This window comes from Passer domesticus, chromosome 5 (genome assembly GCF_036417665.1).
Source record: "Passer domesticus isolate bPasDom1 chromosome 5, bPasDom1.hap1, whole genome shotgun sequence".
NCBI lineage: Eukaryota > Metazoa > Chordata > Aves > Passeriformes > Passeridae > Passer > Passer domesticus.
In genome coordinates, this window is record NC_087478.1 from 68,626,097 (window position 1) to 69,149,148 (window position 523,052).

The window sequence follows — 523,052 nt, forward strand, 5'->3', positions numbered from 1 at the left end:
TAGAAGTCTCTGTTTGGTGCTTTCCCATAAAACCAAGGCTCTTCTCAGAACAGTTTTCCCAGAGCCTTGCACTATATGTTGCTGACTTTTACTGTAACAAAGTTGATTAAAAATAACGACACTTTTCTTCTGAAAGTGTGACAGCAGCAGAGGGGAAGCCCTGCACATGTGTAGGTGAAGAAATGAGAATGTGCAACCAGATAATAGGTGTTTATTGTCCCACACTTTCTGTTTTGCTTAACAGTACTAACCCCCCTTTACTTGCAAGCAGAGTGCATCAATGCCTTTTACTTTCAATTTGAATCACAAGTAATTTTAGTCTGATTATGATCTCACAAGGAACCTACTCACTGCATTCCACACCTTTGTGAGCAAATTCCTAGTTCCTAACGATCACAGAATCATAGAATATATTGAGTTGGAGTACCCACAAGAATCAAGCCCAGCTCAAACACTTTTGGAGCTCTGGCAGCCTTAGGGCTGTGACCATTCCCTGAACAGGCTGTTAAGTGCCCCTGTACCCTCTGGAGGAAGAACCTTTCCACTGTAACCCTCCCGTGACACTGCTCCAGCTGTCCCCTCGGGTTCTGTCCCTGATCACCACACAGATCAGTGCCTGCCTGTTCCCCTTGGAAGTTGTAGCTTAATGCCAGCTTTAATTAAACAGCTCCAGTCTTCTCTCTTTATTCCTTACTCTATCCCCATAACTAACTCTGACTTTTTGTTCCAGTCTTTATCTTGTCTGGTTCACCCCTGGTGTCTCTTTCTCGATCTCCTGACCACTGCTCTGTTTCCCGCTGTGCTGCAGTGGCAGCCAGACCTGAGCTGCTCCTAGAAACAGCCCTTGGTTTCCCTTGGTGTGGCTCAGGTTGGTCAGCAGTTGGTCAGCCCTGGGGAAAGCTGAAGTTTGTTCCTGTTTTCCTGGTGAGGCCTGAGGAGGACCTTCTGTTCTCTTTGTGTCCCAAGTTCCAGGGGAGGGCTTTGAGGATTTGAATTTGGACTTTGAAATGTCACATCAGAAGCAACCACAGAGATACATTTTTTCAGGCATGTTTGGGACAATCTGCCTTTCCACCTCTTTGTTCTTATAATCAATTAAACTATTTTTGATAATGCCTAGGGAAAAACCAAACCAACAGTTTAACATCAGAATATTATTTTCTACTATGGACAAAGGTCTTGCACAGGTAACACATCAACCTAGTAATGTGGAAAAGTGATAATTTAGTGAAATAAAGGTCTTATCTACTAAGAGCAGTTATAACAAATCACTTTTCTGACTGCAAAGCAAGTGTGTTTCTTACTTCTGGCTGCCCCCAGATGCTCAGAGTACTTTTATGCCATATTACCATAGGATGATATCTCTTCTGGTCACCTGTGGCAGCCTCCCATTCCCATCATGCTGGGACAATGCCAGCATGCATCCAGGAGGGCTGAAAGAAGAAAGTAATTGTACAATTACAGATTTGAGAAGATCAGTATCTTCTATTTTGAATATTTTTAATCTTTAATTATTTCCAAGCTTTAAAAGCTTGATCAGGAACAATGACATAATTTGTGCTCAGCTTCCAGTTCCTATTGTCTCTGTGACCACCTGATTATTTGCTCTTTCTTGCTTGCAGCTGCATTTCTCCACCTTCTGGGAAGGAAACAGCTGCTACTTCTCTTTTCTTAGGCCAGGATGCTGGTACTTTGTATCTCATTTGGTACATACTGAAATCAATTTGTTTGACACACCAAGCAGGGTCCATCACCTTTGAGAAGAGCAGAACTGAGCCTTCCTTCCTTCCTTCCTTCCTTCCTTCCTTCCTTCCTTCCTTCCTTCCTTCCTTCCTTCCTTCCTTCCTTCCTTCCTTCCTTCCTTCCTTCCTTCCTTCCTTCCTTCCTTCCTTCCTTCCTTCCTTCCTTCCTTCCTTCCTTCCTTCCTTCCTTCCTTCCTTCCTTCCTTCCTTCCTTCCTTCCTTCCTTCCTTCCTTCCTTCCTTCCTTCCTTCCTTCCTTCCTTCCTTCCTTCCTTCCTTCCTTCCTTCCTTCCTTCCTTCCTTCCTTCCTTCCTTCCTTCCTTCCTTCCTTCCTTCCTTCCTTCCTTCCTTCCTTCCTTCCTTCCTTCCTTCCTTCCTTCCTTCCTTCCTTCCTTCCTTCCTTCCTTCCTTCCCTCCCAGCAGGCTATGGCATTCCTACTACAAAGAGCAATAAACATTTTTAAAAAGGGGAGATGTGGAAGGCATGTGCTTCAGTAAAAGAAAAACAGAAATGCTTCTTGTTTTTCCAAAAAGTGGCAAAAATACCTTGTTTCTTCAAAATCCTCCCATTTCTGCCACAGAGACTCTGCAGTGCACACACCAAGAGTTTTGGGAGAAAGTACTTTTTTTTTTTTCTCTCGTTCAACAGTGTTACATGATAGATGGAGTCAGCTCCTTTGGGTTTTCCATGGCCTTCTTTCTAATCATAAGTCCTTTGAGAAATGTGGAGGAGGGGCCAGTCCCTTCTCTGAAGTTATGGGAAATGGAGACCGATTAAATCATAGGCTTTGCCCTGTCAGTAAAAATGTAAAAATGTCAAACATGAAAAAAAAAGTATTTCCATATTGGGTGATGTGTGGGGTTTTTTCTCAGCTATAATTGCTCTAGCAGTATAAGAAAGCAACACAAGGTTTAGATTAGTCAAGCACATTTTTGCACTGTGTATATAATAACAAAAACCCCAGACCTGCCAACCCACCCCCAGGCCTTAAATTTTTGGTAGACTTTCTAGTAAAGTTCCCTCTACAGTCCTTAGGGGAGTCTTCAAGGGTGAGCTGATGAAGACATGCCTCTGGTACCATTCGCATTTTTACATCTTGAACTCCTCTGCTGTCTCTGTCTGAAATTTGTTCCATTAATGCTCCACTCAGTGGGAGCAAGGACAGCCACAGTTCATCCTGCCCTGGAGCAGCCCAGCTCTCCTCTGTCATGGCAGCTTTTCTTGTTGCTGGAATGCCACAGCAGCGACCTGAGCCCACAGCCCACCCTACCACACAGCCCCAGGTGGTGTGCTTCTGATTGCAGAGTGGAACCAATCCCAGTTACCTTCATGCATTGCTTTTTTACTTCCCCCATCTCGAAGATCAGAGTATCACCTTGAACAGGCCACAGGCAATGTCTCTTTTCTGGCTTTGTTCTTCAAAAAATTGAAAATCAGCTCCTAACTAGTTGTTGAGGCAAGCTGATAGCCCAGTGTGAGAAGTGGATGATGCACCACTTCGAGCAGTCATTTGAGGCAGGTAGTAAGAATTCAGCTCTCTCAGGAGAAATTTCATTTTAGTGACCACAGAAGGTGGGTAAACCCCCAATTTGGATGAGTTATTTAGCTTTTAAAGAGATAAAGATAGGAGACATAAATCTTACTATCTGTGAGTTGGAAGGTGTCAGACCTTGCCAGCGGTTAAGAGTCACTTAATGAGCACAAGGATAGCAGATTCTGGAGTGGGAGGAGGGGTGAGGATAGGCTGGGCTGAAGAAGCTTCAACCAGCTAGAAGAGCATTTTCCATATGTCAGAGCAGAGGCTGCCAGCTTTGCTCCTGCTGAATGCTACCTTTCCCCATGATTAGTCCCATTGATTTTCTCAGCTCTGCTCACAGGGAGCTAGACCAGACCTCGTGCTTCAGCCCCAGGAAAGGAGCCATCTACTGCTGAGCTACCGCTGGGACAGACCTGTCTCCTTGCTGCTCTGGGAAGGGAGCAAAGCGTGACGGGTCTGGAGCTGGCACAGCACATGCTGCTTGCTGCCAGATGCCTTGGGAAAGGAAATGAAGGATCCATCAAGTTTTCCCTTCTTCCCACTTGGGCTAAGGAAAGGGCATAGTCTGCACAAGGCTATTATTCCCCTGTGTGTGAGAAGCAAGACACAGGACACGTTATGGCTCCTTACTCCTTGCATTGACATGCTGGCCATGATCTGGCCCAAAGTGAGGTGCTACTCTGCATGAAAAAGGGGCAGTGCCTGGCTCTCAGTGGCTAGAAGATTTTACATGGCCCAGAGCATGAGGTCAGTGCAAGTCCCTTGAAGAAAGGTGTAGCAACAATGCATCTAGTGCATTTACTGGTAAACACAAAAGCCATTCACACGAAGAGGGAAAAAGAAAAAGAAAAAAAAAAGGAGGAAAATAAAAAGGCATGCATGAATTTATTCTCAGGGCAGAAAGAGTGTATGTGCTATCGAGCACCCACTGAAAGGCAAAGGGTTGGTCTGCCACAATGCACCATTTGCTGGAGGTTTCAGCCACACTATGATATTATGGCTGGTGCCTCAGAGACCTTGCTTTGCCTACCAATGTAATTGGCATGGTCTGGATGCTTTTGATGGGGTTTTAACTGCTCCCCAGCAAATCTGGTGAATGATTCTGTGGGATCTGTGTGTGTGCAAAGCCCCCATATTCCTCACTGACCTGCCCCTCTGGCTTGCTTGTCATGCAATTTACACTAACTAGCACTGTCCTTGTAGCGCTAAGGTAAGAAGTGAAACCCCTTTCTTTTTCCCCTAATTGTTCCACTGATTTTACAGTTACCAAGCTGTAAAGCACCTCATCACTCTTGTTAATTCTTTCTTCCTTTTGAGCTGCCAGTTAGTAATCAATTATTACCCTTGTCATTCATGCTGCAGCACAGCAGCTGGTCACAAGAAGCCTCTGTTTCATTGGGCTGGAGCCAATCAAGTCTCTCCAGCTGTCCCTTGCTGCTCTGAATCATAATGTACAGTACTTGTTGCTTTACAACTTCCTTTACCAGACTGCTCTAAAAAAAAAAAAAAAAGTAAATGAAAAAAAGATTTTGCTCCCAGTTCTACCCTCGTGGCACATCTGGCTGCTGGAGGTTAAACTAAACTCCCCAGCACTGCATTTTTATGAGGGGTGGGGGAAATACCCTGCTAATGCTAGCACAACAGATATTTTTGTCATATTCTCTGTTTTATGCAACAAGTGCATTGATATAAAGACTGCTGATAGATCAAAGGTTTCACTGGTAAAACGATATGAAAGGCAGAAACATTAACATCCATCAAGGTCCTGTTAGGATTTGCAGAACAGGGTTCTGGGCCTCCCAAGTGAAATCTAGCAGGAAGGTCTGCGAGCCTGCATAGCAAATGAAAAGAAAACAAGAGAGGGCACACAGAATATTGGAGGAGGTAGTGACCCACAAAATAGTAGCAATTCGAGCTGCAAGGCACCCTGATTGAATTGCAGTGGAGGCAAACACTCCCAGGCTTGCTGGTCTTGTTCCGAGGCGATGTGCACTGAGCTATCAGCTGAGCTTTCAGAGTGGCAAACAACAGTACCACCAACTTGCCTGGCTGTCTTTGTTCCCAACTCCCACTGCTTGCTGTGGAGATAAGAAACCTTGTGAAAATAGCCAAAATGAAGAGTACTGGGGGGAAGTGGCTGGGTTTGGAGAATCGAGATTACCATCCTGTAATTTACCTTCCTCTCTGTGCAATTTAATCAAAAGGAAGAAACTTATTTCACAAGGCTGCTACTGATGTGGGTATTTTGAATGGCTTCAGCCAATACTCACAGGAATAAAAGTTAGGGATACATCTTTCCATTACTTCTCCTCTCTCATCTGTCCAAAGGAACCAGTTTCATGGGAACAGTAGGCAACAAATTAAGGCATAGTCTAACCCAAACTAATTACCACCTGTTGCAAGATTTTGTCCTCCTGATGCTTAGAAACACAATTAGTGTTAACTATGTGATGTCCACCAGCACATTATGTAAATGTGTGTAGGATTTATTGCTGCTGCATCTGAAACCATTAAACTACACTCTGTCAAAATGAACACAAAAAGGGTTTAACAAGGGCGCAATGCAAATCACAGCAGTCAGTGAATGTTTGCCATGGGCTTGGTAAGAGTTTTCATTAAAATTCTGAGCTATAGAAAGGTAAAAAGCAATGCAATGCAGTTACCTGTATTCCATGTGACAAGTCCTACTGCTTTGCCTTCCCAGCTCTTTGTGCCAAAGTGCTTGGGTGGTCATGGTGCTGCAGTGCTTTTCATACTGGCACAGGATCTTGGAAAGGCCAGCACCATGGGATGCAGTGCTGTGCTGGTGTATCATATGGAGATGACAGAGCACAGGTGTAGATCCTAAGGAACTGTAAAACATAATCACAGAATCATTTCGTTTGGAAAAGATATTCAAGATCATCGAGTTCAATTGTCTGATCACCACTGTGTCAACCAGACCCAAGCACTCAGTGCCACAGCCTATCATGTCTTGAACACCTCCAGGGATAGTGACTCCACCACCTCCCTGGGTAGCTCCTTCCAAAGTTTAACAACCTTTTCAGTTAAGAAATTCTTTCTGATGTCTAACCTAAACCTTCTCTGGTACAGCTTGAGGGCATTTCCCTTTGTCCTGTTGCTGGATTCCTGGGAGCAGAGTCTGACCCCCGTCTGACTGCACCCTCCTGTCAGGGAGTTGTGGAGAATGAGGTCTTCCCTAAACCTCCTTTTTTTCTGCTCGAAACACCCCCAGCCCCCTCCGCATATGACTAATTCTCTAGAAAAAGAGTAATTTCAGCCTCCCCTTCAGTTCTAGCAACTCTGCTCAGAGGAGCAAATGTCTCTGATGTGAAGGTTGTGATGGCCAAGCACTGTGACAGGTAGACTGCTTTGGGACCCCTAAGAGCCCCCCAGGCTGCTTTGATGATGTCCATATGGCCCAGCCCAGCGCTGTGTAGAAGGCCCTTTTGAAAGGCAGGGCTTTTTGTCATTGTGCACTCTCAGAGTGGGATTAGTTCTTGGTCAGGGGCCAGCAGCCGGGTGTGCTCTGCTGGTGTCGTCCTGGTTTGCCATCAGTGCCCTGCTTGGACATGGAGTCTGCTGGGGTGTGGTGCTGTTCCACACACAGCTTTGACTGGCTCTCGAGGAGAAGACAAGGTCAGGAGACCTCTTCAAAGAGCAAAAGTTTTCAAAGAAAGGGCATTTTTCATTTTTCTGAGAAAGTGGCCTTTTCTATGGGTATATTTGGGATTCTGATGCCATGAAATCCTATAGGCACAGAGATGACAAAGACATGTCCTGACTGTCATCTCTGAGGGTTTTCCAAGTTTTCTGGCCTCCCAGCACATTCTCTAAGCTTCACCTAATAGAATTAGTCCTTAAAACCAGTGAGAAGAAGCACATGATGAGAAAAGAGGGAGAGCTGTGTGGTTCTGATGTTCCATACTGTCCTGGAAGAACTGCTGGTGAGACTCCATAACCTCTATCACTTGAGGACATGGCAAGTTTGCACTGAATATTTGATTGATCTCCATGCTCTAAAAAATGAAGTATTTTGAAACAGACTAATCTTAAAAGTATATTTTGGAGTTATTAGAACTTTGAGGAATCAAAAATAAAAAAGCATTTACTTTTTATATGCTTCTCTAAATGGCAAAAATTAAACCATTTTAAAAGAAAAAAATAGCATTTGTTCTAGTACAGAAGGTGTTTGGTCTCCGTGTTTGTTTTTTTTTTTTTTTTTTTTTTTTTTTTTTTTGTTTTGTTTTGTTTTGTTTTGTTTTGTTTTGAGATCCACCGCTTTCCATTGCATTAAATATTCTCCCATTGCTGTGTGTTGTGTCCATACACATTATTTAATGGTCACATGAAATGAGCAGTCATGGTGAACCCCATCTTGCTACACAGCATAAACTTTCACAAGTGAAATGTGAAAAGCATTTTGTAAAAATAATGGAATATACATCTAAATATATCATAGGTACATTTGGAATTATATGAACTAATATTAGCATGTCTACTGGAATAAAAATACTGGGTGTTTCTTAGGTTGCAAAGAGGAAGAGAAGGGTAGGGCACCTTTTACACTTCAACTCCTGCACAGACCTGATGGAAAGACTGTAAATTTTCTTTGTCCCAAAAGATGAGCTTCAGGTCTAGTTCATAATCCTATTATTATGGGATCCACAATAGACTAGGACCACTGGATCAGGCATTCTTTCCTCTTTGGAATATTTCTACCCCAAGCTGCCTGGTACCAGCAGGGTCAGAGCTGGAAGAAAAACCTTCCAGGAGCCAAGGAAGATAGGGCTATGGATGCCTTAAGGAAGTAGTGGAAATTACAGGGGTCTTGCCTGTCTTTATGCATCTTTATGAGCTTGCTGTGTAGGCTTCCCTTGGAGCCACCAAATCACAGAATCACAGAGTGGTTTGGGTTGGAAAGGATTTTAAAGATCATCCCATTCCAATCCCCTGCCATGGAAAGGGTCACCAGTCAATGGACATAAACATGGACTCCTAGTCTGGGTGTTCTGATCTCTCTTAGATGTCCTTGCTCTGAAAGGAAAAACTGTCTCCATTATTCACCTTATCTGAAATTATGAATGTCTGGTTGTTGTTTAACACTACAATGATCTTGCTTTAGGATTTGTGACATCAGGTCACAAATATCCCTCCACAGGACACCAAAGTTGTGTCATCTCACCTTGTAGGTTCAAGCTGTTGAGCGTCAGTCCTGTACTAGCAGGGTTTATGTTGTGTCAGGTGTTGTGCATTGATGCTGTCCATCTTTGTGTTAGATCATGCACCTGGGATGACTCCCCAGCAATACTCAAGGCAAGAAGCTTCTTAAAGGAGTGATCCCATCAGGGATGGCAACACTAAAGCTGATCTTGGATTTTTGTTATTTTTTTCAAGCAACTCTATGGTTCTAATGTTATAGTTCAACGTTTGCTGTTTGTGTGGCACTTACTTTGCAAGTACCAGGTGCATCTGCCTTGAAAGAAAAATAGATTTTTGTGAGATTCCTGAATATAAACTTCCACACCGAGAATTTTATTCTGTTCAGTGTGATTCCTATAGCGATACCTTTTCCTTTCTTCAACTAATACTCACACCATTTTTCTTCTAAACCTCGATTTCCAGGAATTTTTACCCTCCCCTCTCCCCCAGAATCAGAGGTTTGTGGTTAATAGCTTCCTGGATACACAGCCTGCCTTACACACTTTGCAAATTAAAGACAACATCCCACTGAAATAAAAATCAAGCCTGATAAAAACAGAAAGGAAAATACAGAACAGGGTACTACCCAGATGTGAGATACTGGACTAATTTCTCATCTTCTCTGGACTTTGTGCTGTGGAAATGAGAGTGCTGGTGATCATGGGAAAAGTGCTACTGGCTTTTCTCGTCATAATAAGCTGGTCTTTTCAATATGGTCTGGTGGCTCATTCACTTTATAGCTACAGTTTTCTATTCAGTTTGATCAGCCACTTGGAATTCCCAAGTGTCAGCTGCACAGTTTAAAAACTGCTTTCCAAAGGATAATTATGCAGACCTATTTTTAGATTCCTAAGTACCTGCTTTTAGAAGAAGAATTGTGGATTTAGGCACCCATCTTTGAAGTGAAGCCCACAGAATGCATTGCTACCCAGATTCCTGACTTGAGGGCTGAGCTAGGAGGATGACACTGTGTGTTTGTCCTGTGTCAGTGTCTCTCCATGGCTTGGCTATTGCCAAAGACTTTACACACTTCCATAAACAAATGTCCCCACAAGAACTGTGATGAGGCAAATCAGCTCTCAAATTGATGGCTGTAGTTTGGTGAGAAATCTACCCCACTGCCTTCCATTTTCCATCTTGCTCTGGGCTGTGGTCACCCAAGGATTTGTCCATGTTTACTGGACAAGCCATACTAATTAGAAGTATTTTGGATTTACCAGATCCCCCTGCATTAGCTGCAAATGCCACCTACAAGGAACAGAGAGAAGCCCATTGTAGGAAACCCAAGTCAGGCACTTGATTAGAGCTTTGGAGCATTTTGAATCTCCTAGAAAAAAGACAAGATTCAAATTTCAGAGCATCCTTGAGTCAGTTCATTACCTTATCTGTCCTCTAGGATTTTCTCCAGACTGCAATGACCCATTTTCATTGGGCCACTTTGCGGAGTGAGTTCTCACTGAGATTTTCCTCAGCTGCAGAAACCTCCAGGTCATCCACCCAGGGTCATGTCATATCTTAAAGGGTATCTTGCACAGTTAAGCTGTAGGTCTGCTGGACACAAGTGAGGATCTCTGAAGCTACCTACACCTTTTCTGTGCCCTACTTCATTTACTGGAGCATTTTTTCTCCCTCTTTATCCAGGCACCTACGATTGCCATTTGCAGTTCGGGGTTACTCAGTGAGATTTCTAGAGGAAATCCTTCATCTCACTAGTCCTGGGAGCATCCTTACTTATAATGCTCCCTTTAGGGGCATCTCTAAAGGGTTGTTTGACTGGTTCCATTATAGAACCAGTAGCTGCCCAGGCAGTGTTTGGTTTGACAGACATTTAAAATCACCTAGCACTGCTGCCTGAAGAAACAGCCCCACTCTTGCTCTTTCTCTTGGCAACTCTTTCTCTGGTCTGGATTAGTAGGGAAAAATGTTGACTTAAACACATTAAAGAAAAATAGTATTTTTTTTTTTTTCAGTTCCCCAGGACATTTCACCTGGCTGCAGAAAGACCCATCCTAGCAGAAGGGAAGAGTGGGGATTGGTACAGGAGATCAGATCTGCTGCTTTCAGTGTCATCAACCTCAAGGACTGCAGAAGTGCAACTTAAAGGAAAATATTTGTAAAAAGTACTGCAAAATATTGGGAAATTACTATTGTAAAATATTGCAAAATTACTTTTCATCTCATGGCTATCCTGACTTTCTGCATGCAGTGTTTTTTGTTGGGACACTTCCTTTGCTTTTCTGGACCATAAAAACATTTGTAGGTGTTGATCACATTGTTCTTAGCTGCAAGATTTGAGGCTGCACAGATTTATGCTGTGAATAAGAGGAGTTTATTTTGTGTTCAATAATTTCTAATGCAGATTTGAGAGGTTCCATACAAGAGTCTTGCAGCTGAAGAATCACATAAGGACAAGTAAGATTTTTCTTTCCTTCCAGACTGGAAATCTCTTCTCTCTGCAAATGTGTCTTGATACTTCAGCCAAATAGCTCTTATTATTAATAAAGACCCAACTGAGATTTTAATCTAAACCCCAAACATACATACTCATTACGAAGAAATTCTTCCCTCTGAGGGTGGTGAGGCCCTGGAACAGGCTGCCTGGAGAAGTTGTGGATGCTCCATCCCTGGAAATGTCCATGGCCAGGCTGGATGGGGCTCTAAGCAACCTGGGATAGTGGCAGGTGTCCCTGCTCATGGCAGGGGGTGGGACTTGATGATCTTTAAGGTCCTTTCCAACACAAACCATTCAGTAATTCTATGATTAGACCTCCATAGTGATGTTGTCTGACAGACCCATCCCTTCCCCTGGGTGACATTTAACTCAATTCAGAAAAGGTGTGAAAGTCTTGTCCTCCAAACTGCAGCTGACACTCAGGAGATACCTATAACTGGATGATTTTTATTCTGTTTAATTTTTTTCAACATCTCTTTGTTGGAAATTATAATGGTTGAAGGTGTGGTCAAAACATCAATACAGTGGTGGTGCTCTTTCTGGACTGGTAGGATTCCCAGGTTCCTGGTTCCCTACTGGAAGAGTTTGTAAATGGCACAAATTCCCACACTGCCTGTTTATTTCAAATTTGATGTAACTTTGTAGTGTTTTTCCTATGGCATCCCCTAATTGGACCCTGCAGAACCAGATGTTTCCTTTTATATTGCTACCGATCACAGGAAAGAAAAAAACAAAACTAATGTGCAAAAAATTTGGCAAGTGACAGCTTGAGTGCAGAATTTTGTAATGCTGAGCCTGTGAGCCTCATACTAAACTAGTTCCAAAACAGGATGTTACAGTGCATTTCTAATATCCCTTTTCTACCACACCCCAGAGCAATTTCTGTTGCTATCTGAGCAATGAATTACATTAAAAAGCAGCAATCAAATCTCACAAAGAAAGATTATATCTGCTTCAACAAGCAACAGGCACAGGTTTCATCCATCTTGCTGGAATAGATGAACACAAAGGTGTTGCACTTTGAGACCATGTGCAGTGAGAGCCTCCTTTCCCCCGCAATGCCCTGACAGTTGTGTTACTACAGCGACAGAAACAATCATCCTGTTTGTTAGTCATATCCAAAACTCAGACTTGCAGAGCAGAGTTATCCTTTCCCATTGCTGCTCCCATCAGCTAAATAAAGCCAGGATAAAAATCAGATCTTAATCTGGTCAGTCATATGGCAATCCACACCATCCTTGATTATCAGCTCTTGTTCCCCAGCTGTGAATATGCTGTAGTTCATTCCACAACAATCTCAGTTGCAGGATATGGTTATTAGCAAAGTTTTGAGGGGTTTATTAACATTGTCTCTTGATATGTGGGATGTCACAATTTGTGTAGCTTGGGGAAAAGCACTTAAAAAAACCTCCATAGTTTGCACTTTTTCTAAGAACAGGCTGCTATTTATTATTGGCAAGAACAGAGCACTGGCTTTAGAATTTAAGCAAAAAAGACCTCTGGCAATGAGGAAATGAGCCTAGACATTTTTCATGAATGGGTTAGAGCTGCTTAACTCTGACTGGCTTGTTTTCTTTTCTTCCTATTCACATCACTCAAGTCCCACCTTCCTGCCTTAAAAGGCACCTCGTTCCCTGGCAGCAAGACAAGTATCTGTTTGATGTCAGCACCCTTTTATTTGCTTAAAAGCATCTTTTTTTCAAGGCAGTAAATTGAAAATGACTACCGCGTCGAGAACTAGCCAATTTCCAGCACTCTCTGCAGAACTGCTCTGCTTTCACATTTGAGAGTTATCATTAATTTTCTAATGAATAATGAGATCAGAGAGCTTGCATGCTGTATTATGTGTAGGAAAATGCTTATGTAAATCAGTATGGCTGTGGTAGCTTCCCAGGGGAACTTTAAAGCTTATCATATCATTAAATCTGATAACAATTCATTTTTTAAAGAAGTAATGCAAAAAAAAAAAAAAAAAAAAAAGAGGCCTATTGACTGCCTGTTTGTAATAATATGTTTATAATATGAAAGAGAAAGGAAGACTGCAAGATCATATATGAGAAAATGCAATGAGAAATTCTTTAGGCTTTGCAAGCTGCACCCTGTGTGGAGGAAAAAAGCACTCGCTGTATTTACATAGCTGAACCTTGTGAAATATGTTGATTGTAATGAGAACATTGTCATCGTTCAATATGGATTTCACTTTTCCAGGCTCCTTGCAAAAGATTCCAAAGATTTTCTAGCACTACACTTCCAGGGACCTTAGGAGCACCATCCTCCTATTCCCCTTCTTCTTCCTTCCCATGTGAATAATGATCTCAATGAAATTTTAACCTGGTTTTGGAATTTTAGTGACAGGGGTGCTTATGAGTCATACCAGGGCTAAAGACATCAGGATACCATTTTTCCAGCAGACAGATAGCTGCTCCATGGATTCTAGTCATCATGTTTTACCACCTAGAAAACATTTAGTCTTCCTGTTTCCTTCTTCCCCTGCTTTGTGCTGAATATAAACAGCATTTCATTTGCCAGGACTATGCAAGCTGCAGCGTGTATTGTGGAAGCATCAGCAGTGCCCCCACATAGTCAGAAGTCTCAGTGTCCCTTTCATTTCCTTGGGATGAACTCAGACAGAAATGTGCCTATTCTCATGTCCAGGTGTACAGTGAGTTTAGATGGATATGAGGAAGAAATTGTTCCCTATGAGTGTGGTGAGGCCCTGGCGCAGGTTGCCCAGAGCAGCTGTGGCTGCCCCATTCTGGAAGTGTTCCAGGCCAGGTTGGAAGAGGCTTGGAGTAAACTGGGGTAGTGGAAGGTATCCTTGCCCATGGCAGGGGGTTGGAACTGGATGAGCTGGACCTGGATAAGGTCCCTTCCAATCCAGCCATTCTGCGATTCATTGATCAGTGAAGCTCCTGCATCTCCTCCCATCCCCTATTCCTAAGGCCATGGTTGAACCTTGGGAGGTGAAGTATGTTCTTACCACTGTGTTCATGTGGGGTAATGAGGCACAAGTCATTGAATAATGACTAATAATATTTTTCTTTCTGGAGCTCTTTCCCCCCTGAGTCTTAAAGTTTGAAAAAGCCCGAATTCCTGCTTCCTACTAATGTAATCCTACAAAGAAGGATTTAGCAGGAGGTGTTCCCCATTAAGCCAGCCTGATGTGACACATGCTTTTGCTTCAGTAGGTAGTGGATTATGACCTCCACCATCCATCTGTGAGAAGTGAGTACCACTGAGACTTGGGGCAACACAGGTGTGCTGATAGGATGCCAGGAGCTTCCTCTTTTTAACCCAGAACGCCCCCTCTGCCACATTAAATATTAGCTACACGTTTTTCCACATTTGTCAGAAACGGGGGAAAGAATGCATCTGTTCCTCAGGGATGATGAACTGAAACTGGCCCCGATTCAGGGGAAAAAAGTCTATTCAGCACAGCACTTAAACTGAGACATAAGTGCCAGCCTGAATAGAGAGAGTTAAGCCTCTGTTTAAATGCTCTCCTGAGCAGGGGTCATTAGTACCAGCTCTCTCCCTGTACAAAGCATTATTCCTCATGGAAGCAGCCAGCATTCAGATGGGCATCCAAACTTTGCCGGGGCTTACTTTATCTCAACCGTTTTCTGCTGCTCCTCACAGACCAGTTGGCTGCTGCACACTTGGGAATGCAAAGGAAGGCTCCCAGCAATCTGCCAGGAGAGCCATTCAAGCTTCAAATGCTGGTTTGGAGGGCACTGGCATGAGGTGAAGATTCCGTGTGAGGCAGGTGGGGACTCCCTTTGAACTCCAGGAGTAATGAACACCTTTTTCTGTTGGATATCTGCTCAAATTATTATCAAATATAATTACCGAGAAAAATTGTGGAGTGACACAAACATTCTGGCAGATTTAAAAATAAATCTGATATTCTTCTGTGATCAGCATAAATATTTGAATACTGTCTGTCAAACTGTGAATAAAATTTATTTGTCAATAAAATTAATTTTACCAAATACATGGATTAATTAAAAAATCTTTCCAAACACTTTCCCCCTTCTCAGTAGAAAATTTTTTATGCATTCTTCACACATGGAGCCCTCTTGAGCTCAGCCATTTGAACACGACCTGCAGCCTTGGGAGTGAATTATGGCTGTAACTCACAGGTAGATTTTTTTGATTTGCCAGTGTTCTTGGGAGGAGTTATTATGGGTTTGAAAAGTATTTTGGTTGTTGTTTTGTACAGTCATAGGCAAAATATCCATAAGAACTGTTGGACTCAGCTGCCTCTCAGTCACACAAGGCGGCAGAAGGTTTGTAGTTATGGGACAGAAAAGCAGGAAGAACAGGCATGCAAATGTAATATTTCTGAGTGAAATTTAGATGTATGTTCTTTGTGCTGAAGCATTTAAATTGGGCAAAATAAATAAAGAATACATTAAGAAATTCAAGTGAAATGTTTTCTTGATATCTGGATTTTAGCTAGGTATCAATCACTATGAAATATAATACTCCATGACTCGGAATTAAGGTCATCTTATGACCATTAAGGGGATTTACCTTGGGGTCAGGGATGGTCACTTGTCAGGATAAAGTTTTATTGATGAATTTGACAAAGGTATTCAAGGTAGTGACTGACATGTAACCAATTTGCATTTACATTGCAAATTAAACTTTTCCAAGGACCTTGGAATAAGAGTTATTTTTACAGCAGTGAAAATAGAAATTGAGCCCTGCATTGCAAACACCTGTAATGTGGTATGATTGGACAACAGCTCTTCAAACCCTTCCCTCAGCCTCAGATTTCTGAATTTAACATTAAAGGTTACCTGAAGGTATCTGGTTTTAGGGCCAGCCCCTTGATCTGCAAACAGTCCCACTACACATCACCCTGTGGGGAAAGGTGTTCCTCTTTGTTGGAAGTATATTCCTGGCTTCTGTGGTGATTCATCAGTGCCAGGAAACTGCATCCTCTACAAGCTTACAAGACTATTCAGTTATGCAATGCATAAAGCTCCATCATAGGATTGTGGGAGTGATTTTGTTTTGATGGCTGAAATGGACCAATGCTGTAGAGTTATGATGGTGTTCTTTCTGAAACACTCTTTTTATTTCAAGGAATGTCTACTTCTAAATCACCCCGCATTCCCAATAAATAGTTATGAGTTTCACCCAAGCATTTGAATTAACTACAAATGTTACATTCTTGACATTCCACTTTGATGGTGTTATCAACCGGCTGAGGTGTAAATGAAGGGTAGCTCTAATTGCTGGGAGATGATCAGAAAGGACTAGCATTTAACAAATTACAACAGTTTCAGTCAACTTCCTGTGAGTCAATCTAACAGTGACATTATTCATTCATAAAGCTGGACAGTCACACTCAGGGACAAGGCTGAAAAATCCTTGTGAGATCCCACCTACAGAGCTGCATCCAGCCCTGGGACCAGCACAGGAAGGACTGGGAGCTGCTGGAGCCAGGCCAGAGCAGAAACACCAAGGGGATCAGAGGGATGGATCAGCTCTGCTGGAAGGAAAGGCTGAGGGAAGTGGGAGTGTTCAGCCTGGAGAAGAGAAGGCTTTGGAGTGACTTCATTACAGCCTTGCAATGCCTGAAGGTAACCCACAGAAAAGATGGAGAGAGACTGTTGATAAGGGCCTGGAGTGACAGGACAAGGAGAAATGGATTTAAGCTGACACAGAGGAGATTTAGATTGGATATGAGGAAGAAATTATTCCCTGTGAGGGTGGTGAGGCCCTGGCACAGGTTTTCCAGTAATGATGTGGCTGCCCCATCCCTGGAAGTGTCCAAGGCCAAGCTGGATGGGGCTTGGAGCAGCCTGGGATAGTGGAAGGTGTCCCTGTACGTGGCAGTGGGGTTGAAACTGGATGAGCTTCCAACCCAAACCATTCTTTGATTTTGTGATTCTATGATCTATGAATGTGTGCATGGGGTGAGAAGGACTAATTTGGTATCTGTGATTTGGGCAGTTTTATAGGAAAGACATGAAACTGCTTCACCCATATCCAGTGGGAATATCCAGCAGCCCAGAACTGAATCTCTGCCAGTCTTCCTGCTCCAAAATGCTCTTGCTGACCAATTCCCAACTATCTCCAGACAGAAGGGGCCTGGGAACTGCAGGGGAACAGGAACAGTGGAACAGAGGCAGCAGCCAGCTCTGCATGAGACTGGGAGAGCCGTGAACTGGAGAATTGGGATCAGAAGACCCTGAGAGGAAGAGGGGCCCTCTCTGCAGCTGGCAGGGCACCAGCCATAGCTGTAGCACAAGAACACAGGGCACTGGCCTGCAGGCAAGACATTGGGATGGAAGCATCCCAACAGGATACCTCTTTTATTGCTCTTGTATGGGCTGCCCACAGGGGCTGGGCTAGGAAGGGTTGTTTTGTTCCTTCTCTGAAACCACTGCAAAAGTTGTGCCCAGGGTAGTTGCAGAGCTTTGTTCTGGCTTCTCTAGCACAGTTACTGGTGGTTGATTCATTGAAAGCTGCCAATGTTGGTGCAAATCTGTGAGGGCTGCAGTCTCTGAAGAACTGCTGAGTCTCTTGGTGCACCTCAGTTTCATGTATCTCCCCACATTAGCACAGGGTGGCAAATTTGTGGCCCAGTTTGGGGAGTGAATATGAGTGCATACGAGAGTGACAGAGGCTGCTTCCAGTTCCAAGGGTTTCCCAAATCCTGCACTGCTCGAATTTTGGGTTCTTATTTATTTTTTTATTCTTTTGCAGTAGAGTCACGAGTCACTCAGTCTGTTTTCAAGCATTTCTCTGCAACTGAGGGACAGAATATTACTATATTGGAATATGACAGCTGAGATTACACTGCTTTACAGCAATCCAGCACCTCCAGATAAAAAGTCAATAACCACTACCCTGATTTACAAGTACATGATGGGAAGCAAGTATATGATGGGAAGTATTTAGTGTTTGGATATAAATCAAGGACCTCTACATATAGGTATTATGCAGATTCCCTCCAGTAGGTATTCCTTTTCCTGGTCCTAAAGATTGATAGAAACTGAAGGTAGCTGACTTTTCAACTGAAGAGCATAGTCATTGCCCATGCTGTCTCCTTCTGGGATTTCCCAGGCTTAGTGGGCAGGATGTATCCCAGTTGTTTGCCTCTGATACCACATTTGGAGCAACAGTCAAGCAGCTGTCTGGAGCTGGGAGTTAAGAGACTCTGGGATGCTGGAATGGGGGCTAGGAATAAAAGTCTGATTTTCCCTGTGTGAAAAACACTGGAATTATCTAATCCCAGCTTGGTTGCCCTCACAGCAGCTCCAGTGACAAATAGATGTGGGGTATTGCATTACATCATCAGGACAAACCCTAATGGGTTTATTTATGACCCAGAAAAAGCGAGACAGAGTGAGATTCTGATCTCTGCTTACCTGGTGTAAAATGGGAGTAACTGCAGAGATAAACTGACATAACAAAGATTAGAGCCTGGCCTCCTTGTCTGTAGCTGGTTTTAGAAGCAGCTGGCTTTTAGAAATTACGGATGTCACATAAATCACTAGTAAAAAAGTGGTTCTGGACTCCAGCCTCCAGCAGCTTCTGACCATCTATCTCTGTAAAAGCGATGGTTCTCCATGCAGCTGGTTTGTGTCCAGAGGCTTTCAGCTGAGCAGAGTGGACAATCCTCCCTCTCCCACAGCCTCAAGGAAGCAGTGAGATTTGTGCAGCACACGCAATCAGAAGGAGGCAGCTCACGAGATGCCATCTGATCAGAGATGGGGCTCCAATAACGGAAGTCTGCTGAGCACAGGGTAGTCATATCTCATCTGCTTAGCTCTGGAGGGAGAAGGGTGTTGGACAATAAGTAGTCCTGATGGCAAAGTAGATTTTCCAGTGAGATATGGCCTGGTACTTACTGCTGGCACAGCTCTCTGAATATAGTCAAGGCAGAGGAGGTAAATAGGTGTGACTAAATACATCTCACCCTTCCTTAAGCACCTTGAGAGGAGGAATGTAGAGTGTTTGTTGTTCTCTTATATTAAATGTGGCTTTCATTTTAGAAGACCCTGATATTCTACATACAAAATAACCTGAGGCTGCACTGATTCTGGGTGTGCTCATCCCAGAATAATGATCATGGGGCTGTATCCTCTGTATTTTAGTTCTAGGGCTGTGGGACAGTGTATATGACTAAACAATTAGTTACCTGTCTGGGAAGAGTAACTTATGAAGGTATTTATACTCAGGTTACACTGAGAAGGCCATTTTTGTGCCCTGAAGCTGCTGAAATGATCCAAGATATCATAGACTCATCCAAAGTAAATATAGGCTTCATTTTTAGTAGCATGTTTGAGAAGCAGCTTAACTAATAGAGGTTTGGGGTTTTTTTAATGTTAGAATTGCTAAAAGATGACATCTACCTTGGGCCAGATAATTTTCAAAATATACAAATTGCTTTAGCCCCACCAGCAGTAGTTTGCACTGACTGAAGATTTCCCACCGTCTCTGATCTTAAATTGCAGAAACTTCCAGTTTGCTGTTACTGAGCTGCAGCTTTTGGCTCCTTGATACATTTCTCGCACGTAAATTTTGTTGTCTTCTCCAGAGTCTCACATAGGACTATCACCAGTGCAAACAATGTATTTAATGTGTTTTAATGAATGTTACAATTCCTGGTATCTGTTGCAATGTTTATACTTGAGACGACCAAGTCTGATTTACTCAAAGAAAAGCCGAGACAACTTGGATATGTTGAGTGGCATCAAAGTGGGCAAAAGGTTCTGCCAGCCAAAACCCCCCACCACTAAAACATGCTATGGGTAATTGAGCAGACAGTCTTATAAAGAAAAGTTAAGTTCACTACTTCCGTATTTATTGGTGTTCCTGTTTGGAAATGGCCTCAGTTTGAGCCAGGGGAGGCCCAGGCTGGACATCAGGAGGATGTCCTTCATGGAAGGGTGGCAGGCATAGGAACAGGCTGCCCAGAAAGGTGATGGAGTCACAGTCCTTTGTTCAAAAAATGACTGGATGTGGGATTCAATGCCATGGTTTAGTTGACAAGGTGGTGATCAGTCAAAGACTGGACTTGATCTCAGAGGTCTTTTCCAACCTAAATGATTCTGTGATTCTCTGTGGTCCTGTGAAGGTGTCAGTGTTTGTAGAAATAAAGGCCTAGAGCTCTGCTTGTGTGAGGTTGTCAGCAGCCTGTTTTTTAGGTTGCAGAGAGATTCTCTGTCAGGATGGACTAAAGACAGACTTGTAAAAAAACCTACTCCACCTTCCTGATTTGCAACTACATTTCACTGCATTTGTCTGTTGTTTTTGGAAGTGTCTTTTTTAAATATTGGGATATCCTGGGATCACTCTATTCATTAACCAGCTAGAACTGAGCAGGAGGGGGGTGACTGCTCTGCCTAAAGCACAGTTGGGGCTTTTTGTCATGTAGGAGTACCTGGCAGCTTTGCAAAGGACAGCAAATGATTCCTTCCTAATGTGAGAGCAGCAGGAGCTAGGCGTGCTGGTGGAAGTCAGGGCCACTGCATCAGAGGGAAGAAGTTGCTGACACCCAAAGAAATGAGAGAGGGTGTGATAGGAAAGAAAAATATTTTGAAAAATTTTGTTTGCAAGTGGGGACTGAATAGCTCTGAGAAAACCGGGGCATTAAACATTCTTCCTCTTCTCTAAGAAAATAATTTCCAAAGGGTGGAGCTATAAAATACCTTGATGTTATAGTTAATACTTTAGTAAAATATTGTTGTTAATACAGAGGTCTCTGCACATGGAATCACTCCTGACTCCTATCCCTTGTGGAAATTCTCTCACTTCTCCATTAAAAGGATCAAAATTTGGCCTAGGGTAGATGCCAACCATAGCCTGAGCTTTTAAATACTTAAAATTTCACGTGAGAGAGTTGCAATTTCTCTTAGAGGGGGAGTGACCACAAAATTTCCTGTGGAGAGCAGGAAGAGCATGTGAAGGCACCCTTCAAAGGGTTGTTCTGTGAAGGGTACGATGTCTGTCTGACATCACAGTTGCTTTCCTGGCTTTTCTGGCTGGTGCTACTTTCCCCCTTTCTGAGACTGGGCACAGTGGTCAGGATGCTCCAAGATGATGGGCAGAAAGCTCCCAGCAGGAAGGCACTAAGAGGGTCACTGTCTGGGAAAAGGGTCTCCTGTTTTGGAGAGGGATATACCAGAGGCATGTCATGGCTCCCACAGCAGGCTTCTGTGCTGAGCTTTTGCTTCTGCAGTCTCAGCTCTCCCCAAATCCCTGTCTGCAAACAGCCTGGTGGATGGGAAGCTCTTTCAGGCAGGAGATGTGTCCCATTATGCATCTGGTACCAGGAAACCCTTAATTTCTAGGCATCATTGTAAGGCAGGTAGTAACTAAGTGCTGATTATGCTTGCGAGCGGCAGCTTGGCAGACTGCAGAATGAAGTACAGATAAAGTGACCTTGTGATTTTGAAAGCGAGATCTATTATTTGTTTTGAAACATATTGCCTCAGTGACCCTGCAAGTTCTGCAGACATGTCCTGTCTGGAAATGCCCTAACAGGTTGTTTGCTATATTTTCAACTGAGTTAAGGTTTTGTTGAAATAAGGAGTATCAATCAAAGGCCAGAAGGCCACATTCCTTTGGTGTTGTTGATTTCACCAGTATCTTTTGTCTGAAAGCCTGTGCTGACAGGGCATCAGGGGAGAACTCCTGGGGTGAGTGGGGATGAGTGAGGGTAGCCACATGGATCTGCATCCCTGTCAAATTTGTGTCAGCAGAGGTCAAGTTCTCAAGCTCCAGAGAGGACCCTCCAGCACCCAGGGAGTAGTCAAGGGGAGAGCCAGACACCCTCCACAGCACAGAATCAACATTATCTAGAGCATGACAGGGACAAGTGGAATATAATACATGGGGGTGTGCAAGGGAGGTGCTGTTCACATCTCCAGAAAATGGCAGGGGCACAACTCTCTCCGTGCCCTGAATCATCATTTTTTTCACAGGAAATGCTTAAAATTAGATTTGTGTGTAGGGAGAGTCAGACCATGGTGCTGAGGTCAAGTGTATGCGTTGGTCTTGGTTCATTGCAGCTTTTTTTCCAGGCTAGGATTTGAGTTCACATGAAACACAGCTCACCTACATGTAATAAGACAGAGCTGAGTGATTTTTCTTTCCTCTTGGTGGCAAATGGGAATTTTGCTGAGAAAAATGCTGGTTTTATTGTCTAGAAACTGTTCACAAATTTGGTATTTGTTGAAAAGTTGTTTGGATGAAAAAATGTATTAAGGTACACTGACTAAATGAAAGGAAAAAATAATATGTCCCTTTTCATCTCTTAGCATCAAGGATGTGGGATAGACAAGTTCTCTTTTTCCTTAGGTGACATTATCTTAACTTTCCATCATGTTTGGGCTATTTTGGTTGGTGATGTTCATGACTGCTCCTAAGGGAGCCATTCAGTTTTTCATGGAATACTCAAATATTTGCCAAGCAGGGGCAGGGAGGGAGGGCTGGGAATGAGGAAAAGTGATGGCCACTCTGTCCACAAAACACTTACCAAAGAGAGGGAGCATCTGATTCACAGGATCTGATCTCTTGCATATTTGCTCAGGCAAAGAAGACTCAGGTCAGCCAAGAGAGAGCAACTTTGACTCTTCTTCTGGTGAAAGCACTGAGGTGGTGAAGTCACTTGCCTGAGGGGAGTCCCCTAAGGCAAAAGGAGTGGTCTAAATGAGCCCCACCACTTAGAACTGGGAGAGAGGGGACACAACTACCTTCCCTCTGTGATCAGTGGTTTTCACTAATAATTTAATCTATTTTTGTCTTTGATTGTTTTTTTGGGTTTTTCTTTTTGTTTTGTTGTTGTTGTTGTTGTTTTTGTTTGGTTTTTTTGTGTGTGTTTGTTTTTTGAGGGAAGGGGTTTTTTTGTTAGGTAAGGTTTGGTTTGATTTGGTTTGGTTTGGTTTCATTTTGTTTTGTTTTGTTTTGTTTTGTTTTGTTTCGTTTCCTTTGAACTGTAAAGAGAGAACCTCCTGTTTCAAGCCTGCAACACCTTATTCAATGCAAGTTGAAATGTTTAGTTTTGAAGTAAGAAAAAAAAACAACTACCAATCATTCCCTGTACTAAAATTGATCCCACTTCTTGGTTTGCTTGGGATTAATGGCAGAAGCTTAAAGTCACCATTTGTCAAGAGGGTCACCTGGCTTCTTCAGTCTGCAGATACCTGTGAAGGTGCTTCAGCTGAAAGTTGAGAGGGAAGTCGGTGGCTCAGGAGAAGAGGTACTGCCAGGAAACAGTGGGATTTCATGGCTCCCTGGGAGGGGAGAAGGACAGCCCAAGAGCTCTTCCCACTCTTGCCAGGACCTTAGAAATCATTGCCCATTCCCAAGGTTTTGTCATAGCTGGCATTTCCATAAAAGATATTGGGTTTAGAGTACTGGTAATTATGATTATTTTGTGTAAAATAAATCCTTAGTAGTGTTATCGCTCCTGAGTGCTAGAGGTAATGGCAGAGTCACCATTCCTGGAAGTATTAAAGGAATGACTGGATGTGGCATTCAGTGCTTTGGTCTGGATGGCAACTTGGCCATTGATCTTGTTGGACTTGATGATCTTGGAGGTCTTCTCCAACCTAATTTTCACACTTGTAATTTTAAAATATTAACTGAGGGAGGGAGAATTTAAAAAAAGTTCTTCCTTATGTCCAAGTGGAACTTCATGCGCATCAGTTCCTGCCCATTCCTCTTGTCCTAGTGGTTGGCACCACCAAGAAGAGCCTGGATTTGAGGAGCTGACAAAAGGATTTTTGCTTCTCATTACTGAAATACATCCACACCTGTGCGTGATGTACTGGCTAAGCCTAGAAGCAGGAGTCCCAGCAGATCCCTGGAGGTGAGTTCCACAGGGCTAGAGGGACCCAGCCCAAGGATCAGACTGGGAGGGGAGAGCACATACACGTGGCAGTCACTGCTGCTTGATGACTTATGGCTGTCTCCTGCTCAGTGGTGTCTGTGTGTATGCCCAGCCCATGGTAGAAGTGAGGAAAACCAGGTTATGTGAAACCTCAGAAGAAAGTGGCAGAAGTTAAGGACTTTTCAGCTCATGCTGGCTGGGCAGTAAGAGGAAATGCAACTACCCAGCTACCTAGGTTCAGCTGGGGTGCTTCAGTCTGGTGTTGTTTGAGCCCTTCAGTCCCATCCTTGAATTATGTGAAGGAAGCAATAATGTGTAACAAGTGCTGGCAGTCATACTGGGTTTGTGTGAAAATCAAGGTTAGCATTTCCAAAGCATGCAGGTGACTTTTGAAACCAAATTAAATTTACAGTTAGACTTTGTGGCTTCCAAGTGTCTTCATAATTTTGGGAAATTAGATTTTGAGCCAAGTCTAAAAAAAAAAACAAAACAACCCAATCAGAATTGCTAACAATGGGACACACGTTCCTGATTTATTTGGGTAGCTTTGAAGGCATTACTCACTTATTTGCTTCTCTGAAGGAACTGAAAGAGTGACAAATCTGTCTTCCAGAGAAAAAGAGTTTCAATTGCAGGACACAATTTAAGGTGCAGATTATAGTGAAAGATGGGATAACACAGAGATAGCTTTCAAGAGGATAGCAAACAACATATGTGGTTGAGGTGTAGTCTCCAGTCTGCCCTCCCTCCTTCATGTAGTTCTCTTAGGAAGTCAGGCATTGCCTCAGAGGAAGAGAGTGCCTTCTTCCAGACACACTGAAACCCTTGAGCCGGGCTCCTGCTGGCCCTCTGCCCCTGCAGGTACTTTGTGCCACGTGGGTGGAGACTGCAAGGTTTAAAAGCGCTCAGCTTCTTGGAGATGGAAACAGCACAGGTAGGGAATGATAATCAAGAAGATAATCTGGAAGGCTATTTTCAAGGACCATAATAGAAACAGGTTTCCATGACCTCCTCCTCCTTTATTGCCCTGCCTTTGGCTTTACCCGGGTCAGGGCTCCCACCACTGCATTGCTGGGAACATCGTGCTCAGCCTGGCAGGGAGCCCGGGGCTTCCAGAGGAGGGGGAAGGTTTTGGCTACTGCTTGTAGTGGCAAATCAGCTGCAGAAGAGGGAGCCCATGTCTTCTCCAGCCTGGCACCTCCAGTTTCCTCTTTTCTCTCCAGTCATTTTCACACTTGCACAGGAGGAAACTGAAAAGGAGGGGAAAAAAATTGAGTGTGTTGAGAAACACAAGTGTGGACATCATTGCCTAGCCCAGACACTTTCCAGAGCCTCCCCACAGGGCCAGGCCCCTCACCTCCAAAGGCTGCAAGAGGAGGAAAGGTCCCTTTGGGCAACCACAAGAGGTACCAGTTGAAAGTCTTGTCACTGCCAACTACACAGGTGCTTGTACTCCAGGTATGCTCCTAGCAGGGTGTCAGAATGACAGGAATGTTTCCTCTGCAGCACACAGACGTGAGCTGGCTTGCATGGGACATGGTTCAGCAGGAGGCACCTCAAACAGCCATAATACCACAACAAGCAACACTCATGCAGAACCCCTCTGATTATGCCTTTCACCCACACACTTCATAACCATCACGCCTTTTACTTCCCACTCCAGTTCATCCTGACCAAAACAAAAGGCAAGGGAGATACCGTTAATGAGGTGCAGGGGGATGGACGCTCTCAAACTTCGCACATCTGTGACGAGTGGGTTTAGCAGAGCTCCCCAAGAAAACATAAGGGGTTGCATTAGCCAGCTTCAGAAAATGCCTGACCTTCCAAAAAAAAGAACCCCAGCATTATTCCCTGTGAATATTATGGTATGTATTGCCCCTCCACCCTGCACCAGGAAGGGATCTGTGGCAGGGATATACTTCAAGGAGACTGTGGTTTATATTACAGCTGCTAAGATAACCGTGAGCTTTCAAAAGGAATCCCAGCTAGTGCAGCTTGTTTTACAATACCAGACTCCAAGCGGGGGGAGTGGAAAGTAAGTTTGTTTTCCACGCTGCCCCTTTATCTTGATGTCAAATATATCCCCTGGGAAAGGAAAACATTTAAGCAGCAGATCCCATGGACACACACACACACACACACACACACACACACACAAACTCATGTGCCTTTCTCCCCATCAAGCCACAGCCACATCCGGAGCGTGGCACTGTTCAGTGCGTGGGTGCTGCTGGACAGCTGGAGTTTTGGCAGGAAAAGCCCAGGAAAAAGGTGCTTCAGGTGTAATAATCAACAGGCACAGGTGCTGGTGCCAGTGTGAGATCTGGGCTGGTCAAACCCACAAGCCACCTGCTGCAGGTGGAGTTGTGATCTCTTAGAGAGCACCTTCATGTGACGGGATAATTACAGCTGGACAGGAACCACTTATTTGTGCAGACAAAAGCATAACAAAATCCAGTCATAAAGCTCCTCAGATAGCTCATGTCTGAAATAAAGCACATTTTTAACAAGGAGGGGCAGGAGCTGTTGGCATGGCTTCTCAGGGGAGTATTGAAGGGGGTCTTCATTGCCTCTTTGGAGTACTGTAAATGTTTTGATCTAACTCAGTCAGAACTCTGGCCTTAGTACTGACAGTATTGCTTGGATTCTGAAGTCTTAGATGATCATAATGGAACTTTCTGGTCTGAAAATCTGTTACAAGGCACTGCTATGTGTAAGAAGCATACATGGATGCAAGCCCTTCCATCATTATTATTATTATTATTATTGTTATTATTATTATTGTTATTCCTGGAGAGGGATCTTCATCTGGAACTGTAATGACAGGACAAGGGAGAAGGGCTTCAAGCAGAAAGAGAGAAGATTAAGATAAGATATTAGAAAGAAATTTTTCCCTGTGAGGGTGGGAACACACTGGAACATGTTCTCCAGAGAAGCTGTGGCTGTCCCATCCCTGGAAGTGTCCAAGGCCAGGTTGGATGGGGCTCTGAGCACCCTGGGATAGTGGAAGATGTCCCTGCCCATGATAGGGGGATGGAACAAGATGGTTTTTAAGGCCCCGTCCAGCCCAAACCATTACATGATTCTATGATTATGCCCCAGCCTGACTGATGAAGATCTGTGTATTTACTCTGGATCACAACTCTGCTGGTGGCCATGGTGTTTGTACCAGAAACATGGTACAAATCCAAAGGGAATATCATACTTAGGGCTGAATTGATAAAAAGACAACCACAGGATCAGAATAAATGTTGCAGCTGCAATGTGGAAGCCAAATGTCCTTGCTGGCAGGTGAGGGAGGACTGAACCAGTGTTCCTAAAGAATATGAGGATGCTTGGGGGCACACCTTCTCACACACACAAAAAAATTAATAAACTGGGATTATTTTTAAAACAGAAAGAGAGAAGGAGCCAAGGTATTTACATAAACAGATACCCCTTTCCAGTGCTAGTTAGGTGGACAATAATACCAAAATGAAGTAGAGAGATCACTAAACATACCGCTTCTCTGGAGGAGCAGCAAGTTCAAACCTATATTTGGGTTTCACAGAAGGTTGTTGCTTTGTTATGAGGTGGAAGCACATTTCCAGTGTGAAAATTCTTCACCCATGCTTTGTTCTACATCGATGTGTGACTCTGTCATCAGCCCCTGTGGCTTGGGGCCACCGCTGCTTACACCACATCTTACTGCTGAGCCTCTGCAGTTGTCCTATTTTCTGAGTGCAAAGACTGAACCTAAGAAGTCTAGTTTCTCTCTTGCTTGGTACATGCTTTACACTGGTGATGCTCCTTGCCTTTCTAACAGCAGGAAGAAAATCTTGGCAACAGCTCGAGGAATGGGAAGGAATGTTCTTTTGAGAGTCCTAACTGCTCAAACTGCAGTAATTTCAATAGGCAGAGCCCTGCTGTCACTACAGGGAGCTGAAAGCTAGGCCACCAAGCACGGGGTCTTTCAGTCCTTGCCTCTGAGTCTTCTGCACCCACCATGAAGTTTATGGTGTAGGTATTCTCCTCAGAGGAGGTCTCCTCTGGGAGACCTCCTAGTTTTCTGTTCCTTCACAACAGCTTTCAGTGTGTGAGTCTGGGACAGGTCCACACACTGGACCCTAGCATCCTCAGGGATTGTCACCTGAGGATACCATTCCCTGCAACGGGGCTAAAAATCTTGTGGTCATGATACAAGGCCAGAAAATATTATTGTGATCATCTGTATGGTGTGCTGTAATATAATCAGTCAAAATAAACTGTGGAAAGGGCTTGATGGAAGAAAACATTTCTAAACAAAGTTATTTTATTTCCTATCTGTTTTCAACAGCACTGCCTCTTTCGACTATTTCCCTCGCTCCTCAGTTATTCACCTGTCCTCCTACTGTGGAGAGACTCACAACTCATACTACAGCACCAGTTATCCTCCCCTGCCCCCTTGGGCACTCCTGAAATGCAACCAAACCCAAATCAACCCATTAGACTCCTCCCACGCTGAGCATTTTGCTATTTTTTGGAACACCTTCTAGAAATGGAGCTGGCACCTCAAAAGATGTAAATCAGCATCAGGGTTTGGGGTTTTTTTGTAGCCAAAAAGATTAAAATTACAACAAGGTAAATAAATCTCAACAGATTTCAGTGGGTTTTCTGTCTAGTAAAAACTATTCAATTTTCAGCAAAATTGAAGATTTGATTGATTGATTTTTTTATTATTTCACTGGATAAGCATATGGCAGACTAAAATCCAGAGACATCTCCTGCAACTTCTCATTCTCTGATTTTGAAATGTCCCCTGACTACTTGCCATCTGAAGTGCAGGGTGTCACTATGCTCCGTGTGTCAGGTGAGGTTTGGGATGACTAGGGCCAGCACCAGATGTTTCTTGCATGTTCACAAATGCCAAGAGGTCTCTTTCCTGCCATTTACCAACAGTTTATGTTCACAGGATACTGGGTCCTTCACAGAGAACTCCAGCTTATTGTCCTGATGATACATTCTGAATAGGAATTCACTGTTGTTCTTTTGAACTTCCTCTTCCTTGTTCTCATTTGTTAATGGATTTCATTCCTCCCCAGCAGTTATTCATCCCTGAATGCTTGAATTAGCTGGAAAGGTTTCTTCTATAACTGGTGGACATTGAGAATCATTGTCAATGAGCATTAATAGACATGAATGTATTGAGAAAGACATGAAAATCATCTCTGTGGGGATTACCACATTTTATCTCTCTGATTTGATATCTTTGAAAGTGATTGGTCAAGCACTTTATAATGAAGAACTTTGCACCATTGTACTTGTGAAGGAACTTTCTTCCTTGCCCCAGCTAATTGATGTATTTTATGTTTGGTTTTTAAAATAAAAGATTTTTCATATTTTTAGCCTCTAATTGTCCATTCAAATCTGCATCTCAAGATGCATAATCAGCTTTCAGAAAACCTCTTTTTCAACACACCTTAATTCTGACATTAGTACCTTTATTTTGGAAAATAGTTGCTAAGTGAGAACTATGTTTTAAAAACTTCTGTAACAGGTTTTAAACATTTTATCCATGCATAGGCAGCTTAAAATTTATATTAGTATGATTTACTTTGGCAAAATATCTATCTGGAGTCATTGGTCTTGTGATGATTGATCTACTCTCACTGTTTGTACTGGATTTAAAAGGGAGTGTCTCATTCTTAAACTAATTGCTTGTCATTTATTCCAGGGGAAATACTTTTATAAGGATAAGGGGCTAAAGGCCAACTTTTCAAAGGCAGGTAGGTACCTTAAGATGAAGACAGGCACTAGGAAAGCACTGAGGCAGCTGAGGTGCTCCTGAGAAATTCTGTGGCTGTTTGGCTGTGCCTCTAGGTGCCCACATATCTTTAATCTGTTCCTAAGACTTTTTTCCTTTCCTTGGCCAGAAGAGAGGTTTCCAGAACAGCTGTGACACAGAGGATCCCTCAGAGAGGCACAGAGAGCACAGAAGATGCTTACCTTTCTCTTATCCCAGGATGTGATTAAACTGTGTTGGGTGGGAAATGTGAGGGAGCCTCAGAAATGTCATTTGTAGGAAATACAGCTTGAGTCCTGGGCTTTAAATATGTCACAGCACAGCCACAGTGCTAGGAATTACTCTCTGAGGGGCTGGATGGTATCACATCCACCTGGAACACACAGCACTGCAATAAGAGGTGCAGTGAACATCCAAGGCTTGCAGGCTGACCCTGCCCCATCTGGGCACACTTTTTCTTGGGGGTTCCATGATGGTGCCAGAGGGTTCCTTACTGCCCCTGAGCTGGTGAATGGCTGTTTCTACCCCCACCAGTGGGATGTGACAGTCGTGGCTCCCCACCAAGTGCAAAGCCATTGCTTACAGTGAAATTCAAATGCTTGCTGGAGGGAACAATAGGAAAATGTGTCCCACATCCTGTACACACATCCTGTCTCACTTGTTCCCTGCCTTCCTGCTCAGTCACACAGCACTGCTCTAAGAAGGGTTTCTCATCCTGGTCACATTCCTCTTTGCTTTCTCTCTTGTTTCTGTGTGGATTCCCATCTTTTCTTGTAAGGACTTCTTTTGTTGTACCATCATACGTCCTCTTCTGGTCCTCCTTTCCTTCTTCTCCCTCAGTAATTAGCTTCAATCTGTGTGCTGCTGCTGCACAATGCCTTAACTTTCCTCACTTCATCCTTCATCCCATTTCTCATTTCTATAGTTCTCTTGTGCTCCTTCCCCTCTCCCCTCCCCAACTTTCCTCAGGTTCCTCCAGATTTTTAGCTCCTTTTTTTTTTCTTCCTACCCTCTGTCTCTCTTTAAAAATTTAATTGGCATGCTTTCTTCAAGCTGTCTTACAAAACCTTATTTTCTTTCTTCTCTCTTTTCAGCTTCTTTCCTGAATTGCAGTCACACCAGCTCTGCTTTCCTGACTGCAGAGTCACAGCAGCTGTGGTGCAGCAGAGCATCTGAAAAGAAAATGCTAATGGGGGTTTTTATACAGTACAGTAAAGGGTTCTGATTTATCTAAAAAAAATAATAATAATGCTACTCCTCAATGCTACCTCTCTCCCAGACTATTGCTTCTTGAGAGTTTCCTTCTAGAGTCTGCAGTAGCAAAGCAGAATCCATAACTTCATGTGCCATCTCCCTGCCTGTCATAACCACAGGCAAAGGTGGGTTAGTAATTTTCTTTTGAGGGAAGGAAAGAAGATGTACCCATGTAATGGCATCTCCCCTGTGCCTGATAACAAGATCATAAAGAGTGTGCAAGGCAGTTTTATGGATGTCCTGACAATATGTCAAGTACTGATTGTACGTGGAAGCATCTCATCAGACACTTTCAGATCAAAATGGTTCTGCAAACCTTTCTCCATGAGAGTTCATTAAAATCCACACAGGAATTTGCTCCAGCTGTACTAATGCATGACCCTCAGGTCAGTTTTCTGTGAGCATTCACAGTTTATTTATCACCAACAACTGGTCTATACACATTTCAGCCTTGGATGGGTCAGTATTTCCACATACAGATACTGGAGTTCATGGTCATCCAGCTCAGGACAATGAATACGTCATAGACTCAGCTACAACAAAGCAAATTATTTCCTCTAGAAAAGAAAGAAATCTGTTTAAAATAATGCAATATTATGTAAACTATGAAAAAATCTCCTCAGTGCTGGATACTTTTGTAGAGTAGCGAGAATCTGATCATTTCCTGGCAGAAACTCTGTAAGAGGTAAAATGCATTAAAGTAAATGGTTTCTCTCAAATTACTTATTCATAGAGCTACTTAAAAAGAAATCTTTGTAACCTAAGACAACCCTCAAAGCTTAGCCCATAATTTCCTCTGGTTTGATCCCTGTTAAAGAAGAGTCCTAGTGGGGTCTTCTAGGAGACCACTGAGCTTCCATCTGCTGCCAGCCCTATCCCACTGCAATGTCTCTCGTCCACAGAGATTTTAACCTGCTCTTCTCTCATGCCCGGAGCTCCCTGAGTTGAGGAGGATTTGCTGGGCTGTGACAAGTGGAAAACGGGAGCCAAGCCACAGAAATAGAGGCTCAGTGACTGCATTGGCAGGACACAAGGATGGGAAGGGATCTGTGCTGGCCTGCTCCATCCCATGGACTGAATGCAGGAACACCACCTCCCTTTGTGCAGGGCTCTGGGAGGCCAAGGTGGAAAAGGCTCTAATGGAATTCCTGCAGGGACAGTTTTCCCTGGCTCAGTGGGAGCTGTTTGCACACAGACGCCACGGAGCAAGCTGCTAGGTGTTTATTAACTAAGCTTGCAAGCGGAGGGGAAGGGCAGAGGAAAACTGCTGAGGGGGAAATGCCGGTTAAAAAGACAGACGACCACCCCCTGCTGTCCACCGGAGCTGAGGGAGCCTCAGCTGAGCGAGGTCCTTGTAACCTGTCTGGTAAGTTTTAAAGGATGTTTTCCCTCTCTCTAACTGGCTGGTGCGTATGTGTGTTACGAAACAGCAATTAAAACACTCAGCCAAGGGCTTAACCCTCGACTGTTTCTGTGTTTCACCCCTCATTTAGTGACAGGCCCTGCGCCGGGGGCTCAGGGGGCACCGTGGGGGGCAGCGTGGAGCCTGCCGGACACCTTGCCCGCCCTGAGGTGCGGCCTTCCCTCTGTGGGATTCGGTGGCACGAGAGGCGAGAGATCCTTTGGGATGAATAGAGCCCTTGGCCTGTCGTTTAGGCCATCCAGCCGCTCTGTCTTCTTTGTCAGGGCCAAACAAGCTCCATATCATTACGCTGGCATTCGCTTGCCTGGTCTCATTATTAGGTGCATTAGCTGTGGGAACTAAATCCATTATTAAAAAAAAAAAAAAAAAGAAAAAAAAAGAAAAAAAAAAAGAGGGGGGTGGAATTGGCTCACACACACAAAAAAAGGCTTTCCCAGCTCAGGCTAACAACTTGTGCCTATTAACTAAAAACGATCATTAGAAAATTCCCTGCAGACTTAAAGCTTCAGGAGAAGCTCGTTTCACGTATGCACTTGCCTTGTTACATGAACACATAACCAGCCTTAAAGAAACATACCCTCCCACACTTGGATCAGGATTGGGAAAGGGGCTTCCAGGCAGGCACTGCACTGCCTCTAAAATAAACCTTCTTTCTCTCTGCTTCTTCCAGTAATACTGCTTAAAAATACTGTGACAGTAGGAAGTAATAAATCTATAGACTTAAAAGGGGAAGGATATTAGAGGACAACCATGTCATGTTGGGATGGTCACTGAGAGAAGAAAACAAGTGGTTGCATGTGAAAGGAGAGGTGTGCTAATGTCTTTACAAACAATTCCATGGGTGAAGGAATGAGTGTTAACGTCTTTGAAGGGAGTCTTAATGCCTCTACCAACGTCAAGCCCAGGTTTGTTACAGAACCTGGACAGTTTTACTCCTGAAGTAGACAAATGGGGCCACATAAGCCTGAGTTCCTGAACTTTGGGGTAAAATGACAGGTTCAAGGGGGCACATGTTGCAGGAGGTTTGGGAAGACTGGACCTTCCTAGTACCTCAGCCAGTGGGGAAAGGAAAATGGCAACATGTGGCTGGGAGTTCAAGACAAAAGGAGGCTGCGCCCTCCGAAACCACGAGAGAGAAAACCCGCAGGTGTGCCCTGGTGGACTCTCTCCCTTTATTCCAATAAAGTTGCAGGACTCTTCTGTCTTCTTTATGGATATGGGCTTTGCATAACGTGATTTTCAATACACTTAGAACTTTATTTTTTATATTATAATGATCTTTTGTACACGTCAAACCACAGAAAAAATCATTGGAGATTGGGTCTTGGTGAATTACACAAAGATAGTTCTCTATAAACAGCAAACTGTCTTTGTAGACATCATGGAATCTTCCCTGGCAGCTTGACTGTAATTGCAACAAACCATGAGGCAACAGGTAGATCCATGGGGATCCCCAGAATGCTCAGGAGCCATGGGGAGTTTTCCATTGGATGAGAATGTACAGACATGTCATCTCAGATGTCCTGGTTACTCTGGCTTTTAGTGGTCTTTGTGCTTTTGGCACTGGGGAATCTGGTCCCTGGAACATGTTGGTTCGTTGGTTGGTTTCTCTGGGGTTTTTGTGGGTCCCACTTGCAGTGGTCCATGGCTTTCAAAGGCAAAAAATATTTCCCAGCTAAGCATAGAATCTGTTACTTGGTCAGCAGCTAAGTTCACAGGCTTCTGATTAAAAGTTTTTCCTCCCAGAAAATATTTTCTTTCTTAGATATTTTCTTTCCTAATGCTAAGAATTTTTTAGGTTGTATGATAGTCTTTCTAGGAAATTGTGAATTTTCTGGTTTCTAAGTCATTTGAAGATAAGCAGGACACATCTCTGGAGATTACAGAGAGCAACATTTTCCTGAGAGCAAAAACAAATGCACAAGCTCTTCCCACCCGTAATGAATGCACAGTGGTTCTCTTCTGGTTACCAAGCATCAGAAACAGGTCCCTAAATTCAGTTGATTTAAGGCAGTGATAAATAACCATGGATTAGCTATTCCCTCTCCTGAGTGCCCACCATTGATTGGTGTGATGGAGCAGGAAGCTATGGCTGGGAATTGAATGATGCTCCCTGTGGGGCGGTAATCTGGGAACCAACGGGGTGGGCAGGGTTGTGTCTCACCAACCAGGGTGCAGCCCTGCAGCACCTGAATGCAAAAGTGTCACAGGACCTGAGTGCCAGTGAGCAGGAGCAGCCATCTGGTCAGTGATGGCCAGGAACGTTTGGAGGAATGAGGCAGGACCCTGATGTGCATCAGTGAGGTGCATGGCCAGGCAGAGGCACAGCTCAGCTGCTTTGTAGCTCAGGAAAACACCAAAGGTGAGGGTCTTAAGAGTAGCTCCGAAGGGAAGAGGAGAGTCTCCCAGTGAGGCTTTTTCCAGCTCTTTCCCAGCAGCCAGATCCAAGGTTCCATAGCTGCAGCACAGCTGGGCTGGGCTGGGCACAGGCAGCTGAACCCCAGGGGTGTGCATTTGCCTCTGGCAAGCACCTGGATGGGTGCAGAGGTGACGTTCTGCTGCTCCCACAACCCTTCACTGGAAATTGTGGAATGGACACAAGGAACACATTCTGTCTCCCAGGCAGCTTCAGCCATGCTTTGCTTGCCCAGTGTTTGTCCTCTTGGGCCAAGGATGAAAGCAGCCACCCCTGAAGACACTGGCTTCCTGCGCTGGCATTCTTTCCTGGTGCTCCATTTGCCCACTCAGGCAAATCTAAGAAAAATCTGCCTCACAAGGTTGCCCCATCCATATGGCAGCCTAAGGTCATGCTCGTGTGCAGCTGTGCAACCAAAATGCAGGGATGCCAAAAGCAGACTCTGTGATCTACTTCCCTTTGGCTCGTCCCTACCCCCTGTGGAGACCAATCATGGCATGCACCTGGAATAGATGCAGATTTAGGGAACTACTTGACCAACAGTTTTGCATAGGTCTCATTCAAACACGTCAGCAGTTTTTCCTCTAATCCCAGTTCTCTTCAGTACTCCTGAATGATGGCCATGATTCCAGCAAGCACAGTCTTAGCAGGTTTATCTCCTACCATTTCCCCCTTGAGGGCACTTTTCTCCCAGATGAAAGTGTCTTTGGGTCTGTCAGGCTAAAAGAACTCCACAGTGCTCTGAATCCTCACTCAACAGATGGCAGGGAATGAGCAGCTTTGGTGCCCATTCAACACATTAGAGGCTGGGATATTTAAGCAACTCCTCTGCTGCTTCTTTATGAGATATCAGATCACAAACTACATATTCTTGTCTCTCCCAGCAAAGCAGCAGGGCCAAACTCCTGCTCAGAGCAGTGCTCAGCTTTGAGAGAAGTTAATGAGCAAGTTTTTGAGCATTTTGGGTTTCTCACTGTCCCTGGACTCCTGCACAGGAGTATTTGGTAGGTTAAGGACCACACAGGTTACTTTCAATCAAACGAATAAACGGAGATGTCTGGCACTGACAAAACAAGGTAACAAAAACTGACCAGAACTTAGAAGACCAAACTGAGCAGAACTTAAGAGACCAAGCGACATGGACAGAACCCAATCAGACCTGCTCACCTTCCTCCTCCTTCTCACACCAGCAGCTCATGCTTCCTACAAAAGAAATGTAATATTTTGAAAAAAAACTAGCAGGAGCTATGTTATGTGTGCCATAAGGCCTTTCTCAGATGCCAAAGCAAGAAACTTGTGGAAATTTAAAAAAGTAAAAAAGTCTGCTGTAAACCTTCATTGCACTGTTCTTTCATCCTGATTGTTGGAAGCATCTTTTGGGTCTGCTGACATAAAAAATTAAAAAATTACAGTCTGTCAAAACGTGTTGATTTCAGATGCTTACAGCTTTTCAAAGCACCTTTTTTTTTTTTCTTCCCTTAGAAGGATATTTTTCCCATATTAGTCTGGGAAAAAGTGAATTTCTAGAAGTTTCAAATCTCAACATGTAATTTTGTAAAAGCTTTTGCATTAAAAAAAAATTCCTTCTTTAATGAAAAAGACAGGATGAGCTGTTTCTGCTGTGAGAATAACAAAAACTAGCCAAGATGCAAGGTATTTCATAGTACAGACATTTTCAGTGTAGTGCCTTCTTTTTACTGACTAGCATAGTGTAATCCACACAGATCTTCCTGCAGGACTCGTTTTCGATGGATCACAGGATGATCTGAAATGTCCTGCTGTCTGTTCTTAGTGAAAAGTTTTGCCTTCTCAGCATCAGTGCCTGAGGTAAATGAAAGGTGTTCTTATTTTTGTCAAGTCCTACCAGTTCTAACAGGTCCCAGACAGTAATTTGGGAGTTCCTCAGAATTTTACTGCACCAAGTTCTTTATATGATGACCCAATGTATCAGTGAATGAAATCAGAGCTAGAGAGTGAGTTTATATGGGTTTATTGCAGATCTTATAAAAAGCTTTAGGCATTCCTCCCTCTGAGCACTTGCTTATACATCAGGTACTCACAAACCATGGGATGTCCTTGATGCCAAATCCAAGTGCTTTGATCCCAGGGTACAAAAGGTTTGTAGAGATTCTAGATCCAGCTGTTTTGACCATTTCTTTGGGTTTTTGGTTGTTTGGGGTTTTTCTGTATGAGCGAGCTAGAAATTAAATAACTGTTTGCTTTTTTATTTTCTTTTGAAAGAACAACAATGTTTTCTGTATTATTCTGCATTATTACAGAAAATAGTCTGTGGGAATAATTTCTTGAGCTACCCCTCTTCTCTTCATGTTCAGAGCTCAAGAGAGACCCACTGAGAGAGGCAGCTGTTTCAGATGGAGAAAACTTCTTCCAGAATGTGATTAAAAAACGTAATTTGAGTGTTATATCCAGTAAGATTAACTGAGATAAAATAAATAATTTAATTGATGAACCTTCATTCAATTGACTTGCAAATGGTGATCATGGAACTTTGTGAAATTTCAGCTTTTGTTGAGTAATACTTTTCTCAGTGGTGTGAGTTTTTTCTTAGGTGTGGAAGGGAATCCTTGTTTCCTGACTAGCCCTGGAAGTTATCTCATTGACCTATTTAAAATTTATTTTTGTCGCTGTTGTGATCCATACACATATCTCAGTGGTCAACAGAAATATTTTGCTGCAAATATTTGAACTTCCAGCCAGTTTACTGGAAAAAATGTCATCAGAGCTAATGTCCCTGTTCCCTGAGGAATGTAAATCTGCAGTTAGGTTTCTAAAGCAAAACACAAATGTTCATTCCAGCCACTTCATGGAACTGTTCTGCAGGATTTGGGTATAATTTACCCTGAAGCAAAAAAGCTTTTCCATAAAAAGTTCACTGAGCTGTTTGCTGTGAAGACCAAGCATGAGCAAGATGGAGAAGTGGGACTGATGTGCTGGAAATAGTGAATGAGCATTTGCTGAAAAATTACCACAATTTTCTTGAAACCACAGATGTCATGGAATCATGGAATGGTTTTGGTTGGAAGGGACCTTAAAGATCATCCAGTTCCAACTCCCTACCATGGGCAGGGACACCTGCCACTATCCCAGGCTGCTCAGAGCCCCATTCAGCCTGGCCTTGGACAATTCCAGGGATAGAGCAGCCACAGCTTCTTGGGAATTGATTCCCAAATGGCAATTGCAGTAGGCATTGATCAATAAATAACAGTGAAATTAATTGCTGTTAATATTAGTCTAACTAAGGTAATTACACAGGTTTTGATATTGGAGTTGTTTTTCTATTCAGTTCTTTTTTATTTTTTTATTCATTGTTTTTCATGATGTGAGCCACTGATTTTGTCTCCAGTTCAAAACTTGATCTAATTCCAGGAATGCCTGAAAACATTCACTATATCTTTTCTGCTGGGAAAAAAAAATCTCTCAACGTACTCTTAGCTTTCTGCTCCAAAAATAAAATATACATTATGTAACAAATTTTGTCTGACAGCATTTTCCCAGCTGTAAGAATGAAACTTCTTAATTGGTGTATAAATAAATAGTGGTTTGATCCTGCTCTTAAATATATATTAAAAAAAGAATTTTGCCCTTGCCTCTAGTATACATAGGAACAGATCATCCTTTCTAACAGAAACAGTAGTAGAAAAGGACTCTTCACTGAGCCCAATTTAAAAGCTAAATCTAAAGTCTAAACACACTGAAATAAATTTAAGTCCTGCTGCTGCTGTTGAGGAAGGCCCATGACGCTCCCTGTGTCTCTTGACATATGGTTTCCATACCACTTTAGTTCATAAATCGTCATTTTTAATTGCTTTAAAGTTTGACATGAGAACCTCAAGTGTTGTTGAAGCATCAAATAAATAGCTGCTTAGCAAGAAGATGCTCCTATGAATTGAGGTTTACCTTGTGTTTTCAGAGTAAAGGAAGTGATAATTTAGATGGGGAGTTCACTCAGAAGAATTGTGTGGTTTTCACTTTTGCTACCTGGCAATAAATTGAAATGCGGACACTAATCTGCAAATCCAGAAACTAGAAGAGGGATGAGCACATTGGTCTAAACCCATAAAATGTGTTTATTTGGTCCTCAAGTGCAACACAAAGCACCATGAGGCTCTGAAATACTCATTCCTGGTGCACCTGAACATTTCAGGTGCATTGCTTGATTGAAGTTCCCTTGGCACTGGAGTTTTTAGAGTATGAGACATGCAGCAAATACCCACATCCTGAAGCTTCTCACCCCAACTTGTGTCACCTCTGAGTCCAAACCAGAAGGATCATCAGAAGCCCAAGAGCCTGACCCTTCTGGGATGTGTCTTCTTCTTCCTCATAGCCCAATAATTAATGATTCATCTTGAGAAAGGAGAAGGTCTGTTTAGGGAAAAGTAGGAGAAATCCAAAACACATCTCCTGGGTCCTGAAAAAGGACAGCCCCACCAAAGCCAGCCAGTAAACATTTTGTTTTCTGGCCCCATCTGTATGCAGCACACAGACCAGAGGCTTTGAAAAGCTCTTCCTGCCAGAATATGAGATAAACATGTAATTAGGGAACTCCTTTTTCTGTTTCTGGGATGCTGGCACACCTTTGATTAAAATACTTCAGTTTAATGCACAATGCACCAGTCTGGGCGTGTAATATTTGTATGGAGCTTAAGATGGTCCTGCCATAACAATTCTGTCTCCCCCATTGTGCAAAGTTGGACCAGAAATCTCATGAGAATGAGCTTACTCATGAGATATCTGCTAATTCTGGCTTCGAGTTATGCTGTAAATAGTATGAGAACAGCCTTTCTAGCAGTTTTAGGGAATTTGGCTCCCAGCCATTGCTAGAAAAGCCCAAGCTGTGACCTAAGTGAAAAGCAAGGGGGAAAGAAAAATACTCCAGATTTCCAGAAACCTCCTTATTAGTGCCAGAAGCTTGTCTTCTCCTCTGTGTTCTTCTGCTCAGGTGGAATGGCCTCTGTTTTCAAGGACCCGCTTTTGTGAGATCAGGGACCTTGCAGAAGACACAGTGTCCTGTATTCAGGTACTTTGATGGCTGGATACAGCTGTTCTGTGGAGATTTTGAGGAATAGAAAACTATGTCAAAAGCTGCATGGCAAGCTCAGGACTCTGTCTACAGCTCTTCAGCAACTGACAATCCTGATGCCATTGCTGCTTTCTCCCCTGCCTCCTTCAGAGGTGCTGGGATGGTGCCATTTTCCCTACCCTGTGTTTCCCTGTCCTGTCAGCTACTTGCCTGACTCCCAGGTCTCATTTTCACTACTGTGTCCAGGAACCCAAGGCTCTGCCTCGTAGCAAAGCCCTTGGGCAGTTCTGTGTGCAGTGTCTCAAAAAGAAGCTGGGCCTTGGCAGACATGTGGCTTTTTTAGTTTTCCCTCTGTGCAAATAATCCTGGTACCCCAGAAAGCAATCTCTGCTTTCAAAATTAAAGGCAAAAGTCATGTGCTCTACAGGCCTAAACTTGAGTACTGGATTCTATCTCATATGCAAATTATTCTTAGCCAGGGTATCAAAAGTACTACTAAGCATGTACCTACAAACACTCATTAGCTTTAATTACACTGAGAACACCTGTGAGGGGTCTTGAGTTACCTGACTTGGTGCACTACTCAGTTTCTAAGGCTGACAATGTCACACATTATTACATACATCAGAGATGAAATGTGGCATCATAGAATCACAGAATATTCTGATTTGGCAAGGACACACCAGAATCATCCAGTCCAGCCCCTGGTCCTGCACAGGACACCCCAACAATCCCACCCTGTGCATCCCTGAGAGTGTTGTCCAAACACTCCTGGAGCTTTGGCAGCCTCGGTGACATGACCATTCCCTGGGGAGCCTGTTCAGAGACCCAGCACCCTCTGGGGGAAGAACCTTTTCCTGATATCCACCCTAACCCTCCCCTGACCCAGCTCCAGCCATGCCCTCAGGTCCTGTTCCTGGTCACAGATCAGGGCCTGCCCCTCCTCTTCCTCTTGTGAGCAAGCTGCAGATCTGCTGTGAGCTTGTTGTGGATTGACCTCAGTCTGCTCTTCCTCTGATGAACAGTACATGTAACACAGCCTTGTTTGCAGTATTAGTAGCCAAGTTATTGTGTTTTCTTAATGACACTATGGACACTTCCAAGTATTTTTTAACAGATATTGAAAACACAACAGGTGATTTAAAATTGCCAGGAAGAGATGGGTTCCTTCAGTAATTAATTAAGTAAGCAGTGATTATCACAGAAAACATTTTGTCTAAAGCCTGCATCACATTTAAAAGATGGTTGCTTTTCTGGGCAACCTGTGCCAGGGCCTCACCACCCTCACAGGGAACAATTTCTTCCTCATATCCAATCTTAACCTACCTTCTGTCACTTTGGAGTCATTCTCCCTTGTCGTGTCACTCCAAGCCCTTGTCAAGCATCTCTCTCCATCTTTCCTGTAGGTTCCCTTCAGGCAGTGGAAGGCCACAATGAGGTCACCCCAAAGCCTTCTCTTCTCCAGGCTGAACACTCCCAATTCCCTCAGCCTTTCCTCCCAGCAGAGCTGCTCCATCCCTCTGATCCCCTTGGTGTCCCTGCTCTGGCCTGGCTCCAGCAGCTCCCAGTCCTTCCTGTGCTGGCCCCAGGGCTGGATGCAGCCCTGCAGGGGGGTCTCAGCAGAACGGGGCAGAGGGGCAGAATCCCTTCCCTCTCCCTTGTTCTATAACTGTATCTGATTAAAACATCATTTATTAGTGTGGGGGTTTTGCCTCTGCTGGTTTGCAAATGAATTTATTCCCAATTCTAGAGTAAAACCATGTCAGCTGTCATTTGTAATTTACTGTTTGTGAATGTGAATATTGTGCCCCCTTCCACCTGATACAATATCCAAACCCTCAACTCTTTAAAGGGTTTATGTGTCTATTTGTCAGCATTTTCAATGGGGTTTAGATGTCTGTGCACTTTAGGACTGATTCAGTCATCTTCTAAAATTTGGTACTGAAATAAATATCCTGATTGGCCTCATGCAACTGTGAGGGTCTGAGCACATGGGAATTGAGACTGATTGTACAGGAGCCTTTGTAAAACAAGGACTTTCAATCGAGTTTATAGGGAACACCTGTGGAAACTGCTGTGTCCTGACACACAACCTCCAAACAATTTTCCAGTGACTTGTGTTGAGGAATGTTATGTACTGATATTTACTTTTCAAGTTCTTCATGTTGTGGCAAGTAACACACACACATACTCTCACAAGGTCTTTGCAAACATTTGTGGGGACACCAATTATGCAAATTGTAGCCAGAAAAAAAGTTCTTCATAAACAGCCAAGAAGCTGAAACAGGTTTTCATAAAACTTTTGTTAAATGGTGAGAATATCAGCAGTCACTGAAGCCCTTTTAGTCAGAATATATCCCCAGAAGGGCTGCATCATCTGGAGAGTTTCAGTGCCTACCAGGATGTCCTCTACAGGACCAGAGGCTCCTCCTCCTTCTTTGTAAGACTCTTGTGAGCAAAAAGTGTGGCAGAATTGAGTAATGTGTAGTTATTTGCATGGGCAGCCATCAGACATTGGGCACATTCAGGAATGTTTATGAATTCCATTGCTGCAGTGTCCAAGCATCTCCCAGCTGTTTATGCATTGCTTCTTCCTTAAGCTCCATGTAAGAGGAATCTGTCCATCCCATTTTCCAGATCCAGCACCTGAATACAGCTGGGACAGTTCATAATGCAAGCATTCTGCATGAGCATAAAGGGGCAGAGGGACATCTAGTGGGATCTCTACTGTTTCTGCACTTGCAGGCCACCAGAAATTTCCTCACAGGGTTGTTCTCACCTGTGACACATCTTCAAAGCAGCATCCAGATCCTTCACTTCATAAGGATGCTGGGGCTGGACTGTGATTCAGGCTATGGATTTTGTATTTATACTTTCTGAAGATTCACAGCCTGTTGTGAGTAAAGGTAAGAGCAGTGACTAATCTGATTTCTGACACAGAGCTCACCTTGACAGACTTTCAGCAGCAGTGAGTTTGAAGGCATTTTGAAGGTTATCTTCACAAAAAAAGGACTGGCAACTTGCACTGGAAAAAAACATAAGTGTGATTAGAAACTTCTTTCTTGACACTACTGATGCCTGAGTGATTACAGTGCAATGTATTGCCCTACTCAGCTGGTGTAGAACAACAGTTTCATCCACTGAAGGCAAAAGGCTACAAGAATTTACATTAGCCAGGGGTCTGTGACTAAATTACTGTGTCCATGTATCCAGTTTGCAAGCTCTTCATTCCCTGCAACTGTCCTCAAGTTCTTTGTGCCAGAAGAGCAGGATTTCTCACTGGCCAACATATGAACCCTTTCTGGTCATTGAACTTGTCCTTGAGGCATCATGGAAACTGGCTTTTTTAGGGAAGCAATACCTGAACCAGAGGAGAATTCAGCCAGGTTGCAGGTACAGTGCAGCATGGCTCTGAAAGCCCAGGACGTGTTCACCATCCTACAGGGGCCATCATTTGTTTACATGGCAGTAGGACACCAAGGATGGGCAAGGTGTGTGTATGTGTGTTATGGAATTGCAGAATCATGGATTGTGTTGGAAGTGATCTTAAAGATCACCCGGTTCCAACCCCCTACCATGAGCAGGGACACCTCCCACTATCCCAGGTTGCTCAGAGTCCCATCCAGCCTGGCCTTGGACACTTCCAGGAATGGGGAAGCCGCAGCTTCTCTGGGCAACCTGTGCCAAGGCCTCAGCACTCTCACAGGGAGCAATTTCCTCCTGATATCCAATCTAAACCCATGCCCTGTCAGTTTAAATCCATTCCACCTTGTTCTGTAACTCCATGTTCATGCAAAAAGTCTCTTCACACCTTTCTTGCAGAATCCCTTCAGGTACAGGAAGGCTTTGAAAGGAGGCAGACCTGCATTCTGCCATGCATTCTGCCATCTCATTAATGCTGCACATTATTGGCAGTGGGTTCAACTGACAGAGGCCTGACTGTCACAGCCATGTGGCAATGAAATGACACAAAGATTTCCAGTGCCCCTGCTCAGTTCTGAATGAACAGCTTTTCCACAGCAGTGGGGCAGTGGAGGTTTCTGGATGCTCCTCACGCAGAGATGCAGAAGGGGACTGGAAGATGCTCTGCCCTGCTTTTGCCCTGACCTGCTGCCCCTTCTTGAGTGGCTGAATAACCTCACAAGACAGAGGGTAACCAAACAAATAAATGTTTGCAGGATTAGTTCTTTACTTTCTCCAGGCATCACAACTGGAACTTACACTTTTTACCTGAATCTATTTCATCAGTATTTGCACATAGGACATTTGGTGTGGTTAAAGATGATGTAGAATCCAGAGATAGGATGGAGTATTTCTGCATGTTCCTTATAAAGGGCTTTCCTCATTAAAAGTCTGCAAAAAAAAAAACCCAAGAAAACTGAGCATCCTTTGCTTTGCACTGTGTTTATCAAAGACCTGACCAAAATACACTAAAATTTAGATGTGTTTTCCTTTCAGTCGGATTAGCCTTTGAAACTGTGAGCAAACCCTGCCTGACAACACAAAGGAATTTTCCCATGGATCAGCTAAAGCTGACTCACATGAAAGACTTGCCCAAAGTGGTCATGCCCTCTGAGCAAATACCACAGGCATGAGGATCTCTGCTCTTGGCCTAACAGCACTGTTAGGATTCCAGGGACCCAGCCTCGGAAGGCAGCTTTTATTGGAGGAGGGGAGGTCTCCTACCTGTGACCCAGCCAATCTATTCTGCTATTTATCTGTGTTGCTAACTTGCAGTGGAGTGAATGTTTTGCTCTGTCACTGCACCATTGTGAGAAATTTCCTGCCTGGCCCTCGAAGTTCACCAAACAGCACTGGCTGTTTGCTTAAGCAGGTACAGCACACAGCAAAAGGCACTGCTGTGACTCAAAGGAAAAAAGAAATAAAATCATCTGATCAAGAAAGCTTTCAGCACCAGGTTTTAGTGCTGGAGTGAAAACCTAACGGAAGCTGTGCACCCTTCTAAGATAAATATTTCCTCTGCTGAAGTTGCTGAATCTATCACAGATCAACAACCAGGAAGGCTTTGCTTACTCATCCCTGCCACGTGTTTCTGGAGTGGTTTTCTGCTCTTTTAATATTACCAAGGAGTGCATCCTCTGGCTGCCCTGGCTTGTTAGAAAGGCAAGCATGTGCTGAGCAAAGTTCCAAAGCAACCCACAAAGCGCTGGTAGAAATAGAGACAGAATTTTGCACCACTCAGAGAGACACAGAGAGAGTTAAAGCTTCAGGCCAATGTGTTGCTGAAATTTTAAAGCTAAAGGGATTTTGAACTAACCTTTGCATTTTCTCCCTGAACTTTTTGTTTACTCTCTGCTATTTTGCTCAGTGAAAGTAAAGCGGGCAAGACAATGTCACTTGCTGTTTCCAACTGGCTGCTTTGTTTCTATACTCCTCTGAAAGAGTTCTATTGTAAGACATTTTATTATTTGGGTATCTGTCCCTCACTTTCCATTTTCTTATCACTGGTTGCCCTCAAATAATATATAGGTTTAATTTATTTGTAATTTTCCCTTTGTATTTAATCTGGTCTATTTCTGTGTTTGAATTTGGGATTTCAGTAAGCTCACATGTGATCTATGCCAAAGTCTCTTCTCACATTTCTAAAATATGTGGCACTGGGATTACAATCTCAAAATTATGTGGCAGCTTCTTTTAAACAGGGAAACTTCAGTAGGTTTCACTCAGCTTTATATAAAAGCCAGTAATACACTTGGTGGTAGTCCACCTGTGTTATTTATTTTAATTTTATTTTAAATTATGTTCCATTTCATACTCTCTCCACATTCTCTGTTTCCAATATCCAGCAGATTTTTGTATTGACAAATGTGTGACTTTTACAGGAAGCTGTTGTGGAGAAAAACTGTGGTTCTTCTGTGTGGGGTGAACATAGTTGTGGCTTCTGACCCTTGGGAGAGCTCCTTGAGTTTGGGATTATCCTATTAGATGGATGCTTCTACGAAAATTCCCAGCAGCCAGATAGCTTATTTGTGTTACTACCACCCAGTTCCAGAGCCAACTTTACCCTCAGCATGAAGGGGGTGAATCCTGAGTGTCATTATTTGTTTTGAGTGTGCTGTGGGCTCAGGTGGTAGCTGAGCTTCCACAGTGACTGCAGCTGATCTGAACTAGGGCTGCCCTTCTCACTCTTCCTGTAATCCACAAGGTAAATCCATCCAGCTAAACCTGCAGCAAACCTTTCTAAAAAGCAATCAAAGAATGTTCTGTCATCTTAGCAAGATGTTTTATGTGGTTTCTTATGGTTCCAGGAGAAACTACTGATAAGAGTGGCCAGATAACAGAAACTATGCCAGAGAACTGTGACAGTTTGAATAAGGGAGCACTGTTTCTTGGAAACTGCTGGAAACGCTCATCTCTCCTTCCTTTGGGCTGAAACTGTGAGTGTCCTGCTGCCTTCACTCTGCATCTCCTCTTTGTAGTCCCGTTGTTGTGATTTATTGGGTTGGGTTCTGTAGCTGCTTCTTGGCTGAGTGCAGCTAAGGTATGTAAATTGCTTTTTAAGAGCTAATATGCACCCACACTCCTGGAAAAAAAAAAAAGGCAAAATAATATTGTCAGCAGTGAGTTATAGGAGATCAGGAAAGCATCCAGAGGTGAAAGTCAGTCCTGAATACTGTCACAACTGTGTTCAGAATAATCCAAGTGGAGAGCAGATTTGGTAGCTTCAAATTAGGATTTTAAAGGAAAGGACTGCCTCTGTGGCTGCAATACAAACTGTGTGAACTGGACTTCTCCGAACCAAGCATATTTTATTTTTATAGAAATTTCAAACCCTAAATACAGTGTTTCATCCTCCAGTGACATCTCACTACTTGTCCTGACTTGTCTACATAAATAAAGGACAATGACCACAGCTCTGCTGAGACCCCCCTGCAGGGCTGCATCCAGCCCTGGGCGCAGCACAGGAAGGACTGAGAGCTGCTGGAGCCAGGCCAGAGCAGGGACACCAAGGGGATCAGAGGGATGGAGCAGCTCTGCTGGGAGGAAAGGCTGAGGGAATTGGGAGTGTTCAGCCTGGAGAAGAGAAGGCTTTGGGGTGACCTCATTGTGGCCTTTCAGTGCCTGAAGGGAACCCACAGAAGATGGAGAGAGACTCTTGACAAGGGCTTGTAGTGACAGGACAAGGGGGAATGGCTTCCCTCTGACAGAGAGAAGGTTTAGGTTGGATATGAGGAAGAAATTGCTCCTGTGAGGGCTGGTGAGAGGCGCTGGCACAGGTTGCCCAGAAGAGCTGTGGCTGCCCCATCCCTGGCAGTGTTCAAGGCCAGGTTGGACAGTATTTGGAGCAACCTGGGGTAGTGGAAGGTGTTCCTACCCATGGCAGGTGGGTTGGAATGAGATGGTGTGTAAGGTCCCTTCCAACCCACACCATTCCATGATTCTGTGGTATCTGCAACCTTCTGGAAAAAAAATACACAGCTAATGGGGTCATTTTTATTCTTGTTCTCAGAGCTTTTCTTATGGCTTTTCTACACTATGTGGCTCTTGATAGAGAGTGAAAGCTGCCCAGGGCTAGGACTGCATCCTCCAGCATGTCTGTGAAGGCCTCAGGGTGTTTTTACAGTTGCTAAGACATTACAAATACACACAGTGAGTGAGCCCCATCTTGCCATTCAGACTGTGAGCTGCAGAAAGCCACCAACCTCCCCAAAGCTCTTCTGGTAAAGGAATTCAAGTCAAAAGCAAACAAATATGGATAATTATTCTGCTGGCTAAGATGTGTTACAAGAATACCAACAAATGACAAACCACAAACTGGAGTGATTCATCCAGGCACCCAAAAAACACTTACAAGAAACCACCTGACTAATCATGCTGGAGCTCAGGGACAGTCCTGTCCTCTATCAACACATGTAATTATATATTTCACAAAAACCAACCCTTGTCCTCTCAAGATAAATAATATCTGCTGTGCTAAAGGTATTATTGAGCTAATGGTATGAATTGCTTGGAATAACATTCTCCTTCTTGGGCTCTTTCAGGAGAAACAATACTCATGTATTCTTTGCCCAACACCTGGCAAGACAGTTACACACAACAACAACAAGAGCAACAACAACATCAACAAACCAAACAAAAAAAACCAAACAGCACAAACCAAAAAGTTAAAGGCCCAAATTGCCACCTGCCCATGGGGATGTTTGTGTTGTGACATTTCATGTGGGGGGCTTCAGCCATGCTACACACACAAAGGCAAAAGCAGGCCCTATCTTTTAAGCTGAAATTTAGTTATACAACCTAGGTTAGTGGTTTGGGTATCTGAGTAGAGGAGGCTGATGAGCCTCCATGGAGTGGTAAGGGATGTCCCTGGAAGGGAGGTGAAAGGCTGTGGTGTGACCCCATCCCTCATAGTGAGGAAGTGCTTCTCCTGTCAGCTGAAATATGGCTTTGAGGACACCAAGATGCTTCCACTTTGGCAGGGAGAAAATCATGTCCAAATCTGAATGTGTTTGATGATACTCTAAGACACATAAAGCTACAAGGTACTTATTACAGGAAACTCCTACTTTAGATATTTCAGAAAAATTTCAGCACCTCTGTACATTTGAAGGCCTGGAACAAAGCAACTGGTTTCGACTTTCACAGTTTACCTAACGTGGCATTGAGGTGAACTCTATGGTGATGTAAAGGACAGAGCTATATTTGTTTAAGGAACCTTCAGGCCTAATTTCCAGCTTTGTGAGTGCTGAGAGAGAGGAAGGAGGGAAGTTCAGAGGAAAACAAATGCTTCCTGAACTTTGAGTTTCTTTGCTTTTATATATAACCAGATTTTTCTGTGATGTGACCAGCCGTCCTTTATAAACTTTGCTTTATCTCTGTGACATTTTGTGTCTAGGAAATGATTAAGCTGTCATATTTGGGGACTGAAAAGAGCAAAGGGCTGCAAGAGTTTGTTCTACCTGTCAAGTTACCCAGTTACAGCTGAGTCCTTTTGCAGACATGCATTTCCACTAGCCTACACACGCACACCATGAGCTGGCCCTCGCCTGCTCCTCACACTGTGGGAGCTGTAGATGTCCAAAAAATGTATACACATCTATATGGATAAAAAATGTACCACCTGATGAGGAGGCTCATGGGACTCAGCAAAGCTCCCTATTACTTATTAGCTAGCTAGTGGTCTGGCCTGTGTGTCCCTGTCCTTGGCCATAAAATGAAGATGAAAGGTAGCCGCTGACTTGGAGCCTCGCCTGAAAGTACAGTAGCTATCTCAGCCCTCGCCTTATCAAAGGCTGGGACAGCAATAACCGTGCTGAGGGAGCAGCAAGGACATGGTAGGCTGGGCTGACAAACAGTTACACCTCGTGGGCAAACAGCAGTTTCACATCCCCACAGGCACCCAAACAGCACTGGCAGCTGAAGAGAGGCTGCAGCAGATGGTGCCCAGCCGTGGTGCCAGCCATTTCTCCAGGACAGGCTGGGCAGGGCAGTGCCTCTCCAGCCAGGGGACCTGCCCAGGAGCTACCTGGTGAAGGCTCCTAGGCAGAATGTGTGCCTCAGGCCACCAGAAGCTCAGCTGTCACCAACCCAGCTCTGCCAGACTGGGAAGATAATTTTGAGACCAAGTCTCACAGATCAACCTCCACTCAGGCCAAAACTAAATGGCAGTAAGGACAGTCCTCTTTATGGGTGTTAAAACAGTCATCTCTAGTGGTGACAGAAAAGTGAGACTTGGTGGGACTTGACAAATAGTTACGTTTGTCTTTTAGCAGAGGTGACCTTTTCAAACTTCAAGCTTTTGTTGGCTGCATGAAATGGGTTTTTTTCCAAATCACCAAATTTGTCCATACATGTCTCCAAAGCACTAGGGCTGCACATACCTGACGAATTGTCTTACACAACATAGCAAATGTGGTTTCAGATCAGGCTCTGCCATGGAATTACTCAGTGAAGGCCAGAAAGACAATATTATTTTGGGTAGGTAAGTCAACCAAATCCTTGGAGCTGGGAGTGCAGTTTAGTGCTGGAGTTCCTCTCCACAGATCAGGTTTTCAGATAGAGGAAGGGAGATCCACAAAGAAGATACTGAAGACACAACATACACAACAGAAGATATTGAACTGGCAATAGTGGCATAAAAATATATTTGCCCTGTGTCACAAGGACTTCATCAGGAGAGGATGCAAGATCCCACACGGTCTTAAATACCAAGTTCTGTGGCAAACTTACCTTTCCACTACAAAGTAATGATGATGTGCTGGATAAATGTACATAGGAAGGACATGGAAATGCTGGTGAAAGTTCAGAGGAGGCCACAAAATTGATAAAGGGACTGGAGCACCCTCCCTGTGGAGAAGGGCTTGAAGACTTGGGGCTGTTCACCTTGGAGAGGAGAAGGTTTTATGGAGACCTCAGAGCACCTTCTCTAGGGTCTATAGGGAAGTTGGAGAGGGACTTTTCATCAGGAAATGTAGTGACAGGACAAGGGGGAATGGATTTAAACTGACAGAGAGGAGGTTTAGATTGGATATGAGGAAGAAATTCTTCCCTGTGAGGGTCGAGGCCCTGGAACAGGTTGCCCAGAGAAGCTGTGGCTGCCCCATCCCTGGAAGTGTCCAAGGTCAGGTTGGACAGGGCTCTGAGCAACCTGGGATAGTGGGAGATGTCCCTGCCCATGGCAGGGGGTTGCAACAAGATGATCTTTAAAATCCCTTCCAACACAGACCATTCTGTAATACTATGCAAAAAGTAGCTTGACAATTTTAAGGAACTTTTAATACAGTAACTAAACATAAAATTCCTGGTGAACAATTTTCCAAGTCTGTGAGTGAAGCCTGAGGTAGCAAAAACTGGGGGTAGCAGGTTGCAAGAGGTCTCAGAAAAAACCAAAAACCAAAAACCAAAAACCAACCAAACAAACAACAAAACAAAACAAAAAAAACCCCAACCAAACACAAACACCCAATGTTTAATTCATTTTCTAAATGTGTTTCAGTCTCACCTAATACAGCCCATCTGTATTACACAGCTGATATTTCTGGCAGCCTTAAGAGTTGCTAGATCCAGGCTCCACAGCATTATGTAATTTGCTTCATTTTAATCCTGATAAGAAATTTCTTGGAAGTCACTTTAAAAACAGAAACTATGGTGCTGATCTGTTTCATTTTGCTGTAATGAAGCAGAATCCGGGAGGCAGCCAATATGATGGTAGAGATGATGCCTAGTGAGACATCCTTCCTGTGTGTTTTTCCATTCCTTAGGGTAAACTAAGTTTGGAAAACTTAAGCTTGGAGCATTCTTTTTATTGATATTTGTCATGCTAGGGGTCAGCATTAATATTAAAGACCAAAGTTTCAAATCACATGTTTAACTTGAAAAAGTCATATACCTGCTGAGATTTTTTTTCCCCTAAGTTAAAAAAAAAGCTAAATAAGCCACTTTCTGTTGTGCTTTTAGTATGAGATCACTTGTTCCATTTGTCTTAATTTTCTTTGATAGAGTTAATTCATTTCAGCTTTTGAAAATGATCACCTTGTGTTAATTGTACTTTTAAGACCTACTTCTTTTTGACAATTTTGAACATTTTGCTAATTTTTCTCCCATCCTTTGCTGCCACTCCTTGTACACCTTTATTGAAATCCTTTTTGCACCTCCTCTAGTCTGGGTGAGCTATTGGACTTGAGTGACCTGAGCTGCATGCAGCATGCAAGAGTGCCTGCTATGGAAAATATCCCTTATTTACAACGAGTAACCTATCAGTTTAATAGAAATAATCTCTAAAGGCATGGCCACAGACTCCACACTGAATTAGTGCATCACTTAGTGCAGCAAATGGAGAAAGGATAGGAGCAATACAAGCTGGGCCTATGTTAGCATAATCTTCTGTGGGTAAAATTAAAACAGAGATGCTTGACTGTGTTTCACATGGATCAATGGCAAGTGTATTTCTATTTCTGAGAACAGTTTTGCCCCTAGTGAACACCCTAAAACAAACAAAATCAAAATCTCCTCCAAGATTTTCTCTCTCTTCAGCAGCAGAAAGAATGAGAGCCCTCTTGCCAGAGTGGCAGGAGCTGCTGGTTAAAACGGAGAGTGGAGCCCAGACACCAGTCCCTCACCGTGACTTAGACGGATAATTAGTCAGGTAACAATTCCACTGTTGAAAAGCCTGTGAGGCTGGGATCAAACCAACTCAGCACTGCAGGCAACTGTCATGAGATAAAAAGATAAGATGAATGAGTTTGTATTGCACTTGGAATGCACAGAGCCCAATATAGATGTAAAATATTATTACTAAATGCGCTGAGGGTTCTATCGTATGGAGACTTCCTGCACAAGCAATTGAATGGATAAACTCCAGAGACCTGGACGGGTCACAGAGATAAATCATGTCAGTAAAGCAGTACTGGTTCCTGGGCTGCACCCTGCTCTCCTGTAACAATGTCCCCTGGGCAAGGTTTATACCTGTGTGCTGTGGCCATAGCAACACTGGTAATGACAAATACAAGAGCTCACTTGTGCCAGGTTGGTGAAGCTCAGAGAAGCAGTTTCTGGGTTTCCATCACAGCAAGGTACTGGGTTATGATCTTCTGGCAGTGCCAGAGAGCTTGGGGGCTGTCTGTTGGAGAGGTTCTGGGTAGTCAGTGGGGTCAGAGAGATGTTGGACCCATCATGACTCTGAACACTCAACAACACGGCAGAAGGAAATACATGTGTCCACCAAAACATTACAGAGTCCTTTGGTGGCTCATTTCTTGCATGGTGCCCTCCTGCCTCTCAGAAGGCTGCTCTGCTCTGGTCACCAAGGTGAAGCAGGTGCTGGAGCAGATCCATGGATCCAGGATCCAAACTGCTCCAAGGCTGAACACCCACTCATGGGCAGCATGCTACGCCCAGCACTTTGCTGGCTGAGTTGCTGTGTGTACAAACTTTCCCAGGATCATCTGGACAGCTTTTCTCATCCCCTCAAGTGCAAAGCTTTTAAGTGGGAACAGTGCCACTAGGACGAATTTCTGCTCGGGTGACTTGTTCACATTTAGCACTGCAGTTGTCTGTTCTGACAGAGCCACTACAGGTTCTCTCCCAGAGCAAGTTTAGCTCATGATTCAGACATGTAAAGGCAGAAGCAAAAGGATTACTTACAGATGATGCTGGGATCAATCACATATCCAAAGTACAATTCAGAATTCAGCTTTGTTAAGGAATGAGTCCAGAGCAGAGACACCAAGGTGATCAAAGGGATGGAGCAGCTCTGCTGTGAGACTGAGGGAATTGGGATTATTCAGCCTCAGGGTGACCCTGCTGTGGCTTTCCAGTACCTGAAGTGAACCTACTGGAAAGATGGAGAGACACTCTTTATAAGGGCTTGGAGTGACAGAATCAGGAGGAATGGCTTCATACTGACAAAGAGAAGGTTTAGATTGGATATGAGGAAGAAATTGTTCCCTGTCAAGGTGGGGAGGCCCTGCCACAGGTTGCTGAGGAAAGCTGTGGGTGCTCCGTTCCTGGAAGTGTTCAAGGCTGGGCTGGATGGGGTTTGGAGAAGCTTGGGACAGTGGAAGGTGTCCCTGCCCCTGGCAGGGGGCTGGAACTGATTGATCTTTTAAGGTCCCTTCCAACACAACCCACTACATGATGCTATAATTCTTTTACACTGTGCTTTTAGAGTTCACTTTCTTTCACATCATGATCCTGTGCCAGGAGAAGTTCTCACCAGAATATCTGACACCTCATACTGCTCTTCTGAGATGCAGAGACAAAAAGAAAGGCTGGCTGGCAGCTACCATAAAGTCACTGGGGTTGGTTTTTAATGCCAGGCAGGCTCCTTTATAACCCTTTGACATACCCTGTTGCTTTGGTGCTGCAAATCAGTAGCAGACTAATTGAGAACACAGGCCTAAAAATAGATGTGTCTGGGAAGTGATGATTTTCCCACAGAAACATCAGGTTTTCATAAAAAACTCTAAAAACATGGAAGTTTTAAGCATAATGCAGAAAGGTTTTGGGTTACCAAGCTAAGATTTTATGTATTTCTTTCTGACCAACACTGAAGATTTTTGTGGGGATTTCTTTTTAATGAAATATATTGGTTCCCTAAAGAAAACCACAGCTACTGACAAAATAATTTTTAAAAATCATTAAGATGTTAGGCTGAGCTTACATTTTTTTCTCTGTTAATCTGCTTTCCTGCTTCTTTTATTTTTATGTTTTCTGCCCTCTCCTTGTCATGTGCAGCCCACTGGGTGGTACTTACATGGTAACCAGTCCTGCTTAGGGAAACCAGTGCTTTCATCTTCATCAGTTCTTCCCTCACTGTTTTTGGTTTTTTTCTTTTGTCCTTGTTTGTTACTTTCTTTTTCTGTCCATTTATCTTTATGAGAAGTTATATTTTCTTTATCTTTTCCATATCATATTCATCCCCTCCCTTTTGTCCAGCTTAGATATCTCTGATAATCTTTGTTCCTTCCTGCATCCCTCTTTAATTCTTTCTGGGACCTTTAATATCTGTGCTTTCATTGCTTTGTCTTCTCTCTGGATATTAATGTATGTTGGCAATCTTTCCCACCTGTATCTCTGAATAGCACGCACTCCATAGGGCTTTAAAAGGAATGAGCAATTTTTAATCACAATACTACAAGAGATCAAAAAATAAATATTATTTTAATAATTTTATATGTGGGAAAAACTAAAGGCAGAAATATTGATTAATTATTCGATAAATCTGATGTGTCTTTCATCCTATCCTGTGGTCAGGACTTTTGGAGGCTTCAACCCTACTTTATTCTTCATCTTCCATCACTTGAAACTTGTCCAACAAACTTTTTCATGTGGAGATCACCAGGCAGCAGCAGCAGCAGAAGCATTGGGCCTGAGGGGAGTTGGGTAAGAAAGCACCACTTGCTGCATCTGAGGTCACTGCTCTTGGCCATACAGTGAGAAATACAGAAAAAATAGTTGTGAAAATCAAGGAAACTTCATTCCACAGAACCACAGATTTACAGGATGGGTCGGGTTGGAAGGGACCACAGAGAGTCATCTGGTCCCACCTCCCTTGCTCCATCAGGGCTGTCCCAGAGCACAGGGCACAGGATTGTGTCCAGATGGTTCTGGAATATTCTCAGTGAGGAGACTCCACACCCTCTCTGGACAATCTGTTCAGTGCTCGGTCACTGCCCAGGACAGAAGTTGTGCCTCCTGCCCAGGTGGAACCTGCTGGGATCAGTCCCTGCCCGTTCCTCTGGTGCCACTGCTGGGCCCCTGGAGCAGAGCCTGGGCCCTGCTCAGAGCCTTCCCTGCAGACAGGGACACCCAGGGCTGAGGGCCCCTCTCAGCTGGGGCTCCTCTGGAGGCTGGACAGCCCCAGCTCCCTCAGCCTTTCCCTGCCAGAGATGCTCCAGGCCCTAAATCATCTCTGCATCCTCCACTGGCCCCAGTCCAGGAGCTCCATGTCCCTCCTGTGCTAGGAGCCCAGGACTGGACACAGCACTGCAGATGTGCCTTGCAGGGCTGGGCAGAGGGGCAGGATCATTCCCTGACCTGCTGGGAATGCTCTTCCCAGTGCACCCCAGGACACCATTTGCCTTCTTGTCCCCCAGGGCACTGCTGGCTCATGGACAGCCTGTTGTCCACCAGGACCCCCAGGTCCTTCTCAGCAGAGCTGCTGGCCAGCAGGTAAGCCCCAACCTGTGCTGGTGCATGGGGCTATTTCTCTTCAGGTGCAGAATCCTGCATTTGCTCTTGTTGAACTTCAGATACATGCCTCCTGGGAGACATGGAAAGATACAGGTTATACAGGTTCAAGTGTGCAGGTCATTGTACCTGCAGAAAACTTCATGAAAGGCAGGATGAGCTGGGCTGCTGGGAGAATAAGCAACCTGCCCTTGAGAGGAGAAAACAAGAATGGGTTAACAGACACATAACATTTTCATTTGGGTTGCTGAATGGCTGGAGGCTGAGTTTCAGATTCACTAACCTGGCTGTTTTTCACATGAGTTTGGGTTTCAGAATGAAAGCTGGCATAATGGTAGCAGGCCTGTGAGAAGAGAGGAGGAATTTGCCCCTGCTTCAGGGTGGGAAGGCTTTCAAGGCTTGAAGACTTGAAATTACTTACATGTGCATGATGTGTGTCAGTGGAGGATTGTTTTAATCATAAAACTAAAGTATGTATTTGGGTCCAGTCTGTTTGGCTTGCAAGTATAACAGATCTAGGAAGTTCTGTTTCTGCAGATGAGAGAAATCTGATAAAACTTGGAATGCACTTCCAAGCAAAATTTAGAGAGGCCTCTGTGGTTCTATTTTGTGTTCAGACTATGTGTTAATTATAGATCTTCTATTTCTAGTGCAAGCTCCCTTCTCACCACCCCAAAATAAGTTCAGTATAGTTTCAAGGGAAAGAGATAGACTAAGCACAGTCCAGATCAAGCATAGTGTGGGTTTTGTGCTTTTTCTCATCTTTCCTGGGAAGCTTAGACATTTCCAGGGGAGGTGGGTGGGAGACAATAACATTCCTCTGGCTGTTCAGTCCTGCCCTTGCAGGGCACGAGCTTGGGCTCAGCAATCTGTCCAAAGCACCCAGGCCATGTTTATGGAGGCCCCAGACAGCAGAGTGAACATCCACAGTGAGCTCTCCTTGACATGATCATGGTGCCCATCCCATAAATCCCACAGCAGACCCCCTAAACACGGTTGTCCTGTGGGTCATCTGGATGTGTTGGCAGTGCCAAGGTTTTGTTCTGTGCCACCCACCCTGCTCAGGGCTCAGCCTTGTCAGTTCCCATCTGCCGTGCAAGTTTGGGCTTGAGTGGATCACCATGAGAAGGAGGCAGAGCTGGAGGAGGCTGGTGACTCAATTCTTCCCTCTGAGTCAGGGCTGAGTCAAGGGGTGTAAAGGGGGACTGTGCTGCTCCAGCTGCTGGCTTTGGGACACAACTGAGAAACGAAACTCCCAGCCACTGATCTCTTCATCTCTTCATCCGTGGTCCTTCCTCAGCAGCAGTGGCATTTACCCACTATCTTGGCCACATTCCAGTGTGGAAAATGTATTTCATTCACCTCCAGCTCCCTTAGTTACCCCAGGAAAACACTTCATTCTTTACTACTGCAGTACAATGCATCAGTAAGGATATGCAGTATTTCATGTGACCTTTGGCTTTAACATTGGCCAAAATGGCTTGGATACACATTGCAAAACTTTTTTTCCATATGTCTCTTCTATGCATATCAAGGAATATACTGCCACAAATGCACAGTACTTCCACACCTGTTTATTAGGGATCTGCACAGGTAAAGAGAGCATCACGTCTCACAGTCCAGTTTATCTCAGAGCAAATAATACAAGGGGTTAGCTATTGTTTTAATAATGCAAAGTCCTTTTACACTATCAGTTGACAGTGAAATGCAACTATTAGTGTTACGGAGGCAACAGCCTTCAGGACAGCTGGCTTCTCTTGGTCTCAGAAGGTCTAAACTCTTCACCATGTCCTCTTGCTATTCCATCCACAGCAACAGTGATTTTTGAAGGCAACCAACTCTGCAAAGTTTGTGCTTGAGCTCACTTTGGAATCACAGAATACCCATAACTGGAAGAGACTCCCAAGGATCATTCAATCCAACCCCTGGCCCTGCACAGGATACCCCAACAATCTCACCCTGTGCATCCCTGAGAGCACTGTCCAAACACCCCTGGAGCTCTGGCAGCCTTGGGGACATGACCATTCCCTGGGGAGCCTGTTCAGTGCCCCAGCACCCTCTGGGGGAAGAACCTTTTCCTGATATCCACCCTAACCCTCCCCTGACACAGCTCCAGCCATGCCCTCAGGTCCTCCCTGGTCACACAGAGCAGAGATCAAGGCCTGTCCCTCCTCTTCCTCTTGTGAGGAAGCTGCAGAACTACTGTGAGCTCTGACCTCAATCTGCTCTTCTCCAGCTGAACAGACCAAGTGCCCTCAGCATCTTCGTAGCCCTCTCTTAGACACTCTCTAATAACTTTATTTTTTTCTTATATTGAGGTGCCCCAAACTGCCCTAGGACTCACTTTGTCCCTACTTTGCTCACTTGCCATGGCTGACATGCCTCAGTTTGTGCTTCCTAGTGATGGAGGCTGTGTGCCAGCATTGAGACACACATGCTGTCCGATACTTGCTTCGTTTGATATGTGATGACAGCTCTTTATAGGTGTCTGAGAAAAATGAAAGAAGAAGCAGTTCCTGGTGGCCTCTGCCAGCTGTTGACAATACCAAATAATTTGCTTTTCCTGAAACAGACCTGATGCCTCTTGTGGATGATGTGGCATGTGGGTGTTGTGTCAATCAATAAAAATTAAAAGTGCTGAAAGGCAGGAACCACAGCTGTGAGATTTCTTACTGCTTTTCATTCACAGGGAAGTGGTATCAGACTCTCCTTAGTGGCTTGTGTGATTTACTGTCACATTTATCTCATAGGCTTCAGCAAGGACTTGCACAAGCAGATTGATTTTAGACCCTTGCTTTTAAAGGTGGAAGACAAATGGTTAGGTCATAGAAATTTATTTTTGGAATCTTGTTTAGCATCTAAGCTTTTTCCAGAGCAGCTGGTATGGACCCCTTTACGTTCAGGAAGCAGTGCACAACCATGTGATGTCCCAGTTTTCTCTATAGAAATGGGTCTTGGAAAACACCTCTGGTGCTAAGTAAGCAAGGAGAGAGTATAGGGACATTGCCCAACTTAGGTGTTCCTGTGTCAGACACATTAGCAAATGCCCTTGTGCCTGAAAACAACCAAATAGATATAATTAGGTATTACCAGAATAAAAAAATAATAAAATAAAATAAAATAAAATAAAATAAAATAAAATAAAATAAAATAAAATAAAATAAAATAAAATAAAATAAAATAAAATAAAGTAAAATAAAATAAAATAAAATAAAATAAAATAAAATTATATTTTCTTTTTTGTTTGAAATCTCTTTACTGTAAGGTCTGATTAAAATGTTTCTATTGAAACATTTCTATTGTTCTTTGGCAGGAAAAGCTGTTTCAGACAGAGCAGATCTCACAGAAGAGTGGATTCACTGAGGAAGATTTTCCTGCTGCAGAATGTTTAGACATTTCCCTGGAAAGTAGAAATGCCTCTGACAAAAGGATAGATGCTATGCCACATGTTAACTCAATGCTACACACAAGGAATTCTGCTGGAGAGCCCTGGAGGTGACACCCCAATGTGTCTGGCATTGCCCTGTTGCTTTGTCTTTACAATAAGTTCTCTTAAGCCGCCTAATGAGAACCCACATGAGGCACCCAGAATTACACTCTTATAATGTGGCATATCCATTTTGTTCCATATTTCATTTATTGGGCAATGTAGCTGAGGTTTTGGCTTTCAGTCAAAACCAAGGATTTTCCCAAAAAGAAAAATTGGATAAGGAATTAAAGAAACTCCACTAAGTGATCAAAACACCTCCCAAGCACCATTTTCCACTATTCATATTTGGAAGAACTAAATGCGGTTTTAGTGCAAGGAATAACTGTATGCTAGCCCTAGGGTTATGAACTGGATAAGCTATTAGGAATTTTCCATTTCTGACTGACTGATCTCACATCAGTGTAACTCTGCTCACTTTAGTGGAATTACTTCAGAATTGTTCTGATGGGAAAGAAGAATGAGGTCCTGTGATTCTATAACTATTTCTACTAAGCTGTTTGCATATGCCTGAGAGAAGCAGCTTTTAAGAAAATAGAGTGGAATTTAGAGCCTGTTTTTCATCAGTTCAGTTAATCAGTTTACTTTGGTCTACTGATCACTTCTGCTGCTTTGCATGTGATTGTCCTTACAAGTGAGATCAGTTTTATAGGGAAGAAAACCCTTTATAAATCCAGATGGTATTATTAGAAGAAACAGACAAGTTGGGCACCTCTAAAGGTTTTTAATTTTCATCTTTCTGAAGACAAATTTTAACAGTAATTAATGATTTATTGTTCTATGTTATAGTTTATAAGAAATTACAGGTTGTTGTTGTAAGACCCTAAGATCTTGATTTCTTTTGCTTCTGTCAATAGGAGATTACTACTGACCTGTCTGGCAGGTCCTTGAAGGTTTGCAGAAACTCTGCAAGATCCTCATTTACAACATGACGTATGGTTCCCATCCAATTAGAATCATAGAAATATAGAATATCCTGAATTGGAAGGGACTCACAAGGATCATTGAGTCCAACTCCAGGAGAGTAAGAATAGCAACATGCCAGTGTTTTATGAAGGAGCACCTTGAGCTCCCTGTCCTGGAACAGGATCACAAAATGCAGAGCTGTTCAACAGGGAAGTAGATTTCAGTGCTTACTTGGCTACACTGTGAGTCTGAGGAGACTGAGCAGACAGGCTGGGAAGGGCTTAAGGTCCTTCTCACCACCTCCTTCCTGCATGGAATATTCAGCATATACATGAATAGCAGGATCTCAGCTATAAATTCAGAAGGTGACAGAATAATTGAGGTCCACAGACACCTGTGAAGTCCGAAGCCCCACTTACAGCCAAGCTAATTTCTGTCTTGAAAAAAAGAATTTCAGGATCTTCTCTAGCTGAGTTCTGAATATCCCAATATTGATATGTATTAATATGTCTATTTCAAACTGATAGAGAGTGGGTTTAAATTAGATATTAGGAAGAAATTCTTCCCTGTGAAGGTGGTGAGGCCCTGGAACAGGTTGCCCAGAGAAGCTGTGGCTGCCCCATCCCTGGAAGTGTCCAAGGTCAGGTTGGACAGGGCTCTGAGCAACTTGGACAGTTGAAGGTGTCCCTGTCCATGGCAGTGGGATGTGAACTGGATGAGCTTTAAGGTCCCTTCCAACCCAGGCTATTCCGGGATTCTGCAATAGCCTGTAGGCACAGGACCAGTCATCTATAATGTATCAAAGTAGGGATGGGTTTGAGGGCTGGGATCAGATGTATTTCAGGGTTGGAACAAGACTTCAAGTGGATTTAAGCTTCATGGATTTTGGAGAGGAATAGTTGAACGAACCTAATTCCAGAGGGCTGAATCCAGCAATTATCAATATCCCCAGAGGAAAAGAAGTAGCTACTACAGTCTTTTGATTAACTGAGCATAAAATGAGCCTTCCTTCCCTTACTGTTTTAATTAGATATGAATGAACCAGTTCAAACTACATTAAAATTGACTCCTGACTCCTCTGCATGTAAATTAACCACTAGGTCACAGTTTTATTTTTTTTCCCTGAGAAACAAGTTTTCTCAGAAGGGGGGGATGGCATTTTGAGGTACTCCCACTATATCTTCCTTCATGCCAAAGGTTTCTTACACATGGCTGTTCAAGTGACAGGAGGACTAAAGCCAGGTTAGATGGTGCTCTGAGCAACTTAGTCTAGTGGAAGGTGTCCATGCCCATGGCAGGGGGTTGGAATGAGATGATCTTTAAGGTCCGTTCCAAACCAGGCCATTCCAAGATGTTGTGATTGAACAACCAGGAGCCATGACCCGAGCTGGTTGGTCAGCAAGCACTGGCAGATGTCGATGCTTGGGTGGTCGAGATTACAGCTGCAAAGGGAAGGAGAGCAGGTTTACACGTGTGGGCTCTTTGCCAGCCTAGAAGCAATGCACGGTGGTTTTGGGGGGGGTTAGTGTGGGGGAAAGCCGCGGTTCGGGCGGCTGCTGCAGCGCGGGCACCGCTGCCCTCTGCTGGGTACCGTCCCGCCGGGCACTGCCTCCAGCAGCACCCGCACGAACGGCAGGAACCGGCACCGTCCCTGCTCCTTGAGCTCTGCCACAACCTCAGCCAGCCGGACGCTGCTTTGTGTGCCTCCAGTTCAGGGGCAGAGCAGCGGAGGAACACCTCCTGCAGGGATGGGAGCGCTTTATCGAGAGGGTTGAGCGTGAGCTTCCATCACACCCACCTGCAATCAGCTGTGTCCTGCTGTTATCCCAGAACACCCTCTGGGATGGCAACACAGTTTTTACTTCTTCCTCATGGAGTGAAGAAGGCGTGGATGGCTGTATTTGCTGGGGAGGTGCAGTTGCACTGCAAGCTTGTCCATCCCATGGCTATCCATCCTAGAACTCTGTCTCGGATGAAAGTGACCTGGGGGTTCTCAACAACAGTGGCTGAACGTGAGCTAGCTGTGCACAGGTGGCCAAGAGGCCAATGGCACCTGGCCTGGATCAGCAGTGATGTGGCCAGCAGAGCCAGGGCAGTGACTGTCCCCCTGTCATGGGCACTGGTGAGGCCACATTTGAAATCCTATCTCCTGTTCTGGGCCACTCATGACAAGGATATTGAGGGGCTGGAGTGTGTCCAGAGAAGGGAATGGAGCTGGGGAAGGGTCTGGAGAGTCAGTCATATGAGGAGTGGCTGAGGGGGCTCAGCCTGGACAAAAGGAGGGTCAGGGGGAGCCTTCTGGCTCTCCACAACCCACTGACAGGAGGGTGCAGCTGGGGGGGATTGGGCTCTGCTCCCAGGGAACAAGGGACAGGAGAAGAGGAAATGGTTTCAAGCTGTGTCAGGGGAGGTTCAGGCTGGATATCAGGAAAAATTTATTCAATGAAAGGTTTGTCAAGCATTGGAACAGGCTGCCCAGGGATGTGGTGTAGTCACCATCCCTGGAGGTGTTCAAGACTCAGAGCCCTGATCTGGTTGGCACAGTGGTGATTTGTCACAGGTTGTACTCAATGATCTTGGGAGATCTTTTCCAGCCTGAATGATTCAGTGATTCTGTGAACACTCTCTCTGTCTCACTGCCTCTTGCAGTGAGAATATGTACCCATAAAACCAGCCGCTTTGCATTTTGGCTAGCTGTAGAAAACTCTGTGTGGGCCTATTTCTCCTTTGACAAATCTCAAAGAAAGCCTCACCCGTGAGCTTTAAAATCATGTAAAACTCATAATCAAAGGACAATTTTCAAAGCCTCAGCCTTTTAGATAAATCTGTCCAAGCCTGTTCACCTAATTAATGAACAAAGACACAGGAGATGCAGAGTCTTGAAATGATATGAAAACTAAATTCAGCCTAGCTGGGGAGTCAGATATGTAGAGGGAACCAAAAGTTGCTGTGCAAGGAGTAGTTCTGAGAGTGTACAGTAGTCTGATAAGAGGTCAGAGTTGGACTGCTGTTAAAATCGGTTTTATCAGTATCTGTAAAGAGGGCAGGGATTAAAGAGTACTGCAAAGCTCTTATGGTACAGAATGGAAATAGAGGGACAGATTGAGCTGCTGAAACTCCTGCAAGGAATTGCTAGCTTACCTGAGTAAAAAAGATCAAAATGTTGGCATATTATACAACAGCACAGTGGGGATGGACAGACAGTTCAGCAAAGAAAAGATTCTCAAACATCTGGGAGAAAATACTCAGAAATTGAACTACTCAGCAGGAGAGTGGAATTTGGAAAGCATTCAATGCTGAGAGACTCCAGGGTGATAAGGGCAAAATAGACACAGAGTCATAGAATCGTTTGAGATGGAAGTAACCTTAAAGATTGCCCAGTTCTATCCCCCTGCCATGGGCAGGGACACCTGTCACTATCCCAGGTTGCTCAGAGCCCCATCCAGCCTGTCCTTGGACATTTCCAGGGATGGTGTAGCCACAACTTCTCTGGACAACCTGTGCCAGGGTCTCACTACTCTCACAGGGAACAATTTCTTCTTTATATCTAAAGTAAACCTAATTTGAATTAAGCCATTCCCCCTTGTCACTCCAGGCTCTTGTCAATAGTCTCTCTCCATCTTTCCTGTAGGCTCCCTTCTGGTACTGAAGGCCACAATAAAGTCACCCCAAAGCCTTCTCCTATCCAGGCTAAACAATCCCAATCCTGTCAGCCTTTCCTCACAGCACAGCTGCTCCATCCCTCATGTGGGTCTTTCATAGCCCATAGGATGGCAGCCAGATTATGTATGGATCAGTTGCAGCCTTCAGAGGCAGCTGAAGGCCTGCCCTGGTATTACACCACAGCATTTCCCAAAAAAATGTGGGATACTATGTCTCAGTTTCTCCAGAGGGAAAATAAGGCATGGAAAGGTTAAGTGACTTGCTTTGTGTTGCGCAACCAGGAATGGAAATAGCTCTCAGATCTTTTATTCTTAGCAGCCAGCTGAGGGAACCTCTGCTTGGATCTCAAGGGATTCCTTCCTCCTGGAAAGACTTTCATTTCCAGTAAAAGCAGGGAGGTTGGGTGGGAACAACCCGAGAGGTGCCATGCATTGTTCACATGTTTGCAGCAGTGTGAAATGTGAAGACTGAGGAGCAGGAGGCAGCAGTGCCTGGCCAGGAGAGCAGGAGCAGTTCAGGTGGCCCTGGCAGGGATCCACACAGAAAGCCAAGGGTGACTCAACAATCACGGGGGGCTCAGCCAGGCTGTGCAGGACCTTGCAGCCAACTGGTAGAGAGCAGTGCCATGTCCTAATGTCACCTCAGTGTGGCTGACTAAAGAGCACACATGGCTGCTTAAATCCTAACCCCCCCGCCAAATTCATGGCAGAAAACCTGAAATCCAGCTCAGCAAACCAGTGACTTCTGTGCATAGGGCAAGCCCTATATCAGCTGCATATCAACTGTCCTGGTTTAGGGCAAATTTGGGAGAAAACCTCCAAAAGGGGACCCCCAAAAAGCAAACCCACACGGCCCCTGCCCCCAACCAGTTCGGGAAGAATTTCCTTGGAGAGGACTGGAAAAAACCTGTTTATTTACCAGGCAAAGCACCCCCCAGCACAAAAAAATGAACAATACCAGATGGCAGAACTCATTCACCGCTCTGAAGAAATGACAAATTCAGAAAGTCTCTCCGGTGGGTGGTCACTCTGTTATCAGTCCCTCTGGCGGGGAAAAGGCTGATGCCCATAGTAGGCCCTGGTGGGCTACAAAGTGCAAGCTCTCAGTGTTTCCCCCCATCCCAGTGCAGGTTCGAACAGCTCCTAAAAAAAGGGGAAGAAAAACAGTCCAGGGAACTTCCCTGCCTCAGCTAGGTAAACTAACTAAAAAACACCAGTGCCGTGTTCTGCCCTGTCTGTGCCCAGACACCACTGTGGAGGAGTGAGAGCAGGCTGATAACAAACTCCGTGCTTCTTCTCCCCACCTTCGCTTTCAGAAGCATGCTTGAAGGCACAGATATCCAGCATTAACAGAACACCCAGCTGGGGATACAAGCATCATACTGTCACCCTAGGACAATACTACAGTTTGGGGCTCAGCCACACTAAAGGCATGGGGGCAGAAAGGATAATTAAGATGTTTAATTAAGGTGGTGCTTGGTGAGTTTTGGGAATGAATTTTAGGACATGTTTTCTGGGATTTCAATGAGCAAATTTAAGTGTCCAAGAGATCCCTATATGTATTAAGTACTGTGAGTCTACAGCCATCATTTAACCCTACACAGTGTCACTTTTCTTAACTACAAAATGTGAAAAATGAACCTTTTAGAAACTATTTTGAGTGGTGAAGGGCAAAACTAGGTGTGGGCCAAGGAATTAAGCAGTGGTACTGTTAAGGAAAGGATCAGGAAATTCTTCCTAGCAGTGAGGTCTGAAAGTGTAGCTGGATCTCAAGTGAGACATGAACCCCATGTCACTTGGGTGAGTGAGGAGTGCATGGTCCTTTCCTGCCCTCTTCCCAAGGGAGTGGGGCTTGTCTCCTCAATCTAAAGAAGCCATTCCATCTCTAATTTCCCTTTCCTTTGTTTGAATAGGTTATCTGATATAATTACACAACATTCAAGTGCAGGAGTGCAGGAAGAAGTGATAAAATCAAGAACAGCTTTAATGAGGCTAGAAAAGGAAGAAAAATGGAGTCAACTCAGGGGAACTTCAAGGTCCTTTTGGTGCTATTCAAGCAAAGAAATGGGAATACTGCTAAAACAGAAGAAGCTGGGTGGAGTCAGAAGGTTGATTTGGAGCTAGCAGAGCATTCAGTGGTTTCAGCAGGGAGCCTTAAAATTAGATGTTGTCAGAAACACATGGAGGTAAGCAAACATCCCCTTGATGAGACATGCATCTCTGCCCGCTGTCAGTGATGTGTCTGTTGCAGGGGGAGGGACTGAGGGGAGTGACACAGATAAGGAAGGATGGATGGCCACAGAGGAGCAGCCACATCCACACAGAGGTCTGGCCAAGACTGATGCTGGCCAGGGAGGGGGGCGGTGCTGAGGAGCACAGATCTACACTGAAAGCATCCATTTGCTGCATTCACTTGTATTAACGTATCATTTAAAATTAAACCTGATACAAAGATGGGAAAGAAAAGGAATTTCATCTCCTATGAAGACTGTATGTTAATATCCAGGTATTCCAGTGAAGGAAGCCATTACCTGCTAGACAGAAATTTTGATTTACACAGTAGTTCAAGGGCACTGGACACAGCAATTCAATTTCCAACACAAAGTAATGCAATCAGGCCCACTCAAGATACCCCCAAGCCTAATGGGAAAACAGCACAACCAAACGTTGTCATCACAGCTCTTAAATTAATGGGGAGATCATTCATGTTCTCAGGTGTTCATGTGGGCTGGGCTGGGGGAAAACAGGGTGTCTAACACCAGTGGATGTTCTTGTGTTCTATTTATGACATCATTTACTACGAGTATCTATGTGGTGCATCACAGCTGTATTCATAGCTGGGTATTATTCTGACACAAATATCTCCCTGAAACCTAGATGTATTTCTCAGTCAGCTTTCGGGTGATGATAAAGAAGCCTAGACCTTTCCTGCAGAGATAAGTGCTGCAGTTCTATTTTGGATGTTTCCATTGCTCTATTCCTGCCTCACTTTTACATGCCTTTACCAGGATAAGTAACAAGAGCAGCAGGTTAGGAGTCAGTACCAACACCAGGACCTGAATTCTGGCTCCACAACTCACCTTTTGAAGTGAAATTACTTCCTTTTTCCTTTTTATCTCCCTAGCTAAAACAGGAATAATTTTTGCATCAGGCTGCAGAACTCATGGTCCTTCCTGTATTTTTCTCAGCTATTTCTATTAATTTAAATTATTGTTGCAGCTTAGACCTTGCAGGGGAGTTACTGTTATCTCCAGCCAGAATAAACAAAAATAGGGAAAAAAGAAAATAAAGATATATAACTTTTACCTCTATAGAATATCAGGACAGGCATCTGTTTCCAAAACAGGGAGAGTGTTTAATTTAGAGTGAGCATATGGTCATCAGAGTGCTGCCTAACTACTATCAAAATAGATGTTAAACAAAGATTTCCCTCCCCAATATTTTCTCTGTGACTAGAAAATAAGTAAAGGATAATATCCATGGAATAAACTACAGTTATCACAGTTGTACAGTTTTCCTCTGTTCAACATCTACGATATTTTTGCTTAGTTTTTTTTTTTTGTTTGGGTTTTTTTGTTGTTTTGTTTGTGGTTTTTTGTTTTGTTTTGTTTTGTTTCTTTTCCAATTAAAAATATTTAGAGCTGTTCTTCTATAAACCTAAGAAAGGAATAACTAAGCCACTGCCATTCCCTGCTATCCTACACAACAGGCTAGGTGTAAACTTCTTTATTAGTATTTTGGTTCTGGAACTAACTTTGCAAAAAAGCAGCCAAAGTTCTTGGAAATATTATCAAAGCTTGGGAGAAAAGGAAAGCATTTGGCTCACATCGCTGTTAGTGACAATAATCAATGCCCAGACAAGCACAGCTTCAAAAAATGTGTCAAGAACTCACTTTATATTTTAAACAGACCATGAAGACTTCAAATTCTTCATCTGGAAGAGAAAAAAGAGGAGGGGGAGATGGCGGGAGGGAGAGATTTCCTTCCACCAGGCAGTGAGAGATCACTTCACGCTTCCCTTTGGTAGGTTAGAGGGGAATTGTAAAGCCATCGCATGTGAACAGATGGAGGCAAAGGATCTCAGCTTTCACGGGAGCGGGTTAAAGATCCGACGCCTGGGACGGTGGGCGAGACAGGGCCCAGCAGCAGGGGCTTTCTGCCCCCTGACAGTCAGACGTCTCCAGGCCCGCCGGGGTGGCAGCAATCCTTGGGGAGCACTCAGGCAGGTTCTCAGCAGCCCGGCATCAGCTAAGCCCCAGACTTGTATAGGCACTTCACATTTAGGAGCATGTCTAATCCAATCAGGGGCAGATTGGAAGCTATCCGTGTACCTCCCAGATAGCATATTCTTGTTGGCTTGAAAGCAACCCTCTCCTCCTTAGCCTTCCCCCCTGTCTCCCTATCAGTATGTGCAAGTAGCAGCCTCCCCCCTTGGGCACACAGAGCTAATCCTATTTACTCAGCCCATCAATTTAACAGCTTTAATATTTGCATGGGTTCGATGGATGCAGTTGAAAGGTTTGCGGCTGCCAGGGAGGAGGGAGAGGCTGTGGTGAGCAGTGGGAGGCGGCCTTCCCATGCTGGCCAAAGCAGAAAAAAGTCATTCAAAACCATAAAGGCTGAGGCATGTCTCATGCCCACTCACACAAACACACAAAGCAGACAACACATGTGCAGCCCATTACACACACACCCCAGCAGTGTCACTTTGGTACACCACAGTCCCAGGTACTGCTGCCTGATCATTTCCCTGGTCCCTCTCACGGTGTTGGTGCTGGGGTTGCCAGGAGTGCTGTGGCCTGGTGGGATTGAGCCTGTGTCAGTGTGAGGTCTCTCTCTTCCTTAAACTGGAAGGTGTGTATGGAAGAACAGACAAAGCAACAAACACAGAGGGTGACAAGCACCCCCTAATGAGAGTAGTGACCCTGAGAGACTCCTGCTCACAAGAAAGTGTTGTGGAGGAGCTCAGTCTGATTCTGCTTGATGCTTAACTGTTTCTCAGCTCTCTGTTTATAAATTCCTAAATTGAAATTCCTCTCTTTATCTGTCCTGAGCATCCTTTAGCATCCTTTAGCATCCTTTAGCTATACCTCTTGTGCTCTGGCTATAGATTAAAGCAATCCTGAGGCAAGTCTTTTTAGGATGATTCAAGAATGTAATCAGGAAACTGTTCAGTGCTCCCAGTCTCTTGTCACTGGTCTGCTCCAAGTGATCATGGACTTCAGAAAGAACCAGCACCCACCTCTGAAATCCGTGTGGAGTCTGTGTGCCCCTCCTCCAGCACTTGGGTCTTTACTAATCACTTTATTCCAAATGTGGAACAGCTCTTGGTTTGTCAGTTAACTCACCTGCATGAGTCACACCCGAATTCCTCTCCTCACTATTGAGGTTAAATAGAATTGGAGTGGCTGTTGCCTTTCAGGGTATTGCAGTCTTTGATGTGCAAAGGACATAGATCTGTCTGATATTTCAACCTGGCAATTTTTTTTTTACTTTTAATCTGCTCTTTATTTATCCATTTAGCTCTTGAACTAAATGTGGTTTTGGTTGTGGGTTTTTTTTTTTCAATTTTCTTTTGCTGTTTGTGCTAGAGATCATGTGTACTAAAAAAAAATCTCAAGTTTTCCAATGCCAGCAGGCAGCCAATTTGAGGATTTTCTGTGAGTATCCAGACTTGGGGTCCGTGCCTAAGTCAGGCAGACACATTGCCATCATTCTGAATTAAGGCTGAAATGGAATAAAAAGAGGAAGAGCAGTGAATTCCTCCTTCAGTCATTCCATGTTTCTTAAGACCCAAAATTACTCCTCTATAAGAAATCCCAGTGTTTTGATCTAGTGGACAACACCCTTTTTCCCCAAAGGGCACTGACTTGACAATTCAAGAGGGATACCCAATAGCACTGCAGAGTAAGTCAGATGAAGTGAAGGTCCTTTATTTGTCCTATTAGCAATGGGAGGTTATGGCAAAGAAGAGAACTCAAGAGTGTGCACTTTCCAGCTGCTGGCATGCTGTGAGCCTGACACATCCTAAGAAATTCAGAAAAAATTCTTGAAGCATGAGAATAATTTTTCCCATAGTTCTGCCTCCCCTTTTCCTCCAGGAGGGAGTTCACAAGTGCTGTTTAGGGCTACATCTTGATTTCCCCATTGTCCTTCTCAGCAATATATGTCATCCCTGTATTTTGATGGAAACACAGACACTGTTTTTGTAACAGGTCTGTGTTCAGCCCAATATCCTGGGGTTTGGGTCAGTTTTTTTACTCTTATCCTCCTGTTTTGTTTCTTGGCATTAATTGCTCATACTGTCCTCTTGCTTGGTGCAGTAGGATCAAGTATTCTCTTATTCTGAAAGCATGGGAATGGTTTTGGTAGAAGATTTGGCAGTGCAACTTCAATTAATTGTGTCAGCTGTGGTGGTAATCAACCATTAGGGAGCAATTCACTGGGGAAAGGCTGAGAACTGCACATCAGAAGGTCTGAGGTGGGGAGGCAGAAGATCCAGACCTGGGGGAGAGTGATGTGTCTAGCACAGCTGGATAGGAGAGGACAGATGGGACTGCATGGAAAGTGGGAGCAAGATTCAGGACTCAGAACATTCAGAATGAAGGCAATAACAAGGATGTGTTTTTCTCAGCTGAGATAAAATTACTTTTATCGTGGAAGCCATTAAAAGTGACAGCACTCCTTTCCTTTACTCTGGCTGCTTGTACCCACTGTGCTGTAGTTCTGTGGGATCTCAGGCTGTGACAAGGTCAAGGGAATGGGAGAGCAAACCTGGCTGAAAACAAATCATTTACTATCCTAGGTTTATCTGTCAGTGGATTGGGTTGCAGATCTGACAACCACACAGCTTTTCAAGCAAGGATGCTGGGCACAGGGGAGGGGATGTTGTCAGCCAGAAAGATGGGGAGATCCACATCATTTCCAAAACTCCCTCCCTGGAAGCATCAGGCCAAAACAGCTGATGGATCAGCACTGGAGGCTGGCACCCACCCTGCTGTGTGCTTAAATAGGCTGCAAACAAGCAAGACATACTTAAAGCCTGAGCAGGCCTGGGCAAAACTGAGAAGTGACTTCTCTCCCTCAAGCTGCTGCTCTTCAGAGACTGTGGGTTGCACAAGTCATGGCAGAGCCCACAAGGAGGTCACACAGGCAGTCTGGGCAGGAGGACCTGCAAAAGGTGGTTCACAGGGTCCAACCTCCTCATTTCTGCTCTGAGTATCAACAGTCTGTACCCACCAGCAGCTTCCCAACAGGACAAGCACACATATTCCTGACTGGAAATAACTAAATTGGGCAGGGAATAAAAGCAAAAAGGAATTTTAAAAAAATTAATATTACTAGCTTCCAGCTTTAAACGGAGTGATAGAGAGATACATCCTGGCAGGCAAGATTAGTGAGACAGATAGACAAATTACAGTCAGAGAGATTTAATCAAAAAAGGGGAAACTCCTCAGAGTATTCTTTTCCAAATACTGGCTGGGTGGCTTTACTGAATGAGTACCACAGGAGGTCAGCTAAATCTTCACCTGGAGAAATGGGAAAGGTCTTCCACCAGGGGAGGAGGACTCATCCCAGCTGAGACCTGACCTGGTGTGCTGATGGCAAGAGGCAAACTTTACATGAGTGTTCTGCTGCTGCTGCTTCTGTCTAAGCCCACGATCAATCCCTGCACAGGGAGAGGTCAGGGTGCCATGGATCTCTGAGGCCACACAAAGATTTCATCAGAAGTTCAACACCAGGACATCTTCCCTAAGCTGCATTCAGTCTCCCCTGTCCTGATCAGCTGTCTTTCCTTAAAAGTGACGGCTCTCTCTAGGAGAGGCAGTGTCACACTGGTGAATTGCCCTCCCTTTTTCCAGAATGCTGTTTTTTTTCTCAGGAGCTTTGATGTGGAGAGGTAAGGACCAAATGTCCCACACCCGCCCTGTCGCCTCTCAGCTGCCGCTGCTGGTTTTAGCACCCTGTGGGGTTTCACCTCCTCCAGTGGAGTTAATCCCTCTTCACTCCCATTTCCTTCCATTCCTCCTTTGCTCTCCTCCGTGAGTTTAATTGGAGTCAGATCACACACTCCCCCTCCGGGCTCCTCTTCCCTGGAAGCAGGAACTGGAGTGACCGCGGCAAGCCCCCAGAGAACAGAGACAGTCAGCGAGCCCCCGGCGGCCGCCTTGGTTCTGCTGTAGCTGTGCGCCAGCACAAGCAGCAAATTCCAAGAAGATGCGATCATCAGCAGCTCTGTGAAGACAGGAAAGTGGTTACAAATGCTCTCTGCCTCAAAGAGAGAAGAAACCACAGTCTGGCTGCAGCTGCACCTCGTGCTTTCTGATTAATCTGCTGTTTGGAAACATTCGCTGTGCTACCCGTGCATAGGTGGAGGTGAAAACAAACACACCATGGATGGAAAAAGACTGCTTTATCTCTGGCCAACACAAACAGAGCCTACTTCCAGTGTGGATACAAAGTCCTACAAAAGGGAACAGAGATAGAGGTTTCCTCCTCAGAGCTGTCTACATTGCACATTCAGGGAGAGAAAAATTTGCTAGAGCATATGGCATGACCATCCATGTGAGGGATCTAAGTTTTTAAATGTTAAAGTCCTCAGTGCTTCAAATACAGCATCTCTAAACACTGATGCTACTCAGCAGGCAAGTATGTTCTCATCATCATCATCATCACCATGATGATCATATTTCCTCAGTCTTATGGCCTGAATTGTCTGTGTTTTCATAACGTGCTGCATATGCATCTATTTGCACAAAGAGGAGGGAGCAAGTGTTCACAAACTGCCCTATCATGACAGTAAATGGCAGAATGGTCAAAGTTAAAAGTTCTCTGAAATGTTTAATTACCAGTTCAATGACCAGATTTGCCATACAGCCCATTGCCCAGGTATGGTTCAGTTGGAAATTATTAGGTCGGTTGAGGTGCAAAAAGAAAATATTACTCATAAATCATAGAATGACTTGGGTTGGAAGGATCCTTAAAGATCATCTCATTCCAACTCCCTGCCAGGAGGGACACCTTCCATTATTCCAGGTTGCTCAGAGCCCCATCCAACCTGCTCTTGAACACTTACTGATGCCTCTCTAGCCAATCTGACCCAGCCTTCTGTGCTGTTTAACCAGCTGGAGCTATGTCTTCCCAGCACATCTCCATATCTCCCTGGTGAGTCCCTTGTTCCACGTGCTTTAGGGGAGGGCACATCCCTGAGCTTCTCTCCACACTCCAGTGCTACAAAGCTGAATGGATTCTTTTTCTGCCTCAGTTTGAAAAGGCCACCAAAAATCACAGAATCTGGCTTTTTTATTGATATCTGACATTCCTTATTTTCATTATCAAAAGGTTTTATTGAAGCCTTGAATTTGCCACAGTGGGTATCCTTTCAAAATCTGCCAAGTTTGCTGTAGAAAAAACAGATAACATTACCTTGGTATTTGCGGTATTCCTTGTGCTGCTCTTCCCACTTCAGCGGAAGACTGCTAAGGATGTTTAGGGAAAGGCTAAGATAAATGTTCCTCAATATCAAAATAAACAATAGAGGCTAATGTGCAGATTGTATTTTTCATGCTCATATTGGATTTCAGTTTGTGTTTAAAGGGAGCTGCCCCAGAGCTTTCAGGCTGTGGCTCCCAAGTCCAGAAGGATCAAGGGGCAGAAGTGAGGGAATATTCATGTACACGTGCACATGCAGATAAAAAAGTTTCCCTGCCTAAAGTCTCCTTTTTGGCATGGAAATATGTTGTCAACACTCAGCAAATAATAAATAATAGCAACAGTACAAGAATTCTTCCACAAGATATTTCACCAGCTACAAAAAATACCATAACTATCCACCAGTCTCTGGTCTGGCAGAGTAAAAGGCAGAACCCTAACTTGCTGCACAAGAGGAAAAGAGAAATTCTCCGGGGCAGTCCTTTAGTGGTCCAAAGGGATCATGGTTTTCCTGCTTTGAATTGTGTGCAAGGAAAGAGTGAAGTCCAGAGCCAACCCACTGAGTATTCAGGCCTAGAATTTGAAAAGGCCAGATACTGAATCCTTGATGTTTAGTCCCTCATGTCAGGTTGCTGCTCCCATGCAAGTGTCCAAGGCAGTGGTTGGATGGGGCTCTGAATAACCTGGTGTAGTAGAAGGTGTCCTGGCCCATGGCAGGAGGTTGGAAAGAGATGATTGTTGAGGTCCCCTCCAACCCAAACCACTCTGTGATTCAATGTGTTGCATCAGGAAATGATGAGTATAATATATCATCCTAGCAAAAATCACTTGGGGTGTGGCAGTCTAGGAGAACAAGATTAAGGCAAATGATAGGTACTTCAAAATTCACTATTTCATAGCTAAGTGAACAGACAAAACATGAAATGCTCTTTGTCCTTTCGAACATATAACATGACCTGCTCTATGGCCTAATCCTGGAACTCCCACAGGATGCAATTTGATGCCTCAATTATCCTGCTCCTATTGAAAGGGCTTCTAAGAAGCACCTGATGCGAGACACTCTTGGTACAATCTGGAGCAAAAACAAAGAAAGAGCTGCACAATTCTGGAGGCAGTGGGGCAAAACACAGCCGTGCAAAACAGATTCTCATTTGATCTCTTTCTCAGAAGGCATTATCTCAGAAGCATCTCAGTATGTTAAGGCACTGCCTTGATGGCTTGCTACTCCTGCAGTGCTAGAAAGACTGAGTTGCTGGAGCCTTCTTTCAGACATGTTTCATTCTGCTGTCAAATCTAAGTATTTGGGTTCAGTTTCAGCTGTTGTCACTGCAATGTCACCTGTGGTCCTGCAGAAAAAGCAGGAGACAACAGTAGTAATGGTGGTGCCTCAGCTCCACAGGTTAAAGCACTGCCTGGTTTCTCCTCTCACTTACATGGAAATAACTCCACTGCTTTTAACAGAGTAGCCCTGTCAGCTCCAAGTTGGGTCTGTTGACCTTACTGGGTTACAGGATGGAGCAATAATGACCCCTATCTGTAGTCACAACCCTCTGTTATGGTGGACCTTTGAAATGTACTTAAGGCAAGCTTTGACATGGGAAAACCTGTTGTCTCCCAGGAAACTACAGATACATTTAGCTGCTGAAATTGCTTTAAAAATCCTTTTGCTCTTTTCCTGTCATTGTTAGGAAAATCTCCACAATACCACTGGACATGGACACTTGAGGCCCCCCATGAAATGTAACTTCAGACCAATGTTCCTTTGGGAATATCTGGTGGTATATCAGATGCTTCTTACAGAGGCACCTGGACTTTATTTTTCATCCCCAGCCCACTGATAGTTCATGAGGAAACCATTCCTGAGCTCCCAGGATTTCTGCTAAGACTAAGCACAGGCCTGAAGACAAAGCCTTTGGGATGCATATTGCAGTCCTAGGTATTCTGGTTGAAAAATTCTTCCCTGGCAAGGTTGATGAGTAGGACGATTCTGACATAACAGTTCTTGTAGGATTTTACCTCTAAATAAATCCAAGGCAAACAGGTGCAAAACCAGTCTACTGAACTGGCACAGTCATGTGTCTAGAAGTGAGGAAATGACACTTCCTCATTGTCCAAGGCATGGAAATGGGGATAAAAGGAGGGCAGGTGATTTAACATTTTCCTAGATGATGCAGAGTCTGTCCCCTTTCTTGCCTGGCACATGAGTTCAACCATTTTATTTTTTACTGCTGGACCACAGTGTTACAGATAACCAGAGTGTAAACAACATTCTTTTAGTGCAGCTTTTGTCTCTTTTCTGTAGGATGGAAAGTCTTGTGAAATCAGCCTCTGTCATGCCAGGCACTGAAGAAAACACTGTGTTGAAAAAAGTGCCTGTTCCCAGGCTTTCAGACTAAATAACACCAGACCAAAGGTGAGGGGGAAGCAGAAGCCTGGACAAGGGATTTGATGGATTTCCTGCAGCAAGTCCCATGCCCAGGGTGGAAATGAGTCCAAACATCTCATACCTTGCTTGTAACAATCAGGGTGAAGCTGCTCCCCAGCCCACCTTGCACTGATCAGGTCATGATTTTCCTGCCTATCGCTGTAACACACAGCCAGGTTTACAAGACATGAAAATTATGGCTTCATAAAATAATATGATCTAATTTCTATTTGCTGGCCACTCTTTTGTATATTCAGGATTACCAGGATTCAGGATAACCTAAGAAGAACTGCACATGTTCATTTTGCCTCACTTCTGAAATCCTGAGTGTGTTTGTCCTTAACCATAATTCTTTCCACAGCCTTGCTCTTACTGACCTTATCTGAGGCTGTCAGAATAGGAGTTTAAAAACAAAGGTGTAGCCAGTTTTCTTTCCTTTTTATACAGCTTGACAGGGTTAAAATGCAGAACACAGACCTAACTTTCACAAAGTGCTGTGATTGCCTTGTCTGCTTTATACTGTTTTATGCTAAAATCCATAGACCATTCTAATTTCAGAGGAAACAAGGGTGCTGCCCACCATTCCACAGCAGGAGGGGTAAAAGCACAGGTAGGCTGATATTTTTTTACCAGATTTATTTGTGCTAAAGACTCTTTTTGAGGATTTTGTGCCATTGGAGTTGTTTTCACCTACAAAGTTGATGCTGGGGTTGATATGTTGTTATTCTCAAGCATGTAATGAGGACGAGCAAAAGAAGTTTGAAGGTGACTCAGATGCCATTTTCTGTACTGTATCTAGTGTCAGTCACAGACATCATGCTCTGCTGGCTGCCTGAGGACTAGGAAGAAACAGTCTTCACAGCTCCTATGATTTATCACCCACACAGTAAAGTTTAATTTCAGTTTTGAAGTACTGACACTGCCCTGGCTGAAAAAGAAGGAGGCTGGACAAGCATGCTTATGCTTGTAGTGGTATTGGAAAATTTCTCAAGTACCTGTGGGCAGGTGTGGCTCACATACTTGGGTTAAACCAATCGCCAGATCTAGGGTCAGGAAGGAATTTTGCCCTAGGTCACATTGGCAGGGACTACTGTGTTGTTTTTGTTTCCCTTGCTTCACAGTGTGAGTTGTGGTTGGCTTCCTAGATTATCTACTGACATCTTAAGAAGTGCTAATGACCCAGGTTTTAGGTCCATAGGTGGAATTGTAGATCCAGCCCTGCAGGTCTCAGGCCGCCTCAGAGAGTGACTGCAGCCGCTTTGGGCCCCTGTGCAGAGACTCCAGCACAAGGCATCCTCGGGGCTCTCAGCATCCTTCAGATTGTCCTGTGGTGTGGGCATCTCCACCTAACAGAATCCCTGTAAGTGTGCAATTTGGAAATCTGGGCATGTTAGAACTCTCTCAGGTTGCTTCCCTGTGCTGCAGCAGGTTTTCAGATTGTTTTGGGTGATGGAGCACCTTGTGATGAGTACTGGGATATGGATGGTACCTGGAACTTGTCAGCCTGCAGGATGCTTATGATTGCAATGCCCCGGAGTTGCGGATGTGGGTGACCTTTCCTGGGTGGCACAGCACTGTCATTTGGTTTCCTGTGTTGCTGGGATGGGGCAGTATTGGTACTGTTCACTTTTTTTAGTGGCATTGAAAATACTAGAAGGTTTACATTTAACAATTACTGTTCCCCATACCACTTATGTGGGATGACTGGAATCAGATTAGGGGCATGGTTGCACCATCCAAGAAAGCCAGAATGAGAGAGCATCACTTTGGAGAGATGGCAGTCTCATAAGCAGGCACTCCTCCCTTTTAATGAAAGCACTTTGGCCATAATTGCACTGTTAATTAATTTCAGATATGTTGCTGCATCTGAATTTCCCAACTAACCAGTGATTAAAACAACAAGTCGCCTGGGGAATGGCTTGTGTGATGTTGGTATTAATAGGATGAAAACAACCAGAAAGTTAGGGGCATTCTCCTGAGGTACTGAAAACCCTTAATGAGACCCTTAATTATGCAATAACTTCTATGCAAGCAAACACATGCCTATTATCGTTATTATTGTGCTGATAGTTGATATCCCACTGACATGAACAATTTAGAGAATTCCAAGTATTATGCAGCACTCCTGCCAGCTCGGAATAGGCTGACACAGCTACAGCTACCTATTTAAGAAGATTAGCCTGATTTTATTTGCATAAGAATTTAAGCGACAAAACCACTTGCCACACCCAGGAAACGATCATTAAAAATTAATTAATGCACATTCTTTTATTAGCTGTGTGGTTAACTTCTGAGTTCTACAGTCAATGCCAAATCCAAAGTGAGATGCCCCGGAATATCTTTCCGTAGGTTTTCCAGATTTTTAGTATCACAGAATATGCTGAGTCGGAAGGGACTTATCAGGACCATCAGTCCAAGAAATGTTTCATTTTCCAGTCGGGGGGGGGGGGGGGGGGGCGGGGAGCTTCTCGAGTACAATGTACATAATTATTCTTAAGTGGGCATCCCCTAGGAATGATGACAAGCAAATATTTTCCTGTCTTGTGTTACCTATATACAACTCCAGCAGTTCTGCATGTCTGTGTTGGCCATTAGTCTGACACATCAGGCTAAAGAAGCCGTAATACATGGGCTTCACTCTCAGTTGAGGTTCTCCTAGTCCAGAGAGAGGAGCCCTCCAGGAAAGGCAAGGTATTTCATTACGGCATCTTCTGCCGAACAGAGGGTGATTGCGGAGGAGAATCCATCCCAGCAGCTTGAGCTTCAACAGGCCAGTGAAGGAAGAGAAGGAGCCAAGCCCGATGGAAAAGAGAACATGGAAAACGTGCCTTTTTAAAAGCCTCAGCCACGGGCTGTTGCTTTGGGATGCGGGAAAGGGATCTGCCCCGGCACCGCGGCCCGCGCGCGGCCCCTGCCGGCACCGCCAGCAGCTGCGCCGGGAGCCTGCCGGGAGAGTTGGGAACGTCTTGGAATCAAGCAACGGCCTGGCTGGGAAGAGAACTCAGACACCTGCCGTGGGCAGGGACACCCTCCACTAGAAAAGGTTGCTCAGAGCCCCATCCAGCCTGGTCTTGAACACTGCCAGGGATGAGGCCTAGTGGTATTTCAAAATATCCAGGACAGAATCATAGTCTTTATTTTCTTTTCTCCTTTCCCCCAAAACTTAATTGCATGGCCATTGAAATACTGGAAAGAGTTTTATGTTAAGACTTTAAAAATTTTTAAAGTGGCTTCAGCAATTATTGGCAGACATTTTCCAAAATATAAAAGGATGCCTGAAGGAGGTTCACCCCTCCCCACAAAAGGGGAGCAGCAGCATTCCAGCCCAGATCCCCCAGAGATGGGAGAATGAGATGCAAAAGGTACTCCAAGAGAATTATAGAATGGTTTGATCTGGAAGGGACCTTAAAGTTCCCCTTATTCCAATCCCCTCCCTGGGGGATGCCACTTATCCCCTGCCACTATCCCAGAGTCCCATCCAGCCTGGCCTTGGACACTTCCAGAGATGGGGCAGCCACAGCTTCTCTGGGCAACCTGTGCCAGGGCCTCACCACCCTCAGGAGGAATTTCTTCCTAATACCCAACCGAAACCTACTCTGTCAGTTTGAAGCCATTCCCCCTTGTCCCGTCACTCCAGGCCTTTCTGGATAAATAGTAGTGGTGACAACCCTTTTCTAAATTGCCTGTGTGGCACTTCCATAAGTATGTTAGAGGAATCAGACTGAAAAGCACCTATAAATGAAACTGCACCCAAAGCAGCCCCTGATCACAGTGATGGCACTGTCTGGCCCTATGTCTGAAGTGCGTCGTTGAGGTGAATCGTACCTCAGGAGTTTCCAGCCTTTCCCAGCCAGGAACTGCACACCAAAATATGTATGTGCCAGAAAACATCACAGCAAACCACACCTTGGAGAGGCAGGGAAGAGGTGCCCTGGGGCACAATCAGACACAGAGGTACCAAAGGGATGACTGAGGGTCCCTATTCCATCATGGACTGAGGCAAGTCTGGCTGGGCCTGTGACTTGTTACCAGGGTGACCTGGGAATGGTTGCTCTCACCTATCCTTCCTTGCCTCTTCCTGGAGCAAGGGCTTCAGATTGTTCAGCTGCCCCCATGCAATCACATCCTTGATGCTGGTCATGCTGTGAAGCCACGTGCTTGCAGAGCTTGTGAACCAAAGGTGCTTTTGGTTTGTGGTCCCAGGCAGTGGCAGGGACTGGCTGTGGGACTTACACAAGATACTACCAGGTACATCACCGACCTGCCCATACATTCAGCAGCTCTTCTTGACACTCACATGGCAGTTGGGGGATCTAAAAGTAATCAAGTATCTGACCTGAGCTGATTTCCAGGAGACCAGAGCACCAGCATTTGTGCAAATTCTTCAAAAACGTGTCTGAATGTTCAGGGAAAGTAAAACTGTTATTGTACAGAGACCTTCCTTCCCAAGCCCAGGAATCGTCACGTTCATGCAAGGAACATTTGCATTTCTGTTTCCATGTCTAAGCCTCTTGTGTGTGGCTGAAGGTTTACTTCCAAAGTTGTCAAGTTTGTGATTTATATGGAATGTAAATTCACTTCCTTGTCAGCCTCAATCTCTCAGGGAATGAGAATGGGAAAATGGGAAAACACTCCACAGTGGTAGGAAGAATGATGAAGAAAGACCACAATGTCCTTTTATCACTGAAGCCCTCAGTGCTCTTCTTGTTAGTGGTGTGGCACAGGATTCAACATTCAGGAATTTAGGGCTCCATACTTGTCTTGCCACAACATTGTGCATTAATTTAAGGAAATCACTTAACATGGAATCTTCTTCTCACAGCAGCTCATAGGAATCTTGCCATGGAACTCAGTCCTTTAATAAAGGAAAATGTAAAATGTCTTCTGTTTGACATCAGAAAGGAAGCACTTTGGAGTGAGATTGCTTTGATTGTTGGTGGACCTTTACTCCACCATGGAACAAGAATAAGAGCTATATAATTGAATGAGAGAGACAATTTAAGTCTCTGATTATGGGAAAAGAAAAAAAAATGTTTACCTTTGCAAAGACAGCTGGCACACACCTCACAAGCTTTCCACAGACCATGAGCCAGAAGAGAGAAACAGGAGTGCAGAGCCCTGCAACCAAGGAGCCAGATTGGTGGCAGATAGGGCAGACTGATTTAATGTTGCACAGAGGTCAAATCAGAAACTTTAGCATCAAAGAAAGGAGGAGTGCTGCGAAAGCCCAGTGCTCAGAAGTAGCACTTACCAGAGGTATCATATAAACTTAACCCTGCTGTCGTTACTCCTGTTGGAAAGAAGGGAGGTGAAGGCCACGACCTGTGAAGCAGAGGTCAGATGTTACAGACCATCAGACAAAGGAAGTGACAATGGGGAAAGGTTCTTCTCTGAAGCACTACCAGATGGTGGCTAATCTCAGTCAGGGGAGAAGGCATGGCCACCAAATCTACACCGGCTCCCTGAACCTGACACTCAGGCATTGTCAAGGGAAAAGACTGTTCTTCCAACTGTTACAAGACAGACTATGCAATGCAACCCATCCAGTTAATCACAGTGCTGTGCTGATCTGGGACAGAATTTTCCAGGATCAGACATACAACATGTATTTGCTTGTTAATTGTTTCTGTACAAAAGCTGGAATATCAAATACTCTGAAAATTTTTACCTTGGTGGAAATTTTTCCTCCTGACTCTCTGATTATTTGTGAAAATATCTAAATATCTTTGTCTCCTCATGTAGAAGAAAGCATAGTTAGATGGTATGAACTGGCAGAGCTCTGGTATCTGTACTGGAGTTTGTCCTGGAGACTTCTTTCACAATAGTAATGGTGAAAATGTTGTCTTTGCATTCAGCTGCAAATCTGCTTACAGATTTACTAAGGAAGTTCTGCTAGCTGAGCTCAAATAGGACTCCAGCATTTCCATGTCTGTCCTGGCAATGATGAAAACACAAATGGAGATAGAGGTGGAGGTGAGCTCTGGAATCCCAGAGAGGCATCTACTCGAGGCAGTAGGGCACAGACCCGAGACTGGAAACCTAAATGCTTCTCGTGGGATTCATCATTACATGGGCTGCATTTAATCTTGTCTGAGCAGCTTATGTTTTCACCATGCTTCTGTTTCCCTGCCTGGGCCAGAAGGAATAGAGGCCTCATTGTTGTGAGCAGCTGCCCCAAGAGCTGCGTGCAGAATGCAGAGCTGGGATGTTGCTGTGCCCAGAGAGAGCCTCGCATGACAATGACAGCCACTGGGTTTGTGTCCCTTCCAGCCATTTCTCTATACACAGGAATAGTGGGACTGTGCACTTGTTGTCTCTGTTTTGGACACCTCGGTGGTGTGGTTTGAGTCCCTTCATTTGGCAGAGCGATCCAGTGGTCTGGAAAAATAATCCAGCCAGCAGAAAACAAATAAGGACCTTCATGAAATTCAGTGCTTAAGCGCTGAGCTGGGTCTTTCATTGCTGCAATGGTCAGATCTCCTCAGCATTATGTAGGTAATCAGTATGACACCCATATTTTTTTCCACAAGAAAAAGCAGTGAGAGCATCATACTTCACATGCCTGTCACTCCTTACCTTAATATCTGGTGTTAACGTGGTATTACACCAGATATAAGCAAGGTCCTCACTTCTTCTGGACTTGGAAACAGGGTGAATAGGAACACATGTTCTCAAATGATACACTGTGCAATGCCTGTGTGTTGGTGTTTACCAGAAACAGCATCCTGTATGCTGCCACACTGGATATGCATTTCTGAACCATGGAAGTGAGAACTGCAACATAGTTCAGGGAGGTACAGCCAGGAGGAAACAAAACCCTCCTGAGCCAACCGTGGTACACCCCCAAGTGATCTTGCCATGTCTTGGGAGATGTCTTCCCCATTTTCTGGGCATCTCAGCCACCCTGTCATGAAGCAAGAATAGGAATACAGCAGAAAATACAGGTTTAACCCATGGTAGGAGCTATGAAACCACTCTGAACTCATGTTGCTTTTGCTGTTGGTACCTTTTAGAAGTCCTACTTCATCTTTCAAGTTGACATATCAGTGTTTTCTTGTGCTATCTGTGCAAAGATGGCCATGACAGGAAGCAAAATAAACTCTGCTTGTGAAGAGCCTTTTCTCTCTGTTGACAAATTTGAAATGCCCTTCAAAATTTGGGTCTCTTGAATCTGGGGTATCTTCCTGATTTCTTTTAGGTGTCTTATTATTGTGTGAGATGGACTCTGCAGGGTAAGCAATCCTTTTAATGAGAATAGGCTGCTTTCCCCCCATACTGGAAGCTGTTTATTAGGACATGGCCACAAAGTGACATTATTGTAGAGCTGCAGCAATAGGACAGAGTTGGCTGGAACTCAGAACTTCAGTGAAAACTTTCAGCACTATTTCACATTCTGTTTGACAAAAGAACAGGAGATTTTGACTGAAATGTTTCTGAAAATAGCAAAACCCTCACCCACTCAGAGAGCTGAATGTGAAACCTCAAATTTTGGTGGGGAGGAAAAAAAAAGCAATGATATTTTCCTTCCAGATTTGGATCAGTCCCAACAATAAACTTCGCTTTTTATAGGAACCAAATAGTCATAATAGGAATTAAACTGCGTATAGATCAGAAATAGAAAATACAAAAGACTAATAAAAGTATCAGATATATGCAAGGCAGAAAGTTGAAAAGAGCAGAGAAGAAAATGAGATAAAGGGGGAAGGTACAGTTTAAATGTGGAAAAATGAGACCAGAGTAGAGATGGAGGCACAAATGTGAGTGGTCATGGGGCAGGGCAGAAATGCTTCAACCCCAGCCATGGAGAGTGCAGTCATGAGCAAGGCAAGGAGTACAATGCATGGATTCTGGAGCAAGTCCTGGGGAGGGAGACCAGACTGGTCAGAGGGATGGGGCAGCTCTGCTGTAAGGAGAGCTGAGAGAAATTGAATTGTTCAGCCTGGAGAAGAGAAGGCTCCAGGGTGACCTCATTGTGGCTTTCCAGTGCCTGAAGGGAGCCCAAAGGAAAGATGGAGGGCCTGGAGTGACAGGACAAGGGGGAATGGCTTCACACTGACAGAGAGGAGGTTTAGATTGGATATCAGGAAGAAATTCTTCCCTGTGAATGTGGTGAGGCCCTGGCACAGGTTGCCCAGAAAAGCTGTGGCTGCCCCAACCCTGGGAGTGTCCAAGGGCAGGCTGGGTGGCGGTCTGAGCAAGCTGGGGTAGTGGCAGGTGTCCCTGCCCCTGGCAGGGGGAGTTGGAATGTGGTGATCTTTAAGATCCCTTCCAACCCAAACCATTTTGAGATTCTGTAATTCCATGATTCTGTGATTCTGCTATTCTATGATTCCATGATTTTGTGACTTTGTACTCTTTGCCTACCAGGCCTGAGGCCTTGGGAAGTGCTAAGTGGGAGCAGAAGCCATCGATGGAAGAGGCAGGAGATGTTTTGGGAGAAACCAGCAATACCTTTGATCACAAGAGCTGGCTGGGACCTACAAGCCAGAGGTTTTCAGGCTTCCTTTGGTGTCACTGACCCAGCTCTTTCTTCTCTGACTGCAGAATGGAAACAACAAATATCATCCCCCTCTTGTTCATCTACTGAACCCCTTTGGAAGCGGTTCACGGTTTGCCCTGGGTTTTGCTCCCTGTCTCTCCACGCTCCGTGCTGGGGATTCCAGGGTCACCGCCGCAGGACAAAACAGCGGGAACAACAATAACTGCGCGGTCCTGGCACAGGAGGGGGGACAATTGTTTTCAGCCTTCGCAGCCCACAACTGGTGGTACAAATGACAGATACAATCAGGCCTTGGGGTTTTCCTTACATTTATATGTCTGGGGAAGGGTGTCAGCCACTGTTCTCAGCCACTCTGGCAAACTGAAGCTAAAGATTCGGGCAGGTGGGAGAGAGAGAGAGAGAAATGCATTGAATTGCTATCGAAAGAAACATGCATAATTTCTAGAAATGCTTTGTGTCAGTTTCAAAGATCCTACTGGGAATGCAGCTTATTCTCTGGCCAACATGTTTCCTTTGCAAAAGGCACAACTGGTGTACTTTGGGGGATTTTTTAGTCTCCAGCAGCAGTCAGTACCTATGTTTTCTTTGACTGACATGCCTGTAAGTTCAATCAGCTGAAATGGTTTATGTGAAGCAAGGGATGGGGCAAGTTCACATGGCACTCTAAGAGGAACTTGGGACAAACTGTGGTCTCACTGATGTAACTGGAGGTTCTGTTTCAGATCTATGCTGATCTGAGTATGGAGCAGAAAAAAATGACATACTTAACCCTTCTGGTAGAAAACACCATGGAAGCAGAGAAAATAATGTAACATTCCTCTAAAGCCTCATTGCAGAGTTGTGGTTAAATGTGATTAAAGGCATTATCCTCCTACTGCCTTTACAAGAGCATAAAAGTGGTACCTCTGAAGTTTTGCTGGAGTTGGACTTGACAAAAAACAAAAAAATAAACCCCTGCAATAGTTAAACACTGTTACTTAATAGAGCTTTAAATACTCACCAGCTTCTAGTGTAAAAGTATCAACTTTAAACCCACTCTTTTTTTTTCTCACAGTTAAGTCTAAGTTTAACCTCAACCAATGACATTTTTCTTCTGCCTAAGCCTTGATGTGTTTATGGCACACTGCTTGTGGTGACAATCCTACTTTCAGTAGCAATATCTCTGCTTCAAAGCAAGGTAAGTCATCTCCTTTCACTGAACTCAGCAGTTTCCTGAGCATAATTCTGTGGATTAAAAAAAAAAAAACAACTGTTTTAAAGACAGCCCAAACCCAAACATCTTTCTGAACTTATTTAAATATTTTAAAAGAATGTATCTTTCTTGTTTTACCCTGCCATTATATCCACCAATGTCATCACTGCATGGCTTCCGCTGAACCAGACAGACCACAAAGCCTAAAGCCTTTATCCACTTTCTCTTTGATGAACACTCAGTGCCTTGTTTTAGAATTTTGTTTAATTTCTTTCACTGAGCGAAGTGCTGGCACCATCTGCTGGGACTTTTGTCACTACAACCACTAAAGACAGAATCACAGAATCACAGAATGGTTTGGGTTGGAAGGGATCTTAAAGATCACCACATTCCAACTCCCCCTGCCAGGGGCAGGGACACCTGCCACTATCCCAGCTTGCTCAGACCGCTGCCCAGCATGCCCTTGGACACTCCCAGGGTTGGGGCAGCCACAGCTTTTCTGGGCAACCTGTGCCAGGGCCTCACCACCTTCACGGGGAAAAATTTCTTCCTAATATCCAATCTAAACCTCCTCTCTGTCAGTGTGAAGCCATTCCCCCTTGTCCTGTCACTCCAGGCCCTTGTCAAGAGTCTCTCTCCATCTTTCCTTTGGGCTCCCTTCAGGCACTGGAAAGCCACAATGAGGTCACCCTGGAGCCTTCTCTTCTCCAGGTTGAACAATCCCAATTCTCTTAGCCTTTCCTCCTGTGCGAGGATCTCAGTCCTTGCATGTATAAACGTACCAAATATTCCCAGTTTGACTCATATGGGTATAATTTTTTTATTATTTTTATTTTTTCCATACCTTTCCTAGATTGAGATTGCATTCACCAGACTTCAGCAATTCCCTGCAGTCCTGGGTCCTGCCTGGGTTTGGGAAGGCAACTAAAAAGTCTTCTGTACAGGTTGGTGCTGAGACTAAGCAGATTAAAAAAGGTAGTAGGACAAGGTTTTAAACTGAAAGAAGGTAAACTCAGAAGGTAAACTAGATATAAGCAAGACAGTTTTTTATGGTGAGGGTGGTGAAACACTAGAACAGGTTGTTCAAAGAGGTGACTGATGCCCATCCCTGGAAATACTTAAGTGCAGGTTGGAGGAGGCTCTGGACTACCTGATCTGTTGAAGATGTCTCTGTTCACTGCAGGGGGATTGGACTACATGACCTTTGGAGGACCCCTTTCAACACAAACAATCCTGTGGTTCTATGAATCTATGATTCTATCGACTTCAGTCCTATTGCCCAGATCCCGTAGAAATGGATTTTACTTGTGAAGGAGGGCACTGAGTTTAAATGGCCAAGACTGAGATGAAAAACAGCCTCAATGAAAGACTGAAGCAGTTCCTTAATTTGTGTAAGATTCAGGAAACAGGGATCAGTCTGTGACAATATAACCAAACTCTTTTTCTGTAGAGCAAGATTTTAATAAGCTGCAAACCACAGGAACAGAGACTCAAATTGGCAAAGATGCTTTTATAACATTTTCAGTCTTGAATATAACCTTGTAACTGGAAATTATTGTAGTCAATAAATCTAGGAATTACTTCAGAAATTAGATTCACAAGATTGTTGGGAATGTAAAACTAGGAGAATGTCTAAAGTACCATTTATGTTTGTGTCATATCCCTCATAATTTTGAAATAGTTATTAAAAATGCATACAAGAATATGCATATAAAATATGCATAAAATATATAGTATGTATAATACTTTTGTGCATTACATATATTTTGTATACTTATACATACTATCTATATATAATATAATCACATGGAATTGTCAAAGCTTTAACACCCAAACATCATAACGTATACATTTCTTAGTAATTTTAAAATTTTACTAGCTATCTTTACTCTGTATTTTATGTCTTGTCATAAATTAAGAGATATTTAAATCCTTATGATAGGTGATTCACACAATAAAACTTATATTTTGAAGACAGCTTCCCGTTTGAATGTCCTGCTTCACCAAGGAGAGGGTGATGTCTTTTTTTCTATGGATCCAAAATGAAATTACCCAACTTCAGGGTTCAAAAAGCAGTTTTTAAGATGGAGCACTGGAAACATCAGACCAAAATTAATCAAATGAGCATCACTCTAGGGTGACAAAGTCACTGACCTCTGATTGCACACCAGATGAGCAGAAACTTTCTATTGCAAGTTACAATGTTGCAAGTCTCTCTGATTCCCTGTACTGAGCTGAACACTGGTGATGCCCAATCCCTGCAGAGAATTGCCATTTTGGAGCATTTTCAGGAGCTCCTAAAGGGAGGTATAATAGTGGTATGCTTGAACATGGTATATGAGGTCTTCTTTTGAAGCTGAATTTCATCTGTGGTATAAGCATGCACTCACATTTGGAAAACTTGAAACTGGGCAATTCCCAGACAAGCTTTGCTATCTTGTTGATGTTGTTAGTTTTTCAAATGTTGGTTTGGCAGATTTTAAAGCACCAAAAAAACTTGATAACAGTTGATGTAATTTGGCACTAGTAATTTGAAGCAGGTGCCAGACCTACCTGCACATTGCACTCTGAATAGGGCTGTTGGGGGCAACAGTGGCAGCACCTGCCAGTTCTTAGGAAAATAGTCTGACATTCCATTTTCAGGCCCATTTCTTCAGTTCACTCTGAGACACTGCTCAGTGCTTCATCCAGCCTCATCCCCAATGGACTGTGGAGCACATTGTCCTGAGGAATCCGAGGGCTCTGGGCAGATGGAGTGGTGATGTCATCCAACTTTTCCATTTCTAGTTCCTATGAACATTTGCCTTATTCTTACATGCCAGCTCTTTCTCAGCATGTTTTAGACTAGAAACTTTTTTTTTTCTGGGTGTAGAGAAGGAATCACTTCTTTTTGATTTCAGACAAGATCTGGCAAGTGAGCTCTTGTTGCTAGTCAAAGAAAAAGCCTTTAAAAATTAACACAGAATCTGTGTTTAGCAAAGTGATTTGCATAAGCTGTACACTTGGTTCTTAGAGTTGGAACAGTTCTAACCTATGACAAATTCCTCTGTCTGGGCTGTCTTCCAAAATCATTTTCATCTACCCTGGCAAAAGAACTGAAGTCTGCATTCTGCACTAATTAAAGGCCTTCAGGAGAAGGGCCCCAGTTGAAATGCTGACACACTTTGTACACGCTTTATTTGTGAAAGGGGATACTGAGCCCATTTGATGGCTCCTCCTGCTCCGTCAGGCCCTGCAAAATTTTAAGCGGGGAAACAAAATGGGAGCAGTTATGTCTTGTTAAGGTTCTGAGTTACTAAAACACTGCAGTTTTCTTAGTTAAAAAGCATGATATGGAGATTTTTTGATCTTTGAATAAGACTAATAAGCAGTAAAAAGGCTAAAAGGCATGGCAGTTCCTTAGTGAATACGAACTGACAATCCCAATTTTTATTAAGTACGATGGCTTAATAGAGCTGAGTCTCTGTCTCCCTAAATATCTTCATTTTGGAAACAGCAGAATATACACCCAACATGCCTTTTACATAGAACTGGGAACTGCTGAAAAGGGAAGACAGGGAGAACAGCTGTCCCAATAACTCTCTGGAGTTCTTCTAGCAGGAATACCACTCCAGTAGGGATGCTTTCCATTCTAGATCCATGACAGGCTTCTCAGCTTTTTAATATTCCCAATGTATTCAATGGAAATCAGAGTTCTTGACTGAGGAAGGCACCCAGAAATTCTTCTTTTCTGAAGCTGGTGTCCTGTGTATTCACCACCTGCTTTGGAACACACGTGCTTGGGCTGAAGAGAGATTTTAACTACTCTGGATGTAAACTACTTTATACAAGTGCCCAGCAGGAGGCAAGGAAAGAAACTCCTCCTCTGTGGGGAGTCTCACCTAGTAGGAAGTGTGCTCTGAAAACATGGATTAGACTCAACTCTGCAGCTGAACTACACGGAGAGCTCCTGCAGAGACTAACAGAGCTTAACCAGGGTTCAGTGCACTCACCCTGGCCAGGGAGAGGAGGGAAGTACATCTATCCAGCAGCAGATGTTCGGATGCTTAGTGACCTGTGGGAAAACACTTGGGAGAGGCAAGGGCACTTAGGCAGCTGCATGGTGTTTGTGGAATTTAAGGAATCCCAGCCCATGTCCTGGGCTTTTCTCCTTGCTCATTTGCAATGAGTGCAGAAAAGAAAAAAAAAGGAGGAGCAGGAGGATTTCTCCCTCAGATATTCTTTCAGCATTCCTCAGGCTTCACCCTGCATGTCTGCCGAAGCCCTCACTAAAGGATTTTTTATAAAGCAGCAATGCAGTGATTCCATAGCCTCTGAGACATATTCAGGGTTTTTGCTAGCAAATAAACTCACAAACATAATCAACATTCTTTATGAATCCTCATCCTTTCCTTAGGAGGATGAATTTCTAGCCTGTTTTCTATGAATTTTAAATGCAAATTTTCCACAAGTGCAAATGCTTCAGTTTTTTTCTGCCTTCTTGGGCAAAGGGGACAATCCTGTCTTGTTTTTGTCCCTAAAAGTATTGACTGTATTAGACACCGGGCACGTGCTTTTGAAAGAAAAGCACCATGAATGCTTGCATGTCCCTGTATTATCGGCCACGTGCTCCATCCCTGGGAGACAAACGGGCCACTGAAATGCGGCTAGCCTGGACGTCCCACATACCAAGCAGATGCAAGCAGAATGCCATAGGGAAATAAGAAACACATTGTATGTGATTTAAAAGGCTTACAGCTATGGAATATCCCTCTGAAAGGCTAATGAACATCTCCAGCACATAGACAATTAAAGTGCAAAATGCACCCTGCATCAGGATACAAAACCATGGAACTGGAGATAATCTTGGAAGAGACCCACAAAATAAATCTACTAAAAGTAGCAGCTATAAATCATGCAACTCCAGCACTTGGCTTGTCAAAATGTTTCCAGGCTCAGAATTTTCTGTGGAGAGGAGGCTGTCCGCACAAATTCTTTCTTAATTTTACGCCTTCTGTTTGCCTCTCGGGTGAGCTTGTGTCCTGGGTTTGGGGTTTGTCTTTGTTTTGCTTTCTTTCTCTCCTAATATGTCCCAGACTGACTTTGACAAAGTTAGTGATTAGAAATTCAGATTTCTTACCACAAGGCTGGGAAAAAAAATCTACAAGCACTTGTTCAAGTGACTGAAAATACAGGCTTTTTTTAACCTGGTGACTATTGGAGTGGTTAAATCAATGTTTGAATATAGTGGGGAGAATATCTAGGAAAAAGGAAGGGGGAAATGGGCAAATCTCTCAGGATTAATCTTCTGGGGGTACTTTTTTTGCATGGACCTCCCTACTTATGACACATATGAGCTCTTGGAAGTAAATTTGCAGATTTTCCACCAAAAGCTGAGCTGGCAAAGGAGAAAGCAGTTAACAAGATAATTTCATCCCCATTCTCAAAGGGAAACAGCTCTGAAACAATTCCTTCTAGAAATGTGTCAATTCCCAAGTGGAGGAATAGCTGGTGTTAAACCTGTATTGTGAGGTGAGAAGCAGCATTAAGCAGGGCAGGCTCAGTGGCTTTCTATCCACAAGACTAATTGTAACAAGAGCTTAGATTGTCTGCTCTGAAGTTTGAATCCAATGTATGTAAATAGCCTTGGCTGTGTTATTCCTGCTTATCCCTCTGTCCTATGCCTTGCACAGAGGAGCTCTGACACATCTTCAGGAGCAGAAACTATTCCAGCTCTGTTCCTCCATACACTGCTGAATGCTTGTAGGACTTTGGAGCATTCACAGCATAATATTTTTGTATGCGAATACTGGAAGGTGTCTCAACTTTGGGGACAAAACTCTAGGAAAACCACCATAAAAACAGCACAAAACCACCAACATTCCCCACATTGCTCCAGCATGGACAGATGATCAAGACTACCAGGAACAAATCATGCACTTTCACACACAAAAGAGGAAGAGTGGTGACAGATAGACAGGAACTAGGCTGAGACTCAGGAGACCAGGCTTACAGACTTCAGCACTAACTCCCGCTCCACGACTGAACTGCTGCAGGACCTGGTGTCTTGGGTTGAAAAGACAGGAGCCTGTGAAGGAAGGCAAAAGCCTCCTGTGAAATGGAGAAGGTAAACCCCCTCCCTCCGAATTATCACAACTTCAGAATTAAAAAAGGCTCTCAGGCAAAGATATGGGAAACGGGAATAACAGTTCTTTACTGGAAGAAAAAAAAACTAAATAACAATGTAATTTAACACAAGCAAAACAACCACTGGCAGAGTGAGAAAAACCTGGCACCCTGAGAAGTCAGGGTGCTGATAGCAGTCCAGCCAAATGGTGGCTGCTCCTCCTGGAGCGGCGATCTGCAGAAGGGTGTAGATCCCTTCCGAAAATGCGGCGAAGGAGCAGCTGGGCCTCAGTTCCCGATTCCTCTCGGAAATCCAGCGAAGAAGGCTGTCTGTGGTCTCAGAAGTGCTTGTTTTATGGTGGCAGGGATGCTTGGCTCCTCCCTCTGGGTGGAGCATCTCCCAATGGGATGATGTAACTAATCTTACCAGCCACAGTGAGTAATTCAATAGCCCATCAGCAGGACATTGTCTTCCTGGCAGTGTCATTGTTCTTGAAAGAGATAAGAAAAAACTGCCTAACCCCCAACAGATGGCAAAAAAGAATACATGCTTATTTTACAAGCCAGGACATTATATAGCCCATTAGCAGGACATTGTCTTCCGGGCAGTGTCATTGTTCCTGAAAGAGATAAGAAAAACTGCCTAACCCCCAACAGATGGCAAAATAGAATACATGCTTATTTTACAAGCCAGGACATTATCCACCCCTTATTCTATTTCCATCTGTGTCACAATGAAATCCTATACTCAGTTTTCACTTAAGACCAGGTTTCCCTGTGGTACACAACGGGTTTCCCCATCTTTCTGCATTACCCACCAAGTGTAACCAGGTCCTTGAGCAAAAACAATCCCACGGATGGGTTTGTCTCTGCCTGAGGTGGGATTAATCCAGACAACTTTCCCTAAAATACCCTTCATATGTACCACAGGGACTTTATCTCTATCTATTGTGTGCAAGGGTTCAGACTGGGCAGGGCCAGCTCGATTGATGGACCCTCGGGTGTTGACCATCCAGGTTGCTTTTGCCAGGTTATTTTCCCAGTTTCTAAATGTTCCCCCACCAAGTGCCTTCAGGGTAGTCTTAAGGAGTCCATTGCACCGTTCAACTTTGCCAGCAGCTGAAGCATGATAGGGGATATGATATATCCATTCGATACCATGTTCTCTGGCCCAGGTGTTGATAAGGCCGTTCTTGAAATGGGTGCCGTTGTCAGATTCAATCCTTTCAGGTGTGCCATGTCTCCATAGGACTTGCTTTTCCAGGCCTAAGATGGTGTTCCGGGCAGTGGCATGAGGTACAGGGTAGGTCTCTAGCCATCCAGTGGTGGCTTCCACCATGGTCAGCACGTAGCGCTTGCCTTGGCGCGTCTGGGGCAGTGTGATGTAGTCAATCTGCCAGGCCTCCCCATACTTGCACTTGGACCACCGCCCCCCATACCACAGGGGCTTCACCCGCTTGGCCTGTTTGATGGCAGCACATGTCTCACAGTCGTGGATAACCTGAGAAATACTGTCCATGGTTAGATCCACCCCTCGGTCTCGTGCCCACTTGTAGGTGGCATCTCTGCCCTGATGACCCGAGGCATCGTGAGCCCATCGAGCCAGGAACAACTCCCCCTTATGGTGCCAATCTAAGTCTATCTTTGACACTTCTATTCTCGCTGCCTGATCTACCTGCTCGTTGTTTCGGTGTTCCTCATTAGCCCGACTTTTGGGGACATGGGCATCTACATGACGGACTTTCACCGTTAGTTTCTCCACCCGAGAGGCAATGTCTTTCCATATATCAGCAGCCCAGATTGGTTTTCCTTTACGTTGCCAGTTGGCTTTTCTCCACCTTCCCAGCCAGCCCCATAGAGCATTGGCTACCATCCATGAATCAGTATAAAGGTAGAGCTTTGGCCACCTCTCCCTTTCAGCAATGCCCAGGGCCAGCTGAACGGCCTTGAGTTCAGCAAGTTGGCTCGATCCACCTTCTCCTTCGGTAGCTTGTGCAACCTGTCGTGTGGGGCTCCATACGGCTGCTTTCCACTTCCGGTTCATCCCTACGATGCGACAAGAACCGTCAGTGAAAAGAGCGTAGCGTGTTTCCTCTGCTGGTAGTTGGTTATAGGGTGGAGCTTCTTCAGCTCTTGTCGCTTGTACCTGCTCCTCATCGTCAGTGAGACTAAAGTTTTCACCTTCTGGCCAGTTCGTAATCATCTCTAAAATCCCAGGGCGATTCAGGTTTCCAATACGGGCGCGCTGGGTGATGAGGGCAATCCATTTGCTCCATGTGGCGTCGGTGGCGTGGTGGGTAGTAGGAACCTTTCCTTTGAACATCCACCCCAGCACTGGTAGTCGGGGTGCCAGGAGGAGTTGTGCTTCCGTGCCAATCACCTCCGAGGCGGCTTGAACTCCTTCATAGGCAGCCAAGATTTCCTTCTCTGTTGGGGTGTAGTTGGCTTCGGACCCTTTGAAACTTCGGCTCCAGAATCCCAATGGTCGACCTCGAGTCTCACCAGGCACCTTCTGCCAAAGGCTCCAGGACAAACCATTGTTCCCGGCTGCAGAGTAGAGCACATTTTTGACTTCTGGTCCCGTTCTGACTGGGCCAAGGGCTACAGCATGAGCGATCTCCTGCTTGATCTGGGTGAAGGCTTGTTGCTGCTCAGGGCCCCAGTGGAAATTGTTCTTTTTGCGGGTAACCAGGTAAAGAGGGCTCACAATCTGGCTATACTCGGGAATGTGCATCCTCCAAAAACCTATGGCACCTAGGAAAGCTTGTGTTTCCTTCTTGCTGGTTGGTGGGGACATAGCGGTGATCTTGTTAATGACTTCAGTGGGAATCTGGCGCCGTCCGTCTTGCCATTCCACTCCCAGGAACTGGATTTCTTGGGCAGGTCCCTTGACTTTGCTCTTCTTGATGGCGAAGCCAGATTCTAGCAGTATCTGGATGATCCTCTTACCTTTCTCAAACACTTCTGCCGCTGTGTTCCCCCACACAATGATGTCATCGATGTACTGCAGGTGTTCTGGAGCCTCACCCTTTTCTAGTGCAGTCTGGATCAGTCCATGGCAGATAGTGGGACTGTGTTTCCACCCCTGGGGCAGTCGGTTCCAGGTGTATTGCACGCCCCTCCAGGTGAAAGCAAACTGAGGCCTGCATTCTGCTGCCAGAGGAATGGAGAAAAACGCATTAGCAATATCAATAGTGGCATACCACTTCACTGCCTTGGACTCCAGCTCGTACTGGAGTTCCAGCATATCCGGTACAGCGGTGCTCAGCGGTGGAGTCACATCATTCAAGGCACGATAGTCCACAGTCAATCTCCATTCTTCGTCAGATTTGCGCACAGGCCAGATGGGGCTGTTGAAGGGTGAGTGGGTTTTGCTGACCACCCCTTGGCTCTCCAGCTCACGAATCATTCTGTGGATGGGGATCACGGCATCTCGATGCGTCCGATACTGCCGGCGGTGCACTGTCGAGGTCGCAATTGGCACGAGTTGCTCTTCCACCCTCAGGAGTCCTACTGCAGACGGGTTTTCTGACAGTCCAGGCAAGGTGTTCAATTGCTTAATGTCCCCTGCCTCTACGGCAGCAATGCCAAAAGCCCACCTGAGTCCCTTTGGGTCTTTGTAATAGCCGTTCCGGAGGAAGTCTATGCCCAGAATACACGGGGCCCCTGGGTCAGTCACTATAGGATGTTTCTGCCACTCCTTCCCAGTCAGGCTCACCTCGGCTTCCACCAGGCTCAATTGCTGTGATCCCCCTGTCACACCAGCAATAGAAACAGGCTCTGCCCCCACATGTCCCGATGGTATCAGGGTACACTGCGCACCAGTATCAACTAGGGCATCGTATTTTTGTGGCTCTGATGTGCCAGGCCATCGGATCCACACCGTCCAGAAGATCCGGTTTTCCCGTGCCTCTCCCTGGCTAGAGGCAGGGCCCCTCTAACACTGGTTATTATTCCTCTCCTGGGTATACATACTAGAGGTCCCTTCAAGGGGATCTGACAGATCGTACCCAGAAGCTTGGTCATGGGAGGTTGAGGCTACCTTCACCTTGGTGGAACTCCCCCGGTTAGAGTTTCCCTCCTTGAGTGGACGGACCCGTGCTGCCAGGACAGAAGTGGGTTTCCCATCCCACCTCCCCATGTCTTCCCCGTGGTCACGCAGGAAGAACCACAGATTAGCCCTTGGGGTGTACCCTCTCTCTCTAGCTGGGGAATGTTGGGCTCTGACTTTGGGGCCTGTGACTCGTACGGGTGCTGCATTAACCTTCCTCATTTCCTCCCTCATCTCTTCTTTGAACTCCTTAATCACAGCTGAGATATGAGCCTGCATTGGGCCATTAATCATACTCTCATAATTCCTAAGTTTGTTGGCAACAGAGCCCACTGTCTCTCGGTTAGTGTCAGCATCAATTGTTGCAATGAAAGTGGTGTACTGAGATGGCCCCAGATTTGCCAGACTCCACAGCATTTGCCCTGTGCACCTGACCTTGTCGGGGTCATTATTATGTTGTCCATCCCTCCCAAAGAGTACCTCTAATACTGCCACTTCCCTTAACTGTTGGATCCCTTCCTCCAGGGTCTTCCAACGCATTCTATGGTGGTGCTCCTGCATTCTCTCCCTGTGGACAAACCTCTCTCTGACACTCATTAAAAGCCGCTCCCAGAGAGAAAGGGATCCTGGCTCCCTTACAAAAATCTGATTCATACCTGAGTCCTGGGTTAAGGGTCCCAAGTTCCTTGCCTCACCACCGTCCAGCTGCACGCCTGTACCCATAAGGTCCCAGACCCGGAGTAGCCAGGTAGTATAAGCCTCACGCCCTCGTCGCACAATGTCTTTGTGCAGATTACGGAGACTTTCGTACGTCAGGGACTCGGTGATGATCGCAACTTCTGGCTCCCCTGTGGGTTGTGAGGTTCCTCCATTCCTATCTCTATCTGGGTGCTCTGCTTTCATCTTAGACCTCCTTGTTTCTACCGGGGCAACTGCTGCTGGCTGTGACTGCCTTTGTGGTTCAGTTGGAACCTGGACAGTTGTAACATTTGTGGGTTCCACAGCTGTACTATTAGACTGTCCCTCTTCAAGGCAAAAGGCAGGCTTCTCACCAGCTGGTGAAATGCACTCCTTCAGCATCTCTTGCATCTCCTGCATCTCCTTAACCAGCACCCTCACCCAATCTGGGTGGTTCGTTTCTGAGGCAGGCTGTGGGGCAGGGTCAGGCTCTGGAGCAGCAGCATCTCCAGTCTCTGGGGTAGTGTCAGGCTCTGCAGCAGCACCCCTAGTCTCTGGTGTAGGTGTCAGGGTAGTTATCCAGGTTAATCTTCTCTTATCTCTGAGTGCTAAACATAACAGGCATATCAGCAACACCACCCATTGTATGATATCATTACACCACCCATTGTATGATATCATTAGCACTTAGAGTGGATCTTAACCCTTCGAAAACTGGTGGTGCAGACCCAAAAAGATGGTTAAAAGGTTGGGAGAAAGTTTCCCCCCGTGTCATTTCCTCACAGTAGGTACCATTATTAAAGTAACTCCAAAAACATGCAGTTAGTGTGTGATAGCTCTGAATCCATGTACCTGCCATCCAGAGGAAATTAAAGATCCATGAATCCTTCACCCAGAGGACAAACTTGATAACAGACACAGTGGCCTTAGTTATAGGACCCATATTTAGATAAGGGCCTGTAAATGGGAAGTATACACTTGCGACCACATGCCACCCAAACCAGGGAAAACTAGACCACATGGTGGTACTTACAAATTAAGCTACCTAAGAACTGTTAATCCCCTTTTTTTTTTTCTCAATGCCCTCGAGCCCCACGTTGGGCGCCAAAATCTGTCTTGGGTTGAAAAGACAGGAGCCTGTGAAGGAAGGCAAAAGCCTCCTGTGAAATGGAGAAGGTAAACCCCCTCCCTCCGAATTATCACAACTTCAGAATTAAAAAAGGCTCTCAGGCAAAGATATGGGAAACGGGAATAACAGTTCTTTACTGGAAGAAAAAAAAACTAAATAACAATGTAATTTAACACAAGCAAAACAACCACTGGCAGAGTGAGAAAAACCTGGCACCCTGAGAAGTCAGGGTGCTGATAGCAGTCCAGCCAAATGGTGGCTGCTCCTCCTGGAGCGGCGATCTGCAGAAGGGTGTAGATCCCTTCCGAAAATGCGGCGAAGGAGCAGCTGGGCCTCAGTTCCCGATTCCTCTCGGAAATCCAGCGAAGAAGGCTGTCTGTGGTCTCAGAAGTGCTTGTTTTATGGTGGCAGGGATGCTTGGCTCCTCCCTCTGGGTGGAGCATCTCCCAATGGGATGATGTAACTAATCTTACCAGCCACAGTGAGTAATTCAATAGCCCATTAGCAGGACATTGTCTTCCTGGCAGTGTCATTGTTCTTGAAAGAGATAAGAAAAAACTGCCTAACCCCCAACAGATGGCAAAAAAGAATACATGCTTATTTTACAAGCCAGGACACCTGGGGAACTCAATTTGCTTCTGTTTTCTTGCCCATTCATAGTATAAACTCAGAGGGTGATGACGGCCTCTTGCTGTACATTTGAACTGCACAATTGGAGCTCATTTCAGGCCTGTTGCTGCTACTGCAGTTGAAATAATAACACGTAAATAACTTACACAAACCAACCAAATAAGCTGGTGGAAGAGTGCAGATGGGCATGAAAAGAGATATGGGTGAAAGAATGTGAAGGAGCAGAAAAGACAGGGGGAAAAGAATGGCCTGAAATGAAAAAAAAAGTGAGAAAAGGGAGTTTAAAAACAGCAGAAGAGCACAGACAGAACATGGTCATTCCAATATCAGCTGCTGCCTGCTGTTCCACACTGTCCAGAGGGAGATTTGAAATGGTTTAAACACAGAAAGAAGTGAGCAGGGAAACCATTCTGCCCCTCACCAGCCCTCTGCTAACCTCAATTCCCCATTCATGAACTCCTAAAAAACCTCCTAAAAAGTAATCTGAACCTGTAAAACAATTGGTTTAAGGCAGTGGAATCTCTCTTAAGGATCCAGCACCACCATATCCCCAGCACACCACTCTGCCAGCATTTATTAGCCCTCCAGGGGTCATCTTCAACCTGTGCTAATGTAATCCTGCTAAAACCTTCTGGTTGTCTGGGGCCTGGCTGTCTTCAGCAACACACTAGTGTGAAACAATTATGGATTAGAATAAAATTAAAATGCATTTTTCAGGCATTTTGAGAGGAAGTCTTTAGCTGTACTTTTGGCTAAGTGATAGACTCTAGAAGGTTGCAAGTAACAGCTGAGAGGCTCAAAATACTGTGATAGAAGGTGAAGTCCATGGAGAGGCCCAAGCTAATGCATTTTCAAGTCAATGGAAAGATTTCTCTGTTTCTCTGAGTGTTGAATTGGTCTGTGAGGGACTGGATGAGATCCAGTTGAGGCCCATAATTACCAAAAGTTGCTACAAACCAGTGACTACTCAGAGGTCACATTAAGCAAAAAGATGGTTGCAGTAACATGTTTAGTGACCAATGGCTGCAGACACAAAATATTTTTCATTCTTCACAGTGGTCTGGGGTCAGAAGACCAGGGAAGAAAAGGCATGAAGGCAATAATGATGAATTTATCAGTCCATACTTGCTCCCACTGAGGGGTCTGGAGGAACAATGAGATGTAGACCCCATTCTGTTTCCCAAAAGATCCAGGGAGCTGCAGGCTGGAGTCGCTGTGCTGATTGGGCTGACTCCCTTTACCAGCACTGAACTGCTGCTTTAAAATAAAAATCCAAGAATGGACCTATAACTACTACACTGCCAAACATAACTGAGATTTCTTAGAATCTGCTCTCACTATGAGTTTTGTGTAAAATGTTTCCCAAGAAGCCTTTGTGTGGCTATTACTTATTGCAGTTGATGTGCTGTGAAAGATTTTAAATGGCAAGTCTCAGTGTTTCCTTGAGGACTTTCTGTTATGGACAGCTCTTAAGTTAAACTGAGGAAACGGAACAACAACAACAAAAAGCAATAATGAGGCTGTAAAGGAATGGGAAATATTCCTGGTTTCCACCCTCACTGATAATTAGTCAGAAACACAGACTTTAGGTTCAGCCTGAAGGAAGACACTGGAATAAAAACTGCTTCAGACAAGGAATCAAAGTAATTCTTCAGCCATTTTAAATCTTTCAGGAGAAAGCTGAACTAAACACTGCAACGCATTTTCAGAATAAATTGTCTAGAGAAATAATGGAATTTTTAATTTTGGAGAATTCTAAGCAAAGACCAGGCTAATGCTTGCTAGGAACAATGTAGGTGGTGCTGATGCTATGGTGGAGCAGGGGAATAGACCAGGAGACCTCTTCAGGTCTCTTGTAAATTTATCTTCTTGGATTCTGTGCCTACAAACAGGAATGTTTGCCAAGAACATGCTAAACTTGGGAAGGTGTGCAGTAATGTTTTAAATCCATTTATATACAAACTAAAGTTTAAGAAAATATACATATGAGATGAAGAACTGTAAATGAAAGATGACAGAGAAATAACACACAGGCATTTGAAATGTGGGCCGAAAATAAAACAGGATTCAGCCTGAAAAATGCATGCTAACATACTTGGGGAAATATAATCCTAAATAATATCCTCAGTGGGAAAGCAAAACCTGGAAATAATTTATTTTACAAAAGAATTTTCGGGCTGATTGAGGACATTGAATCAGATAGATGAGTTTTAAGCACCACCATAACAGCTGGAGCTCAGCTGGGACTTCCAAATTCAGGTTTGATGCTGCTGCAACCTGAAGCACACAAATAAATCCCCCAGCACTCAGAGTAAGAGTCTACCAGCTGATTTATACTTTGATTGAAAATGTGAGTCTCTGAAACTTCAGCTGGAGACCATCAGCTGTGCCTGGAAATAGGACCTGATGGCAATCAGGCTGGATGCTGTTTCCAACAGAGCAAGGAAGTAGGCACCCTTCCACCCCTCCCCAGTTTGCATGTAGTAAGGCAGTTTGAGGAAGGTCTTGACTCCCTGACATTAGTAAATTAAAGTTCCTCTTGGTGGTTTCTAGGGACAGAGAACTGTACCAATACTGGATATTCAAAATTTTTGAGAGTAGTTGGAAGAAAACACTAGGCAAGTAAATAGAAAAGAATTCAAGTGATGAGATAAATCACAGAAAGCAGCATGAAGAACTGGTGAAAAAACCCATCACATACACAGATATTGACAATAACTCTTGCAAATTATTAGACGTAGTCTCTTTTACTTGCCTTGGCTGCTAATTCTGTTCCCTACCTTTCTGTTCACAAAGAAATCCAAATCCATTGAGGAAAATTCCTTCACCACCTGATAAGAGGAACCAATTCCAAGGCCCTTGCAAGGAACCTAAAATCTGGCTAGACAGAGATTACAGAAATCCTACACCCCACCTGCTATATGGGTGGCAGCACTTTTTTACCCAGTTACAGAGAAAAACATCAGTCTAATTTCAGAGATTTACTTCCACAGAATCCAGGAGCAGTAATTTTGGTGTCGATGTTTTCTTTAACACAGTTTTCCATTCTGTCAGTGGCACTCAGCAGCTCCTGCCATAAGTACAAGTCTAAGCAGCTGATGGCAGCGAAGGGAAAGTCTGTGTTTGCTGCGTGGGAGATCTCTGGACTCCCACAGTGAATGTGCAGGAGTTCAATGTCCATTACCAGATATTAAAAGAAGCTTGGTTCCCTCTGCCTCCAATACTCATTTTGTGGCTGTTGTGTTCTTTCCTAACCATTCCAGCTGGATGTTCCTGTGGATTCCTGACTGCTCTTACCGGTCCACCGGTGGCAGGAAACAGAAGGTGATATTTCCAAAGGAACTGACCTACAACCTGGGAAATCTGTCTCCTGCTTCTGTTGAGATGATAGCCATGGAGTAAAGCAATCCTTCCCCTTTTCCCTGCTGTTGGTACTGTTTCTCCATCCAAATAGAGCTTTAATTAGATCTCCCTGTTTTAACACATCATGAACTGAAATGAATTCACTTGCTATACTCTGGCAAATGAGGGTGATCTGTGTGAACCTCCAATGCAGAGTGTTCTTCTCCATGAAACTTTTCCTGTTCTTGAGAGGAATTTCATTATCTGATATTTTTTATTGCTACTCCTGTATCTTACAAACCCTTATTTAAAGGGTTTCATGTTGGGCTTTACTAGATAAAGCACAGAGAAGCTGTGTTGGACAAAATCACTGAATTCATTGTGCATGATCTCTCTGAGGACTGTTGGTGGTGGAAAATACAGCACAACTGCTGGCACAAATCATGCCAGCTTCCTGCTCCTGCTGAGAAATACAGGATTAGCAAAATGCCCATGCAGGGAGCTGAGCCATCTAGGAGGATACAGCCCAGGTTTCTCAAGTCTCCTGTGCCCCCTCTATGGTCTCAGGTCTGTCATGGAGCCCTTTAGGGTGCAGAGGGTCAGTTTGTCTACTGAACTCAACAGTCATAGGATCATAGAATGGCCTCGGTTGGAAGGGATCTAAAAAATCATCTTGTGCCAGGGGCAGGGACACCTACAACCATCCAGCTTGTTCAGAGCCCCATCCAGCCTGGCCTTGGACACTTCCAGGGATGGGGCAGCCACAGCTTCTCTGGGCAACCTGTGCCAGGGTCTCATCAATATGGTCAGAAGAATGGAGCTCCTTGCTACAAGGAATGGTTGGGATAATTGGGATTGTTTAGCCTGGAGAGGAGAAGGCTTTGGGGTGACCTCATTGTGGCCTTCCAGTGCCTGAAGAGAGCCCACAGGAAAGATGGAGAGAGACCCTTGACAAGGGCCTGGAGTGACAGGACAAGGAGCAATGGCTTCACACTGACAGAGAGGAGGTTTGGACTGGATATGAGGAAAAGATTCTTCCCTGTGAAGGTGGGGAGTCATTCCAGATTGAATGTAGAAACATGCTCAAACTGGGGCAAATACGGGTTCAATAGGCTATTAGGAACAGAAAGGTGAGTTCTCAATTCACTGGCCTTCTTTGTAACTTTAATGTTTGTCTCCTGGCTGTGCAAATGTTCATAAAACAACACAGATGACTGGCCAGGATCAGCTACAGAATACACAGATATAAATCTTAATGAAGGGGAACAATTACTTACTGGTATTTACTTTACCTCTGCTATTTTAGTTATGCTTTCTAGTACATTTCTAAATAAATGCCCTTCTCTGTAACTGCTTTAATATTTAAAGATCTTTTTCACAAGCAGACAGCATTTCATATGTTTATTCACATGAAATCTTATAGCCTGTAGGTATGTTTCTTCATTCAAAAAAAATCACATCCTGTAGACCTCTATCATGTCTTCTAAATTCATTGTTTCAGTATTTCTGGTAAAGTAGTTTCTTGCACTAGATTTACTGTTCAAGGAGCAACCTTTGGGATTCTATGAGTCTATGAGTTGGGTACTTGGAACACATATCAAATCAGCAACAAGAAAGTTTATGAACAACTCCTAATATTTATAGTGTAAATATTTATTTGTTACATGGCACTGCTGTTAGAATGTTTCAGAAAAATTCCTGAATGTAAACATCTTAATTAATGCAATAAATGTTAATAGCAAATATATTAATTACCTTTAAAATTAGACCCAGTGAATTTTTGGGGATACACCGTATAAAATAATTTCCACCACCTTTATGCTGAGCTAAAGTGATGGATTTTTCTTTATTCCTGTAGGGTGGATATAAGGAAAAAGGCACTGGAACAGGCTTCAGAGTGAAATGGTCACAACCACAAGGCTATGAGAGCTCAAGGAGTGTTTGGACAATGCTCTCAGGAACAGGGTGGGGCTGTTGGACTGTCTGTGCAGGGCCAGGAGTTGGACTTGATGGTCCTGACAGGTCTCTTCCAACTGAGGATATTCTGTGATTCTTCATAGGATTACTCAGATAACCCAGAATGTCCCCTAGTGGGTTTTTGTCAGTATTTTCATTTGTTTCATCAGCAACTGGATTTCCAGACCGTCTACTTTTTATAAACTTCCACATTAGCATTAATGCAGCACTGTACATGTCATTTTTGGGCTTCTGCCTTTCAGGATCTGATTTGCATGAATCTGGTTCTTCAGCTTTCTTTTAGTGGATATTGATATCTTTTGGAAAATGTTTGGAAAGTGCTATCATGGGACCCTTGATAAGACAACCCAAAGGCAGTGGGATCTGCTTTGCCAGCATTGCCACTTTCTGTTACTTCCTTGCTGGTACTCTTCTGCTACATTAGTTAGCAATCTAAGAGCAGTAATGCAGTCACAGTTAAGCCCACTAATCTGGTAACAATATGGCTACATCCCAAATTTCTGAACTCCAGGGCATGTTCTTTGGTGATCTTTTTTCAGTTCCCTTCTTGCTTGTGATTTTGTGCACTGTATGCATTGCTTTTGGTGTTCAAACCCTTGATTAATAACGCAGTTACTACTGCATTAGCACAGCTCATTTTTTTCTTTTGGCAACATTTCAGTGCTTATTGCTGCAGACTCAGTTCTCAGCCTTTGTATCACTTCTTGAGCCTGTTTTCACAGAGATATGTTAGGTGCTTTCTCCTTAAGGTTTTTGCTCTATCAAGGTAGAATGAAAATGATGCATCATTGCCTGACAGTTTCGGCAGCCTTACAGGTGCCTGGGGAGAACGGAATTTGCTTTGCTGAAGAAACAAAATCTGAATTATTCAAGACCTTGTCTGCTATGTCACATAAATTTTTTGTACAGGGGTCTGAAACCACAGCTCTAGTAATGAGTTTTCAGCACAATACAAACTTTAATTGAGTCATTCCTGACCTCATGGTCTTCCATGAGACCACTCTGAGTGAAATGTCATTATTTGCATAAATTAGTATATCTTTGCTTAAATTATTTGCAAAATTAGTCTTGGCCAAAATGTATTTGTGACAGCACTTTTCCTTCTCTTGTTGTCCTACCCTTCTCTTGTAGAAAAGCTCATTTCTATTGACTGGTTTATTGCTTTATAAAAATGTCTTTTTGGAAGGTGGAGTCTCTTCGTATTTAGTCTCTTTCATATTGACACAAGTAACATTTGCTGATGGACTATTTTTGTCTTTATTTGTACCCATTCCAAGAGATTTATGACCAGGCTTTCCAAGAACAGCAAAACATGGGTCAGGACCATCTGACTTTTCATTAGTCTCTAAGTGCCACTGCAATGACAAGGTTACAGAGTCTGTTGGGATAAAAGGAAACTTCTTCTAACTCTCACTCTCTTGCCTTCAAGTAGTGGCCTCATCCACTGTGCCCTTTGGTTCTTTTGGATTTGAAGCGGTTTCTGTGTTCCAGTGAAAATCTGGTGGCATCCACACTTAATATGTTCACCACAGACACTGAATCCTCCTGGTGATCTGCTGCATTGTTGGAAACTCTGCCCCTCAGCAGATGCTTGTCCTGAATTTCCATCACCCATATGCTTTTCAATGATGAATACACACCTTCCAGGGTGTTTTTGAAAGCAGCGCGACAGTTGGAGTGGATCAGATTCCTGAATCAGTCTCAGGAAAAAATAAAATCAAAATGCATAATTATTCCTTATCCACATCTCTATCACTTGGCACAAAGGGTCTTTCCATGTTAAGAACCTCTGTGTGAGTACCAGGTGAAATTCTGATTGGTCTTGGATCAGTGAGATATTCATCTCAGAGATATGCTGTCAACGATAGCAATTAGCCCCACCAGTGGCAGAATTACTTGAATACAAACATGAATGAAGATTAGGTGTGTTCATCATGCCAATAACGCTCACCTTTATTTCCTGTTTAGGACTGATGTTACTTCATAAGTGATGGTTACTGCTACTTGATAGAGCCTATCAAAGAGCAGTAATCCAGGAATCCAGCAGGGAGCAGGAGAGGACCATTTTGCATCCACCAGCTCTTGGTGAAGTCCTAATAATGAAGGTCAAAGGAAATGATTCATTTGTTGTTAGGTTTGGAATGAAAGATGATATTCCAGAGGGGAATATTCACCTGTTAAAATTCTGTTGGATAAAGAAAAGAGGGAGGAAGCAGCTGGGGAATGAACAGGTTGATTTTTGGTGGATACAGGGGAAGATGTGGGAAGGAGCTCTTAAAATAAATACACCTCACAGGTACTATCAGGAAAAGCCCAAACTCCCTATTTTTCCAAGCTCTGACATGCCAGAGGGGTAACCAGTGGTTGTAACATCCATTTCTATATTCCTTAGATGCCTAGTGCCTTGTTGGGAAGAGATAATATTTGGAGCTGAATAAATCCAGGGATGTAATTCTTGATAGTAAAGCCCTGGGGGCCCAGGTTTTGATATTCTTCCAGCAACCAAACCCAACAGTGGGAATCCTGGAAGAGGTGGAAAACAGTCAGTCCATTGGTGAAATTCCTGGGAAATAGAAAGCAGCAGAAGCAGGAAGAACAGAGTTGGAACCAGACTCCAGCCAGGTAAGGCAGACACCAAATCCTTTGGAATTAGAACTAGACAGGAGTGAGAAGAACTAATTGCTAAATTTGTAACACATGGATTTCCGAGCATGATCCCAGCAGGGAAACGCCATGAGAAGATCCAGACTGAGGCCTGTTCCCAGATGGGAAGAGTGAGCCTTGGAATTGTCTGAAGGACAGTAAAAAGATCAGCTGTCAAATGTGGAGATGTTATCAGACAATTACTCAGGAGTGTTTCGTTTCCAAAACAAGTCAATCTGCTGTCTTTTGAAGCTCAGAAATCTGGGAAGACCCCAAGTAATGCAGAGAATTGACTGGCAGATGAAACTGCTGGGGAATGGTAGGGAAAATCATCCAATTAGGGTGACTAGTTTTGTACAGGAATTGTGCAAAAATTGTCCAAAAGAACAGGAATCAAATTGGATTGACATATTCCTTGGAGACCACAATCCAGTGGGAAAGCTGAGAGAAGGAAACAAAGCTAAAAAGACAAATGAGCCAAATCTGCCAAAACCCTCAAATGGCCACATTCCCTGGCATTGCTGAGGAATTCAGGCAAGCTCCAAGAAAAAGGTGAGCCCATATGGAATCCTTTATGGGAGACCCTATCCCCTTGTGACCCCTCCTGGGGAAAGCCATGGGATAGGTTATCCCAGTTTCAGAGAATATGTCATTTCCTTGGGAAAAACACTTTGCATAACCTAGCCTAACCAGTAACCTGGGATATGCAAGTCCATCCTTCCCAGTGGGGAGACCGGGAGTACGTCCGGACATGGTGAATTTCTGGGAGAGCCCTGAAGAAGAAAGAACACTCCAGCTTTGCAGGTCCATGTCATAACCCATTGTGTCAGCCACTCCTGTTTGATCCCAGTGGGTTTGTCCTCTTGTATTTCACCTCAGCAGCACTAATTGCTGGGAATTAAGCAGCCTTTGGTACTTTTCCATAAAACCTCTCCATCCCACTCTTCAATCCTGTTGTGCACAGAGAAAAACCACAAAACTTCATATTTTCCCCCTCCCCTTCACTTTGCCTCCTCTTTTACTGTAGGATTCGTGCTATCCAGTCTTGGATGTGGATTAGGCAGAGCACCTTGGAAGCTCAGCTCAAGGTGGGATTGGAGCAGTGTTAGAACCACCATGGGTTCTCCCAAGGTTTGGTGTGAGGAACTGTATCTTGGGAAGGGCTGGGATTTTGTAGTTCTGGGCTTTTTTTCCTTTTTTTGCCTTTTGGGCCACCTCAGAGGAAAAGCTGGAAACCAAACCAACTGAAGGGGATTCCCAAATTCCTTTCCAGACCTTCAGAGAAGGCCCAAATCCACATGCAGCTGAGAAGAGGGATGTGAGGAGAATGGGAATAATTGAGCCTCAGGACTCTGCACCTCCAAACACATTTATTCTTTTAATGTGTTTGGAGGTGCAGGAAAAATAAAATCGCAAAGAAATTCTGTGTCTGTAACAACAACTGCAACCTCTTTAAAGCCAAGTCCTCGGAGCAGGGTTTTCCCCAAGGTAAATCCAGATGTGACATGGAAAGTCCTTAGCAAGGATTTCCAGCCTTGACTACACAGCTTTTGGAAAAGCTTAGCAACTGAACAATATAAAATATCAGATTTTTATCAAGTGTGGTGTTTATATCTGGGACCACTCAGTTCCCTGGGTGTCAAAGTCCTTCAAGTAGCAAGGCTAAGACATTTTTGAGAATTCCAAGTGTCCCTAAGATTCTTAATACAATATTTAAATGATTAATTCTTGAGACAATATAAAGTGAATTTGTTAGAGTGGCAGAAATGTTTTTTTTCACCTGGAAGTGTGTTGGGATAATCAACATTCCTTATGTCAGAATTAACTGGTCCTCCTTCTTTTCTTTCTAGATTGTGGATAATTGGGGAGAATATTTGGGATAAAGAAATGAAATGCACAAGGGAAGCTTCATGTTCCCAAGGTAATGCTTTAGGGATGTACAGCTTCTGAAATGCACAAGTAGAGTCAGGCTCCCACAGAAACCTTCAAAAGCTGGCAGGGCCAGGGAAGAAAATTCCAAGAGTGGTGTGGGAAGTGCTTTCTCCTAGGTCTGGACACTGCTGAGGTTGGAATGACTTAAAAATATTCCTTGTCCTCTCTTGTTCCCAGCCCAGGACTAAGTTGGTGCTCTCTGAGTGGCTGCAGCTCCCTGGATGTGGAGGGAGGAGGTCTCTGCTGGAGAGTGGGAGAAATGTCCCTGCTTGTTGCTGGGTCCTCGGTGAGCAGAGAACTCTGATGGCAAGATGGGTTTGTGAGTATTGAACCAATCCTACCTCCTTTTTAATGAGTTGAATCAATTAGTCATCAGCAGGAACCACTTTTAGCCAGCTTTAGTTAAGTTTCTTTTTCACAGATTTCTTGTTGTTTTGATCATGACATCACCAAAATCTTAACTTTGATAAATTAACCCTGAAAAGCTTCAATGAACAAATCCCGAGGGAATTGGGGATTGGATAGCTGGGATCTTATGGCCCTTCAAGGACATGTTAGGTTTACCCACTGGTTTTGGTTTCAAGGGAAATTCCAAGATAAGAATAATCAAAACATTAATCAGTTCTCACGAAATCCAGCTTTCCAAAGCTTTATTTAGGATCAAAAAATATGGGAATCCCTTTGGCAGAAAAGCACCTGTGAAGCAAAGCAGACTTTAAATGCCTGTAACAAGATTACAGAAAATCATCATGTCCACATATATATATACACACTCACATATATAGATAGACAGATATAAAGTAGATATTTTATAGCAGTTGAAGGTAAACTGTCAGGGCTGGGTTTTAAAATATTGTTTTAACAATAAAGTATTCTATAATTATGCAGGTGATTTTTAATATTTAATATACAAAATTAAATTCTTTGCTGGTTTTAGTGTATTGCATTGAAAGTCTATGTGATTTTGCTTCTTTCCCTGTCCCAGGAGAGTGCTTAGTTATCTGTAAGGTTGTAACATTGGAACTGCCAATTTCAGTGCCTATATCTGGACTTGATATATTATCTGTACTATTGTTTAGATGCATTGTTTTAGACAGAACTAGGGGGCTGGAAGAGAAAATTGAAGGAAAATGTTGTAGAGAAGGGGCAGAGCAAGAATGTAGAGAACCTAATTTAGGATTGAAACCCATCAGTCTGGTGGTTCAGTCTCCTGGCAGGAAGTGGTGAAGGAGATCAGTTGGTGTTGAACGGAGGTGTTCTGTGGGTTTGCTCCAGCCAGACGAGGATTTGGGGGACACTGCACCACAGCCAGAGCAGGGAGGGCTGAGAGGGACAGGGGGGTCTCCCCAGCCCGCTGGGAGTGGTGTCACATGAGGCAGATGCCTGCAAAGGTGCATTATCCCTATGGAGATGGGCCCATGGTGTCTGTTTGCCATGTACCCGAGACCCCTGGCATGGGTCTGGGTCTCATTTTGTAAAGGGTGAGTGTTGCACAGAACTATTCTGAATTATAATTTGGGATGTTGTGTGCTGTGGGCTTCGGGGCACACTTTTTTTTTTGAATGGTTCACACTGGAAAGTTTAATGTATAGGTGGCTCTGATCTGCTGGGTTTTGTGCTGCTTGTCCCACTGCAAGCTCTGAGCAAAGGAAGGACGTGGCAGCTCACTCACTGAGTTGGCATCCTTGGCCTCAGCAGTCATGAAAGCAGCAGGTAGGCTTCTTGCCTGCTGAACCACTTCTTGTGGTGTTAAGGCTGGCATCCAGTGCTAAAGAAAATTCCTCTCTTTTCATATGACAGCAGCACTGAGAGGAGAGGGAAGGACTTGGGCAGAGTACTAAAAACCTCAGAATTTCAGGTGTGACACAAAAGAAAGCTTAGAGTGCAAAAAGGGAAATATGTGCCCAAATTGCAGTTCTGCTGTCTGTCCTCATGCAATTGTGTCTTCTGAAAATGCGACCATTTTATTCATTGTGCTGTACAAAACACTTCTCATAATTACAAGGAAACAGATGATACTAAAACTCAAAGGAATTTGGATGTGTAGAAGCAACCTATTCTTTCTTCTCCAGTGCAAGGTGCTTGATGTTAGGAAATACTGAAAAGCAAGAAAATTGTTATAGTTGAGTTGGTTTCTCTTTATTTATAATCCCCCCCAAGCCTTTTTTTTTTTTTTTAACCAGAGCAGTAACTGGGAAGGTTACAGGAACTAAAGCTGGATGTAATAAATCCCTAAATCTTAATAACAAAAGAGGCTTAATGGAGAAGTTAACAGTCCTGTGAGTGGATTGATTTTTAACTCAGAGGAAGTAGACTGCAGAACCATGAAATGCCATCTGAAGGAGCCTAAGGCAAATTGGACTTTTTTGTCATTTTCTCACATTGTTCTTCATATTTTTAACCTCAACGGCTGACACTGTCTGCCCTCCCCAGCAAGTGGGTGGATCCTTGTCTCTGCTGGAGGCGCAGCTTCACAGCCCAGGGGAGGAGTCACTGCTGGGGCAGGGGAGACCAAACCTGCCGACCGTGAGCTGGCAGGGGCTCGGTTTAAACAACTGAACACAGCGGAGTCACAAAGGGCTGGGCTGCTCCCCAAGCTCCTGCCAGGATTGTGGAAATTAAGGAAAAGTGACCCAGATCAAGCTATTTTGTGAAATTGTGTTTGTTAGGGAAAGAAGGTAAGTATGATAAATCTTGGGCTGAATGAAATACCAAAAGCAATATTGGGAAACTTACAGATTCTAATGGTAATGGCTATATACTCCTGCACTTATCCTATTAGTTTTTCTTTCAAATACTGGAAATTCAGAGACTATTCAAATGGAATTGTCTCCTCTCCATGGTATTTTCTTAGTTGTTAAAAAAAACCAAACAAAAACCAAAAAATAAACAGCACAACAAACTCAGTCAGTAATAGTTAAAACTCTTGAAATGCAATTGTTCATGACCAATGAAAATGGCTGTATGACAGGCAAGGAACACAGCCGGGAGCAGGTGATGCATTAATTCTTGGTACCTGCGGTCCCTAGTGGGGAAACTTCTCTACCCCTTCAGAGCACAGGGACTGAATTTGGTTTGATTTGAACCAAGACAGTCCAGGCTTTCCCTACCCTCTCAGGTGGGGCAGCCACCAGCCTGTGACACTGGAGCTGGGGAGAAACTTCAGTTCTTCTGACCTTTATTATTCCAGAGCCCTTTTGGGGGGATGTACACATGTAAATTGTTAAAGCAACGTGCTGCTCTCCAGGGTAGTTTGACTCACCCTTCTTCAGGGGTGAGGGAGGAGGTGGGGGGCTCCAATGTCATTTGGGGCACCCCAATGTCCCTGGGAGAGCCACGATGCTGTGGAGGAGCAGGTGAGTGGGGAATGAGTGGAGTTATGCTTGGGTGCCCTCTCCCAGAGAGGGAAATTCACAGGGAGGGGGTGTTTGTAGAATACTAAAACCTGTCAAGTTTTTCATTTTTCATATATTGACAAGTAATATTTGTATATAAATTCATTTCAAAATAAAGCCCTATCTATTATATACAGGAATGTAAGAAACTCTGAATAGAGTTCTGTAGGGTTTGAAAGTAATGACATAACCTTTTTATATATGAATGAAACAATCAATCAAGTGCCTGAAAACATAAGAAAATATGATCGGGGTGAAGGAAATAAAAAGGGCTCGATCCCAACTCTTCTCTCCGCTCTCTCGCCACCCACACGGCCGCAGCCCCCGGCTGAGCGTGCGGCGCTGCTGCTGCCTGGCGGCAGAGACCGGCGCGGCTGCCGAGCACGGGCAGAGCGAGCCCGTGTCTGGAAATCAGAGTGGAGGAGAGTCAGGAGTGCAAACAGTCAGGACCATGAGCGGGGCCAGGCGATAGAAGGAAGGCGACGGAGAAGAATGACAGCCGTGGCGCCGGTTGTGCCGGGCAGAGGCGCGGCCGCACCGGGACACGGGCCGGGGGCACCGGGGGACGGAGCTGCCTGTGTGCCACTCTCAACATGGCGGCGCGAAAAGCAGCTCGCCACGCCCAAGATGGCGGGGTGGCAAGGAGATCACGTGACAGGGCACTAGAGATGGCCGGTCGGGGTTTAGCCACACTCAAAATGGCAGACAGAGGGGTCCCTGTCCTCGTGCTGCCGTTCGCGCAGCTCCCGCCAGCCGCCGGCGCCGTTGACGCCACCAGCCGTTCCCCACACCGGGAAACACCAGGAAAAATCTCTCTGGAAGCGCCGGGTCGGCGTAGGAGCCAAGTGTGGGGATTTCAGGCAGCCGAAAAGACAGACGCCCTTGGGAGGAGCGGGGGGCCTTAATTGTACCACCCAGGTGGCGACGAAGGGCGGAAGTCACGTGATGCAGCACAAAAAATGGCGATTTAGCACTGCTGCTTACTGCACGTCCAAAGATGGCGGCATCGCGCGCATGCGCCTTGAAAGGAACAACGGCAGAGGGCAGGCGCGCTAACAGCTCCACAACCTCGCACCCGCGGTTTAAATCCCCTCGACCTCGCCGGCACCCGCGCTGTGGGGCCCCGCGCACCTGTGCCGGCCCCGCCTCCCTCATCAATTCCTGCGGAGCCGTGTCCGCTCTGCTCGCTGTGGTGGATGCCTGTCCCGGGCTACCGCGGGACTGTCACTCGGAGTGCTGCGCAGGGCTTGAGGCCTTGAAGTGGGGCCGGCACCACGACCCGGGCCCGGAGACCTGGGTCCGCGTCCTGCCGACGTCTGCTGGGGGTCTGGGGAGGAGCTGTTTCTCCCTCGGCGGGTTGGGTGCGCGATTTGGACTGGGATCGCCGCGGGCGGGAGGAGCCGCTCGGGGACTGAGCCCGACGCTGCTGCTTTGCTCCTGCTTCGGCCGGCGCGGGGCTAGGTCCCAATGTGCCCGCAGGGAGCCGGGTACGTGCGGGTGCCGGGCCCAGGATGGCGGCAATTCAGCGGAGCAGGCGCTGGATCGCGGCTGGAAGCGGGCCGGGCACCCTACCCCTAACCGTGCCAGCCCCGGGACCCTCCCGACGCCGCCGCTCCCTCAGCGCCGCCCGCGGCCCCGGCCCGTGGGGCGCCGCCTGGCGGACACGAGGCGGCGGCGCGAGTGCAGGGGGCCCCGCCGGGCAGCAGCGCGCTCCGGCACGGTCCCGGCCCCACAGCGCCCCGGGGGTGCGGATCTTCCCCGCCCCGGAACCCCGAGGTCACTGCACCCTCCTGGGCAGAGCAGCGCCCACCTCCCCCGTGCCCGAACCCCGGGGACTCCCGCCCGCCGCGCCCCCGCGGAACGACCGGGGCTGGATCGCCGCAGGCGGGAGGAGCCAATCCGGGGCGGGCGCTGCGCCCGAGTCCGGACTGCGCCTGGTGTGGAACCGGGGCCCTGCCAGGGCTCGATCCTCCCTCATCCAACAGCCACCGGGTGAGACTTGCTGCTCTCCCTCCTCTCCCCCACTTCCTCTATGGCTCGAACTCTCCAATGGAAAAACCCATGAGTTTAAAAAGCCAGTGTAAACGGTTTGCTCTTTATTTCGGGAGCACGGGAGACTGTGAGTTGGAAAGAGCCACAAGGATCGTCAAGTCAAACAGTGATAAATCCATGGGGGGATTAAATTCAGAATCTTGGCCTTGTCAGCACACTGCTCCAAGCACTTGAGCCAGTCTCAGGCTCTGAGGAATGTTGGCACAGTGCGTTTGTGAAGGGGCTCAGACAGCAATTCCTGGTGCTGACCTCCCAGAGTTCCCACACACCCCCAGGTGTCCCAGCCCCGCCAAACCCCTTCCCTTCCAGCCTGGGGACATCATCCATCAGCAGTGTTAAAGTCAAGGGACTCTTCCCTCACAGAAATTAAACCCCAATCAATGCTCTTGGAGATGCCTTAAAATAAAAGGTTAGAGTCAGATGAAGTTTTGTTTGCATTAGGTTTGGAGTTTTTCAGGGAGCCAGCTGGAACCACAGAACTGATGGAAAGCTTTCACAGGTGAGTCCCACTGGAGGTGCACTCCGAGGGCAGAAGCAGGTTGTCAGTGCTCCTGGAAAGTAGATGGAACAAAATAAGGTATTTCATCTTCATTTTCTGGTGCTCAGGGACAGATGGAGGGCTGAAGAGCAGTATCTTCCTCTTCAAACTTGTGTACTCATGAGTGAATACTGGTTGCATTCTGACATATTTAGAAATGTGGGAAAAGAACAAGAGATTGTGCACAGAAAGGATGCTTTTTCTCCCCTCTTTAAAAATTCACAAAAATGACTGCTTTTGCAAACAAACATTTTTCCATTTAAGACTTTCCCACCAACTTCATTAAACAGAGGTACATCACACTTGAGACACCTGTTAAACAAAATACTACAGAAATACCATTGTTTCCTGCTGGTGGTGAGAAAAATGGTGTAAACCAAAATTTTCTGTCCTTTATTTCCTTCTTTGTTTTTTTTTTTTTTTTTAAGTTATTTTTAATACCCTCTCCCTTACATTTAAAAATTCCCAGTAACTTCTTTGGGGGCAACTACACTTTCATTATACCAACCAGTACTGCAAGACAATAACATTATACCATCTTTTTTCATGGCTTGTGTTCAATACAGTACAGAGAGATAAAATTATGGCCAGCCACATGCCTTTGGTAAAATTAAAAGTCTGGTGAGATCACATTTTCTTTAAACTCAGAAAGCCACATGTTGAAGTCATGTCGTGTTTTGAAGTTCAATTCTATACAAACTTCTTCAAAGCAAAATTAAACAGCTGTCACCCCATGCAAATGGCAATTTCTGAGCTGCTCCAGAAAAGAGATGAAAGGTTTGATTTTCAGACAAGCTCTTCACATGCCTTGATCTCCATTAGATTTGTGTTTCAGACAGGGGGTAGAAAGTCTAGTAAATATTCACAAACCTACAAGTCAAAACAGTGATACCAGTGATAAATATTCTCAGTTTTAAAAAAACTGTCTGTAGGAACACATGTGGCTCATTTAAGCAACTGACGGTCTTCTCCTTTGAGGCGTTTTTTCCGAGGCTGTACAAAGTCATCATCTGAGTCATCGGTAACTTCTGCATTATCTTTTTCACTCTGGCTGTTTGGCTGTACAGGAAACTTTCTCTCAGGATAAAGGTTCCTTAGAAGATCTTCAAAGTAGGATTCAAGTTTCATGCCGGCATCAGCCACTTCTGAATTGGGCTGTTGAGTGAATTAACAACATCAGTGCATCGTGAAATAGCTTTGTGCTTAGATCACATTAGGTCTTTTAGGTACAAGCTACAAAAAAAAAAAAAGGTCACCAGCAGAAATGGCTATGGAGCACAGGTCCCCAAAGAGCACAAAAATACAGAGTGAGGGCAGATCTTCCGGCCAACAACCACCAATGATTTTTCTCCCTCTAACTGGTGACCACAGAAGCCACTCACAAAAGCCACACTGCCTGGGTACTCAAAGCTGTATAAAGAGTCTAAAAACTCTTAAATCCTGACTGGGGTGGGAGCAGGGGGACAGAGCTGTGTTGTGTTGCGCTGTAAAGAACACAGATATGTCCTCAGGGTGTTAGAAACTTTTCCAGCTTACAGATCTTTTTCCTAACAGAGAAAATGTTACTTGGTAGACAGTGACTGTAACATGGAAGACTGAGCAGTCCTAAAGTCATCCACAACCACCACAGCTACCAGTTTCGTGAAGCAGATATCCCCAGTATAGGAGTAAGGCCTAGCTCTCAGAGTGACTGGATGAGAATCCCACAGAGGCCACTTGGAAAAATTACAGTGGGAATTATTCCCACTGTAATTATCTCTCATTTTGTGGTCCACTCAGAACCTGCATCCCTATTTCACCACATATTCCCTTATGTGCAGTAGGGGATAATAAAAATTACATGCAACTTGAAATCATAAGAATGATTTCCAGACATTAAAATCCTACTGAATTTAAGATCTGACACAAGCAGGACAAAACCAGTTTTTAGATCATAATGCCCACCATTAACCTGTATGGTAAAAAATTGTGTTTTTCTTTAGCTGCTGTTGGGCAATTCAGCTATGTTTACCACCCTCCTCCCTTCCATCTTCCCCTTCTATGGAAAGATGTCCACTGCAGAGTTATCTCAGACCACTGCAGTGTCAGATCTGATCTATGTTTTCACTGCAGTCTCATCATCAAAGTATGTTTTATACAATAAATTCTTGTGTTTCAAGTTGTACCCCCATTACAGTTATACTGAAAACAACTAAGCCAACAAAGCTGATAAAATATCTATTTTTCTAACCTCATTAAATTCAGCACAGTTTTGGAAAATTAGTCTGAAATCAGCCACAAAATCTTCTGGCTTATTGTAGAATGAATTGGTCACTTCAAGTCTTTTCTTGATGGTTGACAGGTCCATAGGCTTCTTTATTATTTTGTAGTAATCAGGGACCTAAGTGGGGAAAAAAAGTCCAAAATGAAACCATGTTCATAATTTACTGTCTTACAAACCTTTAGATTTGAGGTAGTAGGCAAGATTTAGTCTCATCTTCAAAGTACAACTCAAAGATACAATTGCACTTTTAACATACATACAGACAGTTTCTGGAATAACAGTGATGTATGACAATTTGTTGGCTAAAGTATACTCTTTCCAATGCTTATTTTAAAATCAAAGAGAAACACATAAAACCTCCACTAAGTACATATAATAGAGCCAGTGAGTGGTTTGGATGTTATTTAGTAACACATGAGCATAATATGAATAATCAATTAATCTCTTGTGCTATTTCTTTTTATTAAACTCTGTGGAATGTTCTTCAGAATTCTTACTCAAATGGAATAAAGGCTGCATAGGAACATACTACTTTTTGATGATACTCTTTCCCCATTGACTTGTCTTTCCCCACTGCCTTGTTATGAAGAACATATTTTCATCTGATCACAGTGGTAGCTCTTTGGACTTCTACTGCACTCAGGTACTGTTTACCATTTTAAACTAACAAATTTCAAGTCAATAAGAAATTCAGTTTCGTATTAGTACTATGGAGTACCCCAGTTCTCAAAATTATGTAATGTTTAAAACCCCCAAATATATCCCAATTTACCTTTTCAGTGATGTAACTCAGGATATGAAGTTAGCAGTGTTAGAACTCACATTTTTAAACTACTTTTGAAGTATTAAGTAAAATAACTTATTGTGGAATTTTACTAGTAAATCCCCTGCCAACCCAATGCTTCAACTTTTAATTTCCCCTTCAGACAGTTTGAATAAAATTAAACATGTTTAATGCTTTGAATGTCTGTGGAATTTGACTTATGATAATGGACTTTAGAATGCCACTAGAAACATGGCAAATATGCTGCTAACATAAAATAGAAAAGTGAGGTACATACTGTGGGAGGAACTGGATCTTGAAAGGCAGGACTCATTTCATGACAGTAGAGATATAGCAGCAGTCTTTCACACTTCTGTGCCGAGAAAAATAGATACCCAAGTAATTCAGGAATCCTATATGGCTTATTCTAAAATCACAAACTACAGAAAATACAGAACTCAGTATTCCCGCTTTTTCTTTGTGTATACAAATATATTAAACTGGATCTTGAGCCTTGAAAGAGATTCTAAAAAAATACTTCTGTGTGATTTTATGCTTGCTGATCCCTTATCAGAATCTTTACAGTGTAGCCATGATATTTTATGAAAAATCCTTTGCTAGGATTTTTTCTCCTGAGAAGCTGAGGAGCCTCAGGAAAGAAATGTAAACAATAACTATCTGCTGCTGTGGATGCAACAGGTGCATCTGGGATTGGGGAATGTTGGTTGTTTCTAATTAATGGCCAATCACAGTCAGCTGGCTCGGACTCTATGGGAGTCAGGAGCCTTTGTTATTGCATTCTATTCCTGTTCTTTCTAGCCTTCTGATGAATCCTTTTCTCTCTATTCTTTTTAGTATAGCTTTAGTATATAATTTTAATATAATATATATCATAATATAATAAACCAGCCTTCTGAAACATGGAGTCAAGATTCTTGTCCTGGGAGCCGCTGTCAGCTTGACCAGATTACAGGGCTTATAACTTACAGAAGTCTGTCCTCCACACACACATAATTGGTGGGCAATGTGATCTGTCCTAAGAGCAGCAGGTGGGAATTGTGGGAATTGCAGGAGGAACTGTCTGGATGCTGGCATAATTAATGCATTCCAGAGGTGGGGGAGTGATGATGGTTGTGATTGACCTTAGCACACATGGGCCTGCAAAAGGGTACAAATTGCTCCTGGAGACTGGGCCAAATGACAAAGTGACCTCCGAGGCTGCAGGGCAGCTTCCAGATGGATCCCACCCCTGCAGAGACACCTGCAGGGTACATCCAGCCTGAGGATGGGAAGACTCAGGTTTGGACAGGTGAGTAACAGGTGGAGATAAAATCCTAATGTAGCTCCATGGGTGCTTTGCTGCTTTACAATTGTGTTTCTGCAAACCTGCATGTTTCCAGCTGACCCTGTGTTATAGCCCTTCAGACCCGCTTATACACACTGCATTGGCAATATTTAGATACTGTATGAACAATAAATCTCATTATAATCACCCACATATCAGCGTCATACATTGTGAGCCTGGGAGTCTCCTCTCTACTACTCTTCCATAAATGGCTATACATGTAGACTAAGACCCCAAATGAAATACTATTTTCAGCATATTTACACAAGTTGCCTACTGAAAACAGGTAAACACTGACAAAAGTTTCTAACAGTTCAAAATAGCTTCAGCTTTGAAGTTTTAAATAACTATTTTACCCTTACCCTGCGGTCTATGGGTGCCAAACCCATGGTGTCTTCCAATTTTCGTTTTTCAGAGCTGTGAGCAGGTTTATCACAGTCATATTCAACTTCTGGCTTGGACAAATCCCGACAGAACGTACAAATCCACTCTCCACTAAAGACAAACAGACATTGACTTCAGTGAGAGTCAAGCGAGAAAGCTTTACATATATTTCTGGGTAAATCCCTCATCTTTACTGAAAACCCTGGGTGGGTTTTCTGTGCACCTCTGTTGTTTTCTTGGTGGTGGTACAAAAGGCTGCTGGCAAAAATGCTTTACTACAACTTTGTTTCCTTTTAGTGTCACTGGCATCATTAATGGTGTCCTAGCAGAAAGACAGACAGATGGTCCCTACCTTTGTTAATACTGAATTTTTTCCCTTGAGCTCACAGGATTTAAGCTCAGCACTATGAAGGGCCCTGTACAACCATAACTACAGAGGGACTGAAGGAGTCATATGGCTGAACAGGAGGCAAAGTGTTAGTATTATATGGTGAGAACTACATACCCTCTACAAGCTTGATCTACAGCACATTACTAATCTACAGAGATTACCACAGATAGGATTCTTTGTAAAACTGAAAATATTTTACTCCCAAAAACATTCAGATATTCATGATTTTACCAGTTTGCGTAAGACAGTACTGGAGATTTAAAGGTCAGCATGAGATTGTAAGATAATTAATTCTGCAAGCTATGTCTACTGATTGTTGAACACAATTTATGAACTTAAAAGTTTTGAAAAAAACTATGAAGAGTCCATTTTTTTACTATAGTTCTCTACAAAGAGAGAAACTGCACACTTGCAGATAACCACCAGAGGGCTGAATTGTCACACAGTAGACAGAATCCAGCAATAACCAGTTAAGATACCAAATGCATGTATTTACCCAGAGGTATGGTATGATAAACAGAGACTTCATAAATGGGAAATAGTTTCTACAGCACCCTTTATTTCATTTCAATAGTAAGGCAGAAGAATTCACAGATTTAAAAATAAAATCTGTTTTCTATTCAGAGTGATCCAAATATTTTCACCGTGTGCCAGTTTTAGCATGCAGTGGTGAATGATGAGCATTTTGCTTCAGGAAGTTTTACTTTCTACTGTCTTAACTTCACAAAGTGATTTATGACAGTGTCACCTCTGTGCCTGGACTAGCCTCACAGAAATGATGTGGCTGATACACAAAAATTAATACAGGCTATGACCTAAAGATCTTGAGATATAATAAAACAAGAAACAAATTAGAGGAATGATGCATTACAATATCCAAGAATCAGGAAGAATGTGGTAGGTTGGAGTGAAGGAAAAAAGATGCTGTGGCCTTACGAATCTACATAGGAACATTGTTTTAAACTGAAAGAGAGTAGATTCAGCCTGGATACAATGAAAAGGATTTTTACAGTGAGGACTGTGAAACACTGGCACAGGTTGCCCAGCGAGGTGGTGGATGCCTTATTCCTGGAAACATTCAGTGCCAGGTTGGATGGGACTCTGAGCAACCTTGTCTAGTTGAAGATGTCCCTGAGCATTGCAGGGGCATTCAAGTTAGAGGGTCTTTAAAGGTCCCTTCCAACCCAAAACACTCTGTGACTCTGAACTTACGAAACTGCTCTACCCACCTGAAACAGGGAAAAAAAAACCAACCATGAAAGCAGCAGACTGACACCCCTGACACAATAATAACATAATTATTCTGTGTGTTTGAAGGATCTAATGCTAAGAGACTAAAGTTTGTTTGGCAGACTTAAGAGTTGGTAGAAAAAAAAGGAAGCAACCCCACAAAGATGAGAACAAAACCCTGATACATCAGAAGTCAGGAGAAAACTTCACCTAAATGTGCTCTAGAGCCCAGGAACACAATGCACCTGTAGTAATATGCACCTTTACAGATCTGAATACCTGCTACCAAATTGGTTTTTGGCTCTCTTGCCCTCATACTTCATTACCTCAGTTTCTACTGAATGATCCAGAAAAAATAAAGCATTTTAAAGACTTGCTATTGAATATTTAATTTTAATAGAAACAATGTCTTGTAATACATAGTTATCTACTTGCTTCAAGATTACTTTTTGTTTCCTTGCCAGAAAGAATATTTATTAAGTGCTTACTGTAACCTTACTGGCTTTTCCTTATGACACAAAGCTGTAATGTAGCATTGTTTTAATTTAAAAAACCCTGGAAATTGAAGTTGCAAAAAGTAAGAGGAACATTTTTATGTGCCATTTCAAATGGCATTTAAAAGAAAGATATACTTCCAGAAGTATGCCCGTTCAGAGTAGCACAGAGATGATCAACCTGCTAACCTAAGTTGCTATCCAAATATTTTACACCAGTAAACTATGCTGATATTTAATCAGAAAACCTAATATTTATAAAAGCATTAACCAATGAGTATGTTATAACCAATGTTTTTATCCTTTAATACAAACAAGCTTATTGCATGACATTTCCAAGCTGGGGCATTGACAAATGCCCTTTATTTTAATCAAAGACACTAATTCTAGAAGCAAACGCCAGTACTATATAACAATAATCTACTTAAGACTCGATTTTGAAAGTTAAGAAACTGAGCAATGGTTCCCAACCAAGGAAGCCTAATGCTTGTTTCAACACTGACTGTTATAAAATATGTCAGTCACTACACATCCCATGCTTGGAGTGTAGCCATGTTTAGCACTGAAGTAATACATTTAATACTATATTAATTCAGATTTTTTTCCTGTAGACATGTCTTAATTTTTCTTTTTTGTTAAAAAAAAAATCATTCTTTTTAAGAAATCAAACTATTTTCCATCACCCTTAAAACATTTTATGACAGATTGCTAATGCTGTGTCCCAGTTTTAATAATAGATGCCCTAGATGTAATCTTGCTTAATTGTCAAATAATTGAAGAGTTTTACTAGATTTTGTAGGAAAATATACAATTAAGCTGGAGTTTCATGAAAATTCAGATTTTCTCCAACTAACGATACTCTGGGATACAAGACTTTAAAGAAGGCACTGCTCTTCCTCTGAGACTGAAACTTCTTACCCTGGGTTTCACAATACAAGTCTAATGTCTTCTAGTGCAATTTTAGATGGAATTGAAATAGTCAATTACCTTGGAAAGCTCATCAATGTAGGGACATGACAAGAAAGATGGAATACTTTGGGACACTTCTCACAGCAAAGGAGCTTCCCTCCATTTTGACATACAGCACACCAATCTTCATTGGGATCATCCTCTTTTCTGCCCTCGCCAGCGTGGGAGGATCCCATCCAAGCTGTTTTCCCAGGGAATGTGTTCTCCTGCAGTGCCCCTGGCTGGTCATCTGTGCTGTCTGGTGCATCTGTTCTTAGCATAGCTTCCTCGGAAGCGGAGTTGTGACTGGTATCCAGCAGCAAGGAAGTAAGTATGGACTGCAGGAAGAAACAAAGGAAGTCAGATTACAGTATTTATGTGAATTTACATGACCCTAAAAATGTGCTAACTGACCTGAATATCAGATTTATATACCAGCAGCCATACAACTTGCTACATGCACGCAGAAATTACTAACACTCTATAACACAGGCAAAGGAACACAAGAAATTAGCTATGAAAGGCTATTTACTGTTCCACCAATAAAAAACTAATCTCTGATGGCAAAAAATCTAGTACCTTGTTTATGGATATTCCTGCATTATGACTAGAAACACTTCCTAGCAGCACCTGAAAATTTCATCTCTTCAAGTTATTCCTGGATTTCCCAGGTTTTCAATAGATGAAAGAAGTCTGATCACACCATTTAATTTAATTGGCAGTAGGACTAGTTTGATTTTGAATTTCACCTCTTCCTTTTACTTAGCTTTTTAGTTTTCCCCTGAAACAGTTCCCAACAGAATACAAGTAAATTATTTTAGTCCCCATAAATACAAAATACCCTCCAAAGAGAAAGGAGCTTTTTCTAGCTGCAAATATTACATTCCGAGGCCGGGATTCCTCCTCCATCTCTTCCTTCACTACAACAATTGGGAAATCAAAGTCCTCTGATGCACTTGACTCCTGTTTAATTTTGATCGGCTCCAACATAACAATAGGGACTTTGTGTGTAGAATCAGCTCCTGGTGGCCTGCTGGAGGAGCCAGAACTGTAAATGACAAGAAGAGGCAGGAAAAAAATGAAATTGGGAGTCAGAACTGGACACATTTTGTACACTGATGCTTTCCAAGACCTCAGGATATTAATCTACTTTGTTTCTTTGAATCCTGAGTAGTATTCTCTTTATGGAATGCAACATCCAAGCTTATTTCTTTGATGTATACTGAAAAAACATTACCAAATGGGAACATTTTAATGGCTGCATCATTAAAATTTGAGACTTACTCATGGTTTGACCCAAAACTAGAGAATTACTCATGGTTTGACCCATCAGTCCAAAATTTGCAAATTGTCTCAGTTTCTTTCAAATCATGCACAAAAAAAGCACCTCCACTGAACATTGTAAATCACACAACCGAATAAGGCAGATAAAATACATATTTACATTATCTTGGAAAACTTCCTTAGAGCCTTGCAGCTCCACCAAAACCTGGGCCCTACTTTTAGAACTAGATCTGTCTTTTTTCATGTATTTAGTCCTAACAGGATGAGAATGGACAATCAAACTTTAAAATACCTGCTTATCTTTTTAAAGAAAAGTGAAGAATTTAAATCTAACAAAATTAATTCAAGCAGCAGCACATCAAATCACATTTTTAAATGCAAGTAGACTCTTCAAACAACCATTTACTGTTCATAAGAGTCCTTCACAGAATTTACCATGTAAATGGAACAGAGGAAAAGGTATTCCAGATTAAAAAGCACCTGCATTTCCAACTCAAGTAGGATGAATATCATCTGATTTTTCTCTGCGTGAAAAATTAATCTCATGTCAGATGTATTCTTTAATTTATTGCAACATGTTAATGGATCTGCATTCTTTAAACAATGCTGTGTAAACATATTTGTTCATTAATATTCCATCAGTAAGGGATAAAAACATTTATGTAGACTCTCAATAGACAGCTACTGCTCACTTAACTGTATTGCAGCAGAAAATGCTTAATAACCCTCTTTGTAGCATCAGTTCCTTAAATCTGAAGTAATTTATGGTTCTGCAAAGGCTTTCAATATGCAGCTTTTTCCTTTAGCTGATTTTTCTGAACTTAAAACTTAAATTATAAATGGTATTCTTTCAATAATGCCAGCCTAGCCATCATTTACAGAGTCAATATATCTTTAGATGTTTTATTAATACATTACAAATGAAATTACTGCTTTTAAATGCAAAGAGTGCTGTAACAACCATCAGGCCTGACTTGTTAACAGAGGTGAAACAAATCGACATCTTTATGCATTAAAGAGAGAAGAGACTGAGGCATGTTCTGTGGAGGTGGAAGTTACATTTTCTTCTCTCACACTTTCCTTACCTCTCTCTGCTCCCAACACTGGAGGCACTGGGTGAACGAATTGGAGGGTGTACATTTGTCACACTGATTCCTCCTAGGACAGAAGGATCAGATTAGAACAGAACACAGGCCTGTGCCAAGCCTGAGATACGACTCAGAGAAGTACACGTTTTGAGGAAAATTTCTCCTGCAGTAAGAAATATCTCATTTAATACATTTTCATGAAAGGATGAGAGGCATGAGATAACAGAGGGAAAGAGGACTAAGAAAGGGCCCATTATATGCAAGCAGGCTGACGGGTGAGTACCTTGCCTGGCGGACCTCTCCACCTGATCACTGCAGGCTGTTTTGTCTTATTAAATTCAAGCAGATCTCTCAAGAGAACTGCCAGGAAACTTGGAGCTGGTGAGCAGGAAGAAGTCTGGGGGACAGATATGAGAGAGACCAAAGGCCTGGGGCCCAGAGAGCCAAAAGCCTTGCGAAGCAGATTGCTGAGCAGCAGCCCTGAGAAGCCTGAGTGGGCTGTTAGTGCTGCTTGTGAATGCACTACCTGCTGTCTCTGCTATCCCGCAGGAATGCGGGACCACCACGCGAGCGCACCAACGTTGCGTGAGTGCTCCCTGGGAATTCCCACTCACATAGCCTTCCCACAGCTCAGGTCAGTGAATGGTCAGCTGCCAGCTGTTGGGCCACCAACATGGTGACAGGAATCCCCCGGATCCTCCAGGTCTATACCACATTCAGCCACCCATCACAGTAACTTCTCTGGTCATCCTGTGTCAGTGCTGCACTACCCACCCAAGGCACCATTTCTAGTCTGCTGTTACATCCTCTCTCACTTTCTCAAATACTTGTGTCTTACCACAGCTGCTAGGTTTTAATCTGCACACCTGAGTGTGTCACTTTCCTATGGATTTCTATCCACTTTGCTAAAATCTACCCTTTTTTAGCCCTCCCTGTTTTTGAGATCTGTATGCTTAACTTTTGATCACAATGCTAAAATATTATCTCTACCTCTTACTAGGGTTTCTACAACTTTGTGTTCACTTTCTTATTTCTCATGTTTAATATAAAACAGAATTAATTCTGATATCAGTGTTAACACTGCCACATTTGATTTTTCAATTGCACCACTTAAATATTAAATTGCACCACATTCAATTACCTGAGAGGCCTGGTGATGGTACTGAGGAATTTGGTGACTGCACAGTCCTGTTTGAAGGAAGTTTTGGCTGATTCTGCTCTAGAGTGCCATCCTTCCTTACAGCATTATCCAATGTCATGCTTCCTGAACAATCAATCTAAAAGGTGGGGAAGCAAAGGGAAGCAGTTAGTGTTGGGAAGGGAAAAAAATCCCTCCAAAACAACAAAAACCAAACAAAACCAAAAAGCCTCTGCTGTGCTGTTATTTTGAAATTGAAGACCAAAATGCATTTCACCAAATTTTACCCATCCAAAAGTGAGATGGTTACTTTAAAACATATAATCCTGCTTTCCCTAAAAAGAAAATTAAATAGCCAAATCCAGACAGCGCTTCATTTTAAGAGCAGATAATTCTGTAGGTGCCAATTTTTCTCCACAGGCTACAGAGAAGGCTTAAATCAAACATGGAGCTTTCACACACTGAAGTAAGTTTATCTCCACACCTTCTTTGGACTTGCTCACATTAAATACTCTTGAAAATATAATATGCTATACACAAACTTAATCCATAGGTGTTGAACAGGACTGGAAGAAACTCAAAGGACACTCAATCCCATCTGTCCCACATACCCTCTGGACAGGAGCCATGCATATTGACTCAAAATGGAAACAGCAAACCAACACTTGTTCTTTCCACCATGGCTCAGGCCAGACAACTGAACTTTTTTCCAGGGGCTCCCAAAGCAGCATTCTAACTTTCTGTAAAAACTACATATTCTGGTTTGATAAGGAGGAATGACTTTTTGAAATGTCTGGTTTCTTCCAATATGTAAGATAACGTTTGATAAGATGTATCCAAAGTTGATGCAGCGACCTTCGCAAGGTCAGCATATTTACAGTGATTTGGGCCATGTATCTTGAAAGCATGAACTCAAATCACACACAAGTAGAAGAGTTCATAATACTGTGCACAGAAATAAATATGCTAAAATGTCTCACAGACTCAGTTTTATAATCATGTTGTGTAGTTCGCCCTTTAAGTCTAACAGATACTGTGATTCTATAGTCTATGTACTTACTCCATTTTAATAAAGAAAACACACAGTATGTAGGTAAAAACAAAGCGCAGATGGGAGATAAAGGAAGTAACAGCAAGCTATGACTAGAAAACAATGACACTTCAGATATCTACAAACCTTAGACCACAAAACACAGGTTAGGCAGTTATGTGGAAAATAAAATCACCTAAGACTCAATAACTCCAACATGGAACTCTGGCAAACATGTACTATTCAGAAGATACTATAAAAGAGGAGCTTAGAAGGTTAAGAAATTATGATCTTACTATGCTCTATCACCAGCTCAGAGGCATGTTAGAGAATATACGAAGAAAAGAAATACCAAAAGGAAGAGACATAAGGAATATATCCAGTATGCTGACCAAAAATACCTACCTAAGACAGCTCTTTTAATAAGTTAAAAATAGATTTTAAAAACGTTAAAAATCTACCAGAAATGACATCAGCAAACCACTGCTATCAACGAAAGCTAAGCTAACACATTTTTACAAGGATTTTGTAAGGATCATTATGAGTACTGCAGAAAAATATGCAGCATACAAATAAATATGCCCAATTACAATTACAAATTGTAATTCTACTTTTCTTAGTTGTCCTAACAGCTGTCTCCCAGAATAGATCTGAGTATTTCCAGCAACGTGCAGGCAACTCTGCATTGTTTACTTCCTAGAACTCTTTCATTTTGACAAACAGAATTTCAGTCTAAAAGGTTTCTATTTCTCACAAACGTTAAGACTTTAAATAGAATCCTTAAAACATTGCCTCTATGTTGCACTCACATCAGGCAGAGATGGCAGATTATAGGAGCTGCCCACTGGGGAACTCAGATCTATCACCGGGGGACCATAATTCTTCCCATCACATCCAGCAGCACTGGTGACTGTGGGGCTGGATGGAGTCGATGTTGAGCTGCTTGCAGTTGAAGGGGTGGATGAAGCTTGTCCACTACTAATCTGCCACTAAAGAGAAGAGACAAAAATCCACAATTCAGCATTTTTTTTCTTTGCAACAGGTCACATCTAACTGAATATACTGATAAAACCAGCAGCTTAGTTCAGGAAGCTGACTTCAAACATAAAATCCTGATTTACTCTGAAGTTATCTCATTTCAAGAACCAATCTCACAAGAAAATGGAAGATGACAAGTAGTTGAAAACTATGACTAGAAGAAATGAATGCAAATCCTTAAATTCAAAGGTATACCACAGTGTTAAGTATCTATTAATATTTCATGCTTCATTGACGCTGTTGTGGAAGAAAAGTAACAGTTTTTGTTAAATAAAAGCATTACAGGTAATAGGGTGAATGCACAACTGCTCCAGTGCTTTGCCAAATAAACCTGCACGCCTTGAAGTCTTTGATGTTCCCTTAACAACATAAAGGCATTAAGAATTTGAAACGCTGACTGGATCTCCACCCATATATACATTTAACACCATGATATGAACTGCACAGTCAAGTCAGATTAAATTTCTTTCTCATCTAGATGTATGCAGTTTTTAATGGAATTTCCTGGCAACTGCAGGCAAAATCAGACTCTGCTCAATTTCTTTTTAGTCAGTCATTCTATTTACTGGCCTCTAGTTTCATAAAGACATTACTGAATTCTGAGGTAGCTTGAAAGAAAGGCTTTTAAACAGGCCAGTCTTCTTTTCAGATACACAGAATAGAAGTGACTGACTTTTTATTCTCACAAATTCTCTTAGATATTGTTCAGCTTTCTTCCATTTAGTTGAATTAATTCTCTGACATTATAAGCATTGCAAACATAACTGGTATTACCCCACGTTTCAGGTCACAGATTTGTTTGATTCTTTCCTGCTTACCTGCACCCAGCAACTCGTGTGGTAATAATATGCTTTTTAATAAAATGAGCCTTCCTAAACACCAATGTGTTTACTTCTGCCCCAGTTCAGCTGCTGATCAGCTGGGCATTGATCAGTCTCACTCAGCAGAGATGTCACAATTGTGGACTCTCTTTTTTCCCTTCACCTGCAAAGGTTCAGATTTGCCATACCCTAGGGAACCATGGCAGCTCTAGCTTTTTAGTCAAAGTTTTATCTGGCTCCTGGTGAAGTCACTATCATTAAAATAAACTACGATTTTCTGATTTGTCTTCTCAATGACTGCAGTGTGCAGACCATGGGCATGCTAAGTTTTGGATAAATGGTCAGAAAGCACAGCAACAGCAAGTAAGAGAATGAAACACCTGCACAGCATACACAGTGCCTCACCTCCCTACTGCTTCAGCTGCTTAGAACTGTCAAAATGAAAGCAACTTGACAGTTACCTCATTAAGAAAACTGTGGGTATCTTGTAATAGAAAAATAATGTAATCACTGTTTTTATTGAAAAGCACTCTAGAAGTGCAGTGCAAAAGATGATAGAAGGCACATTTGATGTTTAATTTGTAAATGGAGAGTAAAAAGGGAAATACACTCTACCTGTTTTATAGCTTGCTGTGCCAAGAATGCCATTTGCAATGGGTTGGGCTTCACTGCTGGCCTTGGTAGGTTCTGATTTTGGGGAAATCTCATCTGTTGTGCAGAAAGAGCTGAACCATTGGGTTTGGGACTATGATTCTGAAAATGAATCAAGCGTGGAGGTGCCTGCATAAAAACAATAAAAACAGTTTTGAGGTTAGCTGAGATCTGTTCTATATTCCACATATTTTTTACTAATCAGTCCTTTTAAACTTCTGAAACTCCTCCTAAATTATATGCAAATAAATAGTACCACACCATTTATCTGAATGATCAAAAGCATTGAATTTCAATGTTAAAACCTAGTAGACAGTTTTGAGTTATTTTATTATATGAAGAGATATAACAAGAGACAGTGAGAGTGTTTCCAACTTTGAAAGAAACATGAGAGAATCATTGGGTGTTATGCAAAATAGATGTAGCAAAAAAATTAATGACATTGACTTTTTGATCACTTGACAAAAACACAAAAATGTTGCTAAGCACTGTATGTGGCTGGATACAACAAGATTTTATTTTTTTAAAGAATAAATACAGACTGGGTGCCACCTTGCATTTTGCAAGGCAAGTTTAAAATGCCCACTCATTTCTCAGTAAAGAAAATGTCCTCTAAACCATCTACATAGCTACGTGCTGAAGATGATGATAATTGAACTTATGTATCTAGGTTTAAGTGCTTTCCTTTTTTTCCTATCTTACTTTATTTTCTCTTTCAGTGCTATGGAACAAAGAGACTCTGAAAACAGTCATAACTTACCTGATGAGAAGCAGGAGGTTGTTGCATTGCTCCTGGCATTCTTGGGTTTGGCAGAACTACTGGTCCTGCTCTGCGCTGAGCTTGCTGTCTCTGAGCCATGACCTGCTGCTGCATGTGCTGGAGGCGGAGCTGAGCTAAGCTGATCTGTGTCGGGAACTTGGAGAGCTGGTTGGGAGGTAAACTGCCTGGTGGCTGTAAGTTTGCTTCCATCACAGGGCTCTTGGGCATATGTGGTGGAGTTTCCTTATCTTCAATTACTAAAGAACCTATTTTAACCAAAATAAATGAAATCAATACGGAAGTATGGCAGTTAGCAGAAATGCCATCACACTGTCAGCAACATGCAGCCTGACTAGAACTCAAAAACAATTTCTGAAGTAATTTGTTTCCTTACTCAGACTTTATTTTTCTTCACTGGTTCTTATATCTAGGTTATCTACAGAAACTGAACATATCTGATCATAAACAAAATGGCCTTATGGCTGTGATTTCTGAAACTAGATTGATAAACATAATTTGGTTTTATCTATTATTTTAAGTCTTACAAGAACGCCAGCACTGGTCTATACAGGTGCCATTTCTATTGTAGCACTTTTCAGAATGTAAGGGACCGTATTTCAGAAGTTCATTAAATAAATATACACAAGAAAAAGAGTCCACCAAACACAGGAAAAAGTCAGCTCATGACAAACAGCTGAGCAGCAGTTCAGAGTTATCACCACACAGCTGACAGCTGGTTTCTGGAAACATGTTTCACTTTCAATTCCTGTCTCTAAGAAAATTATTTATAAAGAAGGAACTTGGAGAATTTCCTTGCTACCATCCAATGTCCTCATGTCTGGGAAAAGGAGTTTGTTTGCTTTGAAGAACTGCCATAACACTTTCTGTCTCTAACATTGTAGAGAATCACACATTTGCACCTCTGTACACTGAGAGAACACTTTCTGATGAAAAGCAGAAAATGTCCCACAGATGTCTCACAAAGCCTTCTGCACATGACAGAAAAACAAAAATGCCCACCAAGATAACAGTGGAGAGAGAAAGGAGCACCACAACAGTCAAAATCCTGAAAGACCTCTAAAACCTTTAAGTCCTCCTGCTAAGCTGTTGAGTTCTTAGGGTGCTTATCATCATGGCTGAAAGCTGTCCCACGGGAAAGGAGCTGGGAGTGCTGTTTGACAGCAGGAACCCTTTCTTTGGATGTGAAATAAGGTTAAAAACTGCCTTCCTTGTTTTAGAAGTCAGAAGTTAGAAGTATTTACCAGAAAACTGAAAGCTGCTATTTTCACCATCACATATACCATTCAAACAATATAAGTTTGTAAATACTTTATCACAGTATTCATAAATAATACTTTTCCCCATGCAATGCACTTTAAATGTTTCTCACAGTTAGGGAAATACATTTAACAGAGTAAATGAAGAAATGAATAGCGCAGAGGCTGTCGTCACAAAAAGAAAGCTGCTTTCAAAATAGGATCAAGATACTAAAAGGCTAATAAAAATGTATCACACCTAGATTGAAAATATTCTGAGCCCAGAAGCTAGGATCACAGTGGAACTGGATGGTATTGTTAGTCACTGGGGAAGGATCACACCTTGCTCGGAGGAGATACCGTAGTCGATATGTAATCTAGAACAAGAACAAAAACAAGGCGTTTTTTTTTCTCCTCTGGAGCCAGAGCCATGTATCTGAACAGCACAAAAACCCCAAAAATACACCTCCCACACCCCCCCACACACCAAACAAAGCAATCAATAAAAAACCCCACTATCAAAAACCCCATGAACAAGGCTCTAGAGAATTGAGGTTAAAGACAGAGAAACTTATCCAAGCTACAAATAAAGAGGTATTTTTAATATCTTTCCCTTATTCCTAAAGTAGTTTTAAAAAGAATTAGCTACAGCCTAAACAAAAATAACAATTCTTCCCTGTAGAAATACATATCCTTCTAAAAACTTGGCCATTATATTCAATGACTTTAACTACTTGCAACTGAAGCTAAGATTTACACAACCATTGATGTTTTTTCCTCCATGAATCTATTTTAGCTCATTCATTTTTCTTTCAAAGTATGCCATTCGTTTGGCAACAAGCATGATCTGAGGGAATTTTCTTTTGTACTAAATTTAAGTTTTCTTCAGACAGCCAAAGAACAGATTTTAATAAACTGTCTTTGAAAACTCAGACTCACAGATATTTTCAGATTTTTCAAATGCCTTGGTTCCAAAGAACTGGACTGTGATTACACAAGAGAATATTCTACCAAATGCTCACAACTTATCTAGTGCCTAGAAAGAAAATGTTGTCTTGCAGTTGTTTCACTAGAAATGTCAGGAACTGATATACCAAAATATAACAGGCACTAATTTTAGAATCACACACAGCAGATCCTGGGAAAAAAAAAAAAAACAAAACACCAAACTTGAGGAGTTCAACTCTTGTTTTTCTTGAGTGACAGATTATTTCCTGGAAAAGATATATACTTGGCGAAATCATCTTAACTGTTTAAAATGACACAAGTTTTTTTATTTCAATTTTAGGCAGGTCAGTTTAAGACCATACTCAAAAAACATTTAACATGACTAAAGATTTTTAAATGACCATGGAAAAAAATTACTTGCATTATTATTATTATTATTATTATTATTTTGGATAGAGATTTCCTTAGGATTTTTGTGTATACTGCCAGAATCAAGTAGATGACACTAAAGAAATTTTAGGCTTTTGTCCTGTTACCAGTACTGGTCACACACAGTTCCTGTCATAGTTTGCTCCACGATTTTCCTACTATTGTGCACACACATGTGTTGTAGATAAACTCCTGACTGGTTACCTCGTGTTAGTAGTAGTGAAAAGTACAGCCTGAGAGTACAGCCCCCAAGCTCTAATGCTGCCTTTAAGTCTGATTGGCATTCCTTCCTCTCTCCTGGATATGCTGGAGCAAAAGTCTCACATGCTCCTCTTATGCAAAACTCCTTGGAAATAGATTTTTCCAAATGCCCACAGATGGGTTATCTACTCAGCTCCCAAGCAGCACCAACTTTCTAAAGCTCAATCTGTTCTTTTGAAAAATACTTTTCATTTCCTGAGGCTTTCTGGGCTAGGTGGTCCTTTCTTTTAGCTGCCTAATGTTTATATGATTAAGATGTCTGAAACACAATTTGTTTTCTTACTCGTGTAGCAGAGTCTTGATGGCAACACTAAGCAATTATAAACAACATGACTCAGTTTGATACCCTTTTTCTCTATTCAATTAAAATAAAAAAATATGATTGGCTGAGGCAGTATAAGGCAGATCAAATGAATTTAACTACTTGAAGTTGATAAAAACAACTAATATTCTGCTATAACCTGCACTATCAATAATGGGTATCAAAAAACCAAAAAAAAAAAAAAAAAAACCAACAAAACCAAACCAAAACAAAAAAACAACACACACACACAAAAAAAAAAAAAAAAAAAAAAAAACCCAAAAAAAAACCAAAACAAAACCCCACCACAAATCCAAACTCAAACAAACAAACCCGAAACAAACCCCACCAAATACCCTGATAGGTTCTCAACTAATCAATGAGAAAATAAAGAAAAAAACTTTGTGAACCAATGTCATGGTTTGAGGCTGGCACAATGCCAGTGCCCCCATGAAAATACGCTTTCCCTAGTGGCTCCTGTGAGATGTGATCAGGAACAGAGCAAAGCAGGCTCCAACATAGGAATAAGGGAAACAAACTTTTTTAACTAGAACATCTAAAAAGGAACAGACACAAAACTAAGAATGAAAACCCTCCAAATACATTTCTCCTCCTCCCCCCTTTTCCTCCACAGCATGAAATAACACCTTAAGATTTCCACACCGTCACCATCTCTCAGATAATCAATTTTTGAGTCCATCATCACCCCTCAAATAATCAACTCTCAAGTCCATCAGGGAGAGAGGAGTGCCCCCTTGCACCATAGGCCTCCCCCGGAAACACAATTGAAACCTCCTGTGCTTCCGTGGCACTGCTCAGAGAACATGTGCCCTCGTGACTTCTTCCCTCCATGTCCAGTGCTCTCACCACTGCACATGGACCAGGACTGCTTTTAGGGTTCCTTGTTTAAGGATGCTCCACCCAGTTCCAAAAGCAGCAGTCTCTCAACTTTGGGACACCAGTCCCCCCCAGATTTCACCCCCAGGGGCCGAGGGGCCTCATGAACAGAGATCTTCCTCTCCACAGAGACAGAGGGCATCTCACACCCTCCTCAGCTGTCTCTGTTCTCGCCACTGCTTCACCGCACTCTCTTTGGCTTCAAGGCATTGCCTCCCCCTAAATACAGTCTCTGTGTCACAGGAAAAACATGGGTCTGTCCATGGCCATACAAGAAAGACTCTAGCTCAAGGCCACTCCATCATCTCCTCTCACCTAGGATTCTTCTCACCTCTTCTAACATCTCTCACTTGTACTCACTTTCATCACACTTGCCCACTGCTTAATCTCTCTCTCCTCATTCAGATTCAGGAGGAACAGTATTTTTAAGGTTCCCATTATTCTAGAAAGGGGTTAAAATCTTCTCCTCTGTCTGCCCAGAACTCCCACAGCGGCCGGGCATCTTCTCATGGCATCCCTCACTTCTGGCCGGCCGTGCTGCCAGATATCAAACCCCAAGGCAGCAGAGGCTCTGGCTCTCTCTATCTTCTCTCCCAGGGGATGGGGGGTGCCCGATGCCTCTCAGGGCTCCTCCACCCTTCCATTTTCAGAGCCTTCACCCCCCTCCTCTGCCCAAGGCTCCGGCCCAGGGCTTCCCCTCCCCACCCAGCCCCAAATGGGCAGGGGAGCTCTGAGCTCCTTCAATGACCAAGACCAAGAGAGAGAGTTCCTGGGAGTTCTTGCTTTTAACGCCCTGTGTTCTCAGAGGCATCCATACCTTCAGTGGCCAAACCAGGTGGCAATATTAAAATCCAAGCACTGATTGGTTTGACCACAACCTCCCAAAAAACTCACTTCCTTCTTAACTTTCGACATAGGTAAGAATTGGAAAAAACAAGCATCTAGCATCTTTCCTCAACATTGCCCCAGATTTCTGCTATCAGGCAAGTACAGACTAGTAATCTTTGGAAAAATCAAGGTAAGCTTTTGGGTTGTTTTTCTTCTTTCAAATTTTCTAGGATTTCTGTCCATCATGAACATTCAGCTTAGTCAGAAAACATGCACTCAGAACTTAAGGGTCATTATAACAATGAAATATTTAGCTTTGTAATTGTTTGTATGGACAAACAAAAACCTTAGTTTAATTTTTATCGATTTTGAAAGTTTTTCAGTGGGAGATGAACCTGACAGAACAAAGACATACAGTAATATTTACATTAAAACGCCTGATACCAGACACTGTGATATACAAATACTGTTCTTCATGAACTCAGATGCTGTAGCAAATATTGTAAAGAAGCACAATGATGATGTAGGCCACACAACATTTTTTCCAGTGTTTCATGGCTCCATGGTTTTCAACCCACAGAAAAGGAGTTGTTCCTACTTCTGCAGATCTACAGTAGTTCTATGGTATTGTAACAGGAGAGAACCATGACCAGAGAGCTAAATTAATAGAAACATTCTGTATTTATGTTTAAGAGAAGACCACAACAACCATATATAAATATTCCAATTAGTAGAAAATCATGAAAAATTCTAATACCCAGTACTCCAGACAAGCATGTGCATGCATATCTGACTTAACCCTAGTCTCTAGGTGAACGGACAGAGCTGTCTTCCTAACATACCAAACGTTTACTGTACAACAGTGCTGTGCTGCTCCCACTGGAAACTGCCCATTTGGAAAAATTCATGACGTGTTCCAGCTGTTTAGAGAGACCTGCCACTTCCTGTTGTTGCTGCAGAAGTTTCATCCTGTGCTCTTTCGCCAGAGTCTGCAAGCAGAAAAGCAGTTCCAGTCAAAAGGTTCAATTTACAGTTAAAAGGCATTAACTTTCATACTAGTAATTCACAATGATCACAGTGGTTTCACTTAGCTCCTCTAAAAAGGACTCCTGCCCCCTGATGCAGCAAAGTCAGAACAAACAGAAAAGTCAGTACACATTTACTCAAAATATCAGGACTGTCTGTGCTAATGACACATTTTTAACATATATTTGTATATATATATGTATGCGTGTGTCTCTACACACACACACACACACACACACTCTTTTTAAAACACAATTGGAGATATTATTTTTCCAGGTACCCATTCTAGACAGTTCTCTTCTGTGATTTGCTACACCGGATTACTGAACTTATGAAAAAATCTGATAGAACACTTTTCATGCATGATGTGTGGAATTAGGAATTGCAAAAGCATGGAGAAAGAAACTGGCCACCACTCAAAAACCAAACTTTCCTCCACCAAAAACCCCACTTGCTCAAGTAGTTGTATAGGACATCTCTCCACTTTGGAATCATGACAGTATATGCACAGGGGACTAATGCTAGAAATTTACTGTAATGTGAACACATAGAAGAAAATATTAAGATTGAAATTTTTCTTTCTTAAGATAGAAATGAAATTACCTCCAACTGATGTAGCAGAGCTTTTCCCTTTTTATTTATTTCTACCATCAGTGTAAATATGGCAACTTTAATATCCTGTTCCACCTGCTTTTGATTCTGATTCACTTCAAGAATTCTGTAAGTAGACAGTATAGAAAATAATGTTCTTTAGCTCATAAACCCATCCTCTAAACAGTATTAAAAAATGAATCTGTTGCTTAGACTACAATACTTCTTGGTCATATGCACCAATTAATACATGTATCATCAGATACTTATAGCCAGGAAAATTACTGGGATAAATAGAGTAACTAAGAGTGACCTACGATAAAATTAATTAACTGGTAGCAAACTCTAATGCCATAACTCTGACATCTATCAATATTAAATGCTCATTGTAATTGAAATTGTTGATTTTCAGAGTTCTGTCACGTTTCTGGAATGGTCCATGCCAATCAAAACTGCTTAAGTCTAATTTCCATCTAAGGTAGAATGGCACTAATTTAGCTGTTTTTACAGCAGTGCTCAAACTCACAACAGCACAGTTTCATGTTATACTGGGGAAACCTCTACTGCAAAGATGAAGGAAGAGTTCAAGCCACACTTGGCATCCCAAAGTGCTGAATCTCCCTGGGTAGTGCTGCCCCTGAACTCTGCTGAAAGAGCAGCCACAAAGGCTCACTTCAGATTGCATTGTACAGATTTATTTTTCTCCTGGGTTTGTAGTACCCAGTGAATAGAGCATAAAAGTACTACATAAATCTTCAAATACATGTCACAAACATTATGAAAATTTGAGTCATAACCTTTCATTTTCTAAGAGGGATCTACACTAAGAAAATTAATGTGCTGATGGTGGGGAAGCATTTAAGACTGTATTCTACAGTCGCACAAGTTGTTTTGTTGCACCCAAGCAACTGCTGCCCATTAAGTCCACAGGCTGAGCAGAAGAATTACCTAACACAACCAAGCATACTGAATAGGCAACAGTCACTACAGTAAACTTTAGAATCCCTCTTTCTGGAAGAATGAAAGGAGGGAGGTACAAAATACACTAACTTAAACATTTCAAGAAACTACAGTATATGTAAAGTATACGTAAAGTTGCCTTCTGTCAGTTTTAACTCATAATCTAATACAAACCTGTTATGGATCTGTTTTCCTGTATATTTTATGTACTTAGTCTTCTCCATCAATTTGGTGATTAGTGTCTCAATGATAACTTTCTGGTTCTGAAAAGCTTCTTCTATAAATTGGTACCTGTAGTAAAAAGAAGTGAGGATTTACACATGTAAAAGGTGTTACATACTTGCTAAAAAGCAGAGTGACCTACAAAATAATACTTCTTTAACTGAAGAAAAGAACTGCTCAAATCCGAAACTTAACTGTCATCATGGAAACATATGTCAGCAAATGCTTATATATTTAATTGATAGTACATTTAATTTTACTGTCTATTTCCTGTCATACTGGAGTAAGAATTTACAATTTTCATAAATACAAAAGGATATTGTGTGACATAGCCTAATTTTAGCCAAAAAAAAAAGTAATATTTTGAGGTAGTTATCACTTTGAATGTGAAAATGCAGGTAAGCTATTACTTCATGTAAGACAAGGATGCAGCAATAGAAGAGATTGCTGAGTTGGTAGAAATTGGTAACATGTTAAATCAAGGAACCAAAATCTTTAGGGTGGCACATTATAAAAGGGATATAAATCCTAAGAAAAGGAGAATAAAAGAGGAAGACTGCAACTCTGCAAGAGCAATGTTTAACCTGTTCCAAGGAGCAACAGTGAACAGTGGCCAACACTTCTCCACCTACTGACGTTCACCTGGTCAGGCAAGCAAGCTCTTTGGGTGGTTGCATCAGGTATAGCAAGTATATTAATATTTAACCAGAGTGCATCTGCCCCAAAACATGACTGTATGTTTTAACCAGCAAGATTTTTGCCTTGCACTCAGAAGTTGTATATAATTCTGCTTTTCAGCTTCAGTGACCAGTAAGGGATGACCAAAAGAACAGCAACACAAAGATTTGAGTGTTACAGTGTTGTCAAAGTATTAGCCAAACTGTAGGTTAACTCTTCCTCTGAAAGAGATCTTCACAGAAAAAAAGAATTCCCATTTTCTCCATTCTGAAACAGTTTGGTAATGTTGTTATATAATCTTGTTGAAGGACAAATGGAGAAATTACACAAGTGTACAGTTGCATAACGCAGCCCCTGTGTTTTCTAAGGACTCTCTGAAGAGCTACATAGCAACAAATTCTGACCAAATAACTTTACTGTAAAAAAGGTCTTGTGCTCAAGTCACCAGATTAACAACAGGAAGAATTAGGTTTTATTCTAAACGTAACAGACACTCATCAATCACATTCCTTGGGATACAATCTCTGGTTTTTGTGAGTTTTGTGTCTGAGCAGAAAATTTTAGTTTACACTTTTTCCACCTGACTGTGCTCTATACAGCTAGAACTAGATTGCCTGAGTCTACTTCAGGCTACCCTCACACTCCTGTGAGTGAGATGGATAAAATACACACTTTGCTTTGATACCTGTGCTCTTTGTGCTCTAGTAACTGACAGTCTCGGCAGGTCAGTTTATCACAGGTTTCACAATACAACTTCAGCTGCTCCTTTTTGTGGTAAGGGCAGAACACTGGTCGCTGACTGGTCACACCAACTGCCTCTGTTGAATAAAGGAAGATGTTAGTACTGGTTCAAGATTTGCATTCTCCTGTTTTTCCTTAGATGTACAGGTGTGTATCAGGTCCCCCACTGAGAATGTAACAGCCATAAGCTCAAACTGCAATGTCTCACTCTTCTTGCTCAAGCAAGGAGCTAGCACCCTCTCTAAGGGAAAATGTCTACAACCTATTTTAACATAATCTCTTCTGGCCTCACAAAACTATTTACAAAAGGAGTAGCCAGTACTCCTGCAGCTGCAAAAGACATTGCACAATCAGCAAGTCCTTTCTTAAATGGAGATGAGGAGATGATTGACTTAATTTGTGCTTTGTCTTCTTTCTCAGCTCACTTGGTGGAAAGGGGTTTGAGGACATCAAGACATGGACATTCAAAGTGTAGAACATACAGAATGTAATAGCCAGGAAATACGAACTTCCCTTCAGAACCCTATTCTAAATGGGTGAGAGGTCTTATTCAGATTCCAGTGAGCAAGTATCAAAGGGTGCAGGAAACACCACCAGATCGCAGAAACTGAATCTGTTTCTTTAAACAATTTAACTGACTAAGCCTGATTTCCTAGGAGTTAGGTTGGACACTGAGTTCATAAGGATTATACAGCCTGTAATGAAAACTGGCTCCACACTGCAACCCATCCTTCACTGCAGATCAATACGGTTTCTTTTCCATACCCATTCATTTAATAATTTTCCAAAAATATGGAAGAAGTTATTTTCAGATCGGTATCTTTCAGTCAAAATTCTTTCCAACTCACCATCAAACTGCCTCCCTAAGAGGCCTGAGTGCACTGAGGCCATTCCTACCACCAAGTCCTGTTCAGCCTAACAGTCCATCAGCCACTTCTACCCACTTTTGTCCTCTCTTGAAAGTACACTCAGTACTCACTTTTGATTAACCACGGGTGAAAGTGGGATACAGAATACAGCAAATATCTTCAAAGTATCATGGTGGAAGAGACCCTTTGAGCAATAGATTATCTCTTAGTACTAGATAGGGTGGAACGAAAATAAGTATATATTCTAACACATATATTTAAAATAATATATAACAATTTCTAAAAATTATGTATTTACAAGAAAAATCATGTAAGTCCAATGGATGTATTAGAACCAGTAGAATGTTTGTTAGCATTCTGTAACATTTATTAACCTCCTTCAATGATACTAGAAGACAAGACACAGTGGGGGAAAAACTGAAACAGAAGAGATTCTCAATGAACAGAAAAATACAACCTTTTCTACCACAGAGTAGTCAAAATTTCTCAGAGAGGCTGTACTGTATACCACATTCACTATTGTTGGTTCCCAGGGCCCAAAATGGACAAAGCCCTGAGCAACTGGAACTCAGAACTGAATGCCTGAAGCAGGAGGTTGGACTAGATGATCTCCTGAGGTCCCTTCTAGCCCAAATCATCATAGATACTACTGAGAAAAAAATGCCCCAATTCAAAATATACTTCCCTTACATTTCTAAGGCAAAACATTTCAAGCTCAAAAGACACTTAGCTAAAACATGAATTTTGGCTGGCTTTTCATCAGAATGCTGAAAATATATAATCTATTAGTGCTCCTTTTCCTGCTGTATACAACAACAAAGCTCATATTAACAATTTATTAGACCTCTAGTAAAACTAGAGAAGCCAAATGCCTAAAGAAGTATTTTCTGCAGTTGATCTCTAAAGTCTAGACAATAATTTGCAAGCAGAATCCATGTAGAAGATAAAATCTATGTGTATTTATTGGTTTAAAACATGTTAAATTAAAAAAACAAAACAACAACAACAAAAAACCAACCAAACAAAAAACCAACCAAACAAACAAAAAACCAACAACACAAAACAAAAAAACCCCCCAAAAAACCAAAAAACAACCTGTACCACTATTCAGCTTATCAGAGACAAAAAAATGGCAGAACACCAGCTTTCAAGTTACCACTTTCTTTTTAAAAAAGCATGTTGGTCCAGTGTAACTTTCCAATGCAGACACAAATTCTTTGTGAAATTATAGATAGGTTACCTGGAGATACTTCTTCTTTCTGCCTCACAGTATGATCCTTTGTGAATTTAACCCTCTGGTGAGCTCTGATGCAGGTCTTGCACAACCACTCTACACATTCCACACAAAACCCATGAGCTTCTGCATTGTCTTCACAGCTTGTGCAGACCTGACAAGAGGAAGAAAGGTAGTTGTTAAAATAAGTTTGGAATATACACACAAGTATACATACATCAGTGCAGTTTAACAGTCTTCTGAAAACAGTGAAATGAGAACAGAAAACTGCCTGAGGTACAGGAACATTATAAATAACAGCACAGAAGTCATTGAATGTGACTTTTCAAAGAAACAGGTCATTTTGTCAGTGTAACCCTAAAATCTTTGGCTGACATAACAGAAGTCAGAGCACTACTCTCTGCTATTCCCTGCACACTTAGAAGCCAAACAATGTTTACTGTATAACAGATGCTGTTGTGAAATATTTACTAATGACAGAACACAAGCAACACTACTCTGATTTTAGAAGCCTCCCTCAGTTCACAAAGCAGCTTTAATTTTAGCTTCTAGTCACGTGCTTGGTTTCAGGAAGAACACACCTTACTGAGCAGCAAGGTTCCTCAGAATCTTAGCATCACCTCTTAAAGACAGTATTCCAGTTAAGTTTGTCAAAAAAGTTACCCTAGAACAATTTACAACCAATGCACAAGAATTCTCAAACTGTGGCCTGTTAACTCTTGGGGCTCTTTGGACTACACCTAAGAGACCTAGGAAAAAAGAAATAATTAAGGAAAACAAACATGTCAGCAGACCAAAACCTCTCTACACAGAGTAAATATTATACACAAGAAAAAATTGCTACAGTACCACAATATGAACAACAAGTTGAAAACTTTGAATGATGGACAACACCATTTCACACACTCATAATATCATTTCATCTTTACCCCTCCTTTACAATGCCTCTGTGGTGTTTTGATAGTAAAACATAGTGAGCATGCTTATCTAGTACTGGTTTAGCTAACAACCACCCATTTCTGGCAATGTTTAGCACTGCTGCAGACCAAAGCCTCAAGGTGTCTGAAGATTGCTACATCCTACAGATCACAGTGACAGATTTCTGCTCACAGGAGCAACAAAGAGACAATTTTAGGTTTTAGTTTTGTTTTCAGTTTGATTAAAAAAAAAACTCAACCAAACTAACTTCTGTACCCACACAAAGTAAATACAGATTAAGTTAAAGAGGAAGGAAATATTTATATCTCATGCAGATAAAAAAAATATATACACAGAACTATGTTCCAGTTTCCCTTCCAGGAAAGAAAGAAAAATTAGCAGAAAATTTGCCTTAGGCCACTAAGCAAGTTACTGACAGAACTGGAATTTGAAAATGAGTTCCAGATTCCCAATGCTGTGCTTATGCTTCTGGATCATGTTACCTCTCAAAGCAAGTATCTTCTGAGAAATGAAGTTACAACACAAGGGCTGTTGACCCCTCTTGTTGTCACCTGGAGTTTGAAGCAGTTTCTTTTCATTAAAGGTGACCTGCAAAGGAGAAGAAGTTGGGCTTGTGCCCCTTTTTCCTGTTTCTTTACAAAAATGAGGCCTGAAAGTTTTCTATTTCAAAATAATCTCAAAAATTTAACTTCTCCTTGGTTTTTATTTTTCTTCCCCTTCTTAATAACAAAAAAACCCCATCTTATTCCTATCTAGACCAGTAGATAAGGGAAAAATACCAAAGTCAGGACATCATTTAAAAAGTCTAGCAAATTGAAATAAAGCAATTAAAGGAAGTGAACAGTAATCAGGAAATTGAACATTTTTGCCTTCTGTCTTGATTTCAGCTGGGATAGACTGGGGGTTTTCCTTAGTAGCTGGCACAGTGCCGTGGTTTCAGATTTAGTACAAAACTAACATTGACAGCAACAACCATCACATCAGTTTGTTAGGCAGTGCTTACACAAACTCAAGGAGTTTTCAGCTTCCAGTGCTCTCTGCCAGTGAGCACATGCACAAGGAGGGAGTGTGGCCAGGACAGCTGACCTGAACTTCCCACAGGGATATTCCACACCACAGAATATCATGCTCAGCATATGAACCGTGGGGAGGCACCAATCTCTGTACAGGGAATGGCTGGGCACTGGTCAGTGGGAGGTGAGCAAATTTATTTAGCATCACTTGTTTGTCTTGGGCTTTACACCTCCCTCCCTCCCCCTCTCTCTCTCATCATTATTATTATTATTATTATTATAATTATTTAATACTACTTTGTTTCATTTATTACACTGTTCTTAGCTCAGCCTACAGTTTTATCTCTTTTTTTCCTCTGATTCTCCTCCCCATTCCACCGGAGGTGGGGAGGGAGAGAGGAAATAAACTGAAAGAGAGAAGTAAAAAAGGCTGCATGGTGCTTGGTTACCAGCCGGGGTTAAAGTGTAACACTTGTTATTAACCCTTAAATTCAATGACATTTTGAAAAACAATAAAACAAATTTTAAACTATTCTGAATTCTTGGGGGGAAAAAAATCCTCTCCTTCCTTTCCCTTCAGCCAGTTGTCTCCTCCTTTTTCGTGCCAGTGCAACTCTGCAAGACTGAGATGCAAACCAGGACTGATTACACCATGGTAGCCCAAGGCTCAGTTACACCAGCAATGCTGACTGGAGAGTGAACTGAACAGGCAGCACAAGAAAGTTTTCACATCAGTCTTGTGGCCAGAGAGGTGTGATTGTGCTGCACCCCAAATGCCCAGACATATTTTTGAAAGTCAGAGTGGAGAGTTACATACTGGGTATTTGGTTTTCTAGTGTAAAAAAAAAAAAACAAAAACAAAAAAAAAAAAAAAAAAAAAAAAACAACAACCAGCCCTAAAAACAAAATAAGCAGAGAAAAAGAACAAAAAAGGCTTTCAGGCAGTCTCTAAATCAAAGAAGCAAAACAAAAACAAAAAACAACAAACAAAAAAACCAAAACAAACAAAAAAAAAACAAACAAAAGCCCCCAAACAAACAAAAAACCCCAAAAACAATAACAACAACAAAAAGTTTTAAAAAAAAGAAAAAAAGAAAAAAAAAAAAAGAGGCAGAGACCAAATTAAAAGCAAAATCAACCAACCAAACTCCCCACAACAGCCTTTCCAGATCACCTTTAGCAAAAACTGGCAGATGAACATGCCAGAACATTTAGGTAAGTTAAAAGAATGTGTGAAGTTATTAATTCTCCCTAGATTCCAAGAGCATTTTCTTTTTTCAATATGTTTTAGTTGGGTTTTTAACTGTTTTGACCTGCTGTATGTAGAATGAGATGAAAATTGTGATTCAATAACCAATAATCAGGTGCTGCCAGAAGAATCAAAACTCCTCCTTTGTAGTATCAAAAATATATATCCCACCTTTATACTCTTCAAATCCATCAAGTGGATATGAGACAGATTTCTAAAGCTTTTCACAGACATCGCAACTCAAGCTGTCAAAACAGCAATGGCTTCTAGGTAGCATCAGATTTGTTCCTATCCACTTCCGATTTGAAATGTGCATTTTCAGATGGAGGCTGGATGGAGGCTGGATTTTGCTAGAATTCCTAGTTATTACATTAAGCCATACAGATAAAGCACATGGAAGTATAATTACTGCAAATATTTGTTATGCACTTACAAAACCTAAAACTCATTCTTATTTTGGTAACTCACACAAGCAGTGTTTCAGTGATTTCAAAGAAAACTCTCCCTAGTCAGACAGACATTTATTTTTAATTGAGTGTTCCTTGTAATTACATTTAATTCAGTTACAAGTTCTAGCATTTATAACCCCAAGAAGTGTTCATTCAGCCTTCAGTCAAATTTAAAGAAAGGAGAAATTACTCAGCATATTGCAGGTAAGTAGTATTTTAAGAAAAACACAAGCTTTTATGGCAGAGAAAACACATTTACTTGTAAGAGTTGAGGTAATAGACCTGTCTTCTCAGCTCCTGTAATAAGTAACCACTCTTCCAATTAAACACACTTTGAGTATTAAAGAGATTAAATAATCAAGCAAAGGTTTCAAAGGAAGAGAGCAAAGTAGTCCAGATGAATATTCAGGGAACTCCAAACTTTACCAATGTAAATGAGATGCAATGCTTTCCCCTACTGGATCCAAACCTCACTCATGCTAATACTTACACAACTAAGTCCTGGCACATACAAAATCACAGAAGACAGAGACTCTACGTAATTCCAAATATGAACCATGTACTGACAGCTCAAAATGCATGAAATCCTTCTTATGCCACCATCCCATCAATAACACATCTCTTCAAAGCATACAAGAGCATATTATGACTCTTCCTGAGTCTATCACCCACCTCCATAAACCACTGGCTTTCAGAGATATTTTGGTCACATGTACAGCTTTTATAAGCTGTTTAAGCATAATAAAACACAAAGTGGTTCCTCTGGCACCATACAAACTTAAACTTATTGCTCTAAATTCTCCTTATTAATCGCCTCATTATGGCAGTCAGACTTGTTTTCCTAATATCTGGATCTAGTATCAGATCTAAGCTGATACCTTGTTTTGTTACTACATTCCTGTTGTGAATAAAGTTCTATATGTCTAATTAATAAACAAAAAAATTGACTTTATCAGCAGTTTTAATTGAACAGCAATTTAATATAAATGAATACAATCAAGTATATTAAATATAATAAAGCATATACAAAAATTTGGCAGTGATTAATTAAGTATGATTACGGTCCATATAAAGCATCAGCAAAACCGACCAGGGTATGGGGAGGGCTTCTCACCCTGCCTCACGTACAAAACAAAGGAACCCAAACTACACTTATATACTGTATGCTAATACATATTCATCAATAATTTTCCATAAATCTCCTCCCCATTTTTGATTCTTGAACTCTACATCACTATACTGCATAGTGCATGCTCCACTTGTTGCTAGGGGGGGTCTCCTGGCTTTTTGGTGGTCTTTTCAGAGGAAGGCTCACCTCTTCCTCACTGCCCTCTGAATAACCTGGCAGGTTGCAGATGTGCATTAAGCTTTGTGTTATGTAAGTAAGCATTATATTCCAAATAAGCCTTATTATTTCATAGATAAAACCACAACTTAGATTCCATACCTGGAATTGTCCCAACTTTGTTCATCCCAAGGTCAATTCTGTTTTGGGATCTTGCTTATCTCAACACTACATCCTGTATCCTGTTTTTCACATGTAACATCTGCCATGGGGCCCATCTGCTTTGTAACACTAATCACATATACTTTTCCTTTATTATTTTATAACAATTATTTTCTAAAATAATATATAGTTACAATTTAGTTAGCACGAATCATATCCATTTATCACAATTCCCAACATCTCACATAAAACTCAGCTGTTCTTCATTCCTAGTACAATATTTTAAACTCTCATGTCAGAAACTGGTAAAGATACAGAAAGTTATTCTTACCACAAAAAATATTTTTACACACATTCTGTTTTGGACACAGGAGCAATGAGAATTAGAACCTATACTAAAATGCACTAGAGGCTCAGTATGCTGCACCAACTCCCATGTTATCACTAAGGTCCTCTCTCTTGCATCAATCTCACATTTCCCATTTTTATTTTCATGGCTTTCCATATGCCATGTTTTTCTGTTAAAGTCCCTAAATTTCCCTCACTTGTCTACCCTTTAGTCTTATTCTAATCTAATCAGCAACATCTCTTTGGTCTGAAGCCCCTTTCTGCTCACTCTTATGAAACATAATTAATTTTTATTTTCAAACTTCTCTTTAGAAGCTGATAATTTTGCCAAGTCTTTCAATAAATCACAATGTGAAAAAAATTATAAAGCATCTGCTCTTTCAAAGTATTTATGTCCTAGCGCTGCCCACAACCTACACAATTATTGCATTTCCTGTAAGTTTCTTTTCTTTTGCGAAGTTTCCTATGCTAATAGCCAGCAGAAAACCTTTAATGCTACCCAGGAAAGCTCTTGTAGAACATATACTAGGGAATTCAAGTTCTATACCTCCTTCATGCTCACTTCTTGTGCTCCTGAAGTTTTCAGCAGAAATTGCTAGAAAGCACAGCTATGCCAGTAGTGTACTGAACTGCCCAAATCAGGCTTAGGAAAGATCAACATGATTATAGATAGATGGACAGAACTTCAATGGGTTCCAGTTATTTTTCTCTTCCCACAATGCCAGGCTCCATGATATGCCATTCACTCCTGCAGTTTTAATTCAGTATGCTAAAAACTGCTTTAGCATTAATACTATTTTGAATCTGAAACAATCAAACATTTCATTTGCAAGAGGTCTTTTGCAGTCTCTTTTGGATTGAAATAAAACAGTCCTTCCTGCCAACACACATATAAGGCTAATCACAGATACAGACCAGTGGTTCTAAGCCACAACAATATTTGCACAACACCCATGCCTTGCTTCCAATTCTAATTTCTTAATTGTTCAAATAAAGCTGCAAAACTACTTAAGACAAAATCACTATCTCAGTAGAAAAAAATCCTATAAAATAGCCAGTTTTGGATAGAATTTGGATGATGTCTGATGCAGTATTTCCTGCAAGTGTCAGTATCTTTTCTACTTTAATTTCTCTGATCTGTTGCCTATGCTAATGGCAAATTTTCTTCCTTTTCTCCTTGCTCCTTCAAAGGCAAAACAAGACAGGCTGATTAGAAGGCTGTATCATCCTTAAACCTCATAATATTCGCCCCTGGACAGTACACTAATCAGTTTAACTATTATTGATTTAACCTTGCTGTTCCACAACAGACATTTACAGAACAGTGTAGCTTTTTTCTTATGTCAAGGTACAAAGGAATGTACAAAAAGTTTCATTACCATACCAAAATAAATCTATCCAAATGAAGAAAACTGCACATCATTAGTTTCCAAGAGGTAAGGTCCAAACTCACTTAGCAGGCATCTAACAAAACATCCAGCACCATCTTTTTAGAAAAAAGTCAGCAAAAAAGCACATGAATGTCCTATTCTGCTGGTTCAGCAAAGTCTGCTGGTCTGCCTTCAACTGCTACAGAAAGTGTGCTGAGTTCAGCCAGGAAAGCAAGTCTGAAGAACAGACTTGCTTTCAAAGTTCAAACCTGATGGTTTGTGTCAAGGAGAGGGAGAAAAAAATATGGAATGGAAGAGTAAGACTAAAGTCTAGAAGGGATTTGAAGGAAACACAAATGCTTTCAAGAACCTCCCTGACATCTGGTCACACTCCTCAGTGAATGGCATTCTCCACTTAACTTTCACAGGAAGCAAAAAAAAATATTGTGAGGGGAAAGAGCGGGTGATCAGACTTCAAAAAATTGGTTACTACTCCAAAGGGAAAAATAAAATCCATTTCTACCACCACTCCCCAAAGTAGTATCTTCAAGGGCTTGTTATATAACTAAGCAAAGGCTATGGGACAGCTCCACCCTCTCAAAAAAAAAAAACCACAACCCAAACATTTAGGACTGCTTCTGCATAATATTATTTGCTATCTTGCTTTTCTTCCTAATTTTAAAGTCACTATAAAAGTTATGCTTAAATTTTCAACAGGGACTACTCATTTTGTTAATCTTACTGGTACAGTATTGAGAGACTGTGTAAATCTCACACCCATCTGCAAAACTCAGATATTATCCTGCAATTCCCAGGGGACAAACAAGAAACAAACATTTCCCCTTGCCAAATCCAAAAAAAGCCAAGTTTAGACAGGGCTACATTGCAAGAACACAGCTTGTACTTCCAGCAACTGCTTCTGGTAAGGTCTACCATTTCTCAGAAATCCAGTTTTAAAATTTGTTAAAATCTGAACAGTTTAATGGCTTGCAAGACACAAGTTCTGTTCCTCAGATATGATGACACCACTTATGCCTTCAATAGCCAGCAAGTTGGTATCACAAACCTGACTGGGTACTGTCATCTGCTCCCAAGAGATGTGGCTGTTCCCACACACAATCACAAATTCCAGCTAGGCCTTGAAAGGAGCAGAATGCACAACACAGGACCTCTAAGACACTGCCCCTGAAGCAAACTGCTCAAAAGCCAATGATACAATCCTCCCTAAAATGGGAAAGTTAAAAAGAGGAATTTTCAAAATAAAAGGAGACCACCATCTAAATATTAGGGCATGAGTTGGAATGCAAGCCACACTGATATGGCAACCTTCCTGTACTATTCTTATGAAGAACGCAGCAACACACAAAAAGGCTGAATTATTTACAGTAAGTTTCTGGAGTTTAATAAAAAGTCCATGAGTTACTCCCTTACTAGCTAAAAATGAAGACATGCAATATTTTGCTAACAGAGATTGTTCAATTGTGATCCTACACAGATGTGGCTATTTGTTTCATATTGCTTCCACACTAGCCTCCTGAAAAGAACATAATGAGAAAAAAACCCCAGTATTACTGTTCTTCCAGATAACTTTTATGAGATGGCTATTACTTGACTGCAAAAGGAAGAAGAGGCAGCCTACATAAGGAAAACAAGCCATCCTCCCCAACTAGCATTTTGAGCCTCATCCTTGGCAACAGGACTCCAGCTATTTAATGCCATGTTTTGTCAGTAATGTGATAAAGTCCATTTAGATCTCCTGGTGTAGTGTTATTCAAGTCTTTGCTTCAAAAAGTGCTTCGAATACCCTGTCCAAAGAACAGAAATTCCATTCTAATGCCTATTCCTTACATTTATCTTTTGCTATTAAGATGCAAGTTTATATCAACAATTAAAAATAGTGTAGGGTAACATAACCACCTTCTTCACATTCATTTTCATACATTTTAACTGATTTTCTAGAGTAGCTACCCCATGTGATGTCTAAGTAGTTGAAGTTCTGTCTGCATATGAAGAGCAAAAAGGCTACACAGCAAGAAGCCAAGGATATGCACACACATCCAAAAGGTGTTAACTTGATTACATGTTAATGGACTTACCTGATTTGATTTCTCTACTGTGCTACTGGGAACCTCTGTGGTATCCTTCACAAAAAAGTTATCTATGATGTGTCTCTCTGCACATTCCTGACCACAAATTGGACAGCGGATAACACCGACTGGGGGGAAAAAAGAAAATCTGATTATGCTTGCACAAGCTAAGATATATTAAACAACTTCAAAGACAACTTGCAAAGATAAATATTTTTGAAAGGATGTTATACTACTTTCCTGTCAATAAGGTGTGAGCTAGAAAAGAAAATTCTCATTTATCACTGAAGTAATGTTTACTTGTTCTTTGCTGATGACATATTCTATCACCCAAGGTCAAACACTTTCTTGTTCCAATGCCATAAAGAATTTGCCTTAATCTTATAAAGAAATAATTGTTTTACTATAAAGGGAACATATTCCCATTGAAGATTTGTTGCTACAGAATAGATTAAAGTAAACACTTACAAGTGTGGAATATTAATAAGGGACACTGAGTGGTATTACATACATACAGACACACGCCAGCAGTGTGACGTGATTGACCTTGATCCATGTCACGTGAGAACACAAATGTAGTACATTCAAATTTAATGAGGTGACTTGTAGAGAGGAAAAGTTGACCTGTATCAATATCATGATTACCTTCACATTAAGCAAGGGAAAGCAATAAAAACTTAGGAATAAATAAGCAGGGCTCTCTCCCTCCTCTCCTCTGCAATACACAATGGGGTACAATCCTAAGACAGAAACATAGATAGGCTCCAGGTTGAAGAAAGCTTAGAGCCAGTAACACAAAGGGTTAAACAATTAGTTTTTTTCAACAGAATGGAAAGGACAAAGTAAAGTTCAAAACTTGGGGTTGAGCTGTGAGTAGAACTTGGTTGAAATGGAGAAGATCTATATAAACATTTTTAAGCAGACACCTTTTGTAGCTGCAGAAAATAAGAATGTCCTAGTAGCACTGAGGCTTGTTTTTAACATCCAAGAAAAATCTCTAAAATGCTAGGCACTGATACCTTGCTTGAAGAAAATTACTGTAGTCATTACAACCAAAAAAGGAAACAATTGAAACAAAGGCTGAAATAATAATCACTTAGGACATGGAAGTCACATGCAAAAAGCCTACAGTAGAACAGTCATGCAAGTCTACACTGATATAGATTCTAGACCTTCAGCTCCCATTTGAGAGGAAACATAGATTTAGGGCCTTGAAAAAGATCTGTTTAACCCAATAAATTCCACACCAATTTCTAACTCACCACTTGTATATTTAACTAAACCAACATGGGTTTAAAGTGGTTCCGGTTTCATTTTTACAATAAAATGTAAAAGTACAGAAACTATTAAATATTTCACTTTCTGCAGAAGAACTTAATTCCTTACTCTAATTGCTTCATACAAGATTTAGGTAACTTTTTCACTAGATTTTTCCAACAGATGGAAAAGGTTTCACTGACAACTCAGTATAAAGCAGTGCCGTAATAAAACTCCACCCATTTTACTAAAGTAATTCTTATTCTGGAAAATTAGCAAGCAGTTTTTCACTTGTTATCAAGGCTTTCATCTGAACAGCTATTATGTTAAGCCTGATTTTACTCTAAGTGCCATTTTACCAGTCTGCATTTCAATACACATTTGTGCAGTTTCCTTTGATATACAAATTCTAATTTTTGGCTACAACTTTTGTAACATTTTTTATATCATCATCTGCAAGCATAAATGAGAAATTCAGTTCTGGTAAGTCAAGTAGCCAGCAGAACTGCAAGTACTGAATTTCTCCTGTAATTAAGCAAATCAATTTACCACAGTCAAGAGTGAACACATCTCCTCTAATAGTCAAGCTACACACTTTCCAAAAAAAGACTATTTTTTACATTTTTCAACAGCACCAATTATAAACCACCCTCTCCCTGTTCCCTCACTGCTCATTCTAGACCCTGACAAAACACAGTGCTCTGGGTTGATACCATAATAAGCTAGGGAGGAAACTTTGTAACAGAATTTGAAGTACTAAAAAGCAGGCATTCTTTATTGCAGCACACTGGACACACAGAGGTTATTTCCTCCACTCTGATGTGCCGTGAAACTTTACAAAAAAGATATTTATTCCATCATGATCATAAATATTGATTACAGTGTACTTCCTGCCTAATACATACACGTCACTTTTTCTACCACTAATTTGCATCTACCTCTTAGTAAGAGTATTCCTTTTATGTTCCTACAGGGTCCTCTGAAGGGGTCTCTGGTGACTGTATTCCCCTAGAGTCACCAGTGCTACAGGTGACCTTTCCTTGAATTTCTCTTAAGGCATGCATTGTTGCCTCTTGTTACATACCTACCACAAAACCCAATGTATTCCTCATTATCTGTTTATCCACTGGTTCCAGCTACGTGGAGCACCCTGCGTGCCTACTTATTCATTATTTAATCTACTTCTTTAAAACACATTGTTCTCTTACTTGGACAAGTAAGGCAACATTATGTTCTGTTCCTTTTATCAAGGTCAACACAGGTGTCTTGAGTTGGTCTTCGCATGTGTTTGGGAGATGAGTATAGACATAGAATGAGACTGGCAAACATTCAGGCATGGATGTATTTTTTCTGCTCTCCCAAGCTTTACTTTCATCCCCTGCTCTGCTTCACTCACCAAATGCACTACTGACTACATTGAAGCAACATGTGAAGCAGCACAAGGATGGGAAGAGGACAACACCACCACCACTGAAGATTAAACCTGGAGCTACTGAACAAGATCAGCAGCATTAAGCAGGGTTTGTAAGCCAGCTTGAGTTGAAAATATGGAAGATAAGGAAGGGGAGGCAAGAAATTAAGAAACATACCAAGACAAACCAAATATTTCACATGCTTTTTCATCAACAGAATATTGCCAACTACCCGTTCAAGAAATCACTTAGAATTTCTAGCGTGACATGGGAAAAGGGGAAAAAAAAGGAAAAATTGCCTACAACTCTCAAAATCTTCATGAATTTTCTCTTCTAGAATTTCTTATGCTTTCTAGCCTTATGTCAGGGGTTTCTTCTGCCACTCTGTGAGGGTAAACTTGCTTTTGTTATAATCCTGGATTGATGACTGACAAATCAAATCAGTTTTAACCCAGATTTAGTCAACCTTAGGATGGTGAATTTAAGCAAAAAATCTCAAGTGTCAGTGTTTCTACTAGCCAAAGTAATTCTATAAGATTCTTATTTCTCTTTAATGGAGCAAACACAGGAAGGGGAAAACATATGACAAGTTGGGAGGAGTTTCATAATCATCATCATGACAATTGTGAGGATAGTGAGTGAGCAGATCCCACAATTTTCTCTGCTCCTTTGTTGCAGGTGTAAGGAGTTAACACAGTTGCATGTCTCAAACATTGTCACAGCCACAGGTTGACTTTGCCATGAGATAAGCACAGAATGGAGTGACAGGCCTGGCAGAGGTGAGACCTGGTTAGCTCATTCTGGGTAATGCATTCAGACAAAAAATTCCCACTATGGAAATGTGTGTAAGGAAGCAACTGCTCTTTTACAGATCGCTGGTCAAAGAAAGATCACCCCAAGTTCTGAAACAGCTGATATCTGTGACCACCACCAACCACTGAAGCCACCTGAAAATGCCTCCCTGCATACCTGGAACTTGGACTGTAAGATAAGCCACCACAGCAGGAACCTGAGATAAGATAAAAGGGGTGCTGTTGTCTGAGTATTATCTCAGATCTAGGGAGAGGTTAACAAAGCTGGGAGAGAAGAATGTCACACAACTGCAGAATTTATGGGCCACAAGGAAAGCCAGCTCAGCAACTGTGCTGAAATCAGCTTGGGCTTGGTAAAAGTAATTCCGGCAGGGGGAGATCGACCACCAACTCAAACAAAGAGGAAGAGTACAAGGAGTGCAAGGACTAATTAGCATTAGAAGCAAAGGAATCAATTAACCAATAGAATAGTAGCACTGTGTAGCCAATGAGCAGTAATTTGTTTCTTTGCTAATATGCATGAATAGTGAAAAGACCTAGAGAATACCACTAGCAAGAGAAGCCCAGGGAGAAGAAGGATCAAAAAGACACCACTGGATCTGTAGGTGGTGACTATCTTCTACCTGATCTCTTTTTCTGCTCTCTTTTCCTTCTACCTGTCCTTCTATTTCTTTCTACCTTTCTCCCTGACATTCCATGTTGAAAACTCTGATTTATGGACTTCAGCATATGATCTTTGACCCTTAATTTGGGCAGAGGCACATCTCTTAGCATCAGGAGCATTGTTTTTTCAGCTGTAAAAGGAACTGGATCATGCCCATGTGGCTCTTAAGTAGAAGACCTCCACCTTTCTGAGCAGCATTCTTACAAAAACCAAGCAGTTGTGAAACATCACATTCAGATTTTGCTTGAACCAGTCCAGGACACCGTAATGCTAACAAAAGCAACAATGCTGGCTCCCTTGCTCGTTCATTTCTATCCCATGACAACAGAAAGATTTGTGCTGCCATGCACTGAGCTGGATTAGGGACTGCAATATTGATTCAATGGGTCTGTGCCAGGAGAGGAGAGTGTTTCCCCCACTGTCTACAGGCTCATAACACATGCACCTCTTTCAAGGAATGCTAAACCACATTCTAGGTAGGAAGAATCATGTCCCATTTTTAGTCTTCCTTACATGCTGTATCCACAAGGGCACCTCATGCCATTCAGTGGAATGGATTTATAGGTTATACAGTGTTATTTCCAACTCTAAACTCAATTTCCGGGGAGTACATTCGAGACCACTGAAGCATCTTGAGACAATAGGAGGAGACTGCTCTGGTTTGCCCCAATTTGACTCATTTGCGTCTTCTCTGTTGCAAACAGGTTTCAGAACCAATTTAATAAAGCCACTGGATGATCATTTGTAGATCCAAGAGGGTATTTTTGTTAGTAGATGCAAAGTGCTTTACTAAAAAAAGGGGGATTTAATAGTTCCCTTTCTTCAGATTAAATCAGTCAAAAAAACCAACTAGTTTTCTGAAAGAGAGCTCTCTTTATTAAATAGAGTGCTCGAAAGCAACTGGCAATTTTACCTGCAACGACATAGTCATTATAGAATAAATAATTAGGGTTTCACACAGCAATCCTTCCCAGTTTTACAGATGTTTTGCTTCAAATTCTAACCATACAGATTTCAGAACAAAAAAAAAATTAACAGCAAGTTACACATACAGTTAAAATGTTTAAAACATGGACATGCTAATTAAAACTTATAAAAGGTATGTCAGAGATTGAAGGCAGCACCAGCTATTAGATTTTTAACATAACTACACAGAAAATTAGGATGTTTCAACTGTGAGCTACAGATTCTTTTCTCCTTTTGCTCTTTCTATAGATACCACTAATACTTGCAAGCCTTTTCATTAAAATGCATGGGTTTGAGGGTAAGCAGGTTATATTTACACAGGTCATGTTTCCCAGTTAAGAACAAACACTTAGAAAACTTAATTTGAGAGGCAGTATCTTGTGCAATAATGTCTGAATCAATTTTTAAAATAATTACTGCTTTCCTCTTGCTCCTCATTAAGCCACTACTGGTGCTGCAAAATTGGCAACTTCTTCAAACCAGTTTGTTCCAGAAAAAGCTGCTCCCATTCTAGTTGTGACAGCCTGCTGCTGCTAGTAGAGGGGAGATAGGTTAAACCAATAAGCAGGCACATCTCAAGGGAAAATTGGCACCTACTGCCAAGATATAAACATTCCAACTCACCACCAATCTAGCAAAAAAAAATTTATTAAAATTATAATTAATTGTTAATTTAAATTATTTTAAATCCTTTAAAATGCAAATAAATGAAAACCAGACAAAGACTATTAGCTCTAATTCCCCCCTCTGGAAGAGTGTTACAGGCCAGTTTTTATGCTGCAGTACATTGACTTTCTTGGAAAGCACTGCAGAGCTGAATTAAAATATTTCAGCTGCTCTGTGAAATGGTTCATTGTTTTTGCTATACATGCCCAATCTTCAAACATTTTAGATAGCGTGTATTAGACTTCAAAAATTGTAAATTTTGCAAGGATTGACTCTCCAGCCACTTCTGAATACCTTAAGAAATTCTGATGGCAGAGTTTATATTCACATCCAAAGCTGTCCAATGCATTTGCTTGAACAACACAATTATAAGTGTCATAGTGCTAACAAAAGGAAACATTGTTATTGTGGGATGGACAATGTTTAAGTACCAGATGACGAACAAAAAGTCTCACTGTCTTGCAATGAATGTGCTTAAACGATGACGCAGAATCTGCCAACAAGCCAATTGTCACTGCTGACTGGGATGTGCATTTCTTTCATCAAAATTAAAATACATTCTTTCCAGTCCTGAAATCATCAAGTATTTCCAAATGATATGTAATGAATTCAGACATATAACACGCAAGGATGTTTAAGATTCTGTGATATTCTTGCATCATTTTCCTCGATCAGCCAAGTATTTCATTTTGAAAGTGGGCTTAATGCTGTTTGGATTTGTACATTCTACTAAAATACCATTTTGCAGATACTCTTGGATCTTGCCAATAGTGCTCAAGTCCATTGTATCTATGTGTTTCTAGAACAAGGAAATTAGTACCTTTCTCCATAAATAGCAGCATGTTAACATGTTATAATTAATTTAAAAAAAAAAAAAAAAAGATGACTGGGATAAAAAAAAATTGCTGTCAGAATCTCTGGTATGAAGACCCTGCCTTACAGCACAATGCAGCTAATAATCATTTCTTTGGAGCACTTTCATACTCTGGTCTTCATCTTTTCGAGTCCTCATCTACCACCAGCTGTTAGTTCAGCAGTGGCAGTACAATGCATCTATTCCCAGAAATCATACCTATAAAAATACCAGGTTAGCAGAGTGTAATTTGGACAGTTAGAGCCAGTCACAAACCCAAAGAACCAAGTCATTCTCAGGCACTGGAAGAGTTTGTTCTTTTTAATTCTTTGTTGAAAGGATGAAAACTACACTCCAACATGTGACCCTCTGGAGTGTTTCACCCACTACTTCTGTTTAGCCCCAGCTACCTTAATGTTCCCATCAACACTGAACAGATGTAAAAGTAAAAAAAAAGCCTCAAAAAATAACTTCTAAGAAGCTGGATCTTATTAAGGGAACCAAATTAGAAGCAGTAGTGGGAACAACAGTAGGTAGCAGGCTTTAGTCAGAGTATTTCACTATAAATGTGATCCAAACGGGAGTGAAAATGCAACTCAAGGCCTTTGACTAGCTCATGCTACTCCCTGTCTTCTTCAGGTGGCTCAGATGCATCCTTGCAACCTGTTCTTCACAAGTCTGCTCCCATTCTCCAATATGTTCACCACTCAGTAACTGGAAACTACCTAAGAGACTTGGCAAACTACCCTCTTGGCCCTCCTTTTCCCAGCCACTAGCCTCAGGGGAGCAATTCAGGTGACTAAACAGACATACCTAATTCGAAGGTAATATCCTGCCTGGCTCCCAGCTACTAGTCCAGAAGGAAATAGGGCTCCTGTGGATTGTGCAGTACATTTACCAGCCCTTTTTAAATATTACAGGCATCCCAAAAATTCAGCAATGGCAGAAGATATTTTAGTTCAGACAGCTGAATTTCAGCTTACCTGCCTATTCTGTGCCATGTATTTTCGATACTGAGATTTTAAATTCCTGTTGGAGAACACAACTGAGGCACACAGATCTTTGCAGCCTAACAAACTGCAATCTGTAGCTCCAAAGGAAAACTTGGTTTAAAATGCTGAAATGTCAATATTCAGAGTCATCAACTTGCTAACTGCAGTGTTCATGGCATCTGTTCATATTCTGCTACACGGATATTTATTTTGAGGTTCTCCTCAAGGACAGAGTTCAGAAGTCATCAAGACCTCTAGTTTCCTTCAAACTATCTCAAAATACAGATTACAGTGATGCAAAATATAATGGAACATTCCATCAACTTTATCTGTACAGTATTTGTGTACAAAGTGGATGTTTAAAAGCATATAGAAATGATATGTTGGTTTAAATTAATAGGCTCTGCCTTTATTTAACTTATTTTGTTTGGTGAAAGGGTGGAGAAGAAAAGGGCTGATTGTTGCTAGGAAGAGATTTTTTATTAATTAATGTCTCTTCAATATATTCTTCAATGACAATATGGTAATAGCACATTTATCATCCATGTACACTGGCCAACGTTTAGATACCCAACAGCAAAAAAGAGGAATTTATGTATTTATCAATAAATTCTGAGCATTTTAAAGGTAATTTTGAATCTGTGCTGCAATTAAATCTGTTCTATAACAAATACTTTGACCTGGCAGTATTTTAAAATTTTCTAGATTTATTTTTTTAAAGCTTGCTGTTGACAGGGACGGAGACAATGAAAAGTACAAAAAAATATGTGATGAAAATTCCCATTCTAACAAGAGAAAAAAATAAAGATACCTATTTCCTGCAGTTTATATCAGATAAGTTTGAGTGCTCTGCAAGACATTATTAATAGAATAAAAAAGTAAAGCTCCAAGCCATTTCATGCATTTAAGTAATATAACCCAAGACTCCCAAATCCAGTCTATTCTGACTACATGTTCAACAATATTCAACATAAAACAATATTCAACAATAAAACTTGCCCACAGGCAGGATTTTTGCATCTGTGAAAAAGCACCTCTTAATGGCAGCACAAAAGTAATACTGATTTATTATGCTGACTCCACAGAATAGAATTTTACACCTGAAAAATTGATAAAGTTTATTTGCAGTATTGTCAAGTAACAGTACCTTCAGTGGGATTTAGCTAAATGTTATATGAAGTTCCCTTCATAGTCATTGCAGACATAGGTAATAGTTACGTCATGAGTGGTGTCATTGTTAAAGCAGATGTTTACACTTGGTCAGATGAATGACACCTTAAAAACATCCACTTCTTTCCAGTAGCTATACTAGTACTCTTATCCACTACTGGGCATCCACTTCAATCGCAAGAATTCCTCTGCTGTTCTAAAACCAGCCATTAAAAGAGGAGAATATCCTCAGAGTATACTGCAACTTACAGGGATTGCACTTCTGGGTGTAGATGGTAAGGAATAAAAAGTCAGCTCACTTTATATTCTTCTCTTAAATGTGCCCAGTATGCCACAGCACTGTTTTAAGAGTTCAAAAAGCAAGGTGCCCAGCTTTTTCCAGCTCCCACATAGCTTTAAGAGTACCAAGCTGGAGCAATATGTGCATTGTGAGATTCACACATGGCTATGCAGCCTGCAAGAACCAGCATTTATTAAGAAGCAGTGTTATCATCTCCTCTGACACTGTATTAATACAAAAATTATTGAATGTAACTAATAAAACATATTCCTTTTGGGTTGAAGAGATGAACTAACTGATGAAATAAGAACAACAGGGATTTCTAACAGCTGAACTACAGCTTTCAGAAAACAGCAGGTTACAGAGCCAGCAATGATACTGCTTATGTTCCCATGGTGTATCTCCTTCTGTTGCTGTGATCTGCAGTAGGTAACTGAACCATGAGCCAGAGCCTGTTGGCTGATGTGAATGAACATCCACAACCACTGAGGAAATCTAGTATTCCTATGTTTTCCTCAATTTTCTCAGAACTAAAGGACTCATTCAAAGCAGCTCTCCCAGCATGACATTCTGGGCACAAAGAATGAAGCTTAAGAAAATTCACCTTTTACCAAAACTGGTGTTTATAAATGCCATTCGTATGCCTTCTGTTCTTCACTCACTCAATCTCTTTCCACCTTCTTGCACCATACTGCCTCAAAGGATTGATAATGAAGTTCTGGAAATACTACACTTGGCATCCAATAGCAGCTTGGGAATGAACTAGGACTGTACCTCTACTCCTTCTTTATTTTTAAGGAATAATCACAAGGATTCCACCATGGCACTGTGGTTCCTTATGTATTTGTCTGGCATAATGACAAATGAAAAGCAAAAACAACCAGCCACAACTTAAGCCAGAACAACAGTAATTCTGGCAAAAGTTTGAAGCCAGACATCCTGCAGTTTACAACACCTGCACTATATTCTCAAAAATTTAGATCAGTCAAAAAGGCAGTCAAAGAAATCATTTTAAATCTGACCTCATCTCAATGGAACTCAGAGCAGGGAAAAGGAAAAAAGCCCACACAATACAAACAATCAGATTGGAACACAATACAATAATATTGTTGCTGAATGGACTTTTAAAATATGTGAGATTAGCATTTAGCTTCTTAAAGAATCCAGACTACATTCAGCTCTTGCACAAAGGGTGGAATGCAGCAAAGGGGACTGTCAGCTGAATCCATTGGGGATACCCATAAAAAAAGTCATCTTCATTTTGCCAAAACAGCTTCTAAAATCACTATTTTGAGGAGTGATCTTTGGCCCTGTTGATTGTTAATGGCTGTGATAATAATCTAGAAGACACATGAGCTACCACAAATCATGGATTGACTTCTAACTTGTATCTAGTCCAGCTACAAGGCCATTTCTGAAAAGCAAAAGGCAACAGAGTACTGTCTCCCTGCACAATCCATCACGATGCACACAATTTTACTGAAGGTGCCAGTGCCAACAGTCTATATATCAAATACTTGTTTACTGAGTGATAAAAGCAATACTTGCAAGTCATTCTTATGGTACAGATAGGAGTTATGACATACTTAAGACTACTTTCTTTTTTTTTGTTTAAAATTCACTGCTAGATGTGGGAAGACCGCAGGTCCTGCCAGATGTTCCATTCCAGAAACTTCTGAACACTCTTTCACAAGACTGGACTCTGCCTTTGCTATGAAGCAGAAAATAAACATTCTATTTAACAACTTGGAGTGCAATATTTGAAGAAAGAGCTGCTAGCATCTCTGGACTCCCATACAGATAAATCATGTGAAGGCCACCTATGTTTATCCAAGGAAAGAATTTTATGTGTCTGTTTTGAGGTAATACTTACTCAGACAACATTTAACACAGGAGCTCTGAAACCATATTTGAGTTTCTTGCATAGAGGAGGGACTGAAGAAAACTCTAGAACTTCTCAAAGAGATAAAGTTCCTTTAACAGTTGATTAAACTAAACAACCTAAATACTCTAAGTTTAGTGATTTCCAATATATGCTAGCCAGGGGGTTATACCCTCACAGTCCCTTCTCCCTAGTCCCAAAGGGAAAATAAAACTGAACTATTGAAGGCCAAGTAGCAGTAGTTAGTAAGCTCAACAACCAGTCTATAAGCTAAAACAAATGAGAACAATAGCTGCTAATGTGTGAAAGGCCCCTAAACAAGTCAAAAGCAAATAAGAAACAGAACTATTGAGTGCTGAAAACCAACTGCTTAAGCAAGAAAATTAAGGAATTTGTAAACACACAAAATAGATAAATATAATCCAGACATATGAAATCCCCAGGGTTTCAAAGTTCCCAGAGACTTAGCCATTACTGAGGTCCTGCTATGGAACACCACTCATCATTATACAACTCTACATTCATTCAACAAAGCTTATCAGCTAAACGGATTGTCTTTACCTCAGCGTTCAACTGATGAGCTGACTGCTACCCTAATTTATTGCTTTGGGGCTATGATACTGAAACTAGCCAGATAGAAACTATCTAACAAGTTTTAAGTATTACAAAGCAGGCAGTCTTTATTGCAGTGCACTGGTCCCTTGGAGGACCCTTCCTCTAATCAAGTCCTCTGAGCAAACAGGTTTTCATCATACACACTGATGGCATATTCATTAGCTATCCCCCCCTTAATTGATGTATATGTATTACTTTATTTGACACAGTCAAAGGACTCCCTTATTGGGAGTCCTTAGAGTTCTTTGAGGGACTTTTTCAGTGGCCCTCAATGTCCAGTGTTCTTTTGAGGTGGCTGTTCCTTGACCCCCACTTTTTAGTAAGCACAATATCATTGTTTTCTGTAACTTCTGCTTTGTCCACCTTGCAGAGCTGAGCTGGCATCCTACTTGCCTTTTGCACGCCTTCTATTTGCCTAAGTTACATCATTTACCTATTTCTGCAAGGTTGTTCTGTTCTACTATCCTCAGACTAAAATTGTTTTCTGTTCTACTGTCAGCTGGGCAATGCTATGAATTCCAACTTTTACTTGAAAACTGTTAAACAATAGTTACAAATCATCAACGTTTTTCCAAAGGCAAAGAAAATGCAAAGCTGCTACCCATTCTTAAGCCAACTGGTGAGAAGGGCATGTAATTGACACTCCTACATTATTTCAGCAACAAGTTTACTCATTTTAAAGCAAAGTCCACGACAGAAAAAAAAAAAAGTGTTTTAATTCACACTTCTGCTGTTCAGGACAATTTTGCATACTGCTTATTTCTAGTAACAGACTTGTTGGTGCTGGGCTGTTTTGTCAAGGCACTGCACCTTGCATTTAAAATTAGAACCTTGCTCCCACTTTAAAATGTCTCATTCTCCAGTCCCAGCAGTGCTGCAGCTCTCTCCCTCTTTCTTTCCACCTACTCATTCCCTATGCAGCTGCCAGCATTCCCTTCCCTAAGAGCATCAGTGTTACAAGTACCCTGACACAGCAGGTTCACAACATGAACTTGCGTGAGGGCTGGATTGGAGGAACAAACTTCAGCTCCACACATCCTTGACCACGCTCAGACTCCAGAGCACATGCCTAGAAACAAACAAAGCTAATCAAGTAAGTTTTATTAAATGCTTTCTGACCTCATGTAGGCATCCTAGAAAATATGGGGGGGGGTTTCCAAGTTAGCATGTATGTTGAAATAGCCCTGTTTCTTTTTTACAAGCTACAGTCCAGACAGGTGTGTTAGCTCACTGGGAAAATTATACAGTCACTTTTCAAATTAGGCAATCATTTTAGTTCAAAGGGTATTTGCACTACAGTCTTGTTTTATTCAAATTCAAACTATATTCACTTGAGGGACTACAGTTGAAAGGGAAACTCTCCATTTTAATAGAAAGTTGCCTGTGGCAAGTTAGTTATTAATCAGAAGCAGAAATCTTTCTGCGTTCAGAAGGTGAATAGCTTAGTTCCCCTATCCATGTACTCCCATTTACAAAGGATTTAGCAACACAGTTTTTGAAATGAGGATGTCTCCATGACCCAAATCCACGTTACAAACAAGTGCCCTCAAAACCCATGAGTGCAGTTCAAAGAGCTGAGCCTTGCTTACTATCATCCTTTTCCCATAGCCCACTGATAAACTTCAAAAATAACTAGAAACCTTGTTTAACATCAGTCCTCTATCATGTTAGTAATGTATGTAAGGTAATATGAAATTTTGTCCCACATAAAAGCTTCAAATAAGCATTTACTTGAATCACTGGAGACACAGTATCAAGTAATTAGGGACATTCCTTGGCTCAACAGTTTCATAGCTGATTTTACAAGACTGTTAAAAAAATTGTGTCATTTTCTTACTTTACACAGCTGTTTCATGCTTTCTTTGATAGCAAAGAAAGAATTTTACACATACTCTTTGGCCAGCAGGTGAAAAAATAGATAATTTGGTCAGTTCAACTATGGTGGCACTTCAAAGCACATTTGAACTGCAAGTACCTACTTTAAAAACACACAACTCCATAGCTACCTAATTGCTGAGGTAAATTTTAAAAGCATCAGTGGATTTTTTTAATGAAAGCATTTTTTCTGTGACCTTTAAATTTGCCAAAGAAAAAGAATGCATCAGAAAACTGTTACAGCACATAAAAGTTAAATCTAAAATAAGAAGTCCAGTAGAAGATTTTGATACTATTAATAGTTCAGTGGGGTCATCTGCATTGGCCCACAACCCACACTTCAGGCCACATGCACCTGAAGGACCCCGTCTGACCAGTGCTGTGGAGACCATGTGAACAGATACCCATCTCCAGCCCATGGAGAACCCTGTGCTGGAGCAGGGCCCTGGCAGGACCTGTGAATTTGTGGAGAGGAGCCCACCCTGGAGCAGGTTTGCTGGCAGGACTTGTGACCCCCTGGGGACCCACACTGGAGCAGTCTGTTCCTGAAGCATTGCACCCCATGGAAATGACCCATGATAGAGCCATGTGTGAACAACTGCAGTCTGTGGGAAGGATTCACTTGGACAAGTTTGTGGAAAGCTGTCTGCCATCAGAGGGACCCCACAGGAGAGCAGCAGAAACACCATGTGATAAACTGGCCACAACCCCCATTCCTGTCTACCTGAGCCACTGAACAGCGAGGAGGTAGTGAATCTAGCATAAAGTTAAGCCTGGGAATGAGGGAGGGGTGGGGTAAAGGTTTTCTTGAAGCTTTTACTTTTCATCATCCTACTCAGATTATGATTGGTCATAAATTCAATAATTCCCCCAAACTGAGTGTGTTCTGCCCATAATGATAATTGGTGAGTGATTCCCCTGTCCTTATCTTGACCCACAAGCCTTTTGCTACATTTTCTCTCACCCTTCCAGGTGTGAAGGGGAATGACTGAGCAGCTTTGGTGGGCATCTGGCATCCATCCACAGTTAAACCACTGCACTACTGTATTAAAGTATTTCATTTTACTGCAAAAACCTTTTAAAAGCCTAAATTTCCAATTTCAGAAATAATGGATTTTTTCATCTAGTCAGATACTCATCCTGAAATACAGTCCTATTTAGAATTCACCTAAAATTCCTTTTGGTTTTCCCCTGGCTTGTTTTTAGATTAGACACAACAGGCAAAATACCAGCTTTACAAGTCTAGTGTTACTGGGAAATTCCACTAAATAATATGGAAATTCTTCCTCCAGCACTTTAGCGAACACACACAATACTGGCATAAAGATTTACTTGTATAAAAGACAAGTTTCTTTAAAAACACTACATTCTGAATCAAGAGTTTCAACAAAATTTCTTTCTCAGATTTAACAAACTGGGTGAAGTCGAGAGAATGTGGTCACTTTGTAGCACTCACAGAATTCAGCAGACCAAGCTTAAAATGTGCTGCATAACTGAGTAGTTCTTCAGGGCATTTTTCCTAGGAATAAGCTAGCCCATCAAAGCATTCTTCCATTTGCCTCTTCATGAACATATGCACCACTATTTTCTCTTGCTCTTCAGACAAGACATTTTCTTAAGAGATATCTCTACTATAGACATTAAAACAACTCAATACATTTTCAATTAGAATTTTTAATACATTAGTATATATTTGCTTTCCTTATGATCCTTTCAGTCTAGAATTCCTTTCCACTGCCAAGACTAATTGCTTACCGGAGACATAATTAGCTGATTTTGTATTGAAACAGAGCTAGGTTGGCCTCTGAGGATAGAAATCTTTGTCTGAAAAGAAGTTTCACACAATGATACACCTATTTTGATAACTTGTACAGCCTAATTTCTCTAGCTTGGCAACTGCAGTTGTCTTAACACTCTTCTGATGTTCCTGATGGCTTCAGCTTTTCACTCTCCCACTTTCTATGGGTGAAAGAAGCAAGAACATAAAAGCATCCAAACTACCCTGGAAATACTACTCTGCATACATAAAACAATAAACATCTATTACATACTTACATTAATCATATATCAGAGCAAGCATGATTCAAGCTAATTTCCACAACATGCAGTTGCTTGCCTTAATAAAGGCTGTACAGGCATGCCTCCAGAATTTTTCATGGAATTCCTGGTAGAAGAGAAAGCAGTAACTTTTGGCAAATATATCCCTACTTCAAATAATACTTGTACAGTAAGTATCATATCCCATCACATGTATCTTGAGAGTATACTTTTCTCTAAAATAAAGGCATTATAACTAGAAAAATAAGAACTTTCTTTATTCATTAATACTTATATTAATATATTTTAAGCTTTTACTAGTTTTTTTTAACCAAGAGATTCGTCCATTACAGGCTATCAAAACAAAAACACTGTATTTCACCTGTAACAATGCTAAATTCATTTCACGTATACAATATCTGGAGGTCTGTGAATTTTCAATTCAAAGTAAGCACAAATCCAAAACAGAACAAACACTAGACATGTCTTTCCTATACATATTCCTATAACATACACTATTTCCAAATATTAGCACTCCCAATCTCTTTATGTTGGAGGTTAAACTTCTTGATGCACCACAGCAGAAACAAGATGATCCTTGTGAAAAGGATGCAACCATGAGCCTGTGAAAGTGTGAGTGTACAGCCACACAAACAAAATATGGGCTCTTTGTAACAGCAAAGTGGAGAGAATTCACTTTGAGCAAGTGGCAATATCAAGGACTAAATGGAAATAATAATTTGTAGCAGGAGATTTAGAAAAAGGATCTTAGGTCTTCTTAGACTACCAAGACATGGAAGAAAAATTGATCTTCACCATAAGAAACCTCAAATGAAGCTATTATATCCTTCAAACTACCTAACAAGGGTCCCAATTATTATCCAGCTACAGGAGGGAAGTAACAAAAGAAACAAGTAACAAAATTTAAGCTGATGTTAAAAGCTGTATGAAGTGGTGACACCAGAAAGTCCAGATGTAAAGATCAGATGAGAAGTTGAAAGCATTTGAACCTATCTGTAAAAGGACTGTCTGTGGGACATCATAAAAAAAGCAGATGCCATCCACATATCTGAGGGGATGTCAGGGGTAAGGTCTTCATTGCATCATTAGAGAACTTCAAACTGTTATTGCCAAGTAAATAGTTCTGAGAATAACCTGAAACATAAACACCTCTAAATCCTTGTTTAGTAACTCTGAAGTATATATTCCTTAATTAACAACATATATTGAACATATTTGAAATGTTAGTCCAGACACTCCAAGAACTTAGATCACGGGATTGTCCAAACATATGCTTCTAACAGCTTCATATAAATTTGTTTGCTAGTGGGTTTGCTACAGAGTTACAGGAAAAAAAAAAGTTTCCCTCTACTATTTTGGCATCACACTAGTAAGAGTTCATGACGATACCAGCATAAAACTTTGCTATACCTCTCCATTCATAAGTATTTCCCTGCACCACTTCCAAGTCTATTTTGTGTACAGATTTATGACAAAGAACAAACAAGGCTACTTGCCACTTTAAAAGTTTTGAGAAGGGATAGAATTTCAATCTCTAACTTCACAGCTTTCACGTACCTATTTCACTTTTGAAAATTCCAGAAGAGTACTATGAGGGTCTGCACATTACAAACACTACCCTTTAAGTACAGGCTACTACTCACTCACTGAAGTGCAGTCCAGACAAAATCTGGGCAAATGGCAGACTTCTAACAGCAGCATTTTTTGTCTATGCTCCACTTGTAACTCACACAACTGGACAGTAAAGAATGGCCATTTGACAAACAAAAAGAAAACCTACATGAATTTAGCCAAATAGTTAGTAGAGGTGGCTGCAGATACTTCTCACCAGCCAGTGTCACATTTACAGAGCTGCTCCTGCAGCACTTCCTGTAGTCCATAATGTTCAGTCTGACAACCCTTTTTTTGGCTGTGCAACACCAAAATTATCACCTATGGCAAATAAACTACCACCAAACATTCAGAAAGCGGTGAACTCTCCACTGCTAAAACCACTGGTGTCTGACACACTGATGATTCTTCAACACCTCCAACTTCAGGAATGGTAGAGAAATCAGAAACTCCAGGTTTTCTTTTCTATAGAAGTTATTCTACTTCACAACTGAGTGCACGTGGCAATACAGAATATATCAATGCCAATTGGCCTCTCCACCAGTTTGCCTTTGCAAGAGGAATAATAATTAACATTTATCACATGAAACTCCTCTGTATGTCTTGCCTGTGTCTGCTGTAATCCATGTTGAATCTTGTATTCAAGTGAGCAACTGCAGAATTCTTAATTCACTTTAAGCTTGAAGTCTTTTCTTTCACAGCTCCTTAATTAGTTGTTAGAATCTTCACAGAAAGAGAGCCAACAAATAAACTCATCTGTATGTTGGAAGTTGAAGGCACATTTTATTCCAGTAAAGTGAACAAATGTTTCTTCTTGGAAACAGTTTGATGAAGACACAGTGTCTCCAGATTATACCTGAAGCTCAACCTCTTCAGCTACCTGTTTATCAGCTAATTTCAGTACTCATACAACACACAAGGCTGGTTTGGTGAAGCACTTTTCAAATCACATTCTCTCTTTTGTTCAAGACAGACTCTATTCTACCAATCTTTCTTCAGGCTTCTTTTTGTGCAACTCAAGCATTCAGCAGAGGCGCATAAGAAGCCTGTCTTCTTACCTCTCAGAACACTTTCATAGTTTGCAATTCTATTGTGTTCCTTACTTAGGACATTCCTTCCAGTGCAAACAGCTTCCTTGATGCTTATTTCTTCAGCTTAGTCACAGTAATTTCAACATTTACATCAGAAGTCATTTGTTATCCAGCTTTCTAAGATTATACACTTTCCTTCATTTCTTCATGTCATTCCTCATAACCATTTTGCACAAAATGCTACCAGAAGAGGTGACAGTTTTGCACCACTTTGGTCCTTTCTACCCTATTCTTGTGAGAATTTAAGAACTCCTCCAAGTGTAACAAATTTCCTCTAAATAATCCGTTTTGGACAATAACAGGTGGCTATTTTCCCAATCCTAACTTCAAATTCACAGATTTTTCTGTACCAGTTGGAAAACAGAAGGCAGACAATGCACTTAACCAAGTTTGGCCGTAGCTAGCTAATATACAGTCCCTGTCATTTTAACCAGGGCAAACACATGACAAAGACATAAAAAATGCCTCAAGGTGAGTGTGAGTTTCTTCTTCCAACTGGACAATGAACTCTACTATAGAAACATGAAAGTAGCTTGTCACCAAAATACAGTACGTCTGCAAATCTGTAGAATGAGGAAGAGTAGGTACTGTGAAATGATTCACAGAGAACCAACTCACAATCAAAAGGAGGAACAGAGCTACAAGCTTACTGTTGCTCTGATTCATTATCAAGCTGATGTTTGAATAGCACTAATCTGTTAATTCTTATGATGCATCTCATTTCTCATTCAGCTACAGATCCCTGTTACTGCTGTATTTATATAGAACATCTGGGAATGGACCTATGCTGTTCAAGACCTCTAATCTCAGAAGACGATGATATTGCCTCTTACACTAACTTGCAAACTCCTGAGCTTGTATCTATGCCCTCTTTCCTATTTCCAAGTATCTCATCTTGAAATATCTCATCATACTCCAGAGTCTGTGTTTTTCTGTTCGTCCCATGAAGAATTTCTCATTTCTACTCGCAGATGGATAAGCAATAACATGTCCTGAATCAATCAAGCATAAGTATATAGGCTTTGGGCCCTACAGATTTTCCCACTCTGTACCTTTTGATTAAGCAGTCTGACCACGACATACTTTACATGCTAAAATTAAAGACTGAATGAATATACTAACACAGACATTCACATAGATGAAGAGGCTCAGCCTATCCTACTTGGGAGTTTCTCAGATATTCTGAAGCAAATCTCTAGCTGTTCCAAATATTTCTTTCTCTGAAGAGGGGTGTCTCCTTTACAAATTGATGCAAACATTTAATATAATTAAGTGGTAATCTTTGGTCAGATCTCTGGCAGGATGGCAAAGTTTTCCTAACTCCACTTAAAAGACATAAGAATGTAAACCTGGAGCTACTGCTTTTCACTTGAGCCCCCGCTACACATTCCAGCGAGTACAACCTCCACTAATACCTATGGATTAGCCCAATTTCCATCACACTTCCTCTTTCCTATATAAGTTTTTCTAAGACCTTGACCAGCTTCCACTACAGGATGTTTGTTTGTGCTCTCTTCTAAGACGAAACCGCGTTTAACAAAACCAAGTGATCCATTAGACCTAGCCTAAGAGAGCTAGGGGAAAAAAAAATTAAAAACATTAGGAAAGTAGTTTCAAACGGAAGTTTATTCCATACCACCTACAGTGACATGTACTTTTCAAACACATTGAACACAGGCTGCTGTGTCAGTACGTGAGCTTAACAAAACTTCCTCGCGGCATTCTTCCTTCGGCGCGGTAATTAGCAAGTAAGTGGTGCATGAATGCATCAGCAGAGCCATCCAGGCCGCCCACGGCCCCGACAAGTGTTATTATTATTGCTCGGCCGCCCCGGTCCCCGCCCAGCGCGGGGTCGCTCCCGGCCGAACGCCGCGCACGGCGGATGACACCTGCAGGACTCCCCTGCGGCCGCGCTCCACACTCCAAACGCCACTCAGAATCAGTCTGTCCTATCGCTGCCTTTTTGCGCTTTGCTATCAGCCCGTGTTCAGGCTCTCCGCCGGTCAGGGGCCAAAGCCTCCCCGCTCCCCCGATAACGGCTGCCCGGCCCCGCAGCTACGGCCCGGAGCGGGAGGCCGGCTCTCACCGCCCTTTCCATCCGCACACAGAGGTCCTGGGAAAGCACAGTAGTTCTGCCTTCCCTCCGAGGTGGGAAATTTAAAAAATAACGATTAAAACAAACCAAGCCGAAGCACAACCCCGCCGCCAGCCTTGGCGCTGGCGAGCAGCTCCCGTCCCGACAGCTCCGTGCCCCGGCAGCTCCGCGGCCGGGCACCCGCACCCCACCCACGGCACCCGGTCCCGACAGCTCCCCGTCCCCCCAAACGCGGCCCACAGGCCTCCGGGTTGGAGGGGACAGCACCCCCAGGCAGGGGCAAGGTGAGTACGGTCAAGAAGGGACACTTACTGGGCGTGCAGTGCAGGGGTGAGCCTTGCGAAGAGACGGGCGAGGAGGGAGGTGCCGCCGGCGGCGGCTCCTTGAGGGCGGCGGCGGCCGCGGGGCTCAGGACGGGGGGCAGCATGAGGTACCGGTCCGGCTGCGGCAGGCAGCGCTGGCACACCGAGTGCAGGCAGGGCAGCAGCTTGGGCCGCCGGCTCTGGATAGGCTGCCCGCACACGCCGCAAGTGTCCAACAGGTTGAGCGGGGCCGCGTCCCCGTCGCGCTCCGCCGGGCCCTGCCGGCTCTCGGCCTCGTTCTCCCCGCTCAGCGCCGCCGCCGCCGCTGCCCCCGGTCGGTCCGCCGGGCACGGCCCCCCCGCCGCAGCGGCTGCTAACGCCGCTGCCGCCTCTTCCATTGTCCTGCACCGGCCGCCGCCGGAGAACCGAAGGGAGGCGGGGCAGCCTCGCCGCTTCCCGCCCGCGCCGCCGCCGCCTACCGGCCCCCGCCCCGCGGCTGCCCGTGCGCCCGCCCCGGCCGCGGCTGCCCCGCCCCGCCCCGCCCCGCCCCGCCCACAACGGCCGCCTGCGGCCCGCCCGCCCGCGCCCCGCCCCGCGGGGACCGCGCCCCCGGCCCCGCTGCGTGCGGCTCGCGAGCCCCGCCCTCTCCCCGGCGCCAGTGAGCGCGCTCCCTCAGCTGGGCGGCTGCCTGCCTCTGTCCGGGTGAGAGGAAGGACGGGAAGTTCCTCTTGAGTATGAGGAAAAACTTTTTTAGTGTGTGGGTGGCGATGCTCTGAAACAGGTTGCCCAGAGAGGGCGTTGAATCTCCCTCACTGGAGATGCTCAAGAACCGTCTGGACACAGTCCTGTGCCATGTGCTCTAGAATGACCATGCTTGGGAAGGGAGGCTGGGCCAGATGACCCACTCTGGTCCCTTCCAACCTGACCCTTTCTGTGATTCTGTGAGAGGTGTTTTTAACAAACAGGTTAAAAGAGGTCACCCTTCTCCCTGCCTTATGTGCGGGTGAGAGTCTGTAAGTTTTGTTGGCTTGGTGGATCACAGCAATACCACCACATGCAGCCACATTACCTGACTGAAGCTAATTGGTGATTGGTATAATTAGAAAGATACAACGGAAAAGTACAATTCTTGTTTAGACACAACATTTTATTGAATCAAAGGCCTTAAGTATTGAGCTGGTGAGACATTGGAGCAGGCTGCCCAGAGAATTGTGGGTGCCCCAGCCCTGGAAGTCTTCAAGGCAATGTTGGATGAACACTGAAATCAGACAACAAAACTTTCCAACACAATTTTGAGTACCAGACAGCAGGTATTCTTTATTACAGTGCTGGACACATCAGAAGGATAGCTGTGTTAATCTGATGTGTGTCAGAAGGTACAACAAGGTATTTACTTCATCATGATCGTACATATTTGTTACAGTGTATGTCTGGCTGATTCATAAACATCACTTTTCAAAGAACTAATTTGCATGCAGCTGCCTCCTACTCAAAGTCTTTTAATGTCCCTAGAGGGTTGTCTGAAAGGGTCTTTGGTGGTTGTACTCACCAAGTGCCCTCAATATTACAGATGACATTTCCTTGAACTTCTCTTAAAGCATGTGTTGTTGCTTCTTTTTACATAACTTGGCCCAAAAAAAGTCACTAAATTCCTCATTATCTATTTATCTACTGGTTCCAGCTACATTTATCATCCCGTGTGCACACTTTTACACATCCTGTGTGCATTCTTTTATCATTTTTTCATGGTCTTTAAGCTCTATCCAGCAATTTCAGGAAAACTGAAAATTTCTCTTCTCTGTGTTATCTATCAGGACAGGACTTTGAGCAACCTGGTGTAGTGGAAGGTGACCTGCCCATGGTAGGGTGGGGTGGAAGCAGATAATAGTTAAGGTCTCTTCTAGCCCAAGCTGTTCTGTAATTCTGTGAGCGTCTATGAAGCATGGATGCAGACACAAAACTAGATGTAGCATGTTGGTTACTAAATCAACCATGAACCAGATCCAGGCTCCTCAGAATATTCCAGATGTCTGTGCTTAAATTCCCAGAGCAGCTAGTATACTTCCCACTTCCTTGCAATTTCTTCAAGACTCTAACATTGGTCCTGTAATAAGTAGGACCATAAAAAAAACTGTACATGACAAAATATTAATTTCTTCAGCACAAGGAACAACTGTGTACAGGAGCACTGTCATGATTCAGCATGTCTCACATGCATAATTTATACAAGTTGTTTTGGGGAGGAGGAACCGATTTGGCTTTACAATGAGGAATTGTTAAGAGTCATTCTCTGATTAAAAATATCAGTGGAAGGGACAAGCCATACATTCTCAACCCCTGACCTGCCAACACATAAGGAAAAAATGCCTCCAGAAGCACTGTCCTGAAGTACCTTCTGCCTCCCAGTCCAGCTGCCTCTGTCCCTTTACTAAGAGTCACCATGTGGTAGGACAGTCCTGTAGTCCTCTTTCCTCCCCAGCCCACGGGTTCCGTTATCCAACACCCAGTGATGATGTGCTAACAATCCATTGTGACAGGAGCTTGAAGACTGAAAGCATGCCAAGTGTGAATGATGAAATGGGTTCTGGAATTAAAGTTAAGGATGATACAGATTCTGCAAGGTGAAAATTACCAAAAAAGCCATTAGAAAGGCTCTGTTGAGGAACAGGCAATAACTGAAGAATGGTTGATTAGTGTTGAAAGCAAACATTATCAAAAACTCAGTAAATAATACATTTGTGAAGAGTAATAGCAAGTAATAATATCATCAAACTAGTTAGTCTCTGTAACTAGTATGAACTATTTCTCTAACAGATGTCAACACAGGAAAATAGCAATACTGTGTAATGGTACAAAGATCACCCTGTGAAGGAACTGAGTAGAGGCTTTGTTGCAAATGATGATTCCGGTGAGGCAGTGTCCCAAAGATTAGTAAAATAATAGGATTATGTTTCCTGCAAAGTTTGTTTGCTTGGGATGTTTGCAAAGCTTGCTCAAACTGTGCTGTAAAATCTGTAGTTGCATGGCATCTGAACAGCATCTGATTTAAAATGAAAGTTTGAACTTGCATAATTTGAATTTGAATGTAGAGCCTTCCTGTTAGTGATGGCATCATATTAGCAGTACTTGGGACAGAAACAAAAAGGGCATGGAGGAACAGAAAAAATCACCCTGAGATAACAAATCATTCACTACATGTAGACAGGGCAGGGAGGAAAAAAGCTTTTAAATGCAACCACATTGTTAAGGCAAAGTGTGACAACGATCAGTGAAAGAAGTGGCATCCCGTTATACTGACCTGGGTGCACAGGTTTTGGCCACCTCTACACCGCACCTGGCCATCAGGAAACGCTGCAGAGCTGGCTTGGGGCTTCTGGAAAAGGTCATGTAGACAAACCCACCACAGGGCAATATGTGCTGTACTCACTTTTGTCTGAAAACAGCTGATGGTTTTGTCTAGTTTGTGATGGAAGACCACTTGTTGCACTCTCCAGTGTTTCACTGGAATGAGTCAAACCAATGAAGAAAGAATGACGACGCTGATAGCTAGAAATTGAGATGACTAGCTAGGAAACATCCAGAAGCTGAGGCAAGCTTCCCTTGCTGTGCTACTCATTACTTCTGTTTACAATTTGTTTTGCTACCTCCTCTGCTTCTTCTGGGCATCCCATTTAAAGCAAATTCCAGAAGCCTTTTGCCTTCTGTTCAGATATACACTTTGTGACTGCAATCTAGAGCTTTGCCATTTGTAATCTACATTCCTGTGATATACTCCACAAAAAGTTATCATTCAGAAACTTCAGCTGCAGAAAGAAATGGCTGCCAGCTGCACTGAAGAACTTCTCAATGGAGATCTCATAACTAGAAGTTCCTTGCGCTTAGAATTTACTTGCTGGCTCTAATTTCCTCCTTTTGTCCCTGGTTCAGTTTGTCTCTTTCTTGTATTCACTTGTAGTCACAAGTAGTCACTTGGCCTTGCAAATGCAACAGATGCAAATCTTCCCAGATTACCGCTAAACATCAGCATGTGCATTTCCTCCTCTTAAAACAGCCATGTGACACTAAACAGTCTCTTTCCAAAGTATTTTTTACAGACTAAAATAAAACCATGGGCCTTTGCAGTGTGCCAGCCCAGTTTAACCTTTATGAGATAACAGTGAAGGAAGTGGGGAGGAGACTCAGTGCTCCGTCTGTGTCATTAAAAATGCTTTTGACACAGTAGTTATCCAAGACATAGATTTGGCAGCTTTCTGGCCAGACTCTATTACAGCAACACAAAGCAGTCACTGGGAGGATGCGTCCCAGAATATACAGGCTTTACTGGTCTGTGTCCTTTTGAGAAATGGACATCTTAATATATGGTGGGTTTTCGAAATCTGTAAAATATAAAATATGTTCACTGGAAGCAAGATGAATGCATTAGAAATTCATGGTTAGGCAAACGTAATATATTAACCCTTCCAACAACAGTGAAGTAGGAGAAATTTACATATTAAAACATCTGTGTTAGGGATATGATAGAAATTCGTGCCAATGGATTATAGATATATGTATCAAACATGCTATTAAAGGGGGGGCCAGGGTTTAATCCTAGAGTGACTGACACCTCGGCTGGCTGACAAGGGGGGAGCTCAGCATTAACATACGAAGGAAAACTCAGCTGCACAGGAGATGGTCGTTCGTGGTGGCATGTACCGGAGGTGATGTACCAGTGATGATGGCCCATGAAGATACACATCTGAGATAACCAGGGCCATCAACACCTTCCACCTGAATACAGGATTCTGGGAATCAGAGGACAGGTTTTGTGCAGCTTTTGAGTGAAGAAAGAAACCAACATGAATATGATGGACTTTGAAAGGAGACCAGAGGACTCTGCTGTGGGCAAGAAGAAGAGTATAAGAACTGTCCCTGTGAAGCAGCAGGTGTGGACAGAGGCGGGGGGGGTTCGGTGCGATAGAGGCCGGATCTGTGTCCGCCCAGCCTGTATCCCGGGGTCTGCGCTGTCATTTTTTTTATTAGTGGCTGTCGGGACTGTAATACGGTCTCAAATACATTTGTTTTGTTTTTATTTTTGTTACAATTGGGTCAATTTTTATTCTTACTTATAACAATCTGGAACAAGCAATGAATGAGCATAGTGCCTCCCAAGCTCTGAAGGCTGAATTAGGAATTGGTCTAGAATATAGCTTAGACTTGTAGACTGCCCTTTGGAATTCCACAGTCAAGAACCCATCTAGCTATACTTACTTGTCCTTTCAGTAAGGAGAGAGTGGGAAAAATTACGTGGTTCAGGTAATTTTCTTAGGATTTTCAACTTTCTGTTTTCTATACTTCAGTCACCTAACATATACAGACACACACATAAAACTTTTCTTCCAGATTGGAGGATGTTTTCTTAGGAACCTTTTTTGTGTCCTATTATTTATGCTCTTTACCCAAGTAAAATATTTCTCCAGCACCTGGCAAATAACAACTGAGACTTTCACAACTGAGAAGAGATTTGCTTGACCAGTTTCAGCTGGAAACTCACCAGAGATAAGGCTGGGTCCAGCACTCTGGAGTGGGCCAGCTGCCATGTAATGTTTCCAGTTCTCCATGCAATATACCTCCACTGTAAACTATGGAATAATATAACCTCTGCCCACTTTCCTATTGGTTTCATGGTCAGAGAATACACTCTGATTTTGTAAATTAACCCTGGGTTCATCCCATTGGATTCCCTTTCAGGGAAAAGGAGCTTGCCTAAGGTGAGAGGCAACATGGCCAGTTCTGAACAACCAGTATTAGATAAAAACTGATGGAGATGATTGTGATATTCACAACCCCTTTTTGTTCCAAAGGTATTTTTTAGTTTTCACTTTCATTGAAAATTCCACAACACATGGAAGCAGTCTAGATATACACGAACATATCACAATGTCTCCTAACAATGCCCTATCCACTTGTTTTGTCAGACACTTACAGGTCCCATCTCTAATTCCCAATACACCTTTGGAACCCTATGTCTCTCCTAGGGATGAGTAGGATTCTAACCCTGCCCATGTAGAGATGCCGTGGTTCAAAACTTAATGTCTTCCCTTTCCATGTCCCTGTGCTCCCTGGCTGTGCAGTGTCAATGGAAGTGGGGCATCTCAGGGTAAGGAGCACAGATCAGCCCTGATAATTTAAAAAAGCAACTGCAAGCTAATCTCTGATGAGTTAAACCCAGATATTCAACCAAATAATCAGGCCAACAGAGCATGTTCCTAAATTATCACAGGCCAGCTCCAAATCTGTCACATCCAGTTTCTTTTCTGACATGTAAAAGGCCACAAATATCTTTCTGCAGCAGCACAAGTAACCTCCTTGGGTATTAGACTAATTTCAAGGAACCTGGGAATTGCCCAATGGGGGTCACAGCTCCTTATCATGAATCTCAGTAATTATAAAGCAGGGGGTATAGTTGTATCACCTATGGGTTTGAAATTCAGTAATAATTGATTGCTTAGCTCCCTACCTGCCTGAGCACTTCCCTTGCCCTGTCTTGATGATCCTTGTGGGTCCCTCCCAACTCAGCATATTCTGTGATTCCTTAGGGTTGCCTACTCAGGTTCTTGTTAGCATTGTTGCTAGAACAAAATGAAGCACTGTCAACTCCTGGCAGTATTTGAACAAAACAGCGTTTCCTCAAGTCACCTCGCTCTACTGGGAGACTGTAATCAGCCATGATGAGATTCTGCCCTGACTTCATTCCTGAAAAGAGACTTCCTAGTCTCCTTTTGGAGGGAGGGTGGAGGAGGAAAATGTTGCTTTAACAGTCAGGTTAATGTAGGTGAATGTACATGGAAAAGAAGCCCTGCATATCTTTTCACTTCCCTAGCATGAGTTTTCTGGTAGGAGAATCAAAGATTCATTTAACAAAAACGATCCCAGGTTTTAAAATGTGCTTCCATTCAGATTGGGAAAGAGTTTCCCCAAATTTAAAATACATTTTAAAGTATTGCGACATACCCTGGATTTGATTAAAAACTATGCTTTCAATACATATATTTTATTTGGATTTTGATATTTCATTTATTACTATGCTAAATAAATTATATACATGAAGTATTTGGAACATTTTCCTCCATAGCAGCAAAAAGACACTTGTAGAAGTACTAAAACTTTTGCTGCAAATTCACAGTTGCTGAAGCAATTTTATTTAAAAAAATCAAAGGAAAAAAAAAAAAAAAAAAACCCAAACCTCTTCAGACTGCAAAGGAAGATATTCATTACCTCATTACTGGTATTCCTTGCTGACCTCACCTGTTTTTCAATAATGCCTTCACAGGCTGTGCCATTTTTTGCCATGGAACTTTAACTAAATACCCATTGTAAGGTATATTTTGTTCTCTTAGTCTTATTGAACATCAGAGGTTTGTTTTTCCTCTTGTTGACAGCAGATCACATTAGATGACTAAAAACAGCTCAGGACCAAAACCACATTAATTTTCACTTCTATTCTGAAAAGTAACCATATAATGGAGTTATGCAATCATGTATTTCTTTTCCTACTGATTTTAAGGTCAGATATTCTCAGTTTAAAGGTAAAGGGTATTTTTAAAAGTATTATTTCATCAGTTAAGCTACTGCAATTGGAATTTAAAGGTCATAATATTCCTTCCTGATCAACAGTACTCCTAATGAACCCTTATTTTTGACCAGAAAGTCCCTTTCTTTCAACTTAGGCTTTCAGGGGCACCTATATGAATCATATTAAGGAATCAGTTGGGAGGAATAGGATCTCTCTCTTTCACTTAATTTTAAATATTGTGTATGTTCAGAAATGCCCTACTTTGCACACAGGCATTACATCTGTGTGAGGGATTTGCATCAGTGTGACTAAATTGATTTTGCTGCATCATTGCACATTTGCCTAATGTCAACAAAGCCTTTACTGTTGGCTATGCTGAACTAACCAGAATAGAAAAGTAGCATCAAAAACTTTCTTTAAGGTTGTTTGGAGATAGGATTCTGACTGTACCTACAGGGAAAATAAGAAGGGTTGACTTGCTTTCACATATTGCTGTTTATAGACAGTTGGTTTTCAAAGAAGCAAAGCTTATTAGAAAATTCAGAGTCAATCATTTTAAGTCAAAGGAACATGCTACAAATTTCCTAGCAGAAAGATAAAACTAATCTTATCTTGGATACTAAAATTTTTATTTGCAGTGGTAGCTAGCTAGTAAATGAAATATTCAGCTCTTCAAAAGCCTCTGAGTATTCTGACTTTCTCTCTCATTGTGTTCCAAGTGTTGTCCCCACAACTAAACCAAACCCATGTTGGACAACAGGCACCAGGACCAGCTGGAGCCAAACCAACTCTTCTGTTTCATTACGCAATTTCTCTGAACAGCCCTGAATAGAGGGTGGGACAACAAAATAGAGGATAAACAATTCACAATCCTGGTTAAAAGCAACAGTGGATAGACACAGGACTGTGTTACTTGGAATAACACCTTCTGAGCCCTTGAACCATCTGTATCTGGACAGACCTCAAGACTGCTGCACAGAAATGTCAAGGCTGTAACCTGGCCTCTCAGCCATGAAAGTCTTCTTTGCCATAGGAGACATGGCAATATGACTCATTTCAGCCTCAGGACTTAAGGGATGAGATATCCCAAGCTTCTCTCCAATTTGTTCATTCTGCCGTCACTATTTTTGGTATTAATTCTCAGGAGATTACATGTTAATGGAACTATTTATGGTGTTAATTCTTTGGGTATTATAATGAAATTAAAAGGAGTAGATTATATGTATAAGAACTTTGGATAGATAATATCTAAACCCCACAGATTTTGCTCTTGGTTACCTCAAGACATTTATGGATCTAGGCAAATGCTGAACATCTAAGAGCATTTCCTTTTTAAAAATCTTTTTGTTTGGGTAATATCTGGGGGCAATAGGTAAGGTTTGCCTTTGCTTTTCCACATGCAATTTCCAGCTGTACAGAAATTCCTTCCTGGGGTTATGATGTGATACACAACCCTTTTGGCAGCAGTGCCAGGGATGAAGTGGTGCCACGTCAGCTGCTCAAATGTTCAGTCATGCCCTGAACACAGCACTGCTGTGTGTTCCAGTTTTTTTGGTGGAGGAGGGGGTTATCATGCTTTGGTTGGCTTCAGGAAAGAAAATCTTCAAAAATCAATGACTACGCCAGTGGCAGCTCTACAGTGTCCCATCACAAGAGAGTTATAGAGCATTGATGGTACCATGATGCCCACTTTCCAGCTTCTCAATCATGCTCTCTTCTGGATTTAAAATAAAGGGGTGATTCTTAATTGCATTTATGACCAGAAATTGAAGGTGTTAAGACTGATACCAGCTTTTACATCTGTTGACTTGTTTTATTTAAAATTTCTAATATTAATAGAGGAGTCAAAATGAGGCTTCAACTATGAGCCTTCAGAAGTTCTGGTTAGGAGGGATAAAGAGCCATATATCAGGCATATTTTAGTTAGATTTCCTGTGAAATCATGCTGATAGACCTCTAGAAATAATTCTATCAAACACTGTCATATTCTGTCCCTCTTAGATTACAACCTTAGTACATATTTTTGCTCATGTTTGGAGCAGTCAGCACTGTGTAGCCGTACAATACTCTGACAAAACCTGTTCCTTCACTCATGTATTCCATCCTAAATCAAATGCAAGAAAAGCAAGCAGAGTTTGACCCTAAATTGGAGAGCTTTGCCAAAAGAAGGTATGTATTACAGTCACAGGAACCCGACCTCCAGATCTGTGGAGCTGCATATTTATGATTTTCCAGTGCTTGAACAGATTTTAAAATAAGCCAGTCTGTAAATACAAGGGAAAATCTAACTGCAGCGTTACAAAGTTGTGCAATGCAGCACTCCAAATTTGTTTTTCTCATAAATCTATAGAATTGTGGGCAATATGTAAGTAAATAACTACCTAATTCATTTCTTGTACTTCCATTCAAACAAGTCATACCCCAAAGGAATATTTTAGGAACATGTCTAGAATATAATGAATTTTAATATATTTTTGAGGGTATCATTTGACATTTCAGGATATAGGATCAAGGATTATGGTTTGTGCATCAGAGACATATTCTGGACTTAAACACAACTGGACTGAGATACACACACACACACAAGTATACATAACAGACATATCTATATTTTATATATGTACACATATATAAATCACATACTTCCCTGGGGAAAACAGTCTATAGCTCTGCTTGTATTTGCACAGAAATTGCATTTTCCTCTCCCATGAGCCTGTTGTGAGGGACCTCAAATGCTGAGGTATCTCACATATTGTTGTAATTAGAAATAATACTAAATGTGCAGCAGACAGATATCCTAAATATTAAAATGAAGTTGGAAGTCGGAAGCAATTTATAATTTGCCATTATCATAATCTAGTAAAAGATTAAAAGAAAGACAATATTGCAATTTTTTTTCCTGGTATCAAGTAATAATTGAGTGTATTTTTGCCCTGGGAGACAGCTCACAGCTAATGACATAATTTTCATTTCAGATATTGACCAAAGCAAAATTTTCCCAAGTTATTATTCCTACAGATATTCTACTGCATTATGAAGAACATAGCAAGGATACTTAAAATTCAGATTCTCACAAAATATGTTTCAGCATAACTCCACCAATGTAGCTAGAACTAGACCAACTTGGAGTTCCTGACAGTCTGTCACAGTGCTCCTACCCACAGTTTCACAGTTACTGAAACCTTAATTCACCTTTACAAAGTACATAATTTTGTTTCTTAGTTTCTGCTTGATTAATCACAGGTGAGTGACAAACCAAGAAGAATTAATGTAAAACCAGATCTGAATAGCAGCAGTATCAAGCAATGAACATGACAACTCTTTTTCCCTAGAAAAAAATTGAACAACCAAAATAGGAGTGGTAAAAGAAATGTACATTAGCTTAACACCCCCCACCATTTTCTGATAAAAGGAGGTAGCTGTGATAAAACTACATAACAGCATAATCAGTTGCCCACTGATTTATAAAAGATAAGATAGAAGTTGCTTTAAATTATTTATAGTTATCCAATAGACCAGTGCAGAATATTTTCCATTCTGTAGTTTTCTACAGTTTTGCCCTGATATGAATGCTAAATAGCTCAAGTTAATGATTCCTGCTCTTGCCACTGGAATTATGCCAGTCCTATACCTTTCACAGTTTCAGGTGCATTTGTTAACCTCTTCCTTTCATTTTCCTACCTCATTTTTCTTACATACATTCTTTTGTATAATAAATGAAAAAACAAATATATATTATCATTGTCAGTATCTATTTCCAGTGTCTGCAGAGAGTAGGAGCCTTCACCCTCTGATGTTTTTTTCCCCAAGTGCATTTACTGTTAATATTCCATTTCAGTTTTTCCATTCCTTTACTGACATTTTGCCACACCTCACTGCCTTCTTCCCAATGTTGCTGCACTCTTGTTGCAGCCTCTAAGATTTCCCCTCAGTGTTGTGCCAGCTCAGTGCTGACTGCTATGTAGCAACCACATCCCAATAGCATTATAGGGCTGTGTCAGATCAGAGTCACACAGGAGTCATGTCAGATATACCCATACTCTTCTTATATGGTTACCTGTGAGGTGCAGTAGCTGAGGCACAGGGTTATATTAAGAAAAATGCCTAAGGACTTGTAGAGGAAATAGAGAGAGCTGAAGAAAACCAGTGTTTCAAATAAAAGATAAGGGTTTCTTCCATTTAACAAGGTAGTGGGAAAAAAAAAACTGTGTTAGTGATATTGCAAGCCACTGAAAATCGAGTGATTCAGACTTAGAATAATCTGAATTACCAACCAACAATTACCTCTCATATATACCTTGGTGAAAGCACTCTTTCCCTCTTCAGGTCCTGTGACCTTGGCAGAGGGTGGAAATACAATCAGGCAGTGCAGGGAAATGAGGAAGATGTGCACCTATGCTTTGGGGTCCATAAGAGCTGGGGCACCGGGGCTGAAGAGTATTGAGAACTTTCTGTGATCTGCTCATCCAGGGCCAGTGTTGTGTTTTGGGTTAAAAGTCCTTCCTCTTGGGTTGCACAGGGAGCGTGGCTTAACTCAAAGGGGAGAAGAGGAAAAGAAAATAAGTGCCCAGGTTGAAACACTCCATCTGTTTGCCCAGCCTAGGAGCCTGGAGATCAAAAAGGCTGCACACATTTCAAGCAGATTTCTCTGAAACAGGGAAAGAACTGCTTTATGGCTTATGGTAATAGGCTGCTTTTCATGGATTCTAATGTTTAACACGAAAGGGAGGAGAAGGAAAAAGAAAAGAGTAAAATCCTTTTTGACCAATCCCTAATTCTTTTCAAATGGACTCAACATTTTTAAGTGGAAAGAGATATCCCTGGCTAGCCTTCCATAGACTGAACATGGAAATAATTTTCCTGTAATGATTTGTTCTAGCACGTGCTTAAACAACTGATTGCTCTGTTTTGTTTGATAATAAGTAGATATAAATATTAAAAATTAACCAGAGACAAAATAAAATCTGCACATGATTGTATAGTAAGAGGGAAGAGAAAATCATGTTGATTGAACAATATGGAATATAAAGAGAATAGATATTTCCATAATTTTCTTATTTGCAGTCACATGGAGAAATCTTTCAAATACAGAAGATGCCCTGTCTTTTAGATTTTGCTCCAGAGCCTGTCATTACAAAACAGTTTTCCAAATATCAAGTAAAAATAAATTTGGAAAAAAAAAATATTACTTCATGGCATCCACTCAAGAATTGTGCACAATTGTGCACAGTAGACTGCCATCCCCTTACATAAATATATAAACTATGCCAAGGAAAAAGAGTGTTGGTAAGCATTGTAGTTAATACACCATCTATTGTTCTGATATTCACTGAGCATCCCATAGAAATTAGGTGCATTTCTATACAACCATCACCATTTCTTTTTCCATTCAGCCCTAGGAATATTAGGATGGGAGTTGATTATGCAGCTTTGGCAGTGAATTGGTTTGTATGCAAACATAAAATGAATTGTCTTGCAGAATGATAGAAGGGGATTTAACTTTGCTGAGTCAAAATTCAGTAAAGCAAACAGACCCAGAGGGTCAAATGAATTAAAGGTCCTGTGTCACTGTAACAAAACTATATTGCTAAACAAGCTTTGGATAGGGTTTGAAGTTTCAAATGCTCATTTATTCCTGTGGCAATATGGATCACAGGAAATCTTTTAAACCCTTTGTTAAATATAGAAAAATGTAAGGGAAAAAAAGAAGAATAAAAATAGTTAGAATGCAGAAAAGTCAGACTTTAATTTTAAAACTCCAATTTCCATTCACCATTTAAAGTCTATGTGAGAAAAACGTTGTTTAACAGGCTTAGCTATAGCAAGAAAGCCAAAGTATTAAGGTGTCTCTTTGAGAAAAGAGTTATTCAGTTCACTGAGATGGGCTGGAAATTCTGCTGGGGCTGGTGACAGAGAGAGTCCAGTCCTTCCCTGGAGAAGCAGGGCCATATGGAGGAGAGACAAAGACAGCTCAAGAGCTGCTGGGGAAGGGAACTCAGCCTCTCTGGTGTTGGCACTGAATAACAAATTCATTGCTAGAAAAATTCAGGACAACATATTGTCTGTTGGTCGCATGGAAACATGGAATTGCAGCAATGCCCTGCTGTCTCTAACACAGCTTTTTGTATGTTTGTTAACAGCATCACAGCAGCTCTCCAAAAGACAGCTTTAGTATCTCAAGCAGATTTTTGTCAAACAGAAATAGAAGGGAAACACATGTGAAAAAGGAAAGAACAGGGGAGGGAAGGAAAAGTACAAACCAGGCTGTTGTGCATCTGCTGCCTATCTATCTTTCTGCAGTTTGGGTCAAAGTAAGCATCCTTGCAGCTCAAGATTTGGGTGACCAGGGAGTCAGAATAGCCCACCATTCATGATTTTGCTCATTAGCAAAGTTTACTGTATCAATTTTGCCCTGTGATGGTGACAAAAAATAGTCAGGTCTTGGAGTGTGTCCTCCACACACACCAACCCCCTCTCCCATGCAGTCTTTGAATATGATCTGTCCTAAGATAAGAGCAGCAGGTGGGAATTGTGGGAATTGCAGGAGGAACTGTCTGGATGCTTGCATAATTAATGCATTCCAGAGGTGGGGGAGTGATGATGGTTGTGATTGACCTTAGTACACATGGGCCTGCAAAAGGGTACAAATTGCTCCTGGAGACTGGGCCAAATGACAAAGTGACCTCCGAGGCTGCAGGGCAGCTTCCAGGTGGATCCCACCCCTGCAGAGACACCTGCAGGGTACATCCAGCCTGAGGATGGGAAGACTCAGGTTTGGACAGGTGAGTAACAGGTGGAGATAAAATCCTAATGTAGCTCCATGGGTGCTTTGCTGCTTTACAATTGTGTTTCTGCAAACCTGCATGTTTCCAGCTGACCCTGTGTTATAGCCCTTCAGACCTGCTTAAACACACTGCATTGGCAATATTTAGATACTGTATGAACAATAAATCTCATTATAATCACCCACATATCAGTATCATTCTTCTTACACCTGACTGAGAGTCTTCTCTCTACTACTCTGCTAGACTACTACTGAGTCTAGTCTCACTTTTTTTATCTTTACTGGACATGACTTCAGCATAGCCCTTGGGGCTTTTCACTGGGTCTTGGTTTCTGGAAGAAGCTGTCATTTTAATTTTCACTGATATTTGCAAATTGTTTTATGTAACAGTCAGCTCTGCACACTAGTCACCTTGAACTACTTAGAGCATAGGCCTTGGCACAACATGATCTAATTTTTCTTGTTTGCAAGGACATTCCTTATCTTCTCTAAGAAATAAAAGTCTGTATAGTGGTCACTAAAGATATTAGAATGCTTTTTATAAGATTAAATGCATTAATACTGCTGTCCTGTCTAAACAATATGAAATGGTATCATTCAGGACATTTTACTTGATACACATTCTCAAGGGGAGTTAGTGTAAAAAAAACTGAGACATCTCTGATGTGTCTGAAAGGCTGTAGAGGAAAATGTGCTGTGGTTAAAAATTCTGGTGTCTTCTGTGACAAAACCTACATCTTGCAAGTTTGGTGTAAGGACTTAAAAGCTGATGGAAGACAGCTTTTGTGTGAATGGTGTATATTTAATAAAGATGACTTTGATTTCAGAACAGAACACTTTCCTAAGAGGTCCCATTTGCTACGGATGGCCATGAGCTGTAAGAGTTTAGCCAACAGAAGAAAAACAGGAGGCTGCCTTTCTTGGGTCCCAGCAACATTGATGTTCAAATCAAGAGAACAGAGTTATTCAAATGCACTGTGAAGAGTTTCTCAGAGATATTAGACTAGAAAACTATTCTAGATGAGAAATGGGATTATAAAAAGGAATTAGGGGGTTAGGGCAGTCCAGCCAAGTAGATTGGAAGCATAGAGTGTCATACTGGGGAGTGAGCAAAGAGCTTATCAGATTGGGAAATCAGGAGCTGGGATCCACTGTGGCTTCCTGTAGGAGAAGATGAGGTCTGGGATGAAGTGGGGAAAGAAAAAGGACAAGGATGGCAAGAGGCTGGAGGAGACACAGTAGGTTACCTTACATCTGGAATATGCATCTATCCAATTGCCCAAGAAACAAATCCTCAGTTCATGTTTCTCACAAGTGTCCATCAGCAATCCTCTTCTGGGAGGGCTTTACTCAGAGGGTGACAAACTGTGACTGGCAGTGGAACTCCATTAATTCAAGTAGCAGAATCTTTGCTGATGCTGCAGTTGTTCATCTGCTGAGGAGAACGAGGAATCAGGATAAAATTCATCTCTTTTCCAGCTTGTTTTCGTTTTTCTTTTTTTTTTTTCTGCTTAAGAAAATAAATAAAGAATTTGTTAAAGAACATCACTGAAATTGCTAAGTAAAACAATTGAAACAGGAAAGAGAAGAATCAAATAAATTATGTTTATTCTGCTTAATTAATTTCTCCTAATGCGATATTAAGAGCTTATCTCCCCTGTTTTTCCCATTTTGGTCTGATAAGCAATTAGTCCAAACTCATTTAGAGCAGAGAATATGCTAATACAGCATAAATATTTCTTCCAGTATGTGTTTTTTCATGTATTTGCTATACAGGCTTATTTTGCCCTCTCTGTTAGTACAGTGGAAAAACAAGAATGCAACTATGCAGTCACCCTGATTTATCTGTTTTGGACATTGTGCCTGCCGCCCTTGCATTTAATCTCAGTTGTTTCTAGACTGTGCAATCTGGTCACAGACTCTTTCCACCTCTTCATGAGATCTAGAATATTTTGGAAGTGACTTATGGAACAATAATGCCATGGCAATTTCCTCAAATATCATCAAAATATAAAGGACCCTTTGCTCACTGGGAGGAGTAGCTTATTGCTGCCTAAGAGGAAAATGGAAACCTAATCATATTTTTCAAAGAAAAATAGGGGCCCATATTTGTATCTTGGCTTGCATTCCCTCTCTCTTTGAAACAAGCCTTGATGTTCCAGCTTATGTAAACTATGCCTGAACCAACTAGATCAGCCTAGAGAAACAAGGACTCCTATCAAAACTTAGTTTTCACAGACAAAATTAATCCATTATTAATCCAAGAAAACAACTGAAATTGTTGAAGAGTCTTAGCTGTTCCCACTGCTTGTGGCTGCTCTACACAACCGATACCCTGCACCCTGCACAAGGGCAGACCTGCAGCTAGAACCCAAAGGAGAAATCATTTATTAGCAGATTACAACAAAAGGTGGACATTATTCTCTGTGGCAGGGGCTCTCAGTGTGGAACTGGCTCTCATGGCAATAGGACCAAGGCACAGGAGGAGGTGAGGCAGGGCAGGGCAGGCAAGAATGTCACTTGCTCAATTTTGTCCCCAGTTAGTGCTGGGAGCTTATCTCCACCTCTTGTCACTGCCTGACCTGTTAGGGAATTAACCTCATTTACATCAGAGAATATTCTAACACAGTCTAAGTATGTCTTTCAGTCTATTATTGAATGCTCTAATTATATAACAAATTTGGATGTCACAATGTAGATTTTCTTCCTCACAGCTGTGTTCTTGGACCCATGACCTTAATCTTGATGCTCCCACTGCGTAAAGGCAGATTACTAAAGCACACGGTCTCACCTGAGGAGCAACATGTTGTATGAGCACATGCAATGTGTCCTTCTATTACTGGTGAGGCCAGTGTGAGCTATGGTTTAATATCCCCTTGCTGCTTGTCAGCCTATGATATTTCAGTCAAGGTTTTGATTCCAGAAAAGAAGCCTGTTCTTTGATGCACCTCTATTCAGAAAAGTGTGTAAACATCCATGAAACCTCTCTTCAGTAAGTACTTAGAAAGAAGGCACACATTTAAGACTCCCTTCTGAAAAAAGTTCTTTACTTCAAACACTATATACATATAAATACATATGGATCTTGATGGACAAACTCCCAACATTTTATACACACACACATACTCACATATATATTTGTATTTAGTTATTTAACTTGGAGAACAAGAACAACCTCATTTTGGAAATGAGGTTAAGCCTCTGTGAAAGTAATGAAAAAATTCTCATTATAAAGACATGTAAGAAATGCTTATGCTCCTTTATGGAGGCAGGTATCTAAAATAACAGCAGTCTGCACTCAAAACAGACACAGGCTGCTGCTCAGGACATATGAATATATAAAGCTCAAGAAGGTGGAAAAATTTCACCAGCTACCATTGAGGAATCTGGGCTCTGTGTGGGCTTGCTATTATGAGAAATGTAGAGGAAAGCTGGGAACAGACTGTAGAGATTTACTTTTCTAAAGAAGCATAGATTTAATGATTTTGTGTCAAAACTTGGCTAAATAAATGCCTGGGAATTGTAGCAGAAACAATGTATCCTGGATGTATTCAGTGTGCCCCCTTATTTCTACAAGTAATCACTCAAAAAGCACACTCAGATCTAAGTTCAAACTTAATATGCAAAAACAACTTGTCAGATAATGCAAATAAAAAAAGGACTACTTATTTTATAGTTACTACTAACCTTGCAGATCAACACCAGATTGCACAACAAATATTTATGGTTAAACAGCAGAACTGTCTCTAATACAGCACAGTTTGATTAAAGATCTTATATTCAGTCTAGGTAATGAAAATAAACCATAATTGCTAATGACACCAGTAGACTCTAGATACCTTTGAAGACACATGAAAGGCAAAGCCCCTTTAATAAGGGATCAAGTAATTTCCACTGGAATGACTACCTGAGTTTCACACCTGCCAAATCTTCTTGACATGGACTTTCTCCCCAGTCCATCATGGCTGCAGCAATTACACAGTGATGCCTTGGCAAGAGGGTTTCCCTGTTTAAATAAGTTAATTTCCCCGTTTAAATAAGTTTAGTTTAAATAAGCTATTGTTTTACTTCATCTCCTTGGAGTATTTGGTACAGTGCTTTTTCCTAGACAGCAGCTATCCTTTGCATCTCTGGAGCAAGAGCATTATTTTCCTCCCCTTTGGTAGGTTCGCAACTATTCCTTCCAGTGGCAAGCTAGCTAATGCAAGTTTTGCTTTGCAGAGCAAACAGAGCCCTTATGGAGAGTATATTGGATTCTCTTTGCAGCCCCTATGTTATTCTTGCTGTGGAAGGTAGCATCTTCCATTTCTTACCATCATTCCTTCTTGTTTCTAGCATACACAGTTGGGATGGATCACCGTCATTCCTGTCAGGTGGGTCTTCTTCACACACACTGGATCATCTCTGGGAGAATTCTTGGGGGCTGCCATTCAGAGGATGCACAACAATTATAACCTATGCTCCCTGCTGACTGTGGTGGAAGGAGAGGTGGTGGTGGGCAGTGCAGCTCTGTGCTGAGACAGAGACCAACATTCAGACTTTTTCATAGGCACTTACTTTTTCTCAAGGCATCTAGTTTTCCCAGCATCTTTGATGTCTCTGTTTTCCAAGATCTATTTTAGCATTGTAATTACATGTAAATAATAATTCTTTTTTTTTTTTCATCTGGAACTGAATATCTTGAATTTCCATATGCTGAAATAAGTGGTGGAAGACTCTCCTATTTTTACTGTCAGTTCTTTCCTAATTAGTCAGAAGTGGGATATGGACAGGACTGGCAAGCTCTGCTTTCCCAGAATTTGTGTGTTCTAGCATGACTTTGATGCTTGGTATTAAGGTTTCAGGGATGTTTGCTTTGATAACTGATTTTGAACCCTGACTGGCTTACTTTTTTTGCTAGGTTACGTATTTTCACAGGTTTTTTCAGGTCTATGGCTCAGTAACACAGTGCTACTAGCACATTTTGTGCTTCCAAGATATGTGCAATCTGCACATATCCACAGAATGCTGCTGCTCATGTTGCCTACACAGTAGCTATGTATGATAATGCTAAGCAGCCCCAGAAAGCAAGTGTAGCCTTGTTTCACACCAGTGTTCGAAGTGAACCAGCCTCTTACAGGGACTCCCAGATGCAGCCATGCACCCCTCTCTGCAAGGCTGTGATGACAAAGAGCTGAGTGCTGAAGTTCCACAAGGCATTCCTGAGGCCCATGTCAAGCAACCTGAAAAAGCAATCAATGAAGGTGGTGATGAGCAAAGCATGCCATTGCAGGTGTTCTTTCAGGACGCTCCTTTGCATGAATATCTGGTTTTCTGGGCCTGAGTCCAGAGGCTGCTCTCCTCCAATTATGTATCATCTTGCACAGTATTCCACTGCAAATGACCTCCCCTATAGCATAGGGCAGAGAGACACTTTTCCAGTCTCACATTTTAATATTTTAATAACTCCATGTTTTCTCTCATAAAAATTTGGCATTTTTTCCTAGTTTTTTTTAACAACTTTTTAAATTTTACTTCTGCAGTGACATAATGGTCTCTTAGCATCTCTACTACAACTAAAATGTCTTTCAATGCATTTTTGCTGCTACCTACTGGCCTGTAACTTGCTTTTTTGGCGTCATCAACTTACCAACAGCAATCTCTTTTTAAAGAGATTCACATCATGTCATGTTACAGAATCTCATGTCAAAGTAGGGCAAGCTTTCTGCTGCTGACTTCTTTAAAATGCTTTGCTAATCCATATTATATCTGTTGTACGTATTTCCCTATCTTTGCATTTGATCAGCCCACTTCCTGCTTAAACTACCCACACAGGATTTTTGTAACTTGGTAAACAAGATCTGCAGTTTCCTACCAGGGCAGGAGTTTCAATTTCAAGTTTTAGGTTTTTGATACATCTCTGTTCATCTTTCCTTTGCATCTTTAAAAAGGACATTATTTGTCACTGATTTATTCACTCTCACGTTCCTTCCTGTAATTGCACACTTTTCATTGTCTCAGCAATGTGGACAGCCACAGGAGCTGAGCTGGGTAGCACCACAGACCTCCTGGCCCTGGTACAGTGGAAGCCGTAGGAGAGATAAACTCAAGGCAAGGACAAAAGTGAAGACATCATGTCTGGTCACTCTGACCCCTTTGACAAGAGAAGGTGTAACAAGGACATTCCCGGCGCAAAAGAATGTAACAAGGACTTGATCACTGAAAAGATTGTGTTGCTAAGGGAAGAGAGCCAAAGGGGTCCTAGTGGAACATTTTGCATGGACATTAGAGAACTATAAATACTGGTGATCAGTGTAATAAGCTGGCTTTGCTTGCATAGCATGGTCCATGTCCCTTCAATCACTGCACAGCACTATAGAATTTTTATTTCTGAGTTTTTGTTTTCTTTATGATGCACCCTTTTTGGGCTTAGCTGGTTTATTCTGCCCGTCCTTCCCAGACTTTTCTGCTTGGCATTACAAAGACCATCACTGATACCATCAGTTATATAAAACATCTGACCCTGGAGGGTGATTGTGTCAGTATCTATTTCTGAGTCTTTTTGCCATCTGGCAACACCCACATGTTTAAGCCAGCAAGGTGCTTAAAATACATCAAACAACAAGTACAGATAAGTCTGTCTCCCACCATATTGGTAGATCTTTCACACAAACTATTTTAACACAAGGCCTAGGTAGGCTATGTGACTCCAAGTCTGCATGACTAAAAAAAGGTTGCTAACCTATAAGTGACAATACAAGCACTTAAACCAAGAAAGATATATTAAAAAAAGCTGAAACAACAACAGAAGTGAAATTGTTGAGTTGGCAGCAGTCACTTGTGGACTCATGGAAAAATTAACAACTGAAATAACTCTAAAACTCTGAGAAAAAAAATAAAAATAGAATATAACAACTCAGCAAAACTGAGGATCACCCTATTGCAGGGAGCAATGGAGTCTGGCACTTCCCTGTGTGATTGCCATCTGCCTGACCAGCAGAAATCCAGTGGTTACCTGCATCAGAAGTGGTGAGGGTATTAATGCTTAGGCTAATAGCACATTACTCACAGCCATTTATCGTGTGTACAGTCCAACAAATAGCATAATTGCTCCATACTCATAAATTGTGTTTGTGATCCTGCTTTTCAGACTCCATGCAGAGGAAAAGACATCCATATAAAAGTGAGCAAAAATGCTGAGAGGGTTATACTACACCATTGCTCTATTTCTTGATTGCTATATTCATCTTTGTTATGAAAGTGATCCATGAAAACAAATAGGCTGAGTTTTGGTATTTCTTAATTCCTACTATGAAGGCCATTTTGGAAATGCATTATTGTGTTCTTCTTCACAGTTCTCTGTCATATCCAACATTGTGCAACCTCTGTTTTGGCATGTGGGGTGCCATGCATTGCTCAGATCACCTGTTTGGTTGGCACACTTCCTTCTTCTCCATCCTAGTTGCCAGATGACAGTCTGTCTTCCTGGAGTGACTCAGCCTGCATGCTGGCTGACTTACCTGTCACTGCCCCTGTCATCCACACGTGGATATGTGTCAAGGCAGGATGTGGGTGGAGATGGAAGCACAGCCCAATTACAGAATGAAGAATGGAGGTGGGAATGCATGAAATTAATATTGGTAGAGTGGGAATTGTGGCTTTCTTCATAAAATCTTAAACTCTATTTACCTCTTAAGATGACTTCCAGCAGAGCAAAGAATTGGGCTGGTCTTACAATCTAGGCATTTGGTGTTCACAGAAATGTAATAGATTCAGGCAATATTCTGTGTCATCTATTAGCTGAAGCTAGCCACCAAAGCTGGAAAGAAGAAAAAAAAAAAAAAAGAAGCTAGGAACAAATGTAAATGAAAGTTATTTTTTGAAGTTGAAATAAGCTATTGTTTTATTTCAGCTTAACAAGAGTTAAAAAAAGGAGAAAAATTAAACAGTGGTGGGAGCATCAAGGTTTGAGAGAAAATGCTGAAGGAGATGGAAGAATGAGAAAAACTTACAATTTGGCTTATAGAAGCTCCTTGCTGTCCTGTAGCAAGGTCACCTGTAATTCTACAGACTCATCAAGGAGACAGTCGTCTTCGCTTTGGGGAAGGAAGGAAGGGTGAGTCTGCTGTCCTGTACATTTTTGCTGTGTGAGCAGCCCTCAGTGACTGGCCAACACCTGATTATCTGCCCAGCAACACAACCCCAGCAGCCTGCCAGCACTTGGTGATCTAGTCCAACAGCAGCACTGAAAGCTTTCCTTCTCCATTGGTGAATGGATCAGCACAGATGTGTGCCCTCGCCAGGCTTAATGAAGTCAACAAAATACTTCTGGTGAGCACAGTTGTTTATCAAGCCATGCAAACATGCAGTGCTGCTGTCACCTCAAAGCAAGTTAATTTTAACACACCCTGATGTTTCCTGGAAGTCAAGGGAAATGAAGTTCCAATTGAAATTTGGGCATAAGTGTAAATGTCTGCCAAACCACGGCCTGTATACATAACCTGATGCCTGGTTTCTATTTTCTGGTTTACAAATGTTAAAAAAATCCTTCAGTTGTGAGACTACCCAAACTCTCTTGCAACATGAGTAGGACCTTTGTTTCCGCCGACGTAATAGCATATATGGCAAAGAAAATGCATGAGTTGTGAACAGATGACTTCATATAGCTTTCAGGGCTAAAAAAGATGACTTTTCCTTGCTCACAACCTTACCCTTCTCAATTCCCTTCATTAATTGTTGCTGCAAATGAGCAGCTTCCTAGAGAACAACAAGACTCAAATTACTGTTGAAGCTGAAGGAATGGGGCTCAATTTCTCCAGCCTGAGAACTGTATTGACACCAAGCATCTAACACTGATCTACTGATCAGAAAGCCCACAGGTAGTCCAGATAACCTGCTGATTTTGCTACAAAACTGGCTGGAACTGGAGATGAAGCTGGGACAACTAGGAGGATGATGTAGCCACAAGTCATGAACTCAAGGAAACCATGTCCTCATGGTTCCAATACTGCACTACAAATAAATCTGTTAACTACCAGTGGTGTCACCTGATGGGAGCATATCAAACCAATATTTAAGAAAAAAATAATTCAATCACTTACCAAGCCAGTGAATCCTATTGACATCATATGTGGGGGTTTTGAACACATTTTGAAGGAAGTAATTATTGAGAGGTGGCTAAATGGGAGAAGAGATTAAAATGCATTGATGACTTGAAAAAAATAGATCATGCTACAAATAATTTTCTTCAATAAAAATGGAGACAAACACGCTTTTAGGATACTAGAAAAAAAAACTTTTGGTTATAAGTCAAGCCCTAATGAAAGTGTTAAATGATTCTTATATAATTACATCACATTCAACAATGTGTGTGTTCAATACGCACTATGGTGATAGGTAACATCATTTAGGAATGCATAAAATAGATAATCAGCAAAAAATAGATCAGTAAGTAGGGCTGACCATTATCCCTCTTCCTGCCTACACTCTCAAGTCTTTCAAACACATTATTTGACTATGATAAGATTTGTAGTTAGATTTCTTAGCTAAATTGTGATTGAAGTGTGTGATATATACAAAGGTGCCTGTGATGGGACTCCATAAGCCTGTGAAAAATACGGGCCCAGTGAAGCTGAGAAGAGAGAGAACACCTGAGAAATTAGGATACAGCCCCAGGAAATGGGTGAAGGTTACGAAAAGGAAGAGGAGAATGTTCCTTGTAAAGGAACTGGAAAGGGAATTCAAACACGAGAAAAATGGAGTGATGCAGTCTGAGAGGATCCTCTGCAGCAAGGATATCACATCTGATTCAAGTGCTCCAGTGTGTTATCACCACTGCCCTGGTTATTAGCATGGGAGCTCAAAGTGAATTGTCACTAAACCAAACCAAACCTACACTCAGCTGCTGTCTTCTGTATAAGAGGGAGGGGGTGTTACATCCTTTGGTAGGAACAACATGACTTGTGGTTTGCACAGCATACCCCAAATTCAGACAGATGGAGTAAAAACTGAAAACAAAGCCCTTTCAGCCCTAAGAGATTCAGTGTAGGAACATAAATTTACCCATTTTTCTGGACAGCTGTTCCCAGGCTTCCTCCTCCTCCATCCTTTATGAAATCTCCAAAATGCCAGAAACTGCAACACAGATTCAGTGCATTGTATTCCTTCTTCTGAACAATGCTCTCCCATCTGGTTTCCTGATTTTGTAGGTGATAACTTAATGACTGCCACTGGTATTTCCTGGGATTGCACTGTTGGGTTTTTCCACAATGCTTCTATCAACTCATGCCCTTCTTCTGAGAAAAAAATTCTAGATGTAGGTTAAACCAGCCTGATACGAATGAACAGTTACCCCCAGCTCTGTGAATTGAATAGGCTGAAAGGAGATGTGTTTTCTTCATAAAAGGTATCACTGCAGTAAGAAAAGCCCACTGATCTCTTAGGAAGAATTAATTAGGCAGAAAAGAGATACTGAAAGAACCTGAGCTAAATTGGTGAAAATAGGGAAAAAAGGCACAGCAGTGGCTGGGGAAGTGAGGTAGTTAAGAGAAAAGAAAGTAACAATGAGTTAAACAAGGGGAGAAAGTGTATGATGCATTATTTCATACAACATCATTGACAAAGTACGTCAATATCAGCAGATCCCTTGCTGGATCTGTGGCAGCCTTGCAGCTCCATCCTTCCAGCCCATGGTGGGGGAGCTGCAGCCAGCTTTGTTTCACTCATCAGGAGAGGAGCAGCATCGCGGGGCCCTTATTAAAGTCCTAGAGTGGTTTAAGCAGCTTAAACTGCTTTATAAGCTTACAGTATCTAAGCCTTCAAAGCTGCTTAAAGCTATTTAAGCCGCTTAAGACACTTTAGTCTGTTGGTATGTGCAGTGGGGCTGTACCAACACCCTGGCCTGCAAAGCAAAGAGTCCACCTTCATATTTACAGGTCCCAGCAATGAAATCGCCTCGCTGGGGCTGCCCTGAGCATGCTCAGCTCAGCTGAGTTCTCTCCTTTTGGTCACAGAATCACAGAAGAACTCAGTTTGGAAGAGACCTTTAAAGGTCAGCTACTCCAACGCCCATTGTCTAATTGTCCCTCCCCATACTGTGGGATTAAGGCTGCCCTTGACACCTAACATTTTAGTACCAGGGTCTTTGAAATTCTGCAAGATTTTTTACTGCCATGGATCCACAGGTGGGGTGTCTATGATATACCTGATGCAAGCCATATGTATTCTGTCAGTATTTATCCATTTGCACATCAAAATTCACGAGCTCCAGTGCCTTTCTTATAAGAGAGGAAGTTCATGTGCAATATGAAATCCTTATTCTGGTGTCTGAATGTCCACTACAGTTTTAAAAGAACTAAAGGACCAGTTGATATTCACTGAAGTATACCTATAAACACTGAAATGAAATATTTATAAAATTCTGGGAGTCATAACCCTGATCCCATCTTTGAGGATCATCTTTTGCTAGATTAAAATAACAATGGTGACTGAAAACACTTCCAGGTTACAGTCATATTTTTGTTAACACTACAGTCCACTTTGATGATCACAGATTTCTCTAGAAGACATTTTTGAGCCAGTTATTTTCACATTAAGTAGTGAATAGAATTTGTCAGAAGTCTTACATGGGTTTGAATTTCTAGCAAAGAGCATATTTTCTGAAAAAACTTAGTTTTAAATAATAAAAAATGAAATATAAAAATAAATGGCTTTTCTCAGTTTTCCTTTGTATGATTTTAAAGAGATTTATTTTGAGCTAACACAAAAAAATATCATATTTCAGAATGCTATTTTACTTACATAGTAATTCTGGTTGGCATTTTCTTGTGTATATGAGGCCTCTGTGCTCCTCTAGATAAGATATGTATGTGTATATATATATACACACATACATACACGTGTGATGCACCATGACCATGCAACATTTTGGGTTTTCAATGTTGAAATGCTCAATTATAATTCAAGCCCTTAAAACTTTCCAACCTTTTCAAAACACTTACCTTTTTTTCCTCATTCCCATTCTTCCAATTTTCCAAAATAGAAAAATGTCCTAAAACTTTGAATAGAAAGAATTATTAAAAAGAGAATTTCTCTCAGGTTGAGAAGCCTGCACTTGTTAGTTTTACTGATGTCTATATCTGTGCTGTTTTTTTGCAGACCCACTGGCATGACAACAAGATTTTGTCCTTTTCCATTGGCAAAGATTATTTGATCTGTGTTTATTCTGGATATGTTTATTTAATTCCTCATTTGAGCACTATCATAAATGATTAGGTCATTACTGCCCTGGGAAAATAACCAGTTTAATAATTAACTTGTGCTTGCAGAGCTCTTCAACAGCTCAGAAAAATACAGTAGTTTGCACATAGAAGAATCATAGAAGTACAGATTTGGATAGAATCTCAAGGAGTTATGTAGTTTGTTATTCCTCAATATTTTTAATCAAAGCTGTACCAAGCCTTCCTGACGTAAAATAAAAACAAACCAAAAATTCCACAACACAAAATCAAGGAAAGATGTTAAAAAAAGTACTAAAGAACAGCCTGTGCAATATTCCATAACAGCAATTGAATATGCTTAGAACCTCACATGGAATTTTCAAATGCTTTCTTAGTGAAAATATGTTATGGATTACCTTGTAATAATTTGTATGCTCTGTCACAGTTCCAGTGATTTCAGCCACCTGCTACAAAACATGCACCTGGGTCATCTCCAGCTTCAAAGAAAGTCCACAACTGTCTTGATAAGTGCAGATGGCAGTCTCTCTGATTTGTATCTAAAATCAATAATGGCAAGTATTTACAATCTTCTTGGGTAATATATTCCAGCAGTAATCTTTTCTTCTAGTTAGAATAGGTTACTGTCTTATTATTGTAGTATAGCTGAAAAAGGTTTCTTTGACATTCTGTGTGTCATTAGTGGGCATCAAACACCATAAAACTACCCTCTTTGTAATAGCCTATTATGTACCCAAAAACTGTTGAACACCATATAACCTTTTTTTTTTTTTTAAGATTAAAACAAAACTAGAACTTGCAACCTTGCTTTATGTATCCAATGTTCCAATTTCATCCTTGTTGATCTCTGGATTGCCTCCAGCTGATCTACACATTTCTGAAATTATGGTGCCTCAGAATAAAACAGTATTTTAGCTGAGGCCTCACCAGTGCCCAGAAGAGCATGTTAATTATCTCGTCTTACGTACACTGACATGAGCAGACAATTCAAGAAAATCTAGAATTACATTTATCTCTTTTCCTCAACAGCATCACTCTGTTGGCTCATTCATGGCCCTTATTAATCACTAAATCTTTATCTGCAGTGGCATTTTGTGGTTATGCTTTTGATTTCATCCTCCCAAATGTAGCCCTCTGCGATTGCCTTTGTTCAAATTTTTCATGTTGGATTTCACAACCTACCAGGATATTTTTGAATTCTAATTCTGTCCTTGAGCATATTCTCCAAATCTTTACATATTGTCACCTACCAAGCTTATAGGTATATAATTATTTCTAATTCTGTCATTTAAATCTTCATTGAAATGCTAACAGAACCCTATCCATTAGGAACTGAGCAAGACATCCCCACGTGCAGCTACCAACCACCATGTATTAGGCTTACTTTTGACAGTGGACTGAATTAGGAATGATTTCAAATGGAACAGTTTTCCCCAGTTCATTTATGAGCATGAAGGATGATATCAAAAGCCTTACTCAGGTCAAGATACATCTTGGGTCTTACATACAGACATTTGAACTGCTTTTCCTTATCTTTTGGACCAGTTACCTTATTCAAGAAGAAACTTAAATTAGTTTGACAAATTCATGTTGGATGCTTCTTATCACCTTCTCATGGCGTGTATGAATTTACTTCTCAATAATTTGTCTCATTATCTTTCTCAGTAGTAACATTAGGCAGAGTCCTCTGTAATTTCCTAGGCTCTTCCTTTCCCATTTTTAAAAGCAGGAATGGTTATAACCCTGCAATCAGCCAACAACTTCTTAATTGTGTCAAAATCTAAGCCTGCCATGAACGCCAAATTTAAGAAAAAAAGTCACCAAATTTTTCTTTTCCTTTTTTTAAAACCCGGTGCCATGATGGGAAGAATTAAGGAAGAGCAAGCCTTTAAACCAAGTTTGGTTTAAAAGAATGTGCAAAATGGATACTGTAATGCCAGATTTCTGCTAATTACCAAAAATTTTAAGTGTGATGCTGACTGCATTTCCATCTTAGGGTACAAAGTTGCTGTAGGCCCTGGTGACTTACCCGGTCCTTCAGGAACTTTCAGAGATAAGTCAAGAGCCCAGTAGGTATTAAGTGAATTTCAGCAAGCACTAGAGACTTGTATACATCTCACTTATTCCAACATTCTTTTACTTGTTTTTTTCCCTACTCTGGCATATGTCATTATGTTTAAAAAAAATAGCATTGTTAAGTACTTATCATTGATGCTTATGTGCATGTGAAGAAAGTAGCAAAATTAATAAAACCTTTCCCTCAACTCTGGCTGTCTATTATTTGTGCCTCTGCCCTTCTCTTCCTCTAACTTCTTGGTATTTATACAATCCATTTTATGCTCCAGGAAAGTTGTAACTCATTTTCGACTCATTCTTTCTACTTTTATCCCTAGATGTTTATGCCAGTGCTTTGTTACCCATCTCACTTATATGCTTTGAGATTAAGAATAACAGACCACCACTTTGTCATCAAGCAGGATTGTCTCTATAAAACTCGCTTGTGTATTTATATGTTTCTTCTGTGTACAAGTTTTAGGATCAATTAGACAGCCAGCTAGTAAGAGAGAGAAAGTAACTACAAAACCAAGAAAAGTAGAGCTGGTGTTTCTAGCTCTTATCATTCATCCCACACAAATGCACAGCCCAGTTTTCTGGGCTCTACATCAAAGCACGGGTATTTATGGCTAGACTTACCCTTTGGTATGTGCTTTCCCATGGGAGAAGAGCTGCTAATCAAGGTCAGGATTGCCCAAGCAGGCCAATGCTTCCACAATATGCCCTTGATTTCACTCTTTGTAGGATTGCCTTTTTGATATTCAAGTCACTGGAGGATTCCTTATGCAGATAATGCTGGCCTATTACTACTTATCTGTCTTTCATGTCAGGATGGTTTGCTGGTGCACCTACAGCATGGTTTCACTTACAGGTTTATTTTCCTTAGAATTCTTTCACATGGGACAGTTCCTAGCAGCACCCTGATTTGCTGTGATGAACAGTGGTCAGGTTTTTTTATTAGCTTCATCTAAAACCAACACCAAACCAGTGTGTTTCACCTGACAGTTTTCACATAAGAAAAATAATTGGTTTAAAATAAATAATATGCGGCTCTAAGCAACCTAATTATATCCCATTTTTAAAAATTACTTTGCCAATGAAAAAAGGCATGTCAGGGCTTCAGCATGATGATTTATGGCTCTGTCATAATGACAGATGTTCTTCATGCATCTCTAACATTGTAATCTGGGATCAATGTGCTTTTTTTTCATGTTTGCTGGTAAAAAGAAATACACTATATAAATACATCATTATTTGTCTTCAAGGCCTTGTTCTGCATTAGCTTGGGAAACTGGTTTGGTTTTGAAATGAGTTCTATAGTAAAGCCACTGTAATAGTGTACCACAAAAGCAGCACTGCAGTTGGACACTTACCCTTGCTGGACACTTACCAGGCTGATAACTGAAATGCAGGGAGGATCTGGCATGCTGCTGTGCTCCTCTGAGCCTCGGCAGACTTCAGCCAGGGTATACAGCTTCTCAGTTCACCCTGCAGACTGAGATTCCTGATCTTAAGCGTTCCTTGTCAGCATCCAGGATTTATTCCCTATACTCCTTGGCTGCTGAGAGGCAGGATCTGAGCCTAGTGGGAGAGGGAATCAGTGAAGCATGAATGGAGAAAGGCATTAACTCACAGAGGAAGAGAAGTGAGAAATTGTACCAAAAAGGAGCTTCTTTCTGCCACTCTCCACCTCACACACTGCAGTTCGATAATCCTCCATCTCTAGCCCTTTCTTAGGTAGAATTGTTCTTGGATCCCATGTTTCTGCTTAGAGAACTGCTGAGAGAAGCTGAAGGGCCACAACTTTAATTCAATAAAGCAGTGGAGTGACAGAGACACAGGAATATCTGTACACACATTTTTGTAAGTTTTGATGTTGCAGTGAAATTACAGCAAAGTTCTCTACCAGTCTATCTTAGGGATTGCACTTCTCACAGCATGGCCACACTGGTCAGTGCTTGTGGGATAAATATAACTGATGTTCAGAGCTTCTGCAAACCATATATCATCTTGCTGCAACAGCTTCTACAGGTTTCTTATTGTGAGGGTATTTCTCTGCAGTCCAGATCTCTGGTACAGTTGCATTTATTGATTAGTCTTGCTCAGCTCCAGGTTCTCAGAAAAAAAGTGCAGAAAATCATCTTCCACAAAATGCAGAAGTTACAGGAAAACTCCTTTTGCCAGATATGATTTTATAGCCTATCTTCACTAGGAAAAAATGTGTGATCAGCTATAAAAAACAGCATTAAAAACATAGTGAAATAGTGCATCAAAGAATATTCGTTAACAGTGAACTTACTTGGCTGGTGCCATTTTTTATGAGCTTTTTGATAAGATAGGCTTGGGGAAGAATTAAATACAGAGAATGGTTCTGCACTGAGGAGAAAAGGGTGTTAACTCATCTTTCAGGTCTCTACTTTTCACAAATGAGATAACAAACAGGTGCTATCATCAAAACAGGCAAACAGGCAAGCGAAACCCTGCATTTAAGACGGCCTTCATCATTATTACCAACAGAGGATGACATTGCTTCATTCTGGGGTTTCCTGAAAGCTGCATCACATATTAAACTAACCCAAGCCTGCCCTGCTAGCTTTACTACATGAGTAGTAGTAGGATGTATGGTAAGTAAAAGGAGATCTACTCTAGAAGATACCTAAAGCCTCCACGAAGATGAAATTTCATTAACAAAGGGTGTTGTTTGGACAGGGTCCCAACAGAAACAAAATGAACTGTGTGTGCTAAGGCATGCTGAGATTCAGGCTAGTCTGGGACCTAGAGAGGCACAAGAGTGGATCTCCACTACTGCTGAAAACCCCTGACCCTGATCTCAACCAGCTCCCCAGCTCCCAGATCACAGCTGGTGCACAGGACACAGGTACAGACCAAGGGCAGGAAGTCTGTTTCCAGCTGTATCTGCTCATCTGGCCATGGTTGGAGATACCCAACCACAAGCTAAACTTAGCAATACAAATACATGAAAGAAAATTGCTCACATGAAAGCTAAAAAAGGGCTTATTTTCAAGGTGGTATGGCCTATCCATGTCGGTTCTGCCGAGCTTCAGATACTGCAAGTTTGAGGACTCAGACTATTCTTCAGGGTTTAGGAAATCAACAAAAGTTAATCTTTAGAAAAAGGACATGCAAATAATTCACCATTATGGTGCAAATACAGAAATCAAGTTTCACACGTGGTTACTATTTCCTAACTTCCTCAGGGCTACAGATCTTTCAATTCATTTGGTCTTAAAAAAAAGAAGTATATGACATTGCTCAAAGATTTACACTTACAAATCAATGCATTTTTCAGCTACTACACAAACTTATTTGGGGTTGAAATATTTACAACATGGCAGAAAAACAAAGTATGAATGCAATTCTTTGTGATTGCAAAGCTGTCCTGTTAACAAAATGTTCTTTTTTGTTTTCTTCATTTTGCAAGAAGCCAGAAACAATAAACAGTAATCATATTATTTCTTTTTAATCATATGCCTTTCAATAAAACCCTCAAGGAAAAAAAATTATTGGTCATGGTCATGAAGAGACATATTCATGAACTTATAAGGCACAGTCATTCTGTTAACTTTAGTAATTTACTTCATAGCAATAGGGTAGTTTTGAAGCAAATACCCAGACTGTACCCATAAAACCACATATTAACTGGTTTCTCAAAATTATGTTGGTGCGCACAAAGCAGATTCCTGTTGCATGAAACCAGAACTCTACAGCATTCCAACTCAATGGAGTAATTGGTCCTAAATTCTCATGTGGACTTCCCATGACAAAAAGCTCCAGTATGTAGTTAAGGTACAGACATTCCCCAAAGCTGTCAGACCCTGAAGAGTGGCCACAAAACCTGAAGGAAGCTGCACAGTCAGGTACTGCATATATCTTCCTCTTCACTACCAACTGCCCTTCCTCAATCAGTTTAGCAGTGATTATCTATCCCCCCTGCTTTGTCCTCAGTTAACCAAATTTCAAAACTAAAACCTTTATTTTCTCATTTTCCCTGCCTTTTGCTGCTGAACCCATCTTTTTTGTGTTATCTTTCTTTTCCCTACACTTCAATCTCTGCTACCACACTGGAAGCACCCTCTTACACCTGGTAATTGCAGACTGCAGCCCCAAAGAAATTACATTTCCAAAAAATGTGTACCGTGATAGAAAGAGGAGTTTTTCAAGGGGCATGATAACCCAGTGGCACTCAGAGGTGGAGCAAAGCCTTATGTGTGTAGTTGTAGCTGCAGTAGGCTGGAAGTACAAGAATAAGATAAGAATCTTATCAAGGCTTCTCTCTCAGAAGTCTTGGAGACCAAAGCCTTGAAGAGTTCAGATGTCACCCGTAGCACTACTGAGGACAAAATCTCCATACCCTCTTGACCTGTGGTGTACCTGCTCACCTCAAAGAAACTAGTGACCAAGGATTAATGGTCAGAGGCTGCAAGACTAAAGGATGGCAGGCATTTGGACATGGCTCTGAGTTCTGAAATCTCATCTGAGGATGGTCAAAGTATGGCACCAACTTACAGAAGAGGGCACTGATGATGCTCTTTGGCATCCAAAAGTCCTTCACCCACCTCAGGTTATCCTGTCTATCTGTCACAATCAGCATAGTCCCAATTGTTACATTTATTTTAAAATTTGTATCCTATATTCAGAAAACACTGCAGCATTTGAGTCTCAACAAATATTACGGAAGGACAGCGGCATTTTTATGGTCTTCCAGATGAACATTATTGAACTGCTCAAACATGATCTTCACAAAGCATTGCAAACACTCCTAGAAAAAACACTGTCACTACAATACTTGGTCAGACCAGTGACTGGTCTGGTCCAATAGGTAGTCTCAGAGGAGAATAATGCCAAATATCCATGAGTAAGTCTCGTGACTCAACTGTTAATTCAATAATTGGGGGTGGCTGAATATACATTATTGGAATTTTGTCAGGCAGTGATAATGACCTAGTATTTCTCCATGAAGTTGTTAGCTCTGATGCAATTAAAAATGTTAACCACGTGTGCATTCCTTTTTAATTACATGTTTAACCCAACAGCTTACTGAAACAACAAAAACTGAGAAATAGCTTAAATTTTTAAAAAATATTTTGAACTCTAAGGATGCTAATCTAGGAAGATTACTCACCATCTTCCTTAATCATTTCCATGTTTGCTTGCTTTCTGGAGAAGGGTATATTAACACTCACTAGAAATGCTACAGCCTACTTCAGTCCTGCTCTAAGAGAATCCTCCAGTGAGACTTTGCTACAAATGCAAAAAATTCAGACAGAAGTTGTGTGACTGTGAGGTAATGTTGTGATTCTTTTCACCAGTCTGGATTGATGAGAAGTCAGACGCCTTTTATTGTCAATTAATCCTAAATATGGGATATAGGAAAAAGACTTGTAGTTTTTAAAATATTAAATGGAGTTAATATTTTTTCTCATCTTCATAATTTTTTGATTGTGAAGAGAGGCTCATTGCATACTAGTAGAAATGCAAACACTTTGAGATAATTAGTTTAATTTTCCAGACTGACTTCCTTTTGAGGTGTCTTCATTAACCCATCAGCCACAGCCAGCCTCTGCACATCCTGTGCCCCTCATCAAAATGTGTTTTCCTCAGCCTGCAGCCCAGCACCTACAGCTCATTCTCTTGGGGTATTATGCATCTCCTCAGCAGCCTCTTTGTATGCACAGCTCATATCTACACCAAGCCGCTCCCTCTGTATCCTTTTCTTTCTCATCCTTTGTTGAAGCCTGCATTTATTTTCAAAGACTCCTCTACTCAGCCTTTTATGTGCAGTGCTTTAAATCCTTTTATTCCCCTGAGCATTCCCAGCTATCCATTCTTTCCCAGAGAGGGAGGTGGATCTTCCTTGAAGTCATTATTCAGGGAAAGAAGACTAGGCCCCATTATTTGATTGATTTCACAAGTCATTTAAATGAATGGTATGTAGGCACAACTAGCAAATGCTTGTTAAAATGGTTAATTTGATAATTTCTTTTCTGTGATAGTGGGAGAACAAAAAAATTACAAAATGAGTAGCTGAGCAAAATGGCAAGAATTATGTTTTGTCCTTTGAAATAATATTAAATGACAACATAAATCCTGTAGAAATACTTATGGGATATTGCTGTATCTACCGAGAGTTCATTATGTCTTATATTATTAGAATGAAAGACAAATATATTATGATGTTAAAGCTGCACCAATTTTTACTTAAGCAATCACATTACAGGCAGTGCAGTGTGCCAGAAAAATGACTGGTTCAGTGACAAAAATCCTTTTCTATTACAAAGCCCTTTTTAGGATAATTAGCAACAGGACAGAAAATAAGATACAAAATATCTTTAAATGTAGGAAAAATGGGAAATTATTCTAAATTTGCCTTAAGCACTTGCTTGCATGATAAAATCACTATAATGATATACCTAACTTAGTGGTCTTCACACAGAAAAGGTTGAACACTTAAGTAGAGTAATAAGACCAGAAAGACAAAGCTCTTGAAAAAAGATCTTGCCATGATCTTCCTCACTTATGTACTGTTTCAGTCAATACCAGAAATTTTGTAATTACTGAGGAAAAACTAAGTTTTTTTCCCTTAAAAATAAAACTGTCTACTGTCAACTTATTGAAAACATAAACAACTTCCTGATTATAGCTGAAAGATCTTAGGTAAAGGCTACATTGGCTTCAAGTGATCAGGTTAAGTTTCTGTTCCCAAGTATTGGGGTATGATTTCCAATGGCTTTATCGGGGGTTGTGCCTGTAATCTGTGAATGGAGAGAAAAATATGGACATGGAAACAGAGACTCCAGAGTGATGTCTGACAGTGTCTGCAACCAAGCCTGTGACAATTGCTGACAGTATGGTTGGAACCCACATCACTAAATTTTGCCAGGTGAGTACACTGATGACAGGCATCCTGTGTTTGAAGACCTCATTCAGGCATAAATGTGTTCCTTAATAGCAGAGCCTTAGTCAATGCTGGAGTTTCCTATGGGCTCAGCATTTGTTAACCTCCAGCCCTGGACGCTAGCTTGCCTCTCTTTGCTCAAATAGAGCAAAGGAGCTGCAGTAACTCACCACTCCTGCCTGGCCAAGGGCTTCTCCCCAGCACATCCCCAGATACATTATAGTCAGCACTTTGCTGGCTATTTTTTTGCTATTTTTATTTATTTTTCGCTATTATTGCCAAACCCTTTGCATCACCTTTGGCAGCTCCAGTCCTAGGGGTGCCACAGGGGTGCCATCTGTGCAGAAATCCCCAGGGGCCAAAGGCCTCTAGAAGCCATGGGAAAAGGCACAAAATTGCTTTAAGGACTACATTAAAATGTTTTTGAAGGCTTATTGCAGTTGGCCATTGGACTAAATTGCCATAAGGGAATTAGTAGCACAGGCATGATTCCCATGAGAGACTGTTTCTCCTTGGTGGTTAGTCCTTCAATTGTGTATTCTCTCTGGCAATAACTTTCCTATACTCAACAAGACCAGAGTCATACTTCATGCATCTCTTTCTAGCAGTGGTTGGGAGGCACCCTGAAGCTGATTGTCATTATTAAGCTTGCCTATGCTGGCAAGCAGTTTGCTAACACTTCCCAGACCAGACAGTAATGACCCTTTGTTCCATGTTATGCCTATCAGAGCTGTGGCAGTGGGTCCATCTTGATCAGAAATGTGCTCATTTCTTGATTGACATTCCTTAGATCTTTCTGAAGTCAGCTGGGAACGTGTCTGAAATGAAAGGTCACTCTTACTGAAGTCTATGCAAAGCAGTGATTGCAACAAAGCAAGTATCCTTTAGGATGTAGAGTGCCTTCCATAGTCCAGTCTCTCATATGCATGCAAAGATATGTTTGCATAACTTTTATTATTTATGCTCTAGACTTCATCAGTTTTCCATATTGAAATGTGATGATTTCACATTCACTCTGTGGCAGTATATACTGATCATTCTGAAAATATTAATAATTTTTCTACACTTCTTATTCTATACAGCCATTGTTCCATCATTTCTGTCTTCCCAGTGAATGAAAACTTACCCACTGGTGTCATTCTAAGATGATAGTTTGCTACCAGGGCCTCACTAGCAGAATAAAGCATATGTTTAAATAATTAATTTAATAAAGATATAGGAACTCAGTGGCAGGAAATAGCATTATAAACTTCAGAACACCAGGAGCATAATTAGTACTGTGGCATAATGATGAAAGAAGGCAATAAAATAGTTTTACTTCACTCTGTAATTCTTAAAGCACTGAAAATTAGCTTGTCAGCAGGGAAGGGTTGGTTTCTTTTCTTTCAATTTCATCTGCATGCTGTCTTAATGTTATTTCATTTTTAAAAGAACACAGAACACAGTGAATACTATACAAACAAATTTTGAAGTCACACAGTACATGAAACAATGTATTTTTTAGGCTGAGAATCTCACATTTAGGAAAGTTTTTAGTGTCTGGACAATCACTGGTTCTGTGGTCCCAGGAAAAATTGCAGGATGTGACCATTTGATCTGTCATCTCTGCCAGCCATGGAGGCTGAGAAGGGTGGAGATAACAGCATCTCTGTACCAGCCTTATCCAAAGAATGGAGAGATCACATTGGAGGCAATTTGACAAATTCAGAGAGACGAGAAGAACCAACATGCCTGATATTTTCAATTTAGTGGCAAATAAAATAACCTAGTATATCTTATAAAGTAATGGTGGATAAATGATGTGAAGGAGCAGAACACTAGAACAATCAGAGTAAAAATGTATTAGAAACAAATTATCAAAGGATGCCAAGTGCCATCTCCACTTTCTGCAGATGCCAATGTCAAAACATCCCCTGCACTACTTATTATTTCTACCCTGTATCAGAAAGCCATATATTTATGTGCTGGTCAGAGAGATCATTGTGCCACAGGGGTGGAAAGATGACTGGAGACCCCTGGAACAGAAGGCTGGGGATACAATTGGAGGAAACAGTAGAGGCATATTCACATCCTAACAGAGGTGATAACAGTACAGAAGTTAAAGGGTACAATACAGTGGCTGCTCCCTGGATGGAATGGGGCTGGCATGCTCAGAGACCTACTCCACAGTGATTCCCCAAACACACAATCTGCAACTGTGAGCACCTGCTGAGGGAGAAGGAATGGAGGATGGAGCAGTGTGGAGAAACTGCAGCCACACACTGTCGAAATCTTTGCAGGGAGGGGAACTCTATGGTGAAATCAGTCTCCTTGGATGAACTTGGTTCATGATATAATTGTAATATTAACACACACCTCCATCCCAAAGGTACAACCACTCCTCACTGGGCACGTGCTCTATTTTTTTTAAACTGTGTCTTTAAAAGCAAAGCAAGAGAATTTTACACCAATAAGTAACAAAGGTATGTATGACTAGAGTCACTCAAGCTCCACCTAAACATAAAGAAATTATATAACCTGAGCATGGGGAAAAGTTAGTTATCAGTACTGAACTTGATTCATATCCATTTTACTGTTGGATATTTATTTTCTGTTGACTGTATTTATAATACAACTACAATACCAAACTGAAACATATTGGATGATATCCAATTCTGGATGCAATCTGATTCTCTGCTTTTAATTTACCTTTATCTTCAACAGGGGGCTGAAATTCAGATTTCTTTAGAAAGAGAACAGTCTGAGCTTCCATACATAGTCAGTTTGCTGCTTTTTCACTAAAACCAAATTTAGACTGAACTAAACACTTCTCTGAACTGATTTATCTGACATGGAAAACTCCACTAAATCACTGATCTCATTTTATATTAACAAATGTAGGCAGATGTATTGACATCTTATAGATTCATGTCTCTGTGGTATAAAAACACAGAGGAAAAAAGGCAAGACCTGACAGAGCTCTAAGTTTAATGGAGACAAGCTTAGTCAAGAAATGGGTCTGAGTTCTCTTATGTGAAAGAGGGACAGGAATTATAGGCCTAGAAGACAGGATTTGGTGATAGGATTTAAGGCAACTCAGAAAGCCATTTAGTCTGTTCCAGATGGCAAAGGCAGCATGGGAGAAGGAGCTCAGTGCCAACAGTGGCAAAACAAGCAGGGGAAACACAATATTTTTTAAAAAAATTACTGAATTCTGTAAAAAGCCTCTATTCAAAAAGTGTAAAAGTTGCAAAGTTGAGTTCCTGAGGATAGGAAATGCCTGATTGAACATTTCCCAGACAAATTAAATTTGTAAATCTTACATGCACTGTAAAATCTTTAATTACAGGATAACATGTACCTTTTCACACCTTTAGCCTTTCTGTGCACATGGATGGCATACCAGTAATGAGCAGTGATTCATTAGCCTGTCTTGCCCTCACATTGCTAAGTGCATGGCCTCATGCCTCATTTACTATATCCTATTCAAACAGTGGCCTGAATACACAATTAGTAACATTCTCATAGGATCACCCATGCAATTTTTTGCTATACTACTTATTGCTTCACAAACATTAAGTAATATCTCTAACTTCCTTGTTGGATCAGGAAATTTTTCTTATTTTTATGTTTTAGAATAGTGTGAGATGATGAAAGCCTGTTTTTGTTTTTGGTTTTTTTTGGTTTTTTTTTTCTGGAAAGCCCACATTTGTCTGTGGTGAATTCCTATGTGGGTCTCATCTAGAAGAAATGACCCTTTACCATTTAGTTTTTTCACCCCTATGTGAAGCTGGAACCCCTTCCTCTTCAGGAATACCATGTCATTTGGCATGACAGTGAATCTCTACCTTTGATTGTTTGGGGGCAAGTCTATCCCACTGGGCCATCTGCAGCCTGAGCTCTGACCAGGCATTCCCTTGGGCAGCGGGGTGAGAAAGTGAGCAACCACCTTTCCAAACTGTGGAAAATGCATATTATATGATTGGCTCTTCACAAATATTAAAATGAATACTATATGTGTTATGTTAGAAAGTTATGCTGTATTAATCTCTTTTAAGTAGTGTGGTAAATATAGCTTTTAGGCTATAGCATAATATTAAAATAGAAACTGTGTGATGTAAGATACTTTTTGTAAATAGCTCAAGGAATGGATAAGATAATCAAGATAATTCTTCGCACAGAGATAACAGCAACAAGACACCAAGCTCCCAAGAGAAGAATTACTGCCTCCTTTTTGGAATAGCCCAGACTTCGTGGGGATCAAGGCGATTGATTTACAAGATGAAGGGGGAAGCTAACAATAAAAAGAAAAATCCCTAGTGTGAAAGGAATGTTTGCACCATGTATGAGATATATGAATATGCAACAGGCTATTGCTTTTAAGGGTTAATCCTTTGTTAGCAAAATGTGTTTCTATGGCAGAGTGCCAGACACCCAGACATCCGTAATCCTTTGCTTTTTATTGTCCTTTATTGTCCTAACTCTGATTGCCCAAATTCTTATTGCTCTAATTGTTATTACTATTTTTATAACTATTTTATTACTATTAAACTTTTAAAATTTTAAATCAGCTGATTGGTGTTTCTCACATAAACCTACTGTTTGAGTAGAGAAGACAAGTGTGCAACCAGAGTCAGAACACAGGTATATTGAGCTTCTTTTATCATGATCCTGCACATTCACATGAGCTACCTTTACTTTTTGAAGTTCATATTTCATTGCTCCCTGTGAAGCTGAAACAAGCCAGAGTTGCTGCCATAATCAGCAGGAAATTTTTCCAATAGAAAATATCATCAAGCACATTTCTCAATCCTCTGCCATCCCAGACCCATCACATCCCAAGTTTTGTAGAAGAGCTGCAAACAACTCTGTGATGAGCTTTAGTAGAAATATAAGCCTTGGTATGGTTAGAGCAATAGAAACCTGCAGATGTGGGAGAACAGGAAGAAGTGGAAGAAAAAGAGATGAAAGAAAAGCATGTGTTAATGGCATCTAAATTAGTAGATCATAAAGTCTGCCTCACAACTATCTGCAGTTTCTATTTATAGAAACATCCAGATTGAGAAAAACAAAGGACAACCTAAATACAACAGCCTACACCCAGGAAGAGACAAAAGAACAATGAGTTAATCAGCAGTTTTACCTAAGGACTCACAGAGGTGGGACAAAAGGAGAGACAAATGATTCACAGTCGCTGGCAACTTTTAAAAGGTGTAAAAGACACATTCAGAAGCCAACCACATGGCTGCCATTAAGAAGAACAACCCAGAAGACACCATGAGAACTAAATAGCTAGCTTCCCTAATTCTTTGTGGCCTCAAATATTTTTGGACAGACCAGGTGCAGACACACTTTCAAGCTTCCCAATAGGAAAGAATGAGTAAAACTACGAGAAGAATGCTTGTGTCTGAGTGATACCTAGTTTGCACAAAATAAAATTACTTTTCCTTCTTATGCTGCCTCTTGTTGAGGGTTGCTCCATTACTTAAGATTTGCATAACAGTTCTAGATACTGGATGCCTCTCCATGGCTCCCCTCCCACCAAGTTAAGCCTCACCAGCTGCACTGGCTAAGCAGCAGCACATGATCACAAGTGTGATTTCCTTGGAGAAATAGTGTTTGATTTGAGCCCCAGGTTGGGTCATGGAGAAGAACCGGCACACGGTGAAGGGTTTTGGGTGGGCATGGGCATATGTCTCTGGCTCTTGTGCAGGGACACAGCTGCAAGCCAGCATCTGAGCATTGCTCAAGGAATGCTACACAGATTTCGAAATATGATCTCACCCATCCAGCATCACTCCCTAGCCCTTTATTTGATCCTCTGTAATCACTGATAAGCTGTATCAATTGCCTCTACTTCTGCAGAAAGATGACATTCATCTCCGCTCCCAGATGCCTGCAAAGTTTTAGGTCATCAATCCACTGAGGCACCAGCTAAACTTCATAGGTTGGGGAGGAGATTCTAAATACCAAAGCCTCCAGAGTCTTTACTATTACTGCAAGGGCTCTCCAGATGAAGGGGAGAGAATGATGCATCTGACTCTGTCTTGTCAGGAGGCTAATTAATTACTTTATTATACTATATTACATACATCTAGACTGAATCTGCCATGCATTCACTCTGCACAGCACTGCCCTCAATTCTATGACTTTGCTGAGACTGTCTCATGACAGTCCAACACACACACACACTATTGGCCCTAATAGGCCAAGGAGTCAAAACATCCTCACTCTGGCTAAACAATCTCCATATTGCATTCTACTTTGGCACAACACAGGCACAGCAAGTGTTTTCCCTTTCTCTGATGTTCAGAGAATGTGAAACCCAGAGATATTCTTGGGAAGAATTGTGCCTTGCTTTTCTCTATGAAGAGAAATGTGGCAACACTTATGAAAAGAATGGGCAGGAGATCTTTCTCCTTTTTAATGCCTTTATTAAAAAGAATCAGCTCAGGTGGGGAGAAATCGACGGGTTGCGCCCACGCCGCCGCTGCTCCCAGGAGTGGCACGGAGGAGGAGGATGATGCAGCTGTGTCCGCTGGTCTGCAGGCAGAGCTGGGGACTCTGTCCTCACGAGAGATTAGGAGATTCCACCTTTTTGGTCCAACATCTCAGGTCCTCTCTCTAGTCAACATCCTTTCAGGTTAGGGTGAGAAACAAAAAGGATCCAAGCAGGCACTGGACTACGCTCCCATCCTTAGACATCACTTAGGTCACTTAGTTCTATGTTGGCTTGTTGATTTTAGGGGTTTTCCTGGAAAACTGCAAAATTTGGTGCAATGCATTTCTCATCTGCATACTAGCTCTGATGCCACTCCCATTCTCCTGGTACCTGCAGGGTCCCCGGTGTCCCTCCCTGGCAAGCATCAGGGGGACAATGGTTAATCACCAACCATTAACAGGTTGAAGAACTCTTAACAATGAAGCTAACTTAACAGCAACTGGTCCAACTTGTTTTAACTCTGCAACCTTAGAAAAAATAGATAACTTTTTATTTATAACAACTTACAAAAAATCGCTCCACGCTCACCCGCTAATGACTTTGCAAACACCTGCTGCATGTAACTATAGACACACCTTTAAATGTTTTACAGAGTTGTAGTCATCCATTCATTATTTATGATGGAGCACTAAAATATTTTGCAGGTAACTGTAACACTAGAAAGCATTAACAACTGTCATTCACACAGTGAGAATTTCTTATGTGTTAAAAGAAAGTTGTGACACCAGCATAAGTAGCATTTTAATATTCAAAGCACTTTTAACAAGAAGCAATCCATATAGGATCATTGTGATAGAGGTAGGCATTGAAAAGAGATTCAAACTATTTCATTTCCACACAGCACTGCAAATAAAAGCCTGGCTTACAGCCTTATGCCATCAGGGCTGAAAACTGCTTACATGGGAATACATATTACATACTGTAGTTGTATTTTCCTGTATACATACTCTGCCCCCTTACAGGTGAACTTTTAGTTTGGGCTCTGTTAAATTACTTCAGAACAGGTTACAATCAAACAACCGGATTATTTCTAGGCAAAATAAACTGCTTCACTGCATGGCTAGCTACAAATATAATACTTGGTCACAGTCAACATTCCCAGAGAATTAGGTTATTTTCTGTATCTAAAAGTTAACCCTTTATTGTAAAACAGGTCCATGCCATCATAAGCAAGTAGAAAACAACAATAAAATAAATAACAAAGGACAGATTTGTTTCCTCTGCTTCACTTCAGCAGCGCAAGGGGACACCAGTGAGAGTGATAATCATGGCCAAAGACATTGCACAGTACAGCTGTAGCATTTGTCTAACAGTCTGAAGACACATTTGCCTGTTAGGCTCAACACTCCTTAAATATTTTCTGTGGTGGCTAACAGTTGACCTGGAGGCCTTATAGTTATAAATAATCCTAATTATTATTATATAACTAACATATAACTAATTATATAACTAGTAGTTATATAACTTGACCTTTCTAGGCCACTGGGGACATGGACAGCTATTGGCCAGTTAGCCAGGTGGCAACTAATTCAGCCAATCAGAACTAACCATGCAGACTTTTGGTAACTATTTTTTAAGTTATATTTCAGAACTGCACTCAATAAAAATTTACTATTGCTACATGAACTTTGTCTGTCATGTTGCGTCCATCTCTACTGCAACAATTTTCCAGCCCAATCAAGTCCCTCATCTGGTTCATTGCACAAATAACTATGCTGGCACAGAGGGTAGAAAAGAGCAGCAGAAAATTGTGTGGCAAAATACTGAAGGGTAAAGTGCTTCTTATGCCCTCACCACTGGCAGTTGAAAAAGGCTGAAGCTACACAATGCAAACATGGAGTTCATGGAGTTCATCACCACGTCCTTAAGAGCATGACTGCCTAGTTTAGTGGTGGATTTGGCAGTGTTAGGCTTATGGTTGTACTTGATAATCTTAAAGGTCTTTTCCAACATAAACAATTAAGTGATTTTGTGATCTTTCTGTGATCTTTGTGGTATCCTTCCTCAAGGTCATTAGGATGTGGTATTTTAGATATAAGCACTGAAAGGCCCGTGGCAGTACATTCAGGAGAATGTCCAATCTTATGAAATAGTCAATAAAGCGTAAACACTAGGTGACAGCTGATCAAATAGTAAGTCTACACATATTTAGCAGCAATTTATCTGTAATGTGATAAAATAATAGGAATAGCTTTAGAGCAGTAACTCAACACAACATAGCCATCAACTAGCTTCTGTGTGTAATAAATATAAATCCCCAAACCTGCTCCTGATATTCAGACTTGAAGTGAAAAAGTCAGAGCTGTTTTTTTCCTATCCTGCATGTGATTACAGTAACAATGACTTCAAAACAGACTTTTGTCTGACCAGGTATTGTGGCTATTATTATCCTTGACAGAACTCTGGTCTGACTGCAAGAGAGGGAATTATCCTCTTTGATTCCAAAACCATATGAAACCCAGCTGATGTTTTTTTGAGAGTTTAGAGACGCACCAACCTGACACCTCCTGGCAAAGTTTAATCCACTCTTAGAATAATTTAGGTTGAATAGGCCTCTAAGATCATCAAACCCAATCCTCAACGTAACACTGCTGAGTCCACCACCAAAGCATATCTCTAAGTGCCAGGTCTACACGTCTATTAAATACCTCCAAGGATGGTTATTCTCTACTTTCACCTGGACAGCCTTTCCTGTGCTTGTCAACCCTTGTGGTGAAGAACTTTCTTCCTAATACTCAATCTAAACCTCTCCTGGTGCAACTTAAGGCCTTTTCCTCTTTTCATTTGCTACCTGGGAGAAAAGGCCAACCCCCAAATCACTACACTTTTCTTTCAGATGTTTGAAGAGAGCAATAAGGTTAGTTTTTTCAGCTTACATAGATCATGCCTGATGCATATTGGGACCTGTGTCCTTAGTTCAAAGGAAGACTATCTAAGAGGTAGGGTAGGAGGGACAGGAAGAGATAAAGAGCCATTACCCAGCCATTATCACCTGTAGATTGCTGTCTCCTGCAGCCACTGTCTTGGCATGGTGATCGTCTGGCAGTTTCGTCAGAATCTGCTAAGTCATGGAAATGGCACAGACAAAACTTCCATGATGGAAGATATAAAAAGGTCTGTTTAAGCAAAAAGGTTGGGAAGCTGACCCAAGAGCAGTTGCACTGAGGCTGCTGTGGTTCCCGGTGTGATACCAGGGATACCTATGCAGTGACAGAGTGGGAAGGATGAGCATCTCCCCACCCAGCTAGGTAACTATTCTGCACATTGGTCCCTAAGTTGAAGTTGTTAATTACAAGTTGTGAATTACAAGTTGTAAATTACAAGTTGTGAATTAGAAACCTCACAACTTACGTGATGAATTAGTGAATTCACATGGCAGACTACTCTGTGCAAAGGCAATTGAGCCCTTGTTGGTTGTGTTTCTTCCTTTCTTTCTCAATGAGCTTATAAAATAAAGCTTTATTTACAGAGTACATTGCTCTGTGAATCTGAAATACCCAAACAGACCATGACAGCTGTCCTCAAAAGTTCATTTTATTTCAATATGACTTGGTCTATTACAGCACAGAAGAGTTGATGAAAATTTGAATTAATTAACTTTAACTTATTGTGAAAAAGTAGATAATTACAGAACATCCAACAGCTGAATCCTGATACACATGAAAGTTTGCCCACAGCTAGACAGACAGGTGAGCCTGGGAAGCTGTATTCACTATTTTGGTCACCTAAGATGCCTCTGCAACCAGAAAGATGCACACATTTATTATTTTGATTACATTAAATACCCTTGAAACAAAAGAATTACAGACCCCAAATAAATTTGTTTTAAAACCAGACTGGACTAGATATTCTGTTTTCTACTACACATCTGCTATCAAAGCCTGTAATCTAATAATTTCTTGTCTAAGTTTCCCTGTATGGTTTCCTATGTGACATTAGAAAACTTCTATAATGTTTTTTTTTAGAGACATCAAAACTTATACAGCACAGCTGCTTGTGGAGACTCTGTATTCAATTATATTACTTTGTGCTCTATACGATTAGACTAGAGTGAACCATCTCAATTAACCTCTTTCCCAGCCTTTTGTCTGTAACTGCTTCCCTTATAATCACAATAATTATCAGTGCAACACACTGGGAGCACTTTTTAAAGGAGACTCAGTTCTTCCTCTGTGATTTATTTACAAGCATCGTCTCAGGCCATGAATTTGTAGATTATTGTATGGTCTTTCTCTAGGAATACAGCCTGTGAGTATTACTAATTCCCTGTAAAATGCTTGAGAAAAATACCCTGAGTTTGAGCTAATTCAGTGAATTCTTCTGACAGTAAAAAAAGGGGAGGAAACAGAACTGGGATCTATCCCACTAGTACTCTGTCATGGAACAGACTTCTCTCACACCAAGCAGTCCCTGAGAGCTACCAGAGAAGGTTAGATGCCAGGAGGATGCTTTTCTTTTTAATGCTCTGTATCCCTGGTTCATTATGACATTCCTTGTTACAGTTCTCAGGAACTGTAACAACACTGTAGGTGCTGTGTTGCCAGAGGAGAAGAAGAAGAAGAAGATCCTGCCCCTCAAAGCTTCCTGTATCCCTAAGCAATGCAGGCAGGGTAAGAGAGAGACCCTGGCCAGGCACACACCAGTGCCAACAGCCACAGCCACGGATCCGTGGCTGGAATACTGGTGGTCTGCTGTGCTCCCACTCTGCCTTGGGGTGAAAGAAGAGTGTTATCAGGGCTGGTGAAGTGAGACAGCCAAGAAAGTGGCAGCCAATGTGGTACTGGGAGCTGTGGCACAGCAGCAGTGGTTTACAGGAGGCACTGGGGACGGCAACCACACTGTTTGCAGACAGCTGCCTGCACACACATGAATGGAGCCAAAGAAATGTGGCAAGAGAAGACTAAACAGACGGTCTGTCACATCCTATCCCAGGTCTGCTTCTGGTGGGTAGCAGAAGCAAATAGCCACTGACAGGTTAAAAGAAACAGCTCCCTCCCTAGAGCTGTTAATATCCTTTACCCTGGATGGAAAAGAAGCAAATTGTGCAAATTCACACCCACACACACAAATGTGCATACTATCATTATCCTATAGCTCTTAAGATGCTCCACCTCTGGAAGCAATTTGTTGTAGTGCAGACTCTTGTTTAAAACAAACAGAAGGGTCAACCCAAACACAACTTGCTGACCATGGATGCACACTCCTGGTTAGGTAGGATGTTCCATGCTGTGCTCCTGGAGCAGCACAGAGATGGGACCTTCAGGTTTCCCAGCACCACCACAGCAGAGTCTGGCCAACACTTGTCTTCTTATGCTTCTCATGTAATATTTCCTACTCCACAGAATAATACAAGATCTTCCCTAAGTTAGCAGCATCTTTATTGAGGTTCTGCTACTAAATACCCTATCTAGCAAAGTATGGCTGTTTTTGTCTGTTCAAAACAGCAAGCCAACAGCAAATGTTACCTTCTTGGTAAAAAAAAGTCACTCAGCAGGCATCTCTAGCTCTGAGTTACTACATTTTCATTTGGGCTGGAATATTCTTTCCCTGTGGCAGTTTTTAACATTATACTTTCCCCTATAAGTAGCTAGCAGCCAAAAATCAAAGGATGCATTTCCCAAATAAGTGTCAAGCCTTGAGCATCTGTTGAGACTGACCCCACTCCTCACCAGAGAAAATTAGTCCCAGTTTATGTTCTTTGAGAGAAGTCTCACATCACCATAAAATCCCAGAGCAATTTGTCTAACAACTGTTTACTACCTCCAACATATATTACTGGCAATCTTACCCTCAAAGAGAGAGGATTCTGAAATGTGTAGTAGAAGAGCCACATACCCCAGGCAATACAAAACCCCTGCCATAAACTCAGCTGGGGCCCCTTACTCCATAGTGGATCTCTGTCATGCCAGGGGCCAGAATTTACGGACCAGTGAAAGCCCATGCCATGGTTCTATCTGATTTTACCTCTAATCTGCACGCACTCTTTGTCAAAATCTCAGTTTCCAAAATAGCCTGCTGCCCAAAGCATTTTCAAATTTCATGTAATCCTCAGTTATTCATGTCAAACATCGGCCAGGGCACTGTTTTGGTCCTTCTAACCAAAAGAGATGCACAATTCATTTCAGCATCCTTGGTTATAGGGAGGAGAACTTACTGTTGTTCCAATGAAAGACCCCCTGCATCCAGCTGGCACTTTCCCTGCCTCCTGCAGACTTGTAATTACATTCCTGCCTCCCTCCTTACATTGCTGCTCCTGAGCTCCCCAGCTCAGGATCTGTCACTTTCCAGCTATGGATTTGTTCTGGTTGACATCCAGTCCTGGTTGAAGTCCAGGGCAGGGTTCACCAGTGCTGATAAGCAATGAAGTCTGTATAGCCAGAGGGCTCAGCCAGCCTGTCCCATATGGCTGTTTGTATCCCTGGACAGGCTTTTGCTGCTCATCAGGCTGACCTGATTCCCACAGTCTCTGCTTCTCTATGGGGTTTCTTCCTAAGGGCAATTGCTCAGGCTTGGGAGAGCTCCACACTGCAGCTCCAGTGCACATTTTGGAGTCCTCTAACACATTGGGGACAACAGGCTTGAAATCCCTCCCTTTGAAGGGATGGCAGTAACCCAAAATCTGCCTTTTCTCCTTTCTGAAGGCACCTCCTTGCAGCTTAATAATAGTGCATTTTCTAGGAGATTTTGCTCCTTCAACCACTGAAAACATTTTGGCTGCAGAAAGCAAGCAGAGAGGTCTGCAACCTCCCTGGGCCTTGCAGCAGGTCAGCACACACAGACACAGGCTACACTTAGCTCAGGATGTGTATGGTGCTGTTGGAAGTGCAAAATAATGACTTTGAATCAAAAGTTCAAGGAATCCTTAGGAAATTGGGCTTTAAATTGCCTGAGACACCTGCAACAGGTTGCTCAGTAAAAGGATCTACAAGAAGTGAATTGCCAATCTCGCCAGGCTGAGCTCTGCATGAGGCATGCTGACATATTTATGCTGGATATAAACTCAGATGGAAGGAAATTGCCACAAAACCCTCAAACATGAAAAGTCATAAAGGATCTAAGTATATCTAAAATTTGTTAGAGATGAGGCAAACCTTAGGTTTGTTAAGCTACAGAGGAAGATTTCATCCAACCAAAAATCCCAGTAATCAAGTTCAGAGAGGTCCACACATGGTGTTGGAAATTATACAAAGTTTGAAATCAATTTATATAACTTTAGTCAGGGACTTTGTTCACCTTTGCCCGGGGGAAAGGAATTGAAGCTTCTTTTCAAAGGGCTGTTTCACCATTCAAGGCCTGATGAGCTTAACATCTCAACAGACTGGAAGTAATACAGAAGATACAAAAAAGATAATGATTATTAATGAACATCAACTCTAAACATCACCCCTGGCATGGTTGGAGACACCTGGCTGGGGAAAAGATAGATAAGAGAAGGAAGAATGAGACATTAACACAGAAGGCAAAGGGGTCAATAACCAATAGGAAACCAAATACTAAGAACTGCATAACCTGGGGCCAATGAACATTGAACCAATGACTTTTTCTGGGTTTTGATTGCATAAGTATATGAAAAATCTAGTAAAGAGTCATGCGTGATGGAATTATTTTCTCTGCACAACCTGGACAATGTGCGAATGAAATTGTTTCTGTTGCACATCCTGGCCAGAATAAAGCAATGCCTTGACTCTCTAACACTAAGAAGGTTGTTGGAAAGATTTTGTTTTTCCTGCAGGACAACCCATCCTGGCCCCTTTTGTCTTCTGCTGAGCTGCCAGGAAGGGCCCAGACAACAGACATAAGTGGAGATCCTCAGTCCAGTGTGAGGTTTCATCCCCAGCAGCAACAACAGTTTGGAGGCAACCTCAAGTCTCAGTGCCCAGTGCAGCCATCAGAAGGAGATGCCAGCCGTGATTTGTATTCCTGTTGCCTCTGAGAACAGTGTAACCAGAAATAGGATCAGTGGGGACAATCTCCTCATCAGGAGGAAAGCATTAGCCACAGAAATGAGCAATGAACCTATAAAAGAATCTCACTGTCGAGGGACCCATCTGGCTCTTACCAGTGAGAATTTGCATGGCTCCCAAGCATTTACAAGCAGAATTAATAAGCATCTCTTTATTTCATCAGTTCTAGGCAGTAGGAGAACCAGTTGATTAGTTTGCTTGTTAAACTATTACTGACATTTTATCCTATAGATCTCAAACAATCAGATCTTGATTATTTTTGGTCATGTAAATAAAGTCCTTAAAAGGATTATTTCCAAGCCTATTTATACATAAATGCAGCAGTATTTTCAAACCTCAAATTCCCAACAAACTTAACAGTATGTTTTCAGTCACATGGCACAGGAAATGAAGAGGTTTTATGGGGATATTTAAAACTCACTTTTGCAGACAAAGCAGACTTAGAAAGCCTCTTTCAAAAGGGTGATGTTTTCAAAGTTTGAAGGGCTGATTATGAGCCTTGAAACAACATTCATCCTCCAAAAATAATATCACTTTTAGCACGTGCAGAAGATTAAAGGTAAATGGATGGAAGGATATCAGTTGTACAGAACTTTGAAATAAACCCAGATTCCAGCTTTGTAGAGAAGTTCACTGGAAATTCTTGCTGAGAATTCTTATTTCCATAATAAAATAATAAAACAGACATCTTCCAAATGCTCTGGATGCACTACAGTGGCCCATGCCACAAGTACATATACTTTGGGAAAAGCCCAGATTACCAGGTTTCTGGGCCAAGGAGCAAACAAACAGGAACATGGACATTTCTGGGCAGAGAGGGACTCTGGCCTGAAGGACTGTGAGCTTCCCTAGCAGAGCCAAGCATCCTCAAGGCAAAAGGTGTTTAAAGAGCCAAGATGCCAAGCTAAATATGAACCTTTTATTCCTCTCTCCTTGCACAGTTTCACACTTGTGTTTTAACTGAATGTCCCTGTTGAGGTGGGGAGAAAAATCAAAGCAAGTCTAGGAAGAAAGTGTATTGACAGGAACATCTGATCTAAAAAGGCACAGTCAGGATTTACATTACTCCTCATTAGCCTATAACTGTATTACAGAATAAGCAGAGGAAGGCCGAGGCACAGCTGATGAAGAGTCTTAACAGTATCACACACCAAATTACAGGAATTTTCAGATCATTAAGAAACAAAACTGAAATGTTCTTCCTCATGAAAAAGCAAAATCAAAAGAAACCATGTAAAAATAGGAGAATATATCATTGAAAGGGCAGGAAGAATATTTCAGAATCAATTCAGTAGCAAGAAGAAAAGTTCTGGGGGATATTTTTCCACAATCATTCAACACAAAGGAAAAATAAAATATTGAAACAATGAGTAAATGTAGGTTGAATTCACTAAATCCTTGGCTGAAAAAAAACTTAATTTATAGATTTCTGAAGATGGTAAATATTTCCATTCCAACCATTTGCAAGTAAAATTTTGTGACTTTTTTTGTTCAAAGTGTTATTCAATAAAAAAAAAAGACACAAGTAGTCAGAATGCAAACATCCCATTTTGGGGGAATGAAATATTTTGGTTCATTCAAGGTTTTGGCATAATACATTTTTGGTTTCCTTCTGCCAAAGAAAACTTCAGAAGATTCCGACTTAAGACATTTTTTCCTGGTTTTTTTGGTTTGGCTTCTGAATAAAAAAAGATTCCAAACCAGTATTTGCCTGGATCTATTAGAGTCATTGAATGAAACCATGCCAAGGTAACATAATTTGAAAATAGCCAAAATTAAGATGCTAAAGCATCAGATTAATCCAGAGCAGCTGTGTGCTGTCTTGTGCTTGCTGACTGCTGAAGGAAACACAAAAGGAACGATGCAGTGCTACATGTGATGGATTCTGGAATAGGAGTATATATTTGGAGCCCAAAGGTGGTGAAGGATGTCTCCCTCTGTCCTTTGCTTTTTCTCCCTAGGCTTCTGGCCAAACACACCAGTGATATACTGCTGCTGAGGCAGACGGGTGCTGCCTAAAACTTTTTTAAAAATGGACTTCACTGACAAACAGTGGCTGCCTTTTACTAGCACAGGTAATGTCTTGGCCTTCACAAGTTATTTACTGGGGCTGTGTGTAACATTCTTCATTTCAAAAGACATAAGCAATTTAGCTGTGAAGTACTTTAGATTTTTGTGTGCTCTCACTTGTAATGCTGAATGTCCTCCGGTAGACAAGATGTGATGGCTCATGAGATTAGGCACAGCCTCCTGCTGCTCTGTGCTCCCATTCCTGCAGCTCCCGTGGCCATTTCTGCCACCACTGAGGCCACCACTGGGATCACTGAACTGCCACCAGCATCAGGAAAAGTAGCATGTTTCAATTCATTTCACGCGTATTTGGCAAAACTAAATTTTTAGAGCTCATTTCTCAGTGGAAAAAACCCGCAAAACAACATATCGCCTTCACAAGGAAATGTATGGAGACAGAACAAAGATAAGGAATAACAAGTGGGAGCTAAGAGGACAGTAAATGCAGGAGAAGTCCTCACAGCATTCAGTTTCCAGTATCAGCAGTGTTCCTATATCTCAATGACATGTCTGGGGCTTGGGGGATTGAGGGCAGCATTTGCTGCCAGGTGAAGGGTTGTTTCGTGCCCCTTTTACACTTTTTGCTATGTATCTATCACAGAACGCCTCTATCTTATGTGGAATTAATAAACAATGTAAACATCAATAAAAGAGACCCCTTTTGGCTAGTGCTCCCTCAAAACCTCTGGTTAATGGTTTCATGAAAAAAACAAGTAAGACACTGTGTGTTATGCAGCCAAAACAGAAATAGTCCTCCTGACAGAACAGTAAACAAAAGAATTTGTTTGTAATGGAGGAATAACAGAAATTATAAAGTAAAGACAGGGAGCAGAGCACTTTGATATGCATGCAAGAGCTTAAGAGTATTATTTTTGTACTGTCATGAAAACTGTAAATAGAATAACAAGGAGTGATATTTTCAGTGGTTATTAGCACATTCGACAGCACACATGACAGCCATGAACCTTGACAATGATATAAAAACTTGCTTAAGACCATGTAGGAGGAGATAAAGTGATTTAGAACAAGATTTAATAGTCTGGTGAACCTCAAATTACTATGCTACAGTTTACTAGAAAGGTCCAAAGATATAACAAGGAGAAAGAGAACTTAAGAGTGAAACATTTGCTTTTTCATATTTAGCATGGTGGCAGGATAACTTTCAAATATATAATGGTACAATTTGTGTTTAGTCATATTTTATAAAAATTCTCCATGTCATATATAGTAAGGCAGTAATAAAGCAGAAATACCACCATCAAAAGGCAAAGGCATTGGCTCAAACAAGTTCCTAAAAGATCTTACAAAAAAGCTAGGTAATGTGCATGCAGTGGCATCCTCACATCTATTCCCACACTTCTGTAAGCAGTCCCCAAAAGAACAAGTTCAGATTTAAAAAAAAAAATTATATTATTTCAAGTTACTATTCAGCGCATGGCACAAACAACAGGTGAGGTTTTCACTTTGTGTATTTCAGGTTTACAGCTGAAGCACAAGTCAAAACTCTGCAGTCAAAGCTATCTCAGATTCACCCACTGTGCTACCCTCAGCAGCTGCTTTTCAACAATCCTAAATAAGGAATATAAAACTATTGTTACATCTACTGAACTTTTCTCTTTTGAATCTGAGCAGTCAGTCAAAATTGTTGATATGGTACTGAAAGAGAAAGACAACTGCATTTGTTCAGAGAACATAATACCTGAATATCCATTTTCAAAGACACTTGTATTCTTTGGAAATGAACATAGATTAAAGTCTTAAGAACCTTATCACCAGAACTAGCATCGATTCCCAATGTTGTCATGAGTGAAACAGAATGAGAACCAAGTCTGGAGACCCTCTCTTTACCATCAGTCTTGTCAATTCAGCATCCTCCTATCTGCAAGCAGTTTTTTGCCTGCCAGGTACATTTTGCCCAGAGTATTTGCTCCACATAGCTTACAGGATGTCACTGCAAGGACATCTATGCAGGACAGCATCCTTCACCCCAGGGACCTGCTTCCTCACCTGGCTGCATGCTGTGAGGAGCCCCAGTGATACAGCAAGGGGCTGCATTTAAACTGCCTTACAGAAGCCTTGAAAATAGTTATTAAGGTGCTTTGTATTCCCATTCATGTCGCTAGTTACTTGTATCAGGCAGATCAGACTTCTGAAGACTGCATCCTATAAAAGTAGATGAAACCTGCAGGCTTGGGGTTGCACTGCTGGAGCTACAGAGGGAAATGACTGTGTCAGGTACAGAGCAGATGCTGCCCAAGCCAAAAATGTAAATTGCTATCTGTGGTACTAAGATTTTAAGATTTTTGGTCCAGGAAAAGCATCTTCCCCTTTATAAACCAAGGTAAAAAAGCACTTCCAAACATGACAAAAAAAAAAAAAAAAAAAAAAAAAAAAAAAAAAAAAAAAAAGGCAGTCTATGATAAATTATGCATTAGCTTTCTGTGCAAAGTCTTTCAGGTGACAGAGAAGCAGATGGTTTTTGAGTCATATGTACATATGTTTCTCAGCAGAGCTTCCTATGGAAGTTTCTAGGCACAAAGAACAGTGAAAAGATCAGATAAAATCCTTTCAAAGAGGAAGAGGAAAAGATGTCATTCCATTGACAACTTAAAATATATTAATCAAATACTGGAAAAATTGTTTCAGCATATATTTAAAGCTGAGCAGAAGTTTCCTGGATTGAGACACAAATGAATATGAGGCATTGTGTCTTTTCTTTTTAGGTGTTCTTAGGTGGGATTTCACAGGGGGTCCCTGAGAATATGCTCATAGAGTGACAGCAAAGGCCTTGAAATTGCAGGCAGAGAATGACTTCAGAGGGAAAAGCACAAACATGAATTGTTGAGAATGGTCAGTGAAGGACTGCAACCTGAGAGCTGGGCAGGGTTTGCTTCAGGGTGCAACAAAGAAGTTGTAAAAAAAGGGAACAAAGAACTTATATTGAACAGATATAAACCATCTCATATGTAGAGAAAAAAATGAAATAATAAAAAAAAAGGAGGAATACAAAAAAAAAAAAACCCTCTGCAAAATGGTGATTGCAGGAAGTGGAGGGTAGGAGGAGGTGCCTTGCACTGTGCCATCCCCCCACCGCAGGAATAACAGCATTGTGCCTAATCAATACTTATATACGGCAGATCCTCTCTCCCCTTCTGTGGAAAAGGAATGCTGCTCTACTGAAACTATCCATCAAGTGTTATCTTTTTGTTCATGGGTTAAATAAACTAGGATTATAAAAAGCTGTGCACATGTGCATGTGTGGGTTTTCTGCTCTAGCTTTCCAAAGCAAGGTGGTAAAGACCACAGCACCTGGTCAGAATAAAGGTGGACACAATAAATTTTAAAAAGTTAATTTAAAATATAAAATATTAAAAAAAAAATAGAAATCTACAAAACCTCTAAGTATTTAAAGGTTTATAAAGCCATTAAAGCTTCAGATAATGAATAATAATTCATTACACAAATGAATTAAATGAACTTAAAGGTGCATTTTCTTGCTCGAGGAATTCCTGAAATGAAGCTTGGCAAATGCAAAGAACCTATGAAAAAAAAGGCATTAATTCCAGAAGGTTCTGAATTTAACAAGTTTCTACCTTAACATGAGATGAGAATTATTATTCTGTCACTCCTTCTGGATGATACCAAGATGCAGACGCCGAGCAGGGTGCTGGAGTGCGAAGATTTGCTGTGCCCAGAGCAGCTCCTCGTTGCACCTGTTTATGATCGATTGCCTCATTATCATTCGCTCAGCAGGAGGGAAGACAGCTAAATTCACATCCATAGAAAACTGAAAATTCCCTGGCCTTATTAATGCCTCTTTTCTTCCTGTGCAGCCCTGCATGCCACTCCCTGAGCACCGGGAGCTTTGTTGTCTGCGTGCTTCATGGCAAAGAATTGCACCACAGAAGTCTCCAAGCTGCAGGGATGGCAACTGGACATGATAGAGCACAGAAACGAGAAGCTATGCCCATATGATGTGTTGGTATTTTGGGAGTTTTTTCAAGTTTTTTTTCCTTCCCAAGATGGATACATCTAAGCAAGAGCAAGGACAGAATAATATATGGAAAGGAAGGAAGCAGGAAAAATCAATATATTTTTCACAAGTTTCCATAAATCACAATAAACCATCATTATTTTCATCTCTGCAGCCAAGTGGGCTCTGTGCTGCAGTGCAGAGACCCAGAGTTTGGACTTCACACCATGGCTTTCTGCTTCTTGGGCTGGCAAGGGCAAGAGACCAAGTCTTGCTGGGCTGCTCCCTGGAAACATGCAAGGTCAGACTGGAGGGGGTTCTGAGCAGCCCGGTCTAGATGAAGATGTTCCTGTTCATTGCAGAGGGTCGGATGAAATGATCCTTAAAAGTCCCTTTCACCCCAGCTGTCCTATGAGTTTTTGATTCAGAGCTGCCCAAGGCTCCAGGGACCTCTCCAGGCACTCCCTAAATTGATCTGGGGTATAGCTTTTAGGGGTAGGCTCCTAAACCCTTGGAAATGCAGTTTTTACAACTGGAGTATCATAACACTGAAAATTTCTGTAAATTTCATTTCATTGGTACTTATGTTCCCCCTCAAATATTGGCAATCCCTTATCTCTGCTTGCCTTTAGTTCTCTCTCTTTTTTTTTTTCCTTTACACTGCTGAAAATGAAATTTATTTGCGCACAGGGAAAGCTCAGCAAATAGTTAAATATATTCACCTAAAGAGCCACATGTAAGAATCATGCATGCAGAAACTGGTAATTTTTATATGGAAATAGCTGACCAGCCACAAGTCCCAAAATAGCAAATACCCACTGAAACGGTTGTACCACTGGAATATGTTTGCATAAATTATTCACAGGCTAATTCTGAATATTGAATGTGTACAATGTTAAGGCAGTCTGGTAAGGTCTGCACAGATTCATTTTTCTTTTCTGTACAGATTTTTATCACATCATGATGAGTCTTGTGGTCTACTCATTTCTCTCTCTACTCACAGTCTTGCTGACAAAAGGTGTAACTGAGTATTCCTGTCCCACAGCCCCCCTTGAAGGCCAGAGTCTGATCAATTCTGAACACAAAGAGCATTAAGGTTAATAGCAGCAAAATGGTTAAATCAGGATTTCTTCATCAGAACAACTGCCTGTCTGCTATTAGCAGATTCTATTAGCTTGATGCTGAAAATTCTTACAAAAATGAACTCTGAGAACTCACTTGTTTTATTTGCTACCATTGGACTGTGCTATCCTTTTGCATGCCTGGATCCTATGCTGACCAGTCTGTATCAATCTGTCACTTTCCCAAAAACTGCTCATGTCTGTAAGATGAAAAAAAGTACCAAATGTCCTTTAAGAGGCAGTTTGACACCACTATTTATTTCCTGTGATTGATTCAGCACAAGGCAAAGGAACAATTTCAGTTCTTTCCTAGACTGAAGGTACACAAGACAAATAAATATTCCTTTCTTAAAATTCATGGAAGATGAAGTTGAGGATCCTCTTGGTTCATAATGAGCAGGAATTCTATTCTGACAAGTGCAGAGAACGTCAAGGTACTTAGCATCTAACCTTAACCAATTTCCATGGAAAACAAATGGGCATTATACCTTGAAGGATCTGACACAAAAATATTTCCCTCAGGTCTCATAAGTAATCAGCTGCAGAAGATAAAACTGAACCAAATTTTCCAAGTTCCAGGCTGGCAAACTAATCTCTGGACAGGTTCCCTCTCCTGTGTGTTAAAACAGCAGCCTGGAAAAGAAGCCATGCTCTGCCACTTGGTTGAGTCTTTGACCTTGTCATAACACAAAAGATCCACGGGACTTCTTGGGGCAAGCTATGAGAAGAGGATATGATATAGATATATATTTCTATATGGAGTAAATATTTATTGTAGCATCTTATTGCTCAGAGTCACTTGCATGGGTATTCACTGCTACAAATGTCACTAATTCCTCTTGGGGTGTTTGGTTTGGCTTCGGTGTTTTTGCTTGTTTGAAGTCTTTTTCCCCATCCAAGTGTCAGGGATCTCAGTGCTGGCACGGCCCTGCCAGATGCCACAGTGGCGACTCCTCAAGGTGAGGCAGAGCAAGCCTTTCACATTGGGAGCATTACATAGCAGCAGTCCCACATGCTTTGCCCTATTACTGCTAAGAAAGCCTGCTGAGTACCCCAAGGAGAAGGGGCTGCATCAGAGCAGCAGCCTTCTTGAGCAGACAAGACCTGCAAACTCAGGGGCAGATTTATCTTAGCCTTTCTGGCATGTCTGTGTTCTCAGGAACTTTATACTTTCCTCTACAGGGGCCCCAGAAGACTTGTTCTAGCCCACAACGAAGACATAAGCAGGAAAAAACATTTCAAGGTGACTGTTGAACTGTTTTCTAGGCTTTCTGCCCCACTCTGTAGGCTTACTTGGGAGAGTGGTGTAAAGCACAGAGACAGGAAGTGCTCCTGTAATCCCTGGGATTTACGTGTAAAAATCCAATCCTGGTTAGCTCAGCCTTCTTCCTCTCTAAAGAAAATGTACGAGCCTGGATTTGTGGGCTCTAGGAGTAAATTCTTTAAATTACTAAAGGCTGATTATTCAATGTGGGAAAGAAATCTGTTCCTTGGTAAGTTTAGGACTATTGAATAAATTCCACAGTCAAACACAATCCTTAATCTTAATCCTTCATTTCTTGATCCTCACTGCAACAGCAGACTAAATTCTAATTAGTTTATTTTCAATTTAATTGTTCTCACATGAAATATGCAAAATCTGAAAGATTGCTTGACAATATATTCAGAAATTACTTAAACAAGGGCTTAATCCCAAGACTCCCAAAATCAAAATTTTCAATGAGTTTTGGATCAGTCGCTGCATAACACAGATTTTGTACAAATATCTAAACACATTTTGTTGTACAGGAAAAGTCTAGAAAAGCTCCCATCTCCCTGTAGAGTTGCTGCCTTAAGTTCACCCATTGTTTCCTAAAAATAATTTGAAAGATGTTTTATTTGGAAATTATTTTATCAGCATGTTTGGTACATAGTATGTTTCTCCTACCTCTCTGTTTCAATTACTACTAGTATTGTTAATAAATCACAATTAGTTGCTATGGAGATAATTAAGTCTGCAAATAAAATATTGTGACTGATCATCTGAAGCAAATAAACAATAAGTACCAGGAACAGATTAATGCTAAACTAACAATGAGTTTATTTCCATGAAAATTGTGTAATCAGGGGAAAAAAAAGAAAAAAAAGATAAAAAAAACCAAAACACACAAAAAACCCCCAACCCCAAAACAACTAAATCACTCTCTATATTCATCTCTTTCTGGTGGTCTCTGGGAGACACCGTGTTTACTAGAATGTTGTACTTAAATCTGAATGTTTATTAAATCACATGATAGGTCTCCCAAGGGCAGGGCAATAATGCATTGCCACACCACATGGCTGACAGCCACACCAGTCAAAAACAAGCACTAAATGTGCTGCATGTACACACAACTGTCTCTACCAGTTTATTTGAAATAGGCTTGCAGAGTTGGAGGCAAACCTTAGCATTGATGCAAATGTGATTTTCAGCATGAAAAAAGTTTTTTACCTTGAGCTGTGAATACAACGGTATCAAGCCAACAAGAGTATTTTGCTTAGAGTAAATCTGGGGTTTCTTTATGGTGAAGAAAGTCTTCTAGGAGAAAAAGTTTGTCATCTAGGAAGAAAATATGGGTTTTGGGCATGGCTACATGAAACAAAGTATTTCTGAAAGTGAGATGGCAGATGGGTGACAAACCCTTGGGAAAAGATTGAAATCAGCATTTTGATTAAACTATATTTAAATGAAGCCACAGAGAATAAATTAGGTGTAAACATTATATCCAGAAAGGATCCCAGGCAACAAATTAGGTTAAATGTTTTTTCCCTGAACAGAGAAATTCCTGTTTAAGTTCATTAAAGTATGGGTGGATAAAAGAAGAGTTTTCTTCTTAGTTCTCTCTCTAAATTCATTGTAATTGCATCACTGACATTTGTGCTATGTAAACAAGTTCTCATTTACATTTGCTTTCATCTTTTCTTCTGTTAAATGTGATTTCAAGAGAGCTAGAAAGCAACTAGGCTTGGGTGTAGTAAGTCTTACAACTCTCTGTGCTGGCTGGTGTGATGCCATTCCCAGGTTCTCCAGAAAGAAAAGCTGTGCTCTTCTGGAAATCAGAGGGGTCAGGGCTGGTGCCAGCCACTCATGGTGTTTGCACAACAGAAATGTCCTTCCCCAGCAGCAGGACACTGGTGAGGACTGCCAGCACCCTGCAGCCTCAGAGTGATTTTGTGACAGTGGCCCCCCTTCTCCACAAAGTTTAGGAAGAAACTCATTCACATCAACACCCTCTACAAAGTTGTTAACCATCTGTCATTCCCTTTCCTTCTTTCCCAAATTTCATAATAGCTGTTAATGGAATCAAGTACAATCTCTCTCTGTCATAGGTGGTTATGGTTAGAGTCTCATTTGCTGGTGCTTCTAGAGCAATTCCTGATCTGCTGATTAAATTGTCTTTTCAGCACTTCATGAAAACAGAGAAGTAGTTTTACAGAAGTAAAGTCAACATCTGAGAAAGAAAGCTGCTAAGAAAATCTGAGATTTTGAAGCCCAGGGTAACAGTGAAGACATTTATAAGCAAAACATTGAAGAGATACTTGTGGAAATAGTCCTTTTCTTTCTGCATAGTCTGATGCATCGCTTCAAGCTTAAGACTGTTTTGACTTTACAGATCATGTGCATGATGTAAGACTGTCATAGCCCTGATTTTTCAATTTCAGCTAAAGTCAGAGTCTCCTGGATTTGCTTTCAGGACAAAAACAATGCTAAAATACTCCAGAAGATGATATTCCTTCTCCTTCAACCCTGCCATCTAGCCTTGCTTAGCAAGTTGTGCTTTTCACCGAACTTTTCTTTCACCAGTGGTTTTCAAACCATACATCCAAAAGCAAGTTAGGTAGATATAGGATAGCATCTGATTAGAGCCTCTAGCATCCTAGACACACTACCTTTACCAGTGTTTAATAGTTGCAAAATCTCATTCAAAATGGAACATTTTCCGGTAAAGTAGCAAGCCATGTTTTACATACATTCAGCTGGAAAACCCCTGAAGAATAACTGCTGAGACTTCTAAAAGCCTATCCAAAGCACAGGAAACCACATCAGTGAATGAGAAAAACTCTACCATGCCTCAACACAGGCAAAACACAATCATGACTTGCAATGAGTCAGTCTGAAGATACGACCTTGAGGCTTGAAGCTGAGGAAGAAATTTCTACATTGAAGTGAAACTGTAAACATTTGTTTTCTACTCCAAGGGTGTAAGAGTACCATCTGATGGTGTGATTCTATGTGAATTGTCAGCTCATCTGAATTTAGCTGCCTAAAAGCAAAACTTCAACTTAGTGTCTAAGCCTCTCCCCTGATGTCTGCACACGGACAAAAACATTTTGGGGGAGTGATTCAATCCACCTATTTGGAAGACCTAGAAATGATACCTTAATTTTTGGTAGCTAGTGGTGGGTCTGGACCAATGGCAAATCTTCATCAGGTTTACTCAGGACAACTTTTGAGGTCTATGGGGATGGTACACAACTGTCAGTCTCCAGTTGCACTGACAGGTTTTAGTTACCCTGACCATCTTTTTGTCTTCTCTGGCACATATGGCCATTGTGGTTTAGCTGTGAGCCCTCGAGATTGACATCAATAACCCCGTACCAAGCTGCATTAGCAAGACTTGACCCAGCATCTTAAATAATTTTGTCCTCCTTCTTTTCTATTTGGCACTCATTAGACCACAAGTGGAGTACCATGTCCAGTTTTGGAATCTCCAGAAGACAGACAGACATTGTCAAACTGGAATGAGACCAGGAGAAGACCAGTAACATGGGACCACTGGAGTCCTGGCTCACACAAGTGTAAGAAGTGAGACACGGGGCTTGTTCAGCCATAAGAGGAGGAAAACAGAAATCTGTTTTCCTATCTATAAGATCTGAGGAGAGATCTTATCGCTGTTTTCAACAAACTGGTAGTAGTCTGCAGAGCAGACAGAGAAACCTGCCTGGACCTACACAGCAAAACACAAGAGGCAAAACAGTGCTACAGGAAACAGACGCAAGTTGTAACAAGAGATATCCCATTTGGATCTTAACAAACACTTTTCCCCATCAGATGTGGTCACCTGTTGGCAAAGTTACTCTGAGAAGCTGCAAAGTCAATGTCTTTGAGCTTAGGGACCAACAGGACGATATCATGACAAGCTGACCCAGCTCATCATGCCCTTGGCAGGAGGTAGAGCTGGATGAAACCAGAAGGTTCCTTCCATTAGTCTCTGTGCAACTCAAGGCTCACTCACCTTCCGATAAGTCCAATTCAGAGGTCTACCAACCTCAGTGTGGGTTTTCTATCCATTCTATGTCACTACCACTGGAAAATGAGAATAAAATCCACGCTTGAAATGGAAAACAAGTTTGATACATATATTATAAAAATTTTAAGTAACATGTTTCAACCTTTCTGAATAATTTCCCAGGCCAATTTTTTTTTTGTTAGTCCAATCCTAGATGTGTTGAAACCCCTGACTTTTCTCTCATCCCTGTTAGTATATGCATTTGTGGAAGTAAAATTATTAATTTCTAAGATTGAGTGCCCAGATTCTCCAACATATGCAAATAATAAGCGAAAATTGAAGTGCTCAAGCTTTTGTTGTTTGTAAGGGCTTTTACAGCTCACCAATATAGAAAATGAACAAAACTCAAAGGTGCAAAAAACAACTGGACACCCATAACGACAAGTCTGAAAGAAGGTGGAGAACTTAAAGGCAATTTTCCTCTCTACAGCAGTTCCCAGCAAAAGCAGTCAGGAGAGGGGAGGAAATCCAATAGAATCTATTTTGCATTCAGAAAAGCAAAAGCAGAATTACTGAACGAGTGGGGAGAGAGAGACGGAAGTGAAAAAACTGGACAGTGTTCAAGGCAGTAATGGTTGTGAATGCTAATGCCCTTATTGCAATTCCCAACTCAGCCAATTTAATGTGATGACAAACAGAAATGAAACATAACCCTGCATCACACTCCTACCATAACATCATGACACTGTACACTACAATTTAAAGATAATTAACTCACTTCATCATCATATTTTGCTCTTGCATCTGTAAAGTATGCCAAGAAGATAAGAAAATTCTGCACCAAAGTAGAATTAGTGATTCTCAGTAGTTTCCCTCTAAGGGTGTGGCAAAATTTTCCTTCTACACAAATTCATGGTTTTGGGTTTAGCATTTTTGAATACATAGCTTTGTTTGTGTCCCTTATTGCAGTACTTCTTCCATTAATTGAAGAAGAATATTTATATAATCTGTGTGGCAGTTGCTGAGGTTATGGAATATGCTCCATATAGAATCTAAATCCCACAATCACAAAGGGCAAAGATTTATGTTACAAAGGTTTTTGTCCCCAGTTTCCTTGCTTTGCAGAAAAACAGTACTTGCTACTCTCTATTGGGATAAATATTTCTTTGTTCAGAGCATGTGGCTGTCCTATGGCACCTGAGCAACATTCAGGGTTTGCTTAAATTCCATTGATTTAGGACAGTGCGATCAGTTCCAGAAATTTGCAGAGCTTAGATGAGGCTCAAAGCTCTCAGAGCTTTGTCAGAAATATTCCTTCCTAAGCAAGTTTGATTAAAAACTGGCTGTTTCACAGAAGATTCTATGAAGAGCTCAGTTAAGGACACTCCTTTGTATCTCCACGGATAAGATGTTTGCTTTCTAGGAGTACATGAATGGGAGAATGTACACAGTTTCCAAATCAGGTAAGGCTGTTTAACTTCCAGATTGCTAGAATGTATCAGCATGTTTTCTTACTTTTATGAATAATTTTCCATCTCAGATGGATTGATGTTTTTGATGTATTTTCTTGGGAATAAAAAGCCCCAAAAACCTACCTTGGAACTAGCTTCTAATATTAATTTTGTTATCACTGTCCAAAATATTGTCAAGATGAATCTCTCAATTATCCATTATCATTTCCACTATCATTGAAGACAGGTAATGTATCTTGGGTGACTAAAACAGGCAGAAATTTCTGCTGTCCTCTCTTTGCTTTTATGGCCTAGCCATGCCAGAGTGAAAATTAATTGCAGATTTTTCCAAATCTGCAGTGGCTATGCTTTCAAACTGTCCTGGTTTTGCCTGGATAGAGTAGCCCTGCTTTCCTGGAGGTAGCTAAACATCCACCTGCCCATGGGAAGTGGTGAATGAATTCCTTGTTTGACTTTGCTTGTGTGCATGGTTTTTGCTTTATCTATTAAAGTCTCTTTATTTTGGCCCATTGTTTTGCTCACTCTTCTGATTCTCATCCCACAATGGGGGAAGTGAGCAAGTGGATGTGTGGGGCTCAGCTACTGGCTGGAGTTAAATCCCAGCACAAACACAAAGCACTCATCATGTCTCAGACATGAGCTCTGCAGACATCACACAGCTTTTTCCATTCACACAGCTGGAGGAACATGAGTAATGCTGCAACACAAAGGTATCAGTGTAGTAAATCTCAGTTCCAGACTGTATTGGAGGAGGCAGAGGGCAAGTGTATTTCAAAGCAGGGCTGATTTCACCCACTGACACTGTTGTTTCTGCAAGGACTAAGATGCACAGGCCCAAGTTTGGCATTTGAGCACGGCTCAGATGTCTTCAAGGTATCTGGCCATGATTACTTGCTGTGTAGGAGGACAAGGTGTACAGTTATCAAATCCTCGCCACCTCTTCAGGGCTCTTCACAAGTTATTTTTGGATACATGTCCCCTTCAGGAATAGCAATTGTGATTCTCCCTCTCTTCTCTGTGTCTCACCTCTGCCAATCAATATTATTTCCTCACTGCTCCTTCTCCATAAAGGGGTGCCTTATTTCCAGTTTTTTATCTTCCCATTATATCTCTTCATGGCGGCAGACTGGCCTTGTTTTTTGGCTGACCTTTGTTTTCTTAATTGCGGTGTCCCTGACAAAACCTTATGGCTGGGTTGGGATCTTGACCTGCTAATTGAGGTGCTCTCAGCACACCTCTTATGAATCCTTCACTTTTTTTGTTACTGGATGACCCCACACTCAGACATATGTAGGCTATGGTGGCCCTTGGGCCACCAACAGACCCTTAGGCAATCCCTGGTACAAGGCACCTGTAGGCTTGGATCAGACTGAGTGGAAACAGCTAAACTGAAAGAAACCTCAGTATGGGCTTTCATCCTAGGCCTTGGTCCTTGCCTAAGGCTGTGCCTGTGCTGTGCAAACTCCCCTGCCCAGCCCAGAGCTCTGCCTGCCCAGGCATCTCTCACCTCACCCATGGGATGCCTTGGCACCTGCCCAGACACCCTGCTAAGCCTTGTCACCATGGCCATGAGGTGCTGGCCCTCACCCTTCCAGGTCATTAATATTTGCTACAGGTCCCCATACCCTGGTCATGTTAATTAAAAACACATTAAAAATATCCTGGTAACAAAATGAATGCAGATGCTCTGGAACCACATTTGTTCTCAACTCTCCTCATAGCACCCAGCAATTAGTGTTACTTCTTGTCTGACTTTGCTTTCCAGGTTCAAGACTCAAAGTTAGTTTGATTGAAAGTTTTTAAATTCATTTTCATATACACAAATAAATTATTTTTGTTTTGAATAAATTTAATCTAGTCTACCCTCAAGCACTGGAAAATAGATTACAACCTTTTTCTATACCAAATTACCAAATTATTTTGATTAATGTAACAGATTATGTTTAAAATATTTTCAGCAATAAAATAACATTTTTATTATTAAAATATGTTCCCACTTCTGTAAGAACTTCATTATCTCACCAATATGGCTTAAGGGGTTTTAGGAAGGTTGCTCAGAGTAGACAACTCCAACTGAATGCACTTTTCCACAACAAATAAAGCTTTACATGTTGTTTTTCACTGAACATTTTAAACCTCAAAAAAAATTTGCTGTTGTCCTGAATCTCACTAAATCCCTTATACTCACTTTTCAATCATTAGGGTTCCATAAAGCAGTGGAAATTTTAGGCAGCTAGTCTTTATCACAAAGCTTGAGGAAAACCCTTCAGTGATTAATTGCTTACTACAGATTGCTTTCATTGTTGTTACTGTTCATTTTACAAGTATAAACCTTGTATGTTGAATTTAATGCCATGGATTTAGTCTCTTTGACAGAAAAAAAAAGTTTTATTTTAATCCTGTTTTGGAGATGGTTGCCCCATGATCTGGGACTAGAATTTGAGTATCACTTCACATAGGAAATGCCTCTTTGCCATACAGAAGGCTTTTAAGCTGTGGCATTCCTGTCACTTCCAACATAAAATACATTCAAACCTCTGGCAACTATTAAGTTGGTGGTTGACATGCTTCTCCTTGCACTGATTGATCATCACAGTTTAGGACCATGCGAAATGCACAGCCTCTTTGAAATTTCTAGACTGGGATCCATGAAATTTGACAAAAACAAACACACAAACACCACCCCCACCCTGTAAAAAATAAACCACAAAAGGGTGAAAGACATAAAAGACGTACTATTCTTTACCAGCCATAAGCTTCTTTAGGGTTGAGTGATCAGACAGAGTTCATTTCCTCTTCCCTTTTTCCATAATTTCCTCTTTTCTTAAAGCAACAACTAAGGATTCCGAGTTGGTAAAAAAACCTGAGCTAAATACTAGAAAAGAGAAAACATGCTGTGTTGTGGTTCGTTTTGGGGGGGTGGCACCCCGGGGTGTCCCCGGAGGGCCCCCTAGGCTGTGAGTTGGCTGGCAGCAGCAGCAGGCAAGGAGACTCCACACGGCTTCTGAGGGTGATGATTAGAAGAGGGTTTATTGGGGGTCCCATCCCCGGGAGCAGCACGGTTACTGAGGGAAAAGGGGGGAAAGGGGAAGGAGGGGGAGCCGAGGGGAGGGAAGGGACAAGAGGGGAGGAAGGCTAAGAGAGGGGAAAAAGGCTAAGAGCAACTGGTCTCGCCAGCAGTTTAAGAGGGAGATTGAAAGTGCGCATGGAAGCAGACTTGTGCTAATTGGATTACAGATACAGGATGGTTCAGGGCAGGACCGCAGGCTTCAGATATACCATACATTTTGGAGGGGTGAGACAGAGCATACCATTTAAATAAAATGCAATACTGCACCTCACTCTTTTTTCGTTAGAAAGAAAAGATAAAGAGAAATATGACAATTAAAAATTTAAAAAATGAAACAGTAGTTATACAGTTTTGTAACATTAAAATAAATACAATTGCAGTGAGGATTATGTTTTAAACAGTCCATTTGACTTGATGTTTGCTTTGTGTGGTAGGCAGCAAAGATAGAATTAGCATTTAATTGTAATAAACAGGTTATGTGGGTCCATATTGCAGATCTTAAGCAAATTTAAAGCATGAGCGAGTGCTTCCTTTGGCACTAAGCTCATAGGGGAATTTTGGGATTGGCCTTTTCAGCGTGACTGGCCCAATGGTGTCTAACCTTTTCCAACCGGCTTTTCGGACCACCACAGCCCCCAGCTTATGCTGAGGTGCTGACTTTGCTCCTCTACTCAGGGCTTTCAACTGGTTTAACCCAGAAGACACACGGTTTTAGGTCATTAAAAGAAAAATAAAAAGAAAAAAAAAAAATTGGCTTCAGCTACAACCTATACTCAGGGAGCATTCACCACAAAAACCGTCAATGCTAATTTAAATGTATAGTGATACTTAAATAATATAACATGGACCTTGAATGTAATTCTCATATCAAACTTGCTATTCTCCTCAGAGGTGTCATCTCTAAATAAAATCAAATGAAATTGTGTATTCTGCAGCCACAACTAACCGCCTCACACTACATACTAGGTGCACAAAACCCAAGCTCCATCCTGTAAGTTTGATTTCACTGTCACAGTTTTATTTAAAAAGTGATTAAATGGATTTAAAATCATTGACATTCCTCTGAATACTGAGGAACTGAGGAAAGAAAGAACACTTGAAGCAACTCAGGTATGTTTGATTAAAATTGACATACATAAGTATGTACAAATGCTTATTCATCCAGCTTGGTTCTAAGATCAAATATATATTCACACCTCAGGTGAAACTCAATCATCTCAATGGCTGGCTTAGAACAATCATAAAAATAAGCAAAATAAAGACAGATTTTCACAGGTACTTTATATGCTCCCTAAAAGATCATATGATTATGAGTACACAGGTACTTTCATTTTAAATATGCACATATATATCAACAGTGTCTAAACAGGATTTGTACATTACTTTTTCCTTCCTACCTCACATGTTTCTGGAAGCAGTTTTACCTGGAGATAATTTCTCTTGAACTGCAGTAATTCATAGTAAATATTTGTTCTGTGTCCACTAATGATCCAGAGGGTTCAGATATATCATATTATTGTGGTAAGCTCTTTAATAATTTTTTTTTTTCTAAACAGTAATTCTGCTTTATCCATTAGCTCATTCACATTGACTGTAAGTTGATTTTCTTCCTTCTCAATTTGACAAGCTTGTGTGCTTTTTTCTTCTGTTCATTTACTCTATTTTTGTGAGCTTATGCTACTTTTGATTTTGAGTTCTCCTCAGTGGTTTTATTTAAGGTGATGATCTCAATGGCATTATATATATTTTAAAGCTAAACAAATACAGGACTGAGCCCTTTGCTCCTAACTTATTTAAATATTTCATTATATGTGAACAATTTTCTTGATTCTTAACCTGAATTGTTGCAGTTATTAAATAAACAACTGAATGTTTCTGAAATGTTGTCTCTCTTTGTGGACAAATCCTAAAGAACTAGTTTTCAATTATTCATTAAAACATGTTTATTTTAGAAAAATATGAAAAATCTGAGTATATGTATTTATCTTCTGTTGTGGTTTTCTCATGGATTTATCCACATTGTTATGTTATATGCAAAATGACCTTTATATTGCATGTCATTCAACTATCTTCACCTGGTTCTGATTTTTTTCATGATGTTTACTTAATATTTTCTTAATTTTCTTTTTTCTTTCATTAGGTTGTATTTACAAATGAAAACTACATTTATATGGGGTTTTAAGCTTTCCTGCAATGAGATGCAATTTCTTATCTGTTTATACAAACAAATTAATAACCCAAACAGCCATCAACTCATGTTAAATGAGTGGCAAGTAAAGCATCCAAAAATTGCCTTATTCTGTTTGGGCTCCTCTTGTCACATGCAATGAAGAAGACCAAGAGCAGACACAAGAAATTATTATCTGTACATCACAACACCAACCTGATTTACTTTTCAACTGAACATCTTTTAGACAGAAAGCAGATTAATCAAGTGAGATATCTTTAAAAAGTTTTTCTGGTTTTACTTTTTGTCTGCTAATACATTTCAATACACAATACATGCTAATACACAAAAAGGCCATGCCTATTCCACAAGATACAAATCTAGACAACACACTGCAAAATAAAATTAAGCACAAGGGAGGTAGTAGAGACTGTGACCTGAACGGCTCACTTCAACAAAAATTTCGTTTCTCTTCGTTGCTCTGCATTCCTCTGTGCTAAATAAAGAAGAACTACCAAGAGATTGTATTTCTTCCTATTTCTGCTCCAGGAAAAGAGGAGAGATTAAAAACCCACACTGTTGAAAAGAAGCCAGACTTCTTTTAACAAAATACTTCAGAACATGCTTAAGGTTAAGTCCACATGTGACTCGCCTTCACTACACACAAGAATCATTGGATAAAACACTATGATCCGCTGCACGCTCTCTCTTGCACTTCAGTATCTGTGAAGATTTCCCTTGATCCTTGTCAGCAGCATCCATAATTCTTACATGTGAGCATCATTGACCTACTTTCCAAGATCTTCAGACATCACCATTGGTTATTTTTAGCACTCTACTGACTCATTTGATGTTTCTGTGCATAGAGGGCTAGCCACTGAGAAGATTACCTCTCTCCACAATCTTACCAGCACATTTTCACCAGCTTGAGACCACAGATGTGGAAAGTGTCCTGCAAGTCTGGACTAAGGGAGAAATTTCTCACATGGCCTACTACAAACCACAGTGATAACCCTCTGGAAAGTTGGGGTCAAGTTGCCAGCAGTCATGGCTAACCTCTGCATGCTCACAGAGCAGCTTACAGACATGTGGAAATAAATTTTAGTTTTTGTTTTCTTTCTTCATTGGTAGCTTCCCTTCATGACAGTTATTTAATATATATATATATTTTTAGCAAAAATTAAGACAGATTCTTGCCACTGCCAAGACAAGTCTGTGCAGGAGATTTTCTACTGACTTCTTCCAAAGGAGATACTTTCAGCATGATTCACAGTTGAAAATAAGAACAGCAGTGCAGTTACTCCACAGGACAGAAAGATATTAGCAGTTAATACAGCACAACAAACCTTAAAAATGACCATTTACAGGGTAAAGTGCAAGAATTGCATTAGTCTGCAGAGTCACATAGGAAATGCAAGGCACTAACAGCTGCATGACTTGCTTAGGACAGCAAACACTACCTGGGACTAGGAACTTCCAACCTCAGGGGCACCATGACCTGATGGCTCAGCCCAAGCAGGCTCTCACTGGCTGAGAACACCACATATGGACAATAGCACAGTAAGAAATTTGTCTAAGAAGACCAAATATATATAGCCATGGCCTTGGCATCTGATGGGCATCTCAGCCTGTTGTCAGGCTCCTTCATGCACTGGGCTGTAGCTCCACTTTGCACAGAGTTAATATGAGAAAATGAATTCTCTGATTAGTTCCATCCTGAGTGTGCTTGTGTCTTTTCTCAATGAAAGGGGAAAACACATCAACCACCACCCACACTAGTTCCTCCACCTTCACAGTACCAGAGCTGTTTTTCTGGTCAGTACCAAAGACATCTGCCCCATCAGAATTAGAGGAAGAATGTCAGTCTGTCAGCATGGGGAGGAGGGCTGTCTTACCCACTTTGCAACCTCCTGCATGAAGATAATACTGTACTATTCATTATGGAAAGGCAATTATACCTTCATCAGTAGAAGTCATTGCAGAAGCTACTGGGTTTTGGTAGCTAGATGTTGTTAAGTCCAGGATGACGGCAATCAATATAATAATTCTTTCTGGTTAATTACCTAAGGGAAGTCTGCATTTCTACTGCAGGATGGATACAGATTTGTAGATACTCATCTTTCAAACTTTGAAATGTTAAAGGTGTCTGCAACCTGCAGTTTGGCAAACCATCCTATATCACCAAAATATCTTTTCTGTATCAAATTCAAGTGCCCTTGCAGGATTTCTCATTATTTATTTCCTGTATATTCTGTAGCATTGGTCTTGGATTATCAGAAACTGAGCAGTGTTGTAAGAAACAGATTAAATAAAAGAGATTTTTCAAACATATTGAGCTGACTGAGGCCAACTGAAGTCTTACTTAGCCCATCAAGAAAGCATTTTTGTAAGCTTTTCAAACCTGAGACTAGAAAACTGAAATTATTCAAAAATACAGCACAAACAAGAGTGTTCCTCAGGATTTAAAGACTGCAGGACACACCTAATCACTATTAGACTGAAGAAATTTATTGTGGGAAGTCAGATTCTCTAGAAAACTTTCCTGAGATGCTATCCATTCCAGTTGTTCTGCATTTTGATTTTAAACTTTATTTATTTGCCAAGAAGGAAAAAGCCTCAATCATATTCCGCATGTCTACTGCTAGAAGTTTAAAAAGGTATAAACCAGAAGACAAAAAAATTGTCCTCTTTCACACAGCAACTAGGACAATTTCTTGCACTTAGTCCCTGGTAGCATTCTCTAATGTAAAAAGAAACTTTAAAAAGTAGAAAAAAAATTTAAGGCTGAGAGATTTACTGATATGATTATGTAAAACTGCTTTTCTCAGATGGCCAACTCAAAAAAAAAAATGTCACAATATGGGTTTGGCTTGCATATCTGTTAGCACTTCTCTGATCCCAGCAAAGCAAATTATTTCAGAATAATGCACAAACTCATTGCAAACTTGAAGTGTAAGCAATAGCTGTGAAGCTCTGGAGAAAAGAACAAGCAAGTTAATGCCTTTCCTAACAATGATGGTAGAGCCATGAGTCACATCTCTTCAGAAAGTCCTGGTGTCAGTCTGGTGTCACCTAAGGACATAAACTGAAGGAGTATTCTCCACCTACAAGCTCAGGTCTGGTCTCAGTTGACTAAAAGTCATTGCCAAAATCTGAAGAGGACAAAATGCCATGGATCAATACCATGAAAAACTCTTCAGCATATGCAAAAAGTGCACATTTTTTGATGTCACTGTTTTGAAATAATAGGACAGCAACGACCCTGATGAAGAACAAGAGAGAAATTTCCAAGTCGTCACCTGGCTCCACATGGGATAACAGTGTTATACTGCAAGGCAGAATATATCTTTTGCTGAAATAAAAACATGTACCTTAAAAAATACCCAAAGGACTCATGAAATGCTGAGTAAGTAAAAGATGCCACATGCAGAGGGGTAGTACAGAGTGTTCCAGTAATGAAGATGGACAGAAAAATCCCTGGTTTTGCCAGTAAAGGGACTGTGGTTCTACCAGATGGCTGATGCCATTCTCAGTTGATGGGAAACTCTGCCTTCAGGCTTCTTCTCCACAAATTGGTAAACAGGCTGTGAAATCAAGTAGCGTATCTAGTTTGGCTTTAATTGCAACCCTTCTTGAACAACTGCTTCATTACTTACCTAATTACTGCTGAACTTTTCTGTTATGCTTGTTAATTATATGAGTAAGTGCAAGGTGCAGCACTTCAGCCAGGAAGGTAAGATTCATTATCTAAAATTTTAAAAGACAAAACCAACATTTACATATTTTATCTTTCAGCAATTTTTTTTTTTTTTGTTATCCACAGAAAATCTCTTGTAACAGCAAATCAAGACTAAGACTACGTTATGCTACAGAGTTTGCAGTACTGCAGGCAAATCCCTCTGCTTTGAGCTAGCAAACACCCAGTTGAGGAAACACTTTCTCAAATAATGTAAAACTGGTTTACAACAGAAAAAGAATAGTTAGGGTGAATTCAGATACTGTTGTCAAGAGGAACATGCTAATTGCTATGAAACTACTGCACAATTCAATGCCTCCAAGGAGGCATCTCAACTAGTCACAACAATTAATGAAGGCTTTAAACTGTGCTAGATGTTAGGTTGTGCAATGCAAGGCTCATTTCCATGAACACAAAAGGAGCACCGAGGAAACCTCGGTAACCTAATAACAGAAAGAGAAGCCCCCGCTCGGGTCCCTCTCGGGGCTACTTCAAGGGAGCCTCAACCCCAGTGGCCAGGAGGACACCCTGCACTATGCAGGGGTGGGATACCACCTGTGAAAGCACGAGACCCGTTATGGAACAGAGGGGAAGAGCATTCCAGTGATTTAAAAAAGGATTTTTAACAGAGGAACTGAACATGGAAGAAGGGAGGATGCAAGATGTTTTGTAGAAAAATATGCTCAGTATAATAGAGGGATAGGAGGGGGAAAAGGGGGCCAGTCTTGTGTAAGCAGGGCTGGCATCTTGTGTGGCATCACTTCATCACATCTTCACCATGGTGTGATAGATGAGTAATGCAATGATTGACTCTCACAATTAATAGACAAATATAATGTATATACGTTAAGAAAAGTTTTATAGATTTATAGTTATGTTTTACCCACTTGCATGGTTATCAAGAGAGAGCTGGGGTTGGGACATCTGGGAGGGTCGGCTTGTCACTATGGCGATATCTGATATCCAACCAGGATTTGAGGAAGAGATCTCTGCCACTGGAGAGCGAAGGAGGGGTCAATGGACACAACTTTGGGAGGGGTTAAATGGTTAAAAGGCAAAACCTCCATTATGTGAGAGAGAGCACGTGGCGGGGAAAATCCTTTGCTCCTGGCCCTGTAACCTTTTTTCTCTATTCAGTCTCCTGTTTTATTTTTGATAAGGTTTAATAAACCTTTTTAAACTATGAAAAGTGAGTAACCATTTCTCACAATGGCAGCACCTGCAACTGCAGCAAGCAAGGGTGAACTTGTCACTGTGTGATCTCTGTTTCTGCAATTCCACTAAAACTTCTGCAGGGAAAAAGTAGCTGTAAGCTGTGAAGCTTCAGCAAAGGGAATGAAATTATCAGCAACTCTTTCTCAAGCTAAGCAAACAAGGAAGCTTTTATGAGATCTTTCAGGAATTCAGATTCCATCTTGGATTCCTGTGAAAGTGAAATTGTGGGCAATGAGTGCTATTATCTTCAGACAGCTGAGTTATTAGCAACCATAGAAACTTTTTAATCCAGTCCTGAACTTCTGCAAAATACCAGGCAAGAATTTAGAACTGAACCTGAAATGTGAATCCAATACCCTTGGAATTCATAGCTGAAAGCAATGACCTGACCATCACTACAGAAGTCCTGATAATTGTGAAATACAAACATGTAAATTCCTGCCAGATCAACAGATTAATAACTGACATCTATTACAGAACTGTAAAAAAAAGTAGAAACTTATCCTATAGATCAGTTATTAAAATTTTGATTGTGGGTAACAAAGAGAGAGAGGAAAAAATGACAACTGTATAGTGTTTCCATCTCAATGTCCTGCATGTACCTTATAGAACAATATACTATAAAGGCAAGAAAGAATTGTTACTGATTGTAACAAAATTACAGTAATGGGTCTCCTGGTTTTTTGGTTAGTGTAAATACAGTTTGTGTATATAGTATAGTCACAAAGGGCTTCAATTTCTGGTACAACACCAGCCTTGCTGACTGTGCACAAAACATTCACGTTTAGTGTAAGAAGAACAGATTCAGGCAAAATTTACCCAGACCTGCAGAGCTCTGGTGAGCATGAACCACAGCATCCATATAGTAAGAGCTGCCCTGGGCAACTCTGACAATGAACATAAAGTTGTTGTTAGGTCTGTTCTAATTTCAAATAACTTGTCTACTTATAGTCAATAAACATCAATATTTGAGGTGCAATAAAAAGCTTTAAACCAAACTAAAAAAATCCCAACGAAATCCAAACAAACAAACAAAAACCGCAACCAACTCCCACAAAATCCCAAACAAAAAAACCCAAAAAATAAAAACCCAATATCCCCAAACCCAAACAAAAAACAACCAAACAAAACCACAAAAAACCTCAAATTAAAACAACTAAACCTAATAACCAACCAGCCAAAACACATACCCACACCAAAGAAACCCACCACAAAACAAAAATCAAGATCCCACTCGTATCAATTGAAGAATGTTATCATGGAGACTGTGATTACCATGCAGAAGACAGTACCCAGCAATGGTTCTCATACCTAAACTGAGTCCAGATGGAGATGTCTCTGGAAAGCTTAATTAGAATTTAGACACTGACCCTGGCAAATGGGCTGAACGGTAAATGAGCACATGCTGGATAGAGGCCAAAGGGATTCAACCCTTCCCTTACCTACAATATCTATTTTTGTTTGTTTTTTTCAAGCAGTAACCATTGCAAGGAGTAGTATCACACAGATGCCAATGGCAGCTAGGATTCATCCCAGTATGTCTGGGAGCAAGGAAGCAGAACAGCTCTTCAGTGCATGGGTCCCTTACCAGAGGGGTGAAGGAAGAGGGGACACAAAGGGGCACAGATGGAAAGTACTGCACAATTGCTTCTCCTGCAGCTGAGCAACACAGGACATGATCACTGGGACCCCAAAGTCTAGTCCAAAGGAGGCACACTGCAAAATTTTGGGAAAAAGCTGGGAAAACAGCTCTGAATGACCCCAGGGATGCAGGTTGCTCCCAGCACCTCCTTGGAGATGCCATTTATGAATGGTGTTCCAAACTGCCTGGGTGATCCACAGGCTCACCATCCTCTGTGTGGCTTTTAGGGAGAAGACACCCAGGAAAACTAAAGCCCCTGAATTGTTTTATTGGGTGAGGATGGTAAGTGAAGGCTGAATTATTTGAACTGGAGACAGAGGAAAACTGATATGATTTACTGAGCCTTTGCCAAAGACAGAACACCAATTTTGTAATTTTTTAAAAGTTACATTTTCCACCAAAGGTATGTAACCCAGGCCAGCTGAAATTAAGTGGAGGTGGTCATAAGAATAAAAAATGACCATGGCAGGGAAGCAGTGAAGGGCTGCAGATAACTTGGCAGAGTCAGGGTGGGATCTGTACAGGGCAGGACTCTAGAGGTGGTGAGTGCTGAGGAGACAGAATAGAAACGTGCAGAGAGTTTTTCCTGCACAATACTTTCATGAAACAGTAAAAACTTAAAAAGCAGATGGGGGAAAATAGTAGAGAGAGAGTGAAGACACCTCTCATATTAGTATTCAAAGATAAATGCTCACTGAATAACTGACCCATGTGCTTTTAATGCGGAAAACTGCACAGGGAGAAGAGCTTGCTGCCTGGAAATGACAACTAGAGATGGTCTTGCCTTTCTGCCAAAGAGAAGTCTCTGGCTCCTCTAAGCAGGAGGCTGCACAGTTATACCCTTTTATACCTGCCTCACCATCCCCTGATGTCTATGAGAGTGGGAAACAAGCCTTGCAAGCCCAATCTTGTTAAGGTAATTCCTATATAGGGCAAATAAAAAGTAGCAAGACACAAATTACCGAGTGCTTTGCTAGCTATTAAATGCGCAAATAATTTGATTTCTGAATTATGGATTATCCAATGAATGCTGGTCAGCTGTGGTAGGAACTTGAGGTCTAGACACTCTACTGTAAGCAACATGGGCCCTATGTTTCTCTTTATGCTTACATCCTGACTGAGCAGACTTACAGGCAAAATGGTAACAGTTTCACATACCCTGGCTTTTTCCATCTGTTATCAGGATGCAGCTAATGCAGGAATAAGTACATTTAATGCAAATTTCATAAGTAAATTATAGGAGATAATTTTTTCCATGTTATATGAGAAAGTAGATCTCAACTGCATTTCACTCTGACCGGTCCAAATTATTTTTATGGTAGCAAAACAGGCACTAAAAGCAATCTAACCACAAAAATTGAGGGTATCACCACCAGTACACCAGATGTTGATGTGTCACCTTTGGTAAGCATTACAGATTGTGATGAATGGGCTGCTACAAATACACAACGAAGTTTCAGGTTAAATTAGCTTTAGACATGCCAAAAAATCCACACATTCTCTCTGTACTGGTCCCACTCATAAAGCTGCTGACTCCCATGGTGAATATGGAGACATTGCTACAAGTGCTCACTAAGGAATCCAGAAGTGCTGCCAACCTCTTTCCTCTTTGCTTAACATGAAAAAGAGTTCCCCTTGATGCCCCCTCCATAGTTATGTGCCAAAAGAGAGGGTGCAGATCACGAACACACATTGCTGGATAGCTGGAGATTTTAAGCAGCGCTGTTTTTCCCTGTAGACAAGCTTGAGTGAAAAAGCAGATAACTGTGACATTTTTCAGAGGGTCAGCCCTGCAGTGCCAGAGCAGATCTGAATTTGGGAGGTGCAGGGAGACCGTAAAATGAGCAGAAGAGCTGCTTTCAAGTTGCAGAATCTTTGTTTTGGGAGACTTCCACACTACATGGAAAAATGCCCAATTTTCATGCCTTTAGACTCATGTCCAGTGACATCATCAAGAACAAACTGGTGTTGAAAACCCTGCTTTAGGCTGAAGGAAGAAGAGATTCCAAACTGGTTATCTGAGGACTGCTAGAAACTATTTTGTGCTAGGGAGAATGATAAGCCACAATAATATAGTCTAACATTTAAAAAGAACGATTTAATTGAAAATGTATTCCCTCAGGGGAAAAAAGGTCAAAATGGGATTTACTTGATTAGACAATGTGATGGCTGTTATGGTGATTAGGACGCCTGAGATAAACAGTGACTGTAACATATATTGACATTAAACCCTTAAATCAAAGAAACAAACACATCATTAACAAGAAATAATTCAGAGTGATGGATAGTTATTATAGTTAGAAAGAAGGGAGATCTAAATCATGGGACAAAGTGGGAATTGTGTGTGCTATAGGAAATATTTTGCATTTTAGATGACTGTGGTTTCATGCTATTGGTAAGATGTGGGAAATTAATTATACCAGATTTTATTTTATGAATGCTTTATGTAGAAGACTGTCATAAGGCACTGAAAGCCTCAAACCAATGTATTATACCTTCAGAAAATCCATTACTTGTGCCATTTTATAGAACACAAATATTCTTAAGTGTCCCTGAAAGATATTCAGTGCAAGTGTGGGGGAAGTTAATAGGTCTAAGATGAAGCTAAACTGATTTTCCCAGGGACTTACCACTGGAATTGGAGTACAAACCTCCTCATCAGCCAGCATAATAATTTACCCAGCCTTCAGCAGCAGGAGCATTTCTGCATCTCTCTTTGTGTTAACAGAGGCAAGAGCATAAACAGTGTTTACCTGCTGCAGGATAAATGGTTCTGACCACTCCACCACAAAAACTAAACCCTCTTTGCATGCATGAGTTGAGGCTGTAGCTTGACTATTATTTCTTTTTGGGGCAAGATCAGATTCAGCAATTCCCAGCACAATTGTTGCCCCTGCACACACTGTTCCTCAGCACACCAGTGCTTTTCTTCCACCTCATGCCAAAATTCCCAAATAGACAAGGGACAGAACACAGGTAGAGCAGCAGAGCTGCTTGTGCTGCTGCTGCCACTGAAGTCAGTGCCAACCAAGTGATGCCTGGGCTCTGGTCACATGTTTTAATAGCTCAGCAATGTTCTATCAGTGCCAGAAAGAGTATATAGGTAATGTGAGAAATTCAATCAACTTTTCCTTACTTGAAAAAAAAAAAATATCACAACCAAAAATGCAAAAGGATCTTTAGCTCTTGTGGAAACAGTTTCATTTGCAAAGGCGTCCTTTTGTTCAAGAAACCAAACCACTTGTCACACATAAGCAAGATTGACAAACACTGGATGTAAGAATCAGAGATTTGGAGAGGTTTTGCTCTGCTTTTTCCCTACTTCAGCAGTTACATAAGATAAACTCCTATTCAACAAAAACTTAGTGACCTTTAATATGAATTGCCCTAGGGCTCTTAGGCCTTGGAGGAGATACCAGAAGTTAGATTGGAAAATAGCCTTCAGCTTGGAGGTCTGCCTCTTGCCAAGCCAATGATGAACGACAAAGGAGGCGGGGAAACATATGCCCTTGAAACATCAGAGTTATATGCAATCACACTTTGTCACTGTTAGCAGCTACATTTTCTGCACAGGCCTTGAGTTTCTGCAGCAAGTTCATCTTACACCAGTTTTTGGGTGTGCTCTTCTCTCCCCCATCATGAGAGCACTCTATCAGCCCTCGGGACAGCCCATTCCTTCACAACACCAACAAAACCTACGACACACATAAATACTAAGTTACTAAGTACATACAAGGCTGACATACACAAAACATTCATCTCCATTTCATAGGACAGCTGAGAAACACACACCCTCTTCGGCTTGAAAGTGCTGAGATACAACAGCCCCACAAGATGGGGGGCACACTGTGAAGCAGACTTAGACTTTTTGTCAGGAGGCTTCTTTCTCCAGATCCCCATAGAGCTGATTGATTTTCCAGCCCAGAAAGTTTTTCTCTAGCTCACAAATCCACCAAAAGAAAACCACACAAAAAGAGCATTTCAGTTCACCAGGTGGGCCTTGAGACAGAGATTTGCATCTCTAGCAAGTACCACATCCAGCAGGATACAGCAATTTCACTCCAGAGCTGGCTCCATCCAGGAGCCCTAAACAAGCCCAGGTTTGCAGAAGATTGTGTGGACACATCTCAGGCCTGCAAAACCATCTACCTAAGCATTGTACCTTCAGTCAAGGAAGTTGAGTAGACTACAAAGGTTTGCTTGGTCCTGCCAAGAGCCTCTGGCAACCCTTCCTTTATTTTGTGGCTGCCTTCTATAAAAAAGGTGATTGTTCTGGGGCTTTTTTTGGTTTTGGTTGTTTTTTTTTTTTGTCAAGTGCAAACAGTAATACTTTGTATGAAAGACTATTTACCCTCATGTGTCTTGTGACTATCTTGAGATCAAAGACTCCCAATTACAGGCACACAACAACATTTTCCAGCTCAATGAGAGGCAAAATAAAACCTGGAATTCAAGTTAAATTACAATATTTTTGAAACTAAAGTTAGACATAGAACATAGTTTTGAAATCTGCAATTTTAGGGCTGCAAAAGATGAAATAAGCTTTACTTAAAATTAATTTAACCCCTCAATTTATGGTCTTTCAGATGGTGCAGAGCTAACCTATTTAATGTTCATCACAACTGGATGAAAATTTTTACATCAGCAAAGAAGGCAGCAAATAGCAAGGCATAGTTAAACACACAAGTTATGATAAACAAGAATGAATATAAACCAATATGGGTTGGAAGTTAAAATAGACAACATTGCCTTAAATTTTTTTCAGATGCAAGGCATAAAAATAGCTACTGACCTGCATCCAGGTAGCAACAACCTCATCATCTTCCTGGAGGAAACCAGATCGGCAATCTGCCTGGAAGGACACAGAAGGATGCAGGCCTGGCTTCCTCACAGCAGGGATTTAGCAGGAGAAGGTTGCATCCCACCATCCAGGGCATCACCAAGAGGCAGGGACCTACAGTACTGAACATGGAGGGCTGATGGTAATGGTATCCATTGGTGGTTTACAGCACAGCCAAGGACGAGCCAGGAGCTACCCAGGGGCAGCAGGAGAGTGTGGCCCCACAGAAACTCAGGAAAAAAGCAGCAACTCCAGGCTGAACGGAACTGACCCCAGGCCATGGTGTGGTTGGAGGGTCCAGGTGAGGCTGGTCAATGGCATCATTAGGCCCATTAGGTATTTTCACAGGTGGTCCTTGAGGCTGTGATAGGCCCCAAGCACAGTACAGTTTACAATGAATGAGAAACTACAGAAGTAACCAGTGTGGTATAGTTAAGTGACATCAGGCTCTGGACATGTGAACTTCTGGAACCTTCCCAGGTGTCAGTACTTACACTTAAACCAATGTGTCAAAACAAGGTCAAAAAGTCTGAATATGGAATGGGACAACTCTCAAGAAAGCTTGGAATGAAGCAGATCAAAGACCACTTGATTCATATGTATATTATGTTTAATTTTTTTTGTTTTTTTCATTACAATGTCTATTTCCCTTACACATACTGTATTTTCAAGCACTATAACCAGAAGTTCTCTTGGCTATTTCCCTTCCGCTGGCATGGCAACAATTTTTAAAGAATGATGGTTCCAAACGTCAATCCTGGCCTCAGTTTTTCTATTTGAAGCCGCTTTTGTATTTAGCTCACAGTTCTTTTAAGTAGCCAATTTTCAAATGATGAATGTTTAGAAAAACTAATGACTATTTAGATTTCTTGAACTTTAGGCATGCAAAAACTTTACTGCATTTAAGGAAAGAACATTTAACTGTTATCAATAAAAAAAGTTATGGAGCTTGTTCCCTTGACTCAGAACATTCAAATCCCATGGGTCCTAAAATGACTACACTTTAAAGTTCAGCAAGTACGTTTCTGACTAATTTGATGACCCATAAGAAGAACTTAGATCAAATTATTGACTGACCTATTTTTTTGCCTGAACACAACATTATATACAATGGCTGTACAGTTTAACACGTACATTCATACAACAGCAATTTCCTCGAGGAGTTTGCAGCTCAGAAGCGAGTAATTATATTATGCAACATTTCCAAAACATGCTCCACTCATTCACTATTAGCCACACTACTGTGTGCATGTGCCTAAAATTCTGTTCTCTGAACTGTGCTCCTTCATGGGAACCACTGCTCCCGCATCAGCACCCTTCGCCAGCGGCGAGGTGAGAGGAATCTCAGCCACGAGAGGAATTTTGGTCAGGAGCTGGTTTCAGTGCCCTCCTTTTCACCACGGACTTCCACGATCTCTGAGCTTACAGCTGTAAGAGGACAATCCCAAATAAGAAGTCAATTAAGATGAAAGCAGAAGCTGCAGAATCCCACAAACTTGTGGCTCTGAAACCAGTGTTTAACTTAATCCAGGCCACTTTCCCACTGACAATCTTCTCATGCACAGCTGCTGTTGCATCACAACAGCAAATTATTCCTGTTCATCAACACCAGCAAGAAACCTCTTGTGTTTAATCTTTAAGCATGACCTTTAAAGAGTCATAGTAAGACAACCTCGACAGCCAGTGGCAGTTGGATGCCTACAGTGATTATAGATTTGGAAATCTCTTGGGTTGCTCACAGCACTGTTAGAGCCTCAGATTTGTTACATATTTTATTGTGTACTTGCATCCTCAAGATTTTCCATGAGGCATGCAGAATGAATTTCTCTATATAAATCTCACATTTGCTGAGACTCTGTATTTGACTCACCTTATTCTGTAACCAAACCACAAACTGATTTTTTTCTTTCTTTCAAATTATCCAGAATAATAAATTGGCAGATTTAGTTCCTCTGGCATCTACCTGGTGTTTCCCATAAGACAAATGCATAAATTTTCTGAGAAGCTAATAAACTGCAAAACTTCCAGGGCTAATTAAAAGAGTTACTTGGAAAACCTCTGGTATTAGATTCCCAGGTTATTCTTATGCCCAAGTACACAAATCTGAGATAGAAAACGAATAGTAAAGAATATTTTAGGTGGGGAGCACTGAAGCTATCACACACCACCTGGCCTAGGTCACTCCAGGTCTCAAGCAAGCAGGAAGTGAGAATGTCCATGTGGTCCCAAGCTTTTTGGGCAGGGAGCAGTGTATTTCCCTCATGGGAAATATCAGAAAACACGATGGCATTTTTGAGACATCACCAGGTGTGCCAGCAGAGCAACACAGATATGGCAAGGACAAAGAACTTAGATGTCCTGGGAGCAATGCCTGATCTGAGGAGGAATTCCACCAGGATTTGCAGCTGGGAGGAAGGAGGGAACAGAAGTGGGGCCACAGGTGTGGCACAGACCTCGGGGTCTGGAAGGCCATGCTGGGATGGACACATGGCTGCACTTACATTGAGGGCTGCAGTAAGTGACTCCAAGCTGGTGCCTGGAGCTGCCATGCTGAGAAGGGCTTAACACCTGTGAAGGGCTTAACACCTGTGATGGAGCCAGTGTTTAAGAACCACTGGATTTTCAGTGCTTTATAATGTTAAGTGCAGAGGGATTTGAGAGATGAGGCTATAACAGAGACCTGACTGCTTTTAATAGACTGGCTTTTCACAAATTTTAGGAAATCCATCCCAGGTCCCCCCTATCACAAGTTTGGGCTTGACCTTTGCTGCATACAGGTGCCACAGCTTAGCTCAAGTTACTCCCATTCCACGGTCTCACAGGATCTTCTCCAATCTTTAGAGAGCCTGAGAACAAAATTGAAAGGAAACTATTGAGAGCAACCAGTGTCACAGTAGGCAAATAAATAGCCAAATCATGTAGAAAAGCAGCCTTGCCAAGGGAATTCATATTTTGTTCTCATATTTGTTTTAAAGCTTTAAGAGGTGAAGTTAAACATTGGAACGCGTGAGTCCTGCACACAGGAATCCATCTGTGTGGGGCTCACAGGAGAACGTCAGGATCAGGAAACTGCCATCCCAGGGGATGATATGTATGTGGGTTAATGAGCTCTGCAGCGAGGAAGGCAAATATTTCAGTTCTTGCCTGGTATTCCAGCAGTGTTAGACTAAAGTTTGCAGACTCGCGTTATCCCATGTGCTGTATAAATGTAATGGCTACATTTCTGGAGACTGCTACTTGGAATAGCAATTTTGTGAAAATTCTTCAAGCAAGTTGGAAGCTATCACTTCAGAGCCTTGAAATGAGGGCGCTGGCAGGACTACTTAGTCAACACATATGGCGCTGTGCTGTGATTTCCATTTCAGAGTGTACTAGCACTTATTCTCTGTTTTTCTCACAGCTGCTCACTCCCAGCGTTAGCACTCCCAGAATAGCCTGCTGGCATATAAATAGGGTTCTCCCTCTGCTGCACATGGCAGTGCTGCAACTGTATTGCTCTCCACCTAACTATAAGGTGCTGTTAATGCCATTAAAATAGTTCTGTGTCTTCCAGTCCCCAAGAGGCAGAGACACTTCAGGTTCCTGGATTTGCTCATTCTCAGGGCTTAGACAAAGAGTTGCATCCTAATTTAATCATCGGGAAAAGCAGTATGAAGGAGAAAAAAAAAAGGCTTCCTAACTGAAAGACCTTACTAATTCAGAGTATCTAACACATCATTCCCTTGAGGTTAAAAATGAGCACTCATTAAAGCAGTCTCACCTGTAAAGGAGAGGTATTGTCTTCAAAGAAACCCTGGGTTTGGGCAGCACAGTTCCTCAAAGTCAACCTGGTGCTACGTCACCACCAGACCCTGACTGCAGAACCATTTTGGGCAGCATCACATTTCCCAGCCAAGAGGGATGCTCAGCTCTGATGCTGCATCAAGTCTCTCTCCAGTTTCTGCCAGCAAGTCCTGGTGCCTCCCAGTTATTTCATAGTTCTAAAGTGTTGCACAGCTTCCAACATAATTCAGTTGGATTCCTGGCTCTGATCTGCTGAGACACCGCAAAGGGCAGCAATTGCTTCACTCCTCATGAGGACAACAGAGAAGTGCAGTGAGTGGCTAAAAGTAACAGTGCCCTAAAAGCTGAAGAGGAAGGATTTTGTGAGAATACAGGTGCAAAACATTTGTATAATTGTTGTTTTTATTATCATCATCATCCACATTCCAATGCTGCGCACATCACCATCATCCTTATTATTCACATTCTAAGAGTGAACACATAAAAGAGGTACCAAGAAATACTGAGGCTTCTGCTTTCTCTGGTTGACATTTAATTTCTGTTTTCAGTATGTCTCTGGAAGAAGTTTGAAAAGTGTGGTTGCTTTCAAAGTGATTTTCTTTTTCCATTTGGCAGATTCCTTGCCATGATGAACAGAGATGAAACAAAAAAATATAAACCTGACAATCTATTTAAAATAGCTACTTGCACTGTCAGCTAAATTCAAGATTGGACTTTTTTAAAACTGAAACACTCCAAACCAAGATATTTTAATGGTCAAGAAATCCTATAATTTTACACAATAAATATGCTGTCCAGAAATGATGGGGAAAATGAGAGTCATATTTCCGACCATTTGGTTAAATTAATAATAACACACAAATGCTCCCTCTGTTGGTTGACTTTCAAAAAGTATTCCAAATATCACAGTAGCATCCAGTAAGAGAGTGTGTTTTCTTTGGGAGGAAAAACCAAAACCAAAACAAACTCCAAAAACCAACAAAACTCCATATCCAAAACTGAGGCACACAAGAATAATATGAGTAAATTATTGCCAATGTGCAAAACAAAATTAATTAAATTTTAACAGCTATCAAGCCAAAATATTTGGATCCAGAACTAAGTATACACACATCAGAATTCATAAAATTTAATTTTGGATGGTTTGCAGGCTAATTATTTTTTGTCCAGGAAAAGTGCTCTCTTGCAACAGAAATAATACCACTCTTACCCTATTTTCTTGTGGAGTGAAAAGGCACCACTGTGTATCATTAAGAAAACAGTTCTGTATCAGCATTGACAACAATAACACTAAGCAGTAATTTGGGAGTTCTGTTTATGCACATTAAATTTCCAACAAGTAGTTCTGCAGGAGCTCAAATGGTTTTGTGCAGTGAGGAGTTTTCCTGAGCTTAACCATTTCCATCAAGGAAAAAAATTCTGTTTCCATAGAAACATCCGAGGTGGACCAAGCGTGGAGTAATCAAAATACAATAATGCCTTTTTGCAAGGTACTAGGAAAAAAATTCCAGTTTTAAGTAAGCACTGCTGCTCTTTCCTTCCATTCACACTAGAAAGCTTGGGAAACTCTCCCCAAATGTCTGTGTGACACACAGTTTAATTAGCACAATAAAAAGTTAGGTTTTCTTACATTCATAATTAGCATATCATTCTGAACTAGAGCCAAGGATATATTAACATGAAAAAAAGAGAGAGAGTGAAATAAATAATTTAAAATTACATTTATATTCCTTCTTTTATTTGCTACTGGTTATATCAAGTGGCTCTTCTTATGTGTAAAAATTTTTAGTTGCTTTTTCTGTATTCTTAGTACCGAAAGCTCATTTCTTGGTAGTGAAGGGTTTTTCTGGTATTCAAAATCCAAGCTATGGGTTAGGAATTTTTTTCTTGTTGTTGAAATGAGTATGCATGATATTATATCATTCTCAGCTACCATCATAGAATTTTCTGACAACAGAATTTATCTGCGAGTTCCGCCATTGCCCAGGGATGAAAAAAAGACTGCACAAAGCCAGCCTGCCTTCATCTATCTCCTCAACAAAGCAAAAAAAAACCCACAGCTCCATTTTTAACAGAGCAATTCCATTGAAGTGCTTCCTTTGTCTGTTCTTTGTGTTAATAAAATAGACACCTCTTTCTTATGATAGCTGAAGTTATTTTCTAATTACTCTATTATCAGATGATATTAAAAAATACTCACTCTGTAGGTGTAAGAGGAGCACATAATAATTACAATACAACAAATAATTGTAGCCCTCCATTTGTACACAACAACATGATACTAATGTCAGAGACAAAAAATACACTTTCACTTCTAATCCTACCTCAAAATGAAAAATTGACAGCAATAGAATTGGCAGGGTTCCACTTTTGTGTTTTTCAAAGGTTTGGTAGCAAATTCACACACAGATTTTGTTCCTCTTTATTTTATTACCTTTCAGCAGGGATCTGAGAATCAAGCTGGGTTTTCCATCTCCAACACCATCATTAGTAATAAAGACTATGTTGGCCAAATTATGATCACAATAATCTGTGTGTAGTCCCTTTGTTATCAAGAGATTTGCTCAGACATTACTGGTGAAGAAGCCTCTGACTGGTAAGTGGCACACATGGATACCTTGGTGCATGAGGAGGATGAGCCCCACAGGCTCCCAGGGATTTTAATGAAGTAGAAAGCAGCAAATGTTTAATTTCTGTCATTCAGGCAGGCAGATATGACTCTGAATACTCAACAGCTTGGTTTGTGCAGCCACGCAGGTAGCAGCACGCCCTGAGAAACAGGTGACAGTCAGTCAGTTATTTCTTACATTGGAGCAAAGTCCATAACACTCCCTGGGCAGGTAAAGCCCTGTAGCTGCTTCCAAGGCAGTTTAGGGGCATCCCTCCCCACTGCTCACACAGCCACGGTGTGTGCGGAGGGCACACAGGGCGCTGCAGGAGCCGCTCATTGCAGCCCAGAGGAGCCTTCGCAAGGGCACAGGCATGCAGAGCGGCACAGATGCCCACGCCGAGGTGCCAGCCATAGGGACATACGGAAACACAGCTTCCACTGTGGAGCAAACATAGCCACATGCCTAGGGCACAGGGAGGAATTAACTCTTGAAGGACTGCTAAGAGATTGCCACTGTCCTGTTGTTGGAGGCCACTCTTCAAACCCAGCTGTCAAACTGGTGTGGAGAGGCATGAGCACCACTGGCAAGGCAGGACCAGCACAGCTGGTTGGAGGGACAAACACAAGCCATGTGTCTGGGCAGTGTGAGTCCCATGTGGCTCTGCATGTGCTGAGTGACACAGGGGCTGAGAAGTATGGAAAGAGGTTTGAGGGGCCAGGTGTAAGCAGGTTTGGGAGGTTTCCCTGTCACCCCATTAGACACTCTTGCCCTTCACTCTACATGACTACACCAGTCCACCTCCCCCAGCAGCTGCTACCTTTTCCACCAGCCTTTCCCCCCCTCTGCAGGGGCATGCTGAGCCTTTGGGTGTATGGCTGCATTAGTGAGGTGGAAGAGCTGAGTTCTTCACAAAAGTGACCTTTTTTATCTGCCTGTTGCCTTTTGCAACATACCTAAGCATACCTAAAATGGCAGAGTCACTAAGAAGACACAAGGAAATCCCACAGGTCTTTTCCCCCCAAGCAGCTCAGCTGGTGCAGGCAGACCCCCACCTTGCACCAGACAAGCCTGTGTTAGCAGGGAAACCACAGTGTTTGGTCACCAAACCAGCACTTCCTAGCATGACTTCTCCCCCAGGAAATATTGAACTGCCCCATAAATACCTCTTCAAAACAAAATCCTCCCAATCTTCCAATAAAAATTAAAGTGGCTTAGGAAGTAACTTTCTCCTTGCTATCCATGACAGGCTGATACAAGACTTATTTTTTAAATTACACAGACTCAACTTTTCTCCATATTTAACACTTTAAGAGCAGGCTTCTTTATAACACTACACTGCACATGTATGAAGTGCAGAGATGGGGACGAGCTGCCTACCTCACTCGGGTGACAAGGGACATCTAGTGGCATCGTGGCTCCCAGCACCACTGCCTGTAGCAGCAGAAGACACAGCCACCTCACCTGTCCCCACGGTATCCCACCCCAGTGTTGGGAAAACCCATGGCTGGTACAAGGAGTGACAGCCCTCTGCCTTTCCCAGCCTCACATCCCACCTCTGTGTGCAGAGCTAGACTTCTTTGCTTTCTTGCTTTACACTACTTTCCTCCTCTCTCTATCAGGTCTGCCCAGCTTTTTCAGCCCTGCTCACATTAATTTTCCCTAATAACATAATCATATATTATACATATAACAATTTATTTTTAGTAAGAGGCTGGTTATCTCAGTGGCAAAGGTCTGCCGTGGATAAGAAAGCATGGAGCCTGCTCCCTTTATTCAGAGAAATAAACTGCTTCAGAAGAATACCTGTCTGTGTGAAAGTAAAACAAATAAGGGCATGGTTAGAGCAAGACTTGAAAATTGCAACCACATCTCCTGGGAAAAAAAATATTTTGTTTAATTAAAAAAAATAGTAAATAATGGCATTACATCCAGCTTAAGTATTTACATTAGTAATAAAAAGTCAAGACGTTGTCATTGGAACAGACCAGTACATACTGAAAGATGTGGGTTTAGATTAGATAAGAAGAAATTCTTTACTGAGGTTTCAGTTGCACAGGAGGAGTTGTGATGGTCCTGTTTATCAAGGCAGCATCAAATCTATTATCATTTATTTATTTATTTATTTATTCATTTATTCATTTTGCCTGGTATAGATTTCCCTATCCAAACCCCAAACACTACATGACTGGAATAGTAACAGAGGGCTGGAAGCAGTGCTAAACCTGCTGGCTATCCAAAGTTCTGCAACTTTGATTTAAAAGACCTCCTGTGGTTGTGGTCCACCTGTGCCTCAGCCTGGACTTGTCACATATGTTTAAAAATAGTTGATTTATTAGTTTTCTTTTGGTGTTCTGCTCAAAAAAAAAAATAATTAAGAACATGTGTGGCTGAGAGGAAGGAAAAAATGGCCTTTTGGGAGATGCAAAAAACCCACAGAAACCCTGACTCATCAAACTCACTTTTAGTTTGTTTGGCTGCCTCCTATCCCTTGCTTTATTTTTTTTTTTTCCTCTGCAAAATTCCCCTGATCATCTCTGCCAGGTTTTTTGCTTTATCTGTTAATTGTCTTTCTCCTTCTTCTGAAAAGCTCTCTTAATTGTTTCCTTTTACACTTTTTTCTTTTCCAGTTTCCTGCTCCCCATATATGTTTCCCTCTACCATCACCTCCGGCAAACATTGTAACCCCCTTCTCACAGGAAACATTTAAAGAATCAAACTTGTCTTTTCCATTTGCTATTCCTCTTGGGAAAAGAAAAATAATACACAAACTATTTTTTCTATTAAAACATTTCACTGAAATTTGAATAAAACTATGTACAGTAGTATATGTACAGCAGTAGATTATCTCCTTTTCTTACTCTCCACGTTTTTTTTCTTTACTGAGTAAAAGTGCAGCGCGTACTCTGTGCAGAAATACATAAATCACCATCTTGTTTTCCCCACCCATTGTGGCTATAACAATAAGAGTGTCCCAAATACATAGCCGGCGAATTGCTGCCACGACTGAATGATTAAAGAACTTTCAGGCAGCACTTCATGGCACTCCACTGCTCAGAGCAGAAACCTCCTCCCCTTTCGAGCAGCCAGCCCTGGGAGATCAGGAGAGACATGCAGCTTTAAACCAACATGAAACAATTAGAAATGTCACCAGCAAAGGTAACCTGAGGCTTACCTGAGCTCAACAGAATATTATTTTGGTATGGAAAAAAGGACTAACAAACGGAGATATTATTGGAAGCAGCCAGACGGTCAGCAGAGGGGATACTGATGTGTTTTAGGCAGCACTGGCCTCAGAATGAAGCTTAGGGATGGCAAGCCAGGCGCATCAGCCAGCAGTTGGCACTGTTGCTCCACTGGAGAAGGGATGGCAGCAGCAGCAGCAGCAGCAGCCAGGAATGCAGCAGCACGGAGAGCGCAGCCCAGGGACAGGTGTCCCGAGGAGCATCACCTGCAGACACAGTCATGACACACGCTGCCTGCGCATGAACATGCCCACGTGAAGCACACGCTCTGTGCGGACGTGTCACAAGAAAGGAGAAAGGATTTCCATCATGCATACAAAGATCACCTTGCTCGCTCAGACACTGCAAGTGCAAATCTAATCTGTCGGTCAGGACAGCTGGGAAAGCAGCAATGCACTGCGAAAGAGTTGAGAAATCCAGACTGATGTGTCACAAAGCAGCGAATGGCAAAGTCCTTCACAAAAGCAACAAGAGACTTCCAAACTCACTGCAAGACCAGACAATAGAAGTCTTCTTCCAAATAAGAGGGATTCCCTCTCCTCCAGGGATTTGCAGTTTTCAGCACTGCCCACGGTAGTGACAGGTTGTGTAGATGAGTGAGGCAAGGCCAGAAGAGGGGATGTCACAATGGAAAGACAGCTCTTGTAGAACACACTGATATGAATAAAAAGGCTTTTGGTAATTTTTTTTTTTTTAGACCTTCAGTACCTCACAAGCCTTGGAACAGTCACAAAACAGCAAAAGGTAAAATTAAATCTTGTGGCTTTACAACTACCTTACCTGCTCCCTCTTCCTCCTTCCAACAAAGCAAAACAAACAAAAAAACTCCAACCAAGCAACCAAACAGAAAAGGCAATTAAACTACTTACACCTGTATACCAGGGACAGGGAGAATTTCACTGGGGAAAAATACTACCTCCATCCACAGAACTGCTCCTCTTGGATTTCAGTACATGTAGTACATGTCTTAGCAAAAGTGTTAAATAACAAAGAATATGTAAAGAATTAAATAGAAACAAGTTAAATTTAAAGACATGAGAAGATAATCAATTGGAAACATCTGGGAGGTGAGAAAACAGGAACTTAAAAAACCAAACTGAAACAAACCCAACCACATTTCATTGTGAATTCGTGGAAAAGGAAACCACTTCAGTACTTCACACTGGGAATTTTATCCATCTCCAAGTGCAGGAGCATGAAAGCTTGTCTGAAGAAAGGGTAGGGTGTCTGAGCTCTGCCTGAGCTCCCTGCTCAGCACCAGAACCATTTCATCACTGAGGATTGTTCTGAAATCAAGGTTATGACTGGCCTTGAACTCACAAGACAGGCAGGCAGAGAAAAGTCTGGTCTAAATGGATTAGATGGTTAAGGGCAAGAGGTTCTTAGTCTTTCTGCTGGTCACTGGTTTGAGGAGAAAAGACTTCATGACAGGAAAGAGAGAAAGACACAAAGAATATAAAGAATTCTTGAGAAATAGCAAAGAAACATTCAAATAAATTAATCTGGATTTCCAAAAAGAAAACTGGCAAAGGTGCTAGAGCAGAAGTTTCCCAGTGCATTAAAAAAATATCCAAGAACAAGAAACAGCTTTATCTAATAATGTGCCACAAGACAAACTTGACAACAGGAACAGCAAAATCCTTCCCTGCTGTGATTGCAGCAGCAGCAACTCCAGAGCACATTCCAGGGGTCTATGTATACACTGTATTTGGTTAAAAAACCTGAAAAATAAATAGTTAGTTCCTTTATATTGAGAAAACTATGCATTTCCTAGAGAGGAAAATAAAAGGAGGCAGTTTAGCAATACATTACCACATACCATTGCCTGTTGCAATGATCCTCATTAGGGAGGAGCAGCTCTTTGGGAGCTGCACCTGAGTTTCTCTACCTGCACAGCCTCAAAGATAATTTTGCCAGAGAGTTGTCTTTGTGTGAGTACCTTCCCTCAGAGCAAGCTTAGCACCAACCATATAATTTTTACTATTTTGTAAATTCTAAAAGAAAATAGGATGATATTAATGATCCTCCTTTAATCTCCCTTCAGTATTTATTTACTGGGTTGTCTTGCACAGCTGCCTGTAGTTATATACATTCTCCTTAGTCACAGCACATGAGCATTCTGATAAAGGCAACACAGTTTTGTCTCTTTTTGTTTTACCTGACACCAAGGCCCCAATCATTGTCGGAGGGGAGGTGATATATTACTGCAAAAATCAGTGCACTGTATTGAGAAACCAGCAGCTGACTTCTGCATGTCTGTCACACAGGATTGTCTAAGCCATGAATGCTTCACATATTCTTGGTATTCACATAAAAAAATTCAAACAAAAAGGCTTACATTCCTTGTGGTTATTCTGGGGTCTCCACTTGCAGGGAGAGAGGCAGAATGAAACCCATCAAGCCTGTCAAGAAAACTGCATCAGTTTCATGCCAGTTTTGTCCACTGAAGCCCCACTACCATCACAGAGTTTGCTGTACAGACTGAGATGAGCTTTGCCTGTATCCAGTAATAAAATTTGTCAGTTTTTTTCACAAGGGAAAAATGACACAATACGCCCTTAACCTCATTTCTGACTCTGCCCATCACTTTCAAGGAAGCTGCATCAGTTTTCTTAGTGGAAAAACTAGATGCCTCTAGTCAAAGGGAAACCTAGATCCTAAAATACCACCACTAGACATCCCCTTAGCTTCAGCCAACCAAGCAGAGGTATTCCTGTAGCCCTGATGGCTTCTTCCAGACACCCTATTTAACACCAGCAGACAGGGAAGGAGCAAGGACTCTCCAGGAAATCTACAATTTTATAGTTTATGGGCCGCATTAGCTGCACCCATTATTTATGTGCTACAATCACACCCCATGCTTAGGTGAGACATACCTCAAGTCTTCAGAGCTGGCTGAGGAGAATGGGTCCATTCAGGCCTGGTTGCAGCCTGTCTTTGCCTTTCTGACAGTCTGGGGAAAGCCACTAAGATGGATCTGCCCCAGTCTTGATTCCAGCAGGTCTAGAAATTTCCTCTGATACCCTAATGAAGAGATAGAGGTTCAATGGGTGTAAAGCAAAGCAGCTGTCAAGGGAGCAATGCCTGTGTATGCTCTCTGTGAATGGCCCTTACCTTTCAGAAGAGAAAATCTTACATTCCCCACATCCTGCCTGTGACATGAGGTTAGATAAAATATGTTTAGGAGGCATGGCCTGGCCTGTAGCCCAGCTGTCTGACCACAGCAACTACACTCCTTATAAACACAAGGACACTGTTTCTTCTGGGTATCTGGGATTTGCCAGTTCAGCTTATTCAGCTCACTAGAATGATTTTTTTGTTGTTTTTGTCATTGTTGTTCTTAATGAATTTTCAAAAATCAAAGCAATGGCTGTGGAACACTGTTCAAAACCATTGATTTTTCTGTAGCTTTGGTGAAACATGGAAAAATCAGCTTGAAGTGGGTTGATTAGCTACCAGCAAAGGTTCTCAAGGAAACTTCTCTGAGAAATGCAGTCATCTTCTGAGACTGACACTCATTTGCAGCTTATGTCATAGCTCACAGAACGAAATCATCACCATCACTTCAGGCATTTCAAGCTGAGATAGAAGAACAGTTGAGAGCTGAGGTAAGTTCTGCTCTAGCAAAGTGTCAGAATACAATTAATGACCCCAGGGAGGATTTTCTTTCTCATCCCCAGTTAAAGCAACAAACCACTAACCTCCTGCCTGATAGTTTTCACTCCCCATTCAATAACCTCTATGTTTACATTACTCATCATGTAAATTGCCTGGACACAGTTACAAATATTCCACTAATAACCACCACAAGATCTCCTGCTGTCTTGCTGTGCTCAGGTATTCCACGATTGACTCTGGTCCACACTCATAATTGCTCACCCTGACCTGAGTGAGCACTGCTGCTCCTGCTCTGCATGGATGGCAGATCACAAGCACCCACTATGAAAACACAATTTGCTTGTAATAAACCTTCTCAGATTCCTTCCATTCTCACATAGTGTCCAAGCCTTGCCACCTATTAAATAGTATCAGTCGGGACACTCTTAGGTACTTCTAATCTGTCCTGGTATAGTAAGAGCAGAGTTTTTTGTCTTTGGCCAGAAAGGCCTCTGAGTCACCTTCTGAGGCATGAATTGGCTTTCTTCTGTGTTCTCTCAGGAATTCAAAGATTCTACATTAGATCATATATAAAGTATACACAATGGAGTTTTTGGGGGTTAGAGGAAAAAGTAATAATGTTTAAACTGTGGGAAGGGAGGTTCAGAAGGGGTATAAGGGCCTGTTTTCCAGCAGTAGGGATGATGAAGCAGAGAACCTGGGGGTGATGTGGGACCTTGAACCCTGGATATCCTTGAGAACAGGTCATGAAAACTGTCACAAGAGACATCTGCCTGCAGTTGATTCTCCCTCTGAATGCATGTCCCAGCCCCATCACCTGTCTGTGATACCTAAGTGTCACAGAGGGACATGCTCCTTGAATTTAGAATGAGATATATTCCTCTGGGTGCTGTGACAATAGTACTTCAGGAAGAGGCAGAAACTCACTCTCTTTCAGACCTCAGCTGGGATTGTTTTACAAGGACAACTTTCCAATCAAAAAGGGGGCAGAGCTAAACTATTTCTCTGCCAACTCCACCCTCCATGAGCATATGCCAATCTCTCTTTGGACTTTGTCCCTGAACTGGAAAGGTAACCAGAAAGCATCAGATAAGAAACTGGACACATCAAAATAGTCAAACAAAGCCTGAAGGACTTTGACAATAAACATACATGAAGGGAAGACACTTTCACACAGATTCCTTACTTTGGCGTGTAGGAGGAACTACAGCAGAAATTTCATTTTGGAGAATGAAATACAACATTGAGATCTTTATAGCAATCCCTAGCCACTCTCTCTGGTACTTTTTGTACCACACACAGACTACAAGCGTACAGAAGTGTCAGCTTGTGGGGCACCATACCAACATGGGACAAGTGCAGGAACACCCTGAGTTGTAATGTAATGCAAACAGAGAAAAGGGAAGAGGAGCAACAGTTTACAAATGCAAATGCACTCCTGTTGACCAGAAAAATCCTGACTTGCTTCCTAGAGAAGCTGTGGAGGCACCTGAACCAAAGAGGCCTCCTGGAGCAGAGTTCAACATAGTGTTAGCCAAAATATGTTGGCTAAATAAATTGAGTAAGAACATCATCAACATGACAAAGCAAAAGATATCCAGAGAAGGACAACTAAAATATTCAGTGTACTCACACCACTGCAAAAGGCCACTTAAACAAATGAAACATAAAACAGTTCAGCTGTTTTAGCTTGTCAGAGGATTCATAGAACAGTGTTGTGCCAGCACAGCAAGGCCTGCCCAGGCCTGAGAATCATCCTAGTCCCATTCCCTCAACAAAATACCTCTCCTGGCAGAACCTGGGTCGGAGAATGCAGTGGTGCTGGTGGAAATGGGCTCAGCTATCTCAGCCTGTGTCTCTTGGAGGTGATGCAGCTTTGCTGGCTTAATGTGCCCACAGAGCAACACAGCTGGGCCGCTGCCACATGAAAAACATCAACCCACAGCCACTTACACCAGGTTCCTTCAATGGACTCAATGAACTCCTAAATCAGCTTGTAACCACAGTCTCCTCTGCATTCCCTCCTAAACTGAATATGGTTGGTGTCAGGTCCATCCTTCCTCTTCCTTCCCCTCTCTAATCACATCCATGCAAACAGACACACTAGAAATATATGCAATTCATTGTTTGTTCAGTGTGATTGCTTGAGTTCCATTTCCTAGTGGCATTCCTCAAGGCTGCTAGCTCTTCTTAAGGTTAAATACAGACTCCCATGCTGGTCAGTTCAGAAAGGGTAGAATTACTGCTTCTCTTCCAGCTAAGCAAATTAACTGAATTTGCACACTACAAAGCGCAGGTAGGTTTGCAATTGTAGCACTAACACATGGAAAACGGTGGCTCAGCTGGGAAGGCTTTCAGCTTGTGGTGTCAGAAAGTAACTCTTGGACCCATGAAAGGAATTATTTTTGTCTTTCACTGATCTTTCTCCTACCACTTGGATACCAGGCTGCTGTCTCTACTCAAGTATGCAAATCTGAGCAAGCCACTAAAACAAGCATTAAAAATCTCCCTGGAAATAAAAGTACTGTTTGTACAAACTCTCACATCCTTCTCCTACCTTCCAAGCAAAGGCTGCTCTTGCAGCTGGTAAGATGAGGCTCTCCCAGTGAGGTGGGAGCGGAAACACTACGGCTTATCATTATGCACTGTGTTCGGTGTTTTGCTGAGTTAGGAAAGGACAGGACACCAAGCACATTCCATGGCACTCTGCCAAGCAGGGCCCCAAAGGGTAAACAGAAAGTAATGTGCAGGATGCAAGACAGTCTTTAAAGAAAATAAGAGGGGCACCAGATGGTCACTAAAATGATCCACAACAGAAGAATGTGAATGAACATTTCAGGTTCTGTTCTAGCACCTTATTAAACATATATGGATGTGTGTCTTAAGAGCAGGCTGCATTCTGGGAGAGCCATGTCAGGCTGAGATTTTGCAAATCATCCATCTCCTCCACAGTCCCCGGTGAAGTCACCACCTCAGCGCCCGGCTGTCCTGCTCCTTCTAGCACTATAGTTGACCATAATCACCTCACTCATTTTTTCACTGATTAAACTGACTTCCAGTGCCATTACAGTAAATTGCCACAAGCAGGTTTTGTTCGTTCGCTTTTTAACTGCGGACTCATATAACACAGCGTGCAAACCCTAACGAAGGGCATTTGTACGCCAGTGAGGGTTGATACTGCAGTTTAACAGAGAGCAGCTTTGTAAAGGGAGAACAACGCTACTGCAGTGTGCTCTAGGGCTTTTACTTCCTATGGCCAGCACCGGATCTCTGTTCCCTGTTAATGAACAGCTGCTGTTCATTCAGCTGTCGAGGTGGTCCAGTGGGACAGGCGGCTGTGGGACAATTCAGAGGGGACACACCACATGCAAAGCCTCCCCTCCTATCTGAACACCCGGCGTGAACAATGCTCAACCATCCACGCATAACACAAAACTCAGGAAGGCATACAGCATCCCTTAGGTTTCATGCTTCTTAGTTCAAAGGCAGAGTTGGCAAGAAAAAGGCTCTGCCTTTCAGAGAAATGAGCTCTCTTAGAACCAGGATGTGGCCATCACAAAATCTGTGTCCCTTCAGTTGGGGATTCCAGAAGAGCTTTTGGGCTATTATGAGGTCTCCTCATCTGGTAGGACATACAAGAAGTCACTCTCCCATACAACAACCTAATGTTCCTGTGATTTTCATTCAGTGTCAACAAAGTCTTAATTACTTAATATAAATACCTTTCTAAAATTTGAACACTGAAATGAAATTTCAAATGCCAGAAATTTTCATGCTCCCATCCTTGAGTTTCTCTACAGAGAAGCATGCATTTGTTCCTTAAGAGGTCACAGGCTGAAGTCTTGGAAACTGCTATAAAGCACCACACACTGACATAATAGGAAGGAGCCTGGGTTCAGTGAGGCACAACAAAGACCACCTGGAGTTCACTTTGAAAAAACAGATCCAGGAAAAATCTTTTCCTCTTCACCTTTCTGGAAAGGAACCAAAGTTTATCAAGCTTTGTCTACCATGATTTTCTACAAGTTTAAACACTGTATCACACATTTTTTGGAGGAGGTATGAAAATGGTATATTAATTGCAGTCTGCTCTTAATTGCTTTTTTTAAACTAAAATAATACAGAAGTCAAATAAAATAAAGCAAAACCAAAACAAAACAAACAAAAAAACCCCATTTCATGCTGAAATAAGATTCCAGGCACATGGACTAGTTTACCAGAAACCTGCTTAAATACACAACTTCAATTAAAAGGGTGTAGCTCTTTTTTTTTTACACAAGCCTCGAGAGACAGCCTTGCCTAGGAATGGTGATGGGGACAGTGGTTGAAGGCTAGCCCAAGGAAAAACTAGCCATGTGACCATATAACCTTTTGAGCTGTCATTTTCCTCCCAGCTAGCTGTCCATCCTGTCTGGGAAGCTGGCTGCCTCCCTAAGCACACGTGAAGAGTGAGCCCTGCTCCCAGCTGGGGTGCTGCAGCTTCACTGACCTTATGACAGCCTCAGTCAAACCCCCCTTATCTTTTTTCTCTCTCCCTTGAAAAAAGCAAATAAAACCTACCAAGCCTCTCCAAACCCATTTGCCAAGCAGAAATGAGGCAGAAACCCCAAACAGAAACATTGCCACAAACTAGATTATTTACAGGCTTAGGAGAGAGAAATGCAAATACATGCATGGCAATTGCTCTATCTCTTTAGTTTCTATTTTCTCACCTTTTTGTTTTGGCACAAGAAATAGCCAGCATGTGACAGTAAGGTCAGGGTATCTCTCGTTACAGCAGTGCCTAAGAAGCGTTGTTCTAGTAAAATGACACCATGCACAAGCCACATTATATAAAAAGTGAAGGAGGCACAGGCATGGGATACAAAGCACTTCAGACGCTACATTTAAATGATATGACCATTGCTACACGCTCTGCCCAAAAAGCAGAATCTCAGCCCATGCTGAACTTGGCACTGCCATGACAAAATAATTAGGGATAGCTGGAGAGGCAATGCCATTTCTGCAGCTGCTGAGCTCATGCAGCCTGGGTCCCTATGCAGAGCTGATCTCCCTGCTGTATTGCAGGGTGCCCACATGCCTCACAGACCTCTAGTTTGGGCAGATAATGAGAACAGAACTAGGCAGCACTGTCAACATCCACAGCATCCAGCAACAGCCGCAGGGTAGGGGGAGAGTGAGTAGGATGTCCTTACTCATAAATTTGTGAGGCAACTACTCCTCTTGCTCTGCACAGCACTCCTACCAGTGCAACACAGAAAATACCTGCTTTGGTTTTTGCAGGTGTCTGTACAAGATTTCACATCCTCAGTGTCCTTCTCTCCTCTTTTCTGTTTGGTCTGAATGCTCAAACTACTGATTTTCACCTGGTTCCAAAGAATCAGTGAAAAAAAATCAGTGTAGGCTGGACAAACGTAGCAGGGGCTCCCCAGAAGGTCCATAAACTTTTCACTAAGCTGACAGAGCTTCAATTTTCTACCACAGTAGAAAACAACTGTTGCCTGAAAACAACTTGTCTGCTTTCCCATTTCATCAGGAGGCTCTTGCACTGATATTGTAGCAAGGGCCTTTTGAAGCTACTGATTGGCATGTCTTTTCTGTTTATTTTCTAATAAAAAAGAATCATATGCACTAAGCTTTCTAAAAAGCAACTGTGCCAGCACTCAGCCACAGAGGAAAGCACTGCAAAAGCCCCTGATGCTTCTACTTAAAAATAAATTCAGACAGCTTTGTTTAAAAATGGGACTGACCTTTCATTTAACTAACTTCTTAAAGAAAATTTGGGAAAATTTATTAGTCCAGAGTCAAATATATTCTCTGAGCTACAAACAGGTCTCTAATCCCTTTTACTTATATCCAGACATTTCAAAAGCAGTTCAGTAGACATGTTCCAGTTTTCATTTAGTGAAGCCTTATCGTGGTTTATGCACTGATCATGTTCCCACTAAAATTAACCACATGCCCACCAATATCACTTGGAGGAAAAGTCAAAAGGAGTGCTCAAAACTATGGGTCCTACCAAAAATCTCAGCTTTTTCCTTCACAACTTAGATTCTCCCTAGACTCACAAATCAAGTTTCCATGGTATCACCACAGTAACAAAGTGCAAGACTTTACCAAAACCCCTCAAAAAATCCCAATTTGCTTTCCCGCCCCCCTATTTTTATTACAAACTTTGAACTATACTTGTGCAAAAGACCAGAAGACCAGTTGCTTAGAGATATAATCAAATGAGACCCATAATCTTCAAATCCTATTTGCATTCTTGCACATGTTGGGAAGCATTTTATGGGACCTTTTTCCCAGAAGAAGGACTTGAGTGGCTGTAAGTTCCCAGCCCCAAGGAAAGTGAGAAGCACTGGCTGGTGAGAAGCAGCATGAGCTTTGGCAGTCACAGGGATTACAGCACTGGAGGAGAACATGAAGGAGAAAGTTTAATTAGTTTTTGTGACAGATTTCAGCAAAGGCTTGAACTTCTGTCTCCTACATCACACTCAGGTGCTCTCCTCCCACGATTAAGTTAATCACCATTTTTTTTCTCATTTTTCTTCTCATTTTCTACATCTTTAAACATTGGTCAGGACAGGAGCAGCCCCAGTCACCAATCTCACAGAGACAAGGGCTTCAGGTCTACATCCAGCTCTGGCTGAGCTGAGACTTGAAGTCAGTTGCCCCTTCACCTCCTCCCCAGCAGACAGGCTTTCATCTCCTGAAATCTCCCCTCCTCAGGTTTCTTCCCACCATCATTTACAAAACTCTGCTTTTGCTTTGATGAAAAAATGAAAACCAGACTTGCCAATCCTCACTTTTTCAAGAGGAAATCTTCCATCACCATGTCCTGCCAATCGCAATTGTTGCCTTATTAACAAGCAAATATTTCAAGGGTACAGTCTGTCTCACCCGTACTGGAAATTTAGGTAGGAATTGTGAAGCAAGGACACAACATGTGACACGATGAGGATCTAGGTGAGGAGAAAATGTGGGCTATCAAGATTTATACAAATGTGTTTCTATAGTAGAGATTATGATTCCCGCAGAACAGAGAATATTTCAAAAAATGAAATTGTCCTGAAAAGAACAATAAATGGAAAAGTACAAACAGGAGAAGGAGACAAAATCAAGAGATTTGTAAAAGAAAGGGACCTTTAAAATACAATGGTGGGGCAGGCTACAGTGAATTTAAATACCAGCCTGCAATAAACTCTGTGTAACATGATCCCTGCACACAGCCCAGCTCTTAGGGAGGTTTCAGCTACACTTTCCAGGCATATCTCTTCGACCTTGTCTCTGTCACATAAACGAACTGAAATGAACATATGTTTTTAAGTTTGTTTCTAAAATAACCAGACCGAAGCAGAAATACTGCACTGCCCACACTAATTCTCCCCCCACCTTCCTCAGGGGAGAGAGCAGAGAAAAACCATGCGTGTTAGTCACATCAGATGAAGTGCTACAGTGACGAAGATTTATACAAAACAGAGACAAAAAAAGCCTGTCAGGTCCCAGCTGCGGGTGAGCAATGAGCTGTGAGACCAGGAAGGTGACATTGGGCCAAGCCCTGCTCACCTCCAGCCCTGATGGGTTCCCCAAAGCACACACATCAGCCCTGCAAGTGTGCAAGAAATCACCAGGCACGCTGCAGGGACTGTCAGCCTTCCACAACACACAGAGCTTAGGATGTGCAGCAAGAGTACCCTGGAAATGGATTGGGCTGGAGGGGAAGGTATTGCTGCCCCAACCTCTGCTGCCCTCTGACAGACAGAGGCAGACCACATCCAAGGCACAAGGGTAACAAAGAGATGCTTTTGTCTCTCAGAGGATGCTACAACAGGCCAAGAGGTGCCCTGACAGACTCATCTACAGGTCAAGGATTCTAGAGTTTTAATCATAGTAACAACTGAAAAGGAATTGCCCCTGATATGAACAAAGGCTGATGGATGAAGGGATAGGGAGCAACCCTGAGGAGGACTTTGAGGTACTGGAGGATGAAAGGCTGGACGTGACCCAGCAGTGTGAGCTTGCAGCCCAGAAACCCAAGTGCATCCTGAGCTCCATCAAAAGATTCATATTTCTCACATGAATGGAAGTACAATGCTACCTAGGAAAGCAAACTGTGACTGCATCTACATCCACCCATCTCCTTTCTACCCTGGACACTGAGCCCTGCAGATCCTTTTCCAGTCTTGGGCTGCTTGCTCCTTGAAATGTAGGTCGCATACTCTCCATGGGAAAAAAAAAAAGGATATTTTACACCTTATGATAAGGGGAACTCTATACATGAAATGGAAACTTGTTTTTTAATGAAATTCAAGAATTCAGACATATGGATTTCCTAATAATCAGTACAACACTCAGAAAAGGTCTCACTTCTCCATTTGGAGACTTGAAGGTTTTAAGAAAGGCTTATCTGAAAGACACATCATCAAATTGGTAGGAGAACCCAAACTTTCCTGTCCAAAATGTCACTTTATGAGGCTTCAATTAAGATTTAAAATACTTCTGTAAATGAAGGAAGATAGGAAAATTGAATTTCTGCTTAGGAGCATTTTATTCCTTGGCTGCCCACAACAGTACTTGCAGAACTAGTTGAATTTCTGTCACGGTATTGGCTCAGCATCAGCAGAGAATATATAGCAATTTACTTCTTAAATGGTTAAAAATTTCAGAATCTAGCACTTCAAAGGCACTTTGCCTACAATGGAAAAAAATTTGCTTTGTAAAATCTTAGAAAGCTCAAATTGGCAGTGTCTCTTTAATTGACTTTAAAACATTTAATAAAAGTTTTATGATACAATCCTACCCTACAGCCACCATTAATCCCATATGGCTGTGAGAGATACCACGCAGCCTACAAAAGCTGGAAGAGAACATTCTGTTTTGTTTCCCATCTATTAGTGTTTACTAAAACAATTACAGGAGATTTAACAAATCATCTTAGAAAAAGAAGCTGCTGCAAGCTCCCTTTCTTGTTATGACAGGCAGTCCCATGACTTATTCTGGGTTCTAGTCCCAGCTCTGCCCCAACAGTTCTTCCAGTCTTATGCAAACAAAGAATTGTTCACGTCTTTCTATTTCCTAATCCCAAACTGGATCACCACCATTTGATTTGCAGAGATGCTACACAATGCCTCGGAGAGAGGAGGTTAACATCATGTTGCCTCATTGCTGAAGATGACAAAAGGCATGGAAAAGTGATAGGGCAGAAGGATGAGGCTTTCATAAAATGTAGATATTTCGGCACAGGCTTGAGTAGACCTTACAATGAAGTTTCAAAAGTAAGGTGGCAGGGAATATGATATGGAAATGATAGGCTGGAAGAGCTTGGCAGAATATGATAAGGACATCTCACAACATATCAGGAGATTTCTCAATCTGCCAAAGTACATACAAACATCAAAAATTCAGTGGCAATTAGGGAAAAGAAATAAGAAGATGGGAAAAAAATTCTGTCTGCAAAGCAGACAAAAGAAATGGCCACTGCAAAACTGAGAGCCTACTGAGAGGAAAAACATGTCCTGTGGTCTGCATGCAGAACCTTGGTAGGAAATGTGGAATGAAGAGCTGCACACAGCTGTAAATCCCACCAGCCCTGAGATAACATCTGCTCATAAAGCACAGGTGCTCAAGTAGGGCTTCACATCCTTTGCAGCACCACTCTGCTCCACCATCACTGCCCTCCTCTGGGCTGCCAGCTCCAGGACAAGGAGTAACCCACGTAAAGATGAGCTTGAGCTTATCTGGCCTTTTAAAACACTCTGGCACAATTTAAAAAGCATGCAGGCAGGCTAAAACACATTATTGTGATGTTTTAAAGCCTACTCTTCTAAATTCCCTGTTCCTTTTGACACAGAGCATTGCCCACTAGCAGGTGGCACCAGCAAAACCCACAATACCATCTGTTTTTAAAGCATACACAGGAAATACCTGCAAGCAAAGAAACAAGCAGGAGGTTAGACTTCACTTGTGGGGTTCTCTTTACAAGCTAATAGTTTCCTCCTCATGACATTGGCTCCTGCCCAAGTGAGATGTACTTCAAAGGGAGAGATTCCTCAAGCTGGAAGTGCTGTAACCAAAGGGGCCTGGCCCCTCTGTCACTTTGGGACAGACCTTCATCTCCAAGCCTGTGTTGCTTCCATTCTTTTGAATAGTAAAAAAATACAGAAAAGAGACTGCAAGTGCCTGCTCCCTGTTATTTCATCTTGCAGCCAATTGACATGTGGTGTGCTGTATGAAAATTATGTGTATTTTTCATGTTGTCCTGATTGCAAGAAGGTGCTGATGCAGCCTTGCTGCAATTAGTCACTTGTGTCTGCTTGTTGCTGGAGGCAAGGAAAGAAACAACATGCCAGTGAGGCTCCTAAAGCAGGTAACATGGAAAACAGCTGTTTACCCAGTGCAAGGAAGTAAAACGATCATTCATCAGAGCTGAACTAAGAATGCCTGTGCAGACCTGAGATGGACTCAAGGGAGCTCTGTGAGGTTACATGTCAAGTAATCATGGGAGTTGGCAGGAATAGTGGTGGTGCACTGAGGTGAACCCCTGACCAAGTTCTGCATTAAAAAGAGGCAAGAGAAAGCTCACATTTTTTGAACATGCTAAGATCTGGTGATGAGTCTAAGTCTGTCCCAAGAGCCTGTTTCAAAGTAAGGGACTCTCAGTGATTCCCTCTCCATGAATCAGGAGTTAAAAAATCCCCAAACCTCAAACTCTCAACGCCTTATTTGCATGATACAGGCAGTATCCTCCCACATTAGCTATCCCTACTCTGGATGAGAAAGAGAGGTTACACAGAGGAAGCCACCACCACTGCTCCCTTGGGATGCAGAAGAGGTTGTGAACACACGATCTGCTCTTCATGAGCTGCCCCTTTCTGCCACTGCTTACTCAGCCCTGGGTGCAACACACAGGGTATCTCCCACCAGCATCAGGTGAATGGAAATCATCAAGACAGGGCTAAGGTTTGCAGGATGCCAAAGGAAAGGGGTTTATACTGGGCAGGATCAAATAGCGGGCCAGACTAACTGAGGTGAGATATGAGGACACTTACTCAGGGCCAAAGGTTAATGCCTCCCCACATGACAAGGGTTGGCATCCAAGGAATCCAGAGGCCACCATGCAACTACTGACCTTTGGCTGGGGATCTGAGAGGCAGCGCTCATCAGCTCCCAGGTCGGTTATGTGCCAGAGCAGACAGTCAGGAGCAAAAACTAAGACACTGTTGCTAGAAAAAAGTAATAAATCAGTAAACAGAGTGTCAGGAGGAGGAAATAAAGCTGGCTTCTGGCTCAGTTTGCCACAAGCCCTGCTAACACCAAACTGCAGCATGAATATAGTGCCCAAGAGAGAGCAAGCTCATGAGACAGTGCCTGTATAAATGACACTGGGAAAGGACTAGAGCATTACCTTTCCAAAGGATTAGGAGGATTGCCTTTTCAAACTGAGCATCTCTTTCCCTTTCCCAGCAGTTTCTGATCCTCCAAAGGAGTTCCTCATCCTCCACAGGGATTTTCAGCCCATAAGTAACACTCCCTGGATGCTAATGGAGCAACTCAAGCTCCTGAAGCGGACACCAAAAGGGGAAAGGGTGCATTTTAAGGGTTGTACTGCTAGTGCTGGCCCCTCTCCTGCTGTGCCATGGGAAACATGGTGGTGGTGTATAAACAGCCTAGCTAATTTGGCTCCTGTGTTGTGAGATTTTGCTTCCTCTACTATCTGTGTGGCTCCTGCTTCTGGTACAGCATCCACCACAGCTTCAGCCAGGAACTAGAACCCAAACCAGAGGGAGGTTCAACTGCTGAGCAGGCTCTGGCAATTTGCACAGCCACCTGCCCTGAAGAAGCACCCTGCAACACCCAGCACAAAGGCTGTGGCAGTGGCATTCCAGAGAATGCCACAGCCCGGCGCCCTGTAGCTGTCCCAAGGTGGCACAGGGACAGGGACAGACCAGAATGGCCACGGGAGGCTGTCCCTGGGGAAGCTCCTGTGCCTTGGTGGAGCATGAGCACATCCCCACAGCTACAGGAGTGGTGGGAGCATAATCTGGAGCAGCTGCTGGCATTCTTCTTGTACCCCAGGAGCGATCAAAGGCTTGCAGTGGCTTCACTTTTCCAGTATTACTAGAAGCAATGGAACAGCATCAAGGATACATCGGAATTTCTCTTTTATCGCAGCTGTAGCCACAGAGCATTTATAGGAAGCAGAAGGGATAAGTGACCCAGCTATCAAGTATTTTCCTAAATCTCTCCACAGGCACAAGTGGTAGGCACATTTTCTCCCTGTTCTCATGATCTCCTTAGGGATCCAGCAGAAGTGCTGCACCAGTGCTGGAAAAGTCAGACCAGGTGAGGTCTTTGGAGGACAGATATTGCTTTGCAGGACTTGCAGTGAAGAGTTTCACTAAAAGTGTAGTACCATATCCCCATCAATGCCGAGCTGTAAGTCTTGAAAATTTGAAAGCAATCTTTGGTCTTTCAAAGATTTACCAAGAACTAGTCCTTAGCAGACATAAAAGTTATTGAAATAAAAAAAAGAACATATCACTTAAGTGCTTCATTGTTTGCCAAGAAGTTTACAGGGACCAGTGGGAGCTAGGGAAAAAAAAGGTTTTTGCATAAAATCTACTAGGAATGCCCATTACATCACACTTCCCAACAAAGCCCAGGCTGTTATCCTGGAAGTGATCAGCCTCATTGTGCAACAAACATCACCAAAGGGAAAAGATCACAAATACTTCCATATGAGGAATCCCTTGGTCACTAAATGAAGGAATCAAGCAGGCAGTGCAAGGTACCACTCATCAGGTGCCCTCAAGAAGTATATAGGGATATATGCGATGATTATTGTGATAATCTAGAAGTGTTCTCCCGGTCAGCTTGTATCATTTATGACAGAAGTAGTCAGAAAAAAAAAAAAAGCAATCTCACTTCATGTATGAGCCCTCTACTAAGCATACACACACCTTATTTCTTAGAGTTTAAAAATGAAGCTAGAAGTTTTCCTTTATATGTGTTTGTTTATTACAGGTAATGGCAAAATAGAAAATAAATATTAGTCATGATACATGCTACCAAAATCTCTAAGCTAAATAGTTGAAAATACATCAGTAGATATTCCACATGCAGGATGGACACATGCTATTTTATGTGAGTTATTAAAGGACTAGGCTGAAAATATGCAGACTTTACGACCGTGTTTTAAGAAATTTTAACTGAAAACACATGCAGAGTATGCATTCTAGCAGATAATTACACAGAGTGGAGCACGACTCATAGAGAAAATAGAAACTCTAGCAATATGCACTTTTTATTGAACAAATACAAGTATTATAAAAGTACTTTCAATTTTCCTTTTTAAAAAAAGTTCATTTTTAGGCACTACAGGTCACTGACCTCTAGAATCTCACTAATCTAATCTGCAATGGGTAACACACCTAGATCAAGAAAATTCAGGAGAATTCTATTTTTAACAAGTTCTCTTGTTGAAAACAAATTTAAAAAAAAGGGGGGGGGAGGGGGACAACCCATGAATGTCCAAGGAAACACAAAATCTAAATGATGACAAGGCCAGTCTTTCTCAATCAATGACTCTTTCTCCTTCCAAGAACTGGGGATTCTATTTTTAAAGGCTTTACACATTTTCTCCTGTTCCCAGGATACTTAGCAATTTGAGATAAAATGAGTAAAAAGGTGACCTCTTTACTTCTTTAAAAGATCCCTTACCAGTTTTGCCCAGGTAAGGAGGCCGTTAAGTACTTTCTTTACCTGAGATTTCAGCAAGTTTTTAACAGCAAGAATCCTCAAATGTCTGACCCACTTTCCTGCAAAAAACTTAGATCTAATTTTTCTTTTTATTTTTTGTAATCTACCTTATTTGTGTGGAGATTCAGGGGGTGGGGAACAGAACACAGATAAGATGTTGCTTTTGAAATCCCTGCTCTTTACTTAGGTCTGAGATGACTAATGCAATTCTAAAATCCTGTACCACCAAGACATGAATAACAAACCTACCTTAGTTGCTTCTGAAGGTGTTTTTGTGTGATTTAAGAGCTTCACTAGAGAAGGCAAACTTATGTTGATAGGATGGCAGCACTCATTATTTGCTAATCAGGCCAGGCTGAAACTCCATTGTTTTTGTTTCCTAGAGAAAGAACTGAGATCACATCTGCATTTTATAAAAGCTCCTGAATTGTTACTGATCGACAACAAGCAGCAGCCAATGCTTTGCCTCTAGAAACTTACATTGTTTTGCAGTCAGAGTTGCTAGATATCGTGTCCTCATAAAAAGTCTGGTTAAGTCATTTATCCTCTGAAATTGAGAACTGCACTTTCCTGAACAGCTAACAGAAATTATTACTAACAAGAATTACATGTGACAGGCTCCAGGCTCCATTATTCGGCTTCCTTTGTTCTTTAAAGGATATTCATTATCAACTGAAAACCTGCTAGTATTTCTAGCTTCTATGAAATAAGCTTTTCTTTTTTTTTTTTTTTTTAAGTTAGCAACTTGGATTAGTAAAAGGGGAAGAAAGGATTTTTCTATCTGTTTTCTGGGGTTTCATATAAAATCTGCAAAGGCACTGGAACAATAGGGTAGGGAGCTAGAGTAGCTATGGGGCTTTAAAAGTCTCATGTGTAAGAGGTGTTCACACTATTTGCTGTCAGTTATGGTGTAGGAGTGGAGGAAAGGACTTGTAAAACCCTCTGCCTCTCTTCAATTTCAGGGGCAAGCACATTGGCTAATTTTGTAAGGACCAGTATAGCAGTGAAGCTGGAAGTGAGGCAACTTTTGCCTGTTACTCTGATGAGCGCTGGGGGCTCGTGCCTGTGGCAGGGCAGGAGTGCCTGGTGTGGCTGGCTTGCCTTGCCCGTGATGGAGCACTTTGCTTGCCTGTTCCTAGAAGCACAAGTCCTCCTCCTGCCCAAGCTCCCCCATTCTGTGAATTATGGCAAGTCCATCAATCCTTCTTTCACAGTTGTTGAAGGCTATCACATATCAGGCTCATGCATTCCTGCCAGAGAGGCTCCTTGCACTTGCTCTTGTCCCCAGGACAGGCACTGCAGACACAGCCGTGCTTTGCTTAGCTCGGGATCACGCGCAACTCCGGGCTCTTGCCAGAGCACATGAGTAAACTGCATGTGCTCCAAGCCCAAAGCAAACAAGCAAAAACTGTGCCTTAAAACTCCCCAAAATATGCTGGATTAACAGGAATTATGAAAAAGCTGGTTGTGGAGCGGACTTGGATCATAGAAGTTAAGGGATAGGAATCCGCCACTGGGCAGCAGAGCTTCTTCATGGAATGCTGGGACTGGAAATAAGTAGGTCCCTGAATGTCCTCTGCCACATCAGACTCTTCTCTACTCACCCGATTTCCATCTCTCCATGTGTTTGCTCCTCGTTGGAAATACAATAGAGTGATGGCTATAGCTTAGACGTGCAGCTGGCATCAACCTGTCCTAGAGTGTGCTTGGCACAGAGAAAGGAGATCGGAGCTGCTCCTGTAGCAAGAAAGTGGTAATCAGTTACGTGGCAACAACAGGGGAGCATGGAGGTAGTCACTGGTTTTCCTTCTTCCTGCAGGTACCCACAGTTCCCAGCAACATGCAGACAGGGTCAGCAGTAACTACAGCTAGGCTGCAGTCTGCCTCAGCTTCCCCACCTTGAGATGCAACCCAGCCACCTTAGAGGTAGCTCTTTGCACTGTGCTGTCCACATAAAGCACAGGCTCTCAGAAAACCTCAAGTCACACTGCCCACTTTCCAACGAGCGTTTTACACACACCACTTTTGTCCTGCAGGACATCCTAACTAAAAATTTTTGGGTTGGGGTCTAGGTGGCTTGCACTTAGTCCTGAACTTCTTGGAACATTCCTAAATGTGCAAGTAGCACTTCTTCCATCTTCTCAGGAGACCCTTGCAGGTATCTAACCAGTAACACTGAAAGAGTCTCATGGTAGGGTATTGTCTAGGCAGTTTCTCAGCCCTAGCAGCAACTAACCCTTTCCCTGAATGCAAACTAGTGCACACCTGTTGATTTCAAGAACTGCAGAGATAACATATCATGATGGATCCATTAACCCCTCTTGGAATTGCATAACCTGATGAACTATTACCATGCACAGAAAGCCAAGTAGGGTATTAGAGGAGATAAAATAAACTGCCAGGCAAAGACCATTGTTATGGCTCAGGAATAATGTTCCCCGAGGGCTTAATTACTGGTTGACCTAGGAAGGCATAAAAGACCAGGCACTTCCAGATTAAATGGGGAGAACTCAGCATAGATGTCACAAAGCAGGTGGCTCACAGTGGTGTAAAAGCATGGCCCCGAGCTTTTTATGAGGACCAGAAAAGACAGTAAGAATGTGATGAATTTTATAAAGGATATTGTCTCCTTCTGGGCTATCAGCATTAGGAAATACATACATTTTTTGCACTGTGGAGCAGAACCAGAACGTGAGGAACTTGAGTCCATTCACTGTAATTTGGGACTCACACTGAAGCAGAGAAACTACTCACCAGTCTGGGATTTCCTTCCTTCCCTCCTTGCCTCTACAGTAGTGGGTTTCGGCCACTGGAATGGAGAGGTGGAAACTGTTCTGCACCTCTGTGGGGAAACTTCCAAGACCTGCCACCCCAAACCACGGGAAGCCGGTGCCCTGCTGTCGGCAGCTCCGGGTAGGGCAGCCCTCGAGGACTGCCTGGCCACTGGGCAGCAACGCCCCAAGCCACTCAAGGTGCTGATGGCGCACGGCCCGCCTTGAGGCTAGCACGGAGCAGTCCCCGCCGGAGCCCCCCGCGGGGGTCGCGGCGGGGCCGTCCCCGCGCGGGGCGGTGCGCGGGGAGCCGGTGGCCGCGGGGCCGGGGCGGGGCCGGGGCGGTGCGCGGCGGGGCGCGGTGCAGGGCAGCCGCGGGCACACGTGGCTCGGCCCCCCAAAAAGGCGCTCCCCCGCGGCGGGAGAGGGCAGTTCGTCCCTGGGTTCCCCCAGAGCCACCGCCGGTTCGCTCCGTCCAGCCGTCGGTGGGTGCCGGTGCCAGGGGCCGCTGTGTTGGCTGCGAAGCGGCGGCTCCCGCCCCCTGCGGAATCAGCCCCAGGACCGGGGCTGCCCTACCTGCCGGCACGATGAACCTCACCGCCGAGAGCCACCGCATTCCGCTGAGCGACGGCAACAGCATCCCGCTCTTGGGGCTGGGCACCTACGCCGACCCGCAGAAAGTAAGTCCGGGGGCACCGGGACGCCCCGCGCCGCGGGCGGGGGCAGATGCCGGCTGCCCTCGCTGCAGCCCCCCGAGCCGCGGCTACCCTGCTCCTTTCCTCCCGTCCCTGCTACTTCTCTCTTTGCTCCTTTCCCCGTGCGAAGTTAAAGACCCAGCTCTACAATGAGCAGTGCGGGCAGTGCACGGTCCGCAGATGAGGAAAAGGTGGGAAGAAATAAGAAAAAAATCCTGCCCAGCTTGCGGTGTGCGGCAGCTGCCACTGTCGCCCACCGCCCCGCGCCGCTGGGCGCACAGGCAGGGGCGTGGGGGACCTGGATTCTGGACGCTGCCGTGCAATGCCCGGGTTGGGAAGGGATGGGACCCCCGGCAAGGCGGCCGGGAGCCCTCGGCCCTCCGGAGCCAGGAGGGATGGTGCCGTCATCTCCCCTGTCTAGCCCCCTGCGACGAGAGTAGATAAGATGAGGGATTTCGGGCCGCCCTGCGGCTGCCTCCGATACTTTCTAAGTAATGTTCCTGAAACAAAGACCCAAATTCCTGCATCCTGATTCCTGCGGCTCCCACAGCTGACTGCCAGCGGCCAAACCACTCTCAAATATTCCGCATCCTCCGGTTTTGCGCCGGGCAGGCATCTCATCTGACCCTGCCGGTCGGCTGCACCCGTGGAGGATGGGGAGGCACACCTGATGCTTCTTCCCTCTGCGGACCTGGGAGCGCAAAGGCAGTTCAGTAGCCACTGCCCTTTAAAGCTCTCCTAAACTGCATGATGTTTCATCAGTTCTCCTTTTTGTTTGTTTGAAGAGTTGGAAAAGAGGCATCGTGGCCAGAACCCTTCTTGTGTAATAGCTGCCATGCAATGTGTGTGTATGACTCTACATATTACAAGGTATTTAAAAGTACCTTTGTAAAGAAAACTCTTGATTAAAGCCATTTCCCAACCGCTAAATGTACCATGGTGCATCAATAACGGTGTCGAATTTTCAACAAACACTACTGCAGGCAATGCATTAATGATGCAGAAAGGGTGTAAGACGTCCCCAGGACTGCAGATCTCACCGGTTAAGGATGCTGGTTTACAGGGGGAGAATCAATACAAATTCATGACTTCAGAGCCTGGGCATCGTCCCCCACATCTCTAAACTTTCAGGAGATATTTTCAGCTAGTGCATTCTTTGAATAATGGTTAAGGTCTCAACAGGAGTTTTGATATAACAAAGCAGAATGTTGCATAATTCAGTGTCAAAATAGCTCTGAATGAACTTGAAGCATCTTTTTCCAGACGTGTACATAATGCCCCCAACCCTCAAGTTGCAGTTTTTGCCCTAGTTTTAAGAAAAATGCAGCTGCCAGCACAAGAGCTCGTACCTTCATGCACTTCCTGCCTGCAGCCCGGACAAGCCGTGGCCCAATACGGTGGCATCAGGCAGGGAGCACAGAGTGGCAATTAACCTGATGGAGCTGAGAGGGGAGCTGGATGGGATTCCCCTTGCGGAGGCAGCTTCTCGGCACTGCTGTTACCCTGCTAAGAATTCATTCTGCAGGAATCCAGCTGTCCCAAAATCAACAGAGCAACATATCTGCTTCTTCTCCCCCAGTCCTGCAAAATCCTGACGGCTCTTTCCTTTGCCCTCCCGTGGTTCGAGGTGTACAGCGAGCCTTTGCATGGAGCTCAATGAGCCAAAATGAATCATTTTTAGGTAGTGCTGGTTTTCAGCAGAATCAGTCCCAGGTAGTGGCTTTTTGCATATATGTCCCTTGTTTTCTGCTAACAGAAGCCAGGGAGGATAGGCATTGCTACGGCAACTCCAACTTAGAGTGATTGAAGCCACCGTGTAACTGTACCCTCAGTGGGGATGGGTGCACATATCCAACCACCCTTTCTACTTCCCCCTGCGTTTGTAGGAGTTTGATTTTCTGAGCTTTTTCCTTCTACACAATAAACACGTTAGAAAGTTATGGGTGGGAGGAGGAGCTGAGAAGAGGTAGAGAAAAGAGCAGTGATAAGGCACTTGCCACAGTCTCATTTTCACAGAAGACCAGGTGAAACAATGTGTGTTTATCTGACAGAGCTGGGCTGGGGTTTTACGCTAGGATTAGGACTGCTATTTGAGTCGAAGAACTTGTCACAGAGAGCAGCTGGGGAAACATAGCAGCAGCAGCGTGCTGTGGGATTTGTTGCAGAATTGTGCTCCTGGTCAGTGATGGGGCAGGATGTTTAAATAGGTCACGGCTTAAAATTTCCCCGTTTCAAAAAGGCTTCTTTGCTGATAAGGGGGGTGGGGAGTGGGGGCTTCTGTCAACTCGTTGCTTGGCAGTGGACTGCTGCTTGGCTGGGACAAGCTGCTTTGCCGAGTGCTAACTTGTGCCTGTTGCAAATTCCAATGGGATGCCTGGCAAGGTGTCTCCCCTGTTCCTCCTGCCTCAACAGCTGAAAGGCTTTGTGGCAACCCAGGACCGTTTCAAGGTTTATCTTGAGGAGTGAGGCTATAAACTAGCGCTGACACGTTTCCCTTAAAATGCTTAGCTGTAGCCATTTGTGGCTGAATTGCTTAAGAAGCAGCATCTGAGCCACCCATTCTCTGGCGGTGGGGGCAGGCAGCTGGTGGTAGCGACAGCTCAAGCCAGCCCCAGCACTCTATTTCTGCTCATGAGTCAGATCACTGCAACTTCTAGCTATTTTGTGCTTTGATATAAAATACAGAGCCATTCATTTGTCAGATTATTCATCTTGCTCTTGGAGGCAGGTTTTTGATTTAAGCTGGTTTGTTTTGATTTTTTTTTTCCCCAAAGGTTATTCACCCTGGCACCTCCATGTCAGAGCAGCTTGTCCAAAACAAATCTGTTTTCTTAGTGTCAGGCTGTAGCCCAGTAGCTCGTAATGAGCCCAGAGTGTTCTTCCTGAAGTGCAGGAATGTGCTCGCTGGTTAAGCCAACCAGGCAGATCTAGTTAGCCATGGAACAGGGAAATCTGCTTCTCCGGCAGTCGGTTAGAAGAAAACAAAGGCAGGAGGCCAGCTTTCACGTTTCAGGCTTTGTCTGCATAAACTGAACAGCAGTGCCTTCAAAACTGAAATGTGTCAGCAGCTTGCCTTGCTCATCTTAAATAACTTAATTGTTCTCCCAAAGACAACTTTGAGAGATAAGTCATGCTTCTCTGGTTGTGAAATACTCAACAAAAAATACATCTATTGACAAAAAATCCCCCTGTGCAAGTTTACTGACTCAAAGTAGTACATCACTCAACAGGAGCAGAGCTGGACCACTGTGGAAAAGGTCTGTTCAATAATCAGACTAATTTTAATTGAATGCTCTTACCCCCTAGATGTAAGAGAGCCTTTCTTCTGACTGGGTGGAGGCTGGGATGACAATTCAGCTAATTCTTAGAGACTGAAAATGCAACGTGAAGGGTTTCTTTTGCTTTACTCTCCTACCACAGCAAGAAAGTACAATGAATCCATTGGTTATCAGTTCATCTGCTAACAGTAAGGAGTCTTCACTGGGTCACAATAGAATTAGTCATAAACTTGGGTTATTTATCAAGAGAAGCACATAAAAGTTTTTTACAGGTTTAATTCATGTTTCCTGTCCTTATTTGAAAATAAAAGAATGCAATGATTGCATAATTATTAAGCTTAATTTTCTTTTGCAGGCAGATTTCAGTGTGTTGAAGTTGGTTTTGCATTCTCCTTCATGCAAGCAAGGAAATGTTTGATTTGTATTAGATTTTTGCCTACATAAAAAAATAGGCTGTTTATCCTACCAAGGATGGACACAAGTAAAAAAGTGGAAATCTCAGCCACTGACTCCTTCCCCTGCTCTTTCTTTCCTTCCCCAAATATTCCTTCTCCTCATGGGTTTGGGTGGGAACCACAGTGGGAACTGTGAATCAGGACTATCAATGCACTCCAGACAGCTTTAAAATTTGAGGCCAATTCTACCTCTGTTAGGCTCTGTGGATCCTTCTGGCAAAGCCCTGCGAGTGCAGGAGCAGCTCTGCCAAGGCTTCAGCCGATGTGCCATGTCCAGCTCCCCCTCCCTGAGGGCCCCCAAGCCGTTGACCCAATTCTCCAGGGTATTAAATAGATGGGTGGGAGGAGGGAGAGAGCAGTCCTATAGGGGAGGGTGGTAGACAAGGACAGGGCCCTGGATGAGCCCCTGACATTGCTCTGGGCTACAGCAGAACCAGACCAGTCCATGGCAGGCTCCCATAACCTCCCAGCGCTGTAGCTCTCAGCACAGCCCATTGAGTGGTACTGGTACCCATCTGGAAGTAGATGAAGTGTGGGGATGAGCAGTCTTAGAGGGGAAAGGTGCTAAAAACACTCCTAAATCCTGGAAATCCTATGCCTCATTAAAACTGCACTTATGCCTGCTTCACTTTATAACTCATCCCTGTCAACACAGCTAAGATCATCAGTCCACTGTCTCCACATAAATACTCGCTGTTTCCCTGGAAGGTCAAGGGGCCTTGGCCACAGCTCCTCTCCTGCCTTCCTGTTTTGACTGAGGGAGGACAGGGCTTGGAGAGAAGGTTGTAGCAACCGCACTGTACACAGCCGCTGCTTCTGAAACATAAGATTGGGCAAAGTGCTCAAGAATAGCACTGGGTGAGGGCTGTTGGCAAGTTGCAACTTAGCTAAAAATGAGGTTCTGAGGTAGCCAAATCCATTCATAAATTGGAAGCAGTTTTGTGGAATAGTTTCAGGCAAAACAAATGGCAAAGCATTTAACTTTGGGCACTGGCAGTACAAGCTGAGGAATCAAAGAATTATTAAAGCACTTGGAGGTAGCAGTTGCCTTTCCCTGAATAGCCCACTGGTAAGGGAATCCACATGGGCGGTGGGAAACCAGATTCAGTCATCCTCTCAGCCTCTGGGGATTAAATTCATATCAGGCAGCTCAGGGAAATAACATGATTGTGGGGTAGGTGATAGCTAGAGAGACAAGAAGAAACACGCACAGGCTGGAGGAGGAGGAGCACTCTGCCCATGGGAAAGCGCACTGCCCACCAGCCCCACAGCGATGGATGCTGAAGAACTTGGTATGGCATCCAGCCAGGAGGAAGAGAGACCCATTTCCCCAAATCTTTGACTACCACAAAGTAACCCTTGTGAGTGCCCAGACAGTCTGGGTTTTGTTTAAGAAGAAATTGCTGGTTTGAATCAGGGAGAGGAAAAGTTCATCCAGGGCTCCCAGATCCAGTCTGAGTGACCAAGTTAAAAAAATCTGGTTTGGATAAGTAAAAACATTGTTTTGGCACTCTGAATTACTTTTTACACCCAAGCTAGAAGCTGAACAGAGTAATTTTTCATTGTACAGGTCTAACAGCCTCTAATGCTCTCATAGGATCATTTATGCCAGGAAGTTCCTTGCACAAGGATGTGCAGGCACAAACTTTTTCAATCACTGAACGGTGCTGGCTGCACCCCGGCTGCAGGTTGCCTGCCTTTGGAGCTGTCATAGGCTGCTATTAAGTCAACAGAGGTAATAAGTGACTTGTCCACTTGAAGGGATCTCTGAGCTGTAGTAAGGGAGGAATTACACACAACTTAATCCCCCCTCTTTTTCTCCTAGAAAGCCACTACTGGCTTCTGAAACAGGATTGTCTGGAGACAGCAATGATTTCAGGTGACTTGTAAAGAAAGTCACCTGGCCTGACCTACAAAATGAATCATATATTGAATGTTCCTGGGTGAAGTGATACTGCAGACACTGTTGAGCTTAAAGGCTTCAGCTTCTTGATTTCTTATCTGTAAATTTACTCTGACTCAGACAACTGTCTTCCTCCTGAGGTAAACTTGGCTTCTGGATTTTTTCTTGAAAGAGATGAGAGAGGCAATGACAAGAGCAGGAACTATTCTAACATCCAAGTGTTCTTACAGCCTCATCTTATTTCACATGACATGCTATTAAAATAAATATGTAAAGAAAATACCTTGGTCCTTTTAAGGTAAATGATTACAGATGAATATGTGTTTGAACTCAGCAAGTATTGAGTATGAAGTTAGCTCTCTCATGAAGTGATCTTTATGAACCATGAAATTACCAGAGATGTGGGCCAGGGAATTATTTTTTTCAGAGGTAAAATATTGGGAAACCAATTTGAGCAGAGCTGGGATATTTGGCTACAAAATCTCTTATTTATGCCTTGAACTTAAGAAAATAAAATCCTCAAAACAAAATAATTTTTAAAGGTTATTGGGTTATATGTCCCAACCAGCATTTCCCAAAGACATTGTGTCCCTTCACATTCCTTTTTGGTAACCACCACTGGCTTTCTCAAGCTCTTTGCTTTTTAAGCAGCAGTATTACTTCATGCAGTACTAGTTCTTCTTGTCTTCAGGGTGCGCTTTGGAGTGGCACAACCATGGCTGTTCGACACATAGCAACACGAGGTCTCTCAGGGTTGGGATTTCTGAGGTTTTTCAGAGGGTAGCCTCATGCTCTCTCAGTCTCTGAGGATATTCTAAAATCATACATCCAAGTGGAGACTTCTACACTTGAGTCAGGGGTGAAAGGAAGGAGACTCATTACTGCAGCCCAGAAAGACAACTGTGCCTGATCTACTACATGTGCTGGAGGGCTCCTTGCCTGCCTGTTAGTAAACTCTTAGCCTAGCCTTTACACTGAATAATATTTATCCTGAAACCCAATATCTGCAGCCAGATCGCTCACAGAGTCGTGACTCAGTTAGTTTTGTGCTTGAAGGACTAAGCCATACTGAGGCAATTCTGCTTGCACAGACTGCAGATGGCATGCCTTTCCTTCGGTGGCTGGTATCCTGGTGTTGAGTGATGCCCTCATTGATTAATTGCTCAGATTTTATTCCTTAACTAAGCCAGTTACTGGCAAGACCCAGTTGCCAAGAGCAGATAAAGACAGGATTTCTTGATATTTGGTGCCCAGATGCCTTGAGGAGGTGCAGCAGCAGGCATCAGCTTTTAGCAGGCAACAGACCAACTTGACTCTTGGGCAAGAGCTTGTGTGAAGAGTTAAGAAGCTGCAGTAATTGGGCTCTAGTATTGCCTTAATTCATCCTTGCTGTTTGCTACAGAGGTGGCAAATATTCCAGGGAATAAGTGGTTTCATACATGAAAGAGTGCTTTCACAGATCAAGCTTCTTATAACAAAGAGGTGAGGGTACACACTAGAAGGTTAAACTAAATCAAAAGAGTCTCAGAAAAAGTTCTGATTTCATTGATGACTTTTGCTAAAAGCTTACTGTTACACATTTTAAAATTCCCTTTTTATATGCTCAAGCAGCAGGTTTACTACCTCTGATTTATCTTGCATTCTCCTTTTTTCCTCAACTGTACAACTTTTTTGTTCTGCCACTGGAGCAGTCTTCCTCCATTTCTTTGTCTTTAACACTTTCTTCTTCATGTTTAGCCTTGACTTCTAATCCTCTGCCTGCAACTGCCTCTTGATGCCTCAGTTCCTGCTAGCTCCCTGTATTCTTGTGTTATACAATGCAACATTTTGGCTTGCATAAATGCAAGATTGCATTTTATCTTGTTAAGAAAGAAAACCCAAGTAATATAATTAGAAAAATCAGGTAATTAGAAGAGGTAGATATTTTTTTTCCTGAAATGTGGTAGACTCAGAAACTCCTAGCTTTTGTATAAGAACTGTACTTAAACCAGATTTTAAATTTGGATTTGATAAAATGACTTACCACACTCTGTCAATCTGGAGGAAAAATTCTTGCATGCAACTTTTGGAGACATGAGTTTGTTCCTAATACTTTGATTTGACCAAACCCATGGTTCTAAGACATTGTTGAATTTGCAAAATGCTCTTTTACCTCCATGTATCTTCCCTGATGAAATCTCTCTGGTTTTTCACTTCATGAAACCTGAAGCTTAATAGAAAACAAATTGATAGTATTACTAATCTCTACTTTGTGTCAATGGCTTCTGTTTCCAGTTGTGAACACAACTAGTGTATCATTATGTGTAGCAGATTAAAAACTGTTTAATGAAGTGGTCAATATGTAAAATTCCTAATGAGGAAGAGCCCAGCCTTGAAGATGAGTGTGAATGAAAGACTAACTTTCTGCCTACAAAGTTCATTAGCCAAGGGAGGACTTCTGAGTAAAATGGACAAAAAATGGCTGGTCCTGGGAAATGGTGAATTTTTGAGTTTGTTATGAGCAGCAGATTGTGGTCAGAGCAACTTCTTCCCCTCTCCCTGGCCACTCCAGCATACCTAAAACAAAAACCCTTCTTAAAATGATAGTACCTCTAACCTATGATGACATCTAGCTGCTACATGAAAACAATTTCAGACTGCTCCAGGACTAAGAGAGGTATCCACACACAGAGCCGAGGACTTGAACTAATGAATCCATTGATAGCCAGATAATTGCCTGGACTTGTGCAGTGATGCCTGCCTCATCCAAGCAGAGAGGCTGGCTCTTGCAGTCACCCTGGCACTGTGTCATTTGGCTCCCAAACACAGTACCAACACGTGTAGACTTGGACACGGCAAGAGTGCTCCACAGGAAAATGCTCTCAGAACAAGGGTTCCTTTAGAAGGTGACAGCTTTGTCTGGGAGTCAGGACAACTTTTGGATGGTGGATATCAGGTACCAGCATGACCCACCAAACTACATGTCTGTCTGTAACACAGGGTATCATGTTTAATCAGTCCAGATCCAAAACTAATAGAGGGTTAATCCAGATAAGCTTTTAGGACAGTAGCACTACTCGAAACTGGTCACCAGGGATTTTTCTTTGAAAAGTAACCAAACAGAAAACAGACCTTTTTCATTCCATAGCTGCATGCTGAAGTGACAAGCACTAGCTGTTTCATTATACCCTTCTTCCAAAAACTACAAAGTTAGCTGTTACCAGAGCAATAATACTAAACCAAATATTGACACCCAAAAAATAGTACTTTTATTCTTCTCTTTTCCTATGGCTTTCTAAATAAGTTGGGGTTTTTTAAAGACTGTTCAAAAGCCACAGGGAAAGCCTATCTATCTAATAAAAGTTAAGATTGTTTTACAGAAGAGGAGACAAGAGAATCACTGGCATTGTTGAAGAAGGGAAAAGCTGAACCCCTACAAGTGTGTAATTGGGATTACCACAACTGAAAGACACACTTTTTTGCAAGAACATTTAGAGCCCAATTTTCCAGGCAAAGCTCCATTTTTAAAATGTCCCTGACCAACTCCATACATTAAATATGGCTGTGCACTCCTATGTGTCCCTGATTCCCCACAGTTCTCCAAAAAACAGTGTAAGCATGTTCTTGCAGCTCGTGTGGGGAGCTAACATCTGGATTGTCTCTTTGGTTGACCTAGGAGGCCAGATTTGTCAAAACTTGAAAGCACTGTGCAGAAAATGCCTCTCTAGGCTTCGAAGCCAACTCTTGTTGGTTCAACTAACTAGGTGGTGGAATTCCCCAAGTTTTACATTTGCCTTTGCAAACACTTCTTCGAACTGGCGCCAGAAACCTCTCCCCTTTAACTCTAGGGAATAAAGCAGAAGAGCTACTGGCAACCTTTTCTTCTCCTTTATTGCACAAGCTGGTGCTTTAACTTCCACTTGTACCTCACACATCCCTTTGATTGCATTGCTTGTCTGAAGGGTATTTTGATAGTACCCACCCTCCCAGATAGATCCATGCTTTCCAGGGCCAGCCAGCTGGCTGTTGTGTCCTCCAGCTCTTCAGGAAACTTTCCCAGTCCACCCCCCTAGCACTGTAAGCACAGGGACCCAGGTGTGCACATCATGTTCTTGGTTTGCTTTAATCCTCTAGCTGCCTGCAGAAAGGTATGGCAGCTCTTTACTTCACCTTGCATTAACTGACTTTGTGTCAAGTGAGAAGTTGCAGAGTTCCTAAAACTGAGGATTCCGTAATCAAGTGTTAAAAATAACTCCAGCTACCCTCTGCCAGCTACAATAACAAGGCTTTCCTGAAGACAGCTTTGGCTAAATCCTAGAATAACAATGTCACAGGAATTGTAAAAATGCTAATTCTGCAGCTATGCAATCTAATTTCTGTTGTATGGAAAAACCCCACGCTTCAGGCCACTGATAGAGCATCAAGTTAGAGGAGAAAGGCACCCCTTTTCCACCTTCATTCATGGTGTGACACAAGGCCACAAGTGACACCATTCTCCCCATTTTCTCTGCGCTTATTTGCTGTTCTCCACTTCCCAAGGCAACACAGTGCATGACATAAAGCGAAGTTCTGGGCCGGCACAGCAGCCTGTGTCTCTTATCAGTGTTCTCTGCCTCCATTCCCAGCTCTACCTGCTTTTGCAGAGAACTCTTTGCTGGGTTTTGCTTCCTGAATGGTGGCTGCCAATGCTTCCGGGGGACGAAAGCCAGATTTTCCTGTGTACGAGAGAGAGGGATGTGCTGGCGGTTGCATTTTCCAAGAAAGAGGTGTACAGTACAGCTTCTCTTTTACAAGATTAAACAATTCTAAGAATTTACCCTTGTGTGGCTCATATCCTCTGGCTTTGTAAACTCAACCTGTGCTTTCCTGCAGGGCCTTCAGTACACATGCTTTCTATGCTCTGTTCCTAACATCTTAAGCCAATCCTTTTTGCCAGTTTGTCCAGAAAACAGGCTAATGGAAATAAGCAACTGGGCTTCTAGAAAGTTGCACAAGAATCTGTGTGTGAGTGCCGAGCTCTGATGAAGGAGGCTCTGAGTCAAGGAAAGTACCTACTTTCTCCTTCCTGTATTTAGCTGACTAAGATTCCTAAACAGCGGCTCCACATCCTAAATTACAGGTTTGGACTGGAGCACTTGGCCCATGGCTTGGATATCTTGTGTAATTCTGCTGCAGCTAAACTCAGATTTTTCCAGAAGATGGCCCTGTGTCTCCTAACACTTCAGGCTTTTCTCCCCAGGATCATTATTCTCGGCTAAAAGACTCCAAAGCATTGCACTAAACAGGTGAGATGCTCAGGACTAAGGTAAAGGGCTTCTCCCCTGAAGTGCTGCTTCCTCTGCTCTCATGCGCTGCTGATACCATGCAACTCAGTAAAGCTGCTCGTGTAAAACAGGGCAAAGCCGAATCTGGAAGCCTGAGTCAGACTGTTTTCCTTTACCATACGCACTAATAAAGAATACATGATGATACTGATGTTAAAACATCAAAGCAACGACTAGAGTAGCAGTTCACATGGTTTTGCAAGATTATAATCTACTGCCAGTGTGTCCTGTTAGTTTTGTCTTTGGAGATAACCCTCTTAATCAGCTGGAAAGCCAATAGAAATTGCTGACCAGAAAAAGATGCTATAGAAAAAGCAAAAGAATTGGAGGGCAGCTGAACTGTGACACTAAATAACAGTAATAAGTCAGACAACCACTAACACTGCTGAGCAAATACTGTTCTACTTGAGTGGGAAGAGAAAACTCATGGGTATGCCTGCACAAAAATATTCTCCTGTGGTTTGGTCATGTGCACTCACAAAAGAAATTGAAGCTGAACCATTTGCTATGGTAGGGAGAATAGTTTTTGACAAAATGGGATATGACAGAAGATGTCTGGAATAAACATTAAAAATTAGGGAAGTTTATGGCCTCAGAGGAAAAATAGAGCAGACCCTTTCAGACAGACAGAATTGATGAAGCACATTGCTTTTTCAGACTCACAGAAAGTGGTAACTGGCCAGTTGGCTACTTCACATGTGGAGAAGGGGCCAAATTGCTGCTTCCTTTCAGTGAAGGTGCATATCTGAGTCTGCTCCTCCAGCCCTTCTGTTGGATTTATTTATCATGGAGCCTGAAGGAAACAGATACCAGTTAAATCTGCCATGCAGGCCATGCATGATGGTAAATCAGCTGGTTTACAAGCTACAGATTGATAGAGGGAATAATTGTGTCTCTTGTTTTTTTAAAGTTTACGATCTTAAAAATAACACAGATGCTATTGAAGAAATTATTAGTGATTGAGCAAGTCCTCCTAGTCAACCAAACAGTTCTTTTATCGTAAAATGTCCAATAGACTTATATGGTTCTTTGGCATAAATTAGTGACTGTCTGCAAAAGCACTGAAGATAAATATCTGACTTACAGTGCACAAGTGGTTATAAAACTCCCATTCTAAAACAAGTCTTTGATCAAAGTAGCATAGTTGCAAGACACGTTGATTAGAAGCTGAAACATTAATTATGGCGAAGGGTCAAGAACACCTCTTATCTACACTTAAATAAAAAGTAATAAAGAAGCAGAGATTTGTCTTAAGGCCAAAACTAGACAGTACTGAATTACTACTAACAAAGCACAAAGGTTTATGACACAGAGACACTTCAGTACCTCATCTAGTATTTGTACTACTCTGAAAGTAAGCTCTGCTCATTCAGGAATGGTGCAAGAATAAATCTCTGTCTGGAGTGAGCAGGCAGCATAGGCAGCTGCATTTTAGGCAATGTCCTAAGTGAGTATGACCTGCAGGAACGAGAGGGAAGAGGTCTGGGGTTCTGAGTAGAATAAGGTGGCTGTCCATGGCCAAACAGCCTGGGAAGTGCTGTTCCATCAGCTGCTGTGATTAGTGATTAACCGTTATACAACACAGATGAATCACAAATTTCTATCTGCACTTAAATAAAAGCTGGTTTTCAATTGGTAACCTTTGATCTGGTCACTACTGAAGACCAATGAAAGACAGAAGAGATTGAAACACCTCAGGCTGAGCAGTGAAGTAGAGGGGAAAGATCCAGGTTTGTGCCTTCTCTGATGGAAAGATGGATGAGCAGTGGTGGTTGGAGTCACCTAACTTTGGTATGGTCTGTCAGGAAACAATGGAATAAGATACGACACCTAAAGCAACACTTCTAATAATGGCAATACCACAACATGACTAGCCTGTGCAAATCATCAGCACAGTTTATCACAGCCCATTACTGCAGGATTGGAAGGATTAAATATGTGAAATGCCAGAAATGATAGTTTCTCCATTAGAATGAAAATAAACATATGGTATAAAGTTTCCAGACTCACAGATGTCTCAGACCTTCATCTGGGATGGTTCAATAGAGGCAATATTTTCCAAAAACTATTCCCTAGATTGCTTTGCATTTTTATATGAAGCACCTTAGACCAGAATCTGTCAGAACTAATATACCACATCAGATGAAATGGACTAGTGCAATAAAAACATACATATATAATGTAAACCCATCTCCGGCCATTGGTAATCAAGACCTGATCCAAAAAAAGCCACCCCGAGCCCCTAAAGAATAAGGTTATTGCTTGAGATGGAAGAGTCTTTCAAAAGATTATTTGTACAGATGTAAGTCCCATATAAAAAAAATTAAGAAATACACAGAAGTTCAGCTCTAACACAAGTCAACTGATTCAGCTAAAAGCAGATGCAGTAACTGCAAGTATTTTCCTCTTTTACCCTCCTTCCATGGCTGAAACTGTGCTGTTCCCTTGCCTGTGAGACTCTACCTTTCCTCATCTATTCTTTCTGCTTTTCATACTGACCAAATTGGCCCTGGTGACTGAGAAAAGATGCAACCCAATAATCAACCTTTTCTTGCCTGGTAGAGTTTAGTTTACAGCATCAGGAAACAATAGGGAGCTGTGTTTGTGCAATCTCTCAAGAATGTGAAAAGGGGAAATTCTAGTACTGGGTTCACATCCCATTTTCAGTTATATTATGGTAATGCATCACTGTCCTCTAAGTGCTCTGCTTTCATACACTTGAATGGTAAAAGTCAAACAGGCTGAAGCAATCTAGAAGACACATTGTTTGCAAAATCACATTTCAGAGAGAAAAAACACTGATAATACTTTTGGAAATATACTTATCTTTCAGATAACTAATAATCACTTAGGCTTGAGCTCCCCAGACCTTTCAGCTGAGCCCTGTTGCTCTGTGCCAGTCAGCCTGTGCTTTGTAACAGCGGTTCCAACCTCGTGCAGCTCATTGCTGGGGCAGAGGTCTGAGGTTACTGTCATCAGTCACCGCAGGCTTGTAATACTCGTGTCAGAGCTTTCATCCTGATGCCTCTCTCAAATCCTCTCCTGCAGGTTCAGGCAGGGACAAAGCAGAGAACATGTTGGAGACTGTCATTGCTCCGTGCCTCGCACTTCTGTAATGCTGCCCAGCATGCCCCAAGTGAAAAGTAGCCATTGAGTGTGCCTGAAAAGCTGGTAGCTGCCATGGTCTTCGTTACATCCATTAACGATTGGGAAAGGGCCCTGCTAGGGGCCAAGCGTGCTTTTGGGAGGCTTCCACAATGAAAGCAGCAAAGCACTGAAACAAGTGTTACATTGTCTTCCTCAATTAAGCACACAGGATTGCATCATCATTGCTGTAAATACTCTAGAGTGCCAAATTGTGCCGTTTTGCTCCTAGGCCCTCATTCAGGTCTTTAATAAATCAGGACACGTGTGAGCAGTTTTGTATTTTAAGTAACCTTCCAACACTGCATGCTGGAGCAGAAAGTTCCTCCCAAGCCCAAACAGAAGTTGGTCCATTTTGTGTCCCTCAGAGTTAGTCAAGATGGGGCGCTGAGCAAGCAGGTCCCATTATCCCAGAATGACCTGCCTCCAGCCCACAGTTCTGGAACTGAAAGACAGGGATGAAGACGTCCCCAGGTGTCTTCAGCAGTCCTTCAAAGACTTCTTTCATATGCATGGAAGGGAAGAAGCATGTCCTTAATCATTGAAGCATCCTATAGCAGCTATGGCAGAAGTGGCAGCTGTAAAACGACAGCTACGGAAGAGAAGCTATTTCTTTCATGACAAACTCATGGACAGCCAGGCAGCTGAAAAAGGACAGCTAGGAGAGAGAGGAAGGAGAGCTATTGATATGGTGAAAAATGGTCCTTCCCAACAACACTTACTGCCAATCCCGCTTCTCTTCTTCCTTTGGCATTGTCAAAACCAACAAATTTGACATCCTCTCTTCATACTATCTCATTTCCAGATGCCTCTGGCATCTGTTTTCTTCACAGGAGAAGCAGTGTGGTCTTAGCCCTGCACTTGCAGATAGCAGAATCCAATTCTTGCCATTTGTTGTTGACAGACAGCATCACAGCAGAGCAGTTTCACTTGCCCTACTTCAGGTTTTCTTAAAGTGAATCAGATATCCCTGTTGTAGCAGAACAATGCACATGAAAAGGATGGGAGAATAGTATTGCTGCACGCCCTTGGCCATCATGACTTAGGTCTGCTCTGTCATTACAAAAAGTGTAGGAACCATAAGTTGTTTTCAGTACAATTTTAGTGACCAGACAAATAATTTCAGTAACCAGTTTTGTGCTTTTTTGCTTAGTTTGGCCTACATGTAATTTTGCTTGCCACGCTGGCTAATGGAAATTATGACTGTTCTGAAAAAACAAGCTTACTCTTGTAATTTTGGCAATGATGAGCAAACAGTACAAAAATGTCACTTACTAGGAGGTTTCTTGGGATCATCTTAAACTGAAGCAGTAAAATATATATAAATATACACTAAAGCAAGTACTGTTTTTTAACCACACAGTAAAGCAGCTTTTCAGAACTGGGAATAGCAGTAGATAGTTCTGACTTTCAGATTATGATACCAACAACTGTAAGTTGATTTGAGGAGAAAGATGTCAACCCAAATTCCTGCACTGCTGAAAGGTCCAAGCTATTCAAAGAGCCTCTGATCAGCAGGTACCAAAAAGTCATCTTCTCGTTGAATAAGCCACTTTATCAAATGGGTGTCGTAGATAAGCCCTTGCTCGCTAGATAAGAAATTCTGAAATTGTTTTCATATCACATGCATTTGATTCTACTTCCTGAGGACACTAGTATTTTCTCTTTCATGGAGATAATGAGACAGTTTTTTGCTTTGCTGCCTTTTCCAAGTCTAATCTCACATGCTCAACAGTTTTGAGAAAAAATGCACAGCCCTCTCTTATTTAGAGGTTGGAACGTGGTTGCCAGGGAGGTAAGGGATGAATTACACCACAAATTGTGCACATATCTCAGGGACTCTCTAGCATTGAAGGAGAGGTAAGCAGTAGGCTGACATTATGTTAATTCTTTTCCTTCTCCCACCAGACTCCCAAAGGTTCCTGTCTGGAGGCAGTGAAGATTGCCATCGATGCTGGTTACCGCCACATCGATGGTGCCTTTGTCTACTTCAATGAGCATGAAGTGGGACAAGCCATCCGGGAGAAGATTGCTGAAGGGAAGATCAAGAGAGAAGACATATTTTACTGTGGCAAGGTGAGAACCTGCACTCAGATTATTTACACTAACTCCAGGACTTCTGTAAATGGTTTTTCTTAAGAGTGCTGGCGGTCAACATCTGGAATATTTCCTTCCAGATCCAACATCCTTTATTTTTCTTTCCTAGCGTTACCAGAATGCTGCAGATCTTTATGAACACTAGGTTTCCTGTGAGGCACAGGAATCACTGTTCTCTGTTTAAATCTCTGATAGCAGTGGGAACCATGCAACATCCCTTCTACTTAGTTATTGTAGGCACCTGCATGTGAAGACTACGGCTAAGTTCAGCCTAAAGTGCTGCCTAGCCTGTTACTGTGCCACACATTGTGCTGTCACACACAGAGCCCCAGCTGGACAATGATCCTGCAACTGAGCTATTTTCTGTTAGAGCAATTCTCTGCACAGGTTTGCCATGAGGTTGCACAATGAAAGAGGTGGGAGCAAGCATGTGCATGCCAGTGTCTGTGTATGGGAGAACAGCAAGTGCCTACATTGGTACTACTGCCAGAAAATTATTCATCAAGCTACACCCTTAGTTACTGTATCACTTGTAATTAAAAAGTTCTAGGATGATGAATTAACTTACTTGGAGAGAAGATGTCATTACACTTCTGTTCTAGAGCAATGAGGCTGGAGTAATGCATGAGCTATTTTATATATTCAAGTCTTAACTCTATGACTTGACTCTCTCCTAAAAGAATGAAATCCCTTGTCCAATGAAGTGTCTGACAGAAGCTGTCACAACGATGAATTACCCAGGTATAAGAGAGGTCATTGCACATTGTAGTGCAATGGTGCCTGTCCAGTTTCTAAGGGAGTTTATGGCCTCAAATAGTCCTTTCTGCAGTGCTTCTTTGAACACATCAGGCTAATATTTTCCCTTTTTCCTTTCCCAAATAAGACGTAATCCACAATTACTCAACAGACTTGCAAATAAACACCACTGTTCCTAGAGTGAAAGATCCCATGGGATAAGAGGCCTGGCTTACTGTGAGCAATTTAGTCAAGTTCTATGATCTGGGAAAATTAAGCTTCATATTGGATAGTTTGCAGACCAAGAGGATTTTCAGCAGCTATAGACCAATTTCCAAGTACAGCAATTTCCAATCTGTAAAATATGCACCTCTTTTCCAAGTGTCCTGCTTGGTTCTACTGATAACAACCATGCCATTCTGAGAAAAGCCTCAAGTTCTCAAATTCTCTGCCTTTATCAGGAGAATTTCTCAGTCTCTTATACGCCAAATATGTTGTTTTGGATCAGTGAAAATATTTGGTTTCAACAGTTTTATAGGTTCATTACTGCAAGTTATCAGTAATATTACAAATCAAAACCACCGAGTTGTGCCAAAAGAACGAGATGTCCTAACAATTTTGAATATTTTAACTTTCTCAACTGCTTCCTCTGCAGTTTATTTGCCCACATCAACCTTTAGGCTCTATGAAAGCACACCTCCTGGTAAAATTTCCAAACTTCCTTTATTTATTAAGTCTTTCTGTATTCTGTTGTCTGATCTGATCACCAGATTATTTTCCTAGTTGATACTCACTAAATAAACATTGAGTCATTTGGAAAACTGCAGGTCCTGCAAGGCACAGGTCTGCTACACACAGTACCACAACAGCCAATGCCTGTGCTCCCAGCCTGCCATGTTTCTGTGAGATGACACACAAATGGATTTCTCTTACAGTCATGTCTCATACAGTTTGTGCTTGACAAAATGTCAGCCACTCAGGGTGACAGTCCATTATAACATTTCTATGATCTTTAAAAGAGTTCAAAGGCAGAAACTGAAAATAATCTGCAATTAATTCAATCCATCACAATCAAGGATTTTCACAGCTTTCACTCAAAGCTCTCACAGCAGCTCTGAACTTCCCAGAAGGAGTGGGAGTGGATCTCCCTTGCCTTATGTACCTTTAGTTTAATGCACCTCACAAACTTAGGCAGCTTACAAACTACAGGCAAATCTCAACCCAGTAGATACTTCAGGCATTGATCAGTAACTGATTGATATGAACTGTTGCATCTTCTAGGAAACTTGGTAGATACACAGACCATTCTTGGAAGCACCAGGCACTGCAGAAGTTAGTTATGTGTTCTTCCTTACTGACATCAGAAGTACTGGAAATTCTCAAGAGCCTTCAGATTCAAGCCCCTCCTGCAGACCTTTCCTGAAGCAAAGATGCTGTAGATGGAAGGCTGATCCATCAGCAGGGACTGAGGAGCCCTGCTGAGTGGCAGCATTACTGGAACAGTGACCTGGTGTGATCGTGCTGCATCTGCCAGTTGAAATCATCAGCACTTGCACTTGGCTCTTGCTGCTGGCTGCCTGATCAGGCAGAGCAGCTCAGCATCCAGAAATTTTAGAGGTTTTATATCAACTGCCAACATCTCACTTGGCTTATATAGCAAGACCTTTTTGGTCTCCTCTTTCATCCCAGGATATTTCTTTCATTAAACTAGAAGTAACATTTCCAGGAAATGTGGTGTCCTGAAATGCCAAAGCCAGCTGGCAGCTTTGACTGCTCAAACATGGGTTCTGCTTAGGTAGATAATACAATTACTTGTACAAATCATGAGAACAGTTATAAAACTCTCAAGTTTCCATGGCATCGATGTATTGACATAGAACAAACGTTTTTAAACATAGTACAGTTGTTTTTAAAGGCTGGTTCTTCAGAACCTCTGCAGTTTTAGAAGGAAGTATATTCACTGGCAAATGGCTCGGTAGAACTGGGCTCGAAAGGGCACTCAGAAAAACTACTTCTAAGCAATATATGTCAGGTTATCAAATTTCTAAAACACAGTAACAACCTGTGCACTAAGGGTCTACAAAGTAATTGCCTTACTTAAATACAAGTTAAGTTCATTTTGCAGGTAAAATGCTTAAAAAAGACATAGACCAAAAGTTTTCAGTCAATCCAGTGGAACAACTTAAACTCTTGAGAACACGACCATGGTCCCTTACTGTAGTACACCTCAGCTCTTACTACTGCCTGCTGATCATAAACTCTTCACATCTTGCAGCATACAGCTGAGAAAGGCCTAGTATGAATTTCCAGGTGTTTTGGTTTGTCATCTTAGGGCAGGGTCAGATGTCCTGCTCTCAGTACAGCTTAACACGTCCTTGCTTCTGTGGGCAGAACTGAGCAGATTGTTTTCCCAGGGAATAACTATAACATATTTTTAAAAAAGCAAGCATCTAAAATAACTTATAACTTAAACAGGCTATGGCCTTTAACACCTATAATCATCCTCTTCTCCCATAAATCACAATTCAAGTTTTGTGTCTTTAGAACAAATTTATTCTAGACTGTCAGCTTTGGTGGCAGAACTGAGTAGACAATTACCATACCAGCAAACAGCAGGTTCTTCCAACCAGCAAAAGTGACAAAAACCTCAACGGGACTCCACAGGTTAATTTTGTAAGTTAAAAAAAAAAAAAAAGAAAATAAAAACTTAGCCCAACTTATTGTGTGCATGGAAATGGTACTTAAAACCTTCTATTGTGTGTTAATTCTGCTGCAGTTAAATCGACAAAACTCAATCAGTTTACAAAGAGCTCTTGGTTACTAATTACCATGCTATGGTTTTGTTCTTGCAAGAGACTTGCATCAGCAGAGTTCAATTAGAGATAGCGCTGAACACTCACCAGTTGAGCACACTCCATAGCAACCTTGGGGCATAACCCTGAAAGGAAGCAGTTTGCATTAAAGAGGTACAGAAGGCTATGCTTTAACTACTCACACCTGCATTACAGTGACTAAACACAAACACATCTTCCCATGAGGACTGGGGAATAAGAGAAAACTTGTCTAGGTCAGGCAGTCTCTCAGGCTCCCCGACCACAGGAGAAAAACAGAAGATTCTCTTAGAGCTGGGTGCTTGGTTGTTCAATAGCTAACTCACATGATCTGAGTTTCTGCCTTCAAGCATAAAACTGACCACAGATTCCTTGTGGGAACAAAGTTTTTCAGTGAAAGCATATGCTTGGAAAACAAAAGGAATCTGTCTAAATTCATTGAGTAAGAGTTTGCAATATACTCAGCTCAGAAGAACCTGTTTTGCAATAAAAAATACATAATGGCTTTACTGGGTCAACACTTCATCAGTCCTGGGCAAGAACTCCTGTCTTAACTTCTGCACCTGGCTCTGACAGAAGGCAAGGTAAGGCACTCACCTCTGCCTTGGAGGGATGGAGACCATGTTATCTCTGCACTCTGCATAATGGGCTCTGTCAGAAGGACAAGAGGAAGGGAGTGTGTGTGTGCTGGGGGTCTTTCTCTGTTCCTCCTGGCACCCAAAGAAACCCTGTGCTTGCCTCCCCAGCTGTGGAATACCTGCCACCCCCCGGAGCTGGTGCGTCCCACGCTGGAGAAAACCCTGAAGATCCTGCAGCTGGACTACGTTGACCTCTACATTATTGAGCTGCCAATGGCTTTCAAGGTAAAAAGAAATATTGCTTGGAAAAAGTGCATGAACTTAACTTGAACCAAGGTCTCCATCTAGTATATTCCTGGCAGCTTCCAGCCTAGGTTGTCAATAGCATTTTGAGCTGATAACATATATATTTTGATATATACTGCATGCATGTATTTTTGTGCACTGCCCACCCAAAGAGAGACATATATAAGATGGTGTGAGAAAAGGCCAGGAGAGATGTTTCTTGGAGTGTTTCTGCTAGAAGGACAGGTCTCCCAACTCCTACTCTGAAAAATTACCACAGCTAAGCAGTACATGTGTCTGAATCCCCTCTGAGCCATGAAGAGAGAGTCACTGGAGGAAAGAGCTCATACAAAGCAGCAGCAGGCCAGGGGCAAAGTTCAGAGGGGAGAGGGAAAGGTAAAAAGTCACCCAGTTTGGTTTCCTTATTCTGTCCCAAATTAAAGCTGCTGGGAAAATTGTGGTTATGATCTTAATCTCTGCAACTGCAGCACTCAGCTTCACTACATCCCAACTGGTGCCAAACATGGGTTGTCATCTCTCATTCTTAAATGATCAAGTCTGATATTCCCTCATACTGCTGGCTCTGGGCAACTTCTAGGCAAAACCTTTGAATGCAGGGAGCTCACATCATAGTTGCATGCCTCCCTCTTGCAAGTCCACAAACTTTCTGCTTTCATAGCTGTATGTACCTTGCTTTACAATTTTCCTCTACAAGTACATGATATAAAGGCAAATAAAATGAAAATAATTATATTCACAACATTTAAGTGGTTTTGAACTAATTAAATCTTTCTTCTAAGAGAGAATAGGGTCAGGCAATTAGTTGGTTAATTGTTTCTGAACAAGATTTGAGCTCTAAACTGGCCTCTTTTTGCAAGAAAGGTAGATCTCTGATTATTAAAATCATATTTTTCTGCAGAAATTACCAGAACTGCAAATTACCAGAACTCTCAGATAGGAAGCAATTTACCAACGAGGCTATCAGATTATACTTGCAGCCCTTTTTTTCCCCCTGAGGAGGCCATATCCTATTAAGACCTATATAGAAGTAACCAGACTCTGATATTAAAATTTTATTTATACAGTCACACGTATGGAATCCTTTTGGGTACATTTCTGAAAATTTCCCACCACTAGCAATTTCCTGTTTCCCTTTTCTTGTGTTTGTATTCTTTAGTAGTTCATTCTCCCACATAGTGAAGGTCATTGTCTCACAATATAAAGATATAGACAGCTGGCTTTAAAGTAATGTACATCTGACTCCCTGAGGCTTGTATCAACAATCTTGAGTAGTTAAAGGAGTAGCAGACCTAGAGATTCATTTATGTTTCTCATGAGAGGAGAGAAAAAAATAAGTCATTTTCTTCCTGAAAAATATACACTGTTCTATGTCAGATACAAAATGAAAAAACCTCATTATTTTGCAGTTGTGACAGGTTTCCTTTCTTTGCTCTCTCTCTCACAAATACACCCATCCTGCCTGTGATGCTTGCCTTTGATGAGGAGCATGCAGGTGTAACTCTAAGAAACTCCTACTCACCCCTAGCCTGCAAGCATTGGTGCTTTCCTCCCCAAAAGTCTAGCAAAAGCAGTCTCTGGTTGGAAGCAGTGATGTACTTAAGACAGAACTTACAGTACCACCTTGAAAACAGTAAGAAACATGCCCCTGCAGAGCCCAGCCAGCAATTTGTCACAGCGCTTTCAGGCAGAGCAAGAGGACTATGGTTTCAGAGAGCACCACTCAGCAAAGCCTCTCTGCTTTTCAACAGCTCAAGAATAGCCACCATGTGGGGAGCAATTATTAGCTGACCTACCAACATTAGCCTATACCTCCCTGTATTTTTTCCCCACATAGACTCCCCATTCAGGACTTTGGTCCTTCCTGCCTTTAGCCCCCAGCAGTGTTGTTCAGCCCCTCCACCCTAGCAAGAGAATAACCAGCAGAAACAGGTCTCCTCCAGGCCACCATGTGCCCTCCCTCTGCCTGGGGAGCTCATACCCTACAGGTATTTTAGGTGTGAAAAACCAGCAGATTTTTGGGGGATTCTTCTCAGACGACTGAGTCATCAGTAAGCATCAACTGGTGCACTAAATGGTCTGCAAATCTGTCCCAAACTAAGGATTCTGTCATCTGATAGGAAAGCAGGTACTTTAGTGTTACACTGAACAAGTCTTATCTAAGTATCTTGTAATTTTAAAAGAATAACTTAAAACAGACCATTGGCATCACTATTTGACTTCCCGTTGCCTTTCTGTTTATAGGACAGGCATTCACAGGTTATAAAAATTGCTTTCTTGAGAAAGCCTACTTGTCAAAGACCATTTTATGAAAGCAAGGGGATGTGCAGAATTGTCTTCCTGCATGTGTGTTGGTGAGAAAATTATAATGGGAGCAGGACTTTTCCTCTCAGTGGTTAAGAGTCGCTGAGTTTTAAACTAGCAAGTAAGGTGTCTGGTATCTTTTGGAGTGCCTCCAGACTTCAGACATGACATGATAAGCTGTGATCCCACATAATGGCAGTGACTGTACGGTGTTGCCACACTAATTTCAGTGCTCATGCAGCAGCATGAAGCATACCATTCATCCAGTGTAAAACACAAAGCTATCTCCAAGAGAACTGCAAGAGAAGACATCAGCATTTCTAGGATGACTGGTGCAGGTTCATATTTTAGCTCTGGGTTCATGAGAACCCAGAGCTAAAATATGTGACCAACTTCTGAAAGACCTTGTCACCACCCTGTCACCATCAAAACATTGCCTTTCTCTCAGCACTTTATTCATCTGCAGGCAGTTCTTCCATTCAGAAATTTCCTTTTATATAAAGATAGCTTGGTAGAGAAAGTTTTGCCTGGAAACTATTGAGCAGAGACAATTGCACTTCAACACCTTGCAGAATTCTCTGCAGGTAGGAGATTTGATCACATAGAAATCCACAGTAGTTCACACCACATCCCAGTCAAGCACCATTCATCCTGACTTGGTTCATTTTTAAAACACAAATGATAGAGGAAAATATAGGAAAATAGGAGGATAGTAAATTAGCTGATATAATTGCTGCCTATTGACAACTATAAAAAAATTTTTGAATAGAAGTGAATGAATTAGAAGTGGGGCAGAGTAAAAAGGTCCTGAATTCAGACTCATTTACTAAAATTAAATAGGTCCAACTATTTAATGCGTTGAACTTGAAGTCCTTGGAAAGTGTGCTGGGGTATCATGGGATGAATGATTTGTTCCAAAATACCATGGGGTGGTTTTGCAAATAAAGCTTTTCCACCTCATATTATGATGGCAAACACTTTGCCTTCTAATAGAAAAAAATGTACCAAACAGCCACCTACCTCCTTTTTCCAGCAAGACAGAGCAACAAAAGCAACAAGTAGTCTTTGTGGAATTCTCTGAGGAAAATCAGTACATTTGGAGGAGAGAGGCTTATGCCTGTAACTGAGACCTTGGCCCTCTGAAATCTGAGGCTGTGTTTTCCTTAGGCTCACTTTTCCCATTAAATGCCTTGGATTTGAACTCGACTGAATTGGGAGGTGATAGTTACTGATCATATTAGTCACAGCTGCATGTTCCCAAGGAGTTACCATGTCAACATCTTGTACCCAGGCCTTTGAAATGTAGCGGTTTGAAGTCAGATCAAATGCCAAACATCAGTGAAGGGTTTTTGTAAAAAAAAAAGAAAAATCAAATTGCAGCAAAACACAAAAGTGAAATTGTGATCACATACCAGGGAGGGAGGTGTTAATGCATTGCCTGCAACAGCAGTGAAATAACCAGCAAATAAGAGAAAGCTGTGCTTGTGAGACAGCAGTTCATAAATCATCTCTGAAGCCTACAGAGTACAGAGATTGGAGGAAACAGTGTCCAAAGAAAGGTGGATAATGCACTTAAGAGGTTAGCTATGCCAATAGCCTATTACTGACAGTAGGTCCTGGATCCCTCCGGCTGTTGGGAAGAGTACCAGCTCAGTCCAGTTCCCAAGCACCTACGACACAAGCAGGAGGCAAGGGAAGGGCCAAAACAAAGAGGAAAGAAGTAGAAGAGAATACAGGCTGGTACTCTAACCCAGCCTTTTGGAAGGAGATGAGTCTTTTGGATGCCACAACATAAAGGTCAAAAGTTTACTGAAAAACAAGGCCATCCAGGAACTCCTGAGTGTACTCTCATGTGACAGTTCAGGAGTGTGTCCAAGGATGATATAGCAGACGAGGATGTGGTAAGCCCAGCATGAATGACCTGCTGAACTTAGGGTGTTTCAGAAAACTACTCCATTTTTTTTTGTTGTTTACTAGTAGAAACAGAGTCTATGAAAAAAAAAATTACTCTAAGGACTGAAAATCCTTCCTTTAAAGCACAGCAGTATGGTATTACTTTTCAGCCTGGAGATGCACTCTACCCAAAAGATGAAAATGGAAAATTTATCTACCATGAGACAGACTTATGTGCCACTTGGGAGGTAAGCAAGCACAATACCCATCCATATATCCTTTAAACACATACATACTCATTCTCATTTTCACTTGTGGTTTTCATAAACATAACTGAAGCAAATTGCCAGGGCAAATGGATTGAATTCTACTAGATCCATGGATAAAATTTACTTCTATCCTTAAGCATTCTTTAACCATGTTGGGTTTTTTTTTGCTGTAATTTAATTATTTTTATAACAAAACACTGTCGAAACATCAGACATCCACATTCCCTCTTTAAGAGAGTGTACTCTATATTCACTACTTGAAGCTTTTATCATTAGGTTTTTACCAATCCTTCCCCTTTATCAGATCTGCACAGAAAGAGAAAGTTGGAGCCCTCAGAAGGGACTGGGTCATCTCAAAAAAAATAAAATCTTTTCACTTGCAGGAAAAAACAGATTTTGCCTTAAGCTCACAATAAAAAACCCCAAACAATCAACAAAAAAAAAACCTATTAAAAACAAAAGAGAACCAACACCTCCCCACTCAACCTGCCCCCCCCCCCCCCCCCCCAAAACCAAAGCCCAAGATCTTGCCATCACTTGCCACTAGAACAAGTTCACTCACTTCTAAATTTACTTATCAGATGGGAGCACAAGATTTTTCTGGTAAGAAAACTTGGAGGGAAGTAGCATTTGCCTGAAAGATTGCACCCTAGATTTGTTTGTGATGTGCTCTAGCCCTTTAGGCAGATGTCTCACTAAGCCTAGTGTCACTTGGCTTCAGGATCTTCAGTGAGGAAGAAAGTGAGTCTAGCAATCTCCTCTTTCTGCCTCTCAAAGCCATGGACACCTCTTTAGTTCATGGCCAGAGCTGCTCAGCTCTCCCTCCACACCCCGCCTAATGAAATAGCATCACTAATTACATCCAGTTCACACCAAGAGAGATAAGAGGTGCTACTACATGCTCTACTTCAGCTTGCACTGTCCAGATCTGGATAGTCATGTCCCAGTTTAGCTCTACTCGAGGTACAGCAGATAAAGATGAAGAATGGTGAAAATCTGAGTGAAATTTTGAAGGGGGAGACAGCCCAGAGGGGGTCTGAACTTTCCCTTGGCAGATGAGCCATCCAGGCTGGGTCTCAGAGGGAAGGGGGACTTCCACGTTAGCTGTTTATGTTACATTCAAATTTGGCTGATGTAGTTCATTCCCCTCTTTTCACAGAATGGTTGCTCAGATCTTAAAAGCAATAGCTCACCCAGCACTGCTATATTTTTATCTTTCAGCTGGTGTTTAATGTAAAGGTTATTCTATAGCAGGCCACTCTCTTCAGCTAATAAGCCAAGAGAAAAGTAGGTGGTGGGGAGCACCTGCAAATAGCAGCTTTAATCTGAATCAAAATAGCTCAACTCAATCCAGATATTTTCACTCTCTCAGTGAAATTAAGCTAGCTGGTAAAAATTAATTCAGATGACTGTATTTGCTGACTTGTCACTGAGTGATAAAAGGCATATGAGGTCAACTAGAGGTCACCAAACACAGTTCCTCTTACCTCCCTGTTTTCAGCTCCTGTAAGACAGAAAGAATAACAAAACCTGGAAAGGCTCCTTGGTGGGGTCTGCTCTGCCTCAAACAGTCACTGAATTATTTGTGTGCAGAGTTTAGGGCAGAAAAGGGGAACACCATAGGAAAGGACCCCCTTTCACCTTAACAACCCAGCAGATGAAGCAAACGAAGACCAGGGAATATATTCATGTCCAGTATTCACAAGAGTTTCCCAGCTACTAGGATTTGTCTAAAGTGCAAAATATCTAGAATGCCTCTCTCCCATCCACATTTTTTTTCTGCTTGATATTGTGCTGAACTTTTCTGTGCAGGTTTGTGATGTGCCTTGTCAGATATTTAGGGGATTTCACTGAATAAAGACTTCATATGAAAAACTGTCTTACAATCAAAAGGACTGAATTGACTTATCAGGAAAGCAATTTGTTTTGTTCACTTTGCCTTCTCCAGCTTTGAGGCACTGCTAAAGCAGCATAAAGTAAGCAAAACTCTCTAAAAGCAGTTACCTGGCACTTAAGTATCCATACCTCAGGTTAAATCTTTCTGCTCTCCAGACAATTTCTACCCTCACAGGAGGTAAAAAAAAACATTAGGGCTTGGTCTGGAAAGCAGGTTGACACAGGAATAGAGTTTGGTTTGTCTGGACAACACCAGCCCTCATGCTAATCGAGCTTTTTGTTCTGCTGCAGCAAAAGGTCTCAATAATCCTATCTTCCACCTCTCTCTAAAATGCCTGCTCCAAGAAATCAAGCCAACATGTGGGACTCCTCTTGTCTTTGTGGGACTCCTCTTGTCTTTGCTTTCTTTGCAGGCTTTGGAGGCATGTAAAGATGCTGGCTTGGCAAAGTCTATTGGAGTATCCAATTTCAACCGCAGGCAACTGGAGATGATCATGAACAAGCCAGGACTTAAGTACAAACCTGTCAGCAACCAGGTATGACGGCAAGCCAAGGGCAGTGCCTGCCACGGTGCCACTGCCCTTTGGGGAATGCAAACACACAGCCTAAGCCACCACATACAGAAAGGTGATGTGTACTTTGCCACAGATGCTGCTCTCCATGCTTACATTTCTAGCTTGAAAACATTACTCCTCCTATCTAGGCTAAAGATCAATATTTGAAGGCTCTGGAGCAATTGCTTTGCTCAGTTTCTGCTCCAGTACTATAAAACCTGTGCCTCTGTGCCAAAGCTCCACAACAAGACTGAATGCTGAGTCAAAGTAGACCTTAGATTCCTACCATGTACCTTAATTCAAGTCCAAAAATTCCCAAGAAAGCCATTCAGAGCCAAACAGTGCTCAATGAAGCCATGTCTACCTCAGTTAACACCAGCACAACCCTACAGATCCTGAGTCACTCCAGGCTTCCAAAGGGTAAAAGCCATTAGAAGCAACTCCTGAATTTCCTGTACTTGCTCTTTTGTACTTTTCCTATAAAGATATTTGTAAGAGATAGAGAAAATGTGCAATTAAAGGAGACCCTGTTACGTGACTGGCCCAAGTGGAACAATCTCGTGAGGATGACAGGCACATCCGAGTTAAATTACAGCAGCGGGGCTCTGAGAAGGTGACAAGTGGCAGCAACCCATCTGAGTGCCCAGTACCTTTGGCTCTGGCATTTGGCAGGTCTCCGCATTTCCTATAAATCTCTAGGAAGCCCTTCTGACTTGCCTGGCACAAATATCCACATTAGCAGTAATAGAGATGAGGCCAGGGACCAACTGGGACCAACTTCCCACTCCCAGCGCATGGCCTGGAGGGCTGAAATGGCCATGAGGCAGGGCAAGAAGGCTGGCCACAGCTTTCATTTCTGTATTTGGCCTGGAGGGAAAGGCTGCCTGTGAGAATAGGAAATTCCAGCACCTTTCCCTGGTATTAACGTGCCCAGCGGGTGCAAAATGCAATTGCTGTTTCTGGCGTGCCCCTAAGATTGCACTGAGCATTGCTGGTGCTTCCTGGGGTTGAGGAAAACCAGGCAAAAGATTAAGCTCAGCTTAGGGCAGCTGGCCAGCAAGCATAGAAGTGCCAGATAGCTTCAGACTTGACAGATAGCAACCACTGCAAACAGTGGTTGTTCTGTCACCTTTTAGACATCCATTTCCCAGAGTCTGAGATCACAGCCAGAAAATCCATGCCTGTGAGGGAACAGTGTTTGCAATGTGGGAGGGCAGAGCTCGCAACAAGGTCATAATCTCACCTTTCGAATAGCCCCCCCCCACTTTTCTAACTAGGACGGTTTATGCCAACACTTCCCTAAAAACAACATCAGATTAGTCATCCTGAATGCAAGAGGCAGAGAAATGAAAAGCTGACCCACAAGATGGGTTTCCTTCTCAGCCTCCTTTTCTAGCGAGGTTGCCTCACCTCCATAATCCCCACTTATTGTCACCTTTCCACTGCAGACCAATAAACGTTCCCTGCAGTCAAATTATGGTTGCAGATGTTAATCTGCTGTCCATCAAAAAAAAAAAAATCAATCACCCAGCAATGTACAATTAGAATAGTAATCACAGATGGTGTTTCCCTATTCCCTAATTTACATCTATCCTTTCCTGAAAGCATCACCTGGTCAGTAGCTCTCACAAATATTGGGATATCTTCTGCTTCTGTGTCTGGTCCTGTTGATTAGTCATTCTTTCTGTGCTACTCTTGCAGGTAGAATGCCATCCCTATTTCACCCAACCCAAACTCCTCGAATTTTGCAGACAACATGACATCATTATTGTTGGGTACAGCCCATTGGGAACATCAAGAGACGAATCATGGTAAGTCCCCATCTTACTTTCAAATAGAGGGACAATATCCAGAGAAACATAGTTCTCCACTGCTGGGCCTCCATGCAAAATACCTCTGCTCCATTTTTTAAATTGGTTTTGAACCTCAATGTCTAAATATTACTGTTGTGAATGTAAACTTTCAACACTCCTGCTGCATGCTGTCATCAAAGACAGCAGGTGTCTACACAGGAGGTTGCCTTAGGTCTCCTCTAACAGAAGGCAAGTGTTTGGAACAGGGAAGGTATGAGGATTAGGTGACAAAGGAGAAACGAAGTCAACGTTAGGACATCACACAGGGAGTTGCCTTTGACAACATCCCAACCTAAGAGCCAAAGCTTTTATCCTGTATTTCACCCTACTTGTCAAAAGGTGCAGTGTTCTGTCCCCAAACAAGTAGATGCCCCTATGTTTTGACATTAAAGATTAGGAGGCTTTATGGTTTTTTTTCTTCCCACTTTTTTTCCAGGGTAAATGTGTCCTCCCCTCCCTTACTGAAGGATCCTGTGCTGAATGCCATTGGCAAGAAGTACAACAAGACTGCGGCACAGATTGCTTTGCGTTTCAACGTCCAGCGAGGGGTGGTGGTGATCCCAAAAAGTTTCAATCCACAACGCATCAGAGAGAATTTCCAGGTAAATTCATACCCCAGTAGTACATGGACAAATCCACTTACATTGGCTTAGCCCCTATAGAAGTTAATTTCCCCATTTGTTCTGTAGACATTTGTAAAGCTTGACCAATGGTAAACTTTGCGACATTTGATGCTTCTTGTCCCTACCAGTAAATGGTAACAAGGGATGACAATAATAGAGCAGTGCATAGAGGAAATGTTGGTGTCTCTGGAGCAGCTAAAGCTCCAGCTGGTGGTGTGTCCCTGAGCAGCAGCTGCTGCAGTGAGCAGGACAAGCGAGATGAGGTGACTCAGTAGGTCAGCAGCCCAAGGCTGCAGGAGCTCAGGAAGGACTGGTTGTTCTGCCCTGTCTTCTGGTATGGGACAGCTCTGCTAGGGAAGGGTTGCTGCACACAAGTGTGACAGAAAGGTTCACAACCATGCCACCAGAAAACATTTGGTTTGGCTACCACCCAAAAATAAGATTATTTTGTTCTTGCATCCCTTGCAGCACTCAGTACTCATGCTGCTCCTTACTTTCCCTGGAAACACATTGCTTTAAAAGCTGGTGTCTCAGTATTGCCAGACTACCTTCCACTTCTTGAAAAAAAGGTGTAGGCAATGTGACTGAGCTTATTCATGTCCTCAAGACTCCTGCAAATGCAAGTAAGCATGGGTTTGTGGGAGAGATACAGGGAAAAGGAGGGATTGTATTTCTGGAATCTGGAACATATGAAGGTTGGTTATGACAAGAAATGCTAACGCGTGCCTAACATCTCTTCCATTAGATCTTTGACTTCTCCCTCACTGAGCAAGAGATGAAAGAAATTGAAGCTCTGAACAAAAATGTTCGTTATGTGGAACTGTTAATGTAAGTACAGGAGAAACCCTAGATCCTCATAGGGTATTCCTGTTCTTTCAGAGAATAACAAAAAAAAAAAATTCCTTTTTAATATTAACTTTTGCATAAACAACCCTATTCTAAGGTAAGGCTTGAATATGAGAGACTTTTAATGGAGCCTGAATATGCTCCCAGACTCATTACAAAAATAACTGTACAATATTTGCCTGTAGCTCAGGTTCTCAAAGCCCACCTAGTAGAAAGTGAGTGTATCTTCCTATTCCATCTCTCCTCCATTGCCTTAAACTCCTTCTGCTATGTGGCGAATGGTGGTCTCCCAATATAGTTTTGCTTCACCTGAAAGCTCAGACGTAGCCAACAACCCCTCTCTTCCAGACAATGAAGCTGTTTGTTTATCCTTCAGCTCAAAAGCATCTACAGCTTATGGCCAAACTTTGTTTTCCCCTTTTCAGGGCACTCAATAAGTAGCCAAATGCTAGAGATTAATTTCCACGCATTTCTCTTTTTACCTTAGATTATCTGTGTCCTGCTAAATTGTAGCATGAAATGAAAAGCATTGATAACAGCATCAATAGCACTCTAAAATGTTGACCATTGCTCAAAAGATAGAGGGAAATATTGCAAAGAAACAAACAAACCACTTACTGTGCTGCATAAATATGATCAAAAATATGCACTAAGTTAAGAGCATCATAATGGAGTTCATTTTTCACATTTAAGTTCAGCCAGGTGCTCTGAAGATTTAGTTTCTTAAAACTTAAAATAGCCTTCCATCAATTAGCAGTACTTAGTTCCAGAAGGCTTCTCGCAAATGGCCTAGGAGATTCTTAAGTGTGATTTGGTATCTGACACAGTTTGGTTTTATACAGCAAAACTGAGTTATAGCATTATTTAAATTTTGACGATTATATACATGAAATGTAACCTTGGTGCAAATTCAAGAGCCTTTCCCAGAAGCAAAGTCAAAGGTTGCAAATGCCCACAGGGGAAGAACTTTCTAAGCCACCAATCTAAAAAACTAATACGTTAAATGCTTTGCTTTGTTAGACTGATTTTGGTCGTAGGAGGCCACCAAGGATATATGGAAAACAGGATGCATAGCAGGGGGACTGGCAGCTCTAGTTTTCACAAGAGTTCCGTGTTTGGGGAAAAATGTTTAAGGACAATCTGATCTCAGCTATGGAAAAAGACTTATTGGAAAAGTGATGTTGCCACGTAAGGAGCAGATTTATAGATTTATATATATATAGATATATATGCCTACTCTGCGTTACCACACTGAAGTGTCTGGAATTGACACTGCATCAGACAAATTACCAGCCTAAATACATTTCTTATTTCATCCAGCAATCTGTATCTGAAAAAGTCAAACTACGATACAGAAAGACTTTTGGTTAGTCAACTTCGTGCAAAACCTTTGACTGCTGTGATACACATGCCAGCAGAAATGGAAAAATCCAGCTTTTCTCTGGTTCTTCCTCTTATCAGCTACCATAAGGGTACTGTGCGCAAACCTGTTGTTCCGATGGTATGAGTAAGCCCATGCAAACAGGATAATGCAATCAGTGGATTGAATTAGCAAGTTAAGCATCTAAGAAGAAAATGGAAGTTTTTTAAAAACATGAGTATTTCAGGAAATCTTAATCTGAAGTTGTTTCTTCTCCTCTTGGAGAAATCTGGAAGCATTGTGCAGGGCAAGTTTTACATTAATGTATCTGCTTGCTTTATCTTATGCTCCCATTCTCTGCTATGGATGTTTTTCCTCACCAGTTATGCCAAGCTGTACTGACTTCTCCAAGTGAATCATTTTCACTCAAAGGACTCAGACTTTTGAATATGTGAGATCTGATTAGCAAGCATGCTCAATAGATGAAAAGTAAAGATAATGACACTGGCAACTCAGACATCATTAAATTATACTGAAGTCAAACAAGCCAAAGTGTTGTGGCTTGTTTTGTTTTTTGGGATTTTTTTTCAACCAACTCAATCTGTTAATGTGTAAACACTTGATCTTGGCTGAATATAGGAATGAAATGTTTTGACACAACCAATTCAAAATGTTTGATGCCTTCCAGTTAGTTACCTTCAATATTGTGAAATGTGTCCTTCCCAGACTGCAACGATTCACAGCTGGATAAATGCCAGTATTTGTTGTGCTGTGCTGTAAGGCAAGGCAGCCAGCTGCCATGGTGCACCTGAGAATGCTCTTCAGAAATTTTTCATTTAGCTAATGGAAAGTGTTTGTCAAGCCAGGGCTTGTGATTTAGCATCAGCTTCTCAAACAAACAAGAAAACCCACAACAAAAACAGCTACCTCTCTCTCAAGTCTGCCAATAATGGGAAACACAGTGTTATTTTTTTTCACCTGAAGTTGACCCTGGGAATTTTTTTCTTGCCTTTTATAATGATCCTGGATTGTGCATCTTCCTTGAGCGTGCAGTTTCTAAAACAAAGTCTGAAATGTCTCTTTGTTAGGATTCTCCCATGACCATCCCCTTCTCCCCTGAACAGGGTCATCCTAAAACTTATTTGTAAATTCTCTGCCACAGTAGATACGGGCAGAATATCTGCATGTAGGCTGAGCTAGAGGACATAGTTTAGGTATACCAGCTGCTTGGGGAAAGCACCACCCCAGACCCAGATCTGTTCAGGCCAGCTCTAAGGGCATAAGACAAAGTAGAACAGTCTGGTGTCTCTACCACTTCTTCACACATAGCCCTTATTTCTAGGCATCTTTCTAGACATCTTAACAAAGTCTTCCCCTTCCACAGTACAGCACACATGGTGAAGCCATCCCCCTTTCCTAAAACACTTCTACTCACCTGAGTCAAATAGTGAGAATAGTTGACATCCAGAGTCCTGTTAATTTTCCCCATCTCTCCTTAAGACATGCAGTCTGTAGGCCTGAAAAATGGTCCTTCACCATCCTCTCCTAAAATACACAGGCTTGCTTCCAGCTCTGCAGGGGCAGTTATTCAGAGCAGAACAGCTTCTGGATAAGTAGGAGAGCCTTCCATGAAGGCCACATATATATTGCATTGAAGAGGTTTGCTGGGCACAGGTTGATTGCAGTGATTTGATATCTTGCTTCACCCAAGGAGCTCACTTGTCCAATCTGACCTTTCCACAGGTGGCGTGACCATCCAGAGTACCCCTTCAATGATGAATACTGAAAAAGAAGTGGCTCTGAACAGCCAGACAATGCTGTTAGGTTTTGCTGAGAGACACTCAACATTTGGTGCTTTGTCTTCATGTATGGCTGTTCAAATCAGCATTAAAAACATGAAATTTATTTCTTTTCGTCTTCTCAGTTGCTTCTTGTTATTTGTGACCAAATCTATTTAATTAATTGAATTTCTGGTTTTGGCATATGAGGCTTTAATGCTGAACACTGAATGTTCAAGACTGACCGCTGATAAAACTGAAGATTTCTCCTAAAAACAAACTCGCTAGTTCAAGCCAAATCAGTTTCACTTAATGGAATATTCTTCACTTAATCTGAAATAAAACCTTCCACTTCAGTAGGTGTAAGGCAGAATGGGCAAAGTTTGAAGAGGACACAGAGGAGTCACGTGGTCCAAACCAGTACCATTTTCTTTTACAGCACAAGTAAGAGAAAGTCAAGAGTGGTGAACTAACTGAATCTGACATATGCACATATTTTTGCTGATATGGACTAGGTATCTGCACTGCTTCATGCAATGAAGCCAGTTTAACTCTGACCAGAGTGTTCTGCAGCTGCACATGTGAGCTTTATTCCATAGGTACATCCCAGCTGGCTCCACGTGGAACTAGTCCAAGCCCTAAAGCACTACAAGCACATTCATACTCCCCCGCACACACTCCCCTCAGCTGAGGACCTCAGTAAAACTCAAGAGAGTGTATGACACTTGTATTACATTGTACTTGTTATTCAAGGGTGGCATTAACTAGCATTGCATACACAACCTGCAGCTACAACTAGGGAGGTCCTCATCTCATGATATTAAAAATCCCTTAAACTTCTTTCATGCTCAACTAATTGATATTAACCCAAGAAAATTTCTGTTCACTTAAAAATTCTTATAACATGAAGGCAGAAGAATGTACACCAGGGTAAGGAAGACCGACTCCTTCAGCATGAACTTCTTTTTCAGACCACTTTTTTACAGCCTATAGTGCATCTGCCCATACCCACACCTGCAGAAGGCTGCTTTGCCTCCCTCCTGAGCCCAAGAATCCCAGTTTCCTGCCACTGAAGGAGTACACTGGAGAGGTATCAGAGACAAAACTAAACCATACACTCAGAGAGAGAGAGAGTACTTCATGTACTAGAATGTACATACATTGGAAAACATAAGCTTCAGTCTATAGCATCTGCTTTTATTTATTACCATTGCTATTTATTATCCCTGGAGTGGCTGGAGCAGGAAAATGCCAGAGTGTACAGTTCACGGAAACTCTTCTGTATGGTCATGGTGTGCTCCTCAGAGCTGGGACAAAGAGGGACAAGGATGACCACTTCACAGGAGCAGCAGGGAAGGCTCCCAACAGGGTCAAGTGCAAATGCATCCTTGGATGAGCTCAGTGGGCACCACGGGAGAAGTCAGGCCCCTTCAGCAGGGGTGGCCCTCACATAGCATTTATAAATCCATTCATAAATCTATGCCAACAAAGAATTTTACTTCCTGGCAGTTACCCAAGAGAAATTCCCATTTTATTCTATTACCCACTTAGACCAGAGGGGGATATAAAAAACAAAAAACAAAAGTGGGGCAGATGTATCTTCTTTATCCTCAGATATATTAGAAACCTCCTAGTGTACATCTAAGGACAATCCCAAGGTCAGATGGAACTCTGCACCCAGTGTGTTCAGAACCACTGTCATAAGTCCTGCTTTGCCCCTTTGCAAACAGCTGAGGTACTGGTCAAAAAACTGAATAAAATCCAAGTCTAAATTCAAGTGCCAGAGAGGAGGAGTTACCACCATACCCAACATGTTATTCCAGTTGCTTCATAAGTACAAGCCCTAAATAGAGCTCACAAGGCTCAACTGCTTAACAGTAGCACCGTACAAATTTTTGCACTGTAACTTGACCAGGTGCCATTCTCCAATCACAGCCAACATTCAGTCCAGGTTTGGCAAAGCTCTTGTTATCTACAACTGCAAATGTCAACTAGTGCTTAGCTTAAGTGCTCACACCAGCCCCTTTTGCAGCTCACTACTCTTTCCAGGCATCCTCCTCCCTTAAGTCAGGCAGCACTGGAGATTCTAATAAAGCAGGTGACCTTGTACATATGAGTAAGGAAGACAATACACTGAAACCTCTCTAACAGGGAATACCATAGAATCAAATATTCAACCTATACTGATTAAATAACACAGGACAGATTGTGAGAGTTCCTCCTGCCCAAGTCATGCCATCAAATTCCTCCCCCCTCTAATTTTAATAGAATCCTCCTCCTCCTCCTCCTTTGCATTGCCTCATTTGTATCTGATGAAAAAAGATTCAGCCTCTTCCCAGGGGCAAATGCTCCCATACTACTTGCCATCAGTTATGAAACTGCTACTGACATATAGCCTACTTTCCCCCCCAACTCTGCTCAGTTTCAGACCATTGCTCCCCATTGCTCTCCAACTTGCCCTACAAAGAAAAGGTTTAGATGGGGGATATAAACGGGCCTTCAGGTGGGAGCTTGGGAAACCCATTCTACCAGCAGCTGCACAAGAAGAAAGAAAAGCCCAAAGTGCAGCCCCAAGTATGATTTGCTTCCATCTAGCACATTTCAGAGTCATACTGGCCTCACTGCCTGGTGTGAAACACATCACTTGGAATGCTCACATACACCACTGCTCCAACTGGAAGGGTCCAGCACGGACAGAGGGGCCTTCAGCACCTCCTGCCTTGACAGGACTCACACACAACAAGAATAGACCCAATCACGTACTGGAAAATTTACTCACTTTTATAGTAAATAACCTGAATTGTTTGTGACTTTTTGTATAGCTGCAAAGTGAAATCAAAAAGATTTCCAAAAGAATCCATTTGTAGCTTCAGCTATGCACAAGTTACTTTACAGCAAAGAAAACAAATTATGCAGCACTTTAGATTCTTTTAGCAGACTAAGAGCTGGTGTGGTCAGCAGAAACCCAGGTGATGTGCTAACATCCCCAGCAGCATAGCAGTTGCCACAGCTGTTGATCAGAGCCCGGGTTTACCTGGCATTCCCTGCTGTTACACAAGCTCAGGGCAGAGCACAGGGCTTTGGATGCAGCAGCCATGGGCATGTGCACACTCACGTTCAGCAGGTGAAGCAATAGGAAAGCACTGGCACAGGTATCGTGCAATGTGCCTACACCACCCCACCCTGCACTGCACCGGGAGAGGAATTTCTTCCCCCACGGGGAGGAAGAGCTTCCTCTCCCCCAGGACTAAGCATCTGGAATAGGAGTCTGTTTCAAAAAGGACATGCATCCAATTTTCCCTAAAGTTGTGCAAGAGCAATAGGGAAAATAGTAAGAGGCAAAGTGGGATGGACACTGTGTACAGTTTTACAGTCTTACATTAAAGAATGCCCCTTGAATTTATATGACATTTTCATACCACAAAGCTGCCAAGAGACTTTACAAGAGTGTGTAGGAAAGTGCAAGTGGCCATATCAGGCCACAGCCAAAATTAGGATGCAATTTTGGGTAGACAGAAATGGACACAGGGAAAGGAAGAAAGTACCTCCTGAAATTTTCACCCATTGCCTGCCAGCAAGGCCTGTGTGCAACAATGAGATCTCTTCTCCAGGTCAAAGTGGAGAGATAACTGAGGGGAGATAGTGAGTTTTGCAAACAGTCAGAGAGGATAGGTGACCACAAAAGGCAATGCCTTTGGCTGCACGCAGCAGGGTCCTCATTTAATGATGCTTCTTCATTTCATTCTTTTCTGGAATCCAGCAAAGCCCAAAAGCTGCTCACCTCCAGGCTGGCAGAATATTTAACCATTACCACTTTCTAGGGAAGTGCAGGGTATTCAACAGCAGAGAGGGTGGTACATTCCTTAACTAATTAAGATCATCTTGTAACTAGAATCAGAGTTGATTTGTCAATTTGGTGCATGAATTGTTTAAGTGTGGAAGCAAAGCCAGTGTTACAGGGACTCTTAAAGGAAAAGAAATCACATGCCTGGGATGTGCAAGACATTTCTCAAATCTCCACAGCAAGCAGTGAGGACAAACTCAGGTCCCTTGTGTAGAGCAAGTCAAATCTGAAGATTTAAGATGAGATGACAACCTTTCTACTGTGAGTAAAACCAGTGTCTGTTGCTATCTGCCAGACCAAAAGACTTGGAAATAAATCAGTTTCATATTTGCAAGACAATTTCCTTATTTTTGGGGGGGAGAGGAAGAGAGTGATCTGCTGTTCCAAAACATTTTTCCCAGCTCTCAACAAGAAAATTCACATGTCTAGAGGTAAGCACTGGGGTGGAGAAGAAAGTCCATAAGAGAGTGACATGTTAGAATGAGATTCAGCAAACTTGTGACCTAAAATGCAAACGCATTTGCCTTTGGGAGCAGAGTAATCAGCATGTAGTTGGGTACTAGAGCAGTTTTTACGCTAATTGATTCTCAGCAGTGCCATATTTCAGCTCTTCCCAACATCCTACTACCCCGGAGCAAAAACCCTAGCTTATAATAAAGGGCTTTGGGAGTGCAAAAACAAAAAAAACCTTAATTTTCCAATGCCAGACAGACTCCTTGGGGAACCCTAACTCAACATTCATGAGCAATACTCACAACAGGACAACACATTGCAAATAAAATGCAAAGCAGAACCAAATGGAAAAAGAGGACAGAAGGAAGGAGCTGGAAAGGAAGAACAACACATGTATATAAACACTTACACATGAACACCAGGGCACCACTGGAGGAAGCTGCTCAATTTCTGCTCTGTAGACTGCAGAGCTACCTGGGTGAAGGTCTCAGATCAGTCCAAGATCACTGAACACAGCAAAGACAAAATCTTGCATCAGGACAAATGTACACTCAATTAAAGGATAAATGAGAGCTCATGCTGACCCAGAATATGTCTCAGAGAAACCTCTCACATAACAAAAGTCTGTGCTAGGGCAGGGTGCTGAGGACACTGGGTAGGATCCTGCTGACATTGCAGCACATAAAAATCAGGAGTGACTCTGCTGACACAAGGTACAGATGCACAAACCAGAGGCCCCATGCCCTCACTGCAAGGAAACTCATCCCAAGTTCTCTCTTCCGCCAATTAACCGGACCAGGGTTGTTCTCCCAAGCCAGGACAAACCCTTGAGAAAGGTAGCCAAGGGTATTTTGCCTTTGTGACCTCTTCAGAAAACTACTTTGCTCCTCATGCCACTACCTCAGCTTCCACCTACAGGGTGACACTATGTTTGAAATAGGGAGGTTTCCCAGAAAAGTGATCCCACCATCCCACATGGTCAGCAGTGATGGATCCAGACAGTCCAGAACAGCCCAAACCAGCTGTTTGGCAGCATACCTTATAGTCAATCTCTGCTTTTCAACTGTGGTGGGACTGAAGTCCTGCTTTTTTTTTTTTTTTTCTTCCTACAGTATTATAAGGAGATTGCCTTTCCATGTCATTAGCTATATTGATCTGTACTTGAGGCACTTCAAAGAGGAATCTCCAACACTCAGAAAGGTTCTTCGCTGTGGATCAGAAATCCACACCTACATTCAACATGTTATCTCTCTGCTCCCTGTGAAGTACAGTCCTTCCAGAACAGAATGGGAGAAAAAAGCAGAAAAGTTAAGCACTTTTATTTTAGATTTAGGATTTCTACTAGTTTTTTTCTAGTCGTGGCATTTAGAGCACACCAGGAGTCATGAATTTCCTTGGCAATCTATACCTCTCCAGGCCCAAGACCACCAAGTTATTTGTCTCACAGCCCTGTGTTTCCAGAATTGGTCTTTGAGTGTGCAAGAGTTTGAGGCCATAAAAGCAATTTCAGAGGGCACGGTAGGAGGATGGGGAGCATTGTAGTTCCCTTTCCTCAGCACTCAGAACACCGAGAAGTGGCACAGGAAGTCAGGTTCAAATCTTTATGGGGGTTTTAACCAACGTACCTCACCTTATCCAGTTACCAAGCCCTACAGTCTCATGGAAGACATCTGGCTCCATCTATACCGAACTTTTCAACTTTGCATGCCAGTCATCAGGGTAAAAGGGGGAAGTAGCTGAGAAACATCATGTACTTTCTTGGTAAGGAGGGCACTTGCAGTCCAGACCTCACCCTGGTCACTGGTGATGGGAAAACACAGAAGAGGGATCAAAGCTTTCTCCCTTTGTACTATGGCTCATCCCAGTGCTATGCAAGTTGCTCTCTTTGCTGTTTCTTTTGGACACAACACCAGTTATGTCATCAGAGAGGATCCTCTGAGTTGGAAAGGATGATATGAGTATCAATTCCATCACAACATAAGTAAATGTGAATATGAAATTCACTGCATTTCTGGCATTTATTACTACAGTGACAGCAAGCCCTGCAGCATCCCTCAAGCAAACACATGCCCTAGCAGACTGCAGAGATACTACAGAAGCAACTGAATTGATTCGCACCTTTCTCACCCAATAGTTCCAGCACTCCACAGACATCAGTGATTGACCTTCTGTGACTTTCTTTGCCTCCTCCAAATCTTGTTCCTTGACCGTCTTTGCAGCTAAATACATCCATTCTTGTTCTCTCCCCTCCCACAAGTTTCTTTTTGCCACATGTATGAGCAACTAAATCAAACTTGGTTACTGAGTGAGGGTTCCATTCACACACTCTCACTCCCTGCAAAGATTACTTGGATGCTTGCCTTCATTTTTCTGGATTCTTCCTGTTCATTGAGGAAAGAGGCCTTGACATGGCCCACCTCCAGGGAAAGGTTACTCACCTAAGATATTTCCTGGGTCTGGGAAAACCCAGCATTTAAAAACAGTATTGAGTGTGAAGTACATCTTTCCAGTAGCATTTATGATGAAAGTGTGGACACGCTGTGCTAACCATGAGAAATTGCAAACCAAAAATAATTAGGAGAGAGAAAGCACTAGGAAACACATGGAAAATACTGCTTTTTAGCAATTTTGACCCTGTGAAGGTTTATGAATTTTGTGTGGAATAAAGGTCTGACATGCCCCACAGAATTCATTCTCTGGCAGAATCAAGACTGGAAAAGAGTGGTGAGGAAGCAAGCTTATGGTTTATGGAGACTGACCTGTTTAGTGTGGTTTGAAGAGAAACAAATATTCTCCTATTGCAAACCATATAATAAAGGAGCTGCACTACCCTCTACATTTATAGCCTATATCATGGTACAGGAATGAAAATATTCATATATTTGAGGAAATATTAAAAAAAATTGAAGACATCAAAGAGCTTAATATTTTCATATTTTCATTTAAAAATTTTAATGACTTTTTAACCATGCAAGGCCACTTTCTGCAAATCATAGCTACACTTATTAAAGGGTATTGCAGTTTGAAAGTAGTGGCTCCTGTAATGGCCAGTGCACAACACCTCCACATCAGATACAGCCTAGTCACGCGAACAGAGGAACATGATGAGAAGAGAAAAACTTTCCCATTTTGTCCTGCATGCTGCACACAGGATTACATGACTGAGGACTCTGAAGGGATTGTTGTAGTGCTAGGGTCATGTGCTGTTTGGGGTTTAATACTTTCAAGTTGTATTTCATTAAAGCACTTTAAAAAAAAAAAAAGCTAGTGTTCCAAAAGTAAGACCAGAAAACAGAGATATATGGAGATTTTAGCCAAGAGTTTGAGTGTATTTATGATTGCAGGCTCCTACAATTATACACACATACAAGCTGGGAATCCTGTCCTCTACAGAGTCCTGCCACATATTCTTACAAGCAGGTGCTGGGATGAGGCACATCAGGTTCCATAGGCACCCAGAGCACACCAAGATGTACAACGCTTCACTGGCACTAAGGAATCACAGGCTGAGGGCAACCCAGTAGCCAAAACCCAGCAGTGGCACCAGAGACAACCTCCCAGGGAATATCACTACAGTCAAAAGAAATTTAAAAATTCAAACAAAATACTGAAGCCTTTTGCATTATCTTAGCACCAGGTTAATATTGGGCATGGTTTAACCAGTTTGTCTGCGGTAGATTGTTTCACACCCACTTTGCAGTGTAGCTTGATGCTTTCTGTTTGCAGAAAGGTCTTTCACAAACAGACCTGAAGCAACAAGAAGCACTTTCCCCCCTACATTTATCCAGTCTATCTTCAATTCCTCAGAAGTCACTGCAGCCATCTCACAGACCCATCTTCTGATAAAGTAGAGACAGGTTCCTGCTTCCCCAGCAGGAGTTCAGCAGCCCAAGCTACCAAAACAGATTTATTACACTTGACACTCTTCCTTTTCCTTTCCACCTGCCCCATATCTTACCTGAAGGAAAGAAAAGGTGCAGTAAACCCAGCAGGCTCCATCTCAGCAGCTTGGACTTCAACAAAAAAAGGAAATAGGCCACCCCAACCCTCCCATCTGAGGGACCCAGCAGCTGTGGTGAGCTTATGTGTCGCCAATTTCAGAAATCACAGGTGTAGGTAACCTCAGATAGCCCAGATTCCTGAGATGAGGAAGAGGTAGAAAAAAAGATAAAAGCCCCCGAGCAAATTTCTGTGCTCTATCTTTGGTGTAGCCAGGGCTTGTACTGGGCGGTAAACCACTGAAAGTAGGAAGATAACAGTCTGTATATGGCTTTTAACTTTTCCTTACCACCACGTGTAAAATTTAGCTCTACTGTTTCTGGGTCATCAGCCTGCAGATCTGCCTCAGTCATCTGGCTAGGGCGTTCGTAGAACAAATAACTGAATCACAGTCTTTGCAGGAATTGCTGTGAAGTAACTCCCTCCTGCCTTGTCTTTCCGGTATTTCCCAAGTCAAGGAAGCTGAAGCTCAGCTGTGAGTGTGCCTGGGTCAGGGACTAGCTCACCAGACAGCTTTGCAGGAAAGCAACCTGTGCACAGCTCTGCTGCCCCTGCCTTTGGGAGCAGCTCGTGTTCATGGGCAGTGGCACCCCCAACACCTGGGCAAGGGCCTGGATATGCCCACACAGAACCAGGAGACAGTGGGAGAATTCATCCTGTAAGGGGCTGCACAGTACTGGAGCACCTCACACACATCCCCTGTCTCTGGGGCTAGGATGTCGATATATGCAGTTTCAGACCTTGAAAATTAAAGCAGGCAGGCAAGAAAAGGCAAAAAGAGATGCTTGAGATAAATGACATTCAACACTCCAAATTCCTCCTACATGTGGGTCGCAGGGGCCTTAAATCTATGCTCAGCACTAGGCCGTTCACATACAATTTTGTGAGCAATCCTCCCCAATGAGAGCAGTAGGTGGAAGGAGATCTGTTACAATATCTATTTGCAGGGTGAGGGCCTTGGATATTGTAGGACCAACCACTGCAGGGCTGACATTTGATCTAAGATTGCAGCTGGGGCTGTGGTGGGCAGCAGGACCTCAGAGAGCCCCCAAGGGGCATGGCTTACAGAAGAAAGTTCAGAGTTGTAAGGCTCAGTCTACTTTCAGAGTGAATTAAACATTCATGTTTTGGTTTTAGGAAGGCTCCTATTTCCAATTTACCTTGCTTGTTGAGAAAAACATTAAGGTTTTCCCTCTAAAAATCCACAGGCTAAGTATTTGGCCTTTCAGAAATTCAGTGAGAAGAACAAAAAGAAATTCCACCACCTTTTAACCAAATCACTTCTCCAGTCAATAAACAGAGCAGAGCATTAAGCAAGACTGTAGAACATTGTGGTTTCCATGCTTTTTTAAACTTAAAATATCTGCTCTCCTTGACATTTTTGGAGGAGGCGTCCTAGCATAAGGTTTCAGGAGCTCTCCTAAACCTGTGCTTTCACAGCTTTCTCAGTTTATACAGTTTAGACAAATGATAACTTCTGCCAGAGAACTATTGCAGCCTTCTGAACAGCTGAGTTCAGTGCTTCAGTTTATGAGGAAAGTTAAACTTTGCTTATCTTCAATGCCTCCTGTGTATAGCAGGAGACCCAAAGAGCACTCCCAGGATACTACAAGCATGGCTCTCACCTATTTGGAGCTACTATTATGCATTAAGATGGAACTTCCCACCCATCTGGGAAACACTCCACTTTGCTGTAATTTCCAGAAGATTGCTTTCCTGCTGGGATCAATCTACCCGCAAAGGTTTTGACAGAAGGAGCTACACAAAACAGATTTTGCAAAGCAACATAGGTGGTTTTTTTTGGTTTTTTTGTTTTTTGGTTTTTTTTTTCCCTTTGTTTTTTTTTTGTTGTTGTTTTTGTTTGGGTTTTTTTTGTTTTTGTTTTGTTTTTGGTTTTTTTTTTGTTGTTGTTGTTTTTTTGGGTTTTTTTTATGGTTTCTTTTTCTATGCCACAAGTGATCACCATTAAAAAATGTATTTTGCTGGTTGCTGAGTGTGATGTTCAATGTGAACTGTCTGTGAATAAATTTCTCTACACAAGTTCGGAGACAAGTAATTCCTTAGGATTTGCCCACAGTTAATTGTTTTCTGGATTCCTAGTAATTCACAGAATAAAATTACTTGGCCTTTCATGTTTTAATAAAATTTTCCTCTTCCAAACAATATGTAAAAGTTGTCACTATGTTGCTACAGCTCCACAGAATTTTCTCCTTCAGTGGAAAACTACTCCGCTGGAAATATTTTGACTTTGCTAATAAATCATCATAAAGTTATGAAATTTTATGTATGTGTCTATGCTTAAATTTGTCACTGATTAACATGTTATTAACATTTCTTCTCTGTGAATTTGTGTTGTCCTTTAATATAAGGAAACATTATACTAGCACAATGTAGAGAGCAGTGCATTTACCCAGTACCTCAATACTTACTGCTATCTTCATTCTGAAGAGTCACAGAAATTTAATTAATACTCACTGTAATTCTAGCAATTTTTTTTTTAAAAGCATAACTGAAAGTCCATGAATCCTTATGGATAACAAACATGCCTAGTAGCCTAAAGTAAGCAGTCATCTGTCTTTCCAAATTATCAAACAGAACAAAAGACAGCTAGACATAACACATCCAGTCTTATTTACTTACTCCTTTTCCTGTTCCCAGCAATAGGCACAAATGGATCTCAAACTTTACCACAGTGATTCATTTTGCTGGTGTCAGAAGAGCAAAATACTCTAATGTTCCTCTCAGGGCTGCAGCCAATGTTGTTGCCCTGCCTCCACTGACCTCCACCACCATGTGGATGTCTAAATCCTCTTGGAGTCACTTCTGTGTCATTGGCATTCATGAGTCCCTGTGCATTGACCTTATGCCCACCAGCAAACTCCTGGATCAAGCATCACAGGGAGTTTCCATCTTCATGAGCATTGCTAATCAATGCAAGGTTTTGGAGACTCTTTGTGTGCATAGTGGGATAGGTTTGAGCATGGCTGGAACAGATGTGCTCCCTGAAATGGAAAAGGTGTCACATAGGCTGATTTGGGATGGTTACAAAGATGAGGTGCAAAGGCATGGTCCTGCTAAGCTCTTTGAAATCCATAGTCCCAGGAGATCCCCAGGGTGCTTATAACTTCTGAGGATTTCCTCTGCCTGTGAATATGATCTTAGGTGATCTTCCAGCTGTTATTTTTTCCCTCTGATTAGAGGCTTAGAGTGCTAACAGGCAGGGAATGCTGTTTCCAAATAAATAGTGGAAAATTGCTTTAGAAGTGAATCTGAATTTTATCACAGTAGATAAGTCATGGCAGAAGAGAACAAAACAGCTAACAAATATTTTATGATTCATAGAAAAAATACAGAGAAGAATGTAGACAGGACCAGAGAAAGACATCCAACCCCAGGATGAAGCAGCCATACCATTTTGACAGTTATTCATAAAGACCCTCCCAGTCAGGATGCATTCCTCTTCCCATCAAATGACACTAAAGGTGCCAGGTCTTTTGCCACAGACCTCCAGGTTTTCTTGGGGCCATTGGGAAGCTTTCTGAGCTGTTGGAGTGCAGATTTTTGAACTGGACATTTACAGCTTACTAACACAGGATGGGGGAGGGGGGGATAGGTCTCAAGGAGATGCCCATTCTCCTTCCAGCACCGTTTTGGCACTGAGCAGTTTGAGTTAGGCATCATTTCCATTTCATGACATCTGAGGACTTGAGAAAGCTATAACTCTAAAGCATACAAACTGCCACATCAGATCAGGTTATTTAGCAAAAATAATAAGAGAACAATAATGGAAAATCTACTTTTATTTCTAAATAACCACCGAGTACTGGGCTGAAATGGTGAGAGAGTCATACTGAAAGGTGGGTGATGAACATGAGAGGGGAAAATAATGTTTTGGATTAGGCAAAAAAATTAATTCTTTCCAGTAAAAGGAAAAAAAATTTCATAGGATGTCTTGTCAGCCTTCTCCAACTTAAAATGAAAGGACATTCCTTAAGGGAAAATTGTTTCAAAATAAAATAAAATTTGTTGTACTTAGGAAATCTAAACCATTGTAACTTTCCCCAGCTTGCTTTGTTTGCTTTAGCTTAAGGCAGTCTGGATTTGTAGAACATATGCTTCATCACCTACCTAGGCTGTCTGGTCTTTCTCTGCACTTTTAGCTTGGTTCAGGCCTTCTGCATATGGTTTCCAAGGATCTCCCTTCTTTTTCATATAGCAGGCACTCTGGACATGGTTTGTGGAAGACGTCCTAGAGAGAAAGCCTCCAAAGTCATAGGAGAAAATGGACCTAAAACCCCTAAAACAGCTCAGGACCTTCACAGTGCATCCTATATTTGCTGCCAACAGCACATGGACCCTGGGTAGACCTCATACAGACTGAAGGTGAAAAGTTGTGTTAGGTCATTTGCCTTATTTTTAACAAACTGACCATCATGTTATGAAAATTCAATGTCTGGGTAATATTCCCTATTTTCTGATCAAGTCCTGGAATCCAGCAACAAGATCAACATCGAGTTACATGACACAGTAACTTACAGAAGAAAAGAGGCTTTAACAGTCCAGGCCACTGGGTTGGATGGTTCCTCATTACTGCAAGATGGATGCACCTCCAAGTCTTGAATGCATTTATCCCCAAAGCGTTCATCTGGGTCAAAACAGCAACCCCACCTTATGATACACCTTCCCATTAGTTTCTTAAATTATTGTTACTTACTAGAAGCACACAGTTGTGGATGGGCAATGAGTTTTCAGTGCTGACTTACAGCTGACATAGCAACAAAACACATACTTCTCTGTCCCTGGGGTGGCTGGAGGACACAACACACAGTATTGCTGGGTTGCTTCATCCTTGGTATTCTAACATTGATTTTCAATGCAGCAAGCCTTGCTCTGTGCAAATATTGAAATTTTCCATGTTGGAGAGCTGCTTCCTTGTGGTTATTGTTGTTATTTAACAACACTAATATCCAAGGAACACTATAACATCAATTCCATGAGGAAAACTACACTTTGTAGCAGAACATCAGGTCTGGCAGAGCAGCAGTTTTCATGGCAAGACCTAATCCCAGGAAAACCTGCCCAGTGTGGTCAGTTTATAAGTCTTTTGCAAAATTGCACTTCACAAATGTGCTGTTGAAATGCCTTTAGAGTTCTTGGCAGCTGGGCTCCCCTATGGTTTCTCTATGTCACTCAGGAATTTGAACAGCCAGTCCTCGAGACTGCAGCTGGTGCCATCTTCACTACCTTCATTTCTGGCCTTCGCTCCCTAAGTTTTTCAAGAAATTTCTTTTGTCCACTTGACAGTTTCTTTAATCTTCCTATTTTTGTGCATATGTAATCGAGCACAGGCAGGCTATCTCACAACAACAGTCTGAACTGATTTAAAATGATTAGAGGACCTTGGCAGTGGATATTAGAGGAGTATGAAGTGTTTATACTGTGTCTGTTTGCTTATAGTGCACATTTGCCAGAGCTATAATTCAATTTATGCATACAGATCAACTTTTTAATACCTTCCAGGAATAATTGTTGTCATCATTTTATGTTTCAGTTTGTGTGTTCAAATAAAACATGTTGCAATTGGATTGAAAAGGTCGAATCCTATTTTGAAAAGTCTCATCTAAAGTTTATGGGGTTTAGCACTTTCAGAATAAAAGTAATTTTAAAAGCTGTGATGTAGCAAGCTCACAAACACATTTTTTCAAAGACATATATAGTCCTCTGTATTCTCAGAGAATTTGCCTAATGGAGTGTGATTTAATTTAATAGTTTTCAAAATACATATATATATATATATGTGTACATACAAGGAAACATAAAATTCCACAGCTCCCTATGTTCCAAATTATTTTTTGTAGTCTTACCTGGGACAATTTGAAATCTGTAATTACTATTTCTAGATTTCTATTTAGCAGCACATTCTGGTGCACTTGCAATATACTGCTGGAGCTGTATGCTAAGATGCACACACTGGCAACCATGTGAGAGCAATACACTGCAGTTTCATACCATTCCTCCAGCTTCAGGAAGTGCAGTCCCTTGCTTTTCTGGATGTCCAAATACTAAATAACCATCCCTTAATAAATCAGTGCCAAAAAAAATTCTGTAATAACTACTTTCTTGATGATCAAGGAGTGCAGAATCAATAGACTCTTTTTCTGTGGTATAATTTGCCAACACTGCTATGAACCATAGAATTAGCTGTTTTCCCTAGATGCATTTGCTTATTTTAACTTTTCCATTGTCAGCTGAAACTTGACCTTTCAGCTGGCTATGAAAAGAATGTTCATTTACACAGACAAACACCTGCCTGAGATGGCAGACACCTCCCAGCCCCTCGATATGCTGACAGAAATGAGTCCTCTTCACACAGCAGCCATCCCCCAATTATAGCAGCAACAGCTACGATTAAAGATTTTGCTTTGGAGTGGGAAATAGCTTGTGGTTTTGTACAGCAGACTTTTTTTGTGGCACACAGTCAGGACCACGTCCTCTTCTAAGAAGCAGACAATTTTAGTCCTTGGCTCTGGCAGAGCAGTGACAGCCCCTGGAGGAAGAGTGGCTGTGGCCACCCTCCGGTGCCCCGCTGCTTCAGCACGCCTCTAAAAATCAATCCTCACATACTTGTTTTTCAGAGAACAGCAATGGGCTTGTTTCACAACAGCTTTTTCTGTATCTTACTTTTGTTTTGTTCTCTCATTCCCTTCGAGGAAGAAAAGACATGAATCAAGCCTTTGTTCAAAGTGGTTTAACCCTCTCTGCCCCAGAGACACGGCCTGGACACACCACCTGTCAGGGATAGGGCAGGCTTTGTCACTCCCTGGTCATGAAGAGTATGGAATCCCACCAACACATGGCAACTCACATCTTTGCTGTTTAGCAATCTCAAAGTCATAGTTTACCAAAGCTCAGTCTTAAAATTAAGGTGTGTCCTGCCTGTGGCTGAAAATATGAAGCACAGTAATATCACTGGAGCTTTGCTTAGTGTGCCTTACTGCTTAGAGCACAGTAATAATGTTGGCTGCTGCCATCAGCAATAACATAGTCACACAGAGCAACACGAAAGAATGTCACTGCCTCAGTTATACCAACTTCAGCTTTTGCACCTGAGTTCTGTCCAAACTGGTATTGCCCAGGTATTTTATCAGGAAGATAAGACCAAGCAAACACTGATATGCATCTAATTGCTTAATTGGTGACTTGAATGTTCTCGAACACCAAGAGAAGAATAATGGAGCATACAGGTGTCCTTATCCATTTGAGCACCTCAACCAGTCTCAGCACGCCACTGTTTCTTCATACCAGTCTGCCTGGGTTTGTGGCAGTGTAGCACCATCTGAGATTATTACTGGTACAACTTAGAAGGAAAGAGCCCACTAAATCTAACAAATTCACACTTAAGAAAAGGCACTAATGAACCACAGAAAGAAAGAAAACGGGACAAGATCTATGAACACAAACATACAAAATTTTGCAGTAGACTGTTTCCAAGAGAGATTGCCTCAGAGTTATATTAGACAACAGTTTTTCCATTGGATACAAATCTGTTATTTTTAAAAGTGACTGAAACATTTCATAGAAAATGCATTTAATTTAGAACTCTAAACTTAAAATACACTTTTTAAAGTAGTATACTTTTATTTTGTGGGTTTTTTGGAATTCCATTATTTTACTACAAATGGGATGGAACCCACAATTCATTATGGTTGGAAACAACCTCTGAGACGACTGAGTCCAACTGTTAAAGAAACAGTGCTATGTCCACCGCTAAACCATGTCCATAAGTGCCACATTTACACAACTCTTAAATGCCTCCACGTACCCAGGCAGCCTGTTGCAGTGCTTGACCACCCTTTCAGTGAAGAAATTTTTCCTAATATCCAATTTAAACCTCCCCTGGTACAACTTGTGGTCCTTTACTCTTGTGCTATTGCTTATTACCTGGGAGAAGAGACTGACCCCCACCTTGATGGAGAGGGTGACGCCAGCTCACTCCAAGGATCCAAACATCTCACCCACGTGTTCCAGCCTGCTTCTGGCCGTAGCTGAAGAGCTCTTTGGCACACTGAGAAAACCCTGTAAAAGTTCCACTAGCAGTTCTTACACTTCTGTGACAGCTTAAATTGCATTATTTGTCATTCAACAACAAAACCTATGAGTCTGGAAGAAAACCTGAAATTAGGGATGACCTGAAAGCCTAACAGACAGCCTGTCAAAGGATTGCTGTGGGTTCCAGTTTGGAGCTGAGCTGCAGTACCAAGACACACTGTAGAAAATGAATGCATTCAAAGTGCATAAAATGAAGAGTGCAGCTGTTGACAGACAGACACAGAAACAAGTTGTTTAAAAATAAAAAAAACTCAAGAAAACATACTAGCAACTTCAGCAACTTAACAGAAGCAGATGCAAAATGTTACAAAGCAATAATTAGAGTGAACTGCCTGAATGCATACTGCTGTTGTGCAAGAGGGATCACTTTAGAAATGTACAGGAGGAAATATTTGCTTGTGAGGAAATATTTGCTTATTCCAAGCCATAAGAATACAGAACACTGAGTTTTCTGTTCAGAGGGTGTGGGGATGTTTAATGGAGCTGAAGTCCTGCTTGTCAGAGGGCACCCTGTGTTCTGGCAAGCATCACCTTCTGATAACAATTCCTTTCCTCCTGCATGGGAAGACAGAACCAGGGAAGAGTAACTAATTACTCAAACCAAACAGATTGTGCTGAATTCTGATAAATTTCAAGCTTGCACTGTTTGCTGATGGCTATGACAGAAATTATGTTGACACTGATTGAGTGACACATACTTGATTTCTAAAGCCTGCTGGGCAACAGCAGCAGGGAGCAGAATGTATATGAATTGTGTGCCTGTTTGCTCTGGACTCTGACTTTGAAAGGAAGCTGTTTATGTGGGAGAGCTGAATCTCCAGAATTTTTTTTTTTTAAGAGCTCTCTGGCAGTTTGCCTCATTTCAGAGTGAGGATATTTTGGCAATTGTAGTCTGTTTTGTCTTATCCTTCTTTTCCTACAAAACACAATACACCAGGACAATCCCTTGGTGTACCCTTTTCTGCTGCTTCCAGATGCCAACTTTGGGAAGGTAGTGGAGGGCTGTACAGAAAGAAGCACTGAGGAAGGTGTTTTTGGTATACCCTCTTTGGCTATTTCATTAATATAGCCCCCAGGCCTGAAGGGTTGGTTCCCTGCACCCAGCTCCACACCTCATGGCTGGGCAGCCTTGTTTCCACTTGGACAGCCCTGCTTGCACCACAGAGTTTTCTCCAGAAAAATGTTGCTACTACCAGACTGCTCTGGATGGGGATGGCAGCAAAGAGAGTTCCTGCCCCACTGAGGAAGAGAGCAATGGGTTTGGCTCTGGCTCCGATCAAGAAAATCAGATTATGTGACTGCATTGTGGGAGCTGGTCCACAGTTACAAATGCAAATTTCTTCCCTCACCATTCTCTGGGAAAGATGAAGGCTTGGGTGGAAAATACGTTTTTGATGATCCTGAGCTATATGCAAAAACCTTCTGTTTCCCAAACCAGGTCAAGTATGTCACAGGCCCTTTACTCTTGTTAGGGTATTCATTCACCCCTTCTAGGCTTTAAAGGAAATATGCTCTGACTTATGCCTATATCTCAAGATTTATCCTAAGTTCTAATGTACTCTCAGTTCATTCACACAGAAATGTAAAATCCTAACAGTCTATCAGTTAATGTGTTTTTCATTAATAGAACTGCGAATCAAAATTTATCAGGCTTCATTTGGAGAAAAGTTTGTGTTAATATATACTAACATTCACATCTTATGTGTACTTATCAAATACAAGTTTACTCAAAACTGTTCAGAAAGAAAAGTACCTGTCATTGCATACAAAGTCTTGGATTTACATTTTTAATGGTCAGAAAATATAGAAAATAAAACTGCTGAGTAGAAGGGAGGGAGACCAAGAGGTAAGAAAGTGCCCAATTTTAGAGATTAGGAAGGAGCTAAAATAAAAGGAAGAGTTCTGTGCTAAGACACTAAAACCCAAAACATGCCTATGAAGGAGAGACTAGGTGCACTACAGGCGAGGCTTTTTGAAACATAAAGATAACCTCTTGTTTTCTTTTAAAGGATATTGCAACTGGAAAGACCAGCAGGTACTAAAGTGTGTCTGGTATGGCTGACAGGCATGAACCACTAAGTTTTCAAAACCCTTCAGAGACACCACGGACCTAATGGACCATTGTCACCGTTGCTAAGCAGCTGAAACAACTGGCAAGTGAAGTGGCCAGAGCCATCATTTCAATGGCACACAGAATTCATATCAGTCGTATCACTTTAGAAGGCCTTGTCCAAACTAAGAAACCCAAATCAAACATAGCCATTAATTCAATAAATGCATAGTGAACTGGGAATCCTCATTAATTCTTTCACTAGGGGGGCACTCACTAATTTTTTTTGTCAGAAGCATTAGGAAATAATATCCAGATGAGTGTGACCTAAGCCATACAACTTGCTCTCACTCAACTTTGCAAAATAAGAGCAACTAAAGAGGCAAAGAACATACATCCTCCTAAAAAGGGATTGAGTATTTTAAAATACTATTAAAAAATAAATTACAAGACCTGATCAGCTAGAGAAAGTACATTGTGTTCTTTCTGTGTTTTGAGCACACATCCCCCACCCCTACTATTATTAGGACTCATTTTGTAGCAGGAGCAGAAAACCAGATGGTAATCCCCAGCCTCAATAAATGGGGGTCTCTCTGTGTGCTGTCTTCTGCTTACCCAGCCCTTGTGTTGCCAACTCATGGCTCAATGCAGGGGAAGAAAACCAATTTTATTGGCAGAAGAAATTGCTGCTATTTAAGGACAGATGTTTGTCTCTGTCATTTATTAAGGTCTGCATGTTGTTAAATGCTTAGTAAGAAGAATGGGGAAAAAATTACAAATTGAATGATCAATTTCTTCAGCTAAAAGAGTTGTCCTGTCATGGCTCAAGAATTTCACATGCTTATGTATTTAGTGTTCATAGTATGCTACTATAAAACTAAAGTAGTTCCAGAATTTCTTAAAAAAAAATTTAGAATTAACTCATAGTAATTTAGTAAATTGCAGTGTCTTTGCAATATGTTCAAATTTGAAAAAAACACAACACTTATTTTATGTGTGTTGAAATATCCTTCCCTTTCCTTCTCATAATGACTCTGATGCAGTAAAAGTTGTGTAAAGACAGCACATTTGTAACCTGTACAAGAAATAAACAAGGTACAGAGAATATTCAGAGAACAGAGAGGATTACTGGAACCAGTGGGATGGGAAGGAAAATTTCCAGTATGTCAGTATGTACTAAAGAAAACAAAGCATGATTCGATCCTTGCTATACTAAAAGCATTTGAGATTTATTTAGACCCTGCACCTTTGTGTGCAATGGTCAGCCTCTGGTCTATGGAATATTCAAGGATTTCTGAACAATGAACCAACCTGAACAACAGTAGAGACCCAGGGGTGCACTTTAAAGAACAGTGTTATGTTAGTATATTTGATATTTCAATATTTTCTAAATATTGACATTTAGATTGTCTTGCTTATCTTTGGTGCTTGCCTTTACACACCCTGTACCTTCTGAAAATAAGTGGAGTTTTGTGATCAGATTACAGTACCTGATGGTAAAGCAAATTCATATAAAACAGACATAATTATGAATGTGCTTGATGTACTGATGTACATCATAGTCCAGCTCAAATTTAGGTATCTGCTGTCTCCAAGCTGCTTTGGAGGGGATCAGCTGCAAATAGTAAGTGTCAAAGAGCCACACAAATAAATGTTTCTGGCTGCTTCATGAGAACTCTTTTCCTATTTAATTTCAGCTTTACAAAACTTGATTCCTTATTTTCTGAAAACTAGGGAGTGTTGTTGGAAATCTAAAATTTACTGCTGTAAATTTTAATTTTGCAGATCCAGCCTTTATATTCAATGAACTTCCCACACTGGTGGTATCAGTGATAGCCATCTCCACACCTACATTTTAATACCAGCAAATGAGTTGAGTAATTCACACGAGACAGAACATCTAATTGGTGCTGTTCATGCAGGTGGCATGCTGGCAAAGGCTTTGACCTTCAGCAATTCCACCTGAGTCAGCTTTCTGGATCAAACCCAACATCTGAGTCAGCTTTCCAACCTGCTGGCAATTGTGAGAGGGCAAATGTTTGAGGGGATTTAGTGTTGCTCTTTCCTGTTGTAATGTAGAGTACAAAACTCAACCAGAGGAGCTTAATTTCACCCTGAACAATTAACCTCATTCAAGAGAAAATAGTGATCAGAGCTGCAATTCTGTTTTAAACAACAGAATATTTGATAATGAATAGTAATTAAATTAAAAAGGGATAATATAAACTACCTTAATTTTGCTGTGACTGACACTTCGCTATAAAAGATGATTGGAGGGCTGTTGATTGTGTGGCTTTGAGATCCAGACATGTTTTACAAAAAAAAAAAAAAAAAAAAAGAGAATTCAAAGAGTGAAAAGGGAATTCTGAAATCCACATAAAGGCCACTGGTTTTCTTTCTCTTTCTGCTTTGTTTTCTGGTTCCTTAAGTATCTTTCTTTTCATATCTTTTTTTTTCCCCCAGAAATATTTCAAGGGAAATTTTAATTGTTCGAAGGTGTTTTTTTGAATTTCCAACCCATATTTAGTGCCAGAAAAGGGGCACCATGATATGAGACCCCAATACTAAACAAGAGCATTTTCTAAGAACCTTACCTAAACCTGCAAAAAGCTTACCTAGACCTACAGGAACCAAAAGCTATTTTTTCCCATGAGAATTATAAATCCCATACATTGAAAACAGTTACATTTATCACAGTAATTTCTTTGTGTATACAGACACAGTGAGTTATTTGTGGTGGGTAAATAAGTAATTTGGGGTGGGTAAATAAGTAATCATTATAGGACACATGAAGCTTTCCCGGTAGTTAAACAACATCTTACCTACTTCTCAGACACCAAATCCTCTCAGTCAATACACTGCAGCCAGCTGTGCCATCTATGCATGCCCAGCAGGTATTCATTCCCCTGTCATGGTCCATATCTACTCCTTCACTTCCTTCTCCACCACAAAGAACAGAAGTCACTTCTTACCTTTGTCACACAATAATTGAATAAATATATAACAGTAAATTTATAATAGTGCCTTTGGGATCTGACCATGTAAAGGGACAGTGTGCTCCAATGGTGTGATACCCCTCATGTGAAAGCTTGTCAGACAGCAAGGAAGATGCAAACAGCAAAATATTACATCCAGTCCTCCAGCACTTCATTAACAAAGAAGTGTTTGAACATTCAAAGATGCAAAATGCTCTACACAATAGCATTTTGGGAAATTAAAATACAATCACCTCCCTCCTCACCTTCAGAAAAGCATGAAATGAGGTGGCTGGATTTTGAGTTACCAGATTTAAAAACAGAACAGGAAAGGAAGGGAGTTGTTTGCATACATGTGCTTTCACTAACAGTGATTGCTCTGTTATGAGCCTGTCAAAGCTGGGTGTTTTTGTTAAACTGGGAACCTGACAAGTGACTTCCCTAAAAAACTTAACAGCAGACTCTTGTGTGTGTGTGTGTGCACAGTCAGTGACAGGAAGCAGTTAACTAAAAACCCTTTGGGGTGTTCTGTGCTGCAGAGAAAATATTTGTACCCAGTAATGGCATGAGTCCATCCCACGCAGCCCCAGCCCTCAGTCAGAAACTACTCAATCAGTGAAATGGGGTCCTCAGGTTGTCACTGCACAGAACTGAAATCTTGGCCAACCAAAAAGACAGGAACACTTCACAGGGAGGAACAGGAGATCTGATAACAGTGCAACACAAAGCACCTACACCCCAGCAAACCCCAACATCACCAAGCAGAATAGGTGGGCTAGAGAAGCAAGAACTGATTTAGATTTGGCATGATGACTACTGGAAAGTTAAAAGAACAATCTTATCAACAACTGGAAGAGTTGTCTAGTAAATATCACCCCTTCCAATGCATCTTTACCTACTGATTTCAAAAAAGCCCTGTCCTTAGACATGGCAAAAAAGATCCACATCCATTATGTCCAGAAAGCTCCTGATGAGCTCACATGTTTACATAAGAAAAACCTTCAGTTTCTGCTCAAATCCCTCAACTTCCCTCAAAAATATAAGACAGTGGAATTAAACCAAATGCAACAGTGCAGTCCAGGGGCTAATTGAGTTTGGGGATTTCCTACAGAAAACATGAAAAGAGCTGCAAGTTCAGATGGCAGAAAAACCTCTCATCCATCCCAGTTGCAGCACACATCAGTGGGGCACTTCTCCATCCTCCAGAGAAGTTCCAGGCAGCTGCAGCAGGGTAATCCAAAACAGCCACCACCAGTGCTAGCCTGCAGGGTGGGAAGGAGGTGGCCGTGCCAGCAGCCAGCCCTCACAAAGCCCCAGTGTCTCACTGCTCACTGCTGCAGGAACTGACTCCACAGCCCTGGTGGGACACTGCTGTGTGCCATTATTCAGCTCATCATGGACTTCCCAAATGGCATGGTGGGGATCTACCTTCAGCAGCTGCCATATCCCTGCTTTTCTTGACCTAAGCCCAGGGAAGCTCTGGTCTGGGACTGTCACCGTGTGGAACACAAAGACTTCATACAGAAAAACAGAGTGAGAAGTTCTGAGAGCAAACAGAAAACAAAGCAAACTCCATCCCTAGTTAGTTATGGGCTTCCCATGACGTTTTCTAGTATCAGTTTCCTATATTCCCAGGGTTTCCCACCGGCAGAGGCTGCAGAACTCCTCAGTGTTTCCCAATGGCCAGCCATGATGGGGCCAACACTCAGGTGTTTCCTACATTATGACCCCAAACTCAGCTCTGGGCAAAAGTGGGAGACCTCACTCCCAGCAGTGTGAACATGACTCAAAGCAGCTGTGGTGCCCTGCTGAAGTGCTCCTACCCCCACAGGGGCCAGGGCTGCCCATGGGGGATGGCCGAGTGTACAGGCTGACACCAGGGCAGAATCATAGGGAGCTGCTTCCAACTGGCCCATGACTGATCCTCAGGCAAGTACAGGAGAACTCACTGTTACCTCAGTCCTAAATTATTTCCTCTTCCCTCACAGTGAGCAAAAGCTGAGCAAGGGTTGCCTGTGATGGCATCCCCCTGCTCCCTAGCAGATCCAGGTTAACATCCCAACACTGCCCACTACATAGGAGGGCCAGGCATCCAGCAGGCTGCTGCACACCTGTGTGGCAACACCAGACAGAACTCCACCAGAATACCCTGCTGTGAATCCAAGCAAGGTTTTGCACTCATCCTTCAAATTTTGAGAGGGAGTTTGTCTAAGCACCTTAAGGTAAGATCCCAGCCCAGCCTGCAGATCAGGAGGGCACTGATCAAAATAACAACTTCACTCTTTCCTAGAAGAGTGTGAGATTACTGTTGTTTTGATTTGTGGTGTGACTGGACTGCAGTACAGACTGTGGCATCTTCCTGTTCTCTCAGACATGTTATGTGAAGATGGGGCTCACCATTCTGGGTTCAGGACACGATCAATAGCCAAGGCAGACTGAGGAAGATCAACAAGTCGTTTGCTTCTTTGTTATCCAGGAATGATTTTGTTTCCATCTGAATTGAAACCCTTATGATTCTTATTGCAAGATAAACAAATGGGAGCAGCAGAGAAATTAGGGTACATGATGTAACAGTCCTTTAGGATATGATCTAAAAGCCTTTTCTTGCCACAAAATTCAAAGCAGCCAAACCACAGGACAAAAACAGCTCAGAGCCTATTGTCTACTTTTCTTACACAGAAAAGATGCTGATGATCTTCTCTCCATGGAAAAACAAGTCCAGAGAGTCACCCCTCAAACATGCTTTTTGTACTCTATTTCCCCCATTTCTATATTAATTTCCCCAAGAATGTCCTAAAAAACATCAACTTATGTACCATACCTTACATGGAAGCAATTAGTTTTAGAAATTAACCACAAGGCACATTTAAATCTATATTGCACTTGTATCCAAATCATCACCACGTTGTGATGGTTATATTATTTATTATTATTTAACTGCTACCAGCCTGTTTAGAAGGAAAACAACTTTCATAGTGGAACCAGCCATTCCCTAAGTTATACTTAAGTTTCCTGTAAGTGAAACAGCTGCAGTATAGCTGAATGTCAGATATGAGGTTCTGACAACACAGAGTTCAAAAATGGTGAGCCTTTAAGTGTTATTTTCAGGCAAGACATTGTTACCTCTGACATCATCTTTCTCAGGATGAACGTGTATCCTCCAAGATATATGCCAGGTAAATCTGGTGCTTCTCAAAGATGATAAAGATGGAAGGATTTCTTTCATTATCTACACAGCTGTTCAAAAGTCTGAAATTTCAGGTCTGGTTGGAAGGCAACAGTAGTCATGGTTTCCCTGAACAAAATCTCCAACAAGAACTTCACTTACAAAACACGCTGTGGTGGTTTGTTCTGGATGGACAGAGTTCACGTGAACAAGTGGAATCTCTAGCAAAGCAGCTTCCTAAGAATCATTTAAAAACATGGGTAAGAAAGCAACTAACTAAAGCAACAAATATCCATTATCATCCTTTTGGCAGTCAACTCCTCCAGAAGCACCTTCTTCTCTTTCCTTCCCAGGTAGCCCCAAAACCATCCTTGCCAGGTGTTTCTGCTTGAGTTTTTTCAAGGCATCAACACATGGAGCTGATCTAGCAGCTTTCATCACTGATTTTCGTTGCTTTATTGCTTACAAAAGATCCAGGATCAGACACACACAGTAGGAAGCACAGCATTTTCCCTGCACTTTGGAAATCCCCCAGGAATTTTGATGCAGACACATCCCACACACTTGTAGCTTTTCCACAGTCTCCCATGAGTCTCACGGAGATCCTTCAGTTGAAATTCTGCTTACAGACAGTAGGCATATCAGATGGATTCATACTGTGGAACAGGAACCACTCATTCACCTCCTGCCCAGGCTTCTCTTTTCCATGTGCTCTTTCTACCTACATGAAAACACTGTGCTTCAAATATAATTAAAAGAAACTTTGCTAGTACAACAGGATCTAATGCAGAAATACAAGATTGTCTTGATGTGGAAGAAGATAATGAAAAGAATATGCTGTTTGCTACTCACATCTCATCCATGGATAAAGAAAATAGATCACAGGTCAAATACTGTTCTCTCATGCTCTTCTGCAGCCCTGAACTCTAAGTCTCAATAGCAATAACACTAAGTTTTGGTCTCAGATCACAGTTTTTCTGACAGAACACTGGCCAGCAAGCAGACCATATTTTCTACAAATGCAGTATATCTGTTTTAGAGAAGAACTGAAGATGTCACTTGTTTAGATGTATTGAAACATTTTCAGTTTCTCTATCAGAAGAGTAAAATTAATTTAACCAGTTATACCCATCCCATCACTGGCCTTTAAATCAAACCTATCTACTAATTTCTCATGCTCTGTTCAATTGTGACCAAGTTAGACACAAGGAAATGTGCAAAACTGCACATTACACCTTCAAAACAAAGAGCTAACCCACCAGGGTTTTGACTAAATGTTTTTTCTAAATTTGTAGAAAATGCTCATGCCAACTGGAACCACTTCTTTTTTTCCAGGAACATTCTGTTTTGGTGCTGTTTTGCTCCTTGGAAAACTTCAGATCTGGACTGGCATCTCTGGTTACTTCCCTTAAGCCCAAGTGATCCTGTCCTGTTCTCTCTCCATTTGTGAAATGATAGTGGTAGGTACCCAAAAGAGGCAGCTTTACTTTCAGTTCAAGGACAGGATTAAATGTAGGTCTTCCATACCCTAGGGAAACAGTCCACTCACTCCCTCTGGCTGTGGTTAATCAACCTCTCAGATTTCATGAAAGGAAAAAAAAAAAAAAAAATTGGCCTTCACCATTGTGAATGAGAACATTACAGCTGCAAGAAGCCAAACAGTAAACATTCCCCCAACTCATGTTGTTCTACCAACATGGAGCGTGTACAACTTGAATTTAAAACAGTTTGCTGGTTTTTTCCTAAAAAAGGTCACAGAATCTGATAGTTTTAAAAATGGCTTATATAAAACCAGACTTACAAAACAAAATTTGAATGCACCCCAAGTATAAACCTCAGGTTTATAATAGCCATCATTATAATAAAAATCTTCCCAGTTGCTGGGTTTTCCTAATTAAAACATACATTTTCTATAAACCAAGATCTAATTCCACAGGGCCCCAACCCTTTTACTTCATGTCCCCTCCCACTTTTGGATTTGGTTATTTTTCTTTCCATCGTAAATCAGGGAATCGGAGCGGCCGGCTCCCGAGGAATGCGCCTTGGATCCGGGGCTGCACCGAAGAGGGTTTGCCTTCTGCCAAGGGGGAACCACCCACACGCTGCAAGAACGGCATAGGGACCCAGCCAGTATCTGAATGGCTCCGCTGCCACCCAAGGGAATGAAGTAAAGTGGACACAAACAGCTGGAAATGTTGCCAAAGTGTCAGGCTTCGAGTTCTCCAGAGCCTGAGGATTCTGTAATCCTTGTCTGCTTAAGCAGGGTTTCAATTTGCCTCTATTTGCTACTGGCTGGAAAAAAAAGTTGATGCAACACAGACCAAGGTGTTACAACACTTTTGGTTACACCTCCCTGGTCACTCCCAAAGGACCTGGCCAACACCCACTGGGGTGCAATCATGGCCTGGGATTTTTCAGAGCCCTCTCTCACTTTTTCAAGGTCCTTCCCTTCTGTCCCAGCATGCTCTAAACTCCTCCTCTGAGAACTTGTCCATTAATACAAAGGAGCTATTAGATTCCGAGGAGCACATTTCTTCTGCCCAGAGAACATCTACAATCCTAAGCAAGCTGAAGCAAAGCTGTGCAATGACACTGGGATTTAAGAACAGGTGTCCAGCTGGAAAAGAGAAAGTGAAATTGTTGTTCTATATCAAGTGCACATTTATCTTTCTTGTGCACTGACTCATCCTCATAGACAAGCCCTGGTGTTACTGTAGTGAGTCATCAAAGCAACTTTATTTATAATCACTCTGCCTGATGTTTCAAAACCACATAAGACCTAAACCTTATTATAGCAATACTAAATGAGTCGATGGTCTCCCAAAGCTCATGCTTCGATTTGAAATTCAAGAGTATGACAGACTTTTAGAGGAGAAACAGTCCTGTGAATAGTGAGCACTGAGGCTCAACATCCAGATCAGATCATCAGCTGTCATTTAAGGTACAATGGATAAACAAACATTTCTGTGCACTGGCTGTTTAGATAGACAGTACCATGGTGTGAATGGACAAAACTGTGTCCCCTACAAAGTTGCTCAACTATCCTCTTGTAGCTGCAGATTTTGAAGTAACAGGTTTGCAAACTAACAAAACCAGTTCCTGGATTCAGGCATGTATTTTAGATTTACTTGATGCAAGCTGTTACAGACTGCAACTTTTCCCAGCCTAGTGTGCAGATGTGAAGAGATATTTATGTACCTCATATCCTTTTTCAGGCAGTGCTGGATGGTCCCAGTCTGGAGAAAACATGAGTGTGTGAAGGAGCATCTGATTGACTGTTTGAAACAAGTTCGATCAAGACTAACATACTCAAGGGATTTCCACAAGAGAGCCTCCTGGTCATGTTTCAGGGACTGCCTCAGAAAACTTCTGTCTTTATATTCTGTATAAACTGTTCTCTTTTACAAGCTACAAGTAAATGTCCATTGTTACAGTGCAGCTCTGCAGCAAGAGGCATCACGTTGGGCTTTCAGCTAAGTGTCAGCTTTTCCTTCCTTGCTTGGCTATGTGCCTTTAAACATGCCTAACAATATCATAACCTAGACCTATCTAAAGAAATTACCAACAGCTCTTCAAGCACGATCCCTGCATTTCCTCTCCTTACCACAGCCAGGCCATAATGGCCTCTTCAGGCAAAAAAAAATTAAAAAGAAAAAGTCGTGGCACAAATTGTTCATACAATGCCTGCTGAGACCCTAAGAAATTATTAAAACTATCCCTTTCCTGAACTGGGAGAGGAATCAGAGAAGGAAAAGATCACCTAAACTACAAAAGATTATCAACATCTGCTTTTGCTCCCACCATAACACTCATTTTCTTCTCTTTTACTTTTCTTGACTGTTCCTGTTCCAACAACACTCCACATAATATCTCTGCTTTCCCAGTCCCACTCTTCTGCCTGCTCTAGGCTACAGCATTCAAAAAACAGGATATCAGCCTTATTCTCTGATCTTCTCAGCTCACCAGCAGGAAGACCTGCCCTTCCACCATGTCACCAGTACCACTCTTAACAGAAGAACACAAAACACAACTCTAGAAATGCCATTATGTGTTTTTCCATCTCCAGCTGACTTTTTTGAACAACCCCAGCCATGCAACTTGTCATCAAGTGGGAAGTTGCCCTGGCAGTCCCCAGGCCGCTGGGATGTCTCCTCAGTGCACTCCCCTCACAGTATGCCTGCCACAGTGACAGCCTGCCAACAGCATCAAACCCACCAACCAGCCTACCTGCACCCAGTCTACATCAGCAGATCAATGAGTCACTCTGAAGCAGGAGAGGACGCAATAAACAGACATTATTTTCCACAGTCAGGAAAATAATGAACATAACATCCCATACCTTTTCTTGTTCTGTTTCCTACTGCCACTTACTGCAGTGCTAGGACTTCTGCAGATTTTTATCACAGAATGAAGATTCAGGTGTCTCTGGACCATTTTTTTCAAAGAGAAGGTTAACGCACTATGAATGAGAAAGGAGGTTTTTGTTCCCTGGGAATGTTTCCCAGGAGAGCAGATGTCATTGTGAAACACAGAAGGATTAGCCTCCTGTGCTGCTCCTACATCCAGAGCCCCTCCTCTGTTCCCTGCTGCTCCTTCTTCAGTCAGTAAGGAGGTATCTGTGCAGCCTTTTCCTGCTGTGGTGATTGCCTGAGGAGCTGATTATCCCAACTTTGTGTTTTCTTCCCTTCACATAGAATCTGTCTCCAAAGCCACCAAGCCTTAGAGGGTTGCTGATCTGACTTCCAACCAGCACAAGCTTTTCTTGTGGTGTTGAAAGAAGAGACCTCCTCTGTGGTCTTGTGATGATAGCACAGGAAAAACACTCACTGACGCCTGAAGTTCTGCCTGTGAAAGTTTTGGGGAGGATTGTGGGCATCTTTTTAACTGTGCCTCACTCCAAGTGATACAGAGCAAACATTTGGATCCCTTAATAGTGGTGTAAATGCCTATGACAAAACCAGACCTCTTTGAGCTGCAGAATCCTTCTCCAGAAGGATTCTCTCTAGACTCTGCCTTACTCACATTGCACCTTTTCTGTTTTTCACTCGTGTGACACAGCACCTCATATTTGAATCCCCATCCCAGATGCTCTCGCTGGTCTGCTGCTTGCCAAAGATGCTCAGGAAAATTCCTGCCTCTCCTCATAACCTGGCAGCTGGTACTGCCCACCAGACAGCAGCACGAGATGCTGCTTCAGAGCTGGGGAAGCCCAGAGCCTGCAGAGGCCTCAGGAGCCTGGCAGTCTCTCCGGTGAATGCCAGATTCACCAGCTCCCAAGCAGTGACGTGTCCAGATTATGCTGGATGACTCAGGCTCAGCTTTATCACCAGGGAAGACGTAAGGATAAGAAGTCCACACACTCACATACAAGAGCACAGTGATGGAGCAGAGGTATGAGAAGATAAAAGCCAGAAGGATCTGCTGAGGTGGTGCTTGGCCACTGAGCATTGATTCCCTGGTGTGCTCACAGTTCACTTGCTGTAATTTCCAGCTGCTGAACAAGGCCACCAGAGAAACCATGTGCTTCTTCCAGCTCCAGGAGGAGGAGGCATCCTACCTACATCTTGCTCCCTTGGACAGTTTTGGAAGATACTATAAGGAAATGCACACTATCTCCTCTAGACGTGAATGACATACACACTTTTTAATGTTGTAATCAAGGCTGTCTTCCACAGCTTACAGTCTCCTTCAAATATAGCATACCATGAGCAACCATCACTGCACACAAATTCTTTTTAAGCTGTGCACAGGATGTGTACGTACCAGACAAACTCAAATACAGCTCATAATTGGCTTAAGCTATTATGCCCCTGACCTTTTTCCTTCCCTGTTCCTTGCCCTGGAGGCACGGATCACAGCAGTTTGGGGTGGGGGGAGGAGAGAAGGTTTCTGCTTGGAAAAGGCCTATCTGTATGGTACAGTCACACCCAAGGAAAAGCAGAGCAGAGTCACCAGCATATCATGCTCACTGTGCACCAGGATAAAATGAAATCATATAGCAAGTCAAATTACAATGGACCCAACAACAACCCACAACATGTATGCACAAGAGGGACACCATATCCATCTTGAATTATCCAGTTTCATTCCTTCAACATACTTGTATCCTTATTTCAGCCCTTTACTTCCTAATTGCAAACATATAAGGAAGGTTCCCATATTTACAATCTTAGCTGAGTATATCATAATATCAAGGAGACAGAGACATTACTTTAAAAAGTCTCTATTTAGACCACAGCCACCAGTTTTGATTAGTTCACAAAAACTGCTTCCATTCTTTTATGTTTCACTTCCTTCCCCTTCCTTTCTTCCAGTGTTAATAGATGCTGTCTGTACTCCATGAAATGTTCCCTCATTGCTTTCACATTCAAACACAAAAAGATTTTCAATGGTATTTTGGAAGAGAAGCCTGCATGAAAGTTAGTTCTCCCATAAGTATATCAAGAGGTAAGTACACAGATTTTTTTACCTTTGAAGTCTTGTATTTCTGTGAATCCACTTGAAAATTAAAAGTGTGCAGATTTATCTGAAACCATGGCACCGCATCTGCAGAAGTTATAGGAGAAGCACCTTGTTCTGGACAAAGAAGAGAGATACGTGTTAGCGATTGGCTTTGGGTCACAGAGGTGTCACAGACAGCACCTTGGATTTAGCATCTATACAAGTTACAGGGAGAAGCCACTGATTTAAACCAGTCAGATCATGGGCTTGTCTCTGAGCTGTGTCAGGGTTCCTCTGATGTGTTTAATGGAACTTTAGAAATATTTAGAATAGAATAGAATTTTAGAATAAAACTATTTTAGAATAGTTTGGGTTTGAAGGGACCATAAAGATAATCTAGTTCCAGTCCTCCTGCCACGAGCAGAAACACCTTCCACAGACTGCTCAAAGCTCTGTTCAATCTGGCATTGAACACTTCCAGGGATGGGGCATCCACAGTTTCTCTGGGCAACCTATGCCAGTGCCTCCACATTGTCACAGTAAAGAATCTCTTCCTAACATCTAATTTTAGCTTACCCTCTTTCAGTTTAAAGCAGGCTAGAGGGTCTCTCTCAAGTCCATCTCTTCTCTCTGTGTCCCCCAACCAAGGACCGTGGCTGCAATACCATCTGATTACTTGTGCATGTCACCTCCCTTCACCCCTGCAGTGACACCCTTCTTGCTCCCTGATGCCCTTCACCCTCCTCTGACTGCTCTCAGAGGTGAAATAGAGGCTCCCCAGAAGAAGAAAGTGCAAATCCTGGCTCTGGAGCTATTTCCAAGTGAGCTTCTAGATGGTGGTGGCTCCTGGTTTGATAGTTTTGACAGGAAAAGCAGGTGATTTTCTGGGATTTGTTATTCAGCAGAAGTATGCAGAAAGTGAGCTCTTCTCACACACCAGAACTTTCAAATTAAAATGAATTTTCAACAAATTCCCAAGCCATCTGTAAAGGCAGCCTGTTTTCAGAGCTGTGTTTCCTGGGAGCATTGAGGAAAATTAAAAAAAAGAAAAAAAAAAAAAAGCAAAAAAAAAAAAGCGTGATGTGATGAAGAAAGCACTGGGAGAATATCTGCACCCCTTTTATTAAACAAAGCTAGCAGGTGCTAAGTTCAAAGCAAGGCAAAGGAGAGGCTCCCTCAAGCAATATCCTGTTGAGCTGTGGGAATATTTGCTGCAAGATGTTGTGGAAGGTAAAATTTTATACAGATTTAAAAAGTGATGGAATAACTACTGAAAGAAAGACACATCCAGGGTTATTACATATATAGATACCAACTCTGGTGCAGGAGATCTCCAAGCCAAAATTTGCTGCAGGCAGGCAGAGGAGTTTGGAAAAGTATTGCTACAAATCTGCCTTGAGCTTCTACTTTTGTTTGGGCATCTCTATTATCCAGTGATAGGGACAGGTTTTGGTACACCTCTTGCCCTGATATGATACAGTCTTTCCTACATTGTGGGGCAAGAAGAGCAGGAAGGGAGTGATTGGCATTGGCTGCTGGGCGTGAGAGGGAAATGTTCACTTGCTCTCTGTATTCAACCCAGCGGTTGTGCCCATCGGGCAGCTTTTCATCCTGCCCAGAGAGGGCGTCAGTGGTGGGCAGATAGTGCAAACGATGGACATTGAAAGAGGCGGGTGGTGTCCTGGCAGTGCCAAAAGCATTGGCAGTAACCCTGAGGCACGCTCTGCCTCACAGACCCTCCCGCAGCTCTGCCTGCTGAGGGCCCCACTCCGCACTAATCCGCACCTCCTGCTCAGCAGCAGCGACTAAACCGGGACTTTCTGGGGAGGGGACACTGATCTGCCTGCGGTGCAGGTGCCCACGAGGGACTGGACCCCGAAAATCCTGCGCTGCTGTCAGTTCGCCTTGGGCGAGCGCGGTGCCGCCCCGCTCGCCCTCAGCCGGCCCCGCCGCAGGCCGCCGGTGCTGGGCCGGCTCCTCCGGCCTGCAGCTCCGGGCTGGGCGGGCACCGCCACCTAGGGACAGGGACAAGGCTCTGGCAGGGGCTGGCGGCTCCGGGAAACGTCCCGACGGCGCTCCTTCTCCGCCCGGCACTGGCGGAAACGCAGGGAAATTCGGCTCACCTTTTTGGGGCACGCTTAATTTGTATTTTCCTTTTGTCATATGCCATTTCCACTTTCAGTGTCAATCGCGATGACTCTGAATACACACACACACACACACACACACACACACACACACACCCCTCCAGACCAATCTGACAGCCGAAGAACAGGTCGTCGCCTTGTTTTGCCCTGTTTCAAGAAGCAGTTTGCTTCTTGGAGATATCCAGACCAGAAGGTCAAGGGACCCGGCCCAGTCAGTCCTGCAGCCATGTTCAGGGGCTTCCTAAAACCACCCTCAGCTCCCATCCTGTACATCGTCCTCTGCTTGGGCTGTATCCTTCCTTGCACCAACATCTGCACTTATCCTTGTGCCTGCTTAGTGGAGAATCCCCTTCTTTCCACACTCCCCTCCATGCTGCTGTAGCACTGACTGCTTTAAATCAGTGAAGAGCTTTTCACTCCCCTTGTGTCCTGGCCTGCAAGCTTTGCCCGTGCAGGATATGCTATGTTGCAGCACCAGTCACATCCCACCTGCATTAGAGATCAAGCAAACATACACTTCAGCTTTGAAGTTGATCTCATACTTCCAACAATCTGCTTGAAACTGAAGAGTGCCAGTCTGGTCAGCCTGAATTGCCTTCTCTGACTGTGTAGAGGTTAAAGCAGGAGCACAGTAGTTTGGAGACTTTGGGGGGCGGGGAAGGAATTATCCATCAGAAAAACTATTGGCTCAAGGGACCTACAGAACAGCATTTTATTTGCTAACTAGGTGTAATTGTCTACAACTTGGAGTTTCCTAGTGCATGCCAGCTGAACCGCCCCTCCCCCCCCCCCCCCCCCCCGTCCCGTCCCGTCCCGTCCCGTCCCATCAGAAGCTGTTTCCTGGACACTGCTCCTTCCTCATCACAGCACACATGGTTGAGGACTAGTGGGGTGGTGCAACCCCAGAGTCCCATCCATCTCTGTGCTCTGTGCTGGTTACTGCATTCTCCTCAGCCCTTCCAGAGAGGATTAGAGAACATCACCACAGTTCTCAAAATGGTCTCCAAATGATCCAGTTGTCAGCACATAGGAGAGCTTTCTGGCACTGTTTTCTGCAGTAAGTTCTGTAAGATAGTATTTGCAAAAGGAAAAGAGCGCTCTCCTCATAGATGCACACACAACATATTAAAAAAATGATTAAAGAAATGTTGGAAGGCTCTGGTTTGGTTAAGAAAATTAACAACATTCAGGCCTCAGCCTCTGAAGGTCCTCTCATGAGTGATATAAGTAAAATTATGAGATGCTGCAGAATACATCAAAATTTATGTGGGGAGACTCTGAGGCAAGGCATAAGACGTGCAGAGAGCACACAGACAGTGAGTGAGAAGAAAAAGCTTGTCACCTTCTGGCACTTTGCTTAATAGTAGTCTTAAGAGGAAAACCCAAACTCTGTCCAGCCTCCAAATCCTCAGGGAAGAAAACAAGTCCTAAAAGGTTTGGATTTTCTTTTTGCCTGTGCTCAAACCCAGGCATGCCATTTTCTGCCCAATGAGTGTGCCAGCCCACAGAACAGGCACTGAACAGACATCTGGGCTTGGTTAGTTAACGATAATATTATTTGGTTGTTATCCATGTTTTACATGTAGAAGTCAATACTTCTGAATTTGCCTAATGAAAAGACAAGTTTTTATTTATAAGTTCCCTAATAAAATGTCCACAAGTGTGGGAATTGATCACCTGGCTATCCAGTGCATGTAGCTCATACTGCTGCAAAAGAGCTGCTTCTCCTGATGAACAACTTTCACAATCATCTTAAATTAACAGTCATTAGAGGATTATGTTAATTTTTATGTTGGTTGATGGCATTTAGATAGAGAAGAGTCCTGTAAGTTGTCTCCCCAGTTATGTAATGCAGGTTTTTTACTTACGATTGTCATTAATTATGTTTCAGCTCAGGAAACTGCCTAGATGCCACAAGTTAACAGGAACAAGTAGAACTGAAAGTTGAAAAGAAAAACAAGTAGAACTGAAAGAAGAAAAGAAAAACAATCCAAAGGTCAGTCTGGGAAGGAAAAGAAAAGCCAGTGATCAAGACGTGTCATTGAGTTCCTCAGACTGTTCAGGCACAGCAGCAGGTGGAGAAGATCCTGATAGGAAAACTGTAGTTTGGTAGCAATGTCTCAAAGTTTAGGTTTAGTTAGTAGCCTACAGTGAAACTAATCACATTTCTGACTAAGGAAATGTACAGACGACAGTCTGTTAGTAAGGAATTTGACTTGCTCAGTGAAAAAAACCCAACCAAATCAACCAACCAACAAGAAAATCCCACAAAAAACAAACAAAAAAAGAGGGATTTTTTTAAACATATTAGGATTGATGTGAGGACCTTCAGTCAAATAAGTTATGTGAAGGCAGAGGTTGTGTCATTGCTAAAATGGGGTCATATTGTATGAGGATCAAAGAGGAAAAAGGATATGAAAAAAGATTCTTAGAAGAACTTGCTTGAGCTGAAAGACAAAAGAAAGGTCAGCTGGCTTTCAGGAGAGAAGAATGGATCACAGCTTGAGATGGATGGTACAGAACATAGTAAAAAAGCCCCATAAACCTGCAGGAATTTTTAACAGAAAAGCAGACTGGAAGTTGCAAGGGTCAATCTGCAAAATGCAGTCAGAAAGAGCCTGCAAGAAGCAAGAATGAAAGGGTGCACAAATTGTTTAAGCAGAGACCAATGTGACTTCCAACACCTGCTTTGGACTTAGTAAATGGAAAACAATATTGAAAATAAAATACAGTTAAGGAGACCAAAGCTGAAGATACAGACCAAGAAAAATTATTTACAGAACACACACTGAAATAAAACTATAAAACTTCTCCTTGTGAGAGTGAGTAAAGACAAAGCTTCCTCCAGTGGTGGGGATATCACGTGTAGACATTTCCCAAGCATTTCTAAGTTGAACACTGGCACACCAATTAATGGGTCCTCTTACATCGCTGGAAGCCATTTGTAAGGGAAATCTAAGCTTATTAAGAACAGGTGGATAAGAACCAGGTCAGCCTTCCCTATTGCTCCTATTTGTAAGCTAGATGTAAAAGTAACCTTGTAAAGACAGTTTGAGTTGCTCTGGGACTCAACATGCCTGACAACAGGCGCTGAAAAAGAACAGGAACAACCAGCAAAAACTGTTGCCTGAGACCTGTCTCCTACAGGCCCCTAACTAAAGACTTCCCCTTCCCCATTGTTACCACAGTGATCTGGGTTCATTATTCCCTCAACCTAGAAAGAGCCTTGTTAAATAATGCAATTGTTGAGCATGCCATGCCAAGAACAATATCTGTGCTTTCTTCACCTGGCACCCATACAGTGGTCATGCCAGGTTATGGGGCTCAGGTTGATTTTTAACAGTTTGAATGTTTTGGAAAATAATATGCCATTCAGCACATTCAGTCAAGCATTAGGTTTCTGCAGTTTAATCATCCTGTAATAAATTCTGTCAAAATTGTTAAAAGGTTTCTTAAAAACACTGAGAAGTCAAACTCGGCACCAGTAAATGAAAAGAAAGCCTGAAAACTTGCTGAGGTCTTATTTAATAGAAAGCCTTACACCAGTTGCACGGATGTGTAACCAACTGTGTTAAAGCTAGGCTTGCTGTGAAGCCATAAGAGAACCACAATAAAATCAATTAGAAATACATTATGATGAAAAGATCACTTGAGCTAACATCCTTGCAGGCAAAGACAGTACATTTGAACACATAGAAAAAATACATTATTTATATGAGTACAAAATGCATCCATTGATCCTTATGAATAGTTGCTGGTTCCTGAAAAGCAATTGCTAAAGAAATTACTGGAGAAGCTGCTGATGCCCACAGCAGCCTGTCCAGGAGATGACAAAGAGAGGCTGCTGCTGCAGAGCAAGCCCACTGCAGCACTGCCCATCCTGTGTCAGTCTGGCTGACGTAGGAAGAAGCAAACCCCTCAGAAATCAGTGTTCCTCAGGCCAGACCTGTCCCATCACCATCTTGGTGACTGTGAAACTGTCAATCACATGCATGAGTCAGAAACAATCAACAGATCTTAATTTTTTTCAGGGGAAAAAAAAAAGTGAATGAAAAGCCAATAGATCCATGCTTGGTGCCTGCCAACTAGCACACATATTGCTGATGGTTTGAAGCATTTCTCATCTAAAATGGTGCTGAAGAATGGTTTCTGCTTAGTACTTTGAAGGCACCCGGGTACTCCAGAGGCAGCCAGAGGTTCAGGTTGGGAAGAAGATTTAGCAAATTTATGATCCTGAGCAAAACTCCCATGAAAAAGTATTCATAGATTAAGTTGCTTTTCACTTTTACTAGCAGCTTTTACTCTCAGTGCCTCACTGGCTGAAATATTCCCGAGTGTTTTAGCTTTAGATTCCCAGATCTGCTTGGGCTTGGAGGTTCAGGATCTTCTTATGCCAGTTAAAAATCATGCTGCAGCCTGCTCAGCTCTCTGTTGGTGTCGACACAAGCAGAACTGGAAATTGCTCATGCTGAACACCATATTTTGGGTTTGGGTTTTGTGGGGGTTTTGTCTAGGTAGTTTTCAAGCAGTTGAATTCCCTTCATCTGCTCCACTCCATCCAGCAGTGGCATGGGCGAAACAGCAGCAGCACTCATGTGGAGGCAGGAGTGCTCCTTTGAGCAGTAGCACAAAGGGAGAGTTGCAGAGGGTGACCCTGAAAGGCTGCAGGCTCCTCAAAGAGAACTTCCATGTCAGATCTGGTACTCCAGCACCTGCAGAGCCCAAGCAGTGCCACACCACTGCACACTGTTATAGCTGCTCATACCAGATCCTGCCTATCTTCTTGATATGACACCCTGCATCTAATTCTGGAGGCAGCTGGAGGCTGTGAGAAACTCTCCCTCCCTGTAGTCAGAAATAGTTTTGACTTACTGGAAAATCTTATTTTTCTTCCAAACTGTGCATGTTTTCACCTGTCCTCTGTTCTCTGCCTGTTTCCACTTTTTCAGATCAACAACCCCCCCTTTTCCTGTGGCTGGCCTGCTTCTCAGCAGGCTCTTCCTTACCTTCTCCTGCCTCTGATGAATTTGGCCATCATACTCTGAAGCCCACCTTGCTGGAAACAACTTTCTCCCACATGATGAGTGGTTTCTTCTGTCCTGGAGGAGAAGAATGGTGGAAGATGATTTATACACAGCCACCATTCCACAGAGTATTTTGTATAATAGCAAAACTCTTCCCAAACCCTCCATCTCCCAGCCCCTGTCCTGCCCAAAGGCTGCATGTCCAAGCCCCCTGATGAAGCCATGGAGGAAATCTATGGAATGTTGCAAGTACCAATGTAGGGTGACAGCTGAAAATGGTCACTGTTCAGTCCCTTCCCATCCACTTTGAGTCACTTTAAGTGATTTTCATTTTTACTTCCTGACTGTGTGGAAAGTTCTCTGCTCACCTGGAAATGACAGGACTAGATCACTAATTTGCAAAAGAACAACCTTTAGGTTTCTACAAAATCAATGAGATGTGGAATTGAATGAATTAGTGTAGCTTAGGGACTTTCTGCAGTCACCTGTCTTTCAAAATTCCCTAAAGACACTGATTGTGCCTGAAGATAGCAGCTTTAGGAAAGTTGATGAGATCCTACTCACAGCCCTCCTCTTGGTTCCTCCCAGCTGTGGCACACACAAGTGAACTACTTGTGACTCCTCTGCTGAATTACAATTTACACCTCACAACTGTTTTAAGATAAACCATTCATTTTTGTTTCCATGCTATCACTCATCCCAGATGTTATCCCATTATCCACCAAGTTTCAAGTACTATGACCATAATTCATGCTTTCCCCACCATCCATCCTAGCAGGACCACATGCCACTGGGGCACTTCTCCATCCTCCAGAGAAGTTCCAGGCAGCAGCAGCAGGGTAATCCAAAACAGCCACCACCAGTGCCAGCCTGCAGGGTGGGAAGGAGGTGGCTGTGCCAGCAGCCAGCCCTCACAAAGCCCCAGTGTCTCACTGCTCACTGCTGCAGGAACTGACTCCACAGCCCTGGTGGGACACTGCTGTGTGCCATTATTCAGCTCACCATGGACTTCCCAAATGGCATGGTGGGGGATCTAGCTTCAGCAGCTGCCATATCCCTGCTTTTCTTGACCTAGATCCAGTGGAAACAGAGGAAGGACAGGGTGTCACAGGGTATCATTCAGGCTGAGGCCTGAATGTTGTTTATTTTCTTAACCAAATGCAGACTTGACACAGCAGAAAATGGTAAGAAGAAATGCCAGCAATGTGACCAGGAAACAAAGCAAATTCTTTGCCAGAATTAATTACAAAGCCTTCAGGATGCAGGAGCTTCCTGCCATTTATTTCAAAAACAGGCCATGATTCCTCTCTTGAGCACCATGATGTAGGTACTTTCGCTTTTTCTTCTTCCACATGCCCTGCTCAGCCTCCCTTTGGCATATCAGCACCATCACAGGCAGGAATCAACCCAAGGTGACCATACCAGTGGATCAAGGTCATTTCAACTCTGCATTATGGTATGCAAGGTAGGTACATCTGTCCCCATTCTAGGCTAGAGATATGCTGAATGCTAAAGCTTGGCACTGCTTCTGGGGAAAGAATAGCCCCTAGCAAAACACTATGCCTCCCCAAATAATCAGGGCATTGATACTGGTTCACTGCACTACAAAGTGTTCTAAAGCTACAACTAAAATTGAACAAACATTAAAAAAAAAAGTACCGAAGAATAATTTATTCAGAGTGAATTCAAAAGACATTCCACCGCTCATTACAGGACCACACAGCTGGTCTCAAGGCTGTACTCCAAAATATAGGCAGGGTAAATTTGTTGCTTCTCAAAGATGACAAAGATGGAAGGGTCTGTTGGGTCATCCACGCAGCTGTCATAAAGTCTATTTGAATTTTTGTCTCTGGGTGGAGGGCGGCAGTACTCAGGGTTCCCCCGTACAAAGTCTCCAGCAAGAACCTGAGCTACGAACATGCTGTAGCGCCCACCGAGAGAGGAGCAGAACTCATGGGAATAGCTGGCATCTCTGGCAAAGTAGCTTCCTAGGGAGCAGAAAAAGCGACAGGTCAGACAGTACACCAGCCAAGGGACAAGCACGTGCTAACAGCACCTTGGCAGCCAGCAATCCAACAAGCCCAGCTAGCCCTACAACGTGTGGGAACATTCTTGCCAGGTGTTCCCACCCTGGCTTATTGTAAAGTACCGACTCCAGTCCACATGTCACCATCAGCCTCCCAGTCCCACATGTCCAAGACCAGGCACCTGAGGCAAAGAGAGGTGTTTTTAGCCCTTCCTGGAATGGGATTGCTGCTGTGGGTGCTACCTAAAGCAATGCAGATGTACACAGGTGACCGTGCCCTAAAGGCAGGAGTACGTGGGTCAGGAACCATCAGTCACTTTGCACCCACATCCCCCAGCCTCACTGGGGTCTGCAGTCGCTGCTGTTACAGCCCCCACACCCTTCTGCCCTTGTACCTTTTCCATACATTGTCCCATGAGTCCCACAGAGTCTCCAGTCAAAGTTCTGCTCACAGATGGCAGACACGTGGGATGGACTTGTGCCATGGAACAGGAGCCTCTCGTTCACCCCTTTCAATTGCTTCTTCATCTTTTCTTTTTGCCTAGAGACAACCAAAAAAAAAAAAAACCAACCAAACAAACAAACAAGAAAACCAAACCTACATATTTTCCTGGTTCAAACAAGGAAAATTTCCCAACTCAACTCCTCGTACTTCTGGGTCAGGGAGGAACAGTGACACAAACCACTCTCAGTGGGATTACTGCCTGCTTTGCACTTCTGCTGGTACCCTGCCACACAGTTGGCTCCTGCCAGCAAAACAAAAAGTTCTCAGCAGGGCTATGGACTGTGTCATCCACAACTTCATACCACATGAGAGAGTAAAGAGACGAGCATCTCTTGACTAGGAATTGGTCAGTTCCCATGTTATATAAATCCTAAATACATAAGTATGATTATAAAACTGAGCTGTATGAAGCTACAGTGAAGATTGTATAATCTCTGCCCTTATTTTTATCACCAAAAAAGTCTCCTTTTTTTTTTTTTCCTAACTCCTATGTGGAAGAGGATAAAACCAAAAGTATAAACCTGAAACACCAAAGCTCAGTTATGATGAAGGAAAATAATTTCCCTTTTGAATAACACTAGCAAGAATCACACACATATCTTGCCAGGGATAAAAGGCTCCTTTCTGCACACACAAAAGAATACAGATGCAATGCTAACAACTCAGTCACAGAGAGAGGAGCCCCAGTCCCCTTCCAGGACTGCCTCAGGGAAGCCTCAGCCTTAGGGAGCCAGGTTTTGGAGCAGTCATAAGGTCTGGGCCACCAGCCAGACCTGGGCAGAGAGATATGTGGCAACCTCACCTCTGCTGGGCTGCTGAATTTGGCAGCTCTAAATGTAGACTATGGAGGACAACAGATCAGAAAATACCAGTCTTCTCATACAGTAAGGATAATGAAATAAAATAGATACAAACCACTGAAAAATGTCCCAAAGTGTTGGGTTCTGAATCCTCTGCAGCTGTTTGATGCAGTAATTTTTCATTGTCTTCTCAAACAGCCTCTTGATTTTTGTATATTCTTGGGAATCATTGCTGAGCTGTATCAACTGAAAAATTTTAAAGCACTAAAAATAAGGTATTACTGAGAGTAACAACTCCCAGTCCTTTCAAAGGACTCATCCACCTTCTCAAATCTGCTGAAAAGCCCTACTACAAAAATCACAAGCTGCTTCTGTTTTTCCTGTCAACCCTCCTTTACTATCACTCCCCATGTGGAAGCACAGGCACCGACTGAGGGAAACCAGTGCAACCCCACACGAGCTTCCTTTTGAGGGTGCACCTCTACATCTGGACTATTTTTAGCTCAGAGTAACCTAAAGTTGAAATGCACAGCAACATTAAGGCTGAAGCAGAGTGAAATTTTCACCTTAATCTGACACTCTACTGTACTCTGCTCTACAGGGCTAAGCTGCAGTTTTACCACAGCAGATAACATCCTGCCCCAAACTGACAGAGGAAATACCACATTAAAATACAATTAATCTGGTTTATCAGGGGATGAAGTGCCTTGGGAGAGTGCAAAGGACAGGTATGAGCAGCAATGGCCTTTCTTACCCTGTGTGATATCATAGGGGAGATGATACCACATCATTCTCAGAGATCTCCCAGGAAATGCACATCTGTTCTGAATATGAAACTGTCAGTCTTGTTTCAGATCATACCTGCTTGTTTTACAAGACACATTTAAAAGGTGGTAACATCTCAATTGCTTTGAATTGTGGTCTTGGAAAAATTAGTACAGGAGAGAGCTCTTGCCACCCACTGGAGAGCTGGAAAGTCCTACCTTGTACCCGATATCAGGTAGTGCAGTTTGGTCCCACTGTGGAGGATAGACATGATGTGATAGAGTCATGTTTTGGCTACAGAACAGAAAAAGGAGCCAGTCAGCTGGTGATACTCCTAACCAAATCCCCCTTCTGGTGAATCTAACCACAGGCTCTAAAGCAGCCTTCAGGCATCCATTCACGAGCTATAGTTTGTTTTCTTTTTGAATGAACCCACCTTAGGTTGAACCAACACTTTAATTGAACCCTCAGCTTCACATGCATTGTCTGCTTGTAAGTTTCTAAAGCTGAGACAGCTCTTACTAAAATAAATCAGTAGCACAAATAACATTTATAGCAGATGTGTTCAAATTCTTTTAAACTGAACTTCTTTTAGAAAAAGCCATAAGATAGGGTATCTCAAGTAAGTGCCTCTAATTCACTTCATTTCAGTGGATTTGCCTGTTCTGAGTTTTAGTTTATCCTCAGCTTTCCAAGAGATGACATCTACATGCACCACAGCTCTTGGGATTGGCAGTCCCTCACTCCTAATTGCTGCACAGTTTATTAGTGTTGGGGCATAAATCAAGGAATAATAATTCCTGGCACAGTTGTGTCAGTCCTATGTGGCCTTGCCTCTCACAGAGAGAGCAGATTTGCTCTAGTGGTCTTTCACAGCTGCCAGAGACTGCCAGCAAACATCCCTCCAGAGACTTTTACAGAAGCGTTGCATAATTTACAAATACTGTCACTGCAAAATGTGCTGTTAAACCAGTCAGGAAAAGGTATCTAAAAATTAATTTAAGAAATATAAAATTGCATTCTAGGCAGGTAGGAGGAACTTCTTAGCAGAAAGGTGCTGTCCTCTAGAGATACTGTTAAACCATGAATGTGTATTACCTTCCATCTTGTCCATCTTCAGAGTTAGGCAGTCGAATAACACTTCTTTTAGTTTTAAAGAGCACATTTGTTTGGACCATGTCTTGAAAGAAAAACACAATAACTCAATAATGAGATAATTCATTGTCTAAGGACAGGCTCTTCCACGTTGAGTAAAAATAAAAGAAGAGGTAGCCCTGAATATTGCATTGTGGTGCTCTCTCTATTACACCCACCCCAGTGCAAACTTCATTCCCACTTGCACTGCTCCTCCTTGAAGATCAGCAAGGTCACCTACTAGCACAGGTTGTGGAACTTGAAGGCAACCAAGCACTAACTGCACCTGCACTGGTACTCATATCCAGGCTGCTGGCCATAGAAAACCATATCTGATGGCAGGCCTGCAGCAGGAAAGAGTTTTCAGTGCAATGGGGGCCACAAACCTGGCTTTCCTGGCAGCACAGGGCTGCTCCATGGTGCTAAAAGCAAAGCTTGCCCTCCCTTCTTGGTCCTGTAACAATATCGCAGAGCACATGCTGTGAAACATGGCTAATTATCCATTGTTTCCTCCTTTAAACACCACTCTTTACTCATGCCAGGAAACATTTAAAGTTTGGAAAGCTAACAGGAGTTTTAAGACGGGTAAATAAATTAGAAACAGAAAAGCATTTTTCATTTTCCCATTTCTCTCTCTATGCAACCAGCCCTAAATTTTTGTTTGCTGCACTGTGCTTTCTCTCCCTGTAAGTAGCTTGCAAGATGTTCAGTATAGGCTCACTTCTTCACCTTTTGACTTTTCAGTGCCCTTTTATTTTTTCCCCCTGATCTCTCATTCTTCCTTTTCTTCCTTTTTTTGTGTATAAACACAAATGTATAAGCCAAGGTGCCATGAAGCATTTACTCTCAGCTCTTCTTCCAAATATACAATATTGTCAGGTTTGTTTGTTTGACTACAGATGCCCAAGTATAGAAGCTCAAGTGGGGCACATCAAAAATTTAGAGAAATTTACCTACTGCTCAATTTCTGCTTGGAGAAAATTTGCAGGAGGAAGAAGAGCTGTTCAAAGAGATGCAGACATAGTGTGAAAACCTTCAAGCCATCTGCACTGTGTAATGAAATTAAAACAAGGAGATACTTCACCTGCAAAGTCTAACTTATACTGCTGAGAACCAGCCCTGAAAAAAATAACACCATTCTTGTCAGCTTGATATTCATTCTCCAGAAATGCAGATGTTACAGTGGCAGTGACGTGACCTAGGTGCTGCAGAAAGAACAAGGAAATTATACATGTTAGAAACCACCCTTTGGTTTAGGTGCCACTGTGGGGAAATATCAATGTTTCCCCAGTCCCCTATGACAGGAGGATGTTTTGAAGTCCCTACAGCTTCAAGCATTTTGTTCTACAGAGATGAAGGGGTACCCCACCGAGCACAGCTGCTTCTAACAGCAGCAACAAAGCGGTCTTCAGCCTGTGTGGTCAGCTCCAGCCAAATGATATTTGTCAGCTCTGGAAAATGCACCCGCTTCCCAAGCCAGTCCCTTGAAAGCTTTCGCAGAGTTCCAGTCCCACTTTGAGGGACAATTAAGAAGACAATTCCACCCAGGCATTGGAGCAGAACTGCAAGGGCACCCAGCAGCGTGTGTAGAACACACCAGCTGCAGAACAACATGCTCTAAAGAACTCTCCACAGATGGCTTAACAAAAGCTTTTTGCATGAACAGCAGATGAATTTCACCTCTTTCCCATACTCAATCCACTGCTTGGAATCATCGAGCCAATACCAGACATACTCCATTTTCAGGAGCAGACAGATGAGTCAGGAGACAACAAAGTGCAGAAGAGTTGATGGGCACCAGGCTGCTTGCTCTGCCCTGCATTGGAAAATAAATCCAGATCAAAGTAGGGGTCTTTTCTAAAGCTGTCAAATTGTGTAGTATTCCTGGTCTGATCAGAAATCTATTCACTTCTTAAAAAATGGAGACCCCCTGCAGCTGGAAAGTGCAGGTTTGCCCCAGAACTGAGGAATTGGTGTTTGGATGTTTATGGGGCATGGTAAACACCTCAGAAATGATCCTGACCTCTCTGGCTTGGACCTGTGCCACTGATTTTCTCAAAAATGTATCTTCCTAAAAAACACATTTTAAGAAAATACACTTGACACTGACATTCTCCTGCAGCCCATAGAGAAGGCCATGGTGAGGGAGCTGTGCCCCTGCAGCCTCTGAAGGTCCATGGAGCAGAGATCCACAGAGCAGCTCATGGAGAAGGCCACACTGCAGCATGTGGACAGGCCCTGAGGGAAGCTGCAGTTCATGGAGAAGAACCCATGCTAGAGCACATTTATCCTGCTGGACTGCAGCCCATCAGAAATGAACCACGCTGAAGCACGGGAAATTTTTGAGAATGATGGAGGAGTAGATGGCAAGTCACATAGACTGAGGACAACATCCATTTCCCTCCCTCTCTGCATTGCTTTGATAGAAGGGGGTAGAAAAGTCAGGAATGAAGGAGTGAAGTTGAAACTGGGAATCCATGGAGGGATAAGTGATCTAATTTTCTTTTCTCACAATTTAAATCTATCTTAATTGGCAATAAATTAACTTCCCCCAAGTGAAGTCTGTCTTGCCCAATGTTCACCTCGGCTTTATCTCAGCTCATGAATATTATTTTCTCCCTGCTGTCCTGTTGAAGATAGGGAGTGAGAAAGCAGCTCTCACTTGCAGGAGGGGACATCAATACTTACCAGCAAAGTCTCCACTCTGCACTCTGTCCTAGACACAGCACCTACAAAGAGAAGAAAATTAAACAGATAGCCACCAATAATTCCAACCCATGGCATTTTACTTTTCTGCCTGCTGTGCTTCACCCTTCATTCAATCTCCCAGTTTTGGACCCAGACAACACTGTTTTAATGTATCTCACCAATTTACTGCCCCTACAACATTGCCTATCATGGATCACATATCCATAGCAAAAAGCTGCCAGCCATTGAGCTTCCAAGGGTCTGTGACAGAGCTGCTCTGAGCTGCCTGAAGAATCTGAACATGATATTGAAACAGAAACTGGAAATGATCATGTATCCAGCTCTGATGCCCTTTGTACTTTGGCAGGGATCAGGGGTATTCAGAGCAGACCAATGAGAGGAAACCATTACAAGAGCAGCTCCCTCATAGAGCTGTTTACAGTGCAAAGGTCTCCAAAACAAAGGCGTGGCAGCCCCGCACCACCAGAACAAAGAGCAAGGAAGAGCCCGGGTCCTTCACAGACCTTGTTCCAGTGCTGCCTGCATATGCAGTAACACCACCCAGGCCTGTGCCTAGAAAAATGCTCCAAACTATTCTTCTCTCCCATTGCAGGGCATTCAAGAGATCCAGCACTACCAGGAGACTTTTTGGACATGGCTGTCCCTTTTTTCCCCCTCTGCACAGCACCATTATGCTGCTGCTATTGGCATAGCTGAAGAATTTGAAATTGGCAGATTTGAAGGGTGGAATTTGAGGAGGGAGGTGGGGAGAGAGGAAATGGAAAGAAAAGCAGGGAAGTGCGGTGGGATGATGTTTCCAGGCAGCTTTTTTCCACTGCTGCCCAACTCTCTCTTCCCTCTATCCCCACTCCAGATAACCCTAGCTAACCCCTGCCAGCTCCTCTGCCGAGACTTGGGGCTCCCAGTCTGCCCTAACCATGTGAGCTCGCAAATCTGTCCACTTGTGACCTACTTTTCTTTTCACTTTCCAGCATTTCTGCTCCATACTGGGATTCTCCACTCATCAGCTAACCCCAGCTAGAAATAAACAGAGGTGAAACACTTCAAAAGCAGAAAGAAATGTTTTGCCAGCACGACAGGTAGCGTCCTTCACATTTTGCTGAAGATCTCACTACATGGTCTTGTGCAACTCTACATTTGCTTTTTATATCTTAATAGGAATAACTTTATACAGAGAAAATTTTATACTTAAAAAGCAAACTTTTCCCTTACACAAGAAAAAAAGATGAATGAATGAAGATACAAACGCAACTTACAGTATGACAAAGTGAAAGCAGGTAACTCTCCAGCAGACCTTAAAGCCAAGCCCACAAGCTATGAAAACCTGAACCTCCTGTGTGTCCAACCCTCCCCTCTCAGCTGCACCCTGGGAAGGCTGTCAGAGCCCAAGCACGTGCCACTTCCCTGGCACAGTTCTGTTCTTGGGCTGCCCAGTCACCACCCTCAGGAGCTGAGAGCATCAGCCTTGTGCTTTCCAGGCTGGATGAGCCTGCTTAGCCCTTGCTCTGCATGGCAAAGGTGCCCTGGGTGCAGCAACACCTTTGAAAGTGAGCCACAGCTGGCCTGTGAGAGCTCCCTGTGATCTGCCCACAGCACACCTGTACCTCTCTGTCTCCCTCGCAGCCTCTCCGTGGGAGCACGGGTGCCTCTCTGCCACAGACCCTTAAGGAAGTAGGGCTCAGTAACATTTCCTTCTGGTTGTTGCGACAGACACATGTGCTTCTGCCAAGCACAAGCAGGCCAGGCCCAGCCCAGGGCTTTGGCAGACAAAACTGCAAAATCAATGTCATTACAAACCAGCAGAGTTTATCCCTGCTTCTGGGGTCCTGCCATTGTACTTACCTACAACCAATTCCTCCCAGCCTTCCAATGGCCGGGCATATTCAGCACTTTGTCCTTTCTATAAGGAGCAGCTTCTGTTGAACATCATTCTTGGAAAGCCAACAGCTGACATTGCCTTCTAAAGTGCCCCCCCAAATCTCAGTGCAGGAAGTGGGTGTTGTTCATCCTGCTCTCCCCGGGGTTGTATGGGCACTGGTTGGGGGGTTTGCAGCAAGCAGAGCCATACTGAGCCACACAAACCTGTGTGTACCGAGCACAGAGCCCTGCAAGACAGGCTTGCTCAGCCCTCGGAACTCTGTACCGTCCCAGGTGTTTTTGTTCCTGCACCTTGAAGTTTGATCCTCCTCTCTGCTCTTCCCCACACTAATCAGACAAGGCTTAGGAACTTTCCAGTCTGACCTCCGGCCTTTCAGAAGCTGACAGCAATTCCCAGCAGAGCTCTGAGGCATAAAGCTTAACAACATGTCAAGTAGTCTTAAGATGCAAACTTGTTAAGCCAAAAGCATTTCTTTGACTTTTTTTAAATCTCAGATTGTGTTCAGTTGAACTGCCCAGAACATTTTTCTTTCCTGGTGATCCAGTCACACCAGATCAGCAGTGGCTGAAACACATAAATCTCTGGATTTCCAGAAAGGGTACACTCTGAATGCATTCTATAGACATAGCATTAAAACAAACAAACCAACCCAACAACAACAAAACCCCTAGCATACACACACAAAAAACCAAACCAAACCAAAAAAACAACACCACAAATGTGATTATGAACTCACTTTCTTTCACTTCTGGCCATTCTTGAAGCTCTTAGACCCACTGAGGCCTAAGTGCTTCAATAGACATGAGACAGGAGGTTTAGGAAGAGCATTCTGGCTTGGTAGAATATCTTTGCTGTGAGCAGCACACCATCCTCTCTAAAAACAAACAACTCTCCACAAACTGGAAAATTGAGCTCACTGTAAATTGATATCTTCTGGACATCGTATTTTTTATTTTTATCCCTTTTAATTGCAATGTCATCCATGGAGCTGTTGAACCTCTGATTTCTCAACCAAGGTACTATACCTGTCTGAATTTCCAGTATCTGGGAATGGAACAGGTCTCAGAGCAGACATCCTATGTATAGTCCCGTGAGATCATATTCCTGCACAGTCAGCAGAGGCACCCAAGTGTGGTTTCCCTGCATATGTCAAATGACTTATCCTTTATGGTAGCACTACTTAGTTCCTCCCAGGAATTTCAATTCTTGTTCGCTTGTTCTCTTCAGAGGAAATGGACAAAGGGGCTTTTCACCCTTTGTCTGTGCCTCTGTGACACGCAGTAGCTCTGTTGCAATTTCAGGCTGCTCCAAGGTTTGGTGTGGGAGTCCTGATGCTACAACACATGCACACTGTGCTCACATGAGTATTGCAGCCTGGGGCCAGGCTGGCAGTACCTCATGCTCTAATCTTAAGATGTGTAAAACCTCCAGACCAAAGTGGATGGACCCAGGAAATGTTGGGGTGATTGAGCTCACCTGGTACTGCAAGTGGTCTTCTGCAGGTTGCCCCTCCAGCCACCCATACTGGGTCCTGGTCCACCACTGGGGTGGGAAGGTGTACCAGGCAGTTCAGCTTCAGGAAAGCCTGGCATGAGGAAGGACTGGCTCTTGTCTGGAATCCTGGAAGCATTTCCAGTTCTCACTTGAATCCATTCTATCATTTAAAGCCAGGAACTTCTCCTGTAGGTTGTGATGGTTTCCACTGTGAGGATTTTCCCAGTGAACTGTATTTCCTGTTGGACAATGTCCAGCAGCTTGTAAATTAAATTGTGGGACAGTAGTGGGGTAGCCCTGCTACCACATTGCTGCTGACATTGCTGCTGTCCCAGCCTAACTCAGCCTAGGAACAGGAACCAGTCACTACAAGAATAATAATTCTCAATTGCTTTGACAATAACCCACATTTAGTTCCAAAAATTTTACATGTTTCAGTAGATTACATTGGATTTGTAAATGGTACTTTGTTTTTATTTTAAGTACATAAATGTTTGATACAAAGGATTTAAAAATGCTCCACATTCTGCTGTTCCTCTTTCCAGCAGTCATTAGAGGAGTCTTAGCATGCTACTTCCCATTTTTTAGCAACTGATTAACAATTACGTGATTGTAAATAGGTAATTGCTGTATTATCTGGACATAACATTGCCACATTAATAATGTAAACCAAAGTAATCCAATAATGGAAACCTTTCTTATGCCATTAGTTCAAATGAGCATTTATGGATTAAATCAGCAAGTCATGCGCAATTGGCAAGTTAAAGCTTGGATGTGAAGTCACTCATGTCTTCTTACAGCACCAGAAGATGCATTTATTCAGGAATCTGCCCAAGTCTCATCAGTGGTCCTGTCTAATTAACGGAGGAATTATATTTCACTGGAGCTACGCCAAATTCTGTTTTCAACTTCACTGGTGAGGAGTGGGTCTGGGAAGCTGGGGGAGGGATCATGATCTCTCCTGTCATATTCCAGTTGATATTTAACTGATTGCTTTAAAAATGCATTTGTACATTTTAAAATGTAATTTCAGAAAAGTAAAATTCTAAGTTAAAAGATTATTTCAAAGCTGAAAAACTCATTCTGCTTATACAAAAAACAAAGCAAAACATTCTGACTTTGTTAATACTTTGATTTCAAATATCTTTTCATTAGCTCAGTCTGCACTTTCTGGTGGATAAAATTTTATCCCCTTGTATTTCCCTTTCCAATTCATCTGCCTTACCTCTAATTAAGTCTCCCCAACCCTTCATCTTGTCCACAAGGCTGCTGTAGTGGTTCTGTTTGAAACTTGCATTTGGCTTCCATGTATTGGATTCTAAGTTTTGCAACATGCCCACTTCCTCTATTTGCCAAGCCAGGAAAACAAAATACTGTCTCTGTACACACACACACAGAATTTTTCTCAGGACTGGGCTAGGCAGCAAAATTAGGATCTTGGTTTCAAAGACACTCTGCAGGCAAAGCAAGCTCATTTCAGAGAACTAGTTTGCTCTTCTGAAAAAAATAAAAGGGCATGAACAAATCCCAATTGGCAAGCTTAGGAACACTTGCAGCAAGGTTTTGGCTCAGTCATCCTCAGTTGCACTGACTAAAAAGAATAAAAGCATGGCCTGCTTTTGGTAGGATCAAAGGTGTCAAAAATGGTGTAAGTAGATTTTTATTGTCTTCTGTGAGTTTTGATGGTTTTCTCAGTAAGTCTTGATTTCTTGTTGGACAACTTCCAGCAGTAACTGTAGTTTGTGTGTAAGATAATCTGAAAGGGTAGGAAAAAAAGGAAGGAAGTTTAGTCCAGAGGAAATCCTGAGACGTGGCTGAAAATCAGAGCATCAGCACTGATAGCTGGAGCATTTTAGGTTGGCAGATCATTGTATCTGTTTCCTTTCTTGCTATATGTTTTCCTCTACTGAGTGATTATTGATGCACCTCCATCCAACATCAAATCAAAAGAAAACAAGACTTGGAACAGAAACAACAAATGAAATTCAAACCTACACTCTCATTTCTGAAAAAACCCTTGTGCCACCATGCCTACATCAAAGGAAATCTGTACTACACACTGCCTGGAGTGGAAATGTACTTCATTTCCACAGCTACATTTGTACCCAAATCATCCTGGCCTCTTCACCAAGCACACAGACCTCTGGCAGTACTCTTTTCCTAGCAGCCCTCTCCCCAGCATTTCAGCAAGCAAGTTTGTACACGGGGTTACAGCGTCTGCCTGTAGTCTCTCCATCCTAACTTTTCATCTTTCCGCCTCATGTCAAGACAAATTTCACCCAGAGCTGTTGATCCCAAAGACATGATAAAGTTTAGTGGGTACTAGGGCTGGTGTGGGAAAGCAACCCTCTTTGTTCCCCCTGCTGGTAGACCTCAGCATTGTCTTTGTTAAAACAAATTTGGCTGTGGGAGCTGTGCCTTGGGAAAGACACCAGAGTGGTGCCAGCGGTCATGATTTAGGTTTCATGAGGTCTGTTGGTCAAGGAGCAATTTGCATCAGAGGTGAGCCCTGGGAACAAACCAACACCCTGACCCTTGAGCGTGTTTAGGTCCACAGTACTGAAAGTGAAATGCATACTTACAAAACAGGTTGCGGCAGCGATCTGACATCTGCCTGTGAATGATGAGGTAGTAGACTGGAAAACCACTCAAAACTATGGTGCATCCAATGCTGATGTTCACAGGGTCTGAATAGAAAGACATTGCCACTGTGAAGAGGCAGATGATGGTAAAAGAGACAGGAACAAACAGGGGAACCTGAGGAAAAGAGCACAGAAGACTATCAGGAAAAACTGGTGGCTCTAGCCAATCAGACTCTGTATATGCCAGCACACACTGCATTCATTTCTCCACCTAAAGAAAATGTCCTGCAGAATGCCTCTGTACAATCAGACTGCAAACAACCGCATCAGCTTCAGAGCCCAGAGTGCCCTGTAAGGTGCATACCTCCTATATTCATGTGCACCAAAATCTAAACCTAACTTGCAACTGGAAGCCAAGCAGGGGGAGAAGCCACCTACACCCCACGGCTCTGTAAATATCCTGCACCTGTGCATGCACAGGCACACATACCTACTTGCCACCTCAGGCAACCGCTGAGGGAAAATCTGAAGCCAAAAAAGAAGTGACACTTTGAATCAAACTGTTCCTTGCTTATAAAATTCATGACTCATGTTGACCTGCCTCCAGTTTGCCTGAGACTTATAGTGACTAAACCAAGACAAACCAGACTCCCTATCCCTATCTCTGTTTTACCTGCACCAAGAATTTCAGCTTCAGTGATACCATGGTGAAAATCAAAGCAGCACTCAGCACTTCAGCCATACCCTATTGGATGAGCCAATTTGTCTGGGTTATTTGGAGAGCAAATAGGAAAACTGCAATAAATAATAAAACTGTGAAACACTCCCTCTGTCTCTGGATCCAAACTCTGCCAAGTAACTCCTTGCCATGGCTGAAGGAATGAAGGAGCTGCTCTCACATAAGGTGACAATCTTTACCAGTAATAAAGATTGTATTTTCGATTCTCAACATGCCAAGTTGGAAGAGATCGGTTGCTCTAGCTACGGCAGCCCTCCAGCCATCAAACTTAGGTACTCTTTTCTTTCCAGCCAGAGCATCCTCTGCCAGCCGCTCCTACATGCACGCACTCACGCTGCACATTTGCTTGAGATGTGTGCGAGCGGAGTGCTCCCTCCTCTTTCCGGTGTTTTCTCACCCTTTTTAACTCAGAATGCTGTAGAGAGAGCAAGTACCGGCGTTGTCACACGTGTGCCACGCTTTGCTCTCCGCCGGGCAGCGGCAGGCGACGGCCACTAGAGCGCAGCACAGAACTGATAAAAACCAGGGAAAAGGCGGGGGGAAGCCAGCCGAGCCGACCCAAAGGCCAGTATTTCCCCCCTTCGTTTAATCAGCATTTAGGAGCCGCCAGAGGTCTGAATCTTTGTCTGAAGAAAACCAGGGCAAAATCTCAGCATCTGAAACCATCAGCAGTGCCACCCACTAATAAATCTCCCCTGAAAAGACTGGTTTGAAAGAAAAAGTAAACTAAACTAATTCACTTTGGTTCTGGGGGAGTATGCAAGTGCAGCCAACCAACAAACTGAGAAGCCTCAAGGTCTCTGCTAAACGCAAAGACCGAGAAGAAAAATGACCCCAAACTTTGCAGGAGGATGCACCCAGCTGAGAGAGGACCCTGCGAGCTGCAGGAACTGTTCCTGTGCGCCGAGCTCCTTGCTGCCCAGAGCCCACAGCCCCGGAGGTGCTCTCTCTTCACGGGAGCTGCTGCCTGGAGCACCACGCAGGGGCGACCAGATCCAGGAGCAAACTGTGCCCGCCTCAAGCACCGCCCCAACCTAATGCCTTCTGCACATTATTCTGCAGTGGGAAAGGTGCCCAAGCACAGGAAAGCTGCTCCAGCATCTCCTGCTGACATGAGGGGGGATCCCAGCACCCAGCAGAGTGAGAAAGGCCACAAGAGGGGCCCACTGCTTTACATGAGGCAGTATTTCTGTACCAGCAGATGATTCCTCCCAAGTCAAGTTTGCTCCCCAGACCCCTCCGTCCACACATGCTCCTTTTCCCCCAAGCCTGACACCTGCCTGCTTCTCAGCTAGAGCTGAGACTTACCTGCCACTGAAATAACATCCAGGCAAGAGTTCCTTCTTGTAGGCCACAAGAGATGAGCCAGAGAACTTTTCTCTATACATCTCCCAGTTCCAAGCCTGAAACCTTGTCCCTTGCAGCAAGCAGTCTTCTAACAGATGCATCTGGTAACCCCATGCAGAACTGGCTCTATAGGATTTATCAGATCTGGCTGTTTAGGCACACCAACCAGTTTCAGGAGCTCCCCACAGACATTATTAAACATCAGAGACTGAAATCCCTCAGAACCTAAAGGCAACCACGGCCATGTAATGCTGTAATTATGAGCAAATCAAAGAGAGGGATGCCAGGCCTGCCTGTTCCTGGCTGCCAGGTACATGCTGTGCATTTACCTTGAAGGGGCTGTGCAGCTCCGGGTGACGGTGGCGATGGACAATGAGCCCAAGGGTGGCTAATCCTATGAAGAGCCATCGGGAAAAACTGAAGAAGTTCAGTAGATGGTAGATGTCTCCGATGCACACCATGGCAGTGACCAAAGGGAACTGAGCATTTTGAACATGGAATACAGTCATTACAGCCATGGATCACCTCCTCCAAACCCCCTGCAACTACTTCACAGCCCCAGCATTTTGGAGGTCAGAGAGCTTTACAAAACAGTGTCACAGACTAAAGACCTAAAGGCACTGATCTGTAGTGCTACAGAAAACAGTGATCATTTCAAGATCAGAAGCATCTTCGATGATTCATGTCCAAGCCAGGGCAATTAAAACATACATGATCCAAAAGCCTGCCCTGCTTGTACACAGGCTATCTACAATGACATCTGCTAAGTTTTTAGCAGCTCAGCCACTGCAACAGGCACTGCAGCACAGCTGGGATAGAGTTGGACCATTGCCATAAAAAAACCCTGAACCAACCAAAACATGAGACCAGACCATCTCTACAAATGCTCATTCCCTGCATTTCCACCACACCTGGGAATTTAAAATTTCCAGATAGCCAAAGCCTGGCAGAGCTATTTTCATAAGGCAATATCAAGCAGCAGCTGTGGCAGATGGTAGGGACTGTACTTTTAAAAAAGGTGTCTAACGTTATAAGGCAGGGACTTAAGGTTGTACATTTGGATACCACTGCTGGCTCAAGGGAACTTAATATTTTGCAGCCATTTCCTGTATCCCGCCTGCTTTATTTTTCAGGGAGTAAAACACCCTCTAAAACTCCTCAGTTTATCCAGTCCTGGCTTTCTTGGCAAGAAAGCCAAGACAGCAAAAGAAGAGAGCATGTCACACACAGCCAGATCTCCTTACCATTAACATGACAGCAGGAAGGGGGGTATGCCTCCGAATGTGGATCATGGAGAAGAGAGGAGGCCACTGCCCTTCCCTGGAAGCCACAAACAGAGTCCTAGGAAAAGACAGGGAGCCCTGTACATTAACATTCTACATCCACATTAGAAATGAGATCTGTCACTGGACTGACCTGAGGCATCAAGGGCATCCCCTCTCTTCCTCAGCACAAGTCTGCTGCTATTCAAGGCCACAGTTTTGCCTTTAGCTGGACTTTCATAGAAAGTTTGGGTTGGGTTGGAACCCACTCCCCTGCCATGGGCAGGGACAGCTTCCACTAGACCAAGTTCCTCAGAGCTCCACTTTGGGGGCATTTGGAAGAAAACCAAGGCTGAGTTCCCACAGCTCTCTCAAGACCAGTTCAGTGCAGTTCAGAGCCCACCATCAGAACCACTGGCAGTGTCTCCTTGGGTGCTTCATCAGCAGAGACCTTTGGGCAAGTCCACAGTGACCATGAATGAACTCAGACTGGAAACAGGAGCAAGAAAGTCTCTTGCCATCAAAAAATGAATTAATCTTTCCAGTGAAAAGGAAGTGAAGGGATCACAAACTTCAATCCTTTATAAGATAAACTGGCGAGTTTATGAAGGGGGTTTGTCAGCTTTGAAGCCTATATTCTTATATGTACATATGTAGAAAAAATAAAGTACAATCTCCTCAAATGACAGATGATTTCCAATCCTCTGGTCAGCTGTTGGAAAATACAGTTTGTCATACTGCCAAGAGACCAGCTACACACAAGAACAGCTACAAAATGAGAGCAGAGAGTTCCTTGCTTGCATCCCTCCTTCAACTCGTGAAAGAGCAATTAGGGAGAAGACAATCACATCCAATTTTAGAAATTTAATATCCTCAAACAAACCATGCCAGAGCATCAGCTGGGCTGAAGCAGGGCCCCAAGCAGCTGGGGCACAAGTGTACAACTTGTTTTATTGCTGTCTCTGTGGCTTTGCAGGGGTGTGGCTGGCAGGCAGCCAGGGAGGCCCCATCAGTGTTTATATGGACTCTCTGCAGTGATTATGTTAATGATCCCAGGATGGGGGAGAGAAGGTCAGTAGGGGACACTAAGAACCTCTGTGCTGTCCAGAGACTTCTCATCCTCAAAGAAAACCATTATCTGGAGCAGCTAATGGGAAGGATCATCCACACCTGTATTTAATACAGGACTTCAGGGTAGTGGATCAGGTAATTCATTTGATTTCAGGCTATGAGACATTCCTTTCAGATCAACTGATTTTTCTCTTTACAATCAAAGCTGTGAAGCAAAATCCTCTGCAGGGACTTTGCTCAGCTCCACAGGACCAGCACAACATAAGTGTGCTGTTCATGAGGCCTGCCCTCCTCTCCAGTTTCAAGGCTCCCGTAAGGACATGGAGTGCGGGAGACAGTGAAGCTGGCAAGTTTATTTTTCCATGGGATAAAGCTTTTCTTATTGTTATAACAAGACTTCTTGAACCTTGACTATTGCTTTAGGAATAGCCCATTCCAATGACATTTCACTGACTTCAAAGTTCTCAAGGGAGAGTTTGCCTAGAGAGCCTCACAACAGAGGGACCCCATGCCCTCCAGCAGCACAGCTGGGTGAACCCAGTGGAAGAAGACTCAGTCTCACTGAGCAGCTGCCAACATCAATAAAGCCTTTTGTTCACCAGAAACATTGACATTTCACTTTAAACTGGGGATTTAAACTGAAGGGTAGGGGAGAAGATAAAAATTTTTGTTTGTGAGCAGTCCTGGATACCAAAGTCTGGACCTGGTCAGAAATAGAAAAAGTAGACTCTTAGCCAAAAGGGACCATCCTGTAGCTGACAACCTGGGAGTCAAAAGCCTTATTTTTCCCACAAGAGTGGCTAAAATGCCACTGTGTGGATGGGTAGTTGCACAGGTTGGTGATGCTTTCCTCTGATTCAGTGAGCCAAAAACGTAATAGACCCTTAGGGATGTGACCTTGAAAACGTGAAGATTCCTCCATTCATGGTTCCAAAGCAGGACAGTGCGACAAGGACAGGGACAACGGAGATCAGGCTTTTGAAGGCTCGCTGCACAAAGCTCTGGAGGAAGAGCAAACATGACTTTAGGGAACATGTGGTGATCTCTAGGTGACATCAGGGTGAAAAAAAGAAAACTTCATCCATTGAAGGAGTAATATAGAAGTCATAAATCTTGCCTTTTCTACTGTCATCTGCAGGCTACTTTTCATTATCTTTTAGGCACAACAAGAAGAATTTACTGTTGCCCAGTAATCCAGAAAAATTACAAAGCAATAAAGCATTTTATAGGAAAACCATCTCTGAAAAACTTGCCATGACCACAGCATAAGCTGGCCACACTAAGGAGATAACAATAGCAATGACAACTCACCACAGCCACAGCAGGAGAAGCCAGAACATCTTCTGTTCCCAGGACTGTGTAATAGGAGACGTTGGTGAGCATGTATCCCACAATTACCGTGATCACGGACACGATGACGGCCAAGGGGATATTTCTGCAAGGAAGGGGAACATACACACAGACAAAGAACAAGCTGCTATCCCTTGTTATGCACAGTATTACTGCAGGTTTTATCTGGCAGTACAACTGATTGCAGTCAGGTGAACCCGCAAATTTATTCTTCCTGTACTGCACTTGGGAAAGCTGCGGGAGCCTCAAGGCTGGTGACCCAGGGCAGCTTCCTCTCAGCCTTACCGTTCAGGTTTGACCAACTCTTCCCGCACAAAGCTGGTCTGAAACCTGCACGATGGGAAGAGACAGGGTGAGAGTCTGAGTCATGCTGAGGGCACCTGTCTGCTGCCCGGGAAGTGCCTTCCCATCGCACCTACCAGCCGGAGTATGCGAACATGCCTGCATAGAAAGCCAGGGGGAGCTTATCCAGAACCAGCGACTGTCTGTCAAAAGCATCCTGGAAGTTCTCAGTGTGGCCTGCAGAAGAGATAAACAGTGGACACAGAGTAGGAATACGTCAGAGACAGGCTTTCTTCCCTACAGGATAACATCCCTTGTACCTCTTGCCCTGACCTGGGAAGAGTGTTTGTGATTTCCTTGGAGAAGGGTACTGATATTAATTTCATTGCTTTAACTTCAGTGTTGTTGCTGATATGTTTACTTTCCTACAGTGACATTAAAAACCAAAACAAAAATCTATCCCTTGTCCAGCTAGGTTAGGCATTTCAGGAAGGGCAACAACAATAGCTGTTTTTTTCCAACAGACCCTGATGTGGGAACAGGAGATCATGGAAACGAGCCGATCCATGTTGTCCGCTCCTTCCTTTAGGCCCAAAATGAAGTTGTTGGATTGACCCCCTTGTTCAGTCCCCAGCCCCCTCAGCAGCTGGACACACAATCCCCTTTGATGTGGTGCAGCCAGTGAGGCAGCTAACTCAGCTCTCACTGTGCATTCTCCTGTTCCTGCTGCTGGAGCACTGACCCTAGCCCTGTGCTGGCCAGAGCATGGGAACCAGGCTGGAGGAGGGGATGGGAGCAAGACCCGCCAGTCTGACCCACCACACCCACCCACAGGAAAGGACACAGAGTGCGAAGCAAATAACGTGTTCAAAGTAGATGGGTCTCAGATATTTACCAACTCCCCTAATTTTCCTTCAAGTTCTCTGCTTGAAATAACAAAACAAAACTTAACAAAAAAAAATTTCAAAGTCAGGATTTTCTCTAAATCAAAACAAAAAGATTTAGGGAAGAGAGCAATTCTGAATGACCTCTCATTCAAACACAGTCAAAAAGAATTGCATTCCCAACATTTTCAAATCCAGGTAACCCAAGGTTTGGTTCCACATCTATGTTCAATTTTCCATAATAAACTCTCTTTAAGAGGTGAGAAGTTTTCCTAGTTGGGCTTTACCAGGCAAGGTGTGACACGGCACAAAGGACATGGAGATAGTCAGGCCACTTCTATGGAGGTGCTTCTGCAAAAACTTCAGTGACAAGATTTGGGCACATGGGTTTAAAACGCTGGCCCAGCAAGTCTCTAATGTAATCGTGAGCCAAAGAGAATGTAGTGGCAAAGGAAAGGATGGAAGTGCAATCAAAAAAAAGCAGCACAAGGCAGAGGAATCAGGGAAAATTATTTAAAAGCGCAAAACTGATTTTTAAGCACACACACACACACACACAAAAAAAAGGTCAATTTGAAAATAGGTTTGAAGAAAACTAACCCAAAATATAGGAGTGGGTCCATTGGGGTACTTTGTTTATGTTCCAAAATGATGGTTGGTAAGTGATGGTGCATGAAAAAGATTTATTGCTTGCAATGCATTAATGAGCAATTTACATTCCCTCGTGAGTCACATTAAATACGACCTGTCATACTGGAGTCTCTTGGTGAATTCTCCCTCCAGATGTCACCTGCGCTTATCCTCCCCAACAAGAGGATGGGTGCCAGGGCTCCAGATTGTCATTTGAAGGCATTCCTAACAGTAATGGCTCGGGATTCCTAGCTGCAGGGCAGTCCTTTAGTTCAGAAGTGCTGCCAGCCCAAGGGGAGCTTTGCATGTTCAAAGGAGCCAACTCCAGACATCAGAAAGAAACATGAACACTGAGCCCATTGCCTGTGGTGTTTTCTCTGCAGAAGAAGTTAATAGCATGAAGAGGGAGCAGGCATCATCCCTTGAGTGGGAATGCCTTGGGCTTTTCTATAAACTGGCTTGGAATAAAGCCAATACTCTTGTATGGTTCACAGAAGATCCTACTGGTAGGGTTTTTCTCCCCCACTCTGCATATGGGCATGAAATTCTTTACCAAGTTCATTGTAAATTCACTAAATTACCACCCACCTCAATCTGGAGGAAAAAAAAAACATTAGATCATGCCACAGAAGGGTTAGAGATGCCATTACCAGGGCTCAGCTGAGGGCTGGTAACTCATTACACAGCTGTGATTTGCACAGGGGACGCTGTCACATATCCTAAATGTCCATCGAATATGTGCTGCTTTGGAAACATTTCAAGCTACACTGGAAATAGGCAAGTCTGACTCCAAAGACCATCTGCAGAGAAAGGTTAGGGTGACCCTGGGTAGGCTCACACATCCTCTGGCACTAAGACCCACTAAATTTTGGAGAAAGCATCACCAAGCCAGGAGCATCAGCCCAGTGCAATGATGCAGCTTGTGCCACCTACGCCAGTCTCAGCTCCCAGCTAATTCACATCTGGCACATGGACAGAGAAAGCTTCTGCCAGCTGAGTGATCACCACATTTGTCACTTGGGCCTGATAAAAGCCATGACAGGGGGCACACTGAGCACCCTCCTCAGCCATAGGAGTAGCAACACCTACCCTGGGCCAGCAACATCATCCCTGGCACGATGATGAGTGCAAGAGCCAGGAGTTTGACCACAGAGAGAGCCGTCTGCAGCCGTGCGCTCCAGGTGACGCTCCAGGAATTGAGGGTGAGGACCATGTCTGGAGAGGAAAACCACACTGCTACAGCTGCAGCCTGGGCTCAACACACACAGGAAAAAATACAACAGCTCTCCCTGCCCTAGGGATGCTGGGGGAAGGCTGCATCTTCATGCCTTAGAGAGGATGCCTGGGATGAGAGATGTCAGGAAACATTGGTGCAGCATACAGGGTTTAAAGAGGGAGCTGACTTACACTCCTAAAAGGGAGCAGGAACCTGGTTCCTGCTGGGTGATCCACACCTGCCTGGGGGAAAGGTGTGGGACATGTCACAGCATTCCACACCAGTCTGGAGCAGGCAAGACAGCTTCACAGGCTGGATGTACTAGGAGAGAAGTCCAAAACCTCAAGCCTTACACCCACAACTCATGTGGCTTTTGTACAATTACACATGTAGAGTTTATTCTCCCACACCTGGCACAGTCCCCCTGCCTAGGGCTCCAGTTGGTCAAGAGGGAGGCCCATTGCACTTCGTAGAGAATATAGTGGCCCAACACCCTCACCTTGAATCAGAACATTTTGGTTAGCTGAGGAGGTAAGACAGGACCCTTATCCCACAGCTGTCCAGGAAATAACGACTCTAGGGCAGAGAGGCCAGGATGGACAATCCCATAAATGTTAGTACTTACAATAGCCCAGGAGAGACACGAGCTTCACCACAGGGACAGGGGCAGCACAGGGGGCGAAAAATGGCTCCAGCATGTAGCGTCCAAATGCCAGGGCAACAACAGCACTGTTGGCAGGCCTGGAGTGGGGAGTGTGGGGGGAACAAAGCACAAACTGCTCTGAGGATGGTTGAAAAATGGCATGAGGTAAAACTGCACAAAACTTGGGAACGGGAGCAAGTTTCCCCATCTGGCTTAATCCTCTCACCCATGCAGATGGTGAATTCCTATCGAGTTTTTCTCATAGGTTTTTCTCAGTAAATGGGTTAAAAACCACATGCTGCAAAATTACTCATTTCCAACTTGAAAGCAAAAGTTGAGATTAATCGTACTGAGCAATGCAAGTGTAGTTCATATGTTCCGCTTCATCTAAGCTTACATGAAGGATACAGGTTATTGAGAGGTGAGGACTTCCTTTTTAGTGTTAAAAAAAGAAGTTGTTCACAATTTTATAAATTATTTAACCGGGGGCTAAGCCAGGAAGTTGTTTCCACTTTCTGAATCTGAAGAAACCAAATAAGTTTCACACTGAAAACAGAAGATCTGAAATAAATCTGGTATCTATTGTCAGTCTCTGAAATATACCACAGCTCTTGGAGGATACGAACTGCCAGGGGAGAAGAGAGATATTCTTCAGGTGCAGAACACATTCAACATTTGTTACTATTTCCACATTGCATCTTCTTACTTTTATCACTGAAAAAGTTTTAAAAATCATTCAACTCTTTATAAACTGCCTGGTCTGTTATCTGGTGCCATAACTTTTGGTATTTTAAAATATCACTGCATCCAGGAAGAGGGAAGCAAATCAAATCTCTTACCTGATAGCAAAAAACTCTGCCCACAGGAATAAGAAGCTTGGCAGAGGCCCTAGCGTCTCCAAAATGTAGATATAATGTCCTCCAGATTTGGTGATTCTTGTTCCAAGCTCTGCATAACACAAGGCACCTGGAAAAGTTCAGGTAAAAATGTACCCAAGTAAATAATCCCAGGGGTTTTCCCTTTTCTGTGTGATTTTTCAGGGATTGAACAAATCCATTTAAAATAAGTAGTGAATGAAATGAAGAAAGAGGTTTAAGAGAAAAACACTTTTCTCTATTTTTGTTCACTACTGTGGTTTGAAGTAAATTTTGAAGTAATTGGCTTACCTGACAGGTGGAAAGAAATTCTCTGTTTTGTGGTTAATGTTACAACATTTCCATGAAAGCTCTGAAGAAGGGTGTGTGATAGAAATGCTGCACAGAGCTACAAGAGGTTTCCTTTGAAAGATACCCTGGATTCTTGCTTCTCCTCACTGTTAGACTGATGAAGTGGTGCTTACCAAGCAACTACAGCAGCTCAGCCACAAGCCATGGCTGAACCGGTAATTTCAATTTTTGATCCCAGGCCACATTCTTGTATCCTTATCTTGCATCTTCACATAAATCCCTTCCCTCCTTTGAATTCAGTGGTGACATGACCATGCCTCCAAGTCCTGTGGCAATCATGCCATATTCAGGTCATGCAGGATGGTGACAACCTCAATGCTTCCTGCCTCCCTGTTGGAAAATTTGTGCAGAACTCCTGTTCAAAGCATCAAATAGAGGCAGACAGCTCATCTCGTTTATTCCAGTGGGTCCCTTTAAATGCTTCAAGCATGCATAGAAGTATGTTGCTGAACTCATGAAATGGGGCTTGGATATATACCCCACTTGAAAGAAAAAAAAGCACAAAGAAAGCAAGCCTTTTAAATAGACTGCAAAAAAGTGTCAGAGAAATGATCAGGGGAGGTCATCAAGCTGATAAAAGAGAAGAACAAACGGACAAATCCAGCTACAAAATGCAATCACTTGGTAAGGAGGTTCCCAAGGCCTTTCCAGGAGAGTGTATCAAAGGATGCTGTAGAGGGAAAAACCTTTGCAAGTGCAGAGCTTGACTATGTGATTACACATACATTATCATTTACTGCTCTGCTTGGTTAAAATAAACACCATGCCCACATTATACTGCCAGCTTTTCTTTAAGCAGAAGTGTGTAATTTACCAAACAACCACACAGAGGTTGCAACATGAAATATTGGTACACGTATGCTAAGAGCAAGAACAACTTGTTGCCCTATTAACAATCAAATGTCTCAATTTCTAAAGTTGCATGTACATGCCAGAGTGTCAAAGTGTTCTGCTGATTTTTTTTTTGTTTCACATAGTATATGTCTCCTTTCTTGGTGTGTTTTTTTGTTTGTTTGTTTGTTTTGGGTTTTTTTGTTTTGTTTTTTTTTGGGGGGGGGTTTTGTTTGTTTGTTTTGGCGGTTTTTTTGTTTTTTTGTTTTGGTAGGTTTTGTTTTTGTTTTTGGTTTTTTTTAGTTAGTTACAACAGAAGAAGAATGTTAAAGTCACCCACTATAATAAGCATCAGATTTCTCTCCTGTGCTGAGAGAAGTTGTCCTAATAACACCTTTAGAGAGTTTCTGAGATGGTGATTTTTTACAGTTAATGAAAGAAACTAAAAGCCATGTGTTTTATCCAGTGTAACTTAGAAGAGCTATGTTATTTCAAAAGAACTAGAATGAAACTGTTATCAAAAAGACAACCTTTGTGAGAAAATGAGAAAAAAGACTGGTACTAAATGACAGAAATCAAGCCAATATCAACACACAGAAAGTGAGGCAGCATCAGACATCCCCACACCATTTCTTAGAGACACTCAACACCCACCCTGGGCTGGTGCATCCCCTGCAGCTCCCCAGGCATTCTGCTCCAGCCAATCTCTCTAACAGAAAGGGGGTCCCATAGGGTATATTGGGACTCTCCCTTTCTACTCTCTTCACAGCGCCTGTGAAAAGCACAGCACAGCTCTCAGATTCCCTTTTAGGTGCCTACATCTCCTTTCTACCTTACAGGAGGAGTCCCTCCATTCTCTCCCAGCTTTCCTGGCAGAGACCATGCTGTCTCTGTTTGTAGTCACTGTCACTCCCCTGCCTTGGACTTGTACATCAATTGATATTACAGACCATAAGTGCTGGAAGTTTGTCCATTACCCCAGGGAAATAATTTGAACTAAAAACTCCTAGTGACCATCCCCTGACTCCTTAAACCTTTGTTGCAGCAGGAACCAAAAATTTTGGGTTTATTCATTTCTCAGCTTTCTAAACATAAAAATGTGCAGGCTCCCCTCACTTCCCAGGTGCTTAAGCAAGGGCTGCCAAAGCTCAGCACTCACCAAACATGGAGAGGAGCCCACAGGAAAACCAGACAACCAGGGAGAATCCCACGCTGCCAGAGTTTTTCAGTACACCTTTGGGGGAAATAAAGATGCCACTGCCAACCATGCTGCCGATGAGTAGCGAGAAAGCCCGCAGCAAAGTTATCTTTTTCCTCAGGAAGATGGCCTCTTCTTTCTTGTCTTTCCCCATGGCTTTCTTCTAATCACAGGGGAAGGTCACACATTCAGGAGCTACAGTCTCCCAAGTGTCCTCAAGGTTCACCTGTAAGACAAGGAGTTAGGGATTCAAGGATCTTCTTTGCGAGACAATTTTTTTTTTTCAGTAACTGGACAAGAGCTGTTGAATCTGTTCTCCTCTGCTACAGGAAGTACCAGCCAAGCCACAGGTGAGTAGAACACCCTTGGTATCATCTCTGTCATCAGTACAGCTCCCAAGAGACACTTCAAGTGTTTTCTGCTTCTTCCAGGCAGCACAGAGTGTTACATGTTGCATGCCAGCCACACCTCAGGATGATTCCCAGATTTGACTTTGAGTAATGCCAGATTGCCCAGAGCTGGCCAGCTTGGGGTTAATTTAATGGGATCTAATAGGGGAATGCATTGATTTCAGCTCACTGGCAGAAAAGAGATTTAAAGTTACAAACCTAACAATCAGTACCTTGAGAATCTCTGAGATGAGAAAAACGTTCATCTGCATTAGTTGGTGCACAGAGAGGATTTAAGCTTTTTTAACTTCCTATCCACCCTTGCTGAATGAACTAGCCCTGATTTTGTCACTAGAGCTCCATTTAATCAGTGTTTCTTAATATAGTGTCAAGCTTTTTTTTCTTTCAAAGTACTGAAGAGTCAGGAATAACAACTGTTTACAGTTGTAGGACAGAGCTTAGTCATTACTAACAGACGTGGCATTTCTTCTATTAATATAAAAAATTCCTTAGTAATAACAGCAGCAGTGAAGTTTCTCCTAGAAAAGAAGGAACTTCAGATACTTCAGGGATCACAAGTTGATCCAGATTTAATTCTCACAAACTGCAATAACCTCCCACTTCCCCTCCTTGTCTCTCCTGTCTCTCTTTATCACCCCAAAACTGGCAACTTCACCAAGAAACTCACCTTCTGCTTAGGTAGGTAAGATGAATTCAGGTCAGTTACTACAGCCTAATTTGCTGTAGCAAACCTATTTGTAGTTTTCCTAATAGCAAGGTAGATGTTTCACACTAGTAATTATCCCTGGAAGAGCAGGCAAGACAAGACTGGAGTAGATAATTTGGCTGTTGTCCAGCCTCCTGCCGCACATCCCCAACAATGCTCACACACTCAGCTTCAGTGCTTTTCTTTTCATTATTCTAGCACAGTAAATTACAGTATGAGGAATATTTGCCCCAGCCCCATGGCTGTATATTATTGCAAAGCTACACTTTACATGAGACTCTATTTTATGGGTTTCTTGAATAATTTAGTAACTGCAGTGGGGTGGCCACAAGGAGACAGTGGTCACCTTTAGAAGCAGATCTAAGCAGCCAGAAATTGCTTTCTTGGTAGAGAGATAAAAATGTTCACCTAACTTTGAAGGGACAATTCTTGTTACCACTCACCCACGATACTTCTTTGTACACCCTGAGTAAACTCAGTGTAACCAAGGTCTTTCTCCCCCATCCCCAGCTCTTTTCCCACCTGGAAGCTGGTGGGAGGAAGCAGGGCTATCACTTTCTCTGCACACATATGACAAGAACATGCAGAAAGCCCTTTCTCCTGCCACAGCATGAGCTGGTTTCTCTGAGATTGTGCTAAGCCTGCACAAGCATCTTCTCAATCAAACTAGCCAAGTTTAGTTAATAAACCTCTAATGAGTCCCATAGAACTCTTTAATGCTCAGGTGGGTCACATCAGCCTAGTCTGGTCCCACAGAGCTGCTCCTCAGAGTCCCAAAACCTCACAGGGCTGCTGGAGACAGTGGCTCTGGAACAGCAGGGAGTCCTAGGAGCCTGCCAATCCTTCAGCTGCAGTTCCCTCAGACACCAATTAATTACCTTAGCGTGGAATACCAATATTGTCTGGTATTTCTCAGCTGAAGTGAGACCCACACAGCACTCATTTGCAGCAGTGAAACACAGAGCCTCACCAAACTGAAGAGAGATGCTGTGCAGAGCTATGTCTAAAGCACCAGTTGGAGAGAATTAAAAGTGCACTTATCTGTTTGGCTGGGTTTTAAACAAAGCCGGTGCATTTACAATCCATCAGACTCCCATTTCTTGCTGGGATCCTGAAGCCACAGAAGACAACGTCTCTTTGCAGGCTCTGAAATTACACAGAGAGAGCAGTGGAGGAACAAAAAAAAAAAAAAAAAAAAATCAAATTTACAGACCAGGTTAATGATCCAAAGTAAACACCAAACTCCGTACTTCTGTCCCCATGCTTTTTTTTTCTTTATTATTTTTTTAATACTACTGCCATGCAAAAGTATGTGGAGATAAAATAATCTAGTCCAGTAAATTTGAGAAGCATGAAATGTATCAGTACTTGTTCCAGAAGTGGTTGAAGGAGGAGGAAAAAAGCAGAAAAGGGGAAAAAATGTAAAGAGTAACAGAAAGCTATTGAATAGAACTTCAAAGAGTCACCTAGCAGAGCCCACAGCCCAGAGAGACCATTCCTGCCTGCTCTGCTTTCCAGCTACATTCCAGCACCAGGCACATTAAAATTCAGGGATGTTAATCCTTGTGGCAATGCTTAAGAATATTCACAATGTGCTTAGTGCAAAGGAAAGAGGCAAAGCTGCTTTTTGTTCACCCCTCTGACTAAACAACAGGCTCAGATCCTTCTTGTCCCAAAATGCAGTACCTTTACATGAGAGAGACCATCAGCCCTGGGCTGGAGAAAAACACTACTCAAACCTATTTCATAACTTATCACATATACTGGATCTTTCCTTCCTCGTTCTTCATTTACACTGATTTTATTGTTGGTTTGAGGTTTTTTAGCTGTTAATCTTACCTCACAAGCACTGGAGCGTGGACAGAGAAGGTGGAGACAAGCATAAGGAGAGAATCATGTCTGTTAGTGTCTAGAAGCCCCAGCCAAGAGCAGGACCCACTGAGCTCAGCACAAAGCCAGAGTGGATATTACTCTGATGAACAGCTAGTGAGATAAACAAGCAAGCTGGAAAAGGAGAGGAGGGAGACAGCATCATTCTCAGCTGGGAGCCGAGACCTAGAACAACGAGTGACCTTTCTCTTCCTATCATGCAGGGAGCGGGTGGCATCCCAGGGAAAACAGACTATACCTCCAGAGTCCCAGTTCAATGACCTATGCCCTAAAAAGCACCCCAGCTACTAGGGAATCTTCCTAAATATTTACAGCTGTATTTCCTTTGTGTCCTCAATCAATATCATATAGCCAAGAACAGGTTAACCCCTTCCTTTTTGTACTGCAAAAGGTGCAGGTGTCAAACTGTTCCTTGCAGTCTCACTATTTTTCTTTTTTGGTGCCAAAAATGTCACTCCAATTCAATGTCTACCACAGGGCACAGAATCTAACTAAATAAAATCAGCAGTGAATGGGAGCTTTTTTATTCATGCATGAAAGTAACATAAATAAGCTTTAATGAGGCTGGTGGTGGTCCGTTCTGGGAACTCAATCAGAAAATCTATTTAGGAGACCTGAGAGATGTTTGTTTATAAACTAAAATGAACACAAGAAACAGGCTGAATGGACAAGACATGCAGCTCAACTTCTTTTTAGCTGGTTTGCCACCCTGGATAAGAAACCAAAAGGGACAGTAGTTAATAAATCAGTCTCACACTTGCAGCTCCAGATGTAATAAATCCATGCAATTGCTTTAGGTGTAAATGTAAAAGTAATTTCCATTGGCTTCTCTTTCTACAGAGTTTCACAAATATCATCTTGCGAACTGTCTATCAAAAGACTACTATTTTGTAACATTTCTGTCTAAATGAAATTTTTTTTTTGCCTTGACAGCAAAATTGCTTTTGACTCAGGTCACAAAATTTCTATAATCTCATTTAAGCATTTACAGTTGTCCTTCCAACAGCGGATTTTTCTGGAAAACAGGCTGATGGTATGGTGAGTCTGGACCACTTGCTATGAGGATGACCTTTTAATTGAGAACTTAAAAGTGTTGAATCCACACTTTGGCTAAAAATTGGACTAAACCAAGACCAAGGTTTTCAAGCAGCTAAATTCCTGTTCACTTGAGAGTTCCTTCCTACCAGGATTTATATTCTACACCAAGTTTAAAATTCTTCATTATGACCAGTCTGCCAAAGCAGACAAATGGAGATGTTTTGTAGCTGTAGTGCTGATTGATTTCCAGGATGCATGGATCATACAACGTCATCTCATTTTTCTAGGCATCCATAACATCCATTCAGCTGCCACAAGGAACTTGCACTTCTGTGTATCCAGAAACGATTTCCCATGAATGTTGTTGTGCAGGAACATTGGCCCTTTTATGAGTATTTTTTCCTCACATGTTGCCAGTGACATGCAAAACACGAATCTGGAGAGATGCACACCTGATTAAAAAAGACTCCAGTCTTCTTCCACAGCACCAGCTATTAAAGACTGTCAGGAAAGTGCACCAGCATCCCTGTAAGATGAACTAACATGATTCCTCTTTCTTACAGGAGCAGAGAATACTCCCAGCCCATCAGATCCAAAGGAGCAATAACACCCAGAGCACCAGGCAATGGAGCACATGAATCCTAGGAAAACTAAGAAAGAAAACACTTAACAAGAGACTGTCTTACATAGTTGTGCTTCCTGAGGCAAACATCTTGGCTCTACATTATCTCTAGTGGGGAACAGCACAGAGAAGTGTACTCAGAGCTTTGTTCTTTTGTGGACAGTCCTCCAAGTAGTAAACTGTTTTCACTCTCCAGATCAGACCTCCTCCCTGGAACAAGACAATTTGTCCTATTCAAAACTGTTTTCTTAGCTGCGTAAGACAGAACACAAACAAAAATAAATCTAAATGTTTCTAGCAGAAGACACCCAACAGAGAAGTCTAATGTTGTAGCAAAGTACGGTCAAATTTTCCCCAAAGGAGAATTCTTCTCATGCACTTCAAATTAAAAAAAAAAATCCAAAAAACATAGAAAGAAACATCCTTCCTCATTCCAATGGTTTGTGACAGTGTATCAGTGCTGAGGCCTGGGGGGTTGTCTGCCTTTGATCTGGGCAGTGCCAATGCTCAACAGCTCTTGCTCCTGCAGGGGAAATTCCTCCATGAACCAGGCCTTTATTTTACCTCAGACCTTGGCTGAGGGCTATAAAGGACACTGCTTCCTAGGCACTGCTTGGTGACTTAGAAAAAAACAAGTTTGAGAGGCTCAGGCTGCTTCATGGGAGCTGTTACTCCTCCCTGGGGCTGTTGTTCTGCAGGGCTGCTATGGCAGGGTCTTCATCAAGGCCAGTATTCCCATGAGCAATAGGCCAATGGCACCATCATCCAGAACCAGGCGATGCTTTGGAGCTGCAGACTAATCCCTAAGCCTCTCCATAAATATTCTGCAAGAACAGGACACATTTCCTGAATGGGGGAAAAAGCCAAAATGGCCATGCTCATCACCAGCTTTCCTCAGAAAGAGGTAATTTCTCACTAATACCAGCTATCTTATCCTGCTACAGAGACAGGTCTCTCCTGGTGAAACTGCTGCTGGAGTCAGAAGAAACCTCTGCTGCTTTTGCTGTTGTCAGATGGTGGGCCCCATTGATAGGGGTTCGTGATCTACCCTGCTTTAACCATCTGCAATGGAATCCTTTGAGAGTTGGCTGAAGTAATAAAATTCCTCTTTCCGTATTGCTTCATATATTACATTAGTTTCCCCCTCAGTCTCACTGCAGTGCTGATGATTTATCACCTCAGGCTTCCAGCTCCCCTCAGACTCAACCTCAGCACCGGGGTTTGCTCCCTCTCTTCCCACCTTCAAGGAATTCAAAATAAAATTTAAGCATTAAAAAACAACAACCCTTTACACCTGCATTAGTCACTCACTCTGGTTGCCACGCACGGTCTAATCCACAGTTAAACTTCAGTGTTTTATGCTAAATCACCCACTCTGGCACCTGACTCACACACAGCCCAACCTCTGCCTTGAACATACCTCAGGGTGGGGGGAGTCTCTCTCCATTTGGCCTTTCTGCTCAGCTGTTACTCATTTAATGAAATATAAGCCAAATATACAATTATGCTGGAAGGAACATGTTTCCTTGTTAGGCGTTTTTGGCTCTTATCCAGCAATTTGCAGGCAATGGGGATTTATATTTTACTACACAAAATTTCAGATTAATTCCTTACCATTTTCCAGGCCTCTGATGGAAGGGAGGGGAACCAGAAGGGTTTTCTCTGACCTCTACCTCACCCCCCATGAGACAGCACAGGAACACACGTCCTTGTCTGTACTGGGTAACAGGGAGCAGTGACTTGTAAAGACAGCATATGTCTTTTTATATAATATGGCACCAAATAATCTCAGGCCCTGCCAGCTCCCCAGAGCCAGAGGGATGGCACTAGAAACTAATCAAACAACTAACTCATATTTTTTTCAGGTAACATACAGGCTACCCCCCATTTTCACTTGTATTTAGTGAGAATCGGATTCTAGGAACAAGCATGTCAACAAAACCGGATCAACATGCTCACTGAGCAGGTTAAGTCAACACAAGGGCATGTTTATTCAATTTTAATGTAAGTACAGTCATGGAAGTATCTGCTGGGAAGGATCTCTGGGTGCCTCTGGCCCTGTCTCCCATAAGAAGCAGGATTGTTGCCAACACTAGCTCAGATCATCCCTTGCTTTGTCTAGCCAAGTCTTAAACCCCCTCCAGAGTCCCTGACCTCTCTTGGTAACCTGTTCCAGTGCTGCACCATCATCCTGTGGAGAAGCTTCTTTCAAAGGCCACTCAGAACATCCCAACCACTGCTTGTGGCTGTTACCCACAGCTATGTCATCTGTCCCTCCAGAGGCCTCCAGGAGTTCACCTCCAGACCAGCTCATAGCTGCCTTTGGCGATGGTTCTTGCCACCCCTCCCTCTCCAGCAGCCAGGGCTCCACCAGCCCCCAGAAATTCACTTCTCTTTGGGTTTCTCTGAAGTCTGTGGACTCAACACTGCTGCAAGTTGTGATTGCTTACGTACAGAGAGCTAGTGGAAATGAAAGGCACCAATCTGGGGTGTTCCACCCCAATCTGGAGGCTCCAGCATGTCTCTGATGTCCCCTGAGCCCCACACTGAAATGACCTCTGGCCTTGGAAACTCTATTTTTGGTGCTTTTTTTTTCCCCTCCCTCTCTCCTCTTTCCATCCTGGACTTTGAACCTCTCTATGATCTTGTCCACATGATTGCATCATTCCTGGCAGGTAAGGTCAGCATGAATAGAAGGAAGTACAAACAGCACTTCACACAGCACGCCGGCAGCTGGGAGAGCCTGCAGCCAGCAGAGGTTATGGACCCAGTCAGGTCCAATAAAGACCTGCATCAGTGGAGGGGCAGGAGCTACAACAGCGACCGTTCATGTTGAAACAGAGGTCACTGCATCCCCTGCTTCAGAGGAAAATCCGAGCCCTGCAGGGTGTCTCAGGAGGAGATTTCCTTAGCACATAGCACTGAGCCAGGGCAGCCCAGCAAGCGTCTACTGCAGGCTGCACAAGGGAAGAAATACCATGTGTTTTCTTGTCACTGTAGCTGAGCACAGATGCAGAATATGCATGGAGAGAGGAAGGGAGGAGTTTCCCTCACAGGACTCAGCTGTAGCCCTGTGAGGCACTTGGATCTGGGGTGACTGTGGCCAGTACCAAGGAGTCACCATCCTGAATATGGAAGATGTGAATTCAGCTCATCTCCTGGGTGTCTTAAAACAATAGCAGCCAGTGTATCCCTAGCTCCTGGCATCTCCACGTGGCTCCATCTTGGGAGTCCTTGCTGTGCAGGCACCAGCAGTTCAAACCTCTGCTTGTTTCTATCCCCAGCTGACTTGCCATGTGAGACAAGGAGAACAAGGGGACTGCTCAGGGCAGCTACTGCTCCCCAGGTAGAGGCAGGACAAGGAGACTGTTTGCCTGAGGAAGATCTGCCCTGGCAGGAGCTGTAGCACTGTCAGCAATGCTGGCTGCCTCATGGGACACCCTATGTGGCATGCCACCTATGTGGCATCAGTGCTTTGTGAGAGGTGCCTCATGCAAGTGAGAACATTGCAAAATTCAGGACATCTGTACAAATTCCAGATTGATGCAGCTGCTGAAATGTAATTATGAAAAATATTAGCCATTCAATTGAGAAGGAAAAACATGTAAGGAGCAAGAAAATAAACTAGCATGCTGTGATTGATGTAAGCCCATAACAGCCTCCACATATCACTGGGACCAGCACAGGCTGCACCAGCTGAGGCACTCCTTCCAGAAATAGAAAAGCTTCCAAGAGGAGCAACTACACAGCTGGGGCCAAGCCCTTGTTCCCTGTCACAGTGCTGGTGAACCATGTTGGCCTCTATTGCTGCACAAAGAAGGGTTTTCAGGGGCACAAGGTCTCTGGCCACAGTTTGGGCTTCTGCACTTGTCAAAGCTTGGGACTGAAACATAGTCAGCTGGGATGAGTTAACTAGATGTCAGGAATACTCCTCAGTCCTGTTCAGAATTGGACCTCTGGGCGACCAAGAGTGTTTGCTTTCAGTCAGCAGATGCTGAGCATCCCCAGACTTCACCACCACTACCAGGAGCTGCCAGTCCCTGCCAGCCACTTTCCATCCCCCTGCACCCTCAGATAACAGCTGACCTGGCCCTTTGGTGCTGGGCTCTGGAGAGATTCAGGGACAATCAAAAAGGGAGGTCATGGTCAGTGCTGCTCCCTGGACTCACCAATGGCCAAGGTTGTCAAACAATCACTCTCTCCTTTGCCAGTGTCTCTTTGGGTGCCCCCAAGAGGCATCCTCGTACCAGTTTGGTGGGAAAAGTTACCATTCCAGCTCAAAAAGGTCAAATCCAACCCCCAGGTCAATGGGTCATGCATTAAACAACTGTTCTCACATGCAAAACACATCTAGCCTCCTGCTGTACTTTCATAAAGTATATCCAGAATAAAGATGCAACATATCCTGCATATCAGTGGAGACAAGACAGTAGGGCAGTATTAAGAGATTATACCACATGCATCCAACTGTTTCTGTTTAACAGGTGGCTGCTCAGCAGCAGGTACAGAGCATACAGGGATTGCCAGAACTTAGTGATTTTGTAACTCTTTCATATCTCCCCAGCTACCTAGTGCTCTTTTAGGTGAAGGAAACATGAAGGAATATGTTTGTTGGGGTTTTTCCCCTTCCTCCTCTACACTCTTTTGTTCTAACCGGAGAAATGTAACTCAAAAAGGCACCAGCAGAATGCCACAAACATGTAGCTGATGGAGAATCAAGCTATAATTTCAGTCCCGACACATGGAGAAGCCAACAAGTCTTCCCACAGGTTTCAGCAAGCTCCAGGTAAAGACCTCCAGGATAAGGAAGGAAAGAAAACACAAACCCGTGCACTTTGATCACACCCTCAAGCAGTGAGGAGCCTGGGATCCTCGGGGTGAAGCCTTTGGGGGTGCCCTGTCCCCATGTCATGCAAAGACGGAACAAGCCAGCAAGTACATCTGGCAGTGACTGCTCCCACCCAAGTGAGACGCCTGCAGATGGTTTTTCTAGGAGGCCTTTGAGACAGCCTGAGGGTTTGGCTGCTGAATCAGGCTTTCTGCAGCACAGGCAGAGACCCCACTGCTGGCGCCGACCCCTGCAGCTGCACAAGGCCTGGCACGAGCCAGCAGGGACAATCCTGCCACTGCCACTCGCCCGCTGCCAGCCCAGGGCATCACTGGAGGCTTGCATCCTCTCAGCAGGAAAAGTTGAAAAATAGGCACTGCAGGACAAACCACAGGAAACACGGCCCTTTCTGGGACAGAAAGGACTTGTTGTACAGCACACATCGTAGACATTGGGACACAGAGGAGGCGTGTAGATTTGGCACTTGAGTGCAAACACTATGTCCCTGCTCTGCCACATCACTGGCTGCCTTAGCCTTAAATATTTTGGGTCATCATCTAAGAGTACATGTTCTGAAATATGTAATTGTCAGGCTTTTCTGAAAGCTCCTCAAATGCAGAATGCCTTGGTCCTTCCTCCCAGACAGCTTCCCCATGCAGGAAAAGACCTTGTCCCTAAAAGCCTCATTTTCAACAGCCACCAAGTGTTTATCTCTGCAAAGCAAGCAGCCAGGGCCATTTTTCTTCCTGCTTTGCTGTAGGCTCTTCAGAGCAAGAAGCTGTTGAGCATGAGGCAGCACAGACCTTGGCCAAGCTCTGTGCATACCGCAGCAATGCCTATGTGTACATTCTCCTTCCTTATTTCTCTTTGGAGCGAGTTGTCTTACAAAGGACTTGGGGCAAGCACAGATACAATGCCACCCCTCCACCCAGGTTTTGGTGTCTCCTGAAAAGCCCAGAGCCTGTGCATGCCAGCACGGTGTTCAGTATCTAGCTCACAGGAACGGGCTGGGAAGGGCAGGACCTGTGCGACTTTGCGGCTGTGTTTTCATTTCCTGTGTTTCCAGAGCAGCTCCTCTCCTTTGGCAGATAGCAGGAGTGGGCAGGTAAAGCTGCTTCTGAGGGAAGCAAGGGTCTCGCCTCCCAAGTGTCTCACTCCAACTGGCAAAGGCAGGGGACACACAAGTGAGAGCAGCAGCTCTGGAAAGGGAATCAACAGGGACAACCACAGGAAGACAGGGGCATTGGAGATTAAAACATCAGATTGAAAAGGAACCATAAATCCCTGTTGGGGAATATAACTGGGGGGTTGAGCAGGAACAGAATGCAGCTCAGTAATGAGGCAGATGGCATTTTCTTTGGAAATCCATCTGCAAATCCATTTGGGCTTTCTAGCAAACAAAGATGCCATACTATACAGAAATCAGCTTGATACATGACCTGCCTGCCCCTGTGCTTTCAGTGGCAATAACTGCTGGAACAAGCAGCCCTGGTAGAGCCCACCTGGTCCAGCAGCACAGGCTGAGGCCAGTCTGCTCTCACAGCCAAGTCCCTGCTCTGCTTGGGCCATAAAGACAAGGTGACAGCCAGGCTCGGTGTCACAGGCATGGCCCCAGACACAAAGGGCTCTCTAGAACCATTAAGGGCTCTAAGGGCATCTGGCAAAACACTGTCCTGCTGCAAGGTCCTTGGAGTACTAAGACCGTGGCTCCTCCACCAGGCAGGACAGCTCCAGCCGATGGTTTGCATCAGTAAGGGCTGCAGGCAGCAATGCAGAGCATTCCAGGACATGACACCCGTGGAGCAGGGATGTTTCTACCAGCCATCAGCACTCGTGTTCTGTAAGTGCTGAGGCATTCTTGCAAAACACTTCCAGGGAAGGAGAGGGAGGAAAAACAGCAAGCTGCAGATGCTCACATCTAGCCCCCACCCCTCAGTTCCCTGTATTTCATTAGACAAATAATACTCGGGGTCAATAGCATCAGCCTCTTTCCTGGAAATGAAATAACTACAGCCAGCTATCAGGTTGCCAGGCTGGGGACCTGGGGGTGCAACAGAGGTCCCTGCTCTGTAGTCAGCTTCTTTTGGTGTCTTTAGCACAGCATTGCTTCCGTGTCTCACCTTTGCTGTGATTTGGGTAACACATGTGTATGAAAGATGGGGCAAGAGTCCCACCCACATATTTGGTTTCCTCATGGAAGCCTTGGCAGAAGTGCTCTGGAATAAATGGGTATCAAGTGGTGCATCAGCCCTTTGAAATGCATCCTTCCCATCAGCTGGCATGGGCTCTCCTTGACTAGCAGTCAGCCCACACCACAGGCAGAGGGACAGATACAGACCTCACCTAACAGCATTTCACAGTGTTCCTTCTGATGCAAAGAGTCAAGACCACGTGCAACAATTGTAGACTGGTGTGTGCTTGCAGATTTGCAAATGAACTTACCTCCTCCTTGGCTTCACATCCATTATGTGTTATCACCAGTTTTTGTGTGGACCATCAGATTTAGCTCTTGCATTTTCCTCTCAGGTAGAAGTTTTCATCATGCTTTGGGCTCAAGCTCTCTGACTCTTCACAACCCACCTCTGGCCCTTTATTTCAGGCTGTTTGCTTACAGAGGGTGCTGTTTTTCTAGCTAGGGCTGGCATTGCACACAGTGTTTAAAAAACCCATCTGTAAGCCTGCAAGGACAGGGCATTTTCTGAAAAGTAACAACAAATAGGCAGACATCATTTAAAATGCATCTCAGACCTTCAGTCACTAAGGTGCTCAGCTTTATCAGTCTTGCTTGCAAAGGACTGAGTACCAGCCCCTGTGCTTTGTGTTTTTTCATGTTCCTGCCTTATATGAAAAGATGCTTCAAAACACCTGTCTGTCCCAACTTTAAAAAATAAATAAATTTTAAAAACAAACTAAAAAAAATTGTGCTCCAGTCATAGAAACACTATGCAAATCCTCATGAGCTGATTTTTTCCAGGGAGGTTCCTTACCTCTAACACTGCTAATAGAAAGTCAATATTTAACAGAATAGATGCCACAGAGATACACTTCTGTTTCTGGAAATAAACCTGAAGGCCATATTGGACATGGCCTCACATCCCCAACACGAGAAACTTACCACATGGCCCCAAGGACATTCATAGCTGGGTCTCAGAAAGCTGGCTGAGTTTATCTGCAGGCTGGTGAGGAGATATGAGGGAAAGTAACACAGTAAATTGCAGTCTTGAAAAACTGTAGTAGTTTCAGGGTCTACATAAGCATTCTTCCAAAAGACAGTGCAAAACCCAAGGGATAAGTGCAACATCAACTTTCTCCAAGTACTTTCAGTTAGGAAAACAAGTTGCAGAGCAGAGGTTTTCCATAGTTTAAAGTAGCAATAAAGTGCCTTCAGTGGTAACAAATCCTCAGCCCAGCTGAACAACACATGGCTTTCTAGAACTGTTGAGACATGACATACGTAGCTTTCACTGGGAACCATTTTTTTTTCCTTCTCTTCTTTTGAATTCCCTCCAATCTTTTCATTTTAGTGACAGATGGATGGATCCCAACAAAGAGATACTTGAACTTTTTCTTTCTTTCCCGTGACACTCAACATTCACTTTAACCAACAACCATAAACCCACAGCAAAGATGGCATTAGATTCTCACCCGTGCTTCCTCGAGCAGTGAATGCCTAAAAATTGATGAGGGGTCTAAAAATCTTTCTGAATGTTTTACAGCATGCAGAAACATCTATGGAGTGAAGAAGGCTAGAGGAACTCTGTCAGGCAGCCTGGAGCAGGAAAGCTGCAGGGAAGTTTAAAGAACCAAGTAAAAAATAAAAGGTTGTAACACATTACACAAGGAAACCCAGCAGGAAGATGCATTTGCTCTGCCTTCACATGGGTATCTTCAACCACTGACAGCAACAGCCAGGACTACAATGTTGGTTTTCTGATAGACAGGACTGCTGAAAACTCCAAGCCTACCAGTGTAGCACAACCCCCCCACAGATCCAAGCTACAAAAACTGTCACGAGTTGGTGTTTTCATTTCCCTCCTCTCTCACACAGCCTTCTCCCCTAAAAAGCTATTGAATAATAATAAAAAAAAAATTTAAAAAAACCCCACATTTTGGTTTTATTGTAAGGCAGTGGCTATTTTAAGCCCAAGTTACTTTGAAATAAAAATACAATTGTTTGCTTTCCCCCCTCCCCCACTGAAGGAAAGCAGCATTAAAACTTAATCTCCTTTCACACACAACATAGGTGCAAGGAGTTAGCATTTTCCCTGCAGAAGAATGCTGTGGGAAAGACATCCCATACGCATCTCCTGAGTTCAAGGGAACTGGAGGTGAACTTGAGGACCAGCTGAGACATGCAATAAAAAGACTGGCTTTATTCTATTGTAGGAATATCCCTTTGACTGTGACCCTGCCATTCTAGTCATGATTTCTCTGGGGTACCTCATGCCTAACATCTCCCACTGTACATCCCTGAGAGCAGAGGAAGTGCTGGCCTCCAAAGCTGTAACTGTCCTTTGTTTTCACCGGATATTTTCAGGGTAGCACAGAAAAAGCAATCACATCTGGGACCACCTCAAGGGGCTGCTGGCAAAAATCCAGAGGCTCCATAGAAGAAGCAGCAGATTGCAGATTTTGATGCCTTGGGCAGGATGTCTGTTTCCACAATGGCTGGGGAAGGAAGCAATATAAAGGGAGATGGTCTGATAAGAGCACAGCTATGATAAAAAAGCCTCTGTTCAGTACTAATTTCTTTCAGCAAGAAGAAAGGTACCCACAGTCACTGGGTTACAGACATAAGACTCTTGCCTCAGTGAAAAGGGAGCGGGTGGCAATGTTGAATACTAGATTTTAAAACAAGTACAAAAATAGACAGGGAGCAGAACAGATGTGACAGACAGTGGGTTCTTCTCATTCATCCTGCAGTTTTGCAGAAAATTGTTAAAATAATTTCTTCATCAATTTCAATGCTGGTGGCTCTGTCCTGCTTTGTCATAGAGGGAAAAACAGCAGCTGCAAGGTGAAGCTCTGTGCTTTGTGGAATCAATCATCATTTCTACAATAGAAACTTCCAGGCTTTAACTTACAAATTTGTTCTGCCACCCCTGGATAACTGGGAACATTCACATTAGTGAAGAGAGTGACATTACTGACTGGCCTATAAAGAACTTTACTAAAACTTTAAAAAACACTGTACCATGGGAACACTCCCCTCTTCTGGCTGCCAGCTGGTGTTTATGCCATCTTGCCTTTTTTCTTTAACCAAGGGGAAAAAAACAGATTTTGGAAGTTAAGTTTGAGGCCAGGATTCTCTGTATAAACAAAGCCATTCACAGTATGATGGATAATCACATTCTCTTACTTCCCAGCATCTGCCCATGGCACATTGTCCCACCTGCCCTCGGGTTTGGCTCGCTTTACCTTTTCCAGGTGTAGTTTTATTTTGTGCATTCCTATGTCAAATGCCAGCACTGACAGCATCAAGGGGATGGCTGCCCCTGCACTGCTCCGACTTGAAGTTCCCTCTTTGGAGAAATTCTGACAGGCTCGGAGGCAGGAGGCTACCGCTGCAGGCTGTGTCATGAGCTCCTCCTGGCGGCCAGGAACACTGCATTAACTTCCCTGTTCTAAGAGCTCAAGGATAAATATTTAGCTTTCTACTACTCTTCTACGCTCAAGAAACGCATAAAGTGGAAACGTAAAATGAGTCACATATTCTGGGAGTGTTATAAAGGCTTTCATTCCTCACTGCTTGCACGTGTGGCTAAAGGGAATAAACACATCTTTACCCCTCATATTTGGGGAATTTTCATAAAAATCACAAGTTTCACGTTTTGTTCCGAGTGGAAGAATCAATTTCATTTGCTGTGCTTTCCAGTCTTGTATGACCCACAGCCAAGGAAATACACCCTTCCTAAACATTTATGTCTGTTGAAGCATTCTCCATGCTGAGTCTGCAGGACAACAAGAGGGAAAGAGGAAGGACTTATCCCTACCATCTTCTGGGATTGGAATGGAATGGATAGAATGGGAAACTCTATTCAAATAGCATGGTTAAAAATATTACAGACAGTTGAATTATAACTAATCCTGGCCTAATGTGTTACCTGAATCTCCTTGTTAGGCACTGCACAATTATCCAGCATCCAACAGCTGCCATCCCAGAACGGATACATCACAAAGGACAAGCAGTAACACCCAAGTGAAACAAGAGGGAGGAAAGAAAACAAAATAGGAGATTTTGCAAAGACTGTCACTTAGCAATGGTCTCCACTCCCTTTCTGGCTGGCCATGAGAATATAACATTATAACACTGCAGAACACCTTCTGATTTCTTTATAAAGATATTTAAATATATTAATATGTGAATACATGTATAAATTAATTTATATTCATTTTTTATACACACTCTACCAACCAGGTAGTAGAAACATCACCTTGGCACTACATCTGCCTTTGCTCAGAGCCTTGCCATCAAAAACCAACAGGGGAATTTCAGGAGGGATCAGGCAGTTCCCTCAGGTTGTGCCAACAGAAACTGTTGTTAATCTTGCCAATTTTCTGTACGCACCCAAGAAGCCTCACATCAGAGCTATTAAAGACAGTATCTTGCACTAGAAAGGCTCCTTTTAGAAATGTTTTGTCCAGGACATCCTTCTAATGACTTGGCAGAGATTTGTTCAACAGCTGACCAAAGTAACATCAGAGGGTTCATTTTCCCCCCACAAACTTCAGCATCCCTACATTTTCTTTTTCCCTTTGCTGCTTCTACATGATCACTGTCCCTTATTCCATATCTGAGGTGCAAACAGGGGACTTCCAAAACCTAGATTTTGCACAGGTTCTGTCATCCAGAGAGAGAAGTGGATTACGCCATGGATCAGAAGCACAGCCTGGCCCTGTGTCCAACTGCATTTCTGTGAAGACAGTATTTACCTCAGAAGTCAACCCCTACTTGTGGAAAAAGCATGGATTAAATGTGCTGCATTCACATGGACACAAATATGTATCTTTTCTTATGCACACCTCTAAGATACCCTGCAAAATAAAAATTATGCGGGTTCTGTATTTGAAAGTGGTCTAAAAGTCCCTTGCCATAACATCTCCACAAGAGAAAAAAACCCTCTTTTTAAAAATTTTACTGTTACACTTTTTAAATTTCCCAGGTATTGATGTAATTGATTATGATTTGATGGTGTTGATTTGAAGTTCTTTGGGCTGTTGAGTTTTACTAGCTGTTCACAGGTATGCATGCCAACCTTCGGGCTCAGACTGTGTCATTAATTAGCACTTTAAAATATCAATAGCATTTGAGGAGACAGGAAAATCAGCTAGCAAAATTGCACTCAGAAACATCCCCAAAGATTTGGGGAATTTAAAAATGTAGAAGGGAAGGCCAAAGATGTCTTGGTTTACATATGAGAATCACATCAGTGAGAAGGAACCAGTACTTCACTGCAGAAATACTGCAAAGCATAACCAAAAAAAATTAAGTGGAGAAGAAGTAAAAATCAATATAGATGTCTAAAATGCTCATTGAGATTTTGTAGTTTTCAGCTATAAAAACTAAAAATATATAGTAATAATAAATTTTAAAATTATCAGATTTTTCCTGGTCAACTTGTATCAAACTTGGTTGCAACAGTATACAAGTCAAACCATGAGAAATTAAATATATAATTTTAAAAAAAAGTCATTAAATATCCTCCAGTTCAGATCCTTCGCAAAACCAACCGGAATCTGGACCCATTATAGCCCAATCTTTTTGGCAGCTAATAAAGAAATTCAAGCAGAGGGATCCAGAGTTTTTAAACAAGTCTCCAAGAGATCCTTAGTTTACATGTTTTTATACAAAAGCAAAATGTGTCTGTTCAACCTCCTTCCATTCTGTTACTGCAGTGACAGAAATGTTGATGATTCAGTGCCACTAACATGACTTTCCAGGCAAAGCTGCTCCATTATTATGTGACTGGAACACCGGACAAAGCAACATTCCACTCAGTTTCAAAGTAACAAAGGAAGGATGAAACAAACCAAAATGGCAGTGGTTTATAAAGAACTTTTACAAAATTGCAAAATGGAGAGGTTCACTTCATATTATGAAGTAGTGTAAGCGTAAAAACTGCTTTGGAAAAGTAAGACTTCAATAACAATTCAAAATGCTCAAAACCCAAGCTGACCTCACGGTTGCATTTATAAGAAAGCTCACACCATTCCAGGTACAGCTTGAATAACTCCAGGTTAATTTTTGTCATGTTTATCACAGGAATGTTCTTAACCTCTGAAGACCTGACATCCATGCAAAGGACAAGAGGAGGCTGCTGAAGGGAAGCAACACCAAAAGCCCTTTCCCATTTGGCTGGGATGGAAGCTGAACTCTCAGCTGACCCAGGTGAGGCTGGTGAGAGCTGAGTCCGGCTGTGGCTTATGCCCGCAGGGGGAAGGCAGGGATGTCTTTCAGGGTCCCACCCTTTCCATGCTCTCCACACAGGGGCTGGCAGGTCAGAATACTCTGCTGACTTGCGATTCCTCTGACCCCTTCCCTCACCAGGACACCTCTGCCGACCTCATCACGTTAGCAAAACAAAAGTCTAGATTCAGCAGCACAATCCAAAGCCTTCACCCTCAAAGAATTCTTGCACAGGAGAAAGCAACTCCCAGGCAGCAGAGGTCATCTTGCCTCCTTCCCACAACAGGCTAGGACAAAGCAAGATCACTTTTTTCCAGAAGAGCACCAGGAGTTCTGAATCATCCTAAATCTTGACCAAGGATCCCAAAAGAGCAAACAGCAGCATCACCTGAAAACCCTCAGAAGAACAAATACATATTTAAAGATACGCCACTGTATCAACAACTGAGGCATTAATACTAATCTCATCAGAACTATCATATGCATGTTCGGTATATGAATTGGTTAGAAGTAAAGGGTAGATATGATGTGCAAATCAAAGCAAATTCTTTCCTAAAAAAACCCCAGTGGTGCTTCTAGCTAGAAACCAACCCTATTATGGCCCTGTTACTTGCAGTGAATTCTATCAACCTCGTCTTCCAGGTATTAAGCCTATTCAGTTCAACTCCTCCATGTAGATGAGAGTGAAAAATCTAGTACTCCTGTATCTAATTAATAATTACTTCATTTTATATATGTTGTTTTCTTTCTATTCTCTACCACTATGTACATTTTGATCTGATGAGTCAATATGACATCTTTAAGATATCAAGTTATACCTGTGCTCTAGTGCTTCAGCTAATGACTGGACATATGGGCTCCAAAGAATATTTAACAGATCAGTGATTTCTTTTTTGTGTTGTTCCCAATCTTTAAGTCCTTTTCAGTGAACCACAATAGTGTAGGCAAAGAATAGTAACTCAGCTTTTTCTTCAAGCCATGAACTGTAAAATATAGTGAAATTTTGTAACAGTGCAGGAAAAAAATTACAGAAATAGCTGAATGTCCTAACCAAGGGGAAAAGAATTTAAGTGTTTTAAGAGTATTTTGGTGTCCATTGAAATGTGCAATAAAAGGATTAGTGAAGACATTCCTTTAATCATAGCTAATATTACTAGAGTAGCTAATATGTTATACTGTTGAAAATTGAGATTAGTGGCAACAGAAAATTAATGGAAACATTACTGAAAACAGTCTGTAAGTTATCAGGGCATAGCAGTGGCCTTGTATTGTGAGTACATACGGTTTGTCTGAAGGAAATGTCTGACATCGGAAGCATGAGTGCTGCACAGGAATTTCCACTCTCCAAATACGTCAGATGTTCCAACAGAAATCACTTTCTGTTCAACAGAAACCTCATTCACAAGGGAACTAGGATGTATAACACGAAGTATCTTTCATGCTCTGTATAAACTGAACTTCTTAAAGTGAAATCCTCTTAATAGTGAAGAGAATGCATTAACAGAAACAGTGTCTAAAATTACTTCCTGCAGCACCAGAAGAGGTGTGTTACACAGTGGTTTTGAGTTTTCCCAAGGCATTTCACCAATTCCTTTTCTGACCTGCTGCAAAAGCCAGAGAAAAGGGCATCCTTCCCATGCCATTCCTCATTTAATGCTTGGTCTCCCTCCCAAGACTACAGGTCAGCAACACTTGTGGTGCTCAATGACAGGCCCAGCTGTCCAGCAGTCTTTGCAATACAATCACCCCAACTGGCAGTAGTGCACTGCACAGCTCACAGATTTATCTTCTCCCCACTCCCAGCAAACCTGGGCTGAATACAAACAGACTGGGAAGCAAAATGGTTCACCCAAGGAAGAACCTCATCTGAATAACAGGTTCTGACATTACTTTTAGAACAGCTGGCGTGGGAAATACACTTTGAATGCTCTCCTTCAAGAGGTGCAACGCTTTAACACACGGGAACAGCTCTGTTCAGTAACCAGATCATGATGGAATTTAAAACTCTTTCTACAAGAGCTGGTTGAGCAAAATTTCTACTGGGCCGGAACTGTGACAAAGCAATTCAAAGACCTTTTGTAAAAACGTAAAAAAACCCTTGGTAACTAGAAATCAACTTAAGAATGAATCACAAGATTTAATATCTTCATATTAATACTCAGCTAAAACTGCTGCCAAGTTAAGCCAAAATTTCGACAGCCCACATCCTATTTGAGGAGACCAGAACAGCAGTTTCTAGTTTTGTTGGCTTAACCAGAACAAAAAGCCAACTTGTATCTTTATGACTTACCACCAAGGTGTATGATTCATGGGCAAATGTTTCTCCCACACAGATATCATATTCTCCAAGTATGGATGGGAACTTTACTCACACTCATTGCAGCAAAAATTTCTTACAAGGAATAAACTTTGGGGCAAAGCATCACAAACAAGCAGACTCTTTGTAAACTGTTTTTTTTTTAGTTGACTTAAAAGTTCCAAAGTAGAGTATTTTTTCCAAGACCAAAGCAAATACAGCAGAAGCAGTACAGATAAATAGATCTATTAAGCCAAACACAATTCTTTGAAAAATTGCAGTAGTTATTCTAAAGATTGAATATAATTGGCTTTTGAGAAATCATACCTTAATCTAGACAAAGCAAACTGTGCTATTAGCCAGCTGTTAGGTGGAATACTACAAGCTCTGGCAATGACAGATTTTATTCACTGTCTTGATCACCAGCTGTTTTTTCTGCAAGTAAAAATTTCAGTCACTGCCATTGTAGAAACCAAGGTGTTCAACAATCCTGGCTGGATCAGGAGTAGCAACATTCTAGTCTCAGTTTCAGTCCTCATTAACTTTTGGCTTCAGACAGCTGACATTACTTACCAGCACTAAAAGAGTAATTTCAAGGGTTCCCAGGACAAGTACTTCTATATAAAGAAAAAAACTAAGTTTCTACAGAAACTAACACTCAGCATGATTGACTTCACCATGTTCATGCTATTAGTCATGTTTCCATCATGAATCCAAAGGTCCACCTAAACAAAACGAACCAAAAAATGTTTGGTTGAATGTGTTAACTCATGAGCCACCACCACAAAAGCTTCACAATTTAAGCAGGTCAGGACAAAACCTCTGGAGAGAGCTGAACTTCACTAAATGTACAGAAATGGAAAGCCAGTCTGTAGGCACTTTACCAGTGGGTACTTTACCTCAAACACAGCAGAATACTATTGATTAAAGACCAAAATCAGCACTTTAGTCTTCAGATACCAAGATGGGTATCTTGTCCACTCCCTGACTTTAGAAATTCTTTTGCTAGATTTGGTAGCTTTGAAATCTTTAAAACCCATATGTCCCTCAGGAAAAGAACAATCCAAGTAATTATTTCTCCATTCTCTGCAAACAAAAGCAGAAGACCAGAAACTGACTTTTAATGAAAATATGGCTCCAGCTGCTGAAGGCTATCCAGTAGCATTTAAAGCAGCACTTGAGACATTTCACATTTTCCAGTGTATTATCCTGTCATCCACTAAGTGGCTGAGATAGAAAAAAAAATGTCTGAAGTGTAGCTGGCAAAAAACAAAAGGGCAAATAGTAAAGTTGTGTAGGTTTTTATATGGGTATGGAACTTGTATTTGTGGCCCACTAAGGAGCTCTCTTAAGTCTATTACTTTAAGACCAAAACATTAGTCTGAGCAGTGAGTTGAGTGTGGCAAATCCAGATGAGTATTTGATGGAAATGCATAGGTTATAGCATTGCTATTCAATCACAGTGATTAAGACCTTTCCAAAATATGCAGTTGCTCTGACAGACAAACAGCTCTTTCAGATCTTTGGCAAATCTTGGGCTAATCAAATTTAAAATCAGTTTTAACACATTAATTGAAAAGATGTAAAGGCATGTCAAAATACAATGGGAACAGATATCTGGATGTATAAATATTTCATCAGAAACCCCTGTACTTGACTCTATTTTTCCCTCCAGTCAAATGAAAATTGTTTTTCAAACAGCATAGAAGTTTCTGCTCCCCAAATCTGCAAGACTATAATGTTTTAAACTTTAGGCCACAAAACATCCCAGTTTGTCATGGGTTTTCAACTGTCCCATTAAGCAGTATGTGGTTTGATGTGGTCAGCATTCTCATTCTTTATCTGTAAAGCACCTGGCACAATTAAGTCAATGAACAGATCTCCTAGTCATTACACTCATCCATAAATTCTCTTAGAAGCCAGGCTAAGAAGCAAACCTGAGCAGCTGAACAGGATGCTGATATCAAACCCTTTTGCCATCTGATTCTTCCAGTGCCATTGGTGCATCATTTATCCCAGGCTCCCCTGAATGACCCTCAGCAGAGCACTGCAGCAGGTCAGTGGGGCAGAGGAAAAGTCTGCACACCAAGCTGCAGGATGGGGCAGCCATGCCTTCACCACCCTAGGAAAGCACCCACGTGTAAACACTGCACTGCCACAGGAGCCAAAATAGGAAGCACTGGCAGCTGCAAACCAGATGATGATGTCTGAAAGGAAAAAGCAGCAGGGAAGTCCTCCAGGACAAAAGCAAATATGGCTAAGCATATGCAAGTGTGAAAGAGAAAGCTCTTCCAGAAATTGCACATGCTTCAAGGAAAAACAAAGAACCAAACCAACCAATAAATCAAGAGCTGAGTCAGCCATCAGTAGCATAAGACAAACCTGAACAAAAACCAAGAGCAAGAATACAAAAATACCATCTGACACCCTTCTTAGAAATCTAGATCTGATAATACGATGAATCACAAACACTTCCACCTCCTTTTTATATTAGGATTCAAAAAGAATATACACATCATCACAAAATGCATTTAGTTGCCATATAATATACCTGGATTGAAATGAAATTTGCACTTTAAAAAAAAAATTTTTTTTTAAATGGTATGAGAATATTCCCTCACATTTCTCCATAAAACTTCTTTAAAATGTAACAAGCAAAGGACACAGATTGGACCTAGAAAAGCATTTTTTCTCCTAATGATACTCTGTACATTTTACTGTATTTACACTGAAATAAATGAGCAGAAGTCTGAAGAAATTAAACACTTTCCAGTGCTAAAATCAAAACATAAGCATACAATTTTTTAATTTCAGTATTTTAAAGTACAGAAAGTGGAAACTATGAATATCAAATACAAATTTAAACAAAGTCACTTGTCCTCCCCTAGAATAATCAATGTGAACTACTTATAGAAACTTACAAATTTAAAGTAAAATCAAAACAAAATAAATACTGTACATACACTTTCCCTGCCTGCAGGCAAAAGAGGATGGGAAATACTGTTATGAATTGAAAAAAATGCTCTTAAAGCTGCAGCATCCCATTTCCCAGCCAAATACTTAACACAGTAGTGCGTTTCTGTAAAAAGGAAGACACACATACACCGACCCCGACTGAGCAGACAAGCTAACATTTTCAGAAACATTAAGAAGGAAAGATAGAAATTAGACTATGAGAGTAGAAAAAGGAGGAAAAGACAAATGGGCCAGCAAAACATTACTACAAAACTAGTATATATAGCCAAGAACTAGCCCCTTTTTTTGTTGATTTTCTTTTTTTTTTTTCAAATTCCATGTTTGTTAAAAAAAAAAAAATTCATCAAAGCATTGGCAGCAATAGACATTTCCCAGCAGAAGTGACAATACATATCAATAAAATCTCTTAAAGTGATCCCTTTCATTCCCTTCCCACAGCATGAAACTCTTATGGCTTAATTTATATTAAAAGTAGAAAAAGTCCTTTTTATTCCAAACAGAAATGCAGCCTGTGAAGAACATGCATCTCCTTATCAGTGCTACTTTCATTTCCCATCCACTGCATGACTTATCATTCATACTCTTCCACAAAGAGGGTTACCAGGGTGGTTTTTTGTTGGGTTTATTTTTTGGAAAAATGGATGTTGCAGCTTTTCATCTTGTTTAACAATAAACAGTAAGGCCCTTGGTTCCATTTGTATTTCTTCTGTCAAAGAGTAGTGCTGGGCTCACTCAGCCCCAGAACTACAAACAGCTTTTAATGGTCTGGAAGTATGTGAATGACACTCTGGAAAGACACAAGGCTTGGGGGTCATGGTGGGAGTGTAAAGAGACAGGTGGGCATGTGGAGCCTAAAGAGGGCACTAGTCACTGGGTCATTCTAGTTCTGCTTAGTCTCCACAGCTACCAAAAAGGGGGTAGGCCAGATTCCCACCACATCTGACTCTGAAATCCTGCAAAAATGTTTAACACTTGCAACTTTATGGTCTCATGAGTGAAGGTAGCTTATTCCTTACAGCAAAGTTGAAGTGTCTAAAATGTGGTCATGATGCTGTGCTCTCTTACATCTCTACCAAAGGTAACACAAACACTTCAACCACCAAAAAAACCCCACCAAAAAAAAAACCAACAACAACAAAAAAACAACAACAACAAAAGAACCCACAAAACAAACAAAAACAAAAACCACCTAAACCCCACCATGTGATAAGAGAACAATTTTAATTCTCAACATCTAACCCTTCCAAAATTCTCTTTAAGAATGAATTCATGTAGAGTTTCATAGGTTGCATAGGTAATCTACCTCAGAGGTCAGCAAAGGCTACCCTGTAGCCAGGGTTTATTAGCAAGTATAATAGGAGAAGAAAAGGGAAAGTTGCTGGAAGAATCTTAGATATAGTTCCTAACTGGTCTTTCCATTTTCATATTTGTTTCTTTTTTTGCAGGAACGTGAGAACTTAAGAGAGTGGGAAAACCCCTACAGTATTTCATTTCCTACTGTTCTGCCCACAAAAAAAAATAATTAAAATTTGAGTTCTATGCCAAATGTGAGTTCTCTGATTTTTCAAAAAAGATTATCCTTGAAAACAAGTTACCATAAGAGGCATCATCTGCTGTTGTCCAGCCAGTGTTCCCTACTCCCTCCCTCTTCCACCCCAAGTGAGACAGCAAGGAAAAATATTGGGCTTTTTCTCTCCACTACAACAACACAAGGTTCAGTCCATCTACAGAAAGATTGGTGCAGAAGTGATTTCAGCTAGAATACAATAAATATATCTCTACATACAAGTACACAACACAAGTGAGGTCACCACATCCTCTTCATGAGCTACCAGGAGATTTCTTTTTTCTACTTTGTTGTTTCTCTTTTTTTTTTTTTTTAATACTGCTCAACATGGCAATTTCTTTTGAATTACTTGTTCTGAGTTGGAACATCAGATTTAACTTCTGCTGGAAGCATGGATATTTGAAGAAAATGGGAATGAACCTCTGCCTGTTGACAGCCTGTGAAGAGACTATTACATAAATTCATGACAGTGGAGAGCCACTCAGAAAAAAAAAAAAGCTAGAAAATTAGAGCAATTGAAAGGATAAAACCAAGAAGAAATAATATATATGGGTCCAGCCATATCTATATTTCAACTGTAAGATACAGATAAATAGCGTGGATGGTCAGAAAAGAGACTCTGTATAAACCAATCACATGTACAAGAAAGCATACTCTATATTTTAAAATTCCTTACTCCAGATTCTATTCTGGCATATTTTTACTTCAGAAAAAATGCATCTTTAAGGAGAGAGAACTCATTCTTTATTCTGCTCTGAATCTGATTGGTGCCCTAAACTGGAATTTTCTATCATTAGAAATTGCACAGCCAGCAGAAAGGAAACAGTTTGTTCAATATGCTAAAGCTGAAACAGTTTCCAAAGCCTGGCAGGCATTAAACCATTTGCTCAAGTTTAAATTAAGACAGAATTTATATGGGTATATAATTTTAACTAATATTGACAACATAGTTTATTTCTTTTACTTACTTTGGTGAGAACATATTAGAAGATAGTTAAAATATTCTCTTTTAACTATTTCCATCTAGAAAACATAGCACCTGAGAACAGCAAGTCCTTATAGTCATTTTCAGCATCTGCAGAATACGTCTTAGCTTATCTTCTGCTTTTTAGAAATCCTTGACTACCACCATTCCCAATATTCTAAAGGTTGATAACTTGTGTTAAATTAAAAAAATTAAAAGACTAAAAACCTGGTTTTGTGAAACATTAATTAGCAAACAAAAAAAAAGTTTAAAAATTAACCCATACAAGTCACAGAAGAAGTTAAGTCATCATAATGTAGAAGTAGGGCTGCAAAAAATCACTCCTAACCTATAATTTCCAAGCTTTAGACAAAGTAAAACTATGAAAGCTACCTTTTTTTTGCAGTGGTACTATATTTTGATGTTTCTCCATTTAGAAACAGGGTAACATAGTGCTAACTGGTTCTGACCCTGCAGTAATAAAGAACACCTGACATCAGAACTACGTCCACAGATTTCTAAATGCATTCATAGTTTAGCCTAAATAAAAATAAGTCTGCACAAATATTCTGGAAAATAAAATTGACTTTGTTTTTAAACCACAAGAGAAAATTATTCCAGTATAGGATATGGAGGAAGGAAAAATTGGTGTGGAAAATTAAAATCAATTTGATGACTTGGACAGCTATGCAGGAGTATTTTTACTCTTACCAATCAAAAAAAACCAAACAAACAAACCCCAACCAACAATATTGTTGTCATTAGCATATTGACATTTACATTTTGGCTGGACCCTGCAAAATGCCCTTTTACCAGAAACAAGTAAAAGTATTCCCCTTTCTGCCTTCATCCCCGTCCCTCAAAAGTTAAATATTTAATTTTATATTACAGAAAAATACATATTTTAAATCAAAATTATTTACAATAATTCAGAATTGGCATTTGCTATCAGCTCAGTATGAAGCCTGACACAAATGGTCATTCTGATACCAGTAAGCTACTTAAATGCTTATATATATGGACCAGTTAAGACTTTTAATTCGCTGTCTTGCCCAGCTTTGAAAGCAATACACATTCTCCTGCTTTCATGACTCCTCCTTAAAATGTGTTTAATGTACAATAACAACACTTTAAATGCTTCTTCCATGCTACATTAAGTAAAATGCCCAATCTTTTAACTGCAATGTGTATCTTATGAGTTACTTGAGAGCAACTCTTCTGAAGAAAATTTATCTTAACTCATGTCCCCGTTCCTCCAAAAGATATTGGGTCTTCCTCCTTTGGACCAACTCTTAAATAACTAGTACAATTTCAGGGAGTCTTTTTACAGAAGAAAATCATCACAGAGAGATCATCAGGAGGAAAATATGAACTCAGATTTGGAGGAAAGAGGTGCAGTTTAAAACAAGTTAGCTACTGGACCAACATAAGAAAATTCTTCTGTCTTTAGGAGTCTCTTCTAGTCCATTAAATAAATAAATCTGATATTAAAAAGGACAGGTCAAAAAATAATCAAGCTGGCAGAAAATATGCAACTTGCAAGTCAACAGAAGCCCAGCCAATAGCTTACAAAAAGCATGAAAAAATAATAAGATACCTTATGCCTTAATTTAAAAAATAATTAATAATGCATCTCACCCCTATTTAAGACTATAACCTGAATATCAAATTTAGGAGTCCAGACTAATCACAATTAATGTGGCTCTCCACTGCACCAAACACACATTATCAAAACAATTTAAAACTTTCACATTATTAAATCTAAATTAACAACCCCCCACAGAAAAAGTCTTCCAAATAAATAGTTTCTTAAATGAATTTTAAAGTTGTGAAAAATCTATCAGAAATAAATTATTGATAAACCACCTTCATCATCTTCCCCTCATTAATTTAGGTCAGAAACTACCAGCAACAAATTATATTCAAGCCCTGATGAGAGACTATTTCTCACAGTCTGTGTCTCTCTGAAGATTTCCCCGTTCCCGTATGGTTATTGCTGAGCAGGTGTGGCACAGTGAAAATGCAGCATTGGGTTGGGTCTTTTTGTGTGGGTTTTTTTTCCTTTTTTTTTTTTCCTCTTTCTTTCTTTTGTTCATCAGGCAGTGTTTTCTATGGTACATGCAAGTCTGCTTCAAGCAGAGGAAAAACAGCAGCTCCAGGCTCTGTTGCCCTCAATACTGGTCTGTGTAGGAAAGACAGCAGTAGTAGAAGTAGCAGCTAAATTAAACAAAGAAGCGTGCATGGCCATTCCGGTTCAGCTTCAGGATCTTCCCAAGGCGCTGTTTAGCAGTTGCCATTCCTTTCTTTGGACGTTTGCCTGAAAAACCCAAGCAAGGACTTCAGTCAGAAATTTCAGGATGAATTTTAATCATTGTAGAACAATGGTGAAACCCAGCTTTCAAGCTGAAGCAAGCAAAATTTTCATCGGAATCAGTTTGAAAAACAAACAGGGAACCAGAATAGTTAAAAAGAGCACCTCCAGGAACTGTTTTCCCTGAACTCTGGCTAGAATTATCATAAATAAAATAAGTGTATTATTTACAAATATTTCCAGTCTAGGAAGCGCAGTGGGTGCAGTAGGGGAGAACTTGAACTGAGCTTCCTAAATTTTACTCAAGTTATTCTTGAGTAAATTACAGAATATAAACCAGAAACTAAAACCTACATAGTATGCTCATCAGACTATTTCTGAAGTGTTTCTAAAGAGTTTCTAAACCTTCATTTCAATAAGCTAATCTGATTCAGGCCAGTTAGAGCTCTCTCAATTCCACCTCCCCATATTCTGTGCCAAAATTTGAGTGTCCACAGCATGCTCTCTTAGTATTTTTCCTCAAGGTCTACTCTTGTCCTTTACTCAGTTTGTGCATTTAGTCTTTTACTTCCCTACCCCAGCCTGCTTTGGCAAGGGGATGGAGATCAGCATTACCTTTTGTTGCCTGGTTGCTGATGGGGGGTGGATTTGATGCTGGCCTCTTTGTTGGGTGCAGTGGTACAGACAAGGACGTTTCACCATAGGGCCTGTCAGGGCTAAGGCTGCCATCGCTCAGCTGACATTCTGCTTGCATCAGGCTGGAGTCTCGTGTGTATTTGCCATGCTGAAAACTCAAGCTGTTGCTGTGGACTATGCTTCTGTTTTCCTGAACCTTAAGACTTGCTTCTGATGCACCCTCCTTCTTGATACATTTTTGAGTTTTATTTGCATCCTAGTATGGAAATGAGAAGAGAAGATGTACAAGTTAGTAGCTTCTGGCTACAGGTTTACCCCAGTTTTTCTGACTGTACTACTGTCTTTGAAACAGGCGTTTCAGTTCCACCAGTATCTGGACATTTTATGAGTGCATAATTTCTTTTAGAATAGATACCCCTTAAAGATAACATGCAACATAGTCTTTGTGCAAGCTTTTCCATATGCACCTAAGGGCAATGCTACACTTAGGTATACATACTAATGTACTCAATTCCTCTACTTCTTGTTTTCAGCTTGCAGTGACCAAAACAAATGCAATTGTTCTTGATTAAACCAGCCACTATAACAAGACAATCACTGACTACTTCAATAGGTAATTTGTTTTCAATAGTCAGCTGATGAAAGAATAAATACTAAACTGGAAATTACAATCTGCAAAGGAGTACCATGCAGTCAAATATTCTTACAAAGCAAACACCACAAAGCACACAGTCAAAAACAGTGCTAATTTAATGGCTGTAATTTTGCAACTTTAGTTGTACTAGTTAATTAATTATTCTAATACTTCTAATACAGACAAGTTCAGAAATACTACAAAAAAGTTCACAGTGTAGAAAAGCTCAGACGGTCAGAGTGTAAGGCACACAACCTTTCATTCCATGCTGGATTCCATCTGGACATCAGAAAACAAAAATATTCCTACCTGCTGGCTGTTGAAAGCTATCACTTTAGTAGTACCAATTTCCTAAGCAAGTATCTTTACTATACATACTATCAACATGTTCCACTTTTTCTGATGTTCTGGTTGGGAATAACAATGAATAAACAAAGTGCTTCCCCAGCTAGAATTAATATAAATTCACACATTTTTAGTGCAGTATTTTTTCTTTTTCAAGACATGGCTCTGAGCACCTTAATATTAGGCACTATGAGGAAAAAGAATTTGAAAGGAAAAAAACCAAAACAGCAACAACAGTGAAAAAATGCATGACAAAAATAACCCAGTTACCAGAAGCAGAAGTATCTGTCAGATACACAGTGTTTAAAGACCAGTCCACCATGCCTTCTGTATTTACAATTTCATGATCTCTCCTACTATAAAAATGTGTTCAATATGTTCTAAGTATTGCTTTACCTGAGGGGTAATCCTCGAAGTGTCATTCAGGTGTCTAGTCCATGCTGAAGTTCCCAAGTCTCCTTCCTCCTCCTTCACAGACCTACCTACATAGAAGTCCAACGAGTTTAAATTTTAATACTTTGAATCTAGCCACTACTTTCCCATTCTGGCAAGTATGCCACAAAACTTTAAGATGGAAATATTTAGAAGGGGTATTCTGATAACAAGCTAAGTTTGCTCTAGTTTTCAGAAGTAATATTTACTTTTTATAGAAGAAAAATAATGCAAAACCACAGAATACACCTTTTTAAATGTAAATCTGATACATTTAAAAGCTACTAATCTAATAACTACAAATCTAAAAATGTAACTTTAAGTGACTATTCTGAGCACTGTGCCAAAAGCAGGGAGCAGCAGTTCCTTAGTTCAGATACCTACCACATTCCATGGTTTTGTGGCTCTGAGATGGCTGTCTGTCTTTATGCCGACTCCTGGGGTAGCTTCTGTGTTCCTGAAGAGAGGTTCTTTTATTTGTGCAGTCTGTGCTTTGAGTATGACCTGGTAAACATGTAGTATAGTGCAATCCTGCCATAGAGAGCATGCCCTGAATAGCTTCTTCTTCTGTACTTGTCGAGGTAGGACATTCCCTAGGAAAATCAAGGGAGTAGTGAGCAGCTCAAAACAGAACCCTTTGAAGGACTGATATTTACATTGCTATAAAGTAGAACCATAAATACATGCTAAAAGATCTAACAGTTCATAAAAAAACGCCAACAATGTGCTTACTTTTTACTGGGAGTTTCATTTCTGGATGGCTTCTGGGTATTTTGACAAAGGTCTTTTGTGACCTTTGATTCCTCTTTGAAATTTGATGTTACTTCCTGCTTCTCTTCATCACCTGAGCTTTCTGACTCCTCTGTGGAGGAATCCTTCTGCTGAAACAAGAGGAAACAGTATGTAGAATGGTCACCAGCCCTAACTGGAGATTCTGTTGATGCCTCAGGTTTTAGCTTTTATATTTTTCAGATTCTATACTGCTTTAGTATGTAGTTCTCAGCTTCATATTAGGGGGTGGTAAGCTCTCTTCACAGAGTAGGTAGACAAAACAATTCCTTTCCTAGCTTGGGACCAAGGACAAATGATCTAAATTCCAGGTCCAAGAGCATAAACAATGCGGAGTGAAGAGAGAAAAACAAGAAGGATGGGACTTCGTAAGCTGAAGCTATAATTGGATAATTAACTCCAATATGCTAATGGACCAGAACTTACCAAAGGGTGAGACCTTGTGACCATTTTTGGGTTCATCTTGGCTGTAGCCCTGGCTGGGCTTCTGTACTGCCCAAAGTGTATCCATTGAGGCCTTTTAATAAACATCTACTTCATTCCTTTAGCTCTACCTAGCCTCTGTTATACATCAGCACTCACAAGGCATCACTACCTTAATTTATATTAAGTGAAGAATTCAACAGCTTCAAGGTCTAACTGTTTTTATACTTATAGTATCCAGAATGCAGTTAATCTGAATATAGCAGCTGTATATATTTGAATATACACATTCAAATTTTGTAATACTGTTAAGTACATGTTCCACAGTACAGAAAGCATCTCCAAAATCCATTTTTTACAAAGCACCACACATATTACACCATACACAAATCACCGCATTCTCTTTATATAATGAGAGCATTAATTATTCTTATCTTCAATATTCAAAGTACAGGGAAAAAATACAGAAGCATGGCTCCAAGCAGCAGACAGAATTGATGCCTATTATATATAACAGGACACGTTCTGCCCCAGAAAACTGTTTCTGGATCCTGCTCTCACAAAATATAGCTTTCAACAGCACCATCTCTGATAAATGACAGATGCTCTCAGGTAAATCCAGAGGACATCAGGAACAGAGACACAACAGCTGTTGCCTCTCTTACAGAGGCACAGCCTCATTTCATGAATGAAAGAGCTTTTCAGCTCCTGCTGAAATTACAGCTTGTATGGGCAGGAGCTTCTCAAAGGTGGAGCAACCATATGTGACTCAATATGCCTTTACAGGAAGCAAGGGCTACAGTACATATGTTCCATCTTGGTAATTCAGACTAATCTATTTTCAACAAGTACAGAGAACATCACAATTTTTTTTCAAGCCAAGGAATATATGTGACACTCAACAGAGGCTTTGAAAACAGATGATCAGAACATTCATAATCCTTAAAGACTGACACCATTATCCCCACCATCAAAAACAGAACTGGAATCAATTAAGTGCATTTTATCACCAAAAGGTATTTTTATACAATAGTTTCATTCACATGAGCGGCTTCCTAAAATTAAAAAGCAGGAGAATAGGGAGAAAACTAAGAGAATAAGTATAGCAAAATTTAAAACATTCACATATTTACAAAGTCATACAAAAATGGCTATATTCTCCAGCAAAGATGGAATATATCACTTCTGAGAACCACTGATTCTGTGTCTTAGAAAAGGAAACCTGAGACAAAGCTGCTGCCAATGCAGTTTAGGAAACCAGAAGAAACCACACTGTGAAGGTTCCTATCACTTCAACATTTAGATTAGGTGATGATGAAAGAGAGCAAGTATCAAAAAAAAAAATCTTGACTACCATGGAAAAAGTAGGAATTTGAAGACTTCTTGTAAAGTCATATAACAGGCTGACAACTTAAAGAAAGACCAAGACATTAGCCTTCCAAAGCATTAAACAAAAATGTCAGGTAATCACTTCACCTTACTGCTAACCAATAAAAATCTAAATTATTAAGTACAAACCAAATTTACAAACAAAAAAATAAATGAAGTATTTATAGACACATACACACATCTCTAAATTCTAGAAGTTGTATTAAAAAATATGTTTGTAAATATCTACACACATGTGTGCCTTCATACTTCATTTAATTCTGAAGAAACCACCACAATCTAGACCCTCATATGGAGGACTCCCATCTATTTCCAATAGTCTAAAATCCCTGAAAAGGATTTAGCCACTTCAGGCTGTTTATAAAACTGAATACGTGTAAGATTGTTTCCTATTAACTGTGCTCTAAAAGGAAACTATGTGGTAGATACTCATAATTTGAATGATGAAATTTAGAAGTGTTATTAAAGAAATAAATAAAGCAACTAGGATCTGACTTTCCTCAGACTTTGCTTGTTCCAGAGCAGGGCTCATCCTTTGCCAACACTACCTCAACGACAAAGAAGATGAAATTTGGCAAGACAGCATATCTTATATTTTTTCTCACCACTAGAATAAATGAAGAATGAAGCAGCACATTGTTTGCAATATTAATCTGAACAAGAACTACATACTTTGTTATTGCTGCTTTAACACAAACTTTGACCAGATAAATATGAAGTACGTGAGCAAAATTATATTTAATGGCTTCATTAATTTCTGAGACTTTTTTATATGTACCTGTGTAGTGCAATCAGGCTCAGATTCTTCTGAATCAGAAATATCAGAGTACTCTGAGGATCCATTCCTGAGTTCTGATTTCACACTTTCAAAGAACACTGAAGAGAGAGGATTACAATATAAGACACAACATTAACTATGTTAATATTTAACAATTATTTTTGAAGCAAAACCCAATAAACACATATTCTGTTTTTAATAGTCTGTAAACAAAGGCAAATGCACACACTGATCTGGTTCACAAGTTTGCTTAGGATGACAATGAGTTTTCTACTGCTGACCAATAGACTCCTCAAGCAATTGAGCAGATGAAGACAGGAAAAGAGTTTATATTTCTTCCTTCCCAAAGGGCTCTCACTTCAGAGATGGCATTTGGGCAGTTTCTGGTTTTTTGTACAGGCTGGAGTCAGCAGCTCTCACCAGCACGTACCCTTAAAAGACTGCATTTGTCCCAAAGAACCACAAGCAGGAAACACACTGCTAAGTGTTTGGATTCCTGGGCTCAAGGCCAGTGAGCTGTAGGTATACTTAGGTTAAGGCTGCTGGCAAAATTTTTTATGAAGTACAAATTTGTTAAAGATGACAATGCGCAGTTCAGGTAGCATAAATTTCTTGGAGAAAAAAAAAATAGGGTAAAAAAATAATGACTGTGTGTCAAGAAAATAGGGTCTAAAGAAAGGAACATCACTTTAAAAGTATTTATAGTTTCATACAAAACAATGCTGAAAGCAAAGCTGCACAAATCAGAAATTAACTCTAGAATGAAGACAAGTGAAATTGAAACGTTGGTTTGTTTTCAGCATAGTTTTACAGGAAATCACAAAAAAGAACACAATTCTTCCTAACTATAATTATGCAAGAATAAAGGATGTACCTGTAACTATGTAAACACTGCATTTCTAGTCGAGGTTTGCTCCTATTGAAGACTGTGGCAAAGATCTCAATTAGGCATCAAATATATGTGAAGGGATATTAGTGATTTCTAAACACTGCACAGTGATAATTACTTTTAGAGTCAGAAGAAAGCTAACATGAGATTTGTCATCAGAAAGTGAGTAAATTAAACAGCTGGGACCAAAAGCTAGAGAAGACTAACCAAACTTAAGATAGTATTAGAAAGAACCATGAGGAATATCCAAGCACATTAAATGAACAACATCACTGTATAGGAAATTAAGCTATATAAAGTAATGCTCAACATATAATGATAAATTAATGGTTTCAATTACTGCAGCTCAAAACAACCCAAGGGATTTCTGATTATAACTCAAGCCTTTGGCTCATTTCAAAAAGGCAAATAAGATTCTAGGATAAGCAAGAGCAGGAACAATACAGAAAACATAATTTTAGAGATCAAAAGAACTTTCCTTTAGACTACTATCTTTCCCAATAAACTATACTGCTCTGTATGCCTCCATAGACAAGGAGGAATATTCCCAAATTGGTGAACGAGAGTAGTCATTATCTGTAAGATCAGGCTAAGATACTGTGAGTTAAGAAAGATCTCAAACCACTTTCCCTTCATTCACACCAAGTATCTTACTCAATTAAGGACAACACTTGATATTTGTCCCTTTGCTAACACTGGGTCACCATTTAAAACCAGGATCTTGGCATGACACACAAAGCTAGATAGAGTTTGATCTCTTTAAAGGCATCTGTCTGTGGACATTCCTCTTGGCCTCAATCCCACTAAGAACAAGCAAAGTTGGCAGCTGTTCTAGGAACAGGTAGTTCCTCTTCTAAAATTCACTGCAGACAATGCCCTCCCCCGCCTCTCTCTCTAGAGTCTCAGTTAAGGTAAAATAATCACACATAACACACAGAGAAGTCTGAAGGTGCTCAATATTCAATTTAAAAAATCATGATTAGTGCTGAGTGCTCAATTTTTGGAAGAACAATCTCAACATTCACTTCCAGTTCTAAGTACATTTAATACATTTGGATACTCACTGCCATATTCATTCTGTATCAAATAAGAGCAATAATTTTGAAGAAAAGTTTACCATTTTTCTGTATGATTTAATCATTGATTCAAGTACAAAATTTAGTTTGATTTACTTAGTTTAATTTTGGAAGTTGAAAACCACTACAGTAAGCCTTCACTCAACAAGCTGTTTGCCCTGTTTCAAGAATACCCAAGAGAGACTTCGCTCATGTGCAGGCTTTTTAATACTGTCCTCTGTGACATATGGAAGCACAGCCAACAGGGATTACAGTTTGCCTCGTTAATGAAAATAATTAAATATTTTATTCAGGCTGACAGCAGAGTCAAATGGTGTGGTCTGCTGTGCAGGAAACTCAGGGAACTGGAAGTCTCCAGAGGAGTCTTATCATCTTTTAAGTGTTTACTTCAGTTTCGTAACAGACACCTTCTGAGCCCTTTTAAACTCTACTGTGAATGGATGTGACTTATAATTAAGCAGGGAGCTGAACACCTATGTCAAGGACTAATTCTATCTGCACACAGATAAGAGCTATTAAAAACAGGCATTGGCAACAGGCATTCAATATTGATACTTTACTAAAACACTATGTGATCATAGCTGCTGAACACTTGGCAGGAGGCTACCAAAAGACCACTAAAGATTAGTTCCCAGTGAAGGGTGGTTTAAAGCACTGGAAAGTGGAATTACAGTGTTTTACAGATAACCCAAGTTTTTTCCTAACCTTGCAGATTACAAAGGTTGAATGTATAAGATTTTATGAATGTTACATTATGTATTTTCACTTGTATGGAATAAAGCAATTCATTAGTAAAACATACAAAATTGTATGATCAACTACGAAATTGACAGGTTTAAAATTAGCTATGCATTATAATCCTTCATTCTCTACAGTGAAATGATGTGATAAGCTTTTCACAATGAGGTATATTTTGATTTACAAAAAAAAAATCCAATCAGCATTCTTACATTATGAAGCAGACCTAGAGTAACAAATATTCATCCAGAACACCAATTAAATCTCCACTGTGAAAAATGCTCTCCATAGCATTCAAGACAGCACTAACATAAAAGGTGAGTTTTACTTTTCATCTCTATCCTGTTAGCTCCTTCAGTAGACAGTTAATATTTAAGACATGTTTTGTGTAACTTCTAATACTACTGCTCTAGTTTATTTCTTTATCCTCTATATACTTAGTCAGATTGAAATATTACAAATGGTAGTTAGACCCTCACTGAGGCCACCAAAATGTTCAACTGATAGGACTTGAAGACATTCTTACTGTTCAGTGGTTTCTGGGCATCTGCATTCCCTTCTCCTTCAAATCCTGAGGGCTGGTCTTCTACCTTCACAGCTGGCTTTTTTGACCTTGTCCTGTCATCTTCATCTTCACTGTCTGCCATGTAAAGACTTTGATCTGTAAATGGACGTCTCTCATCTCTTCTCACAAGAAAAAAAAAGAAGTCAGTTTTTACTCTCAAAAACCTGAAGCAAACATTCTCCTTCCATTATTTAGCACACACTCTCAAGATATAATAGTAATATTCTCTTATGCTCATCTCTTAATTCTGAATTGTAGGTATCCCTATTTACTTCCTATACAACTGTCATTTCCATAAAGATACGAAGTTTAACACCAGAGTACTTTTAATGAGAAGCAGTCTTATAGATGGATACAAAACAACTTTTTCTACTTTGAAGCATGCCCTTCAGTACAGACCCCACTAAGCAAGTGAATGAAATGCTGTAACAAGGGAACATGCAAAGAATCCCTTCCTCTTCACTTCCTAACTGGTTCCACTAGGGGACAGCAGACACAGACACTCCTTCTGTATTCCTAACCAGATTCTTACTGGTAAGAACTTATGAGTTCTACAAATAGAAATATTAACAATTAGCATACTCCAGACCATAATGACCAGGAAAAAATATCCACAACCAATCCTTTATACCTAATTATCCTTCCATTTGACAGCAGAAGGCGAAGATCATTGTCTTTTGTTCTCCATTCAGGTACTGTAGAAGAGGGCTTGTTAAACCTCCCGTTCAGTTTTGAGCTTGTGATATCCTAAAGAAGTAAAAGCAATTTTGCTTATTATTTCTTCCTATAAACTCAATTGTTCATTATTCTGCACTACATAAAAGATTAAATTCCCTACTAGGATGGTTACCACCTGGATAATCAACTGAAAAAACCTTAGACAAAACATGTTTGGATGTAAAGCACTTCAGGAGATGACTGCACCTTCTCCTTCCTTGAATCTATACTACACTCTCCTGAAGCACCTGAAACAAATACTACTTTCCTACAATACCCCTTTTATGTTTCCTTTGGAGAAATACCAATACACTCAGGCAAGCCAGAAGCTGGGCTTGGAACTGCAACAGCAACTCCTGGACTGGGTACATGCTCCCTGATATTAGTATCTCAGAACTTATTTAAAGGACAGCAAAGCATCAATAATGGAAAGTAACTTGCCTTAAAAGCAGAACTTTCTTAGCTCAAAGCAATTTACATTTGACATGTACTCTGAAACAATCTATCCATATTTCATATGACAAAGAGTTCTAGTCTGTATTCTTACGCATCTTAAAACCATTTTCAACAGAGATTAGAAAACTACTCTGGTTTTGTTTTTCCTTGCACATAATTCAATACTTGCCTCTTCCCATGGTGACATCTCCAGCCTTTTCAGTACCTCCCTAGTGTGAAGTTCCAGGATGTCCAGATTAGAAGGAGTTTTGGTAGCATGGTCTCGTAGCTTCCTCACCCTTCGTCTGGAGTGGTGAGGGGAAGCTGTTTCATGTGAAGATCGTGAAGTTGGAGACACACCAAGAATTCCCTGAGTTTTAACTAATTTGCTGTTTTCCTCCTGTAATTAAAAGCAATTTTCAGAATAGTCTCAGAGGAATAAATCCACATATTTAAGTACTGCTTCTTATTCATCTAATTAAATGTAAATTATGTAAGGAAAATTGTTAGACGTTTTAGAGAAATAACTACATGTTTCATTCAGATTTGATGTACAAAGTTTAGATCTACTGCACCTTTTTTCATTCAAGGCTTTTATGCTATTCCACAAGAGTAGTGCCACCAAAACACATGGTTTTATTCAGGAAGGCAGCACAGGGAAGACATCTATTGTACACAACACATCACATCCCCTCAGATCCATTCTCTTCACATGGAAATGTGAGAATTTTTCAAGAATCAATAACCAGCAAAACACTGGTATGGGAAAGCAACAAAAAAAAGAAAAAAAAAAAGGGAAGCCCTCCCCCACTGACTATAGCACACAGCCACAAAACAGAGGAGTGAGCAAAAGAGATGACAACTGGACCAGAACTAACTAACAAGTAGATAGGAGAATGGAATATGGACAGAATAGCAAATTAAAGTTTTTAATGATACATTAATAATAATTTTAAGTAGTTATAAATAACAACATTTTAGAAATACTAAACTACAAATAATTTCACCATTAAAATCTAAAAATCAACAAAAATACATAAAGCACCCACTATCCATTTTCTTTATCTGAAATACCCATAGCTTACCATTCCAAATAGTTTTCCTCTTGACATTCTATTATTAATAGTATAATAAAATAAATGGTAAATAAATTAAAAGATTAATATGGTCAACCAGAAGCAAAACTATGATGGAGTTCCCTGATTCAAAGATTTATTTTCTGAAGACTTGCATAGGGTTGCCTCTGCTCTTACCTCCACAGAACGAATCACTTTAGAGAGCTCTTTGATGAGATGCCCAGGCCTAATGTTGTCTGGAATTTCAAAGGCATGTTCTGTTACAAGCTGTATGCAAAGGGAGAAGAAAAGATACTTAGTTTTGGGGTTTTTTTTTCCAGATAAAAGCAGAAATAATATGAAACAAACAAAACTACAAGGGAAAAAAATAAAAGAAAAACCAGTTTCATTTATGTAACAATGACAAACAGCCAGGACTGATATACATATGCAGTAGCTTCCAAGCTTTAGTAGCCAGTAGATATTCCTCAGGGTCTCCAAGATTCCAAAAAAGAGGTAACAGAAAGACATACTGACAACCACTTAATTTTTTTTATCCTCAGTACAGTAATCACCTTTTTTCCCTTTATCATGGTCAGTATAGAGCAATACTTTGACATTCATTACAGTCATGACTTTAAAAAAACCTTAAGACTAAGGGAATTTCACCATGACAAAAATTTAATCGCAAGAATAAGCATGAGTAACCAAGATGCAGATTTTTAGACATCTTCCTAATATCCATTTCTTAAAAATTACCTTCTTAGCTTATTTAAAATCTAGCAGGTTGGGAAATGCAACTCAGAAAAAAAACCCTATTCCTTAAAAAATGGAGGAAGTCGTAAGAGTTTATGTTCCCTTTAATCCTCTGAAACAATATTAGAGACAGATTTCATATATATATACACACAACAAAAATCCAAACACTCTATAGTTAGATCCAGCAAAAAATATTTTGTATGTAGTTTAAATGTCCATTTAGAACACTTTTAGTTAGAATTAAACAGATAAAACATCACTTAACACACAGGTTAGAATGACTGCCATGAATTCCTGCAATCAGCTACTTAAATGGAAAAACATCCCAAACACTTTCAGCTACCCACATTTCAAAAATGAGATTCAACAGCAAAATGATTGCTAGAAGCAATTCAATATTGTATGTGCATTTCATTGAACCTGGCTTCCTCTCAGTCATTAAAACAAATGCTTTCTCCCTCTCCCAAAAAAACCCAACACCAACATATAATCATGATATGATTATTCATTTCAGTGCCCCTAATTCTACAGGGAAAATTAAATCAGCTGTATTATTTACCATTGTTCATTCCTTGACTGTATTACACCTCTACACATTCACTCTGGAGAAAACAGCAGCTCTGTCCTAAACTGTACAATTTTTCCATCAAGCTACTGGTCATTTTAGGACCATTCAAGTCTTCCTACCTCACTGTCTCAAAAACAATCCTCTATTCACCTATGTTTAAAATACATACTCCATGACACAAATGTGAAAGCTCATGAGAAGGGTTCTCATTTGAGGAGCATGTATTTGCCATTTTTAAGGAACCGTCTGAAATCCTCAGCATGAGCAGATCAAACTGCAACTCACGAAGCTCCTCCTGTCCTCACCTGCCTACAACTCCAAATCTACCACTCGTGGTCTGCTGCATAGCAGGACTGGCTCAAGGATGAAGCAGTAGCCAGAGAAGATGGATGTAAGACATGAAACATGATAGCTGGTGGACAGCAGCCAACACTGTGGCTGAGTCACTGATGCTCTGCACTTCCCTACCAATGGAAAGTGTGTCTGTTCACCCAGTGGTTTAGGAATACTCAAAGGTCTCATTAATAAGCATTCAGAATGCAGCAAGTGCAATTGATTTTTCTTCCACAGAGAAGTAGAGAACATACCACATTCCACATGAATCAAAATACTTAATGACCTACTAGAGAGTACACAAGTGCTACAATACTACACTACAGCAATCTAGAAAAAGGAATGCTAATCCAACTGAAAATCAAAGCAAGGATTTATACAGGCTGTGTTTGATCTCAGTTCAGTAGCCTGATCACTTGGCTTGCTTATTGTCCATGCCATAGATGCTAAGATGGCTTGGATTCACACGTAGTTCAACAGCCTAGGCCCAACATCCTGTAAACTGTGACACTGCTCACTAACAAGCCTTCATCCAGGACAGCAGAGACCAAGAGACACTGGAGAACCAACTCAGAGGGCCAACGGAGATTCATCTGGTATCAGTAATGCTACACAGGCTGGACCTCAGCACATTCCACACAAAAAAACCACTTCTGCATTTGCACCTCATGTTCAGTTCCACAGAGCTCATACTGTTGGATGCAGCATTGTGCAATATCATCCATAACATCAAACATACATGTTGCATGGTAAGTTCCCTCATAAGTGGAATTTGTGGGCATAAAGAGCCAGTTCAAGTCTGGCTTGCAACAAGGCAATTTCACAAGCAGCAACAAACTAGAATTAATACCCTCAGTCAGAACCAACGTGCCTGTCAGTGAACAACACTTCCCAGGAGCACTGGTTCCAAGAGGGTTTATTAGCACAGGCACATGAAAAAGCACATGGAGTTAGACCAGACCCAGCTCTGTGCCAAGCTTTCCTGGAGAAAAGAGCACCAGCAAAGCCAGCACTGACGGTATACTTATGATTTTACAAGAGTCAATCAATGTTGAGCAAGGAGAGTATTCAACTGAAGTTAATATTCCTCAATCTGAATCTAAACTGACTCTTCAGCAGGTGTAGCTGAAATGTGCTTTCCACACTACTGATATGAATGGAAAATAAAAAATACCATGGCATTCCACCCCTCCCCTGCCTCAGACGAGGACTAATTGATTGTATATACACATTTCTTAGAAAATTCCCCATCTTATCACCTTATCCTCTAGCTCTCTTATCCCATCCTGAGGTAAAGCAAGATACTACCTCAATCAGCTACAATACTTGAGCTTATTAAATGGCCTAATAGACTTGGAATAATCATGGAATCATGATTATTGGAATAAAGTCTTGATGACTCTGGATGCCAAAATCCAATATAAACTTCACCCTAGCCACGGAAACACCAGTTTTGTTTTTGTTTTTAAATGAAGATTACAGGTCATAGTGTTGTTCAGTGACTAATCATGGAATATTAAATTGTCTTTATGATTCTTCCCCAAATCAGCAGTTATACTTTCAACAGACTTTTTCAGTACTCATTAACAAACAGATAAAAATAATCTTAAACTTTAAAAGGGCATAGACCTTCACTTAGTCTTTAATCAAAACAGAGGTCACCAAAATAGAAAACAAAATCATTTATACATACTTCTTTTTTCATCCATAATTTTAAAGCAGTAAGTAAAGCCTTCACTCCTTGCACTAAATAGCTTGGAGGCTGGAAACCATCTTCCCTCAGTTCTAAAAAGGATACAGAAACCAATTTAGAAACAAATCAAGAGAGAAAATAGAATGATACCTACCCTTCAGACAACGAAGTTGCCAATGAAGTTGTGTAACAACACAGTAAAGGAAAATTTGTGCAAGCAAATGAAACATGGTGTGCTGCACTTATGTGCATACTGTAACAAGAATGACCACAATAAAACCAAATCCAACCCTAGAGTGATTCTACATAAAATCTTCTTTTTTTAAACTTATACTTGTATGAATTAGGGCTAGTTTACAACATACTAAAGGTCATTTAGGGAAAAAGAATCCAGATCTAAAATACAGAAATCACTTTTATTTCATTGAGAAATATTCTCATCAAAGGGGACCAGCAGGATGTGGGATGTATCTCTAAATTAGAATTTGCATTGCTTATCCCCATACATATGCAAATGGCTCACACTAGCATACTTCCACTTCCCAAACATTTTTGTCACCCTTCCACAATTATCACAGCTCTTTCTCACATGGTTCACATCATTTTTACTCCCAAAATCAAAGGGACAGGGGGTGGAAAGCACTCTGCTTCAGAACCTTCTCTTCTTAAGGAATTTGGTGTTCCCAACTGATTGCAATTCTTTTTCATTCCCTCTTTTGCTTCATAGGGGTAAAAAAAAAAAAAAAAAAAAAAAAAAAGAAGGAAAAAGATAAATCCTCCATAAGCAGCTAAAAGTAGATTAAAACCTCACCTCATGTTCCTGACAAATATTTTGACTTGTCAATAGCAAATGGATCAACACTAGAACCATTTGGTCATTTTATCCCCTTAAAAAATACTCTAGTAAAACACCATTCTTATGGATTATGTATTAGGAAGCTGGCAGAAAAAGGAAGGTTCTGTGAGTAAACAGCTGTTCTTCTCTCAAAAGCCTCCTACTTGTTAAAGGCTATGAGAGGTAGTGGCAGCAGAAATCTTCCTACCCATTAGCTGACTCAGTTGATAAAATTTTAACAATACAATGGAGTATCACAGACTGAATCTTTTAGATGCAATAGAAACAACTGCATGAACTAAAAGTAATTCAAATTAATGAGTACAGCATACATGAACAACAGCACACACTGCCTATTTTGAAACCCCAAGAATTAAGAAAAATATTTAGGTGAATGCAATACTTATCATGAAACACTTTCTGTCAACAAAAAGTCAAATTCAAAATGTTTGTGACCCTGTTCCCATTCTATAAAATGAAGCAGAAAGACATATTGTGCTGATTTTGCTCACTGACCTGAATTTCATAAAAAGTACTGCTAAAAGCTGGACATCACCATTATCCCACGAAAGTGAACTGGCATCATCCTTTATTCATAAAACAATGGATTCTGACTAGCAAACACCTAATTTATATGAGTCTTGATGCCGAAATCCAATATAAACTTCACCCTAGCGCTATGGTAACATCCTTTTTTATTTTTTGTGATGTTTATAGGTCATAGTGTTGCTCATAACAAAACATCTGCTAAACCAAAGATTAAACATAACATGAGAATAAGCTTCACAGCCCTTCCCTAAGACACAAGAGACTCATAGGCTATGGACTCAAGGAGGCACGGGATAAAAAGGGGAGTGGGAAGAGTGGGGTGAACAGACACAGCTTATAGTTAGCTAGATCTTACAGAAACATACGTGTGCTTTTCCAGCAGGAACACAGTTGCTATGGCTTCTGACGAGTTTGTAAACATTAAATATGCATGAATGAGACAAACCAAAGCTTTCAAGATAAAAATACTCTTTTTGGAAGGAAAAGTTTTCTGCAATTTTGTTCTCTTTGGTAAAATTTCTGAGCTGTTCTGGGGTCACTGAGACTTTAAATGCTCATTTAGGAATCAAGATTTGTTCAATGTTTTAATTTCCTGAAAGGAGAAGAGATAATTTTCAATAACTTGTACTGTTTTCACACTAAGAAAAAGCTACATGGGATTCTGATCTATTCCAAAACAGAAATTGAATTCAGCGGCCTCTTCTGAAGGTTGATTTCTGTCCTTTGAAATACATTGTATTATTAAGATTAAACACAGCAGGCAGCGGGCAAGATACTTGAGGAAAAAAAGGTGAAGTCAGATAGGCACTCTCTCAAACACAAATATGAGGCACAATTACAGTAATTAATGAATGGTAAGGAAGTTTGGAGAAGACCAGCAACTGTTAAGAACTGGAGGCTGTTGAGACACCTCTTGGATAAACATTGATATAAGTAATTTAACACAGCTCATAGGAACTGATGCATCTTTCCTTCCACAACCAACAGCAGCGGACAGCAGGCACTGTGACTGGAAAGGCCGAAGAAAATTGTAAAAGTGCAAGAAAACGTCTACGTTTGGCTGTGAAGCCACCAAAAGAAACTCACAGGTATAAGTTAGGGGAATTGTTTCATAGAACTATTTGATTTACTTTATTTGAAAGTAAAGGCTATCAAAGGATATTCAAAGATCTTAAATTATATGAAAGCAGCCTGGGCGAAAAAACTGATGCCATGGTCCATTATCACTTAAGAGAAAAAGAATTATAAAAGCAGCTATATGTGCATGTGTTAAAATAAAACATGCATTACCTTTCAAAGTTTCCAGTAAGTTTTTGGCCACAAACCAACAGATGGCTTCAAAGAAAGGAAATTTGAAAAGATCTGGGGTTTTTAGCCTCTTCTCCATTTCATAACACCTGAATAAATGCAAATATTACAAAGCATGAATGTTTTAATTATCAAATTCATTATTCAACTATGTAATCATTCAAATTTACACAATGTCCAAAATAAAATGAAATAAAATAACCATGGCCATGATAAATAAAAGAAGTCAAGTACCACATAGTTAAACCCCAACAAGACCACAGACAAGATTGAACTCTGGTCTCATTCAGGCTCTGACCTTATCAAGTTTGACTGCGGCACTTCTAAGAATAAAGTTGGACTTCATAAAACTAGGATACAAACCCAATGTGTGATCTTTTAACAGATGGAATTTTATCAGGATTCCACTGTAATAAATAAAAACAATATGTTTAGAAGACAGCTCTACATCTTGGACAAAAACTAAATACAGCTGCCCTTAGAGCAATGCTGACTTGAGGATGCTCATTTCAACTCAGTGTTGCACACCTGGGCTTGCTTACTTTTGTTTTACTCACTTATACTAATCTCCAAAGTAGAATTTTTTCTTTTTATTTTTCCTCCTTTTAGTCACTTAAATTCTTGCATAGCCTTCATTTTGCTTTTGAAACAAACTTTGCAGAAGTAAAACAAGAGAATGTGCTTGATACATTCTAACTGAAAATGCCACTATTGTCTGTTAGAGAGCCTGTACCAATTTGATCCTGGTTAAGCGCATGAAGAAAAATCTTTATGAAAAGAATATCCTACTTACTGAGGAACAAGTACAGGAAGAGCTGAGACTAACCTGAGCTGCATGCCAATGTTGAGGTTGTGCAAAAAGTTTCCTCCAAAAGCCATACAATCCTGAGATGTGAGCACAGCATGAATCCAGCCTGAAATGACAAATTGTGAAACTTAATACATACGTATGAATTATTCTAAGACTGTTCTTAAATACGCATATAAATAAAAATGCTGTTCCTGAAAGGAAAAAAGCAAACAGATTTGTATTCTGTGCTAGGAACAAGTTACAAGTTTTAACAACATGTAAACTACAGTTTTTCAGAAATCTAATGAACTGTAGTTTTCTGAAATAATTAAGCTTAAAACATTTATCACTGGGAGGGAGTGGTAAGGATGCCAAGCCAACTTGTCAAGTAAAAATTCCAAAAGTTTTCATTCCAATCCACAAATATAAACAAGTCAGGAATGGAAAAATATACTGAACAAAAGATCAAGTCATAAAAAAATAAAACAAAACTATACGTCTTTCAGTATTCACATGTTGCTTACAGTAACTGTGTTGTTTGTACAACATAAAATCATTTAGCAATACTGAAGTTTCTCAAATAGGAATTCAGAAGTGGTCCTATAAATTATTCTAAATACAGCCATTCTAAGTGAAATTATGATCAGTTTAACACCCAGTCTAGACACACTATAAAGTTTGTCACATAACTGAAATATTGTCCTTAAGAAATCCACTATTCAACATGGTAAAGCATGGCCAACATTACGCTATCAATCTAGCTAATTACTAGGGAAAAATTTCAACAAAGCATACAAAAAACCACAATACATGAGCTGCCTGATTAAAAATAGTTATCTGTGAAATTTATACTGTGGAGCTTTAGTGTAAGCAAACTACAAGGAAATTTTCTCTGTCAAGATCTGATTTTGCATGCCTGCAGATGCTCTTTGACGCAAGATGAGTTGGCCAGACATTTGCGGAATACTTCATGCTTTCACTGCGTGTAGGCAAGATGGATAAACACAGGAAGCTTCTCAATTTGAGGAAAGATCAGACCAAATCACAAAGAACTACATTTTACAAACTAGCATTAAATCTATGCCCTATTCAGGTAATAATGAGCAGTTTCACAGCATACCTGCATCAACCTAAGATTTTAATTTTTTTTCATTCCTGCTTGCTATTTTTATGCTGCACTTTTGATCCAGGTCTACATAACAAGGAATGAAAATTTGGTGTAGACCACACAGAATATCTTGAATAATATTTAAAAACTCTAAAGAGCCTCCCAGTAGATGTTATTCACCTACATGAAAGATTAATTTTAGATCAGAAAACTACTCTGAATGTATTTCCAAGATTATAAAATAATTATGACATCCACTAGCACCAGTACAAGCAGAAACAGCAAGTGATTTTCACCAGAGATCAGGGGATTTTTTTTCAAATCTTTCCTCAGTCTTACAGAATTTCCCATTTTTTTAAACACCTGTCTTGAAAGCCAATTTAATTTACAGCTTCTTCTGCTGCATTCCATCATATGTATATGACTAAGTAAGTGTGTATACACATACATGCACATGTGTATTTGAAAGTACCTCTTTATGTGTACACACATTGAAATACACGTATACATGAGAAATTAGCAGATTACTTAGAAAGCAGTAACTGCTTTCTGTGAGTCACAATAAAGTTCTACAGTCTCTAATTCTGCTTTCTCTGTTCATAGATCTATGAACTTACATGGACAATTAATGCTATTTCTTGCTGGAAATACATGGTTTTAAAAGCTCTGGCTGTTCAGGAATGTCAAAAGCACATAGAGGGCCTCATCAAGTAGTACTTATTCTGCACAAACTGTAAACTAGAACAGTAAACATTGAATCCCACAGGTACAGAACTGAGCTATGAGCAAAATGAAGTAGTCTAGAAAATACAGGATGGAATAATGTACTGATTATAATCTTCAAAGCTTCTTCCAGAACTAGAATTGTAAACCACTTTCCTGCTCCATGTATCTAAAGCTTTCTTTCTGCTCTAAAAAGAGAAGACAGCACCCAGTACAAATTTTCAATAATAAAATACTAACAAGTATTTATAGGGATAGGTTGGATAAACAAAAATACCAAAACCTGGCAGTCACTTTATTGGCAAAATATTGTTTGATTTATTAAAGACTTGTAAGCTTATGGCATTTGGGAGTTTGTGTAGGGTGAGGTGTTTTGTTTGAACCATTCTTCTCTTTTTTATTCTTTTATTAAAGAATTGTTTTGGCATTTCTCACAACAAAAGCAAACCATAACATCCATCCACCTTGTACTCTTAATACTCTAGCCTACAGCATAAGAAGTTTATTTGATATTTTTGAAATAATTAGGCTTAGTAGGCCTTGCAGTACTAAAATCTGTAAAAACACTGTATTATAAAATAAGGGTAAGAATTCAGTCTGAATACTTAACAAATAGTGAACAATCTGTGTTTTATTAATTGGAATACTTCCCTGATAATCAAAATCAACTTTAATTTGTTGTATTCTAATTGGGTAACAAATACCCTTTCATTCCCTGATAATTGTTATGACTGCCAGGCAATCTTAAAAGCTAATTATTTGGTTTGAAAATCTAAATTTCTAATTTTTTTATAATTCTCTCTTATCCGTAACTTTAGAGGATACCAAATGTTGATAATGCAATCATTTTACAATATTCCCAATTCCTGGTGACTGAACTTGCCAAGTCCTAATACCAAGAGTAAACTCTTACCTGTTGGAACAAATAAAGTGTGTCCTTGCTTCACAACACACTTGTAACACTTGTCAACCTTGTCTCCAAAATATACTTCACTCTGGGTGACAGATGAACTCCAGGACTCATAGAGAGCTAAATTTTCATCAGTGGGCTTGATCAAATAGAATATCTTCTCACCCTATTAAACAAATATACCAAACAAATAAATTAATGTTTTCCTAAAGGTACACTACAACCTCTGAGTCACTCCTAATGAAGTAACAGATTGACCTAAACGTAAAGTATTCCATCTTCCCACTATGGCATCTTTAGGCAGTGTCTCACAAATGCAATTCACCAAGAGCATGCAGCATATTAAACAGGTGGTGTCTTGTGATTTAAAGGAAGCAAACAAACCAACAGGACCTTTTCACTGGAATACAAAAAAAATCCAGTTTTTATAAACAATTCACGGATATGCACACACCTACCAAAGGAGAAAGGAGATAAAATGGAGATGAATGGATAAAACCACTTTGCCTCTTCTATGACGTACACATGGTCAAATTTGTGAGAATAAAAAATTGCGTATGCCAATGATTTTCATCCAATTATTTTTTTCCTGCTAAAACCTCACTGTATCACCCACAACTCTACTGAAGTGATCAGTCAACCAATTACAGTGTACAAGTCACCAACAGCATACTAAAATAAAAGCATAAAAATGCAACTCCAGTGATCAGTAATTCACTTTCAACCTCCTCCCTTACCACTGCAAGCCCAAAATTTCATGCAGGTGATCATGCCACAACAGATAACTGAATAACTTTCATTTCACATAGTCATAGACATCCAAGATATGGCTGTGCACTGAAACAGGCTCCCCAGCAAAGTAGGCACAGCACCAAGCCTGACAGAGCTCAAGAAGTGTTTGGAAAATGCTCTCAGGCACATGGTGTGACTTTTGGGACGTCCTGAGCAGGGTCAGGAGTTGGACTCAATGAACCTCATGGATTCCTTCCAACAGAGCATGTGATTTTGTAAATCAAGCAGCATTCATACCCAGAGAACGTGGTACCAAACTGATGTTCCTCCAAAATCAATATGAAAATCTGTATAGCTGTCTTGGACACCCATTAAGCAATACTTCTGAACAAAAGGCTTAGGGAAGACAGAATCATCTGGCCAATAATTTTCCACCCACGAAAGCTTTCTGGCAATGTCTGGTACTTCCACTAATTCAGACATCCTTTTAAAAAACAAACAAAGAAAAAAGAACTGTTAATATAAGCAGGGTAAGTGCACCTCTTTTTAAATGACAGCTTCCTACAAAGACATTACTTATGAACTAATAAATATGTTTTATACCCACATTAAATGACAGTGGCTGTCTACATAAAATACACCTCCTCCTGTCTTTCCCACTACAGGCATTATATTCCTACACATATTGTTCAGGTTAGTGAAAACCACTTCCTACATTCAAGGAATTGAAGTCAATACTCACTTTGTGTCCGAGAATTCCAGGCTGATCACATTCAATACTTTGGGTCGGTCAGGATTTGTGAAGTATTTAATGTAATTATGGAGCTTCATTTTACTGTCTGCTTGCCTTGCTACATCTATGACATCTATCACTTTGTCCCCACCTGTGAAAAACAGGATGACTCTCTTAAGGCTATCACAGATAAAAGACATTTCAGGAATTTAAGAGAAAATCATCTTTTTTCCAATCCTTATCAAAACATTTCTGCAGAAAAACTCCATTACTATTATTATTCTCTTGGAAGAGAGACAGATCAGTATAAAGCAACTTTTTATTAGGTTTAACTTTAATTACTATTATCAGCCAAGGAGAGCACTGAAAACACTCTAAAAATAAATCCTCTTTCCTGTGGTTAACCAAAAAGCATAGAGTAGTATAGAATTTCTGCATCTGTTTAAAAAAAAGGATTTATGGCTGCAATTGCAAAGAGTAGCATGGAGAAAGTTATGAAGGCAGATCTCTTCCTCACTTTTCCTATCAAGTATCACCAAACCCCCACGACCTTCCTTACATACATGCATAACTTGCAAGCACGCAGTAATTTCACTGAATACTTATCACAGGTGTATTTCATTTCTAATGACAATAAAGAGGGGGTTACACACCATGTGTTCTGAAGTGATACATTTAGGGAACTAGACAAGCCAAGAAGGACTAACACCACCATTATAACAGCAATTGGTTTATGTCCTTTTAGTTACATGGCCAAATTTGACACTTAATTTTGGAGTGCTGGAAACATGCCTAGATGTACATTATAAACATATTCACTTTAAAACTCTATGTTTGTATCTTGATAAATTCCAGCTGAAATAGTACTCATTCAATTTTCTTATTTTTAATTTCAATAATAGGAAGGTAAATCTGTGGCATTTCAATTTTTCCCCTGAACTGGAAAACTAGGCAGGTCAGGATGAGACAGTCAAGTTTCTATCTGAATCCAAAGAGGCAGTCATCCAGAAAAAAAGATTCAGAAATATCACCATGATAGTTACTCTTTAAGGCAGAACACACATTACTATTTATCATCACAATGGTGTCAACACTGCTTCTTCTGGTGCCTTTGTAAAATATTGATGCTCAGAAAACCTACTTTCAGCACATATCATTACACCAGGTGATCATGAGAACACACTCAGACTCTCAGCTGTACCATGCGTTACAGGAAATGTCCTGCTGCACTTGGCTCAGACTCTGAACGCTTACATGAGGCTGGCACAATTACAGACTGGTAAGAGATATGATAAGAAAAAAGTGGTTCTTGGGAAGCCTCTCCTGGCAAAGGATGCCAAGGTAGCAAAATTTCAGGAAGGCCAATACACTGAGTCCAAGTAAGTTTTGTCATAGCCTAACCAATTATTAAATTTATTAATCCTAAGAGTGATTCATTCAATTCCCATTATCCTTGGGATAATGTAGCAAAAAAAAAAAAACTTCAGCATTCCATATATAACTTGCACTGAAATTAAGAGGTTTGAAAGTTGAGACATAAGGCTGTAGTCCTATCACACATCTACCAAACAGACAAGACACACCAAAGGAAAAAAAAAGGGGGGGGAAGAAAAAAAACTCTCCTAGTCTTGAATTTACAAAAAAATATTTAGCACTCTGGAAGCTCTTATAACAATTTAGTATTTAATAATTTAGTATTAATATGTATTCATTTTAATTTACAGACAGGATCATTTTAATAAGTACTCCAGAGTGACTCTTACCCACATAGCGTTCCACATCTAAAACAGAGAAAGTTGGTGGAGGAAGTCTGAGTCCCAGACCATCTAATTTAGGAACCATAATGGGAACATCAAACCCATGTTTCTCCAGATATCTTTGTGTTAACTGGCTTCCATGCATTTTCAAAATTACTTCATCAGCACTGGTGGAAAGAAAGGATGGAGTATTAGCAGAAAAGCATCCTCCAAGCACTACTGAAGTTAAAAAAGTCTCCGTTTGGGGAAGGACAGATGGGAATGGCTACATCTGAATCAAAAAGAAATTCACAGTATTGTTTTATTAAGCATTTAACCAAAAGACCAAGGAAACAACTTCAACAAGCAAAGAAATTTTTACTGTAATGCATTATCTGGAAACTCACAGTCTTTCTATATGACTGAAGAGAGAAAAGGACAGGGAAAAGGAATTCTCAGAGAAGGCATTAAAGTACATTTTACTAACAACAACCACCAGCTGCTCTGAAGAATTTTAAGTCATTATCTTTCAGTGAGATAGCCAACCAAACTCAGGATTATACTTTAATCAGGTTTCTCCACTTTCTTCTAAAGCATGCAAGAATAGGTAGACTCTACCAGTTCACGTGAATGTTCTATGAAACTGAGAACTACTCCTGAACTAAAGGAATAGACAGGCAATATTCTGACACTAAGAGCACAAACACCCAACAAACAAAACCAAAAACAAACAAAGAAAAACCCCCACCCCAAAACTCAAAACCTCTCAGACAACCCTGCAGCAGTCCCAATAGACAACCCATCCCAGTGCAAAACTGAGCAAGGGAAGCTACTGCATGAAAAGGCAAATGCATCCATTAGAAACAGGGATGCACTGGGAAGAATTCTGAATGAGGAAATCATCTTCAACCTTCACAATGTGAAGCAGAGAAACATTACTCACTTCCTCTAAGGCACACTCAGATGACATTTCACTCTGTTTCCCCACCAGAACACATAAGGAAGGTTCTGTACCTTGGGAAAGAGCGAGCCCGCAGCTGTTTAACAAAGGTCCGTGTTCCAGCCTGCACTGGTTTGGAGCCATCATCTGGCTCTGTGTAGTCATGTCTGTGCCAGTTTCTCCTCTTCTTCACTGCAAGTTTCAGAAGGATTAAACACGGAATTAGTTAAATCAGATGGCTCAGATTAGCAGTCATCCCATCAGTGAGACAGACATGCCTCAATCACATTAAAAAAATAAGGTATGTTAATCACAGTAATCAGGTGACATTCTACCTCTTTCCAACAAATAACATTGCAAGACGCAGTAACTTTCTGTACTTTTATAGCTCCTTCTGTATGAGAATCTCAGTGCACACGATACAAAATTTAAGACTCCATATCCAGTCCAACACAAGTAAACAGGTGCAGCCTGAAAGCTGTACAAATCCATAAAGACAGCTACAAAACTAACAATCAAACTTTAATTTCTTAAAGCTCAGACTTTTTTTTTAATAAACAAAAGAACCACACCTCTTGAATAGCCAGAGACTTCATTTTACATATTCACACAAGGTTACAAGACTTAATCCTACTGTGCTATTACATCCCATAAGCAAGTCCATATCCCATCTGATAATATTCACTACTATTTCTACTGCTTATGTTACAGTTACAGTTGTGTGTGCAAACTGTTTAGGGCAGGTGTGACCTTTACAATACATGTAACAAAAGCACTGCACTCCAAAACCTACAACTTCTTAACAGTCTGAAGCTTTAATGCACTGCTACAGCATATTAATAAAAAACAAAGGATAAATTAAAGTTCTATTACAATTTTGGGAATCTGGAACTGATAGTTCAATAGTAGTAAAATTGCATTTCTAACTGCTCCTTATACTTAAAGGTCCAAGGAAATTGAAACACTAGACAGTCTCATAACAGTCTCATAAAAACTTGTTGTGATGATCTCCCTACGACAAATGACAGACACCCAAATGAAAAAAAAACTATGTGTAAAAAAAGTGTATGTACTTTCACAGAATCATAGAATGGTTTGGGGTGGAAGGGACATTAAAGATCATCTAGTTACAACATTCTGACATGAACAGGGACACCTTCCACTATCCAAGACTGCTCAAGGCTCCATCCAACCTGGCCTTGAACATTTCCAAGATGAGACATCCACCACTTCTCTGGGCAACCTGTGCCAGCTTTTCACCAATCTCACATTAAAGAGTATCTTCTTTAATCTAAATCTACTCTCTTTCAGGTTAAAGCCATCACTCACTGTCCTACCACTAAAGACCTCAGTAAAATTCATCCTATTTCTTACAAGTCCCCTTTACATAGTGGAAAGTTGTTCTATAAAACATAGTAAGCTGTATGTACCCTCCCCATTTGAATTTTTTGACCTTGAGTGAAGGAGAGGACGTATATAAGTAACTTATGATATTGTGGTTAACTTAACTGCCTGTCTTCAAATTTCATAATTCCATAACAAATAATTTCATAATGGATATTTCATTGATTCAGCTTCCTCAACCACTCATTTTTCATCTCCATATACAAAGAACACAAGCTTACAGCCTTGAACAGAAGCCCCTTGGTTGTATCATCTGTTTGTTAGTAAACTGCTCTTTAGAGCACTTCTCCCCTATACAAATAAGCCTCTGTTTCTCATCCTCAAACTCTCAACAGCCTGAGAAGCCCTATTAAATCATCAAGAGGTGCCACTGCAAAAGGGACCACCATCTCACCATTTGGGAAACAAACTCCAAGAGTGTTGAACTTCCTACTTTTATACTTACTGTACTAAGAAGCACACTAAAGGTCCTGTAATTTTAAGGCTGCATTTCAGTTTTTCCTAAAAAAACCAAACTCTGCTCCACAGCTAGACAGCTGCTACTGGAAGATGGCCCCAAAAAGATTTACAGATGCCAGATCTAAAATTTAACCACTAATATTAAACAGAAATTGAGTTGCATAAGCTCAGGAAATTCAGAAGAGGAAAAAGCTAATGTTATTTGTCAACACAAATAGTGTTTTACAGTTGTCTGCCAAACAGCCTGAAATACAACATCCAGCAAACCCACTGCATTAATACAAATTTTAACCTCATGGCAGAGCTCATTCTTAAATTCACTAAGTCATGATGCACCCAAAATGTAAAAAAGCACTAGCAATACCGAAAACACAGCTCACTGTAATAGGAAGCTGAGGAAGTATCAGGAAGGGGAAAATAGTTTCTAAAAAAAAAACAAAAAACTTGCTGTTTCTCCAGATAAAACAGTTGGTTATACAGGAATAATGGACATTTACAGTCATTACACATAAGAGGGAATAATTCCTGTTGGTGTGCTGTTTCCCACAGACATGACAACATGGACCCTTTAGACGACTTTTAAGAGAATAAACTGACATTTATATATCTTTGCTAACCTGAAAACCAGTGCTGCTTAATGAGCCAACTATCTAAATACTATAAAACTTCATAAATAATGAAGACAGGTTTATTAAGTTTTCAAAGCTATTTTCTCAGTCATAAATAATAATGCAAGAAATTAGTGGCTAATACTAATTTTCAACAGAGTAGTTTCCCATAAATTCACTGCTGTTACAACAGCTCATTAAAATTGTAAGACGATACAGCTGCTTAAGAGATTTTATAGCACAGACACACTTTTTAAAGTCTGTCTTTCCAACACTTACAAATTAGAAAATAAAATCATTCTTTTGCTTGTACTTGGCAATGTACATCATCCTTTCATAAGAGAACACTGAAGAAGAGGAAACAGTAATGAAAACTTTCTGTTTACCTATCCCTTCATTCTAGAGGTTTTTAACCCCTTAAGACATTACAGGAACTGCAAAATAAAACCATTTTATCTGAATGGATCCTAATGCTCAAATGAAGGAAGATGCCAGTGTTCACCTATGGTGTTTATAAAAATTGAGGTAAAACCTGCTATGACAACACTAAGAACTACACAAGAAAATTGCAGGGAGGGTGAGAAAAAGAAGAGTGTACTGGAAGTTTTCATGAAAATTAAGTGCAAAGCTTCCTTTTCCATTTCTTTAATTACATCCCTCCTACACTCAAAACAATGGGCCAATAACTCTACTTAGGCAAACACTCTTCTCTGCCTTCTCCCAACTCTGGACTGTTTCCCACAGAGATCACCATCTGCTAGACTTCAAATGGAGACCATCAAGAGGTGTACACATATACAATGAGGCCCAGGTCTTGGAAGAGGTACTGGAGAATCCCAGTGGCCAAAAAGGCAAGAGCAATGTTGGCAGAGGAAGACTGCAAGATTTTAAGGAGCAGACAGTAAATCACAAAATACCCTGCGCTAAGGCTTGGTCCAACATCTCATTCTCACCTCAGACCAAGCACAGGCATTAATACTACAAACAAAAAGATACTGATTGGACGGTAGTTACAGAATTGAGAAGGCAAAACCAGATAAAGAAAGTGATGTCCTGACAACTACAGTCTTATTAGCATTTACTGAACGTTGTGCTTTCTCAAAGCTCTGGACACCACAAGCTGGTAACACATCTGACTCACAGCATTCATGCAAACAGAGCATTTTAAGACTTAAGGATCGCTGAGAAAATTTTGAAACTAACAAAATTAACATGAATACTCTAAATCAAATAATCTTTAAAAAAACCCTCCACTGTATATTACTATGTTTTTAATTTTTCTCTTTTTAAATTACTTACGTTTTTAGGATTCATTATTTAGCATTTTATACACATGGCTGCTTGCTAAAGGTTTTGTAAAATTGTTCTTTCAAATCACAGAGGATTTTTTTCTTAAATTCATGGAGAAATTGATTTGTTAATTTCATCTTTCCGTCTAACTATGCAGTAGCTTTCTTTTCATTACTGGAACTTTTACACAATTAATTTTGTAGGATACTGAAATTAACCACCTATTTGTACTGTAAAGTATGTGTTTCTTGTATATTTTAAGTAAAATCAAACTTATTTGATTACTTATTTGGTTGAAACCACATATATACTTGACCTCTTCAACAACTGAACTTTTGTCTCTTGGAACTCTTTGGCAAAATGATTTTAGAATATGAAGCTGAAAATTAAAAAGCCTTTTTTTTAATTTACATACATAATTTCATATGACTGAAGTACTCTGGAACATCATTATCAGTCTCTTTAAAAACTGAAGGAAGTAGGGCCCAAACCACAAACTTCCATACATTTGATTCTGACACCTGAGAACAATTAATGAAATTCAATGTGAAGACATATTTAATTATATCACCTCTGTCTGGGTTGGTAACAGACATGTCTGAAGCTTCTATTAAATCTAGATGACCTACACACTTGAGGCAATATGAAATAACAACGATAATTTTTACCACAGATTCTTATCTTTTTGAAAAGACTTCCAAAACAAAAATCCCTCTTATCTCACTGTCTAATTGCTGCAGGTGTGACAGCACTTACATTACAGGAAAAGTTATTTACAGGCATCAGGGTGAAGCAGACTAGTTCTCACTAATAAAGAAAAGAAGTTTCAAATTTACTAGTTTATTTTTTGAAAAGTCTGATATTATCTCTTGTCTACTGCTCTTCCTAGTCCCTCTATTCCACAGAAAAAAAGAGACAGAAGGGGAAAAAAGGCTGCTGTTTGTATTCTGATTTTTAACACAAACATGCAATTTTGAACTGAAAATGACCACTGGAGTACTAAAAACTATAAGTACATAAACCAGCATTTATCTTACCTTTTAGCTGACAGACCATGAACCCATATATTAGAGACAACATGTATTAATTAAATCAGCAATTGATGCTTAATCACTTTGTTCGTACTCCACAAGATTATCATTGAGGGTGGTTTTACACTTATTTCTAAATGTAAAGTAAATTCATATTTCATTATGTGGTGTCTTCAAGAGGAAAAAACCAAATAAAAACAAAAAAAAAACAACAAAAAAAACCCCTAAAGAAACAAACACCAAATGAACAACAAAAATAAGACTAAACAAAAACACAACAAACAACAAAACCTACAAACAAACCTGCATTAGAAAACACAAATTAACATGGCTCAGTGCTTGGAGGGTGAAGACACATTGCTTATAAATACTTTTCAGGTCTGAATGTAGAAATTTAATTCATGGTTGGAAAAGTGATTTCTTTTTTTTAATATTTTTTTATAACCCTGTTTCCATTTGAGAAAGGGAGACATGGAGGAAAATCTTGGGAGTTAGATAAAGCAGTATCCTTTCAGTAGTTAGCAAAAGAAAATCTGTTCCATTTTTCTACTGCAGATCTCTACAGCAAACTTATCTACTGAAAGTAGAATCCAAGAGATGTCTCTTGTTGCTCTGTTTCAGACTCTCCTGACAACTCATTTTGACCCTGGTGGAACCTTGTTTATAAATCAGAAACCTGAGATTTGGAACTGTGTAACTTTTAAGGACATAAATGGGGGTAAACAACAAAATCAAAAACAAACAGCAAAAAAGCACAAACAAATACCATTCACAGGATGTTCATATTCTGCTGTCACTGATGAAAAGTAGTGTTTGACTATTGTAGCATAAAACCTACAACCATCAAGAAAGGAAAGACACCTAACTTGTATATGTTTTCGAAGTTGCCTTCCTAGGTATTTATCAGAACTTGGATAATTAAAATACAGGAACCTTGAAACCATCTTCCGTATTTTCCTTTTTTTTTTAATGATGATTCCCTAATTTTCATTCTCTCACTTTCTGCCAAGTCCAGATTGTTTTCTACTTACCCTGTGCACTTTGATTTCTCCAATCTATAGCCATGCCTTGTATTTTATTCTATCTGCATCTCCACATCAGGGAACGTTTCAAGACGGTTTGTTTGTTTTTCAAGTTTTTAATCGGCTCATAGTTAGTCATGTAGAGCCATTGCCTTCTAAATAATCACACTCATCTTGAATATTCTTCTGAACAGTCCTTTGCAGTTGTATATGGGAAGCAAACAATCTGAACGTGGAAGATGAAATCTGAATAACCCATACTTACTTAGAGAAGGTCCATGGAGAATTGCACAGTTGGGACAATGGTATAGATCAATGTCAACAGCATGGTGCTCCTCTACCCCAACGCAGCTGGAATAATATTTTTTACATGTTAATGAGAATGCACACAGGGTTTACTTTTCAAGCTAAAAAATAATTAAATCTTAGGTTTTTATTAAAATGTGCTTACTCTACAAAATTATAATGAGATACCAGATTATCTCCACTACTGGGCTGCCACATAAATTTTGAGCAATAATTTATCATTGAACACAGAATGACATTTTAAAAAATCATAAAGAGGAAACAAGAATCAAATTCCTTTAAAAATGAGCAAATCCACAATATATACACCATTACCCCCAAAAACCTTGATCCTAATTACAGGAAACAGTTTATACAAAATCATTAAAACAATTTTCCTCACAGAAGCTATGAGTTTAAAAAAAAAAAACAAAACCAAAACAAACCTGAGGTTTATGTGCTGTTAAATTATAGAAGATATCATGGATATTTTCCTTGTCTTTCTTTATCTTTCTGCAAAAATCATGTAACTGACTCCCACCCCCTAAGACAAATTAATGAAGAATACTATCATGTTATTCTTGAAATCCTTTCAATAGAACTGGATTCATAAACTACGCAAGTGTCCACATAAATAACTTAGAAGAACTGGTTCTGTTTTAAAATAGCAGCAAGTATTTCAAAGAATCCTTGAGAGATGTAATGCTTTCTCAGTCCATATTTTTTCCCAGATAAAACAGTCAAAATCTGATTAAAGGCAAAATTTTTACAACAGTCATGACAAAGCATCTACTCCACTGATACCTAAGCAACAAAATGTTAAAGTCAGTCAAGTACATCTTCTTAGAAGCTGAAACACTAGAGGTTAATTGGAGAACATATGCTTTTGCACAAAGTTCTTAAGGAAAAAGAAAAAAAAACAAAAAACAAGTAATCCCTGCTTGCTGGTCTGAATCCTGGCAGAGTTCTTCGTTCTCTGAAAAGTTCACTGACACTTACAAAACTGCTGACTTTACAGTTAATACAGAAAATCAGAGTACAACCCTGAACATTTACACCAAAATTAGGTATTTACACTCCATGCACTGCAGTAACACAAGAACTGGAACAGTACCCAGTCACGTAACCCATTTCATATCAAGTGTAATGAGTGCTTATACAGTGAAGTTTTGAAATGATCCAGCTACACAAAGTCTTTTCCTCAGCAGCCTTGTGCCAAAACTGCTGACATGCTCCAGCAAGTGTCAGTACATGCTGCCAAAACAATACAAGAAACAGTCTAGCACTGAAAGCACAATGAGCAAATCCAATCTGAAACTAAAGAGCATCTCCCATGTAACTATCAATTGGAAGTGCATTCTGAGTTCCTTCTAAACATTCAGCTAGTTCTACTTCCCCATTCCCTACATACCACATGAAATCCAGAAATTATTTCGCTTTTTTTATATGCATACTATTTTAAAATCTAAAAACTAGGCTGCCACAGTTCATCGCAATTCTTGCAATATTTAGCAACTGCTTTAAGAGCAAAGCTACAAGAATCATTGTTACATGAAAATCCAGCTGACATATAAACAAAAAGGAAGGCAGAAGCAGTCTTTAAAAATGCATATCCCATTTCCTCCTGCTTGTGTTCTCTCTCTTTTTATAGAATAGATGAATGACTCATAATCCTATGTATTATAAGAAAATTGTTTTAAAATGTACATTCTAAAAGCCCCAAATCAGAAGGCTGGTTTTTTTACATCTTTAAGAATCTCATTATTTTAGCTAAATTTCTAATTTTTGAACATCTAAATACATTTATGTTGAACTGTATCTTGATCAAGTTTGCACTTCATTTATTCCCTTCCCTTTTTCTTGATGTTTATCTGATACATTCATCATCATTCCAATCAGATTATCTTGCTAACAGTAAGAAATTTGCATAAAAATATAGAAAAAATAGCTTTGACAACTATTTGTCCTATTCTGTTTAAGAGTCTTAATTCTATTGTCTCTTATTGAGTGTTACAGATAACAGAATTTCTGCTTTATTTTCAGGCTTAGTACTAACGATTAACTCCATAACCTTTCATGAAGGTGTGAGAGTCTGTCCGAAACTTCCCTCATTTTTTGCCTCTCGATCGTCATGAAAGCCAAGACCACCGGGGAAAGGGAAAGATCCTGTTCTGAAAATCCAGGTCTGTCTGGTCCACCAAGCCAGATTATTGCCTACGGGTTTGTTTGCTCAACTCATGGAACACTGCACCCGAGAAGGGGCAGTGTGCTCTCCTTCGCCTGCATCACCTAGCAACGCTAGTGCTGGAATCTCTCCACCCTTCTGACTTGGCTGGACTTTCTCTCTGGAATGACCTTCCCGGAGGTCACCACAAAAGGACCCTCCATTCACCGTACATCAACCACCGTGACAGAGGGACTGAGATGGGAGAAGGTTCTCCCCTCAAGGACTGAGACGTGCGACCCCTACATGGAAAAGCTCCCCTTTTTCCCCAAAAGGACTAAGACTGAAATCCCCACCATAGGGTGAGGGAAGGTATGCGTGGGGACCGGAGCAAGTTTTGCAAGCGACCACTGGACCGAGAAGACAATGGTCCCTGCCTACGACATCTGCTGCTGACGACACCTGTTCCTGATGGACTACTGATGGACTCCTTGTACCCTTCATCAATAGACTATTTTGAAATGGGTCCCCTTCCCCCATTTCAAAAGGACTATAAAAAAGGTTAGAGCTGACTGATACCTTTGAGATCTCCCCTGACGTGAAGACGACAGGCCTCTTCGTCGACCGGACTTCGAGGGACTTTGTCATCCGCACGTCTGGTAGCTATACACCTCCTTGCCCTCCCTCTCTTCTTTTCCTTTTCCTTACTCTTTTCCCTTTCTTCATTCCCCTTCTCTCTAATGCATCTTTGCTCTCTAACGCATCTTCTCTATGGTTATTTAATAAAAGTACATGTATTTTGATTTTACTGCAAATCCCCTTGTCGTGTCAGTTTTTGCACCCTGAGATCAGTGAAAAAGAACCTACACGAATCACGTCCTTAGGACGGATCGTGTCAGAAGGCACATGGGATTTTGCATACAGGGACTGGAATGGTATTATAACGTCTCGAATAGCCATTCAATAAGGGAAGCAAACATTTTCAGTCTACTATTTATCCCGTAAACTCAGCACTGAAAACACACAACACTAACTGCAGAGATCATGGAAGCGAATCCAGCCTGACTGAAGCAAAGGGCAAGCGAGGTGCCAGCACCTGCAAGAACAAGCACTGCCAAGGATGCTATGGAACACATCAATCACACACAGCACCACTACAAGTCACTTCCCCGTGTCCCTTTCTCCAACGTACACAGATGAATCTGACATTAATCACTCTGGCTACTAGCAAGCAATCAATTACTGTGGTAAATGCAACTTCAGACCTCACGCATCAAAACAAGGTCACCAAGAGGTAGCAGAGAGCCTGGAAAACATTAACATACTCAAACACTGCAACACTCCCAATCTACTGATGTTTTCCTGTATGAAATATTATTACCCTTCACCTTGCAATCAACCCAATATATTTGGGTTGAAATGTCTTGAGTATATATTACCTAGTTTCTGAATTGATCATCTCCTACAGGGAGGTCACAGATTAATCCTCAGTTGAAAGCTCACAGTATTAAACAATAAAATACAATAATACTAATTTAAAAAAAAAAAAAACACAAAAAAACAAACAGCAACAAAACCCCAGCCATACAAGACTATTCAAAAATACACCTTTCATTCTGTCCATGAAGGTGAAAAGGTTAACCAGGCCCAATTTCACTTGCAATGCTCCAGAAGGAATGGCAAGATAGAAAAAAGTTAGTTAAAAATACCTTCCATCAGTCTTGGAGTGGTCAGATACTCCAAACATCCCATGGTATCTAGCATCAACGAAAGGTCAACAAGAGGTAGCAGAAGATTTGGGAAGTGGAAAGTTTTTTCACACGCAAGAACATGCCCATCCCTGGCACCTGAAGAAATCCCCTGCTACTCTAAGTTTGAGCCCATTCTCCCAAAGTCTCTCTTAAGACTTCTCTTCTCTAGAAGGTGCATGTGCATGCTTTTGATTTAGTCTCAGCTTTCCACCTGATCATTACATTGTAGCTATGTAAAAGCAGCAAGTGTAAATCAAAAATAATCAGAAGAGGACTCCAACATCTGACAAGTACCAGTAGACCCCTGCTTTTCAATAAAGGGCAAATAAGGCTTCTTTCATAGTGCAGGGGGAAGTCCAGCAGAAGCTGTTCTCTTCTTCAGTATTGTTATTAATTTAGATTTCAAGAGATGGGTACTAATAATTCAGAATGACAGATTAAACAACCATTTCACATTTATGCTGGAATGCCTCGTACAAGGAGTTTGCTGAAGTCCAGAACAATTACAGGAAGTTTTATCTCTGGAGACTGCATGGTTGTACATCGCGAGCCACCCAAGGCACCCAGCACATCTCTCCCCCAGCAGCACAGTGTGAATAAATACTGGATCCGTGTCAGTCACCACATGGGCTGTTGCACCTATTGTCTGCATCTAATACCTGCTTGCTCTCAACCCAGCCTGGCTTTTCTCTTCCCTGCTTCTGATATGATCAAGCACAACCAAATCATTTTTAGAGACTGCTTAACTGCCTTCGCTAGTATGACTGAAAGAAACCTGATTTAAGAAAAAACTCCAAAGCACTCTTGATCAAAAGTGTTATTTTCAATGTTCTTAAGGGTATATGACTACTTAAAAATTTAATTTATTAAAACAAATAGTATATGTACCCTACCATTATACAAAATTTCCAGTGTAAAAGGGAATGCTTACATAAAAAAGCACTCAATGATTCAAGTAATTTCTTGACTTGATAGAAGTCAAGAAATGAGCAAAGTGTGGATGCTCATTTTCCTAGTTTAATCCTTAGATTAAACCAGAAAGATATTCCTACTAGGAATATTCCAAGATTTCCCATGTATGAGGCATACTGAGAATAAAATCTTGAAAATTGAGAGATGCAAGCAATTCTCAATAATCTAATAAAAGGACAGCAGAAAACAGATTAATCACCTTCAACAGAAAAAGAGCTAATTTGTCAAGAAACTGGGTTGTACTCGGGACATCATCCTCTTGGATACCCTCTTCTGTTCCCTCCCCCTACTGCTTCAATTGCATAAGGTCCTTTTCCAACTTTCAGCAGCATGTACAAAACAATTGAACAGGCTCATCTTTCTAGATGCACTTGGACTTTTCAGGAAGTCTCCCACAAGAGTTTCCACTCCTCTCCACAGCAGCACCATACTTTGCACCTACTAAGCTTCACCTAGCAGATGACGAAACAGGGCAGGCCATCACAGGCATGTCCAATACTATTTCAACAGATATTGTTGGATAGATATTATTTTACAATTAGATGTTGATTTACAGCTCAAAACTAAGCATTTTTTTTTAAGTTTCTTACTTATTATTGGGACACATGAAGTTCAGGCTCCAAGATCTTTGTTTTCCAGTGTCTAACCTGAACAATCTGACTTTTTGTGGTCACTGTGCAGCAAAAATGCAGGTTAGGGGCTCTGGCCAGTATGTTTAGTTAAGCACAAACCCTTGCATCTTTTCCAAGCTAGAAAACTACAAAAAAATTACATTTTTCAAGATCCCCTTATATTCTCCATGAATAAACACTGTGGACAATCTTCTTCTTTCTGTACCATCCTTTCTCATTCTGAGCAAGAACTCAGCATGTCCTTCTTGTCCACCCTTGCATTAACACCCATAACCTTTCCCTGATACACTTCATTGAGCGCTCCAGGCTTTATCCATTAAAGGAGGGGGAAAGCACAGGTCTTGACATCCAGTAAGAAAAAAAGAAAAGAACAAAAAAGAAGCATGGAAAGAGTGGAAAAATACTAGGGGTATTAAAGCATGTTCCCTGTTACCAAGAACACAGGGCTATAGACAATTACTAGGGGTATAGGCACGTTTCCTATTATCTGACAGAGCAGATCACCAAAATCCTTTTTCAATTTCCAGTCATCCACAGAGCAGCCAAGATTCATAGGTAGCGAGCCTCTGCTGGGTCTTAAAAGCAATGAGGACAGGAACAAGGCAATGCTGGACATAGCAGAGATTCACTAGTAACAGGACAGCCTTAATTGTCCCAAAACCAAAGTCACTACCACAGGGTACAGCTTCTCACAGCATTAAGCTGAACATAGCTGTTGCTGCTGAAAAAAGGTCCCACACTCCTTCCTCCAAACTGCCTGATATGGGCTTCCATTGTTTCTTTCACCAAATCTAAACCATCAGGCAGCCACATGACAAGTCAGTTCAATAACCTGATCCAAAAGAAAAAAAAAACTGCCACTCAACTCACTTTTTCAGATAGGTTTTGAAAACCTTGAGAGTAAGACTCCATAAATAAAAAATAAAATTATACACATTTCACTTATATGCAGTTACTTAACAAATATATAACAATGTTATTTACAAGAAGACACATGAAAGAAAATATTTTGTTACTTCATCTCTACTTTGTATTTCTAAAAGTGATTGCTAAACAATAAGGAGATGACAGTTTAGCAATCTTATGCTGATACTATACCTTTTACTATCAAGCCTTAATATTGAATTTCAAATCACCAGGGATGAGAGCTATTTCTATTAATATACTGAGCAAAACATTATAGCAAACTTTTCATTTTACCTGTAACAAGGTCTGCAGCTGCTACTTTCAGTCCTAATCTGTTTGAGCATAACAAACCAAAAAAAACTTATTGTAATTATTGCCAAAATTAGTTAGTGAGCTTGCAAGTTATGCAAACGTTAGCTTCTCCTACTCTATTCCAAGAATGCAAATAAAAGTATAGGGTAGGAAGTCTGTCTGGCAGATTTTAAGGAATTCTGGTTAGTCATTTAATTTAAGCCTATGCTTTCCAAGTGGGAAAAGGATGCCAAGGCAATATTTACAGGTTACAACAATGGAAGTACTAAAGATGTCACTGCCACAACCAGCCACATCTGCCACTTGTTATGGGACAATATTAAAATGCTTAATTAGGAAGAGAAAGACAAAGTCAGTGTGACAATACTATGAACAGACTCCATACTATCCCATAGCACAAGAAGAGTTGAAAAAACGAAGTTTATTTGAAGAAGAATTTAAAACTTAAAATAAATGTTGTGAGCTTTTAAGCTGGATAGATTTCCCCTCCAGCTCCAAAACGATTTCCCCTCCAGCTCATGCTTCAAAAAGCATGAAGTTACAAAGAAAACAAAACAGACCAAAAGAAGCCACAAAGCAACATGAGAAAGCTGGTGATTCTTTCCATTAGCTCTTCATCTTACCAAGATAAGCAGAGTAACAGTTTTGGAATAAACCTGGACTTTGGAATAAACTTAAAAAGGATTTACTTCACAAATGAAATAATTTTTGAAAATGACAAAATTCTATACACTAGATACTGAATTACTGCTTTAAATTACAAAAAAAAAAAACCCAAACCACTGCATAAAAATATTTGAGGTTTTGCTTTTGCCATATTCACTTTGCAAAACAAAATGCCTTTTAAAAGGGAGCAGCTGATATCAGACACAACAAAAAGAACATGCAAAATTGCACTTTAAAGTTGTTTTTTAAATAGCAGTTCTTCTGTTTTTCTATCTGTAGAAAACTTCCCCTAAGTTACCCATTTTCTCCAAAAAAAAGACAAAACAAATCAAAAACCCCGCAACCAAACAACCCACGATGTTTTAAGATATGTATAGAATACAAGCATGTTGGCCCAACAGCTTCCTTAATTTTTGGACACATTCACTCACACACATTCCACCAAGCTCTTAAGGGCAGAAAAATGACATGTAAGGCCAACTCTCAAAATACCTAAAAATATACTAACTTATTAAATACTGCATCATCCTTCAACACAGATAAGAATCCCAAGAAAAATAATGCTGCATGCCATAATATACAAACAACTCTGACCTTTGACTGCTGAGACACATCTGTTCTGATATTTCCAAAGTCCTAAGAGGCCTTGGTCTACTTATGATTAACCTTCAAATTGCACATTAAAAATGTTAATGTTCATTACATAGGTTTAGACTTCCCTAATGTAATTCAACCCTACTCCTTTTAAATTATGTAATATTTCTCTGAAATGAAGTATTGCAGTAACACAAACATGCCAACAGGTATATGATCTATTTTGAATTTTCCAAAGGAGGCGGCAAAGGTTCAGACTTCTGGCACCTTCTGAAATAAAACTTAAAAGTTTGATAGTAATGCTAGTGTTGTCCTTTCAGAAAACACTTTTAATGGCAATACTCTTGCACATTTTTCTATTGAGAAAGAAAATCAGTATATATAATTCTTTCTTAAGTAACAGTGTTTTTCACACCCTCAAAGCGCAGAGGTTAAAATAAATAAAATCAGTATACGATACCTTGTCAACAAAAGCTTAATTCTAAAAAATAGACTCTGAAATGTAGAAAACTAATAGGAAAATTATGGTCAATGGAACAAAGCTATCAAGTTACATAATTAAATAGATTCAGTTACAAATACAAGAAACCTTCGACTTGTATTGAGAAAATAGCCACATAATCTACATAATCATCATGTTACGTCAAATTATAGGAAAAAACAGTGATGTACATTATTTGTAAACTAATTCTTCCATTCCACAATTCCAGTCCAGTCTGAAAACAAACTGGTATGGTTTTGAAACTCAAAACATTTTTTTTTCCAAGATCTGTTTTTAAGTGCACTACGTTCAATGTATTGAAATTGCTAGAATGAAGGTAAGAGAGAGTTATTACTTTTAGAAAATATTTGACAACTGAATATTTGGCATAAACAACAAGTTCTTATTTCTTATTTCATTGGTGAAAATATTGTGTGGAAAGCTGATTTTTCGCACAAGTATTTCGTGTAACAATTACGAATTTAAGCAAAATGAAGTCAAAATACTGTTCAAACTGAAGTCAAATAATTACATGCTCAGAAAATCCAAACAGTTTTATGTGCAAAAATATACACTGAGGTCAAACAACATTTTCACTACAATGTCTGACTTCTAGGAAGAGACACACAGTCCAGGTTAATCCATAATGGCAGCCACCATCACGTATTATGTGGAGCAGCTTTATGAGCAGTTACTTTTCCTAAAGACAATTTCCTGATAGAGCCAAGTTAACATTGCTGAAGTACTTCTGATGTATTCCTCCTGTTTAGTATTGTCTATTAAGCATATAGCAAACTCTTCATCCTTCCTATGCCAAATGAAATTCCTACTTATTCTTCCCAACCAGATTGATTGCATGAAGCTGCTTTAAAAAACAGTATTTACAATTAATTCTGTTTGGATCCTTTTAAAAACACTGTTTTACAGAAATGACGGTCTGAAGGAACCTGAATCTTCTAGTGTAGATTTTGGCAAAATAAGCTGCCTCAAGAAAATCAAAGAAATAATATTTAAGAAAACTAGCAGACCTCAAAACTAAACAACTTGTCAGAGAGCAGAGGGGAAAAAAAGAGGCATTTTGAAAGCAGCTGTGATAGCTGAAGGCCTTATTTCAGTGTGAAACTATTGAGAGAAACAAAGATGATATCAGAAAATGAATCATGACACAATATTTGTCTGAAAGTAAGAAAAAATACACATTGATCTGACATGAAGAAATTCTTTTTAGCACTTTAAAACCAGTCATCTTTGTAACTCTACACATATGAAGCAAAGCACACTGCTTAGGAATTCAGAAAGATTCTCTACAGCAGTTCAGACTCCTCTTTCTCCATTCATTTTCCCAGCATGGCCAGACTGACACACCAAAGAGAAGAAGGAACAATAGTCCAATCTGACTTCAGGCACTGTGTCTTAGTGAAGTTGCAACTGCATGAAGCCTGTTGAAATAAATGAGAACTATCCTTCCTTCCCACAACTGATGCAGGAAAAAGGATTAACAATGGATTTCAATTAATTCTAGGAACACTGGAGTACCAATTTATCTGACCACAGCCACCATGAATGTCAGTTCTGGTTATAAGGCACAGTCTGTAAAAGCAGTATTAGGTACTATGGGCCCTAAACATACAGAAGAAAACACATAGTAGTTGTTTGGTTTAGAGAGAGAGGACTTTGAAAGGGAGAAACAAAAAGAGAGAATAACTGCTTCTGTATACACTAATGACAAAGGTTTTCAAAGCAATTAAGGAAGTTCTTCAATGATATATTTTTATCTCATCCTCAAGACTCCAAGTCAACAGTTAAGTTCTTCCCCCTAAGATAAAACAGAACCTAGTAAGCCGCCATGGCACATAACTACATCTTATTTAGGTAATTAGCCTTACTTCAATTCCCAAACAGGGTTATTCTAACTGTGCTTACTGAAAAAAAAAAATCCTGAACTTACAATAAGCAAAAATAAGGTACTTTAAAATAATACCTTCAAATCAGAGGTTTAAAGGCAAAACTAACACTCTTGTCTGAATTCTATAAAACAAAAAAACAACCACACTACAAAATCTTCAACCATTTAAAGCAGCCTCCATACACATTTTGAAACAGACATCTTAACTGAGCACCTCTGTGTGGTTGCATTCTATCAAAGAACAAACTACTACCCCAAACTGCCATCATTTCCCCAGCAGAAACAAGGAAGAAATAACCTAAGCTCTACAGAGACAACAAAAGAGTGGAAAAGGGAAATCAGTATAAAAGTTAATGAAACATTCACTCCTTCAGGAACAAAGCAACTATGGCAACTTTAACACAGCAAATTAAAGCTGCTTATTACATGTTCCTAATTATTAATTACATGTGTAAATAGATATATATGATTGAATCACCATCTCTTAGTGTTCAAAAAACTTATGGATGTAGTGCCTGGGGATATTGATTAGTGGGGAACATGACAGTGGTAGTTCAATGGTTAGACTCAAATCATCTTATGAGGTCTTTTCTAATCCTAACAATTCAATGATATACGGTCTACACTCGTTTGCCTGCCTCAGCTTTTAGATTCTTAGGTTTTGTCCTAATCTTCCTCTGCTCCATTTGTGCACAGACTCCTGTCAATTCTCACTAGCCATCTCAAAGAAATACTGCATGTTATCTAGTTTTAAGATCTATTTGCACCCCAACCAAGTCTTTTGACTTAATAAACAGGAATTTCAGTTCCATTTCCAGCGCAGTTTCCTATCAGGTAGAGCAAGGGCCTTTTATACACAGAAGAGGTATATTAGTTACCTGTCTCAAAGAGAGAGGGCATTGGAAGGGAAAGAAAAAAGACAGAAATTAACAGAATTTTTTATAAAAACACACCCTATGAAGAGAACCTGAGGTTCAACAAACAAATTACATGACATAGCTTATATTGATTCAATGGCTTGCAGCCACTGGAACAGGGCAAGTTACCCACTCCCTTCCAAGCAAGCATCCCCATTCCCCTTCCCTGCAATGGCCCTGATACTTGCCTGGTCACAAGGCAACCTGGTTTTATTCACTAATCTGACAGAAACTAACCTAGCCAGTCTTTTGCCTGTTTATCAAGTCACAGTTGGGCAAGTGTGAGAGGCAATCCATGAAAGAAGAGGACTATGTAACCTGGAGAGAAGGGTATGGGAAGTAGGACAGCTCCTCCCAGCAGCAGAAGTCACTAGACCTGGCTAGGCTTACTGTTGGGACTTCATTATCCACAAAGACTCAGAACTACTGTGGCCTAACAGATACATTGCCTATAACTTATCAATAACATTACACAGAACATCCCCACCTACACCTGAAAAACCTCCTCAACTTTAATCATACACCTGCACAACATCAAGAGAAGCATTATCAAGTCTAAGAGACACATACATTGGCACTAGATGTCATATGTGAACCAAGGTTTTCTTAGCACAGCATTAAGATGGTCCTAGTCTGGCTTCTTTTAGGCATCCTTCTCTGATGAAGTGTCTAATCAGTTCCTTGAGACCAGTTATCTGTAGCTCCAGCTGCAGCAGTAGCTAAGGCAAGTACCCAGCAGGTGTATGACATTATGCCACCAACACTGTGTTATTTGCCTACAAACATTCTTTCCAGTAATGCACTGAAGTACAACAGGAATTATAAAACAAATAATCCAAACAGTTCAGAAGCTACATTTCTAAACCACATCAAACACAGTTTTCTGTAAAGCAGGAGAGGATCAAAAGGACAAACCTCCAGCTAAATTCCCACCTTCCAGTTTAAGATACACACGAGGACCACTCCAAAGTGGGAAGATACCTGTGTTTTTTAGAGACTGATCAAAACAAAATCTCACTAATGGTTCCTACATACTCACTGACTTGCATACTCTCAGCAGTTTCTAAATTCCATAATTACCTACATCAAAGTCTCACAAAAAACCCATTTATTATATCATTTTTATGTAACAAGTGTCTCTAATATTAGTTCAACCACCTCTTTTAGGCAATGTGCACTCTAAGCATTTTTTAATCCATTTGGGAATTTTTTGCTATGTCTTTAGCAGCTCCATCTCCTCAACAGCTAGAAGTGTTGAATGTTCCTCATCTACAAAGTGCACGGACTGCAGACTCCTACAGAGAGAGTACAAGCTGGTTATTCCGGTTGTCTAATAAAGATGAGTTGTTTAGAAAGATCATGTTGCCTAATAAAGATGAGCTGTTTAAAAAGATTATGAAGCCTGACAAGTACTATCAACACTGTTATTTTATGCAATACACAGTCTGCAAAGCTTACGACATCCTGGGTAACGCTGTCAGTAGACACCATCAGATCTGTCTTGTTCTCAAGTATCTCAAATGATAAAAAAAAGATTTGGAGGTGAACAACAGTAAACCCACAAGGACTTCCTGACCTTGAGGGGATTGATTAGGACACTAATGATTGTTTTTACATTGTGTCACTTCAATTGAAAAATTATGTCAGGGATGATTTGAAAATAGGACTTTTTGCTAAAAACATCAGGAGGTACATTTTTCTGTCTCCCACACTGTAGCATGAGCACCAGTATTGGCACAACCTTAAAACTCCATTGCTGCAAATCCCTTACTCTTGAGTTATTGTGTGTCTGTTTGCTTCCTTTACAGCCTGCAGTAACAGCAAACTTGACTTCAGCCTGCTTTACACACCTTTAAGTTGGCTCCTTACACCAAAAACACTTTACCACCCAACTGGCTTAAAAAATTTCTTACCTGGATTAGTTTTAAAGACCTCCTGGAACCGTACACTAAGTAACTTAACACTCACAGTAGCATTCAGAGCTTCTACAGCTGTATCTGAAATAAAGCATCCTTTGCCTTCAAAATTCAACTCATTAAATAGTTATCCTTTAAGAAAAATTTAAAAATTAAAAATAAAAACCAAGGACATTTTTCAACTCATCTTCTCAACAGAGTAATTCTTCCTCCATCCTGCAATATTTTTCAGACATTGCTAGGGACTTTTTAGCAAGCTTTTTATTAAGCTGAATAATTTCTGCATCTTCTAATCACAACACAAAAATTTACACGGTGGCTCCTATAGCTTTGAAATACCTTACTTGTATAAGGCAAATAGATTTGCAGTCAATAGCAAATAGAGACAGATGCTTCATTTCTGAAGAAATCTGAGAGCAAACTGGCTCATCTCTAGCGCATCATGCTCATTTCAAAAGCAGATGGAGTATCTGATTACATTAACTTCTATTTAAGCTATGATACAAGCAAACTGTTTCAGATACACAGATAATGAGTCTAAATATCAGATGTTACACTGGCTGGCTGGCAGAGCAGTAAGTAGGAAAAGCTCCTTCAGTCAACTAGATAATGCCTATAATCTAGAAATCTTCATTGGATTCTCAGCTGCTTATAGAAGTCCAGAGGGGCATGCTGGTCAAAACCGCACCAATGCACTCCATAATATATCAAGAAGTTACTTCTACACATTATTCTAGCTACAGAAATCTAACTGTTCAGTCCTCTTCAGATGGAATTAATGAAGCACAGTAATTTCCAGACCATGTGGAAACTTCAAATAGTGAAGAACAAAGCTAAAAAGAGTTTGGGGGTTGAGTTACACCAGCACTGAATTCTATCTGCATCCATTATTTTTATTCTGGATATAATTGGACATACTGATTTTAATCTAAAATTCTTATGAGTTCAGATCCAGGTTACCAAAACCATTTTTCCTCTATCATATGCTATTTAGAGTGATCTGAAGTATTTGCAAAAGCACAAATCCACATGTTTTAATCTAAATTTTGACACACACACTTTTAGCGGTAACCTTGACTTCACAGTGTGTGCTTTTATAGGAGGAAAAAGAAGATGATTTTATCCATATATCAGTGTATGTGTAGTGTGCACATATGTATCTCTTAAAATGCTTTTTCTTCATAGCGGGCAAAATTTCCATGACTCCAACAAGAATGTTCAAAGAAATGCATTGGAAAAATACGAAGCATGAAGCAGAGGGCCTATTGCAAAAGGTCCCCTGGAGATGAATACTGATTTACCATTCCTGTAAAAATTACAAGAGACATTATGGTTCACTGATTGTGAAAAACACAAAATTAATTCTTTGGGAGAAAATTTCTGACCTTACCAATATGTGTAAATATCAATGTGTGAAAATTGTCCTGATGGAAGGGGAAAGGTAACAGACAGGAAAAATGCCAATGGCCACAGACGAAAGCATATGAAATCCATCTAAACAGCAGGGGAAAAAAGAAATTGCAAGAACACAGAAGAAATCATTCATCTATATATGGCTATTAGGGCAATATCCAGTTAAAGATGCTGATCCCTGAAGCCTACTTAAATTCAGAAGAAAGCTAACCTCAGAAGTACCTACACTCAGCTTGTACCTCACCACTTCAACCAAAAATTCCAGAAGCACCCCCTATTAGTGCTCACCCTGTGCTCCCACCCAGCATGTGCCACGCTCCCTGGTGTCTAAGCCAAACTATCAAAGTGCTGGGCACTAAAAAGTTGTTATGAAGGGAGAAGTTACTTTGTTTTTCAAACAGAGATGTGCTTATTCAGGTTATTAGAGTTCAAACCCATACATCTCAGGGAAATGTTCACCTCCAGCTCACTTTTTATGTAAAGATACCTTTTATCTCCCCCACTTAGGACCTCTTACTCTACAGAAAAGTATCCAAGAATTATGGGCCCTGAATAGAATGTAACATGACGCCAGCACCAGGGTCTGGTTAAAACCCTCAGACGCTGACAAGATTATCTTAAGTTCTGGTCCCTGCTCCTGACATCAGTGAATAAATAGATAAAGTGAGCATGAATTGCAGCAGAACCTTTTCCAGCTCTTAAGACATACTAATACTTTTTTTGAGTCTTCAGATTTAATAGCACTTCCTACAGAAATATAGTAGTCTATCCCCTGGACTATGAATGCACCTGTTTTCCTTTTAAAAACGGCAGAACTGTCCATTTCTCTAAATATTTCAGGAACTGGCAAGGACTTGAAATTTGCCAAAGACATGCTGCATACCTGCAAGGCTTTTTGGAGTATAAGCAATACTTGACGGGTGTTTCTTTTCTGGCTTCAAAGTGATAATGATGTTTTGCTTTTCTTTACAACCTCCACTAACATAATGTGAAAGTGCCAAAGAGGTTCTTCTTGGATAATTAGCAAAAAGCAGTAAATACTTGACAGAAGAACAATCTTTTACCAGAAGTGTTTCCTAGATAAAGATTTAGAGGTCAATGATCTCTAAAGAGCCTTTAATGAGTTTGACATAATGCTGAATGTGAACTATTAAGCTATTTTCTTACAATTCAATTACAGAAAAAAAAAAGTTTATTTATCAGTTTGTTTATATTACATAGCATCAGCTACAAAACTAACTGAAACTAAAAATACTGAAAAAAAATTAAAAAATAATTCCACAACCTTACAATGTAATGTGTAGTACATCAACTTAAATATACCCAGAGTCTTTAAAAAGACATCTTTAAAAAGATGTCTTTTAAAATACATCTTTTCTCCTTTAGCAAGTCAAGACAGAGTTACATAAGACAACCTCAAACTATGTATTTATCTTCATAAAATGCAGTAATTAAAACTGCACTAGCTGCACCTGATTCAGGTTAGATTCCATTCAGAGAAAGATACTGAAAGTTATATTTTAAATTTGAATTAATGTTGATCATCATCCTTATGTTCTGCACACCATAAAGTAGTTTCCATCCAATCAAAAACTCAACCATGCATTTTTATCAGCAAGTTTCACCAAACCCACTGGCTGCTTTAAAACGTGGATCTTCCTCACATCGCTTCAGAGTGACTGGTCACTGTGGCTCCACATTTTCATTGTTTTGGTAAGTTTTCTTCACATTGTCTTTACTCTCCCTGAGTCCTCTGCATCCAGCTTTTCTTCAACAAGACTCCTCTATACAAGGCTGCTTACCCTCTTTGTAGATACCCCACCTGAACAGAAAAAATCTTCTGATCTCAGCTCCAATTTTTCAGACACCTGAAAACTAAGTTCCATTCAATTATTTTGTGTCTGGTACAGTTTTGAAAAGGAAGTATCTACTTTACTCCCATCCTCTTGGCACATAGTCAGTATGTTTCCAACAATGGTAATTCAGAGATTTACAGTTTTTCTTCTAAACACATGGCAAGCATATTAAGAGATAGAGCACATTTCCTAACAAAAACTTGTTCCAAAATATTGTAGTGCATAAGCTTCATAGAAAGCTTACGGATTTCTCACGGGCTCAGAGCAATGCATATTTTCACGTTAGGAAGATGCTTGTCCAGCTTCCTCAGGTTGGCATAAAAACCAGAATTTTATTTTACTAGGTTAACCAACACATTTATACAAAGCATTTATCTGCTACTTTTATCTCCAAATTCCCTATTAAGAGGTACAAGAAAAAAAGAAAACAAGGGGAAAAAAAAAACCACCACCCCAAAAAAATAGACTATTCAAAGCATTTAATAATGTGCCATGAAAATCATGTCAGAGTTTACTATTGTTGCCCTGGAATGGACTGGAGAACTGCAAATAGAGGCTTTACTGCTTCAAGTTGCTCTGTGGTCCATTAGCAACTCCTTGAGAATTTTCCCTGTAGCCTGCATTGAGAACTACCATCACACACTGCAGGGATGCATTCACTTCCCTTCTGGGCACAGGTGTATCAGAAGCAGTAAGGAATGCACTGCAGCTCACTCTTAATCACATGGTGTAAATGTACCCATGCCTGTTTCACGTAAATTTAGTCCAGACAAACAAGATGTCTGCTCAACATCATTTCACTGATCATAATGAAAGGCTAAAGCTTTTTTCCCCCATGTTTTACCACTTGTTCATGATATTGGCTCATTTCCTTGTCCCAGTCCCCACATCACTGTTTCAGACATCAAAGAAAATAAGGAGAATTAGATACACTGCAACCCTATGAAAAACAAAGATCCAGCCAACTAGACACAAACATATGCGGGGGGAACGATAAAAGGCACAACAGCACTAATGTGCAATAAGCAAAGAGGGTTGTAGAGAAATGTCAGATATGTTCCCTAATGTAAGGAACTAGCTGCAAGAAAAGACCACTTCTATTCAAAGCATCTTCGTAGGAAGCAAGTAACAGCACCTGACATTGAGAGGCTGAACACTGGTACCAGTGATATTTTCCTTTCACTAATATACAAGATTTTGTTCCTTCTTACAGTGATAGATCTATTCAGTATCATAACCAGCCAGGAGCCGAAAGGCTTATTCTTCTCTAAAGTGAGGGTCTGTGTTTTTTTCATTAGACAATAGCTTTATTTCCACAGACAAATAAGGACCAGGAAATAGAATGCTCAGAATATTCTCACTGGCAATGCTAATTGAGCCATCAATTCCAAAAACTGAAGGGAAGTTAGAATCTGCCCTTACTGGCAAAAATATAAAAGTCAGGAGGTAACATTTGCAGAAGGTCTTCAGAGCTGCATCTTTGCTTCAGCAATTTCTGAATTATTCAAATGATACTCTAACCCTAGTTCATACATAAATCCTTTAGTTTCATGATGCTTCAAGCACAAGCCAGCTGACCGTGCTGGAAGTGGAAGGAACAGCCAAGGCATCTGCTTTCACTCAGTTCTAAAGTGCTAAATAAGCACTTCTCAGCAAGGACATCAGGCCAATCACTCAATACTACAGCTGTTCCATCCGCTGTCAGCCAGAGTAAGAACAGCATTCTGAACCACTTCTGTGATACTCATTCCATCAGGGCAGCACATCTTACTGCAGTGTTAGGAGAGGCAAAGGGATGCCCCGAGATGTCCTAGCTGTTCACACAGGACAGCACAGCATCAGAGGCAGCAAGCTGCTGCTCAACTTTGCCTCATACTGACATGTCGTCTGGGCAGACAAATACTGTAGTCAGAAGGTAGCTTGAGATTTAAGAGACTACATGTGCACACCGATTTTCTTGACATGATTTTGGTCCTCTGTTACATAAGCAATAGAAGCACGGAGAAATACCTAGGACGGAGGGCTTGAGGCTGAGATATGTCAACACTGCACACTTGCATGAAATAAGGGATAACACTATGCTGAGGGGGCAGACTGTTAATATTTTCCTGAGCACAGTGCCCCATTAGCACACATACCTAGCTTTTGGTACTGTTTCTAGACTGCTCCATACAGCACTCTGCACCTCAGAGATGTGCCCAGCAGTACCCTGAAAGCCCTGTGCTGACTTGCAACACCTCATTTCTCTTCTTCTGCTTGCTCTTAACATGAAGTTTTGCAAGTCAACAGCATGATGTAATCCTTCAGCGAAAAGATCCAAATATTCTTGTAATTGAAACAAAACTAAAAATCTGTATGTTGAGCAAGACAACCAGAGGTCTTACAAGTACTGCTGAGTAATAAGATACAGCAATTTCTTTGGCTGCTCTTCATTTATCTGATCTGGACTTAGTTTATTGGCAAACATCGATATTCCAAAAGAAAAATGTCACTCCCTTTAGAAAATACTGCCTGGTAAGTGGCAAGAATGCAAGAACAGAGCAACCACGTATCTTCAATATGAAAGATTCCATTTCTCAGTCACCTTCCCTTGCATTCATTTTCATGAAAACAGCTTTAAGAGCCTTAAAGTGAATAAAGTATTCATGTAAATGGAACAAGCACAATTAAATTTACGAAATTAATTTCCCAGCCTAGCTGGGAAACAAAGTCAGCTGACAGTTTCAGCTGAAAATAAATAGACTTCAGACCACAATATACTAAAAATCTAGAGCAATCATACTTACTCCAATTGGCTTTTTTTTAAGACAGAATAATGTGGGAGGATTTAAAAAAAAAAAAAAAGCTTTCTTGCTTTTGTGGCGAACATCAGCATTTATACCTGCCCAAGCAACAATAAACTCAGTATTTTCAAAAAGAAACACCAGTTTTGAAGTCAATTTTAGTTAATGCTGTAGTAATGGAGAAAACAGTATTAAATATTAATTCCATTCAAAAGCAGAATTGACCTGAAAAGGGTTACCAGCCACATAAATCCATATTACCACCACACAGCAGACATCTCACGACAATTCATACTCCACAGATTGTTAGTTCTGTGTATTCATGAGCTGATGCTGTAATACATTAGAAAGGACTGACAAAAAGAAAAATAGCTTAGCTTTTTCTAAGCTATATATTTCACTAAAATACTTCTCATATGTTGATGATAAAGCAATAGCAATGCTGTTAATTGAATTTTCATACTTGAGCAATGAGACAAAGGTAAAATTTGAGCATATTTACGGTTTTAAGTATGTGCATTGCACCTGTGGAAATCTTTACTGATTACTCAGAGCAGTTTTGAGACAATGGTATTTTATTTCACAGTGATGTAGGGAAAGTACAGATAGTTACACGAAGAGTATTAGTTCATCTTCAATTAGTGCAAACTGTCATGTGAATGGAATGGAGACACTATTACAGCATGATCTTTCAAAAGAAAGTGCACGGAAACTGCACTGATCATAAAAAATCTGCTAATGAATATGAAACTGCACTGATCATAAAAAAAAAATCTGCTAATGAATATGAAAACTATCCAAAAAAAACAAACTAGAAACCACAAATGAAGAATGAAAACAAAATTAATGTGATTTTGCCCACTAGCAGTTAACAGAGTGATACTCCACTGTAAGGCTTAAGCCATTTTACTGCAAATGTGCTGCTCTAAGAGAATGCATCATTATCAACATATCAAGATAAGTTTAAAATAAAAAGAATATATTTCACGTTCTGCACTGTAGCACCTAGTAGGTATATACAGAAATTAGGTGCACCAAGCAGCAGTCCACCAACCAGACTCCTTTCACCTCTCTGGTTCTTAGATACAGAAGTCACAAAACTGAGCCTTCTGAAAACATATGAATCGCTCAAATCATTTATATGTTAAACATAAAGAGAAAGGAAGACACTCAAGTGCTTCATGAGCATCAACAAAAAACATTTCAGAATATAAAATTATCATAAATTGACTAGCTAATAAAAAATTCACTGTTCAATTACACAAATACTTACAGCGCCTTCATTTGCACAGTCAAGACCAAAACAAAACAATTATACCAAAAATACAGGTGAACTATAATATTACAGAAAATTAGAGGTAGCGTTTAAATAACTATATCTGGATCTCTTTTAACTAACACTGAAAAGGTAATAAATAATTTGTGCTTTAGAAATTAGAACTATTACCATTAAATAATTGTTTAGAAACTCACTAGAATCTTGTTGGACTCTAATTTAAAAAGCTGGATTGTGCACCATTCAGTTCTCTTACAGATCTTTATTGGATAATATGTTTTTTTCTTGTCCTATTTACTTTATCAGAAAGCATAAGCTAAACCATCTACTATTTTTAACTCCAGAACAAATGAAAAAAAATTACAAAATTACAGATCTAAAGGAACGAGTGTTAACTTTCAAAGTACACCTACTTCCAATAAAGCCAGTTCTTCAAGGAGACCATAAAGAGAAAAACTTCCACACAGTTCTACATGTTATTACACAGTTTCAAAAATTGAAGCAATTTGAATACTTGCAACTCTTCAGTGCTTATTGTGGTAGAACACATCTAACTTTAATATATATTAATAAGTCTTCCCACTTCACAGATGGGAACCAAGAGGAAAAAAATGGTTTGTCCAAATGAAGAATATAAAAGGATTGGAAACAGACACCCAGTTACACAAGTGCTTGTCTGGCATCCTCATTATAACAAGTTTCTTTTCAGTTTAACCAAAACTGTTTCAGCTTTTGTACTGTTAGAAGAGCTTGAAGTCACTTCAAGTTACTTAATACTTTGGCAGAGGGTACACGGCTCATTGGACTGAAGTTGAGACTTCCATCTTACTTCTGAGGAAACATGGCTAAGCCAAAGAAAAGTAAGATAAAACACAACAGCTTTCCCTTGAGGTCTAAAACACTTCCCTAAGATCCACCAAATTGCCGCATAAAGGATTTAAGGCTTATACATCACAAGAGCCAGAAAGTCAGCTTCAAAGTTCTCTGGTGCCAGACCAGAGCTCTGTTGACCAGAGAAGGATTTGTTGATTCAGTTCAGGTCCCTGGATGTTTCTAACTACAAGGCCTTAATTTTCTGTAAAGAGAAGGTCTATATCAGAAAACGTTTGTAAGCAGTCTCTTTGCAACCTCCACATTCCCTGACACGAGCATCACCATGCCCTTGTCCTCCAGCTCCACTGGATGAGCAACTGGGCCCAGGCAGAATCACACATGGTGACTGAACACAAAAACAAGGCTCTACAAAACTGGGTGAGCTATCAATCCCAAAGTGGGCAGTGAGCTAAAAAAATGAGCAACTCTTCTGTCTTTTCCCACCAGTATCATTTCCCACAACACATTCCTTCAAGTGTTTTTCAACACTCTAGGACTCATCCTAGCCTTTGACAAGACCACTCAACTGAGTAACCCAACAAAAAGCTAACCCAGCAAGAGAATGGGCCCTGTCAGTTTTCTGAGCAGAGTTGATTTACCAATCAGGCAAGCACTGAACCAGCAAAAGAGGAATTATAGTAGCACGCAACCAGGAGCAGGACAGCCTCTTTCAGCAGCAAAGAGTTGGCAAAGCCCATCGTGCAGAACCTCGTGTATAAAGCTCCAAAACAAAGAACCAATTCAGGAAAAGTAGTCACTATAGCACATGCATTTCCTTCTTTTCTTAAGGAGAAAGCCTGCCTTGAGAGTACAAATCAGTGCGTTCAGACAGACCTGTACCATGGAACCTAACAGCTGTAAGGGGGAAACCTCAATTTTACAATGAGATCATATTAAGGTATGGATGAGAAGTTTTGTGTTTCTTCAGAGACCAAACAAAGACGTGTTCAAACCCCTACAATATCAGAAAAAATATTTTCTATGTGAACTTCACTCAGATGTGACTTCGGCAACAAATTTTTCCTCCATGTGAGGAAAAAAGGCCTCAAGGCATCTGCACTTTAAATGATAATCTTCAAACAGTACATGAATCACCTTTATTTTCAAATTATGTTGTTAAATGTTTTCTAATAACTACAAAGCTGTAAAAAAGATCAAACACCTAATGGCAAAATACCACCAATGAACTGCTGTAGGAAAGGGCAAAGTTAATTCTTTCAAGACTATACAAAATACAAAATTAATCCTGAGAGCAAGAGCTATCAATTTAAAAACAATTCCATATAAATTTAATCAATTTGACTTTGATTTGCAACAGAAGCATGTACATGTATACACTACATACAGATTAGTGCTGTACTTCCCTGACTGCCCTCTAAGCTGCTCAAATTAAATACTTCTGTAAACATAAAAAATTTTCTCCTTGAGGGGAAGACACCAAAGTTGACACCATTATGACATTTTCAGGTAAACTGCTTATTTTGAACAACAAAAAAAGGATGCTTTCCCTTTCTTATACCCCACTGCTGTAACTTTGAAGAGTAAAACATTTCCTTTGTGTAATTAAAACAAAACAAAACACCTTTTTGTAATGTAAAAATACATTAGAAAGGTTGCAGGCATTTCAAAAGGCAGAGATCTGTAACTGACACACACACATTAGATAATTTCTTAACCTATTCATCACTGAGACATGTTAGAAGTTCACTGTATGTTTGCTGAGAAACAAAACATCCTCAGAAAAGTGCAACACACAGGAATTCATAGGGGCACCTGCATTTTTAATTCTCAGTTTACCTGACTGACTTCTCCACACTCCTTTACAACTAGTACAGTACCACTGCACCTTTACAAAGCCAGCCTCCTCAAAAGGTCAATTCTACAGTGCTTTACTTCTGAAATATCACAGGCAACCTTACACTGTGCAGACAAAAACTGAATGATATGCTTAAACTTCAGTTTGTTCTGACCTGAGATCTAGTCTACAGGAATAAGTCACATCTATGCAAGGCGTATAAATCTAGTCAAGTACATGTATCATGGACAGAAAATAGGACAAAAATTTCAAAAGGATTTCTGCAAACTTCATAAATATATTTCAAGAACAGAGCTGACTGCAAGAGCAGTTTAAAAAAAAAAATGTAACTTTGGCACAGCAAAAAACAGAGACAGAAAGAAGTATCATAGAATGATACATATCATTTGAAGATGAAACCAAGAAATTAAACAGGTTTCAAGAGCTATGCAACAGATCCAAGAAAAAGTTGAACAGGCAGAGCAACATAAAGGACTTCTTATGCTTCATTCTAGCTGGAGTATATTCTAGACAAGTCAGAAAGCCGGAATCAGCTTAATGCGACATTTTCATTTAAAGCAGATAAAATGATGGAGAAAACACAAAAATTGTCTAAAATATAAATGGATTTGCACGTCCAAAAGCTTTGACAGTTTGTCACATCTAAAGCTCTGTAGTCTCCGCACTCTTGCAAGCCATTCAGGAAGGCAACGAAGCCTCAAACAGCGCTCAGGCACCCGTGTTACGCTCTTTTGTTCACAAGGGGTAATTACACCAGACTGTGGCTGGATGTTAGGCCCACTCAGAGAGTAACTGAAACCCACAAAGCAGGTTCACAGCCTTGCCAGGCATAACAAAACATTTGCTTTAACACAAATTTATTTAACAAAAGCAATAAAATTCGTATTTCATACAACTAATATATTGATAACAACAAACTAAAGTACAAATCATTTGAAGACAGAGAGTGCAAGAAGAATACACAGAAAAAAAAAATCACAAATTTAAAGGGACTAAATAACAATCTGCCAGAACAGACTTTGTACAGCCTCCACTGTACTGTTCAGGCACTATCCTGACTACACACAGGAAGGCAGCAAAGAGTCCATAATCCAGTAATACGCACTAGGTATCATGCTAGCACACCACAGCCTGGGTTTATATGTTTCTTAAGACAGAACACACATCAGTCCCATTCCACAGGCCAGGGGAAAAAAATTTAAAATAAAATCAAGAATACATGAAACTAAGAAGTTCACCAAAAACTTCAAGATTTGAGAGTGTGTGTTTTCTTTCACAAGCTATGTAACAGTCTTCAGACACTCTTAAAGCAAGGGGAAAGGCACTCCCAGAGCAGACCACAGCTGGCAGGGTGTCTCCCAAAAACCCACTCCTTCGTCATGAGACTGGGTGAGCATGCAACTAAATCCCAAAGCAGCGTGGCCGTTGCCAGCTCTTGCTGGCCTGATTATTTTCCACTCTTAGGATTTCAGACTACCAAGGCAGTTCAGTGCTAGCAGGCTTTTTCTACCCATTACATGACAGAGCTCACAGGAACCTGGGTGGAGCTTTTTGCACATCAAGATCCAAGAAAGCTACCAAGTGGTCTGTCCCACCTTAAGATCAGACAATGCTTTCCTCCCCAACAACTTCAGAAATTTAGTTCACCCATACCCCAGCAATACTGACGCACAAGGCTGGCATTTAAGTTAAGCCCGCATGGAACCTGAGCAATTGTCAGGACACTCTGAAAGAGCAACTACACAAATGTAGAAGACTTGGAAGAGAAAGATTCTGTAACTGCACAAACACTTCAGGCAATGCCTGCACCTTTATTGCAGGCAGTGACCGAGTTCTGACAAACTTGTATTAAGCTGCTGTAACCCAGAAGAGCTGTTGTGTGTCTCGCTCTAAACAACAGTACTGGCAAGAGTAGTAGCAGTCTAGTTAAAAATATTAACGACAGATTGTTTTTAAGGTACAACAATCCTGCTTTGCCAGTTTTTATGGTTTACAAAGCCCTTTTCACACTTTCTATTACACTGCAATTCGAGCCGGGAGAAGCCCGTGTACAAAGAACAAATCAAACAAGTAAGCATCTGAAACGCTGCGAGCCTTCCTTTCGTCCTAAAACGTGGCAACAAAACACCCGTGTGTAACAATTACTGTTAAGTAACACCTAGACACGCAACCTACTTTCGGTCCGCGTTTTGTTTTTTGCCGTTTGAGGGGAAGAAACCGGAAAATAAATAAAAGGAAAACAAACCCAAACAACTACGGCCCCGCACACGGCCCCCGGCGGGCAGGCTCGGGGGGCGGCGGTGCGGGCCCTGGCCGGCAGGGGGCGCGGCGCGGGCGGCCGGCGCTGTTGTTGTTGCCGCTCGGGGTATTTAAACGCCGGGCTGTCAATCACGGGCGCCGCGCGCTCCCCGGCGCTCCCCGCACGGCGGGGGCGGCACCGAGCGGCCCCACAGCCCCGGCCCGGCCGAGCCGCCGCCGCAACCGCCGCGGGCCCCCAACTTGTTCCTTTGTTTAACTGCCCGTGAATCCCCGCCGCCGCCGCTTCCTCCCGCTCGCAGCGGCTGCCGACGGGCCTTTTATTATTCACACGCTCGGCTCGCAAAACACACGCGCGGCGGCCGCTCGGGACCGGGCTGGAAACGTCAAAGCGGCGAGAGGCGCGGAGCGACCCTCTTTCTCCTCCTCCGCCGCCCCACGAACAAAACGCACGGGCAGCCCGGAGCTCGCACCCGGCCGGGGATAGCCCCGGTGTCCGCACTTGTCCGCCGGGAGACGGCCCTGTCCCGGGAGAGACCCCCCCGGGGGCGCGGGGGGACACGCGACGCCTCTGCGGAGTCGGCACAACTTCGGGGTGGCCCCGGCCCCGCCAGCCCCGCATCTGTTGCTCTTTCGTAACCAGCCCCCCCCGCTCGGCCCGGCCCGTCCGCCCCCTCACAGCCGCGGACCCATGTGCCCGGGGACGGCCGCAGGCGCCGGCACTGTCCCGGCGGCGGCGGGGGGGGTGGTGACGGACCGAGCGAGCGCCCGCCGCTCCCCCCGTGCTGCCGCCGCGCAGCCATTGTCCCCCCCGGCGGGAGGGGGGAAGGCGACTGCCACCGCCTGCGCCCGGTGCCGCCCGGCGGCTGCCCCGGCGCGGCTCGCGGCGCCTTACCTGCCGTGGAACCAGTCCTTGCAGATGTCGCACTCGATCATGAAGCGGCTCACGTCGTAGGGCTCGCGGCACACGCAGTACACGGGGGTCGCGGCGGCGGCCGTCGCTCCGGCCATCTTTAAAGAACTCCCTGACTGAGCCGCCCGACCCGCTCCGCTCCTCCCCGTCCCGTCCCGTTTCCCCCCACCCGCCCCGCTCCCTCCGCCGCGGCCGCGGCGGCGCCGCCAATAACAACAGCGCGCGTGCCGGCCCCGCACGCCGCGCGCGCCCCCCGCCGCCGGCTGGCACGCGCACGGGGCGGGCGGCACGGGAGCGAGCGGACAACAGCGCGCGGGGGCGCGCGCACGTGCGTCACCCGGCCCCCGTGGAGGCGGGAGGAGGAGGAGGACGGGGATGGCGATGGGAGGGGGGCGGCGGGAAGCACCGCCCCGCCCGGCGGCCGTCCCAGCCGCGCCTGCGCCCCGCCGAACGGTCCGCGCCCCGCCCCGCGCCGCCCGAGGCGGCGAGGACTGAGCGTGCGCGGGCGGGCCGGGAGCGGAAAGGGCGACTTTCCCCGCTGAGCGCGCGGGGCGGGGCGGGGCGCGCACGTGCCGCCCCTCCCCGGGAGGCGGGCCGCGGGGAGGCACGCGCTGGGACCCGCCCCCCCCCCCTCCCCTCCGCCGTGTCACGCGGGGCGGGGCGGGGCGGGGGTGCCGCGAGGACACGGCGGGAGGCGGGCGCGGGACGCGGCGCGCGCCGCCCCCCCCGGCCCCCGTTATGTAACGGGAGAGGCGGCGGCACCGGAGCGGCTCGTGCGGCCCCGCCCCGCCCGGTGCTGCCCGCCCGGGCCGTCCGGACACCCCTCTGGGCAGCCGGTGCTTCCTGCCGCCCAGCCGGGGGTTGCAGTGGTTCATTTGTTGTCCATCTCCCTGCCCACGTGTGCATCATGCGCCGTTCCGTTCCATGCCGTCACCCTTTCTTTCAGGGCACAAAAGTGACACTGATGCTTTCATTACGCGTCATCGAGAACAAAAAAGTAGATTTTAAAACAGAGTTTGTTTTTTTTTCCTGCAGCCTTTCAAGGACCTATGGAGATTATATTGTGAGAGGGAATGGAGAGCCATGTCCTCCACACTGAATGTACCAATTTAAAAGCAAAACAATAAATATGTCGAAGTGCATGTTACAGTGATCATAACTGTAATAGACACTGCTTACAGCGTTATAATTTTACAATCCATGGCCTTAACCGCTAGTAGCCACAAAAAAGCAAACGCTCTAGGTTTGTTTGGCAGAGGGAAGCTCAGAAGTAAATGTTTCCTTTCCAGACTGTTATTGTAAAGCTTGCTAATGTTAACATTTATATAAGACAAGCAACACGAGATGATGATTTGGCAGGAAAATGGACAGCAAAGAAATGTAAAACAAATAAATCCTGCATGCAGGCTCTGTGACTGAATGGAGAATGAGACAGAGAAATAAAGGAAGTGTAAAGGATATCTTCAAGAAATACCCAATTCTCAAACAAAACCCTGACCTATTTAGAAAGTGCACAAGGTTCTGACCTGCAGGACATTGTTTGTGGATGTTTCAGTATTCTTTAGTTTTCCAACACACCTCAGTATTTCAGCAACTCAAAATGGGGCCATATACGCATCAGTCTTCTAAAAATCTAATGTAAAATTTATTAGGGGCAACACACACCAGTAAGGCAACAAATTACAATTTGAGAGTTTCAGGAAAGAATACATACCAAGAGGCTCTCCCATTAAAAATATTGTTTCCCTTTATTAATATGATTCAAAGACACACACAGGAAGTTGCTTTCTAATGGTAGGGCCTGCAAACTCTTGCAGAATCAATTACAGATACCGTAACGACTACCAAGAGAACTGTTCCAGTTAGATCTGTTACTCTGTGTTTGTACAACAAAGTGTTGGTGTATGTAGCCACTCTGGAGCCTGAAAATGGACAATTCCTTGCTGCTTAGTGGGGTGTTTCTTACATTGTCATGGGGTCAGTCTTATCTGGAAGCTGCAGTTACCAGCTGGAGTCATGTCTTTATCCAAATTTGCCATAGAAACGCAGACGTGTTGTGTATCAGGAAGTGTCTGCAAAGGACAAACCCGCTGAACCCCGCTTGGTAAGGCACATGGGAATAGGGTGGGTATTCCCGGGAGAAATGGGGTGAGGCTGCACTGTGCAGGGCCAGGCCAGGCGAGTCCAGTGCTACTGGGTTGGGTGAGGAAGTTTTCACTTGACACAGAAGAAAGCAACCCATCAGTGAGAGTGCAAAGAATGAGGAAGCAGGCTGGACTCAGCACCCTGTGGGGGACCTGCCCTTCACTGGCCTTGATTATGGAAAAAAAAAAGTTAGTTAGTTAGTTAGTTAGTTAGTTAGTTAGTTTGTTTGTTTGTTTGTTTGTTTGTTTGTTTGTTTTTTAAAGAGAGTAGTTGTAATCTTAAGCATGCAAAGTACCGCTCTCTGTTTAATAAGCACTTTGCCTGCTGCTACAAGCAATGTCATTTTGCCACTGTGATTTATTTCAGAACAAGGTGTGTTAGTGATTCAGTCTGCTGCACCTTAATCAGGTGGGGAATGCCAACTTCATCTGTTGCAAAAAAAGTGGCATAAACCAGCTCCATCTCCATCTGACCTGCTTTTCTCTTTCCAAGCTTTCTTTGAAAAACACTAGACTATACTTGAATGTAACATAGCAAAAGTTGAGGAAAGCTGAGGACCACAAACTATAACAATTACAAAACCCCTTTTAATAAGTATTCTTTCCAGAAAATTGGAGAGCTTTTCTATGACAATCTTACTAAAGACAGTTCAGAAACAAAAAAATGCAATACCTACCTTCAATGTAAATAAGTAAATGAAGCAAGTTTAAAGGCCAATCCCCAAAAAACTTCAGAAGCAAGCTCAGTATTCATATCTACACAACGATATCTGAAGACACCTGAGGCCATAGCACTGTCCATTCTTGTCTCCCAACCAGCAAGACACACCAATGTGAAGTACAGTGTGCAGACCTCCTTCTAGTAGGCAGCATAGGGTTCATATGCTTGGCCTCTGGCTGAGCTCTGACTGCCAAAAACAGGTGAGGCAGCAATGACAGAGAGCTAGGGAGGGCTGAAGAACCAGCTCTAGAGCAGCTGGTAGCTCTGGAAATCCAAAGGCTGGAGGAAAATGCTGGGGACAGTGATGAAGAACCAGTGGAAGGGCAGTGAGAGTTAAGAAGGTGGGAACAATGAAGTTTGTTTTAGGAAAGGAGAGTGATCAGTGCCACAGACCATGACTGCCTGCTCACTCACAGATGTACAGATACTGTCACACTGCCCCATGCCCTGTCTTGTACCCAGCCTACCATCCCCTCAGCAGCTGAGCAAGCCACTTAGTTCTTCAAGCCATGCCCAACGTAATCTTTCCACCCTAAAATCCACCAAAACCTGCTCTGCCCCATCAAGCCCAAGCTCTGAAAAACACAACTTACAGCTTGTACGCCAAGCGAGTCCCAGTGACTGCCTCCATCTCCATGCCTGGATTCCAGCAAAAACGTTAGAAACACAGTCATGTGGGCTGGGGCTAGCAGGGGTGAGTGGCTCTGGCACTCAGAGGTACAGGACTGTGAGTAACAAGCGCTGGATCTTCATCAGACACTAAAGTCAGGGTTAGAGACTGGGCACCAAGGAATAAAGAGCACTGCCTCTGCTTGCTCCTCAGGGCAAGCCTGAGTGCTGGTGCTCAGTAAGGCACAATGCTTCTGCTTGTGATTCAAGGAATGCTGGCTGATAGTTTATCCTTAAGGCTGGAATCAGGCTGTAGGGTAAAAAGGGCTGTAAGTGTAGGATTATTCCTGAATAATGTGAGGATTGTGCAGAAATTATAAACTACCTGTTTCTTATCATTATGAGATAAACCTGCAAAGGCACTTGAGTCAGCCACATCAAATGGCTTCTAGTGAGATCTGTAGGGATGATGGATGTGCTCAGGCTTAAGTTTGGGGTGAAATATTACCATGGATGGACAGTGGAAAGTAAAGAAAATGCCAGGAATAGGAAGAATATCTTAGGACTGAGGAACTAGAATGATAGGAAGATGATATAGTTGCCTAGTACTGTAATGCATGCTTGTGAATAAATGGGTCAAGTACGGTTCACTGTTGTACGGGCCAGTATAGAGTCAGGATTGTAGTGGGGTTTGGGTCATGGTGCTAAGTACAGGTCACATTAGGCCATTGCTAGGGATTAAGTGTGGTAATTATATGGTTGAAATTAACAATCAAATAAGCAGAGTGTATGGAATTAATTTCACTCTGCATGCTCTACAGAATAAATCTACAGGCACATCGTCTTCACAGGCAATCTTTGCTGTGCAACACTCTTCATCCACTAGTGTGTAATCTCTAGCCGTTCACAGACCCTCAGCAAGGTCCACAGGGCTGAGGGCTGCTATCAGCAGGGAAAAGTGGTTTATTGGTAGCTCTAGAATGCTGACTTGTGATTACAGGTGAGGGTCTTAGCAAGAAACATGTTGTTATCAAAGACATAATCACCAGCACGCTGCACATTAGTAGAGAAGAGAGTATGGGAGAAGAGGGCACTGATTGTTGCACAATAAAGCATCCAAAGCCAGGCTTTGTGTATCTCCCAGAGCACATGCCATACACTGTATATGGCATAAAGGGAGGATAAAGTAGGAGAGCAGGGCAGGGAGGTTGCCAGAAGAGAGAAAGGGGCGTTTTCTGGTACTTCTGGCTGAACCACATACAGGTACACACAAATATGCCTACTTGTCTCTTGGCAGGAGGGGAGAACTCACAACCATCAGTCACAGGATGGTGGCTGTCACCCAGCAGGACATGGATGGCCAAATAACACCAGAGATTATATGGAGCAGACAAAGAGATGGCCCAGCAGCAACTCAGGCTAGGGAGAATCAGAAAAATCAGACATTGGTAGCCATGAAAAAAATCAGATAAACTGTTGGGAAAACATGGGAGTAGTGGGACTTTCCCCATGTTTGGTCATTTCTTCAGTGTATTTATGTACATTTTGGCAAAACACTCATTTTTAAAATTACTTATTTTCACATCAATAGGCTTAAGGCTGCTGAAAAACAAAGCTCTGGGCTGAAAAACTGTTCCAGTTCTCCGCAGGAAACTGTCTGAAATATACCCAGAACTGGCAGTATGATCTTTGCATCAGCAGAGAAAATACTGAGTCATGTTGTCAGCCCACACACATTTAACAAAAATAAAAGCAGACCAACGATTCAAAATTCTCCCACTCATCATTTAAAGAAAACAGAAGTCATTCAGTCATGCCTCATGCTTCAGAGACCTTTAGAAAACACACAGTGCAGGGAACATTCGCCCACATCGTGCCCACGCCCCATTTCAAACCCACGATGTCATTTGCAACTTGTTCTCTCACAGGTCTGGGCACTGTTTGCTTCAGCATCCTCAGAGGAAGTCGCCGAGACTTAAAAGGTTTCTGCTGAAAATGTGACACAATAGCTGGAGCCTCAGCCCTCCTGTAAGCAACACTGCAATGATGTAACACAGCATGCCTGGCTTGAATCTCTGGAGGAGGCAGGAAAGTGCCGTGCACTTCATGGCAACACAAACTTAAGCTGTAGTTTGAATAAGTGGCTACTGTGCTCTTCCTTCAGGGGTTAATCTTGTACTGAAGCATTGACTGTCCTGTGCTGAGCTCCCCAGTCATTCATTCAAAAGGGAGGCATTTGCACAAACACCGAGACTGGGGGAATTACCTAGGAAGTTCTCCTCCTTTTAACCCTTCCCACATAGTCCTCTGGCAAGGAAAAGCTGGTTTCTGCATTTCACCCAGCTGCTGGCAACATCTCTTCCTCCTTCAGCTCTAAAAGCTGCTTGAAGTATGAGCAGCTGAACCTGTATGAGTGGCAGCCAGCCCAGCTCATGACGGAGGGGGAGACGTCACCACACAGAGCACACACAGATGGAGTTACACAATCTCTGCGGTGTTGAAAGCCGCGCTGGAAACTTGTCAGGAACCCAAAGGCCAGAGCTAATTTGTATTTCCTATTGCACAGCATGATTTTAATCAGAGTGAAAAGCACCCAGTTGTGTTTTATGTACCAAGTGTTATAAGCAGAGACAAGTTAACAGAGAAACTAGGGGCAGGACATGCTCTGAAGACAGCACAGAGGAATATTAGATGGGGAATATACCCAATTTATCAGCATTTCCTTTATTTTTCAGGATGGCCATAGGGCATGAAGGAAGAGAATAGGAGGCAGCTTTCATCAAAATTCTGTGATTGTCCAATACTCGTGACAAGAAGGAGAAAAAAAAAAGATACCTGCAAAAACCTTAAAGACAAGCTTATTTTGCAAACCTCTTTCCAAAAGTTCTAGATGTGTAACCAATTAAAATATGCATTCAGGAAACCCATCTTACTTTCTTATTTGACAGCAGTCAAATCTAGGTGATCTCTAACAGAAGCTGCTTTGGCTTCAGCTGTAGATAAGTGTGTGCGAGTTCCTTGTTACAATTAAATTTCTGCCTCATTGAGAGCAGACAACCCAAAGGACTGGCACAGCCCCCAGGCGTCACTGTTCCCAGAAAAGGCTCACCTCCAGCACCCCTTTTCCAGCTGGAGAGCTGGAGTCAGGAGCCATTTGGTCACCTTGCCCCAGCAGGGCTCACAGCCGTGCTCTCTCCCCAGCACACAGCATTGGGACACACCTTTGTGTGCTGCCAGCATGTGCCAGAGAGGGAATGGGGCACCAGGTTAATAGGACAGTAAATACGCCTTGACGTTTCTGGATTGGTTTGCTTTGTACTCCCAATAGATTTACTGGAAACTCAGAGGTGGGGTTTGCTGCTCAGGGAGTGCTATCATTGGAGAAAATCCTTCATTTCAGCCTTTCTCTCTTTACCCACTGGGAATAAATGCTCCTTTCCCCCTCAGTTCAGTTTTATTCCTTGACAGCTGAGATAAAGAAAGAAAGAGGGACAAAAAAAAATCAGATCTTGGACCTTTATTTTGCTCTGAAGAGCCAGTGTCTAGTTTAGAGTGGGATAAACTGCATGTCAGGGATATAAAAGGAAGCCTGTCAGACAAGCATATCTGTAGCTTCCTATATTCAGTCTGATAAACCCTATCCCTAGAGTGTTTTCCCCATTAGCTAGGCCCTTTTTACTGTAGCCCTTGAAATCAGCATCCTCTCATTCCTCCTCCACATGCTCCTTTACACCCCTCCCCAATACACATTTGTCCCCCAACTCAAACAACTTCCCGAGGAGGTCAGGCACCACCTGTGTTCAGGAATGGTGAAAAGAGAAGAGCGAGTCAGCTGAATATGCAAACAATTCTATTTGCACCCCAGCATCTACAATTCAGGTCTTTGTCAGCATGATGGAGTGCACTTTGTCCAGTTTGTTTTCCTCTCTGGGATTATCATCCACACCCTTCCCGCAGGAGCATTATCAAATGCTGTACCTGAATCAGCCTTTTCAAGACGGGCTGCCTGCTTCCTGGTTAATACCTGTCCACCAGCTGTCTATTTGCTTTTGTTTAAAAATTATAGCCAGTCATGAAATGTAATGTGACATCTACACCAGCCATAAAAAAAAAAAAAAAAAAAAAGCACCACCAAAACCATTTTCCCGGTGTCACTGAGGCACTGAATGGACGTGGTTTTAGTTGCACAAGCCCTCCTTGCCTGGACAGACGGACCGGCCGGGCAGGAAGGACGGCGGGGCGAAGGTGCGAAGTGCTTTTGGGGCAGCGGCAGCCGCCGGAGCAGCACCGGCAGGGCCGCGGGCCTGGCAGACAATAGCTGTCTCCCTGCTCGCTCTCGCTGCCGGTCGCATCCGACGGAGGAGCCTCGTGAATCAAGCCGAGCATCCAGCGACAGGCTGGAGAAATCCATTAATATGCGGCCGCCGCCGCACGCCGCCAGCCCCCTGCCTGGCGCGGCGCTCACCTGCCTGTCTCACCCTGGCAGGCCGCGAGCGAACAAAGGAGCGGCGCAGGGCGGACGGCAGCGCCTGCCCCCGCCACGGAGGGAGGCAGCGGCGGCAGACAAAGGCCTGCCTGCCGCCATGGGTGTGAGCAGTGCTCCCGCTCGCCCTATTGTCTGGGCTCCTTTGTGCTCCGCCGGTCCCCAACCGCACAGGAATAGTGGGAGCGGGACAGACACGGCTTTGTTGGAGGGAGCCCTCGAATGCGGGAGCTCCCGGGCCTGGCCCTGCCGTACGTGCCCGCCTGGCACACGGGCCCACGCTGCTCCGGCCGCACGGGGCAGGTGGGGAGCAGGGCAGACAGACACACGGGGCACGGGTGTTTCTCCACACGCACGGGGCACTCGGCGGCCCCTTTGTAAGCACCTTTTTATCCCTGCAGAGAGTGACCCTGTGATGCCTTTGGGAGGTGGGGAATGGTCACCAGGTCCTGCAGAAGTGACGGTGAGGGCTGCCCGAACCCCCCATCACTGATCCGCTGGCTAGAGGGGGCAGTGAGGGAGCAGATCTGGGAGCACGGACCACCCATCACACCACCTGTATCCCTCCCAGCCTTAGGAGCAGCACAGACACCTCTGCCAAACCTCCACTGCTTTGTCAAGCAGTAGCTGTGGCACCCCCTGTGCGAGCCACGTCTGTGGCTGCAGCATTGCAAACCCCCAAGTCCTGCAGGGCTGGTGGCAGGATCCAGATTGCCTTGTCTCAGGACAGAGCTGTAATTGCCAAGCGCTCCCGAGGGGTCAGTCCCCAGCTGCAGCACACTGTTAACTCTCCTCCCACTGCCACTGCACACTGGCATTAGAATGGCCAGGACAGAGAGAAGGGGAAAGCCAGGGATGCTCTCCAGCGCAGGGAGCAGGGTGTCCCCGCGGTGCCCATGCCACCGCCCAAAGGACAAAGCACTTCCTGGTCCCAGGGCAGCTGTAGCACGTGGATCAGCTCCGGCAAGAGAGCCCCAAAGAGGTATGGCTCACCTGGACTCAGCACTCTGGCTTGTGCAGTCCCTTCCCTGAACACCCTCAGCTGTCTTGATCCTCTCCACTGGCAAAACCAATCCGAGCCATGCACAGATATACCTGCAATCATCTGGGTGTCATTTGAACAATATGGCCAATGGAGCATAAGCAAAGAGAAGAAAGGTCTAAACCTGATTGACAGCACCTAGGACCACAAAGGAGCCCCAGCACACTCCTGTTCCACTGTTGTGACAGCAGTGCTGAGAGCTCTGGCACACAGAACAGCAGGGTCCAGGTACAAGAACCAAGACATTTACTGCAGGGGTGCTGCTAGTGGAGCCTGAGGGTGTCCACAAGGAACAGGGATGAGGAGGAAGCGGCATGCAACTAAAAAGCCCATTTCTCAGTCTTGTTCTGGGGAAACAGTTTCTGATATTTTCTGGTTCTAAGGAGAGGCATTAAAAGAGGAAGGCTCTACCCAAAGTGCAGTTTCTCTTCCTTTTTTTTATTATATTTGGTATATTTTAAATAAATTATAAATAAATTATTGAAAAAAAAATTCTACGGCCACCAGTAGGGAGGCCTCCAGACAAGCTTTGTTCAGGAATACATTTTTCCTCAAGAAAACTCTAAAATTCCTACTTCAAAATAAATGTAGAAACCTTGAGTCTAAACAGCATCACTTCCTTCTTTGAGTTTTCCTGCTTCACAGTGAAGCCTCAGCAGATCTTGTAAAGTATATTTATGCTTTATAAGCAAGAATCATACTAGGTTTGATGAACAAGAGGCTCTCAGCAACATCTAAGATGCAGAAGCAAGACGGTTGTTCCTAAAGCCACCAAGTAAGAAAAGACTCTGAGAGCAGATAAAAGCAAAAAGCCATGTAGAAGCAAAAGGCCTTCATCTTCAAAAAGTCAGAGAAAGGGGAAATACCTGGGAAAGAAAGGGAAAAGACCTGCTGGGCAGCAGGTTGGTGGCAGAGCTCCTGGCCTCTCTCCATGACCCCTCCCTGTTTCCCCAGGCAAAAAGGGACACGGCAGCTCTCTTCCCCCAATCCAGCACCAAGCTGCAGAGTGGCATTTCAGCAGCTGGAGAACTGGCTGCATCAGCCCAGAGCCGAGCTAATACAAGAGACATTGTGAAATCCAAGATTGGAGGGGCTGCCTGAATTAATGAAGCTGATGGGATTGGGATGAGGTGTAACAAGGTGCCGCTTACTGAAAAGCAGAGAACTTCCCCCAGACTACCTTTGGCTCCCGCAAAGCATTCAGGTCAGTTTGTAACTTATTAACACCAACACTCACAGGATCAAAGTTCAGCACGTGTTCAGTTGTTCTTCCGGAACAGCAGACTTGAAAAGCATATTGCATAGGTTTCCTAGGAATAAAAGAGATATACAGAGAAAGCACCCACTGCCCATCTGCTCAGAGGCGGCCACTGCACCACCTGGGGTCATGAGACAGGCTTCCTTCACCACCTCATTCCTGAGGAGCTAGCTCTGCCCAACTACTGCACCCCTCTCCATCAAGGTCCTTCCTCCTTTTGTGACAAAACAGTTTTGCACCCAAGTGATACCTGAAAGGACCTCCACGTTTAGGAGGACCCTTCTCTGTCAAGAAGGCAGATTACACTGCATGTTTTAAGTGTCTCCCCGCAGCTAGAATTGTGCCTTAATCTAATTACACATCCAGTGCTCCAACTTAAAGTGTTCAATATATGATGTCACTTGAAAAATTAATCACTTTGCCACTGGAAAAGCAGAGATGGGTAGTGGAGTCAGTGTGGAAGAACAGAGTCCGATGAGAGCAAGAAGGCTGTATCCTCAGCACTGGGAGCTGTGTGCAGGGGCACTGCTGTGGTTCCTACAACCAGCCTCTTGTCAGGCCATTGAGCCCACACAAGCCAGCTCACCTCCAAAAAAATGCAAAGTTCCCAGGACTGGTTTTCTACCTGCTGCTCCTGAGAGGCCTTTCCTTTGGAGAGAAAAGTGACCCTGGCAGACATGGAGCATGGTCACACCACTGGATGCAGTTGAGGATACACACAGAGGACCTGCAAGAAGGACACAAAAGAAAGGAAGGTGAGGTTGAGCTGCTGGTCAAACCTGGGAGAGAAGCGCTGATGGATGGAGCTAAGTGCAGTCTTCCGAAGGTGTCACTGGGCAGGATGGCATGAAAAACAAAATCAAATCAAGAGTTTCTGAGCAGGTGACATGCTTTGAATCCTGCTTGGCCTGGGATCACCACTACTTACCCTGGTGTACCTCTGTTGCAGTGATCAAGTTACCCAGCAAGAAGAGGTTGCACAGCAATTACAAGTCCCTCCCCAGAGGGTCCCCAGGGACCAGCAGAGCAACCAAAGATCCTCTACTACTCTCAGCTTCCCTGCAGGCTCACAAGAGAGCCAAACAGGTTTCATGTGCTGTGCAGCTACTGCCCAAACCAGTGTGGGTAACAGCATGGGGCCTGATTGTCAACAGACAAGGCTACACAGAATTGCAGGATGATGCACAGGTGTGCTTGCTTGCTCATCCAAAACTGCAGATGTCCAGAGAGCATATAGTTCTGTTGTTTAAAGGGGGTTTATGTCCATACTTTATAATGAACAGTATAATTGGATTATTCTTTGTAAATATCTGTGCCCTGTGAAGGTCAGAGTTAAAAACACCCAAGTAAAGTTCCTGGAAGCATTCTTAATTTTTAACCATTTTGTCAGAGCAATTGGTGATTCATCAACCAGTTCTGACATCAATTGAGAGCACTCTGCTACTGCTTACTGTGACCCATAAAGGGCCACTATTTAAGCTCTATGAGAAGTGAGATGTTCATTGCTGTTTGCAGGGTACCAGTTCCTAGCGCCAAACCTGCACAGATACATCACCTGTTGTCTCTAATCAAAGACAGGCTCTGGTGGGAAGGAAGTTCAGAGGTGATTCCTTTCTGTGTGCTGTTACAAGGCATCACTAAATACTCCCCACACTTACAAATGCACTTTTTGTCTGGTGGGAGAAATCATCCCTTCTCCCTCATGTTTGCAGAAGCAAATACAATTGGAGAAAGGAATGAAGTTCCACTTCTGCAGCCACTTACCAGAAGAAATGACGCATTTTGGCCATCAGGATCATCTGTTTTCCCTGCAAAGATGTATTAACAAGGTCCCTGCTCCTCAGTGACTAAGGAGAATGGAAGAGGAACCTTGACTGCAAAGAGGAACTCAGTCTCTGGGAAACAGGCAAAGAGGATGCTGTAAAACATTTCAGGAAACACTAGGGAAAAGATGGGGGCAGACAGAAGTTTTGAAAGTTTTGATTTCCCCAAGAAAATAAACTGCCTATTCTAACTAGAGGAGAAATGGCTTGTGAGCCCTCTCTCCTGAAGAAGTTTCTCTGATGGTACTCAATACTGTAAAGGGCTGCAGAGGAGGGAACACTTGACTGGATTAAGTTACAAGCTAAGAGTGACTCTTTTTTTCCCCAGGAAGAGTTAAACTGGACTCATGTCCTTGATGAAGAGTGTTTGAAACCCTCCTGCTTGCATGAGGAGTGCAGGACTGCTGCCACTGGAGCCCAGGCATTGCTTAGCCCAGGACCACCCCAGAACTGCCTGAGCGACATCTTTGTGGGAGAAGTTAAATACTTCAGATTCTCTTTTCAACCAGGCTACTTATGCTTTGGATCTGTTTTTGTTAAAGCCTTCTTATTTTAATTAAGAAAGTACTTGTTGAAAAGCAGTACCCTGCCCCTTTGGTTACCATTAACATGTGTCTGCTGAGACCGCCAGCAAGCCTTTGAGATGCAGCAAGGCTGAACTCAGTAGTTCTCAAAGAGTAATAAAAACCTTTTAAATGTAGCCTGGGAGAATGATCATACTCTCAGCAAACTGAGGATACAAAACAGCCCTGAGAAATTCAGCTTTTGGGTCAACAGCAGCCTCATGATGCACAGGAACAGGAGTGCAAAGCTCTGCCCTGGGGAGGAGTAACAACGGGCATCCACATGGACTGGGAACTGACTGGCCAAGTAATTGCCCACTGAAAAAGGAGCTGGGAGTCACAGGCTTGCCAAGCAGTGTGTGAGTTAGCAGTGTACTCTCACTGCAAACCCAAACTGCACAGCAGGCAGTGCCAGGGACAGTGTGGCCAGCAGGCCTTGGGGAGAGCATAATTCAGCACTGCTAAGGCTGCATCTGGAACAGAGCTGGAATAGCAAGCTTGATGAATTTTATGGATCCCAGAAAAGAGTTCATAGAATTCCTAGAATATATGCTCATTTTTATTATTAGAGGAGTTAAAAAACACCAAAAGGAAAACCCATAAGTTACTATTTCTTCCCAGTTCCCATGTCTTTATAAGTGACCCTACACCACAAAGTTTAGGATGTGTCTCTGAGGAAGAAAGGTTTCCTTTCAAAGCAGAGTTTCTTGAAGGGAGAAGAGTTGAGAAAAGCTACTAAGCTCTGTGTTGTCCAGGACACAAGACAGTGCTGCCAGCAGCCCTCCTGCCAGCAGAACATAAGGAAAGGACAGAAGGAAAAAAAGAAAAGTAAAAACCATGGCTGACAACCTCCCTGCCCTCCTGCAACCCTACCAGCATCACAGCAAGATTCTTTTGAGACAGCAGTGTACTAATAGGTGGTTTTCACAGGGTAAGGTGGAGAAGATCAGATAGGTGAAAGTATGTGTGCACTGAAATGGCCGTGCACTCCTTGATCTCCTTTGAAGACATGCATTGCTTTTAATCCCCAGGTGCCTGTCCCCAGTGCAGGCCCAGTAGGTAAACAGACACAGACAGTGTTTGTAGCAGGAAGCCAAACCAGAAAGGAATTTTATCCACCCAGAATAGGCCCCTGCCTGGGGCAGCTGGGAGACCTCTCTAGCAGTCAGACACTGACACCAGTGAAGGTCTCACCTTCTCACATGCCTCTTGCTTCTCTGCTCTTACTAGCAGAAGGCTGTTTTTCACCTCTGAAAACCAAGACACCCACCTGCATTGACCAAAAATCACTGTTCAACAATAATTATTAAAGGCAACTGCTGCCCAAGCAGCACCAATAAGCATTTGGCTGGCCATGCTGACAATACTATAGATAATGCCGATGAGCTCCTCTACTCAGTCCGAGGGGAACAACCCTCAACTTGGGCACTTGGACACAGCCTGTAAATCTCAGCTGTTGGACTGCTGCTCGTGGATTATTATTCTCCTCTCCCTTCTTGCCTCTCATCTGTCCATGAGCCCACTGTCCTTCCAATACAGGACAGATTTTTTCTGGAGAGTATCAGCACTTCTCCACAAGACCTCCCAGGCACCGGAGGTGATGGACAGCAAGACGGCAGTGCCTAATCCCCACATGTTATGTGGTTTTTTTCATCCCATCGCCTTCCTTTTACAGCCTAAGTGTGAGAGACTCAGGCCAGACCTCAGCCTCCATCTGCAGGGATTATGATCTGAAGCATAATATTTCTTTATGAGCAAATTTTCACCAAGACTTCAATGTGCTGTTGGCCTTTTAAAAAACTAAGTGTTTAGTATTTTTATTTCTTTCTGCTCTGCAGTTTATAGCTCCCATAAATCAGATGACAGGCTGTGGCACAGAGGGCTGATCTGATCTGTGGGAACTGGGAAAAAGGGGGGAGAAGGGACCGCTGACAGAGCTGTTAACCAGGGGGGGAACCTCTGCACCCTGCTGTAAGAATCCCCATGGGGCAGGCAGGATGCTGCCTACCTGACGCAGTGCTAAAATCCACGCCAGCTCCTTCTTCTCTGACACAGAGTTTTAAATCCTCATTTCTTCTATGCCACCCCACCTCCTTGCAAAAACCCAGTTCTCTCACTTACAGGAGCAGTGATAGATCCACTAGGATTCACAAGGGTGTTGGGACACACACAAGCAAAGTGCTGATCCACTACACTGGTACACCAACCACCATATCTGAAACAATCACATCTAAACCAGTGTATTGCTGATCTAGAAGCCTTGCCTTGTAGCAAATTAAGGATGCTGCCATGGTTAAAATTCCATTTCAGAGTTGGAATGTTGGTGCTGAAGTCCCAGGTCTCACAAGTAAAAGACCAAATCCCTAAAGACATTTATTCACTCAGAGATGCACCAAAGGTCATGCATTCTAGCAAGCAGCATTCAGGGAATCCTCCTCCTCACATCTCCGTGCTTCCAAATACTGTTAAAATCTGAACTATAGTCAGCCTATGCCCTCTTAGGGAAATGACACACATTCCCACAGCCCTTCCCTTCTCCTGCCCCAATGACTTGGACTCTGCTTCAGGACTGACACTTTCCTACATGTACATACGTGTATGCCTAACACTGCTGAGCAGGCCATCATCTTCACAAAGACCTCACAAGACAAATAATATATAATATTGCAAGGACTTTTTTGGACTGGGGCTTGCAGGGTTCTTCAGTGAGCCTGGGCTTATTGCTAGCTGTACTGCTTTGCTCATTGATAAGAGCTGGTCTTTCTTCCTCCCTGCTCAATGCTGCTTTGCTAGGGCAGACTTTGGTACAGGTACCTTATCCTCTTGGCAGTGCTAGGTTTATGGTTGCACTTGATGATCTTAAAGGTCTTTTCCAACCCAAACAATTCTGTGATACTAAGAGAAAGGGAACACAGGCAGCTTAATGCTCTTTCAAGTGAAGGTCTGTGGCAGGCACGATGACTTCTGCAAGGACAAGCTCTTCCACTGGCTCACGTAAGACCAGAAGGTGGTGTAACTTCATGTGGCAATACTCCCTTGAATACTCCCAAAATGCGAATCCTTCCTTTGGTATTTCCAAATCAGTAGAAACTTCCACCAGGAAATTGAAGTCCTATGGATATTTTGCCTACTGAAGCAAAAAATGGTGCTCATCATTGCCCTGCCTGCAATCCAGTCTCTACCACTGTTGTGCCCTTGACCAGTAAGATTATAAAAGGCTGGATAAGAGGCAGGTATTTCTGCCTTCCTCAGCAGGGAGCCACCCTCTCAATGGGTGCTGGCAGCTCTGGGCTGTGCATCCATCCATCCATCCATCTGGGTGCCTACAGTTGTCCATACAGCACTTAGTGTGACAACTGGAGCCAGTCTGTGACAGTAAGAACTCCCAGTCAGAGGGCACAGGCAAGTCAGGGCCCTGCCAGTGGCTCACCCCCATGACTAGGCTGTCACTGGAAGTAACAGGATTAGCAGAGATGAGAGAAAGCTTCCAGGCTAAGAAGAAATAGACAAAGTGAATAAGGAGTTCAGGCCATGTTTTTAAGCAATTTTTGAGCATTAGAGAATATTTTCAATAATAATGAGACTTGAGTATTTTTTAAGAAGAAGGCAAAAAGAGTTGCAAGAACCTGCTCTCTCCCAGAAAACCATGTTGCTGCACAGGGCAATTCCCAAACACAGACAGCAGTCTGGTCCTCCCAAAACTGGGTTGTAAAGCTAACAACTGCTGTGCTATTAAAGTGCCAGATAAGCCAGGCGACAGCACCAGCCAGACTCCTGGAGCTTCAGTACATTCTGGGATCACTCCGATGCATCAGCTTTTATCCTGAAAGTATTGGAATCTAGGAGTGTTAAGACCAGGGTAAACATTATCAGTTGTTGTTCTGCCCTCCCACAGTGACTACAGCTGACCTGTTTGGACAGAAGGGCTGGGAGGAAGAAACAACACCAATTTCAGAAAGCTATCTGTTCTTTCCCTGAAAGAACTTTGGGGAAATGTAAAATTCAATGTGTGCCTCTGAAAGTCATGCAACTGCTTTCAGTGCTGAAAATGTGCATCTTGTTTCCAGTGCAATGTTTTCTCCATTTTACTCTCCAGTCGTCATGTTGTGTCATGGCTGCTCCTCCATGGTGCTGGACACCTTGGCTCCAGGTGGGTGCTGGCAGCCTGGAGCCCCTCACCACCCCAGATCACCTCCCCTTGCTACAGAGTGGAGGAGCACGTTAGGACGGGGGTGGGGGGGGGGAAACAAAAAAGAAGTGAACTAAAGCCAACTAAAACTACAGGAAAAACGCAGGAGGCAGGTTGTCATTACCAGAGCTGGAATTTGGCCTGGGTGCCATGGAGATGAAACCTGGCAGATGGTTAAGGTGTACACGGGAAGCATGCGTGCAGCACCTGACTATAGATTTATGACCAATTAATACAACAAAAGAGAAATCTCGACAAGGAAGCCAGAGACCTACAAAATGAGTAAGTGAACCATGAAAAGGGGAGGCTCTCCCATCCAAAAAAAAAGCAGCTGAGTGTACAATACCTACAGAGCCGTGAATAAACTGAAGTTGGAACAGATGGAGAGAGAAACAAACTGCCGTGTGTGTTAGTTGGCTCCCAAGTAAAAGAGCCAGCATGGGGAAAGAGCTTCCCCACAATTCAAGGAGAGAACAATAGGCTCCAGTTCTGCAGCAGCCCCTTCCCCAGGTGCTCAGTGTCCTTCCTACAGCTTAATTTAAGGCTCACAAGCTGCAGCACTCAGATACAAGATCCTAACAAACACCAGCAAAGAATATTCTTTTAAATAATGAACCATGTGTCTCTAATTAAAAGAGCCCAGGCACAAGGCAGCAGAGACAGGAACCTTCTCAGGCAACCTATCACACAGACACAGACCCCCAACTACATGGCCTTACCTCAGACTGCTTCTGAAGCAGGATCAGAGATAACAAACAAGGGCTTTCCCATGGATGGCGACTGCCCTGAAGTGGCCACAGTTGCAGTCTGATGGGCAAACACTTGGTAACCCCCAGCACTACTTGGAGGCACTGAAGTGACCTTTGCCTTTGCAGGCAAGAGCGGCTTCGCACACCAACATTTCCATTTAATTTTGTCTGTCACCTGTACACTAATGCCCTGGCCAGGTCAGAGATGAGAAAACAAGCAAGGAGGAGATGAGCCAACCCACTCTAGAAAGGGGAGTAGGGAGAGGTTACTGTGGTGCAATTAAGCACAAGGAGAGTAGCCCCTCACTACAGGGCTATTTAAAATCCCAGCCATGAAGAAAAGGAGGGATGTGTCCTGTGGTTCTGTGGAGCACCAGGCACTGCTGCCCCACAGACACCCTCGCCTTGACCCGAGGGCAGCAGCAGGCACAGGGGGAAGGCTGATCCCAGGCAGCAGCCCCCTCCTCGGGATGAGCACTCAGCTTTCCCTCCAGGTCTGCAAACTTGGGGCTGTCCCGCCACGGTATCTGGGATGTAAATGCCAAAGATAACAAGGCAGCTCTACAGACAACATTTATCACCCACTTTAAAGACAGGCGGCTTGGGACTAAGCCCTTGAGGGGCACTCCCCATCCATGGCAAACTCAGCCTGGAAGAAACAAGTTTCAAGTCCTGCCTTGAAGGCGGTGGGCCAAAACTTTACTGACTTCACAGTGAGAGGGCTTTTGCAGAGCCATGTGCTCCCTGGAATCCCTGACCCCAAAAGCCCCTCATTTTGCCCATGCTCCTCACAGACCCTGTATGCTCATGCATCAGCTGGTTCATTTCTTGTGGTGCTAAGCATATTGGCTGAGCTGAGCTTATACAAGAACACTGTCTGAGAGGCAGCAGCACCTCTAAGGAGCCCAAGCTGTTAAAACCTCCCCCCACCTCTACCCCCACCTGATTCCCTCTGTGGCTTTAAGCAAATCGCATAACTTTTCCTCTTTAGTTTCTGCACCTAGGAGAGAGTAATATTTACCTATCCCAGAAGGGTGTTGAGGGGATTAGTTAATGTTTGCCCAGCATTTTAAAGGATAAAATATTCTGTATTAATTCCCAGCTGCCAAAAGAACTGACATGTGTGACTCTCATTAGCTCAACTGAAAGATTTTTCACTTGAGTTGGGCTTTATGTTTCTAAAAAGTAGAAGCAAGATGATGTGACATTAACATCTCAGAGAGTGCCTGCAGCACAGGCTGTAAAACCCCCTTCTCTTTTGCCTGCCACGAGCCTCCTGCTACACCGCCTGTTCTGCACAGGTGCACCCGTGCCTGGTAAACATTAAAGCACTCCCAACCCAACAGGGGGCCCTGGGCTGTGCAAGCAGCACCTGGTCCCCCCCAGGTGGGGATCCCTTTGGGGAGCTGTCTCACCTGCAAGGTGGCCTCTTATGGATTAAACACAGCCACTGCACCGGCACTGCCCTTCTGCTCAGCTTTGTCAGCATTGCTCAGCTCTTATTTGGAAGGCAAGTTTGCTTGCCATGGCAGCTGTGAGCTGCAGGTGGGATCGTGCAGCACCACACCTGTTGGTGGGTGTGCCAGGTGGGTGGGCATCCCCTTTGCTGCTGTGCCACCGCTCTGGTTGTCCCCTGCCACCTGGTACTGGGCAGAAAGAAAAAGCATTAGATAAGAACTGGGCTCCAGCAGCACCCAGCTGTCTCAGCTGGCTTTACAACCCAGGACACTCATAGTGCATGGGAAAATACAGCACTGCACATCCCTCAAATCAGACCACCCACTGCTCAAGCCCTTTACATTCCCCATGTGGCACCAGCAGTACCACAACATTGTTGTTCCCTCCCTAAGCACTGGACACCACATTTTTCAGGCTGAGGACAATGAGCTGCCATCGTGGGTTCATTTTCCTTGTCTGTTTCTCATTGCACTTCTCCTCAATGCTGGCATCCCATATGTGATGGGTCCACATGGGGTCTCCACTCATGTGGACAGCAAGTGGAAATGCCAGCAGTCTTCATGTGCTCCTTTGACAGAACAAGGGGGAGAAAGAGGCTGGCTTTGTCTCTTGGTATCTGCAGTGCTCTAGAGTAACCAGGGCCCTGGGCACCATAGCCAGCCAGAACCCACCTCCAGCAAGCCCTGAGGCTGTGGTGGATGCACCTCTGTAGGCCTGTCTTCAAATGAAGCACAGCAAGGCTGAGCCCCAGGCAGTGGGGAGGGGGGACAGGGGGCACCCTCCGGAAAGGGATTTGGGTTTAACTGCTGGTTTACTGCCTGCCAGTAGAAGTATATGGCTGTACAATAAGGAAAGGCCACAGGAAGGTGTTTGAAAACCAAGCTAACCCACTTCAGACTCATGAAAGAACAACACCACCAAAGCAGCCCCCCACTGGCCCCACAGTGTCAGGGAGGGAAAGCTGGTTTGAAACCTGAGAACAACGAAGCAACCTTCTCTTCCTTTCTTCTGACAAAGGTAAAAGACCTTGTGGAGGTATCCACACTGGGGAAGGCACTGAACAAGAAGCCCCACGCCAATAAAGCATCCCCTTGTGCCTTCAAACACCACATCCATGCACATCCCAACCTCCATCATTGCTGTCTGCTGGCAGCACCAGGAATTCTTACCCCTTGCTGTGCAAATCCCTGACCAGAGGCAATGGCATGGCCATGCTGGCATGGAGGGCTGTTTGCCAGCGCTGGTCTGTGCACTCCCCATGAGTGGTGGGGCACAGCAGAGGCTTAGTTTTCCTTTCCAGAGGCCTTTGTCCCCATCACTCCTACCTCTCCTGTCTTGTCCAGGACAGCAGGCAGAGACCAAGGCACTGCAGACAACTGCTGAGCAAAATCAGAAGCACAGACTGAAACATGACTAATTTCTAACACATCACAGCCTACGAGTCGTGCTGTTTGTGAGCCTAAACTGCTCTCTGCTGCTTTCATACCAGCTCGTTTCAAGGGTGAGTAAGCAGACAGTGGCAGACATGACTTTTATTATTCCCAGAGCTTTGAAGCCGTACCATTTCCCTGTGGTTAGCTGGCTGCATCAGCTGTCTGTAGTGACACATTTTGAAGAACTCAGCAATGAGACATAGGTAGCCAGACCAAGCCAAGCTGGAGCTCAGCAAGCTCCACTGGCAGCATTTCTTGGTGACTCAGTAGTTGCCCACCCTCTATTATTCATTGTTTTTATCCTGTCATTTTATTTCAATATTCTTGACAACTTCCAAAAAAGCCCTTTCACAAGCAGAGGTCAAAGGCAACAAAATCAGCTTCAAGTTGCAAGTGAAGCCCATTTCCATTAAAGTGAATTTTGGGATGAATATCCTCAGAGAATAAGCAGCACCATATGAAGAGAGAAAAATATAGAAAAAACTGAGCTACAATAGTGTGAGCATTTCATGTATTTATACATGTGTATATACTCATACATATGCAAAAGAATAAAGAAACACAAATCTCTTAGATTGGAAAGTGAAACTTCCTGCATTTTTTAACTACTCTCTTAAGCCAGCTTATTGCACAGGTATTTTATATATATATAAAAAAATGTAGCATTTGCACACACCTTGGAGAAAACAGTAAGTTTCCTTTCCATCCCAGGTTAAACTCCTGTGGTATTTTCCTGCTGCTCTAGTACTTCCACATTTCTTGTCTATACTTCTACATATAACCAGTTCTACTTTGAATGGCTGAACACTAAAAAGTATCTTTGCATAGCATGAAGCAGCACAAACATCAAAGTCCAAGCAAAAGCACCAGATTGTGATTGTGGGGGGTTTTTTTTGCACAGGCCAGTTCAAATTCCACTTTTAATTCCACTGCCAAAAGTTTAGACCTTGAGATAAATCACTCCTTCCCCTTGAAAGGGGCTGATTGTATTTATGGCTCGTTTCAGAGTCCAAGGGCCCAGGCTGAGATGAAAGGCTGGGGGCAGAGCAGGGCGATGCCCCACGTCCAGTGCCACATAAGAAGAGGGTGAGGGCTCTGGCAACAGTGGGAGGAACTTCCAGATGTATTTCCCAGCAGCGCTCAGCCCCTTTGGGTAACCTCAGATGTGTCATTCAGCCTTCCTCTGACTCAGTTCCTCAGTACTGGGGAAATAACACCACCACTGTGTTACGTAGGAGTTTTGGGCAGATAGACACCTTTTGAATGAGTATTGGAATCCACACTAGAAGTGTAACTAAAATAGAGATCAGTTGATTTCTAAAGAAATGACACAAGCGTGGGCTGGGAGGAAGGAATGAGATGTATGGTATAAACACGGGGAGCTCCCTACCACACTCAAAAGGGCTTGATCATGAACTGAAACACAGATGCAGATCCTGGGTGAGGAACCCAGCTGGGGTCCTGATTTGTGACAAATCCTTGGGTCCCCTCAGTGGCTCTGCAGTGCCTTCACCTCCTGGTTGTGGAAGAAGCACCAAGTTGCGTGGCTCCCATGTCCCTGCTGGGGCTACCCAGGAAGGGAAACAAAACACAGTAGCTTTCCTACAAATCTGGTACACCTCTGTCCATACCCTACAACTCCCCCAAAGGCAGTTGGCCCCACCTGAGTTCCCATGCTTGAACCTCTGGGCCATGCCAGGCTTTTGAACCAATGTCATGTTTCGGCACGTCAGACATTACCCAGATTCTTCTACCTAACCATGGAGGGGATGCAAGGGCAGGTCCCAGCCCTGTTACTTTGGCAAGGTCTGATAGCATCTGACACACAGGGCTGGTGGAGCAGGGCCACCTGGGCCGGGTGCCTCACTTTGTGCTCTGCATCACCACCCCACAGCGCAGGTGTGGCAGCTACCACAGTGGGAGGGACTGCTTGGCTGGCTGAGAGTTTAAACAAAGTGACCTTGCAGCCTGTCCCCAGCACTGAGGTTTTTCTCCTGGCACTCTGTGGCTGACCACAACCCCCCTCTCACCCTCAGCACATTTCAGTGGGCAAGCCAGCGGAGGTAACAATACTCTTTTTTTCACAGAAGACAAAGCTGCGGAAGACACCGATTCCCATGGCAACAAAGGCAGAGAAGTGTCCCAAGATGTGATTTGCTGTCACTATACCCACCTCGCGGCAGATAAGGACAAGTGATAGCTCTGAAAGGAACTGTTTCCATGGGACCCTTCCCAGCAAGCCCCCGCAATGACAACCATCAACCACAGCTTTTGGCACCAAATAGCTCTGACTGGAAGGGAGCAACGCTGCTTCCCACATCTTGTCCTCTTGTGAGGGACAGGGCTCTGCTGGCTCCTTCAGAGCCTGCCTAACCCCCAACAAGCTACGCTGCTGCTCGCTAATCCACTTACCCAGGCAATTACACTGGGAGAGCAGCCTGCAGGGAGCTGTGCTCAACTTCTCAGCTAAACATCCTCCTGGGTTTTTTAACCCACTGAGTGGTATCTTAGGCAATGGCAAGAGCTCCTCACAGAGCACACATTTGTTCTTAACCAGCATAGCCTATGTAACTGCATTTCCTTCCTATACTTTCATTTTATCATATGTTTTTCCTCCCAGTCCTGCCCCTTCAGTTCCCTGGGGAAAGTCAGTGAATTTATGAAGGAACAAAGTCACCTTGAACCTTAATCCACACCCTATTAAAAGGAATACATCTGTCGGCAATCATATCCACCCACTCTGCAACAGCATTACAACAACGCTCACTTTGTTAGCACAGAAAATACTGTCTCCTTCTCTGGTCCTCCAGACAAGCTGCCATAAAGGCTGGAGCAAAGAAAAGACTGGGGACAAAGGAAATGGCCCTGTACATCTAAGGTCAAACAGGTAAACTGAGGTGGAACAGTGGAATTAGGAAGAGAAGAGCAAAGACTCAACAAACCTATGATAAACCCTCCAAAATAACTCCCTGCTCCTTTTCTGCATAAGAAGTGAAGGCAGTTGAGAAAATTGTGCTTAATAAAGTTGGAGAAGACAGGCAGAGATCCTCATTCAACTGAGAGCAAAACAGCAACCAAAGCAAGTGACAAAGCAGTGTGGAACTAGACGCATAAGGCAGTTGGGATTTTACTATCTGGAAGCGAAGGACAGATTCCCACATAACCAGGCTGGCACACAGCTTGCTGGAACCATGGCTCCATGTTCCCCTTTCTCTTTCCCTCAGGGAAACCAGCCCTGATGCCACCTGAGCACATAGGACCAAAACAGTGCTCTAAAATGGGCCTGGGAGCTCAAGAGATACACACAAAGCTCTCTCCAGCAGAGGCTGTGCCAGCCCTGCACAGACAGTGCCCGGACATTTTGGGGGTGTGGGCTGATTCCCAAGTCCCTGATGCTGCCACAGGACTGCTGTCACAGGCAGGGCTCCTACCTTTGGGCCCATCCCCACGGAACAGCTCCTTTGCATTCAACAGGAACAAGCATAGCTGCTTGTTGCCATCTGCCCTACTTGTTGCCATGACTTGATTATCAGTCCTGGGATGAACCTGCTACTGACTGGAAGAACTGAAATTTTACTATTCCCAGAAGGATGCAGGAGTTACAGCAGAGAGGTGAGGAGGCTGAAGAAGAGGTAAATGGACAGTTGAGCCAGTCCCAATGAAGCTGCTGCCTCTCAAACACTCCCGTCCTGCCTGCTGGATAGTGCAGTGGGCTGAAACCCAATTGCTCTGTCATCTTTGGCACTTGCTGCAGGCAAGCACCAGCTTTTGTCAGCCCAACATCCTGTTCTCTGCCATGCACCGCAGAGCAGATGAGTGAGTTTCTAGAAACGGATCCCACCTGACAAACAGGAGATAGGTGAGTGAGGACATAGGTGTCCTGAGGCAGCAGTTCTCTGAGCTAGTGCTGGAATCCAAGAGCCCAGAGAAATCAACCCATCCTAAATCCCCAATACTTTGCTAACTGCATTATAAAGAAGATTTAATCAGCACATCTAAGTAATCTCCTCCGTAGCAGTGTCATTCCATTGGTACACTCTGAATTCTGTTGCTACTTATGTGGCCCTCAAGGACAAGAGGTGGGGTTGTATGGATTTCCTTTGCTTCACAAGGCGGGAAGAAGACCAAAACTACAGAGACTTCACCAATTCACCTAGAAGTCCTCCAACTGCCATCAGCCACTTCAAAATGTATTTCCAAACAAAATAGATTGTCCCCAAATAGCTTACCTGGAATTCTCTGTTCTCAGCTGCAGTCTTTCTTCTCCTGTCAGCACTCTTAAACTTTCAAGAGGGTAAAAAACTTGCCCTCTGCTCCAGGAGTGCATTTCAGCTTGCCTAGTGCACCTGCATACTGTCACAGCCCTGGTGAAAGCAGACATTCCAAGAGAACCTCCTGGATCCAAATGTACAGAAATATCATCACCAGTTCAGGAGAACCAAAACAAGTGTTCCCAGTAATTGCCTAAATTCATCTTTGTACTAAATACTCTTCTAAGCGACTCTCATTTAGAGAGACTTCAACAGAATCACGGAATGGTTTGAGTTAGAAAGGACCTTAATGCTCATCTAGTTCCAGCCCTCCCTTCTGTAAGCAGGGACACTTTCCACTAGACCAGGTTGCTCAAAGCCCATCCAAGCTGGGCTTAAACACTTCCAGGGATGGGGAATGCTTTCATGGGTGTGTACATAGCACAGGGAGCCCCAGTCCAGCCTCACACATCGTCCTAAGAGCTTGTATTTCCAGGCTCCTGCAAGTGGGAGGCTGTTTACTAAAAGGATTAGATAAGGCTTGACAAAGCAGGAAGGTGGGCATGCTGTGCCTTAGAAAACTTCTGCAATACAGAACCCAAAACATCCCTGTAGGCAATTACAGTTAGAAAAGAACCTAAAAAAGAAGAAGGGGGGAGAAATTTCAAACATGTTTGGCAGAGTACTTTGGCCCCAGCTGGATAGGGGGTTAAATGACAGGAGAGTAACCAAAGAGCAGTGTGTCCAATCATCCCCAAGGAGCCATTGCTTGGACTGGAAAGGTCTGTGGGACTATCTCAAAATACTTTCTCCTTCTATCTCTGAGAGAAAACAACCCCTAAAGCATGCTGCTTCTCCTCCCACTCTCCTGCAGAAGGGAAAGCTGCTGTCCTGGGTTTGGTGAGGACTAGCAACTCACATGCTCTTAAGGTTGCCCAGCACTTAGAGCAGAAGCTCAATTCTCTTTGCTTTGGAGAGCACGGTGGTACCTACTAGGCACACATCCATACCTTTCGGGTTCCAGACTTCCAAGGAAACCAGGACACAGCAGCATTGCTTCTAGGGCATTTATTGCAAGGGCCTTCCTTGACACAAGAGTCATGGGGCTGAAGCATGCCTTTTCTTTCAGTATCAGTTTGGTCAGTCTGCCATATCCTGGCATTCAGTCTGAAACAGAAATCAGTTCCTTATGCATTCCTTTGCACTTCTGAAGTTAAGCAGTTCCTAGTCTTTTGCCCACCCATTACACTCTGGCGCTCACAGTCACAGTGGTGGTGATGAGGTTTGCTACTGTCAGTATTTTCAGATGCTCAAGCAAAGCTCTACTCCTTCCTCAGAGTACTTCCAGAGTAGGCTGGGAAGTTCCTGATGAGTAGGTGGAGAAAAAAAGTGACAGAAAAGGGGTAAAAACATGAACTGTTACTTTCCTTGAGGAAAAGCATGATAGCACCACCAAACTACTTGGGGTTGAGAGAGCAGAACATGCAGGCACAGGATTTTCTCCAGTGGTCTGGTATTGTGCTCGATTCAGAATTTATTATAAACTATAAAACACAAACACATTTACCAAGTTCCCCACTGTGTCCATTTAAACACAGCTAAGCAAAGAAGTGGATTCATGTTTAATGGAATGAGCCACAAGAGAGAAGGCACAGCAGGACCCACAGCCACATGGCACATTTAATTCCAAGGGAAGAATACCTGACTTCTACATGCAGATCAACAAAGAAATAAATTAATAAAACTGAGTATAAGGTCTGGTTCCTCTAGGACCATTAATTACACAGTCTCTGTTGGGGGACTCTCACAAAACTTCCTGTGAGCCCGATCAGGAAGAGTGCCAAACTGCAGCCCTGGGAACATGGTCCCCTTTTAGGCTGGGATGAGGGTTTGGTTTCAGCACTAGTCAGGGCTCAGGTTTTCACAGCAGCTGAGTGAAAAGCAGCTGTTAGAGCCAGACCTGTGAGGAGGAGGAAGGGAGGAAGAGGAGGATGCTCAGCAGAACTGCACCAGGGAGAGTGGAATAAAGCACACGGAAGAACAAGCCCAGATCAAGTAAAAGAATGTTTATTCATGTGAGGTCAGTTCAGACATGACCAAATTGAAAACCTTTCTCCCTCAGAGAACTCTGCAGAAATACATAGAACCCAGGACAAGCAAGCACAGCAGCAATCCCGAGGCCTTAGGCACACCTCACTAATTGGGGGTGGCCCCAAAGCGCCGTGCACTCGGAGGCAGTGGCTGGGCAGCCTGGGCTTGGTGCTCCATCAATTCTGACACTTCTCAAGAGGGGACAGAACTGTTTACAGGAAGCCATTTGTTACAGGGGCCGGCCTGTCCTCCCCCTTGACCCCAGCAACGTCCCTTTCCCACCCCACCTTTCATCAGAAGCTTATCTGCTGCCCAGAGGCAGCCAAAAAGTTCATCCAGGTTGGAATTTGAAACCAGAGATTCTCAGATGTTGTGGCTCAGGCAAATGGTGCCATGATCAATTTTAGAACTAAATTTCAGGGAGTTTTCATTCTATTTGTACAGAGGCTAATGAGTAGCTTGGGATGTTAGCACTAACCCCAGGGCATAATTCTGAAAACAGGATGATAGATTATCAGTCTCCTGCTCTAATTATACAGGCAAAAATTGGAATGGGAACGAGAAGAGTCAAGACCAGGACTCAAGCCCTGTATCAGCTTAATGGCATCATTTTCCCAAGCACTGAAATACTTTGAGGGTCAACAAAAAGATGCAACAATCACCTCCACCCAGAGAAAAAGACTCAAAAAATATATAAAATGGGGCAACTTAGTTCCACATTAAGCAAAGCTCTGCATGGAGACATAACTACAGAAGCAGCAATCACCAAGCAACCGTTCAAAACTGTAAAACCGTAAGGCACTAATGATGTTCCACTCATTACAATCAACACGACTAAAAATTGACATTCATTAATTAAAATATAAAATAAAATTAATGCACATTTTGAAAAGGCAACTGTTCCCATTTAAAAAGTTTCAAATTCTGAGCTCCAATTTTGCTGTTCCCTACCTCCATCCAGGCAATGACTAGTTAGACAGAATGTTTGCTCACAAGTTCTGCAGGTTAAACAGACCTATTACAATGAAACACCTCAAGGCATAAAGAAAGCATTTTTTTTTAAAGTTACTCAATGATCCCATTAAGATCACCAATAAATGTTAGAGCTGTCAGTTGGTCAACCCCACTTACTACAGTACTGCAGAGCATGCAAACACCACCACAGCAAGCACAGCCACTTGTTTTTAATGCTTGCAGGCAGACTTGCAGCTACCTTTCCCTTCAAGGTACAACTCAAGCTTCCAAACCCTGGAGCTTGAAGTCCCCTATGCAGCCATAGCAACAGGAGCATGAGGGGAAACAGCAGCAGTTGCTCATTAATGCTACTCCACGAGTACACTTCAGCTCCTGTCTGAGAGCAGCCAGGTCCCTTAAATTCCTTTAATTCCATTCTGATCCTGCTTTGCTAGAGATGAGCAATTGCCCAAGGAGTATGAAGTCAGTGATACCAGTTTCCTTCAGAAGGTCACCTCACACCCATTTTGGTCAGTATTGGTCAGGTTCAATAAACAAAGTAGTGAAAGTGTTTGTGTCCCATTACTGATCCCTGAAGCCATTCAAGGATCCTTTAGACACAAAGGACCTATTAAGGCTTATTTCAGAGATTACATAAAGTATTGCACACTATTTTGTCTGCTTCAATAGTTTAAAAAAAATGAAATCTCCTTTCTCAGAGATTAGTAACATTATTAAAAATGTTAAAAACAAATACAGAGGTAACTTCTTCATATGACTCTACTGGAATATGTAACAGTTAATAGATGCAGGACAGCAGAGGTCCATCTGTGCAGAGATTTAGCAACAGCAGTTTTTAAACAACGGGACAACATAAATCCCAAATAATTATTTTTGCCCTTTCTAAAAGCTAAGGTGATCTGAAATTTAGGACTACCCATGAACTGCACTGTATGATTTCACCAGCACAAAAGAGCATCAAGATTCATTGCAAGACAGCCTCCTGAGAACCGTCAGTTTCAAAGAGCTGACTTTGGTCAGCACATCCAGAAATAAATAAGAAAAGGAATGAGACACCCAACAGAAGATCCTGGTGTGACTGCTGGAAGAGTCTGGGATAATCCATCAGTCCCATGGATTGTCTGGCTTAGGTCAGCAGCTCCTTGACACAGGTGGTCTCAGGACAGGTATTTGGTGCTTCACGACTGAGCTCACCACAGGCAAGTCAATCAAGTCTTGTGGAGTTCTTTTGAATCAGTCCAAACCTGGAGGATGTAACAAATAAGTCTCCCAGAGCTTTGATGAGTGTCCAGCTGTCAGTTCCATAGAGCAGTCCAGGCAGAGGGGAGCAGGAGTCACTCTGCCAGCATTCGCAGGCGCCGCTCATGCAGCAGCAACCTGATCTCCCTCACTATCAACGGTGAAATGAACAGGATCGTTGAACTCGTCTGTGGAAAGAAGCAAATCCAGGACAATTAGCACAGAGCAACCCGTGCTGAGTCCCCCCTGCCCCAATGTGCATCCAGGGCCATCCCAGGAAGACACAGGCTTAGAGAAGCAATGACAGAGTGGCACAGCAGAGGAAGGGCTGGGCTTGCAGGAAAGCTCATACAGTTCCAGCCTTTTCACAGAGATGAGCTCTCCAGCTCCTCAGTGACCTTGCTCCTCACCACCTCTGCTGGTTATCAAAGTGGCCTTCTCCCTTGCCAGCGCAGATGCAAAAACATCTCCTGGCACTTCCAGCAGAGAAGTCCACGTAAATAGTGCAGTGTTCACCACTGTGGTGACGCTGAGGACATCAGGGCCTCAACAGCTCTCTGCCCCAGCGGCAAAACAAGGCCAAGGCATTTTCAGTTTGGTTTCAATACCCTCACCACTCTCTCCACTAATCTTCAAGACCTAACAAATGAGCAGCCTAACTTCAGCTCTCTGAAAATATTAGAAACAATGTACCATGGAGATGAAGGAGGGAGAAGCCTCACCTTGGAAGTCAGGTGGTATGAGCTTTAGGAAATGCATACAGGTATTTTTGGGCAAGTACTTTTGTGTCTCTGCTACAATCTTAGTTCCTGTTGGGTAACATGACTTTAAAGGATCCAAAATGAACTCATTTCACTTAGACAACCTGAGGCAAAGCCACTTTGAGAATGGTATCAGAAGTCACAGTTCTCATGCTCCCACAAAAACATCCTATGGCAAATTGAGCTTTGACAAATAATTTTTTAAAAAGGTGATTTCTTACCATTAGAATGAAAAAATAGAAAACCCACATCCATCCCAGGTTCTCCTGGATCAAAGACACTAAATACTAAACAGAAAGGAAAAAAAAAAACCATTGTTCAAACTGGGAAGATAAACATTACTTTCAGCATGACACTTTCATTTTCCAGACTTTGTGGGCTGTTGGCACTCCACATAGAGCTGATCACAAGATATTCCAATTGATCTTTTCCTGTCAGAAGGGATGACTCAGGACAGCAGCCGTTTTCTGTACAAAACCCACAGTTTCAGCAAAGCAGAGAAACCACCCTGAAGCTTTACAGTAACTCAGAACAGCACAAAGACAGAGCTGAACTTCAGTTTCAAAGGGTGACAAATTGACTCTGCTGAATACAAGGTTTTTGCACGGAACACTGGGACATAAGTGGATGTAAGTACTCTCAGAAGAACTAAAAGCTCTAGAATGGCTTATAAATTACACAGGACACATTTTCAAGAGCTGTGCTACCAGTAACTACTTAACCCTTCATCTAGGCAAGACACTTGAGACTGCACTCTGCTCTGAGCTGCACCCTAGCTCAACTGGGCAGCCCGGGCCACACAAGAAAATGTATCTCTTATTAGTAGATTTATACTCAGATGCTGCACAAGGGCCTCCCTTCTTCACCACTGGGTATATCAGAACAGGATCTGAATTTCTAACATGCTCATTGTGCATTTGCTGTCATTCACACGCCCCCAGAATGACGTTGTGGTTGTCTCTGCTGGAATAAATGCAGTGTTGGAAGGCAAGGCAGGTGGAATCTCTCTGAAGCCGAGACCCACTTTTTACGATGACGTGAGTTTGGACGGTATGTGTGTGGGAAGACAAAAACACTGAGATGATGCCAGAAGAACACTGAGTGTAACAGTACACTGATATTTGTCCTCAAAGCACTTGTAATTTTCCATGTTCAGAAAAGATAAGTAGCATCTATCCTACAAAACAGTTACTGAATGATTGTATTTATCAGGCACTCAATGGCAAGCACAAACCCAAAGCTCTTTCTAGAAAAGAAACTCACAAGCCTCGCCTGCATCCATGGTATTTTACCACCACTGGAGGATGCCTGGAGCAGAACTGGCTCCAATCTCTCTGCTAAATCCTCCCCAAAGCACCACTGTGTTCTTTCACGTAGCTAACACTTGTATTTGAGAAGAAAACATCCCCAGTGGGCACACTGTCAGCCTCCTCCTCTGCAACGCTCTACTCCTCAGACCTCTGGCAGCATACTGTAAGGACTACTGAAGCAAGTGGGGCTGGATTTACAAGGTGTAAAAGACATCCACAGATAAAAAGAGAAAGCACAAATAAAAGCAAATTTTAAATCACTTCATAAACATGGTAACATTCATAACAGGTATTACAATTTTACTCAGTTATAGAGATACACTTTTCTGTAAGAGAAGGTTTGCCAATCACCTCAAAACAAAAAAATCTCAAACTTCAAAATATTTTTTTCCATACTTGGCCAAGCTTTTTGATGTTCCAGCTATGAAAGTCTGTAAAATTCACTTGAATTACAGAAGTGCCTTAACATTAGCACTGTGAATGCTTAGTTTAGTTCTTAATTACATTGTTTCCACTGGAAACTTTGTTAAAACAGACAGGTTCCCTTGGTTGCTTCAAAAGTAATTATTTTTAAAAAAAACCTTACCCTCTCTTTGTCTCCCAACACAAATTCAGATTGAGGAATGCACTAACATCTGTAACCACAACAGATACTTCTCCTCCTTCCCCAGACCTCTCTTTTGCTTTGGCAGCCTCACCTGGCCCACGGCAGCACCAATACTGCCTGTTCCATCCACAATTCCTGTGACTGTTGCCAGAGCCTCGCTGCTGCCTTTCACCAGATCCTGACGCCCCAGGTCAGCAGAAATTGCAGAACTGATCATGTTAGAAGGGCCTCCAATGAAAAATCCTGGAAGCGACAAGAAAACAGCCTTGGTGCAAAACAAATACTCACATAGATTCTCAACAAAATATCTTCAAAACGCAGATTTTCCACCATGAAAGCTCAGGACAAGAATTAAGACTAGGGACAGTGCTCAGAGACTAACTGCAGGTAGAGGGGTATCTGAAACACACAGCCATGGAACACCCTGAATATCTGGAGTAGTCACACAGAAAGAGCTAACAAGAACATTTTAATCAGCATGGACGTCCATGCTACAGCCTCAGTCTCCAGGGGTTCACGGAAGAGATGGAAGGCAAAAAATAAAAAAAATTACCCACAACAACAGGACAGAAAGTACTGAAATCAGAGTGTTTGGAAAGAAAGGCTCTATTCATGCAGACCTAATTCCATAACACAGCACAGTATGTGTGGTAGCACAAAAAGCTTGTGACCTCTCACAGCACACAGGGTATTTTGGATTCTGACAAACACCCTCAAGTTTGAGCTGCAGCTCATGACTGCCATATACCCACTTCCTCAGATACCAGATCACTGCTAGGTATTTTGGCATGAATCCACCTCCATCATACTGAGCCAAGACAGATCCCCTCAGCTCCAGGCCATTGTTCTATACAGTCTATATTCTGTATCTCCCTCTGTAAGGCAGTTTTCCTACAGCTGTTTTCCAAACAGAAACTGGGGCCCAGTTTTCACTCTTTCTGCAAAACCAGCAGAGATGCAGCACACACAAACACCTTACCACCACCAGGCTGGTGTTACTGATTGTTCTGCAATGAATTTAGATGTCTACCAGCATAACAGTGGATTTTGAGAAGTTACCTGTAATTGCCATGATCACAGCATTGATAGGTTTGCTGTTTGGGGAACCTGCAAGAGAAAGAGCAGGTGAGTGTAAATAAAACTTGAATACTAAGAGAATCCTTCATTTATCTCTCTGGGGAAGTCAGACTCAGCTCAAACTCTCTCATCACAAAGTATGCAGCACTTGAACCAGCCCTTTCACTCTTCCTACATTTTCCAAAACCTTTCAAAGCCATGTCTGAACACCTACAGGTTCCCCTTGCCTTTCCAGCAGCATGTGTACATGCTGCTAGTTTTCCATTCCAGCCCCTCAGTGCATTTCAGACAGTTTTCCCTGGTATCTCATGTCCAGGCATCACCTGAATTCCTCACTCCCTTCCACTCAGGGCCCACACACAGCGAGTTCCTGCACAAGGCAAGGTGCACTCCCTTCATATATTCTCAGGCCATTATCACTCTTATGTGCAACACAGTGAATATATACTCCAGCATAGATCTGTCCACAGATTCTCTTTCCTCATAGGATAGGGATGCACCCAAGATTTCTTGCTCTGCCAATTATGGTGTTGACACAATGACAATGTCAAAAATCTCATTGACACTGGAGAAGGATCCGTACCAGAAGGATCAGTACCATAACTCACCACTACAGGGAAATCCAGCCACTCAGAGAATTAATTTCCACCCAATTAACCAGAGAACAGATTTCTTTCTGTGCAGTGCCACACTTGAGCAGAATAGACCAAAAGGCCCCATTCTGATCCAGAAGCAGTTTGAAGGCCAGAAAACATAATGAGAACAGGCTGTGCTCTGGTTCTCTCTAGGAGGTACTGAATGAGCCTCTTATCCCTGTGCAGCACACGAGTACTCACGGCTGTATCCAAAGAGAGAGCCCACAGCAAAGAGCAGGCTCACTGCTAGCACGGGGGCTCTCTTCTGCAGCACATCAGAAATCAAGCCCTGGATAGTCCCACCTGTTAAAAAAAGAAGTCTCACTGTCAGGCTCAGGATGCTGACACCTTGAACAAAGCTCGTTTCACTGAGTGCAGTGGCCTCCTCATCAATACACATTCCCTCTAAAATCCTGAGAGCCAAGCCTCCTACCCTTACTGCCCCAGACACAGAGACAACAGCAAATTTAAGTCTCAGATAAAGCAGAGAAAACTACTCATACTGCTTTACTGAGAATTTATTGCTTCTTTTTTTTCTGGCATGACACTAGCCAATGCTCCTACTTTCCTTTCTCTTCCCCTACAGGATCACCACAGCTCTACGACCACCACAACCCTGGATTAAGCAAGCTGAACGCTGTGGCTGGCTCCTTTAACTGAAAGTGCAAGAAAAGGCAGCTCTTTGTCACAGGGAAAACATTATCACACAGGGGCTGTCTCACCTACTTAGGGCAGGTGCAACTGAATGCAACAAATGCCAAAGGCCAATAAAAATCATCTTATGTACCATTGGTACCTCTGCAGGAACTGCTCTGCTGGTAAAAGCCAGAATATTGAGAAAGCCTAATGCAGAAAACACCACAGAGGCAAAACCAGCAAAACTAGACCCTGAATGGACCCAAACAATGATGTCTATTATAAGAAAGCTAACTGAACAAGGGAATAAAGCTAGAACCTGAGCACGGGAGAGTAGAAGTCCAAACACATACATAGAATATACTTTTGATTCTGGAGGAACCGGGTTAGGTTTTGCAGCCAGCAGAAATCAAAGCAATTACGTTTAATTTCTGAACATAACACAGTTGGTGCCTGCTCTCCTGAGATCTGCAATGAATCTGTGCTTAGAAACACAGGACAGTACAGAACCCACCAAGTCCAGATCTAAATCTTCCCCAAGGGTACCGTCAGAAAGGAAGTAGCAAGCAGGGGCCCCATTTTGTACACAGAACTTTTCAAGAAGTCCTAGTCGGTAAAGAAAAATGCCAGCTGGGGGTAATTTTCAAGGATATGACAGTGCCCTTCAGTTATATGTTAACTCTTTAGGGGGTCATATACTCTGTGTTTAAGGAAAAAAAAGATAAGCCAAGCAGCCACACACAAACCTAGACTTTTCCCACATTAAGTGAACAGCTGGATCCCACTGAACACAACTGCTCTGGCTGCATTCACTGTCTTTCATTCTCAAACACCAGGGAGGCAGCTGCAAGAAGGTGTCCCTCCCCTGCTCACTCACCTATGATTCCTCCCACATCATACCAAATCGAGAGCTGGTCAGCTTCTGCTTCTTTCCATCCAAAGTTATTGCTGAGGTAGAAGGGCAGCCAGAAGAAGAATGAGTAATTCACCAGCTTCAAGCAGGCATAGGCCAAGGAGTACTGGAACAAAGAGAGGGCCAGTGAGCAGTTAGCATTTGAGAAATACAAACAGCATTTCTGCTTATTTCCATAAAGCTCTGGATCCAGCTAAAGCTTTCAGGGGAAAGCACTTCCAAATTTCATGTAAGAAGGCAGCATCATAAAAGTTTAATGCTGAACATCAAAGGGAACCCAAGAATTCAAAAATCATTGTGAAGAAGGTTATTTTTTAAATCACTGAATGCAATGGGTTAAAACACTTTCAGCGTAATCTTGAGAGGAAATGACACTAGGCTTCAGAAAATGAAGAAAATTTAATTCACCTTCTGAAGAGAAGGGAGCCAGCCACATGACACAAAACAAGCTTGAGATTTAGTCAACTGTGCATCATGCTGAGAAAAGTTATGTGAAGTGGCTCCTCTGTGCTATCTTGTGCTGTTCAGAAGGCTCATCTGCTTGCAGCATCAGAAGAGAAAGCTTCACTCGTAATCCCCAGGCAGGTAATCCAGGACATGGGATGAAAGGTTTGGCCAAAGCTGAGCACAGGCTTCCAAACCCAACAGCTGAGACAACTTTTTTTTGGTTGCTGGGCTCAATTTGTCCTTAGCTAGCAGACCTCCTCCTACAGACCCTTCATGTGTGTGGCAAAGATTAGTTCTCAGGGACTGCTGGCCCAGCAGGCAGAGAGACAGGTCACCCTACTTCAGTAAAGATAGCAGTTCAAGGAATCCATTGGAAAAGGCAAACAAGTATGAAGATGTTAAAGCACAGCCTTTGAGGCTCTGTGCATATGGACACTTGACTTTGAATTTCAAAAAGCAGATCTTTTTGTATATTAAATGCCACAAAATTATCACTTCTGAATTTTTATTATTTTAATAGATAGAGACTTCTTAGCTGTATTGTTAATGCTTTTTCACTCTTACAGGACACAAACTGATTTCCACTATACATGGAAAATATGGGGATGTTTGGTAGGGTTCTCCTACCTCTGGGTGTCAAAAGTACACTGTACAAAGTGATATTTATTACAACACACTAAGAAATTGTCTACCAGATTGTCTGAGTGATTAAACATTGAATTCCTAGAGGCTCAGGGGAAAGCTGTCTGTACTAAAACTCTTCCACTGTATCACTCAGCAGGAGATGAGAGGAGCTACAGAAAAAATATGTCAAATAAATTCTTTGTAGAATCTTGATAAGGCTTTGGAGATTCTCTCAGTATTTGGTCTCTCAACAATCTGACATGTATCCCTGTTTGGCTGGACACTAAGCCAACATCAGATAAAACTCTGGCTCAGAGGTGCTCAGGTTGCTGGATTAGGGTGTGGAACGTATCCCCAAAACCCAAAGTTCAAAGCAAGCAACCTTAGTTGCTGCCATCTCCTTTTGCTCAGGCCAGTGAAAAAAGTCACACATCAACTGAGGCAGATATCATCACTAACGTTTGTGTGAGGCATTTATCCAGAGTAGGAAAGAACTCAAGATGGGTTTGCTTTCTTTTGCCACCCCTCAACTACATCCTTAACAACAGGACTGTGGGTGTTCTGCACTCAACACACTGACAATGCACCCATCCCTTCTAGGTTTTCTGTTGCCTTAATCACAACAGCCAACTGCTCATTAAGGGTACCTGACAACACTGTCCATTCAGTAGTCCTGCTCCATGGCAAATCTGGGCAGCTCTCACTGCTCTGCTGGGCAGCCAGTCTGCCCACTTTCTTGTACAGGTTCCAGTATTCAGGAGGCACACAGAATGTGTGTCCTGATGCAAAAGGCTAACATTGTTTTTTAATGACAGGTTAACTTTGCAGCTGAACATGAATTGGGCAATACTGCTGATACAGAAGAACAAGTTTTCAAGAGACAGAACAAGGACATGTGGAAACTGCATCACCAGACCTTGTTTCCTGTTGCTCATAAAAAACCCTCCACACTTTGCCAGATGTTACATCATACTGATTCAGGCTTTTCAGGCCAGCTTTCTGCTTTAAGATAACTAAAAAAACTTCACATCTCAGTATCAGTGCCACAGAGCTCTGTGTGATGCTTAGCTAGGAGTGAGAACCCCACTCCTCAGGGCAGGCATCTACCTTACCAAGGAAGGATGCTACAGCCACCTTTGGCCATGGCAAATTCACAGCAGGAAGGGCAGGATCTCTGCTGCACTTCACTGGCTCATTACATGCACTCCATGAAGCAGGATGGGAAGAGCAACACTCACCACACATCCAGACAGCATCATCCATGTACACAAGGATAGCAGGCTCAACCCCAACATTTTAACAGCATGAGACATCAGATGCCAACCACTACAACATATGGTCAGCATATTAACAATGATGTGTACAAATCCTGACAACACAAAAAGACAGCTTTATGTTCAACAGTTAAGTCAGCTCACTCTTAAGAATCTGTGTGCTCACCAGTACTACACCAGGAAGGCAACAAGCCTGAAAAAAGCCAATGGCCTTGGGCTGGTTGTCATTGTCAGTTGCTTGAATGGAGTAATTCTGGTCATCATCATCTACATCATCATTGCCCATTAGGGGTCTGTTGGCATCTTCTTCCACACTGGCTTCGTCTTCATCTGCTCCAAGCTCAGGGAGGCCTAAGTTTTACAAGGAATAAGCAACAGGAAAAACAGACCACAGCCTGTTCACCCTCTCCCCACTCTAAAGCTATGCTCACTTCTTTTAAGCAATTCTCCCTTCCAGCAGTTCCCTTGCTCTCCCATACCTCCATCCTCCTTTGGCTTAGAAACTCTTCTAGATGGTGTTCTGCAGTGCCGCCACTTTCTACCCCTTGTCTTCTAGGGCTCTTGAAAGTACTGTGTGATCCTGGCGTCGGCTTTGTCTGTTCTGAGTGTCTGGCCATTAGTTGGAAGACACAACAAATTAGTGCACTTCCCCCCTTTTTGAGGGGTTGGGATCCTCAGCCCTGGCCCTGGGTGCCACCTTCCGTGAGCACTGAGGCTGAGAGTGGCAGCAGGACTCAGACAGCTGCTGCCTGTTAATGCCTCTGCTGGAATGGAAGGCCTGGGAACTGCATTGTGCTTCCTGGGATGCAGAGCATTCTTATGAGCACACTTCATGGCAGCTTTAGAGCTCCCAACTTTACAGCCTTTGCAGGCACTTGGGAAACATCCTCCACAGCCCTGTCAAAGCCCCAGAGTTCTTCTGTTTTCCTGCTGCACTCTGACTTGCCTACCACCCAAGAAACACATCCAACCCAAGAGTTACTTATCTGGCTGTGGGAGACCTGCAGACCAAAGCTACTTTCCCTTCCCATTGCACATGTAAGGCTTGCCATAGTTTCCTCCTACAATAGTTATCAGTTTGCCTGCTGTTTCTTTAACAAATACTGATGTTTCAGGTGAAGAAAAAATGATAATTAGGCATATCCTAGTGGAGATGTTAGAGCCAGGCTTATGGTACCATTTAGTGTGATCTTGGCAAGTGAAGCATTTGCTCCATTAAATGCACTAAGGTGCAGCACCATTTGATAAGAGCCCTGAGGATAAATGCTGTCAGAATGAGTAGTACTACATGGAAAGCTGCAGATCTTCTCTCCATGAAGGGACTGCAATAGCACAGCTCTTCCACTCACCCACTTCCTTCGGCGACGTCAGGAGCCCGAAGAACACAATGACTCCTCCAGCAAACTGCACTGAGGCCGTCACCAAGAAAGCATACTGAGAAGAAATAAATAAAACATTCTTTTTTAAAGCACTTTCAGTCACATACACCTCCCTCTCTAATGAGGGTTTCTTTACATTCCAACCTCATGAGAGGGCAAACACAGGTACAACAACCCAGACTGCATCCATGACACCTGGAAACAAGTGATCTCTGCATCTCCTAAATAGACTTGGTCCTATGTAGGCTTATCTGTAAGGTGACAGCAGTGAGGAAAGAGCTGAGCCAACACAACCAGACATCCAGCTCTATTGGAAGGGACTGCTCAAAGAAGAGTCAAGCACCAAAGTCAGACAAAGTTGCTCAGATCAATCAGATTCTTGAAATTCTCCAGAGACAGATCCTCCAGGCTCTGTCCCCTTCCTTGTTCCAGTGCTTAACATACATCAGAGGAAAATGGTTTTCCAAACATCCAAATGGAACCATTCCTGCTTCACTTTACACCCACTGCTTTTTTTGCTCTCTCAAAGTGCAGTCCTGGAAAGAGTCTGGCTCTGATTTCCCAGCAAACTTCTCCCAGGCTTTGGAAGACTGCTCTTGGTGCTCTAAGCCTTCGCATGTCCAGAGTGACCAGCTCAGCTCTGACAGCCAGTCCTCAGAGGCCCCATGCCATGAGACGTGCTGGGTCACTCCCATTCCCTATGCTCACTTGTCCACTGCCACACAACAGCCTGGCCTCTTCCCAGTCACAGCAGCTATGCCTCTGTGCCCTTCCAGCTCCAGGGACTCCAGTCAACTCAGAACCTGTGATGGATGACTCTGAAGAGCACTTGAAGCCACCCAAATCAGAAGATGGTATAATGTGACACTAGACCTCCTTAATAACATCAGTCCCTTTTACAGAGGAGTCTCAGGCTCATTTCTCCCAGCCTGGAAGAGTCAGGAAATGAACAGCCTTTCTATTCTGCCTCCACAAAATTCAGCAAGATGAAATTGTATACACAAGGCTGTTATCTCTCAAAGATGGGATAAAAAACCAGTGTCCCATTCAGACAGGTGTAGCTAGAAGCCAGGTACCTACCTCATAGCCATACTTGAGAACGCAGGAGGCAAGGAATGCCCCAAGGATATTTCCCACAGACGCACAGGCACTCCAGAGTCCAAACACAAAGCCTCTCCTGCAGAAGGGGAAAAAGATTTGAAGCAGACAATGCGAGGACAGATGACATTAAGAACAAGACAAAAACAAAATATTCAAGTTCACTTTAACTTATGAATAAAATTACACCATTTTCCCTTCCACTTCAAAGGGGCTCAAAGTTCATTTAAAACAAAACACATGACAACTTGGAAGTGCCAAATAGATAAGCCAGGAACCCTGTAACATCTGTGTTAAAGGAGAGTGAGCTGGCAACAAGGTTACAAACTATGACTGAAGCTCATCTGCAATACCCTGAAGCGAGAGTAGAGACTAGGATGACTCAGTTATCATTAGCTCTCTTTATTGCTAAGCAGACAGAAACAGGTTTTTCAGTGGTATGAAAATTAAAATTCAGTCACTCTACTATGGGATTTTTGAAGTTTGAACCTATGCTTTTAACACACACAATTATGTTCACACCAGGCTGTTTTGTGGCTCCACAAAAGTGAAAGAGAGAGAGAGAATGTAACAAGTAAGGCATATTTCATCCTACCTAATTTTAATTATGATCTAACAGTTGGCCTTTCTGGTTTGAGAATTTCAGTTCAATCTGTTAATCAGCATGTCAGATTAGTGAGTCACTGAAGAAAACTCAGCTTACCCAGCTTTTCCAAACCAATTTCCCATGACAGCAACCACACAGGGCCAGCCAGTGGACTGCAGCAAGCCATTCACAATCCAGAGACAGCAGTAGAACCACTTGTTGTAGAAATGCAACCATTCTGTGAGTGTGCCAAAGGAGAACACCTAGAGGAGAGCAGGGGGAAAACAGAGAAGACACCCTGAGGCTACTGCTGAAAGACAAGCAGGAGTGGGGTCCTAAAAAAAGGAACAAGCTTTCAGGGAACTGTGCAGGGGCCAGGGCAGAGGATGGGCTGGCTGTTTGAGACACAGCACAGGGCTCACAGCACCCTCTGCTGAGCCAGCACAGCTCTGACTCCAGAGACAAACATGCTGTCATGGCACTTCCTCTCCAAAGACTTTTGCCTCCCCAAACAGCACAGTTATAACAGGAGAAGAGAAGGAAGACACAAATAGTTTCAATGACAATACTAAAAATACAGTAGCCTCTTGATCTGCTGTTGTACTGACATGCTAATCCGAGAGGCTCTCTGCAAACATAGAACCCTCACAGGTCATGTATCCTCACCAAATTTAACACAAATACTACAGCCAGGTCTCAAATTACTAAGTGCTCTAACCCAAAATAAACACACATTGTGGCACAGGGTGCTTGATGTACACTTGCAGTCAACAGGCTTGTAGCCACTGGTAAAACAAACACACTCCACACATTTTACCACTACTTTAATAACCAGAAAACCATGAGATAAAACTGATTTACGCTTATCTGAAGCAGCTTGAACTTGAACACAAAACACCCTTTGTTTTAAGCAGACATTATTTTTTGACACATACCCTCCTGGCAATTATATAAAGTAAGTAAATGAGTGCCTGGTATTGTTAGGATGTCCTTTAAAGAACAGAGCAAAGATTGTGTTTAGAAGCAAAAGCCTCAATAATGACATACATGGTCTAAGAGATTAAGTTATACCACAAAACAGTCTGCAAAGCCCAAATACATGAACAAAAGCTGTTCATCAAGTCTCTAGACAGGGTCTCAAACTTAGGAATTTCCTTCTGACACAGTGTCCAGAGCTAGACATTTCAGGAAGGGGAGAGTCATGTATGCTCCATGCTTTAGGCAGTGCAGCACATGCATCCAGCACCAAGTTAGACCTGCAAGCTTTGAGACCACTGAGGTACAGTTCACGAGCAGATTCACACAGAAACAGAGCCTCTTCTCCTTTACAGCAAAACCCTACCCAGAAACCCTAAAGCAGATTTTTAGATTCCACTACTACGTTCCAACTTACCACCAGAGCAGAGGAACACATGCCAAAAGACAAAACCCAGCGTAAATTCAGGCGGTCCCCAACTATACCACTGACAAACAGACCCTGAGAACAAAACACAGCATTAATTAAAGCCAGATGATTTGCACCTTAAAGCTGTAAGAATTAAAACTGCATAGAAAGGCCATGCTAATCCAAACACTGCTGTTACTTCAACATACAGTTTGATTCTAACCACTTCTCCTGCCACCAAAGAAATCCTGCTTGTAGCTGCTCATTACATTTCTTGTTTAAAAGAATTCAGCTGAGAACTCTTGGAGAGACAGAACTAGTCCTCCCAGGTGACAGGGGTGTAAGAAATTCTGAAGTGATAGTATTTCCCTTGTGTTTGTTAACAAGCATCTTCACATGGGTGACAGGCATGGGCAGAACTAACAGTAACTGAAAAAGGTTTGCCTCTGAACTAAGTTTTTTATTGTTTTTATTGTGATCTTCCCAACAAAAATCAACCAAAGCTGAGCAGCTTGGGGTTGGTTTTACTCACCACAGCATAGGAAAACAAAAAGATGGTGTCCAGTGTTCCCAGGAAGAGAGTTGCTTCTTCTGCATTTGGAAATAAATGGCTGCTGTTCCAGAGCTACAGAGGGAAAATTTTGACAGGTAAAAGGGGAGAGGCATAGCTCATTCTACTCTGTTTCAATGGAAACCTCAGCTCCAAAGCAGAACAGCACCTGGCCCAAGCAAGCTCCCATTTCTCCAACATTTTAGTTATCAAATCAGGAACAATTCTAGCATTATCTTCTGGCAGAAAATGTCCACTGACACCTTGCTTCACTTCTAAAATGTAAGCTAGCAAACCAGAAGTGAGAAATGCTCCTTTCACCGGATCAAGACAAATGAGTGGCAAAACAAACCCTACTTCTAACAAGCATGCAACTGTTAGACAGCTTCTTACTCTGAAACACTGACAAGCATCTTAATGAATAATAAAATAAAGGAATATTCTGTTTTATGTGCAGCATCTGTTCTGTACTTCTCTCGCTGTCTTCACTAAATGAATAATTCCCTTAAATTATTTGTGGCAGCAGCCAAAACAAGAAATGACAGAAAACAAACAGAAAAGAAAGAACACAAAAGCAACAAGGGAAAGAAATAGACTGGTTTGAAACTATTTACAACAAAGTTCAGTCATCACTAATGTTGTTGGGTTTTGTGCTTACCCTGAGTTTCACTTTAGTTTCAATATGATCAAAAAAGGGTAAAAAAATCGCACTTGTCCCAAAGAAAGATTAGTGACATCAGATTTTAAAAAAATAGCAAGCTTTGAGGATAATTTGAAGAATTAATGAAGTTAATCACAACAAAGTTTTCTTCCCTTCCCACCATGCCTCCATTAGAAAACAAACAAACCCAACCCAAGTGTGACCTACAGATGTGCCTAACTCAAATATCATCTGTTTCAGCTTGATTCCACCTCTCCAGAACATTCTGTACATACATCCACTTAGTTTAACAGATGTAACATAAATTGATAACTAAAGGAACAGTTTGACCATTTTTCTTGATCAGACACATGCATCTCAACATCCAGCAACCACCAAACCATCTATATATTTTAAAAAGAAATCAAAACAGCTTCCAAAATATACTGGTTGTTTGAATGTTAGTTAAGGAACTAAATACAAACATCTTGCATTTCATTTTAGCATCCCTGAGATGCTTATTCCTTTTGGCCATACTATAAAATCCTGAACACATTACAAGCCAAATGCACTGTTTTCACTTGTCACAAGAAGTCAGCATTTATCATCCTTCTATTCCTTCTTTCAAACATTCAAAATAATCAATGATTTCTATGCTCCAGCAGCTGACTTAAAACTCCCTGCCCTAACAGATCTCATGGCCTGCGACCAAGCTTTTGATGTGAGATTTCTTCCACTTTTCAAAAGCATCAGGACAAAGCATTACCAAAAAAAAAAAAAAAAGCCCTAAAAACCCCATGGTAGGAACCAGGAGGTAGTTCTTGCCTTCCCATTTGTGAGAACCAAGCAGTTTAAAACTTCCTTTCCTGCATGCAAGCACTGCCAAAACTCCCACTGCTTTACCTGAAACCAGAATTTTACAGACAAGGGGTACTGGATGGTCAGCATGGAAATCAGGCCTTTCAGATGCAAGACAAAATGTCATTCTCCGCCATCAATTTAGGATAAACAGCTAGCACTGTCAGACAGCTCTCTTGTCTCCTAGTTTGGCTATCCTTTTAAGAGGGTGGCACAGAGAAAGCACAGCCAAGACTTGACAGAACTCTCTGTAAACCCATTAACTGCTTTGGTTTATTGCCTCCAACCCTTCAGAGGAAGGGTCACTCCTCCCCCTCCTCCATGCCTCTGCCTACTGCAGACTCTTCTGGGGCCCTCTTTCCATTGGAACACTGTAGCTTCTTGAGAAGTTTCTCCCTGGGCACCACTAGGGAAGCTTGCAGCATTGCCTGGTGATCCATAAAACTACAATACCAACACCTGAAGCTTCCACTCACATTCTGAGAAGTGAGGAACACCTAAAGGGGCTTCTTCAGCCCCACAAGCTCAGCCCACTGGCAGCTGCCCACCTTTCCTAGCACTTCTTCTACCTTGTGTCCTTACCTCATATGGGTGGAGCTCGGGGACCGTGCTGTTTAGGCAGAAGGGAGTCCACTGGTTGGAAATGCTGACTTTAACATTACTGAATGTCTTTCTGGAGGCATGGAGCAGGGAATAACTGCCAGGAAACACACAGACACAGGTTGGCCCAATCTCCTCTGGAGAAAGGGTGGAAATACAAATCTCTGAGCAGAGGTACACTCAACCTACCTGAAGAAGGTCAGCAGGAACACAACAATATGATGGTGGGTGCAGTGGGACACAAGGCCTCTGTTGGCAGGCTGCCTCCGTAAGCCTCCAGGCACAGCCATGGTCCTGGCAGCCCTAGCCCTGCTCCTGCCTTGGCCACGAGGGCTGGATGCTGGTTAAGTCATTCTTCTTCTCCTTTAAACAGAAGAAGATGAGAAGGGAGAAGAGAAAACCATCTTGAATTAAAACACATGTATGAAGTTCAGTTCTGTTCACCAAAGAGCTCGAATCCAGATGGAACAAAGCCATGCCATGCCTTTCCAACTTGTTTCACACCACTACCCATTCATCACTTGTACATTCCTCAGTAACTTCTATGGCTTAAGGTTTCTTGTTATTCCCATTCTCCCAGTACCCTCATGGCACTTCTTTTTTGGTTCTCTCCTAGCAGATGCCTCTTCATTGCCCAGGATCAAAGGAGTACCCCCTGATCGATCAAATTCCAGCATTCTCTGATTACAGACCACTGTGCACCATTTACACACATGGTGCACTACAGAGTGACCATAAATAAGAGCTTTCTGCTGCTGCCTGGCTGGACACAGACAGGTGATGAAGCCACAAGAACAGCATTTGGCTCTGGCTGGAAAAAGGTTTGGGATCTGACTGCCTCATTAAGATCTTGTTGAAGGAATATGCCCAAGAGTGGACTTGCATAGATGGAAGAAGGGAAGTAGCTGTGAGGACAGTGCTGAAATCCAGCAGCTGGAATCCTTTCCTGTTTATTCTCAAGCCTGTCATTACAGCTCCATCAGTCTGTAACTCATTAGTACAGCACACAAGTCACACCTTCCTGTCCCTACAGGACATGGGTGTAGGGCATGGGTGACGCCTGCCTCAACCTCAAGACAACCAGAAACTATCAGTACTGAGGGAAGGCCATCACAGACACACAGTTTCCTCATGCTGCTCCATGTCACACCACTCCAATGCCCCAACTGTGCTGGCATGGCCAAGGGATGATGTTTGCCAACAGATTTTGGGAAACAGCCCCACTGGGCAGTGAGGGGATGAATCTCTCTCCACATATTTCAGAAGACATGTCAACACCACAAACATTCTGAATGCTGAGGAGAGGTAAACTAAAGCACCACCCCTGCTCCCCCATAGGATCAGCAGTGAAATAAGACAGAATATAATGCCTTTGAGTCCTTTTGTATCCACAGGTGCTGTTTGTAATTATTTGCACATCTGACAGAAGTATTTTCAAGTTCAGCTTCATAACCACACCTGGAGAAAGTAGAAGTCATTGCCCAGACAGTCTTTCATCCAAATTCCTGCTGCTGAAAACTCTTTATTTCACACAGACTTTCTATTCCTCCTTTTAAAGCTTTCATCAAGATACCTTTCACTGCAGGCAGTCTCCCTTCCCTGTTCTCCCAGCGGTGACACATGCCTGACCAACAGCAATATCCACCTACTGCTGGATATGCAAACCAACTGACCTCCAAAACAGAGTGTGGCATGGAGATCCTCTGAGTAACACAGACCCAGCTACGACACCTTTGAGACACCAGAGTCACATTTATCCTACACCACGCCTGAACACCTCCATTCTCATGCAGGGCAAATGCAGTGAGTCTGTGCAAGACCTGACACCATCCGTCTCCACACAGCCCAGGAGCTCCTGAGCCACAGCGCCACTGCTCCAGCTGGCACACAGCATCCCCTTGCAGGGACACATGTCTACACTGCTTGGGCTCACACAGAGGAAAAAAAGTGCCTACAACTGGAGCTACGGGAAGGCAAGACTAGCCCTGAAGAGGCAACTTTGCAAGCAGTCTTGATACTACCTTCACCTGAGGTCCCAGACCATTTCTCAGCACCAGTGAATGAAGACTCAGCCCCCACACAAGCACCACACAGTGCAGCAGTAACCCTACAGCTCAGGGCTGTCCCCCACACAAGCTGCACTGAGAAGGGAAGCCAAGGCACTCCAGTTTCCCAGCTCCACCGTCCTTCCAGCCTGCGAGCCACACGGTCTGCTGGTCAAATACAAGAGGTTCCTTGGCTCTCCCTCCCCTCCCACCCCGCAGATAACAGAGCTGTCCCGAGGAAACCAAAACACTGCCAGTTGTGCAATGCTGTGGGGAAAAGTTCCTTCCTTGGGCAATCAGTTTGCAGCCCAAAGCACAAGATTTACTACTTGCTTCATGTCAACATACGCAAATACAGATCTTATTTGTCCAAGATACTGAGTCCTTTTAAAGCTAAGACCTGGTTTGACCTTAAAGTCATCTGCTTTTTTTTTTAAACAGCATTTGCTATTGGAACAATCTGTTCCTCAGAGCTTTCCAATCTCAGGTCTTCTTTCTAGAAGGAAATTTTCACAGCGTAGAGACAACCACAAAATATTTTATTTTCCCTCTATCTTCATCCTGCCCTTTCTATATTCAAAACTGGCATTCTTCCTAAGCTAGAGAAGTCTGCAACCAGTTTCTTCTTTAAAGTTAGTATTCTAATTATTGTGAGAAAACCACAGTAACTTTGTGGTGGAGGAAGAGCAAAAGTTCGGCATTAGGATGAGCCACAGAACTCAAGGCAGTGAAGCACATGCCTTTAAGAAAGGAGGAGGAGTGCTTTTAGAGTGGTAAGACTGCCTCATCTAACTATTTAGCACTATTTACCTACGGCCAGCCGGTATTCTGAGTAAGCTTTTGATAGGCTTTCACCCTTATTTGTTAAGCTCTCCTCGGTGTTCTACCTTATCCTTTCACTTAAAGGCAAAACAAGACACCTTAAGTTCAAAATAAACACCCTTAATGCTACCTTACTGCCCTCCAAAGCCGGCAGGAAAGCGCAGCCTTAATATTCCAAAGCGCAAAACAAACGAAAGGATTTTTTCTTCAAAATGACGTTAATTTCAAAAAACAAATAAAACCCCATCAAAACCCAAACCAACAAACCCCCCACACTCCTATGCCAGACAGAAGAAGAGCGGCACAGCCGCAAACCCACCGGGCCCTCGGCAGCCAGCACAAGCAGACGCTCTGTCACCGCGGATGCCCCGCCGGACGCCGGCCGGCAGGAAGGACACGGGGCGGCCCCGAGCCCCGAATGCTCCGAGAAGGACCCGGGCTGCCGGGGAGACCCGGGCCGCGCTCCCGCCCCGGCCACGGCAGCGCAGCCCAGCCCAGCCCGGGAGCAGGACGCGGCTCCCTCCGGGCGCTGGGGCCACGTCCTCGGCAGGGCGGGGAGCGGAGCCGGGCGGGCAGGGCAGGGCAGGGCAGGGCAGGGCAGGGCTCCGCGCCGCCCCACGCCCGGGAAGCCGCCCGGCCCCGCGCACCGTGCCCAGCGCGGCCGGAGGAAGCCGGCGGGAGGAGGCGGCTCTTCCGGGCGGTCCCGCGGAGCGGCGGGAGCTGTAGTCCGGCCGCGGCGCCGCCGGGGCCCTGCCCGCCCCCTGCGCGGGGCGGGAACGAGCGGCCCGGCCCCCGTGCGGCCCGGCCGAGCCCGGGGCGGGGAAGAGGAGCGAGGGGAGGGGGCGAACTACAGCTCCCGCCGGCCCCGCGGCAGGGCGGCGCTGCCTGTCCCGGCAGGGCCGCGCCGGCAGGTGAGCGCCGGGGACCGCGCTCCTTCCCCGGCCTGCGGCTCCTGCTCCTCCTCCCCCGGCTGGCCGCAGGCCCGCCCGGCGGCCGCGATGCCGTTCCCCAGCTCCGGCGCGGATGATGCCTTCGACTACCTCTTCAAGATCATCCTGATCGGCGACTCCAACGTGGGGAAGACGTGCGTGGTGCACCGCTTCAAGACGGGGCAGTTCAACGAGAAGCAGCAGAACACCATCGGCGTCGACTTCACCGTGCGCTCGATGGACATCGACGGCAAGAAAGTAAAGGTCGGTGGCGGGAGCGAGCCCGAGCCTCCTGCCGGGCAGGTGCCAGGAAGCGGCGGGACGCACGGCACCTCCGGCTCGGCCCTGCCGAAGGCAGCTGGCAAAGCCGGCTGCCTTTCCAACCAGGGGTGTTTCCTAGTGGAGCTTTCGCTCAGGAGGATGTCCTGGGGGAAGCAGGCACCCTAATTTGGGTACATACTTGCTCTCGTGACTTCCCTGCGTCTACTTGAGGAGAGGGCTTGTGCTTTGCCTGCAGGGAGTTCTTTGGAAGACGGCTGTAGACATCTTTGGAGATGTCTCTTCCCTCCAGAGATGTGGGGGTTTGATTGGAACATCAAGAAGGGAAAACCCCCAAAGTCTGCAAAGGTTCCACTTTAATGTGTGCTTAAATTGAGGGAAGAAGACTTTCAAGACAAACACCAGAAGAAATTGTCAGCTAGAACTTCCCTCTGTGTGCAGATGAAAGTTAGGATGCCTGGCTTTTATATATAGATTTGCCCAGCCCTGTATTAGGGTTCTTTACTCTTCCTAAAAGGCTGTAATGTTCCATATCTTTTGCTACAGTTGTTGAAAATGGGTTTCTTGGCCTCTTTGAAAAGCTGGGTTTACCCTTGGAGCTTTCTCTTTCGTCTGTGTAGATTGACTCTACAGACTTGTAAATGGCTTTTTGGGTCTAGGGAAGGCAAAGCCACACAGGTGTAGTAGAGTGAGCTGGGACAGATCTGGCTGCCTTCTGGACAAGGGGCTTCAAATACTGAGGGCAAGCACCTAGGAAAATGGTGTTCACTCGTCTTTGCAACTTCTGTCCTTTCTCTTACAGATGCAAGTGTGGGACACAGCCGGTCAAGAGCGCTTCCGGACAATAACCCAGTCTTATTACAGGAGTGCCCATGGGGCCATCCTTGCCTATGACCTTACTAGGAGGTCCACATTTGAATCCATTCCTCACTGGATTCATGAAATTGAAAAGTATGGTGCTGCAAACTTGGTCATGATGTTAATTGGTAGGATTTTAGTTTTAAATATTGTGTTATGTAGATTTTTAATAAGGATATAAAATCTCCCTCATTTCCTACCACCACTTGAAGCATCTATACACTGTGCATTAAGGAAGAATTCAATTCTAATTAAAATAGATCACCAAGTGTGTCAATTCAAGCTTAAAAGCTTAAAAAAAATGAGGAAAATCAGCCTGGTCCTGACAGGACCGAACCCATTGCAGACAGCAAAACGTTTTTTCAGTTGTTCCTTTCGTGTTGGAACAACACAACAAGCTTTGCTGCCAGGCTGGAGGCAGGGACCACCTTGTTGAGGTCAGAACTGCAGTAAGCCTGACCCTGTACTCCTGCTGCACAGGAATGTAGCAGCTCAATAATTCAAGGTGAAGGGGGATGCACAGACTCCTGGTTCTCATCTTTCCTCTCTGCTCTCTTGATATGCATGCGCATTGCTCTGTAATGGGATTCCCAGCAGGTAAGACAATAGATGGGGAGATGGCTTTTGCAGAGCGTGGAGTAGCCTGGCTTGCATTCCACTGGCGCTCAGGAAACTGCCTCTGAGGAAAGCAGTGGCTGGGAATGGAACTGGTAGGAAGCCGTGGTTCCTTTCCCTTGGGTTTCATGGTTATTACTGCTCTTCCTTCCCCCAGGGAAGAAGCTGCAAACGAGAACAGTGGTGTGGTGAAACGCCGGAGCCTTTCTTGCCTTTCTTTCCACTGGCGTGGCTGAGCCTGTTGCAGTGTGCTGGGAGCAGCTCAGCAGCCGGGGCTGGGGCAGCAGTGAGCCCCTGAGCTGCTGCCTCTGCTCCCAGCACCCTCCGTGCTTGCGCTGCACAGGAGATTTCTCCTGTCCTTCCTCTGGAAGAAGCAAACTAAATTCTGACCTGCTTCTAATGCAGCGCTTGGAACTGGGGGTAGGGGAGGTGTAAATCGCTGCACTTTGGCTGGTTTTTTTTTTCTAACTTCTGTCATGAATCTAAAGAAAGAGACTTATCTGTGTATGGTGGGGCGGGGGTGGGGGTTGTTGGGTTTTATTTTAGAGAGAAAAGTTCTGGAATTAGTAAAAAATTAAGCTTTTGTTAAGGATCCAGCTTGGTGCTTTCTTGCAAAGCTCGTGGTGTTTGCTTTACTTACATTGGCAGAAGTCGTTGTACATTTAATTACGCTTAGTCATATAATATACCTTTCTAGCAGGAGGTTAAGGTTAGGAAACCTAACTTTCCTATCTGGAACTGAAGGAGGAAAAGGTGGGTTCCTCTTAAGAAGGCAAATAACCCTCAAGCTGGGGTGGTTTTTTTGGCTGGGGTTTTTTTTTTGGGTTTTGTTTTTTGTGATTTGTTTTGTTGTTTGTTTGTTGGGTTTTTTTTGTGGGGTAGATAGGTTTTGTTTGATTTTGTTTTTTTTTTTTCTTTTAGAAATACTTAAAGGGACTTTATGGGAGGGTAGTTAGTTTATATATATTCAAGATATTAATTTGATGAAAGGTTGTCTTGAAACTATAAATGTAGACTTCAGCCAGCTACTAGAACTGATTAATCCACAGGTGCTGCAACTGTCTAAATATACAAAGATATTTTATCTGAAGTGTTTAATGATAGATTTTGACTAAAGCGCCACAAGTAAAAGTTTAATCTATACATGCAAAAAGAAGTATATATTTTAGGCATTAAGGTAGCTGATCTGAATTCTTGTCTTTCTTTTTACATCACCCCAAAAGATTAAAAAAAAATTCAACTTAAAGGCTACTTAACATTTAAAACCACTAGGGAACATGACCAATAGTTACTTCAAAATAATCTTTTACCTACAGTAAGTAATCAGATGAGCACAGGTTTTTATCTTTTTCTTGAATTTCATCTCTTTTGCTATCATGTGGTTTGCTGTAGTTTTAAACCACAGTCTATATTTGTGGCTCTGATGTTCTCACGTCTTGTTCTATCCAGTAACTCTTACTGCTAACATAAATCTATTGTTTAACAAAACTGAATTCCTGCATCACATTTAAAAATAAATTTTTGATGGACTGAGTGGTTGAAGTATCTCTTTGCCTTCTTTTAAGGGAACAAATCGGATTCGCTGGACAAACGCCAGGTGCTGTTTGAAGATGCCTGCACCCTTGCAGAGAAGCACGGGCTCTTAGCTGTGCTGGAGACATCAGCAAAAGAAGCTCAAAACATAGAAGAGGTGTTTACATTAATGGCTAAGGAGCTGATAGCCCGAAATACCTTACAGCTTCATGGGGAGAACCTTCCAAACAGCTTCAGTCTTGACTCCAGGCCAGTGATTGCCAGTCCAAGCGTGGAGAAGACCCAGTGCTCCTGTTGAAGAGAGACTTCAGAGAGAACTCGGAAACTGCCGTACTTCTGAGGCTGTTTGATTCAGTTTTGTTCAGTTGATGAAAGTGTTTTATGTGGCCTCAAGCCATCTCTCTTGATATTCCTACCTTGCAGTTTGGCTTGTGAGTATTTTCAGAGATCATTGTTCTTGGTAGCATAGGTTGCTTTGAACATAGCAATGTGAACTTCTGAGACGAGAGGACTCAGGAAGCTGCCAGGCCTTGCCCTAACCAAAGAGAACTATAAAAGTTATTGCCTTTAATTCTTTCCTTACATGTCTTTCTGTCTGTGTCAGAAGATAAATTTGCACAAGAGTTCTGCACTGACCCTTCTAAGCTGTGTTGCTGGTTTTCAGCACTTTCCTCTCTGGCAGTAGCTGTAAAATCTGACACGTGCTTGGACAGCACTAACCCACTCTGCCTAAACTTTCATTTAGGAGCTCTCCTGAAGTCAGGCAGGTAGCCACTCATAGCTACCTGGAGCTTAATAATGTTTGTGAAAGAGTTCACATCCTCACCAGACAAACCTGGAGACATCTCAAGGGTGGTGAGGCAGGCAGAATGATACACTTCTTCCCAGGGTGAGAAAAGTTGCCTTTCACTTTGCTTTGTAATAGTCAGGATTGTTTCCAGTACCATTCTCCATCTTGCTACATGGACTTGCTGGGAGCAGCAAAGCTTCAAGTGAAAGGACCTTTTTTTCATTCCTTCCTGCTAACTTCATCTTGCTTTTGATGTGCTGATTTTAACCAAAAGCCTTCTGTAGCTTGTGTGATGGGCCAATGGCAGCTTGAGAGTATCCCTGTAGATGTTCAAGGGAGTGTAAAGGATGGATGCAAGCTCCTGTAAAACTCAGCAAGGGGTGAGATGGTTTAAATTAGGTAAAAAGTTAAAAATTTAAATAGTGTTGGAGTGGTAAGGCAATGGCATGGGGTGCACCAGAGAGCTGCCCTAGGTGAGTATATCTCCTGCTGCTGTGGAGACTGAACATGGTGGTAGCAATGGAAGGTTTTTGATTGCTCCTCCCAATTGCAAGTTCTGCTACTTGGGGCTCACTTTTCTGTATACCTGAACCAAATGAAGGGTTTGGGCTGGGGCGTTTTTGGTGAGGGTTTTGAGGTTGTTTATTTTCCTGTTGCTTGCAAGTTTTTTCCCAGTAGATGGAAACAGGGAAGGAGGAGGAGGAAAGAAATATCAGAGGAATTTTTTTTTGACTGCAGTCCACGTGTACCAAAGTGCATCACTTCATTACTGTTAAGCTATGAACTGCAACTCCAACTCTGTGATGATAAAACACAGTTTGTGTTACATGCAAAGCAGCCTCGGGAAGGCTGGGGTGTTGCCAGCTTACCCAATGGCTGGCTGCCCCTGTTTCCTAAGTCCTTGAAAAATAGGGAAAAACATGTAGCAATAATTGCTGGAAAATCTTGTCTTAGAAGCACAAAAAAATAAAGGAGAATGAATAATTAAGTAATAGTCTTGGAAATATTTCTAATGTTCTTAATGCTTCCTCTGGCCAGGTTCTTTGCTATTACATGCAAAGAGCAGGGGTTAATTCAGCTCTGTGTAAGCTGAGAGAGGAACCTGCCACGCTACCCACTTGCTATAGCCTGCTGTGGAGAAAGCTTCATCTTCAGGCATCCTCCTTCTCATGTTTGCTTTTTAAATCTTTATTCCTTCTTCATTTTTACTAGCCTAGTAGTTGCATTTTGGTTTGCACATTCAAGCAAATAGCATAGCCTTTCACAATTATGAGCCAGCTTCCAAGCAACTAGTTTCTACAGCTCTTTTTGCTACAAGAGCAGTCACATGTAAGCTTAATATTTCTATTCCTGGTAGTAGAATTTTTACTTTTTTTTTTTTTTTTTTTTTTAGTATCTTCCAGAAGACTACAATAGAAAAAGTATTGCTTTCATCTCCAGTTGCAATCTTTCACTGGTCAAAAATTGGAGGAAGGATGGTACCAGCAGAGTGTTAACTTTGCACGGTTCATTGGGTTTACCATCCTAATTTACCTCTACTGTGCAGGCTGTTGTGATCCTGAGTGCCCAGTACTGCCAGGTTTCAGGGTTCTTGCTGTTCTCTGCCCGCACACGTGGAGCTGCTGGCAAAGCACGACCTTGGCAGAAAGCTGTGCAACACAGGATCAGGAAGAACAGGCTTGTGACTGTTCCTTTTCCTTTAACAGGTCTAACAGGCTTCCTACTCCTCCAAGAAACTTAGTCTTAGACACTTACCCATTGTGCAGCTAAACCAGGAGCGTGACCTCTTTTGGTTGGTTCTGTTTGGCGTTTTCCACGAGGCCTTTGGGCAGTTACACTGAGTGGTTTCCACAGAGCTGCTTTTCCTGCTGTCCTCCTGTGAGTGAAGAGCAGCACTTGCTAACAAGGTTCTTCGGAGTACATTGGTAATGCTGTTACTTGTGAGGTAATACAGGAAGCTATGAACTTTTTAAAAATCCCCTTAAAATTTAAAAAAATCCCCGTTATTCTAGGCTGTGAGAACCACTAGATTAAAATACAAACTCAGCATAATCTCTGTGGTTCTGCTTTCCCCCATCAGAGAACAGATGGAAACACCCAGCTATGACAAGGCAAAGTAGCACTATGGAGCCTTCTGTTAATGGTTTGTTCTCCAGCATCACATGCAAATTCCTAGTGCATCTTGACAGTATCACTAATGCATTTGTACAAAGGGTTATAAGGTTGTTGACAACGCTGTTTCAAAAACTACTACTGCCCCACAGGTTTCAGTTTCAAGAGCTGCACATTCAGATTGAAGATGTGCTTATTTGTTAAGTTCTTATCTACTGGGAAAAAATATTTGAATCTTTGCTGTGGCACTATGGCACATTACTTGCATTGGTGTCACAGCCAGGCCAGATGAGAAGAAGCATTACCTATTGGTGGAACAGGGTAATAAAAATAATTAGAAATATTTTAAAATGTTCCAAACTGACACCTCCCAGAAGCTGACTAGTTAAAAGCCAATACAACCCAGCAGCCCAGTGATGTGGAAGACACACAGCACTGCCTCTGTGGTCCAGCTTTGCTTTGTATGCAGAAGACAGGCTCTCAGTTACAAGAGCCGGGGTTCTTATCTAATCATTCCAGTTAATGTTTAAGTATAGTTGGAAAGGAGACAATTTTCAGATGCTGAACAGAGGTGGAGCACTCTATCCTGGAGCCTTCTTTCAGGAAGAAGATGCATGCCTGTGATTTCGGAGGAAGAACTGGAAGTGAAGCTCCCCCCAACCAGGTGAGTGCTCCAAGAGCAGTGCTGTTACAGGTGCCCCTTCCCCAACAGGCATTTTCCTGCCTCTCAGCTCCCAGAACCCACAATTTGCCTGCAGGTTTGTGTGAGGGGCCCAAGCAGTCATTGCTCAGCAAACTGGCTCCTGAAATAATTTTCAAGCACCACTCTTAAGCAACTGTGTTAAGAACTAGAACTACACTAACAGGCAATGCTGGGATATCATACTCTTTTGAGAATAGTTCTAGACAGGCCAAGAGTCCCTTTGTCCTAAGAGTACTTCACCTTGAAATAGGAGTTCAGTTGCAAATGGGCAGGGCTTTCAAAAATCTTTTAAAGCACTTTTTCTAATGCTGCTGTTGTACATCAACCTTCACACAGCTGCTTGCACAGCTTCTGTGGATGCATTCACAAGCTGCTGTCAAAGCAGGGCCTGACTGGCTTGGCAGTGAGTGACAAACAGCACACCCATGCATAACCAGAGTTCAGCATATTTACAGTCCTGCATTTCCTTGCTACTGCTGTGTCCATGAACATCACTGCTTATAGTTTTCACTGCCAAGTCTGTCTAGTTTTGCTAACCTGAAGTGAGGCTCACCACAACTACAGTTTAATGCCTTTCTAATGCTAGCAATTAAACTGACTTTGTAGTTACTTGATCCCTGCAGCACAGTTCTGTATTGTATCTCAGTCCTAAAGGATTACATGTAAATTCCCATTTTAAATTGCTGCAGCACGAATAATTTCATCTACACAAGTTTTGTTCCCCATAGCTCATGGTACCCTCCAAATACAAATCTCCTCTGTATCTGCAGTAGTAGGAAAGTTACTTTGTATTTCATTAAATGAACCAGGTATTTCCTCAAAGATTACAGTCCACCTTGGGCCACAAAGGCCAGCTGTGCTACCACCATTTGAACTAAAGCAGCCCAAGTTGTAACAAGTGCTCTTACCCTGTATGATCACATTCAGAGCAGGGAGAACAGGTAGCACGCTTACTCTGCACTTTCCACGAGAGGCAAAGGTCTGTATCAAACTAAATGTATGTATTCTGGCCTAGGGAGTAAAGCCAAGGCACCTTAAGTGACAGCATCCACCTTGTACTAAAGATTTTTGATGAGAAATTAAGATTCTGCTGGTGGAAATGTATGGAGACTTCATACCCTTTCCACCTTGATGCTATTCTCATTGGCCTTTTCAGTTTCTGTACCTTAAGTATTTCCTTGAAGAGAATGTAGCACAGCCAAAGTTGTCACCCTCCATCTTCTTACATTATAAGCTTAATTCTACTGAATTTGTTCCTGTTCTCACAGAGGAAGAACATAGCAGCTTACTAACATACTGATTACTATTTTCAGCTGTCCCAGTCTGGGTTGGTGGGGGTGGGAATCACAATGCTCCAGCCACCTTAGAAACAAGGCTCACACAGCACAGTTCGGATGGGAAGCAGCACCCAGCAGCGCTGGCTTGGGGACAAACACAGGCAGTTCCTGAACCTGCACAACAGGAACCACAGCACAGTTCAGAGCAAGAGGAGCCATTTGTCATGCTGCCCATGAACACATTAGTGGCTGTGCAGCTCCACCCACCAGCCTACACCAAAGCACATCACTCATCTGGGCATTGTCAGCCTCCTCTGTAACGTGTACAGGAGGAAGCTTTAGAAGCACCAGCAGCCACCACTGTGCCACATGTACACCCAGGCAGGGAGTAAAGCACGCCTCTCCTGACCCCTTATGAAAGCAAGCTCACACACGTGCTGTGGCTGGTAAGTTCATTGCCTTTTTCCACCTTATCAGAACACAGCTTTGTTACAAACTCACATTTGAATGAAGCATTCCAATAGGATATAACAACTTTTGTTCACCATGTAGGGCAGGGAGGCTTTAACTTTTTCTGTTTTTCTCCCTTTTATCAGTTTAAAGTGTAATTTGCTCAAATTACATCACTTTCCTCCCTCTGCTACTTGGCCCCTGGGGAAAAAAAACCAAAACAAACTGAACAAAGCAAAAATGGCTTTACTCTGTTCACTTCAACTTTTTTTAAATCATGTCCCCAGCAGTTTACTTCCAACTTTGTGTATTTCTGCAGAAAAATTTCTATCTGAACACAAGCATGTGGAGTCTCAGGAAGTGGCCTGTATGCTACAGCATGACAATAGGAAACTATGGATAAGAGTATGTCCTGCAGCTGGCTTTGTCCAGTGCAAATAAAATTAACACAACAGTGGAGGACTGACTTCTGAAAAAGCAAGACACGTCAGTTCTTACTAATGACCCCAGATATTCCTTCATCAGCTGTCTCAGTTGTCCGTTTGGAATGTGTCTCCTGCATTACAGGCTCTCTGCTGGAAAGGCTCTAACAATGCTGGAATTCTGTATTAAGCATAATACAGTTCTGCAGGAGTTCAGAGTAAGTGACATAAATGCCTTTGTATTTACACAAACACACACAAATATAATCAATTTAAAAACCAGAACCTTCAAACTTAAAAAGAATAGACTGACTTCTTGTTTAATTTTTTTTTACTTTTTTTATTTGGGAAAAGTGCTTCTTACAAAAGGCAGCTGCAAAACAATACGTTATAGACCTCAGAACAATTTCTCATTCCATTTAAAAGTGAAAGGAGAGGCAGTCTAGGGGACAAGAGCAGCAGGAGAACAGATCACGGGGCATCCACAAGTCAATAAAAAACAGCAATAATGTAATGCAAGGTTAAAATTCCTGTGCTGGGGCTTTGGTGGCAAAGTAATTTCTCAATGCAAATTACAGCCAGAAACTGCACAACTGCCTTTGTAAGCAGTAACTCACATAAACTGAACAGCTTTACCAGGCAACCTGCCCAACTCAGCTGCAGAGAGGCACAAGTACCTCAAAGCAGCTGGGAGGCACAGTGAGTTTCTAGCAAAGCTCACGGCTTAAGTGTTTACATGAAGTTCTAAAACTTACAGAGCGATAAAGCTAAAGGGTCCTCTCTGGTGTTCCTCTGACCCCACCTTGGCTAACCGGATTTCTGCTCCTGGACAACCCTAATCATACACATGAAAGAGAGCTGGTGTATTAGTGCGTGCCATCTATTCAAGTTAAGCGATAGTCAGGATCGTTTCCCAGTTTGGGCTGAGACCACTAGACCAGTTTCATGTCCAATTGGAGGCAAGACTTCATGCACCAAGAGGGGGTGAAAGATGGTTTTGTTATTTTTAACTTACACAGAGTCTCCCCATCCTTGAGGTCCAACTCTACATTTATCTGTATATACACATAGAGAGTTCTCCTTTCACAAAGACATTTTCCTT

The 523,052-nt window shown here is 42.2% G+C and overlaps 7 protein-coding genes and 7 long non-coding RNA genes across 32 annotated transcripts; 5 read left to right on the top strand and 9 right to left on the bottom strand.

Moving 5' to 3' along the window:
- Positions 1-22,892: 22,892 nt before the first annotated feature.
- On the top strand, positions 22,893-29,856 carry LOC135301382 (uncharacterized). The gene is made up of 4 exons (XR_010363145.1): positions 22,893-23,159; positions 23,634-23,771; positions 29,485-29,536; positions 29,684-29,856. It is a non-coding gene; the product is annotated as an uncharacterized LOC135301382 (long non-coding RNA).
- A 1,861-nt stretch (positions 29,857-31,717) lies between these two features.
- Positions 31,718-86,910, top strand: LOC135300864 (uncharacterized). 2 transcript variants are annotated; one of them, XR_010362626.1, is made up of 5 exons: positions 31,718-32,173; positions 51,682-51,793; positions 58,652-58,833; positions 65,307-65,579; positions 85,796-86,910. It is a non-coding gene; the product is annotated as an uncharacterized LOC135300864 (long non-coding RNA). The 2 variants fall into 2 exon arrangements; XR_010362625.1 differs by lacking the exon at positions 51,682-51,793.
- On the bottom strand, positions 38,404-40,264 carry LOC135301383 (uncharacterized). 2 transcript variants are annotated; one of them, XR_010363147.1, is made up of 3 exons: positions 40,195-40,264; positions 39,556-39,711; positions 38,404-39,029 (listed from the first exon to the last, which is right to left on the bottom strand). It is a non-coding gene; the product is annotated as an uncharacterized LOC135301383 (long non-coding RNA). The 2 variants fall into 2 exon arrangements; XR_010363146.1 differs by having other exon boundaries at positions 40,199-40,260.
- Positions 86,911-106,953: 20,043 nt separating the features above from the next.
- On the top strand, positions 106,954-109,605 carry LOC135300865 (uncharacterized). The gene is made up of 2 exons (XR_010362627.1): positions 106,954-107,418; positions 107,607-109,605. It is a non-coding gene; the product is annotated as an uncharacterized LOC135300865 (long non-coding RNA).
- Positions 109,606-112,898: 3,293 nt separating this feature from the next.
- Positions 112,899-170,199, bottom strand: TRIM24 (tripartite motif containing 24). Its single transcript, XM_064420820.1, has 19 exons — positions 169,797-170,199; positions 149,195-149,313; positions 140,290-140,437; positions 138,125-138,257; positions 136,714-136,830; positions 135,592-135,706; positions 134,805-134,951; positions 130,558-130,675; positions 129,043-129,308; positions 128,247-128,411; positions 126,582-126,761; positions 124,746-124,881; positions 123,602-123,674; positions 122,115-122,280; positions 121,272-121,570; positions 118,148-118,280; positions 116,739-116,813; positions 115,645-115,794; positions 112,899-114,569 (listed from the first exon to the last, which is right to left on the bottom strand). Exons 1-19 carry the CDS (start codon positions 170,182-170,184, stop codon positions 114,360-114,362), a joined length of 3,138 nt encoding a protein of 1,045 aa, XP_064276890.1. The 5' UTR covers positions 170,185-170,199; the 3' UTR covers positions 112,899-114,359.
- An 18,239-nt stretch (positions 170,200-188,438) lies between these two features.
- LOC135300867 (uncharacterized) lies at positions 188,439-348,051 on the bottom strand. Of its 6 annotated transcripts, XR_010362628.1 has the most exons (11): positions 280,079-280,404; positions 277,574-279,061; positions 262,825-262,972; positions 262,287-262,445; positions 199,786-199,976; positions 196,739-196,879; positions 196,104-196,159; positions 194,167-194,399; positions 193,206-193,281; positions 191,794-191,923; positions 188,439-189,347 (listed from the first exon to the last, which is right to left on the bottom strand). It is a non-coding gene; the product is annotated as an uncharacterized LOC135300867 (long non-coding RNA). The 6 variants fall into 6 exon arrangements; XR_010362633.1 differs by lacking the exons at positions 188,439-189,347; positions 191,794-191,923; positions 193,206-193,281; ... (3 more) ...; positions 199,786-199,976; positions 280,079-280,404 and adding exons at positions 327,218-327,338; positions 345,859-345,965; positions 347,954-348,051 and having other exon boundaries at positions 254,447-262,445; XR_010362631.1 differs by lacking the exons at positions 188,439-189,347; positions 191,794-191,923; positions 193,206-193,281; ... (3 more) ...; positions 199,786-199,976; positions 280,079-280,404 and adding exons at positions 327,218-327,338; positions 345,859-345,965; positions 347,616-347,754 and having other exon boundaries at positions 254,447-262,445.
- LOC135301384 (uncharacterized) lies at positions 215,117-250,593 on the bottom strand. Its single transcript, XR_010363148.1, has 4 exons — positions 250,430-250,593; positions 250,264-250,323; positions 225,420-225,539; positions 215,117-219,721 (listed from the first exon to the last, which is right to left on the bottom strand). It is a non-coding gene; the product is annotated as an uncharacterized LOC135301384 (long non-coding RNA).
- On the top strand, positions 280,530-314,920 carry AKR1D1 (aldo-keto reductase family 1 member D1). 2 transcript variants are annotated; one of them, XM_064420821.1, is made up of 9 exons: positions 280,530-280,775; positions 296,782-296,949; positions 301,283-301,399; positions 305,785-305,862; positions 308,193-308,315; positions 310,035-310,144; positions 310,623-310,788; positions 311,555-311,637; positions 314,759-314,920. In XM_064420821.1, exons 1-9 carry the CDS (start codon positions 280,683-280,685, stop codon positions 314,799-314,801), a joined length of 981 nt encoding a protein of 326 aa, XP_064276891.1. In that variant the 5' UTR covers positions 280,530-280,682; the 3' UTR covers positions 314,802-314,920. The 2 variants fall into 2 exon arrangements, with proteins under 2 accessions (XP_064276891.1, XP_064276892.1); XM_064420822.1 differs by lacking the exon at positions 305,785-305,862.
- A 5,005-nt stretch (positions 348,052-353,056) lies between the features above and the next one.
- On the bottom strand, positions 353,057-365,675 carry LOC135300871 (protein mono-ADP-ribosyltransferase PARP12-like). Of its 9 annotated transcripts, none has more exons than XM_064420827.1 (11): positions 365,539-365,675; positions 364,296-364,552; positions 360,920-360,960; positions 359,912-360,047; positions 359,316-359,436; positions 358,196-358,277; positions 357,316-357,391; positions 356,448-356,578; positions 355,423-355,568; positions 354,661-354,989; positions 353,057-353,076 (listed from the first exon to the last, which is right to left on the bottom strand). In XM_064420827.1, the coding sequence occupies exons 4-10, from the start codon at positions 359,969-359,971 to the stop codon at positions 354,709-354,711; spliced, it is 897 nt and encodes a 298-aa protein (XP_064276897.1). In that variant the 5' UTR covers positions 359,972-360,047; positions 360,920-360,960; positions 364,296-364,552; positions 365,539-365,675; the 3' UTR covers positions 353,057-353,076; positions 354,661-354,708. The 9 variants fall into 9 exon arrangements, with proteins under 9 accessions (XP_064276897.1, XP_064276896.1, XP_064276899.1 ...); XM_064420829.1 differs by lacking the exon at positions 353,057-353,076 and adding an exon at positions 361,893-361,957 and having other exon boundaries at positions 354,097-354,989; XM_064420826.1 differs by lacking the exon at positions 353,057-353,076 and having other exon boundaries at positions 354,092-354,989.
- Positions 365,676-365,928: 253 nt separating this feature from the next.
- LOC135300870 (cystine/glutamate transporter-like) lies at positions 365,929-393,121 on the bottom strand. The gene is made up of 16 exons (XM_064420825.1): positions 392,714-393,121; positions 392,184-392,244; positions 391,511-391,766; positions 384,305-384,450; positions 379,536-381,836; positions 377,159-377,285; positions 376,302-376,417; positions 375,550-375,675; positions 373,084-373,183; positions 372,950-372,994; positions 372,626-372,749; positions 372,212-372,315; positions 370,226-370,322; positions 369,311-369,460; positions 366,896-367,070; positions 365,929-366,069 (listed from the first exon to the last, which is right to left on the bottom strand). The coding sequence occupies exons 5-16, from the start codon at positions 379,726-379,728 to the stop codon at positions 366,005-366,007; spliced, it is 1,422 nt and encodes a 473-aa protein (XP_064276895.1). The 5' UTR covers positions 379,729-381,836; positions 384,305-384,450; positions 391,511-391,766; positions 392,184-392,244; positions 392,714-393,121; the 3' UTR covers positions 365,929-366,004.
- A 9,426-nt stretch (positions 393,122-402,547) lies between these two features.
- On the bottom strand, positions 402,548-464,855 carry KDM7A (lysine demethylase 7A). Of its 2 annotated transcripts, none has more exons than XM_064420824.1 (20): positions 464,692-464,855; positions 438,287-438,372; positions 432,282-432,399; positions 431,295-431,455; positions 429,541-429,682; positions 429,096-429,282; positions 428,070-428,232; positions 425,362-425,449; positions 424,518-424,624; positions 421,844-421,935; positions 418,689-418,778; positions 417,626-417,835; positions 416,915-417,030; positions 416,245-416,402; positions 413,016-413,113; positions 410,369-410,514; positions 410,017-410,229; positions 409,601-409,682; positions 408,205-408,481; positions 402,548-407,595 (listed from the first exon to the last, which is right to left on the bottom strand). In XM_064420824.1, exons 1-20 carry the CDS (start codon positions 464,805-464,807, stop codon positions 407,501-407,503), a joined length of 2,745 nt encoding a protein of 914 aa, XP_064276894.1. In that variant the 5' UTR covers positions 464,808-464,855; the 3' UTR covers positions 402,548-407,500. The 2 variants fall into 2 exon arrangements, with proteins under 2 accessions (XP_064276894.1, XP_064276893.1); XM_064420823.1 differs by having other exon boundaries at positions 410,369-410,517.
- Positions 464,856-491,482: 26,627 nt separating this feature from the next.
- On the bottom strand, positions 491,483-513,144 carry SLC37A3 (solute carrier family 37 member 3). Of its 2 annotated transcripts, none has more exons than XM_064420840.1 (15): positions 513,023-513,144; positions 509,305-509,478; positions 509,098-509,212; positions 507,000-507,092; positions 506,477-506,560; positions 505,201-505,346; positions 504,480-504,576; positions 503,370-503,454; positions 502,187-502,371; positions 499,640-499,781; positions 498,328-498,429; positions 497,474-497,521; positions 496,506-496,657; positions 494,719-494,784; positions 491,483-493,924 (listed from the first exon to the last, which is right to left on the bottom strand). In XM_064420840.1, the coding sequence occupies exons 2-15, from the start codon at positions 509,403-509,405 to the stop codon at positions 493,832-493,834; spliced, it is 1,509 nt and encodes a 502-aa protein (XP_064276910.1). In that variant the 5' UTR covers positions 509,406-509,478; positions 513,023-513,144; the 3' UTR covers positions 491,483-493,831. The 2 variants fall into 2 exon arrangements, with proteins under 2 accessions (XP_064276910.1, XP_064276909.1); XM_064420839.1 differs by lacking the exon at positions 513,023-513,144 and adding an exon at positions 512,302-512,559.
- RAB19 (RAB19, member RAS oncogene family) lies at positions 512,821-517,974 on the top strand. The gene is made up of 3 exons (XM_064420841.1): positions 512,821-513,175; positions 513,993-514,176; positions 516,229-517,974. Exons 1-3 carry the CDS (start codon positions 512,981-512,983, stop codon positions 516,492-516,494), a joined length of 645 nt encoding a protein of 214 aa, XP_064276911.1. The 5' UTR covers positions 512,821-512,980; the 3' UTR covers positions 516,495-517,974.
- LOC135300877 (uncharacterized) lies at positions 517,302-518,863 on the bottom strand. Its single transcript, XR_010362637.1, has 2 exons — positions 518,742-518,863; positions 517,302-518,635 (listed from the first exon to the last, which is right to left on the bottom strand). It is a non-coding gene; the product is annotated as an uncharacterized LOC135300877 (long non-coding RNA).
- Positions 518,864-523,052: the final 4,189 nt, after the last annotated feature.

Coding starts and splice junctions, on each gene's coding strand:
- TRIM24 (XM_064420820.1), bottom strand. CDS start 170,184: ATGGAAGAGGCGGCAGCGGCGTTAGCAGCCGCTGCGGCGGGGGGGCCG. Junction 140,438..149,194: donor CAGTAGAGAAATCAAATCAG/GTAAGTCCATTA, acceptor TCCTCTTGTCAG/GTCTGCACAAGCTGTGAAGA. Junction 129,309..130,557: donor TCAGAATATTTTCAATCTAG/GTGTGATACATT, acceptor TGGTTAAAATAG/GTTCTTTAGTAATTGAAGAT.
- AKR1D1 (XM_064420821.1), top strand. CDS start 280,683: ATGAACCTCACCGCCGAGAGCCACCGCATTCCGCTGAGCGACGGCAAC. Junction 305,863..308,192: donor ACTTATGTGCCACTTGGGAG/GTAAGCAAGCAC, acceptor CTTTCTTTGCAG/GCTTTGGAGGCATGTAAAGA. Junction 308,316..310,034: donor ACAAACCTGTCAGCAACCAG/GTATGACGGCAA, acceptor CTACTCTTGCAG/GTAGAATGCCATCCCTATTT.
- LOC135300871 (XM_064420827.1), bottom strand. CDS start 359,971: ATGGAGTATGTCTGGTATTGGCTCGATGATTCCAAGCAGTGGATTGAG. Junction 357,392..358,195: donor GAAGATGGACAAGATGGAAG/GTAATACACATT, acceptor TCTGTTCTGTAG/CCAAAACATGACTCTATCAC. Junction 356,579..357,315: donor TACCTGATATCGGGTACAAG/GTAGGACTTTCC, acceptor AAAATTTTTCAG/TTGATACAGCTCAGCAATGA.
- LOC135300870 (XM_064420825.1), bottom strand. CDS start 379,728: ATGGGGAAAGACAAGAAAGAAGAGGCCATCTTCCTGAGGAAAAAGATA. Junction 375,676..376,301: donor CGTGTCTCTCCTGGGCTATT/GTAAGTACTAAC, acceptor TTTCCTCTCCAG/ACATGGTCCTCACCCTCAAT. Junction 369,461..370,225: donor TTCCTGCTGTCATGTTAATG/GTAAGGAGATCT, acceptor CAAAATGCTCAG/TTCCCTTTGGTCACTGCCAT.
- KDM7A (XM_064420823.1), bottom strand. CDS start 464,807: ATGGCCGGAGCGACGGCCGCCGCCGCGACCCCCGTGTACTGCGTGTGC. Junction 431,456..432,281: donor CGGGCTCGCTCTTTCCCAAG/GTACAGAACCTT, acceptor TCTTTCCACCAG/TGCTGATGAAGTAATTTTGA. Junction 417,031..417,625: donor AGATGTCACCATGGGAAGAG/GCAAGTATTGAA, acceptor TTACTTCTTTAG/GATATCACAAGCTCAAAACT.
- SLC37A3 (XM_064420840.1), bottom strand. CDS start 509,405: ATGGCTGTGCCTGGAGGCTTACGGAGGCAGCCTGCCAACAGAGGCCTT. Junction 503,455..504,479: donor TTCTCAAGTATGGCTATGAG/GTAGGTACCTGG, acceptor ATTTCTTCTCAG/TATGCTTTCTTGGTGACGGC. Junction 497,522..498,327: donor CTCTCTCTTTGGATACAGCC/GTGAGTACTCGT, acceptor TTTCTCTTGCAG/GTTCCCCAAACAGCAAACCT.
- RAB19 (XM_064420841.1), top strand. CDS start 512,981: ATGCCGTTCCCCAGCTCCGGCGCGGATGATGCCTTCGACTACCTCTTC. Junction 513,176..513,992: donor TCGACGGCAAGAAAGTAAAG/GTCGGTGGCGGG, acceptor TTTCTCTTACAG/ATGCAAGTGTGGGACACAGC. Junction 514,177..516,228: donor CTTGGTCATGATGTTAATTG/GTAGGATTTTAG, acceptor CCTTCTTTTAAG/GGAACAAATCGGATTCGCTG.